General features: G+C 41.5%; 25 protein-coding genes across 34 annotated transcripts in view; 13 read left to right on the top strand and 12 right to left on the bottom strand.

Moving 5' to 3' along the window:
- Window positions 1–15467: 15467 nt before the first annotated feature.
- LOC138591704 (M1-specific T cell receptor beta chain-like) lies at window positions 15468–33833 on the top strand. The gene is made up of 7 exons (XM_069662375.1): window positions 15468–15513; window positions 15662–15970; window positions 28595–28645; window positions 32590–32943; window positions 33055–33078; window positions 33182–33288; window positions 33572–33833. Exons 1-7 carry the CDS (start codon window positions 15468–15470, stop codon window positions 33596–33598), a joined length of 918 nt encoding a protein of 305 aa, XP_069518476.1. The 3' UTR covers window positions 33599–33833.
- Window positions 33834–36627: 2794 nt separating this feature from the next.
- On the bottom strand, window positions 36628–43543 carry LOC138591429 (dynein regulatory complex subunit 4-like). Of its 3 annotated transcripts, XM_069662024.1 has the most exons (12): window positions 43438–43543; window positions 43045–43140; window positions 42046–42243; window positions 40660–40860; window positions 40482–40536; window positions 40199–40389; window positions 39181–39336; window positions 38980–39060; window positions 38667–38876; window positions 38472–38537; window positions 38272–38389; window positions 36628–37114 (listed from the first exon to the last, which is right to left on the bottom strand). In XM_069662024.1, the coding sequence occupies exons 1-11, from the start codon at window positions 43438–43440 to the stop codon at window positions 38315–38317; spliced, it is 1332 nt and encodes a 443-aa protein (XP_069518125.1). In that variant the 5' UTR covers window positions 43441–43543; the 3' UTR covers window positions 36628–37114; window positions 38272–38314. The 3 variants fall into 3 exon arrangements, with proteins under 3 accessions (XP_069518125.1, XP_069518124.1, XP_069518126.1); XM_069662023.1 differs by lacking the exon at window positions 43438–43543 and having other exon boundaries at window positions 43045–43179; XM_069662025.1 differs by lacking the exons at window positions 38980–39060; window positions 39181–39336; window positions 43438–43543 and having other exon boundaries at window positions 43045–43179.
- Window positions 43544–51864: 8321 nt separating this feature from the next.
- LOC138590868 (M1-specific T cell receptor beta chain-like) lies at window positions 51865–142401 on the top strand. Its single transcript, XM_069661277.1, has 7 exons — window positions 51865–51920; window positions 51999–52298; window positions 138428–138499; window positions 141158–141511; window positions 141623–141646; window positions 141750–141856; window positions 142140–142401. Exons 1-7 carry the CDS (start codon window positions 51872–51874, stop codon window positions 142164–142166), a joined length of 933 nt encoding a protein of 310 aa, XP_069517378.1. The 5' UTR covers window positions 51865–51871; the 3' UTR covers window positions 142167–142401.
- Window positions 142402–146386: 3985 nt separating this feature from the next.
- LOC138591146 (dynein regulatory complex subunit 4-like) lies at window positions 146387–151231 on the bottom strand. Its single transcript, XM_069661665.1, has 10 exons — window positions 151101–151231; window positions 150102–150299; window positions 148715–148915; window positions 148537–148591; window positions 148254–148444; window positions 147244–147399; window positions 147043–147123; window positions 146730–146939; window positions 146535–146600; window positions 146387–146452 (listed from the first exon to the last, which is right to left on the bottom strand). Exons 1-10 carry the CDS (start codon window positions 151212–151214, stop codon window positions 146387–146389), a joined length of 1338 nt encoding a protein of 445 aa, XP_069517766.1. The 5' UTR covers window positions 151215–151231.
- A 3915-nt stretch (window positions 151232–155146) lies between these two features.
- LOC138591147 (immunoglobulin iota chain-like) lies at window positions 155147–157634 on the top strand. Its single transcript, XM_069661667.1, has 4 exons — window positions 155147–155211; window positions 155310–155627; window positions 157015–157297; window positions 157574–157634. Exons 1-4 carry the CDS (start codon window positions 155160–155162, stop codon window positions 157632–157634), a joined length of 714 nt encoding a protein of 237 aa, XP_069517768.1. The 5' UTR covers window positions 155147–155159.
- Window positions 157635–163380: 5746 nt separating this feature from the next.
- LOC138590869 (M1-specific T cell receptor beta chain-like) lies at window positions 163381–214511 on the top strand. The gene is made up of 7 exons (XM_069661278.1): window positions 163381–163436; window positions 163515–163814; window positions 209825–209896; window positions 213289–213642; window positions 213748–213777; window positions 213881–213987; window positions 214079–214511. The coding sequence occupies exons 1-7, from the start codon at window positions 163388–163390 to the stop codon at window positions 214097–214099; spliced, it is 933 nt and encodes a 310-aa protein (XP_069517379.1). The 5' UTR covers window positions 163381–163387; the 3' UTR covers window positions 214100–214511.
- Window positions 214512–217334: 2823 nt separating this feature from the next.
- Window positions 217335–243411, bottom strand: paplna (papilin a, proteoglycan-like sulfated glycoprotein). Its single transcript, XM_069661276.1, has 28 exons — window positions 243360–243411; window positions 239863–239925; window positions 238430–238533; window positions 234845–234905; window positions 234448–234550; window positions 234232–234362; window positions 233313–233436; window positions 233045–233125; window positions 232779–232951; window positions 232395–232518; window positions 232172–232298; window positions 229402–229606; window positions 228474–228650; window positions 228021–228171; window positions 227695–227775; window positions 226571–226766; window positions 226221–226305; window positions 225799–225925; window positions 225119–225424; window positions 224836–225034; window positions 222897–223055; window positions 222632–222759; window positions 221987–222041; window positions 221703–221849; window positions 220319–220446; window positions 220009–220117; window positions 219297–219472; window positions 217335–218011 (listed from the first exon to the last, which is right to left on the bottom strand). Exons 2-28 carry the CDS (start codon window positions 239917–239919, stop codon window positions 217851–217853), a joined length of 3675 nt encoding a protein of 1224 aa, XP_069517377.1. The 5' UTR covers window positions 239920–239925; window positions 243360–243411; the 3' UTR covers window positions 217335–217850.
- A 10865-nt stretch (window positions 243412–254276) lies between these two features.
- Window positions 254277–267711, bottom strand: psen1 (presenilin 1). The gene is made up of 11 exons (XM_069662386.1): window positions 267612–267711; window positions 266019–266109; window positions 263789–264129; window positions 263089–263230; window positions 261379–261446; window positions 261035–261255; window positions 259377–259475; window positions 259185–259277; window positions 258897–259070; window positions 256515–256633; window positions 254277–256317 (listed from the first exon to the last, which is right to left on the bottom strand). Exons 2-11 carry the CDS (start codon window positions 266052–266054, stop codon window positions 256162–256164), a joined length of 1449 nt encoding a protein of 482 aa, XP_069518487.1. The 5' UTR covers window positions 266055–266109; window positions 267612–267711; the 3' UTR covers window positions 254277–256161.
- A 453-nt stretch (window positions 267712–268164) lies between these two features.
- On the top strand, window positions 268165–272175 carry LOC138591529 (enhancer of rudimentary homolog). Its single transcript, XM_069662156.1, has 4 exons — window positions 268165–268249; window positions 268726–268813; window positions 270032–270152; window positions 271459–272175. Exons 1-4 carry the CDS (start codon window positions 268247–268249, stop codon window positions 271559–271561), a joined length of 315 nt encoding a protein of 104 aa, XP_069518257.1. The 5' UTR covers window positions 268165–268246; the 3' UTR covers window positions 271562–272175.
- A 1137-nt stretch (window positions 272176–273312) lies between these two features.
- On the top strand, window positions 273313–285436 carry LOC138591714 (BRD4-interacting chromatin-remodeling complex-associated protein). The gene is made up of 14 exons (XM_069662385.1): window positions 273313–273324; window positions 274191–274377; window positions 275107–275152; window positions 275278–275320; window positions 275533–275598; window positions 275817–277343; window positions 277453–277686; window positions 278660–279212; window positions 279338–279486; window positions 281337–281398; window positions 282283–282431; window positions 283534–283628; window positions 283775–283877; window positions 284697–285436. The coding sequence occupies exons 3-14, from the start codon at window positions 275112–275114 to the stop codon at window positions 285434–285436; spliced, it is 3762 nt and encodes a 1253-aa protein (XP_069518486.1). The 5' UTR covers window positions 273313–273324; window positions 274191–274377; window positions 275107–275111.
- Window positions 285437–289296: 3860 nt separating this feature from the next.
- exd2 (exonuclease 3'-5' domain containing 2) lies at window positions 289297–298816 on the bottom strand. Its single transcript, XM_069662520.1, has 10 exons — window positions 298746–298816; window positions 297461–297531; window positions 296935–297371; window positions 295732–295988; window positions 295085–295211; window positions 293722–294032; window positions 293332–293438; window positions 291376–291511; window positions 290705–291073; window positions 289297–290534 (listed from the first exon to the last, which is right to left on the bottom strand). Exons 3-10 carry the CDS (start codon window positions 297328–297330, stop codon window positions 290318–290320), a joined length of 1920 nt encoding a protein of 639 aa, XP_069518621.1. The 5' UTR covers window positions 297331–297371; window positions 297461–297531; window positions 298746–298816; the 3' UTR covers window positions 289297–290317.
- A 431-nt stretch (window positions 298817–299247) lies between these two features.
- On the bottom strand, window positions 299248–346594 carry numb (NUMB endocytic adaptor protein). 4 transcript variants are annotated; one of them, XM_069662026.1, is made up of 11 exons: window positions 346466–346594; window positions 320045–320181; window positions 313590–313664; window positions 305879–305911; window positions 305118–305192; window positions 304423–304563; window positions 303821–304025; window positions 303446–303742; window positions 303156–303299; window positions 302279–302428; window positions 299248–301688 (listed from the first exon to the last, which is right to left on the bottom strand). In XM_069662026.1, the coding sequence occupies exons 2-11, from the start codon at window positions 320168–320170 to the stop codon at window positions 300928–300930; spliced, it is 2007 nt and encodes a 668-aa protein (XP_069518127.1). In that variant the 5' UTR covers window positions 320171–320181; window positions 346466–346594; the 3' UTR covers window positions 299248–300927. The 4 variants fall into 4 exon arrangements, with proteins under 4 accessions (XP_069518127.1, XP_069518128.1, XP_069518129.1 ...); XM_069662027.1 differs by lacking the exon at window positions 305879–305911; XM_069662028.1 differs by lacking the exon at window positions 302279–302428.
- Window positions 346595–349271: 2677 nt separating this feature from the next.
- galnt16 (UDP-N-acetyl-alpha-D-galactosamine:polypeptide N-acetylgalactosaminyltransferase 16) lies at window positions 349272–397491 on the bottom strand. Its single transcript, XM_069661470.1, has 15 exons — window positions 397204–397491; window positions 386277–386458; window positions 384804–384902; window positions 384639–384706; window positions 378938–379003; window positions 372358–372479; window positions 365589–365676; window positions 365075–365159; window positions 362843–362946; window positions 361048–361174; window positions 359708–359800; window positions 358880–358963; window positions 357850–357976; window positions 354787–354903; window positions 349272–350124 (listed from the first exon to the last, which is right to left on the bottom strand). Exons 1-15 carry the CDS (start codon window positions 397402–397404, stop codon window positions 349981–349983), a joined length of 1707 nt encoding a protein of 568 aa, XP_069517571.1. The 5' UTR covers window positions 397405–397491; the 3' UTR covers window positions 349272–349980.
- A 14820-nt stretch (window positions 397492–412311) lies between these two features.
- Window positions 412312–441686, bottom strand: vps39 (VPS39 subunit of HOPS complex). 2 transcript variants are annotated; one of them, XM_069661592.1, is made up of 24 exons: window positions 441116–441686; window positions 440850–440915; window positions 440657–440721; window positions 439403–439445; window positions 439209–439303; window positions 438253–438351; window positions 438057–438149; window positions 437429–437612; window positions 434762–434882; window positions 432594–432714; window positions 432214–432340; window positions 429636–429778; window positions 429315–429455; window positions 427589–427730; window positions 426429–426515; window positions 425591–425664; window positions 425213–425429; window positions 424000–424128; window positions 423498–423600; window positions 423283–423328; window positions 421842–421991; window positions 417403–417537; window positions 415138–415229; window positions 412312–414059 (listed from the first exon to the last, which is right to left on the bottom strand). In XM_069661592.1, exons 1-24 carry the CDS (start codon window positions 441186–441188, stop codon window positions 413978–413980), a joined length of 2628 nt encoding a protein of 875 aa, XP_069517693.1. In that variant the 5' UTR covers window positions 441189–441686; the 3' UTR covers window positions 412312–413977. The 2 variants fall into 2 exon arrangements, with proteins under 2 accessions (XP_069517693.1, XP_069517692.1); XM_069661591.1 differs by having other exon boundaries at window positions 432214–432343.
- Window positions 441687–442516: 830 nt separating this feature from the next.
- Window positions 442517–461611, bottom strand: LOC138591580 (transmembrane protein 87A-like). The gene is made up of 20 exons (XM_069662222.1): window positions 461475–461611; window positions 459747–459804; window positions 458030–458127; window positions 456985–457101; window positions 456740–456787; window positions 456547–456588; window positions 455202–455319; window positions 455023–455084; window positions 453649–453832; window positions 453071–453170; window positions 452818–452911; window positions 450512–450583; window positions 450288–450396; window positions 447929–447987; window positions 447680–447783; window positions 447522–447598; window positions 445964–446028; window positions 445817–445869; window positions 445434–445464; window positions 442517–445306 (listed from the first exon to the last, which is right to left on the bottom strand). Exons 1-20 carry the CDS (start codon window positions 461583–461585, stop codon window positions 445265–445267), a joined length of 1644 nt encoding a protein of 547 aa, XP_069518323.1. The 5' UTR covers window positions 461586–461611; the 3' UTR covers window positions 442517–445264.
- A 1227-nt stretch (window positions 461612–462838) lies between these two features.
- Window positions 462839–472457, top strand: ganc (glucosidase, alpha; neutral C). 3 transcript variants are annotated; one of them, XR_011308059.1, is made up of 26 exons: window positions 462839–462947; window positions 463272–463334; window positions 463450–463552; window positions 463860–463987; window positions 464382–464558; window positions 464638–464659; window positions 464767–464836; window positions 465011–465107; window positions 466092–466275; window positions 466613–466757; window positions 466941–467176; window positions 467261–467387; window positions 468219–468298; window positions 468381–468524; window positions 468605–468701; window positions 468800–468901; window positions 469120–469294; window positions 469712–469780; window positions 469986–470050; window positions 470144–470220; window positions 470317–470391; window positions 470556–470669; window positions 470986–471098; window positions 471242–471345; window positions 471975–472149; window positions 472312–472457. XR_011308059.1 is itself a non-coding variant. In XM_069661156.1 (25 exons), the coding sequence occupies exons 1-25, from the start codon at window positions 462916–462918 to the stop codon at window positions 472082–472084; spliced, it is 2709 nt and encodes a 902-aa protein (XP_069517257.1). In that variant the 5' UTR covers window positions 462839–462915; the 3' UTR covers window positions 472085–472457. The 3 variants fall into 3 exon arrangements, 2 of the variants coding, with proteins under 2 accessions (XP_069517257.1, XP_069517258.1); XM_069661156.1 differs by having other exon boundaries at window positions 471975–472457; XM_069661157.1 differs by lacking the exons at window positions 470556–470669; window positions 470986–471098; window positions 471242–471345; window positions 471975–472149; window positions 472312–472457 and having other exon boundaries at window positions 470144–470236; window positions 470317–470393.
- Window positions 472458–473861: 1404 nt separating this feature from the next.
- Window positions 473862–488024, top strand: capn3a (calpain 3a, (p94)). 2 transcript variants are annotated; one of them, XM_069661158.1, is made up of 21 exons: window positions 473862–474113; window positions 474463–474532; window positions 475701–475819; window positions 475988–476121; window positions 477068–477236; window positions 477852–477935; window positions 478090–478184; window positions 478352–478429; window positions 478696–478856; window positions 479196–479365; window positions 479811–479822; window positions 479960–480168; window positions 481471–481507; window positions 482638–482722; window positions 482853–482939; window positions 483531–483595; window positions 484001–484069; window positions 484766–484844; window positions 486112–486228; window positions 487238–487296; window positions 487975–488024. In XM_069661158.1, exons 1-21 carry the CDS (start codon window positions 473862–473864, stop codon window positions 487999–488001), a joined length of 2178 nt encoding a protein of 725 aa, XP_069517259.1. In that variant the 3' UTR covers window positions 488002–488024. The 2 variants fall into 2 exon arrangements, with proteins under 2 accessions (XP_069517259.1, XP_069517260.1); XM_069661159.1 differs by having other exon boundaries at window positions 482638–482715; window positions 482882–482939.
- Window positions 488025–490296: 2272 nt separating this feature from the next.
- On the bottom strand, window positions 490297–509577 carry znf106a (zinc finger protein 106a). Its single transcript, XM_069661490.1, has 22 exons — window positions 509519–509577; window positions 507248–507328; window positions 506805–506866; window positions 504921–505115; window positions 502242–504119; window positions 501688–502159; window positions 501004–501073; window positions 500300–500454; window positions 499792–499852; window positions 499301–499627; window positions 497765–498569; window positions 497452–497501; window positions 496015–496160; window positions 495778–495912; window positions 495570–495686; window positions 495112–495303; window positions 494217–494279; window positions 493962–494081; window positions 493765–493836; window positions 493576–493647; window positions 491954–492100; window positions 490297–491868 (listed from the first exon to the last, which is right to left on the bottom strand). Exons 2-22 carry the CDS (start codon window positions 507308–507310, stop codon window positions 491812–491814), a joined length of 5259 nt encoding a protein of 1752 aa, XP_069517591.1. The 5' UTR covers window positions 507311–507328; window positions 509519–509577; the 3' UTR covers window positions 490297–491811.
- Window positions 509578–510006: 429 nt separating this feature from the next.
- On the bottom strand, window positions 510007–515547 carry pacc1 (proton activated chloride channel 1). Its single transcript, XM_069662214.1, has 8 exons — window positions 515358–515547; window positions 513264–513366; window positions 512952–513161; window positions 512719–512873; window positions 511491–511633; window positions 511125–511266; window positions 510936–511043; window positions 510007–510851 (listed from the first exon to the last, which is right to left on the bottom strand). The coding sequence occupies exons 1-8, from the start codon at window positions 515391–515393 to the stop codon at window positions 510684–510686; spliced, it is 1065 nt and encodes a 354-aa protein (XP_069518315.1). The 5' UTR covers window positions 515394–515547; the 3' UTR covers window positions 510007–510683.
- Window positions 515548–516697: 1150 nt separating this feature from the next.
- On the top strand, window positions 516698–520336 carry nenf (neudesin neurotrophic factor). Its single transcript, XM_069662033.1, has 4 exons — window positions 516698–516888; window positions 517023–517083; window positions 517287–517390; window positions 517803–520336. The coding sequence occupies exons 1-4, from the start codon at window positions 516748–516750 to the stop codon at window positions 517977–517979; spliced, it is 483 nt and encodes a 160-aa protein (XP_069518134.1). The 5' UTR covers window positions 516698–516747; the 3' UTR covers window positions 517980–520336.
- Window positions 520337–520894: 558 nt separating this feature from the next.
- Window positions 520895–536325, top strand: ezra (ezrin a). Its single transcript, XM_069661338.1, has 13 exons — window positions 520895–520906; window positions 522831–522914; window positions 524999–525094; window positions 527401–527675; window positions 528039–528122; window positions 529764–529910; window positions 530616–530712; window positions 530981–531144; window positions 531246–531376; window positions 532781–532941; window positions 533400–533492; window positions 533780–534073; window positions 536161–536325. Exons 1-13 carry the CDS (start codon window positions 520895–520897, stop codon window positions 536323–536325), a joined length of 1803 nt encoding a protein of 600 aa, XP_069517439.1.
- A 3470-nt stretch (window positions 536326–539795) lies between these two features.
- kcnk3b (potassium channel, subfamily K, member 3b) lies at window positions 539796–543543 on the top strand. Its single transcript, XM_069662244.1, has 2 exons — window positions 539796–540078; window positions 542657–543543. Exons 1-2 carry the CDS (start codon window positions 539796–539798, stop codon window positions 543541–543543), a joined length of 1170 nt encoding a protein of 389 aa, XP_069518345.1.
- Window positions 543544–550387: 6844 nt separating this feature from the next.
- marc1 (mitochondrial amidoxime reducing component 1) lies at window positions 550388–557586 on the top strand. Its single transcript, XM_069662147.1, has 7 exons — window positions 550388–550646; window positions 552039–552209; window positions 553227–553389; window positions 554713–554853; window positions 555145–555206; window positions 555422–555493; window positions 556975–557586. The coding sequence occupies exons 1-7, from the start codon at window positions 550396–550398 to the stop codon at window positions 557099–557101; spliced, it is 987 nt and encodes a 328-aa protein (XP_069518248.1). The 5' UTR covers window positions 550388–550395; the 3' UTR covers window positions 557102–557586.
- Window positions 557587–564425: 6839 nt separating this feature from the next.
- hhipl2 (HHIP-like 2) lies at window positions 564426–572404 on the bottom strand. The gene is made up of 9 exons (XM_069661668.1): window positions 572045–572404; window positions 570520–571172; window positions 568654–568797; window positions 567077–567408; window positions 566817–566943; window positions 566365–566510; window positions 566204–566285; window positions 565585–565667; window positions 564426–565003 (listed from the first exon to the last, which is right to left on the bottom strand). Exons 1-9 carry the CDS (start codon window positions 572402–572404, stop codon window positions 564426–564428), a joined length of 2505 nt encoding a protein of 834 aa, XP_069517769.1.
- A 2777-nt stretch (window positions 572405–575181) lies between these two features.
- Window positions 575182–576716, top strand: part of wdr32 (WD repeat domain 32) — a 10246-nt gene continuing 8711 nt past the window's right edge. The window contains exon 1 of the mRNA XM_069661669.1: window positions 575182–575739. Within this exon, the coding sequence (XP_069517770.1) occupies window positions 575291–575739 (449 nt within the window). The 5' untranslated portion in view covers window positions 575182–575290. The remainder of the gene's footprint in view (window positions 575740–576716) is intronic.

The following is a 576716-nucleotide window of genomic DNA, read 5'->3' on the forward strand; positions in this document are numbered from 1 at the left end:
CCCGAAACCACCAGCGCCTGCATTTTCTACGTCGGCTCAGAGTGTTTGGTGTCTGTAGGAACATTATGTTGACTTTCCATAGAGCAACCATTGAATCTCTGTTACGGTATGGCATTATCAGCTGGTTCGGCAACCTAACTGTTAAATCAAAAGCTCAGATATTAAATCTGATAAAAACGGCAGGGAAAATCATTGGTATGACAGCACCTGTAACTCCCCAAGACCTGTTTGAACAATCAATCCTTAAACTTGCGGATAACATCTTATCTGACACATCTCACGTACTGCACTCTGAATATGTCTTATTGAACTCAGGAAGGAGGTATAGAGTCCCTCTATGTAAGCACAACAGACATAAGCATTCGTTCATCCCACTCTCAGTCAAGCTCATTAATGGGCAGATTGTTCAGGATGGACGGAAATGATCAGGGGCTATGTGACGCTGAATTTGCACAGACATGAATTGCACTTTATGTGACTCTGCTGAGTATTTTATTTATTATTTATTGCTCATTGTTATTGATGACTATTGTATGTGTGTAGTGGAATGTTGTTGTGGGTGGAATGTCCTGTCTGCAGCAGACCCCTCTGTCCGAGACAAATTTCTCCCACGGGAGACGAATAAAGATACCTTGACCTTGACCTTAAACCAGCGCCAATCAGGAGGTTTTTAACAGGAGCCAAATTATCTGCAGAGGTCTCCTCCTCTTCAGAACAAACAGACTGGGTCATTGAGAAAATCAATAAACATTAAATCATTATTGATATTTATATTTATATGTGCATGAAGGCCAATCACAGGTCAAAACATGTTAATGTGACTGAGTTATAAAGCCAGACGTGGTGCTCAATGATCACTTCTGACAGTGTTGAACAGCAGGGGGACCCACAGAACTCATTATACTCCAATCTACACGTAGAGACACTTTTATGTTGCAGTGACACTCCCACCTGCAGCTCTTTATATCAACTATATGACACTCTGTTTCTGTCCTCCAGAACAACATGGACCTTATCATTAAACGAGACCTCTTTATATTATCAGTCTTTACGCTGTGGACTACAGGTAACCTACAATAAAACTGGACTTTTATCATTATAAGTTCACATTAAATGACTGTTTCAGGCTTCTGCTCTTATTATAAGTGATGTTGTTTTACAGGAAGTAATCTTGGATAAACTTTTATACTCTCAGGTCTTACTGATGGGAGCGATGTCGACCAGACTCCCAAACTGTGGAAATACAGCGGTGAAAATGCAACAATAAACTGCAATCACTCAAAGGGTGCTAGCTACAGCCAGATGTACTGGTACAGACAGCTGCCTGGACAAACAATGAGACTAATATTGTTTGTCCAGGCACAAAAGCCTGACTATGAACCAAACTTCAGCGAGGAGAAATTCCCAGCGACAAAGCCTGACGCTCACAGAGGAACGTTGACTGTGAAGAACCTGCAGCCAGAAGACAAAGGCTGGTATTTCTGTGCCGTCAGTCAGCACAGTGATACAGACACATGAGAGAGCTGAACAAAAACCTCTGAGTGCACTGTTGGCAAACCTCCATCCCTCTGTCTCATGTACTGTAGGGGGACCTCAAGCACCACAAACAGCCCACTTACACTTTGATTCACCATTTGGATATTTTTTTAATACTACAGTGCAATGTTCTTTCATTCAAGACTAATTATTTACTTCAAAGTCCAAACCTATTGCACATTGTTTTTTTAAGTGTTTTTAAGTGTGAATATTCGAGAGATAGACCGATATGGTTTTTTCAGGGTCGATACCGATTATTAGTAGTCAAGGAGGCCGATAACCGATATTTGGAGCCGATATTCATTTGCAGTAAAAGTGAAAATATTGCCGTCAAAATTTTGAATACAAACTCCAACACTGAACTTTGTTTAAATGCCTTTAAGCATATGTTTATTAAACAAACAAACAAAAAGCGCAGGGAGTTCCCAGGGTCAGCAGCATCTCTTATAAAGTTAACTGAAAATTTAGATAAATAAATAAATAACTTCCTTTAATTAAGTAAATAAAACAAAGTTTAATAAAATTTGCAAAGAAATAAACGTTTTCTCCTCTTCGCCGTGTGTGTGAGCACTCTGCACTCTTATCGGCCGTCGGATTAAAAAAATAAAAATAAAAAAAATGGCTGATGCCGCATATCGGCCCGGCCGATATGCGTCAAAATGCCGCATATCGGCCCGGCCGATAATCAGTCGATCCCTAGTATATTCTCTACTGTACTGGTGTGCCTTAGTTTCAGAGTCAATTTCACGTCTTTGTAATTTGGTCTCTTTCATTAGGGGGCAGTAGAGTGTGTGGGCGGTGTGCAGTGACAGATCAGGAAGACGAAAATGCTTCATGACACCACCCAAGGGTTTACCCAGCAACAGAGGTGTGGATATTCATTACAACTGCTTATACAGAGATGAAAACACAGTAAAGAGGATTTTTAAATGGTCATTAAACACAACATGATGATCACTGTCGTCTACATAGCTCTTAACTTCATACTGGTTTCAGGTAACGTAGCAAAAACTTTCTAATATCTGCACAGGTTACAATCTGAAACTCCTGCTGACGTTCTTTTATTTTACATCCATGACGACTCACACTTGGACCTCATGTTTGTCTGTTGTTCAATGTTTTTTTCTCCACAGGTTCGTCTCTCAGTGAAAAAGTCACACAGATTCCAGCTGACATTCACACCAAACCAGGAGAAACACCCAAAATACACTGTTCACACAGCATTGGCAGCTATAATGTAATCCTCTGGTACAAACAAATGAAGGACGGACAGCTACAACTCCTGGGATACCTGTTAGGAGGCAGTGAAACTTTAGAGCCTGGAGTAAAAGTGAAGATGGACGGGAGTGCAGATAAAGACAAGAACTGCACATTAACAATTAATGAACTCCAACTGAACAGCAGTGCAGTTTACTTCTGTGCTGCTAGTCTACACAGTGCTGCATCTCTCTGCTCCTCAGTACAAAAACCTCCTCTTCATCTCCACAGAACAGCTCACAGCCTCTTGCACCTGGGCTCCTTTCTTTCATCATGTGGTTTATCTTCAGTCAGACATCATACTGAGCAAGTGGTGAATACTAGTAGTGGATATTGTGGATCTCACATGTTATCAGTCGAATTTCTGCATTCGTGTTCTTTATCTGTCATTGTACACAGAGCAATGCAGGAACAACAGCATGGCAGACTGTTCACCGCACAAAAAAGGTCCCTAAATGACTTAATTTAACTGGGAGCCAAATTATCTGCAGAGGTCTCCTCGCCTCCAAAACAAAGTGACTGGGTAATTAAAACCAGGAAAAACACTCAAATCAGTTTCACTTTGTCTCTAAGATACTTTTCGGCGATGCGACAATGCCCAGAAATGATTTTAGTGTGCGGCCTTGAAGTTTGTCTTAAAGGTGCCATATGTAACATACAGAAAATCCTCATTCCTAGCGACATGGTCGGCCATTGAGGGAACTGCAGTCAAGCTTCTTGTACGAGCTCGCGTTAATATGTTAGGTGGCGAAGTTATTTGTCAAGCTAGACTGACAACACTGACATACACACTCAGATAGTATTTTGGTTGTCATAACATTAGCAAGCATGCTAAGGTTAGCAAACTAGCTCTTACGTAAATACACTGCATGACTCCAGCATTGTGCTTCCTAACCAAACGGCAAATTACGCCGGCGAACCAGCAAATCATCACAAGCATTAGCTAGCATTAGCCAGGCGGGGCAGGGCGGCTGGAGAGAGCTGAGATGAAGCACTTGTGCTGTGAGAGAAAAAACACTGCACCCTGTGAGAGAACGCTGCACGCAGGTTTTGTGTCTATGACAACAATAAGTTGTGGGTCTGTTTTGGTCTCCATGATTCTCATGCCCTGCCGACGTTGACTCTAGTTTTCCCCCTGACGTCGATCACATTCCTGTTTGGTCAGACGGGCTTCACTAGATAAAACTTTTTTCGTGTTTTATTCTTTGTGTTGGTGTTGATGTGGGTGCATTTGTTGGCATTATCCATGCTGTCTTGTGTTGCACACTGTTGACTGTAGTGGCCTACAATGAGCTCTCAGCAGAGAACGAGCAGATACGTCACATCCTCTTGTTTCCCGTAAAAAACGTCCCAAGTGCTTTCAGTGTTTCTGCTACAAACATTTTGCAGCGGCAGACCGCCACTGCAACATTATTGCCACCGCCACTGCAAAATTATTTTGAAGTTGCAATTAAACAACGGAGATGTCCGCTCCAAATAAACAGTCGTTAACCGATGTCATTTGGTAACGATCGATCAATCATTTTGATCGCTACGTCATTAATAATGTCCCTCGTGCACACGCAGTTCATGCGCTGTTTTGAATTGCGAGAGAAAATATTTAAAGTCGAGGTGAAATGAAAAATGTCATTTTAATCCTTTTAGATCACATCCCCAGTAATATTGTGCATCTATTTGACAATATAGGCCAAAAAAAATACAGAAAATCCATTTCTTCATATTCTTATATCAAAATCTGATCATTTTTTCTTCCGGTAAAACTAAATTTCACGCGTGCTTACGTAAGTTAGCACCAAACAATTTCAACCCATCAATCTGCAACATTTAGCCGCAGAGCACCAAGAACGCTCGGTCAGTTAGCTAGCTACTGCGCTGTAGAGAACGTCTGTCTACGCCCACTTCTCAACGATCAAATCAAATCCCTCTAACGATATGTCCCGCCTGCACATCCTGTTTCACTCGGAAATACGTCACGATACGGAAGCTAGATACTCTCGACATGCCGTTTCAGCTCGACTTAACTTAATTAAACAGACTGCAGATGAAGGCAGTCAACAAAGCAGACAGAGAGACAGACAGAAAGAGGGGGCGGGGCCAGCAGCTGTGCAGAGAGCAGAGGTGCAGGCGTGTTGGGGGAGTGAAGCAAAGCAAAGTGATTAGATGTAAGTAGATTGTGAATTAAAACTTAATACAGTGAAGAAAAGAGTACAATTAGAGTGTGGAAGTCTACATGTGATGTGCTTCTCACAGAAATAATTTCAGGATTGGAGTATATATTTGTTTAGATTTTTCTATAGTCCAAAAATAAAATGTCAAAGCTTTCTTATCCTTTTAATCTGAATATATTCTTTTATTTTTTGTTGATTCTATGACCTGCCGGTTTTATTTTGCTGTTAAAAAAGCAGTTCTGAGTATCTTTGCATGGACCTGTATTTGCAAAACAGTGCAACATGCACATAGAGAAGGTCTATTTCCATTCCAGGTCAAAAACTGACTATGGGATGCAATAATGTGATTTCTTTTCACTTCTAAGATCGGTAACCGTTTCAGTCTTTAAAAAATCCTCATTCAGACGGGCTCTAATCATTTCTTTGGAAGAATACCTTTAACATCCCACCTCCCTTCATAAAAAAGGGGGGTACGGTCCCACAAAATAAATACTCAACCATTAAAGAGAACATTGAGAGCTGGGATCCTTTTGTGAAAGACTTGCAGCTTGAGGACAGCAGTGGGCACTTTCGTGCCGTCAGCACACACAGTGATAAGATAAGTGTGAGTAGCAGAAATAATGCTTTAAAGTCCATTTAAGTGTATTTGTTGGTACTATATCTTTCCAGTAGGTGGCGCTGTGGCACCAGAAATACATCCCTATGACAGGTAATGTATCTGTATCAGAGAGGAGGTCTGTAATCAAAATCCATAGTGTTGTATAAGTGAAGTTTGTCAGAGCCACTCAGTGCTCTGTGTTCATCCTGACAACATGCCAACGTTATTCATTTTATCTTGGCTCTTTGGTAATAACTTTGACCACTCAGCAGTAACACTTCATCCTTTAGTTTCTGCACACTTCATTCATTGTTTTGTCTTACTAGGTGTTTGTCTGGGTGTTGAAGTCCGCCAGACTCCTGCAGCTCTTCTCAGACGACCAGGAGACACAGTCCAGCTGGTCTGCAGCCATGACAAGACCGACTTCACACTCATGCAGTGGTACCAGAAACCCCGCGGAGAACAAGCACTGAGACGCATCGGACATGTGTATAACCGTGACATAAAACATGAGGAGTCTTTCAAGGAACATTTCAACATCACTGGAGACATGAGCGGAGAGACAAAAAAGAACGGTTCTCTGTTTATAGTCGACCTAAAGGCACCTGAACACAGTGCAGTGTACTACTGTGCAGCTAGCTATGCACAATGACTGCAGATCCACTCTCCTTAATACAAAAACTCTCAACCAGCTTTATCAACAATCATGGTTTTGAATTAGAAGCTGAACAGGCCCCACACAGCCAGCTGCTCTAACCCATAGCAATCTCTAATAGCCTGTGAACGGTGATGCTGTTTCACCTCTACGTCTGTTTCCAGAGAGACATCTGGCTGATCTCCTTGATATATTTATTTATTTATTTATTTATTTACTGCATGTCTTGCAATGAAACTCATTTATATGGCAGTATCTGTCCCAACAATGACAAAAAAGAAGATATTCTGCATCCCGTGCATACCAATCTTTTGGTCTTTCCGACAGATTTTCGGCTGTTCTCTTGCTCTTTATATCCCATGGTTTTTCTCATTCTTAGTTTAATGTTTATGTTAACTTTATCAAGCTTGCTGTCTTTGTTTTAATCTACATGTTTGGCTTTTTATTTTTCTCAGTTTACATACATAGAAAGAGACAGAGTCAAATTCCTTGTATTCCTTTTGCACATGTCTGTCCAATAAAGCTGATTGTGAAGCTGCTTGCATTTTTCACTTGTGTCTAAAGAGAGAGACCACACACACACACACACACACACACACACACACACACACACACATAAGCAGACAGATAAAGGTCATATTAGCTCGCAGTTTGATTAGAAAAAAGCAGAGGGAAAGTATCGCTTGTTGACCAATACATTTCTGTTTGATTCAACATTGAGTAGCAACCTGAAGTTTGACAGAGCGGGTGGGGCCGTTGGTGTCATGCACTGCAGCCCTATTGGCTGCTGTAAACGCCATCATTATCGACTACATTCCTTCCTGATGTCGGGAACAGGACTTAAATATGCAGCAGATCACGCTCTGCTAGCAGATTCAAGGCAACTTTAAACTGTGATTTACTTTAACATGAAGTCTAAAAGCTTTTCAGTAACTGTCTGTTTCTTATTTTTCTGTTGCCTCTCAGGTAATAACTTATTTGAATGCAATTCGCTGCAATGACTGTGGAAATTAATTTCTTTTCAAATCAAACATCTATTGCATGTTGTTTATTCTCGCTCTCTGTCCAGGAGGTGGTCAGGGTGTGGACGTCAGTCAGTCTCCCTCTGATCTCATCACAAAACCTGGAGATAAAGTGCAGATTTTCTGCAGCCACAAACAATCTGACTACAGGCTGATGCTCTGGTACCAGCGCTCACCTGGAGACACAGCTTTGAAACTTATGGGATATTTGTACTACAGAGATGTCACCATGGAAGATATATACAAGAAACACTTCAACATGACTGGAGATCTATTTGGAGACTGAGAAAGGGGGGGCTCTCTAGTCATCCAAGTCACAGGAGTTCAGCAGGGTGCCGTGTACTTCTGTGCAGCTAGCAAAGCACGCTGATTGAAATCCCCTCTGAACAATACAAAAACTTTCCTTTATCATCTGTTCTTTTGATTAACACATGCTTCCCTGCACCTGCACATGTGCTTGAAATTTGGTTTGATGCAGTCACATCGATGTGAATGAACTAATGTGGCACGGTGTCTATCTCATAGTTCCAGTCTAACATAGGCTAAGTCAGAAAGTTATTATGTTTATATATCAGGATCATATCTGCTGTTTGCTAAGTTAACAGAGAAACAAACAACAGCAGAGGCTACTTTTTCCTACAGCCTTTTCTGCCACCAGCGGGCGCAAAGATTCTCAACATTTACAGACTTTTTTCTACATGCTGTGTTCAGGAAACCTGTCTGCACCAGCTCTGCATCTGATGTATGTATTGGGCACATTTCTGTGTATTATTAAACAGCTATGTTGAATACTTGGTTCTCATTGGTCAATTACAGCATTCTATGTTCTGTTATTTCTGTATAACCGACCCTGCAAATAACACTTTTTCTACAGACGGCAATCAGATCTCATACTACTTAATCACAAGACTTTATCAAATCAAAGCAATGTGCAGAAACAGAAGAAAAGGAAAAGAGATGGAAACCGGTATGGGATACGACCGTGTTTAAAGACGGCTGAATGGAAAAGAAAAGGCAGTCATGAGCCAGCAAACCTCAATCTGTGATCAGAGTGGTCCCGTTTATTTTGTTTCATTCACAAATAATCCAAATGTTCAGTTTAATTTGGATTATCACAGCTGCGTAGGCTACCTGTAAGAAGGCTACAGAACTGACTGTTTCTACACAGGTTGTTCCAACTGTAGAATCTAAGGGGACTATTTTTTTAAGCGGAAGAAATAAAATTATTTAAATCAAAAGAATAATTTCTAAATTGATCTTTTCTTAAACATTATTGATTTCTTCAGTAACAAGCTGTGTAATAAGCAGGATAATGTACCCTCCAGGGTTAGACTAGAACCCTCCTGCACAACTTTAAGTTTATTTCTGCTATAATGAATACTTGTTATTTGTGTCTTCAGTTTTCCCTTTTTCAGGATGTTGCTTTGATGGTCACTTCATTTTATGCCTTTATCCTTGTACTTTTAAGATGTCCTTATAAAGCACTCTGTGATTTATGTCTGTGGAAACTGAAGTTCATTTAACTACTTGTTTCTCTAAATGCATGAAGGCCTCCTAGGGCAAAGTCCATGCCTTTAAAATACTGTATTTCATAACTCCTACAGGGGCTGTGCTGTTAAAGTGTGTAGATATGAAGTCAAAGTTTGTTTCTGTCACATTGTTTTGTGTTCTATCAATAAACCTATATTGCACTGTAGTGTGTTAATTGAGACACTGTTAATGCAGAAAGAATAAACAGGATTCTTTACTCGGGGAGAACTCCTCCCTGCAAGCTGCTTTTACTTTGAAGTTCTCATCTTTGACATCTTGTGTACAGGGAAGGAGTTTCTTCATGACTTCCCCTTCCTCTTTAAACCTCAGTCATCTCAGTAGAGCTGTAAATGATCTCTATCACAGTAACATAAATCAGACCCAGAAACGGACATCCACAAACTCTGTCACAGAAACTTTTAGAAAGATAAGATGATCTGCCTTCTACTTTTCTGCTGCCTGTCAGGTAATAACTTTACATGTTTGATTCCTTTAACTGTGGAGTTTTTTCATTCTGATTTCTGATCTACTCTAGTGTAAATCATGTGTCTGCCCTAACCAGGTGGTGGTCTGGGTCTGGAGGTCAGTCAGGCTCCTTCTGATGTCATCACAAAACCTGGGGACAGAGTGCAGATTTTCTGCAGCTATGAAAAAAATGACTACAGGGTGATGCCCTGGTACCAGCGCTCACCTGGAGACACAGCTATGAAACTCCTCGGATATTTGAACGTTGATAATGTCCAAATGGAAAAGGATTATAAAGCAGATTTTGATTTGTCTGGAGATTTGGGAGGGACAGCAAAAAAGAATGGCTCCCTAATAATGAAACTTGTAAAACAAGAGCACACAGCAGTTTATTACTGTGCAGCAAGAGAAGCACGCTGATTAAAGTCCCCTCTGAACAATACAAAAACCTCTACGGTCTTTTCTCGTCAGTGGTTTTGAATAAGACGTGGAATAAAGTGTTCCCAGACACCTGCGCTGGTGGTTGGATTCTGGTTTGATGCAGTCACATCGATGTGAATGAACTAATGTGGCACGGTGTCTATCTCATAGTTCCAGTCTAACATAGGCTAAGTCAGAAGGTTATTATGTTTATATATCAGGATCATATCTGCTGTTTGCTAAGTTAACAGAGAAACAAACAACAGCATAGGCTACTTTTTCCTACAGCCTTTTCTGCCACCAGGGGGCGCAAAGATTCTCAACATTTACAGACTTTTTTCTACATGCTGTGTTCAGGAAACCTGTCTGCACCAGCTCTGCATCTGATGTATGTACTGGGCACATTTCTGTGTATTTTTAAACAGCTATGTTGAATACTTGGTTCTCATTGGTCAATTACAGCATTCTATGTTCTGTTATTTCTGTATAACCGACCCTGCAAATAACCCTTTTTCTACAGACGCCAATCAGATCTCATACTACTTAATCACAAGACTTTATCAAATTATACCAAACCACAGACGGTCGCAATAAAAAAGGAGAAGAGAAGAAAACAGTGCTGAATAATGGAGGAATTAAGAGCCATTAAGAGCTGGAAGAAAAAACAGAATAACACATGAAGTACACACTTAAAGGAACACAGTATGGGATAATGTATGGCTATCTGTAAGAAGGCTACAGAACTGACTGTTTCTATACAGGTTGTTCCAACTGTAGAATCTGAGGGGACTATTTTTTTAAGCAGAAGAAATTAAATTATTTAAATCAATAGAATAATTTCTAAATTGATCTTTTTTAAATATTATTGATTTCTGTTCCCAGACACCTGCGCTGGTGGTTGGATTCTGGTTTGATGCAGTCACACCATCAGTTAAAGCGACTATTGTTCTAGTTTATTGCTGTTATCCAAATCCATTCTATATTCAGGGATTTATGTACATCACAGGAAGTGTCTGAAGAGTATTAGAAAATAGTTTTCAATCTGTTTTCTGTAAACTTTGCTGATATTGGATTTTGAGTGGGCAGGGTTATGTTATACAACGACCAATCACAATAGTTACACAGCAGGTATTTTGCTGTTGACATGCAGAGTGAGCGCCATCCACAGGGGAATAATTAAGTATTAACCCAGGTTGTCAGTGACTATTTCAAGCCACATTTCCAAATGTTTTAAGGAAGAGTGGATAGATATCTGTTTGATGCAGCTGCAGGAGGCCCCTCCTCCTCTCTACATCAGGTGTACTTCCTACCCAAATGTGACTCAGATTGGTTAGAGAGCACTCACAGCAAACATCCTGTCTTCACCCCATCACTGAATTAATCCTTGAAATTAACTCGCACTCCATGTCAGATCTCTACATGATGATTAGGTTACTCTTTTGCTCTTTCCTCACAGGTAGCGGCTCCTTTATTCTGAAGCTAGATGTATTTAACTATTCACCTTCACATCTTAAATCAATCATCTCTCCTCACAGCAGGTATTTGTCTGGGTGTTCAGATCCATCAGTCTCCCTCTGCTGCCTTCAAGGAGGCTGGTGATAATGTGCAGCTTTTCTGCACACATGGACAAAGCGACTACAGAATGATGCTGTGGTACCAGCGATCACCAGGAGACACAGCTCTGAAACTTGTTGGATATGGATATAGAGAGTTCACAGATGACAGCGTGGAGGAGCCGTTTAGAAAACATTTCAAGTTAGCCGGAGACTTGAAAGAAGACAAAAAGAACGGCTCACTTTCCATTACCAATCTAAAAGCACTCGAACACACCGCAACGTACTTCTGTGCAGCTAGTGAGCCACAGTACATCAAACACCCACCTGCTCCTGACAAAAACCTCCTCTCCTCTCTCCTCTGAATGTGGGTCAAAGAATAAATTGTCCTCCAGTGAGCCGAGCAGTTTGACTGATTTGTTGCCAACTGTTTATCGTTCACAACATGTAACTTCCCTTTCCTGCTTTACAAAAAACATTTAAACTTAACCGCAGCAACATACAAGAGCAGTTCAACAATTACCAACCCACATTTATGGATTAAACATCTAATTTACCATTTATGTATTCACATGTCTACAAGCAGACCTGTATTATACATTTCATTAAGTTTTAATTACATTATCCCACTATTCAAAACACAGACAGTATATAAAACGTGGACAAAGTAGCTTGGGTTCCAAAGTCAAGCCAATGTGGAAGTGCCCTAAACCTGCATTCTTCTAATGGCCACAAGGGGGGGAGCTCACTGGTTGCAAAAATAAGTGATTGTATAGAAGTCTATCAGTCTAAAGACTTATTTCCTCTGTAAACACTTTCTAATGAGTTTATGGTCTCAATCTCTAGCTTCAAGTCTTCTTCAAATCAGCATAATGATTTTAAATGATGGTCCCATTTAGAGTATTTTCAGTTGTACTGATACACACTCTGAGGAGCTGGCTGTTATCTTTGTTGGACATTACATTTTGTTTAAAGCCTTTTTCAATAACCTATTTAGCATGTTAATTAACATCGATTACCAATAAGATGACCAACACTGACTTTATTTGTTTGCTTTAAGGCTGCTTCCTTAAAAAATAACATTATGCAGACAGTGCTGAGAGTGTTGTCAACTATGGAGTTGCAGCGCACTCTGCTGGACAAACTATGTAATGACACCATTTGTAAATCATTGCAGGTATTGTGTTCTGCATAATATGTTCTGAAAAAACATATTTGAACGTGCAAAAGCGATATCTGACCGATATGATACGTCAGTCTGGTTCTAGTAAGGGTCACAGTCTCATCGCCCTGCTGCAGTACATCATCAGGAGATGACAGAAAAACAGGCTAAATTAAGGATTTCATTACATCACTTCCTGCTCCTCCTTCTGATCCACAAAGCACAGCATACACTCTGGCTGGGTGTTCACATTCAACATGGCTCCTTCATGCGTCATCGTTACGGTCATTGCTTCGTTCTGGATTAAAGGTAGGCTAATGCAAACTAAAGCCTTTAACCATAACATTAAACTAACACTTGATAAAACTTAATTGATAGTGTAGAGTGAGAGTTAAGGTTTAATAGATGTCTTATCATGTTTTTTTACTATACATGTAACTGTAATAAAGTCTATGACTTAATACAATAGAGGCATTACTTTACATTGTGTCTCTTTGCAGGCGTTTCTCTCAGTAAGGAAAAACTAGTGTTTCAGACTCCAGCTGACCTGCTGATGAAAGAAAACGGTGAAGTCAAACTGAGTTTGAAACATGAAATCCAGGGCTACGACACTGTTCTGTGGTACCAGCGCTCGACAGGAGACACTTCCCTGAAGCTGATCGGCTACATGAGTTATAAAAATCCTTATGTCGAGCCTTCATTTCAGAGCCACTTTAACGTGAGTGGAGACGGAGAGAATCAAGCTTATCTTCACATCCTGAACCTGAGACACCCTGAACACAGTGGGGAATATTTAGGAGCAGCTAGTAGGCACAGTTAGAGAAACAGTCACTCCCTCATACAAAAACCCTGATAACGATCCAGCACATCAACAGGAAACCACTGACAACATGCGAGACAGGATCAACACTCGAAGAAAAACACTCTCCATTATTACAAGGCCTGCACGATATGAGAAAACTCTGAGATGTGATTACATTGTATAATATTATGATAACGATATGAAGTGTGATAAATAAATATATATTCAAGATTGCATTTTAGCTATAACTCTCAGTTTCTATGTCTATCTGCTGTTCTGCATGTTTTACACAATAAACCTGTTTGCAACCTGTCCGTCCTAAATCCAAAATGAATGAGAGAAGAAACTTTTTTTTCTCGTCTAAATTGACCTCAATTAATCTTCACCTGATTCCATCCAAAGCAGTCTAAATTCAATGACAATGCTTCTCTATGACACCAATGGATATATTCTATATAGTCATCCTTTATGCCTGTAACAGCTGTCTTCGTCTCCCATTCTGACTTTGAGATTTACGGCACGCAGACACTGAACACATTATCTGAAGACTCATTTGACACATGACACATTTCCTGTCTCTCTTCAGCTGTCCTATATCATAAAGGCATCAAAGAAAATCATGCAAAATGAAAGTTCCTCACAGCTGTCGTTATACAGAGGGCTAAAGTTTAAAGAGCTTTGAAAAAAAAAGGTTATAGAAATTCAGGGAATTTTAACTGAATAAAAAGGATATTTTGTGTAATTTCCATTAAGCCTACTCCTCATGTTATACTTTGCTGGCCAGCTTTTTGTTCTGCAGATAAAGTTAGGAGAATGTATTGAGTTAATATGATGATTATGATGTTTTAACTTGATTTGTGTTAAATACATTCCATTCAATCTTCTCTGCATGAATCAGAATCCAAACAGTGAACAGCAGAGAGCAGTGACGGCACGCTGACATGAAGACTGTTGCTGGCTCCTCCTTCCTCACTACAATACTACATGAAAGGAAGATTTCACATCAGTGCATTTTCATGAATGCCTGTGTTTCTCTCGGTTTAAAATGTCTGTCATTTTGTTTTTCTCGCTGTCTTTGCTCACAGGTAAGAGTCGTATGAAGAGTTAACTATCCCATGACATCATCAATGTTCTTCTTCACTTTTCTTTTTGTCCTGTAGACTTTGTGTCATCACTTACGATCAAACAATCACCTGTGAATCTGCTGATAAAACCAGAGGAAGAAGAAACCCGTCTTAATTGTGAACATGGAGACAACGACTATCCCTACATGCTTTGGTACCAGCACCAGTCAGCAGCAGCAGGAGGAGGCCAAAGGGCCATGGAGCTGATCGGACTGCTTCATTATGAAAACGCAAACCTGGAGAAGAACTTTGAGGCACGTTTCAACATCACGGGACATTCAAAGCGCCAAGCTCAGCTTGTTATATCAAACATAAGCCCAGCAGACAGTGCAGAGTACTTCTGTGCAGCCAGGTATCACAGTGCTTCATCTCTTCTCTTTTCCTTTACAAAAACATCATGTCTCACAGTATCAAACACGCACCTGCAGCAAACCTAAACTGCATGACAAAGAGGCAGTGAGGGTTTGCTTTTTGAACTAACAACTGTTAAGTATTCTTATCCCGCTGTGAGATGACAAACAAAAGTATAAAAGTACTGCATGAGACAAAAAACTAAACTAATGATGATGGTCAATGACAGGTAGCCACGCCCAAAAGCACACCTGCTCTACAGTCGATTTTACTCTAAATGAGACCATTGTCTACGAAATGATGTATTGAGGAAGACCTGCAACTAGTTATTGAGACTATAAACCTCTTAACTGAGGTGATAAATCAACTGAAGACTAAGTTCATTTTTTATCTGCTTCCATACAATCAGACTTCTTTTGGAAACCAGCGCAGTTGCCCCCTGCTGGTCATTAGAAAGGATGCAGGTTTAAGGCACTTCAGATCTGCCTTCACTTTTAAAGCACGAGGCGACGTCTAGGTCCTTTATAGAGGCTTAGGTCTAAACAAATCAGTCACTGTTTTGATTGAGAAAAAATAGATGTGAGTTCTCCTGTAGGTTCATTCTTCAGGTTAAGGCAAAGATTAGGTTAATAAACTTTTTTAGGTTAAGTTTTGCCAGTTTATCCAAGAAATAACAACCTAATGGGAGGTGACGAGAGGCAACACAGGACACAGGCACGACCCCTCCCTATTCAACATTAACTCTGATGTCATTTCCTCCCCACAGATCTCAAGTGCTGGCTCACTGTATGTTCACTCATTTCATTTGCTCTTCCAATACTAAAATGATCCTGGCCGTCACCTTGACGTTCTGTCTGCTTTGGGCTGCAGGTAAACTTATTTTATCTATGAAAATAAAAACAGCAACATGCTCTTGTTTGTTTTGTCCCACTATATTCTGGATGAAAAATCTTTTGCTGTTACTTGTAGCTCAGAAGTGAACTATTGAAGCTTTTCTGTTTTGTTTCCTGTGTTTCAGCTGCGTCTCAGTCTGTGCTGATCACTCAGTGGCCCCGCTACATCTCCAGTCATCCCAGTGGTTCGGCACAAATGCAGTGCTACCAGAATAACACGGATTATGAATATTTGTACTGGTACAGACAGCTCAGAGGAAAAGGTTTTGAGTTAATGGTGTATATAGCAGTAGGCACTCCATCTTTTGAAGAGGGATTCAACTCAGGTTACAAAGCAGAGAGATCGAAGGATCAGAAGAAGCAGTGGTCTCTGACGATACAGAGCGTTCAGGAGAAAGATGAGGCTGTTTATCTGTGTGCTGCTAGTCTACACAGTGCTGTGGCAGACCTCAGGTCTGTGACAAAAACATACAGCGGGGAGGCTCTTTATTGTTCTGACAGCTGACTCACATTAATAACAGTTGAATGAAGGAAGGAAGCAAAGCATATGGTGGAGGAGATAACACCAGAGACATTATGTTTCTGATGTTACACGGTCATTCTGTTTTATAGACCTGGGCCGTCCTTTTTTACATATTTGGGGGTCTAAATGACCAATAGGCACACTAAGGTTTTTAATTGCTTCATTGTTTCTGCCAGCAGCGGCGACACAGGTTGTAATGGCTAAAACGTAATGCCTACAAACATGCCTGATTATAGTATGTCCACTTGTTTTTGTGATTGTCTGACAACATTACAGAAAGGATCCTTACAGAGATAGAACTTTTTGTTAAAGAGTAAGATGCTTTCTGAAAACAGAAGCAGTCGTGACATTTCTCTCTTTAAAGCCACCAAACTCACTCAACATAAACATTTATTTCACCTCACAAAAAAAGACCTTGCTGGTCCCCTGCTGCCACGATCGACTTGTTTGTCTGGTCATTAGAAAGGATGCAGGTTTAAGGCACTTCAGATCTGGCTTCACTTTTAAAGCACGAGGCGACGTCTAGGTCCTTTATAGAGGCTTAGGTCTAAACAAATCAGTCACTGTTTTGATTGAGAAAAAATAGATGTGAGTTCTCCTGTAGGTTCATTCTTCAGGTTAAGGCAAAGATTAGGTTAATAAACTTTTTTAGGTTAAGTTTTGCCAGTTTATCCAAGAAATAACAACCTAATGGGAGGTGACGAGAGGCAACACAGGACACAGGCACCACCCCTCCCTATTCAACATTAACTCTGATGTCACTTCCTCCCCACAGATCTCAAGTGCTGGCTCACTGTATGTTCACTCATTTCATTTGCTCTTCCAATACTAAAATGATCCTGGGCGTCACCTTGACGTTCTGTCTGCTTTGGGCTGCAGGTAAACTTATTTTATCTATGAAAATAAAAACAGCAACATGCTCGTTTGTTTTGTCCCACTATATTCTGGATGAAAAATCTTTTGCTGTTACTTGTAGCTCAGAAGTGAACTATTGAAGCTTTTCTGTTTTGTTTCCTGTGTTTCAGCTGCGTCTCAGTCTGTGCTGATCACTCAGTGGCCCCGCTACATCTCCAGTCATCCCAGTGGTTCAGCAGAAATGCAGTGCTACCAGAATAACACGGATTACAACTATTTGTACTGGTACAGACAGCTCAGAGGAAAAGGTTTTGAGTTAATGGTGTCTATAGCAGTAGGCACTCCATCTTTTGAAGAGGGATTCAAATCAGGTTACAAAGCAGAGAGATCGAAGGATCAGAAGAAGCAGTGGTCTCTGACGATACAGAGCGTTCAGGAGAAAGATGAGGCTGTTTATCTGTGTGCTGCTAGTCTACACAGTGCTGTGGCAGACCTCAGGTCTGTGACAAAAACATACAGCGGGGAGGCTCTTTATTGTTCTGACAGCTGACTCACATTAATAACAGTTGAATGAAGGAAGGAAGCAAAGCATATGGTGGAGGAGATAACACCAGAGACATTATGTTTCTGATGTTACACGGTCATTCTGTTTTATAGACCTGGGCCGTCCTTTTTTACATATTTGGGGGTCTAAATGACCAATAGGCACACTAAGGTTTTTAATTGCTTCATTGTTTCTGCCAGCAGCGGCCACACAGGTTGTAATGGCTAAAACATAATGCCTACAAACATGCCTGATTATAGTATGTCCACTTGTTTTTGTGATTGTCTGACAACATTACAGAAAGGATCCTTACAGAGATAGAACTTTTTGTTAAAGAGTAAGATGCTTTCTGAAAACAGAAACAGTCGTGACATTTCTCTCTTTAAAGCCACCAAACTCACTCAACAAAAACATTTATTTCACCTCACAAAAAAAGACCTTGCTGGTCCCCTGCTGCCACGATCGACTTGTTTGTCTGGTCATTAGAAAGGATGCAGGTTTAAGGCACTTCAGATCTGGCTTCACTTTTAAAGCACGAGGCGACGTCTAGGTCCTTTATAGAGGCTTAGGTCTAAACAAATCGGTCACTGTTTTGATTGAGAAAAAATAGATGTGAGTTCTCCTGTAGGTTCATTCTTCAGGTTAAGGCAAAGATTAGGTTAATAAACTTTTTTAGGTTAAGTTTTGCCAGTTTATCCAAGAAATAACAACCTAATGGGAGGTGACGAGAGGCAACACAGGACACAGGCACCACCCCTCCCTATTCAACATTAACTCTGATGTCATTTCCTCCCCACAGATCTCAAGTGCTGGCTCACTGTATGTTCACTCATTTCATTTGCTCTTCCAATACTAAAATGATCCTGGGCGTCACCTCGACGTTCTGTCTGCTTTGGGCTGCAGGTAAACTTATTTTATCTATGAAAATAAAAACAGCAACATGCTCTTGTTTGTTTTGTCCCACTATATTCTGGATGAAAAATCTTTTGCTGTTACTTGTAGCTCAGAAGTGAACTACTGAAGCTTTTCTGTTTTGTTTCCTGTGTTTCAGCTGCGTCTCAGTCTGTGCTGATCACTCAGTGGCCCCGCTACATCTCCAGTCATCCCAGTGGTTCGGCAGAAATGCAGTGCTACCAGAATAACACGGATTATGAATATTTGTACTGGTACAGACAGCTCAGAGGAAAAGGTTTTGAGTTAATGGTGTCTATAGTAGTTGGCACTCCATCTTTTGAAGAGGGATTCAACTCAGGTTACAAAGCAGAGAGATCGAAGGATCAGAAGAAGCAGTGGTCTCTGATGATACAGAGCGTTCAGGAGAAAGATGAGGCTGTTTATCTGTGTGCTGCTAGTCTACACAGTGCTGTGGCAGACCTCAGGTCTGTGACAAAAACATACAGCGGGGAGGCTCTTTATTGTTCTGACAGCTGACTCACATTAATAACAGTTGAATGAAGGAAGGAAGCAAAGCATATGGTGGAGGAGATAACACCAGAGACATTATGTTTCTGATGTTACACGGTCATTCTGTTTTATAGACCTGGGCCGTCCTTTTTTACATATTTGGGGGTCTAAATGACCAATAGGCACACTAAGGTTTTTAATTGCTTCATTGTTTCTGCCAGCAGCGGCCACACAGGTTGTAATGGCTAAAACGTAATCCCTACAAACATGCCTGATTATAGTATGTCCACTTGTTTTTGTGATTGTCTGACAACATTACAGAAAGGATCCTTACAGAGATAGAACTTTTTGTTAAAGAATAAGATGCTTTCTGAAAACAGAAGCAGTCGTGACATTTCTCTCTTTAAAGCCACCAAACTCACTCAACATAAACATTTATTTCACCTCACAAAAAAAGACCTTGCTGGTCCCCTGCTGCCACGATCGACTTGTTTGTTTGTGTTGTTGTGTGACCTTGGTGTTTTCAAAGGGGCAGTTTGGATCCTACTCAATATTTGTGTACTGCAAAATGATACTAAAAATGTAACTGATCGAGGCAGCTGTAGACCAGCAACTCCCGTTTTCTGCAATGCTAAATGACTGTTTTTGTCAATGGAGTCTGGTGGCTTTAAAGAAAACGACTAGAATAAGAGATTAACTGTTGTCTTAGGAAAAAAAAAAAAAAAAAGACTCTTAAAAAGAACCCATGTTTGTGTTTCACTGACAAGCGTCCACCTACAGACGTACTGATTACTGTCCTGAATACATTCAGCCAACAGGTGGAGGCACAGCACATGCATGAAGCTTTCATCAGGAGAGAGTGGTGATGAATTAAACCACACAGACACCTCCCTCTGTACACTGAGCCTTTCATCAGAGCAAAACGTTTCTCACATCACTGCTCGACAATGTCTTCACTTATGAACACATTTGGTTTTCTCCTCATCTGGTTTTCAAGTAAGATCTCAGAATTCACCTACAGATCACATTAGATATGATTTAAATGCTCACAAATAAGATCATTTAAATGCTGTGTTGTCTCTCTGCCTTCAATGACAGTTTAACTAAAATCTGCTCTCTCCACAGGTCGGGTGAACGCGGTTACATTTGAGCAGTCTCCTCCACAGATAGTGATGGAGAATACTGAGGTCCAGATTAACTGCAGCCATGATGATAATACCCTTGCACTAATGCTCTGGTATCAACAGCAAAAGAACAGCCAGGCCATGACCCTCATCACGTACGGATATGATAACGTTAAGCCAAGCTATGAGGGTCAGTTTGAAGATCAATTCAAACTCACAAGAGAAGGACCAAATAAAGGAGCTCTGATTATAAGGAAAGCACACCCATCACACTCAGGTGTTTATTTCTGCGCTGCTAGTAACACAGTGATGTGGTTTAATGACACTCCCTCACTCAAAACCCTCTCCTGTTTCCTGTTAAGAGACACTTGCAGGTTAAAAGGCGTCGAGGATGTCTACAGCTGTGATCGCATTTCTTCTTATCCTGCTTCCATGTAATGAAATTAACTTAAAAACCAGCAACTTAAACTTTGTTTTTCATTTTTTACAGCCATTATATGAATATGAATCAATGTTTTTCTAATCTGTGTTTTTCCCAACAGATCGAGCTACAAGTGTGACGTTTGAACCGTCTCATCCAAAGATAGTAGATGAAAAGACCAGGGTAGAAATTGAATGCAGTCACGATGATACAAATCTTAAAGTGATGCTCTGGTACCAGCAAACAGAAAGCGGCCTTATGAAGTTAATTGGATACAACTACTTTAGGAGTAATCCCAACTATGAGAAGGAGTTTGAAAATCGGTTTGAGATGACACGACAAGAGGTCGGAAAAGGAGCTCTGATTATAAAGAATGTGACTCCATCAGACTCAGCTGTTTATTTCTGCGCTGCCAGTGACACAGTGATGTGGTTTAATGACACCCCCTCACTAATAACCCTCACCTCTCTTTTCTGTTATGTTCAAGTTAATGATGCAGAGAGAAAAGCTGCAGGGCTTGTCTCAATACAGTCACTGGCTAAATATACACACAGAGGGCAAACATGGTGAAATACAGACATAAAGCTTGACAAAACTACTACTACTCAAAACTACAAGTCTGATTATCAATCAATTGTCAATATATAATTTACAATCAGGGTTGGTTCAGGTACTAAGTTAATCTATATATAGAAAGGGTTTCATGTACTGTATTGTAAATATTTGTACAGTATTTAGGCCTACAGCCTGCTGAAGCTAAAAAAGGCTATTTTATACATATTGTAGTGCATCTAACAAGCTACAACCTTAATAAACTGTATGGAACATTGGGATTATTTAGTATTAAAATAAACTGCTACAGTGTTACCTTTCAGAGTAATGGATCACAATTCAACAACACAAACTACAGCTATCATATTAGTAAGGATCTAGGATATTATCTGCACTTTATCGGTATCTGCAGATTATGGCTTGAAAATGACAGGAAAATGATATATCTGCCAATGTCTATGCCGATATTTTAAAAAACAAAAACAATGCTTTAATTATGCCTAAATGCTCGATGATTCTCTAAAAAGCTTGACGTAATGTTACGACATTAACTCGCACTGCATGCACAACGCCTCTTCCATCAAGCGTGAAGAAGGGTGTAAGATGTCTGCGGTGTGGCAGTTTTTTAGTTTCCAAAATGGGCAGCGAGGTTGTGCTCAGCATCGGTCATGCAAGGAGGGGCCACATCTCATTCATTCAACACTGCAAACGTAATTGCCCATTTCAAAACTGCCAGTGGGCCACTAAAAAAATAGTAGGCATGATATGAATACCACTACACTCGATGTTCTCTGCAATTAAAAAATACTGTATGTTCCTAATATATCGATATTGAAATTGGTAAAAAGGGTTGGAAAATATCGGCATATTGGTATCAGCAAAAAGTCCAATATAGTGCATCCCTAAATATAAGCAAACAAGTCTTTAAGTTACAATCAGGGTTGGTTCAGGTACTAAGATAATCTCTATACAGATAGTGCTTTATGTACTGTACGTATTTGCACAGTATATACAGCCTGCTGAAGCTTAAAAGGGCTATTTTATACGTATCGTAGAGCATTAACTAGCTACAACCTTAATATACTGTATGGAACAATGAGATTATTTAATATTAAAATAAACTGCTAAAGTGTCACCTTTCAGAATAATGGATCACAATTCAACAACACAAACTACACCTACCACATCAGCCATCAAGTTGAATCAATTCCTCCAAAACACTTTCAAGTGAGTTTATATTTCAGCAAAACATTCACCAAAACAGCAGCATTCAAACTAAACCAAGAATATGTTCAGCCAATTCACATTCAATGACGCCAAAACATAAACCACAAGACAGAAGAGCTCATCCGTTGACGTGTCCAGCACGGTAGCATTTTGTTTGTTTTAGTTTTTTCCCTTATATATTTTATAACTTATTTGTCCCAATTCGGAATTTTGATTGTCCTTTCATTATCTATTTAACTTAAATTTGAAGATGTATAACTTGTTTACACGTTATGAGCAATGGTCTGTTCTGTTTGTTTTACAATTGTTCAATAAAATGTATAGATATAAAACAGAGCTCAACCGTTGGCATGGGGACAGGGTTGCCAGGTCCGCGGTTTTCCCGCTGAATTTGGCTACTTTTTAAGTGTTGCCTCGGGTGGCAATTTTTGTCCGCTGGTTGGGTAGACCTGTTTTGCATGCAAATTACATGAATTCTAGGCTATCTATAAATAGCAATCCTTAATTTTTGGTATTACTTTAGATTAAATAATTGATTTATACCCAAATCCTACCAAACGGACAGTTCATTCAGCACTACACACAATGGACATGGGACATGCATGCCCACATAACAAACCCACACACTCTACTTTGCCACACAGTTAGCGAACTTAAACTGCACACAGTCCGTATCCGTTCGGTGCACTGTGCTGTCACCTAACCAGCTATTATCAGCAGTGACACCTGCAGCGGAATCCGTTAACACGCCGGACAATTCAAGCTAGCAACTCCGGCTGGGGAGAAACATGACGCCTGGTAAGTGGGAAAAATACAGGAAATACACAAGGGACTGGTAATGTGAAAACGGAATCAAAGAATGAATAGGACGTGTGGCTGGAGATAATACACAAGCTTTTTGTCGGTGCTGTTTAACCGAGATCGCAGGGGGTGACAGGAGTTGTCTATGATGGATGCCAGTTTTGATAGCATCCTCCTCTCACCCACCCCTATGACCATCTAAATTTAATTAATCTGTGTATTTTATTTATTTGGCAATGATAGCAATGCTGTTAGACTTTAAAAGCAGTGTATATGGTTTGACAGTGGTACATTTTGAGCTCTAGTGTTGGGCTGGTTTTTGGGCTGGTTTTATTGGCCGTTGGGCTGGTTGTCACACAGAGCTGGCAATCCTGCATAGGGCCCCACCGCCGTTAGCTTAGCCAAATGTTAGCTTAGCAAAGCACAAAAACACCTAGCTCAGGAAGCCTGTCAGAAAACCATTATGTAATTAAATAGAACAGAAAACACCTGATAAATGTGTGAATAATAAAAGTACAACGTCGGAAACTATCTGTGCAACGTCAAGCAAAACTTGTCAAAGCATTTGTCAAATAAAAATGTCAGAAAAACTCCAAAAAACACCAAGTCATGCTACATATGTTAGCACAAGAAATAGTAGCTTACCTTGTTAAACTTGTGGGCATTTTAGAGAGGAGTTAAGTCTTCAGTAAGAGTCCACATCTGATACAGAGGATCTGGAAACTCCAGTTCGAGTTTCCAACCGTTGGAGAACCGTTGATGTGACAAACAGCCGACCGTTGGAGTCCGCAGCAGACAAGCGCGCGCGGTAAACCGGTCTTCTCCCACACTACAACTTGAGGCGACATCACTGAACTGTTGGTTTCTAAAATATAGAGAAATGTGTGTAAGGCCATGTTTATAGAAGTTGAACACACCTAATTATTCCTTAAGCTGCCCTGCCTTGGACGTTAAAATCTCAGCAGATCAGAAACGTTACAGAGTGGGCGGAGCTTTGTCAATTTAAAGGAACCGCCTCAATAAGTGGCGACCAATCACGTTTCACAAACGCTCATCACTCAACAGGTGTTAGTCAGCTTTCACTCCCTATTACTATTACTGAAAATACTTTTTCCATCTGTCGATCGACAAATGGATTCACTGTTTAAGCAGCTTCGGTTTAATAAACATGATTTTTCTATAAATAATGCGAATAATACCAAAAAACATTTTACGTTTGCTGTTTAATTTGGTCTTTCATCTCCTCCAAAGTCTCATTTCACAATCAGCCAATAGGATTTACAGTCCGTCTTGCATCACAATTACTTCGTCATGTGACCTCATGGTTTGTTAGTGCTGAACAGTTTGATTGATTTGCTTCATTCAGCTGGAAGGAGCTCATGGATAACATGTTTATTATCATCATTTATCTGTCTCTGCTTTCACACTCAGGTTGGTTTTATGTATTAACTCTAAATGGGTTCCCTGAATGGTCCAGTTCCCATCACATTTACTGTTAAATGAAATATTTGTGAATTGTAAATTCAGAGGAGACAATAAAAAACTCATCCTCTCTGTCCTGCAGGTCTCACTGTTGTCGTTCTTCAGCCAGAGGGTCAAACTTCACACCCAGGAGACACGGTAGATCTTGAATGCAGCATGGGTTCAGGGTTCAGCATGAGCAGCTACACCATGCTCTGGTACTGACAAAACCAGCACGGAGCTGCTGTGGAGTTCCTCACCAAAGAGTACGACCAAACTGTGGGGCGATTCAAGACGTCTATCGATACATCCAAGAACAACTTCACTCTTCAGATAAGCGAGCTGATCCTGAATGACAGCAGCACCTACTACTGCGCTGCCAGTCACAGTGATGCACACAGAGCAGACAGTCACACAAATAACAACAGATGGAGCACAGGCAGGAAGGAGCTGTGGCTCGTTTGGTTAACTGGCAGCAGTGGAACAATAAAGACACCTTTTAGAACAGTTCCACTTCAGGACTTTTGAAATCTGTTAATAAACATTACAGTTAATGGTCTTTGTCTAGATTGATCAAGCTGTTACACCAGAATCAAACAGGCCACCAAAGCAACTATTAACAGAATGTTATCTAAATTATTTAAATGGGAACAAATGAATAAAATACATGAACAACATACGAAGTAACAAGAGTGCATGAAATGCAAGTCACGGTCTAATTATAGCTAGTTTTATATGTTATATAACTATGCATATGAATGTGTGTGGATGCACACACACTTTTTTTATGCTGTTATGGAGTTGATTGCTGCCAAACATAATTTAATTGTGCATTTCATTTGCAATGAGAATAATTTGTATATCTATATCTATCTACTAAGTTCTTAAGCTAGTCATGTAGTCAGAGCCATATGTGTTGTTAAATATGTATATATATAAATACATATAAATATGACGTTATAAAAGCAATACGACACTCGAGGGCGTGCTGTTGTACTGAATATCAGCACACCTTTTGCCGAGGATAATCACAGCCGTGCTGATATTCAGTACAGCAGCACTCCCTCTCAAGTAATAAATCTTAAATATTGTGCTCTAGAGGTTTAAAGACTCTTGAAAGTTATTAATTATAAATTGTGATCTGATTGTTTTAAAACGTTTTGATAAGGGCATCGCATACTGATATTCATATTTGAACCCTGATGGAGATACATTGTATTTTCAGTGTACATTATAATAAAATAAAATACTGAAGATGTATTAGTTTATATGCTTTTTTGTTTATTTTATTGTCACAGTTTAGGAAGGCTGTGTTAAGTTGCATTAAATGGCCATTTCTGAACTGTGAAACAACAGCGAGGGAATGCATCTAGTAACAGTTACCTCTGCTGAAGATGTGAGGCTCATGAAAGCTCCTTTTTACAATCACAATAAAATAAGTAAACACAAACTTGTGAAGCAGCACAATAAAGTCCTCTGATGAAAAGGAACAAGACGTGCTGCCTCTGCACAGTTCAGCGCTGTTCCTACAAAACCACAAGGCTGCTTGTTCAGATAAGACAGCAGGTGTTAACGGGTTAGTTTAATACTCCAATATAACATTACTGTCCTTTATTGCAGCGTCTCATCTGTGACTAACTTACCTGTATTTTTAAATTCTGTTTGCAGTCTGAGAGTATGAAGTTATCATGTTTAAGAGGTTAACATACACTGACCTCTACAGGGATCATGTGGGATTACAAAACAAGGTGTGGGGTTCAAAGAAAGGTCAGTGCAGAGCACGTCCAGTCAAATCACCTCAGTGTTTAAATGAGCTGAAGGATGCAGCAACTTGCATTAAGTATCATAAATGGGAATATATCACCACAGCCACTTTTATAGTTTAATAATACTAATCAATAAAATACAGATGAAACAATATGTTGTTCAAATCTTAAAAAATGTATGGACAGAACGGACCAACGCCACGTGCATAAACATTTAAGCTGAATGTGCAACGCTTGACTTAGATCAGGTCCTGTTTGATGAAGAAACCATTGAACACTTTCATAGAGACTCATTCAGAAAGGTGCTGATGGAAGACACAAAAAACTGAATCTTATTCTGAAATGTCAAACGCAGATTTTTATTTCTATCAGTTTTTATGTTCTGATTTTGTACTTATAACATTTGATAAAACTCCCCTTTAAAATATGGAAAATTAAATCTGGTGATGCAATAATTTCTTTGGTATTAAAATATGTTCCATCACCCACCATGACTTCATAATGGATGAAACGCATCCTCAACTAGCTAGCACGAGGCTAACACTGGATGAATGATCTAAAAATGATTGTTGTCATACTTTGTTGTGTTTCTGCGTTGGTCTTTTTCAAGTCTGTTTGATTTTGTTTGTGTTTATATGTTTATGATCATGTTGTTTGTGTGCTTTCCTATGTTTATGTGCTTAGTATGTTTTCTTTTAACTTTTTTATAGTTGAGAAAATCAGCCTGTGTTGGTAAATCTGCAAATTGACATGATTTCTTATGTTTATAATGTGCATTGCTCCTCCTTTCAAACATAAACATAAACATATTAACATAAAACTAACAGAACTTGTTATGCCACTAACTGTATCATTATAAATGTATTATCATATTTATATTATATCTTGTGCAGCAGAACAACAACTTACACGACCAGTAGCCACTGAACAACAACGACTTTGCCTCTTAAATGTGTACATTTCCAAAAGCGTGGACCATCATGAGAAGAAAGGACATAATAACATCTATATTCTGGAAAAACAGGAAAGATTTATCTTCAGAAATCCAACATTGTGGATTTGAGAGATATTTCAGGGTCAGGTCATAACTATCTGTTGGTTCAAGCGACAGTTTTCACATTTTGAGATATGAAGTAGTGAATGTTTCTCTTTATATACGACTCATCTTCACTGCTGACTGGATGAAGAGGTGTGACCAGCAGAGGTGTCACTCCCTCTGACAAACAAAGAGCAGTTTCCTCTTGTTCTTTTCTTAGCTGTCACAGAAATAGCAGCAGTCAGGTCGCAGCACAGAGCTGCACAGCTGCTCTCCGGCTCAGAGAGATGGAGGCTGAGATATGGAGGAGCGGGGTGGGGGAGGCAGAGCGCAGAGACACAAACGCGCATTAGGTTTTTGTGTGATGCTTTTTCACCGTGGGGACAGGGGGCCACGGTGATACAATCCCATAGAGCCGCCGTACAAAAACCTCCTACCATTAACACACAGTGTGCAGACGGCTACATGCTGTCAGGAGGGCAGAAAAAGCTGAAATATGAAGCTGTGCAGGACGACAGGAGGCCTCAGCATTCAACAGTTTATTTATGAGCAGAAAATCTGCAGGAAAAATCTTTTTAAAAAGACTTTTAAATCACAAGTTCAGTGTTCGGAAGCTTCTTGTCTCATCTCGACAAAGCGAACACATTTAAACCTCATGAAGCTGCTGCTGCGTGTTTAAACCTTCTTCATCCTCTGGATCATCACTCTGAGGCTCATCGTGCTGATTGTGGAAAGTTTTGAGACTTTTTGGTAGAGGAGACTTTCAGTGTGACACTGGAGCTGAAGCTTACTTTGGAAAGGGAACAAAACTCACAGTTCTGGGTAAGTTTCAGCTTTTGTGACTTTAGTTCATTTCAACTCACCTGCAACAACGAAAACATGAGTGTGAATGTGAAAGAAAAAACAGCTGCTGTGAAAAATGTGAAATATTGAGCTGAACAGAGACACTGTGAGCAATACTGAGCCTGCTTACTTTGGCCAAGGAACCAGACTGACGGTTTTAGGTAAATATTCCGTTTTTTACTGTATTTAGACAGATTCAACTTTGCTTTGGAGTCTGAAGAGAGACAGAAATACTTGGAAACACGTACTAAGTGAAATCTGGTGGAGAAAGACACCAGAGTTTGACGCTCAGTGTTTCTGCACTGTGACAATGCTGAAGCATACTTTGGCCAAGGAACCAAACTGACTGTTTTAGGTAAATACTTCAGTTTTTTACTGTATTTCACAGATGTCGCAAAGATTCAAACTTGAAGTATCATAAAACTGTGAGTAAAACCTTCTCAGAGTTAACTGTGGAAGAGAAACAAACAAGAGTTTGATGCTCAGTGTTTCTGCACTGTGACAACGCCAACGAAGCGTACTTTGGTAAAGGAACCAAACTGACTGTTTTAGGTGAGTCCATAATGTTTAAAACAGGACAAATGTAAGAAGATTTGTAGAATGAAAATGTTCTCGGCTCCTTAAAGTTTGAGTTCAGCTCAGAGCTTTTTGACAGTAAGCTTCAGCGCTGTGCCAATTACGAAGCTTACTTCGGCCCAGGAACTAAACTGACTGTTCTCGGTGAGTAAAACGTTCACATTTAATCAGATTGATTCTCCTCATGAAACAAAGTAAATGGAGTAAAAGGAGACCTGTCTCTTTAATTATAATATCAGTAATAAGAGAGTAATAAGGCGAATAATAGTGACATTTAAAAGCAACTGAATGTCAGGTATAAAAGCAGCATGTTGTTTTGAGCACTGATCAAACACACTGTGACTTATGGAAATGAAGCTCACTTTGGAGGAGGAACAAGGTTAACTGTTTTAGGTAAGAAACAAATCATGTATATAGAGTCTACGATAAAGTCTGCAGTAAGAAGGACAAGTTTGGGCCTTCTGCTCGCAGCTTTTTGTTCTCAAGCTTGAACACTGTGTCAGAACGAAGCTTATTTCGGCCAGGGAACTAAACTGACTGTTCTCGGTGAGTAAAACCTTTAAATCTAATCAGATCAGTTCGTCTCAGAAAAAGACACCAAATCAGTTAAAGCAGGTCTATTGTCTGGAATAAAAGTGAACAACTCTTAAAGACGGACAAACAAATGTAAAGAGGACAGCATCTTGTTTTGAGCACTGATCAAACACACTGTGACTTCTGGAAATGAAGCTCACTTTGGTGGAGGAACAAGGTTAACTGTTTTAGGTAAGAAACATTTAAAGTCTGCAGAACAAGTCATTTAACAAACGTGATGTTCATCTAACAAACGTGATGTTCATCTAACAAACGTGATGTTCATCTAACAAACGTGATGTTCATCTAACAAACTTAGTGAGCGCGAGTTCTTTAAAGTTCCCGTTTCACTCAGAGCTTTTTGACAGTAAGCTTCAGCGCTGTGTCAATAACGAAGCCTACTTCGGTCGGGGAACTAAACTGACTGTTCTCGGTGAGTAAAAAGACTCAATTAATCTCCTGTTAGAGAAGTTTGGATGGAAAGAAAGACCATTTTAAAACAACAACTAAAGGTAACCAAATGTAAAGAAGCAGAGTAGAGGCAGCATGTTGGGCTGTTTTGAGCACTGATGAAGTTCACTGTGACTCTGGTGCTTCAGAGGCTCACTTTGGTGGAGGAACAAAGTTAACAGTTTTAGGTAAGAAACAAATCATGTGTAAAACTTCTGAGATAAAGTCTGCAGTTTGGGGGGTTCTTTGACAAACTCATCGTACTCGTCTGCTCAGAGCTTTTTGTTCTTAAGCTGCAACACTGTGTCAGTACGAAGCTTATTTCGGCCAGGGAACTAAACTGACTGTTCTCGGTGAGTAAAACTTCAAACTCTCTGCTCATGAATCCGCCTGTGTGAGAATTAAATGTGTAAGATCCTAACAGAGAGAAACAGTAATGTGGTGCATACAAACTGCAATAAGTAAATAAGATAGAGCCTGTAAAACACAGGCCACTGTGCAGAAGCTGTTGGTTGAGTTAGAGTTACGTGTGACATATTTAGAAACTAAAGAAGCAAATGTACGGCAGCGTCTGGGCTGTTTTGAGCTCTGAGCAAATTCACTGTGACTGGTGGTTATGAAGCTCACTTTGGAGGAGGAACAAGGTTAACTGTTTTAGGTAAGAAAACCTTTTGATTTCATTAAAGTTTGGAGTCTAAATAATCATGAAATAGTCAAATGAAAGGCAGACTGATGTTCAAAATGTCAGCAGGAAGAGTTTTTGTTACAGTCGAGAGTCTCTGTGCTCCTACACCGAGGCTATCTTTGGAGCTGGAACTAAACTCACCGTTTTAGGTAAGAAAATTATTCTAGCTGAGCCTCATTCTCCTCTTAGTTCTTTTATAAGAGTACGTGCAATCATAGAATCTATTAATCAGGCATTTTATTTGATCGTCATAATAAAAATGTGCTACATTTAAAGTGTGAAAGACGTTCATAGAGAAAAGAAGTTTGAGCTTGTTAAATCAGCCTCGTCTGACTTCTCCAGTAAAAGTTGAGCAGCAATAAAACATTTGGCTCGACGCCCAGATTGTGACTCTCACAGCCGGTTCTTATCAGCTCTGTGAAACACTGTGAGTAACCAGAGAGAGGCTTACTTTGGAGCTGGAACTAAACTCACCGTTTTAGGTAAGACCATCACAAAGACTAAAACAGTGTGTGACAGGATCTAACAGCAAACCAGTGTGTAAGTGTGCCAGGACAGAGCCGAGGGTTTGCTTTAATCTCACGCTCTTAAATGGACCTGAAATCAGAAGTTTAGTGACGGAGACAGTCAGCAGCTCTCTGAGCGGCAGCTTTTTCTGCTGCCTCGTATCAGTGTGAACAACTTGGAGCCTGCTTACTTTGGAAAAGGCACCAAGCTGACCGTTTTAGGTAAGACACGTCAAATTTACTCAAACCAACAGTTCAAGAGTTAAGAGTTATATCAAGTTAGGGTTCTGTTTTTTATTTTCTGCCCTGAAAATGAACCTAAATCAGCTGTTTGACATCATCAGAAGAGATGTAATTGTGTAAAAGTGTGTGTGTGTGCACACTAAACGTTTAATTCAGAACTAAAAATAAGAGCTCAACACAGTGAGCAGCTTTTTCTGCAGCCTCGTATCAGTGTGAACAACAACAATCCTGCTTACTTTGGAAAAGGCACCAAGCTGACCGTTTTAGGTAAGACACGTCAACTTTACTCAATATAAAGCAACAAAATGCATCAAAAGTTAAAGAGATATATAAAGTCAGAGTTTTGTTTTTAACTTCAGCTCTTAAATAGAACCTAAATCAGCTGTTTGAAATCGATCAGAAGAGATGTCACTGTGTAAAAGTGCTTCTTCAGGACGTTTGAGTGCACATGTAAATGTTTTTTCTAAGTATAAGAGCACAACACAGTGTGCAGCTTCACTGTTTAAAACGGTGAGCAGCTTTTTCTGCAGCCTCGTATCAGTGTGAACACCAACGATCCTGCTTACTTTGGAAAAGGCACCAAGCTGACAGTTTTAGGTAAGAGAATGATAAAAATCACAGCCATAAGTGTTCATTTTTTACCTTAATCTGCTAAATTAAGGTTGCGTTCATAAGTTTAATGTTTTGCTCAGAGATGGTCGTGCTGATTTGTTGTTTAAACTTACAAAGAAAATGTCAAATCTACATACTAGGATAAATCTCACCAGGCTGTGTTACACTCTAATGAAGTTGAAAACTACGCCAAAGAGTGCAAAGGTACCCATTTTAACATTAACACACCTGGTCTTCCTTTAGTGAAATCCGATGATGTTTTCTGAAGGATCAGAGGTTACTGGGTGTTACTGAATGCAGTCATTCACTTTGTTATTTTGGCCATGAAAACATTGAGATGAATCTATCAGCAGGGTCATTCTGCTGAAGCTGTGAAATCTGGCATCAGCACTAAAAGTATTCTCATTATCTGACTAGTGAAACAGAATTTCTTTACCTGCTTTATTTAAGAAGTAAAGTAAAAAAAGACAGTAAATGAGACATGACTGTGTTTTTACTGTGTGTGTGTTTAGTTAGTGAAAAGCTCCAAACAAAAACGTGCTGCTTCTGATCAGTCGCTGTGGTGAGTTTTTTACACGCGAGTTAGCGGTGTGCTCGAGCAGCTTCCCTCCTCATTTTGGAGATGGAACCAGGCTGACAGTTCTGGGTAAGATCGACCTGATAACTTGACGTGATTTAGATTAAAGTGGGAGCTACATTCTGCAGACTCAACCTGTAATGATCATGTTTAATTTGCAATTGATGTTGCGTATGAAAAAGCCGTGCGCGGCCTGATGTTCATGTGTAGTTTCTGGTTTTGAGATGTAAGATTTAGGTTTTAATTCAGTGGTTTCTGTCCTGTGTCTCTGCAGAAAAAGATCGTGATCCCGTTATACCAACAGTCAGAGTTCTCCCACCTTCACCAAAGGAGTGTGGACAAGAGGCAGAGCAGAACAAGAAGAAGAAGACCATTGTTTGTGTGGCCTCTGGATTCTACCCGGATCATGTCAGCGTGTTCTGGTCCATCAACGGGGAGAACAAAACCTCAGGTGTGGCCACAGACAGCGCTGCCGTGCCGGAAGGCAAGTCTTACAGCATCAGCAGCAGGCTGAGGGTCTCTGCTAAAGACTGGAACGAACCCGAGAATAAGTTCACCTGCACCGTCAACTTCTACAACGGGACAAATTATTTGCCTGTATCAGAGTCAATCAGAGGTGTAGAAGGAGGTAAGTTCAGAATACCTTCAGGAATAATCTCATCTGAAGCTTTGTCCTGTTAGAAAATCATCATCGTGTTTCCTCGTCTAATTCTTGTCTTTATTCTCCTGACTGCTGGAGGAGAAGGAAAGGTCGTGTCAAGAGGTAAATGTTCATGATTATCACAGAACAGATATCACTGTCAGACATGTTCAGATGTTTCCTCTTTGAATCCTGTCGCTGATTTGAACGTCTGAACTTTGTGCAGAGACATTCCTGAGGGTCACTGTGAGCGCCAAACTCTCCTACACTGTTTTCATCGTGAAGAGCTGCTTCTACGGAGCCTTTGTGACGCTGCTGGTGTGGAAGCTTCAGGTTCGTTATCGTCATCTCCATCTTTAATACAAAAAAACATACAAGGGGAGGCTGGGGTAAAAAGTGACACTGAAAGACAATATAGTAGAAGGTGTTCCTGATACTGTTCTTTTAAAGCAACATATTTCATCACTTGTTTTGTTGCTTGATGACGTGTCGCTTTCTGCTTTTATAGTTTTTATTATTTGTTGCTTGTGTTCTGAAGCACTAAGAAATGGTTCTGTACACTTTAATTTGTCAGGGAAAGAGTCAAAAGAGACACTGTGTCCTCTGTTTGTTGCAGGCTTCAGCTGGAAAGCAGACGAACTGAGAGCTGATCGGATTCAACCATCACGCGTCTGTAAATAAAATGTGTCGTGGTTACATTTCCACATCTTTGTTTGTGACAGGAACAGGAGGAACAGTTCGAAGCATGTTCTTATGACTATATTAAAGACAAAAGCAGCATGAATGATAAATATTAACTCCGTGTGTTTGTGCTTGTTACTGATTTGATGCTTCATTTTATGCTCAATAAAAGAATGTGTTAACTTCCTGACACTGGCTACCTGTTGCTCAGAGAATTCATTTCAAAGTTTCTCTGCGTGTGTTTAAGGCTCTCTGTGGCTCAGCGCCCAAATACATCTCAGATACGCTCGTGACATATGAACCATCCAGGACCCTGAGGACATCTGAGGCCGTCCCACGGGTTAGAACAAAACACGGTGAAGTTTTATCATGCCGCACAGACCTGGAATAATCTCCCAAGTCAAGTCAACGTGCTTATCCTGCACGATGTTAGACGAGCAACGACTCTGACCGCCCGCCTTAAAGTCAAGGCCAAAAATATTCTGTTTTACACCGCCTGCTCTGTAATGCATTACTTTAATTGACAATTAATTACTTTTTAATTGATCTTACACTTTAATCTATTTCCTATTTGACCTATTTTAAAATAAAAGGGAAGATCGAACATTGCAGCAGTCGGAGTCCGGGACTCCAGGGTCTGAGACCCAAGAGGAAAGAATTCTGGGAATTCTACTAAAACTAAGGAACATTATGACTGATGAGTTAGGATCAAAGAGATTTCAGGGTCTGGACCCTTTAAGGGGAAAGTTCAGGGAACTGATAAGAGGCAAAGTTTAACTGATGAGTTCACCGTATATGCTCAGGCTTAAGCCTGCTTTCTTTTGAAGCATCACTCGTCAGTTATAGTTTTCCTTAGTTTGTAGAATTCCCAGAATTCTCTGGGGTCCCAGACTCCTTTATATATCAACACTTACACCACTGTAAGTATGACCCAGTAACAGGGTTCCAGGCTCGTACAACAGCTGCATTATTTTGATCTGACCTGATCTTGTATTTTAATATATTTTGTCTTATTTTTGCTTGATGTCAGATTTCATTTAAAGCTGTTTTTAACTTTGAATTGCTTTATGTATGAACAGTGCTCTATAAATGAACTCTCCTGCCTGTAGACTCTCACTGACTGACTTTGATAATGTGTTGGAAATAAAATAAAGTTTACTTATTGAGTTAAACTATAAGTTCATGTATTAGCTTCATTTCAGACTGAAATTTAAACAAGGATTAAGTTGATCCTTTGCTGTTATTTGCAACAAAGTGTGTTGATTTAAGCAGTTAAGATAGCATCGTCACACCTCGTCCCACTCTCAGAGTCACTTTTTCCACAGACAGTTTGAGGTATTTTTAGCTGCTGCCTTATCTGACTCTTTTCTGAGAAATCACTTATTTGTCACCTACACGAGTGGGAAACATGTCGGCTCAGGGAAACTTTAGAAGCAGCTTCATTTAATATGTTCCATGAAAACAAACAGAGAGGTGACTGAAGTTTCTCACTGAATTAAATCGACAAATTGAATTTAAAAGTTGTTGTAAGACTCGTTTGAACACGTTTCAGTTGCTTAATCTCGGTGATGTTCAGTTTTAACGCTTTGCACTTTGATGAAAGAAGAAGCTCAAAATGGTTTATAAGAATAGAGCAGTTCTTCCTTTAGTTCAAACAGTCAGTAAAGTAACTGTGTGAGTGGAGCACACAGCAGCAGGAAGTGAGCGTTGTCCGTGTGCACAGCAGGAGGTCAGAGCTGCTGCTGGTGAGGGAGACGGAGCGAGGCCTGAAACCTGCAGAGGAGCAGAGAGCGACAGAGAGGAGAGGATGTGGTCACAGAGCAGCCTGCACATCGCTCGCTGTGTGCTGCAAATGTACCACAACCACCTGCAGCTGTGCACCCAACCCCCCCCCCACCACCACCATCAAACATCTTCCATTTCTGTGTCAACTGAAGCTGCAGAGTGAACATAAAGTGAGTTATATCTCTAGCAACAGCTGCTTTCTGCAAGTTGGTGCAGAAAATAAGAGATGTAAATGTAACTTATCCGCAGCCAGACATAAAACAACTTTGTTGTGATGACATTTAATAATAAACAAATAATCATATTGATAAAATATGATCTCCTCTATAAGTCGTGTTCCTGTGAATACAAAATGTGAGCAAACCCGGCCCTTTTCCTAATCGCCTCTGTCTAAAATTAGATCCTTTAATCAGTTAAGAAACTCTGAGGAAAGAAAGATTCCACTTTCTACATTTGGTGTCTTGGAAAAACAAGTTTGTGCTCGCTCGTGTCACATAAACAGGAAACCCTGTGAGTGAAACCGCAACTGAAAACCTGCTGGTGTCTGACATCTGTGAGCTGCATATTTATATCTCCTCCTGCACACACTGCTCGTTAGAAGCTTTCCATCTGTTTAAGACGAGAATACAACTTCAGAGTCTGTCTGGATTATTTTTGAAAAATCCCCAGAATAATTGAAGTGTACCACCCAAAGAGGTCGTCAGAATTAGGATTTGGGTTTAATCATACAGGCAATTTGTCTTAATGTTTTGGTGGAAAGAAATACATAAAGAAACACCAGCACACCCACTGCTTAGACACTCAAAGCTCCTGTGAGGAACTGTCGGTTTGTGTCATATTTAGCGCCCCCTGTGGACAAAGCTGTACCTCTTATCTCTTTGCTGATTTTGTCCTGTTCATGCTTAAGTGGTGTTTTTAACAAAAAATCCAATTTTACTGTCATATGCATCACTCAGTTTCAGTTTTAGCATTAAAAAATAACTATGTAGAAATAATCAGTCTTGTTGCTGATGGTCTGGTTTGCTTTTGTAGCTCATATAAAGACATCAGAATTCATTTCAGTCTGTTTCATAACCAGTGAAAAACTCCTCACAGGAGCTTTAATTCAAATAAAAAATAAGAATATGAAACATATAAAATATGTACAATATTTATTTATAAAGTGTAATGAAAGAGCTGTACAGTGAAAAAATACAGAGAGAACGTGCAAAGTACAGACATGTAAGAATCAAGTGTGCCAGGTAGTCGGAGCAGAAGTAGAAGTAAATGAAATATGAAAATGATGCGTGTAGTATTAACAGACCATATGTCAAGGTGTGAAGTACGTAAGCAATTTGGACAATCTACCGTAAAGTAAATAATCCCCAATAAATCAGACATCAGCGCTGTTGCCTCACAGCTAGAAGGTTCCTAGTTCGAGTCCCAGTATGGATGTAGCGGGCCTTTCTGTGTGGATGTGCATGTGCTCCCCGTGCATGCGTGGGTTCCCTCCGGGTACTCTGGCTTCCTCCCACAGTCCAAAGACATGCTCGTCAGGTTCATTGGTGACTCTAAATTGCCCATAGATGTGAGTGTGAGCGTGAAAGGTAGTCTGTCTCTATGACTCAGCCCTGTGATTGACTGGTGACCTGTCCAGGTGTAACCCCGCCTCTCGCCCAATGACAGCTAAGACAGGCTCCAGCCCCCCGAGACCCTGAACAGGATAAGCGGTATGATGAGGTCTGTAAATTGTGATTTAGTTAAGCGTCTTTTAAGTCACATTTAAATACGGATTTATTTATACATTACTTTCAATAAATACTAATGCTAATATTGACAGACACAGTAAGAAAATATGTAAACACTTCTCTGATCAAATTACTAAATGAAAGACGAAACACATTTTAGTTTAAGGCAGATTTCCTGAGGATTGTCAGAGACAGAGTGCAGCTTTAACTCATATTCAGTCCATGGAAATGATTTTTCAGGGTTAAATTAACTACACTACAAAGTTTTTATTACATTTTACAACCTTTGTATCTGTAACACTGTTCGACTCAGCCTGAAAACCTGAGTTTTCCCTGCCTCTGTGGTTCCTTATTTCTGCCTTTGGAGGGCAGTGTGAGTCCAGGCTATGAATGATGGACCTCTCAGTCTGAACTCCCTCCATGTTATTCACTGTAATGTGTTTTTTTTTGTTAACGTATTAATATGACTATTATGTGATGACCCAACATCTAACTTATAAATAAAACTTCTCATTTCATCAGTTTAAAATGACTCAACATGACATTTACTGGTTTAAATCAGCCCTGAACCTTGCAAGGTCAATGCTGAAATAACCGTTATCCGTTTGGGATCTAGGCTGCCTATTGGGAGATGTACATTATGTATGTTGTAACATTTATATACTTAACTCCTTGAATGGTCTGTTTGAACAATAAACTGCAAAGCAAGACAAAAGATTTTTAGATATTTGCATAAAAAGTTCCCGAAAGGCTCCAACAACCGAAACACAGCTGAGACTGAATTAGCTGAGGTGATACCACATGTACATAGCTGTAGGCCTAAATATAACTCAAACGGGTCAGTTATATAAATGTTGTCATGAAAAGAGAATTGAGCCATCGAGACCAAAACAAGTTGTTTTTGTACCAGGCTGTAAACGTGTTTAATTCTGCTGTAAAGTCATTTGAACACGGGGCTCTGTGGGGTCGACTTGCATTCAGGGCCAGCCTCTAGTGGCCGTTTGAGGAACTACAACTCAACATTTCTTTCTATTAAAATAGAAATAGTACAAACAATTCTGACGTGATCATGAATGTGAGATTAGCTGTGAATGCTTCAGTATTTTGATACATCGTTTCTCACTTGGAGACAAAGCTAAGATCCCAGCCGGCTGCCTCCAGAGGATCTACACAAGCTCCTGCTCGGACACAAAGAGAGCCCTTTGCTTCTTCTGGTAGTACAGCTGCAAATTCTTCTGGGCCTGTCGGACACACAGTATGATTATTACCAAACACATCATGGTGAGTTTATTAAATGCATGACAGTAAATGTCAGCTACTAACCGTGGAAATCAGAGCTTTTTTCTGCTGCAGGTCCTTGATTGAATTGTTAATGGAGTCAAGACTTTCCTAAAAGAAAAAACAGACTCTTTTATACTTGAACAAAAAGTAGGCCGACAAAAAGTGTTCAAAAAGTTGGAAGAATGTGAATGACACCAGAGATATGCAGAATAACCGTGTGGATGAAAACAATCAAACCTCAGTTTGGTTCATGACCCCCTGGAGGGCAGTTTGGTCCATGTTAGAGGCAGAGAGCACCGAGTCGAGCTGAGCCTGCGTCTTCTCCAGGCGGTCTGTGAGGGCGCTCAGCTGCCTCCCCAGCAGCTCGCCCCTCATACCGGCTTTCTGCTGCACCTCCTGGACATTCTGGGTGAACGCCTTGTACAGCTCGTCCCTTTCCAGTTGAAGCTGTGCGACAGGTAAACAGGAGCACAAAAACTTAGACACAAGAGAGACCTGATAGAAGCTAACATCAGAGTGACACCACACCGTGCAACAAAACATGTTTCACCTTGCTGAATTTCTGTTCCAGTTCCTTGTGATCCTTTTTGAGATCATTCAACTCCTTTTGTCTGATCTTCTCAGAGTCATTCTGTCAAAAAGAGCGTCACAAATTAACCTTGTGTGTCTCATGAGGGCAGTGGCAGTAACAGATGGAATTGTTAAAGTTAAGCTGAGTATGAGAAAAAAATAACATTGGCACAACAATAACCTTTGTCACTGTGAAGTGTTTCATTTTTCTCTCTGTTGCAGCCATTTCCTCCTTGACTTCTGAGAGATCCTCAGCGACATTTCTGTTCTCCTCCAATACCCGGACCAGATCCTTTTCCTTCGCCTTCATAGTCTCCTTTATGTCTTTAACTTGTGCCTAAGAAAAGCCAATAAAACAGAACAGGTCAAAACAAGAGCCGAGTGGTTGTATGCCTCCGCTAACCAGTCAAGTTGCACTTTACAACCATCAGTGTTTCTACCAGAATGATGTAAAACACAACCAGGCCAAGGGTGTGTTTATTTAACATATGAAATTGTGTTTGCCATTTTGAATTATTTAAAGAGCAGCTCCAGTCATGTTTTAAAACATATAAAGTGCTCTGTTTGAAATAATAAATTGTGTCTGATATGTTTTTCTGGAAAATACGTTTAATTACCTTTACATTTAAAATCCTCCCAATCCTCCTCTCCTCCTTCTCCCTCATTAAAAATTCCCCAATCTGCATAGGCCCCGCCCACTACGCAAATTTCCATCCGCCAAACAAAACACGTCTCTGTCATCATTTAGTGGCAACTCGTTGAAACTTAGCTCGCTTGAAATGTAGAAATTAGCAGTAGTAACGTTTAAGTTAGTAGTCAGTAGTGAGTTAAAATTACAATGACGCTTACAGCTGGCTCATGCATCGCCAAAGTGGTTGCCATAGGTTACACATAATGATATGCATAGCGTCACCCTATCCATTAACGGGATTGGCTCCTTAGGTTTGTGACGTCTCAAACCTGCCAATCTGTAAACGTGTTGTTCAGCCTGTCCTTGGTACACTGCAGTTCAAGCAGACAGGCCCAGCCATGGAGATGACTGCTGATGTTGTCCCTGATATGTCTTGTAGCTCATGGAAAACACCACATGGAGATGTTCACAAGGTTAAACACTGGATTTTAACTGGAGGGGGTCTTTAATAGACTTAACAAGTCTATTATAATTATAAGGATTCTTGGCGTCAGTATGGAATTCATACCAGGAGTGTGTTGTCCAAATCCAACTCCTGCATGAGGGCATCGATCTCACTGACAGCTCTGTTGTGGTCCTCTATTAGAGCGCTGACGTGGCGGTTCCATTGATCCTCTCTCTCACCGACCTCTTTCCTCCTCAAGTTCTCCAGCTCTTGTTGCAGCAACTGCATCTTTTTCTCGTACTTGGCTTCAACATCTACCCAGAGAGCAACACAAAATCACGGCTCCCGTTTAGTTTTTGACCGTGTGAAATGTTGAATCGAGCTCAAAATGAGATTTGTTTTTTACCCTTCACTTGCTTCTCCAAGCTGTTCCTAGTTTCATTCATTTCTTTACCGTGTTTCTGTTGAGATAACAAAAGCGGTGTTTGTGGCATTAAAACATAAAAAAACTAAGGTTGAAAGTAAATCTTAAATCCACAGATCTTTAAGTGTAAAAATAAAATAGACTCGGTGCGTCTACAAACCAGTTCAAGCTCCTTGACGAGGCTTTCGTTATCGAGCTCCAGTATGTCGACCATGACGGTCTTCATTTCCTCATGAAGCTCAGACTCTAATTGTTGTTGCTCAATCTGCACAGCCTCAGTGGAGACCAGAGCATCTGCCTTCAGCTCAGAGATGGTGTTCTGGTGTTCACACAGGAGGTGCTTCATCTTCTGCTTGTATACCTAGTGGGTAAAATAATCAAATAATAACTTTATTTCCACTTTATTCCACACAGAATAATGTAGGTTTCTGCAAAATATCTGTGTCCTGTTATCCATGTGGGATGTATGACACAGAAAAAGGAATATCAACCTCAGTCTGGTTTGCCTCCATCAACTGGAAAAGTTGCAGTTTACATCTACCTGTTATTTTCCCACAGAATGATGGAAGATGGGCTTATATTTGTATATATAAAATACTTTATCATTAAAACAAATAAATTATCCTAACAACAACAAAATAATAGCATGAGTAAGTCGATTTAAACAGAAGTAGCTCTACAATCATTAACTAGAGGAACATGATCACAGAAAACACTTCTCTTTCTGATTTTGTCATTCTCTCAGATGTATAAAAAATAACAATATTGTGCTCACAAGAATAAGACCTAAATCATGGTGTTTTTCCAGGATATACTGGCATCAAAGTGAAGTTAACCTTTGACCTTTTATGTAAAGAAAGTCTTCACTTCATCATTACATCCATTTTGTCAGCATACGCATATGAATCCTTGAGTTTTGGCCAAAAACACTTTTGACAGATCATAGTGACCTCGACCTTTTTTTTGCTTTTGCCTTTATTGGACCGGATCGCTGAAGGGAGACAGGAAATGTGGGGAGGTGAGAGGTGGTGATGACATGCACCAAATGAGAGTTGAGCCTGCCACCAGTGTGTCGAGGACTGCAGCCTCTATACAATGAGCATCTGCTCTTGTAACTGAGCCAAACCAGCACCCCAACCCCTGACCTTTGACCACCAATTTGGAATCATTTTGGTGAAGTCCAAGTAGACGTTTGTGCGAAATTTGAAGACATTCCCTCCAGGCGATCCTGCGATATCGCATACACGATAAATGGGGCAGGAAGAATGGCCAAAAAAAAGTGTTTGACCTTTTCGGTAAAAAAAAATGTCATCACTCAACACATTATTCTTTCAGACTTTTGTTTGAGACTGTGTCATAATTAGCTTGTGAACTTTTGAGTTACAGCCATTTTGTATCACAGTTTTGTATCAGTCGTATCTATTGATTGCACTTGAAGAGTTTTAAAAATGAAAAGATCTGTCAGGAAATACTGTGGCCTAAAATACAGACTTGGGTGAATCTAGGCAGTGAACTTGGTAGCAGAACATCTGTTAAAAAACCTTACTTTGATCTCCACCTGGTGGCGCCTCTCATCCTCTTCTACGTCCCTCTGTAGGTTCTTCAGCTCAGCCTTCGAATCCTCCAGCTGTCTCTCTGTGATCTCCTGAAAGGTGTGGATCTTGTCCCTCTCCAGCTGGAAGTAGTTTCTCTCCTCCCTTTCTCTGTCCAGCTCCTCTCGCAGGCGCACAATGTACTCCTCAAGCTGATTTGCAGAAATACATTTCAGGGTGAACTGACTGAGTATCTATACTGTAAAGGTCTGTGCTGTAAGAACCACATACCTCACCTTATTCACCACATTTTTCATTTACATTTTTTTGAGCATCCAATTTGTTTCTTTTTCTTTGGATTTTCACTTATTTTCGAAGTTGTATCTGTAATCATTAGTCTGATGTTCAGCCATAGTAGATTACTGTTTACTCGCAACACTTGCAGAGAGCGGAAAAGCAGCCGCTTAGCTCCGCCTACCCTCTCTGGCAGACCAACCACTGCTGGGTGATGGAAAACGCGTCACTAACTGGGCGCCGCTTTTGATTTTTTGAGTCACCACAGACAGCCAGTCCATAATAAGACTATATGCTGCAAATACAAAGGCTTTCATCAGTGGACCATGGCTCAATCGCCACTGTGTTACCTCATTTGGCGATAGATGGTGACTTGAATGACATTTATTTAGGCTACATGAAAGTCTTCAAGATTATACCTTTAAAGTATCACACACAATCAGGGGGTTATATACTCAGTCATTCTGAAGGAGACAGACACAGATAGCCACAGTATTTTTCACACAATCTTGTTTAAACAAAATATACAAATCTACTATAATTTTCCTAATATGTTAAATATTGTGGTAGAATAAGAGTTAAACTTGCCCATATGGTAGTAAAATATAAACTTATTGAAATATTCCTTTAATGTAGAGATTAACTTTTATTTCCTCCAGACATAAAACATCCAAACATCCCTCCACACTTTCAAACACACACCACACTTGAGCTCTGACCTGCTCCTTGGTCATCTCCTCCTTGGTGAGGCCGTCTATCAGTGTGGGCGTCTTTGCCTTTGGAGGCTTCTTACTTGAGCCTTTGTTTTTGGGTGGCTGTTCAAAAGTCAACATAATAGAAAAAGGGTTAGAACTTCTTCCTAAAAGCAACCAGGCGTATTTATTTGACTCTTTTATTGTGGTGAAATAACTCGCCCAGTGCGCGTCTGTCACGAATGTAATTATAACATACGAGGCACGAACTACGGCAGCGAGAAGGCAAATATTAAATTCATATACTACGAGGCGTTAGCTGCTGTGTAGCTAACAGCTGACGTTAGCTATTTAATGTTGTTAGCTTGAATTGAATACACGTTATTTTTTAATTAAATGGGGGAAAAAAACATTACTTACCATCGTATATTTTGCGCAGATAACACGGGGAGACACACGGGTAATGTTTCAGTCGTTCTTAGCAGCTCTAACACAAGTTAGCAACTAAAAGCTAGAAAAAGTTCACCGCTATCACTAGCCTGCTGTTGCCAAGGCAACACAAGCAAGCGGGTTGCTATGTGACGAGGTGGCGTTCTTTAAAAAACAAAACAAAAAAAAACAACTTTATTAGTCGTCTTCAATTGATCCTTATTATCAAAACACGTAGGAATACAATGTCAACAAAGACAAAAGATATATACATGAAGGCATTGCGACACAGACATTACAGAGAAATATTTCATGGTTTGTATATTATTACGATTTTCCAAGCCTTACCACTTGGCCCACTAGGTCCTTGTAAGTTTCAGAATAGTGTCTGAATTTTATTTTGAATTGTTGTCAGTGGTATTCCTTTTCGGCCATTTGCATTTATGAATGTAGTTTCTAAAATAGACATTCTTTTACAACCAATGTGATTTTTATCATTAAAAAAATCTGCTTAAGGAAATATTTCATATCTAACCAAAGAGTTTCTACAAAGGTATTCATAAATAAAATGACAGTGTCAGTATTTTTATTGCAGAAAACATGTCATCAATATTGTCACCGCCCTTTGAAAGCGCCCAGTTTACAGGATAAGTAAAATGTATAATCTTAAATGTAACTTCTCTGGTTTTGTTGCTACAACAATAGTTTAAAATGATAAATGTAGAACAATAAAGAAGAATAAATATAGTGAATATATAATAAAGTAATGTTTTTAAAAAGGAATGGATAGATAAAAGAATATAAAAATGTTCTCCAACATCTCTCTTAAATGTAACTGTGGCGGTATCACTGATATAACTTTATGAATCTCAAATTACTACATTGTACATTTGGGCATGTTGCTTTATATTATACAGACAGTCGGACAGTTTAACTACTCCAATAACCATAATCTAAGAAACTAATCACACAAATTACAGCTAAACGGAGTATCGAAACATTAAGTTAATGGTTTAAATAATAATACATTTGCTATTTATTTAAATTTAAATAAATAGCACAAGGCTACATGCACGCACACACGCACGAGTGTGAATGGCTCCGAGTTGCAGCCGTCTCTGCTCCAGCTACTGAATGGGGGCTGTGTGTGCCAAGACACCTGAGTTTGCAGACTTCAGCTTTAAGTCTGTCGGGGCGCCCTCTACTGGATGAAGCTGCAACACAACAGTCAGAAAGAGTTCTTACACTCTGAAATAACAGCAGAACAGGAATTTGATAACACTTTGTAACAAATTATTTATAACCGCACAAAATCTTCTGTTGTAAAGATAAGTAAGATCATCAGCATGCCATTCCCAGAGCTTTAGAGAACGAATAAAGCATGGATGGAAAGTCTTCCTGATGAGTTCAAGAGCTTAGACAAATCAGTGATGAATATGAAGTTTCAAGATCGAATGACAGTCCCACAAACTGTTGCACTTTTCTAAGGTTACAGTCAGCTTTTAATTTGATTTTGTAAATCTAATTAATCTTTGGTCCAGCCTCAGACAGCCTTTATTCACTGAATGCACCAAATGTATGTTTACACCAGCAGGGGGAGACATACTGTAATACATGAAACAAGGAGACCTGACAGTATCAACACAGTGCTATTTCCCTATAAAAGTTAGCTGTGATGTAGATAACTGACCCCACCCCTGTTCTTTACACTGTCTCAGTGATGTGCACTCATCCACCATCACTGAATGACAGGACCTGAACAGAAAGCCGACAGTAGAGTGTCACATCATCTTTAACATGATGTTAATGCTTCTCATATTTTACCTCTGTTATCTACCAAGGGTCAACGGTGAGAAAACACTCCAAACAAAAGCAAAAAGCTGCACAGCTGATTTAAAGTAAGGATCTAAAATGTTTGGTCTCTCCTCACAGGTGCCGCTAACACCAAAGGTGTTTTCCAAACACCTTCTGTCATCTTTAAGAGGACTGGTGAATCTGTCACCAGTGAGATCAGCTGTTCACATAACATGACAGATTATGATCGTATTCTGTGGTACAAACAAGAAGGACATAGAGCTCTGAAGCTTCTGGGATTCATGAATGTAAAGTTTGTGAATCTCGAGGACGACGTGAAAGGAAAAATCAGCTTTGATGGAGATGGACGAGACCGGTCGAGCCTCAATGTTTCTAAACTTTCATTGAGTGACAGTGGTGTGTATTTCTGTGCTGCCAGTCTACACAGAGCTGCAGCTTCCCTTCAAGGCAATACAAAAACTATTTCATCTGTCTGTAGACACAACATGCTCAGGCTCGTGAACACCTGCAGCCTCCATCTAAACCGAGTCTTTGAAGATTGTATCAACTGTTTAGACTCAGTTTTCACCCTCTCCTGACACCCACCTCTGGGGAACTGTGAAAATAACTTTGTTGAAGCTTTGGACAATGATTTTGTGGAATGTAAACTTCAGGACGAGATTTATTAGATCCTTTTTTTCTGATCCACTGAAGCACCATAACTCAAAACTCCCCTGGCTGCCTTAATGATGATATGACAGGTATACAGAGAGAGGAATAACAGGGGCAAGGGAGAGGACGGCAGGTAAGGGCATCTGTAAATGATGAAGACTTTGATAAAATAGACAACAGCACCACATCACGCCTGCAGCTCTTTATATCAACTATGTGAGACTCAAGTGGTAAGGGATGTATTTTCAATCAATATGGATATATCACTTCCATGACGTCAAGTAAAAACTTCAGTCCATATAGTTATCATTTAAATACACATTTATTCTGAAATTCCAATAACCCGTCTGTGTTGCTGTTTCCATACAAGAGACAATAAAAAAATTATTTTGAAGATAGGGTTAGGGTTATAGTTATTCAAATATTTGTATTTGAACTCAAACATCGAACAGACTGAAAAGTGAATTTACACCAGGACTGAAATCATTATGACACTTTAACACTCTCTTATTTATGGTTAAAAATCTTTAAGCACATTTGTACCGGACTGTTTCTGCAATAACTCTGCTCACCATGTTTAAATGTGCACTACCTCCATACAGCAACTACTCAATGTTGCAGAGTTTATTGTAATTTTAATAGCCCTTATTTTCATTTGGACTCTAATTTTATTATTTCCTGAAGGGCTTAAGGGGGGGTGGGTATCTACCTGTGTATTTTGGAGAACCTGCCACCTGCAGACAAAACTGCTACCAGAAAAAATACTCAGGAGACACAATAACCTCAGCATGGCACCTAAAAAAACACTAGTTACCACAAATTTTGCACTTAAAAAAGAAACGAATGTGGCACCTCATACTGAACATAAGTCTGTTAATTTATTTTCTTAAGAATTTATTTATTTTCATTTAAATGTCTGGGAGAGTTTAGCTATAAAATTGGCTGATCTTTGTTTAGTAGTTTTTTTGTTGTAGGCCTCTGAGTTTAATCAGATAAAAGTCATATCCTGGCCGACTTCATTAGTTAATACCTTACTGTTGTCCAAAGAATCGTTGGTATCATAATGAGATGACACTGGGGATTTACACCGCTGCTCGTAGTAAAGGGACACTCCCACGTGTAACTCTTCATACCTCTGCTGTAGCTTCACACCTCCCATCACACAGCCTGTCAGTGACTCTGAACAATGATCGCAGCTGGTCTCATCAAACTCTCTGCAGCTCTGCTCTGTGTTTTAGGTACTTGACGTTATGAAGCTGAAGACTGAGAGGAGAAGCGCTCACAGATTAGATGTTTGTAGTTCTGTAACATGACTTGTGATTTTTACCCTCCACAGGTTTAGTTAATGGAAGTGATGTCATCCAGGACCCTCTGCTGTGGACATCAGAGGGTCAGTCTGCCACATTCACCTGCAAACACACAAAGGACGCTAGTTATTACCACATGTACTGGTACAGGCAGCTGCCAGGGGAGACAATGAAGCAAATAGTTTTCACACGTCCTAATTTGGAACATCAGTATGAGCCTGGCTTCAGTGCGGACAAGTTTCCTGCAAAGAAGGACAAAGCTGAGACGGGATCTCTGACGGTGGAGAAGCTGCTGCCTGGAGACAGTGGAGTGTATTATTGCTCTGTGAGTCAACACAGTGAAACAGGTGACTGAGACAGCTGCACAAAAACCCAACTGTTGAATAATGATTAAAAAACACCAGTGTCTTTGATTATCTGCAGGGGGAGCTGGAGAACTGTAGACTATGTTAAGGTTTGAGGTCAGAATGCAGGATCATTTACGATGACAGTGGCTTTGCAACATAACGAGTTATACTGGAGTGTCCAGTTACAGCTGTGATGATGTCACAGGAAATGTGCAACAATGGGCAATTCATACAAAAGTCACTTTAAATGTACTTTAAATATAATCTTGAAGATTTCAGTTTCGTTGTCTTTGGCAGCACCTAATGCTGATAAACGGAAATTGTATGTGTGTAATTGAGTAAACTTCCGAGTTTAACCAGACGTCCACGGTTGGCTCCGGTTGTAACTGATTTTCCTGGCTGACGGTCGCGTCGAGTTTGTTTCTTTTTCTTTGGATTTTCACTTCTTGTTGAAGTTGTATCTGTAGTCATCCATCTTTTCTTTGTCTGTTCAGCCATAGTAGATTACTGTTTACTCGCAACACTTGCAGAGAGCGGAAAAGGAGACGCTTAGCTCCGCCTACCCTCTCTGGCAGACCAACCACTGCTGGCTGATGGGAAAACGAGTCACTAACTGGGCGCCGCTTGTGATTTTTGGGGTGCCACAGACATCCAGTCCATAATAAGACCATATGCTGCAAATGCAAAGGCTTTCATCAGTGGGCCATAGGCTGAATCACCACTGTGTTACCTCATTGGGCAATAGATAGAGACTTAACTAGGGATAGACTGATTATCGGCGCCGATATTCGGCATTTTGACGCATATCGGCATCAGCCTTTTTTTTTTTTTTTTTTTTTTAATCCAACGGCCGATAAGAGATCAATTTAAAACTGGGTTTGGCTCTGATGCATATGCTTAAAGGAATTTAAACAAAGTTAAGTGTTGGAGTTTGTATTATTCAAAATTTTGACGCCATTATTTTCATCTTTTACTGCAAATGAATATCGGCTTCAAATATCGGTTATCGGCCTCCTTGACTACTAATAATCTGTATCGGTATCGGCCCTGAAAAAACCATATCGGTCTATCTCTGGACTTAACAGACATCTTTTTGATTTGTATGTGTGGCCCTTTAATTCAAAAACAATAAAAAATAAAAGTCAATCCTGTCTAAAAATGTTGAGCTGATGGACTGAAATTAATTATACCATATTAAAAGTCATGCTGACAAGGAAGATACCTTGACTCTGAATGTGTCTCCTCCCCTCTAAGCTGATCCCATTTAAGTTCAGTCTGTCAGTGAAAGCAGAGTCAGAGGAGGATAAAGACATCATGATCAGAAACCTCAGCAGGATCGTTCTGCTGCTTCTCTGCTTCTCCTGTGGGTTTTCATTCAAACTGTTTGATAAAAGTTCTGTCGTCATTTCTGTCTTCTAAACGTCTCTCTCTCTGAATGCAGGTCGTTCTCTGAGCAAGAAAATCGATCAGGAGCCTTCATCAATATTAGGAAGTCCTCATGGCTCTGCAACTATCAGCTGCAACCATTCAGACAGTTCACTGTATGTCATACTGTGGTACCAGCAGCCGGTGGGCTCCTCTGGCCTTGAACTCATCGGATATATTCAGAATACTAACGACGTCCTTGAGGATAAATTCAAAGAACATTTCAAAGTGACTGGAGATGGCTCAAAAAAGTCTGAACTTCATGTACTGAAGCTCAGACAGGCAGAAGACAGCGGCATGTATTTCTGTGCAGCTAGTAGGCACAGTGACTCAATCTTCCTCTCGTCTCTACAAAAACCCTCAATGACAATCAGCCACATGAATTCACAGTTAAGACGAGGAGCACACCTGCATCTATCTGCAGCCTGTGGGAGGAAATTAGGGGTTTCATCATTCTCATGATGACACATGATTCGATTTAACTTAACACGGGACACTGAAGAGGCGTGTCAGCCAAAACAGCATAACAATGTGCAGAGCCTTTAGCATCTCAGGGTGAATCTCATCTACACCAGGCGCCTTACCACTGAGGAGCTTCTCGACTACCTCAGCGACCTCTGCCACAGATATAGATAATGCTTCCCCTGGACCTTTGGACTTGGTTGGGTTCAGGGGTTCCTCAAAGTGTTCCTTCCACCATCTGACAATATCCGGGTCAGCAGTTCTCCACCCCTGCTGAGAGCAGCTTGAGACAATCCCTGCTTCCCCCTCTTGAGTTGTTGGTTTGCCAGAATTTCCTTGAGGACAACCGAAAAGTCCTTCTCCAAAGCCTTCCCGAACTCCTCCCACACCTGGGTCTTTGCTTCCGCAACCACTGAAGCTGCTGCCCTTCTGGCCACCCGGAACGTGTCTGCTGCCTCTGGAGAACCCTGGGCTAATAAAGCCTGAAAGGCCTCCTTCTTCAGCCTGACGGCTTCCCTCACCACAGGTGTGCACCAACGGGTTCTAAGGTTGCCACCACGACAGGCACAGACAGCCTTCTGGCCACAACTCCTTATAGCTGCTTCCACAATGGAGGCTTTGAACACGGTCCATTCAGATTCCATGTCTCCATGTCCCCCCACCACCTCGCAGACAGGAGCCTCCGCCAGACGTACCCAGTCCACCCTTACTACATCACAGATTCACAGAGGGGAATCACCACCACTCAAGGCTCAATTCCATCTAATGTTGGATTTAGGAATCAAAAACATGACATTGCAAGTACGAATCCACTAATGAAGACATGTGACAGCCCATAATGTCGACCCCTCCTTCTCCTCCTCCTCCTCCTCCTCCTCCTCCTCCTCCTCTATATCCAGGCAGTTTACATTCATCGTTACAGATCATCATGATGCTGTTTAGACTCTTCATACTTTTACCAGCTCTGTCGTTCTGTTTAACAGGTAATATTACAATTTTTATGAATAAAAAATGAAACTAAATATATTGACTAAGGTTTATTTTCATCACTAAACCTGCTTCTTTTAAATGTCTCTTGCAGAACTCTCAAAAAACAGGGTTGATCAGGCTCCCACTGCGCTGATCAAACACCCTGCAGAAAAAGTCCTGATAAGCTGCAACCACTCCAACTCTAATTTTGACATGATCCAGTGGTACAAACAGCCTGCTGGGGAACATGACATGGCTCTGCTTGGCTATGTCCGATTCACTTCTGCAGTCGTGGAGGATAAATTCAAAGCCACGTATAATGTGAGCGGTAATGGGAAGAGTCTATCAAGCCTTCATATCCTGAAGCTGAGTGGATCAGAGGACAGAGCGGTATATTTCTGTGCTGCCAGTGATGCACGGTGCTACACAAACCCTCCGCCTGCAACAAAAACCTGCTCTGATGCAGACAGCTACACAAAAACACTAAATACCACATGAGCAACAATAAACCACTTTGTGAATGACTGATATCAGACAGCTGGCTCACCATGAGACTGATGTTATGTTATCCTTTAGGGTGCAGTGTTTCTCCACAGATCTTTAGAGGTGTCATTATTTTTCACTACAAAGTTCCATTTTGATGGAACTGAATAGTAAATATCTATGTAGGTATTTTATCGTTGGAACTTGAAGTCAAACACTTAAAAAATGAACAGGTATGATTCTAGCTGTTTTTGCTCTATTGTTAAAGTCAGGGAACACACCAATGTGTTTCCATGGAGATACAAACAATGAACAATTCTAATTTATATTATTATATTATTATTTTCTATTTCACAAAACAAAAATCCTCCTGCTTTTACCACACCTGGTTCAGAGACTACAAAGAGATTTGTGGGCTGCATCTCGGTTACTTGTCATCTACCGTTTCTAACGGTGTTTAAATGTATGTTTAATCAGCGTGACCTGCCCCGTGATGGGAACTATTGAAACCAATCTCGCACATCCTACTTCCTGTCGCCAAACGCTCAACCTCATGTCGTGTGAGCAGCAGGTAAACTAAAAGTAAACTCCCTACTGCAAATGCAAAGGCTTTCATCAGTGGGCCATAGGCTCAATCCCCATTGTGTTACCTCATTGAGCGATAGACTAAAATAAAATAAATCTTTCAGGATTACTTTATCTATTTTATTTTCATGTTAACATGTCTGACATACAAAGAAAGATAAACACAGCAGAAATAAGTAAATATTTAGTATTTCTTTTCTTGATAAAAGTCAATCCTGTCTAAAAATGTTGAGCTGATGGACTGAAATTAATTATACCATATTAAAAGTCATGCTGACAAGGAAGATACCTTGACTCTGAATGTGTCTCCTCCCCTCTAAGCTGATCCCATTTAAGTTCAGTCTGTCAGTGAAAGCAGAGTCAGAGGAGGATAAAGACATCATGATCAGAAACCTCAGCAGGATCGTTCTGCTGCTTCTCTGCTTCTCCTGTGGGTTTTCATTCAAACTGTTTGATAAAAGTTCTGTCGTCATTTCTGTCTTCTAAACGTCTCTCTCTCTGAATGCAGGTCGTTCTCTGAGCAAGAAAGTCGATCAGGAGCCTTCATCAATATTAGGAAGTCCTCATGGCTCTGCAACTATCAGCTGCAACCATTCAGACAGTTTACTCAAAGTCATACTGTGGTACCAGCAACCGGTGGGCTCCTCTGGCCTTGAACTCATCGGATATATTCAGTTTACCAACGACTTCCTTGAGGATAAATTCAAAGAACATTTCAAAGTGACTGGAGATGGCTCGAAAAAGTCTGAACTTCATGTACTGAAGCTCAGACAGGCAGAAGACAGCGGCATGTATTTCTGTGCAGCTAGTAGGCACAGTGACTCAATCTTCCTCTCGTCTCTACAAAAACCCTCAATGACAATCAGCCACATGAATTCACAGTTAAGACGAGGAGCACACCTGCATCTATCTGCAGCCTGCGGGAGGAAATTAGGGGTTTCATCATTCTCATGATGACACATGATTCGATTGAACTTTCATTTAAAGGTCATTATTAAATTCAGTTAGAACATTTTGAGCACTACGCCAGTGAATACACTTACATGCACACTGATTTTCGACTATATTAAAGAATTTGTTACTGTTTTTTATTGTTAAATGTAGCCCACAGGAACAGTGCATTAAATGAGCATTTGTGTAAACCAGGTGAAAAGTGTAAAATCAATAAACAAGTCTAAAAACATCACATTTGATGAATACAGACATCAGCGGAAATTAAGGGAGAATGTAAACAGGATATTACATTGAATCCTGAAAAAGGCCTTATAAATAGAGCATTTTCTGATGACAGATTTAGGATATGTTAGAGGAACAACATGTAATATATTCACTGTAATCTCTATGTCATCAGAGATTAAGGAAACACGCTAAGTTAAAATACAGGCTTCTGCAACAACAATGCTGCAGCCAGTATGTTCTCCTCCTGAAATGTCCATTCTGGTGCGGAACCTGTGTGTGTGTTTTGGCCTGCGCGATCTCGCACACTGCCCATTTCATCACCCCGTGAGGCCAGATATGACACAAATTGCCGCACAGGACTCGTTGCTCATCATTGTCAAAGCGCACGTCTTCAATCAAGTAGGTTCAGTGTCCTCAACCTGGCAACCTGCGTGAGCTTCGTTTTGTACAAGAAGCGTAGCTCTGTTTGGGAATAGCTGAGTGTGTGAGTGTGTGAGTGTGGGTGGAGGAGCAAGTGAGTGAGAGAGACAGGAAGTGAATGTGTGCACGTGAGATACAAGAGTGAACGGGGATCGGAGCGGATCAGCAGAACGACTGTAAAGTCACGTACTCCTCAAGACTGAAGCCGAGCTCCCGTGTCTTGCTTCCTGCTCGCTGCTGCTTGTGTAAAGTGTGTGTTAACCTCCGAAGCTAGCAGCAGCTTTGGCCCCGAGGCAGACCGATAAGTCTCCCCTGAAGGGTGAAGCAGGAGAGGCTAACATTCGTATCAGAGGAGGAGGGGGCGGGGGGAGACAACGCTGCAGTTCCCCTTTTAAGACGCGAGCTGTCAATTTTACATATTGTTCCTCCAATATTATTCAGATTTTAGCTGCATTGTTTGGACATGAAAACATACATGCTCAGAGGTGTTGTAACAGTTTGCATGTGTGCGGTCAGGTCTCTGTGTCGTAAACAGAATGTATGACACAATCATTTGCGAGGCTGGGGTCAATCAGAGCATGCAGGGCTGCTGTTAACCAGGAACATTTGTAGAATATTCATCTTCATTAGTCATGTAAACAGCTCAGGAACAGTAATGCCCAAAGTAGTCACTATAGCTTTGCTGTTACACTTTCAAGTCTGACCAGGGAGGCAAAGTGTTGCCACAGCTGGGACTTCTGGGAGGCAGGAGGATTTTCCAGGGCTGCTTTTGAATATGATGATCAAAACTGAAGGATCCTTTCAATCTAATCTTTGAATCAGGAATCAAAAACACAACATCGCAAGAACAAATCCACTGATGAAGACATGCGACAGTCCATAATGTCGACCCCTCCTTCTCCTCCTCCTCTATATCCAGGCAGTTTACATTCATCGTTACAGATCATCATGATGCTGTTTAGACTCTTCATACTTTTACCAGCTCTGTCGTTCTGTTTAACAGGTAATATTACAATTTTTATGAATAGAAAAATGAAACTAAATATATTGACTGAGGTTTATTTTCATCACTAAACCTGCTTCTTTTAAATGTCTCTTGCAGAACTCTCAAAAAACAGGGTTGATCAGGCTCCCACTGCGCTGATCAAACACCCTGCAGAAAAAGTCCTGATAAGCTGCAACCACTCCAACTCTAATTTTGACATGATCCAGTGGTACAAACAGTCTGCTGGGGAACATGACATGGCTCTGCTTGGCTATGTCCGATTCACTTCTGCAGTCGTGGAGGATAAATTCAAAGCCACGTATAATGTGAGCGGTAATGGGAAGAGTCTATCAAGCCTTCATATCCTGAAGCTGAGTGGATCAGAGGACAGAGCGGTGTATTTCTGTGCTGCCAGTGATGCACGGTGCTACACAAACCCTCCGCCTGCAACAAAAACCTGCTCTGATGCAGACAGCTACACAAAAACACTAAATACCACATGAGCAACAATAAACCACTTTGTGAATGACTGATATCAGACAGCTGGCTCACCATGAGGCTGATGTTATGTTATCCTTTAGGGTGCAGTGTTTCTCCACAGATCTTTAGAGGTGTCATTATTTTTCACTACAAAGTTCCATTTTGATGGAACTGAATAGTAAATATCTATGTAGGTATTTTATCGTTGGAACTTGAAGTCAAACACTTAAAAAATGAACAGGTATGATTCTAGCTGTTTTTGCTCTATTGTTAAAGTCAGGGAACACACCAATGTGTTTTCATGGAGATACAAACAATGAACAATTCTAATTTATATTATTATATTATTATTTTCTATTTCACAAAACAAAAATCCTACTTTTACCACACCTGGTTCAGAGACTACAAAGAGATTTGTGGGCTGCATCTCGGTTACTTGTCATCTACCGTTTCTAACGGTGTTTAAATGTATGTTTAATCAGCGTGACCTGCCCCGTGATGGGAACTATTGAAACCAAACTCGCACATCCTACTTCCTGTCGCCAAACGCTCAACCTCATGTCGTGTGAGCAGCAGGTAAACTAAAAGTAAACTCCCTACTGCAAATGCAAAGGCTTTCATCAGTGGGCCATAGGCTCAATCCCCATTGTGTTACCTCATTGGGCGATAGACTAAAATAAAATAAATCTTTCAGGATTACTTTATCTATTTTATTTTCATGTTAACATGTCTGACATACAAAGAAAGATAAACACAGCAGAAATAAGTAAATATTTAGTATTTCTTTTCTTGATAAAAGTCAATCCTGTCTAAAAATGTTGAGCTGATGGACTGAAATTAATTATACCATATTAAAAGTCATGCTGACAAGGAAGATACCTTGACTCTGAATGTGTCTCCTCCCCTCTAAGCTGATCCCATTTAAGTTCAGTCTGTCAGTGAAAGCAGAGTCAGAGGAGGATAAAGACATCATGATCAGAAACCTCAGCAGGATCGTTCTGCTGCTTCTCTGCTTCTCCTGTGGGTTTTCATTCAAACTGTTTGATAAAAGTTCTGTCGTCATTTCTGTCTTCTAAACGTCTCTCTCTCTGAATGCAGGTCGTTCTCTGAGCAAGAAAGTCGATCAGGAGCCTTCATCAATATTAGGAAGTCCTCATGGCTCTGCAACTATCAGCTGCAACCATTCAGACAGTTCACTCAAAGTCATACTGTGGTACCAGCAGCCGGTGGGCTCCTCTGGCCTTGAACTCATCGGAAATATTGAGTATACCAACGACGTCCTTGAGGAAAAATTCAAAGAACATTTCAAAGTGACTGGAGATGGCTCGAAAAAGTCTGAACTTCATGTACTGAAGCTCAGACAGGCAGAAGACAGCGGCATGTATTTCTGTGCAGCTAGTAGGCACAGTGACTCAATCTTCCTCTCGTCTCTACAAAAACCCTCAATGACAATCAGCCACATGAATTCACAGTTAAGACGAGGAGCACACCTGCATCTATCTGCAGCCTGTGGGAGGAAATTAGGGGTTTCATCATTCTCATGATGACACATGATTCGATTTAACTTCACACGGGACACTGAAGAGGCGTGTCAGCCAAAACAGCATAACAATGTGCAGAGCCTTTAGCATCTCAGGGTGAATCTCATCTACACCAGGCGCCTTACCACTGAGGAGCTTCTCGACTACCTCAGCGACCTCTGCCACAGATAAAGATAATGCTTCCCCTGGACCTTTGGACTTGGTTGGGTCCAGGGGTTCCTCAAAGTGTTCCTTCCACCGTCCGACAATATCCCCAGTCCGGGTCAGCAGTTCTCCACCCCTGCTGAGAGCAGCTTGAGACAATCCCTGCTTCCCCCTCTTGAGTTGTTGGTTTGCCAGAATTTCCTTGAGGACAACCGAAAAGTCCTTCTCCGTAGCCTTCCCAAACTCCTCCCACACCTGGGTCTTTGCTTCCGCAACCACTGAAGCTGCTGCCCTTCTGGCCACCCGGAACGTGTCTGCTGCCTCTGGAGAACCCTGGGCTAATAAAGCCTGAAAGGCCTCCTTCTTCAGCCTGACGGCTTCCCTCACCACAGGTGTGCACCAACGGGTTCTAAGGTGGCCACCACGACAGGCACAGACAGCCTTCTGGCCACAACTCCTTATAGCTGCTTCCACAATGGAGGCTTTGAACACGGTCCATTCAGATTCCATGTCTCCATGTCCCCCCACCACCTCGCAGACAGGAGCCTCCGCCAGATGTACCCAGTCCACCCTTACTACATCACAGATTCACAGAGGGGAATCACCACCACTCAAGGCTCAATTCCATCTAATCTTGGATTTAGGAATCAAAAACATGACATTGCAAGTACGAATCCACTAATGAAGACATGTGACAGCCCATAATGTCGACCCCTCCTCCTCCTCCTCCTCTTCCTCCTCCTCTATATCCAGGCAGTTAACATTCATCGTTACAGATCATCATGATGCTGTTTAGACTCTTCATACTTTTACCAGCTCTGTCGTTCTGTTTAACAGGTAATATTACAATTTTTATGAATAAAAAATGAAACTAAATATATTGACTGAGGTTTATTTTCATCACTAAACCTGCTTCTTTTAAATGTCTCTTGCAGGACACGTGGACTGGCACAGATTTTTTTTTAACAGAAGCCCTGTTATAGAGGCAGCTGAAACGGCTGTTGTAATGTTAAGAGGAGGAGGAAGCACTGTGACACCACCCATCTGATGACTTCATGTTGGTTTGCTGATAGGAGGGTTCACTCAGAAAAGGAGGAGGGAATCACTGATGGACCTGCTTGTACAGTTCAGTGATGAAAACAGAAGAAGAAACACGAATGGCTTTAAATTCAGGCAGAAAACACAACATGATGATCTTTGTCTGCTGCATGACCTTGAATATTATACTGGTTTCAGGTAATGTAATGAAGAGTGTTCTCAGACATTTGTTCTTGTCTTTGCAGACAGTTGGTGGTGCTGTTTGAGATTTAAAGAAAGCATTGTTGCTCATCTTTCCACAGGTTCCTCTCTGAGTGACCAGGTCAAACAGATTCCAGCTGATATTTACAACCAACCAGGAGAAACAGCTAAAATACACTGTTCACACAGCATTCAGAGCTACGATCAAATCCTCTGGTACAAGAAATCAAAGGACGGACAGCTACAGCTCCTGGGATACCTGTATGCAGGCAGTGAAAATTTAGAGCCTGGAGTAAAAGTGAAGATGGACGGGAGTGCAGATAAAGACAAGAACTGCACATTAACAATTAAAGAACTCGACCTGAACAGCAGTGCAGTTTACTTCTGTGCTGCTAGATACCACAGTGCTGCATCTCTCTGCTCCTCAGTACAAAAACCTCCTCTTCATCTCCACAGAACAGCTCACAGCCTCTTGCACCTGGGCTCCTTTCTTTCATCATGTGGTTTATCTTCAGTCAGACATCATACTGAGCAAGTGGTGAATACTAGTAGTGGATATTATGGATGCAAAGGTCTCACATGTTATCAGTCAAATTTCTGCATTTTAGTTTTTTAGCTGTCATTGTACACAGAGGAGCAACAGCATGGCAGACTGTTCACCGCACAAAAAAGTCCCTGAATGCCTCTTTAGTTTGAATACTTCAGGAGGGTTTTGTTATTGTTTTCTTGGCCTTTCACCTTTGTTGATAGTGCAGTGAAGAGTGACAGGAAATGTGTGGAAGAGAGAGTGGAATGACATGCATCAAAGGGTCATGGTCAGAGTCAAACCAGTGGCCAATGTGTGGAGAACTCTGCCTCTGTATATGGAGCGCCTGCTCTAGCGTCTGAGCTAAACCAGCGCCAATCAGGAGGTTTTTAACAGGAGCCAAATTATCTGCAGAGGTCTCCTCCTCTTCAGAACAAACAGACTGGGTCATTGAGAAAATCAATAAGCATTAAATCATTTTTGATATTTATAGTTATATGTGCATGAAGGCCAATCACAGGTCAAAACATGTTAATGTGACTGAGTTATAAAGCCAGACGTGGTGCTCAATGATCACTTCTGACAGTGTTGAACAGCAGGGGGACCCACAGAACTCATCATACTCCAATCTACACGTAGAGACACTTTTATGTTGCAGTGACACTCCCACCTGCAGCTCTTTATATCAACTATATGACACTCTGTTTCTGTCCTCCAGAACAACATGGACCTTATCATTAAACGAGACCTCTTTATATTATCAGTCTTTACGCTGTGGACTACAGGTAACCTACAATAAAACTGGACTTTTATCATTACAAGTTCACATTAAATGACTGTTTCAGGCTTCTGCTCTTATTATAAGTGATGTTGTTTTACAGGAAGTAATCTTGGATAAACTTTTATACTCTCAGGTCTTACTGATGGGAGCGATGTCGACCAGACTCCCAAACTGTGGAAATACAGTGGTGAAAATGCAACAATAAACTGCAATCACTCAAAGGGTGTTCTCTACAGCCAGATGTACTGGTACAGACAGCTGCCTGGACAAACAATGAGACTAATATTGTTTGTCCAGTCACAAAAGCCTGACTATGAACCAAACTTCAGCGAGGAGAAATTCCCAGCGACAAAGCCTGACGCTCACAGAGGAACGTTGACTGTGAAGAACCTGCAGCCAGAAGACAAAGGCTGGTATTTCTGTGCCGTCAGTGAGCACAGTGATACAGACACATGAGAGAGCTGAACAAAAACCTCTGAGTGCACTGTTGGCAAACCTCCATCCCTCTGTCTCATGTACTGTAGGGGGACCTCAAGCACCACAAACAGCCCACTTACACTTTGATTCACCATTTGGATATTTTTTTTAATACTACAGTGCAATGTTCTTTCATTCAAGACTAATTATTTACTTCAAGGTCCAAACCTATTGTGTTTTGAAGTGTGTATATTCTCTACTGTACTGTTGTGCCTTAGTCATGGTTAATTTCACGTCTTTGTACTTTGGTCTCTTTCATTAGGGGGCAGTAGAGTGTGTGGGCGGTGTGCAGTGACAGATCAGGAAGACGAAAATGCTTCATGACACCACCCAAGGGTTTACCCAGCAACAGAGGTGTGGATATTCATTACAACTGCTTATACAGAGATGAAAACACAGTGAAGAGGATTTTTAAATGGTCATTAAACACAACATGATGATCACTGTCGTCTACATAGCTCTTAACTTCATACTGGTTTCAGGTAACGTAGCAAAAACTTTCTAATATCTGCACAGGTTACAATCTGAAACTCCTGCTGACGTTCTTTTATTTTACATTCATGACGACTCACACTTGGACCTCATGTTTGTCTGTTGTTCAATGTTTTTTTCTCCACAGGTTCGTCTCTCAGTGAAAAAGTCACACAGATTCCAGCTGACATTCACACCAAACCAGGACAAACACCCAAAATACACTGTTCACACAGCAGTGACAGCTATAATCAAATCCTCTGGTACAAACAAATGAAGGACGGACAGCTGCAGCTCCTGGGATACCTGTTTGCAGGCAGTGAAAAGTTAGAGCCTGGAGTAAAAGTGAAGATGGACGGGAGTGCAGCTAAAGACAAGAACTGCACATTAACAATTAAAGAACTCGACCTGAACAGCAGTGCAGTTTACTTCTGTGCTGCTAGATACCACAGTGCTGCATCTCTCTGCTCCTCAGTACAAAAACCTCCTCTTCATCTCCACAGAACAGCTCACAGCCTCTTGCACCTGGGCTCCTTTCTTTCATCATGTGGTTTATCTTCAGTCAGACATCATACTGAGCAAGTGGTGAATACTAGTAGTGGATATTATGGATGTAAAGGTCTCACATGTTATCAGTCGAATCTCTGAATTTTAGCTTTTTAGCTGTCATTGTACACAGAGGAGCAACAGCATGGCAGACAGTTCACCGCACAAAAAAGTCCCTGAATGCCTCTTTAGTTTGAATACTTCAGGAGGGTTTTGTTATTGTTTTCAGAATCACAGTGGACCCACAATCAGTCACTTGGGTTTTTAAATCAATGTGCACTAACAAAGCGACAGGGCCAGATAATATGTCTGCTTTTCTTTGAAAAACATTTGCAGAGGAACTCACCCCAGCTTGGCATCAACTGTTCCAGCTCTACATTGACACTCATGTGGAACCAGAGCTCTGGAAAAGATCAGTTATTATTCCAGTTCCTAAGAAAGCGTGCCCTCGAGTGAATAATGACTTTAGGCCGGTGGCTCTAACCTCTAACGTTATGAAAGCGTTGGAGAAACTGCTAATCCAAGAGCTTCGTGTAGAGGTGGAACCACACCTAGACCAACATCAGTTTGTGTACAACAGGAAACGCAGTACGAGTGATGCCATTTTAACTATAATGCACCTAGTTTTAAAACATCTCGAGAGTCCCTCTGCATATGCCAAATTAGTTTTTATCGATTTTAGCTCTGCTTTTAACTGTATCCAGCCACACATCCTCCTTCAAAAACGGACTCAGCTGAACGTGAACCCCTTCCTAATTCAATGGTACTATTCTTTCCTGTCAAACAGGCCACAGCAGGTTAAACTTAACTCTGCTCTCTCGGATACTGTACTGAGCAGCACTGGTGCCCCTCAGGGCTGCGTCAGTTCGCCGTTTTTATTCACATTGTACACCAATGACTGTGTCAGCTCCCAGCCGGACCAGCATGTGGTGAAATTTTTAGACGACACTGTTATACTTCTGCTAAAAACCAATATCAACTTAAACAGCCACAGATCTGGAGTGGACAGGTTTGTGAGCTGGTGTGACGCTCACCAACTCCAGATTAATACAGGTAAAACAGTGGAGATGCTGATGGATCCAAGGTCAGTTGGGGATCACAGCTCTGTGGCCATACACGGACGTAACATTGAGCAGGTGAATTCTTATAAATATCTGGGGGTCCATATTGATAGCGACTTAAGCTGGCACACGCAAGTGGCAAGTGTCTGTGCCCGAAACCACCAGCGCCTGCATTTCCTACGTCGGCTCAGAGTGTTTGGTGTCTGTAGGAACTAGGGGTGGAACGGTTCACAAAATCCACGGTTCGGTTCATATCATGGTTTTGTGGTCACGGTTTTCGGTTCGGTTCGGTATACGTTGATCATTAGGAAAATCAATTATGTCTTGTATAGTCAGGTTAAAAATTGATATTTTATGAGGCAGTCTGACATTTGATACATCATTGTGACAGTCTTAGGTTAAAAGTAGGTAAGATTCTGGCACTGCAAGAGAGGAGACATTGCTAGTTCCAACATGCTTTTCATTTATTTGGCAAAGAAAGTTATCTTTAACAAATGCTAAGAACAAATAGTTATTCACTGTCACTAAAATGCAGTGGAATCTTTTGTGCATACTGGGCACAAATACTGAACTGAATGAAATATATAACCTACATATATCAATTGTGGTTCTTACAAAAAATATATCTTATAAAATATAAAAGTAAAAATGGCTCTTAAAGCTCTGATCCTTTAATTAGTGCATACAAAAGAATTTAACTTTACTACTTTTACAACCACATTATATACCAACAACATAAAGTGAAGCATAGGCTCTATCAACATTAGACTTAGGTCCCTGTTTATCAGTTCTTAATGGAAAACTCAAGTTTTTTTCCACTTGAAATTAAAGTGCAGTATTTGAAATACAATCAACGAAACAAGGCTGCATTTCTTACCAAACTGAAAGTGTCACTGTGTTATCTAAAATAACAAAATAAATAATCCAGATTATCAGGTCATCAATATAAAATGTAGCATAAACCAAACTAACACATACTGCACTGCTTATAAACAACACAGCTCTGCTCATTCAATTATCATGTTCTTCTTTAAGAAGATCAGTTTGTCCACATTCTCTGCCAAAAGACGAGATCTACTTGCAGTGACAACGTCCCCTGCTGTAGAGAAAACTCTCTCACTTGGTACAGATGTACCTGGGACTGCGAGGTAACGTCGAGCCAATTTAGCAATATGAGGATACTTATGCTCGTTGCTTTTCCACCATGAAAGTGGATTTTCATCCACAGGAATGCAGCCTGTGAGCCTGTATGACATGACCTCCTCCTCAGTGATCTGGGACAAAGACTTGGTGGTTCCCTTCTCTGTTGTAAAGAGCTCTCCAAAAAGCTCTGCCATGGCTGATTTTTTCTGAGGAGATCATTTTTCTGATGCCTCTGGCTCTCCAGCTGAGGATGAACTGGCCACCTGGGCTTCTCTGGGTTGACCCTGCATGATAAAAAAAATAAATTAAATAAAATATTGATAACAACAACACTTTCATGCCAGCAAAGACACTAAAACTACTCTCTACTGTAGACTGGGAAAAGAAAAAAAATACAAAGGCTCAAATATTCTGTTTAGTTTAAAAAAAGAGAAATGGTAATGGTGATAAAATACATTAAATTTAGTACTAATAACATAATAAAAAAAACAATACCTGCTCTTCAATTTCCATGATCTCTCTGGTGACAACACTGTAGATTTTCTGAACAGAGTCTTCTTCCAAGTAGGGCAGGGACTTAAATCTTGGATCCAGGGCTGTGGTTCTGTGCAGATAGTCCTGAAGATCAGGGTCCCTGTATCTGTCTTCCAGGTTTTTAGTGATGGCTGCCTTAGCATCTTTGATGGTGGAGCTGTCCTCTTCACTGGGTGTCATGGATTTTAGTATCATCTTCTGCAGAGGGATGATCATGGACACTGAAGGGGATGTTTCCGTGCTCATGAGCGTTGTCACATTCTTCAGAGGTTTGAGAATCTTAATTAGATCCTCTGCCAGTTTTGCCTCACTGTCAGTCAAAACAGCAATGTCTTTGACATGTTTCTTAACATCCTTGTCCATCAGAGCAGAATAGATGGCAGCCTGCTGTTCCAAATAACGCTCCAGCATGTCATACGTTGTGTTCCAACGGGTTGGGACATCATGTATTAGTTTGTGAACTGGCAATTTCAGCATCTCCTGTGTGGTTTTTAGGGCGTGGGTGGCTGTTGTGCTCCGATGGAAAAATGTTACCACCTTCCTAATCTTCCCCAGGAGTCGGGATACCCGACTTATTGAGGCTGCATTCTTGGCTGCAAGATTGACAGTATGTGCAAAGCAGCCAATTTGTGGCCCCAGTCCAGCTGTTGCACTGACTGCATTCACCATATTTTTTGCATTGTCTGTAGTAACAGGGATTGTGCTGCTGCCCCTCTGCAACTTCCATTCTGTCACTGCTTCTGTCAGTGCTTCAGAGAGATGCTCGCTTGTATGGCTCTCATAAAGGGGGCGCGTCTGTAAAACGGAGCTTCTCATCTCCTATTCTGAGGTAATGTAATGGGCAGTCACAGTCAGGAAACTTTCAGTAGCCCTGGAGGTCCATCCATCAGTAGTGAGCGCTACACAGGCTATGTCAGACAACTCTTTAACAATTCCTTGTCGGGTCTCTTCATAAAGTGCGGGAATTACCGCGTCGCTGAAGTGTTTGCGGGAGGGGATTTTATATCTTGGCTCGAGTGTTTTAATCATACAACGAAATCCCGCACCCTCCACCACGGGAAAAGGCTGCATATCTTTGGCTATGAAATACCCCACTCCTTTCGTTATGCATTTTGCCCTGTCTGACTCATCACTGTAAGGCTGTTTAAAAGCGGCGGGGAGTAGAAGTTGTCCTGTCGACTCTCTCCCTTTCCTCCTTGCGCTACCAATTGTCTCACTGGGATGATGTCTTCGCAGATGAGCTGACATATTAGTCGTGTTACTGTTAGCATAAACAACACGTGTTGCACAATGCTTGCACACTGTCGCACTTTTGTCAACAACTTTCTTACTGCCGTCATCATAGGTCACTCTAAATGCAAAGTGGTCCCATACAGCAGACCTATACAGTGCTGCTGGCGCATCTTCTAGCTCCGACTCTTTTCCACTCGCCATGCCCACAAACGTCTCCACAACTGACCCAAAGATACTCTGCTACACCGCTTCGCTTCTTCTTCTTGTTTACTGGCAGTTGGCATCCAGCTCAGTACCGCCACCTGCTGCACTGGAGTGTACACGCTTCGCCTTGTTAGTAAATGAGAAAAAGAAGTTGCGCATGCCTATGAACCGAACGCGACACACGCAAACCGAACCGAGACAGTCGAACCGAACGGTCCGGACGGTGTTCATAAACCGTTCCATCCCTAGTAGGAACATTATGTTGACTTTCCAAAGAGCAACCATTGAATCTGTGTTACGGTATGGCATTATCAGCTGGTTCGGCAACCTAACTGTTAAATCAAAAGCTCAGATATTAAATCTGATAAAAACGGCAGGGAAAATCATTGGTATGACAGCACCTGTAACTCCCCAAGACCTGTTTGAACAATCATTCCTTAAACTTGCGGATAACATCTTATCTGACACATCTCACGTACTGCACTCTGAATATGTCTTATTGAACTCAGGAAGGAGGTATAGAGTCCCTCTATGTAAGCACAACAGACATAAGCATTCGTTCATCCCACTCTCAGTCAAGCTCATTAATGGGCAGATTGTTCAGGATGGACGGAAATGATCAGGGGCTATGTGACGCTGAATTTGCACAGACATGAATTGCACTTTATGTGACTCTGCTGAGTATTTTATTTATTATGTATTGCTCATTGTTATTGATGACTATTGTATGTGTGTAGTGGAATGTTGTTGTGGGTGGAATGTCCTGTCTGCAGCAGACCCCTCTGTCCGAGACAAATTTCTCCCACGGGAGACGAATAAAGATACCTTGACCTTGACCTTGACCTTGACCCAGCGCCAATCAGGAGGTTTTTAACAGGAGCCAAATTATCTGCAGAGGTCTCCTCCTCTTCAGAACAAACTTACTGGGTCATTGAGAAAATCAATAAGCATTAAATCATTATTTATATTTATAGTTATATGTGCATGAAGGCCAATCACAGGTCAAAACATGTTAATGTGACTGAGTTATAAAGCCAGACGTGGTGCTCAATGATCACTTCTGACAGTGTTGAACAGCAGGGGGACCCACAGAACTCATCATACTCCAATCTACACGTAGAGACACTTTTATGTTGCAGTGACACTCCCACCTGCAGCTCTTTATATCAACTATATGACACTCTGTTTCTGTCCTCCAGAACAACATGGACCTTATCATTAAACGAGACCTCTTTATATTATCAGTCTTTACGCTGTGGACTACAGGTAACCTACAATAAAACTGGACTTTTATCATTACAAGTTCACATTAAATGACTGTTTCAGGCTTCTGCTCTCATTATAAGTGATGTTGTTTTACAGGAAGTAATCTTGGATAAACTTTTATACTCTCAGGTCTTACTGATGGGAGCGATGTCTACCAGACTCCCAAACTGTGGAAATACAGCGGTGAAAATGCAACAATAAACTGCAATCACTCAAAGGGTGTTCTCTACAACAAGATGTACTGGTACAGACAGCTGCCTGGACAAACAATAAGACTAATATTGTTTGTCCAGGCACAAAAGCCTGGCTATGAACCAAAGTTCAGTGAGGAGAAATTCCCAGCGACAAAGCCTGACGCTCACAGAGGAACGTTGACTGTGAAGAACCTGCAGCCAGAAGACAAAGGCTGGTATTTCTGTGCCGTCAGTGAGCACAGTGATACAGACACATGAGAGAGCTGAACAAAAACCTCTGAGTGCACTGTTGGCAAACCTCCATCCCTCTGTCTCATGTACTGTAGGGGGACCTCAAGCACCACAAACAGCCCACTTACACTTTGATTCACCATTTGGATATTTTTTTAATACTACAGTGCAATGTTCTTTCATTCAAGACTAATTATTTACTTCAAGGTCCAAACCTATTGTGTTTTTAAGTGTGTATATTCTCTACTGTACTGTTGTGCCTTAGTCATGGTTAATTTCACGTCTTTGTAATTTGGTCTCTTTCATTAGGGGGCAGTAGAGTGTGTGGGCGGTGTGCAGTGACAGATCAGGAAGAGGAAAATGCTTCATGACACCACCCAAGGGTTTACCCAGCAACAGAGGTGTGGATATTCATTACAACTGCTTATACAGAGATGAAAACACAGTAAAGAGGATTTTTAAATGGTCATTGAACACAACATGATGATCACTGTCGTCTACATAGCTCTTAACTTCATACTGGTTTCAGGTAACGTAGCAACAACTTTCTAATATCTGCACAGGTTACAATCTGAAACTCCTGCTGACGTTCTTTTATTTTACATTCATGACGACTCACACTTGGACCTCATGTTTGTCTGTTGTTCAATGTTTTTTTCTCCACAGGTTCGTCTCTCAGTGAAAAAGTCACACAGATTCCAGCTGACATTCACACCAAACCAGGAGAAACACCCAAAATACACTGTTCACACAGCAGTGACAACTATGATAGAATCCTCTGGTACAAACAAATGAAGGACGGACAGCTACAGCTCCTGGGATACCTGTTAGCAGGCAGTGAAAATTTAGAGCCTGGAGTAAAAGTGAAGATGGACGGGAGTGCAGCTAAAGACAAGAACTGCACATTAACAATTAAAGAACTCCACCTGAACAGCAGTGCAGTTTACTTCTGCGCTGCTAGATACCACAGTGCTGCATCTCTCTGCTCCTCAGTACAAAAACCTCCTCTTCATCTCCACAGAACAGCTCACAGCCTCTTGCACCTGGGCTCCTTTCTTTCATCATGTGGTTTATCTACAGTCAGACATCATACTGAGCAAGTGGTGAATACTAGTAGTGGATATTATGGATGTAAAGGTCTCACATGTTATCAGTCAAATTTCTGCATTTTAGTTTTTTAGCTGTCATTGTACACAGAGGAGCAACAGCATGGCAGACTGTTCACCGCACAAAAAAGTCCCTGAATGCCTCTTTAGTTTGAATACTTCAGGAGGGTTTTGTTATTGTTTTCTTGGCCTTTCACCTTTGTTGATAGTGCAGTGAAGAGTGACAGGAAATGTGTGGAAGAGAGAGTGGAATGACATGCATCAAAGGGCCATGGTCAGAGTCAAACCAGTGGCCAATGTGTGGAGAACTCTGCCTCTGTATATGGAGCGCCTGCTCTAGCGTCTGAGCTAAACCAGCGCCAATCAGGAGGTTTTTAACCCTTATGCCCTCCTCAAATTTACTACCCTTTGGACACCTTTGTGGCAAAAATGTACAAGCACAGAAAAACCTCTATAAAATCATCATACATCAATATTATTTTCAGCTTTTTTTTTTCATAAATCACTTAAACAACTTCAGACCTGCTCAAAACTACCAAACGTTCAATCATTTTCAGGATTTTAACCCTTTAAATGCCAGTTTAATTATTTGAATTATTAATTATTTATTTAAAAAACCCACAAAAAGTGAATTATTTTCCATATTATAAACAGTAGGGAGATGGGGCTTTGGTGGTGATTAAAGTCTTGGATATGTCAAAGATTAGCAACAAAATTGATTTGATTGCATTAGTATTTTTCATGTAGTATCAGATACTCCCTCTGGACACCTTCGTGGCCAAAAGTGCCTCATTGACTTCCATTAAAACCACATTTTTTAATCTGGCTGCCATTACAGTATAAAACCATGCATTCTGTAATGTCAGCATTTCATTTTGAAGAGAAGTAGTGATATTTGACATTTTTACTGTATTCCACCATATTCAACCCTTTTCCCATTGTAGGCCGATGCATGAAATTCTTGTATTTTTGCCAGTTGTATTATGGAGCCATGTGACTATCAGGGGGCCCCGAGAATGATTTGTGTGTGTGTGTGTGTGTGTGTGTGTGTGTGTGTGTGTGTGTGTGTGTGTGTGTGTGTGTGAAATCATTTTTAAATCAACATCTGATTCATCAATGGGAACATTTATTGTGCAGACTTCAACAACTTTGAAAACTTCAACAACAAAAGAGAACACAACAGAACAAATGAAATGTGAACAAATTTGAAATATCCAGGCTTTGAATATGTGATGTATGTGTGTGTGTGTTTGAGAGAAACAGATAAATGAATTGAGAGAGAGAGAGAGAGACAGAGACAGAGAGAGAGTGTGTGTGTGTGTGTGTGTGTGTGTGTGTGTGTGTGTGTGTGTGTGTGTGTGTGTGTGTGTGTGTGTGTGAATCTGTAAGCACGCACTGATCATTTCAGGGGTTTAGTTTAGTTTAGTTTAGTTTAGTTTACTTCCAGCAGCAGACCAGCAGGTCCTGCATCATGTGACCTGGTGCTCTCTGCAGCAGTGACTCCCCCATGAAGCTTGTGTCTTCTTCAGATGAATCCTGCAGCTCGCTGGCAGATAAAGGCTGCATGACCATTTCTAAAGCCTCTTCTGAACTGAAATAATAATAATAATAATAATACATTTTATTTATAAGCGCCTTTCAGGACACCCAAGGTCGCTGTACAAAAAACACAAACAAGAGTAAAAACACCAACAAGGGTAAAACAGACCAGATAAAATACATTAGGAGTGGGTGAGGGACAGTGCTTAGAGTTGGGAAGAGTAGGTGAGGCGGAACAGATGGGTTTTGAGATTTGATTTAAAGATCGGGAGGGTGGTACAGTTTCGGAGGTCGGGTGGGAGGGAATTCCAGAGCTGGGGAGCAGAGCGGCTGAAAGCTCTAGCCCCCATGGTGCTGAGGCGGGCAGGGGGCACGGTGAGGTGGATGGAGGAGGAAGACCGGAGGGTGCGGGATGGAGTGGCAATGTGCAGGAGGTCGGAGAGGTAAGGAGGGGCGAGGTTGTGAATGGATTTGAAAGTATACAGAAGGATTTTGTAGGTGATCCGTTGGTTTATTGGGAGCCAGTGGAGTTGCTGTAGGATGGGGGTGATGTGGTGGGAAGAAGGTGTTCTGGTGATGATCCGGGCGGCAGAGTTCTGGACAAGCTGAAGTTTATGGAGGGCTTTCTGGGGGAGGCCGAAGAGAAGGGAGTTGCAGTAGTCAAGGCGGGAGGTGACGAGGCTGTGGACAAGAATAGCAGAGGTGTGGGGAGTGAGGGAGGGGCGGAGACGGTTGATATTACGTAAGTGAAAGTAAGCGGACCAGGTGACGTTATTGATGTGTGATTGGAAAGATAGAGTACTGTCGAGGATGACACCCAGACTCTTAACCTGAGGGGAGGGGGAAACAGGGGTGTCGTCAATGGAGAGTGAGAAACTGTCAACTTTAGATAAGGTGGATTTGGTGCCGATAAGAAGGATTTCGGTTTTATTGCTGTTTAATTTTAGAAAGTTTGAGGTGAACCAGGATTGTGCACTGTTGGCAAACCTCCATCCCTCTGTCTCATGTACTGTAGGGGGACCTCAAGCACCACAAACAGCCCACTTACACTTTGATTCACCATTTGGATATTTTTTTAATACTACAGTGCAATGTTCTTTCATTCAAGACTAATTATTTACTTCAAAGTCCAAACCTATTGTGTTTTTAAGTGTTTTTAAGTGTGAATATTCTAGAGATAGACCGATATGATCTTTTCAGGGTCGATACCGATTATTAGTAGTCAAGGAGGCCGATAACCGATATTTGGAGCCGATATTCATTTGCAGTAAAAGTGAAAATATTGGCGTCAAAATTTTGAATACAAACTCCAACACTGAACTTTGATTAAATGCCGTTAAGCATATGTTTATTAAACAAACAAACAAAAAGCGCAGGGAGTTCCCAGGGTCAGCAGCATCTCTTATAAAGTTAACTGAAAATTTAGATAAATAAATAAATAACTTCCTTTAATTAAGTAAATAAAACAAAGTTTAATAAAATTTGCAAAGAAATAAACGTTTTCTCCTCTTCGCCGTGTGTGTGAGCACTCTGCACTCTTATCGTCCGTCGGATAAAAAAAATAAAAAAAAATGGCTGATGCCGATATGCTTTAAAATGCCGAATATCGGCGCCGAATATCTGCCCGGCCGATAATCAGTCGATCCCTAGTATATTCTCTACTGTACTGGTGTGCCTTAGTTTCAGAGTCAATTTCACGTCTTTGTAATTTGGTCTCTTTCATTAGGGGGCAGTAGAGTGTGTGGGCGGTGTGCAGTGACAGATCAGGAAGAGGAAAATGCTTCATGACACCACCCAAGGGTTTACCCAGCAACAGAGGTGTGGATATTCATTACAACTGCTTATACAGAGATGAAAACACAGTGAAGAGGATTTTTAAATGGTCATTAAACACAACATGATGATCACTGTCGTCTACATAGCTCTTAACTTCATACTGGTTTCAGGTAACGTAGCAAAAACTTTCTAATATCTGCACAGGTTACAATCTGAAACTCCTGCTGACGTTCTTTTATTTTACATTCATGACGACTCACACTTGGACCTCATGTTTGTCTGTTGTTCAATGTTTTTTTCTCCACAGGTTCGTCTCTCAGTGAAAAAGTCACACAGATTCCAGCTGACATTCACACCAAACCAGGACAAATACCCAAAATACACTGTTCACACAGCATTGACAACTATGATAGAATCTTCTGGTACAAACAAATGAAGGACGGACAGCTACAGCTCCTGGGATACCTGTATGCAGGCACTGAAAATTTAGAACCTGGAGTAAAAGTGAAGATGGACGGGAGTGCAGCTAAAGACAAGAACTGCACATTAACAATTAAAGAACTCGACCTGAACAGCAGTGCAGTTTACTTCTGTGCTGCTGGATACCACAGTGCTGCATCTCTCTGCTCCTCAGTACAAAAACCTCCTCTTCATCTCCACAGAACAGCTCACAGCCTCTTGCACCTGGGCTCCTTTCTTTCATCATGTGGTTTATCTTCAGTCAGACATCATACTGAGCAAGTGGTGAATACTGGTAGTGGATATTATGGATGTAAAGGTCTCACATGTTATCAGTCGAATTTCTGCATTGTAGTTTTTTAGCTGTCATTGTACACAGAGGAGCAACAGCATGGCAGACTGTTCACCGCACAAAAAAGTCCCTGAATGCCTCTTTAGTTTGAATACTTCAGGAGGGTTTTGTTATTGTTTTCTTGGCCTTTCACCTTTGTTGATAGTGCAGTGAAGAGTGACAGGAAATGTGTGGAAGAGAGAGTGGAATGACATGCATCAAAGGGCCATGGTCAGAGTCAAACCAGTGGCCAATGTGTGGAGAACTCTGCCTCTGTATATGGAGCGCCTGCTCTAGTGTCTGAGCTAAACCAGCACCAATCAGGAGGTTTTTAACAGGAGCCAAATTATCTGCAGAGGTCTCCTCCTCTTCAGAACAAACTTACTGGGTAATTGAGAAAATCAATAAGCATTAAATCATTATTTATATTTATATTTATATGTGCATGAAGGCCAATCACAGGTCAAAACATGTTAATGTGACTGAGTTATAAAGCCAGACGTGGTGCTCAATGATCACTTCTGACAGTGTTGAACAGCAGGGGGACCCACAGAACTCATCATACTCCAATCTACACGTAGAGACACTTTTATGTTGCAGTGACACTCCCACCTGCAGCTCTTTATATCAACTATATGACACTCTGTTTCTGTCCTCCAGAACAACATGGACCTTATCATTAAACGAGACCTCTTTATATTATCAGTCTTTACGCTGTGGACTACAGGTAACCTACAATAAAACTGGACTTTTATCATTACAAGTTCACATTAAATGACTGTTTCAGGCTTCTGCTCTCATTATAAGTGATGTTGTTTTACAGGAAGTAATCTTGGATAAACTTTTATACTCTCAGGTCTTACTGATGGGAGCGATGTCTACCAGACTCCCAAACTGTGGAAATACAGCGGTGAAAATGCAACAATAAACTGCAATCACTCAAAGGGTGTTCTCTACAGCCAGATGTACTGGTACAGACAGCTGCCTGGACAAACAATGAGACAAATATTGTTTGTCCAGGCACAAAAGCCTGACTATGAACCAAACTTCAGCGAGGAGAAATTCCCAGCGACAAAGCCTGACGCTCACAGAGGAACGTTGACTGTGAAGAACCTGCAGCCAGAAGACAAAGGCTGGTATTTCTGTGCCGTCAGTCAGCACAGTGATACAGACACATGAGAGAGCTGAACAAAAACCTCTGAGTGCACTGTTGGCAAACCTCCATCCCTCTGTCTCATGTACTGTAGGGGGACCTCAAGCACCACAAACAGCCCACTTACACTTTGATTCACCATTTGGATATTTTTTTAATACTACAGTGCAATGTTCTTTCATTCAAGACTAATTATTTACTTCAAGGTCCAAACCTATTGTGTTTTTAAGTGTGCATATTCTCTACTGTACTGTTGTGCCTTAGTCATGGTTAATTTCACGTCTTTGTACTTTGGTCTCTTTCATTAGGGGGCAGTAGAGTGTGTGGGCGGTGTGCAGTGACAGATCAGGAAGAGGAAAATGCTTCATGACACCACCCAAGGGTTTACCCAGCAACAGAGGTGTGGATATTCATTACAACTGCTTATACAGAGATGAAAACACAGTGAAGAGGATTTTTAAATGGTCATTAAACACAACATGATGATCACTGTCGTCTACATAGCTCTTAACTTCATACTGGTTTCAGGTAACGTAGCAACAACTTTCTAATATCTGCACAGGTTACAATCTGAAACTCCTGCTGACGTTCTTTTATTTTACATTCATGACGACTCACACTTGGACCTCATGTTTGTCTGTTGTTCAATGTTTTTTTCTCCACAGGTTCGTCTCTCAGTGAAAAAGTCACACAGATTCCAGCTGACATTCACACCAAACCAGGAGAAACACCCAAAATACACTGTTCACACAGCATTGACAACTATAATAGAATCCTCTGGTACAAACAAATGAAGGACGGACAGCTACAGCTCCTAGGATACCTGTTAGCAGGCAGTGAAACTTTAGAGCCTGGAGTAAAAGTGAAGATGGACGGGAGTGCAGATAAAGACAAGAACTGCACATTAACAATTAAAGAACTCCACCTGAACAGCAGTGCAGTTTACTTCTGTGCTGCTAGTCTACACAGTGCTGCATCTCTCTGCTCCTCAGTACAAAAACCTCCTCTTCATCTCCACAGAACAGCTCACAGCCTCTTGCACCTGGGCTCCTTTCTTTCATCGTGTGGTTTATCTTCAGTCAGACATCATACTGAGCAAGTGGTGAATACTAGTAGTGGATATTATGGATGTAAAGGTCTCACATGTTATCAGTCGAATTTCTGCATTTTAGTTTTTTAGCTGTCATTGTACACAGAGGAGCAACAGCATGGCAGACTGTTCACCGCACAAAAAAGTCCCTGAATGCCTCTTTAGTTTGAATACTTCAGGAGGGTTTTGTTATTGTTTTCTTGGCCTTTCACCTTTGTTGATAGTGCAGTGAAGAGTGACAGGAAATGTGTGGAAGAGAGAGTGGAATGACATGCATCAAAGGGCCATGGTCAGAGTCAAACCAGTGGCCAATGTGTGGAGAACTCTGCCTCTGTATATGGAGCGCCTGCTCTAGTGTCTGAGCTAAACCAGCGCCAATCAGGAGGTTTGTAACAGGAGCCAAATTATCTGCAGAGGTCTCCTCCTCTTCAGAACAAACTTACTGGGTCATTGAGAAAATCAATAAGCATTAAATCATTTTTGATATTTATAGTTATATGTGCATGAAGGCCAATCACAGGTCAAAACATGTTAATGTGACTGAGTTATAAAGCCAGACGTGGTGCTCAATGATCACTTCTGACAGTGTTGAACAGCAGGGGGACCCACAGAACTCATTATACTCCAATCTACACGTAGAGACACTTTTATGTTGCAGTGACACTCCCACCTGCAGCTCTTTATATCAACTATATGACACTCTGTTTCTGTCCTCCAGAACAACATGGACCTTATCATTAAACGAGACCTCTTTATATTATCAGTCTTTACGCTGTGGACTACAGGTAACCTACAATAAAACTGGACTTTTATCATTACAAGTTCACATTAAATGACTGTTTCAGGCTTCTGCTCTCATTATAAGTGATGTTGTTTTACAGGAAGTAATCTTGGATAAACTTTTATACTCTCAGGTCTTACTGATGGGAGCGATGTCTACCAGACTCCCAAACTGTGGAAATACAGTGGTGAAAATGCAACAATAAACTGCAATCACTCAAAGGGTGTCGGCTACCCGCAGATGTACTGGTACAGACAGCTGCCTGGACAAACAATGAGACTAATATTGTTTGCCCAGGCACAAAAGCCTGACTATGAACCAAACTTCAGTGAGGAGAAATTCCCAGCGACAAAGCCTGACGCTCACAGAGGAACGTTGACCGTGAAGAACCTGCAGCCAGAAGACAAAGGCTGGTATTTCTGTGCCGTCAGTGAGCACAGTGATACAGACACATGAGAGAGCTGAACAAAAACCTCTGAGTGCACTGTTGGCAAACCTCCATCCCTCTGTCTCATGTACTGTAGGGGGACCTCAAGCACCACAAACAGCCCACTTACACTTTGATTCACCATTTGGATATTTTTTTAATACTACAGTGCAATGTTCTTTCATTCAAGACAAATTATTTACTTCAAAGTCCAAACCTATTGTGTTTTTAAGTGTTTTTAAGTGTGTATATTCTCTACTGTACTGGTGTGCCTTAGTTTCAGAGTCAATTTCACGTCTCTGTAATTTGGTCTCTTTCATTAGGGGGCAGTAGAGTGTGTGGGCGGTGTGCAGTGACAGATCAGGAAGACGAAAATGCTTCATGACACCACCCAAGGGTTTACCCAGCAACAGAGGTGTGGATATTCATTACAACTGCTTATACAGAGATGAAAACACAGTGAAGAGGATTTTTAAACGGTCATTAAACACAACATGATGATCACTGTCGTCTACATAGCTCTTAACTTCATACTGGTTTCAGGTAACGTAGCAACAACTTTCTAATATCTGCACAGGTTACAATCTGAAACTCCTGCTGACGTTCTTTTATTTGACATTCATGACGACTCACACTTGGACCTCATGTTTGTCTGTTGTTCAATGTTTTTTTCTCCACAGGTTCGTCTCTCAGTGAAAAAGTCACACAGATTCCAGCTGACATTCACACCAAACCAGGACAAACACCCAAAATACACTGTTCACACAGCATTGACAGCTATAATCAAATCCTCTGGTACAAACAAATGAAGGACGGACAGCTGCAGCTCCTGGGATACCTGGTTGCAGGCAGTGAAACTTTAGAGCCTGGAGTAAAAGTGAAGATGGACGGGAGTGCAGCTAAAGACAAGAACTGCACATTAACAATTAAAGAACTCGACCTGAACAGCAGTGCAGTTTACTTCTGTGCTGCTAGTTACCACAGTGCTGCATCTCTCTGCTCCTCAGTACAAAAACCTCCTCTTCATCTCCACAGAACAGCTCACAGCCTCTTGCACCTGGGCTCCTTTCTTTCATCATGTGGTTTATCTTCAGTCAGACATCATACTGAGCAAGTGGTGAATACTAGTAGTTGATATTATGGATGTAAAGGTCTCACATGTTATCAGTCGAATCTCTGAATTTTAGTTTTTTAGCTGTCATTGTACACAGAGGAGCAACAGCATGGCAGACTGTTCACCGCACAAAAAAGTCCCTGAATGCCTCTTTAGTTTGAATACTTCAGGAGGGTTTTGTTATTGTTTTCTTGGCCTTTCACCTTTGTTGATAGTGCAGTGAAGAGTGACAGGAAATGTGTGGAAGAGAGAGTGGAATGACATGCATCAAAGGGCCATGCTCAGAGTCAAACCAGTGGCCAATGTGTGGAGAACTCTGCCTCTGTATATGGAGCGCCTGCTCTAGCGTCTGAGCTAAACCAGCGCCAATCAGGAGGTTTTTAACCCTTATGCCCTCCTCAAATTTACTACCCTTTGGACACCTTTGTGGCAAAAATGTACACGCACCGAAAAACCTCTATAAAATCATCATACATCAATATTTTTTTCAGCTTTTTTTTTTCATAAATCACTTAAACAACTTCAGACCTGCTCAAAACTACCAAACATGCAATCATTTTCAGAATTTTAACCCTTTAAATGCCAGTTTAATTATTTGAATTATTAATATTTATTACAAAAAACCCACAAAAAGTGAATTATTTTCCATATTATAAACAGTAGGGAGATGGGGCTTTGGTGGTGATTAGAGTCTTGGATATGTCAAAGATTAGCAACAAAATTGATTTGATTGCATTAGTATTTTTCATGTAGTATCAGATACTCCCTCTGGACACCTTCGTGGCCAAAAGTGCCTCATTGACTTCCATTAAAACCACATTTTTTAATCTGGCTGCCATTACAGTATAAAACCATGCATTCTGTAATGTCAGCATTTCATTTTGAAGATAAGTAGTGATATTTGACATTTTTACTGTATTCCACCATATTCAACCCTTTTCCCATTGTAGGCCGATGCATGAAATTCTTGTATTTTTGCCAGTTGTATTATGGAGCCATGTGACTATCAGGGGGCCCCGAGAATGATTTGTGTGTGTGTGTGTGTGTGTGTGTGTGTGTGTGTGTGAAATCATTTTTAAATCAACATCTGATTCATCAATGGGAACATTTATTGTGCAGACTGCAACAACTTTGAAAACTTCAACAACAAAAGAGAACACAACAGAACAAATGAAATGTGTACAAATTTGAAATATCCAGGCTTTGAATATGTGATGTATGTGTGTGTGTGTTTGAGAGAAACAGATAAATGAATTGAGAGAGAGAGACAGAGACAGAGAGAGTGTGTGTGTGAGTGTGTGTGTGTGTGTGTGTGTGTGTGTGTGTGTGTGTGTGTGAGAATCTGTAAGCACGCACTGATCATTTCAGGGGTTTAGTTTAGTTTAGTTTAGTTCACTTCCAGCAGCAGACCAGCAGGTCCTGCATCATGTGACCTGGTGCTCTCTGCAGCAGTGACTCCCCCATGGAGCTTGTGTCTTCTTCAGATGAATCCTGCAGCTCGCTGGCAGATAAAGGCTGCATGACCATTTCTAAAGCCTCTTCTGAACTGAAATGCCTCTTCATTTTCGCTCCTTCTCTTTGTTCCAGGTCTTTGTCCTTCTCTGCTCACTAATGAAATGACCCCTCAGCCAAGCTGCATGTTTATCTTTGGCTGAGAAAGCAGCCAGGTGCATAAACACACTAACAGTTGTTTTTGTTTTTGAGTACAGCAAAGAGGCCATGTTTTTACTCAAGCACCTCTTCAAAGACACATGAAACACATCCCTCAAAAGATGCCCTTTTTTGACCCCTGAAATGATCAGTGCGTGCTTACAGATTCACACACTCTCTCACACACACACACACACACACACGCACACACACACTTACTCACACACACACACACACACACACGCACACACACGCACACATACACACACTCACAGACACACACACACACACTTACTCACACACACTTACTCACACACACACACACGCACACACACACGCGCACACACACACACACACACACACACACACACACACACACACACACACACACACACACACACACACACAAATCATTCTCGGGGCCCCCTGATAGTCACATGGCTCCATAATACAACTGGCAAAAATACAAGAATTTCATGCATCGGCCTACAATGGGAAAAGGGTTGAATATGGTGGAAGACAGTAAAAATGTCAAATATCACTACTTCTCTTCAAAATGAAATGCTGACATTACAGAATGCATGGTTTTATACTGTAATGGCAGCCAGATTAAAAAATGTGGTTTTAATGGAAGTCAATGAGGCACTTTTGGCCACGAAGGTGTCCAGAGGGAGTATCTGATACTACATGAAAAATACTAATGCAATCAAATCAATTTTGTTGCTAATCTTTGACATATCCAAGACTCTAATCACCACCAAAGCCCCATCTCCCTACTGTTTATAATATGGAAAATAATTCACTTTTTGTGTTTTTTTTAAATAAATAATTAATAATTCAAATAATTAAACTGGCATTTAAAGGGTTAAAATCCTGAAAATGATTGAACGTTTGGTAGTTTTGAGCAGATCTGAAGTTGTTTAAGTGATTTATGAAAAAAATAATCAGAAAAAAATATTGATGTATGATGATTTTATAGCAGTTTTTTGTGTGTGTACATTTTTGCCACAAAGGTGTCCAGAGGGTGCAAAATGCATCACGAGAGTATAAAAGACATGTCAGAGTAAAAGACATTGGATTTTCTAAAATTTAGCTACAAAGAAAAGTTCCTGCAAAAATTCATGCCAAAAGCTGTAACACAGCCAAAATGATCGCCAAATCCAAAAAAAAAAGAAGAGAAAAATGTACAGAAATGCCCGAGGAGGGCATCAGGAGCCAAATTATCTGCAGAGGTCTCCTCCTCTTCAGAACAAATAGACTGGGTCATTGAGAAAATCAATAAACATTAAATATTTTTGATATTTATATTTATATGTGCATGAAGGCCAATCACAGGTTAAAACATGTTAATGTGACTGAGTTATAAAGCCAGACGTGGTGCTCAATGATCACTTCTGACAGTGTTGAACAGCAGGGGGACCCACAGAACTCATTATACTCCAATCTACACGTAGAGACACTTTTATGTTGCAGTGACACTCCCACCTGCAGCTCTTTATATCAACTATATGACACTCTGTTTCTGTCCTCCAGAACAACATGGACCTTATCATTAAACGAGACCTCTTTATATTATCAGTCTTTACGCTGTGGACTACAGGTAACCTACAATAAAACTGGACTTTTATCATTACAAGTTCACATTAAATGACTGTTTCAGGCTTCTGCTCTCATTATAAGTGATGTTGTTTTACAGGAAGTAATCTTGGATAAACTTTTATACTCTCAGGTCTTACTGATGGGAGCGATGTCTACCAGACTCCCAAACTGTGGAAATACAGCGGTGAAAATGCAACAATACTCTGCAATCACTCAAAGGGTGCTAGCTACTACAAGATGTACTGGTACAGACAGCTGCCTGGACAAACAATGAGACTAATATTGTTAATTTTTTCGGAACAAATCAAGCCTGACTATGAACCAAACTTCAGCGAGGAGAAATTCCCAGCGACAAAGCCTGACGCTCACAGAGGAACGTTGACTGTGAAGAACCTGCAGCCAGAAGACAAAGGCTGGTATTTCTGTGCCGTCAGTCAGCACAGTGATACAGACACATGAGAGAGCTGAACAAAAACCTCTGAGTGCACTGTTGGCAAACCTCCATCCCTCTGTCTCATGTACTGTAGGGGGACCTCAAGCACCACAAACAGCCCACTTACACTTTGATTCACCATTTGGATATTTTTTTAATACTACAGTGCAATGTTCTTTCATTCAAGACTAATTATTTACTTCAAGGTCCAAACCTATTGCACATTGTGTTTTTAAGTGTTTTTAAGTGTGAATATTCTAGAGATAGACCGATATGGTTTTTTCAGGGTCGATACCGATTATTAGTAGTCAAGGAGGCCGATAACCGATATTTGGAGCCGATATTCATTTGCAGTAAAAGTGAAAATATTGGCGTCAAAATTTTGAATACAAACTCCAACACTGAACTTTGATTAAATGCCTTTAAGCATATGTTTATTAAACAAACAAACAAAAAGCGCAGGGAGTTCCCAGGGTCAGCAGCATCTCTTATAAAGTTAACTGAAAATTTAGATAAATAAATAAATAACTTCCTTTAATTAAGTAAATAAAACAAAGTTTAATAAAATTTGCAAAGAAATAAACTTTTTCTCCTCCTCGCCGTGTGTGTGAGCACTCTGCACTCTTATCGTCCGTCGGATAAAAAAAAAAAAAAAAAAAAAATGGCTGATGCCGATATGCGTCAAAATGCCAAATATCGGCCCGGCCGATAATCAGTCGATCCCTAGTATATTCTCTACTGTACTGGTGTGCCTTAGTTTCAGAGTCAATTTCACGTCTTTGTAATTTGGTCTCTTTCATTAGGGGGCAGTAGAGTGTGTGGGCGGTGTGCAGTGACAGATCAGGAAGAGGAAAATGCTTCATGACACCACCCAAGGGTTTACCCAGCAACAGAGGTGTGGATCTTCATTACAACTGCTTATACAGAGATGAAAACACAGTGAAGAGGATTTTTAAATGGTCATTAAACACAACATGATGATCACTGTCGTCTACATAGCTCTTAACTTCATACTGGTTTCAGGTAACGTAGCAAAAACTTTCTAATATCTGCACAGGTTACAATCTGAAACTCCTGCTGACGTTCTTTTATTTTACATTCATGACGACTCACACTTGGACCTCATGTTTGTCTGTTGTTCAATGTTTTTTTCTCCACAGGTTCGTCTCTCAGTGAAAAAGTCACACAGATTCCAGCTGACATTCACACCAAACCAGGAGAAACACCCAAAATACACTGTTCACACAGCAGTGACAGCTATAATCAAATCCTCTGGTACAAACAAATGAAGGACGGACAGCTACAGCTCCTGGGATACCTGTTAGGAGGCAGTGAAACTTTAGAGCCTGGAGTAAAAGTGAAGATGGACGGGAGTGCAGATAAAGACAAGAACTGCACATTAACAATTAAAGAACTCGACCTGAACAGCAGTGCAGTTTACTTCTGTGCTGCTAGTTACCACAGTGCTGCATCTCTCTGCTCCTCAGTACAAAAACCTCCTCTTCATCTCCACAGAACAGCTCACAGCCTCTTGCACCTGGGCTCCTTTCTTTCATCATGTGGTTTATCTTCAGTCAGACATCATACTGAGCAAGTGGTGAATACTAGTAGTGGATATTATGGATGCAAAGGTCTCACATGTTATCAGTCGAATTTCTGCATTGTAGTTTTTTAGCTGTCATTGTACACAGAGGAGCAACAGCATGGCAGACTGTTCACCACACAAAAAAGTCCCTGAATGCCTCTTTAGTTTGAATACTTCAGGAGGGTTTTGTTATTGTTTTCTTGGCCTTTCACCTTTGTTGATAGTGCAGTGAAGAGTGACAGGAAATGTGTGGAAGAGAGAGTGGAATGACATGCATCAAAGGGCCATGGTCAGAGTCAAACCAGTGGCCAATGTGTGGAGAACTCTGCCTCTGTATATGGAGCGCCTGCTCTAGCGTCTGAGCTAAACCAGCGCCAATCAGGAGGTTTTTAACAGGAGCCAAATTATCTGCAGAGGTCTCCTCCTCTACAGAACAAACAGACTGGGTCATTGAGAAAATCAATAAGCATTAAATCATTTTTGATATTTATATTTATATGTGCATGAAGGCCAATCACAGGTCAAAACATGTTAATGTGACTGAGTTATAAAGCCAGACGTGGTGCTCAATGATCACTTCTGACAGTGTTGAACAGCAGGGGGACCCACAGAACTCATCATACTCCAATCTACACGTAGAGACACTTTTATGTTGCAGTGACACTCCCACCTGCAGCTCTTTATATCAACTATATGACACTCTGTTTCTGTCCTCCAGAACAACATGGACCTTATCATTAAACGAGACCTCTTTATATTATCAGTCTTTACGCTGTGGACTACAGGTAACCTACAATAAAACTGGACTTTTATCATTACAAGTTCACATTAAATGACTGTTTCAGGCTTCTGCTCTCATTATAAGTGATGTTGTTTTACAGGAAGTAATCTTGGATAAACTTTTATACTCTCAGGTCTTACTGATGGGAGCGATGTCTACCAGACTCCCAAACTGTGGAAATACAGCGGTGAAAATGCAACAATAAACTGCAATCACTCAAAGGGTTTTAACTACAACCAGATGTACTGGTACAGACAGCTGCCTGGACAAACAATGAGACTAATATTGTTTGCCCAGTCACAAAAGCCTGACTATGAACCAAACTTCAGCGAGGAGAAATTCCCAGCGACAAAGCCTGACGCTCACAGAGGAACGTTGACTGTGAAGAACCTGCAGCCAGAAGACAAAGGCTGGTATTTCTGTGCCGTCAGTCAGCACAGTGATACAGACACATGAGAGAGCTGAACAAAAACCTCTGAGTGCACTGTTGGCAAACCTCCATCCCTCTGTCTCATGTACTGTAGGGGGACCTCAAGCACCACAAACAGCCCACTTACACTTTGATTCACCATTTGGATATTTTTTTTTTATACTACAGTGCAATGTTCTTTCATTCAAGACTAATTATTTACTTCAAAGTCCAAACCTATTGAACATAGTTTTTTTAAAAGTGTATATTCTTTTTCAAGATGGCGGCGTGAGGGAAGGTCACGTTCGGGGGAGCTGCTGCGCTTATTAGCTAATTTATTCACTTAACCCTACAAAAATAGCACTCCAACCTCTTAATGGTTCATTAGCCTAACATGAACATTGACAGCTACTTTCTGAGGCAATCCGACAGCATGCCACGTAAGAAAAATCAAGCTCCCGATGATGCTGAGCACAGCCAGCAGGCTGGCGAGGTCCATGCAGGAGCTAGCATCATAGCCGACACCGGAGCCGAGGCTAGCTTACGGGCGCTTCGCGAAGCGGTGGGCGAAATTACAGCCAACATCTCTAAAGTCATCGACGAAAAACTCGGCCCACTGTCAGAGCTCTTAAAAATACACAGAGAAGAACTGGACAGCCATGAGAAGCGGATAACCGAGGCCGAGCAGAGGATTTCAGCGCTGGAGGACGTCACAGACCCGGTGGACGGAAAGTTGAAAGCTCTGGAGAAGTTGGTGTGTGAATTAAGCGAGCGGTCCGACGACCTGGAAAACAGAGGACGACGCAAAAACATCCGTATCGTCGGACTCCCAGAGGAGGCTGAAGGAGATGACCCGACTCAGTTTTTTGAGGCTTGGCTCCCTAAAATCCTTCACATTGAAACGAAGTCAGGCCGCGTGAAGTTGGAGAGAGCACACCGCTCGCTGGCCCCGAAGCCCCCCTCCACCCAGAGACCGCGGCCGGTGCTGGTCAGGTTCCACAACTACCAGGATAAACAGCGTGTGATGAATGCGTCGTGGGAGATGGGGAGGAAAAATCAAGCGCTGAAACATGAGGACGCGACGGTGATGATATTTCAGGACTTTTCAGCTTCCGTTCTCCGCAGGAGAAAGGGATACGACGGAGTGAAGAAACAGCTGAGAGCGCTCGGTGCTGACTACAGGCAGGTCTACCCCGCGTCACTGAGAGTCACCTGTCGCGGATCCACCAAGATGTTTCACGACCCAGCCGCGGTGGAGAAATACATCCAGTCACTGAAGGATGCCCCCCGTGATGATGATGTGTGAACATTAATCTAAGTCTTCATGCTGAGCAGCGGATCTGTCGGACTTTTAGTAAGTTTTGCAGTTAGATAATGGATATGCATTACACTTGATTTGGAGCACTGATGATGTCTTTTAGCTTTGTAGGATCAATATAAGCAATGCCTCCGGATTTCCCGGATAGATATCTTTCTTTTGTTGCTAGAGAAGCCTTTCGCTCGAGCTCCTCCAAGTTTAGGAGAAGGACAGCGTGTACATTTTATGCCAGTGTTAGGCAGAGGCTGCCTTAGATGCACTATTTTTTGTTATAACCTTTATAATGTTCTGTTTTTGGTTTTGTTCTGTTCGGCTCACATCATTATGGATTACATTACAGGCAATGTGTTCAGGCAATATTTTAGTCCATAACCCATAATCACGTCAGCTTTGAAGCTATGCACTTAGAACGTAAACGGTGTTCATACACCTGTCAAACGGAAAAAGGTTCTAACTTATCTTAAAAAGGAATGCGTTGACATAGCGCTACTGCAGGAGACACATTTAAACGACAGTGAACATCTGAAATTACAACAAGGAGGTTTTGGACAGGTTTATTTTTCATCTTTTACTTCAAGGAGTCGAGGCGTGGCCATTTTAATCCAGAGGAATGTACCATTTAAACTTCTAGACTGTGAAAAAGACACAGCAGGTTGTTATGTGATTGTGAGAGGCATACTACATGGGGAAGGAATTGCTATAAAGAATATTTACAACCCACCTGGATACCCAAGTGACCTTCTTACTTCTTCTTTCTCTAAAGTGATAGATCTTAATGTCAGAAACACGTTTATTGGAGGAGATTTTAATTGCCATTTAAATCCTATCATGGACAAATCTCCACCTGGTAAATTACCACTTTTACCTCAAGCTAAAACGATCTCAGCACTTTGTGAGGACCTAGACTATGCAGATGTATGGAGAGCCCAACATATTGCTGAGAAAGAATATACCTTTTTCTCAAATGTCCACAAATCCTATACCAGGATCGACTATTTCTTTCTCCGGAGAACTCTACTGCCGTCAGTTATCTCCAGCTCTATAGGAAATATAGTTATTTCTGATCATGCTGCTGTGTTCATACAATATAATTTAGAGAACCCAGTCAACCAAACCAGACATTGGAAGTTCAACCCTTCTATCCTAACAGACAGCAAGTTCTTATCTTACTTTAGAGAAGAATTTCACTCATTTTTTTCTGTTAATTCAGCCTCCACTAATGACTCCTCATTGTTGTGGGAAACATCTAAAGCTTTCTCCAGAGGTATTATTATATCCTATAAGTCCACTAGGAGGCGAAGGCAGGATGGACAAAGAAAAATCTTAGAGTCCAAACTGAAACATGCTGAGAAAGAATATGTCAAAAACTCATCTGTACAGAAACTTAAGGAGATTTCTGCACTTCGGTGTGCTTTAAATTTATTATGGACTAAAGATGCAGAAGGTAAAATCAGACTTGCCAAACAAAAAATTTACGAACATGGAGATAAAGCTGGGAAATATCTGTCATATTTGACGAGGAAGAAGGCTGACTCCCGAGTTATCTCTTCAATCATAGACAGTCGGGGTAAACAGACATTTAACACTGTAGCCATTAATGATGCATTTAGAACTTACTATGAAAGTTTGTATTGATCTGAACTACAAACTGATACAACTGAAAAAATGAACAATTTTTTCTCCTCTCTTAACCTTCCTAGCTTATCTGAGGACCAGAAAGCATCTCTTGAAGCTCCTATATCTAAGAAGGAGGTACTCGATGCTATTAAAGGGTGACAGTCTGGTAAAGCCCCAGGTCCAGATGGATTCAGTAGTGAATTCTACAAAGAGTTCTGTGATTGGCTGACTGACCCACTTCTAAATATGTTCAATGACTCTTTTAAGAGAGGCGTTTTGCCACAGTCTTTGAGAGAAGCGCACATCTCTCTAATTTTAAAAAAAGGTAAAATCCCCGAAGACTGTGCGTCATACAGGCCTATCTCCTTATTGAATACTGATCTGAAACTCCTCTCCAAAATACTAGCAACAAGACTAGAAGGCTTACTCCCTATTCTTATAAATGATGACCAAACTGGATTCATTAAAGGTCGTAATTCATACAATAATATGCGCAGATTATTAAACACAATTCAGGTTTTTCAACAGCAGTCTTTTAATGGTGTAGTGCTTTCTCTGGACGCTGAGAAGGCGTTCGATCGCGTAGAGATGCCATACCTGTTTTTTACACTACACAAATTTGGCCTGAGTGAAAATTTTATAAACTGGATAAAGTTACTTTATACAAATCCCCTGTCTGCAGTGCTTACCAATGGGTTGCAATCTTCTAACTTTCAAATTTTTAGAGGTACAAGGCAGGGGTGTCCTCTGTCACCCCTGCTCTTTGCCTTAGCAATTGAGCCACTTGCTGAGGCTATCAGGATAAATGAAAACATACATGGTCTCACCTTGGCCACTAGACAACACAAGATTACTCTTTATGCTGACGACGTCTTGATTGTTTTGACTGAACCTGAGGTATCTATTCCAACCCTTATTGAGACCATTAATATGTTCAGTACTTTTTCTGGTTACAGAATACATTTTAATAAATCGGAAGTGATGCCATTGGGCTGTCTGAAACAGATACCTAAAACCCCATCTCCCTTCCCGTTTAAATGGTCGCCAGAAGGTTTTGTCTATTTGGGAATACGTCTAACACCCTCGTTTGAACAGCTATACAAAGCAAATTTCCCACCCATATTTGAGCGTATAAGGCTAGACCTAGAAAGATGGAATACCCTCCCAATTTCCTGGTTAGGCCGTGTCGCACTTCTAAAAATGAACGTTCTCCCTAGGCTACTTTACCCCATACAAATGATCCCAGTCATATTCCTCCATAAGACTATCAAACAGTTAAATAGTTGGTTTAGCTCCTTTATATGGTCTAAGAAGAAAGCATGCCTGAAAATAGCTACGCTATGTCTTCCATCCTCAGAGGGGGGTCTCGATCTCCCGGACATTAGAAAATTTCAGCTTAGTGTTCATTTGCGTATCATAGCTGACTGGGTGCATAATAAGTCCACGTCTCTCTGGTTGGATGTAGAAAGTTCAATGTCTAAACACCCTTTGGTTAATCTTCTGTTTATTAGGAAAAATACATTTTTGAAGTCTGCTTGTACTAACCCTATTACAATCTCCACAGTTAAGGCATGGTATGCCATTAGAAAATTAGAAGGCAGATCTCGATTCACATCTGTATTCACTCCAATATGTGACAATCCTGACTTTCCCCCTGGACTAATGGACAATAACTTTCGGATTTGGGAAAATAAAGGAATATCTACTTTACACAAACTATTGGAAGGCTCTACCATGATGTCTTTTAGTCAGTTGAAAACGAAATATGATATTCCAAAACAGGATTTCTTTCGATATTTGCAAGTGAGAGATTTTGTCACGAAGGATACCTCAATCCTTCAGTGTCAGGATATCTCACGCCTAGAGAGACAGCTCTTTTTGCAAAAATCTGGCAGTTCTATTAGCCAATTCTATAATATCCTTAAGGAGTCTAACATCACAAACACCTCCTCTCTGAAGGGCTTATGGGAAAGGGAACTTAATGTTAGGATAACAGATGATGACTGGAATGATGCTTGGAAAAGTGCTAAAATACTGAATGTCTGTAACCGAGTGAGAGCTATGCAACTGAAGCTCCTACACAGGGTTCATATCTCTCCCTCTCAACGTCATAAATACAACCCTAATACATCTCCACTGTGCCCCAAGTGTAAGATAGAAACTGGTAGTCTGACACATTGTTTGTGGGATTGTAGAGAAGTACAGCAGTTTTAGCAGGTCATAGGGCAGGAAATTAATAAGATTCTGTCTATTAAATTTCGTAAAACATGGGAACCCTTTCTGTCATATGTTGGTCTGAATGTTTCCACCATTCTCACAAGGGGGTTTGTATCACAGCTCAGAATGCTGTATGGATTTGAATATGTATGTGAGCCAAATGTTTGTCTTGTTTTTGTTTTGTTTTGTGTTTTGTTTTGTTTTGTGTTGTATTACCTGTTGGAAAACTAATAAACATATATGTTAAAAAATAAAAATAAAAATAAAAAAAAGTGTATATTCTCTACTGTACTGTTGTGCCTTAGTCATGGTTAATTTCACGTCTTTGTACTTTGGTCTCTTTCATTAGGGGGCAGTAGAGTGTGTGGGCGGTGTGCAGTGACAGATCAGGAAGAGGAAAATGCTTCATGACACCACCCAAGGGTTTACCCAGCAACAGAGGTGTGGATATTCATTACAACTGCTTATACAGAGATGAAAACACAGTAAAGAGGATTTTTAAATGGTCATTAAACACAACATGATGATCACTGTCGTCTACATAGCTCTTAACTTCATACTGGTTTCAGGTAACGTAGCAAAAACTTTCTAATATCTGCACAGGTTACAATCTGAAACTCCTGCTGACGTTCTTTTATTTTACATCCATGACGACTCACACTTGGACCTCATGTTTGTCTGTTGTTCAATGTTTTTTTCTCCACAGGTTCGTCTCTCAGTGAAAAAGTCACACAGATTCCAGCTGACATTCACACCAAACCAGGAGAAACACCCAAAATACACTGTTCACACAGCATTGACAGCTATGATAGAATCCTCTGGTACAAACAAATGAAGGACGGACAGCTACAGCTCCTGGGATACCTGTATGCAGGCAGTGAAAATGTAGAGCCTGGAGTAAAAGTGAAGATGGACGGGAGTGCAGCTAAAGACAAGAACTGCACATTAACAATTAATGAACTCTACCTGAACAGCAGTGCAGTTTACTTCTGTGCTGCTAGATACCACAGTGCTGCATCTCTCTGCTCCTCAGTACAAAAACCTTCTCTTCATCTCCACAGAACAGCTCACAGCCTCTTGCACCTGGGCTCCTTTCTTTCATCATGTGGTTTATCTTCAGTCAGACATCATACTGAGCAAGTGGTGAATACTAGTAGTGGATATTATGGATGTAAAGGTCTCACATGTTATCAGTCGAATTTCTGCATTGTAGTTTTTTAGCTGTCATTGTACACAGAGGAGCAACAGCATGGCAGACTGTTCACCGCACAAAAAAGTCCCTGAATGCCTCTTTAGTTTGAATACTTCAGGAGGGTTTTGTTATTGTTTTCTTGGCCTTTCACCTTTGTTGATAGTGCAGTGAAGAGTGACAGGAAATGTGTGGAAGAGAGAGTGGAATGACATGCATCAAAGGGCCATGGTCAGAGTCAAACCAGTGGCCAATGTGTGGAGAACTCTGCCTCTGTATATGGAGCGCCTGCTCTAGTGTCTGAGCTAAACCAGCGCCAATCAGGAGGTTTGTAACAGGAGCCAAATTATCTGCAGAGGTCTCCTCCTCTTCAGAACAAACAGACTGGGTCATTGAGAAAATCAATAAACATTAAATCATTTTGGATATTTATAGTTATATGTGCATGAAGGCCAATCACAGGTCAAAACATGTTAATGTGACTGAGTTATAAAGCCAGACGTGGTGCTCAATGATCACTTCTGACAGTGTTGAACAGCAGGGGGACCCACAGAACTCATTATACTCCAATCTACACGTAGAGACACTTTTATGTTGCAGTGACACTCCCACCTGCAGCTCTTTATATCAACTATATGACACTCTGTTTCTGTCCTCCAGAACAACATGGACCTTATCATTAAACGAGACCTCTTTATATTATCAGTCTTTACGCTGTGGACTACAGGTAACCTACAATAAAACTGGACTTTTATCATTACAAGTTCACATTAAATGACTGTTTCAGGCTTCTGCTCTCATTATAAGTGATGTTGTTTTACAGGAAGTAATCTTGGATAAACTTTTATACTCTCAGGTCTTACTGATGGGAGCGATGTCGACCAGACTCCCAAACTGTGGAAATACAGCGGTGAAAATGCAACAATAAACTGCAATCACTCAAAGGGTGTCGACTACCGGCAGATGTACTGGTACAGACAGCTGCCTGGACAAACAATGAGACTAATATTGTTAGCCCAGTCACAAAAGCCCGACTATGAACCAAACTTCAGCGAGGAGAAATTCCCAGCGACAAAGCCTGACGCTCACAGAGGAACGTTGACTGTGAAGAACCTGCAGCCAGAAGACAAAGGCTGGTATTTCTGTGCCGTCAGTGAGCACAGTGATACAGACACATGAGAGAGCTGAACAAAAACCTCTGAGTGCACTGTTGGCAAACCTCCATCCCTCTGTCTCATGTACTGTAGGGGGACCTCAAGCACCACAAACAGCCCACTTACACTTTGATTCACCATTTGGATATTTTTTTAATACTACAGTGCAATGTTCTTTCATTCAAGACAAATTATTTACTTCAAAGTCCAAACCTATTGTGTTTTTAAGTGTGTATATTCTCTACTGTACTGGTGTGCCTTAGTTTCAGAGTCAATTTCACGTCTTTGTACTTTGGTCTCTTTCATTAGGGGGCAGTAGAGTGTGTGGGCGGTGTGCAGTGACAGATCAGGAAGAGGAAAATGCTTCATGACACCTCCCAAGGGTTTACCCAGCAACAGAGGTGTGGATATTCATTACAACTGCTTATACAGAGATGAAAACACAGTAAAGAGGATTTTTAAATGGTCATTAAACACAACATGATGATCACTGTCGTCTACATAGCTCTTAACTTCATACTGGTTTCAGGTAACGTAGCAAAAACTTTCTAATATCTGCACAGGTTACAATCTGAAACTCCTGCTGACGTTCTTTTATTTTACATCCATGACGACTCACACTTGGACCTCATGTTTGTCTGTTGTTCAATGTTTTTTTCTCCACAGGTTCGTCTCTCAGTGAAAAAGTCACACAGATTCCAGCTGACATTCACACCAAACCAGGAGAAACACCCAAAATACACTGTTCACACAGCATTCAAGACTATAATCAAATCTTCTGGTACAAACAAATGAAGGACGGACAGCTACAGCTCCTGGGATACCTGTTAGCAGGCAGTGAAACTTTAGAGCCTGGAGTAAAAGTGAAGATGGACGGGAGTGCAGATAAAGACAAGAACTGCACATTAACAATTAATGAACTCTACCTGAACAGCAGTGCAGTTTACTTCTGTGCTGCTGGATACCACAGTGCTGCATCTCTCTGCTCCTCAGTACAAAAACCTCCTCTTCATCTCCACAGAACAGCTCACAGCCTCTTGCACCTGGGCTCCTTTCTTTCATCATGTGGTTTATCTTCAGTCAGACATCATACTGAGCAAGTGGTGAATACTAGTAGTGGATATTATGGATGTAAAGGTCTCACATGTTATCAGTCGAATTTCTGCATTGTAGTTTTTTAGCTGTCATTGTACACAGAGGAGCAACAGCATGGCAGACTGTTCACCGCACAAAAAAGTCCCTGAATGCCTCTTTAGTTTGAATACTTCAGGAGGGTTTTGTTATTGTTTTCTTGGCCTTTCACCTTTGTTGATAGTGCAGTGAAGAGTGACAGGAAATGTGTGGAAGAGAGAGTGGAATGACATGCATCAAAGGGCCATGGTCAGAGTCAAACCAGTGGCCAATGTGTGGAGAACTCTGCCTCTGTATATGGAGCGCCTGCTCTAGCGTCTGAGCTTCAGCAAACCTGAAGTCCACTCTGTCAAAGTGTGGTCAGCTGATAAAACGGAGGAGCTGAAAGGATGCTTTTTATGTACGGACTGGGATATTTTCTTCCAGGATGCAGACATTAACACAGCCACAGAATCAATCACTGAGTACATATCCTTCTATGTTGACTCAATCATTCCCACGAAAACCATCAAGAAATACCCGAACAACAAGTCTTACATCACACGGGAAATAAGGGAATGTATTAACAGGAAGAAAATGGCCTTTAAATCAGGGGACACTGCAGGGGTCAGGGCCGCACAAAAAGACCTGAATCAGAGGATGAGAGCGACTCGGCTGCAATATAAGGAACATGCAGAACGGGACCTTTCCAGGTCGAACACTAAGAGACTGTGGGACTCTATCTGCAGCATGACAAACATGGACACAAAAAGAAAACCGGTGGTTGCCAATGATGAAATTGCAAAAGCCAATGAACTAAATGATTTTTATATGCGTTTTGAAACTGATAATCAAGGGGAATGCAGGAAAGTTTTAGAAGGGGTTCATTGTAATGTGCACGAGGACAGAATCACAGTGGACCCACAATCAGTCACTTGGGTTTTTAAATCAATGTGCACTAACAAAGCGACAGGGCCAGATAATATGTCTGCTTTTCTTTGAAAAACATTTGCAGAGGAACTCACCCCAGCTTGGCATCAACTGTTCCAGCTCTACATTGACACTCATGTGGAACCAGAGCTCTGGAAAAGATCAGTTATTATTCCAGTTCCTAAGAAAGCGTGCCCTCGAGTGAATAATGACTTTAGGCCGGTGGCTCTAACCTCTAACGTAATGAAAGCATTGGAGAAACTGCTAATCCAAGAGCTTCGTGTAGAGGTGGAACCACACCTAGACCAACATCAGTTTGTGTACAACAGGAAACGCAGTACGAGTGATGCCATTTTAACTATAATGCACCTAGTTTTAAAACATCTCGAGAGTCCCTCTGCATATGCCAAATTAGTTGTTATCGATTTTAGCTCTGCTTTCAACTGTATCCAGCCACACATCCTCCTTCAAAAACGGACTCAGCTGAACGTGAACCCCTTCCTAATCCAGTGGTACTATTCTTTCCTGTCAAACAGGCCACAGCAGGTTAAACTTAACTCTGCTCTCTCGGATACTGTACTGAGCAGCACTGGTGCCCCTCAGGGCTGCGTCAGTTCGCCGTTTTTATTCACATTGTACACCAATGACTGTGTCAGCTCCCAGCCGGACCAGCATGTGGTGAAATTTTTAGACGACACTGTTATACTTAGTCTGCTAAAAACCAATATCAACTTAAACGGCCACAGATCTGGAGTGGACAGGTTTGTGAGCTGGTGTGACGCTCACCAACTCCAGATTGATACAGGTAAAACAGTGGAGATGCTGATGGATCCAAGGTCAGTTGGGGATCACAGCTCTGTGGCCATACACGGACGTAACATTGAGCAGGTGAATTCTTATAAAAATCTGGGGGTCCATATTGATAGCGACTTAAGCTGGCACACGCAAGTGGCAAGTGTCTGTGCCCGAAACCACCAGCGCCTGCATTTTCTACGTCGGCTCAGAGTGTTTGGTGTCTGTAGGAACATTATGTTGACTTTCCATAGAGCAACCATTGAATCTGTGTTACGGTATGGCATTATCAGCTGGTTCGGCAACCTAACTGTTAAATCAAAAGCTCAGATATTAAATCTGATAAAAACGGCAGGGAAAATCATTGGTATGACAGCACCTGTAACTCCCCAAGACCTGTTTGAACAATCATTCCTTAAACTTGCGGATAACATCTTATCTGACACATCTCACGTACTGCACTCTGAATATGTCTTATTGAACTCAGGAAGGAGGTATAGAGTCCCTCTATGTAAGCACAACAGACATAAGCATTCGTTCATCCCACTCTCAGTCAAGCTCATTAATGGGCAGATTGTTCAGGATGGACGGAAATGATCAGGGGCTATGTGACGCTGAATTTGCACAGACATGAATTGCACTTTATGTGACTCTGCTGAGTATTTTATTTATTATTTATTGCTCATTGTTATTGATGACTATTGTATGTGTGTAGTGGAATGTTGTTGTGGGTGGAATGTCCTGTCTGCAGCAGACCCCTCTGTCCGAGACAAATTTCTCGCACGGGAGACGAATAAAGATACCTTGACCTTGACCTTGACCTTGACCCAGCGCCAATCAGCAGGTTTTTAACAGGAGCCAAATTATCTGCAGAGGTCTCCTCCTCTACAGAACAAACAGACTGGGTCATTGAGAAAATCAATAAACATTAAATCATTTTTGATATTTATAGTTATATGTGCATGAAGGCCAATCACAGGTCAAAACATGTTCATGTGACTGAGTTATAAAGCCAGACGTGGTGCTCAATGATCACTTCTGACAGTGTTGAACAGCAGGGGACCCACAGAACTCATCATACTCCAATCTACACGTAGAGACACTTTTATGTTGCAGTGACACTCCCACCTGCAGCTCTTTATATCAACTATATGACACTCTGTTTCTGTCCTCCAGAACAACATGGACCTTATCATTAAACGAGACCTCTTTATATTATCAGTCTTTACGCTGTGGACTACAGGTAACCTACAATAAAACTGGACTTTTATCATTACAAGTTCACATTAAATGACTGTTTCAGGCTTCTGCTCTCATTATAAGTGATGTTGTTTTACAGGAAGTAATCTTGGATAAACTTTTATACTCTCAGGTCTTACTGATGGGAGCGATGTCTACCAGACTCCCAAACTGTGGAAATACAGCGGTGAAAATGCAACAATAAACTGCAATCACTCAAAGGGTGTCGGCTACCCGCAGATGTACTGGTACAGACAGCTGCCTGGACAAACAATGAGACTAATATTGTTTGCCCAGGCACAAAAGCCTGACTATCAACCAAACTTCAGCGAGGAGAAATTCCCAGCGACAAAGCCTGACGCTCACAGAGGAACGTTGACTGTGAAGAACCTGCAGCCAGAAGACAAAGGCTGGTATTTCTGTGCCGTCAGTCAGCACAGTGATACAGACACATGAGAGAGCTGAACAAAAACCTCTGAGTGCACTGTTGGCAAACCTCCATCCCTCTGTCTCATGAACTGTAGGGGGACCTCAAGCACCACAATCAGCCCACTTACACTTTGATTCACCATTTGGATATTTCTTTAATACTACAGTGCAATGTTCTTTCATTCAAGACTAATTATTTACTTCAAAGTCCAAACCTATTGTGTTTTTAAGTGTGTATATTCTCTACTGTACTGTTGTGCCTTAGTCATGGTTAATTTCACGTCTTTGTACTTTGGTCTCTTTCATTAGGGGGCAGTAGAGTGTGTGGGCGGTGTGCAGTGACAGATCAGGAAGTGGAAAATGCTTCATGACACCACCCAAGGGTTTACCCAGCAACAGAGGTGTGGATATTCATTACAACTGCTTATACAGAGATGAAAACACAGTGAAGAGGATTTTTAAATGGTCATTAAACACAACATGATGATCACTGTCGTCTACATAGCTCTTAACTTCATACTGGTTTCAGGTAACGTAGCAACAACTTTCTAATATCTGCACAGGTTACAATCTGAAACTCCTGCTGACGTTCTTTTATTTTACATTCATGACGACTCACACTTGGACCTCATGTTTGTCTGTTGTTGTATGTTTTATTCTCCACAGGTTCGTCTCTCAGTGAAAAAGTCACACAGATTCCAGCTGACATTCACACCAAACCAGGACAAACACCCAAAATACACTGTTCACACAGCATTGACAGCTATAATCAAATCCTCTGGTACAAACAAATGAAGGACGGACAGCTACAGCTCCTGGGATACCTGTTAGCAGGCAGTGAAACTTTAGAGCCTGGAGTAAAAGTGAAGATGGACGGGAGTGCAGATAAAGACAAGAACTGCACATTAACAATTAAAGAACTCGACCTGAACAGCAGTGCAGTTTACTTCTGTGCTGCTAGATACCACAGTGCTGCATCTCTCTGCTCCTCAGTACAAAAACCTCCTCTTCATCTCCACAGAACAGCTCACAGCCTCTTGCACCTGGGCTCCTTTCTTTCATCATGTGGTTTATATTCAGTCAGACATCATACTGAGCAAGTGGTGAATACTAGTAGTGGATATTATGGATGTAAAGGTCTCACATGTTATCAGTCGAATTTCTGCATTGTAGTTTTTTAGCTGTCATTGTACACAGAGGAGCAACAGCATGGCAGACTGTTCACCGCACAAAAAAGTCCCTGAATGCCTCTTTAGTTTGAATACTTCAGGAGGGTTTTGTTATTGTTTTCTTGGCCTTTCACCTTTGTTGATAGTGCAGTGAAGAGTGACAGGAAATGTGTGGAAGAGAGAGTGGAATGACATGCATCAAAGGGCCATGGTCAGAGTCAAACCAGTGGCCAATGTGTGGAGAACTCTGCCTCTGTATATGGAGCGCCTGCTCTAGCGTCTGAGCTTCAGCAAACCTGAAGTCCACTCTGTCAAAGTGTGGTCAGCTGATAAAACGGAGAAGCTGAAAGGATGCTTTTTATGTACGGACTGGGATATTTTCTTCCAGGATGCAGACATTAACACAGCCACAGAATCAATCACTGAGTACATATCCTTCTATGTTGACTCAATCATTCCCACGAAAACCATCAAGAAATACCCGAACAACAAGTCTTACATCACACGGGAAATAAGGGAATGTATTAACAGGAAGAAAATGGCCTTTAAATCAGGGGACACTGCAGGGGTCAGGGCCGCACAAAAAGACCTGAATCAGAGGATGAGAGCGACTCGGCTGCAATATAAGGAACATGCAGAACGGGACCTTTCCAGGTCGAACACTAAGAGACTGTGGGACTCTATCTGCAGCATGACAAACATGGACACAAAAAGAAAACCGGTGGTTGCCAATGATGAAATTGCAAAAGCCAATGAACTAAATTATTTTTATATGCGTTTTGAAACTGATAATCAAGGGGAATGCAGGAAAGTTTTAGAAGGGGTTAATTGTAATGTGCACGAGGACAGAATCACAGTGGACCCACAATCAGTCACTTGGGTTTTTAAATCAATGTGCACTAACAAAGCGACAGGGCCAGATAATATGTCTGCTTTTCTTTGAAAAACATTTGCAGAGGAACTCACCCCAGCTTGGCATCAACTGTTCCAGCTCTACATTGACACTCATGTGGAACCAGAGCTCTGGAAAAGATCAGTTATTATTCCAGTTCCTAAGAAAGCGTGCCCTCGAGTGAATAATGACTTTAGGCCGGTGGCTCTAACCTCTAACGTTATGAAAGCATTGGAGAAACTGCTAATCCAAGAGCTTCGTGTAGAGGTGGAACCACACCTAGACCAACATCAGTTTGTGTACAACAGGAAACGCAGTACGAGTGATGCCATTTTAACTATAATGCACCTAGTTTTAAAACATCTCGAGAGTCCCTCTGCATATGCCAAATTAGTTGTTATCGATTTAAGCTCTGCTTTTAACTGTATCCAGCCACACATCCTCCTTCAAAAACGGACTCAGCTGAACGTGAACCCCTTCCTAATTCAATGGTACTATTCTTTCCTGTCAAACAGGCCACAGCAGGTTAAACTTAACTCTGCTCTCTCGGATACTGTACTGAGCAGCACTGGTGCCCCTCAGGGCTGCGTCAGTTCGCCGTTTTTATTCACATTGTACACCAATAACTGTGTCAGCTCCCAGCCGGACCAGCATGTGGTGAAATTTTTAGACGACACTGTTATACTTCTGCTAAAAACCAATATCAACTTAAACAGCCACAGATCTGGAGTGGACAGGTTTGTGAGCTGGTGTGACGCTCACCAACTCCAGATTGATACAGGTAAAACAGTGGAGATGCTGATGGATCCAAGGTCAGTTGGGGATCACAGCTCTGTGGCCATACACGGACGTAACATTGAGCAGGTGAATTCTTATAAATATCTGGGGGTCCATATTGATAGCGACTTAAGCTGGCACACGCAAGTGGCAAGTGTCTGTGCCCGAAACCACCAGCGCCTGCATTTCCTACGTCGGCTCAGAGTGTTTGGTGTCTGTAGGAACTAGGGGTGGAACGGTTCACAAAATCCACGGTTCGGTTCATATCATGGTCTTGTGGTCACGGTTTTCGGTTCGGTTCGGTATACGTTGATCATTAGGAAAATCAATTATGTCTTGTATAGTCAGGTTAAAAATTGATATTTTATGAGGCAGTCTGACATTTGATACATCATTGTGACAGTCTTAGGTTAAAAGTAGGTAAGATTCTGGCACTGCAAGAGAGGAGACATTGCTAGTTCCAACATGCTTTTCATTTATTTGGCAAAGAAAGTTATCTTTAACAAATGCTAAGAACAAATAGTTATTCACTGTCACTAAAATGCAGTGGAATCTTTTGTGCATACTGGGCACAAATACTGAACTGAATGAAATATATAACCTACATATATCAATTGTGGTTCTTACAAAAAATATATCTTATAAAATATAAAAGTAAAAATGGCTCTTAAAGCTCTGATCCTTTAATTAGTGCATACAAAAGAATTTAACTTTACTACTTTTACAACCACATTATATACCAACAACATAAAGTGAAGCATAGGCTCTATCAACATTAGACTTAGGTCCCTGTTTATCAGTTCTTAATGGAAAACTCAAGTTTTTTTCCACTTGAAATTAAAGTGCAGTATTTGAAATACAATCAACGAAACAAGGCTGCATTTCTTACCAAACTGAAAGTGTCACTGTGTTATCTAAAATAACAAAATAAATAATCCAGATTATCAGGTCATCAATATAAAATGTAGCATAAACCAAACTAACACATACTGCACTGCTTATAAACAACACAGCTCTGCTCATTCAATTATCATGTTCTTCTTTAAGAAGATCAGTTTGTCCACATTCTCTGCCAAAAGACGAGATCTACTTGCAGTGACAACGTCCCCTGCTGTAGAGAAAACTCTCTCACTTGGTACAGATGTACCTGGGACTGCGAGGTAACGTCGAGCCAATTTAGCAATATGAGGATACTTATGCTCGTTGCTTTTCCACCGTGAAAGTGGATTTTCATCCACAGGAATGCAGCCTGTGAGCCTGTATGACATGACCTCCTCCTCAGTGATCTGGGACAAAGACTTGGTGGTTCCCTTCTCTGTTGTAAAGAGCTCTCCAAAAAGCTCTGCCATGGCTGATTTTTTCTGAGGAGGAGATCATTTTTCTGATGCCTCTGGCTCTCCAGCTGAGGATGAACTGGCCACCTGGGCTTCTCTGGGTTGACCCTGCATGATAAAAAAAATAAATTAAATAAAATATTGATAACAACAACACTTTCATGCCAGCAAAGACACTAAAACTACTCTCTACTGTAGACTGGGAAAAGAAAAAAAATACAAAGGCTCAAATATTCTGTTTAGTTTAAAAAAAGAGAAATGGTAATGGTGATAAAATACATTAAATTTAGTACTAATAACATAATAAAAAAAACAATACCTGCTCTTCAATTTCCATGATCTCTCTGGTGACAACACTGTAGATTTTCTGAACAGAGTCTTCTTCCAAGTAGGGCAGGGACTTAAATCTTGGATCCAGGGCTGTGGTTCTGTGCAGATAGTCCTGAAGATCAGGGTCCCTGTATCTGTCTTCCAGGTTTTTAGTGATGGCTGCCTTAGCATCTTTGATGGTGGAGCTGTCCTCTTCACTGGGTGTCATGGATTTTAGTATCATCTTCTGCAGAGGGATGATCATGGACACTGAAGGGGATGTTTCCGTGCTCATGAGCGTTGTCACATTCTTCAGAGGTTTGAGAATCTTAATTAGATCCTCTGCCAGTTTTGCCTCACTGTCAGTCAAAACAGCAATGTCTTTGACATGTTTCTTAACATCCTTGTCCATCAGAGCAGAATAGATGGCAGCCTGCTGTTCCAAATAACGCTCCAGCATGTCATACGTTGTGTTCCAACGGGTTGGGACATCATGTATTAGTTTGTGAACTGGCAATTTCAGCATCTCCTGTGTGGTTTTTAGGGCGTGGGTGGCTGTTGTGCTCCGATGGAAAAATGTTACCACCTTCCTAATCTTCCCCAGGAGTCGGGATACCCGACTTATTGAGGCTGCATTCTTGGCTGCAAGATTGACAGTATGTGCAAAGCAGCCAATTTGTGGCCCCAGTCCAGCTGTTGCATTGACTGCATTCACCATATTTTTTGCATTGTCTGTAGTAACAGGGATTGTGCTGCTGCCCCTCTGCAACTTCCATTCTGTCACTGCTTCCGTCAGTGCTTCAGAGCGATGCTCGCTTGTATGGCTCTCATAAAGGGGGCGCGTCTGTAAAACGGAGCTTCTCATCTCCTATTCTGAGGTAATGTAATGGGCAGTCACAGTCAGGAAACTTTCAGTAGCCCTGGAGGTCCATCCATCAGTAGTGAGCGCTACACAGGCTATGTCAGACAACTCTTTAACAATTCCTTGTCGGGTCTCTTCATAAAGTGCGGGAATTACCGCGTCGCTGAAGTGTTTGCGGGAGGGGATTTTATATCGTGGCTCGAGTGTTTTAATCATACAACGAAATCCCGCACCCTCCACCACGGCAAAAGGCTGCATATCTTTGGCTATGAAATACCCCACTCCTTTCGTTATGCATTTTGTCCTGTCTGACTCATCACTGTAAGGCTGTTTAAAAGCGGCGGGGAGTAGAAGTTGTCCTGTCGACTCTCTCCCTTTCCTCCTTGCGCTACCAATTGTCTCACTGGGATGATGTCTTCGCAGATGAGCTGACATGTTAGTCGTGTTACTGTTAGCATAAACAACACGTGTTGCACAATGCTTGCACACTGTCGCACTTTTGTCAACAACTTTCTTACCGCCGTCATCATAGGTCACTCTAAATGCAAAGTGGTCCCATACAGCAGACCTATACAGTGCTGCTGGCGCATCTTCTAGCTCCGACTCTTTTCCACTCGCCATGCCCACAAACGTCTCCACAACTGACCCAAAGATACTCTGCTACACCGCTTCGCTTCTTCTTCTTGTTTACTGGCAGTTGGCATCCAGCTCAGTACCGCCACCTGCTGCACTGGAGTGTACACGCTTCGCCTTGTTAGTAAATGAGAAAAAGAAGTTGCGCATGCCTATGAACCGAACGCGACACACGCAAACCGAACCGAGACAGTCGAACCGAACGGTTCGGACGGTGTTCATAAACCGTTCCATCCCTAGTAGGAACATTATGTTGACTTTCCATAGAGCAACCATTGAATCTGTGTTACAGTATGGCATTATCAGCTGGTTCGGCAACCTAACTGTTAAATCAAAAGCTCAGATATTAAATCTGATAAAAACGGCAGGGAAAATCATTGGTATGACAGCACCTGTAACTCCCCAAGACCTGTTTGAACAATCATTCCTTAAACTTGCGGATAACATCTTATCTGACACATCTCACGTACTGCACTCTGAATATGTCTTATTGAACTCAGGAAGGAGGTATAGAGTCCCTCTATGTAAGCACAACAGACATAAGCATTCGTTCATCCCACTCTCAGTCAAGCTCATTAATGGGCAGATTGTTCAGGATGGACGGAAATGATCAGGGGCTATGTGACGCTGAATTTGCACAGACATGAATTGCACTTTATGTGACTCTGCTGAGTATTTTATTTATTATGTATTGCTCATTGTTATTGATGACTATTGTATGTGTGTAGTGGAATGTTGTTGTGGGTGGAATGTCCTGTCTGCAGCAGACCCCTCTGTCCGAGACAAATTTCTCCCACGGGAGACGAATAAAGATACCTTGACCTTGACCTTGACCTTGACCCAGCGCCAATCAGGAGGTTTTCAACAGGAGCCAAATTATCTGCAGAGGTCTCCTCCTCTTCAGAACAAACTTACTGGGTCATTGAGAAAATCAATAAGCATTAAATCATTATTTATATTTATAGTTATATGTGCATGAAGGCCAATCACAGGTCAAAACATGTTAATGTGACTGAGTTATAAAGCCAGACGTGGTGCTCAATGATCACTTCTGACAGTGTTGAACAGCAGGGGGACCCACAGAACTCATCATACTCCAATCTACACGTAGAGACACTTTTATGTTGCAGTGACACTCCCACCTGCAGCTCTTTATATCAACTATATGACACTCTGTTTCTGTCCTCCAGAACAACATGGACCTTATCATTAAACGAGACCTCTTTATATTATCAGTCTTTACGCTGTGGACTACAGGTAACCTACAATAAAACTGGACTTTTATCATTACAAGTTCACATTAAATGACTGTTTCAGGCTTCTGCTCTCATTATAAGTGATGTTGTTTTACAGGAAGTAATCTTGGATAAACTTTTATACTCTCAGGTCTTACTGATGGGAGCGATGTCTACCAGACTCCCAAACTGTGGAAATACAGCGGTGAAAATGCAACAATAAACTGCAATCACTCAAAGGGTGTTCTCTACAACAAGATGTACTGGTACAGACAGCTGCCTGGACAAACAATAAGACTAATATTGTTTGTCCAGGCACAAAAGCCTGGCTATGAACCAAAGTTCAGTGAGGAGAAATTCCCAGCGACAAAGCCTGACGCTCACAGAGGAACGTTGACTGTGAAGAACCTGCAGCCAGAAGACAAAGGCTGGTATTTCTGTGCCGTCAGTGAGCACAGTGATACAGACACATGAGAGAGCTGAACAAAAACCTCTGAGTGCACTGTTGGCAAACCTCCATCCCTCTGTCTCATGTACTGTAGGGGGACCTCAAGCACCACAAACAGCCCACTTACACTTTGATTCACCATTTGGATATTTTTTTAATACTACAGTGCAATGTTCTTTCATTCAAGACTAATTATTTACTTCAAGGTCCAAACCTATTGTGTTTTTAAGTGTGTATATTCTCTACTGTACTGTTGTGCCTTAGTCATGGTTAATTTCACGTCTTTGTAATTTGGTCTCTTTCATTAGGGGGCAGTAGAGTGTGTGGGCGGTGTGCAGTGACAGATCAGGAAGAGGAAAATGCTTCATGACACCACCCAAGGGTTTACCCAGCAACAGAGGTGTGGATATTCATTACAACTGCTTATACAGAGATGAAAACACAGTAAAGAGGATTTTTAAATGGTCATTGAACACAACATGATGATCACTGTCGTCTACATAGCTCTTAACTTCATACTGGTTTCAGGTAACGTAGCAACAACTTTCTAATATCTGCACAGGTTACAATCTGAAACTCCTGCTGACGTTCTTTTATTTTACATTCATGACGACTCACACTTGGACCTCATGTTTGTCTGTTGTTCAATGTTTTTTTCTCCACAGGTTCGTCTCTCAGTGAAAAAGTCACACAGATTCCAGCTGACATTCACACCAAACCAGGAGAAACACCCAAAATACACTGTTCACACAGCAGTGACAACTATGATAGAATCCTCTGGTACAAACAAATGAAGGACGGACAGCTACAGCTCCTGGGATACCTGTTAGCAGGCAGTGAAAATTTAGAGCCTGGAGTAAAAGTGAAGATGGACGGGAGTGCAGCTAAAGACAAGAACTGCACATTAACAATTAAAGAACTCCACCTGAACAGCAGTGCAGTTTACTTCTGCGCTGCTAGATACCACAGTGCTGCATCTCTCTGCTCCTCAGTACAAAAACCTCCTCTTCATCTCCACAGAACAGCTCACAGCCTCTTGCACCTGGGCTCCTTTCTTTCATCATGTGGTTTATCTTCAGTCAGACATCATACTGAGCAAGTGGTGAATACTAGTAGTGGATATTATGGATGTAAAGGTCTCACATGTTATCAGTCAAATTTCTGCATTTTAGTTTTTTAGCTGTCATTGTACACAGAGGAGCAACAGCATGGCAGACTGTTCACCGCACAAAAAAGTCCCTGAATGCCTCTTTAGTTTGAATACTTCAGGAGGGTTTTGTTATTGTTTTCTTGGCCTTTCACCTTTGTTGATAGTGCAGTGAAGAGTGACAGGAAATGTGTGGAAGAGAGAGTGGAATGACATGCATCAAAGGGCCATGGTCAGAGTCAAACCAGTGGCCAATGTGTGGAGAACTCTGCCTCTGTATATGGAGCGCCTGCTCTAGCGTCTGAGCTAAACCAGCGCCAATCAGGAGGTTTTTAACCCTTATGCCCTCCTCAAATTTACTACCCTTTGGACACCTTTGTGGCAAAAATGTACAAGCACAGAAAAACCTCTATAAAATCATCATACATCAATATTATTTTCAGCTTTTTTTTTTCATAAATCACTTAAACAACTTCAGACCTGCTCAAAACTACCAAACGTTCAATCATTTTCAGGATTTTAACCCTTTAAATGCCAGTTTAATTATTTGAATTATTAATTATTTATTTAAAAAACCCACAAAAAGTGAATTATTTTCCATATTATAAACAGTAGGGAGATGGGGCTTTGGTGGTGATTAAAGTCTTGGATATGTCAAAGATTAGCAACAAAATTGATTTGATTGCATTAGTATTTTTCATGTAGTATCAGATACTCCCTCTGGACACCTTCGTGGCCAAAAGTGCCTCATTGACTTCCATTAAAACCACATTTTTTAATCTGGCTGCCATTACAGTATAAAACCATGCATTCTGTAATGTCAGCATTTCATTTTGAAGAGAAGTAGTGATATTTGACATTTTTACTGTATTCCACCATATTCAACCCTTTTCCCATTGTAGGCCGATGCATGAAATTCTTGTATTTTTGCCAGTTGTATTATGGAGCCATGTGACTATCAGGGGGCCCCGAGAATGATTTGTGTGTGTGTGTGTGTGTGTGTGTGTGTGTGTGTGTGTGTGTGTGTGTGTGTGTGTGTGTGAAATCATTTTTAAATCAACATCTGATTCATCAATGGGAACATTTATTGTGCAGACTTCAACAACTTTGAAAACTTCAACAACAAAAGAGAACACAACAGAACAAATGAAATGTGAACAAATTTGAAATATCCAGGCTTTGAATATGTGATGTATGTGTGTGTGTGTTTGAGAGAAACAGATAAATGAATTGAGAGAGAGAGAGAGAGACAGAGACAGAGAGAGAGTGTGTGTGTGTGTGTGTGTGTGTGTGTGTGTGTGTGTGTGTGTGTGTGTGTGTGTGTGTGTGTGTGTGAATCTGTAAGCACGCACTGATCATTTCAGGGGTTTAGTTTAGTTTAGTTTAGTTTAGTTTACTTCCAGCAGCAGACCAGCAGGTCCTGCATCATGTGACCTGGTGCTCTCTGCAGCAGTGACTCCCCCATGAAGCTTGTGTCTTCTTCAGATGAATCCTGCAGCTCGCTGGCAGATAAAGGCTGCATGACCATTTCTAAAGCCTCTTCTGAACTGAAATAATAATAATAATAATAATACATTTTATTTATAAGCGCCTTTCAGGACACCCAAGGTCGCTGTACAAAAAACACAAACAAGAGTAAAAACACCAACAAGGGTAAAACAGACCAGATAAAATACATTAGGAGTGGGTGAGGGACAGTGCTTAGAGTTGGGAAGAGTAGGTGAGGCGGAACAGATGGGTTTTGAGATTTGATTTAAAGATCGGGAGGGTGGTACAGTTTCGGAGGTCGGGTGGGAGGGAATTCCAGAGCTGGGGAGCAGAGCGGCTGAAAGCTCTAGCCCCCATGGTGCTGAGGCGGGCAGGGGGCACGGTGAGGTGGATGGAGGAGGAAGACCGGAGGGTGCGGGATGGAGTGGCAATGTGCAGGAGGTCGGAGAGGTAAGGAGGGGCGAGGTTGTGAATGGATTTGAAAGTATACAGAAGGATTTTGTAGGTGATCCGTTGGTTTATTGGGAGCCAGTGGAGTTGCTGTAGGATGGGGGTGATGTGGTGGGAAGAAGGTGTTCTGGTGATGATCCGGGCGGCAGAGTTCTGGACAAGCTGAAGTTTATGGAGGGCTTTCTGGGGGAGGCCGAAGAGAAGGGAGTTGCAGTAGTCAAGGCGGGAGGTGACGAGGCTGTGGACAAGAATAGCAGAGGTGTGGGGAGTGAGGGAGGGGCGGAGACGGTTGATATTACGTAAGTGAAAGTAAGCGGACCAGGTGACGTTATTGATGTGTGATTGGAAAGATAGAGTACTGTCGAGGATGACACCCAGACTCTTAACCTGAGGGGAGGGGGAAACAGGGGTGTCGTCAATGGAGAGTGAGAAACTGTCAACTTTAGATAAGGTGGATTTGGTGCCGATAAGAAGGATTTCGGTTTTATTGCTGTTTAATTTTAGAAAGTTTGAGGTGAACCAGGATTTTATTTCAGAAAGGCAGGAGGAGAGGGAGGGGGGTGGGAGTGTGGAATTCGGTTTGCAGGAGAGGTAGAGCTGGGTGTCATCCGCGAAGCAGTGGAAACGGATGTTAAATTTGCGGAGGATATGGCCAAGGGGGAGGAGGTAAGTGATGAAGAGGAGGGGCCCCAGGACAGAGCCCCGGGGCACACCTGTAGTGACTGGGGAGGGGATGGATGTGAAGGACTTGAGCTGAATGAACTGGGTGCGGCCTGTGAGGTAGGAGCGGAACCAGTGAAGGGGGGTGTGAGTGATGCCAATGGAGGAGAGTCTACTGAGGAGGATGGGGTGGGAGATAGTGTCGAAGGCCGCACTCAGGTCAAGGAGGATGAGGATGGAGAGTGAACCGGTGTCAGCTGCAGTGAGGAGATCGTTGGTGATTTTGATGAGGGCGGTTTCGGTGCTGTGACGGGGACGGAAACCAGATTGAAAAGGCTCGTAGAGGCTGTTGTGGGTGAGATGGGCGTGAAGTTGAAAAGAGACTATTTTTTCAAGGATTTTTGAGATGAAAGGTAAGTTGGAGATAGGGCGGAGGTTATTGTAGTCGTTATTGTAGGTTAGTGAAATGCCTCTTCATTTTCGCTCCTTCTCTTTGTTCCAGGTCTTTGTCCTTCTCTGCTCACTAATGAAATGACCCCTCAGCCAAGCTGCATGTTTATCTTTGGCTGTGAAAGCAGCCAGGTGCATAAACACACTAACAGTTGTTTTTGTTTTTGAGTACAGCAAAGAGGCCATGTTTTTACTCAAGCACCTCTTCAAAGACACATGAAACACATCCCTCAAAAGATGCCCTTTTTTGACCCCTGAAATGATCAGTGCGTGCTTACAGATTCACACACTCTCTCACACACGCACGCACGCACGCACGCACGCACGCACGCACGCACGCACGCACGCACGCACACACGCACACACACACACACACACACACACACACACACACACACACACACACACACTCTCTGTCTCTCCCTCTCTCTGTCTCTCTCTCTCTCTCGCACATTGTGTTTTTAAGTGTTTTTAAGTGTGAATATTCTAGAGATAGACCGATATGGTTTTTTCAGGGTCGATACCGATTATTAGTAGTCAAGGAGGCCCATAACCGATATTTGGAGCCGATATTCATTTGCAGTAAAAGTGAAAATATTGGCGTCAAAATTTTGAATACAAACTCCAACACTCAACTTTGTTTAAATGCCTTTAAGCATATGTTTATTAAACAAACAAACAAAAAGCAATCAGCACTGTGACCAATGCGAAGGCCACGCGCGTTATATGACACAATCTGAATTTTTAGGTCACCTATGTTATTGTCTGTGTTGCGTTTACTGACCATTGTCACGTGTCAAGAGGCTCCAGGTTGTGGCTGCCACAATAACTTCCTTTAATTAAGTAAATAAAACAAAGTTTAATAAAATTTGCAAAGAAATAAACGTTTTCTCCTCTTCGCCATGTGTGTGAGCACTCTGCACTCTTATCGTCCGTCGGATTAAAGAAAAAAAAAAAAAAAATGGCTGATGCCGATATGCTTTAAAATGCCGAATATCGGCGCCGAATATCTGCCCGGCCGATAATCAGTCGATCCCTAGTATATTCTCTACTGTACTGGTGTGCCTTAGTTTCAGAGTCAATTTCACGTCTTTGTAATTTGGTCTCTTTCATTAGGGGGCAGTAGAGTGTGTGGGCGGTGTGCAGTGACAGATCAGGAAGAGGAAAATGCTTCATGACACCACCCAAGGGTTTACCCAGCAACAGAGGTGTGGATATTCATTTCAACTGCTTATACAGAGATGAAAACACAGTAAAGAGGATTTTTAAATGGTCATTAAACACAACATGATGATCACTGTCGTCTACATAGCTCTTAACTTCATACTGGTTTCAGGTAACGTAGCAAAAACTTTCTAATATCTGCACAGGTTACAATCTGAAACTCCTGCTGACGTTCTTTTATTTGACATTCATGACGACTCACACTTGGACCTCATGTTTGTCTGTTGTTCAATGTTTTTTTCTCCACAGGTTCGTCTCTCAGTGAAAAAGTCACACAGATTCCAGCTGACATTCACACCAAACCAGGACAAACACCCAAAATACACTGTTCACACAGCATTCAAAACTATGATCAAATCCTCTGGTACAAACAAATGAAGGACGGACAGCTACAGCTCCTGGGATACCTGGTTGCAGGCAGTGAAAATTTAGAGCCTGGAGTAAAAGTGAAGATGGACGGGAGTGCAGATAAAGACAAGAACTGCACATTAACAATTAAAGAACTCCACCTGAACAGCAGTGCAGTTTACTTCTGTGCTGCTAGATACCACAGTGCTGCATCTCTCTGCTCCTCAGTACAAAAACCTCCTCTTCATCTCCACAGAACAGCTCACAGCCTCTTGCACCTGGGCTCCTTTCTTTCATCGTGTGGTTTATCTTCAGTCAGACATCATACTGAGCAAGTGGTGAATACTAGTAGTGGATATTATGGATGCAAAGGTCTCACATGTTATCAGTCGAATTTCTGCATTTTAGTTTTTTAGCTGTCATTGTACACAGAGGAGCAACAGCATGGCAGACTGTTCACTGCACAAAAAAGTCCCTGAATGGCTCTTTAGTTTGAATACTTCAGGAGGGTTTTGTTATTGTTTTCTTGGCCTTTCACCTTTGTTGATAGTGCAGTGAAGAGTGACAGGAAATGTGTGGAAGAGAGAGTGGAATGACATGCATCAAAGGGCCATGGTCAGAGTCAAACCAGTGGCCAATGTGTGGAGAACTCTGCCTCTGTATATGGAGCGCCTGCTCTAGTGTCTGAGCTAAACCAGCGCCAATCAGGAGGTTTTTAACAGGAGCCAAATTATCTGCAGAGGTCTCCTCCTCTTCAGAACAAACAGACTGGGTCATTGAGAAAATCAATAAACATTAAATCATTATTGATATTTATATTTATATTTATATGTGCATGAAGGCCAATCACAGGTCAAAACATGTTCATGTGACTGAGTTATAAAGCCAGACGTGGTGCTCAATGATCACTTCTGACAGTGTTGAACAGCAGGGGGACCCACAGAACTCATCATACTCCAATCTACACGTAGAGACACTTTTATGTTGCAGTGACACTCCCACCTGCAGCTCTTTATATCAACTATATGACACTCTGTTTCTGTCCTCCAGAACAACATGGACCTTATCATTAAACGAGACCTCTTTATATTATCAGTCTTTACGCTGTGGACTACAGGTAACCTACAATAAAACTGGACTTTTATCATTACAAGTTCACATTAAATGACTGTTTCAGGCTTCTGCTCTCATTATAAGTGATGTTGTTTTACAGGAAGTAATCTTGGATAAACTTTTATACTCTCAGGTCTTACTGATGGGAGCGATGTCGACCAGACTCCCAAACTGTGGAAATACAGCGGTGAAAATGCAACAATAAACTGCAATCACTCAAAGGGTGCTAGCTACAGCCAGATGTACTGGTACAGACAGCTGCCTGGACAAACAATGAGACTAATATTGTTTGTCCAGGCACAAAAGCCTGACTATGAACCAAACTTCAGCGAGGAGAAATTCCCAGCGACAAAGCCTGACGCTCACAGAGGAACGTTGACTGTGAAGAACCTGCAGCCAGAAGACAAAGGCTGGTATTTCTGTGCCGTCAGTCAGCACAGTGATACAGACACATGAGAGAGCTGAACAAAAACCTCTGAGTGCACTGTTGGCAAACCTCCATCCCTCTGTCTCATGTACTGTAGGGGGACCTCAAGCACCACAAACAGCCCACTTACACTTTGATTCACCATTTGGATATTTTTTTAATACTACAGTGCAATGTTCTTTCATTCAAGACTAATTATTTACTTCAAAGTCCAAACCTATTGCACATTGTTTTTTTAAGTGTTTTTAAGTGTGAATATTCGAGAGATAGACCGATATGGTTTTTTCAGGGTCGATACCGATTATTAGTAGTCAAGGAGGCCGATAACCGATATTTGGAGCCGATATTCATTTGCAGTAAAAGTGAAAATATTGCCGTCAAAATTTTGAATACAAACTCCAACACTGAACTTTGTTTAAATGCCTTTAAGCATATGTTTATTAAACAAACAAACAAAAAGCGCAGGGAGTTCCCAGGGTCAGCAGCATCTCTTATAAAGTTAACTGAAAATTTAGATAAATAAATAAATAACTTCCTTTAATTAAGTAAATAAAACAAAGTTTAATAAAATTTGCAAAGAAATAAACGTTTTCTCCTCTTCGCCGTGTGTGTGAGCACTCTGCACTCTTATCGGCCGTCGGATTAAAAAAATAAAAATAAAAAAAATGGCTGATGCCGCATATCGGCCCGGCCGATATGCGTCAAAATGCCGCATATCGGCCCGGCCGATAATCAGTCGATCCCTAGTATATTCTCTACTGTACTGGTGTGCCTTAGTTTCAGAGTCAATTTCACGTCTTTGTAATTTGGTCTCTTTCATTAGGGGGCAGTAGAGTGTGTGGGCGGTGTGCAGTGACAGATCAGGAAGACGAAAATGCTTCATGACACCACCCAAGGGTTTACCCAGCAACAGAGGTGTGGATATTCATTACAACTGCTTATACAGAGATGAAAACACAGTAAAGAGGATTTTTAAATGGTCATTAAACACAACATGATGATCACTGTCGTCTACATAGCTCTTAACTTCATACTGGTTTCAGGTAACGTAGCAAAAACTTTCTAATATCTGCACAGGTTACAATCTGAAACTCCTGCTGACGTTCTTTTATTTTACATTCATGACGACTCACACTTGGACCTCATGTTTGTCTGTTGTTCAATGTTTTTTTCTCCACAGGTTCGTCTCTCAGTGAAAAAGTCACACAGATTCCAGCTGACATTCACACCAAACCAGGAGAAACACCCAAAATACACTGTTCACACAGCATTGGCAGCTATAATGTAATCCTCTGGTACAAACAAATGAAGGACGGACAGCTACAACTCCTGGGATACCTGTATGCAGGCAGTGAAAAGTTAGAGCCTGGAGTAAAAGTGAAGATGGACGGGAGTGCAGATAAAGACAAGAACTGCACATTAACAATTAATGAACTCCAACTGAACAGCAGTGCAGTTTACTTCTGTGCTGCTAGTCTACACAGTGCTGCATCTCTCTGCTCCTCAGTACAAAAACCTCCTCTTCATCTCCACAGAACAGCTCACAGCCTCTTGCACCTGGGCTCCTTTCTTTCATCATGTGGTTTATCTTCAGTCAGACATCATACTGAGCAAGTGGTGAATACTAGTAGTGGATATTGTGGATCTCACATGTTATCAGTCGAATTTCTGCATTCGTGTTCTTTATCTGTCATTGTACACAGAGCAATGCAGGAACAACAGCATGGCAGACTGTTCACCGCACAAAAAAGGTCCCTAAATGACTTAATTTAACTGGGAGCCAAATTATCTGCAGAGGTCTCCTCGCCTCCAAAACAAAGTGACTGGGTAATTAAAACCAGGAAAAACACTCAAATCAGTTTCACTTTGTCTCTAAGATACTTTTCGGCGATGCGACAATGCCCAGAAATGATTTTAGTGTGCGGCCTTGAAGTTTGTCTTAAAGGTGCCATATGTAACATACAGAAAATCCTCATTCCTAGCGACATGGTCGGCCATTGAGGGAACTGCAGTCAAGCTTCTTGTACGAGCTCGCGTTAATATCATGGTGGCGAAGTTATTTGTCAAGCTAGACTGACAACACTGACATACACACTCAGATAGTATTTTGGTTGTCATAACATTAGCAAGCATGCTAAGGTTAGCAAACTAGCTCTAACGTAAATACACTGCATGACTCCAGCATTGTGCTTCCTAACCAAACGGCAAATTACGCCGGCGAACCAGCAAATCATCACAAGCATTAGCTAGCATTAGCCAGGCGGGGCAGGGCGGCTGGAGAGAGCTGAGATGAAGCACTTGTGCTGTGAGAGAAAAAACACTGCACCCTGTGAGAGAACGCTGCACGCAGGTTTTGTGTCTATGACAACAATAAGTTGTGGGTCTGTTTTGGTCTCCATGATTCTCATGCCCTGCCGACGTTGACTCTAGTTTTCCCCCTGACGTCGATCACATTCCTGTTTGGTCAGACGGGCTTCACTAGATAAAACTTTTTTCGTGTTTTATTCTTTGTGTTGGTGTTGTTGTGGGTGCCGGTCATTTGTTGGCATTATCCATGCTGTCTTGTGTTGCACACTGTTCACTGTAGTGGCATAGAATGAGCTCTCAGCATAGAAAGAGCAAATACGTCACATCCTCTTGTTTCCCGGAAAAAACGTCCCAAGTGCTTTCAGTGTTTCCGCTACAAACATTTTGCAGCGGCAGACCGCCACTGCAAAATTATTGCCACCGCCACTGCAAAATTATTTTGAAGTTGCAATTAAACAACGGAGATGTCCGCTCCAAAAATCGTTCACCGATGTCATTTGGTAACGATCGATCAATCATTTTGATCACTACGTCATTAATAATGTCCCTCGTGCACACGCAGTTCATGCGCTGTTTTGAATTGCGAGAGAAAATATTTAAAGTCGAGGTGAAATGAAAAATGTCATTTTAATCCTTTTAGACCACATCCCCGGTAATATTGTGCATCTATTTGACAATATAGGCCAAAAAAAATACAGAAAATCCATTTCTTCGTATTCTTATATCAAAATCCGATCATTTTTTCTTCCGCTAAAACTAAATTTCACGCGTGCTTACGTAAGTTAGCACCAAACAATTTCAACCCATCAATCTGCAACATTTAGCCGCAGAGCACCAAGAACGCTCGGTCAGTTAGCTAGCTACTGCGCTGTGGAGAAAGTCTGTCTACGCCCACTTCTCAACGATCAAATCAAATCCCTCTAATGATATGTCCCGCCTGCACGTCCTGTTTCACTTGGAAATACGCCACAATAAGAAGCTAGATACTCTCGACATGCCGTTTCAGCTCGACTTAACTTAATTAAACAGACTGCAGATGAAGGCAGTCAACAAAGCAGACAGAGAGACAGACAGAAAGAGGGGGCGGGGCCAGCAGGGGGGGAGTGAAGCAAAGCAAAGTGATTAGATGTAAGTAGATTGTGAATTAAAACTTAATACAGTGAAGAAAAGAGTACAATTACAGTGTGGAAGTCTACATGTGATGTGCTTCTCACAGAAATCATTTCAGGATTGGAGTATATATTTGTTTAGATTTTTCTATAGTCCAAAAATAAAATGTCAAAGCTTTCTTATCCTTTTAATCTGAATATATTCTTTTATTTTTTGTTGATTCTATGACCTGCCGGTTTTATTTTGCTGTTAAAAAAGCAGTTCTGAGTATCTTTGCATGGACCTGTATTTGCAAAACAGTGCAACATGCACATAGAGAAGGTCTATTTCCATTCCAGGTCAAAAACTGACTATTGGATGCAATAATGTGATTTTTTTTCACTCTAAGATCGGTAACCGTTTCAGTCTTTAAAAAATCCTCATTCAGACGGGCTCTAATCATTTCTTTGGAAGAATGCCTTTAACATCCCACCTCCCTTCATAAAAAAGGGGGGTACGGTGCCACAAAATAAATACTCAACCATTAAAGAGAACATTGAGAGCTGGGATCCTTTTGTGAAAGACTTGCAGCTTGAGGACAGCAGTGGGCACTTTCGTGCCGTCAGCACACACAGTGATAAGATAAGTGTGAGTAGCAGAAATAATGCTTTAAAGTCCATTTAAGTGTATTTGTTGGTACTATATCTTTCCAGTAGGTGGCGCTGTGGCGCCAGAAATACATCCCTATGACAGGTAATGTATCTGTATCAGAGAGGAGGTCTGTAATCAAAATCCATAGTGTTGTATAAGTGAAGTTTGTCAGAGCCACTCAGTGCTCTGTGTTCATCCTGACAACATGCCAACGTTATTCATTTTATCTTGGCTCTTTGGTAATAACTTTGACCACTCAGGAGTAACACTTCATCCTTTAGTTTCTGCACACTTCATTCATTGTTTTGTCTTACTAGGTGTTTGTCTGGGTGTTGAAGTCCGCCAGACTCCTGCAGCTCTTCTTAGACGACCAGGAGTCCAGCTGGTCTGCAGCCATGACAAGACCGACTTCACACTCATGCAGTGGTACCAGAAACCCCGCGGAGAACAAGCACTGAGACGCATCGGACATGTGTATAACCGTGACATAAAACATGAGGAGTCTTTCAAGGAACATTTCAACATCACTGGAGACATGAGCGGAGAGACAAAAAAGAACGGTTCTCTGTTTATAGTCGACCTAAAGGCACCTGAACACAGTGCAGTGTACTACTGTGCAGCTAGCTATGCACAATGACTGCAGATCCACTCTCCTTAATACAAAAACTCTCAACCAGCTTTATCAACAATCATGGTTTTGAATTAGAAGCTGAACAGGCCCCACACAGCCAGCTGCTCTAACCCATAGCAATCTCTAATAGCCTGTGAACGGTGATGCTGTTTCACCTCTACGTCTGTTTCCAGAGAGACATCTGGCTGATCTCCTTGATATATTTATTTATTTATTTATTTACTGCATGTCTTGCAATGATACTCATTTATATGGCAGTATCTGTCCCAACAATGACAAAAAAGAAGATATTCTGCATCCCGTGCATACCAATCTTTTGGTCTTTCCGACAGATTTTCGGCTGTTCTCTTGCTCTTTATATCCCATGGTTTTTCTCATTCTTAGTTTAATGTTTATGTTAACTTTATCAAGCTTGCTGTCTTTGTTTTAATCTACATGTTTGGCTTTTTATTTTTCTCAGTGTACATACATAGAAAGAGACAGAGTCAAATTCCTTGTATTCCTTTTGCACATGTCTGTCCAATAAAGCTGATTGTGAAGCTGCTTGCATTTTTCACTTGTGTCTAAAGAGAGAGACCACACACACACACACACACCCACACACACACCCACACACACACACACATAAGCAGACAGATAAAGGTCATATTAGCTCGCAGTTTGATTAGAAAAAAGCAGAGGGAAAGTATCGCTTGTTGACCAATACATTTCTGTTTGATTCAACATTGAGTAGCACCCTGAGGTTTGACAGAGTGGGTGGGGCCGTTGGTGTCATGCACTGCAGCCCTATTGGCTGCTGTAAACGCCATCATTATCGACTACATTCCTTCCTGATGTCAGGAACAGGACTTAAATATGCAGCAGATCACGCTCTGCTAGCAGATTCAAGGCAACTTTAAACTGTGATTTACTTTAACATGAAGTCTAAAAGCTTTTCAGTAACTGTCTGTTTCTTATTTTTCTGTTGCCTCTCAGGTAATAACTTATTTGAATGCAATTCGCTGCAATGACTGTGGAAATTAATTTCTTTTCAAATCAAACATCTATTGCATGTTGTTTATTCTCGCTCTCTGTCCAGGAGGTGGTCAGGGTGTGGACGTCAGTCAGTCTCCCTCTGATCTCATCACAAAACCTGGAGATAAAGTGCAGATTTTCTGCAGCCACAAACAATCTGACTACAGGCTGATGCTCTGGTACCAGCGCTCACCTGGAGACACAGCTTTGAAACTTATGGGATATTTGTACTACAGAGATGTCACCATGGAAGATATATACAAGAAACACTTCAACATGACTGGAGATCTATTTGGAGACTGAGAAAGGGGGGGCTCTCTAGTCATCCAAGTCACAGGAGTTCAGCAGGGTGCCGTGTACTTCTGTGCAGCTAGCAAAGCACGCTGATTGAAATCCCCTCTGAACAATACAAAAACTTTCCTTTATCATCTGTTCTTTTGATTAACACATGCTTCCCTGCACCTGCACATGTGCTTGAAATTTGGTTTGATGCAGTCACATCGATGTGAATGAACTAATGTGGCACGGTGTCTATCTCATAGTTCCAGTCTAACATAGGTTAAGTCAGAAAGTTATTATGTTTATATATCAGGATCATATCTGCTGTTTGCTAAGTTAACAGAGAAACAAACAACAGCAGAGGCTACTTTTTCCTACAGCCTTTTCTGCCACCAGCGGGCGCAAAGATTCTCAACATTTACAGACTTTTTTCTACATGCTGTGTTCAGGAAACCTGTCTGCACCAGCTCTGCATCTGATGTATGTATTGAGCACATTTCTGTGTATTATTAAACAGCTATGTTGAATACTTGGTTCTCATTGGTCAATTACAGCATTCTATGTTCTGTTATTTCTGTATAACTGACCCTGCAAATAACACTTTTTCTACAGACGCCAATCAGATCTCATACTACTTAATCACAAGACTTTATCAAATCAAAGCAATGTGCAGAAACAGAAGAAAAGGAAAAGAGATGGAAACCGGTATGGGATACGACAGTGTTTAAAGACGGCTGAATGGAAAAGAAAAGGCAGTCATGAGGCAGCAAACCTCAATCTGTGATCAGAGTGGTCCCGTTTATTTTGTTTCATTCACAAAACAAATGTTCAGTTTAATTTGGATTATCACAGCTGCGTAGGCTACCTGTAAGAAGGCTACAGAACTGACTGTTTCTACACAGGTTGTTCCAACTGTAGAATCTGAGGGGACTATTTTTTTAAGCAGAAGAAATGAAATTATTTCAATCAAAAGAATAATTTCTAAATTGATCTTTTTTAAATATTATTGATTTCTTCAGTAACAAGCTGTGTAATAAGCAGGATAATGTACCCTCCAGGGTTAGACTAGAACCCTCCTGCACAACTTTAAGTTTATTTCTGCTATAATGAATACTTGTTATTTGTGTCTTCAGTTTTCCCTTTTTCAGGATGTTGCTTTGATGGTCACTTCATTTTATGCCTTTATCCTTGTACTTTTAAGATGTCCTTATAAAGCACTCTGTGATTTATGTCTGTGGAAACTGAAGTTCATTTAACTACTTGTTTCTCTAAATGCATGAAGGCCTCCTAGAGCAAAGTCCATGCCTTTAAAATACTGTATTTCATAACTCCTACAGGGGCTGTGCTGTTAAAGTGTGTAGATATGAAGTCAAAGTTTGTTTCTGTCACATTGTTTTGTGTTCTATCAATAAACCTATATTGCACTGTAGTGTGTTAATTGAGACACTGTTAATGCAGAAAGAATAAACAGGATTCTTTACTCGGGGAGAACTCCTCCCTGCAAGCTGCTTTTACTTTGAAGTTCTCATCTTTGACATCTTGTGTACAGGGAAGGAGTTTCTTCATGACTTCCCCTTCCTCTTTAAACCTCAGTCATCTCAGTAGAGCTGTAAATGATCTCTATCACAGTAACATAAATCAGACCCAGAAACGGACATCCACAAACTCTGTCACAGAAACTTTTAGAAAGATAAGATGATCTGCCTTCTACTTTTCTGCTGCCTGTCAGGTAATAACTTTACATGTTTGATTCCTTTAACTGTGGAGTTTTTTCATTCTGATTTCTGATCTACTCTAGTGTAAATCATGTGTCTGCCCTAACCAGGTGGTGGTCTGGGTCTGGAGGTCAGTCAGGCTCCTTCTGATGTCATCACAAAACCTGGGGACAGAGTGCAGATTTTCTGCAGCCATGAAAAAAATGACTACATGGTGATGCTCTGGTACCAGCGCTCACCTGGAGACACAGCTATGAAACTCATCGGATATTTGAACATTGATAATGTCCAAATGGAAAAGGATTATAAAGCAGATTTTGATTTGTCTGGAGATTTGGGAGGGACAGGAAAAAAGAATGGCTCCCTAATAGTGAAACTTGTAAAACAAGAGCACACAGCAGTTTATTACTGTGCAGCAAGAGAAGCACGCTGATTAAAGTCCCCTCTGAACAATACAAAAACCTCTACGGTCTTTTCTCGTCAGTGGTTTTGAATAAGACGTGGAATAAAGTGTTCCCAGACACCTGCGCTGGTGGTTGGATTCTGGTTTGATGCAGTCACATCGATGTGAATGAACTAATGTGGCACGGTGTCTATCTCATAGTTCCAGTCTAACATAGGCTAAGTCAGAAGGTTATTATGTTTATATATCAGGATCATATCTGCTGTTTGCTAAGTTAACAGAGAAACAAACAACAGCAGAGGCTACTTTTTCCTACAGCCTTTTCTGCCACCAGGGGGCGCAAAGATTCTCAACATTTACAGACTTTTTTCTACATGCTGTGTTCAGGAAACCTGTCTGCACCAGCTCTGCATCTGATGTATGTATTGGGCACATTTCTGTGTGTTATTAAACAGCTATGTTGAATACTTGGTTCTCATTGGTCAATTACAGCATTCTATGTTCTGTTATTTCTGTATAACCGACCCTGCAAATAACACTTTTTCTACAGACGCCAATCAGATCTCATACTACTTAATCACAAGACTTTATCAAATTACACCAAACCACAGACGGTCGCAATAAAAAAGGAGAAGAGAAGAAAACAGTGCTGAATAATGGAGGAATTAAGAGCCATTAAGAGCTGGAAGAAAAAACAGAATAACACATGAAGTACACACTTAAAGGAACACAGTATGGGATAATGTATGGCTATCTGTAAGAAGGCTACAGAACTGACTGTTTCTATACAGGTTGTTCCAACTGTAGAATCTAAGGGGACTATTTTTTTAAGCGGAAGAAATTAAATTATTTAAATCAATAGAATAATTTCTAAATTGATCTTTTTTAAATATTATTGATTTCTTCAGTAACAAGCTGTGTAATAAGCAGGATAATGTACCCTCCAGGGTTAGACTAGAACCCTCCGGCACAACTTTAAGTTTATTTCTGCTATAATGAATACTTGTTATTAGTGTCTTCAGTTTTCCCTTTTTCATGATGTTGCTTTGATGGTCACTTCATTTCATGCCTTTATCCTTGTACTTTTAAGATGTCCTTATAAAGCACTCTGTGATTTATGTCTGTGGAAACTGAAGTTCATTTAACTACTTGTTTCTCTAAATGCATGAAGGCCTCCTAGAGCAAAGTCCATGCCTTTAAAATACTGTATTTCATAACTCCTACAGGGGCTGTGCTGTTAAAGTGTGTAGATATGAAGTCAAAGTTTGTTTCTGTCACATTGTTTTGTGTTCTATCAATAAACCTATATTGCACTGTAGTGTGTTAATTGAGACACTGTTAATGCAGAAAGAATAAACAGGATTCTTTACTCGGGGAGAACTCCTCCCTGCAAGCTGCTTTTACTTTGAAGTTCTCATCTTTGACATCTTGTGTACAGGGAAGGAGTTTCTTCATGACTTCCCCTTCCTCTTTAAACCTCAGTCATCTCAGTAGAGCTGTAAATGATCTCTATCACAGTAACATAAATCAGACCCAGAAACGGACATCCACAAACTCTGTCACAGAAACTTTTAGAAAGATAAGATGATCTGCCTTCTACTTTTCTGCTGCCTGTCAGGTAATAACTTTACATGTTTGATTCCTTTAACTGTGGAGTTTTTTCATTCTGATTTCTGATCTACTCTAGTGTAAATCATGTGTCTGCCCTAACCAGGTGGTGGTCTGGGTCTGGAGGTCAGTCAGGCTCCTTCTGATGTCATCACAAAACCTGGGGACAGAGTGCAGATTTTCTGCAGCCATGAAAAAAATGACTACATGAAGATGCTCTGGTACCAGCGCTCACCTGGAGACACAGCTATGAAACTCCTCGGATATTTGAACGTTGATAATGTCCAAATGGAAAAGGATTATAAAGCAGATTTTGATTTGTCTGGAGATTTGGGAGGGACAGGAAAAAAGAATGGCTCCCTAATAATGAAACTTGTAAAACAAGAGCACACAGCAGTTTATTACTGTGCAGCAAGAGAAGCACGCTGATTAAAGTCCCCTCTGAACAATACAAAAACCTCTACGGTCTTTTCTCGTCAGTGGTTTTGAATAAGACGTGGAATAAAGTGTTCCCAGACACCTGCGCTGGTGGTTGGATTCTGGTTTGATGCAGTCACATCGATGTGAATGAACTAATGTGGCACGGTGTCTATCTCATAGTTCCAGTCAAACATAGGCTAAGTCAGAAGGTTATTATGTTTATATATCAGGATCATATCTGCTGTTTGCTAAGTTAACAGAGAAACAAACAACAGCAGAGGCTACTTTTTCCTACAGCCTTTTCTGCCACCAGGGGGCGCAAAGATTCTCAACATTTAAGGACTTTTTTCTACATGCTGTGTTCAGGAAACCTGTCTGCACCAGCTCTGCATCTGATGTATGTATTGGGCACATTTCTGTGTATATTTAAACAGCTATGTTGAATACTTGGTTCTCATTGGTCAATTACAGCATTCTATGTTGTTATTTCTGTATACCGACCCTGCAAATAACACTTTTTCTACAGACGCCAATCAGATCTCATACTACTTAATCACAAGACTTTATCAAATCAAAGCAATGTGCAGAAACAGAAGAAAAGGAAAAGAGATGGAAACCGGTATGGGATACGACCGTGTTTAAAGACGGCTGAATGGAAAAGAAAAGGCAGTCATGAGGCAGCAAACCTCAATCTGTGATCAGAGTGGTCCCGTTTATTTTGTTTCATTCACAAATAATCCAAATGTTCAGTTTAATTTGGATTATCACAGCTGCGTAGGCTACCTGTAAGAAGGCTACAGAACTGACTGTTTCTATACAGGTTGTTCCAACTGTAGAATCTGAGGGGACTATTTTTTTAAGCAGAAGAAATGAAATTATTTCAATCAAAAGAATAATTTCTAAATTGATCTTTTTTAAACATTATTGATTTCTTCAGTAACAAGCTGTGTAATAAGCAGGATAATGTACCCTCCAGGGTTAGACTAGAACCCTCCTGCACAACTTTAAGTTTATTTCTGCTATAATGAATACTTGTTATTTGTGTCTTCAGTTTTCCCTTTTTCAGGATGTTGCTTTGATGGTCACTTCATTTTATGCCTTTATCCTTGTACTTTTAAGATGTCCTTATAAAGCACTCTGTGATTTATGTCTGTGGAAACTGAAGTTCATTTAACTACTCGTTTCTCTAAATGCATGAAGGCCTCCTAGAGCAAAGTCCACGCCTTTAAAATACTGTATTTCATAACTCCTACAAGGGCTGTGCTGTTAAAGTGTGTAGATATGAAGTCAAAGTTTGTTTCTGTCACATTGTTTTGTGTTCTATCAATAAACCTATATTGCACTGTAGTGTGTTAATTGAGACACTGTTAATGCAGAAAGAATAAACAGGATTCTTTACTCGGGGAGAACTCCTCCCTGCAAGCTGCTTTTACTTTGAAGTTCTCATCTTTGACATCTTGTGTACTGGGAAGGAGTTTCTTCATGACTTCCCCTTCCTCTTTAAACCTCAGTCATCTCAGTAGAGCTGTAAATGATCTCTATCACAGTAACATAAATCAGACCCAGAAACGGACATCCACAAACTCTGTCACAGAAACTTTTAGAAAGATAAGATGATCTGCCTTCTACTTTTCTGCTGCCTGTCAGGTAATAACTTTACATGTTTGATTCCTTTAACTGTGGAGTTTTTTCATTCTGATTTCTGATCTACTCTAGTGTAAATCATGTGTCTGCCCTAACCAGGTGGTGGTCTGGGTCTGGAGGTCAGTCAGGCTCCTTCTGATGTCATCACAAAACCTGGGGACAGAGTGCAGATTTTCTGCAGCCATGAAAAAACTGACTACTGGGTGATGCTCTGGTACCAGCGCTCACCTGGAGACACAGCTATGAAACTCATCGGATATTTGAACGTTAAAGATGTCGAAATGGAAAAGGATTATAAAGCAGATTTTGATTTGTCTGGAGATTTGGGAGGGGCAGGAAAAAAGAATGGCTCCCTAATAGTGAAACTTGTAAAACAAGAGCACACAGCAGTTTATTACTGTGCAGCAAGAGAAGCACGCTGATTAAAGTCCCCTCTGAACAATACAAAAACCTCTACGGTCTTTTCTCGTCAGTGGTTTTGAATAAGACGTGGAATAAAGTGTTCCCAGACACCTGCGCTGGTGGTTGGATTCTGGTTTGATGCAGTCACACCATCAGTTAAAGCGACTATTGTTCTAGTTTATTGCTGTTATCCAAATCCACTCTATATTCAGGGATTTATGTACATCACAGGAAGTGTCTGAAGAGTATTAGAAAATAGTTTTCAATCTGTTTTCTGTAAACTTTGCTGATATTGGATTTGGAGTGGGCAGGGTTATGTTATACAACGACCAATCACAATAGTTACACAGCAGGTATTTTGCTATTGACATGCAGAGTGAGCGCCATCCACAGGGGAATAATTAAGTATTAACCCAGGTTGTCAGTGACTATTTCAAGCCACATTTCCAAATGTTTTAAGGAAGAGTGGATAGATATCTGTTTGATGCAGCTGCAGGAGGCCCCTCCTCCTCTCTACATCAGGTGTACTTCCTACCCAAATGTGACTCAGATTGGTTAGAGAGCACTCACAGCAAACATCCTGTCTTCACCCCATCACTGAATTAATCCTTGAAATTAACTCGCACTCCATGTCAGATCTCTACATGATGATTAGGTTACTCTTTTGCTCTTTCCTCACAGGTAGCGGCTCCTTTATTCTGAAGCTAGATGTATTTAACTATTCATCTTCACATCCCAATCAATCATCTCTCCTCACAGCAGGTATTTGTCTGGGTGTTCAGATCCATCAGTCTCCCTCTGCTGCCTTCAAGGAGGCTGGTGATAATGTGCAGCTTTTCTGCACACATGGACAAAGCGACTACAGAATGATGCTGTGGTACCAGCGATCACCAGGAGACACAGCTCTGAAACTTGTTGGATATGGATATAGAGAGTTCACAGATGACAGCGTGGAGGAGCCGTTTAGAAAACATTTCAAGTTAGCCGGAGACTTGAAAGAAGACAAAAAGAACGGCTCACTTTCCATTACCAATCTAAAAGCACTTGAACACACCGCAACGTACTTCTGTGCAGCTAGTGAGCCACAGTACATCAAACACCCACCTGCTCCTGACAAAAACCTCCTCTCCTCTCTCCTCTGAATGTGGGTCAAAGAATAAATTGTCCTCCAGTGAGCCGAGCAGTTTGACTGATTTGTTGCCAACTGTTTATCGTTCACAACATGTAACTTCCCTTTCCTGCTTTACAAAAAACATTTAAACTTAACCGCAGCAACATACAAGAGCAGTTCAACAATTACCAACCCACATGTATGGATTAAAGATCTAATTTACCATTTCTGTATTCACATGTCTACAAGCAGACCTGTATTATACATTTCATTAAGTTTTAATTACATTATCCCACTATTCAAAACACAGACAGTATATAAAACGTGGACAAAGTAGCTTGGGTTCCAAAGTCAAGCCAATGTGGAAGTGCCCTAAACCTGCATTCTTCTAATGGCCACAAGGGGGGGAGCTCACTGGTTGCAAAAATAAGTGATTGTATAGAAGTCTATCAGTCTAAAGACTTATTTCCTCTGTAAACACTTTCTAATGAGTTTATGGTCTCAATCTCTAGCTTCAAGTCTTCTTCAAATCAGCATAATGATTTTAAATGATGGTCCCATTTAGAGTATTTTCAGTTGTACTGATACACACTCTGAGGAGCTGGCTGTTATCTTTGTTGGACATTACATTTTGTTTAAAGCCTTTTTCAATAACCTATTTAGCATGTTAATTAACATCGATTACCAATAAGATGACCAACACTGACTTTATTTGTTTGCTTTAAGGCTGCTTCCTTAAAAAATAACATTATGCAGACAGTGCTGAGAGTGTTGTCAACTATGGAGTTGCAGCGCACTCTGCTGGACAAACTATGTAATGACACCATTTGTAAATCATTGCAGGTATTGTGTTCTGCATAATATGTTCTGAAAAAACATATTTGAACGTGCAAAAGCGATATCTGACCGATATGATACGTCAGTCTGGTTCTAGTAAGGGTCACAGTCTCATCGTCCTGCTGCAGTACATTATCAGGAGATGACAGAAAAACAGGCTAAATTAAGGATTTCATTACATCACTTCCTGCTCCTCCTTCTGATCCACAAAGCACAGCAGACACTCTGGCTGGGTGTTCACATTCAACATGGCTCCTTCATGCGTCATCGTTACGGTCATTGCTTCGTTCTGGATTAAAGGTAGGCTAATGCAAACTAAAGCCTTTAACCATAACATTAAATTAACACTTGATAAAACTTAATTGATAGTGTAGAGTGAGAGTCAAGGTATAATAGATGTCTTATCATGTTTTTTTACTATACATGTAACTGTAATAAAGTCTATGACTTAATACAATAGACGCATTACTTTACATTGTGTCTCTTTGCAGGCGTTTCTCTCAGTAAGGAAAAACTAGTGTTTCAGACTCCAGCTGACCTGCTGATGAAAGAAAACGGTGAAGTCAAACTGAGTTTGAAACATGAAATCCAGGGCTACGACACTGTTCTGTGGTACCAGCGCTCGACAGGAGACACTTCCCTGAAGCTGATCGGCTACATGAGTTATAAAAATCCTTATGTCGAGCCTTCATTTCAGAGCCACTTTAACGTGAGTGGAGACGGAGAGAATCAAGCTTATCTTCACATCCTGAACCTGAGACACCCTGAACACAGTGGGGAATATTTAGGAGCAGCTAGTAGGCACAGTTAGAGAAACAGTCACTCCCTCATACAAAAACCCTGATAACGATCCAGCACATCAACAGGAAACCACTGACAACATGCGAGACAGGATCAACACTCGAAGAAAAACACTCTCCATTATTACAAGGCCTGCACGATATGAGAAAACTCTGAGATGTGATTACATTGTATAATATTATGATAACGATATGAAGTGTGATAAATAAATATATATTCAAGATTGCATTTTAGCTATAACTCTCAGTTTCTATGTCTATCTGCTGTTCTGCATGTTTTACACAATAAACCTGTTTGCAACCTGTCCGTCCTAAATCCAAAATGAATGAGAGAAGAAACTTTTTTTTCTCGTCTAAATTGACCCCAATTAATCTTCACCTGATTCCATCCAAAGCAGTCTAAATTCAATAACAATGCTTCTCTATGACACCAATGGATATATTCTATATAGTCATCCTTTATGCCTGTAACAGCTGTCTTCGTCTCCCATTCTGACTTTGAGATTTACGGCACGCAGACACTGAACACATTATCTGAAGACTCATTTGACACATGACACATTTCCTGTCTCTCTTCAGCTGTCCTATATCATAAAGGCATCAAAGAAAATCATGCAAAATGAAAGTTCCTCACAGCTGTCGTTATACAGAGGGCTAAAGTTTAAAGAGCTTTGAAAAAAAAGGTTATAGAAATTCAGGGAATTTTAACTGAATAAGAAGGATATTTTGTGTAATTTCCATTAGGCCTACTCCTCATGTTATACTTTGCTGGCCAGCTTTTTGTTCTGCAGATGAAGTTAGGAGAATGTATTGAGTTAATATGATGATTATGATGTTTTAACTTGATTTGTGTTAAATACATTCCATTCAATCTTCTCTGCATGAATCAGAATCCAAACAGTGAACAGCAGAGAGCAGTGACGGCACGCTGACATGAAGACTGTTGCTGGCTCCTCCTTCCTCACTACAATACTACATGAAAGGAAGATTTCACATCAGTGCATTTTCATGAATGCCTGTGTTTCTCTCGGTTTAAAATGTCTGTCATTTTGTTTTTCTCGCTGTCTTTGCTCACAGGTAAGAGTCGTATGAAGAGTTAACTATCCCATGACATCATCAATGTTCTTCTTCACTTTTCTTTTTGTCCTGTAGACTTTGTGTCATCACTTACGATCAAACAATCACCTGTAAATCTGCTGATAAAACCAGAGGAAGAAGAAACCCGTCTTAATTGTGAACATGGAGACAACGACTATCCCTACATGCTTTGGTACCAGCACCAGTCAGCAGCAGCAGGAGGAGGCCAAAGGGCCATGGAGCTGATCGGACTGCTTCATTATGAAAACGCAAACCTGGAGAAGAACTTTGAGGCACGTTTCAACATCACGGGACATTCAAAGCGCCAAGCTCAGCTTGTTATATCAAACATAAGCCCAGCAGACAGTGCAGAGTACTTCTGTGCAGCCAGGTATCACAGTGCTTCATCTCTTCTCTTTTCCTTTACAAAAACATCATGTCTCACAGTATCAAACACGCACCTGCAGCAAACCTAAACTGCATGACAAAGAGGCAGTGAGGGTTTGCTTTTTGAACTAACAACTGTTAAGTATTCTTATCCCGCTGTGAGATGACAAACAAAAGTATAAAAGTACTGCATGAGACAAAAAACTAAACTAATGATGATGGTCAATGACAGGTAGCCACGCCCAAAAGCACACCTGCTCTACAGTCGATTTTACTCTAAATGAGACCATTGTCTACGAAATGATGTATTGAGGAAGACCTGCAACTAGTTATTGAGACTATAAACCTCTTAACTGAGGTGATAAATCAACTGAAGACTAAGTTCATTTTTTATCTGCTTCCATACAATCGGACTTCTTTTGGAAACCAGCGCAGTTGCCCCCTGCTGGTCATTAGAAAGGATGCAGGTTTAAGGCACTTCAGATCTGCATTCACTTTTAAAGCACGAGGCGACGTCTAGGTCCTTTATAGAGGCTTAGGTCTAAACAAATTGGTCACTGTTTTGATTGAGAAAAAATAGATGTGAGTTCTCCTGTAGGTTCATTCTTCAGATTAAGGCAAAGATTAGGTTAATAAACTTTTTTAGGTTAAGTTTTGCCAGTTTATCCAAGAAATAACAACCTAATGGGAGGTGACGAGAGGCAACACAGGACACAGGCACCACCCCTCCCTATTCAACATTAACTCTGATGTCACTTCCTCCCCACAGATCTCAAGTGCTGGCTCACTGTATGTTCACTCATTTCATTTGCTCTTCCAATACTAAAATGATCCTGGGCGTCACCTTGACGTTCTGTCTGCTTTGGGCTGCAGGTAAACTTATTTTATCTATGAAAATAAAAACAGTAACATGCTCTTGTTTGTTTTGTCCCACTATATTCTGGATGAAAAATCTTTTGCTGTTACTTGTAGCTCAGAAGTGAACTATTGAAGCTTTTCTGTTTTGTTTCCTGTGTTTCAGCTGCGTCTCAGTCTGTGCTGATCACTCAGTGGCCCCGCTACATCTCCAGTCATCCCAGTGGTTCGGCAGAAATGCAGTGCTACCAGAATAACACGGATTATGAATATTTGTACTGGTACAGACAGCTCAGAGGAAAAGGTTTTGAGTTAATGGTGTATATAGCACTAGGCACTCCAACATTTGAAGAGGGATTCAACTCAGGTTACAAAGCAGAGAGATCGAAGGATCAGAAGAAGCAGTGGTCTCTGACGATACAGAGCGTTCAGGAGAAAGATGAGGCTGTTTATCTGTGTGCTGCTAGTCTACACAGTGCTGTGGCAGACCTCAGGTCTGTGACAAAAACATACAGCGGGGAGGCTCTTTATTGTTCTGACAGCTGACTCACATTAATAACAGTTGAATGAAGGAAGGAAGCAAAGCATATGGTGGAGGAGATAACACCAGAGACATTATGTTTCTGATGTTACACGGTCATTCTGTTTTATAGACCTGGGCCGTCCTTTTTTACATATTTGGGGGTCTAAATGACCAATAGGCACACTAAGGTTTTTAATTGCTTCATTGTTTCTGCCAGCAGCGGCGACACAGGTTGTAATGGCTAAAACGTAATGCCTACAAACATGCCTGATTATAGTATGTCCACTTGTTTTTGTGATTGTCTGACAACATTACAGAAAGGATCCTTACAGAGATAGAACTTTTTGTTAAAGAGTAAGATGCTTTCTGAAAACAGAAACAGTCGTGACATTTCTCTCTTTAAAGCCACCAAACTCACTCAACATAAACATTAATTTCACCTCACAAAAAAAGACCTTGCTGGTCCCCTGCTGCCACGATCGACTTGTTTGTTTGTGTTGTTGTGTGACCGTGGCGTTTTCAAAGGGGCAGTTTGGATCCTACTCAATATTTGTGTACTGCAAAATGATACTAAAAATGTAACTGATCGAGGCAGCTGTAGACCAGCAACTCCCGTTTTCTGCAATGCTAAATGACTGTTTTTGTCAATGGAGTCTGGTGGCTTTAAAGAAAACGACTAGAATAAGAGATTAACTGTTGTCTTAGGAAAAAAAAAAAAAAAAAGACTCTTAAAAAGAACCCATGTTTGTGTTTCACTGACAAGCGTCCACCTACAGACGTACTGATTACTGTCCTGAATACATTCAGCCAACAGGTGGAGGCACAGCACATGCATGAAGCTTTCATCAGGAGAGAGTGGTGATGAATTAAACCACACAGACACCTCCCTCTGTACACTGAGCCTTTCATCAGAGCAAAACGTTTCTCACGTCACTGCTCGACAATGTCTTCACTTATGAACACATTTGGTTTTCTCCTCATCTGGTTTTCAAGTAAGATCTCAGAATTCACCTACAGATCACATTAGATATGATTTAAATGCTCACAAATAAGATCATTTAAATGCTGTGTTGTCTCTCTGCCTTCAATGACAGTTTAACTAAAATCTGCTCTCTCCACAGGTCAGGTGAACGCGGTTACATTTGAGCAGTCTCCTCCACAGATAGTGATGGAGAATACTGAGGTCCAGATTAACTGCAGCCATGATGATAATACCCTTGTACTAATGCTCTGGTATCAACAGCAAAAGAACAGCCAGGCCATGACCCTCATCACGTACGGATATGCTAACGTTAAGCCAAGCTATGAGGGTCAGTTTGAAGATCAATTCAAACTGTAAAGAGAAGGACCAAAAAAAGGAGCTCTGATTATAAGGAAAGCACACCCATCACACTCGGGTGTTTATTTCTGCGCTGCTAGTAACACAGTGATGTGGTTTAATGACACTCCCTCACTCAAAACCCTCTCCTGTTTCCTGTTAAGAGACACTTGCAGGTTAAAAGGCGTCGAGGATGTCTACAGCTGTGATCGCATTTCTTCTTATCCTGCTTCCATGTAATGAAATTAACTTAAAAACCAGCAACTTAAACTTTGTTTTTCATTTTTTACAGCCATTATATGAATATGAATCAATGTTTTTCTAATCTGTGTTTTCCCCAACAGATCGAGCTACAAGTGTGACGTTTGAACCGTCTCATCCAAAGATAGTAGATGAGAAGACCAGGGTACAAATTGAATGCAGTCATGATGATACAAATCTTAATGTGATGCTCTGGTACCAGCAAACAGAAAGCGGCCTTATGAAGTTAATTGGATACAACTACTTTAGGAGTAATCCCGACTATGAGAAGGAGTTTGAAAATCGGTTTGAGATGACACGACAAGAGGTCGGAAAAGGAGCTCTGATTATAAAGAATGTGACTCCATCAGACTCAGCTGTTTATTTCTGCGCTGCCAGTGACACAGTGATGTGGTTTAATGACACCCCCTCACTAAAAACCCTCACCTCTCTTTTCTGTTATTTTCAAGTTAATGATGCAGAGAGAAAAGCTGCAGGGCTTGTCTCAATACAGTCACTGGCTAAATATACACACAGAGGGCAAACATGGTGAAATACAGACATAAAGCTTGACAAAACTACTACTACTCAAAACTACAAGTCTGATTATCAATCAATTGTCAATATATAATTTACAATCAGGGTTGGTTCAGGTACTAAGTTAATCTATATATAGAAAGGGTTTCATGTACTGTATTGTAAGTATTTGTACAGTATTTAGGCCTACAGCCTGCTGAAGCTAAAAAAGGCTATTCTATACATATTGTAGAGCATCTAACAAGCTACAACCTTAATAAACTGTATGGAACATTGGGATTATTTAGTATTAAAATAAACTGCTACAGTGTTACCTTTCAGAGTAATGGATCACAATTCAACAACACAAACTACAGCTATCATATTAGTAAGGATCTAGGATATTATCAGCACTTTATCGGTATCTGCAGATTATGGCTTGAAAATGACAGGAAAATGATATATCTGCCAATGTCTATGCCGATATTTTAAAAAACAAAAACAATGCTTTAATTATGCCTAAATGCTCGATGATTCTCTAAAAAGCTTGACGTAATGTTACGACATTAACTCGCACTGCATGCACAACGCCTCTTCCATCAAGCGTGAAGAAGGGTGTAAGATGTCTGCGGTGTGGCAGTTTTTTAGTTTCCAAAATGGGCAGCGAGGTTGTGCTCAGCATCGGTCATGCAAGGAGGGGCCGCATCTCATTCGTTCAACACTACAAATGTAATTGCCCATTTCAAAACTGCCAGTGGGCCACTAAAAAAATAGTAGGCATGATATGAATACCACTACACTCGATGTTCTCTGCAATTAAAAAATACTGTATGTTCCTAATATATCGATATTGAAATTGGTAAAAAGGGTTGGAAAATATCGGCATATTGGTATCAGCAAAAAGTCCAATATCGTGCATCCCTAAATATAAGCAAACAAGTCTTTAAGTTACAATCAGGGTTGGTTCAGGTACTAAGATAATCTCTATACAGATAGTGTTTATGTACTGTACGTATTTGCACAGTATATACTGCCTGCTGAAGCTTAAAAGGGCTATTTTATACGTATTGTGGAGCATTAACTAGCTACAACCTTAATATACTGTATGGAACAATGAGATTATTTAATATTAAAATAAACTGCTAAAGTGTCACCTTTCAGAATAATGGATCACAATTCAACAACACAAACTACACCTACCACATCAGCCATCAAGTTGAATCAATTCCTCCAAAACACTTTCAAGTGAGTTTATATTTCAGCAAAACATTCACCAAAACAGCAGCATTCAAACTAAACCAAGAATATGTTCAGCCAATTCACATTCAATGACGCCAAAACATAAACCACAAGACAGAAGAGCTCATCCGTTGACGTGTCCAGCACGGTAGCATTTTGTTTGTTTTACTTTTTCCCTTATATATTTTATAACTTATTTGTCCCAATTCGGAATTTTGATTGTCCTTTCATTATCTATTCAACTTAAATTTGAAGATGTATAACTTGTTTACACGTTATGAGCAATGGTCTGTTCTGTTTGTTTTATAATTGTTCAATAAAATGTATAGATATAAAACAGAGCTCAACCGTTGGCATGGGGCCAGGGTTGCCAGGTCCGCGGTTTTCCCGCTGAATTGGGCTACTTTTTAAGTGTTGCCTCGGGTGGCGATTTTTGTCCGCTGGTTGGGTAGACCTGTTTTGCATGCAAATTACATGAATTCTAGGCTATCTATAAATAGCAATCCTTAATTTTTGGTATTACTTTAGATTAAATAATTGATTTATACCCAAATCCTACCAAACGGACAGTTCATTCAGCACTACACACAATGGACATGGGACATGCATGCCCACATAACAAACCCACACACTCTACTTTGCCACACAGTTAGCGAACTTAAACTGCACACAGTCCGTATCCGTTCGGTGCACTGTGCTGTCACCTAACCAGCTATTATCAGCAGTGACACCTGCAGCGGAATCCGTTAACACGCCGGACAATTCAAGCTAGCAACTCCGGCTGGGGAGAAACATGACGCCCGGTAAGTGGGAAAAATACAGGAAATACACAAGGGACTGGTAATGTGAAAACGGAATCAAAGAATGAATAGGACGTGTGGCTGGAGATAATACACAAGCTTTTTGTCGGTGCTGTATAACCGAGATCGCAGGGGGTGACAGGAGTTGTCTATGATGGATGCCAGTTTTGATAGCATCCTCCTCTCACCCACCCCTATGACCATCTAAATTTAATTAATCTGTGTATTTTATAATGCATTTGGCAATGATAGCAATGCTGTTAGACTTTAAAAGCAGTGTATATGGTTTGACAGTGGTACATTTTGAGCTCTAGTGTTGGGCTGGTTTTATTGGCCGTTGGGCTGGTTGTCACACAGACCTGGCAATCCTGCATAGGGCCCCACCGCCGTTAGCTTAGCCAAATGTTAGCTTAGCAAAGCACAAAAACACCTAGCTCAGGAAGCCTGTCAGAAAACAATTATGTAATTAAATAGAACAGAAAACACCTGATAAATGTGTGAATAATAAAAGTACAACGTCGGAAACTATCTGTGCAACGTCAAGCAAAACTTGTCAAAGCATTTGTCAAATAAAAATGTCAGAAAAACTCCAAAAAACACCAAGTCATGCTACATATGTTAGCACAAGAAATATTAGCTTACCTTGTTAAACTTCTGGGCATTTTAGAGAGGAGTTAAGTCTTCAGTAAGAGTCCACATCTGATACAGAGGATCTGGAAACTCCAGTTCGAGCTTCCAACCGTTGGAGAACCGTTGATGTGACAAACAGCCGACCGTTGGAGTCCGCAGCAGACAAGCGCGCGCGGTAAACCGGTCTTCTCCCACACTACAACTTGAGGCGACATCACTGAACTGTTGGTTTCTAAAATATAGAGAAATGTATGTAAGGCCATGTTTATAGAAGTTGAACACACCTAATTATTCCTTAAGCTGCCCTGCCTTGGACGTTAAAATCTCAGCAGATCAGAAACGTTACAGAGTGGGCGGAGCTTTGTCAATTTAAAGGAACCGCCTCAATAAGTGGTGACCAATCACGTTTCACAAACGCTCATCACTCAACAGGTGTTAGTCAGCTTTCACTCCCTATTACGATTACTGAAAATACTTTTTCCATCTGTCGATCGACAAATGGATTCACTGTTTAAGCAGCTTCGGTTTAATAAACATGATTTTTCTATAAATAATGCGAATAATACCAAAAACCATTTTACGTTTGCTGTTTAATTTGGTCTTTCATCTCCTCCAAAGTCTCATTTCACAATCAGCCAATAGGATTTACAGTCCGTCTTGCATCACAATTACTTCGTCATGTGACCTCATGGTTTGTTAGTGCTGAACAGTTTGATTGATTTGCTTCATTCAGCTGGAAGGAGCTCATGGATAACATGTTTATCATCATCATTTATCTGTCTCTGCTTTCACACTCAGGTTGGTTTTATGTATTAACTCTAAATGGGTTCCCTGAATGGTCCAGTTCCCATCACATTTACTGTTAAATGAAATATTTGTGAATAGTAAATTCAGAGGAGACAATAAAAAACTCATCCTCTCTGTCCTGCAGGTCTCACTGTTGTCGTTCTTCAGCCAGAGGGTCAAACTTCTCACCCAGGAGACACGGTAGATCTTGAATGCAGCATGGGTCCAGGGTCCAGCATGAGCAGCTACACCATGCTCTGGTACCGACAAAACCAGCACGGAGCTGCTGTGGAGTTCCTCACCAAAGAGTACGACCAAACTGTGGGGCGATTCAAGACGTCTATCGATACATCCAAGAACAACTTCACTCTTCAGATAAGCAAGCTGATCCTGAATGACAGCAGCACCTACTACTGCGCTGCCAGTCACAGTGATGCACACAGAGCAGACAGTCACACAAATAACAACAGATGGAGCACAGGCAGGAAGGAGCTGTGGCTCGTTTGGTTAACTGGCAGCAGTGGAACAATAAAGACACCTTTTAGAACAGTTCCACTTCAGGACTTTTGAAATCTGTTAATAAACATTACAGTTAATGGTCTTTGTCTAGATTGATCAAGCTGTTACACCAGAATCAAACAGGCCACCAAAGCAACTATTAACAGAATGTTATCTAAATTATTTAAATGGGAACAAATTAATAAAATACATGAACAACATACCAAGTAACAAGAGTGCATGAAATGCAAGTCACGGTCTAATTATAGCTAGTTTTATATGTTATATGTAACTATGCATATGAATGTGTGTGGATGCACACACACTTTTTTTATGCTGTTATGGAGTTGATTGCTGCCAAACATAATTTAATTGTGCATTTCATTTGCAATGAGAATAATTTGTATATCTATATCTATCTACTAAGTTCTTAAGCTAGTCATGTAGTCAGAGCCATATGTGTTGTTAAATATGTATATATATAAATACATATAAATATGACGTTATAAAAGCAATATGACACTCGAGGGCGTGCTGTTGTACTGAATATCAGCACACCTTTTGCCGAGGATAATCACAGCCGTGCTGATATTCAGTACAACAGCACGCCCTCTCAAGTGATTATTCTCAAATATTGTGCTCTAGAGGTTTAAAGACTCTTGAAAGTTATTAATTATAAATTGTGATCTGATTGTTTTAAAACGTTTTGATAAGGGCATCGCATACTGATATTCATATTTGAACCCTGATGGAGATACGTTGTATTTTCAGTGTACATTATAATAAAATAAAATACTGAAGATGTATTAGTTTATTTGCTTTTTTGTTTATTTTATTGTCACAGTTTAGGAAGGCTGTGTTAAGTTGCATTAAATGGCCATTTCTGAACTGTGAAACAACAGCGAGGAAATGCATCTAGTAACAATTACCTCTGCTAAAGATGTGAGGCTCATGAAAGCTCCTTTTTACAATCACAATAAAATAAGTAAACACAAACTTGTGAAGCAGCACAATAAAGTCCTCTGATGAAAAGGAACAAGACGTGCTGCCTCTGCACAGTTCAGCGCTGTTCCTACAAAACCACAAGGCTGCTTGTTCAGATAAGACAGCAGGTGTTAACGGGTTAGTTTAATACTCCAATATAACATTACTGTCCTTTATTGCAGCGTCTCATCTGTGACTAACTTACCTGTATTTTTAAATTCTGTTTGCAGGCTGAGAGTATGAAGTTATCATGTTTAAGAGGTTAACATACACTGACCTCTACAGGGATCATGTGGGATTACAAAACAAGGTGTGGGGTTCAAAGAAAGGTCAGTGCAGAGCACGTCCAGTCAAATCACCTCAGTGTTTAAATGAGCTGAAGGATGCAGCAACTTGCATTAAGTATCATAAATGGGAATATATCACCACAGCCACTTTTATAGTTTAATAATACTAATCAATAAAATACAGATGAAACAATATGTTGTTCAAATCTTAAAAAATGTATGGACAGAACGGACCAACGCCACGTGCATAAACATTTAAGCTGAATGTGCAACGCTTGTCTTAGATCAGGTCCTGTTTGATGAAGAAACCATTGAACACTTTCATAGAGACTCATTCAGAAAGGTGCTGATGGAAGACACAAAAAACTGAATCTTATTCTGAAATGTCAAACGCAGATTTTATTCTATCAGTTTTTATGTTCTGATTTTGTACTTATAACATTTGATAAAACTCCCCTTTAAAATATGGAAAATTAAATCTGGTGATGCAATAATTTCTTTGGTATTAAAATATGTTCCATCACCCACCATGACTTCATAATGGATGAAACGCATCCTCAACTAGCTAGCACGAGGCTAACACTGGATGAATGATCTAAAAATGATTGTTGTCATACTTTGTTGTTTTTCTGCGTTGGTCTTTTTCAAGTCTGTTTGATTTTGTTTGTGTTTATATGTTTATGATCATGTTGTTTGTGTGCTTTCCTATGTTTATGTGCTTAGTATGTTTTCTTTTAACTTTTTTATAGTTGAGAAAATCAGCCTGTGTTGGTAAATCTGCAAATTGATATGATTTCTTATGTTTATAATGTGCAGTGCTCCTCCTTCAAAACATAAACATAAAACAACTTGTTATGCCACTAACTGTATCATTATAAATCTATTATCATATTTATATTATATCTTGTGCAGCAGAACAACAACTTACACGTCCAGTAGCCACTGAACAACAACGACTTCGCCCCTTAAATGTGTACATTTCCAAAAGCGTGGACCATCGTGAGAAGAGAGGACATAATAACATCTATATTCTGGAAAAACAGGAAAGATTTATCTTCAGAAATCCAACATTGTGGATTTGAGAGATATTTCAGGGTCAGGTCATAACTATCTGTTGGTTCAAGCGACAGTTTTCACATTTTGAGATATGAAGTAGTGAATGTTTCTCTTTATATACGACTCATCTTCACTGCTGACTGGATGAAGAGGTGTGACCAGCAGAGGTGTCACTCCCTCTGACAAACAAAGAGCAGTTTCCTCTTGTTCTTTTCTTAGCTGTCACAGAAATAGCAGCAGTCAGGTCGCAGCACAGAGCTGCACAGCTGCTCTCCGGCTCAGAGAGATGGAGGCTGAGATATGGAGGAGCGGGGTGGGGGAGGCAGAGCGCAGAGACACAAACGCGCATTAGGTTTTTGTGTGATGCTTTTTCACCGTGGGGACAGGGGGCCACGGTGATACAATCCCATAGAGCCGCCGTACAAAAACCTCCTCCCATTAACACACAGTGTGCAGACGGCTACATGCTGTCAGGAGGGCAGAAAAAGCTGAAATATGAAGCTGTGCAGGACGACAGGAGGCCTCAGCATTCAACAGTTTATTTATGAGCAGAAAATCTGCAGGAAAAATCTTTTTAAAAAGACTTTTAAATCACAAGTTCAGTGTTCGGATGCTTGTTGTCTCATCTCGACAAAGCAAACACATTTAAACCTCATGAAGCTGCTGCTGCGTGTTTAAACCTTCTTCATCCTCTGGATCATCACTCTGAGGCTCATCGTGCTGATTGAGGAAAGTTTTGAGACTTTTTGGTAGAGGAGACTTTCAGTGTGACACTGGAGCTGAAGCTTACTTTGGAAAGGGAACAAAACTCACAGTTCTGGGTAAGTTTCAGCTTTTGTGACTTTAGTTCATTTCAACTCACCTGCAACAACGAAAACACGAGTGTGAATGTGAAAGAAAAAACAGCTGCTGTGAAAAATGTGAAATATTGAGCTGAACAGAGACACTGTGAGCAATACTGAGCCTGCTTACTTTGGCCAAGGAACCAGACTGACGGTTTTAGGTAAATATTCCGTTTTTTACTGTATTTAGACAGATTCAACTTTGCTTTGGAGTCTGAAGAGAGACAGAAATACTTGGAAACACGTACTAAGTGAAATCTGGTGGAGAAAGACACCAGAGTTTGACGCTCAGTGTTTCTGCACTGTGACAATGCTGAAGCATACTTTGGCCAAGGAACCAAACTGACTGTTTTAGGTAAATACTTCAGTTTTTTACTGTATTTCACAGATGTCACAAAGATTCAAACTTGAAGTATCATAAAACTGTGAGTAAAACCTTCTCAGAGTTAACTGTGGAAGAGAAACAAACAAGAGTTTGATGCTCAGTGTTTCTGCACTGTGACAACGCCAACGAAGCGTACTTTGGTAAAGGAACCAAACTGACTGTTTTAGGTGAGTCCATAATGTTTAAAACAGGACAAATGTAAGAAGATTTGTAGAATGAAAATGTTCTCGGCTCCTTAAAGTTTGAGTTCAGCTCAGAGCTTTTTGACAGTAAGCTTCAGCGCTGTGCCAATTACGAAGCTTACTTCGGCCCAGGAACTAAACTGACTGTTCTCGGTGAGTAAAACGTTCACATTTAATCAGATTGATTCTCCTCATGAAACAAAGTAAATGGAGTAAAAGGAGACCTGTCTCTTTAATTATAATATCAGTAATAAGAGAGTAATAAGGCGAATAATAGTGACATTTAAAAGCAAGTCAGGTATAAAAGCAGCATGTTGTTTTGAGCACTGATCAAACACACTGTGACTTATGGAACTGAAGCTCACTTTGGAGGAGGAACAAGGTTAACTGTTTTAGGTAAGAAACAAATCATGTATATAGAGTCTACGATAAAGTCTGCAGTAAGAAGGACAAGTTTGGGCCTTCTGCTCGCAGCTTTTTGTTCTCAAGCTTGAACACTGTGTCAGAACGAAGCTTATTTCGGCCAGGGAACTAAACTGACTGTTCTCGGTGAGTAAAACCTTTAAATCTAATCAGATCAGTTCGCCTCAGAAAAAGACGCCAAATCAGTTAAAGCAGGTCTATTGTCTGGAATAAAAGTGAACAACTCTTAAAGACGGACAAACAAATGTAAAGAGGACAGCATCTTGTTTTGAGCACTGATCGAACACACTGTGACTTCTGGAACTGAAGCTCACTTTGGTGGAGGAACAAGGTTAACTGTTTTAGGTAAGAAACATTTAAAGTCTGCAGAACAAGTCATTTAACAAACGTGATGTTCATCTAACAAACGTGATGTTCATCTAACAAACTTAGTGAGCGCGAGTTCTTTAAAGTTCCCGTTTCACTCAGAGCTTTTTGACAGTAAGCTTCAGCGCTGTGTCAATAACGAAGCCTACTTTGGTCGGGGAACTAAACTGACTGTTCTCGGTGAGTAAAAAGACTCAATTAATCTCCTGTTAGAGAAGTTTGGATGGAAAGAAAGACCATTTTAAAATAACAACTAAAGGTAACCAAATGTAAAGAAGCAGAGTAGAGGCAGCATGTTGGGCTGTTTTGAGCACCGATGAAGTTCACTGTGACTCTGGTGCTTCAGAGGCTCACTTTGGTGGAGGAACAAAGTTAACAGTTTTAGGTAAGAAACAAATCATGTGTAAAACTTCTGAGATAAAGTCTGCAGTTTGGGGGGTTCTTTGACAAGCTCATCGTACTCGTCAGCTCAGAGCTTTTTGTTCTTAAGCTGCAACACTGTGTCAGTACGAAGCTTATTTCGGCCAGGGAACTAAACTGACTGTTCTCGGTGAGTAAAACTTCAAACTCTCTGCTCATGAATCCGCCTGTGTGAGAATTAAATGTGTAAGATCCTAACAGAGAGAAACAGTAATGTGGTGCATACAAACTGCAATAAGTAAATAAGATAGAGCCTGTAAAACACAGGCCACTGTGCAGAAGCTGTTGGTTGAGTTAGAGTTACGTGTGACATATTTAGAAACTAAAGAAGCAAATGTACGGCAGCGTCTGGGCTGTTTTGAGCTCTGAGCAAATTCACTGTGACTGGTGGTTATGAAGCTCACTTTGGAGGAGGAACAAGGTTAACTGTTTTAGGTAAGAAAACCTTTTGATTTCATTAAAGTTTGGAGTCTAAATAATCATGAAATAGTCAAATGAAAGGCAGACTGATGTTCAAAATGTCAGCAGGAAGAGTTTTTGTTACAGTCGAGAGTCTCTGTGCTCCTACACCGAGGCTATCTTTGGAGCTGGAACTAAACTCACCGTTTTAGGTAAGAAAATTATTCTAGCTGAGCTTCATTCTCCTCTTAGTTCTTTTATAAGAGTACGTGCAATCATAGAATCTATTAATCAGGCATTTTATTTGATCGTCATAATAAAAATGTGCTACATTTAAAGTGTGAAAGAGGTTCATAGAGAAAAGAAGTTTGAGCTTGTTAAATCAGCCTCATCTGACTTAACAGTAAAAGTTGAGCAGCAATAAAACATTTGGCTCGACGCCCAGATTGTGACTCTCACAGCCGGTTCTTATCAGCTCTGTGAAACACTGTGAGTAACCAGAGAGAGGCTTACTTTGGAGCTGGAACTAAACTCACCGTTTTAGGTAAGACCATCACAAAGACTAAAACAGTGTGTGACAGGATCTAACAGCAAACCAGTGTGTAAGTGTGCCAGGACAGAGCCGAGGGTTTGCTTTAATCTCACGCTCTTAAATGGACCTGAAATCAGAAGTTTAGTGACGGAGACAGTCAGCAGCTCTCTGAGCGGCAGCTTTTTCTGCTGCCTCGTATCAGTGTGAACAACAACAGTCCTGCTTACTTTGGAAAAGGCACCAAGCTGACCGTTTTAGGTAAGACACGTCAAATTTACTCAAACCAACAGTTCAAGAGTTAAGAGTTATATCAAGTTAGGGTTCTGTTTTTTATTTTCTGCCCTGAAAATGAACCTAAATCAGCTGTTTGACATCATCAGAAGAGATGTAATTGTGTAAAAGTGTGTGTGTGTGTGCACACTAAACGTTTAATTCAGAACTAAAAATAAGAGCTCAACACAGTGAGCAGCTTTTTCTGCAGCCTCGTATCAGTGTGAACAACAACTATCCTGCTTACTTTGGAAAAGGCACCAAGCTGACTGTTTTAGGTAAGACACGTCAACTTTACTCAACATAAAGCAACAAAATGCATCAAAAGTTAAAGAGCTATATAAAGTCAGAGTTTTGTTTTTAACTTCAGCTCTTAAATAGAACCTAAATCAGCTGTTTGAAATCGATCAGAAGAGATGTCACTGTAAAAGTGCTTCTTCAGGACGTTTGAGTGCACATGTAAATGTTCTTCAGGACGTTTGAGTGAACATGTAAATGTTCTTTAGGAGGTTTGTGAGCACATGTAAATGTTCTTTAGGAGGCTTGTGAGCACATTTAAAAGTTTTCAGTTCAAAATAAAACAATAAGAGCACGACACAGAGAGCTGCTTCAGAACGTAAAAGGTGAGCAGCTTTTTCTGCAGCCTCGTATCAGTGTGAACACCAACGATCCTCCTTACTTTGGAAAAGGCACCAAGCTGACAGTTTTAGGTAAGACACGCAAAATGTACTCAAATCAAGAGTTAAATAGTTAAGACTTATATCAAGTTAGAGTTCTGTTTTAATCTTCTGCTCTTAAATAGAACCTAAATCAGCTGTTTGAAATCGATCAGAAGAGATGTCACTGTGTAAAAGTGCTTCTTCAGGACGTTTGAGTGCACATGTAAATGTTTTTTCTAAGTATAAGAGCACAACACAGTGTGCAGCTTCACTGTTTAAAACAGTGAGCAGCTTTTTCTGCAGCCTCGTATCAGTGTGAACGACTATCCTGCTTACTTTGGAAAAGGCACCAAGCTGACAGTTTTAGGTAAGAGAATGATAAAAATCACAGCCATAAGTGTTCATTTTTTACCTTAATCTGCTAAATTAAGGTTGCGTTCATAAGTTTAATGTTTTGCTCAGAGATGGTCGTGCTGATTTGTTGTTTAAACTTACAAAGAAAATGTCAAATCTACATACTAGGATAAATCTCACCAGGCTGTGTTACACTCTAATGAAGTTGAAAACTACGCCAAAGAGTGCAAAGGTACCCATTTTAACATTAACACACCTGGTCTTCCTTTAGTGAAATCCGATGATGTTTTCTGAAGGATCAGAGGTTACTGGATGTTATTGAATGCAGTCATTCACTTTGTTATTTTGGCCATGAAAACATTGAGATGAATCTATCAGCAGGGTCATTCTGCTGAAGCTGTGAAATCTGGCATCAGCACTAAAAGTATTCTCATTATCTGACTAGTGAAACAGAATTTCTTCACCTGCTTTATTTAAGAAGTAAAGTAAAAAAAGACAGTAAATGAGACATGACTGTGTTTTTACTGTGTGTGTGTTTAGTTAGTGAAAAGCTCCAAACAAAAACGTGCTGCTTCTGATCAGTCGCTGTGGTGAGTTTTTTACACGCGAGTTAGCGGTGTGCTCGAGCAGCTTACCTCCTCATTTTGGAGATGGAACCAGGCTGACAGTTCTGGGTAAGATCGACCTGATAACTTGACGTGATTTAGATTAAAGTGGGAGCTACATTCTGCAGACTCAACCTGTAATGATCATGTTTAATTTGCAATTGATGTTGCGTATGAAAAAGCCGTGCGTGGCCTGATGTTCATGTGTAGTTTCTGGTTTTGAGATGTAAGATTTAGGTTTTAATTCAGTGGTTTCTGTCCTGTGTCTCTGCAGAAAAAGATCGTGATCCCGTTATACCAACAGTCAGAGTTCTCCCACCTTCACCAAAGGAGTGTGGACAAGAGGCAGAGCAGAACAAGAAGAAGAAGACCATTGTTTGTGTGGCCTCTGGATTCTACCCGGATCATGTCAGCGTGTTCTGGTCCATCAACGGGGAGAACAAAACCTCAGGTGTGGCCACAGACAGCGCTGCCGTGCCGGAAGGCAAGTCTTACAGCATCAGCAGCAGGCTGAGGGTCTCTGCTAAAGACTGGAACGAACCCGAGAATAAGTTCACCTGCACCGTCAACTTCTACAACGGGACAAATTATTTGCCTGTATCAGAGTCAATCAGAGGTGTAGAAGGAGGTAAGTTCAGAATACCTTCAGGAATAATCTCATCTGAAGCTTTGTCCTGTTAGAAAATCATCATCGTGTTTCCTCGTCTAATTCTTGTCTTTATTCTCCTGACTGCTGGAGGAGAAGGAAAGGTCGTGTCAAGAGGTAAATGTTCATGATTATCACAGAACAGATATCACTGTCAGACATGTTCAGATGTTTCCTCTTTGAATCCTGTCGCTGATTTGAACGTCTGAACTTTGTGCAGAGACATTCCTGAGGGTCACTGTGAGCGCCAAACTCTCCTACACTGTTTTCATCGTGAAGAGCTGCTTCTACGGAGCCTTTGTGACGCTGCTGGTGTGGAAGCTTCAGGTTCGTTATCGTCATCTCCATCTTTAATACAAAAAAACATACAAGGGGAGGCTGGGGTAAAAAGTGACACTGAAAGACAATATAGTAGAAGGTGTTCCTGATACTGTTCTTTTAAAGCAACATATTTCATCACTTGTTTTGTTGCTTGATGACGTGTCGCTTTCTGCTTTTATAGTTTTTATTATTTGTTGCTTGTGTTCTGAAGCACTAAGAAATGGTTCTGTACACTTTAATTTGTCAGGGAAAGAGTCAAAAGAGACACTGTGTCCTCTGTTTGTTGCAGGCTTCAGCTGGAAAGCAGACGAACTGAGAGCTGATCGGATTCAACCATCACGCGTCTGTAAATAAAATGTGTCGTGGTTACATTTCCACATCTTTGTTTGTGACAGGAACAGGAGGAACAGTTCGAAGCATGTTCTTAAGACTATATTAAAGACAAAAGCAGCATGAATGATAAATATTTAGTCCGTGTGTTTGTGCTTGTTACTGATTTGATGCTTCATTTTATGCTCAATAAAAGAATGTGTTAACTTCCTGACACTGGCTACCTGTTGCTCAGAGAATTCATTTCAAAGTTTCTCTGCGTGTGTTTAAGGCTCTCTGTGGCTCAGCGCCCAAATACATCTCAGATACGCTCGTGACATATGAACCATCCAGGACCCTGAGGACATCTGAGGCCGTCCCACGGGTTAGAACAAAACACGGTGAAGTTTTATCATGCCGCACAGACCTGGAATAATCTCCCAAGTCAAGTCAACGTGCTTATCCTGCACGATGTTAGACGAGCAACGACTCTGACCGCCCGCCTTAAAGTCAAGGCCAAAAATATTCTGTTTTACACCGCCTGCTCTGTAATGCATTACTTTAATCGACAATTAATTACTTTTTAATTGATCTTACACTTTAATCTATTTCCTATTTGACCTATTTTAAAATAAAAGGGAAGATCGAACATTGCAGCAGTCGGAGTCCGGGACTCCAGGGTCTGAGACCCAAGAGGAAAGAATTCTGGGAATTCTACTAAAACTAAGGAACATTATGACTGATGAGTTAGGATCAAAGAGATTTCAGGGTCTGGACCCTTTAAGGGGAAAGTTCAGGGAACTGATAAGAGGCAAAGTTTAACTGATGAGTTCACCGTATATGCTCAGGCTTAAGCCTGCTTTCTTTTGAAGCATCACTCGTCAGTTATAGTTTTCCTTAGTTTGTAGAATTCCCAGAATCCTCTGGGGTCCCAGACTCCTTTATATATCAACACTTACACCACTGTAAGTATGACCCAGTAACAGGGTTCCAGGCTCGTACAACAGCTGCATTATTCTGATCTGACCTGATCTTGTATTTTAATATATTTTGTCTTATTTTTGCTTGATGTCAGATTTCATTTAAAGCTGTTTTTAACTTTGAATTGCTTTATGTATGAACAGTGCTCTATAAATGAACTCTCCTGCCTGTAGACTCTCACTGACTGACTTTGATAATGTGTTGGAAATAAAATAAAGTTTACTTATTGATTTAAACTATAAGTTCATGTATCAGCTTCATTTCAGCCTGAAATTTAAACAAGGATTAAGTTGATCCTTTGCTGTTATTTGCAACAAAGTGTGTTGATTTAAGCAGTTAAGATAGCATCGTCACACCTCGTCCCACTTTCAGAGTCACTTTTTCCACAGACAGTTTGAGGTATTTTTAGCTGCTGCCTTATCTGACTCTTTTCTGAGAAATCACTTATTTGTCACCTACACGAGTGGGAAACATGTCGGCTCAGGGAAACTTTAGAAGCAGCTTCATTTAATATGTTCCATGAAAACAAACAGAGAGGTGACTGAAGTTTCTCACTGAATTAAATCGACAAATTGAATTTAAAAGTTGTTGTAAGACTCGTTTGAACACGTTTCAGTTGCTTAATCTCGGTGATGTTCAGTTTTAACGCTTTGCACTTTGATGAAAGAAGAAGCTCAAAATGGTTTATAAGAATAGAGCAGTTCTTCCTTTAGTTCAAACAGTCAGTAAAGTAACTGTGTGAGTGGAGCACACAGCAGCAGGAAGTGAGCGTTGTCCGTGTGCACAGCAGGAGGTCAGAGCTGCTGCTGGTGAGGGAGACGGAGCGAGGCCTGAAACCTGCAGAGGAGCAGAGAGCGACAGAGAGGAGAGGATGTGGTCACAGAGCAGCCTGCACATCGCTCGCTGTGTGCTGCAAATGTACCACAACCACCTGCAGCTGTGCACCCAACCCCCCCCCCCCACCACCACCACCATCAAACATCTTCCATTTCTGTGTCAACTGAAGCTGCAGAGTGAACATAAAGTGAGTTATATCTCTAGCAACAGCTGCTTTCTGCAAGTTGGTGCAGAAAATAAGAGATGTAAATGTAACTTATCCGCAGCCAGACATAAAACAACTTTGTTGTGATGACATTTAATAATAAACAAATAATCATATTGATAAAATATGATCTCCTCTATAAGTCGTGTTCCTGTGAATACAAAATGTGAGCAAACCCGGCCCTTTTCCTAATCGCCTCTGTCTAAAATTAGATCCTTTAATCAGTTAAGAAACTCTGAGGAAAGAAAGATTCCACTTTCTACATTTGGTGTCTTGGAAAAACAAGTTTGTGCTCGCTCGTGTCACATAAACAGGAAACCCTGTGAGTGAAACCGCAACTGAAAACCTGCTGGTGTCTGACATCTGTGAGCTGCATATTTATATCTCCTCCTGCACACACTGCTCGTTAGAAGCTTTCCATCTGTTTAAGACGAGAATACAACTTCAGAGTCTGTCTGGATTATTTTTGAAAAATCCCCAGAATAATTGAAGTGTACCACCCAAAGAGGTCGTCAGAATTAGGATTTGGGTTTAATCATACAGGCAATTTGTCTTAATGTTTTGGTGGAAAGAAATACATAAAGAAACACCAGCACACCCACTGCTTAGACACTCAAAGCTCCTGTGAGGACCTGTCGGTTTGTGTCATATTTAGCGCCCCCTGTGGACAAAGCTGTACCTCTTATCTCTTTGCTGATTTTGTCCTGTTCATGCTTAAGTGGTGTTTTTAACAAAAAATCCAATTTTACTGTCATATGCATCACTCAGTTTCAGTTTTAGCCCTGGAAAAAGTGGACAAAGGCTGCGTGCAGATAATCGCTTCGTCTGACACCGAGTGGTTTCAGGCATTAAAAAATAACTATGTAGAAATAATCAGTCTTGTTGCTGATGGTCTGGTTTGCTTTTGTAGCTCATATAAAGACATCAGAATTCATTTCAGTCTGTTTCATAACCAGTGAAAAACTCCTCACAGGAGCTTTAATTCAAATAAAAAATAAGAATATGAAACATATAAAATATGTACAATTTTTATTTATAAAGTGTAATGAAAGAGCTGTACAGTGTGCACAGGAACGTGTACGCTATTGCCCAGGTATTGGGTGAAAGTTTGAAATAAGAAAAAATACAGAGAGAACGTGCAAAGTACAGACATGTAAGAATCAAGTGTGCCAGGTAGTCGGAGCAGAAGTAGAAGTAAATGAAATATGAAAATGATGCGTGTAGTATTAACAGACCATATGTCAAGGTGTGAAGTACGTAAGCAATTTGGACAATCTACCGTAAAGTAAATAATCCCCAATAAATCAGACATCAGCGCTGTTGCCTCACAGCTAGAAGGTTCCTAGTTCGAGTCCCAGTATGGATGTAGCGGGCCTTTCTGTGTGGATGTGCATGTGCTCCCCGTGCATGCGTGGGTTCCCTCCGGGTACTCTGGCTTCCTCCCACAGTCCAAAGACATGCTCGTCAGGTTCATTGGTGACTCTAAATTGCCCATAGATGTGAGTGTGAGCGTGAAAGGTAGTCTGTCTCTATGACTCAGCCCTGTGATTGACTGGTGACCTGTCCAGGTGTAACCCCGCCTCTCGCCCAATGACAGCTAAGACAGGCTCCAGCCCCCCGAGACCCTGAACAGGATAAGCGGTATGATGAGGTCTGTAAATTGTGATTTAGTTAAGCGTCTTTTAAGTCACATTTAAATACGGATTTATTTATACATTACTTTCAATAAATACTAATGCTAATATTGACAGACACAGTAAGAAAATATGTAAACACTTCTCTGATCAAATTACTAAATGAAAGACGAAACACATTTTAGTTTAAGGCAGATTTCCTGAGGATTGTCAGAGACAGAGTGCAGCTTTAACTCATATTCAGTCCATGGAAATGATTTTTCAGGGTTAAATTAACTACACTACAAAGTTTTTATTACATTTTACAACCTTTGTATCTGTAACACTGTTCGACTCAGCCTGAAAACCTGAGTTTTCCCTGCCTCTGTGGTTCCTTATTTCTGCCTTTGGAGGGCAGTGTGAGTCCAGGCTATGAATGATGGACCTCTCAGTCTGAACTCCCTCCATGTTATTCACTGTAATGTGTTTTTTTTTGTTAACGTATTAATATGACTATTATGTGATGACCCAACATCTAACTTATAAATAAAACTTCTCATTTCATCAGTTTAAAATGACTCAACATGACATTTACTGGTTTAAATCAGCCCTGAACCTTTGCTTCTTCTGGTAGTACAGCTGCAAATTCTTCTGGGCCTGTCGGACACACAGTATGATTATTACCAAACACATCATGGTGAGTTTATTAAATGCATGACAGTAAATGTCAGCTACTAACCGTGGAAATCAGAGCTTTTTTCTGCTGCAGGTCCTTGATTGAATTGTTAATGGAGTCAAGACTTTCCTAAAAGAAAAAACAGACTCTTTTATACTTGAACAAAAAGTAGGTCGACAAAAAGTGTTCAAAATGTTGGAAGAATGTGAATGACACCAGAGATATGCAGAATAACCGTGTGGATGAAAACAATCAAACCTCAGTTTGGTTCATGACCCCCTGGAGGGCAGTTTGGTCCATGTTAGAGGCAGAGAGCACCGAGTCGAGCTGAGCCTGCGTCTTCTCCAGGCGGTCTGTGAGGGCGCTCAGCTGCCTCCCCAGCAGCTCGCCCCTCATACCGGCTTTCTGCTGCACCTCCTGGACATTCTGGGTGAACGCCTTGTACAGCTCGTCCCTTTCCAGTTGAAGCTGTGCGACAGGTAAACAGGAGCACAAAAACTTAGACACAAGAGAGACCTGATAGAAGCTAACATCAGAGTGACACCACACCGTGCAACAAAACATGTTTCACCTTGCTGAATTTCTGTTCCAGTTCCTTGTGATCCTTTTTGAGATCATTCAACTCCTTTTGTCTGATCTTCTCAGAGTCATTCTGTCAAAAAGAGCGTCACAAATTAACCTTGTGTGTCTCATGAGGGCAGTGGCAGTAACAGATGGAATTGTTAAAGTTAAGCGGAGTATGAGAAAAAAATAACATTGGCACAACAATAACCTTTGTCACTGTGAAGTGTTTCATTTTTCTCTCTGTTGCAGCCATTTCCTCCTTGACTTCTGAGAGATCCTCAGCGACATTTCTGTTCTCCTCCAATACCCGGACCAGATCCTTTTCCTTCGCCTTCATAGTCTCCTTTATGTCTTTAATTTGTGCCTAAGAAAAGCCAATAAAACAGAACAGGTCAAAACAAGAGCCGAGTGGTTGTATGCCTCCGCTAACCAGTCAAGTTGCACTTTGCAACCATCAGTGTTTCTACTAGAATGATGTAAAACACAACCAGGCCAAGGGTGTGTTTATTTAACATATGAAATTGTGTTTGCCATTTTGAATTATTTAAAGAGCAGCTCCAGTCATGTTTTAAAACATACAAAGTGCTCTGTTTGAAATAATAAATTGTGTCTGATATGTTTTTTCTGGAAAATACGTTTAATTACCTTTACATTTAAAATCCTCCCAATCCTCCTCTCCTCCTTCTCCCTCATTAAAAATTCCCCAATCTGCATAGGCCCCGCCCACTACGCAAATTTCCATCTGCCAAACAAAACACGTCTCTGTCATCATTTAGTGGCAACTTAGCTCGCTTGAAATGTAGAAATTAGCAGTAGTAACGTTGAAGTTAGTAGTCAGTGAGTTTGCTAAAATTACGATGACGCTTACAGCTGGCTCATGCATCGCCAAAGTGGTTGCCATAGGTTACACATAATGATATGCATAGCGTCACCCTATCCATTAACGGGATTGGCTCCTTAGGTTTGTGACGTCTCAAACCTGCCAATCTGAAAACGTGTTGTTCAGCCTGTCCTTGGTACACTGCAGTTTAAGCAGACAGGCCCAGCCATGGAGATGACTGCTGATGTTATCCCTGATATGTCTTGTAGCTCATGGAAAACACCACATGGAGATGTTCACAAGGTTAAACACTGGATTTTAACTGGAGGGGGTCTTTAATAGACTTAACAAGTCTATTATAATTATAAGGATTCTTGGCGTCAGTATGGAATTCATACCAGGAGTGTGTTGTCCAAATCCAACTCCTGCATGAGGGCATCGATCTCACTGACAGCTCTGTTGTGGTCCTCCATTAGAGCGCTGACGTGGCGGTTCCATTGATCCTCTCTCTCACCGACCTCTTTCCTCCTCAAGTTCTCCAGCTCTTGTTGCAGCAACTGCATCTTTTTCTCGTACTTGGCTTCAACATCTACCCAGAGAGCAACACAAAATCACGGCTCCCGTTTAGTTTTTGACCGTGTGAAATGTTGAATCGAGCTCAAAATGAGATTTGTTTTTTACCCTTCACTTGCTTCTCCAAGCTGTTCCTAGTTTCATTCATTTCTTTACCGTGTTTCTGTTGAGATAACAAAAGCGGTGTTTGTGGCATTAAAACATAAAAAAACTAAGGTTGAAAGTAAATCTTAAATCCACAGATCTTTAAGTGTAAAAATAAAATAGACTCGGTGCGTCTACAAACCAGTTCAAGCTCCTTGACGAGGCTTTCGTTATCGAGCTCCAGTATGTCGACCATGACGGTCTTCATTTCCTCATGAAGCTCAGACTCTAATTGTTGTTGCTCAATCTGCACAGCCTCAGTGGAGACCAGAGCATCTGCCTTCAGCTCAGAGATGGTGTTCTGGTGTTCACACAGGAGGTGCTTCATCTTCTGCTTGTATACCTAGTGGGTAAAATAATCAAATAATAACTTTATTTCCACTTTATTCCACACAGAATAATGTAGGTTTCTGCAAAATATCTGTGTCCTGTTATCCATGTGGGATGTATGACACAGAAAAAGGAATATCAACCTCAGTCTGGTTTGCCTCCATCAACTGGAAAAGTTGCAGTTTACATCTACCTGTTATTTTCCCACAGAATGATGGAAGATGGGCTTATATTTGTATATATTAAAAACTTTATCATTGAAACAAATACATTATCCTAACAACAACAAAATAACAGCATGAGTAAGTCGATTTAAACAGAAGTAGCTCTACAATCATTAACTAGAGGAACATGATCACAGAAAACACTTCTCTTTCTGATTTTGTCATTCTCTCAGATGTATAAAAAAATAACAATATTGTGCTCACAAGAATAAGACCTAAATCATGGTGTTTTTCCAGGATATACTGGCATCAAAGTGAAGTTAACCTTTGACCTTTCATGTAAAGAAAGTCTTCACTTCATCATTACATCCATTTTGTCAGCATACGCATATGAATCCTTGAGTTTTGGCCAAAAACACTTTTGACAGATCATAGTGACCTCGACCTTTTTTTTGCTTTTGCCTTTATTGGACCGGATCGCTGAAGGGAGACAGGAAATGTGGGGAGGTGAGAGGTGGTGATGACATGCACCAAATGAGAGTTGAGCCTGCCATCAGTGTGTCGAGGACTGCAGCCTCTATACATTGAGCTTCTGCTCTTGTAACTGAGCCAAACCAGCACCCCAACCCCTGACCTTTGACCACCAATTTGGAATCATTTTGGTGAAGTCCAAGTAGACGTTTGTGCGAAATTTGAAGACATTCCCTCCAGGCGATCCTGCGATATCGCATACACGATAAATGGGGCAGGAAGAATGGCCAAAAAAAAGTGTTTGACCTTTTCGGTAAAAAAAAATGTCATCACTCAACACATTATTCTTTCAGACTTTTGTTTGAGACTGTGTCATAATTAGCTTGTGAACTTTTGAGTTACAGCCATTTTGTATCACAGTTTTGTATCAGTCGTATCTATTGAATGCACTTGAAGAGTTTTAAAAATGAAAAGATCTGTCAGGAAATACTGTGGCCTAAAATACAGACTTGGGTGAATCTAGGCAGTGAACTTGGTAGCAGAACATCTGTTAAAAAACCTTACTTTGATCTCCACCTGGTGGCGCCTCTCATCCTCTTCTACATCCCTCTGTAGGTTCTTCAGCTCAGCCTTCGAATCCTCCAGCTGTCTCTCTGTGATCTCCTGAAAGGTGTGGATCTTGTCCCTCTCCAGCTGGAAGTAGTTTCTCTCCTCCCTTTCTCTGTCCAGCTCCTCTCGCAGGCGCACAATGTACTCCTCAAGCTGATTTGCAGAAATACATTTCAGGGTGAACTGACTGAGTATCTATACTGTAAAGGTCTGTACTGTAAGAACCACATACCTCACCTTATTCACCACATTTTTCATTTACATTTTTTTGAGCATCCAATTTGTTTCTTTTTCTTTGGATTTTCACTTATATTCAAAGTTGTATCTGTAATCATTAGTCTGATGTTCAGCCATAGTAGATTACTGTTTACTCGCAACACTTGCAGAGAGCGGAAAAGCAGCCGCTTAGCTCCGCCTACCCTCTCTGGCAGACCAACCACTGCTGGGTGATGGAAAACGCGTCACTAACTGGGCGCCGCTTGTGATTTTTTGAGTCACCACAGACAGCCAGTCCATAATAAGACTATATGCTGCAAATACAAAGGCTTTCATCAGTGGACCATGGCTCAATCGCCACTGTGTTACCTCATTTGGCGATAGATAGTGACTTGAATGACATTTATTTAGGCTACATGAAAGTCTTCAAGATTATACCTTTAAAGTATCACACACAATCAGGGGGTTATATACTCAGTCATTCTGAAGGAGACAGACACAGATAGCCACAGTATTTTTCACACAATCTTGTTTAAACAAAATATACAAATCTACTATAATTTTCCTAATATGTTAAATATTGTGGTAGAATAAGAGTTAAACTTGCCCATATGGCAGTAAAATATAAACTTATTGAAATATTCCTTTAATGTAGAGATTAACTTTTATTTCCTCCAGACATAAAACATCGAAACATCCCTCCACACTTTCAAACACACACCACACTTGAGCTCTGACCTGCTCCTTGGTCATCTCCTCCTTGGTGAGGCCGTCTATCAGTGTGGGCGTCTTTGCCTTTGGAGGCTTCTTACTTGAGCCTTTGTTTTTGGGTGGCTGTTCAAAAGTCAACATAATAAAAAAAGGGTTAGAACTTCTTCCTAAAAGCAAGCAGGCGTATTTCTTTGACTTTTATTGTGGTGAAATAACTCGTCCAGTGTGTGTCTGTCACGAATGTAATGATAACATACGAGGCACGAACTAAGGCAGCGAGAAGGCAATTATTAAATTCATATACTACGAGGCGTTAGCTGCTGTGTAGCTAACAGCTGACGTTAGCTATTTAATGTTGTTAGCTTGAATTGAATACACGTTATTTTTTAATTAAATGGGGGAAAAAACATTACTCACCATCGGATATTTTGCGCAGATAACACGGGGAGACACACGGGTAATGTTTCAGTCGTTCTTAGCAGCTCTAACACAAGTTAGCAACTAAAAGCTAGAAAAAGTTCACCGCTATCACTAGCCTGCTGTTGCCAAGGCAACACAAGCAAGCGGGTTGCTATGTGACGAGGTGGCGTTCTTTAAAAAAACAAAACAAAAAAAAAGAACTTTATTAGTCGTCTTCAATTGATCCTTATTATCAAAAAACGTAGGAATACAATGTCAACAAAGACAAAAGATATATACATGAAGGCATTGCGACACAGACATTACAGAGAAATATTTCATGGTTTGTATATTATTACGATTTTCCAAGCCTTACCACTTGGCCCACTAGGTCCTTGTAAGTTTCAGAATAGTGTCTGACTTTTATTTTGAATTGTTGTCAGTGGTTTTCCTTTTCGGCCATTTGCATTTATGAATGTAGTTTCTAAAATAGACATTCTTTTACAACCAATGTGATTTTTATCATTAAAAAAATCTGCTTAAGGAAATATTTCATATCTAACCAAAGAGTTTCTACAAAGGTATTCATAAATAAAATGACAGTGTCAGTATTTTTATTGCAGAAAACATGTCATCAATATTGTCACCGCCCTTTGAAAGCGCCCAGTTTACAGGATAAGTAAAATGTATAATCTTAAATGTAACTTCTCTGGTTTTGTTGCTACAACAATAGTTTAAAATGATAAATGTAGAACAATAAAGAAGAATAAATATAGTGAATATATAATAAAGTGATGTTTTTAAAAAGGAATGGATAGATAAAAGAATATAAAAATGTTCTCCAACATCTCTCTTAAATGTAACTGTGGCGGTATCACTGATATAACTTTAGGAATCTCAAATTACTACATTGTACATTTGGGCATGTTGCTTTATATTATACAGACAGTCAGACAGTTTAACTACTCCAATAACCATAATCTAAGAAACTAATCACACAAATTACAGCTAAACGGAGTATCGAAACATTAAGTTAATGGTTTAAATAATAATACATTTGCTATTTATTTAAATTTAAATAAATAGCACAAGGCTACATGCACGCACACACGCACAAGTGTGAATGGCTCCGAGTTGCAGCCGTCTCTGCTCCAGCTACTGAATGGAGGCTGTGTGTGTGCCAAGACACCTGAGTTTGCAGACTTCAGCTTTAAGTCTGTCGGGGCGCCCTCTACTGGATGAAGCTGCAACACAACAGTCAGAAAGAGTTCTTACACTCTGAAATAAGAGCAGAACAGGAATTTGATAACACTTTGTAACAAATTATTTATAACCGCACAAAATCTTCTGTTGTAAAGATAAGTAAGATCATCAGCATGCCATTCCCAGAGCTTTAGAGAACGAATAAAGCATGGATGGAAAGTCTTCCTGATGAGTTCAAGAGCTTAGACAAATCAGTGATGAATATGAAGTTTCAAGATCGAATGACACTCCCACAAACTGTTGCACTTTTCTAAGGTTACAGTCAGCTTTTAATTTGATTTTGTAAATCTAATTAATCTTTGGTCCAGCCTCAGACAGCCTTTATTCACTGAATGCACCAAATGTATGTTTACACCAGCAGGGGGAGACATACTGTAATACATGAAACAAGGAGAACTGACAGTATCAACACAGTGCTATTTCCCTATAAAAGTTAGCTGTGATGTAGATAACTGACCCCACCCCTGTTCTTTACACTGTCTCAGTGATGTGCACTCATCCACCATCACTGAATGACAGGACCTGAACAGAAAGCTGACAGTAGAGTGTCACATCATCTTTAACATGATGTTAATGCTTCTCATATTTTACCTCTGTTATCTACCAAGGGTCAACGGTGAGAGAAAACACTCTAAACAAAAGCAAAAAGCTGCACAGCTGATTTAAAGTAAGGATCTAAAATGTTTGGTCTCTCCTCACAGGTGCCGCTAACACCAAAGGTGTTTTCCAAACACCCTCTGTCATCTTTAAGAGGACTAGTGAATCTGTCACCAGTGAGATCAGCTGTTCACATAACATGACAGATTATGATCGTATTCTGTGGTACAAACAAGAAGGACATAGAGCTCTGAAGCTTCTGGGATTCATGAATGTAAAGTTTGTGAATCTCGAGGACGACGTGAAAGGAAAAATCAGCTTTGATGGAGATGGACGAGACCGGTCGAGCCTCAATGTTTCTAAACTTTCATTGAGTGACAGTGGTGTGTATTTCTGTGCTGCCAGTCTACACAGAGCTGCAGCTTCCCTTCAAGGCAATACAAAAACTATTTCATCTGTCTGTAGACACAACATGCTCAGGCTCGTGAACACCTGCAGCCTCCATCTAAACCGAGTCTTTGAAGATTGTATCAACTGTTTAGACTCAGTTTTCACCCTCTCCTGACACCCACCTCTGGGGAACTGTGAAAATAACTTTGTTGAAGCTTTGGACAATGATTTTGTGGAATGTAAACTTCAGGACGAGATTTATTAGATCCTTTTTTTCTGATCCACTGAAGCACCATAACTCAAAACTCCCCTGGCTGCCTTAATGATGATATGACAGGTATACAGAGAGAGGAATAACAGGGGCAAGGGAGAGGACGGCAGGTAAGGGCATCTGTAAATGATGAAGACTTTGATAAAATAGACAACAGCACCACATCACGCCTGCAGCTCTTTATATCAACTATGTGAGACTCAAGTGGCAAGGGATGTATTTTCAATCGATATGGATATATCACTTCCATGATGTCAAGTAAAAACTTCAGTCCATATAGTTATCATTTAAATACACATTTATTCTGAAATTCCAAAAACCCGTCTGTGTTGCTGTTTCCATACAAGAGACAATAAAAAAAATATTTTGAAAATAGGGTTAGGGTTATAGTTATTCAAATATTTGTATTTGAACTCAAACATCGAACAGACTGAAAAGTGAATTTACACCAGGACTGAAATCATTATGACACTTTAACACTCTCTTATTTATGGTTAAAAATCTTTAAGCACATTTGTACCGGACTGTTTCTGCAATAACTCTGCTCACCATGTTTAAATGTGCACTACCTCCATACAGCAACTACTCAATGTTGCAGAGTTTATTGTAATTTTAATAGCCCTTATTTTCATTTGGACTCTAATTTTATTATTTCCTGAAGGGCTTAAGGGGGGGTGGGTATCTACCTGTGTATTTTGGAGAACCTGCCACCTGCAGACAAAACTGCTACCAGAAAAAATACTCAGGAAACACAATAACCTCAGCATGGCACCTAAAAAAACACTAGTTACCACAAATTTTGCACTTAAAAAAGAAACGAATGTGGCACCTCATACTGAACATAAGTCGGTTAATTTATTTTCTTAATAAGAATTTATTTATTTTCCTTTAAATGTCTGGGAGAGTTTAGCTATAAAATTGGCTGATCTTTGTTTAGTAGTTTTTTTGTTGTCGGCCTCTGAGTTTAATCAGATAAAAGTCATATCCTGGCCGACTTCATTAGTTAATACCTTACTGTTGTCCAAAGAATCGTTTGTATCATAATGAGATGACACCGGGGATTTACACCGCTGCTCGTAGTAAAGGGACACTCCCACGTGTAACTCTTCATACCTCTGCTGTAGCTTCACACCTCCCATCACACAGCCTGTCAGTGACTCTGAACAATGATCGCAGCTGGTCTCATCAAACTCTCTGCAGCTCTGCTCTGTGTTTTAGGTACTTGACGTTATGAAGCTGAAGACTGAGAGGAGAAGCGCTCACAGATTAGATGTTTGTAGTTCTGTAACATGACTTGTGATTTTTACCCTCCACAGGTTTAGTTAATGGAAGTGATGTCATCCAGGACCCTCTGCTGTGGACATCAGAGGGTCAGTCTGCCACATTCACCTGCAAACACACAAAGGACGCTACTTATTACCAGATGTACTGGTACAGGCAGCTGCCAGGGGAGACAATGAAGCAAATAGTTTTCACAAGTCCTAATGACAAACATCAGTATGAGCCTGGCTTCAGTGCTGACAAGTTTCCTGCAAAGAAGGACAAAGCTGAGACGGGATCTCTGACGGTGGAGAAGCTGCTGCCTGGAGACAGTGGAGTGTATTATTGCTCTGTGAGTCAACACAGTGAAACAGGTGACTGAGACAGCTGCACAAAAACCCAACTGTTGAATAAATGATTAAAAAACACCAGTGTCTTTGATTATCTGCAGGGGGAGCTGGAGAACTGTAGACTATGTTAAGGTTTGAGGTCAGAATGCAGGATCATTTACGATGACAGTGGCTTTGCAACATAACGAGTTATACTGGAGTGTCCAGTTACAGCTGTGATGATGTCACAGGAAATGTGCAACAATGGGCAATTCATACAAAAGTCACTTTAAATGTACTTTAAATATAATCTTGAAGATTTCAGTTTCGTTGTCTTTGGCAGCACCTAATGCTGATAAACGGAAATTGTGTGTGTGTAATTGAGTAAACTTCCGAGTTTAACCAGACGTCCACGGTTGGCTCCGGTTGTAACTCTTGATTTTCCTGGCTGACGGTCGCTTTCCTTTTTAGTTTGCCTTCATCTGAGCGTCGAGTTTGTTTCTTTTTCTTTGGATTTTCACTTCTTGTTGAAGTTGTATCTGTAGTCATCCATCTTTTCTTTGTCTGTTCAGCCATAGTAGATTACTGTTTACTCGCAACACTTGCAGAGAGCGGAAAAGGAGCCGCTTAGCTCCGCCTACCCTCTCTGGCAGACCAACCACTGCTGGCTGATGGGAAAACGAGTCACTAACTGGGCGCCGCTTGTGATTTTTGGGGTGCCACAGACATCCAGTCCATAATAAGACCATATGCTGCAAATGCAAAGGCTTTCATCAGTGGGCCATAGGCTGAATCACCACTGTGTTACCTCCTCCTTGCCTGTTTTTTTTTAATCCAACGGCCGATAAGAGATCAATTTAAAACTGGGTTTGGCTCTGATGCATATGCTTAAAAGAATTTAAACAAAGTTAAGTGTTGGAGTTTGTATTATTCAAAATTTTGACGCCATTATTTTCATCTTTTACTGCAAATGAATATCGGCTTCAAATATCGGTTATCGGCCTCCTTGACTACTAATAATCTGTATCGGTATCGGCCCTGAAAAAACCATATCGGTCTATCTCTGGACTTAACAGACATCTTTTTGATTTGTATGTGTGGCCCTTTAATTCAAAAACAATAAAAAATAAAAGTCAATCCTGTCTAAAAATGTTGAGCTGATGGACTGAAATTAATTATACCATATTAAAAGTCATGCTGACAAGGAAGATACCTTGACTCTGAATGTGTCTCCTCCCCTCTAAGCTGATCCCATTTAAGTTCAGTCTGTCAGTGAAAGCAGAGTCAGAGGAGGATCAAGACATCATGATCAGAAACCTCAGCAGGATCGTTCTGCTGCTTCTCTGCTTCTCCTGTGGGTTTTCATTCAAACTGTTTGATAAAAGTTCTGTCGTCATTTCTGTCTTCTAAACGTCTCTCTCTCTGAATGCAGGTCGTTCTCTGAGCAAGAAAGTCGATCAGGAGCCTTCATCAATATTAGGAAGTCCTCATGGCTCTGCAACTATCAGCTGCAACCATTCAGACAGTTTACTCAAAGTCATACTGTGGTACCAGCAGCCGGTGGGCTCCTCTGGCCTTGAACTCATCGGATATATTCAGTATACCAACGACGTCCTTGAGGATAAATTCAAAGAACATTTCAAAGTGACTGGAGATGGCTCGAAAAAGTCTGAACTTCATGTACTGAAGCTCAGACAGGCAGAAGACAGCGGCATGTATTTCTGTGCAGCTAGTAGGCACAGTGACTCAATCTTCCTCTCGTCTCTACAAAAACCCTCAATGACAATCAGCCACATGAATTCACAGTTAAGACGAGGAGCACACCTGCATCTATCTGCAGCCTGTGGGAGGAAATTAGGGGTTTCATCATTCTCATGATGACACATGATTCGATTTAACTTCACACGGGACACTGAAGAGGCGTGTCAGCCAAAACAGCATAACAATGTGCAGAGCCTTTAGCATCTCAGGGTGAATCTCATCTACACCAGGCGCCTTACCACTGAGGAGCTTCTCGACTACCTCAGCGACCTCTGCCACAGATATAGATAATGCTTCCCCTGGACCTTTGGACTTGGTTGGGTTCAGGGGTTCCTCAAAGTGTTCCTTCCACCATCTGACAATATCCGGGTCAGCAGTTCTCCACCCCTGCTGAGAGCAGCTTGAGCCAATCCCTGCTTCCCCCTCTTGAGTTGTTGGTTTGCCAGAATTTCCTTGAGGACAACCGAAAAGTCCTTCTCCGTAGCCTTCCCGAACTCCTCCCACACCTGGGTCTTTGCTTCCGCAACCACTGAAGCTGCTGCCCTTCTGGCCACCCGGAACGTGTCTGCTGCCTCTGGAGAACCCTGGGCTAATAAGGCCTGAAAGGCCTCCTTCTTCAGCCTGACGGCTTCCCTCACCACAGGTGTGCACCAACGGGTTCTAAGGTGGCCACCACGACAGGCACAGACAGCCTTCTGGCCACAACTCCTTATAGCTGCTTCCACAATGGAGGCTTTGAACACGGTCCATTCAGATTCCATGTCTCCATGTCCCCCCACCACCTCGCAGACAGGAGCCTCCGCCAGACGTACCCAGTCCACCCTTACTACATCACAGATTCACAGAGGGGAATCACCACCACTCAAGGCTCAATTCCATCTAATCTTGGATTTAGGAATCAAAAACATGACATTGCAAGTACGAATCCACTAATGAAGACATGTGACAGCCCATAATGTCGACCCCTCCTTCTCCTCCTCCTCTTCCTCCTCCTCTATATCCAGGCAGTTTACATTCATCGTTACAGATCATCATGATGCTGTTTAGACTCTTCATACTTTTACCAGCTCTGTCGTTCTGTTTAACAGGTAATATTACAATTTTTATGAATAAAAAATGAAACTAAACATATTGACTGAGGTTTATTTTCCTCACTAAACCTGCTTCTTTTAAATGTCTCTTGCAGAACTCTCAAAAAACAGGGTTGATCAGGCTCCCACTGCGCTGATCAAACACCCTGCAGAAAAAGTCCTGATAAGCTGCAACCACTCCAACTCTAATTTTGACATGATCCAGTGGTACAAACAGCCTGCTGGGGAACATGACATGGCTCTGCTTGGCTATGTCCGATTCACTTCTGCAGTCGTGGAGGATAAATTCAAAGCCACGTATAATGTGAGCGGTAATGGGAAGAGTCTATCAAGCCTTCATATCCTGAAGCTGAGTGGATCAGAGGACAGAGCGGTATATTTCTGTGCTGCCAGTGATGCACGGTGCTACACAAACCCTCCGCCTGCAACAAAAACCTGCTCTGATGCAGACAGCTACACAAAAACACTAAATACCACATGAGCAACAATAAACCACTTTGTGAATGACTGATATCAGACAGCTGGCTCACCATGAGGCTGATGTTATGTTATCCTTTAGGGTGCAGTGTTTCTCCACAGATCTTTAGAGGTGTCATTATTTTTCACTACAAAGTTCCATTTTGATGGAACTGAATAGTAAATATCTATGTAGGTATTTTATCGTTGGAACTTGAAGTCAAACACTTAAAAAATGAACAGGTATGATTCTAGCTGTTTTTGCTCTATTGTTAAAGTCAGGGAACACACCAATGTGTTTCCATGGAGATACAAACAATGAACAATTCTAATTTATATTATTATATTATTATTTTCTATTTCACAAAACAAAAATCCTCCTGCTTTTACCACACCTGGTTCAGAGACTACAAAGAGATTTGTGGGCTGCATCTCGGTTACTTGTCATCTACCGTTTCTAACGGTGTTTAAATGTATGTTTAATCAGCGTGACCTGCCCCGTGATGGGAACTATTGAAACGAATCTCGCACATCCTACTTCCTGTCGCCAAACGCTCAACCTCATGTCGTGTGAGCAGCAGGTAAACTAAAAGTAAACTCCCTACTGCAAATGCAAAGGCTTTCATCAGTGGGCCATAGGCTCAATCCCCATTGTGTTACCTCATTGGGCGATAGACTAAAATACAATAAATCTTCGAGATTATTACTTTAAAGTAGATATCTTTTTGATTTGTATCTGTGGCCCTTTCATTCAAAAACGTTTCCTACATGGGACGATAAAGACATTTATAGTGGATTTTAAATGTTAAATAAACTCAGAAGTTGAATGTGGTGAATCTTCACTGTAATCTTGAATATCCTCACATCATGTTAAAAAATTGTTAAGCTCACTAACATACAAACTATAATTATGTATTTAAATTCATGTGTCTATACTTTATTTATTCTGGTGGACTTTGTGATTCAGGATTACTTTATCTATTTTATTTTCATGTTAACATGTCTGACATACAAAGAAAGATAAACACAGCAGAAATAAGTAAATATTTAGTATTTCTTTTCTTGATAAAAGTCAATCCTGTCTAAAAATGTTGAGCTGATGGACTGAAATTAATTATACGATATTAAAAGTCATGCTGACAAGGAAGATACCTTGACTCTGAATGTGTCTCCTCCCCTCTAAGCTGATCCCATTTAAGTTCAGTCTGTCAGTGAAAGCAGAGTCAGAGGAGGATAAAGACATCATGATCAGAAACCTCAGCAGGATCGTTCTGCTGCTTCTCTGCTTCTCCTGTGGGTTTTCATTCAAACTGTTTGATAAAAGTTCTGTCGTCATTTCTGTCTTCTAAACGTCTCTCTCTCTGAATGCAGGTCGTTCTCTGAGCAAGAAAGTCGATCAGGAGCCTTCATCAATATTAGGAAGTCCTCATGGCTCTGCAACTATCAGCTGCAACCATTCAGACAGTTCACTCAATGTTATACTGTGGTACCAGCAGCCGGTGGGCTCCTCTGGCCTTGAACTCATCGGATATATTCAGAATACTAACGACGTCCTTGAGGATAAATTCAAAGAACATTTCAAAGTGACTGGAGATGGCTCGAAAAAGTCTGAACTTCATGTACTGAAGCTCAGACAGGCAGAAGACAGCGGCATGTATTTCTGTGCAGCTAGTAGGCACAGTGACTCAATCTTCCTCTCGTCTCTACAAAAACCCTCAATGACAATCAGCCACATGAATTCACAGTTAAGACGAGGAGCACACCTGCATCTATCTGCAGCCTGTGGGAGGAAATTAGGGGTTTCATCATTCTCATGATGACACATGATTCGATTGAACTTCACACGGGACACTGAAGAGGCACGTCAGCCAAAACAGCATAACAATGTGCAGAGCCTTTAGCATCTCAGGGTGAATCTCATCTACACCAGGCGCCTTACCACTGAGGAGCTTCTCGACTACCTCAGCGACCTCTGCCACAGATATAAATAATGCTTCCCCTGGACCTTTGGACTTGGTTGGGTTCAGGGGTTCCTCAAAGTGTTCCTTCCACCGTCCGACAATATCCCCAGTCCGGGTCAGCAGTTCTCCACCCCTGCTGAGAGCAGCTTGAGACAATCCCTGCTTCCCCCTCTTGAGTTGTCGGTTTGCCAGAATTTCCTTGAGGACAACCGAAAAGTCCTTCTCCGTAGCCTTCCCAAACTCCTCCCACACCTGGGTCGTTGCTTCCGCAACCACTGAAGCTGCTGCCCTTCTGGCCACCCGGAACGTGTCTGCTGCCTCTGGAGAACCCTGGGCTAATAAAGCCTGAAAGGCCTCCTTCTTCAGCCTGACGGCTTCCCTCACCACAGGTGTGCACCAACGGGTTCTAAGTTTGCCACCACGACAGGCACAGACAGCCTTCTGGCCACAACTCCTTATAGCTGCTTCCACAATGGAGGCTTTGAACACGGTCCATTCAGATTCCATGTCTCCATGTCCCCCCACCACCTCGCAGACAGGAGCCTCCGCCAGACGTACCCAGTCCACCCTTACTACATCACAGATTCACAGAGGGGAATCACCACCACTCAAGGCTCAATTCCATCTAATCTTGGATTTAGGAATCAAAAACATGACATTGCAAGTACGAATCCACTGATGAAGACATGTGACAGCCCATAATGTCGACCCCTCCTTCTCCTCCTCCTCTTCCTCCTCCTCTATATCCAGGCAGTTTACATTCATCGTTACAGATCATCATGATGCTGTTTAGACTCTTCATACTTTTACCAGCTCTGTCGTTCTGTTTAACAGGTAATATTACAATTTTTATGAATAAAAAATGAAACTAAATATATTGACTGAGGTTTATTTTCCTCACTAAACCTGCTTCTTTTAAATGTCTCTTGCAGAACTCTCAAAAAACAGGGTTGATCAGGCTCCCACTGCGCTGATCAAACACCCTGCAGAAAAAGTCCTGATAAGCTGCAACCACTCCAACTCTAATTTTGACATGATCCAGTGGTACAAACAGCCTGCTGGGGAACATGACATGGCTCTGCTTGGCTATGTCCGATTCACTTCTGCAGTCGTGGAGGATAAATTCAAAGCCACGTATAATGTGAGCGGTAATGGGAAGAGTCTATCAAGCCTTCATATCCTGAAGCTGAGTGGATCAGAGGACAGAGCGGTGTATTTCTGTGCTGCCAGTGATGCACGGTGCTACACAAACCCTCCGCCTGCAACAAAAACCTGCTCTGATGCAGACAGCTACACAAAAACACTAAATACCACATGAGCAACAATAAACCACTTTGTGAATGACTGATATCAGACAGCTGGCTCACCATGAGGCTGATGTTATGTTATCCTTTAGGGTGCAGTGTTTCTCCACAGATCTTTAGAGGTGTCATTATTTTTCACTACAAAGTTCCATTTTGATGGAACTGAATAGTAAATATCTATGTAGGTATTTTATCGTTGGAACTTGAAGTCAAACACTTAAAAAATGAACAGGTATGATTCTAGCTGTTTTTGCTCTATTGTTAAAGTCAGGGAACACACCAATGTGTTTCCATGGAGATACAAACAATGAACAATTCTAATTTATATTATTATATTATTATTTTCTATTTCACAAAACAAAAATCCTCCTGCTTTTACCACACCTGGTTCAGAGACTACAAAGAGATTTGTGGGCTGCATCTCGGTTACTTGTCATCTACCGTTTCTAACGGTGTTTAAATGTATGTTTAATCAGCGTGACCTGCCCCGTGATGGGAACTATTGAAACCAAACTCGCACATCCTACTTCCTGTCGCCAAACACTCAACCTCATGTCGTGTGAGCAGCAGGTAAACTAAAAGTAAACTCCCTACTGCAAATGCAAAGGCTTTCATCAGTGGGCCATAGGCTCAATCCCCATTGTGTTACCTCATTGGGCGATAGACTAAAATAAAAGAAATCTTCGAGATTATTACTTTAAAGTAGATATCTTTTTGATTTGTATCTGTGGCCCTTTCATTCAAAAACGTTTCCTACATGGGACGATAAAGACATTTATAGTGGATTTTAAATGTTAAATAAACTCAGAAGTTGAATGTGGTGAATCTTCACTGTAATCTTGAATATCCTCACATCATGTGGAAATTGTTAAGCTCACTAACATACAAACTATAATTATGTATTTTAAATTCATGTGTCTATACTTTATTTATTCTGGTGGACTTTGTGATTCAGGATTACTTTATCTATTTTATTTTCATGTTAACATGTCTGACATACAAAGAAAGATAAACACAGCAGAAATAAGTAAATATTTAGTATTTCTTTTCTTGATAAAAGTCAATCCTGTCTAAAAATGTTGAGCTGATGGACTGAAATTAATTATACGATATTAAAAGTCATGCTGACAAGGAAGATACCTTGACTCTGAATGTGTCTCCTCCCCTCTAAGCTGATCCCATTTAAGTTCAGTCTGTCAGTGAAAGCAGAGTCAGAGGAGGATAAAGACATCATGATCAGAAACCTCAGCAGGATCGTTCTGCTGCTTCTCTGCTTCTCCTGTGGGTTTTCATTCAAACTGTTTGATAAAAGTTCTGTCGTCATTTCTGTCTTCTAAACGTCTCTCTCTCTGAATGCAGGTCGTTCTCTGAGCAAGAAAGTCGATCAGGAGCCTTCATCAATATTAGGAAGTCCTCATGGCTCTGCAACTATCAGCTGCAACCATTCAGACAGTTTACTCAAAGTCATACTGTGGTACCAGCAGCCGGTGGGCTCCTCTGGCCTTGAACTCATCGGATATATTCAGTATACCAACGACGTCCTTGAGGATAAATTCAAAGAACATTTCAAAGTGACTGGAGATGGCTCGAAAAAGTCTGAACTTCATGTACTGAAGCTCAGACAGGCAGAAGACAGCGGCATGTATTTCTGTGCAGCTAGTAGGCACAGTGACTCAATCTTCCTCTCGTCTCTACAAAAACCCTCAATGACAATCAGCCACATGAATTCACAGTTAAGACGAGGAGCACACCTGCATCTATCTGCAGCCTGTGGGAGGAAATTAGGAGTTTCATCATTCTCATGATGACACATGATTCGATTTAACTTCACACGGGACACTGAAGAGGCGTGTCAGCCAAAACAGCATAACAATGTGCAGAGCCTTTAGCATCTCAGGGTGAATCTCATCTACACCAGGCGCCTTACCACTGAGGAGCTTCTCGACTACCTCAGCGACCTCTGCCACAGATAAAGATAATGCTTCCCCTGGACCTTTGGACTTGGTTGGGTTCAGGGGTTCCACAAAGTGTTCCTTCCACCGTCCGACAATATCCCCAGTCCGGGTCAGCAGTTCTCCACCCCTGCTGAGAGCAGCTTGAGCCAATCCCTGCTTCCCCCTCTTGAGTTGTTGGTTTGCCAGAACTTGAGGACAACCGAAAAGTCCTTCTCCAAAGCCTTCCGGAACTCCTCCCACACCTGGGTCTTTGCTGTTTCTAATAGGGATGCACGATATTATCGGCACGTTTTCGGTATCGGCCGATATTGGCTTAAAAATGAACTATCGGATATCGGCCAACACGCCGATATCCGCCGATATAATTAACCGATAAAATAATGGTCTGCTGTATACTTGATTAAATGCCCGACCTCGGCGCAATGTCCCCGGCGCGAAGAAGACCTGCGCGGCGCAGCGTGATGACGTCACGTGTGTCTACCTGCAGCATGAGAGAGTTAGAAGCCAAAATGTCCGTGGTGTGGAAGTTTTTCAAAGTGTCCGAAAAAGATAGAAAAACTGCTATTTGCAATGACTGCTCAGCTTCGGTGATGCGAGGAGGAGCCGAGGCAAAGTCTTTCAACACTACAAACTTGATTAACCATCTCAAGACCCGTCACCCCGACCGTTGTGACAAATGTGATAAGAGGATCACCATTATACTGTACGCTAATTCCAATACAGAAGAGAGTTGATGATCTCTGCAATTAGGTGTGCGGGAAAAAATATCGGTATCGGTATCAGTAATCGGCTAAATGAGCTGTAAAATATCGGCATATCGGATATCGGCAAAAAATCCAATATCGTGCATCCCTAGTTTCTAACGGTGTTTAAATGTATGTTTAATCAGCGTGACCTGCCCCGTGATGGGAACTATTGAAACCAAACTCGCACATCCTACTTCCTGTCGCCAAACGCTCAACCTCATGTCGTGTGAGCAGCAGGTAAACTAAAAGTAAACTCCCTACTGCAAATGCAAAGGCTTTCATCAGTGGGCCATAGGCTCAATCCCCATTGTGTTACCTCATTGGGCGATAGACTAAAATACAATAAATCTTCGAGATTATTACTTTAAAGTAGATATCTTTTTGATTTGTATCTGTGGCCCTTTCATTCAAAAACGTTTCCTACATGGGACGATAAAGACATTTATAGTGGATTTTAAATGTTAAATAAACTCAGAAGTTGAATGTGGTGAATCTTCACTGTAATCTTGAATATCCTCACATCATGTGGAAATTGTTAAGCTCACTAACATACAAACTATAATTATGTATTTAAATTCATGTGTCTATACTTTATTTATTCTGGTGGACTTTGTGATTCAGGATTACTTTATCTATTTTATTTTCATGTTAACATGTCTGACATACAAAGAAAGATAAACACAGCAGAAATAAGTAAATATTTAGTATTTCTTTTCTTGATAAAAGTCAATCCTGTCTAAAAATGTTGAGCTGATGGACTGAAATTAATTATACCATATTAAAAGTCATGCTGACAAGGAAGATACCTTGACTCTGAATGTGTCTCCTCCCCTCTAAGCTGATCCCATTTAAGTTCAGTCTGTCAGTGAAAGCAGAGTCAGAGGAGGATAAAGACATCATGATCAGAAACCTCAGCAGGATCGTTCTGCTGCTTCTCTGCTTCTCCTGTGGGTTTTCATTCAAACTGTTTGATAAAAGTTCTGTCGTCATTTCTGTCTTCTAAACGTCTCTCTCTCTGAATGCAGGTCGTTCTCTGAGCAAGAAAGTCGATCAGGAGCCTTCATCAATATTAGGAAGTCCTCATGGCTCTGCAACTATCAGCTGCAACCATTCAGACAGTTTACTCAATGTCATACTGTGGTACCAGCAGCCGGTGGGCTCCTCTGGCCTTGAACTCATCGGATATATTCAGAATACTAACGACGTCCTTGAGGATAAATTCAAAGAACATTTCAAAGTGACTGGAGATGGCTCGAAAAAGTCTGAACTTCATGTACTGAAGCTCAGACAGGCAGAAGACAGCGGCATGTATTTCTGTGCAGCTAGTAGGCACAGTGACTCAATCTTCCTCTCGTCTCTACAAAAACCCTCAATGACAATCAGCCACATGAATTCACAGTTAAGACGAGGAGCACACCTGCATCTATCTGCAGCCTGTGGGAGGAAATTAGGGGTTTCATCATTCTCATGATGACACATGATTCGATTGAACTTTCATTTAAAGGTCATTATTAAATTCAGTTAGAACATTTTGAGCACTACGCCAGTGAATACACTTACATGCACACTGATTTTCGACTATTTATGACAATATTAAAGAATTTGTTACTGTTTTTTATTGTTAAATGTAGCCCACAGGAACAGTGCATTAAATGAGCATTTGTGTAAACCAGGTGAAAAGTGTAAAATCAATAAACAAGTCTAAAAACATCACATTTGATGAATACAGACATCAGCAGAAATTAAGGGAGAATGTAAACAGGATATTACATTGAATCCTGAAAAAGGCCTTATAAATAGAGCATTTTCTGATGACAGACTTAGGATATGTTAGAGGAACAACAGGTGTTGTACAAGAAGCGTAGCTCTGTTTGGGAATAGCTGAGTGTGTGAGTGTGGGTGGTGGAGCAAGTGAGTGAGAGAAACAGGAAGTGAATGTGTGCACGTGAGATACAAGAGTGAGCGGGGATCGGAGCGGATCAGCAGAACGACTGTAAAGTCACGTACTCCTCAAGACTGAAGCCGAGCTCCCGTGTCTTGCTTCCTGCTCGCTGCTGCTTGTGTAAAGTGAGTGTTAACCTCCGAAGCTAGCAGCAGCTTTGGCCCCGAGGCAGACCGATAAGTCTCCCCTGAAGGCTGAAGCAGGAGACGCTAACATTCGTATCAGAGGAGGAGGGGGCGGGGGGAGACAATGCTGCAGTTCCCCTTTTAAGACGCGAGCTGTCAATGTTACATATTGTTCCTCTAATATTATTCAGATTTTAGCTGCATTGTTTGGACATGAAAACATACATGCTCAGAGGTGTTGTAACAGTTTGCATGTGTGCGGTCAGGTCTCTGTGTCGTAAACAGAACGTATGACACAATCATTTGCGAGGCTGGGGTCAATCAGAGCATGCAGGGCTGCTGTTAACCAGGAACATTTGTAGAATATTCATCTTCATTAGTCATGTAAACAGCTCAGGAACAGTAATGCCCAAAGTAGTCACTATAGCTTTGCTGTTAGACTTTCAAGTCTGACCAGGGAGGCAAAGTGTTGCCACAGCTGGGACTTCTGGGAGGCTGGAGGATTTTCCAGGGCTGCTTTTGAATATGATGATCAAAACTGAAGGATCCTTTCAATCTAATCTTTGAATCAGGAATCAAAAACACAACATCGCAAGTACAAATCCACTGATGAAGACATGTGACAGCCCATAATGCTCCTCCTCTATATCAAGGCAGTTTACATTCATCGTTACAGATCATCATGATGCTGTTTAGACTCTTCATACTTTTACCAGCTCTGTCGTTCTGTTTAACAGGTAATATTACAATTTTTATGAATAAAAAATGGAACTAAATATATTGACTGAGGTTTATTTTCATTACTAAACCTGCTTCTTTTAAATGTCTCTTGCAGAACTCTCAAAAAACAGGGTTGATCAGGCTCCCACTGCGCTGATCAAACACCCTGCAGAAAAAGTCCTGATAAGCTGCAACCACTCCAACTCTAATTTTAACATGATCCAGTGGTACAAACAGTCTGCTGGGGAACATGACATGGCTCTGCTTGGCTATGTCCGATTCACTTCTGCAGTCGTGGAGGATAAATTCAAAGCCACGTATAATGTGAGCGGTAATGGGAAGAGTCTATCAAGCCTTCATATCCTGAAGCTGAGTGTATCAGAGGACAGAGCGGTGTATTTCTGTGCTGCCAGTGATGCACGGTGCTACACAAACCCTCCGCCTGCAACAAAAACCTGCTCTGATGCAGACAGCTACACAAAAACACTAAATACCACATGAGCAACAATAAACCACTTTGTGAATGACTGATATCAGACAGCTGGCTCACCATGAGGCTGATGTTATGTTATCCTTTAGGGTGCAGTGTTTCTCCACAGATCTTTAGAGGTGTCATTATTTTTCACTACAAAGTTCCATTTTGATGGAACTGAATAGTAAATATCTATGTAGGTATGTCATCGTAGTTTTTGCAGGATTGTATAATATGAGGGAAATCTAGAATGTGCAAAAACAGTGATTATTACTGACGAAGGTAAGATCTGATGAGGGATAAACACATAAATATTGAGGTTCAGAAACAAAAAATTGCATATTAGCTATAACGTTACAGTTCCTATGTCTTCCTGCTGTTGGCCATGTTTTACAAAGTCCCTGTGTTTGTAACATCGCTTCTCCTGAATCCAAAATAATTGCAAAACCTGAAAGTGTTGTTTTTGTCCTCTCCTTGCTCTCATTCCTCAGCTACCATAAGGTCAGGTGTTTATTCTGGGTCACGCGTGAGATCAGCTAGTGCGATAGCGAACGGCCAGCTGGGATTTCATCTGATTGGCCAAATGGTGTGGATGCATGGTCTATGTCTCCAGGGCTTCAATGTTCCCATGTTTAGTGTATCTGTACCTTTAAATTATTTTACTTGTGCGATAAAATTATAGAACGGTCTGAAACATGACGAACATGTTCATATTACAGTGATGGTGAAAATAAGACTCATTGTGCTGCCCGAGTTTACCTTAAAAACAAAGGAAATCAAGGTCTTTGTTGTTTGTTTAGGTGGGAGTGTTTTTTTAACCCGTGTACTAAGCCAGTGTCTGCAGCAGTGAATGACATGATGGTTTCGATGTTTAGAACAGAAGGATGCACTAAAGCACCACCCACCTTAGTCATCTGACAGGAGGGCTCACTCATAAAGAAGAAGGGAATCTTCAGTGTACCTACATTTAAACTACAGTGAAAAAACCAGGAGCAGAAACACGAATGGCTTTAAATTCAGGCAGAAAACACAACATGATGATCTTTGTCTGCTGCATGACCTTGAATATTATACTGGTTTCAGGTAATGTAATGAAGAGTGTTCTCAGACATTTGTTCTTGTCTTTGCAGACAGTTGGTGGTGCTGTTTGAGATTTAAAGAAAGCATTGTTGCTCATCTTTCCACAGGTTCCTCTCTGAGTGACCAGGTCAAACAGATTCCAGCTGATATTTACAACCAACCAGGAGAAACAGCTAAAATAAACTGTTCACACAGCATTCAGAGCTACGATCAAATCCTCTGGTACAAGAAATCAAAGGACGGAAAGCTGCAGCTCCTGGGAAACATGTATGTCAGCGAGACCCTAGAGCCTGGAGTGAATGTTAAGATTGAAGGGGGAGCAAATAAAGACCAGACCTGCACATTAACAACTGAAGAACTCGACCTGAGCAGCAGTGCAGTTTATTTCTGTGCTGCTAGATTACACAGTGCTGCATCTCTCTGCTCCTCAGTACAAAAACCTCCTCTTACAGACTCTTGCACCTGGATTTCTCCCGTTCAAAGAGCTGTGGTTTATCCTCAATCAGACTTTATACTGAGCCAGTGGTAGGGAAGGTATCATTAGCATAATATCAATACTACTGCACTTATCCATAATCCTTATGGGTTCTTTTTAGAGCCTGACCGAAACTGGATTTCTGGGGCCGATGCTGATTCCGATATTAGGGAGTAAAAAAAACTCCGATATCGACACGTTGGTCGATATATATATATATTGTAGTTAAACTTGTGTTTATGTGTGGTTATAATTAACACAATTAACATATGTTCAAAATGTATCTGAAATTAAAAGAATCTGAAAAAATCTGAAAAGTTATCGTCACATTTGCATGACATACAAAATTCAAATAAAATAATGTTTCTGTAGCATCTAAAATAGCACCAGACTAAATTATCAAATTAAACAGAAGTGAGTGCAACACAAAAACACACACAAGTAGGAACAAAATAATCATTTTCTTGTTTTTAATTTCCCACCTTCACACAGTGCTGCTGAAGATAAAAGCCACTAAACAGCTACACCAGCTCATTTGACAGACTGATACTGTTAATAATAGTAATAAAAGGCTTAATGAGCAGGAATTTCCTTATTAATATTCCCTCTTAATCAACATCATAATCCAGGAGAAGTGTGATCTGGTGTCTTTATCTACAGAGGATCTGCCCTTCATCTGTGTTTCTATTCTTATTATTCTGCTCTGTTTAGGACGTCCATCGCTGGACAGGAGCTCAGCCAACGGTCCACAGGTCAGGACGAAATCAAAACGTAGCATCACGGTGACATGGCTGTCTCTATGCTCTGCTCTCTGTCTGTCTGTAACATCAGAACATTGTAACTTTAGCATCTTTATGAGACGTGAAAGGGACCTTTCAAAACGTTTTCATTTGCTGTTCTGTGAATGAGAACAGTCTGGCTGCTGTAAGGCACGGAGGTGTGACTGAGGGCGGAGTAGACAGACACACAGTCGGCAGCAGCGCAATGATGGCTTATTAAAACAAAATCCTGCACCTTCCTGCGGGGTTGTACGGAGGTGTAGATGTGTAAGATTGTTGTTTAGAGCGTAACCGCTGTGAAACAGCCTCATTTCCCATCATGCCTGCCGCCTAGTGCTGACTGAATAGTTTAAGTTGTTAAGTTTCCTATTTTATGTTCCAAAGTGCAAAAAATCATTTTTGTGAGTGTTTATAATGCGTCCGTTCAGAACATATCTTCTGTATATGTTGGTAATTGTCATTTTTGTGCTGGTTTATATTTGTAACCACGAGTCAGGAGGCTGTTGAATTTCTTTACTTCAGCTTTATTTTAGTAGAGAGATTGAGGGTTGGTCCATGTTTTGGAAAATAACCATTGTGCCCTCTGCTTGTCAGGAGGTGTAATGACTTTACCTCGGGATTGTGCATACAATGTCATTAACTGCTATCGGAGGATATGTCACCGACACCGATACATCTGCGAAATGCCAATATCGGCTGATAAGACAAACTAGTTCTTTATACCCTCATTGTTTCTTTCTAACTAATACGTAAATGCTGTTTAAAATAAATGCTTCGAAAATATTATAAATTAAAATTAAATGAATTATAATCCTGTTTTAAAATAAACAATGACCTACACTGGCTGCAAATATTTTTCAGGTGAAATGCAAATACACCTTTTTATGTGGCTTTTGCAGCAATTTTGCAACAATATGCAAAATAGTCAGAAGGCTGCTCCCTTAAGAATAAGTAACTTTATCAAATTAAATATAACATCATTATATTTGAACAAACTATTCTGTTGCTCACCACCATCTGCTCAGCTGTGATGCTCTGCTACATTTGCTGCAGGCCGCACAAAGTCAGTTGGACAAACTACGACCGTTCTTGAAACACTTATCCCCAGGGCCCGTCTAATACCTGGTTTCATTACCCAACTCAAGCCAGTGGTGTATAGAGGCAGCTGAAATGACTGTTGTAATGTTAAGAGGAGGAGGAAGCACGGTGACACCACCCATCTGATGACTTCATGTTGGTTTGCTGATAGGAGGGTTCACTCAGAAAAGGAGGAGGGAATCACTGATGGACCTGCTTGTACAGTTCAGTGATGAAAACAGAAGAAGAAACACGAATGGCTTTAAATTCAGGCAGAAAACACAACATGATGATCTTTGTCTGCTGCATGACCTTGAATATTATACTGGTTTCAGGTAATGTAATGAAGAGTGTTCTCAGACATTTGTTCTTCTCTTTGCAGACAGTTGGTGGTGCTGTTTGAGATTTAAAGAAAGCATTGTTGCTCATCTTTCCACAGGTTCCTCTCTGAGTGACCAGGTCAAACAGATTCCAGCTGATATTTACAACCAACCAGGAGAAACAGCCAAAATAGAGTGTAAACACAGTAACAATGACTTTAATCAAATCCTCTGGTACAAGAAATCAAAGGACGGAAAGCTGCAGCTCCTGGGATACATGTATGTCAGCGAGACCCTAGAGCCTGGAGTGCGTGTTAAGATAGGAGGGGGAGCAAGAAAAGACCAGACCTGCACATTAACAACTGAAGAACTCGACCTGAGCAGCAGTGCAGTTTATTTCTGTGCTGCTAGATATGCACAGTGCTGCATCTCTCTGCTCCTCAGTACAAAAACCTCCTCTTACAGACTCTTGCACCTGGATTTCTCCCGTTCAAAGAGCTGTGGTTTATCCTCAATCAGACATTATCCTGAGCCAGTGGTAGGGAAGGTATCATTAGCATAATATCAATACTACTGCACTTATCCATAATCCTTATGGGTTCTTTATATTTGTCCGTAACATTGAAAGCTTCCAGGACACGTGGACTGGCACAGATTTTTTTTTAACAGAAGCCCTGTTATAGAGGCAGCTGAAATGACTGTTATAATGTTAAGAGGAGGAGGAAGCACTGTGACACCACCCATCTGATGACTTCATGTTGGTTTGCTGATAGGAGGGTTCACTCAGAAAAGGAGGAGGGGATCACTGATGGAGCTGCTTGTACAGTTCAGTGATGAAAACAGAAGAAGAAACACGAATGGCTTTAAATTCAGGCAGAAAACACAACATGATGATCTTTGTCTGCTGCATGACCTTGAATATTATACTGGTTTCAGGTAATGTAATGAAGAGTGTTCTCAGACATTTGTTCGTTGTCTTGCTATTGAAGTCTGTTCACTACCAGAGATTTAAGGAAAGCATTTAAAAAGGTACTGAAAGAAGTGATTTCTTGTCAGTTCATTTATTTCAATGTTAAACTCCAGTCTGTTAAATTTCCATTGTTAGGGATTCATCCTTAAATTCTTTGATATTTACCACAGGTTCCTCTCTGAGTGACCAAGTTGACCAGATTCCAGCTGATATTTACAAAGAACCAGGAAAAACTGCTGAAATAAAGTGTTCACACAGCATTCAGAGCTATGATCAAATCCTCTGGTACAAGACATCAAAGGACGGACAGCTACAGCTGCTGGGAAACATGTATTACAGTGATGGAAAACCAGAGCCTGGAGTGAATGTTACGATTGAAGGGGGAGCAAATAAAGACGAAACCTGCACATTAACAATTAAAGAACTCGACCTGAGCAGCAGTGCAGTTTATTTCTGTGCTGCTAGATACCACAGTGCTGCATCTCTCTGCTCCTCAGTACAAAAACTCCTCTTACAGACTCTTGCACCTGGATTTCTCCGGTTCAAACAGTTGTGGTTTATCCTCAATCAGACTTTATACTGAGCCAGTGGTAGGGAAGGTATCATTAGCATAATATCAATACTACTGCACTTATCCATAATCCTTATGGGTTCTTTAAACTCTCATTGTTTCTTTCTCATTACTACATAACTGCTGTTAAAAATAAATTGTTCCAAAATAGAAGAAACTGAAATTAAAGCAATTCTTACCTTTCTGGCATTTTTACGCATTTTTTTTGTAATCATAAAATGCTCCTAATAAGCGTATAGCACAATACAATGTAAAAGAAATCAACTAGGCGTTGAAACTCATCAATATTTAATTCTCATATATTTCTGATAAAAGTCTGACCAATCATTTTATTCGGTCCGAATAAATTGATTTGCCGAGCTTCCTGTCTGTCATCCGTCGCCGCGTCCCTCCCAGTTGCACCACTGTCATGGCTCGCAAGTCGCGCGCCTCTCTGGTCGAGCACTACAGCAGAGCGGTGAGAGAAAGCAAGGAACAGAGAACTGACAATGACTGACCAATGCGAGCCGCCACTTCCATCATCAGCTGCCCCCACAGAGAAAATTATCAGGACAAAGAAGACTATTTCACAAAAAGCTGCCTTAAAGAAAGAGCTTGATGCGGCAAGAGGCAAGACTGGAGTCAACATCGGCTCTGCTTTCCAGCAATGGAGGAGGCTAATGCAGCTTCATCCGGAGCTAAAAAGAGATGAGATGGTCGCGGAGTTTCTGCTGGACAGGTACGTTAAGTTTGCCTAATCCTAAAACACAACATTACATGTGATAACATCAGTTACCAGTTACTGTCGTTCTGTAATATTATGTTATTTGTGCAGGGAAATTTAGCCTAGCGTTAGCGTTAGCACCGGTAGTGTAAACAAACTGCCTCCACAGCTTGGTTTGTTTAACGTTACACTACCGGTGACGTTAGCTTCAGCGTTAGCCTCAGTGTTTATTGTGAAGTTGTCATTAACCCAGTTCTAGTATTATAACTCCGGGGTTGCGTTTGACTTGGTTGGTTGTACAGTAACCAGAGCTAGTTCAGCACATTGCTAGAAGACTTCTCCGGCTAATAGATAATGCTGGCTAGCTGACATCTGTGTAAATAAGACCGATCTGTCTATGTTTGTGACTTTTTCCATCCTTGGGAAGAAGTACTATTTACCAGTAGGGAATTTTAAATTGTAAGAAGTTGATACATACACTTGCTCCACTTACTGTACATTGTGATAACATCACTGTGCCAAAGCAGCCTAAGATCTATATAAAATCTAGCCTGTTTGAGTTTATGCAATTTATATCCTGTGTCACGTTTCTATTTCTTTTACTCTTTGTCAAGGTACACCACTCCCACCGTAATGGAGGACATCCAGCACCAGCCAAGACTTGGTACCCCTGGAACTCATGAAGAGCTGAATGTTACATCTAAAAGATTTGTTTGCATTACTAAACAGTAATCTTGCAAGTGCCTTATGTTATTTATTTGCTTTTTTATTGGGACCAAATAACTAATTTCTTATAGAAGACAGCTGTAAAAAAAGAAAAAGATAAACTGTGTACAATAATAAATGTTTTTCTAAAAAATTGATTTTAGTAATTCACTGCAGTTCATTCAGATGAAGTGGGAAGATGAAAAAAGGTCATAATGGAAGTAAAGCATAATAAACATTACGTTATGCGAGTAAAAAGACAAATGCAATTATACAATGCAAGGTTTTATTGAACAGCGTGAATAAGAAAAAATACAAAACTATATGAACTGCTGGACTCGGATGAGATCGTCAGGACTGAGTACAGCAGGTCCACGTGCCCTCCGACTGGCTCTTGTTGTGGATCTTGGGGCAGCATGTCTGCTGGTTCCGGGCCTCTCCTCAGCAGATTCCCCACTCTGAATCACCCCACGGCCCTGCTGCTTCTACCCTGGCAGCCCCTGGAAGGACCTGCCCTTCTCGGGGCTCTTACACCTCCTGTGCTGGTTCCTGCTGTAAACTGCTGCTGTCGGCCCCTGCCTCTGAAGATCCGGAACGTAGTCGGGATCTCCAACCACACTCTCCTCCAAGAAGCACCACAATTTAAAAAAAAGAAGGAGCCTTTTACTTTGTGACTTTAACATAAAGTTAAAAGAAAAAAATGTTGAAGCTAAACGTCTGAACGAGGGCTAAAGTTAGCTACCGTTAGCTGACAAAACAGGTTCTCAACAAAGTTAACCTGTAAACAAAACTGCTTGTACTGCTCCTAATTTTATGACAAACGTTACCGGGATAATTCAGGCAAGGTAAGACGTTATGACAGCAAGAAAATATTAATTCTGCCGAAAAACGACGCATCTGACTGTAAACAAACAGGCGATAGATGCTATAATTACGATAGTAACGTTGGTAGTTCGTCAGACTACAAAAGGTAACTAAACGTTACGAGGGAGGGAATTTTATTTTATACCACATGCAGAATTGAATATTATTTAATTACTGTTGGTTAGTTTTCACTTACCAGTGCCTCTGACTCTGACTCCGACTCCATTGACCCGTTTCACTCGCGCGACTTCTCTCACCGCACGCGTCAGGGATGCATGGAGGAGGAGGGAGGGAGGGAAGGGAGCGTCAGAGGTCAGGCAGGGGGAAGAGGGTGGGGCTTTGAAGGGAGGCGGAGTTGTTCTTGGTCAAATTTTAACTAAGTGCTGAGGGACATGCCAGAAAGGTAAGAATTGCTTTAAATGAATTATAATCCTGTTTTTAAACAAACAATGACCTACACTGGCTGCAAATATTTTTCAGGTGAAATGCAAATACACCTTTTTATGTGGCTTTTGCAGCAATTTTGCAACAATATGCAAAGTAGTCAGAAGGCTGCTCCCTTAAAAATAAGTAACTTTATCAAATTAAATATAACATCATTATATTTGAACAAACTATTCTGTTGCTCACCACCATCTGCTCAGCTGTGATGCTCTGCTACATTTGCTGCAGGCCGCACAAAGTCAGTTGGACAAACTACGTCCGTTCTTGGAACACTTATCCCCAGGGCCCGTCTAATACCTGGTTTCAGTACCCACCACAAGCCAGTGGTGTATAGAGGCAGCTGAAATGACTGTTATAATGTTAAGAGGAGGAGGAAGCACTATGACACCACCCATCTGATGACTTCATGTTGGTTTGCTGATAGGAGGGTTCACTCAGAAAAGGAGGAGGGAATCACTGATGGACCTGCTTGTACAGTTCAGTGATGAAAACAGAAGAAGAAACACGAATGGCTTTAAATTCAGGCAGAAAACACAACATGATGATCTTTGTCTGCTGCATGACCTTGAATATTATACTGGTTTCAGGTAATGTAATGAAGAGTGTTCTCAGACATTTGTTCTTGTCTTTGCAGACAGTTGGTGGTGCTGTTTGAGATTTAAAGAAAGCATTGTTGCTCATCTTTCCACAGGTTCCTCTCTGAGTGACCAGGTCAAACAGATTCCAGCTGATATTTACAACCAACCAGGAGAAACAGCCAAAATAAACTGTTCACACAGTATCGATAGCTACAATCAGATCCTCTGGTACAAGAAATCAAAGGACGGAAAGCTGCAGCTCCTGGGATACATGTTTGACAGCGAGACCCTAGAGCCTGGAGTGCGTGTTAAGATAGAAGGGGGAGCAAGAAAAGACCAGACCTGCACATTAACAACTGAAGAACTCGACCTGAGCAGCAGTGCAGTTTATTTCTGTGCTGCTAGATTACACAGTGCTGCATCTCTCTGCTCCTCAGTACAAAAACTCCTCTTACAGACTCTTGCACCTGGATTTCTCCCGTTCAAAGAGCTGTGGTTTATCCTCAATCAGACATTATCCTGAGCCAGTGGTAGGGAAGGTATCATTAGCATAATATCAATACTACTGCACTTATCGATAATCCTTATGGGTTCTTTAAACTCTTATTGTTTCTTTCTCATTACTACATAACTGCTGTTAAAAATAAATTATTCTAAAATAGAAGAAACTGAAATTAAATGAATTATAATCCTGTTTAAAAATAAACAATGACCTACACTGGCTGCAAATATTTTTCAGGTGAAATGCAAATACACCTTTTTATGTGGCTTTTGCAGCAATTTTGCAACAATATGCAAAATAGTCAGAAGGCTGCTCCCTTAAAAATAAGTAACTTTATCAAATTAAATATAACATCATTATATTTGAACAAACTATTCTATTGCTCACCACCATCTGCTCAGCTGTGATGCTCTGCTACATTTGCTGCAGGCCGCACAAAGTCAGTTGGACAAACTACGACCATCCTTGGAACACTTATCCCCAGGGCCCGTCTAATACCTGGTTTCACTACCCACCACAAGCCAGTGGTGTATAGAGGCAGCTGAAATACCTGTTATAATGTTAAGAGGAGGAGGAAGCACGGTGACACCACCCATCTGATGACTTCATGTTGGTTTGCTGATAGGAGGGTTCACTGAGAAAAGGAGGAGGGAATCACTGATGGACCTGCTTGTACAGTTCAGTGATGAAAACAGAAGAAGAAACACGAATGGCTTTAAATTCAGGCAGAAAACACAACATGATGATCTTTGTCTGCTGCATGACCTTGAATATTATACTGGTTTCAGGTAATGTAATGAAGAGTGTTCTCAGACATTTGTTCTTGTCTTTGCAGACAGTTGGTGGTGCTGTTTGAGATTTAAAGAAAGCATTGTTGCTCATCTTTCCACAGGTTCCTCTCTGAGTGACCAGGTCAAACAGATTCCAGCTGATATTTACAACCAACCAGGAGAAACAGCCAAAATAGAGTGTAAACACAGTAACAATGACTTTAATCAAATCCTCTGGTACAAGAAATCAAAGGACGGAAAGCTGCAGCTCCTGGGATACATGTATGTCAGCGAGACCCTAGAGCCTGGAGTGCGTGTTAAGATAGGAGGGGGAGCAAGAAAAGACCAGACCTGCACATTAACAACTGAAGAACTCGACCTGAGCAGCAGTGCAGTTTATTTCTGTGCTGCTAGATATGCACAGTGCTGCATCTCTCTGCTCCTCAGTACAAAAACTCCTCTTACAGACTCTTGCACCTGGATTTCTCCCGTTCAAAGAGCTGTGGTTTATCCTCAATCAGACTTTATACTGAGCCAGTGGTAGGGAAGGTATCATTAGCATAATATCAATACTACTGCACTTATCCATAATCCTTATGGGTTCTTTATATTTGTCCGTAACATTGAAAGCTTCCAGGACACGTGGACTGGCACAGATTTTTTTTTAACAGATGCCCTGTTATAGAGGCAGCTGAAATGACTGTTATAATGTTAAGAGGAGGAGGAAGCACGGTGACACCACCCATCTGATGACTTCATGTTGCTTTGCTGATAGGAGGGTTCACTCAGAAAAGGAGGAGGGGATCACTGATGGACCTGCTTGTACAGTTCAGTGATGAAAACAGAAGAAGAAACACGAATGGCTTTAAATTCAGGCAGAAAACACAACATGATGATCTTTGTCTGCTGCATGACCTTGAATATTATACTGGTTTCAGGTAATGTAATGAAGAGTGTTCTCAGACATTTGTTCTTTGTCTTGCTATTGAAGTCTGTTCACTACCAGAGATTTAAGGAAAGCATTTAAAAAGGTACTGAAAGAAGTGATTTCTTGTCAGTTCATTTATTTCAATGTTAAACTCCAGTCTGTTAAATTTCCTTTGTTAGGGATTCATCCTTAAATTCTTTGATATTTACCACAGGTTCCTCTCTGAGTGACCAAGTTGACCAGATTCCAGCTGATATTTACAAAGAACCAGGAAAAACTGCTGAAATAAAGTGTTCACACAGCATTCAGAACTATGATCAAATCCTCTGGTACAAGACATCAAAGGCCGGACAGCTACAGCTCCTGGGATACATGTATGGCAGCGGAACCACAGAGCCTGGAGTGAATGTTACGATTGAAGGGGGAGCAAGCAAAGATCAGACCTGCACATTAACAATTAAAGAACTCGACCTGAGCAGCAGTGCAGTTTATTTCTGTGCTGCTAGATTACACAGTGCTGCATCTCTCTGCTCCTCAGTACAAAAACTCCTCTTACAGACTCTTGCACCTGGATTTCTCCCGTTCAAAGAGCTGTGGTTTATCTTCAATCAGACTTTATACTGAGCCAGTGGTAGGGAAGGTATCATTAGCCTAATATCAATACTACTGCACTTCTCCATAATCCTCATGGGTTCTTTAAACTCTTATTGTTTCTTTCTCATTACTACATAACTGCTGTTAAAAATAAATTATTCAGAAATAGAAGAAACTGAAATTAAATGAATTATAATCCTGTTTAAAAATAAACAATGACCTACACTGGCTGCAAATATTTTTCAGGTGAAATGCAAATACACCTTTTTATGTGGCTTTCGCAGCAATTTTGCAACAATATGCAAAATAGTCAGAAGGCTGCTCCCTTAAAAATAAGTAACTTCATCAAATTAAATATAACATCATTATATTTGAACAAACTATTCTGTTGCTCACCACCATCTGCTCAGCTGTGATGCTCTGCTACATTTGCAGCAGGCCGCACAAAGTCAGTTGGAAAAACTACGACCGTTCTTGAAACACTTATCCCCAGGGCCCGTCTAATACCTGGTTTCAGTACCCACCACCAGCCAGTGGTGTATAGAGGCAGCTGAAATGACTGTTATAATGTTAAGAGGAGGAGGAAGCACTATGACACCACCCATCTGATGACTTCATGTTGCTTTGCTGATAGGAGGGTTCACTGAGAAAAGGAGGAGGGAATCACTGATGGACCTGCTTGTACAGTTCAGTGATGAAAACAGAAGAAGAAACACGAATGGCTTTAAATTCAGGCAGAAAACACAACATGATGATCTTTGTCTGCTGCATGACCTTGAATATTATACTGGTTTCAGGTAATGTAATGAAGAGTGTTCTCAGACATTTGTTCTTTGTCTTGCTATTGAAGTCTGTTCACTACCAGAGATTTAAGGAAAGCATTTAAAAAGGTACTGAAAGAAGTGATTTCTTGTCAGTTCATTTATTTCAATGTTAAACTCCAGTCTGTTAAATTTCCATTGTTAGGGATTCATCCTTAAATTCTTTGATATTTACCACAGGTTCCTCTCTGAGTGACCAAGTTGACCAGATTCCAGCTGATATTTACAAAGAACCAGGAAAAACTGCTGAAATAAAGTGTTCACACAGTATCGATAGCTACAATCAAATCCTCTGGTACAAGAAATCAAAGGACGGAAAGCTACAGCTCCTGGGATACATGTATGTCAGCGAGACCCTAGAGCCTGGAGTGAATGTTACGATTGAAGGGGGAGCAAGCAAAGACGAGACCTGCACATTAACAATTAAAGAACTCGACCTGAGCAGCAGTGCAGTTTATTTCTGTGCTGCTAGATTACACAGTGCTGCATCTCTCTGCTCCTCAGTACAAAAACTCCTCTTACAGACTCTTGCACCTGGATTTCTCCCGTTCAAAGAGCTGTGGTTTATCCTCAATCAGACTTTATACTGAGCCAGTGGTAGGGACGGTATCATTAGCATAATATCAATACTACTGCACTTATCCATAATCCTTATGGGTTCTTTAAACTCTTATTGTTTCTTTCTCATTACTACATAACTGCTGTTAAAAATAAATTATTCAGAAATAGAAGAAACTGAAATTAAATGAATTATAATCCTGTTTCAAAATAAACAATGACCTACACTGGCTGCAAATATTTTTCAGGTGAAATGCAAATACACCTTTTTATGTGGCTTTTGCAACAATTTTGCAACAATATGCAAAATAGTCAGAAGGCTGCTCCCTTAAAAATAAGTAACTTTATCAAATTAAATATAACATCATTATATTTGAACAAACTATTCTGTTGCTCACCACCATCTGCTCAGCTGTGATGCTCTGCTACATTTGCTGCAGGCCGCACAAAGTCAGTTGGACAAACTACGACCGTTCTTGAAACACTTATCCCCAGGGCCCGTCTAATACCTGGTTTCAGTACCCACCACAAGCCAGTGATGTATAGAGGCAGCTGAAATGACTGTCATAATGTTAAGAGGAGGAGGAAGCACTGTGACACCACCCATCTGATGACTTCATGTTGCTTTGCTGATAGGAGGGTTCACTCAGAAAAGGAGGAGGGGATCACTGATGGACCTGCTTGTACAGTTCAGTGATGAAAACAGAAGAAGAAACACGAATGGCTTTAAATTCAGGCAGAAAACACAACATGATGATCTTTGTCTGCTGCATGACCTTGAATATTATACTGGTTTCAGGTAATGTAATGAAGAGTGTTCTCAGACATTTGTTCTTGTCTTTGCAGACAGTTGGTGGTGCTGTTTGAGATTTAAAGAAAGCATTGTTGCTCATCTTTCCACAGGTTCCTCTCTGAGTGACCAGGTCAAACAGATTCCAGCTGATATTTACAACCAACCAGGAGAAACAGCTAAAATAAACTGTTCACACAGTATCGATAGCTACGATCGAATCCTCTGGTACAAGAAATCAAAGGACGGACAGCTACAGCTGCTGGGAAACATGTTTGGCAGTGGAACCACAGAGCCTGGAGTGAATGTTACGATTGAAGGGGGAGCAAGAAAAGACCAGACCTGCACATTAACAATTAAAGAACTCGACCTGAGCAGCAGTGCAGTTTATTTCTGTGCTGCTAGTCGACACAGTGCTGCATCTCTCTGCTCCTCAGTACAAAAACTCCTCTTACAGACTCTTGCACCTGGATTTCTCCCGTTCAAAGAGCTGTGGTTTATCCTCAATCAGACTTTATACTGAGCCAGTGGTAGGGAAGGTATCATTAGCATAATATCAATACTACTGAACTTATCGATAATCCTTATGGGTTCTTTAAACTCTTGTTTCATTCTCATTACTACATAACTGCTGTTAAAAATAAATTATTCAGAAATAGAAGAAACTGAAATTAAATGAATTATAATCCTGTTTTAAAATAAACAATGACCTGTGATGCTCTGCTACATTTGCTGCAGGCCGCACAAAGTCAGTTGGACAAACTACGTCCGTTCTTGAAACACTTATCCCCGGGGCCCGTCTAATACCTGGTTTCATTATCCACCACAAGCCAGTGGTGTATAGAGGCAGCTGAAATGACTGTTATAATGTTAAGAGGAGGAGGAAGCACTGTGACACCACCCATCTGATGACTTCATGTTGGTTTGCTGATAGGAGGGTTCACTCAGAAAAGGAGGAGGGGATCACTGATGGACCTGCTTGTACAGTTCAGTGATGAAAACAGAAGAAGAAACACGAATGGCTTTAAATTCAGGCAGAAAACACAACATGATGATCTTTGTCTGCTGCATGACCTTGAATATTATACTGGTTTCAGGTAATGTAATGAAAAGTGTTGTCTGACATTTGTTCGTTGTCTTGCTATTGAAGTCTGTTCACTACCAGAGATTTAAGGAAAGCATTTAAAAAGGTACTGAAAGAAGTGATTTCTTGTCAGTTCATTTATTTCAATGTTAAACTCCAGTCTGTTAAATTTCCATTGTTAGGGATTCATCCTTAAATTCTTTGATATTTACCACAGGTTCCTCTCTGAGTGACCAAGTTGACCAGATTCCAGCTGATATTTACAAAGAACCAGGAAAAACTGCTGAAATAAAGTGTTCACACAGCATTCAGAACTATGATCAAATCCTCTGGTACAAGAAATCAAAGGACGGACAGCTACAGCTGCTGGGAAACATGTATGGCAGTGATGGAAAACCAGAGCCTGGAGTGAATGTTACGATTGAAGGGGGAGCAAGAAAAGACCAGACCTGCACATTAACAATTAAAGAACTCGACCCGAGCAGCAGTGCAGTTTATTTCTGTGCTGCTAGTCGACACAGTGCTGCATCTCTCTGCTCCTCAGTACAAAAACCTCCTCTTACAGACTCTTGCACCTGGATTTCTCCCTTTCAAAGAGCTGTGGTTTATCCTCAATCAGACTTTATACTGAGCCAGTGGTAGGGAAGGTATCATTAGCATAATATCAATACTACTGCACTAATCCATAATCCTTATGGGTTCTTTAAACTCTTATTGTTTCTTTCTCATTACTACATAACTGCTGTTAAAAATAAATTATTCCAAAATAGAAGAAACTGAAATTAAATGAATTATAATCCTGTTTCAAAATAAACAATGACCTACACTGGCTGCAAATGCAAATACACCTTTTTATGTGGCTTTCGCAGCAATTTTGCAACAATATGCAAAATAGTCAGAAGGCTGCTCCCTTAAAAATAAGTAACTTTATCAAATTAAATATAACATCATTATATATGAACAAACTATTCTATTGCTCACCACCATCTGCTCAGCTGTGATGCTCTGCTACATTTGCTGCAGGCCGCGCAAAGTCAGTTGGAAAAACTACGACCGTTCTTGAAACACTTATCCCCAGGGCCCGTCTAATACCTGGTTTCAGTACCCACCACCAGCCAGTGGTGTATAGAGGTAGCTGAAATGACTGTTATAATGTTAAGAGGAGGAGGAAGCACTATGACACCACCCATCTGATGACTTCATGTTGGTTTGCTGATAGGAGGGTTCACTCAGAAAAGGAGGAGGGGATCACTGATGGACCTGCTTGTACAGTTCAGTGATGAAAACAGAAGAAGAAACACGAATGGCTTTAAATTCAGGCAGAAAACACAACATGATGATCTTTGTCTGCTGCATGACCTTGAATATTATACTGGTTTCAGGTAATGTAATGAAGAGTGTTCTCAGACATTTGTTCTTCTCTTTGCAGACAGTTGGTGGTGCTGTTTGAGATTTAAAGAAAGCATTGTTGCTCATCTTTCCACAGGTTCCTCTCTGAGTGACCAGGTCAAACAGAGTCCAGCTGATATTTACAACCAACCAGGAGAAACAGCCAAAATACACTGTTCACACAGTATCGATAGCTACAATCAAATCCTCTGGTACAAGAAATCAATGGACGGACAGCTACAGCTCCTGGGATATATGGTTTACACTGATGGAAAACCAGAGACTGATGTGAATGTTATGATTGAAGGGGGAGCAAATAAAGACCAGACCTGCACATTAACAACTGAAGAACTCGACCTGAGCAACAGTGCAGTTTATTTCTGTGCTGCTAGATTACACAGTGCTGCATCTCTCTGCTCCTCAGTACAAAAACTCCTCTTACAGACTCTTGCACCTGGATTTCTCCCGTTCAAAGAGTTGTGGTTTATCCTCAATCAGACTTTATACTGAGCCAGTGGTAGGGAAGGTATCATTAGCATAATATCAATACTACTGCACTTATCCATAATCCTTATGGGTTTTTTAAACTCTCATTGTTTCTTTCTCATTACTACATAACTGCTGTTAAAAATAAATTATTCCAAAATATCAATCAATCAATCAATCAATCAATTTATTATTTAAAGTGCAAAATCACCATGGTACATGGTCTCAATACACTTTACAATAAAATCAAGTACAATAATAACAAACAATAAAACAATATTAAAACACCACAGGAATATGATAAAACAGTTAAGAATTAGTTTAAACCAAAATATTGAGTAAAGAGGTATGTTTTAAGACGGGACTTTAAAGTTGCAGTGGATGTAGCTTCTTTGATACCTAGTGGGAGGCCATTCCATAGAAAAGGAGCACGGTAGGAGAAGGCCCTGCCACCAGCTGACTTTTTATTGATTGGTGGGATGACAAGGAGGTTCGAACTAAGAGAACGAAGAGGACGTGGCGGAATGTAGGGAGAAAGTAGTTCAGTTAAATAAGATGGTGCAAGTCCATTTAATGCCTTATAAGTTAAGAGAAGAACTTTAAAATTGGCTCTAGCCTGAATGGGCAGCCAATGCAATGATGCCAGGACAGGAGTTATGCGACAGAACCTACTTGTTTTTGTTAAAAGTCTGGTAGCTGAATTTTGCACAAGCTGAAGGCTCCTAGTAGTACAGATGGGGAGGCCAGAAAAAAGGACATTACAGTAATCTAAACGGGAAGACACAAGGGCATGGAGAACCACCTCGGCGCTGAGCCGGGACAGAGCAGGGCGGATTTTAGCAATGTTACGCAGGTGAAAGAAAGCCGTCCTGGTGATTTCCTTGATGTGAGTCTGGAAAGTCAGGGTTGGATCAAAAATAACACCTAGGTTTCTAATGTGCGTGCTTTCAGAGATTGAACAACCATCAATATTAAGACAAAGACTCTCAGAGAAGTACTTATAGTGATTAGGCTTAATCACCAGCAAATCAGTCTTTGCAGTATTAAGCATGAGAAAGTTTTGACTCATCCAGATCTTGATTCGGCTTACACATGTTTCCAGATTTTGTATTTGAGAGGGGTCATTAGGCTGTAGTGGGATGTATAGCTGTGTGTCATCAGCATAGAAATGGAACTGTATACCATATTCGGCAATTATCCTACCCAGAGGGAGCATGTAAATACAAAACAGCAGAGGCCCCAGGACAGACCCCTGGGGCACACCAGCGGTAACCGTAGAGCATTCTGACAAAGAGTTATTGAAACTAACACATTGGGTTCTACTAGATAAGTAGGACTGGAACCATGAGAGCGCCAGCCCGTGAATACCAACGTAATGCTCCAGTCGGTGTAGAAGCACACAATGATCTACGGTATCGAAGGCCGAACTTAAGTCAAGAATTAAAAGTAAGGAGGCTGATCCAGAGTCAGCAGTGACAAGTAGGTCATTAACTACTCTAGTTAGGGCAGTCTCAGTAGAGTGGCAGGAGCGGAAACCAGACTGAAAATTGTCAAAGAGATTATTGGCAGAAAGGTGGACAGTCAGTTGATCAGCAACAATTCTCTCAAGTATTTTAGATAAGAAAGGGAGAGTGGAGACAGGTCGATAATTGGCAAGAACCAGTGGATCGCTATTGGGTTTCTTGAGGAGTGGTTTAATGATAGCAGATTTATAGGTTAAGGGGACACACCCCTCAGAGAGGGAAGTGTTCAAGATGGCACGTATGGGGGCATTCAGAATAGGAAAGAGTTCCTTAAGGAGGTCAGAAGGGATGGGATCTAGTGAACACGTTGTTGGCTTTGAGGCGGCAACCATTGAGGCCAAGGCCTCAGCAGAAATGGGTTTGAACTGAGAGAGTGAACTCGTGGACCAGGACACAGAGCACTGGCTGGACATGGTGCTAGAGAGCTGCTGGCTAATGATATTGTTCCTTATTTGGGAGATTTTATCAGTGAAAAACTCTAGAAAATCATTAGCTGTGAAAGAAGAGCTCAGAACCGGTGAAGAGTGTGTAAGCCTGGCCACAGTATTAAACAGGACCCGATGATTGTTCTTATTGGTTTCGATCAAATTGGAGAAATAAGAAGATCTGGCAGCAGAAAGTGCATGTTTATAATGTTTAAAGCTAAGAGTCCAGGCGAGGCGTGAGGACTCAGATTTACAGGTGCGCCATCTGTCTTCAAGTTTACGACAAGCCCGTTTTAAAGAGCGAGTGAGGTCGGAGAACCAAGGTACAGATTTAGTTCGAGTGCCTCTTCTAGTTCTAAGAGGAGCAAAGGACTCGAGCGATTCTGACAGTGCACTGTTTAGGCCATCTGTAAGGTTGTTGACAGACATAGACGTGTTGGAAAATGACTCAAGTTTATCGTGCAAATGATCAGCTAGAAGGGACTTAACATGGTTGTTAATAAAACGAAAAAAATGAGTGTTAGATTCAGAGCGAATAGTCTGTGCATGCGTGAGAAGGTTAAAAAAGACACAAGAGTGATCCGAGACCGGGACCTGAAGAATAGAAGGGAGGCCAGCAGTAATATCCTTTGTACAGACTAGATCCAAAGTATTACCGAGATTATGAGTGGGGCCAGTGACATGTTGGATGAAGTTGAGACTAAAAAGAAGATCCAGAAATTCGGTTGCTTTGGAATCCAAAACATCATTAATGTGAAAATTCAGGTCACCGAGCAGAACTATTTTGTCATATTTAATCAAAGCGGTAGATAAAAATTCAGAGAACTCTGTTAAAAAAATGGGATTAAACCTGGGTGGTCTATAAATGAGTAATGCCAGGATATGTTGGCGGTTTCCAATAAGCATGGCCAGGTACTCAAAAGATATGAAGTCACTGAGTGAACACACTGTACAGGGAAGTTGATTAGAGAAGATAAGAAAATAGAAGAAACTGAAATTAAATGAATTATAATCCTGTTTCAAAATAAACAATGACCTACACTGGCTGCAAATATTTTTCAGGTGAAATGCAAATACACCTTTTTATGTGGCTTTTGCAGCAATTTTGCAACAATATGCAAAATAGTCAGAAGGCTGCTCCCTTAAAAATAAGTAACTTTATCAAATTAAATATAACATCATTATATTTGAACAAACTATTCTATTGCTCACCACCATCTGCTCAGCTGTGATGCTCTGCTACATTTGCTGCAGGCTGCGCAAAGTCAGTTGGAGAAACTACGTCCGTTCTTGGAACACTTATCCCCGGGGCCCGTCTAATACCTGGTTTCATTACCCACCACAAGCCAGTGGTGTATAGAGGTAGCTGAAATGACTGTTATAATGTTAAGAGGAGGAGGAAGCACTGTGACACCACCCATCTGATGACTTCATGTTGGTTTGCTGATAGGAGGGTTCACTCAGAAAAGGAGGAGGGGATCACTGATGGACCTGCTTGTACAGTTCAGTGATGAAAACAGAAGAAGAAACACGAATGGCTTTAAATTCAGGGAGAAAACACAACATGATGATCTTTGTCTGCTGCATGACCTTGAATATTATACTGGTTTCAGGTAATGTAATGAAGAGTGTTCTCAGACATTTGTTCTTTGTCTTGCTATTGAAGTCTGTTCACTACCAGAGATTTAAGGAAAGCATTTAAAAAGGTACTGAAAGAAGTGATTTCTTGTCAGTTCATTTATTTCAATGTTAAACTCCAGTCTGTTAAATTTCCATTGTTAGGGATTCATCCTTAAATTCTTTGATATTTACCACAGGTTCCTCTCTGAGTGACCAAGTTGACCAGATTCCAGCTGATATTTACAAAGAACCAGGAAAAACTGCTGAAATAAAGTGTTCACACAGCATTCAGAACTATGATCAAATCCTCTGGTACAAGAAATCAAAGGACGGAAAGCTGCAGCTCCTGGGATACATGTATGGCAGCGAGACCCTAGAGCCTGGAGTGAATGTTACGATTGAAGGGGGAGCAAGAAAAGACCAGACCTGCACATTAACAACTGAAGAACTCGACCTGAGCAGCAGTGCAGTTTATTTCTGTGCTGCTAGATTACACAGTGCTGCATCTCTCTGCTCCTCAGTACAAAAACCTCCTCTTACAGACTCTTGCACCTGGATTTCTCCCTTTCAAAGAGCTGTGGTTTATCCTCAATCAGACATTATCCTGAGCCAGTGGTAGGGACGGTATCATTAGCATAATATCAATACTACTGCACTTATCCATAATCCTTATGGGTTCTTTATATTTGTCCGTAACATTGAAAGCTTCCAGGACACGTGGACTGGCACAGATTTTTTTTTAACAGAAGCCCTGTTATAGAGGCAGCTGAAACGGCTGTTGTAATGTTAAGAGGAGGAGGAAGCACTGTGACACCACCCATCTGATGACTTCATGTTGCTTTGCTGATAGGAGGGTTCACTGAGAAAAGGAGGAGGGGATCACTGATGGACCTGCTTGTACAGTTCAGTGATGAAAACAGAAGAAGAAACACGAATGGCTTTAAATTCAGGCAGAAAACACAACATGATGATCTTTGTCTGCTGCATGACCTTGAATATTATACTGGTTTCAGGTAATGTAATGAAGAGTGTTCTCAGACATTTGTTCTTGTCTTTGCAGACAGTTGGTGGTGCTGTTTGAGATTTAAAGAAAGCATTGTTGCTCATCTTTCCACAGGTTCCTCTCTGAGTGACCAGGTCAAACAGATTCCAGCTGATATTTACAACCAACCAGGAAAAACAGCTAAAATAGAGTGTACACACAGTAACAGTAACTATGATCGAATCCTCTGGTACAAGAAATCAAAGGACAGACAGCTACAGCTCCTGGGATATATGGTTTACACTGATGGAAAACCAGAGACTGATGTGAATGTTACGATTGAAGGGGGAGCAAGCAAAGATCAGACCTGCACATTAACAATTAAAGAACTCGACCTGAGCAGCAGTGCAGTTTATTTCTGTGCTGCTAGATTACACAGTGCTGCATCTCTCTGCTCCTCAGTACAAAAACTCCTCTTACAGACTCTTGCACCTGGATTTCTCCCGTTCAAAGAGCTGTGGTTTATCCTCAATCAGACTTTATACTGAGCCAGTGGTAGGGAAGGTATCATTAGCATAATATCAATACTACTGCACTTCTCCATAATCCTTATGGGTTTTTTAAACTCTCATTGTTTCTTTCTCATTACTACATAACTGCTGTTAAAAATAAATTATTCAGAAATAGAAGAAACTGAAATTAAATGAATTATAATCCTGTTTCAAAATAAACAATGACCTACACTGGCTGCAAATATTTTTCAGGTGAAATGCAAATACACCTTTTTATGTGGCTTTTGCAGCAATTTTGCAACAATATGCAAAATAGTCAGAAGGCTGCTCCCTTAAAAATAAGTAACTTTATCAAATTTAATATAACATCATTATATTTGAACAAACTATTCTGTTGCTCACCACCATCTGCTCAGCTGTGATGCTCTGCTACATTTGCTGCAGGCCGCACAAAGTCAGTTGGAAAAACTACGACCGTTCTTGAAACACTTATCCCCAGGGCCCGTCTAATACCTGGTTTCAGTACCCACCTCAAGCCAGTGGTGTATAGAGGCAGCTGAAATGACTGTTATAATGTTAAGAGGAGGAGGAAGCACTATGACACCACCCATCTGATGACTTCATGTTGCTTTGCTGATAGGAGGGTTCACTCAGAAAAGGAGGAGGGGATCACTGATGGACCTGCTTGTACAGTTCAGTGATGAAAACAGAAGAAGAAACACGAATGGCTTTAAATTCAGGCAGAAAACACAACATGATGATCTTTGTCTGCTGCATGACCTTGAATATTATACTGGTTTCAGGTAATGTAATGAAGAGTGTTCTCAGACATTTGTTCTTCTCTTTGCAGACAGTTGGTGGTGCTGTTTGAGATTTAAAGAAAGCATTGTTGCTCATCTTTCCACAGGTTCCTCTCTGAGTGACCAGGTCAAACAGATTCCAGCTGATATTTACAACCAACCAGGAGAAACACCTAAAATACACTGTTCACACAGTAACAGTAACTATGATCGAATCCTCTGGTACAAGAAATCAAAGGACAGATAGCTACAGCTCCTGGGATATATGCTTTACACCGATGGAAAACCAGAGACTGATGTGAATGTTACGATTGAAGGGGGAGCAAGCAAAGATCAGACCTGCACATTAACAATTAAAGAACTCGACCTGAGCAGCAGTGCAGTTTATTTCTGTGCTGCTAGATTACACAGTGCTGCATCTCTCTGCTCCTCAGTACAAAAACCTCCTCTTACAGACTCTTGCACCTGGATTTCTCCCGTTCAAAGAGCTGTGGTTTATCCTCAATCAGACTTTATACTGAGCCAGTGGTAGGGAAGGTATCATTAGCATAATATCAATACTACTGCACTTATCCATAATCCTTATGGGTTCTTTAAACTCTTATTGTTTCTTTCTCATTACTACATAACTGCTGTTAGAAATATATTATTCAGAAATAGAAGAAACTGAAATTAAATGAATTATAATCCTGTTTCAAAATAAGCAATGACCTGTGATGCTCTGCTACATTTGCTGCAGGCCGCACAAAGTCAGTTGGACAAACTACGACCGTTCTTGGAACACTTATCCCCAGGGCCCGTCTAATACCTGGTTTCACTACCCACCTCAAGCCAGTGGTGTATAGAGGCAGCTGAAATGACTGTTATGACGTTAAGAGGAGGAGGAAGCACTGTGACACCACCCATCTGATGACTTCATGTTGGTTTGCTGATAGGAGGGTTCACTCAGAAAAGGAGGAGGGAATCACTGATGGACCTGCTTGTACAGTTCAGTGATGAAAACAGAAGAAGAAACACGAATGGCTTTAAATTCAGGCAGAAAACACAACATGATGATCTTTGTCTGCTGCATGACCTTGAATATTATACTGGTTTCAGGTAATGTAATGAAGAGTGTTCTCAGACATTTGTTCTTCTCTTTGCAGACAGTTGGTGGTGCTGTTTGAGATTTAAAGAAAGCATTGTTGCTCATCTTTCCACAGGTTCCTCTCTGAGTGACCAGGTCAAACAGATTCCAGCTGATATTTACAACCAACCAGGAGAAACACCTAAAATACACTGTTCACACAGTAACAGTAACTATGATCGAATCCTCTGGTACAAGAAATCAAAGGACAGACAGCTACAGTTCCTGGGATACATGCTTTACACCGATGGAAAACCAGAGACTGATGTGAATGTTACGATTGAAGGGGGAGCAAGCAAAGATCAGACCTGCACATTAACAATTAAAGAACTCGACCTGAGCAGCAGTGCAGTTTATTTCTGTGCTGCTAGATTACACAGTGCTGCATCTCTCTGCTCCTCAGTACAAAAACCTCCTCTTACAGACTCTTGCACCTGGATTTCTCCCGTTCAAAGAGCTGTGGTTTATCTTCAATCAGACTTTATACTGAGCCAGTGGTAGGGACGGTATCATTAGCATAATATCAATACTACTGCACTTATCCATAATCCTTATGGGTTCTTTATATTTGTCCATAACCAGGGCCGGCCCAAGCCTTTTGGGGGCCCTAAGCAGAATTTGATTTAGGGGCCCCCCTCCCACCACCGCGGAGTCACCTGCGCTTGACAATTATTGACACAAATGTCACACTATAACTTTACATTATAAATTGTATTACTACAGTGACGGATTATGAACTACTGTCCCCCTGGGCACAGATGCATAAGGACCCCCCCACCGCCCCCATGTTTTGGGGCTCCTGGCCCCTCTAGACCTCTGGCCCCCTGGGCTTGGTAGACCCCTGTATTAATATAGTTGTTATTTACACCAAACCAGTCACCTTTTAACCTTAGAGGGTACTAAAATCACAAATTTATTTTAAACTTTCATATTCAAAGTGAAGTACTAAGTGTGGTTTACTGAACTCGAATTGAAAAATGACAAAATACAACAGCAGAGATTGCATTTGTTGTAAACAAGTAAACCAGTTAAATGAATTAAATTAGCAATCTTCAAGTACAAAATAAAACCAAAACAGACAAACATTAATATAATCAAAAATAAAATGTTCCAAAAAGAATAGATACTTAAATAATAAAAGTGCCTCAGTATTCCACTTTTGCTTTTAAAACTTTTAACTTTGACTTTACTCTTTTATTAACTAAAAACAAACTGTCACAAAACATATCAAATAAATTATTTGCTAAAATAATGACAAAACTGAGAAATCAGAAACATAATAACATCAAGGGTTCAACAATGACAATTATTGTTGAAAACAGTTGAGAAATAATAATATTTTCACAGTCTCAATACAGTGTAACTGTCCTCAAAATCTTTCCTTCCTAGCTTTTCTGGAGGCAAAGTCACTGATGACATCATTGTATGGTATTGCTTGGCCAACTTTGTTATTAATGCTAATAACAGCAAGTCCACTTAGTCTTTCCTGGGCAATTGAGGATCTCAGGTATGTTTTGATCAATTTGAGCTTGGAAAAGCTCCTCTCTGCTGAGGCAACTGTCACAGGCAGAGTGCAGGCTATCCTGAGAGCTACCCAAAGATTTGGGTAAAGCTCACACATCTCATTGTGTGAGAGGTATGTGAGAAGCTCAAGGGCGGTCATCCTAGTTTGGGGAAGTTCAGGAAGACTCTCAATCTCTACAGCCAGTGCGCTACCATCAACATCAGCCTCCTCTCCACAAGAGAGTTTTTCCCCAAGAACCTTACACTGGTCCCTCCGAACCTTTTGATCTAGCTCCCTAAAATTGAGCAGCACTCCAAAGTTTTCTTTAACCTCACTTAGAGACTTAAATCTATCCTCCAAAGACTGAATGCTGCAGTCCACTACAGCATTAAAAAAGGACACTTCTAGCCTCTTCATAGCATCCGCTATAGGCTCATCTGCAGCCTCATGGGCAAAGTGCCTTTTTGTAGAACGCAATCGCTTCTCTTTCAGCACTGCTTCAGTGTTCATCTGCTCACAAATTTCTTTTGCAGATGTCTGTGCATCACAGAAGCCTGTTTTTCTGTAACTGATGAGTTCGCTTTTGTTCTTATGGACAAGGTTAACAGCTACATCAAGCTGAATGTTGGTTGACTGTAGAAGCTTGCTAGTGATGTTAATTTTAGACAGGATGTCAAACCAGACAACACAGCAAATCTGAAATCTAAATGAACCTATTTCTTCAGCAAGGGAGTTGGCTTCAACTGCCACTACAGAGTCAGTCGCATTATTTCTAACTTCTAGCAGGGCTTCCCTCACCTTCTCTGCTTGGTAGCGCAAAGCTTCAATGCTTTTAATGCGGCTTTCCCAGCGCGTCTCACTCCAGGACTTGAGGGTGAGGTCAACGTACTTCTGTAAGATGGCCCACCTTTGAGTGGACCCAGCGAACAAATTGTACACCTTCTCCACGTTTCCAAAAAAACAGGAGGCATCCGTTGATGCTTTAGCCGCATCTGAGACTGTCAGATTTAGGGTATGAGCACTGCAAGGCACATAAAAAGCTCGTGGATTTTTAACCAATAGCCTAGCCTGCACACCTTTGTTTTTGCCCTTCATATTAGCCCCATTATCATAAGACTGACCCCGACAGTCCTGAAAAGGGATGTTCAATTCTTCAAGCCTGTTAAGGATTAGATTGGACAAACCCAGGCCAGTGGATTCAGGAGCTATCAGAAATCCTAAAAAGTGCTCTTTTATTCCCGGTGTTTTGCCCAGAGTGACTATGCGCACCACAACAGACATCTGTTCACGGTGACTTACATCAGGTGTACAGTCTAATATTATTGAATAATATTTGCACTCCTTGATTTCTGACACCATTGCCTCCATTATTTTGTCACTGATACACTCTATCAGCTCATTCTGGATAGTCTTACCCAAGTAAGTGTTGTGCTGCATTCCACTATCAATTCGTCTGATGTGGTCTTTTAACACCAGGTCAAATTTTGCCATCAGTTCCACCTCTTTAAGGAAGTTCCCATTGTTGTCCTGATGCAAAGTATCAACAGACCCCCTGAGTGCAAGATTCCTCTCTGCCGAAGACTGAATGATACTAATCAAACGGATGAGAACATCTCTCCAACGATTTTTTTCTGCCTCCAAAAGGGCCATTTCTGTTGCATCAATAGTCTTCTCCTCAAAAAGACGGAGGGCAAAGTCTTTCCACTTCACCATATGATTGCAATGATCTGGACTATTCTCATGCTGTTTCAGCAAAGCACCTACATTTACCCAATCACGCTGTCCCTCTGTTGACAGTTTTGTGGACTTTCTCGAGAATAATTTGCAACAGAAGCAGTAAACCGCATCATTTTTCTTTGAATAAATTAGCCAGCTTCGCTTGATTTTTTTCCCCATTAACTAATTGTCTGTATGCATAGTGGTAGTGAAAGCTTCGTCCATCTGATTTTTTGGGGAAGGTGAAGGTGTCACTTATTGGCACTGGCCCTCTTCTTACCAGATCAGTCCTTTCTGAGTCAGACAGGACCGCTGACCATTCAACTGGGTCAATTGGAGGAGCTGTTGATCTATCTTGATAGCTGGAGCTTGTTGAGGGAGTGGATGGGAAATCTACAGCAGAGGGTGCAGATGTAGAAGGACCTGTAGGGACATTAGATTAAAAAAAAATAGAATTATAACATAACACAGGATATTTTACAGTAAAGTAAGCCAACACACAAAAAAAAACTGTTAGATTAACTGACCTGTCACGCCAGTTGAGGTTGAAACCGATGTATCAGTGAATGTAAGCGCTGGTAGCTGCTCCTCACTTTCACGTGCTGTTAACTGCCCCTCGCTTTCAGGTGCCTGCAACTCTGCAGTGGATGAACCGGCAATGATAAAACAAAAAAAAATAAAAAGCTATGTTAAATGTGTCATGTCATATTAACAGGCTACGTAACCATTTGCCATCAAGAAAAACCTCACCTGCTGTATCATCAGCTGTGGAGGCACTGACACTTGATGAAACATCAGAGGCAGGTAGAGTTGGTTGCGCTCCAAAGTACTTCAACAGTGTTCCTGAAAAATAACATTGCATAAGTGCATAGTTGATGGAGCAGAATGAGTTTATTTTGCCATCATTACTTACACTCATCAACAAGCAATTCCACACCTAACAATTCATATTTATAGGCAAATGAGGCATAATTGCAGTATGGTGAACACTTAACATGGTGATCTACTGCAGCCTAATTATGAGGGTAGCACCGCTACATCACTCGCCATATTAATAAAATTGAAGTCTATTTTCATCACAGAAGTCTCCCCACCCAACATGATATTTTCTCGTAAAGACCAACACGCCATCTCTCATTAACATGTTACATTATAACTGTACTTTAAACCAAATATCTTAGTGCTCCATCTTTGCCTATGTAACAGAAGCCAGCTACCATAGCTGTGCGTGTTGAACGTTACCGACGCCTTAAGAGTCGCTCTGGTCAGTGGGTTGTCAGCCTGGGCTTTTAGCCTGCTGCATAGCGCGCTGGACTCTGTCCGAGTGAGGTTTAACCTTCGACACGCACAGCAATGCTAGCTGGCATCCCACCTAGTCAGGTTAAGTTCACCTTCGGGTGTTTCCGCCAACTGAAACCGATATCTCATGGATGAAGACTCTGCACATAGTCGCGATCAGACTTACCACTATGTCACATTATAAAACAGTAATAAACTATCAACGCTTTCAGGTGTGAAATCAGAAACAATCCCTCTGAGGAGATGTGGTAAATTTGCCTTCAGCTACGTTTTCATGTAGCTAGTGCTAATGTCCACCTCAGTCAGCTAACTTTAGTTTACAACATAAGCCCAGCTAGAGCTAGCACATAGGGAGGTACATGCTTGGTTGAACATCCTAAACACTCCCAATATCCTTGACATCTTAAATCCACCTAGATAAATGTATATAAATGGGAGACATTTCACTGTTGATGGCGGGGATGTCGCTCTCGTGATGGCTTATATAAGATCATGACGTTAATTAGCCAGCTAGCTAACTAACTGCTATCATAGCTACAGCCGCTACTTCAAGTGAGCACAAAACATACTGAAAAAACATACTGTAAATAATCATGCAAACATACCTTTTTCTTGCTGTTTTTTCTCCTCATCTGTCCTTTTCTTCTTTCTCTTTTCGGCACCAGAGGGATACGTCCTCTTTTGTGACATGGCTTACCGTCTCTTCCATCTGACTCTAATAAGACGCTTGAAGTTGACGCAGTGTCTATGCGCGCAAATTGTCTACGCACGCAAGGTGTCTAGTTCATGCTCATGACTCAAACGCTGGCAGACACAGCGGTTGTAGGCAGGTATATTGATCATGAAATCAGAATCATCTTGTCTTGAATTATTAATTCATTCATTCATTTATGTCACTTGTTTAATTTATTTAATATGTAAAAAAAAGAAAAATAATTTTTTTTTCTCGATTTGGGGCCCCCTGGTATGCCTCGGGCCGGCTCTGTCCGTAACATTGAAAGCTTCCAGGACACGTGGACTGGCACAGATTTTTTTTTAACAGAAGCCCTGGTAAAGAGGCAGCTGAAATGACTGTTGTAATGTTAAGAGGAGGAGGAAGCACGGTGACACCACCCATCTGATGACTTCATGTTGGTTTGCTGATAGGAGGGTTCACTCAGAAAAGGAGGAGGGAATCACTGATGGACCTGCTTGTACAGTTCAGTGATGAAAACAGAAGAAGAAACACAAATGGCTTTAAATTCAGGCAGAAAACACAACATGATGATCTTTGTCTGCTGCATGACCTTGAATATTATACTGGTTTCAGGTAATGTAATGAAGAGTGTTCTCAGACATTTGTTTTTGTCTTTGCAGACAGTTGGTGGTGCTGTTTGAGATTTAAAGAAAGCATTGTTGCACGTCTTTCCACAGGTTCCTCTCTGAGTGACCAGGTCAAACAGATTCCAGCTGATATTTACAACCAACCAGGAGAAACAGCCAAAATAAACTGTTCACACAGTATCGATAGCTACAATCAGATCCTCTGGTACAAGAAATCAAAGGACGGACAGCTACAGCTGCTGGGATACATGTATTACAGTGATGGAAAACCAGAGCGTGGAGTGAATGTTACGATAGAAGGGGGAGCAAGAAAAGATCAGACCTGCACATTAACAACTGAAGAACTCGACCTGAGCAGCAGTGCAGTTTATTTCTGTGCTGCTAGTCGACACAGTGCTGCATCTCTCTGCTCCTCAGTACAAAAACCTCCTCTTACAGACTCTTGCACCTGGATTTCTCCCGTTCAAAGAGCTGTGGTTTATCCTCAATCAGACTTTATACTGAGCCAGTGGTAGGGAAGGTATCATTAGCGTAATATCAATACTACTGCACTTCTCCATAATCCTTATGGGTTCTTTAAACTCTTATTGTTTCTTTCTCATTACTACATAACTGCTGTTAAAAATAAATTATTCCAAAATAGAAGAAACTGAAATTGAATGAATTATTATCCTGTTTTAAAATAAACAATAACCTGTGATGCTCTGCTACATTTGCTGCAGGCCGCACAAAGTCAGTTGGACAAACTACGACCGTTCTTGAAACACTTATCCCCAGGGCCCGTCTAATACCTGGTTTCAGTACCCACCACAAGCCAGTGGTGTATAGAGGCAGCTGAAATGACTGTTATAATGTTAAGAGGAGGAGGAAGCACTATGACACCACCCAACTGATGACTTCATGTTGGTTTGCTGATAGGAGGGTTCACTCAGAAAAGGAGGAGGGAATCACTGATGGACCTGCTTGTACAGTTCAGTGATGAAAACAGAAGAAGAAACACGAATGGCTTTAAATTCAGGCAGAAAACACAACATGATGATCTTTGTCTGCTGCATGACCTTGAATATTATACTGGTTTCAGGTAATGTAATGAAGAGTGTTCTCAGACATTTGTTCTTCTCTTTGCAGACAGTTGGTGGTGCTGTTTGAGATTTAAAGAAAGCATTGTTGCTCATCTTTCCACAGGTTCCTCTCTGAGTGACCAGGTCAAACAGATTCCAGCTGATATTTACAACCAACCAGGAGAAACAGCTAAAATAAACTGTTCACACAGTATCGATAGCTACAATCAAATCCTCTGGTACAAGAAATCAAAGGACGGACAGCTACAGCTCCTGGGAAACATGTATGGCAGCGGAACCACAGAGCCTGGAGTGAATGTTACGATTGAAGGGGGAGCAAGAAAAGACCAGACCTGCACATTAACAATTAAAGAACTCGACCTGAGCAGCAGTGCAGTTTATTTCTGTGCTGCTAGTCGACACAGTGCTGCATCTCTCTGCTCCTCAGTACAAAAACTCCTCTTACAGACTCTTGCACCTGGATTTCTCCCGTTCAAAGAGCTGTGGTTTATCCTCAATCAGACTTTATACTGAGCCAGTGGTAGGGAAGGTATCATTAGCATAATATCAATACTACTGCACTTATCCATAATCCTTATGGGTTCTTTAAACTCTTATTGTTTCTTTCTCATTACTACATAACTGCTGTTAAAAATAAATTATTCAGAAATAGAAGAAACTGAAATTAAATGAATTATAATCCTGTTTAAAAATAAACAATGACCTACATTGCCTGCAAATATTTTTCAGGTGAAATGCAAATACACCTTTTTATGTGGCTTTTGCAGCAATTTTGCAACAATATGCAAAATAGTCAGAAGGCTGCTCCCTTAAGAATAAGTAACTTTATCAAATTAAATATAACATCATTATATTTGAACAAACTATTCTATTGCTCACCACCATCTGCTCAGCTGTGATGCTCTGCTACATTTGCTGCAGGCCGCACAAAGTCAGTTGGACAAACTACGACCGTTCTTGGAACACTTATCCCCGGGGCCCGTCTAATACCTGGTTTCATTAACCACCACAAGCCAGTGGTGTATAGAGGCAGCTGAAATGACTGTTGTAATGTTAAGAGGAGGAGGAAGCACGGTGACACCACCCATCTGATGACTTCATGTTGGTTTGCTGATAGGAGGGTTCACTCAGAAAAGGAGGAGGGGATCACTGATGGACCTGCTTGTACAGTTCAGTGATGAAAACAGAAGAAGAAACACGAATGGCTTTAAATTCAGGCAGAAAACACAACATGATGATCTTTGTCTGCTGCATGACCTTGAATATTATACTGGTTTCAGGTAATGTAATGAAGAGTGTTCTCAGACATTTGTTCTTGTCTTTGCAGACAGTTGGTGGTGCTGTTTGAGATTTAAAGAAAGCATTGTTGCTCATCTTTCCACAGGTTCCTCTCTGAGTGACCAGGTCAAACAGATTCCAGCTGAAATTTACAACGAACCAGGAAAAACTGCAAAAATACACTGTTCACACAGTATCGATAGCTACGATCGAATCCTCTGGTACAAGAAATCAAAGGACGGACAGCTACAGTTCCTGGGATACATGTTAGCAAACATTGAAAATGTAGAGCCTGGAGTGGAAGTGGGAATAACAGGAGGTGCAAACAAAAAAGAGAACTGCACATTAACAATTAAAGAACTTCATCTGAACAGCAGTGCAGTTTACTTCTGTGCTGCTAGATACCACAGTGCTGCATCTCTCTGCTCCCCAGTACAAAAACCTCCTCTTCATCTCCACATAACAGCTCACAGCCTCTTGCACGTGGATTCCTTCCTTTCATTATGTGGTTTATCTTCAATTAGAGCTTTTTACCGAGCCAGTGGTGTGCTGGTAGTTATCTGGGTGGTTGTGATGTTAAGAGAAGGAGGAGCATGTTGACGCCACCCATCTAATGACTTGATATTGTTTCGCTGAAGGAGGTTTTACTGAACGATGAGACAGTGTTACTGCTGTTACGCTGAGAATATCATATCACAGTACAATTATTACCAAACAGGAAAGACAACATGATCGTCTTAGTCCTAAGCATTTATTTTAACACTATTCTGGCTTCAGGTAAGGTCATCAAAGTTTATAACATCTTTTAAAGATTTATTTGAGCACAGTTTTTGAAGGTGCTGCTGTTTTAGCTGAACTCGGAAGCTCAGTACTTTTTTATATCATGACTGAAGTTACCAACACTTGCTTGTTTTTGGTCGATGTCTTTCCACAGGTTCCTCTCTCAGTGACCAAGTGGAACAGATTCCAACTGACATTTACATCAAACCAGAAGGAACTGCCAGAATCAACTGTGTTCATAGAATTGACAGCTATAATCGAATCCTCTGGTACAAGCAGTCCAACAGACAGCTACAGCTCCTGGGATATATGTATTTAACTAATGTAAATCTAGAAATTGGAGTGAATGTGACAATGGAAGGGAGTGCAGATAAAGACAAGAACTGCACATTAACAATTAAAGAACTCGACCTGAGCAGCAGTGCAGTTTACTTCTGTGCTGCTAGTCGACACAGTGCTGCATCTCTCTGCTCCTCAGTACAAAAACCTCCTCCTCACAGTTTTATCTCTGTATTACATCCCACAGCCCCTCACACCTGGAACAAGCCATTCTAACCAACGTCTACACTTTCACAAAGATCAGATATTATAATAAGGGTTCCTTATGAGCAACAATGCGCCACTTCCACATCCTGTTAGACATTGCAGACATAATGAATCAGTATCAGGCTGGACTCAATTTCTCACATTTATCAACCTGCTGAGTTATTAACTGTCAACAGCTCCTTATTTCTATTTCTTATAAAATGTGAATACGTTTGTTATATTCTCATTTCCTTCCAATGTTTGTGACATAAAAACAGGTGACAAATGTTTCAGCAGGTGGTTTTGCCAAAATCTATCTTTCAAGTTACTTTTTAGTAACAGAAACGTTCATGACCTTTAAGCTCCAGTAGTTTGAAATAGTATTTAGAAATAAATGTGACTGTACATGGTTAATTAAGATAAATGTTTACTTTTCATTATTAAAACAATTAATAGTTGTTGGGTTTTTGATGCAGGCTTTTACAAATAGATTGTTTAGTGTAAAAGTTTATTGGAATGATAAGTTGTCTTTGCTGTTTGCCTTCCCTTCATAAGGTGGCAGTATATCTTCATTGAAACAGCGATGTGTGTGATTTTGAATGTCTAGAACAGGAGGAAGAACTATGACACCGCCCACTTTGAAAGGTTGTGTTTGTTTGGGTGAAAGAAGGGTTTCCTCAAAAGGAGGCAGGGGAAAAGATCTGCATTAGAGCATTGAATGTGTTGAAAAAGGAGTCGCAATAACTGGACTGATTTTAAATTCAATCTGAATAAACAACATCATGATTATTTTCTTCTGTCTAACCTTTAATGTTATTCTCGTTTCAGGTAATGTTATGAGAAGTATTTTCACACACTTGTTCTGTGTCTTTGCAGGTTGTATTTGCTATCTTAATTTCTGGTTTTTCAGATATTTAAACAATGTCTAAATAGTTATTTGTTTGTAAACAATTAGGTTGCTGTTTTATTAAGTTGCACACTATTTGCTCTAAAATGCAAGGCTGGTGTTACAGAAACTTTTATTTGATCAAACTAAACGCGTCCTAAACGCCTGTCCTCCATTTATTTGCTCTCATTCTTACTTCACGTGATTGTGTGTTGTTGCTTTTCCGCAGGTTCCTCTCTCAGCAAAGAAGTCAACCAGACTCCAAATGACACGATCAACAAATCGGGAGAGAGAGCCCAAATCAACTGTCTGCACAGAATTAAGGACTATACTCGAATCCTCTGGTACAAGCAGTTAAAGAACAAACAGATGCAGCTCCTGGGGTACATGAATGTAAAAGACGGCTATCCTGAAGATGGAGTGAATGTGAAGATAGAAGGGGCTGCCACTGAAGGCCAGACCTGCACATTAACAATTGAAGAACTCAGCCTGAACAGCAGTGCAGTTTACTTCTGTGCTGCTAGTCTACACAGTGCTGCTTATCTTTGCTTCTCAGTACAAAAACCTCCTTGTATTTATTTGATCTGTGTTACAGTTCACATCCCCTCACACCTGGATCAAGGCATTCTAACCAATGTTGGTCTTCCCTTTTTATCCAGATCAGATATTACAGTGGGGGGTTTCTGACAGCGGCCTCAGACAGTCAGTACCTCTGCACTATAAACAGGATTTTTATCATATTTTACATTTTCACATATTTCAATCCAACAAATACATTTTAGTTTTGATAATCACAGCTCATAATTTCAAAAGATCTAATCATGTATTACATATCACTGTAAATTCAACATTCGGAAAGGTTAGGCGGAGCTAAGCAGCTGCTTTTCCGCTCTCTGCAAGTGTTGTGAGTAAACAGTAATCTACTATGTCTGAACAAACAAAGAAAAGATGGATGACTACAGATACAACTTCAAAAATAAGTGAAAATCCAAAGAAAAATGAACAAATTTGACGCTCAGATGAAGCAAACAGTCAGAAAAGGAAAGCGACCATCAGCCAGGAAAATCAAGAGTTACAACCGGAGCCAACCGGAGATGTCTGGTTCAACTGGGATGTGTCATCCTGCAACTACCCATTATCGTTAGTTGGCACCCAAGAAAACAAAACAGACCAGGTCAGACTGTAGCAGTAAACCCTGTAATTGTACTAGATTGAAGAAAAGTCTTGCTGCTTGTAAATTGAAATTTTCATTTGTTAGAAGATTTTAAATATCTGCTACTGACCTGAACCAACAACAACAAAACCTAAATAATAATTACGTAGCTTAATACGAATAGCAGAGTACTGAAGAAGAATTCAACCAACAGGTGGAGGCACAGCACAGACGATGCAGCCTTTATCATACACACACACACAGAGGCACAAGATACAGCCAGCCTCTTCACAATGAGCTTTATCTGTCTCAGGGTTATACTTTTCACACATCAGTGACTGACAATGTCTTCAACAGTGCAAATATTTGGTTTTCTCCTCATCTGCTTTTATAGTAAGAAGTCAATTTGTATAATGAATTATACGATGGTAGTCTTTAATTATATCATTATTTATATAACATGCTGAACAGTCTGTTTAAAATAGATTTCTCTACTCTGCATCAGTAACATCTGCTCTCTCCACAGGTCCGGTGAGCGCTGTTACATTTGGGCAGTCTCCTCCACAGATAGTGATGGAGAATACTGAGGTCCAGATTAACTGCAGCCATGATGATAGTAACCTTCTAGTAATGCTCTGGTATCAGCAGAGAAACAGCCAGGCCATGACCCTCATCGGGTACGGATATGATAAAGCTGCCCCAGACTATGAGGGTCAGTTTAAAAAACAATTCAAGCTCACAAGAGAAGGAACAAAAAGAGGAGCTCTGGTTGTAAGCAAAGCAACCCCATCAGACTCAGCTGTGTATTTCTGCGCTGCCAGTACACAGTGATGTGGTTTAATGACACTCCCTCACTAAAAACCCTCTCTGTTTCCTGTTAATAAGATGTGAGCATTTGCACTGGAGGTGGTGCCTGTCTTCATACAAGCTCTCACTGGAGGAAGATGTTTTTCTCCTCCAACAACACAAACTTGAAAATGTCTCTAGCTGTGATTGGATTTCTACTTATCCTGTTTCAACGTAATGAAATAACTGCTGTATAGGAATTAAATTAATGTTTTTTACTGTGGCTACTTTCAACCGTTTTTTTATTACTCTTTTTCTCACAGATCGAGCGACAGGTGTGACGTTTCAGCCGTCTTATCCCAGGATAGTCAACAACACAACCAGGGTAGAAATTGAATGCAGTCATGATGATGGAAACCTTTATGTAATGCTGTGGTACCAGCAAACACAAGGATTAATGAGCTTGATTGGATTCAGCTACAGTGGCAGTGACCCAAACTACGAGAAGCAGTTTGAAAATCGGTTTGAGATTACAAGAAAAACCATCAAAAAAGGAGCTCTGATTATTAACAGTGTGAATCCATCAGACTCGGCTGTGTATTTCTGCGCTGCCAGTACACAGTGATGTGGTTTAATGACACTGCCTCACTAAAAACCCTGTTCTCTTTCTTCTCTGTTTTCATGTTCAAGATCCAGACAGGAAGGCTGGTGAAATTTGCCCCAAAATGGCAAAATTATTTTGTGAGCGGTGGAATTCATGGCAGCAACATATAAGAAAAAGATCATTTGTATTTCAAATTAATTTCATTATCAATTAATCTGCTGATTAGTTTCACTTTTAATCAGTTAATCTGTTGCCAAAATAATGTGCATAAAGCTCATCACAATTTCCAAGAGCCCATGTTCCAGCTCTCAACCCAAAGACTCTTCATATACAACCATAAATGTTAAAGAAAAGCAGCACATTAATTTCAGAAGCTGGAGCTGGCAAATGTGTGACACTTCTGCTTAAAAACTGACTGATCAAATTATCAAATTCTTCAGGAATAACTTTCTTTAAATCGATTAACGAATTAAATCGGTTTAAATCGGTCTCCAACAGGAGATAATAAAATAGGAGGTCAAGGTAATAATAGAAACTAATTTGCAGTGAGAAAATTGTCTTGTTTGTGCAAAAAAAAAATAAACTAAGGTGTAAATAACAGGTAGCCTAAGTGTGCAACCCGAACAAACATCACGCTTGCAGACAGGAAAGTAATTAAATTAATATCAAAGCAGCCATACAACCGGAACCAACAAGCATGATGCAAAACCAATTCAACTCGGTGTACTAAACCTGGAGAATTTAAACTAGGTCACCAAATTAACAACAGGAAATCATGATACAAATGCCAAACTACAACCAAAAGAAAAAAATCAGTCCCTAAAGACATAATTCACAGTTTATGTCCATCCTATTCAAGGGCGACTAAGAAATGCATATCATTAAAAAAAGCCAGTGCTGACATATCTACCTCCTGCTCAAAACATAAACATATTCAATGCTACTTATGTTAAATTCAGTCTCAAAGAAGGGTACATTTCTCATAAGTAACTAAATGGCGAAGGCAGAACAGTTGACTTAAATGTGGACAACCGTTGAGGTGAGGATTTGTATCAGCCGTTAGTTAGCTACTAAGCTACTAAGCTAACTGACTCCGACATAACTGACATAACGCTAAGCTAGACCACACCAGTAGATAGACACCTATGCTTCAGTAAACTCTGGCTACCTACGCAAGCAACAACTAAAGTTAGCGCTAGCACCCGTCCAACAACACGATATCAAATAAAAGACATAAGGAGAGCAAGGGCAGCCTCTTCAGTGTTAGCTACCCCAACGTTAGCCTCGTAACTGTTAGCGTTAGCTATCTAGACGTTTAAACCATTATCTTAGCCAAATACAGCTTAGCCATGTACACAAACAATAACTTAGCAATGCAAATGCTTACCTTTTTTGAGAAGAAGGGGCGATTCCATGAGGACTTCACCATTTGTAAAAAGTTAAAAGTAGGCGGAAGCAGGGTAGGAAAACTCGAGTTAAGTCTAGAGAGAAGTGCGCATTCTTGGCCAACCGTCGGTTTGAGGAACAACCTTGAGTAGATAACGGAAGTATGAAGCACGGCGAAAAAAAGACTAATGATTAATATTTTTTCAACACTATCTTAAGGTAGTCTTACCTAACCGTTAGCAGTAAGATTGCTTTGCCATTTTTAAAGTTGAAAGATTTAAAGTTACATTAATTTTTAATTAATTTGTCCCAATGAGACGTTGGTCCAGCAGCGCAGAACAGCGTAGGGAGTGGGCGGCGCATTCATTGGTGACCAATCACATTGCTCTGAGACTCAGCAGTCAGCAGGTTGTCATCCAGTTTAGCGGTGTAGAGAGGAGGTGAGGTTGGGATAGCTGGTTAATTTACCTATTTATTTATTCTCTCTCTTTTTCTTTGCTGTAGACACTAGGTGCTTATTTGGGTCTTAAATCAACTGTAATTGCCAATAGAACTTTTAGTTAAAAGTAAATAAGGAGTAGAAATAAAAAGGTTTATACTTCGCACTACACCTTTTCGAACATGTACTGTTTGCTTTCTGTTTAATTTTGCAGTGGAAATTGTTGTATAGGTTTACTTTTCACATTTTTATTTTGGTCTATTTCACTTTATTAATTAAAGAAAAGGTATTTATCAATCAATGTATCTTAATCAGAATGTTTTTACTGAAAATCCTCTTTTTATCATAAGCACCATAATGTTCCAGAATAAAGTTGAAGTGTAAATTATGATTAGGTTAGATGCAACTTTATTGTAATTGCACAGAGCAAAGACAAAGCAACAGTAAACAAAAGTCAGTATAGAATAGAAACAGAAGTGCAAAGAGCCTTAAAGTGCAGAGTAATGTGTGTAGAATAGTAAGGAATATATATGAATACACACTGTATGTACAATATCATCAGTGTGATATTAATACACCAAGATATAGACAGTATGAACCAAAAGACATACAGTGCAGGTATAAGTCCGAGTAAGAGTGAGACATATATAAATTATAAAGCAGGGATATAACAATAATGACACAATATGTATAGTACAGTAGTAAGATGTACAGTACAGACAGTTATATAAATATAAACACTCAGATAAATAAAGTATAGACAGACATACATCTGAATGCACTCATAGTTGCACTTGCACAACAGCGCACAGACGTTTGTTGCTCCAAACTGGAAGAAAACAATGAATGTTTCTCTTTATATATACGACTCATCTTCACTGCTGACTGGATGAAGAGGTGTGACCAGCAGAGGTGTCACTCCCTCTGACAAACAAAGAGCAGTTTCCTCTTGTTCTTTTCTTAGCTGTCACAGAAATAGCAGCAGTCAGGTCGCAGCACAGAGCTGCACAGCTGCTCTCCGGCTCAGAGAGATGGAGGCTGAGATATGGAGGAGCGGGGTGGGGGAGGCAGAGCGCAGAGACGCAAAAGCGCATTAGGTTTTTGTGTGATGCTTTTTCACCGTGGGGACAGGGGGCCACGGTGATACAATCCCATAGAGCCGCCGTACAAAAACCTCCTCCCATTAACACACAGTGTGCAGACGGCTACATGCTGTCAGGAGGGCAGAAAAAGCTGAAATATGAAGCTGTGCAGGACGACAGGAGGCCTCAGCATTCAACAGTTTATTTATGAGCAGAAAATCTGCAGGAAAAATCTTTTTAAAAAGACTTTTAAATCACAAGTTCAGTGTTCGGATGCTTCTTGTCTCATCTCGACAAAGCGAACACATTTAAACCTCATGAAGCTGCTGCTGCGTGTTTAAACCTTCTTCATCCTCTGGATCATCACTCTGAGGCTCATCGTGCTGATTGTGGAAAGTTTTGAGACTTTTTGGTAGAGGAGACTTTCAGTGTGACACTGGAGCTGAAGCTTACTTTGGAAAGGGAACAAAACTCACAGTTTTGGGTAAGTTTCAGCTTTTGTGACTTTAGTTCATTTCAACTCACCTGCAACAACGAAAACACGAGTGTGAATGTGAAAGAAAAAACAGCTGCTGTGAAAAATGTGAAATATTGAGCTGAACAGAGACACTGTGAGCAATACTGAGCCTGCTTACTTTGGCCAAGGAACCAGACTGACGGTTTTAGGTAAATATTCCGTTTTTTACTGTATTTAGACAGATTCAACTTTGCTTTGGAGTCTGAAGAGAGACAGAAATACTTGGAAACACGTACTAAGTGAAATCTGGTGGAGAAAGACACCAGAGTTTGACGCTCAGTGTTTCTGCACTGTGACAATGCTGAAGCATACTTTGGCCAAGGAACCAAACTGACTGTTTTAGGTAAATACTTCAGTTTTTTACTGTATTTCACAGATGTCACAAAGATTCAAACTTGAAGTATCATAAAACTGTGAGTAAAACCTTCTCAGAGTTAACTGTGGAAGAGAAACAAACAAGAGTTTGATGCTCAGTGTTTCTGCACTGTGACAACGCCAACGAAGCGTACTTTGGTAAAGGAACCAAACTGACTGTTTTAGGTGAGTCCATAATGTTTAAAACAGGACAAATGTAAGAAGATTTGTAGAATGAAAATGTTCTCGGCTCCTTAAAGTTTGAGTTCAGCTCAGAGCTTTTTGACAGTAAGCTTCAGCGCTGTGCCAATTACGAAGCTTACTTCGGCCCAGGAACTAAACTGACTGTTCTCGGTGAGTAAAACGTTCACATTTAATCAGATTGATTCTCCTCATGAAACAAAGTAAATGGAGTAAAAGGAGACCTGTCTCTTTAATTATAATATCAGTAATAAGAGAGTAATAAGGCGAATAATAGTGACATTTAAAAGCAACTGAATGTCAGGTATAAAAGCAGCATGTTGTTTTGAGCACTGATCAAACACACTGTGACTTATGGAAATGAAGCTCACTTTGGAGGAGGAACAAGGTTAACTGTTTTAGGTAAGAAACAAATCATGTATATAGAGTCTACGATAAAGTCTGCAGTAAGAAGGACAAGTTTGGGCCTTCTGCTCGCAGCTTTTTGTTCTCAAGCTTGAACACTGTGTCAGAACGAAGCTTATTTCGGCCAGGGAACTAAACTGACTGTTCTCGGTGAGTAAAACCTTTAAATCTAATCAGATCAGTTCGTCTCAGAAAAAGACACCAAATCAGTTAAAGCAGGTCTATTGTCTGGAATAAAAGTGAACAACTCTTAAAGACGGACAAACAAATGTAAAGAGGACAGCATCTTGTTTTGAGCACTGATCAAACACACTGTGACTTCTGGAACTGAAGCTCACTTTGGTGGAGGAACAAGGTTAACTGTTTTAGGTAAGAAACATTTAAAGTCTGCAGAACAAGTCATTTAACAAACGTGATGTTCATCTAACAAACTTAGTGAGCGCGAGTTCTTTAAAGTTCCCGTTTCACTCAGAGCTTTTTGACAGTAAGCTTCAGCGCTGTGTCAATAACGAAGCCTACTTCGGTCGGGGAACTAAACTGACTGTTCTCGGTGAGTAAAAAGACTCAATTAATCTCCTGTTAGAGAAGTTTGGATGGAAAGAAAGACCATTTTAAAATAACAATTAGAGGTAACCAAATGTAAAGAAGCAGAGTAGAGGCAGCATGTTGGGCTGTTTTGAGCACCGATGAAGTTCACTGTGACTCTGGTGCTTCAGAGGCTCACTTTGGTGGAGGAACAAGGTTAACAGTTTTAGGTAAGAAACAAATCATGTGTAAAACTTCTGAGATAAAGTCTGCAGTTTGGGGGGTTCTTTGACAAACTCATCGTACTCGTCAGCTCAGAGCATTTTGTTGTGTGACATATTTAGAAACTAAGTAAGCAAATGTACGGCAGCGTCTGGGCTGTTTTGAGCTCTGATCAAATTCACTGTGACTGGTGGTTATGAAGCTCACTTTGGAGGAGGAACAAGGTTAACTGTTTTAGGTAAGAAAACATTTAAAGTCTGCAGAACAAGTCATTTAACAAACGTGATGTTCATCTAACAAACGTGATGTTCATCTAACAAACGTGATGTTCATCTAACAAACTTAGTGAGCGCGAGTTCTTTAAAGTTCCCGTTTCACTCAGAGCTTTTTGACAGTAAGCTTCAGCGCTGTGTCAATAAGGAAGCCTACTTCGGTCGGGGAACTAAACTGACTGTTCTCGGTGAGTAAAACGACTCAATTAATCTCCTGTTAGAGAAGTTTGGATGGAAAGAAAGACCATTTTAAAACAACAACCAAAGGTAACCAAATGTAAAGATGCAGAGTAGAGGCAGCATGCTGGGCTGTTTTGAGCACTGATGAAGTTCACTGTGACTCTGGTAGTTATGAAGCTCACTTCGGTGGAGGAACAAGGTTAACTGTTTTAGGTAAGAAACCATTTAAAGTTCATTAAATGTTCTCCACATGTGATCGTGTTCAGGTGTTTCTGATACTTTGAAGACACTTTAAAGCTCAAACGACTCATAAACTCCAACGTTTTACTCATAACTCGATTAAATAATCACAAAATAACCACAAGAACACATGAATAGATGTTTAGAGGGAGAAAATATTGCAGGTCGAGGCCGACTGACTCTGTAAACTATAACTTACATTAAGTCTCTGCAGTCAGAGAGGGACAAAGTGTGAATAATATGAACTCAGCACAGATACAAAGAGTCAGCAGGAAGAGTTTTTGTTACAGTCGAGAGTCTCTGTGCTCCTTCACCGAGGCTATCTTTGGAGCTGGAACTAAACTCACCGTTTTAGGTAAGAAAATTATTCTAGCTGAGCCTCATTCTCCTCTTAGTTCTTTTATAAGAGTACGTGCAATCATAGAATCTATTAATCAGGCATTTTATTTGATCATAATAAAAATGTGCTACATTTAAAGTGTGAAAGACGTTCATAGAGAAAAGAAGTTTGAGCTTGTTAAATCAGCCTCGTCTGACTTCTCCAGTAAAAGTTGAGCAGCAATAAAACATTTGGCTCGACGCCCAGATTGTGACTCTCACAGCCGGTTCTTATCAGCTCTGTGAAACACTGTGAGTAACCAGAGAGAGGCTTACTTTGGAGCTGGAACTAAACTCACCGTTTTAGGTAAGACCATCACAAAGACTAAAACAGTGTGTGACAGGATCTAACAGCAAACCAGTGTGTAAGTGTGCCAGGACAGAGCCGAGGGTTTGCTTTAATCTCACGCTCTTAAATGGACCTGAAATCAGCAGTTTAGTGACGGAGACAGTCAGCAGCTCTCTGAGCGGCAGCTTTTTCTGCTGCCTCGTATCAGTGTGAACAACTTGGAGCCTGCTTACTTTGGAAAAGGCACCAAGCTGACCGTTTTAGGTAAGACACGTCAATTTTACTCAAACCAACAGTTCAAGAGTTAAGAGTTATATCAAGTTAGGGTTTTGTTTTTTATTTTCTGCCCTGAAAATGAACCTAAATCAGCTGTTTGACATCATCAGAAGAGATGTAATTGTGTAAAAGTGTGTGTGTGTGCACACTAAACGTTTAATTCAGAACTAAAAATAAGAGCTCAACACAGTGAGCAGCTTTTTCTGCAGCCTCGTATCAGTGTGAACAACAACAATCCTGCTTACTTTGGAAAAGGCACCAAGCTGACCGTTTTAGGTAAGACACGTCAAATTTACTCAACATAAAGCAACAAAATGCATCAAAAGTGAGCATCGAAAATAATTAACAGTTATAATAAAATAACAGTTATATCAAGTCAAAGTTCTAACTAGAACTCTGGGTCAGTAGAGAACTGTGTAAATGTTCTTCAGGAGGTTTGTGAGCACATTTAAATGTTTTCAGTTTAAATAAATGAAACAATAAGAGCTCAACACAGTGAGCAGCTTTTTCTGCAGCCTCGTATCAGTGTGAACACCAAGCCTGCTTACTTTGGAAAAGGCACCAAGCTGACAGTTTTAGGTAAGACACGTCAACTTTACTCAATATAAAGCAACAAAATGCATCAAAAGTTAGCATCGAAAATAATTAACAGTTATAATAAAATAACAGTTAGGCCTATGTCAAATTAAAGTTCCAACTAGAACTCTGGATCAGAAGAGATGCAACTGTGTAAGAGCTTCTTCAGGAGGTTTGTGAGCAAATTGAAAAGTTCTCAGTTTAAATAAAACAATAAGAGCTCAACACAGAGAGCAGCTTTCAGGGTGAGCAGCTTTTTCTGCAGCCTCGTATCAGTGTGAACAACAACGATCCTCCTTACTTTGGAAAAGGCACCAAGCTGACCGTTTTAGGTAAGACATGTTAAATGTACTCAACATAAAGCAACAAAATGCATCAAAAGTTAAAGAGCTATATAAAGTCAGAGTTTTGTTTTTAACTTCAGCTCTTAAATAGAACCTAAATCAGCTGTTTGAAATCGATCAGAAGAGATGTCACTGTGTAAAAGTGCTTCGTCAGGAGGCTTGTGAGCACATTTAAAAGTTTTCAGTTTAAATAAAACAATAACAGCACGACACAGAGAGCAGCTTTTGTATGTGACGGGTGAGCAGCTTTTTCTGCAGCCTCGTATCAGTGTGAACAACTATCCTGCTTACTTTGGAAAAGGCACCAAGCTGACCGTTTTAGGTAAGACTATTATTTGTAAAAATCCTGCACATTACTTCTTGTGAACTTATTGAAACTCTCAGATTCTTATTTTGAGGTTAAGTTATAAAAAAGTTCTGTTTTATGTCTGGATTTGTGATCTGAGCCGTGCTGTGCTGAGCTGCTGCGCAGGTTTAAAGGCAAACCATAAAAAAAAGATGTTAAATTTGAGACAAATCTGTGTGATGTTGGTCTCAGTACACGTCTAACTAACATAAGTTAATGCATTACTGTAAAGCTGCAGAGAGCGGCATTCAGAATATTTCTCACATTTCAGTTGTTCGGAAAAGCATCAAGTTCAGACTTAAGAAGAGGAGAGAAGACTTTTTTGATTTTACAATTTGAGGATTAAGTCTGTGTGATGAGTGAGAGGTCAAAATGTTAAAAACAAAGTTGATATTTCTTTATAAGTACGAGGTTTAAAACATCCTGAAGAGGCCTGCAGTAATCCTGAAAGTTCAACCTTATTATTTAAATGCAAAATAGAAAAAGAAAATGTCTCTAATGCACGGACCAGAAAGCTGAAAGCTCAACATTATTCTGAACATTTGGACTCATGATATTTTTTATTTTTTTTGTACTGCTTCGAGAAAAATTAAAGTTAGATGTGGGCTCTGCATCCTAAAAGAATGCTGTTTTTTTTGGTGTTCATGCCCAGTGTGTGAAAGCTCTTCAGATGGTCTACATTCTGTTATCAGGCGGCCTCATGTGCATCTCTGTCCTGTATGTTTGCAGAAAAAGATCGTGCTCCCGTTGAACCGACAGTCAAAGTTCTCCCACCTTCACCAAAGGAGTGTGGACGCGAGGCAGAGCAGAACAAGAAGAAGAAGACCATTGTTTGTGTGGCCTCTGGATTCTACCCGGATCATGTCAGCGTGTTCTGGTCCATCAACGGGGAGAACAAAACCTCAGGTGTGGCCACAGACAGCGCTGCCGTGCGGAAAGGCATTTCTTACAGCATCAGCAGCAGGCTGAGGGTCTCTGCTAAAGACTGGAACGAACCCGAGAATGAGTTCACCTGCACCGTCAACTTCTACAACGGGACAAATTATTTGCATGTATCAGAGTCAATCAGAGGTGTAGAAGGAGGTGAGTTCAGAATACCTTCAGGAATAATCTCATCTGAAGCTTTGTCCTGTTAGAAAATCATCATCGTGTTTCCTCGTCTAATTCTTGTCTTTATTCTCCTGACAGCTGGAGGAGAAGGAAAGGTCGTGTCAAGAGGTAAATGTTCATGATTATCACAGAACAGATATCACTGTCAGACATGTTCAGATGTTTCCTCTTTGAATCCTGTCGCTGATTTGAACGTCTGAACTTTGTGCAGAGACATTCCTGAGGGTCACTGTGAGCGCCAAACTCTCCTACACTGTTTTCATCGTGAAGAGCTGCTTCTACGGAGCCTTTGTGACGCTGCTGGTGTGGAAGCTTCAGGTTCGTTTTGTAAAAATCACCTCTCTGGTTAAATTGAAGTCACTGAAGAGCTCCTCACACCGTGTCCTCGCTGTCTGTCTGTCTGTTGCAGGGCGGGAAGCAGAAGACCTGAGAGCGGAGCTGAGGCCCGAAGACGTGAACTCTGGGAAGTCAGTCGTCTGTTGAAAATTAAATGAAAAAAATCCAATAATCTTATACTTTTGGCATCAGCTTGTCTATATTATTATTATGATGCATTATGTAATGTTTACTCTGGAGCACATTCAAACAAAGGTTTTGTGCTTAAAGCAGACCAGAGCTCACGTTCAGCTTCTTCTAAAACAGCCTGGACGTCTTGTTTATTTTATATCTTTGCTTTATTGTGGTTTTGTGAAAACAGCTGGAACAGCTCCACGCTCTGTGCAGCACGTCACTTCCATGCTCCGTGTTCAGCTGCAGAATTTAAACTCAATAACAGTCGTGTGTTTGTAGTTGTGCTTGTTTGTCTGTTTAATTCTCATCTTAATAAAAGTATATCAGAGATCGATCATGTGATTTTAATTTCCTGATTGAATTAAAGAGCTTTTCTGAGATTTTCACAGCAGAAAAACTTTAGAAAACTTTATTTTTTATATGTAATTTTTGGAGTTAAACACGTCTGACAAACATTTATAACGTCCTTCCAGAAAAGTTGAATCTTGGACATTTCCACAGACAGAGAGGAGGAGCACCTTTCTCGTTTAAACATTCGGGACAGACACCTGGAACATTAACATAAAGATTGACAGGATATGTACGGAAGCCCTGAGCGGACATGCACGCAAACATTTTATTTACTCCGTTTTCAAAGCTGCACTACGGTAACTATAACAACCGATGGAGTGACTGGCGACGACTCCAACGCTCAACACAGGGCAGGTGAAAGCTTTATTTAATGCTCAGTGCAACGGTCGGGACACAGTCGACAGAAACAAATCCAGAGGAGCAGGCCGAGGCCGAATCAGGAGACAGGTCGATACACAAAAAACTCACGATCACTGGGGGACAGAAATTCTACAAAATTATTTGTTTTCACCCGAGAACGGAGTAAATAAAATGTATGGCTGCATGTCCGCTTTGGGCTTCCGTACTTCTGTACATTCTCATCACCGCTGATTTTGAAGTCATTCAAATCGAGTAATTAGAATCTGCTTTTGCACAACAACAACAAGTCCAATCCGCCTTGTTGTTATCTTCTTGTGTATCAGTGTCTGAAGCATTTAGCTTATCGAGTGTTGATGCTTCAGTACATGCCACCGGCATGCTCTCGTGTTCAGACAGCAGGCCCTTCCCTGAAATATTCCCAAGCTTTGATCGAGGTGGAAAAAAGGTTTTAATGACAAGTAGAATTTTAACTGTAAATATTTAAAGAAATGTTTTAAAGGGAATTGATACCTCTCACATAATTGATCAAAAGACAGTAAAACATCTGCATTAAGGTTCTTTATTTTCCTGAATACGAGTTTTTAGTTTTAGGGTCACAGTAAGAAAACAACATGAGGAGGGAGTTTTGGGGTTTTTTGCATTTCGAGATTAAAGTTGAAAAGTCGAGAATAAAGTCGACTCCTCAGGTCCTGATTAGTCAGTGTCAGATTAAATTACTCGACAGAATAAAATGAGTTGAATGTTGCTCCACTTTGACCTGATACACTTCAAAGAGTTTTGTCGTATCAGGCATGATGATACCAGGAAATGATATCAGATATCTGCCCTGAAGGGTTGACTTCATTCTCCACATTTTTTTCCCAACTTTATTCTTGAAATGCTAAAGAATAAAAAAACATTTTTCTCAGTGTGGCCCTAACACTCCTTCGTATCAAAATACTTTTTATATACCACGACCTAAACCCTCCGTCCTTCTTGCCGCGTGTAATCTGCTCATTTCATTCAAACTTTACAGTTTTTAAAGCTTCATTAAGTGAAGTCAGGGGCCTGAAGTTTGTCCCTGAAGTTAAAAACACTTTCACACACACGTCACAAAAGACAACATTTCCCAAACACAATGACACATCATTGCATTTTGGGAAATGTATTGTTTTAACCTTTAGGGCCACTGTAGGCATGAGTCACATCAGCCCCTGTTCATACATGAATACCAAAGAATTAGATGGCTTCATTACATTTGACAGTTGCTCTAAATTCTCACTGTCACACCTCGTCTCACTCTCAGCGTCACTTTTTCCACAGACAGTTTGAGGTATTTTTAGCTGCTGCCTTATCTGACTCTTTTCTGAGAAATCACTTATTTGTCACCTACACGAGTGGGAAACATGTCGGCTCAGGGAAACTTTAGAAACACTTCATTTAATATGTTCCAAAAAACACACTGAGGAGAGGTGAAGTTTCCTACTTAATGAAAACGACAGATTGAATTTCAAATTAGTTGTAAGGGTCGTTTGAACACGTTTCTTTTGAGCAGTTTTTTACACTTTGCACAGATGAAAGAAGAAGCTGAAAAGGGTTTACAACCTATAAAAGTATAGCAGTTCTTCCTTTAGTTCAAACAGTCAGTAAAGTAACTGTGTGAGTGTGAGTGGAGCACACAGCAGCAGGAAGTGAGCGTTGTCCGTGTGCACAGCAGGAGGTCAGAGCTGCTGCTGGTGAGGGAGACAGAGCGAGGCCTGAAACCTGCAGAGGAGCAGAGAGCGACAGAGGGGAGAGGATGTGGTCACAGAGCAGCCTGCACATCGCTCGCTGTGTGCTGCAAATGTACCACAACCACCTGCAGCTGTGCACCCACACACACACACACACACACACACACACACACACACACACACAGCACTCTGTCTCCGAGCAAACAGCTGGAAAACTTCCATTTCTGTGTCAACTGACGCTACAGAGTGAAGTTATAGTCTGTTAAGATTGTGTGTTTTGAACTCACATACAGCAGCTGCTTCCTGTGAACTGGTGCAAAGATGTGCGGTTGAATGTTTTTGGTTTCACCAATAAAAATACCCACAGGGTACAGCTATGATAGAATGGGAAGAGAAGTGAAATAAAAACAGGATCACAGATTAGATCGAGGGTGTAAGGGGACATTTTGTGTGTAGTTATTATTTCCTTCCATGTTGTTCATGTTTATATTTACTGTACATAACTAAGGACTCGTGCATTAATGCAGATTGAAAGATGAAAGCTAAATAATAAATATAGAAACATCACGGATTCATTTGTTCAGCAACCACCTCAGTGTGAAGCAGCTGCTCATCGCCCCCTTGTGGTGCGACCTGGAACAACAAGTCTTGTAAGGTTCACACAGAACCAGAAGCTTTTTATCAAAATATTATTTTTATTATCAAATAATTACATAAAAAATAAACAGCGCAAAGAGAAAACAGGACATTTCACCAGCGAGCTGGCAGGATATTGATTAAAAAACGAGCAGTGGTCGAACAGCACAGCGACAGTGAAGGTTTCACACGTTCAAGCCTTTTAATCATCATTCTCTAGAAAACAGAGAACGTGTTCAGTAGGTCCAGTGAGTAAATAACTTATTTTAGAGACGTGGCAGAGTCGGAGCGGCTTTGACACATTCAACAGAGTTTACAGGTTTACGTGGTGCTTGTCGTATAAAGGCCCTTATGTCTGTGTTCAGTGTTTAATGCAGCAGTGTACACAGACTCCCTGAACACAGCCCTGCTTCACAGACTGATCTACATCTACAGCCGTCAGTCCCTTTTTCACTCCTTTCTGCACACACAGGTCAGTTTTCACTTGAGTCCTTTTGGCGATGGCAGCAGTTCAGTGTTGGAAGGTTTTCTTTATAGTCCTCCAAAACAGGATTTCAAACACCGTCTCGACACCCCCAGAGTTTTTTTTTGTTTTTAAACACCTCTGCAGCTTTATCCCAGCCGACCGAACCTGTCGTTCCTCTGCGAGTGGCGGGCACAGCTGGCGCAGCAGAAGCTGGAGTAGTATGAGTTGGAGCAGAGCCGGGCGTAAACGATGAGCTCACAGTTGGCGAGCTCGGGCTGGTCCACGCATTCAGGAGGAACATCCACACCTGTGACAGTTCAAAGACGTTTAGTTAAACCAAACACACAGGCCCACAGTGAGGAGAATTAATCATGAAATAACAGGGATCACAACGGTGTCTGCTTGTTTGTTCACCTGCATCGCACAACTCTGACTTTGTTCTGTTACATTGTCTGAAAAAGATTGTTGTTTTTGTTCCAACATTAAGGAAATGTACATGCCATGACAGGTGTGTTGTCAATAGGCAAAGATCAAAATGCCTCTGGATGTGACAACCAATCAGAGAAGTGAAACGTTCGCTACGTGGCAGTAGGTTGCTAGGCGAGGTAGCTGGTTCCAACATCCAGACGTTTGTAACATAGGCTGTATAAAAAGATGGAACGACATGATAGCTCCCTAAAAGTGAAGCCAAACCCTCTCTGTCGCCCCCTGCTGACTGGCTGCCGTATAGGTCATAAGCCCCGCCTCCTCCATGTTAACAGATGGACATGAGTCAAACTATAAAATCAAAATACACGTCAAATACATTTTTCTCCAACATGGTTTCTGTCATTATAGTTAGTTCTTATCATGCTGATTTACATCCAAGTGTTCATTTTTCTCACAAGTTTACTTTGAATTAGTTATTTGATGCTGTAAAAAGGGGGTGTGACCTCATGATTGACAGCTCTGTTGACAAATGGGGCTCCTGCAGCGTTCTGTTCCCGAGTAGCAGAGTAGAGGAGGAACGGCGAGAGGAGACGTAACTAACACTAACACTACAGTCATTGAACTTTCTATAACTTTCCATAACTTTTCCATAATATACTACTACTAATAATAATAATATCTGCTTCAGACCTGTTTTTTTTCCTGGCAAGTTAAAGGGCCAGTTCAACCTCAGTCCTATCATGCTATTATGGTAGGGAAAAAAATGCAATTTTGCTCTGTGCCTTTGGAGGACGCTATCTGCTTCTCCAATGGGCTCTGGAAGATTTCCACCAGATGACGCGTTTTACGGCCAGGGAGCTCGCTAAACTACACTTCCTCAATCTAGGACGCTCGCCTCTGATGTCATGTCTCGTTCAAAATCGGCAGGTTTAAACTGAGACTGCAGACCTGAAGATCTTTTAGACGATCCACCGGTATATTCTCGTTGTATTTCAGATTCTATCCCGTCCCGAGCAAATAAAATAAAAGCTTGCAGAATCATCCTGTTCCATGGTAGTATTAATGTTTTTGATAAACCAAATGTTTTGTGTCACACTTGGGATTATATGGAGGAGAATCTGGTGAAAATGGGGGAATAAAAAACATCACGTTATTATTCTCACCTTGTTGTGTGTCTTTAGTGACTCTGACTTCAGCCGTGGCACTCACAGAGTAGATTCCAGTGTAAGCGTTACACGTGTAAGTTCCCTCGTCTGAAGGCTTCACGTTGTTGAGGATCAGGCTGCCGTCAGCGGACGTGAGGATGTTACGACCGTCTGGGCGCACCGGGACACCATTTCTGTGGAAAGCAAAAAGACACTTAGGTCCACGAGCTGTGACAGTTTGCAAGTTTTCCTTTCTTACAACTTCTATGACCTTTTAGATCATGTGATTAATTATGGAAACAAATAAAACCCATTAAAACCCAAAAGGAAACATTTACTTCTTATTTTGTTTTGGAGGAAATTATTCACCTGAATATTTTTAAAACAAATAAAGATCATTCTAGACCTTCTAAGAATAAGTTCGAGTTTGATATCTCACTTTGGAACCAGACTCAGTCAGTGCAGCTCCCTGAGAAGCTGTAACTTGGGGCATCTAAACATATAGTGTAAAGAAATTATCAAACATTCCCGTAAAAAATTCCCAGAGACATATTTGATGTATTTAATGTTTTTATATTTTAAACAACTAAAGTCTCAAAGACCATCGACCAATCTTTGCAGCCCTTGTTCCTTGCTGAGCTGATCATTCTCGGTCCCTGAGTTGAGCATCAGTTCACCGTCAGGTCTAGCAGAATAAATGCTTGAGCGTGATGACGATGCGAGTTCTCACCTGGACCAGCCGATGTTGACGTTGTCTCCTGACACCACACAGGGCAGCAGAGCCGTGCTGCCTTCAGACACCTGGATGTTGTTGGGAGCTGTGGTGATCTTCAGGTCAGCTGGAGAACAAACACCACAAAAGAGATCTGATGAACTCACTCTGAGGACATTTCCTGTCTTCCTTAACATTAAGATACACTGACCTCTGCTGGTGAGGAATTTAAATTACAACAACAGACGTCTTTAGCAGTCATTCGTTACTAATGAGCATTTCACTGACTGTGTGTTTAGCTTCATTCAAAGACATGATTTAGACTGACCTTGGACTTTGAGCTGCAGCTGTCTCTGCTCCAGCTGCTGCTGGGTGGAGGCCGTGCAGGTGAAGACGCCCGAGTCGTCCGACCTCAGAGGGCCGATGATCAGCGTCCCGTCTGAATGTTGAGTGTACCTGCAACACAGCTGTCAGTCAGGTATACCACACTGTAAACATCAAAGTCCTGCATTCAAACCCTTAGTCCAGGAGAACTTTCTTTGTATCAGTAACATGCGCTTAAAGGATGAGGAGCTAAAGAGCTCACTGTGCAGTCAAATGGTCCCTGTCAGTGTTTCACTGTTATGTACGATGTGTTTGATTAATAAAACTGCTGCACTGATGAAGGCTGTGCAAATATTTACTACTTTATATACTTCTGGCCATTAGATCTACATCAGTGCTTCATATTGTACACAATTATCAGATGCTTGTGCTTTTCAGGAGGTCAGACAAACATCATGTTTTCAGCTTTGTGATGATGCATTTTACAGATCATCCAAGGGTGGTTTTAAATAGTTTGTGTGCCTTAAAGAGATGATCTCGAAGATTTCCATTTAAATAAACATCTGTTAAGTCATCATCTAGCAGCGAATGAGGTAACACAATCGTGATTGAGCCTATGGCCCACTGATGAAAGCCTTTGCATTGACAGTCTGACAGACTGGCTGTCTGGTGCGAAAAAATCACAAGTGGCGCCCAGTTAGTGACGCGTTTTCCATCAGCCATCAGTGGTTGGTCTGCCAGAGAGGGTAGGCGGAGCTAAGCAGCTGCTTATCCGCTCTTTGCAAGTGTTGCGAGTAAACAGTAATCTACTATGGCTGAACAGACAAAGAAAAGATGGATGACTACAGATACAACTTCAACAAGAAGTGAAAATCCAAAGAAAAAGAAACAAACTCGACGCTCAGATGAAGCAAACAGTCTGAAAAGGAAAGCGACCGTCAGCCAGGAAAAGCAAGAGTTACAACCGGAGCCAACCGTGGACGTCACACATGCAGCACTGTCTGGATATCTGGGAAGTGTGCTCCCGCAGTTACCGTTTATCGCCATAGGTGCCGCCAAAGAGAACGAAACTGAGATCTTGGAGATTATAACTATAAAGCTCTTTCTGCCAGTCTTGTGCACATAGCTTGCTAGCGGTTAGTCAAAGTGATTGGAAGGACTTATGACACTCCTGCAAATAGTCATTTCATTTAATGATCGCTGTCAGGATGTAAAAAAGGATTCCAACAAAACAAAAGCATCCAAAATAAATAACTTCCCTAACCTTCATTTAAACCTGAACAGAGCACCTTCTGGTTCACGGGCTCCTCTTTCAACATCACTGTACTTTTTCTGGATGCACAATTACATTAAGTGTGATTAAAACAACAGAGCAGTGTGATAACCACCTGGAGTCACGGACGGTGTGTCCATCTTTGGTCCACTGAATGTTGACTGACTGCAGCGCAGACGGAGGAACGATCCTGCAGGTCAGTCTGGCCGTTTGTCCCGATCGCATCTCCAGCAGATCCGAGCTGGACCGCTCGATGCTGAAGCTGAGGGGAGTCACAGGAACAGAATTTCAGCTGCACATATTTAACAGTTACATTCGAGAGGACTCTGAAAAGAAGTTTTTCTTTTTTAATGCAAGAAAACGTTTTTGTGTCTGCAGAGAAAAGGAGCTTGTTTGTACCGGGGGACGGGGCTGTCTCCGGGCAGTAAAGTTGGACTCAGCTGAGATGATCCCTCTATGAGACACACAAACACACACAAACATGACTGGGTGAATGTTATGTCATAATTCAGTCATGTATTATCACATCAGCACGTCATGCGTAAAGACCAGCTAACTTTTCAGGGTCAGTTTGTTCTGACACAACCTGTGACATCATCATCCATGACATCAGGGCTTCACCACAATACTCCAATACATTTCCTGTGACGGACTAATTGGGGTTGAAGTGGGTCGAGTTGAGCTTTTGACCGAATCTGGCCCCAATTAGCTCGACTGCACGCTGAAGGGAAAGTTTGTCCTCAAATGCAATAAAAATGTTTCTTTCAACGATTTACAAAAAGTAAAGAATATTTAGCAAACATTGACAAGAATATATTTCATTTAGAGAAAGTAGAAGTTAACAAACTGTTCATAAATCTTATTGTAAATGCTGCATGCTTTCATGAGTGGGCAGCAGGCCCAATCACCATTACACCAACTCGCTCAGAAAAGGCGAGGACTCTTTTGGCGAATGATTTCCAAACTGCTTCTTCTGTTCGTTTAATTCTTGAGCCATTAATCTACAAACACGTGACATTTTTTTGCATGGATGTACTGCATTACCTGAGACAGACAGGTAAATGTAGCGGTGGTCTCTCTCCCGCTCACGAGTAGCCACACACAAGAACCAGCCCGAGTCGGCCTTAGTGAGCGGACCGACCAACAGGGAGCCGTTTGGCTGCTGGTGATGCCTGAAGAAAACACAGGAAGAAGAAGGTTAGAACGACAAAATGAAACCAATATGAAGCCACTGTGTGTGTGTGTGTGTGTGTGTGTGTGTGTGTGTGTGTGTGTGTGTGTGTGTGTGTCTGTGTGTGTTTCTACCAACCTGTTAGTAGACAGAGGGATGCCATCTCTTCTCCACTCAACGATGACCGTAGAGGACGGCGGCGGGCTGACTCTGCAGGGCAGCACCACCGTCTGACCGACCAAAGCTTCCACTGTGGAGGGGTCTGACTTATCGATGGTCACATCTCCCAGGGTCAAGCTGAGGAAAGAGGAGGGGACAAAAGGACAGAAGAAAGGAAGGAAAGGAGGAAACAAAGGAAGGAGGATCAGGAGGAATTTGGAAAACAAAGAAGGGAAGAGTCACTTTATGCTCTACTGTTGGTACTTTTATTCCTAGTCACCAAAGCAAGCATAAAGAGCGCCCACAACCTGGCTGCAGAGGTTCATCAGAGGGAAAAGACAGAGAGGAAACCAAGCTTTGGCACCCAGACGGCCCATGCAACACGAAGAGAGACGAGACAAACCTTCACCCAAAACAAACGAGTCATTCTGTGTGTTAAATGTTAAAAATCGAAGGTGATGTTGACACACGGAGACATGAAGGACAAAGTGCCTCACACCAGCAGTTTCCCTCAGAGAACACCAACAATGTTGCTACACAAAAACAAGGTGACGAGGTTTAGTGACCACACACGTACACCGACAGATGAAGCATCACAGCAGAACCTTTATTAGTTTGATCTGATGACATGAATGTGACAACACAGAGCCCGAAAGGTGGCGGCGACTGACACAGTGAGGTAGCAGGCACATATAAGCACGAGACGACTGACATGAACTCCAGACAGACAGTGAAAAGTCCCAGAAGCATCAAGCTGTCCGTTCAGGGTCGCTGTGAGGTCGTAAACTTCTCCAGACGTTTTTGTCGCGGGTAAAAGAAGAAACACTTTGGCTAAAGCTGGAGGTGCAGTAGCAAAGCTGTGGTGTATTTTACACAGCAAGAGCAAAGGTTATATTAGCAACATAAAACTGATTGCAAAGAGCATGGGGCATAAAACAAAGCATAAAATATACAGTTATACAGCTCATGAAAAGGGAATCTAATATGTGGTTTTTAAAGAGTAATTTAACACCAGGCTGTTTTTATGAGGTTACTTCTAGTCTTCATTTTACAATCAAACAAAAAAAAGATTCTCTGTTGCAAGTTAAATAAATTTGTGATTGAAAATTAAGTTTTAAAAATCAAAAACTTTTGTTTGCAAATCAACAACGAAACTTTTTTAGCAAAGAAACATTTTTGATTTCCATTAACACATTTTTAATCAAACATTTCTTTAACGTGCAACAAATTAATTGCAAATTAATCTGTTTTTGGATGCAGTGTGGAAGTTGATCCCAAACCTAATCTGTTTGATCGCATAACAAAGACACAAATGTAATCCAACGTTTTTCTGGTTTAAAGTCACGGTCTGTTGTTCCTCTGCTGCAGCGATGTCACGATGTACAGACACACCCTGAAGTACACTTTTACATCACTGCAGCAAGACGAGGAGTCCGACCAGCAGAGGTCAGTAAAAACAAGATTTAAAGGGGTGTTAAGTTGCTCTTTAACTTTAGTCTTCAGCTTATGTTCTCGTGTTTTACATTTACAGATGCGTCATCGGCAATCGAAACATTTTTGTAAAAGAAATTAAAATCAGATTGTGTGAATTATATGAAATCATTCTTTGACTTTTTGTTAGACGATACAAAAAGTTTGCTCTTATCTTTAATAAACGTGTTGTGCAGGCTGGAAGTAATCATATTCATGAAACAATAATAAAATACTTTAACATCAGCTTCATCGTCTTGTTTTAGCTTTAAGAAAATGCTGCATGTGATGTGTGTGTGACTCTCAGCCCCCTCACACTAAGAGAAATGTGGATGGGGGCTCCTTCAGCGGGGTACGTAGGCTGTTAACAGCATTATGAGGCCGGCGGAGGCGGCGTTGGGAAGGGAGCGAGCTTTTCGCCCTGCTCCCGGGGTCTTCGGGGTCTTACCTGGCTGCGGGGCCGGTGTGCTGAGCAGCCGTGCCGGGGGAGGGATGGCGGGGGCGCAGGTGGATTCGAGCTCTGTGGGCATGTTCGGCAGCACTCGTGGCTTGTCTGCCGGTGCCTCCTGTCGAGCCTCCCTGGACTGTGAAAATCCTCCCCATGTTGCGGGACCCCCCACCTGTGGACCCTCCTGAGGTGGATCCACCTCCTCTAGATCCTCCTCCCGTTGCGGTGCCAGCTCCAGACCTGGTGCCTCCTCCTGATGCGGTGCCAGCTCCAGACCTGGTGCCTCCTGATGGAGTGCCAGCTCCGGACCTGGTGCCTCCTCCTGCAGAGGGGGTCCTCCCTGCCGTGGATCCTCTTCTAGGAGTCGACTCTACAGCGGGAGCGATCGGCCCCGGGCCCTGCTGGCTCGGTGCGAGGCCCTGGCACGCCCTCTGGCACTCGGCCCGTGTCATGAAGTTGTTGCTGTTACCGTGGCAACCTCCGAACCAGAAGTGCACACACTTGGAGGAGATGACGTCAAAGTGGTAGCGGGACGTCCAGGCGCTGCAGGAGCCGGCAGCGCGGGGCAGCGAGCAGATGGAGCGCTCGACTACAGAGGAGAAACAGAAGATGTTACGCACAGGCATCTCTCCAGAGTTTCCTGCTAAGTGTGCTTAGTTGACATCATCTGCATTAAAAGACCAAGTCATGCAATGTAAAGCTCCTAAAAGAAGAAAGGGTTTAAAGGGCATCTTGATTAAGCTTTGCACGACTAACTTGAAGCTTCAAATCTTGAAACCACCTGGAGATATTTTTGACAGAAACAGAGACACAAACATATTTTTCCCCTGCTTACACCATTTCCCTCAGTCGTTGGTGGTGGAGCGTCTCTGGCTAAAAGCAGAAGCTGCACAGACTTTTGGGTAAGGACCAAAAACAGACATTAATGCATAAAAATGTATTTGCAACTTCTCAGTGTCTTACTGTGGTTGGGTGGGTTGGGGCAGCTCTCCCCGTTGGGTCCTCCTGCAGGCGTGGTGCGGTCATAACAGCACCCGTAGGTGGTGAGGCGGCACTGTGCTGCGTTCTCAGTGGGAAGAGAAGGAGCGACCTGAGGAACCCCAGGTGGTTTTCAAAATAAAAACATCACGTTAAACCAGGAAGGATGCATTTTCACTCAAACAAACTGAGATTACAAACAATTAAAGTTCCTCTGCAATGTTTATTTGATCTTTACTTTTTTCATTTAGTGTCTTTTTATTTGTAGCTTCCTCGTCTGTGTTTTCCCCTGCTATAAAAAAACGTCTATTTTCATGGTCGGTCTCATCATTACAGTTTCACTTCTCTGTCCCATGTTCTTTAGAAACAAGTTAAAAAAAGTTAAAGTTTCATGCTTGTTTTCTTACAGTGGGTGTGGGGGCGGCATACTCCACGCAGCCCTCCTTGTTGGGGCCCTGAGCGACCGTCACTCCGTCCTGACAGCAGCCGTAGCTGACGGAGCAAGGAAGTTACACACAATAAAACACTTTGTCCTGAAAGTTTGAGCCAGAAATAACAAAAAAGTGCAGCTTTGACATTTCCAAGAAAACCTCAGCCTCCCTGTGGTCACTTAGTGGTAGTTCTGGTGGTCATGCGTATAATGCCAAACAATCTCTGGTTAGAGCGGTCACTCCGCCTTCAAGAGACACCCAGACAAAGCCTCTAAAGCAGTCTCCGTTATGTAACCTCAGCCACAGTGTAATGACAGGTTGGATACCTGGTCTGAATGCAGGATGGCTGGTAAGAGGAGGGAGTTGGGGCCCGCGGGCAGCCCAGGCCCTGATGGCCCCCGGCTGAGGTGCGTCCGTCTGGGCAGCAGCCATAGCGGGACTGGCTGCAGTGGAGGGCGGGGGCGGTGCCGTGTGGGTCCTGTACCGTGTTCGTCTGGGTCGCGTCCGTCTCCGGCCTGCGGGCTGAAATGAAACCAAGCGAGCGAAGAGTTCACACATGCAGACCAGCTTCACACGTCGCTTTAGAAATGTACAATAGAGTCTAAGCTATTGTGCTTGAGCCCACACACCGAGTCACAACAGGAAGCCGGAACACAAAAGAAAGCAAAGCTACAAATACTGCTTCAAAACACACGTAATTAACCACAAATACAAGACATGTTATGGACGGATAAAGCAGAAAACAGCAGAGAGTGAATTGGGAAAAGTAGTTCCAGCGACTTCACAGGAAATGAAGACATGCAAGACCTCTAAGATGACATTCCTGACTACGGAGACGCTTCTGCAGAATGCCAGAACATGCCAAAAACACCACAGCCAGCACTTGCACACCTCAGTGCCTCAGAAATATTTTAATCAGGCTGACAGTACCCAGGGACCCCTGAAAACACGTCAATCAGGCCTGGATAATTAGTGCAAGGACAGAAAGGGGGGGGCAGCCGGGCACAAAGTGACAGGAGTTACATCAGCACAGAGGAGAGGGAGCAGGGAAACAGGAGGGCAGCAGTTATTAGATCATACCTGCAGTTTGTCTTATTAGGTGCAAATGAGGAGTGAAAAACTTTGACAGTGGAGTCGGAAATGTTAGCATCTTTAAAAAGTGAGCGATACAGCTGCTATTGGAGAGGTTGAGCGTGCAAGAAAGAATGAGGAAGAAAGAGCAAAAAACAACATTGCTTGCAAAAAAAAAGACAAAGCACTCACAGGATGCAAAGAGCTAGCAACAAAAAACAGTTGACTCTATAAGCTCTAAGGGTATCTTTAAAAAAAGGTGTATCTATCAGCTTATGCACCAAAACATGTTGGCTGTGAACACCTGCTTAATTTTGTAGATATATGGAGGACACTAATCATGAGATGCGTTAAACTGACAGAAAAGCAGCAGCCTCACCTGTTCCATGGTCCGGCACATAGGGCTGGAAAACAGTCCGAGTGTTGTCGTGTCCTCGCGGGTCCTGGATGCTGGGAACCACTGCACAGAGGGAACAAACACAATGAGAGCTTAACTTAAATTTGCTGCATGTGATTGTTCCTCCCTCTTTAGCTTCCTTACTAAGAAGAGTAAAGATTTATAGGTGTGATTCAATACAATCAAGAAGCTGCAGGAGCTGGATGCGACTAAATATACTTTTAGGTAGACAACAATAACGTTAGGGAGAAATACTTAGTATGAGGAGTATGAGGCCTGATTTAGGAGCTCATTTTGCATATGCTCACCCTGTGGGCTGTAGCAGGGCTGGGTGTTGCATCTCTCCACTGTGGAGGGTTTGGGGTTGGTGTTACATCGGCCCACAGGGAACAGGTTCCTCTCTCGGTCGGAGCAGATCACCTGCCGATCTCTTGACCCGGAGCCACAGCTCCTGGAGCACTGGAGGAAGAAGAAATACTTTATTAATCCCGAGGGGGAAATTCAATGTTTTCACTCTGTTATTAGTACAAACATGCTACACGCAAATACAGACATGCACAAAGGGGGTTCTATGGACATGCATTAATAGGGAGATGTCAGAGTGAGGGGGCTGCACATGGACCCTGAGCAGTGGGGAATTCAATGCCTCCCTCAAGTCCCTACAGACTGAGCTACCGTCTACCCCCCCATTACAATGCATTAAAACTGTCCAACATTAGCTGCACACAATGTGTCCCTGTACTGTCTGTGTTTTTGCTCACCAGTCCCCACTCTCCGACGTGCCAGCCGATCTGCGTCGAGCAGGCCGCCATCTCACAGGGTCGCACGGCGGACGGGCGGAGCAGGGCGCTACAGGACGTCTCATCCAGCCTCATCCCTCCTGAACCGATGCAGGTGATTTCCCTGGTCTGCTGTCCTGAACCGCAGGTCACGGAGCACTGCGACACACAATAGCACACATTTAATAACACGACTACTCTCCAGTGTTTTGGCCTTAAAGATGTTATCTAATCTGTTTTTTAAGTGTCTGTAACTCTCTCCAGTGCACCTGTTTTACATTATGGCTCCATCATTTGTCATGTGTTGTGCTTTGGGCTTTCTAGCGTCACTTTGCGCCTCTCTTGTAATTTCTTTAAATCAATCATTGTGTTCAAGTCGGCGCAAAAGCTTCTGTTCTTTCAAAGTTTGAAACCCCACTGAGCTCTCAACGTCTTACTGCTGCTTTGAAGATTTTTCAACACCTCAATCTCCAGGATTTTGAAGCATATTTGTGCTACTTTAAAATTATGTTTTACCTGTTTGACAAGATCTTTCCCATCTTTACTTAAGCCAAAAAAGACATCAGTAAAGACGAACAGATTGATGGTTGCCGTGTATGACCCATTATAAAGTCATTTTCTCTATATTAGTCTTCTTATAGCTAATTTTATTGTTAAGGTACTCATTCAGTGAGTTAAAAATGTTTCTTTATCATGCACTGGACAGAATATTTCTCACCCTAGTTGGATACAAGAGTCAAGCTAGTCATGCTAAGCTTAATCTGCTAATACATGTAGTAATTGGTGTTGAGTATAAACACATATTTGCACATATTCACCATTAGGTCATTTATTTATGTAATCTTAAAGTCTTAGTTTGTGAGCACATCTGAATCTTCTGCACTCATGCACAGTCTGCTAGTTCACTCACCGCGCTCCATCTCGTCGCACGATACTCTGCACACTGCTGCATGTTGCAGGTCTGCAGAGAGAGCGGTGCCTCGGCGTAGGCTGCACAAATGGCATCCTCCACCACACGGGGGCCCGCGGCATCATGGGAGATGCACTCCACGCGGCGCACCTGAGAGCCTCCACCGCAGGTAACAGAGCAGGTGTTCCACTCGCCGGTTTTCCAGCTGGGAAACCAACCGAGGGAGGAGGAGGAGAGGAAACAGACGTGAGGAGACGTTGTAATGAAGTGCAGAGGAAGGACGCACCACTGATAGGATACAATGCATTTACTTCTGAACAGCATCGATACAACACAGGCATTTACAGTGTGAGAAATCTACAGCATCTTAACCTTAGCATAGGGCCCATGCAAGGATTATAACAACTATGCATCTGCTCACTTTCTACAAAGAAAATCACAATTTTGGGGGCATAATTTGTACTTTCCCTCTTATGCTAATCAAAATGTATTTTCAGGGCGCTGGTTTAGCTGAGCTGGGCTAAATTGTTGGCCCATGCACGGAGGCTATAGTCTTTGATGCGACTCCCACCCTCGGCCCTTTGCCGCGTCTCATCCCCCTTTCTCTCCTCCCTGTTTCCAACACTACCCACGGTCCTCTCTGTCATTAAAAGCCTCATCTGAGCTCTTTTAACCACATTTTGTCTGCTACAAATGTCTAAGCATGAGGACGTGTGGCCTGCAATCAGAAGGGCGCCAATTTAGGAAACGCTCCGGTTCTCCTCTGTGTTTTGGAAGGAAATCCTTCACATGCAATGCTCGTGTATAAAAGGATGCATCGTTTTAACACATGTGATCCTCAGCTACTTAAAAACTACTAAACTAAAGGTGATTATGTTAAATACAACACATCCTTTTCGAGAATGCAGTGAAAGAAAATCCAGAAACACGACAACCAGTCAGTCGCAGCTGGAAGAAAGGAAGTATTTTTCACCTCCTGGTTAGTTTGAACAGAAGCAGCACTTACAGAGACTAGAAAGCAGGTCTGAAAACAAAAAGAGACACGAGCACCCTCTGCTTCCGGTCCTCCATGCAGTTCATGTTTAAATTGGGGGATAATGAGGGCTCAGTTAGCGTCACCCGAGCTTCATAAACGTCTCAGGTTTCTGAGCAGCGGCAGCATCAAAGAAAAGAAGCAGGAAATACCAGAGAGTCGCTGACTGAAGCCCCGGCTGTTTACTACCACACCACTAATGCTGTGTCCCATTCAGATGTCCCCACCAACACCCCCTGCATGACGACCTTTGACCCGCGAGCACCTCACAGCACACCAGCTACACTAAGGGACAGAGAGTTTTACAGTTTGCTAAAGCAGCCAGGCAGCGGCCCAGCTCAGGGATCAGGTACGAGAGGCCTCAGGTTGGGAGGTTAAAGGAAGAGGAGGAGGTCTGATAGAAATCTGGCTTCAAATTACAGTTTGGTGTCCCTGCAGAGAGACGCTAAGTGTGTCAAAGACAAATGGGCATCATTAAACGGTGGAAATAAGATCCCTGAGCTGGACAGTTGCCCCACGCCTTCGTTCTCACCCCACATGGGGGAACAGGCTTTGCGCTAAACACACAAACTAGAGTCAAACACATCTGAAGGGGGAGAGTTTCTGACACATTCTTTACATCCTGACTGGCACGTTTCTGCGGTCAGTAGCTTATAGGTTAATTGTTTTATCTGGAAACAAACATTTTGGGGTCTTAATGACTAACAAGTACCAATGGTTCTTGAATTGCTCCAGTGGATCTCTTCAGCCAGCAGCTGCAAAACAGGCAGTAATGGCAGCAAAGCTTTACTTAAATTACATCCACTAAAAGTTCTGTGTCAGGCTCTGATTGTTAATATTATAGAAAGGATCCCTGACGAGATAGACCTTTTTGTTTCGATGAGATCCTTTTTTTTTAACCAGAAACAGCCGTCACATCTCTCTCTTTAAACCCAACCAGACTCTGTTGAAAAAAACAGTAATTGTACCTTGCAGAATGAGGGAGTTAGTGGCCCACTGCTTTCTCAATCTATTAGTTTCTGTTATTGTCTCCAGTTGTTGTTTAAAAGTGTTACCTCAGATCCAACAGAATAGCTTCTGTGCTCTGTGAGGTAAAATTACTGTTTTCGTCAATGGAGTTTGGTGTGTTTGAAGAGAGAGCGTTGTACCGGCTGTTTCTGCTCTCAGAAAAGCCTCCTTGTCTCTGACAAAGCAGTCTTTCTCTTCAGGGATCCTTTCTGTCATGATTTCAGATACTTCAAATTACAATTTCGGTCTGACACTTTTAGTGGACGTACTTAAAATATTGTGCTGCAGCCATTACAGCCTTTTCTGGGGCAGAAATTCATCAGAACAATTCCAAAGCTTTTTGATTATTTTAGTCATGTTGTCCCCAAAACTGTAAAAACTGATATAATTCATCCATTAGAGAAAATAATGACTTAATACTGTAGATCTCCCCCTTAGTTTGCAGCTACCTACAACTTCACTACAACTACAGAGCCTGGGTTACCTTAACACATAGGCTTTGGGTCTTTCTGAGGATCTCCACAACTGTGGTGGATACTGGTACGCCATCCTTTCAGACAGTTGTAACAAAGCAATGAAGGTCAAAACGCTGCACTGAAACAATGAGTTCATTTCGCTCCACTCACGTACAATGGTACAAAAATGAACTCAGGATGCTGTTGACCGTAAAAAGTTTTGCTTAAGTCAACTGAAATGTCACATCGCAGCTGAAAATTGACTGTTATCTACCTGCGGATCTGCGGGCATGGATGGGGGTTGCATGTTCGGTTGGTCTGTGGCCTCGGCAGAGATGCGCACAGATAGTCGGGGTAGGCCTCGTTATCGATGGTGCAGAAGACCAGACGGGACTGGTAGCCTTATGATGGAAGAGAATAAGAAGCAAGTAGTTTAATTTCAGGATAAAAAAGGTTTGAACCAGAATTCGTTGACTGTATTTCTCGGAGACTCTGACCTGAGCCGCACTCTCTGCTGCAGGAGGACCAGGACCCGAAACTCCAGTAGTACCCCTCTCTGGAGCGTCCGTTGGGGAGGTAAAATTCATAGTCCACTCCTTGGTTTGGCTCCTGGCTGATCAGCTGAGGGGAGAAGGATGTACATAAAGTTTAAACTCCATTTACACAGATTATTGCCAGTCTGTCCGATTCTTAAGGGGAAGGATGCAGATTTGAGAATTTTTAATGAGAAAGAAGGAGGAGATGCTTTGGGAGGATCTTTACAAGGTAATTAAACATATTTTGCAGAATTACACATATCAGACACAGTTCAAGCAGAGCATTTTATATGCCTTAAGACATGACTGGAGCTGCTCTTTAAAGAGGTATATGTTCATTCTTACCTCAACAACCAGGGGTTCAGTGGTAGGGCCGCGACCGATGATGGTTTCAGGGACGTTGTCACCTTCAGCTCCCCTCTGGTAGTACAGCATCGTGCCAGCAATGGGTGTCGCCCGGGAAAACTCAATTACCCAGTGGCCATTGAGGTAGTACTCCCCACGCAGGTTCTTTATAGCTGGCGATGCAGAGAGTTTAAGTCATTGTAGGAACCGGAAACATTTTTTTTCTCGTTCTCTGCTCGTTTATTTTCTAAAAGTCGAACACTCACCGATGTAGTTACGTGTGGCGACTGTTTCTCTGATGCTGATGGTGGTGGCTCCAACAGGGATGATGAACATCTGGTTGTAGCCTGAGATGAAAATAAACAGCTTAAACTCCTTTCACAACAAAAAGCGACACACTCAAATAACACTGACGCAGATTTTGATTATTTAGAGAAACATTAAAACATTCTGGTTTAAATGCTCTTGTGACGGATGTGATAGTTGAAAACTTCTGGTCTCTGAGCGCTCCCAAGGTAAAGACGTGCAGCGTACCAGTCGGCAGGTCGCGCACATTGAAGCTGTTCTGGACGCGGTAGCAGGACTGTCCGTTGCCCCCACACTGCAGGCAGGGGTCTTCCTGCTGAGGAGACTCCAGCATGTTGTCACAGCCCAGGCGCTGCAGGAGGGAAGAAGTAAGGACATATTTTATGTGCCAAAATTACATAGTGTTTCCTTGCAGAGATATTGGAGAGGTATTGGAATGGAGACTCACACAGCATGTGGGAGAGAGAGGAAGCCAGGCAAGGAAAATATTCACACTTAGAAAATAAACCCTTAACCTGGCAAGAGTCCATTCATAAAATAGCCGTTTTTAGAGACCGAACCAAACCAACCTGGATTTAAAATGAGAAGAGAAGATCTTTGGGAACAAAATGTTCTACGAGAGTAGCAATCCTAAAACCAAGTGACACCAGTCTGGATCTGGAGGTCGAATAAGTGACGGTTTAGAGAACCTAACAGAAAATTGAGGGCTCCAAAATAAGAGCTGAGGTCAGAGTGGATGTGGGATTTCTGCTCTCACAGAGGAGGTGCTGAAGACACGATGACAGAGGTTAAACAGAGGAGGTGTTTCATGAGGAAGGCTGCTGTGATAATTACATGAGAACAGTGAAACTAATCTCTGATCCTGCTGCTCAGCTCCTCTGACCGTGTCCACTCAGATTAACGAGGTGATGCTGTAAACCAGGAGTCTGTGAGATCTGAACCTGGGAGATATTTGAGATCATTTGTTTCTGCAAACTCACACAGAAAATCCCACTACAGCCGGGATTCGAACCTGGAACTTTCTAGCTGTGATGTGACGGCACCACTGCACCAGCATGCAGCCCAGAACAATATTTTCCAATACATGTTACAGTTTTGAAAATATGTTGTCCAATGTAATATGTGTGTTCATTTTTGCACCGCCTACCTTACAGACTCCCTCCACACAAACATCCCTCCGTCCAGGGTGACAGGGCGTACCATCAACCACGGCGCTGCTGTGACGGTAGAAAAAGTTTTCTCCTCTCGGCATGCAGTTCAGCTCACAGGGATTCTCGCCTGTCAGAGGGACCACATTCATTTCAGAACAAAAGTGATGCATCTATTTAACACTGTCACGAAAGCTTGGTAAATGTTTTCTGACCTCCATAATACGGGAGCCACTTGTAGCGTTTCCCCTGGAAGTCGGTCCCATCAAACTTGGAGCACTGCTCTTCACGGAAATCCCTGGATCCTTCGGGACAGTCCTGAGAGAAACGATGGGAGGCAGACGAGAGGTCAGAAGACAATTAAACAAAAATACTTACAGGTTGAAAACACAGTGACACATCCCTCAAACAGAGGTAGTTGAAAAATTATAAAGTTGTTTGCAGATGATTCAGTAATTTACATTTATGTTGTCATACGTTTGACAACTGGGTTAGATTTCTCAGAGACTTAGCATGTTCTTTATAGGCCTTATAGTGATTATAAAATGATACAGAGCCTTAAAGTAAAATGTGAAGAGAGAAGAGCAGTTGTTTTCCGAAGTTTTGGTTCACCTGGATGTTGCAGGAGCGGTAAGACTTGTCTGGTCCCACACAGTTGTGTCCTCCATCAGCCCTGTGTGCAGAAAATGGAGCGTCAACATGAGACACTACTGGTTGATGTTTTTACTGATAGAACCTGATGCGGAGACAGAACTCTTCATATAATATTCTCTGATCTAATCCTGCAAAGCTGAACCCAGAAGAAAAGTAGGCTCTGTGTTATCTGCTTTATCTTTGTGCCTGGTGTTGTTGCAGCGAACAGCTGAACATACAGAACCAGCAGGAGGTGGTAGTCTTACTTCATCATACAAAGATTTAAACTACAAAACCTGTGGGAAGGAAAAATAGTATCAGAACATCTCTTTGCTGGACATGCCGCATAAAATAGGGCTACAGATGCTCACCGATAGCCCAGCATTGGTTGAAGCCGAGGGTGTATCAGGGACACTTGCAACGTATTAAGAAAACAATGGTCAAATGTGAAGCAGCAGAGGCAAAGATTTACTTTAACTTCAAGTCCCTGTTGTGGTCAAAGCTCCTGAAACACTGGATCCTACAATTCCCATAATGCAACAGCAGCAAGCCTGCACTCAGACAACCCTGTTGAGATTGGCAGGGTTATTATCCGCATTTGGAAAGCCCCTTTCAGAGCCCCAGAAGACATAACATCTTACAGGAGTAGAACTTCTCATGACAGGTACACTGATGTGTAAAACAGTTGGAGTGCCCCTTTAAACCACAAATATGTGTTTTCATCTTCTTCTTATTGGTGCTCTTCAAACCTGCCTTTTCTGACTGAAGTTCCATTAAACTTTATGGGTCGTCATTTCAACGCAGAAACAGTAAATGACTAGGTTAGGCTACAGTGCACGCATGCAAACACAGCTCAGGCTGTCTGTGAGAGCAGAAATAACAACTTTCTGCTCTGACATTAAGTGGCATTCCTCTTTAATCTGTTCCTGTTAAAAAAAAAACTCTCAACAACAAGAGAAGCCTCGACCTCATCGCGGCTGAGCCCCAAACTCGCACAGACATCGGCACACAGGAACAGTGAGACAGCAGATAGTTCAGCCACCCTCCCTCCCAGTGATGCTGATAACTCATGATTAAGTCACCTCCGAAAGAACCTGCCCTCAGGCCAAGAAAAACAAGACACGCTCCCGCCGTCAGCATGCAATAACTAAGACTAAAACATGCCCAAACACTTAGTGACAACATCCAGCCTTCAACTCTTCACCTGAGAATGGAAAGTAAACATTTGCAGCATCAGTGCACTTTCAAATTAAAGTTACCTAACAGACGGCAGAGGGGAGAGTGAAGGTTACTCAGGGAGGATGATTGCTCGAACAGAATTAAAACAGATTACAGCCCACGACTGACAAAATGACAACCTTATTTTTACTTGCAACTCTTTAAAGTGTGACTCCCTAAGATGCAGGTCAGGACTTTTTATGCTGAAGTGAACATTGGGTAAAATGGGAGTTCCTGTAAAGCACACAATGAGTCAACAGCTGTCTAATCATAGTACTTAAAGGTGTGATTCTGGCAAACCTGGCAGACAAGATATGACAGAGTTCATCCACTTACAGTAGGTAAAAGTGGGCAGGACTTCTTCCCCTCAGTTAAAGACGGGAAGCAGACTCACTGACAGACTGTCTGACTCACTGACTGACTGCACAGACATGTTGGAAACCTGCATCGAATGGAAAACATCCAAATATCACCATTCTCTATACAAAACTATCCCCATTGTCAGTGTTTAATTTGCAAAACCTGATTTTCCCTACAGTTTGCCGTCACATAAATGCAACATAATACATCAAAAGGGTGAATCAGAACACTGTCTGGACATGTTAAAGAAACAGGCATGCTGTGCCTCGTGGGCAAAAGACTAATTCATCCTTTAATCGAATGCCATCAGAATCATTGCTCGATTACTGGGACACACCTTCATTCTGCTGTAAACACAGAACAAAGTGACTGACAGATGAACAGATCACTTGCAGGAGAGTTTTTCAGTTTGATTGAAGGTTTAGGATACAGTAAAACAATTCTGATGTATTTTTAAGCCACTCTGAGTGAGTGTTTCCCTTTTGTGCTTTCGTCTACTCCACTAGATTTCAGACGGGAAATATGGTACTTTTTACTACACTATATTTATCTGTATTTATTGCTTACTTTACACATTTAAAAAAAACTTATGATGGGCTTAAAAAACACAGCACATTTGTTAGATTATATCAGTGGCTTCCACCTGTTTTTGTGACAAGAGACGCAGTGATCCAACAGTAGGGGTGGGAATGTCAGAGTTACTCACGGTACGTTATGATATGATACAATACGAAACAGTATGGTATGGTACGATGCGATGCGATACGATACGATACGATACGATGCGATGCGATGCGATGCGATGCAATGCGATACAATGCGATGCGATGCGATGCGATGCGATGCAATGCAATGCGATGCGATGCGATGCGATACGATGCGATGCGATGCGATACGATGCGATACGATGCGATACGATGCGATATGATGAGGTACAATACGTTATGATGCGATACGGTACAATAAGGTAGAATAAGGTACGACATGATACCATACAATACACAATACGAGGCCCACGATAACGATAATATCCCGATACAGCGATTCTGTGATAATTGATCTATTACAAGACAATCATGTATTGATACATCCAGATATCTGTTTAACTTCGTCTTTAGCCAATTAATTTCCTTTCCCATTACCCTCATACATGTCGTAGGCACCACCGCGAGGACTCATGAAGTGGTGACACGGTGAGTCAATGTCGTAGGGGAATCTGTTTAGAGCCGCTTATATTTGAATATGAATATGTTAGATGAATTTAATGGATGACTTCATGTTTGAGGTAAGATATTCAGTATACAACAACCAAACTGTGTAACAACTATTTAAAACTACCAGCAGCTTGTTCAGCTACAACAGAGACATGCTGCTCATCACTTCCATCCTCATGAACACAGATGACTGTATGTGATACATGAGGGAACACGCCGGCTGGATTCCAGCTATAAGAGCTTTGAACAGAACATTTACAGCGTAAGCAAAACATCACTACTCCTCTTTGAGTCCTGTTCGCTCAGATGTGAGAGGAACAGCCCTGAAAGTGGACAGAAAAACATAAAGACATTCTACTTTAAAAATACTGATTTTTTAATCACTTCTGAATTCTTCTTCGCCAAATAGAAAATGTTCACTCCCCATCCGATCCTCCTCAGCAGCCAACACCCAGCAAAAACAAGTCTTTTAATGTGAAAGGGCCCCTCCCTGCAGCCTGTTTTGGATGGAAGACAAGCCCGCGTCCGCGTGACTTCAAGGCATTCTTCTACTATCAAGATGCCGTCTGTGCCCGTGAACCTCACAATTAGCTTTATTCACACAGGATAAAAGAGCCTGCGTGTGTGTGTTCAGCTGAGTTTGACCGAGAGAGGCTGACGGTGAGTTCACGTGCAGTGTGTGAGCGTGCATGTGTGTGTGTTTAATGTTAAGGAATGTTAATGTGTATGCAGGTGCATTAAAAGTAGATAAACGGAGGCCGGTGAGACTTACCTTTGGGTGATACAGCGTCTGGTCCTTATGGTCACACCGCTGCCACAGCTGCGGCTGCATTCTCCGTAAGGACCCCACGTGTCCCAGTGATCCACAGTAGGCACCTGAACACAACACAGCAGTTTATACACTACATCACAACTCTATTACAGGTACTAGTTGATAAATGTCTGCGAGGTCGTCGTCTTATTTACTCTGGTAGATGCATCTACCTACAGGGCGAGTTTAAGTGCAATTGAGGCATTTACATATGAATTGGATGTTAGAATAAGCTACCTAACGTCACAACCTTCCACTACATCAAACATTTCCTCACTCTGATTCGTCGCTCGGATTCATTGCGGTCTGCACTTGTTGATAAAGCCTGTTGGAAATCCAGAATGACCTGAAACAGTCCACTAACTCTCATCTACAGATTGGTCTGCGGACGCCAGGCTTTAAAAAAGCATTGAAATGTTGCTCTCAGTAATAAGTACCTCTCGAGGTTTTGTCCATGATCACATTTTGTACAAACTGAAACACTTCTTCAGCACCATACATGAGACAGAATAACACGAAATAAAATGAAACATGTGGGAGCTATTTATTTTGTTCTTCGTGTATTTAGTTCACTAAGTAGTATTGTTTGATTATTCTAGACATTTGCTTTATTTAGATTCGATCTTTGATAATATTTGCTTTTGCTAGTTATTGTTTGGTTAAGACATTATTATAATTTCAGTTTATTTAGTCTTTGCATTAAAGGTATTTTGCTTTGTTTGGAAGTTGGGGTAACACTGTGGGCACCTGAGGTTACATAGGTATGTAGGCAGGTGGAGGGCCAGCATGCACCTGGGTGGACCTCTGTTTTTATACCAGCGCAACAGAGGCAGCAGGTTGTTCGTTTGTTTGCTTGCTTGGTTTCGGGAAAAATAAACCATAAGAAACACACAGCTTTGCATGGACAACGGACTTCTTCCTGCGTACATCCCGCGGTGCCTCAGTGGCTCTTTAGTTAAGTTTAATTTAAATTTAGTTTCGATTTTTCAGACAAACGGACGCTTACATTTATAAGAACAGTATGCTGCATAAACATTATGTAATGGTGCGTTTGGTTTAACATCACACAGGCCTTACACTGAGGTTGCACATAGGCATGATTTTGTAGATTAATTGATTAACCATTAAGTTTTAAAACAATAAAAGAATAACTAAACAAAAGGCAAAGATGAAATCATCATCAACCCAAGAGTCTGTAACCTCTACATTTTTGGTGTGATTGCCTTCAAATCACAAACTAATAACCGATTATCACGACTAAAAGTCCAGCTCCACGTTATATCTGAAAGACTGAACTGATTTCAGTTTGTTAACGACATTGATTTCTTTGTTTGCAGCCTTCACCGCGTCCTCTCAGTGTGTGTTCATGTTCTGTGGCTCTGCTGGAAGTTTACCATGAGAGCTGGAGCCAGCAGCAGCTGGAGGATTACCAGAGGCAGGAGCATCTCCATCGTTCCCTGGAAAAGCAGACACATCACAGTTAGTCACTGTGACTAACAGAAGCTGTTAGACGTTAAGCAACTTTTCAGGCAACAAGCCAGAGTAACAGGCGTGGGAGCTGTAAGTGATGTGAGACACAAGCCAACAGATACGACAGAATACAGAGCAAAACCTCTCGTCTCATCCAACACACAAGTATCAGCTTCATCTTGTTCACTGTTTTTTTTTGCCCTGCAGTGTTTGGTACAATATTGCCAAGTATGTAAATCAGTTATAAATAAGCGTAAGTAATGATTTCTCTGTAAGTGTTTATGGAAATCGTCAAAGTGAACGTACTGAACTGTGATTGATGCAACAGCTTGTTCTGTGGTTTGGTTTGCAGCCACAGCAGATTATCAACAGCTGCATCTGCGGTTCAGTCAGTGGCACTTATGTCTATGAAAACCTTGTATTTCCAGGATGTTTGGTTTTGGGGAGGGAAGTTCTTTCATCAGCTTAAGGAATCAGTTTATAAATCAATTAGACAAATGCCAAAACATTAAGTGGAGGTGTAAGAAAATATCGATCTACATGAGTATCATATCACTCTCACATTTTAAACAATGGTCCTAAAGAAAAGATTTTATATTTTTACTGATGGAGGAAAGTTCATTCCTTTTCAGACAGCACAGAAAGCGGTGCTTGGATGTAGGATTACGTACGTCTTCAATACAAATGCAGATCTCATTTCCCTGAGCTTTTATGCAGATTTTTATGCTTTCTACTTTGACAGTTTTTACAAATCCATCCATCAATCCGTCATGTAGACTGCTTATCCTGTTCAGGGTCGCGGGGGGCTGGAGCTGATCCCAGCTGTCATTGGGCGAGAGACAGGGTTACACCTGGACAGGTCACCTGTCAATCACAGGGCTGACACACAGAGACAGACAACCTTTCACACTCACACAACTTTAGAGTCACCGATGAACCTAACGAGCATGTCTTTGGACTGTGGGAGGAAGCCGGAGTACCAGGAGGGAACCAACGCATACACGGGGAGAACATACACACTCCACACAGAAAGGCCCCCTAAGGCTGAATTCTTCCCAATACACACACCTCAAATATTAAAGGAGCAGTTCGCCCCTGGAAAAAACCGCTGTCAGTCAAAGCTGGTGTTCTCTGTAATCGATAGAAGCAGTAACATTTGAAATTGGCGCCATAGCTGTGGAGAAAGTCGTACAAACAGCTCGTGGTTTCGCCCATTCTACATTCCTACAACACCCAGCATGCATTGCGGCCCTCCCTCTGAAAGAGATGCTTGAGTGAAATACTACCGTTTTCCTGTCAAGGACATTGATCGCTGCAGGCAACGGCTCAGAGCGGTACAAAATCTGAAATACGACGAGAATATACCGGTGGATCGTCTAAAATCTCTTCGGGTCTGCAGTCTACATTTGAAACCTGAAAGCTATATATTTGCATTAGCTTGTTTTCTTTAACCTTTATAATAATAATAACAAACATTTTAAGATGTCAACATCTGTACATTATCTGTTATTAAAGCCCCGCCTCTGTAAGGAAAAAGCTCTCAGGGTGACACGTTATCATCCCTCTGCTATCTCCTCACTTAATTGCTTAACTGAGCTAAAAAGTGTCTCCTTTGTTGCATGTGCAGAGACTGTTTGTTTGTTTTTTCCGGGGCAAATGGGGGGTTTCTTGCCCCCCTCAGAGAGAGAGAGAGAGAGAGAAGGGGGTCGGCTGGAGCTGCCAAAGCACCTCTGACCCCGTCTGCCGTGACGCCTGAATGCTCCGACAGTGAGGAGAGTTCCCCTGCAGACATGAACGCCTCACAGCGAGGACAGGCAACAAGTCAGGGGGCTGGTTATGTCAGAGAGGAGAGAAGACAGACAGTCAGCATTTCTGACCCGTCTCACACTCAGAGGAGACATGCTCTCACTGCACCAAAGCCCAGAATTTAACTTAATGGTTTCATCGTCCTTTAAAGTGGCAATCTGAGGCTGCTGTCTTCTCTCTTAGCCAACAGCATCTGTTTACATGTCTTTAACTGCTGCTCAGAGAAAGGAAGTATCGCACACGGTGATTATTTGGATTTTTAATGTCAGAAAATTATTTGTTTTGTAAAAAGAGTTAATCGCAATGATTAATCGATTATAACTTTGTAATTTATTTATTTATTTGACACTAAAAACTATCTATGTGTTGTTGACAAATGAAGCATTTGAGGACTGTGGGAATCACTGATTCTGACATTTTTCATTGTTTCTGATGTTTTATAGACCAAAAAACAAATATATTTATCAATAAAATAATAAACAGATAAACAACATCAAAAATAATAGTTAGTTGTAGCTTTGAGTGCAAGTTCAGAGCCTTTGGTTCATCTTCAAGTCACTTTTTTATCGCATAAATGGAGCAAAACCCCCAAAATATTCAATTTACAACAATATAAACACGGAAAAATCTAAATATTTGAATAGGAGGAACCGAACAGGTGAATGTTTTACATTTTCTTTGATTTATGACTCAAATAAAACGTGTCTGTTTATGTTTACGTCCATCAAAGTTCAGATACAAGACTCCAAATCCAGAGCCCTGAAGAATGATGCTGAACACACGTTAAACTAATCAAAACCAGTCGGCTTGTCGTTGTTTAGATTCTGACACCATGATATTTGTCAGTATTTGCAAGACATATGACTTAAATTAACAACCCATCCAGTCACAGTGATATCCACTCAGTACACATGATATTCTCCCTCATCCTGAGTACAATCAGCCACTGAGCCATTAAAAGCATTCCTGCAGTCCTCACTGTGTATTGTAGCAGCTCATAAAGCCTGCAGCCTCGGGCTGTATGAGCTTTTATTCAAACAAATTAACTATTATTCAGTCAGCCGGGGCAAGCACTGTCTTGTGTGCTGTTTAGTTTTGTGTGAAGCGTGTCTGCACTGGGCACCTGGTCAGTCTACAAAGTCATCAATGAACCCTGAAGGAAAAAACTTTATTTATGTATTTCTTATAATATTCAGCAACACGTGGTCTGTATTCTTTGGTGCCTCTGAGTGCAGCAAACTATGGTTTATTATCACTTTATCAGTCTTAAATCTTATGAATATTCCTGTAATATTGCAGTAAACTGTGGACTTCAACAGTAGATTTGTTTTTACCTCCTACTGTGCCCCTTTAATGTTCCCTGTAGGGAGGCATCCCTGTCTTTACACTAAAGCTTCTGTTTTGTCTCTTATAAGAACTTTAAATTTGAGATATGATTAATTAAACTAGTATTAGAGTAAAACTAGTAGGCTAATCGATCATTTTCGTCTTCGTCACTCAGACAACGTCCTCACAAAGTGGAAGAACAGGAGTTTACCTTTAAATATCTGGCATGTAAAGCCCATTTGACACGAAAAGAAACATTAATATCCTGTGAAATAAAAGCGCTACTCACCCTGTGTAGTGGTTCTGAATGCGGTTTCTTGAGTCCTAACCCGCCGGTGGATCCTCGCGGAAGGACCGAGCACGACTGACAGCTGCTTTCTGTCCGGAGCTTTGACTTGAAGGTGCGTCTGAATGAGGAGAGCCGCGGAGACCTGGATATATGAGGAGGGTTATCTGACTGGAAACCTTTGTCTCCCTCTCTCTCCCCCTTTCTGTGTCTGTCAGGAAACCAAGAAGAAGAAGAAGAGAAAGTCGTGTTGGTAAAACCTCCTCCGCAGCGTCATCAGCCCGCTTTTTAACCAGCGGCTCGTGCAGGGCAATTACAGCCCGTCCTGGCGGAGAGGGCGATCTTTATTGACAGTCTGTAATTCAGACTGGAGAAATAACAGTTAATCAACATGTCCGTTTGTTGTAACGTCCTCCTCGATGGAGGTTTAGGAAAATGTTTATTCCCACTGTGCTATATCCAACGCGTGATTATCACGCTTTCCCACTCTATACCGTACATGTAATAGCAGGGTGCTCATCCAAAGTCATCTCCTCTTAAAGATCTGGTCTAATGGAGAGGCAGGGTTGTAATTTTTGGCTGCAAATGTTAACTTTCGATGTCAAAGTGGGCGTTCAATGGACTGTATGATTAATTGGATGTAATATGATGATTTAACCCTTGTGTTTTGTCGACATTGGCTTTACTTCCTCAATGTTTGGGGTCACACAGACCCCAGAAAAAATGCTGTGTGTAAAAACAGCAGTGTGGCTCTGTAGCTAAGAGAGTACTCCACTGACTCCATTGACTTCAAACTACTAACAACTAAAACTATAACATGTTTAAACTCATATTGGAGTTTTTCTTCATTTAATATCAAAACAGATGCAACAGAACCAGATATTCCTGGTCAAAACCTAGAGCCTACATTACCCACAATGCAACGACCACCTCAAGGGCTGAAATTTTAAGCAACATGGAAGTGTCAAAAACTGCAGTTCCTCAATTGGCCACTAGAGGCTGGCTCCAAAAGGGAGTCAAGCCCCACAGAACCCCATGTTAAAATGTCAAACTTTACAAACAAACAAAACATGTTTTTGGTCCCTAGAGCTCATTTTTGATTTCATGACAACTGTCCAGGATGAATTTTTATAAAACTCACTTTTCAAAATTATGTTAAAGCTCAAAGAGGCTGCTAGGTGTTAGCTAGGTCTTACCTCAGCTAATAAAGCCCTGAATTTGAGCTTCTGGGTACTCTTCAAAATATGGTCACATCTGGCTTCAGGAAAACACTTAAGAACAGTAATGCAAAAACCAATGAGTAACGTCAAGGTGGCTGTGTCGCCTAACTGTTTAAGACAGAAGCTAATTTAGCCTCTAGGGGCTCTAGCAAAGATGAGGAGCAGGCTACAGACGTCTGGAAAGCTAGATGCTAACTCAAATGAAATGTAATGCAACATCCTCAGAGCAACAAAAGGATTTGTGCAATTTTTTGTAGGCTACTCCCGAAGACCTGTAAACAGACTTTGATGTAGGCCTACACCAAATGCTAACATCATGCTAATATGTTCACAAGATTGCGTTTACATGCTTTTGTATAGCAAGTTCATCATCTCATTTTAGCTCTAGCACATGCTAACACTTGCAAAGTAGCACTAAACACACAAATTACAACCGACGCTGATTTAAAACGTATCGGTTTTGCAGGTATTTGGTCATAAACCAAAGTAAGTTTTACCTGATGACTGCTCGAAGAAAAGTTAGAGGATATCCAGAGTTAGTAGGATTCATCATCTGAGGACCGTATCGTCATGACAATCCATCTTATAATTGTTGGGACTTTTCAGTCAGACCCCTGGTTGGTCCTATCGACAGACATCCTTATTTAGAGGTGAAAAATGACAACATTAACAGCTGAGACATTAAAATAGAAGTACTGCATGATTTCCTCGAGGAGACTTAAACATTTTACCAGTTCAAAATTGTGATTATAAATGATTAAAATTTAAATGAGAAAAGCTGAAGACCTATATAATCAAACTGTGTGTATTTTGAGTTATTACAGAAAGCTCCAGAACCCAAACAGAACATTCCCTGAAGTAAATCTTTCACTTTGTGTTCACAGCAATTCAAAAGACTGGACCCAAGTAAACAAACGCTTTGAGAAGAATTTCACATTTAAAATACAATATCACGCAGTACATGTTAAAATGCATGAAAACAACATGTACACGTGATTATTTTGGGTTTTAAAGGGACAACCACCGCGACCACTTCCAAAGCTATGTTTAAACATCTGCCTGTGTTTTCATCTCGAGTCCTCCCCTCTTCTCTCCTCTCTTTAGGGGGTGAGGTTTTTCTAAACGTCCTAACTGGCATTTAAAATCGAACACCCAAAACTACAGAGATATGTAATCGTGGGCTTGTTTAAAAATACAACTTGGGTGTAATGTGTATTTGTCTTTAGGTTCATTCAGAAAGGGTTTATGAAAGAGTTAGAGAGACAAATTCTTGGCTCCACATGTGTAAACCAAAGAAATTTTTGACGCCTTTAAAACCAAATCAAGCCGCATGCTTGTTTGTCTGGTTACACTGAAGGATCTCTTTCCACGTTTAGGCCGGACTGAGGGACTCAAAGGATTTAGAATACATGTTTATGGGGCGCTGGTTTGGCTCGGTTGGTGGAGCGGGCGCCGAATCTACAGAGGCTGTAGTCCTCGATGCACTGATCGCAGATTCGCCTCCCGGTCTGCCGATCATTTGGTTCATGCCTTCCCCCGCTCCCCACATTTCCTTTCTCTCTTCGGCTGTACTGTATAATAAAGACAGAAACCCCCCAAAAAATACATGTTTATAATTAAAGCACTTTATATGTGACCAAAAACCCCCAAAAGGAAAGTTCAAACCAAATCAAAGCAGACGTCTTCTCAGCCTTATATGTTAGTCAGACACCACTTAAGGTCAATGGACCATCAAACGTAAATCAAGCGACCTCCCGCAGACCCATCTTAACCCTCTCTCGGATGAAGTCAACCTTTCCAAAAAGCACATCACGTCAATGCAGAACAGCTTGTGCAGCGTGATCCAAGCGGTTTGCAGCACATGTGCAATATTTACCACAGTTTGTTTTCTGCACATGAGGCTGTTTTCATTACCAGTATGACGCTATCCTTCACTTAAGTAAAAGAACAACACTTTTAAGACCAGTTAAGTCCAGGTTAAGACACCACCTAACCAATTTCTATACTTGATTTGATGCTTTGTTTTATTGTTTTTGTTTTTCATGTCTGTAATGTATCTCATCAAGGACAGTTGCTGTTTTTGTTTCTCATTATTATATGCATTGATTTTACGATTCTTAACTGTAGCATGCAATTTGAATAATCAAGAACTATCAGCGCCAAGCGAGGTGTTACTATTGGAAATGATCCCTGGCTTTATACATCTGTCAATGTTTTTGTATATTTGCCCCTTTAAAGTCGAGGCGAAATGAAAAATGTCATTTTAATCCTTTTAGATCACATCCCCGTTAATATTGTGCATCTATTTCACAATATAGGCCAAAAAACATTTCTTCGTATTCTTATATCAAAATTCGATCATTTTTTCTTCCGGAAAAACTAAATTTCACGCGTGCTTACGTAAGTTAGCACCAAACAATTTCAACCAATCAATCTGCAACATTTAGCCGCAGAGCACCAAGAACGCTCGGTCAGTTAGCTAGCTACTGCGCTGTGGAGAACGTCTGTCTACGCCCACTTCTCAACGATCAAATCAAATCCCTCTAATGATATGTCCTGCCTGCACGTCCTGTTTCACTCGGAAATACGTCACGATACGGAAGCTAGATACTCTCGAAATGCCGTTTCAGCTTGACTTTAAAGGTAAAGTAAAACTGAAACTAAAGATATATTACACTGTAAAACAAACACACATTTTGAGTCAAAGTCCTGCATTGACAATGTTAGCAAATTCACACATATTCTATTTATCCATCATCTATACCACTTATCCTGTTCATGGTCACAGGCGGGCCGGAGCCTATCCCAGCTGTCATTGCGCAAGAGATGGGGTTACACCTGGACTGATTGCCAGTCAATCAGGGCTGACACACAGAGACAGACAACTTTTCACACTCACATTCACACCTACGGGCAATTTAGAGTCAGCTATAAACCTTACAAGCATGTCTTTGGAGTGTGGGAGGAAGCCGGAGTACCTGGAGGGAACCCACGCATGCAATGTCAGATGTTAATACTCACTTGGACAAATATGACACACCTCATTATATTGGATTCAATTGCTGCCAATATTTTATATTAATATTTTTACGAAAAAAAAATACTTTTAGAAAAAGTTACGTTTTATTTCAATAGCTTCCTTGTCATGTGACCCAGCGTTCTCAAATCAATGTCAGATGTTAACACTCACTTGGACAAATAAGACACGCTGCACTACATATCATGCAAACTCCACACAGGAAGGCCACCTATGTCCGAACCGGGGTTCTAACAAGGAACCTTTTAGCTGTGAGGTGATGGTGATAACCACTGCACCACCGTGCAGCACCCGCATGTAAATTGTTAGTTAAAATGTCTATAAAAAGTAAAAAGTACTTGAAGGCGAAAAAATGCCCTGAGTGACCGTCACTGAGTGGGGTTATTGTTGTTATGAGTGTTGCATCGATTGCGTCAAGCTATTTTTGAATGTTTGCTATACTAGTTTAATTACAATGCATTATACTGTATATTAAGATCAGATCAAATATTTTTTGTACATAAAATAAATGTAGTGAATGTACAAAGTAAAACATTTACCTACATTATTAGTAATATTGGAGTATATTGGCATCAAATGGAAATCTGCCCAGGAACAGTACTGGAGTAAACGCACCTCCTCTCTTTCCACCACTTAGAGGCCTTATGAAAAAGTCAGAGGATAACAGGGTTAAATTTGGATAAAGGTCAATGATGTTCTTTGGTTCGTGGTCCTAAAAAAAGACAGATGGCGCTCAGCGAAGGCTGATTTTATGTGGGTGAGATGGTTGGCAAACTTAATCCTCACTTTAGTTTCTGAGTAGATAACAGCTGACCTCGGAGGGATTTCTGAGTTCAAGAATAAACTCTGAACCAGAAGCAGACATAGATAAGAAGCTCTACGAGTGCTCTGTAGAAAACAGAAAACAAAAGTGCAAGTGTGTGATATCTGTGTAAAACAGTGTGAGGAGCTGGAGAGCTCAACTTTTAAGGCACCATGGGAAAAGATTCGATGACATACCTGTGATTGCTGTAGGCTGATTTATGATCCAGACTTTCAGGTTCCCACCTGGCCCCCGTTAGCTGTGACATGTTAGCTATTTCTACATAAATATACAATAGATGGTACATTTATTAAGGGTATTACATCTTATAGCTGGGTCTAATCTTATCGTCTCTATTGTCTGTATTTTCTCCTTTCTTGCATTTTTCTTAATCATGAAAGAGCAAATAAGTAGCTTTACTTGGCAAAATACAAACACAAGAAGTATTATCTATCTAGAAGAAGTATTTTCTATTCAGCTCAGAGTTTAATGAGAAGATTGACATCACTCTTAAATCTGTCAGAAACATGAAGCTACATCCAGGGGACAGCTAGCTTAGCCTAGCAAAGATTGGAAGCAGGGGGAAACAGCTAGCAAAAATAGCTTCACAAGTACTCCCCCAGGAAACAACTATAACTTGCCATTTAACACTTTGGTTTTTATACCTATTTGTAACAGTAATATAATACCTAGATAGCTTTAGAGGCAGCAGTTTATTATGTCAGCTTTTGACAGAGCCAGGCTAGCTGTTTTCAGATTTACTGTAAGCTAACGTAGGCTAATTGGCTGCTAGCTGGAGTCTTCATCCTTCTCATCTTAGTCTTAAATAAAATGTCAAAGCTTTGCTTTAAGTTTTAGTCCTTTCATATATTTTAAATGGCATTGAACACAATTCAGATTGAACACATATGTTTCATACTGGATTAACTAAAACCCAATAAAACCCCCAAAACCCAAATAATTGTATACTTTCATTAAATGCTGCTCATGATGCAAAAACTGTTTCACTTCAGTTAAGGATGTGCAGGGTTTGAACATACTGTACATCATACTTTATTTGGATACTTGAAGAAAACAATTTGAGCCACATTTCCTTCTATTCTTTCTGTCTTTGAATGTCCTGTGGGAGGACGGGAGGCACGCTGAAGTCTCACATCCCCCACGGTTGAGGGCAGGAAGGGATAATCAGGTATTTTTAGCACCTTGAGTCTACAAAAACCAAGCATCGGTGACCACCCACTTCTGGCTACTGAACAACTAAAAACAACACCCAGCGGCTGTCATTAAATAAAATCTTTACTGCTCGCTTCAAGACATGTTCTTGTTTTAATTATAGAAACCTAATGAGCACAATGCCTTATGTACAATCTTTAGCCCCACCTACTTTTGAAAAGCCCCCTTTCCAGTCCACATGCACATTTCTCCGAGGTCTCCAGTTTTGATTCCTGGTCATTAAGTCTAGCCGTGGCTTTAAAAGGAGCCAGAAACCACAGGATTTAAGTTAACATTCAAATTACTAAGCTTTACATCCATCCACACCAGACCTAAATGTACACATAAAGACAGAAAAAAACACAGTTTCTATATGTTAAAGAAAATAGCAGCGCCCAGTTTAGCCTCCATGCCCGCCCAGTATTTAGAAATGTTCTGCAACAAGCTTTTTTTCCCCATCCGCCTTGTCCAGTCTTGTTTTTCTCCCGGACTCGGTACACCCAGGTCACATCCACCTACGCTCACGTTCCCATCGTCCTCGTGGGGCCTTCAGAGCTGCCTGCTCAGCTTCTGCGCCTGCCTCTCCTTCGCGTTGAAGGCGTATTTTGTGTCCTGTAGCTGTTCTATAATCTCCTTGGCCTCCTTCATCTCCACAGCGAGCTGGTTGTACTTCTCCACCAGCTCCTGGTTCTCCCTCCGGAGCTCCACCACCAGCTGGCTCAGCTCCTCGCTCTGCTTCCCGCAGTGCAGTTTGAGCTGCTCCATCTCTGAGAGCGTCTCCTCCATGTGCTTCACCAGGCTCTCCAGCTTGTCCTTAGACATTTCTGATGAGTTCTTATTGACCTTTGCAGGTTTCTTGTTCAAGCTTTGTCTTCTTTCTCCTGTGTTGTTGAGGGTCGGTGCTTGTTGTCTGTCTGGAGCGATTATTGAAGTCTTACATGCTTCAAATGGAGCAGATATCCCTCCCTGCACTCTAATCCCCTTAGCAGAGCTATCCTGGGAAACCTCCAACGCACATAGGTGTGACACACAGCCACAATGTCTCCTACTTAAATCCCCTGCATGCAGAGGATGAAATTGACAGATTACCCCTGCAGTTTCATCCACTTGCCAGTGAACAAGCTTAAAGGCCTGACGTCTAGTTGATATTGCAGGGAGAGAAACAAAACAAAAACAAAAGATTTACATTTCTGTCTTTCTTCATCACTTGGAAATCTGAAGGAGGGTTTAATCTTTTCTGGGAGAGCCGCCCAAACAGCATCAAGTGCATGGTGTAACCTTATCTGCACAGAACAAGTGTCTGGAATACATGCAAGGGAAGCCTCCTGGAATTAACTCTGTAGTTGTTCACCAGCCGAGCTACACGATTCACATGCCAGAATGAGGCCTCACAGAGGGCTTGTTAGGTAAGTCACAGTATGAGGCTAAACATTCTGGGTGAACTACCATACCGTGCCTCTGTCCCCGCCAGCCAGGCCAAACAGTCCCCATGGTGACAGCTAATGCGTCCAGCAGGCCAGACAGCGTGCCAACTGCGCCCGTCAGCCAGTTGGCATCAGGGGACGGCGAGCGCAGGATGCCAGTGCATCAGCACGCCGAGGAATTTCCACAATGTTCCCACCGTCTGCAGAAATGCTCTGCGTCAGTTTGCGGGAGGATTTGTTCACAGATAATCAGTGCCGACGATGCAGGAGAGACAACAATATTCTGTAAAAGCAGCTCCTGCGGTGTTGACCCCGACCTTTGACCTCTGTGTGGAGTGGGGCAGAATGAAAAGAGAATGCAACACAGTTTTACATGAGTAAAATCTCCCATCATGCAGCTTCATCTGTCGTTTGGTGTGGTATGTCATTGGTGGAATGTGGCTCAATCCATTAATTGAAGCTCTTTTGTTGTTGTACTAGTTTTATCACCACTTTAGTTTTAACTTCAAATTTGATTTTCTTTTCCACCACATTCTTCTGTGTTTTATAAAACATTATTAATTCCTACAAATAAAACTACCAGATAATTTATAAATAATATAAACTAGCTCAGTCTGTCATATTAAAGCGCTGCTTAGTGTTTGATCTTAATGTGGCATTTGGCACAAATGTCCATCACATCCTCTTACAGAGTCTGGAACACTGATAGGAACATTACGTGGTTTAAATCCTATTGATCAGATCTCATTTGTACAGGTCAACGTTATGAAGGCCAAAGTTAGTCACAGAGCACCGTGCCAGGACTGATTTAATACACCTAACAGATGCATCCTCTAGGTGTTCATCAGGAAACACTTCAGAGACTTCTACTGTTATGCAGGCGATACTCAATTATACTAATAAATGAAACCAGACCAAACCGCACTCAACTCGAAGCATGCTTTGAGGACCAAGACCTGGGTGACCAGAAACGTTCTACTACTAAATTCAGACAAAAGTGAAGTTATACTCTGCCGTCCAGCACCACAGTAAGGAATCCGGGCGCCATAATTGATCAGGATATGTCCTTCAACTTCCACATAAATCTTGTTTCAAGGACAGTCTTAACATTGCAAAAATCAGACACATCCTGTCCTAAAATGATGCACACACTCATCTGTGCATTTGTTATTTCAAGGCTGGATAATGCCAGTTTCGTATTGTCAGGCTGCCCGAATCGCTCTCTATTCTAGAGACTCTCCAGCTGGTCCGAAATTCTGCAGCATGTGTCTGATAAGGAACATGGAAAAGAGATCATATCGCTCCTGTACTAGCTTCTTTGTTTCCTGTAAAATCTAGAAGAGAATTTAAAATCCTTCTTCTCACCTATAAAGCTCTGAAAGGTCAAGCACCATCATGTCTTAAAGATCTCAGAGTTCCCCCACTGAACACCGGCTTTCAGAATGCAGGCCTCATTGTGATATATAGGCCCAATCCAAATCTGCACCTTAAAGCCTAACCACTGAACCCTCACAGACTTTAATGATGTCAGGCGTGCAGTGCGTGAGTCGGTCAGGGTTTGAGAACTGCATACAAATCAGGAATGGGACACAAGCTGTGTCCCAATTCGGGGACTGCATCCTTTGGGGGACATATTTGAAGGCCAACTGCGTCACAGCGGTGCGTCGAAGGCTGTCCCATTTCAAAGGCTCCTTCAGAGACGGCCGACAAATGCATCCTCCTTTTCCCGGGTCACAAAGGATCCATCAGGTGAATCCTTCGCAGCCCAACGTATCCCGAGAGTCATTGTGCGCCAAATTAAACGAGATGGCGGGCAAGGAATACACTAAGAGTTTTTGGTTTCAACTCCATTGGATAGCTAGAGATACACATGTTCAAACAAAACGAAAGGGCCCTTGAAACAAATTATCTTTAAAATAAGTCAAGTTACATGACGTTAGTTATGCTCACTAGTTAGCCTGCTAGCTACCTGTTGCTAGGCGACAGTAGCGGCGTTTGGTGACGGAAGCGTAAGGGCGGGAACAGCTGGTGATGCAAACAGGAAATCCTCCATAGACCAGACCGTCTCATTTCAGTTTAAATGTCTACACAGGCTGTGACTGACGCATCCTCCCGCGGCCGCCTCCTTCGAAGGCTGCAGCCCCTGAATTGAGACACAGCTACACTATCATGGCATCAACATGTTGCCTGGAAACAAGACGCGCCACTAAATAATAATAAGAAAAAGCGGACCTCCAGTATGTAATTGTGAGTCTTACATTACAGTGTTTATATATTTGAGCAAACTATCAGAAGTCAGAAAGACATTATTGTTATTATTTGTGAATGTTTAACTGAAAAACATAAACATCTTTAAATAACCACAACAGTGATTAACGTCATGTTGTCACATTCAGATAAACCTCTTTGTGGTTCCTGTCACCACCATGCTTGCTTTGTTTACTTTTTTTTGCTCAAACTTTGCTGACTGTTGGCTATGAACTCTGGGTAAATACCAAAGGAAAGTCTGCAAGTTGGCGCTGAAAAGTCTGCATCGAAGCCCTCACACACTTGGTGATTTGACAGTGGGCACTCACACACGTAGCGGGAATGCGCCTCAAAGTCTGTGAGTCCCCCTGAGTGTGGAGATAGGGATTTGGCCATAGTCTCTAAAAGTCTCCTATGCGCACTATGCGAGGTGTACCCTTACTTACAGTAAGAGATGGCTCAGGCTTGCTTTTGACCAGTCCCCTGATGTGCTGCTTAGACTGCTGAGGGACTTGAAACAACAACATTGATGCTATCGGTCAGATGATCCATCATTCTATTATCTATACTGCTAACCCTGTTCAGGGTCACAGGGGGCTGGAGCCTATCCCAGCTGTCATTGGGCGAGAGGCGGGGTTACACCTGGACTGATCGGCAGTCAATCACAGGGCTGACACACAGAGACAGACAACCTTTCAGGCTCACACTTGCACCTTACTACTGCACCAGCGTGCAGCCCGACTATCAGATTGTTAATGAAATCAATTTGCTTGCTTTGCTTTTATTTTCGTTCTGATTCCCAGGAGTCGTGTACTTACATCGGATGTGTGCACACGCTCTCCTCCCACCAGACACTCCCATATTTTGCTTGGCAGTGAAACACTACTGTGGTCCACCCTGGCTGAGAAACAATAAACACAAGAGACTTGAGAATCTGCGCGTCAGACTCAAAGAACAAAAGATAAACAAGAGTTTTGAGTTTCCTTATTTATTAAAAAAACAAAATCTGAATTGAATAACCTTGCATAAACACACATATGCATGTGAAGGACAGAAAAAAAGCCAGTCACCCAACATATTCCCTAAAAATAATAAAGGGAAGAAAAAAAGGACTCGAATGTTACCGTATTGTTCCCTCTTGGTTTCACCTCTGCAAGCTTTCAACTCGAGTGCAACTACAACGAAAGAGCAGCTCGTCCTCCTCTGTCAGTCTGCATGATCTCATATAAGAACAAGAAGCTGCAGAGGGTCCGTACACATCTCTGCATTTCACACAAAGCCATTATCTTTATGCAGAACCTTTATTTAAGCTTTTTGGTTTCTTTAACTTGATTAAAAGGCAAATAATGCTCTTTCAAAAGTTTGATTCGAGAATCAAATTAAACTTCATCCGGACAGAATTTCTGTCAAAGTATTTGTTTTTATTCTCGTATTTTTCTGATTTGTGTAGGAACTCTGTTGACATTTACCCCGATGTTTCAAAAAGTACAAAGTTTCTCTCCTGCATATCTTGAAAAACAAAAGGTATAGTCAAAATAATCTTCAGGTTTGATGTAGCATAGTTCCGGACAGCACCAGGCGAGCGTCATGAGGGCAGCTATAGCCTAAAGATTCAGAGTGTGTGACCGAATGATCACAGGTTACAATCCCTGGAGGAGAAGGTTGTAAAAAAACCAAAATGAACTCTCAGAGAGGGAAGAGAATGAAAAGCACATTTCTGTCCCACAATAACAACAACAACGACTACTACTGAAATGCCCTTGAGCAAGGCACTGAACCTCCGACTGCTCCAGCAGAACTGCTCAGTGGCTGACAGTACACGACTGACACGGCAGGCAAGTCTCGTGTGTGTGTGTGTGTGTGTGTGTGTGTGTGTGTGTGTGTGTGTGTGTGTGTGAACTTTCCTCCGTCTGCAGGCTGTGAATTCAAATGTGATCGGGTCAAAATTAAGTGCTGAAACACGGTGAAATCTCTGATGAGTCAGCGTCAAATTTACACTCATATTTTAACTCTTAGAGACGATAAAATCTTCCATGTTTCAGCTCGTGAGATTTTTTGTTCAGGGTTTAAAACGCTCCGGCTTCAGAGCTTTTGGTTTTCATGTGTCTAAAGTGAAAAGAAACACATGTGAGCCATTCTTAACAGCGGTGAGGAAAGCACGTCTGGTGACTGACAGCTCAAACACAATCAAACTACACATTTACCAATCTATAATCAATATCATCACACAGTGTCCGTTAGATCGATGAAGGCTTTTTACTCGTGGGTTTAGTTGAGGGGGCGCGGCGGTCGTAAAAATGAAGACCAAAGTCTTTGAAGGGAGATTTTATGAAAGCGTCTCCCTTCACTCGACAGCTACCGACGAGGTGTCCCTGAGCAAGGCACCTGCTGTAAAGCCCCTGATGGAGGAGACTGTGGGAAGCTCCCAGGTGTGAATGTGTGGATGTGAAGCAGGGCGCTGCTGAAAAAAAAAAGAAGCCAATGAGCTTTTGTAAAGCTTCTCCTGATAAATAAAATGTTCCTGCTAACATCTCTTAGTTTGGATTGAGCCTGAGACCGGCCGCTGGTCGGCAATTTGAAGATGAGCTCCCAAGTTGAGCGGGAAATGTCACTTCTTGGTTTAAAACAGAAATAAAATATATAAGAACAGCTGCTGTCGAAGGGGGAAACCCTCCCTTGGCGCCGGGAAAAAAAAGGCAGAACAAAAACAACTTGTGTCCCGTCATCATGAGTACTTAGGAGGGGATGTGGGGGCGGGAGAGGCCCCTGCATCGCCCTTTGTTCCCCGGCTGTGAAGAGACCGCCGTCGTGGTGTTGTTGGCCGGAGGGCTATGTGGGTGAGAGTTATCAGGGCAGCGTCCTGCTAAATGTAGAACTGGTGTAGCGCCAGCTTGTCCATGAAGGGCTGTACCAAGTTGTCTGTGGCGAAGTAGAAGACCAGGCCGAAAAAAATGGAGATGGGCAAAGCAGGAAGTGCTTTCTTGAAGATGGCGAGGAGGAGCAGGGTCAGACACAGGCCCTGCAGAGGAAGACGCAGACAAACACAGACGACAAAGCACTTTGAATGATTGTGTACCAAACAAAATCAGCCCAGAGGGGGACAAGAACACCACAGGTTATATAATCAAGTGGTTGGCATAAAGTGGGGCTGACATTGTGCTGAGAGACCGAGATGAGGTTGCGGTGACACAAAAATAAGCAGCTGCGGTCACTCACAATGAGGATGGCTACGAAGCAGGCGAGCGTGGTGTTCCAGTCGCCGCTGGCTGTGGCCGAGGCCTTTCCCACCAGCATGCTGTAGAAGATGAAGTCTCCGAGCCCCAACTTGACGCCCCCTGAGAACACAGCAAGACATCACATTCAGGGTGGATTCAAATAAAAAAAACACACGAGGTCCGCTTTAGCACCGCGCCCTCCAACCCCCGTGTAATTACTGTACAAACAGGAGCTCCGACCCTGTATTTACTGAAGGTTAGAAAAGAGCGTAGGCACCCAAATAGTACGGACATGAAACGTAGCAATTGCCACGAATAATCACTTCCTAATCTGCTCTGACTAAAAACAGTCTGCCAGGGAACATGGAGGCACATTCACAGTCGAACACACTAATTTCACAGAGAGGGGAACACATAAAAATGTTCCCAAAATGTTTTATGCGTCGGAGAGGGAGGAACTGAAAGATGATGATGATTACACACCAAGGAGGCCGTCGAGACAATCAGGGAGTTTAAATGACAGAGCCGGGCTTTATATCAGGGCGGGGAGGTAAATGATCATAATGCTGTATCGATGGAAGAAACAATATATATGTATATGTATGTATCGGCAGGCTGCAGCGTATGCAGGAAAAACATTTGTGTGCAGAGCAAAAGCAGGCGGAACGTAATCCACCGTGATGACATCCCGGCTCCCATCAGCGCCATCTGATGACGACTTAGCTTCTTATTAATCTCTATAAACAGACATGTGCATGCTAACAGCTAACAATCTAGATCAAAAATTCAACTTGAGACAAATTCCCTTGACGCTGTGTCGCAAAAGCCGTTCAGAGTTTAGATTTCCTGACTTCCTCGAATGCATCAGAAATGATCGATCCGCCCTCCGTTCAACAAACTTGTCATTTTAAAGTAGTTTTCTTCTCCTCCTGAGGACAGACCTGACAAAGCTTCATGTGGACTTGTTACTAATCTGCATCATGATCACTTAAGAGCCGTTAATTAAAAACACAATCACGAATATTTCAGGTTTGTGTTCTTGAGTGCCACCCACTGGCAATAATCGGTACATATGGGAGAACATGTCCCAATTTCACCCATCGTCTACGGCTGGCTCCCTTTGTCACGGTTCTAACTCTTACTCTTCCTCACTTTCCTTTTCAGACTGTTTGCCTTCATCTGAGCGTCGAGTTTGTTTCCTTTTCTTTGGATTTTCACTTATTGTTGAAGTTGTAAGCAGCCGCTTAGCTCCGCCTACCCTCTCTGGCAGACCAACCACTGCTGGCTGATGGAAAACGCGTCACTAACTGGGCGCCGCTTGTGATTTTTTCGGCGAATGTCGCCACAGACACCCAGTCTGTAATAATACTATATACTGCAAATGCAAAAGCTTTCACCAGTGGGCCATAGGCTCAGGCATCATAGTGTTACCAGATAGAGACTCAACAGACTCAACAGACATTTATTTAAATCAATCAATAAGTCTTGAATCAATCATCAAGACGTTTATCCCTAACAGCTGGCTAAACCGGACACGCCCGACATGTTCACCGTCGTCCGCAGAGGCTATATTGTCGTCAGACTATTGCCGATGGGATCCGAAATTGCCCCGGGGATTACCTTGTAGACATTTCTGCCTGTTTTGCAGCTGCATGCTACAAAATCCACACGAGAACTTTTTAAACTTTTTGCACTTAATAGTCATTCAGTTCCAGCTTTAAAAAAATACCAGAATAAAACCTTTAATCATTAATCAAATGGTTTGAAGTGACAAGCCCCCAGAGATCTGCAGTTTCCCCCAGCTCTATGGAGCCTCAGTGTCTTTGTTTCGCAGCTCCCAATTTAATGATTTTTAATTAATTGTTACTCAAGTTGTATCTATAATAACACCCAAGTGACACAAATTGGTCTCTTTTAATACCAAACGATAATAAATACCTTTTTAGAGAGGTTTGAGCCTTGTTCTGCTCCCAGCTGATGAATAAGTCATACAGCGGACAGTGTGCAGCGCTTTGATTAATAATTCATCATCCATCCTTTGCTCTATCAAATTCTGTTAAGAGACATGATGTCTCTTTAAGAGCTGCTGTCATAGACTGTAATGTATCTAAAAAGAAGGGCCAATCAACTCCCCCCAAGACAATTGCACTGTTAAAAGAGATCTGATGCCTCTTTCTGTCTGGCATATTGAAGAGGTGTTGTTGCACAGTTCAGAGAAGCCACTGAAGCTTCCCGGACTACAAAGACCTCAATAAAGCTAGAAAACAGAACTACAGCCACCATGTTCAAAACACTGCACTCATGCCCATAAATATGATACAAAAGATGATCAAACTGTTTTCCTAATGGCCCGAATGTTAAATCTCCTGCTCTCAGCACTCACTCTCCTCATCGTCGTCTTCCACAGGAGGCCGAGCCGAGGGCATCTGCTGGATCTCCTGTCTGGTCTCGACGGTGGACTGGATCGGCCCCAGCTGGTGCTGCTGCTGGTCGACCCAATTGGGGGTGAAGCCTCCGTCGTCCTGAGACAGACCGGAGGGAGCCGGGGACGCGACGCCTGCAGACAAGTGACACCAGTCAGACTAAACATCGACTAAACACAGAGCTTGAAATGGTAAACATCCAGCAGCAGACAAAACCTCCATCAATCACTCTGACACACCGCTCGCACCTTCTGGAGCCTCCTGTTGAGGTGATGCAGCTTCTGTTGAGTTCCTTTTCGGCCTGTCAGTGTCGGCCATGTTGACGAGCCACACCATTGTAGCTGAGGAAGAAGTCGAGATTTGTGTTACAAGAGAAACTAGAAAGGACACAAATCTATAAACCTCAGTTTAACAGATTAATGTCTATAAGTCTGTCTTACAGGAGTAGATGAGAGCTGGAAAGATGGGCTCGTTCCTCTCCTGAGCCGTCTCCACCAGGATCCTCAGAGGCCCTTTGGGACAGAGCACCGCTAACAGATCTGAGAGGAGGGAGAAGAAAGAGGCCACACAGGTGGTGTTAGCCACTTAACAGAGGGCTCCGTAAGAGAGACAGCAGCCTGACATGACATCTGTGATAACAGGAGGCAGGGACTTCAGTGAAAATACAGTTTCTGGCTCTGGTAGTAACAACAAAAGCTCTAAATCTTCTTTAAAAAAGTTGACTTCCACGCACAAATAAATAAGTGCAGTGAATTTCCAAGTATGTCAAAACCACATCCGGATGTCTACTTCCACATAACATCAGTTTCCAGTTAATTCTTTTCTTAGAAAAGGAACTAAACAACAAGAATGTCATTGACCGAAAACTGGACTGAAGCAGCCAGCCGATGATCGCTCCTGACAGCGCAGAGGAAGCGTCAAGTGACACATAAAACACCCCGTTTTCTGTGAGGGCGCACAGAGCCTGAAGCCGAGAGCGTGGGTTAACAGAAGCTCCTTGTACACTGCCAGTTCACGGCGGGGTTATTGCACCTCTGTTACGTTCAGTCTTCTATGTAAAACGCGCAGAGGCGAAATGGTGGGGCGAGGTCGTTCTGCCTCTGAGCGACGAAACGGCGTCTGTGTAAACAGCGGAGCTGGCAGGGCGGAACAGCTCTGTGTGTGCATGTGAAGCACGCGCTGTTTACACTTTGCGCACGTTTTGCTCCGCCGGAACGCTATTTAAAAACACCCACTGGGGCGGCTTTAAGCCGGCGTCGCTTGATCCGATGTAAAATGGCAAAGGCTGCATGACGGCGGAGCTTCATTAAGGCGGAACCACAGCGTAAAAAGGGCAAGAGAAAGTTCATAACCATCTTCTTGATACACTTTATCTCTAACTGGTGCTTCAGGCTTTAAAACATTATGATCATCATGATTTTTAAATGTCCGACAGCTCACCACTAACACTTTAGTCTCGGCTCGTTAACGAACAGTTTAATAATAAAATAGTGGCAGTAATATCGGCAATAATAAAACAGTTTGTTTTTTTTAAAATCAAAGATCTATTTTAGCTCTCGTCATGAAAAAATGGTCGTTGACAAACATTTATTGTCATAATTTTTGTTAACACAATTAACACTGGACTGATGCCAACTTGTCTGAACCCCTTTCTAGCGTGTCAAGACAAAAACATGTAAGCATCTTCAAATATCTACAATCATTTTCTTCTACAGAATTCTGAACATTTTTGCAACTTATTGGAAATCAGCAGCTAATTTGGCCGGCGTGGTAGGCATCTGAAGACCAGCTATGAACTTCCTTTTCTCAGAAATTTGTCTTTCAACCCACACTTCCTGAAAACATGTGCGTAATGTATTTATGTACATTTACGTATTGAGACACATCCTCTCTCCTGCCCACTTCAAGCACACAAATAACGACATTTGTCAACACTTATTTCACACACACATCTGGATACATCTTGTCAATTTCCCCTTTTTTCCCCCCAAACACTAAAAGGAACCAGATGTCTGAACGTCGGCGCACAAAATAACATCTTCAAAGGTTTTGGTTTCTTCCTTAAAAGTACACAGAGCAGAGGAGAGAAGGGATTTACCGTAGACAGATATGACGGCTAATATGAGCCAGGCGGTCCACTCCGGCAGGTACTTGATGAAAACCAGGGCCATGAGGGCGCTGATCATGATGAGGTAGGCCTGCTGGAGCCGCAGAGGACCTTTCCAGTGAATACACATCATGCCCACCACTCCGAAGTTCCAAATTATTATTGCCAGGGTGAAGTAGTCCATGGCCACATTGTAGGTCTTGAAAACCTCTCTGTTGGACGGAGCAGAGACATGACAGACACACCTGGTATAACTCCATCCAACATCATAAAGAACAAGACTATCTGACATTTATGAGAGCGACTGGGAACCTTAGGAGAGGGTCGAGGCTTACTTGAGGTAGATGTAGGAGAAGAAGAAGAGCAGGAGGAGGGAGGAGAGGAAGAGCCAGCCTTGGATCACCTGTGAAGGGACAGATTTAGAGTTGGATTTAACGTAAAGCAGTGATATCATACACTTGCAGTAACTTGCTGCTACTGTTTGTTTTAAACTACCTTGTCAACCAGGTTGGGTGGGGTAACAACCCAACGCAACATCAAAACATGTGAAAATCTATTGTCTGATTTGCACAGCTGCTGCCTCAGCTGTCTGGTTCAAATGAAGCAGCAACATCTGGGGCTTAAAAGTGACGCCAACGCAGCAGAGCTAAAAACTGCAGTTCCTCGAATGGCCACTTGAAGGTGGCCCAAACGTGAGTCACTCCCCATAGAGCCCCGTGTTAAAAAGCAGAAACAAACATGTTTACAGCCTGGTACCAAAACAGTTTTGTTTTCTTTAGCTCATTTTATGTTCATGACAACTGTACAGGAGGAAAATATTTATATAGCTCACCTGTTTGGATTAGATTAGGGGCGCAATGCACGCTGGGTGTTGTAGGAATCTAGAATGAACAAAACACGAGCTCCACAGCTATTGTGCTAATTTCAAATATTATTGCTGGCATTAAACGCGCCATCTGGCGGAGGTTTTTCGAGGCCCATTGAAGAAGCGGATAGCGCCCTCCAAAGGCACAGAGCCAAATTTATTTTCTACCATAATGACATTAGCGCCCCGTAACAGCATCATAGGACTGTGGTTGAAAATCGGCGTAACTGGCGCTTTAATGTATCGCTTTGATAAGTTAGTGTTTGCCTACTTTTTTTTTCCATCCAAGATTATTTTTTGGACCTTTTATGCCTTTATTCACAGAGAGGACAGTGGATATTATTAGAAACAGGGGAAGAGAGAGTGGGGATGACACATCGAGGACTGTAGCCTCTGTACATGGGCCGCTGATTTAACCTCTGAGCCAAACCAGCGCCCGCATTTGCCAACTCTACGCCTCTCCACTTTACCCCCATCCAAAAACAGAGGCACTAAAAACGTAGGCTTCAAAATGCTAGTTACCAAACCAATGGGCGACATCACAGTGGCTGCATACACTTGTTTATTACACAGTCTGTGGTATTAAACAAAGATTAAACCTTTTCTGTTGTTAAATCGTCAAATATTCATGGGGATTATCTAAAGCCCTTTCAGGACAGTGATTGTTTTTCATTTGATATCATTGTGTTGCACATGTCGGGGCACAATACCTTACAAACCTATATCCTTCAGAGAGACCCTTTTAACAGCTGACATTTTCACACACACAGGAAAGTACGGGTGGAACTAATAGCATTAGTGATGTCTCTGTTATGAAATTTCCCTGGAAGCCATGACAGTGTGCCAGCATGCAGAAAGAACAGGAACTGGCACACTTTAATGGAATGAAAGGCGCTTTGATAGAAGGTACACCTATGAGTACGGCAAGTTGAAACGACCCCTGTGAAAACTATTAGTACACAGAGTCCACGGTGACTCCACCCGAGAGGAAAACACCCAGAGTGTGTTCGAAATCACTCCCTGTTTACTAGACGGTGCATCACACTGCATGCAGGGACTCTTGGCTGAGCAACTTGAATCAAACAGAGCCGTAATTAGTTTTAGTAACGTGTGCTCTGTGCAAGTCTATAGTGAATAGGACTGCAACATGTGTGATGTAACAGGTATTTCTAGCATTTACCTTATAGCAGCGGTACTTGTATAGCAGCACCAGCACCAGGGTCATGACGATGATCACAGTGATCATGATGGTGGCGTTCAGGATGGAGTTGACGGCTCTTTGTGCTACTGTGTCTGTGTCTTCAGGGAAGGGTGTGTAGATCCTGGTAGACATTACAGACACATCTCAGTCAAACAGCAACAACCAGAGAATAAAATAAACTTTTACATATGAAATATTATTTTCTTATGTGCGGCGGCTTTAACTGTCGGTCATCCTAAATGTGAGTGAGCTAAGTGCGGTTTCTGGGAGTTTAAAAAGCTCCGGATGAGACGGATATAAAATGTGTTGCTGTTTATTTGCCCTGAGCCGGATCCAGACTTTAATGACCTTATGCAAATTGTCTTGGTATTCAAACTATGTAGGTGTGATATACATTACATTAACTCCCCCTGGTGGCACTGCAGCTGTGTTGCATTTCATTCAAACACCAAATACTAATGAGCCTAGGATCAGGCACAAGTCTGAGGCTGCAACAAATTACTTTTTTCATTGTCATTATTTTATAGATCAATAGATTAGTTGTTTGGGCTATAAAAGGTAAGAAAATGTTAATCAGTGGTTCCCAAAGCCTAACATAACGCCCTCACAGGTCTTGGTTTGTCTATAACCCAAAAAAATCAGTTTACTGAGGAAAGAAACCAGAAATTCAATCACTCACAATCTCTGCCCGTCGTTCTGCGTGTAGAAGCTGACAGACTTTATGGTCGCTACGACGACCACCATGCAGAGGGTCACGGGAACAAACAGCATGATGACGTGCTTGGCCCCGTATTTCAGGGTCAGCTCTTCATCCTCGTCCTCCTCGGCCTCCACCACACGTGGAGGCCGAGCGGCAGGGGGCTGCCCGTTCTGCTCCGGGCCACTACCATTACCACCTCCACCACCTCCACCATCTCCTCCCCCTCCGGCTCCTGAGCCTCCTCTGGACCGCACTCTGGTCCCTGCGGCCTCCTGTGGCTGTTGGGCGGGTTCAGGGGACACATTGGTCTCCTGTGTGTCCTTTAGGTAAAAGAGAAGAATCACCTTTTACTCAAGGTGTAAAATAATTGCATACGGACACTTTAAATATCACATTTCTTCCACAAACTGAACTTATATAAATAGACATGTTAACACTATCAAAGAAACAGAACACACAGCTCTTGGATGTCTCAGAATCAACAAGCACACGCCTATAGATCAAATCTTCCAGCTAGGTGTGGTCCAACGCTTCAACATCAAGTGATAAACTTTTAAACCATTAAAGGATATCCTGATAGGCCAAAGGTCAAAGTTCTACAGTGATAAAGTGAGCAAACCAACTGCGACAATGCTGGTTCACCTTGGCATGCCTAATTTGATCTTTGTCACTTTCACTGCCCTTTTATCTCCCCGCGTTTCCTGTAAATACCTACTTGGAAATCATTCAAAGTTCAGGCTCTAGTTCCTCAAGCTGAAAGTCACATCGGCAGTCGCTTTTTTTGTCTAACCAACATTACAAAACACAAACACTCTTCATTTACTGTCACAAAGGACGAGTTGGGGTTTTAAGCAGAAGATAATTTCTCCTTTCAAATAAATTGGACACTCAAAACAAAAGCCATACCAGAGACCCGTGCATGAGCATGCAATGAAGTTAAGCAAGGATCATCTACAATCTACATGTGAGCAGTACTCGCATTAGTAAAGGAGACACCAGACCCAAAACAGGGATGTTGTGGGTCACGGATTTATACCTTCAAGATCTGATGTAATGTAAGGTTGAGAAACCAGAAAGATTGTGAAAAATCTGACCAAAGAATTTGCACAGAAATAGCCAAAGAAAATGTTTTTCTTCCCTCTCGTGTCAACAAGACAATTGCATAATCAGATGAAACTCTATTTTCAGGCATTTCCTTTATTTTTATTGGCAAAACACTACAGCAAACTCTTATCAGCCTTCAATGTTTGTCCTTTAGTTGATAATTGTCACATTTACACTGCCGAAATCAGATCCCCCAAAGTAAACAACACAGCGCTGGTTCCCACTCTCGCCCTGAGGATCTGTCCCACCAGGACAACATAATCCGGGAAACCAACGAGACTGTGTGAAGTGAAACTGTCAGGCGAGTCAAGACATGAGGCAGCCAAGAGATGAAGCAATCTCCCCACTAGGTTCACAGAAATGAAGACAGGAGGCATCTCTAGAGACTGGTCTGAGGAGTGAAAGCTGCCACAGCTCTTTAACAGGTCCTGTTCAGAATGACCTCACAGTGTGGCAGTGTTTCTGAGTGCTGGGAATAAGGTCAAGTTGCCTATATCTCAAAAGAGACACAGAATATGCTGCTGAATTTGTTTTAAGTTATGTATGGTTGTAATACTGTAGTTATGTGTCACAATGTGTTAAACAACTTCTTTTACAACACAAAATGACCTGACTCAGCTGTCTGACCTCACCGCTGATCTGTCTGACATCATACTGACCATGATATGCTGTTTAAGACAGACAGACAGACAGAAAATCCTCTGTAGTTGTGTTATGGTGTAAACAAAACTTTTTTCAAGGCTTAAGGTTGTTATGTGGACTTTGACAGCAGAGAGGGACTTTGACTTCTTCACTTAGCCACACCCTTATTTACAGTAGGAGCTAAAAGCAGGCAGCAAACTCACACACACATTTCAATTCCTAATGCTTCCCCCTGAGTGAGTCACAGTCTTTCTTTAACGGCTTATAACCATCCATAATCGTCTTAATGGTATAAAAGGTTTTCAAACTGACTTAAAGGCCGATGACTCTTTCATCACTGACTTGACACTGAAACACAGCATTGCACACAACTAAAACTACTGGGTAATTATTACCCAATACACTAATGCTGAGAGAGATACAGAGCGTTAGAGAAGCTGTGAACACATTCTTTCATACTGACCATATTGTTTTCGATATCCTCTGCATTGTTCGCCATGGTTGGCTCGGAGTCGGCAGACACTTGTCCTCACATGCAACCAAATTCTTTTGTCCTGGGGAAAATAAGAAAAGGCTAAATTATGTTTGTGGCACTAAAGTGGTCTGAGTGATTTCAGAGATAAAATTAAACCACCCAGTGAGGATGCAGGGTGTTCTAGGTTATAGAGATTGTAAAGCCTACTGAGGCAAATTTGAGATCTGAAATGTACTTGACAGTGATTTAAAAAAACACAAAAAGTATATATTATATTTTGGATCTTTTCCACTTTAAAAGATATGTTGTTGTGTGAAATTATACAGATATTGGATGCATAAAAACTCCAGGACTTTATCCTGTCACAATGTCAACAATTAGCAGAAGTCACCAAAATGGATAACTTCACATTTCTTCCAAGTCTGTCTTGATTCCCGTCATTCTTCCTGTCCACACTGGCCATACTTCCTAGTGTGATTAAAATTGGAGTCAAAAATTAAGTCTTTTCCTTTTTTTGTCTGCAATTTCTGAAACCTATGCACACATTTGATCTGTAAATACACCTACAGTTTGTGGCACCTGACAAAAGAAATATGGAATATATAATTTATCCTTCATCCCTGACTATTCTTAATTAAAGATTTGTTTTCTAAAATAACAATTATTGATGTAAGAAATTGCAGTCGTAAAGTAGTAGGTGGCCCACAATCAGCCAACATTAACAGGTGTCTGATTGTGATATCATTCCCTGCTCACACTCCACTGGTTCTGTGCAAAAACTGCATTTCAAAGAGCAGCCAAAGCTAACATTATTAGGATCCCATGATCCATATTCAGCTGAATCAAGCAGAAACCCCGAGGCCTCTTTTAATATAAAATTATCTCTGTGTGGTTCATCAGAAAGTGTTTGGAGAGGAAATATAGAAACACAAAGAAGCACTTGTAGTAAATAGACAATAACTTTGGGTCACCCATCTCTGCTGAGGTCTAATATCAGCTTTGGTTGCACTATTTCTGGACAAAACAAAGACAGTGGGTCTTGTCTCCCAACTAGGATGAGATCACTTCACGCCCAGTGTGGGAAGGATGGCCGATTGCATTGACCATTAACTCTCACCATGCACCCATATACTTGTGAGTATTACATTACGGTACACTTGACAGTTTCTGAACCCAAGTTAGTTAAGTGGGGATCATCCTTCGGACCTAAGACAGGTAAATGCTGATCAAAGTGGGTATGTAACGTTCACGTTCCCGACTAAACGCCGGTAATTAATAAATAATTGATATTTGTTGAACTGCTGACGGTTAAATACGACTCATGCTAACGTCACTTTATTTATTATTTATTAATTCATTACAATACATTGTGCGGTCCCGTTAATTATCTCACCGTCTACATTCCGCATAGAGGTTTTTTCTTTTCTTTAGCGGAGGGCTAAAAATGGCTAGTTAGCCAATAATGTAATAACGGCAGAGCAGGCAGCGGCCGCGCTGGGCAGCTAACGCTGCATAACTTGGACAGCTCAAAATAAATATATTTCCGGAATATCGGATTAAAAAGAACAAAACTGAACCTACTGTGAACAACAAGTAATTTCCTTGGTTTAGTGTTCTGGTGTGTTCCCAAGTAGGTTTAAAACCCGGGCACTTTCTCTTCTTTGTTGTTCCTGTCTTCTCACAGAACTTCCGGCCGCTGGTGTAAACTACTTCCTGCTCTCTCGCTCACTCAGGGTGCATTCAGGATCCCAACGTTGTTAGACGTTTCTTTTTAAGCTTTTTCTATTTTTCCTCTCGGCAAACACTGGCGGCTTGAATAAATAAAATTAGAATGCACATAATCTTGTCGACCCACCCAACGTTATATTTAAATCAACCAATAGAGTAAGATTTAATCGGCACAAAGCGAAACCGTTAGAAATTAAAATATTCCAGGCTTTAAAATTTTCATCCCATTTTGCCAAGTGTATATTTGTTAATTAGTGTATATTTTTATGTATTCATATATTTATTTCAGAAAGAATTTATTTTAAAAATAAATACAACTATTTATTCTCCGGTACAGTATGTGGCGGTATGTACCGTTTCAATCTGCCATATAATTAGGAGGAGAAGAAGAAGAAGAGTTGTTCTTCCGGTGTCGAAGGTCAACTCGTCTGAAACGTAAAAGGATCTGAAGAAAATCGGCCGAAACCCACCAAAAACACATTCAAATCATGGTTGGTAAATCTTGATACAGTTCATATAGTATAGATTTGTGCGTGTTGTTGGAGATCAATAGCAGTCAAATTAGCGTGTCGATTTTAATACGTAATTTCAGTAGATAAATCGTTTAATAAGTCTTCAAGCTGTTTGCTAACGTTAGCATGAGTGTGGGGGACGTCTGGCACCTGAGCAGCTGCGATGAAAGACACTGACCGACTCAGACAAATAAGATTTACAACTTACTGGCACCTTAGTGTTTTAAATTTTGAATGCTACTTTGCCAGCGTATGTTGCCGAAGATTCACCTTCTTTGAATCTCAAAATGTAGCCTACATACAAAACATACAGATTACAGTTAAAACACATGGAGCTACATGCTAACAATACGACTTAACAAACGAACTACAGAAAAAAATGTATCTGGCTATTCCAAAGTGAAGTTTTAGTAGGAATACTTTATCACAGTCTACCAACATTTGTCTTTTTTCAGTCCCACACAATCCTGCTTGTGCAGCCCACCAAGAGGCCAGAGGGAAGAACATATGCTGATTATGAATCCGTCAACGAGTGTATGGAAGGTATGCTGATGGTGCTTTTGTGCCTCTGTCTTTTGAAGGACTCGTACAATCCTAGAGTGACATGTAATAATATTTCAACATCTCTTTGACTTTGACAAAGAAGGTCTCCTGCCATCTGTTAGGACTTGCTACATGTCTCTGTACTGCAACACAAACAAGAGTTACTCATAGACTTTCAAGTAAAAATATGATGGCAATAATTTTACATGACATGTCTGTGACATTTCCAATCTACCTTTTGTCTGTAAATAGTGTAGTTGTATCTGTTTATTTTAATGGTAGACATCTATGCAGCTAGTGTACACTTGGTACAGAGAGTACAAATAAACTCACCCACCAGTCATCTCTACTTTTTTCTACTTTTTATGTTTTTCATAAATACTACAAACTTAGTTGTGACTGAGAGATGTTGGTAGTCAGCTGATTAGAGCATGTAACTTTTAAGTTCAAATCTAACTAAAATTCAATGACAAATTTATGTTAACCACCTGGGAGATGAAATTATAATTTATTACGCCCATCGTCATGTCATTGTCATTGCTAAAACATGCCTGATTATATATGTTTTTTTGGGGGGGATATTTATTGACCAAGATGTAGGAATAAAACCATCAAGGTAACAATATACAGTTAAGCATTTTAGCAATGTTTATTTTCGCAAGAGAGGCTGGAAAGGGTATCCATTTCCTTTTAAAATGTATCATTCTTCTACATTGGGGATGCACGATGTTGGATTTTCAGGTGATATCCGATATCCTGATATTTTCCAACCCTTTTTGCTGAATTCAATACCGATATATTAGGCACATGGTTTTTTCCACCAAATTGCAGAGAACATCGAGTCTCCCCTGTAGTGGGGTTGATATCATGCCTACTCTTATTGTAGTGGCTGAAAAACTGCCATACCGCAGACATCTAGCACCCTTTCTTCACCCTTGACGGAGGAGGCGTGGCGCAGGCATTGCGTGCGCACACGCGCCGAGTTAATGTCATAGCTTTACGTCCAGCTTTTTGAGGGAATCATCGAGCAATTTGGCACAATTAAAGCGTTATTTTATCGACGGCAAATATCGGCCGATATGTCATTTTTAAGCCATAATTTGTGGATACGGATAACGTGCCGATTATATGGTGCATCCCTATTCTACATTATATTTGTCTTTATTCTCTTGTTACACTGATAACTTTAATATAGTGTATCTCCTGTCTCTTGTCCAGGTGTGTGTAAGATGTACGAGGAGCATTTAAAGAGAATGAACCCCAACAGTCCGTCAATAACGTACGACATCAGTCAGCTGTTTGACTTCATCGATGACCTGGCGGACCTCAGCTGTTTGGTGTAAGTTTGTCCATATTTAGTAATTAATTATTGTAATAGAAATCTCTCTAAAGGATCAAAAAGTGCAGCATACACTAATACAGCATGTTGTGCATGCTACATACACTAAGTCACCATTTAAGGAGCATCACAGAGGCTTGTTCTGTTTAGGAGACAGTCATGAAGAGGGTCACAATTCAGAATACTGAACTCAAAGTATTAACGGCTGGCACTACTAGAACAAAAACATTCACTGTTATATCTGTTAACTGTCAGAAAGAAAGGCATTTTCTATAGACGCACAATATGAGGTGAAATGTCTCTCGTGGTGTGATCTTTTCTTGCTACTTTGTTGACGACTACAAAGCAGTCAGCTAAAATGATGCCAGCGAGTGGATGTAAACTAGTCTTTGCTTCTGTTTGGACCCATGTCAGGGTTCACAGTGTTCATGTTAGTGAGGAGGGAGAGTGGACTTTAGAATCCTTTAGCATTGTGATGCTCCAGTATGTGCAGCGCATTAATGAGGGAAGCTGCTATCACCATTTAATCAAAGGTCTCACTTCTTAATGAAATCTATTCTTTCAGTCTTTGTGAATGATTTAAAATTGGTTTATTTTCATTATGATCTAATGGTACAAAAAAAACAGCAGGGCGAGCTGTGTGTTTATACATAACCATGGTAACTGTGGTTTCCTGCTCAGGGGGGAGGTTTGCTCACCTGGTTATTAACACCCTTCCTCAGTCCCTCTAGAAGTGCCTGTGGGTGTGACTTTATGTGGAGTTTTTGTGGGTGCAGAAAATTGGCCATTAAAACCATCAGCCATAAGATGGTGAAATTCAGTGTTATAAATGTATAATGTTCTTACTGGTGCACGCTGCTGTCCTTTGGCTGTCTAGTCTTAAAACATGTACTCTCTTACATGTAGGGGAACCCTGCAGGGACATTTTCAGCTGCTTTAAGGAATGTTTACTTTTTACATTTTATCCTAATAAATGATATAAAATTATATGATGAAGTAGAAAGAATAAACTCCTTTTAGTGTACATTTTGTTTTCAAGGGGGTCACATTTTCATTCATACAGTGAGCGCAAACTTTGACTCCAGCAACTGGCCGAACTTGACTTCTGACCTTTCAGGAGAAGACGAGCAAACAGAGAAATCAAGTGTCTCATTCAACAGTTTTTTTCCTAAGAGAAAAAAATGATGCATACCATAATAATAATAATAATAATAATAATAATAATCAACCCTCTTACCTATGGAAAGAGAGAAACCTGACACTGTAAAATATCTGAAACTGAATCTGATTCCTGCTGCTTGTTCAGGTATCGCGCCGACACACAGACGTACCAGCCGTACAACAAGGACTGGATCAAAGAGAAGATCTACGTGCTGCTGCGCCGTCAGGCTCAGCAGGCAGCAAAGTGAGGCCTCTGACCGGGTGGAGGGTGGAGGGTTTGGGGGGTTCAATCTTAATTTTCTTGCCTGGAACATTTGTCAAAAGGTTTGTTGAAGATGTTTTGAGAAGTTTTTAACAAAGTTTTTAAAGAAGTTTCTTTTGTTTTCTTGTAGAGGGCTGGTGTGTTTTGTACTTTAATGTTTGACTTATTAATAAAGATTTCCTCTTAAAACAGGAGTCTGACGTTCTTCCTGTGTCTCATTTTGGCCTCCTTTTTCATCTTCTTATTTTCATCCTTCCATCCTTTTTTTATATGTTTGTCTTGAACAGTTGATTCTAACAGGAGAAAAGTGCTGCTGACGATTTACTCAGCAGTGGTGCACATGCATGGTGACTTCCCCTTTAGGCTAAATAAAGTGGCGCATGAGCATATCTAGAAATATTTGACCGTTTGTTTGACTGTGCCTTAAAAATTGTCATTTTTTCATATTAAAAAAAGCTGGACTTTGTGGGTTCAAATTTAAATGTTCCTTCTTTGTTTTGTGTTTCCTGTTTTCCCATCTTTCTTCTGTTGACTGTAGAAACATGTACAAACTAATCTCCCTAGTTCCTTGAAAAACATAATAAAATATTGATTTCTTTTTACTTCCTGAAAATACATTTATTTTCCTGGACTCTAAAACATTGGTGGACCTTTTGTTGTTTCATTTTCCTCCTTCCTGCACGGTGTACTGACAGAGGGTTATTGTTATTGTTATTGTTGTGGATATAAATTTTTGCCTGGCAGTAGACCACATTGTAATTTTCTGCTTTTCACTCGATACAGGTGCAAACAAGCACATCTTCCAAAATTGATTTTTACTCTGCCTGGAAGGAAAATCTACCAATTTCCTGGACTCACAAAATAAACAGGCCTTGAGGAAAAGTGATTCTAAAAATTAAACTTGTTTTCTGCACTTTTTTTCTCGCACCTATCTTTCTCTTTTTATTAACTGATTAAAAAAATACTTGTGATATGAATATTATTTACTCTTTTTAACTTTGCTTTTCTCTCATTCAACATTTCTCTTCCTCTTGAACTGTTTGATACTTCTTTAAGGATGCCAATTTACTCTGCACAGGTGCACGTGGGAATAATGTTTGTAAAATGAAAATGTCCCTCCATTGTTTTTTAAAGTCTTTTTCTTTACTTCCCCCTTCCTCCCTTTTTCTTGATTGTTTTTTTCTTTAAGCCCACAGTTTTATTCCTTTTACCTCCCTCAACAGTATAAAGAAGTGCTATATTGATGTCCTGCACGTGTCAATTTCATCACTTCGGCATAATACAGAGGCCAAATTATCTCGAATTATTGATTTTTTTTTTTTTTAAACAACTCTCTCTGGGGCAGTATTTACAGTTTCTGGACTTGAGGGAATTTAAAAAAGGGAAGGAAATCAATAACATGCAAGTAAAACATCTGGTGAGCTCCACGGTGACGCGCGGGGACATGCGAAGTGTCTCGCCGGCTGACGGAGCGCACGAGGCGGTCTGTCTCCTCTGCTGCAGCTGGATCCTCTCACTCGTATTTTTCTGCACCTTTTGTGTTGTGATCGGCTCTGCCTGTCTGTTTCTCACACCCACCCCGGTACCCCCCCTTCCTCCTCCTCCTCCTCCTCCTCCATCCCACCCTACCCTACCCCCTCCACCTCCCCCTCCCCTCCCCTCTCCTCCTTTTAGCATCTGAAAAGACCACTGAGTGAGAATCGATGGCGCAGAGGCCCGCTTGACAGGACAATAAACCACAAAGAAGGGGTGAGTTTTTTTCTCTCCTCCTCTTGCTTGTGTTTTTTCTCAATTGCGGAATTTACTCTGATGGCTCATCGGTGAGGGACTCGCTCGCGGCTGGCTGCGTGGAGATGATATTTTAACACACGGCATCTTTTGTTACCGCGATATGATTTACAGCAGGCGTCAGCTGCCGCGGGTCCCACTCAGGGAGACCAAATAATGAACAAAATGTAGAAAAATAGCAGCAGGAGCAGCAGCGGCGGCTCTGCATCCTGCATCGTCTGGGACATTGATTTCACATGAACACACATTCACCTTACGTAACCTACAAATGCATCCTGGTGCTCGTGTTGTTGAGAGAGAATAGCATGCACTTGCCGCTGCAGGTTTAGATGAGGGTCGTTTGCGTGGATTTCATTGGGCGCTGCGGTACCTGGAGGGTGTTAATGCGGTTCTCTGGTTGTAAACAAGAATATGTCAGCAGCAGGACCGGAGAGGGAGGTTTGTCTTTTTGTTTTTTAAGGTTACCCTCCTGGAAAATGAGCAGAAAATAGTGAGTAACGTAATTGGCTTGCACCACCTTGCTTTTTTTCTCTCCAGCCATGAGGAGAGAGGACAAGTCACATCCAAGGCGCAGGGGGAGCCGTCTATTTACAGCAGATTTGCCTCTCATGTCTGTGATAGCCACAACAATAGCTCCCATTTTCCTCATCAGCCTCAGGCATGATCAATAGTGTGAGAAAATACAAATATGACGATTAGTAGTCAAAGATTTCAGCCCTCAGAGCAGAGACCCATGAATCATATCGTATTGATTTGAAATGTGTTTTTGGCTGTTGGTATAACCTCATGTGACCTGACAGCATGTGGTGGTGTGTTTGTGCCTCCAGCCTCTCCACCCGCACACTGAGGACCGCAGAGATGCTCCAGCAGAGGGAGGAGGACCCGTCTCTGTCCCGCCGCCCCGGCCTGGCATCCCTCCGCCGCCTCCAGACACTGAAGCTCAGCCACGACTTCCCATGAGGCCACCAGCAGAACTCAGCTCGACCGCTCTGTATGGGGCCTCTCACATATGAAGTAGGTCCATGTTGTGCTCCTGTGGACTCGTGGAGGAGGGAGGAAGAGGGGTTCAGGTTGTTTGGTGTGTTTGAATGGCAGTGAGGCGTCTACTTGAGGTGCAATGATGGCAAATTGCTTCGTCGTTTTATGGTTAAAATGCTCTATCCTGTCATCCTTCTCATGTTTTATAGGATCCACAAACTTGAAGGATCTGATGCCTTTAACACAACATTTTCTTATCAAATCTCTAGTTTTTGCTTCTTTCACCTTTTCTGGCTTCTGACTTTATTTTAAGGGGTCATGGGGTTGAGAAGAACTTGTCTAGACAACAGTCAGAAATAAAAATGTCTTTTTTAAATTATTAATCATCTAAGTTGCGGCCGGGCAAGGTGCAGATGCAGCTTCCAGACTCCAAAATGCTATGATTTCCCTCTTTTGTTTTCAGATCAGTGTAAATTACATTTCTTTGGATTAATAAATACATCAATTATCAATAATGTTGTTCTAAGTCTCCACTTGGTAGAGCCTGCGTCCCAGGTATCAAGGCTGAGTCCTTACCACAAGTTTGATTCCAACCCAGGCTCTTTGCCGCCTGTCATCTCCTCTCGCTCACCCTCGCCTTTCCCGACACAATTCAGCTGCTCTTTCATCAATAAAGCAAGAAAATGCGAAACAAAATAATCATGAAATAATCAACAGCTGCAGTAAAAATGTGTGTAACGCATTTGTTTGTCCTCTTCCTCGCAGTTGACATGGAGGATGAAGATGGGACTTGTCTACTTGATGTTTTGTGGTGGGTCTTTTCACTTCTTACTTAAATAAAGTGGACTGAAGCTCTATTTAAGATTTTGATTCCACTAAAGCTTGAACTTTTATTTGTTGTAGTTTTTGGTTGTGATCTTCTCTTTGTCTTCACAGTGACCCCCAAGCCCTGAACGACTTCCTTCATGGGACCAATGAGGTAACAAAAGAGTGTTAGATAGAGAGGGACTCCAGAAGAAAATCAATAGTGCAAATGATAAATTCCAGATGGGAATATTTCTTGGCACACGGTGGTGCGAGATGTGTGGAGGAGGGCCGACGGTGTGAATGAAGTCATAATGTAATGCTGCATGCTTGTTTCACTGCGACTTTGCGAGCCCAATCTAAGATGGTCTGATTTCATCCCACCAGCTGCAGACTGAAGACCTGCTCATTAACTCCTCCTCTGGGGAGCCCTCCCTCTTCACAGACGCCCCGGTGAGTGTCTGGATCCACAGCCTGCAGCGTCACAACAACCTGCATGTCCCCCAGGAGGATGATTTTTTCTCTCCTCTGTGCCTGAAACTGCTTCCTGTTAACTCCTGCTAATCACACGTTTCTCCCCTCCTTTTCACTCCCTCTCTCCCCTCCCTCCCTCTCCTCCATCCCGTTCTCTGTACGTCTCTTTTTCTCTCTCCCGCTGTTTCCTCCTCCAGAGCCCCGTCTCTCTGCTGGGAGATGGTAGGGATTCCCCAGGCACGCCTCCGCCTGGGTGTGTGGATCTGTCCTTCCTGGAGGAGGCCCTCCTGTCATCGCCAGAGGGAGGGGAAGACCCACAGGTGGTGCAGGGCGGGACACCTGTGGAGGCTGGATTTGAGGCAAAGAAGGGAGAGGTGGAGGAAGCGGAGGAGGCCGAGGTGGCGTGTGATATCCTGCAGCAGAGCCTGCAGGAGGCTGAGATCACAGAGCAGACCATGGCCCTGGAGGCAGGTCTGCCTGGGGACAGCCTGTCCCTGTACTCCCCCGCCCCCCTCCTCTCTCCACCCACCGTACCGTTCATACCGAAGTCTGTGACATTACCCCAGATCACCGCGGCGCTGCCCAGAGACACCCAGGCAGCAGTGGAGCCCCCTCAACCCTCTCTCCTGGCTGTGGGGCCGGGCTGCCCTTCTCTAAAACCTGCCACCCCCGCTCAGCTGATGGGGCTCCTGCCTGGAAACGTGTTCCCTGCTGCCTCCCCAGAGACCTCCTTCTCTCTGAGTCCTGCCCAGGCATCCAGCATGATCATCCACAAGGCTGTTCCCAGTCTGACCAGCCGTCCTCTCATCACCCCTACCCTTAGAGCAGCAGCAGCTCCGGGCATCGTCCTGCAGCGAGCCCCCCTCCCCATCCAACCCAAGTTGCCCATCAGCATCCAGCCCCGGCTGGTTCAGATCAGCCCCAAACCTTCTGGGCAGAAACACACTCCAGGCCTTACGTTTGTCCCTGGTACTGCCTCACCAAATATTTTACTCTCACAACCTCCAGGCCCCAAACCTGCAGCCCCCCCAACGCAGCCCCCCCAGCAGCTCCACAAACCGCTCAGCCTGCAGCTGGTCAACCAGGGCGGCTCCTTTGTGCTCCAGCCTCAGGGACTCTTCCAAGGCCAAAACCAGTTCCTTCTTCCAGGCCAGTGCCCGGTTACGCTTGCTCAGCCTGCCAGTGCAGCTCGTCCTCTGCTGACCCCCAGTCACCACTGCCCCTCGGTCCACAGCCTGACCCCCTCCCCCGGGCAGCTCGTAGATGGCTCTCAGATCCTCACTGTGCCCCAAAGACAGCTGAACTTTAGCCCCGTCTTCACCACCCCTACAGGGCAGCTAGCGCTCCGCCCGGCCACTGTGCTTTCCGGACCTTTGCAGCTGCAGTCAGCGCCTCCTACTGTCTTCCAGATGCCGGCACAGCTGGCAGGAGCCTACACTGCAGGAGGGCAGGGGCAGCGTGCCACTCTGGTCCACAGTCCCGCTCTTGGAAACCACATCACCCTGATCAACAGTTCAGGGGTGCTTCCTCCTGATCTCACTTCCATCTCGATCCTTAACGGCCCCTCGGTGGTTCAGGGTCTTCCTTTCGCTGCCCCGGCTCCTCAGAACGCAGTGACAGACGGACAGCTCAGCCTCCAGCAGGCCTCTGTGGTGCTGCTGCCAGAGAGAGCCGTGCAGGAGGAGAGGAGCAGCTCAGAGGAGACCTTCCACCAGCTACCACAGGTGAGCCTCAACTCTGTCAAATCTTTTATCACGGTATATATTTATACTTTTATAATCCTTTAAACCTTCCTTAAACCCAACCCTCTGTTGTCTGTTTCTTCTCTTACAGCCGTACGGACATGTCCTCCAGCAGGTCTCGGTGCAGCAGCCCTCTGCAGGGCTGCAGTCCTCCCATCCTCCTGTAGTCACAGTCCTGCAGCCTCCTCCTGAACCTCCTCTTGTCCCCGATCCAGCTGTGGAAATCCCTAAACTCCTGATGCCCCCAGCGGACATGAACCAAGCAGTGGAGGAGGCGACCCACTCCCTGAGTCAGAACGAGGCCTTTATGCAACATCTGCAACAGGTCAGCTTCAACAATTTACCCCTCCTGTGACTGTAACTCACTGGTGAAGAAATATTTGCTGGTTTATATTTGTTTGATGTTCTTTGGCTCAAAATATGTGTGTAGTGATGCAGCTTTGCGGCAGGTTTAACGTGCACACTTTGAGTTATAATCTTAAACTGTGTAAAGACGAGACTGTAAACAAGAGATATGAATTAACAAACAACAAAAGTAACAAAACTATTAGCTGCAATCTTTGTCATACCAGAAAGAAATACAGTTTTAAAAGTGAAAAAACTGCATGAGTCCCACAGGAAGTACAACACAGTAGTTAAAGAAGTAAACATGCTGCCATTAAGGGTCAAAGTTAAACGTAAACTCAGCATCTTGTTGCACCAGCTGTGTGTCAGTTCAAAATCACACAGCGATCCAGTTGAGCCCTGATTTCTTTCTTTGAGATTTCACTCTGATCTACTTGAGAACGCCCAGCACCCTCCGCACAGCACATTCAGCAGGCTGAGGAGTGTGCTCAGCGGCTGACTGCTGTCCCAGTCCTGCTCCACTGATAGACTCAGGAACTCTTTTGTCCCCCTGACCACAAGACAAATCCTCTGTGTGATGGCAGGGGGAAACAAACCACAGACCAACGGAGAAGTGCTTCTGGACTAAAGCGCTCATTGCACAGACACAGCTCTTGATTCTGAGTACATTACAGCTCTTTATCTCTGACACTATAACTTTAAAGTTGTAATCTCGAAGATTTCAGTTTCGATTCGTTGGCGATAAACTGTAATTGCAGGAGCACACTTCCCAGATATCCAGACAGTGCTGCATGTGAGACGTCCACGGTTGGCTCCGGGTGTAACTCTTGATTTTCCATTTTGCACATTCTAAATTATTGTATAGCAAGTTTAAATGCAAAGTCACACAGAGTTCAGAGGTAGATACACAAATCTAACTTTTTCATCTTGTGTCTTTGTCCTTTCTTCCACAGCAAGCACTTAGTTCTCCTCTCACGTCTGAGTTGTTGGTGGGAGCTCTCCCGGTGGTCCCGATGGAGTCACTTCCCTCCCCTGTCACTGATGAGAGAGAGACCCAAACACAGACTCATGCAGTCTCTGGTCAGGACTCCCGCTCTGTGCTGTCTGACCAGTGTGTGGAGGATTCTCCGCTGCACTCAGACCCAGAGGACACGCCGCTGATCTGCTCCCCCGCTCCTGTCCAGGACGACGAGAGACCAGCTCCATCTACTTTCTCCCCCCCTGCTGCACCTGAGAGCTCAGCCGCTCAAATCACAGCTCCCCCGCCTCGCATCGAGCCACAGGTCCAGTACCAGGGCCCTCATCAGGTCCAGCTCTCACAGGCCTTGTTTGCCCAGGACCAGGACCAGGTCCAGTCCTCTGTCTCCCAGCCTCCGTCCTCGGTCCAGGACAGCCCGCCCACTCTGCGAGTCCCGGTGCCTCAGCAGCAGTCTGATCCCACGGCTGCACCTGCAAGTCTCTGCAAAGGAGGAGACGAGCCCGCTGTCCAACAGCACACACACAACAGTCAGTTTCTAGTCATATATTCATAATTCTTTTATCACTGATATCACCGCTCACATATTTTAACTCATCATGATCTGAAACACGACCATCATCATCACCTCTGACACCATTTTGTCCCTTTTCAGAGCCAACAGCTGCCTTGGTCGTGGAGAGTAAAGCGTTTACTCTCGATGTCCATCCACCCTCTCCTGCAGCCCCAGGTCTCCAGGTTCAGGGGCCCCCACCTCCCAGAGAGGGCGCCCCCACCCAGACGAGCCAGCAGACCAGCACCAAGGTGAGAACAAACTCAGATCGATTCAGTGCAAAGGTTTAATAAGTAGGTTTTTTCCTTGTATTTTGTCAACAACATATTCAAACTGGGCCCGTCCTCCTGGGCTCTTCGTCCCCAGAAGCTCACTCTCATGCTGTGTTCAAAATGCCATTCTCTACTAACAGGACGTTCTGATATGACCAAAATGTAGTTTGTAGTATGCAAACAAAAGCAAAATGTGCAGTATGCCAAAAATATTCGGATGTTGTACTGATTGGGAGAAAGTCTCCAGTATGCATCGGACCAGTCTACCTCGCCTATTGTATCCCACAATGCAAAGCGCTGGAACATCACAGCGGCAGTTGAAATGACGGACAGCAGCAGCATTCCAGCAGAAGGGGGCGCTATAGCTAAAGAAGCGGCGGTTATTGTTTACTTCCGCCTGGCGTAGCATACTGCCACGCAGTATGCAGTATACAGCATGTAGTATGTCCTATATAGTACGGCATTTCAAACACATTCTCACTCTCTCGTGCGATACGCCCAGCCCGCTGAGCTAACACCGACAGCATCACGGTTACCGTTGCGCTAGCATGCTAACCGTCAGTTAGCTTCTCGCTCATGTGAGCTGTTAGCATGCTAGCGCAAAGCTAACCGGCGGTTTGGTTTGAGGCACCTACCTGTCCAACAGAAAGACGGTCCAACTCTGCATCGCTCTTTCGCGATGTTCGCCGGTCTGAATGCGGCCCAGTTGCTAATCTGAACCGCTCCCACGCTCACCTGTACGCTGTGATTGGCTCAGGGAACCACGACAGCGCCCCTCCTGAAAACGTCCCGTGCAAAGCAAAACAACAGAATAGCTGCAGAGGGAAGGGTCTCACAAGGGTCAGCACACACACTCACCAACACACAGGTATAGAGGCCCATAAGTGAGGATTTATATTATATTATATTTGTAAAAGTCTATATTTTATCTTTGTTTATTATTCCTTTAAGGATAAAGAAATACAACATGTTTTTTTAAGTCTTGAATGGAATTACAAAAGTTTGCTTAAAATCCAAACAACAGAATGTAAAATGAATATATATATATTTATTCTTCCCACGTATATGTTTATGTTTGTATTATATTTACATTATATATTATATTAAAGCTCCTGTGAGGGTTTTTTTGCTGGTTATGAAACAGACTGAAATTAATTCTGATGACTCTGAATGAGCTACAAAAGCAAACCAGACCATCAGCGACAAGATTAATTATTTGTTTACATTTTCCAGGGCAAGAATTTAAAGTGCGTGATACATATGACTATTAAAGAAAGCAGGATGACATGTTTTGTTAATAACTACCACTTACAGGACAAAATCAGCAGAGAGATAAGGGGTCCGACTTTGCCCACAGTGGCGCCAAACCCACACAAACTTAAAGTTCGTCACAGGAGCTTTAAGCACTTGATTCAAAGATCATTTTTATTACTAATAAAGTTAATTATTTTGTAAAAGAGCTGCTAATCCATTTGTTGTATAAAGCAGCCAGTGTAGTTCTAATATAACTTGTCGTAAAGTCCCAGAGTCCTGAATGACATATTTAAGTGTCTTTTTTTGTCTGACCAACAATTTAAAACCAAAGAAAATCATCAGAAAAGTTTCCTTTAGCCTTACTGAATGATCAACAGACTAATCCTTTCAGCACTATTATATTGTGTATTTAGTTTATCACTGAAAATCTCTGTAATGAGTCCTCTGTGGATTAAACTGAATTGGCAGGCTTTGAAATGATTTTTTGGTAAATGCAGCAAACATATAATTAATGACTTAAAAATGCACCCCTGTCTCTTTCTTTGATCTCCTCCAAAACGCTCTCCGTCTGCCAGCTGGCAGCGCCGCCGGAGCAGCAGAGAGAGGAGAGGCTCACACCAGCAATGCGCCGGCACAGGTAAGAAGAGCGCCGCAGCTCGGGCTGTTAGACTTTAATGTCAGAGGATGAAACCGTGAAATAGAGAACACGCAACAGCGTATCAAAAAGGCCACGTTAGGTGAAGATGATTACCTAGTGTTAGGAACTTTTCTTTGAAATTTGAGGGGGGTTTTTTTCTCAAGAATAATTGTTTTTTCTTCTTCTTTTTTTCTTGTTAATGTACTGTAATGTACAATGACCCCCTCATGCACTGTTGCATCAATGTTACTTAATTTTAGGCTGCAGTATTTCTTCTTTGACTCACCTCAGCTCTTGTAATTTGCTTTTTGCTATAATGATCACAAATATTTAACAATCATTTGAAAACATCAGTTGGTGTCTCTTTATCGTACTCTTCCAGTGTAGTATACTTATATATATACTTGTATATATACTATAGCTTATATATACTTGACAAGTTTAACCAGAGAACTGTTAACTAAGTTCAAAAGGATTTGAAGGTCACAAGGAAATAGATAAAGAGCCTTTTAATAACGAAGAGAAGGATTAAAAGTGAAGGATTTTAACTTCAGAAATAATCACTCTAAGCTGTTAAAGCTAACCTTCGGTTTTATTTGAAACATGATGGCTTATTCAGGATGTCATTGTCATACAGCTGGATATGATGTTGTACAAAGAGGCTTTCTTACCTCAGTAAGAATCAGGCAGATCATGTATTAACCGTCTGCTGGATTAAGTCTGATCCCTCAGTAATGTTTTTAATCCAGGTCTCCTTTTCACTGGTTCTTTTAATGCTACTATTAACGTCTCCCTCTACAGCAAAGAAACACAAGACTCACCAAAGAAAGAGTCTTCTGCGTGTTATAGCAGCTCAGGCTGACAGTTCTGGTTGTGTTCTTCAGATTCCAGCAGCAGATTTGTTTGGACCACAGAGCGGTCCAGACCTCCTTCACCGGCCCGGCCTTCTCCACGCTGAAGGACGCTGTCAGACGCCTGCTGCCGTACCACACCTGCGCAGGTCACCTGCCCACTCAGGATGACTTCAGTTTAGGTAAGTGCCAGGCGTGGATATCAAACTACTAGTTCTGCAACTACTAGTTATTCTCATTAGCTATTAATCTGCTCATTTGTTCCTTAATTAAGGGATTATTCATTAGGTCTATAAAATGTTGATTTCCTAAAGTTTAAGCAACCAACAGTCCAACTCCACGTCCTCCAAATATAGATATAATGGAGTGACGTAAACCAATGCAGCAAAGTGTCACAGCCTCTGCTACCCTCCTGGCTAGGAGACTTTTACTGCTTTCATGAGAGAAAAGTTTTCATCCAACTCTCACTCCATGGATTACAGATCTTTTGTATTACACGGCTGGGTTAAATACTTGATTCTGATTGGTTAATTACGACATTCCGAGGTCCGCTATTTCTCAATAACAGACCGTTGCTATGAAGAACAGACCGTTGCTAGGGCTGCGGCTCTAATAACGTAGTCTGCAGGACTAACTGTAATCATTTCTTTCCTGTGAAAGAAGTCGGGTTAATTTTACGTCAGTCTGATGACAGAGGGGAAAAAAGAAAAGAGACGAAAACCGTAATGAAGGCTTAACAATGCAAAAACTGAAGCTACGACAGAGAGATCTACAAACTGAAGACGGCACAGGAAGTAAACATTAAACAGAACACAGTGTGGGAGACGGCGGTGTTTAAAGACGGTGAATGGAGGAGAAAATGTGAACAGACTCCGACAGAGACGAGACAGAAAACCTCCATCAGGTGCTGCTCTCATGTCTTACTTGAGATGAGTAGTATTAGCTTCGTTAGCTCATTTTAAAAAGGCTTCAGACTGCGGACGCAGCTCTCACTGTGAGTGTGACGGACTATTTTTAAACGGAAATATAATTATGTTCAAATTAATGAAATCATTTCCAAATGAATGTATTGTGTCAAAGTAAAAAGCCGTGTAATAAGCGAGATAATGTTTAGTGAGCAGGTTGTTATCTCACTGTGGATAAATGCACCATTTGGCAACCACTTCTGGATCGAACAGAAAGACAGGCATTTCAAATGTTTTGATAATTTATACTGGAAGTTTGTAGTGGTGCGATAAGGATCACTTTTGGGATAGGATTTTGAGGATGTTTGTCTTCCCACAGTGGACCAGGAGTTTGACAGCGTGTCCGGTTTCCTGCTGAAACGTACCAAGGACATGGTGAACAAATACAGGCAGCTACTGGTTAGAGAAGCTCAGGTAACAAACTCTGCTTAAATGCACACGTATCTATAAGCTCTACCACTTCTGAAGGGCGTAAAGACTTGTTTTCACCGTTTGAAGCAGGCTCTGAAGCTGTGTGTCTTTGTGTGTGTGTGTGATGGGATGTGCACTGGTCTCCACAGCAGGAGAGTCCGTCAGCAGAGATGGTGATGCTGGAGCGTCTCTTCCTCCAGGCGGAACGAAGCGCTTTAGTGGAGGACAGACGGAGAGTCCGCAGAGACCCAGGTCAGTGACCCGGCAGAAAGCAGAACCAGCTTCACCACATATTTTATTATGTGTGTGTGTGTGTGTGTGTGTTTCTGTGTGTGTGTCCCAGCACTGAGACAGAAAAGTGAATTAGTGACGCTCTCTCGTTTCTTTTTTCCCAAACTAATTCGGCGGTGCCTCGGAGCGCGGCACTTAACCTCCATATTTGCTCAGAGCAGCTCCCAGGTGTGAACGTGTAATTAAGCTGTGTAAATGTGGAGCGGGGTCGTGCTGAGAAAGACTCTGCATGATGACGAGAAAATTACATGAGAGGGGTTAAGAGCAAATTAAAGCCGGGTTGTGATGTTAATTAAAAAGTTGGAAAAAAGGGGGAATGAAGCTGTTGAAAGCGGTTAAATGTCAGACTCGGCTGCTGGTGGACCGTGGGACATTAAAACATGGAAGTGAATTAGTTCATCAATTATTGCACAAATACACAGTGATAGTTGGTGCCACCTAAGAAGAGCCCTCACATTTCTATGTTTCATTTGCAGAAAGAGTGCATGATAAAAAGAAAAAGAAGAGGAGCAGTCAGAACATGTTAATCCTCATCCACAGCAGGATGTACAAGTCTCCAGTTTCACCCTATATTTACCCTTTAGTAACTTTAGCATTAAATAAAACACCATAACATATAAACCAGTCTTTAAATTGGGCTCCAGCGCCTCGTGTCTTTTATAAGAACAAACTTTCGCTGTGTCTGAAATCTTTCTGGCTCTGACGAGACTTAAAGGGTTGTTTGTGTTTTGTCCTCTGTCAGCAAAATGAGTGATGTTTAATATTGTTGCTCTCCCCCAGAGTCCTTTATGATGGCCTTGGCTTCATCAGCGTTTTCCCCCCATGGCCCTTCCTCCTCCTCCTCTTCCTCCTCCTCCTCCGGCCCCTCCCACTCCTGCTCCTCTGACAGCCCCTCCTCCCCCCCAGCCTGGACCAGACTGTCCGACCGGCCCCCGGGCCTGAAGACGTACCGCTCCAGCTCCCGCGGGGCCCTCAGGCTCACCATCAAGCAGGAGTCCGGCTCCCGTAAGGTGGTCCACAACTCGGCCTGCGACCCCGGACTCAAGAGGGACCACACGGGTCAGCTGACCAACGGGGGCGGGGCTGTGAACGATCGCCACTCTCAGGCACCAAACGGAGCGTCGCAGCATCCTCAGCAGGACGAGGAGGTCTCAAACGGAGCTTGTGACCCCGCAGAGGAAGTCCCACAGACAGCACCCGATTCCAAAATAAAAGCCCCCAAAAATGCTCTTTCTATGCCAGAGGCTGGCTGCTTCGAGTTGAGAGATGTCAGCGCCCCAAAACTGAAATGCTTCAGGTTGGAAGCGTCGCCTGTGCCGGAGCAGCGCTTCAGCCCGCCTCCACCTCCCCCTCCACCCCCCCTCCAAGAGGACAACATGCTCAGTGAACATCTACAGAGTGCCATCGACAGCATCCTGGAGCTTCAGCGCCTGCAGGGCCCCTCTGCAGCCCCGACCAGGGCCACGTCAGGCCCTTCACTGGACCAGGCTGTCACCAGCATCCTGGGGGGACACCTGTGAGGTAATCTGCCCTGACAGACGTCCACACGGATCACAAATTATCTGTCTGAGGTGGGATCAAAGAAAGGAACTTCTTATCTGTCCCAGAGCTGAAAGAGTTTTAGTTTCTGGGTTAAAAAAAGAACTGATTGTTTGAAAGAAGAGAGAGGAGGAAAAAATACAGAGGCACTATAAAGAGATGCATACCAGACAACAGCACTATCTATAGTCCCATAGATGTTAGATACTTCATTTCGATGTACGTTTGTGCAAAAAAAAGTCTATTTGAATAGGAGCTATATTGTTTCAGTGGTAGTCAAGTCATTCAGAGGTTTACGACACTGGTGTGACCTTCATCAGCATATAGTATATAAGTAATAGTGAGGACTAAACCGAAAACGTGGAGTAGACTGAGATTATTCAATAGTTTTTTATAAGATTTCTTTCCAAAATGTGAAGTTTCTTTTGCATAGTGCCAAGCTTCCAGGGTATTTATTTTGATAATCTGTGCCAACTGTGTTTCTGATGAGTTGCATTGAGAAAGGCAGCGAGTGTGTGTGTGTGTGTGTGTGTGTGTGTGTGTGTGTGTGTGTGTGTGTGTGCGGATTTAAAGAGAGTGTGTGAAAACATTGCATCCTGCGACGGGACAGTGCATAAACCCCCCCCCGCAGGCTCCGTCATCTCGGCTTATCGAATGAAACTCCAAAGAATTTGTGACTTGCTACATCCTGAATACACCAGCAAACGTCCGTGTCGTGTCTCTTCCCACAAACTGGAGTCCGTCTTTGTTGAAGCAGAAAGAACCCGAAGGGAGAAACACTAGGCAGTCGTTTTTTGTTCTTTAAAGTTTGGACCCTTTTTGTCATTCATGCTGGAGTCTGACTGTGAAGTATTTTGAGTTTTCAGAGACAAGAGTTGTGTCCCATTAGTTATGTATTAATAACATAAAAGCAATAATGAGTTATGGTTGTTAGGAGCAGTGGTGGTGCAGTGAGGGAGGAGGAGGGTGATCCTTGCCCTGTAACTGGATGAAAACACTTTTCACTGCACGGTACGGCTCGACTCGTCCTGCTTGGAAACTTTTTCTTTTGGTTTTCCACCTGCAAAAGTTGTGGCTAGTACCTGCTCCTCCTTAATGTATAGTGTGTTTACACTCAGATGAAGATCAGATGAAGGATTTTTGTCACCTAGTGAGATAAAAGCTGTGTCCCAATTCAGGGGCTGCATCCTTTGAAGGCTAGAGATAGGAGATACTTCATTGATCCCAAGGGAAATTTAGGCACTGGAGAGGCTGCCACTCGCGTCGGCGCCGGAAGTCTCTATTGCGTCACAGCGGCGCGTTGAAGGCTGTCCCATTTTTGAAGGCTCCTTCAGATGTCTCCTTTTCCTGGGCCACAAAGGATCCATCAGGTGCATCCTTGGCGGCCTAACGTATACCGAGATTCATTGCTGTGAAGATCAGTTAAGACCCCATCCGATAATTAGCAGGTACTTTTTGCAGTGGAAAACTACATAGAGAAAGTTCAAATCAAGCAGAGTCAAGCAGAGCCAACTCTGTGCAGTGTGGAAAGATTGATTCTCAGAAGTAAGGGATGCTTTTTTGGCACTGCAGCCCGTGTAGTTGAGGCGAACATGTTTTAGAATTACTCAGCGGCATAAATGATCATTCAAATGTCCAGTTAGAGAAAGAAAACAACAGCCTGTACAGAACCTGAGCCTCTCTGCATCATCAAACAGCCTTTGACCAAAAAAAAACTAGAGGAATCATCCGCTTTCACATCTATTTATTTATTTATTAGTTTATTGGTTGTGGAGCATCAGTTGTGGAGCAATATGATTTCTGCACCATCTTCTGTTAATGTGACAATCTTATCGGTCTGTGTGGAAAAATGTGAAATCTTCTCATAAAAGAGGGAGAGTTTAGGTTTTTAACGACTCGCCCTCATGAAACTGAAGTCAAAATGTTAAAGCTGCAAATTCTCTTCAACATGAATCAAACATGAGCTTAAAACTGTAGCTTCTGAAGATAAAGTTAAAGGGTGAATTGGAAATGTTTAGAATATGCCTTGTTATTTATGTGTACCTTGAAGCAAATTGAATCTGATGTTTTAAATACTGACACATTTCAGAAAGTCCCTGCAAAAAGAAAAGAGAAACACTTCCAGAGATTTGGGGCTGAGATCAAACAGGTCTTCTCATTTCTTGAATTGTATTTGTATTTTTTTTTATATGTAAAATTTTCTTTTGTTGGAAAGAACAAAAGGTTTAATAATATGCAGTAATTTAGAGATGAAATCCTCTAATGTAGTTGCGTGGAAACACACCAGAGATTTTATAAAGGAGTAGTTTGATAGTTTGGGAAATACACTTTGATACCACTTTTGTGTCTGTATGCTAATTACAAAGCCCGTTAGCTTAGCATAATTAGCTTAAACCGGGGAAACTGTCTAGCTTGGCTGTGTAAAAAGGTCACAAAGAAAACCTCTAAAACGTACTAATTAACACGTCTAAAAATGGAAATGTAAAAATGACACAATGTGGTTTTATACTGAATCATGTGCCAAACTATGTTTAGGCTGGGGGCACTGAGTTCAACTAATAACAACCCCATAATGTGTAAGTATTTGCTCGTAGAAACTCTCCTGAATCTGCAGCTCTACTTGTTTTTAGCGCTGGCAGTTCACTCAATTTCAGAGCGTTGCTAACCGGCGCTTTCTGTTGCTAGGTTACCAAAGTTGTCTGGCGGCACTTCCGCTTCTCTTGGTAGTGGCCGTTTAGTCTGTTTTAAATTGCTCTGTATGCTTCATATTTGCTTTTATTTACGGAAATTTTTACAAAGAAAGCATGAAAACAATGAAAGGAATCGTATCCTGGCATTAGCAGCAGCTCTACATCTGGAAATCCGCCATTGTTGTTGACATAGTTGATACCAGACGTCCCGCCCCTTCTTGATTTTGATTGGTCGATGAGGGAGCACGCATGACTCTTCTAAAATTTGAACCATTTTCAACCCGCTGCCTACGACTGGCCATTTTCCGGTAGTTGTAGGACTTAAGGAAGGTTTTTTGGCACATGCTTTGGTTGTTAATCCGACTTAACAAAATAATTAAAAACTTGCTGGTTTTGTGACCTTTCGATATAGGAAAGCTAGCGACCTGCGTCCCATATATGAGCTATGCTAAACTAACCTGCTACTATAGGTAATGTAAGCCAACATTAGGGAGGTATGAATCTTTTTGTTTCCCAAAAATAAAAAGCAAATTAGAGTTTGAAAACATGAAATCTTCAGGTGTGTTTCCACCCGCAGAGGTTTCACTGTAGTGAAGATGCAGTAAAGATGTCAGAGTGTCTTTCACAACACAGGATTGCACTCCTTGTCACCGCAAAACTTTGAAAAGGGGAATTCCTCCAAAATATTTTATTTTTCAGAAAGTATTTCCTTATTTCTCGTCTTGATGAAGGAAAAAAAAAAATCATTCTCAAGTGAACTTTGGTGGAATCCCTTTCAGTGAAGCAGCCTCATGTGCCATTGTTTTGTGTGCAGTGTCAAACACTGAACATTAGAAATGTGCTTAGTTTTGTCAGCATCTGCATGTTGAGCCATTTTGGTATTTATTTGTAAATGTATTTTCTTATTTATTCTTTTTCTGACTGAACTGTGAAACCAGGGGAGCTCATAACTCTACACTAATTCAGATACAAAACATTTGACTGACAGATTGTTCTGATGCCAAAATCAAGAGGCCTTAATTCAGCAAAACTAGATTGTAAAAAAAGTCATTCCTGACAAAAAAAAAATCCAACTGATGACTCCTTTGACCTGAAAGTCACGAGTGATTCATATATGAAATGTTAAGAAACAAACGCTTTTGTACTCATTTTTACAGACTATTTATTAAACTGTGATTTTGTAAGAAATAAAAAAAGAAACAATGAATGTGTGCGTGTGAAGATGTGTGTTCACCGACAAAGCGTGCCACACATTAATACAAACATTACTTTATTATTTTGTGTCATTCATGATTTAGGAAAACAAACAGCTTCAGGGCTTACATCCAGGAATAAAGCAGCTGTGTTGTAAATAAATGTATCACACTCTAAAAAGTCTGCCTTGCAAAGAGGGAGGGGAGGAAGGAAAGGAGTTTAGTGTTAAGCTAATTTTCAAAAATCACATTAGAGTTGGCACCTCTTCTTCTCTGTGCGGTTTGGATTGTGTGAAACGACGTCGTAGTGAAACGGCTGTAAACTGAAACGCGGTCACGTCCTGCTGCTGTGACAAGTCTCCAGTCAGGTTTGGGGATTAAGAGGCACATTAAAACATGAGCCATAGAGGAGTCCCAGCCGTCAGGAGAATCAGCAGCAGGACGTAAACATCAGGAGATTAAATGATCAACCGAAAGAGCCAACTTCACTGTGGGTAGCATTCATCCCCCCCTGCGAGAATCAAACTAAACCTCTGAGATGGAGCCCAAAGGCACCTTGAAGGCAAACTCATCTTTGACTGAAGTTTGATTTCAGGATACTTCTGGAAAATTCATCTTTCATCTATTGACTTAAAACAGACAATAGACTGAAAACAAAAGCAGGGCAGAGAGTCAAATAATTTAAATTCATATTAAAATGACCCTCTCTCTGCAAAGCAAGTCACATTTTAAATCAGACTGTTAGAATGTCATCAGAATTCATTGTAGACAAACGATCATCATGGTCTCGTTGATAGCCGCCACATGCTGATTCAGTCTGGTGTATTAGTTCATCAATAATTCATCTGCTCACTAAAAAAAGCAATTTGGCTTGTAAAATAAACGGAGTGGCTGTGGAAGTTTGACCAGCAGACGAGAAATTTCAGTTCCTTGCCTCAGTCTGTAGCAGCTTCTGGTCCTCGTGGGGACGGACAGACCGTCAGTTGAGTTTGATTGGCAGGTCCTCTCCGTACTTGCGGAGGAACTTGCTGTGGTTGTGGTCGACGGACCAGAGAGGAGGGAGGTGTCGGGGCTGCATGGTGGTGAGGAAGTGCTGCCTCCAGCGGCGCTCCAGGTCCATCAGGCCCGGCAGGCCCTGCTCAGCATGAGCCTGCACCACCTTCAGACCGTGAGGCACGTACGCCTCGTTGAAGATCCTTCAGAGGAGAGAGGAGGAGCCAGAAATGCCCGGACATCACATCTCATTCAGGTGAGGGAAAATGCTTCATTTATTCCAGTGGGATGATTTCATATTTACACTTAGAATAATCGGCTGTTTTTAATTTACAGATTTATACTCAAACAAATCTTTCTGAGAGTAACCTACCTGGTCTCCAAACCGGCGGCCTGCTGCAGCGCCTCGTCCGTCAGCTCCTGCTCCTCGTTCACGCTGAGGAAGCTTTTGATCAAAGTCTGCAGCTCGTCTCGTCGCTGCTCCGGCAGTCCGTCCCCGGCGGTGAGCAGAGCTCGCGCCGCTGAACGCACCCGCCGTCTGTCCGAGTCCTCCAGCGTGCGGACTCCCTCCTCGCAGCCCTGAGGGGCGGCGAACTCTTCAACCAGCTGCTGCTTCAGGAAGCTGTCGTGCACGTTGGAGGCGGCGTGGCAGCTGGTGCAGAGCAGCAGGATGTCGTGGGAGTTGTGGTCCTTCATCTCAGTGGGAAAATGCCGCCTGTACTCATGCGGCACAATGTTTTTCCTGTGGGACCGAAGGAAAATCAGTAAATCAGAACTAATGTGTAATTAAGTGTCACCACATCATAAAAGTATTTATCTTTAGAGACACGACTTTTAAATTGTTTTAAAGGGTTTCCTTCTTTTTATATCAGGTTATAAATCACCTGATATCTTTGCATTTTGATTTCTGATTCAGAACAAATTACTAAACGATGAAAATAACTTAAAATCAAATCAAGTCTCATAAATGAATTTACATATTCAGACAGCTCTGAGAGAAGAACCTCTCTTCCAGATTAACTGTGATGTAATCAGATATCAAACCTGATGTATGAATCTGCTTTCCCACAGACCACGCAGAGGTTCTCTTTAGCAGTGAGGTAATAGTCCTGTTGGGAGTCGGGACGTCCCGACGGCTCGAACAGCAGCCTCACGACGAACGGATCCTCACTCTGCAGCACTGGGTCAGAAACAGAGATGATGTCAATCGTATCAGAGATATAAATGCAGACAAAATTACTAGTAAAACAGACCCTCTCTACTTTTTGTCTTTCCTGTGCTTCAGATATCATCCAGCCTACGTGCCTCTGACTGCTTTAAGTCTTAGTTTTGTTGTTTACTAGATGTCTGTTTGGCCCTGCAGATAACAAAACTAAACCCTCTCCAGTCGTGCAAAAACACCCTCGCTTGATGTGGTGCAGCTTTGTCAAAAAAGAGTTGATGCATACGTCACTTCTTCAGCTTAGACTATACCTCGTCTGACAAAATGAGGTTTGCAATGAGCCTAGTTTATGTGCTGCCAATAATGGAAACTCGCCTAATTTTAATTTCTACTTTACGATATTTCAAAAGTGTGCTGCTGCTCTACAGCTGAATGAAAACACGACCAATGAATTGACAATGTATTTATAGCTACAACATGCAATTTAACTAGCATCAGGCGCTGTGGGCTAAAACTTTAGACTTAAAGTAAAAGAAGAAAGACAGAAAGAGCTGCAAAGAAGCTCAACATGCAGCAGACAAAAGGATTTTAACACCAGTTTGTCTACACAGCTGAATGATGTAAAGACACTGAAGTCTCCAAAGTAATGCATTAGGGAGATATTTTGCATGTTGTAGCTTAAAGATATAATCTCAAAGATCTCAGTTTCGTTCTCTTTGGTGGCACCTAATGGTGAGAAACGGGAATTGCGGGAGCACGCTTCCCAATTTAAGACGTCCACGGTTGGCTCCCTTTGTCACGGTTGTAACTCTTGATTGTTCTCGCTGACGGTCGCTTCACTTTTAAGACTTGTTGCCTTCATCTCAGGCTGCTTTCACACCTAAAGTCCGCTTGTTTGATCGAATCAAACACCAAATTGCATTTTGCCTCGGTTCGGTTTGTGTTCACACGGCCTCGGTTCGGTTTGTGTTCACACGGCAGCTTCAACCAGCAGACCAAAAGTTTTGATGCACAAGGAAACTGCTCTCTGATTGGTCAGAATTTTCACGTGGGAAAATTGCGATCACAGTGTGCTCTCACTCTTGTTTACTTCAGGCAGAGTTTAATGTTTTGTTCCGATTTTTCTTTCAACTTTGAACAGACATTGTTCCAAAGTTCGAGTTTCACAACAGTTTGAATACCTCTGTGAAATTGTTTGGTCAGCCCGCGTCTGTCCTTTACTCATCTTGCTGTCTCTGTAAGTGTCAGCACCCGTTAACAACCCACAATGCACATCTGTTTGGTTCACTTCCTATAATTGGTTTTTGATCGAGACCCTCGTTTTCAGGGGAACCAGAGTTTGTTTGTTTGGCCCACACCAAAGTTCCAGCTTCCTTTCACACCACCCCGAACGCACCAGAGTTAAGCTCAAACGGACCAAATAGCTCAGGTGTGAAAGCACCATTAGTGTCGAGTTAGTTTCTTTTTCTTTGGATTTTCACTTATTGTTGAAGTTGTATCTGTAGTCATCCATCTTTTCTTTGTTTGTTCAGCCATAGTAGATGCCGCTTAGCTCCGCCTACCCTCTCTGGCAGACCAACCACTGCTGGCTGATGGAAAACGTGTCACTAACTGGGCGCCGCTTCTGATTTATCCCGCGACAGTCGCCACAGACAGCCAGTCTGTCATACTGCAAATGCAAAGGCTTTCACCAGCAGGCCATAGGCTCAATCACCACTGTGTTACCTCATTTGGCGATAGACTTAACAGACATTTTTTTAAAAGAAAATCTTCGAGATTATATCTTTAAAGACTGACATGGTGTTTTAATGTTAACACGTTGGTGTTATCCAGTGTACCTCCTATTCCTTTATCTAGGTACCATTTGGCTTTCTTCTTGTCGCAGGTACACAGAGGCTGGCCGTCTGGAGCGTGGAGGAAGCAGTTATCATAGAGAGGAGACTTCCTGGAACACAGAGAGGGGTTGATTCTGGATTTGCATCAATAAGGATTTGCATTATCCTGTAACAAAACCTTAACTAAAACATTTAGAACACCTACAGGTGAAAGACGGAACAAGGAACTGACATGTAGCATTTCAAATCGCTTTCTGAAGCCCACAATGTCTCAAAATCATGTCTTGTATCTTTGGAACGTTTTTAAACGGCAACAAAAAACATACAAGCAGATACATTTCCAGCTGTGGTGACAAATAGTTTATACGCTTCGTCAGTGCAGTCCCTCCTCACCTGACAGAATAGCCCACACCCAGTGGTTTCCTCTTGTTGTTCTTTCGAGGGTCTGGGACTTGCTGATCTCCAGACTCCGGGCTTTCATAAATGGCCGGTTTCCGCATCCTCCGCTTCCTCTCTCCGTCAGCGCTCCCGTCGTCTGCGTCTCCTCGGCCCCTGAAGGGAACGTCCACCAGGCCCTGGCAGCGGGCGGCCAACTCAGAGTACGAGCACCCGCTGGAAGAGGCGGGACCGGCTTCAGAGTGGAGGCCGAGGAGACGGAGGAAGAGAGCGATGGAAACTTGGGCGTCTCTGGCAGCATAAGTCATCTAGTGAAGAGCAGACGGATGATGAAAGTTTAGAGGAAACAGGAACAGTATCAAGACACGAAGTAGGCGTACAGCGTGTGTCAGTTGTATGCACTCGAAGAAGTCAATCAGATACAAAATGCTTTTTCATTGCAGATAAATTTAACCCTTTCCCACTGAAATTAGCACGTTGATGCAGGTTTTTCAGACCCAGGAAGACCCGCTTATAGATGCTGATTGTCTCTGTTCCCATTGTCAGTGAAGTATACTCCTGTTGGTCTCTTTTCTGCTTCGTCACCGTCTGACGTCACAAACGCGCCCGAAACAGGGTTAGTAAACAGTGAAGATGTTGCGGCGGTTAGGTCTTTATTGTATCCATTACTCATTAAGTCTGTTTATCAAATTGGCGCTGGCAAATTTGAAACAAGCGCTGCTCGGGCGGAGACGGGCGGAATTTGTAGCTGAGATGACGAGGAGTCGCAGAAGTTACAGACGGAGCATACCAATGCGCCGGAAGGGGGCGGAGATTAGCACGTCAAACCGAGTTGAGGCGATGATGACCCGGGTCTGAATGCAGATTGTAGCCTTTCCCACTAAGCAAAAAAGGTGAGTGTTAGTGGGTTTTTGACCAGTGGGAAAGCGGCTTAAGATTGTGTTTTAGGTTTTTTCAACAAGCATCTGTAACAGAAGCTATAAGAAGACGTAAACGGTCGGCAGTCTTAGTTTCCTCTCTTACTAGTTTTACTTTTTAATGGAAGGAGTAAATATTGTTTCACGCCAATCTGAGCGGTGGAAGCACTTCAAATGTTCACCTAACGCTATATGTGGAGAAAGTACATTAGATTTCTTGCATCATGGGCAACCAAAGATCCTCCCATTTTAACAATGAGCTCGTTTGAGATGCTCTTTAAATACGGACACACAGACGTAAAAAGACTTTTGGGCGAAAGAGAGTACCCTTGAGCTTTCTTGTGATATTTTATATCTTAAACTGCAGATTTCGTTCACTGAAGCAGATGTGTAAAATGAGAAATATGATAAATGTGAAGAGGACCCGTAATGCAATGAATCACCTGCTCCAGGGTCAGTTGATCTGCCTCCCAGTCACTGCAGCGCAGCTCCAGAGATTTATCGAGAGAAACATTCAACAGATCTGCTGCCAGAGACTTCAGACTCAGACCATTACTCACTGTCGTTTGCCTGAAATGGAGACATAATTTAAGAGGAGGATTTGTAAACACAAACATATTACAATGTGAGTAAGCTTAAAGAGGGGGTATTACGCTGTTTTCACATTTTAAGACATGTTGGATGTCCACACTAAATGTGAGTGAAGTCTCAAATCTGTAGGTAAAAGTATGTTGGAGTAATCCCCAGGCTTCTCAGCTCAGCCTACAGGCTGCTGTGAATGCCAGCTTTCACACAGTTTTTTCTGCACGCTGCACTTTATGACATCACAAAGTGCAGCCTCAGCAGGCTTCGGGGAGCTGGCCAATCAGAAGAAAGCGGGCTTGTAGGGGCGGGGTTTCTTAAAGGGCCAGAGCTGACTGAGTCATTTCAGGCAGAGGCTGTATGAAGGCCTGCACAGAGCACCAGTGAGACTATAAATTATACTAAGCTACTCCACAGGTACCACAGAACGAAATATGAAGCTTGAAATTAGCATTATACCCCCCTTTAACAGATAAGAGGATAAAAGACTCTCAGACATAAACTGTACCTCTGTCTTAAAGCAATGTATCGCAGGTCAACTGCACATGTCATCGACAGACCGTAGTCACGCGTCAGGCGTTTTCCGTCCTCATAACAACCGACGCCGACTTTCAGAATGTGTGGGTCTCTGAGGACTTCCATTAAGCTGAGGGGGAACGTCTGCTGGCCGCTGCGAAACGCCAGCAGCCTCACCAAGACACACAGACCTGAATATGAGGCCATCTGTAACAGGGAGACTGCAGACGTCCGGCCTTTCATAGACACCTGCAACAGGAAACAGATAGGTCAGACATAACACCACAAGCAGTTAGGGATTATCTCAGGAGGATGTTTGAAGGGAAAATTCCAGCCTTGTGATGATAGTCTTACACTCGTGCTTATCGTCAAATTAGACGTTTAGTGTGAAAATGTTGGGAGTTCATTATTTGTTCTCTGCACAGACGATTGTGATTTACTTTTGGGTGAATTGCTTTCTGGTCTGTCAATGAGGCTTTAGTACAACTTCCTCTTAAATTACTGTTTTTTGCTGTATGGCTATAAAAAGCATTTGTTTAAAAAAGGGGCGACTGATGGCGATTCTCAAATTTAGATGGTGGATCCGCTCAGATTTTGCTGCAACTGACTATAGCTTTTATAACAGATTGATATGTTGATATTTGTCTTGACTAACTGACTGTTTCCTAGAGCCAATTAGACATTTTTATATTAGGTCACGTCAATTTCATTCTTGATAAATCTCTATTTTCTCATATATGAAAATGGTTTTAAATGCCAGTCCCATTTTTTCAAAGCTCAAGGTAACATCTTTAAACTGCTCGTTTTATCTTCACATTGATCCAAATCTTAAGGATATCAAATTTACTTTTGTATATGAAAAAGAAAAAAGGTGCAAATTATCTCATTCCCAGACAAACAAAGATATTTACGACGACAAACAAAGAAGAAATGTTTTAAATCTTCACATCTGAGAAGCTGGAACCAGATGTTGGATATTTGTGCTTTGAAAATCATGACTGACAGAATTTATCGCCAAATTTTCTTTTGATACTCGACTAACTGTCTGAACTCTAACAGATAAACTCAATTCTTAGTTGGCTGTTTCCTAAAGGGGCAGAGTAAAGGGTCCAAAATGCTGAATCAATCAGGGTGGATTTTTCCTCTTCATACATAAGAACATGCATGAGGTATTTCTTACGCCTTCCGTCTTTACCCATTCACAGTCAAGCCCCAGCACGGGGAAGACTGACAGCTCCTTTTGCATCAGCGGCCACAGCTGCTGCCATTCCTCCTCAGAGCTCACCATCACTGGTTTCACTCCCAGCAGCTGCGCAGAGGACGGTATCTGCACAGGAGGGGGCAGCTGTGAGGTCTGACACTCCACAGCCTTAAACTCCTTCTCTGGAACATGTGGCGGTTCTGGGTCTTTATACTTCACATCAGTAAACTCCTTTTCCACAGGACACGGAGCTTCCACGGGGTCAGCCACCTTCTGGATGAAAGGCAGCCTCTTCCTTTTTGTCCGGTAGACTCGCCATATGAGCAGGCCTCCGAAGGTTGCCCCTAATACTGTTGTAATGACAGCAGTTAAAGGCCCTCGATGAGACATGTCGACTTGTAGTGAAGTTCAGCTGGCTGAAAAGTGCAAACCTGGAGCCAAAAACACACAAGACAAGTTATTGAAGCTCAATATTCACATTTGAGCCAGTGTTAATTAAAAAAAGAAATGATTTCTTTACCTTTCCTGTGTCAGTGGGATGCCATGCAAACCTGGCTCTGTTTCTTTATTGTGCACAGGAAATGCATCCTTCTGGAAATAAAAAAGGCAACATCCCAACTTCAAAACATGTTACTGGGGCAATGCACTGTTTAAATACAGAGTGGTACGATGGAACTGATAAGACAATCCTATCAAGTCATCACGTGAAAGTTAACATAAAAACAGGGAAACCCACAGCCAGCTTCACAGGTATATCAGCTATATTTGATAGCCATTCCTAAAAATGGTACATTTACTATATTTTAAATAGATGAATAGGTGTAAACCGTCCTTGACTCTGAAGTGGACTTCAACAAGCTGTGTTCTTGAGACATTTTTAACATGATTAATTTAATAGAAACTTAGTGCATCTATTAAATTTAGACACATTTTGCTAGCTGAGATCTTGATCCACACAAAGCTGTAAGATTATGCGACAGTAGAGTAAACGACACTAAAGGGTAGAGCATATATTAACAGGTGAGGTGTTAGTGTTGTGCAGAGAGACGGGCATAATTATACACCACAGGTTCTGCTTTCACAGCGATCAACATCTGTGACCCCCACCTGTCTCATGTGCTCCTGTTTTTTAACCGGTAACATGCACGATCTTTTCTAAATACCATGGAGGCACCTACTGTTGGAAAAGCGAACAAAATAACTCGAGTATGCTTTAAAGTTGCTCTGGCAAGACTGGCATATTTAATTGGGTCACATAATTGGGTGCCACAACTGCCACCGTTCATGATATCAATTTAACTATCTTGTCTATGGTCGTTTCACCAGCGCTAAGCTCATTCAAAGCTAATGTTGAGCAGCACTTGTTCAGATGAAAGCTTAGCTGTTACATTGCTAAGCTGAAGGGTTTATATGATTCCATATGTCAGCAACGGAACCAACAAGCTGTCATTCGAGCAGTGAACTGAACGTCAAGCTATCACTTAACAGCTAGCGTTAGCAGGACAACTACTACTAGCGTCAATTTTTCCTGCTATACAACAGCATTGGAATCTAAACCAGGTTGCCTTTCCCCTGAAATTGAAGCTGGTCTTAAAGGCAACATTATTTCCTGTCGTTGTTCTAGTTACTTTTCCTGTTGAGGCAAAGTTAAACTAACGTTAGCCGGACTAGCCACTATAGCTAGCCGGTTAACTTGCTAGCTCTCGGCTTGTACAGTCCGGCGTCCTTCGGATGAACTGCATGTAACACAGCATTAAAGCAGCGCAGTGTCCTTTTTGTGCTAATATGTGAAATTTGAGTCTTACCTTTACGTTTTAAACCAACACAACGCCAGTTTCACACACATGTACGCTTGCTTTTTTATGCTAATCTGAAACATGTCTTCCGGGCCGCATTTATAACGACGCTGCTGCACCGGGACGCAGCTCTCCAGCCAGCGCCCCCTGCCGGAAGGATGGACTTACAACACAAACACCACTTGCACCACATTTTCAGCTCAGTTGTTACATTTCCTGGATGCTTCTATTGATTCTTTACCTTTATATACTTTTAAAAGGTTAAGAATGATAAGATGTAGGTGTTACAGAGCTGCAAGCCATTATTTTCATAGTTTGTCCAGTTATTTCCTCAATTAAAGTATAGTGTATGAAATTAAATCAATTATAGACATTTAGTCACCAAATGGCCATAAAAATTCAAGGCGACAACTTCAAATTGCATGTTTTTACTGACATTCAAAAATGTTCAATGTATAATCCTATAAAAACGTAGCAGATTCTCACACTGGTGAAGCTGGATTCAGTGAATTGTGTCACTTTTTTGTTTGATAAATTCATTAAAATAGCTGCTGATTATTTTCTAGAGACCAAATGACAGAATGACATTTTCAAGATTATTCCCCAGGGAATAGTGCCTGTTTTACTACCTTCACTAGCAGACTTAACTATAAATTGCGTTTAAAACATGACAGTATTTAATCAAGAACAAAGAACACATTTTCCTCTACCACCATCAATTTATTCAATCTTTTAGCTTCAATATTTCTCCAAAGAAGTGGAATAAAGTAATGAAATAATTACAAAATGGAAAAATAGATCAGATAATAGATCATATTCACAGGCTTGATTTAAAAAAATAAAAACATGACAGAGAGAAATCAGACAGTGAGAGATGAAACCGTTTAATCTCCCTGTAGTTTTCTGTTGACCGTCAGAACCACAGAAGGCTGACGGAGGTCAGGCCGTGTCAGCATCTCAACTGACTAACCTGTGTTGATCAAGGTCACCTGTGAGGTCAAATCATCTAGTTTAGTGCTTGTGCAAAATAAAAATTTAGAAATCAACTACTTAAAAAAATAATATAAGAGGTGGAGAAACAGGAGAAGACTCATCCTACTGTGTTAAATAAAAAACAAAAACAAAATCGTTACCACACAAAAAAAGAATGACAGTGAAGACAGAAAGTAAAATGTTAAGTACTGATGTGTACTAAACTATTAAAAACTGAGCTTAGGTAAGAGAGGCAACCAGTTGGGCACCACCACCAGGTCCGCATTGATTGTTGCTGCAATGATACCCTATTTACAGTGAGATGCTTCACATCCAATCACAGGATGCAACAGACGGAAATAAAGAGATTTTTCTTCAAAAATAAAACATTAAACAAAAAATACACAAAAGTAAAGCAGCTGTCCCTTCACAAAATCTCTTTACATCACATTAAAAATTAGCACTGCTGTGAGCTGTGTGTACAGTATAGATTCTTTATAGATATATATATTTATATATATATATTTTATGTATAATATATACGGTCATTTCTTGTATACAGGAACATGTCTCATTGTAGCTAGCCTGTGCCTTTGGCACGATTACTTACAACTCTTCTGTTAGATTCCAAAGCTATTTAAAATATACTTAATGCATAAAAATAAAGATTTTGGCATTGTCTCACTCTACTCCTCTGATTGGTAAGTTAATGAGAACTTCTCATGTGGAAGCTGAGTTCTCTCAGTGCTGCAGTTCCTCTGCCAGGTGAGGGAGTCTCGTTCTGTCAACAGGGGGAGCTGGGTGAGCGAAGGCAGGCAGGGGACAAGAGCAAACACACCTGGGTGGGTGGGAGGGTGCTGACAGGGGGCTGGGTGTGGCTCGGCACAGATATTCCACAGGGTAAAGACAACCTTGGCGCTCCACAGCACAAACAAAACTATACAGACAAAGCGAATGAAATGCCTGGGGAGCTGCACCCTCGTTAACAGCAGCCTGTTTGTTTGTTTTTCCTCACTGCTGTGCAGAGTTCTGCTCCCTGCTGATTCACCTCCTGCTCTCCACGCTCTCCACGTTCTTTTCGGCCCTGTTGAGTTTGTCCTCTGAAACTGACATTAAGAGAGACAGGAAGTTGTTGCCCTCTCTTCTTAAGTCAATCACACATCGTCTCCCTCAACACTAACAGCCTCATTATTGTCCAGTCCTTTCTCAAGCACAGCCTTCAGAGCTGGATCTCAAAGGTCTTGTGGAGCTCAGTGGAGAAGGGATTTGTCGGGGAGGGTGTGGTGCGCTGGCGGGAGCGGCTCTCCAAGGCTGCCCACTGGGCCTCAAAGGCATCTTCCTGCTGCTGTGGGGGCGGCTGGATGGCTGGGGAGGATGGGGCAAGTTGGGATGGAGGAGCCCAGCTGTCTGCCCCGTTAAAGGTCACACTGCCGTTGGAGGGCTGGAGGGGAGCGGGGTGCATTGCAACAGGCTGTGGGGGCTTGATAAAGGGGCTGACGTTGCCGACAGCCTGGGTATCATGCTGAGTTGTTGTGGATACTGGGACCGGGAAGGGTTGGGGTTGCGTGGCTGAGCCGAACACATTAGCCACCATCTGTGAGGGAGTGATGCCGACCACAGGCACGCTGGGCTGAGGGAACGGCAGCCCGTTCGGCATCGGGTAGGAAGCCGGAGCCTGAGCGTGGAATGCAGGCTGACGAGGGGGCAGCATGGGCACGGCAGAGGGCAGAGAGGGCATGAAGGCCACCGGGGGAACAGTGGGAGGCGGAACCACGGGCATCGGCACAACAGGAGCAGCGAAGTGCTGGGCGGGCGGCGTCGCTGCTGCCAGGATTGGATTAGCTTGTGGGGCTCTGACAGACTTGGTGACTTCTTCTAACCACCGGTCTGCTTCTGATGGGGTGCGTTTGTGGGAGGATATGACAGGGGAGGATGATGGGGGCACCACTATCACTGGTGTAGGGGTTGTCCAGTTACTTCCTGTTGGCAGAAAGGCATCAAAGTTAGTGACTGTAATACACACCAAACAAACAATTGATATGCAAGTGAAACACAGTTTATCAGTGACATATTACAAACTAACAGGAGAGATTCATCACTGCAGTTCATAACTATTGTTGTTGTAAGTTTATAGTCTGACATTTTAGGCAGAGAGTTAAATGAGACAATCGTTACCACTCTCATCTGTGTTCGTTACATACAAGGTTTCTTTTCTTATTGTTTTAACCCAAACCACGACATTTTCCTAAAACTAATCAAGGACCTTTGGTGCCTCAACCTAAAAAACTGTGTTGTTTAATCACATACTTTGTTAGGATTAGGAAAAGTTAATGATTGGGTTAACGAGCCAGTCACAGCACATGAGAAAGCTATTACTAGAAACTTTATTTGGAAAATAATAAGGCTACAACCAGCATCCAGTTAGCTTAGCATAACTTAAAAAAATGGGAATAGAGGGAAAGCGCAAGCCTCGCTCCTGTTCACGTCGTTTCTGTTTTATTTCAATACTACACTCTCAGTGCATCCTGTGACATGCAAACTTGTCAGTCATGCCTCTCTGAAGTGCTTACCTGGCTGTGCTGAGGCCGGGGCCCCTGCTGGGGTCTTAGCCCAGGGGTTAGTGTCTCGTGCAGGCAGAGCGGGGGGCAGAACTGGGGGGTTAGCAGTTACAGTAGCAGACGCAGCAGCGGTGACAGAGAAGGCAGGAGCTGTGCCGTTCACTACAGCAGACGAGAGACAGAAGCTAGTAATAGCAGGCTTTTGGGTCAGGCGACAAAACCCGCCCTTTTGTTAGACATGCACAACATTTCCATGCAATTAATAAGTCATAACTAATGTTAATCACATAAATAAACACGTTTCAAATGTAGTTATGGGAACATATAAGCGGACACTTAGTCTCTAACTGCAAATTTAAAATGCAACACAATTTGTTTCCTGCAGAGCTTAATGACCAGGAAACTCTCACTGTGGGCGCTGAATAACACTGTTGGCCAGAGAAGCTGGCCACAGATAACTCTTGGCAGACATCTGCAGCAAAGTTAGTGTGTGGCTTCTCATTCTGCTACTGATTGTGGCAGATTTGCCTGGCATGTACAAAACTGACAATAAATCCAATAATGCCATTCAGTTAAGATCTGATTTTTGTTATTTTAACCACAAAAAGCTTTAAAATGTTGCTTTAATTATCTGCCAGTAGTTGGATTTGTATTGTGCTACATAGTTAGCAATGTCTAGCTAGCACTGGGAACCCAAACATGTGAATATATGGCCCAGGTTAATAATATAATTGGTGTTTAACACCACAATACGGATGCCATCAATCCCCTAACTCTACACACAGCTGTCCAGATCACCGTAACCCATTGACTGTGTTCATCACAGTGTAGATGTCCAGTTACACATGCTACATATTTAGGGTTTAAAAAGTGGTTTTGCTGGTGTTACCTGGTGCTACAGGAGACTGCGGTGATGATGCTGGTTTGGGCATCGGTGCTGAAGAGAAGGGGTCCTCTGGGGGTCCACTGAAAGCTGAGGTGATCTGAGTGCACAGCGAACTGATGCTGTCACTTTCTCCCTCCACCTCGGGGACTGGAGGGGAAACACCAGCGTCAGACGACATAACAGATTTTATCTCCGGGAACGTCTTCATGCAGTAAAGTTTGTTTCTGAATTTCTTTTTATCTTTGGGCTGGATTCTTTCAAACACAGACAGTTGGTCTAAATCCCAGACTCACCTGTGTTCTTGATGGGGAAGTCAGACTTGCGCTGCATGGTGGAGGGCAGCTCGTTCATTCGCAGTGACAGCTGTCGTTTGAAAGGAGAAGTCTTCTGACTGAGGGCCGGGAAGCCTCTGAAGGAGCCCTGCCTGGCAATCACGTCGGCAGGTGCGTGTCTGCGTGGTATCGCCTGGGGTCCCAGCGTGGACACCGAGAGAGGAGGGGAGGACGAGGGGGATGGAGAGCCTCCCGCCGGGTGTGCTGCGGAGTTTGTCACACCGATGGAGTTCCCAGCAATGGTTACATCTGTCTCTGCTGTAAGAGAGGGGCAACATTAAAGCAATTAAGCAACTTAAAGTCAGAGAGAAACATTCTCAAGATAGGACAACAAACCATTTTTAGCATCCTGTAGCTGCCTCATAACTTCCTCCCGCTCTGCTGCCTCAGTTGCCGTTGTGACACGAAACGAGCCCTCGCGGGTGAAAGTGGTTCTGTTGGCGTCAAAGGTTGCTGTGACCCCGCACTCCTTCTCTCGCTTCTGTTTTCTCTCCAGACAGGCAGCGAATGCACAACCCACAGCGTGACTGAGACGCTCTCCCTGAAACACAAAAGGGCACAGACCTTAGGTCTCCTTGACCGTTTACACAAAGCTTTTAGCATAGCACTGAAATAAATGATTTTGCAACAATAAACAGGACATCAAAAACATGTTATTGAAACCAGTATAAATCTTGTGAAAAATACCATGAATCCCATTTAAAACATGGTATAAAAACATAATAAACATGGTATACAATGTGGTATAAAAACACCAGAAATGCCAGATAATTCACTTCAGATTGTAAAACATCATTGGCTTTTAAAGGAGTAAAACTTGGCAAATTTTAGGCATAAGAGTGAGCAGATTTAGTAATACAATCTAGTAATGCTAAGAATATAGATATAGATAATATAGATCAAGGAAATAGTCTAGTGTTATTAGAATAAGTACTGACCGAGTCTTTAATGGCCATAAAACAATGGCAGATCCAGCGTCGTGTGGTTCCATCCCTGCAGATGTAAGAGAACGCCCTCTCAAAGTTCCGGTCCGGAGCGCAGAACGACACCTTCTCTATTGTCTGGTCAAGAATCAGGTCCTGCAGAACGCATTTTCACATCATTATAACAAAATCTACCGTCGGGGTTAAGTGACACTCAATGGAGTCAATTCAGAACGTGGGCTGAATAATTGCGTAGTGAACAGCACTTCAATGTGAAGGCCTGGCTGAAGTGCTCAAATATTTCTGAACTACTTCCAGCTCCACAAGGACTGTTCAGCACCTGCTGCTGCTCTCTTATCTCATTTTTACCCTCTTACTCGAGGACAGATGACACAAAAAGGTGCTTTCTGTAATGATGTCAGACACTTTGAATGACAATTGAAGATGTAAGCTGCAGTACCAGTGCTTTCCAGCAGGTGTCAATGTTACCTTTACTGTCTACCAATGTCTACTCTTGCAGGTGCACTGAGAACATATTTCCAAAGAGGGCCTTTTGGAGGTCACTAGTCCAGAGGTATAGCAGCTTCTATATCATTACAAGCTCAGCAGCTTCTGCCTACTCTAATGCCACGTGTGCTTCCTTCTGCAGCTCTTTCATTTTGATCAAGGTGTTTCTGAGCCTGTGCTCGAGGACTGAAGGGACTTATTACCTTTGTTTTGTCATCTACGACACGTAGACCATCTGCCGACACCCACAACACAGCCCGCACCGGCTTCTTCCCAGCCTGCAAAGGAAACACAACAGGGACAGGTACGAGTAAGAAGCTTTTCAAGTCTCTCCATGCGTTCCCTTTGCACCATTCCTTGGTACCTATTCATAAAAATCCAGTCAACACACGCACAAAGCACACCTGTGAATGAAGAGAAAGCACCAGATAAGAGACAAAAGAGAAGACACAGTTCAGGGAGTTGTTTTTCTGAGTGCTGTGTCATTCAGTAAAACCCAATTTGAATCAAAGAAACAAGAAGGTTGGTTTGAGAACTGGTGCACTGATGCAGTCGACAGTGGTGGCCCCCGTTGGTTAGAACAATTACAATAAAATATTTGTGTGTGTGCAAAAGAAGGAAGCGTTCATTCACACAAACTGTTCATTGTTCCTTTCTTGATTCATGGAAGAAGGGCTGAAGGGAGAGAAGGCACGCCTGTTAATACAAAAACACACACACCACAAAAACACAAAAAAAGTGCCCCACCCCAACCTAAACCACCCCACCTGCTCAGACACACATGCATCATTGTGTTTGTCTCTCTCCAGACAGACCCCCCCCCCCTCCTGTGTACACGCCTGTGTGTGTGTTTCTTCCAGCCTCGGGGTGTGATCAAAGGGTGAAGTGTTATGTGAGAGGAGGAAAAATAATAATAATGCTCATAATCAAGAGACACACTCAGACACACAAAGCAATAACTTACTTTTGCAAAGAATCCTTTGAAGAATTTCCTGTCCTGGAAGTGGATGTGGTAAAAAAACAAAGGGAGGGTGGGTGAGAGGGGTGGAGGAGACATGGGGGGAGGAACAAGGCATGAAAATGTTACCTAAGAGGTCTAAAAATTGTCTGGAGCCCACAGGGAAGGAAATGATTTGGATTTGTTTTTGGGTGGAGGTGAAGCTGGGTTATGAGTGAGTGAGTGAGAGAGAGAGGCGATGGATCAGGTAGCTCCACATGATTCCATACTGATGGATGATTTATGGGTGACGCTGTGGTTGTTATTGCCTTTATGATGATGACTTTTAGAAGGGCTGGGCGATAGGGCAAAAAAAATGTGACCATAATACATTTTTCTATGCCAATCATTGATGCTATTTATATTTGATTATGGCGCCAGTTTAAGAAGCATCCTGATAATGACGGAAACCTTTATAGCCTTTAGAATATAGATAATTTGCATATGCTGAAGTTGTCTATCAGAAATATTTTTTTCAAAGTAAAGATGATTAAAACAGGTAAATAAACACAGTTTCATGTTAAAAAAAAGTTGCTCTGAAGCTTGTATCTATGTGCTCAGCCTGTTAAATTAAATTTTTTAATAGTTGAAGGTTTTTACAGAAGGTTAATTATCTGCAGCGGTCTCCTCCTCTCCAGAATAAAAGGACACAGTAATTAAACTATCAAAATTACAGAGTAAAGCAGTTTTGTGTTAAAAATATCCAATTCTTTAAGCTAGAGTGGATGTCAGGAGGTGCTGCAAGCTGAGCTGCCGCTAACATTAGCTTAGCTTGTTTTGGTCTTAGAATATCTTGAATGTTTATGTTTACATGGTTTATTAAGGGAGCAAAATTATCTGCAAAGAGCTCCTACCCCCCAAAACAAAAAGATCTGGTGTTTAAAACTACTTAAAAACACACTGTGAACCAATTTCAGTTTAAAATGTTCTCAGACCCTCTTTGGAGAACACAGCATGTCCAGCGAGGAAGGCTGCTAACCCGGACGCCATAAACATCCATATATATTTTTTTGCAGTGTTGGAGGAGTTCACATTTTCGCCAATTTCTTGCCCTTGGCTTTCACTAATTTTCCCCCCTTTTCCAGAGAACATCCCCTTTCTTCATGTCAATGATGCTTTGAGGTAGGAAGTTGGTGTTTACTTTTTTGGGGGTTTTTCAGCCTCTGTGTAATTGGCTGTTAGATTGATCCATAACTAGTAAAAAAGGGTCCAAAGTTTATCATCATAAATACATTTTATCATGATCCTATTCTTTGAATTATCGCCCAGCCCTAACTGTTAGCACTGGAAGCCAGTAAACGCAATTAACTGTTCCCCCGACAGCAGGAAGTGACATCCCGAGGTGCTTCTGTGATTTAAAAAACAACAGTAAATACCCCACAAGACTACAACAGCTAAGACAGCACACCAAGCTGCCTGGACGGAGGAGATAAACATGGCAGGCCCTTCAGGTGTGTGTCTGTGCGAGTATAAAGGAGGGGATAATCCCAAATCCCATTTTATTCTGTCCCCTGTGATTCCTAAACCGGGACCTGGTCATTCCAGGGCTGCTCAGCAGACAGAAACAGATTCCCACAGACGGCAGTTTGACCTCCGAGTCAAACCTGTGACTGTTCACCGGTCAGACAGAGTCGGGGGTCAAGTTTAGGCCGCCACAACCACACAAAGACACCACAATCAGACCCCGCCTAGCCTTAATCCTCCCCTCCCTTCTCCCCCCAACTCGCTCCCTGAGAGTTCCTCTCCTCCCCATAAGCTGTGGAAAGGAGTGCCACTCTGCTCCTGTTACACAGCCATGGTGGAGACGGCACTCCGAGCACCATGTTAATGCATGATTTAACGTGTTAACCAGCTCTGGAGATTCATTTGGAGTGAGCTAAGCGCTTGTTAGTGGGTGTGGGTGTTTGTGAGAAGCACACAGACATGCAGATGGTAGCAGAGCTTGAACAGCTAGTATTAGTCAGCTAAGGTAAGGGGAAGAAAAATCTCTACAGGGTTGAGGTTAACTAGAATGTGAGGGCAGTGAGGGGGAGGGGGTTTTGGAGGTATTTCTCTGCAACACCACAATAAAACCTGCTAAAAAAGACAAAAAAACGTATAACAGGAACAAAAGGTAATACAATATTCAAGGCATTCAATGAGTGAACTGGGATGAAACTACAACAGGGGAGAAGCTGTCTGGGCAGAAAGGAAAGCTGAGTTTTGAAAGATCAAAGTGAAGCCAACAAGGCAACAACCGAGCAGGAAACTTTGCAGCCAACAAGCCTTACGTCAGTGTCTGTGCAAAATGGTGTTTTAAGAGAAAACCTTTGCAAGCAACCACTGAAACCTTCTAGTGCTACTGCCAGCTGGTGGCTTACTTACAGTCATGTCAGCCCCCCAAAACAATACCAACCTCAAGCTGGATATGCAACACCTCTCACACATCATCTTACGCAACAAAACACAGCTTACAACATCTGACTCAAACAGCAATATCTATAAGAGAGTGTGCTTTATCACAGACAGCAGAGAAATCTCTTTACCTGAGAGGCTACAAAAGGTACTTAAACCACCACTAGACTAAGAACTGGACATTGAGGGAGAAAGAGAGGGGCAAGACGTCAGCAAACACTAAGTTATGAGCTAATGCTACCACTAGCTTGGTTGGCAAGGTGCAAGTGTACTGTACTTTATGTGACTGTAATTGTAAAAATGTGATATTAATGGGAATTCTTACTTTAGCCGGGGGAGCACACATTTTGAATAAGTACTTACTGAAAGGCTGAAGTACAACAAAAGTATTTTTCAGGTCGCGGTTGAAGCGATTTTTCAATCACAGGCAGCCATGCCCTAAAACATACCCAGCTTTATTGCTCTACTATGAATGGAAGAATAATCTTGAAAAAGAACTTAATTAAAACTAAATTGAAGAACTAGCAATTGAGACAATAAACAAATTAGCAAAATGTTTGCTGAGGTAATAAACCAAGTCTTCTTTTCACCCCCTGCAAGCCAGAGTACAGGTTGAAGGCACTTCCACATTGGCTTCACTTTTGAAACCAAGAGGTTACGTCACCTTCTTATATACAGTCTATGCTCTGAAAAAAGTCTAACCACAAGCAGGATGTGTAACAACGAATAAAACATGTAGTGTAACAACTGACGTTGGCCTGGGGCCGATTTCACAGAGATGTTTTAGACTGGTCTATGGTGTTAGGCCAGTCTTAATATTGCTCATAGATTAGTCTAATGCAAGTTGGACCGTTAGTAAAGACTGACTCATTTTAAGCCCCAAAAAATTACCTTACCCCCAGGCTAACTCAGCTCTAAGACCCATGTTACCATGGTAACAACCAGTGACACCTGCTGACCAGTAGCACCAAATTTTGAACATCTTTGATGGTCCTTTCAACAGTCGGATTAACACTGTTTACTGTTGATGCACTCTTTTTCCTTACAACATCTGCTTCATATTGAGACATTCACATCTACTGCAAGAGAGAGTGTACCTTAAATTTAACAGGTTGGACAGGTGCTTTACAAAGGAGGATGGTTGCCTATAAATGAATTTCCCGGAGCTAATAATAACAGTTTATCTCTGTGACATTTTTTCAGTTCAGTACCGGGCATGTTTGTAGAGTTCCCTCAGAACAGCTGATCTCTGGGTTGAGTAAGGATTTTGTTTTGTAGTTGCCCACATGTGGTGTTTACTCAGGAAGTATCTCTGGCGGGGATGGAAAGGCAGCTCTCCATACCATGTGACACAAAGCAAAACACCGCCTAATATAAATGCTGTCTAATGGAATTAGATACATTGTCGCTGATGGAGCCTGAGGCTACTGGGTGTTGATGTAAAAATACAATTGGAATTCTTTCAGCATGTCAGCATCTCCTGGTGGGGTGCTCCACCCAGTCTGCACAGAGGAAACACTCCAGGTCACCGTGAGCTCCCGAGAAACAGCACAAACATTCCTGCTGCTAGAACACAGAATACACGTCCAACCCCGGGCTGTCAGCCAACAGCAGCAGGAAGTGATGTCATGATGACAACGCAAAAAAAAGGGCAGCTTGGAGGTTGATGGTGCCGCAGTGTGCAGCCACCACCTCCTCCTCCACTCGCCTCCATCCTCCCCTCTGAGTCACGGGTTGCAGGGCTGTGAGAAAACTCTCATTACTGTCCCAAAGGCTGCTGGGAAAACAATGAAGTCGGCTCAAAGCTGAAGCTGTCACACACACTAACACACGAGGACTGACAGCTAGACCACCAACGTGCTCCCTCTGGCACAGAGTGCATTCTGGGACGCACATATTTTCACATTCTTCCTTCTCTAAAATCAGAGAGTTAGTCCTCATCTCTCTTGCCGTTCCAAACCTTAAATCCTGTTAATGTTATGTCTGCTCTTACCTGACTGTCAGGAATCAGCCCTCACAAGATATTGAGCACCTTCAGGTCTGGGGTTGGATCCGGACCAATTTAGTTATTAGTTCCTGGAAATACTTTCCTGCTGAGCAATATTAACTTACACTCACTCCACCCACAGGAGCTGTATTTGTTGCCATGCAACAGTGAGCTTATTAAAGAGTCGGTGAGGATGAAGTGGGATCTATCAGGGCCTTATTAATTGTATATTTTGCTCAAAGGGTGGTCCTCGTCTAGTCTGCACAGGGATAACTGGCATCTCTACACCACGACGATGAGGCTGCTGCTGGAGGTAGGCCCTATTTTTCCCATAGAACTAGACCTCAGATGGCATCAGCAATGAAAGTCTAGGATTCAGATCACTGCATCACTGCATCACTGCATTTTACATCTTATATCTTTTGATGCTCCATTGTAAAGAGAGCATTGAGGATAACAGAATGGAAGGTTATAAGCTTTATTATTCAACTCTTGTCTGAAAATCAAAAGTACAAAACCAATGAGAAGTGAAGGGCAGAGGGACACAGTGACGGGTTTCTGTTTGCTGCTCTGAGCTCCTGTACTGGATGTCTGCAAATATTAACTCTCCCGTATTATGACTTTTTAAATAATGATGATATTTGGAAAGCTTTCCCAGAGACGAAAAGTATAATTTCTCCTGTGTGATGGCATCTCAACTTAAAGTCTAAGGGTGCTTTCACACCTGACAGCTTCGGTCCGGACTATCGGACTTTACTCTGAAAGTCTGGTTTGTTAGGACAGGTGTGAACACGTAAACCGACACCAAACAACCGGACCATGATCCGCTAGAAAAGACGAGTCTCGGTCCATTTCCAAATGAACCACGGTCTGATTCAATTTACATGTGAACATAAAGTAGGACCTAATACAGGAAGCAAACCGAAACACTGTGCATTGTGGGTTGTTAACGGGTGCCACTGACAGAGACAGCCACGCAGCCAGGCAGCAAGATGAGTAGAGGACAGACGTGGAGGAGCGACGATGGGCTGACCAAACAGTTTGACAAATGCTTGTGGAAACGCACAAAAACACAGAAGTATGGCAGCTGATCAATCTGTGGAACAACAAGGGTTAAAACTTTAAAAAAAAACTCAGACAACAAAACATGCAAGTCTGCGATCGTGTTGAGTGTGAGTGAGGAGTGTGCTCTCCCTCTTGTTTACTTCAGGGAGTGGAAATTCTGACCAATCAGAGAGCCGTTTCCTCACACATCAAAACTTTCAGTCCACTGGTAAAAGCTGCCGTGTGAACACGAACCAAACTCGAGGCTAAATGCAACAATCAGACTTCAGGTGTCAAAGCACCCGAAGAGACAGACCAGTACTAGCGAGCAAAGGACTGCACCGTATGAAAACAAAGAAGTGGGGGGAAATCTGCAGCTCCTTTCATCACGTAGATGGGCACCATCTTGGAACAAAGCATGCTGATCTCAACCAACAGCTGTTTTGTTGCATTTCCTGAGATTGAATACTACTGTCTCCCTCTGTTTGTTTTTAATGTGTGTACAACAGAACCTAAAGCTGTGTCATGTCTGCCACTAGAGATCTCTCAATCCAAACACTTGAGACGTGACTCTGGTAGAAATTATGTTCAATTCTAATAAAAATAGCCGTCATTTTTAGTGAAATGTAAACAGTTTGCCAACTTCCTTCATCACTCTTTGGTGTTTCCAGTGTTTACCGGAAAGACAACCAAATGAAACACACTGTCTTGAAAAAGATAACCAGTAACCGGGTATTGTAAGCTTAACAGAACATTTCACATGCTGGTGGATTTTGGATATTTTGTTACATAGTACACCTTTAAAACAGAGCTACATGCTCGATATGCAATTTATAATGTGGCAAAAGGTCATTTCCAACACTAATTATAAACATGGATGAGCAAAGCAATACCCATGAAAGCGAGGGAGCGGAGCAGCAGGGGAGGAAATGTCAATAGGTTAAGAAGGTTCAGATAGTCGCGGCCTGCAGGAGGACATGAGGTGGAATCACCCGCCTCTCCATTGGAGTTGGCTCCATTTTGTCGGCCCTGTTAAAATGAATGTAACTCAATAAGACCTGACAGCCTCGGGCTCTGTGTACACCATGTGACCTCATCAGGCACCAGCGTGTATACAGTATGTCTGTCTGCTGCGCCTCTGGGTGCACCTCTTCCTGTGTGTGTTTTTGTGCAGACAAATCATTTGCCTGTGAGCCCCTATCTGACGGTGTGTTCAGGTTGTGTGTTTGTTGTGCTTCTGTGTGCAGCAAACGTGCGTGTGAACCACTGTGCGAGGCTGCGAAATACACATCAATATCCATATCCACTCTCTCCTCTAAATATGTAACTTATGGCTTCAAAAATTAAGACGGCGAGGACAAAAATGCCAAACTTGACGTTAAGATTTATGTGTTTTATTATCTGTTAATTGTGCTCATAAAACATGAAATTGTTCTCAGAGCAGGCATGTTCTACAGTGTAATTACACTAACAAATGGGTTGCAATAGCTCAAGATGTCTTTAACAGCTCATTGAGTCAAATTATAAAATGAGTTAAGCCCCTTTATGCAATTGTATACAGCAAGAAGTATTGATACTGAAATTGGAAGCTGTTATCACTGAATTCAACACTTCCTCTGAACTGAGACTCAAGCTCGATGTGCTGATGATCTCGTCCAGAACAGACGAAGAAGAAGAACCCAGAAGCAGACCTGCCGAATCAGGTTTGGCCCCGACCGCAGACTCGTTAACCCACAGGAGTTTACGGCCTGGGTGGGGCCTTGGGAACAATTGACAGCACGGAAAAGCAATTGCACAATGGTTTCCCCCCTTTCCCCCTCCCCTGCTCCCAAACTGGAATTTGTTCCTTTTGCGCAACTCCACCGGAATTTACTGCAGTAGGAAGTACATGCCGGTCTATCTCCTCCGGCTGAGTACAGAGCATGAGGAGAGTGAGAGAGAGGAAGAGACGGTCAAATCAGACACTCACACCCCTGGAGGTTGTCTGAGGGTCACGATGGGAGGACAAAAAGCAACACCCTGGCCTCGATGTACAGAGTACACTTAGCAGGAATAAACAACTGCATGGTGACAGATAGGAGGGCTGCCACAAAATAAAGGAAATGTTAGAAGGAGTCAGTCGGATGTTGGAAGCACAGTGAGGGAAACTACCAGGAGAAAAGATAAGAAACAGATAGAGAGGAAGTAGGACTGTGTCTGGTATTTAGCAGCCTCGTTCCTGGGAGTACTGAGGGGTTTTCTAGAGAAACATACCGTCTTCAGCCGCTTCACTGCATCCTCGCAGATGTGCATGCCTCGGGACTCCTCCACCTCCACATGGCCCAGGTACTGCAGGGTAGAGAGAGGTAGAGAGACACAGAGAGAGAGAGTGAGTGAGTAATGCTTTGACAATCATTTCCTTGGGCTATCTCTTCTGACGTTTAAGTGAGATTACAATTATAAACTCTGGAGGGAGTTTGAGTATTTAAATGAGTGCAGACTGTCTAACATTCCCTGCTTGGGTGGTGCCTGTGATTTATACACCTCATTAATTACCATTTTCAGGTCAATTGCAGTTCAACTGTTCCCCCGTTGATCCCTAATTTTGTCTTTGGAGAAAACTAAACACTTTCCTGAGAAATGTAAACGAGGAAGTGGTTCAAACTAACAGCAAGTGTGTGATTCAAAGAGGAAATGATAACCTGACAAAAAGTAAACAAAGACACGAGGGGGCAAAACCCAAGCAGCCTCTTCCTCATGAACTCAGTGTGGTCAATATAAGTGTTTGAGTTATTTTGCGTTTGATGCCTGGCCCACACTAAAAGTTCTTCCAAATCTTACCAGATGTTGAAAATATGAGAGAGCCCACACATGACGATATATAATCGTAGATTTAACAGTTTTGTTCCTGTAGTGTGTGGAGAGCAATGATTACGCCAAAACAGCACACCACACACTAACAGATTCATTCACCAACAACCAGAGTCCGACTGGAAATCTTGCAAAACTCTCGCGGTCAAACGAGACTTTAGAGTGAACATACATGGTGGACGACGGGCAGGAAGAGTTGGCGATGATAGTTTTTGGACTTTTTACTGAAAAGTCAGGAAGAAAAAAGAACAAACTGTGGATGAAGCGGTGGAGACGGCGTGAACATGGGCTGTACGTGTTACTTTATGCTTCACGTTTGCTTTTGTCGACATGGCTGCGGTTGTTCTGCTTACTTCTTGAGTCAGCTCAATTGGCTATTGTTTCGTTCCACGTGACGATCCATAGAGTGCGTGCTCGGCTGTCCTCGGTGTTCATCAACCATCAAAAAATTGCTTACGATTGTCGGCAGGGGGGATCGGGCCCAAAATCGTCCCGATTATCTTGTAGTGTGTACCCTGCTTGAGCCAACAAGTTCTATGGCTAAATTACATTTCTGAAGTCTTAATATTTTGATCTACAAAGTAAGGAAACAATGTTAAAGTCATGGCTGATCTCTTCCACACAGTGAGACACACAGCTTCTTAATCAAACACTTGTATCCAGTTGATACTCAGTATCTGCCTTTAGCTAAAGCCCAGGTATCACTATCGTCCTGAAAAGGTGAGACTGTGCATCCCTGAAAGCACCCAGCTCCTCAGTGTTCCTGAGGACTGAAAGCTGGGGAAACCACAACCTGGTCTGAATATCTTTTCTTCTCGGTGTACAGAACTCCAGCTAATGTCTCATTCCAACACAATTACGATCGAGCCAAGTAATTCTGTGAGTCAAAGAAAACTGCCCTTCAAAATATTAATAGTAAATGTGTTATCACTTTGGCATACATTTTAAATTGCTTTGCAGCATAGGTCCCAAATATATTTTCCAAGGCCTTTTGCAGTATCCTATGGTTGCCTCACACGATCTAAAACTCCCTCTAGAAACACTTGTAGTATAAAAAACAACTTTACTGCGAGACCAAGGCGTTTCTGCTTTTGGCCATCATCAAGGTCGCCCTCGTCCTGAAGGGCACACGCTGAAATCAGCTAGTCTAAAAAAATGTCCTTTAAACATGTGGCTGCTGACGTTTTCTTCTTTAAACATTTTCCCTCCTCTGTGAAACCTTTGAAGTATATTACCCTCTTTTAAAACAACTGACATAGTATAAAGAAAGCACCACGTTATGCATAAAAGACACAACACAAAAAGTAATGTTTCAAACTCTTTTGTATTGACTTTTTCTTGCACTGCTTCTTGGAAATAGGAAAGTTGCCAGAATTTACACAATAAAGTCAGAAAAAAGCAAAACACCAGCTAAAATATACACTGTATAAAATATACACAAGCTTAAGGATGAAGAGCAGGGGCTCTGATTCACCATAAATGCCACACCTTTAATGACTGAGATATGTAACCACTTTAATCTGGTGACCTCGGGATCTGAGAGACTCCGCTCAAGACCAAACCACATTCATCCCACAATTTTTGGGGAAACCCTGCGCTCCAACCAGGTAACAACCCACATCATGGATGACCTGGAAATCCTACGTGAGGTTGGTTTGTACGGAACTGTTACTGAATGAACGGAAAAGGCTTCCTCTTCCGGTCCGAACCTCCCTCCTCCTGAAGCAGCATCACACCCTGCTGTGTGTCGCTCAGGAGTCACAACCCTGACCGCCCCAGAGGCCATTGTGCGCGCGGGGCCGGAGAGGAAGTCCTTACCCTTTCCTTATAGATACACAGACACAGAATGACGCTGAACCGCGCCTGTCAACCCCACCCTCTGGCCCTGCTATTTTGAGAGTGTGACGCCACAGCTGTGAGTCACACTGTCGGCATACTAGAGTACACATGTGTTCACACACATGCATGAAACGGCGAACAAAAAGGTTCGTTTGTGTGCTAAGGACAATACTGATGTGAGGAGGCAGCTGTGGGTAGTGAAGACAATGAAAGCAACAGCGCCGCTAATAGAGACTCAGCCCGGAGACGAGCTGAGGTGTGATGAGTAAATGCAGGGGAGGCCCGAAGTGTCACAACAGATGCTTCATTTAGCATCTTACTCCATCCTGTTAGGAACTAGCCGGCAGCAACAATCTGGAGGCTGAAACATCCACTTCTAACAGATGTGATCAAAAAAAGCACTTTGAAAAGATGAAACAAATATCTGATGTGCAGTGTGTCGTACATGTGTAGGCTAATTTGGTTCTGAAATCACAGTTTGTTCATGCCCACTCCAGGATTAGTTCCCCTCTGCACTAATCCTACAGTGGGCTCAGATTAGATGCAGTTTATACAGTATACCATGATATTGAAATCATTGTGCGGTTACTGCCTCTGCACTGTTTGTGTTTGATGAGGAAGTAACATAAGATGAGCTGTTGTATTTACACGTTCCTGCCCCTGGGGTTGATTTCCCAGCTGTAGACGGGCCATCAGAGGTAACACAAAGCAAACACTAAATGCGACTCGGGGAAGCCTTTAAATTCGCAGGTTTGTAAACACCTGAAGCAGCCACTGATAAGGAGGACGAGGGTCAAGGCGACAGCCAGACAATACAGCCACTTTCCCACTGGTTAAAAAACCCACTAACACGCTGCTTTTTTGCTTAGTGGGAAAGGTTACAGTCGGTCAAATGACTCGCAGTAGACCCGGGTAATTATCGCCTCGGCTCCGATTGGCATTGACAGTAACACAAAACCTGTCGATACGCTAATCTCCGCCCCCTTTCCGGCGCGATGCCGACAGAGCAGCGCTCGAACATCATTCTAAATTTGTCAGCGCAGAGTTTGATACACAGACTGAATGACCTGAAAGACCTAACCAGCGTAACATCTTCACTGTTTACTAACCCTGTTTCCGGCACGTTTGTTACATCAGAGGGTGACGCAGCAGAAAAGAGACCAAAAGGCGTATACTTCACTGGCAATGGGAACAAAGACAATCGGCATTAAAAGCGGGTCTTCCCGGGTCTGAAAAAAACCCACGTCAACTCGCAAATTCCAGTGGGAAAGGGGCATAAGACAGTACAGTGGAGTATTGCTTAAATTTACATGTTTTATTTTGAAGGAATACTTTTTAGGGAAATATGCTTGTTTACTTGATACTGGTGGTCATAAGCCTGAGGTGGCAACACATTAGAAACCAACTGAAATAGGATTTCTATTAGGCTTGTATAGTTGTATTTTAACTGTCTATATGATGGGCAATTTTGAGAGAAAATAGCTAGGAAAACATATATGCCTACACTTATAGAATGATATATCTGTTGGCCAATATAGGTCTTTATAAGATATATACTGCTCTTTAAGTATCAAACTACATATAATTTACTGGACATGGATTTCTGGGTCTCAGTCCTCGGGTTGTAATCTAAGTGGTTTCCTGGAATTAATTCAGGGTATTGTCCATAAATCTGTCATATTCATCAGAAAGTCCATCCACAAACTGTGTCTCTCAAATGTGTGAATAACAAGCTCACACATTCATTTCCATACAAATAAGTCTGTATAGTTTGAAACGTACAAAAGGTCACAAAAATACTTCCCTTGTCGTCTGTTTTTCATTCAGTAAGCACGAGCAGCACACAGTCTAATCTCTCATTCAGCTCCAGCCTTCAGACATTTCCATAGAAAAGAGCAAGTCTACATTTTTATGCCTTTGAAAATCACCTTGAATCATGAATGTCGCTGCAGTTTCAGCTCAAAGACAACAAGCATCAACGTACACATGAATACCACTAACAGGCTGAGCACAGGCTGAGGGACCAACTCATGGTAATCAGAAGCAAACCGGCCTTATGCTATGCTTGTCTAAGCAGTGTGTAGTGGGGGAAGCCCCAAGCACCACCATGAGAGGCTCATAACACCCCGACTGGACCCCGACTGGACCACCACCTCTCCACGCAGCCTCTCTTCTTCTCCTTCTTCTCTGCATCTCCTCTCCCACCCTCTGTCGGTAACTCTTCAGTGCGGCAGTCTGTGATCGTTTCATTCCAACTATTCCAACCCACATACAACTGGGCTCCTCTGAGGCACCTAGAGCGGGAGACCGGGAGCAGGAGGGGGAGGAGGGACACGGAGGAGCAGCATGGTAGGTTGCACCGGCATGATGAAAGCCAGTGCAGAGGGGGGAAAAAAGGCTGGAGGAAGTGAAGTATGTGTGGCTGCAGAAGTACTGATCAGTTATCGACTTAATTCTTTCGCTATTTGAACAGTTTACCAGAAGACTTTCAGAGTAGAACAAGACCATGCAACAATGTCCAGGTACCTGAGCTCAGGATTTGGCAAGGCACACCTGCTGCCTGGTTGCAGGTACAGTTTTTCCTTTGTAAGGTTTTGTAGAGCACTTTAAGAAAAGAAAACAAGCTACAAAACTTTATCGAAGCTGCTTCATCTCGAAAAATAAAATTGTAGGGGTGTTACGACCTCTATTATATATTGTATTGTTGTGTTGTGATGGTATATGTTATGTGCATCTAACAAACTTTAGTTTTCCATCACCAGGAGTTTGTTATTTGCATAACTCACATCAAAGGGATGTCAAACTGTTGCAACACTGGTCACTTCAGGGGAGCAGGAGGATTTTCCAGTTCTGTGAAACTTGTTTATTTTGTATCTGTCCTTACTCACCATGGTGAGTCCAAAAGTGCAACTAAAGACTACAAGTCAGCTACACTGTGTGCCCTTGAGGTGTTTTGTCTTTGGACATGTCAAGTAGGTGGAGGGGAGAGAGAAGAATATCGGCACAACTGCCAATCCAAAAATGTTGGTATCATCAACAATTTGTAAAAATGTCTCTAAAGACAAAGATCATAGAAAATGTGCCGACTTAAAGGAGGTCTTAAATATAAGTGAAATGTGAGAGGGCATAGTTCATGGACACCTTTAACAGGAGTGTCAAAGGGAGTCAAATAATCGCTAACAACAAAAGTAACTTTGCAGAGAAGGGGGAACATGTCAGGGAAACAGGTGGAATCTCGGTCAACAACCTCCCAGTACCTGCCTTTACTTTTTCACCACTGTATTTCACTTCCACCGTTTCTTTCTAAAAGGAAACGGGTCATAGTAAACACATGGGTGGTGTCAAACCACAATCTGTACACACTGATCAGCCACAAAGTTCCTGTATTCTCAGGAAAACGTTCTCCTTTTCCACTCTGAGGTTTTTAATTCCCCTTTATCTGTGTGAGGGGAGGACTTGGAGCAATGTGATGAGAGGAAGCGTACCGATGCACTTCTGTTTGCTAAAGTGGAAGGCTTTGTTGCCAAAACACAGCGAATTCTCCACTCCATCAACTGCAGCACAGCAAGTCCAGTTCGGCCAATTTTGAAACATAGTGTGTGTAGAAAGCTACTGCATCGCCTACAGAGGCGTGCCTCCTCTGCCCCTGAAATATTGTTTGTCAGCTATAATGAAACATTTTCTCTAATTTTGCATATTTTACTTGATGATTCAAGGAGACCAGAAATCAATAGTGCGCACACACACACACACACACACACATCCCACAGCTTCGGAAAGCTCCAGTAGATAATGTTGCAACCCAGATAAAAGGCGCGCTCACAGTCACTGAATGCTTATGATTAATCACAAGCAGCGTCCTTGGGGAGCCAGGCAGCGAGCAAGTTCCTCAGAGGTATGAGTGTGCCACAGTAAGGTCAGCACTGCACTGTGTGTATGATAGACTGTGTGTGTGTGTGTGTGTGTGTGTGTGTGTGTGTGTGAGAGAGGCTTTGTATGCAGGTGTGTGAGGGAGTCACCTTGACTGCAAAGCTACATTTGCCGCTGCGGACCGCCTCCTCGTCTGTCTGCCACTGGTGCGGCCGACTCGACTCCGGCACGTAGACGTCTTTCTTCCGGCGGAAGCTCTGCCGTAGCTTATTCATCGCTGAGCTCCCTGTGAGAGGGGAAAGACATTTTATTAATCCAGGAGTGAAAATTGGGCTGTGGACAGCAGCAAAATAGTGTGCAGCACTGACTGGAACACTGGAGACACACCACAAAAAGGGAACAGACAACAAAATATAAATGAAAGTCTGGGAAATGTACCAATTCAGATGCAGTCAGTAGAGTATGTCACAATAGAAATTAGTTAACTTCCTGTGTTTGATAACGGATGAGTAGCTGGTGATTGTGCAGAACCACAGTGCAAGACTACCACTTTCATGCGTCGTGTTCTGTGCCTGTAAACAGGAAGCATTTAAATACTGACTTGAGCGAACAACACAATACAGTAAGCTGTTGTTTCTCTGACTCACAAGGAGGAACTAATGTGTGTGAGCCTGAGTCTCTGTTGGATTAGGAGTCAGGGCAGCACATATAAAAAAGGGAACAGAGGACACAGAGGGCAGTCTGCTGCTCCCACTGAAAGAACTTTACCTGCCGAGTACACCACGGCTACAAAATGATCCATATTATATCCAAAGACAGTTGCATTTTGATTTGCATGTTTTGATACTTAAATGTAGATCTTGACCACTGAAATCAGCCTTCTGCGAGGAATTAATCTCTGATCTACAACTCTCCACAGTGAGGTTTGGAGATTTCTGTAGTATGAAGATAGCAGAAGCAATGGACGATGATATCGGGGCCATTGCAAACGAAGCAGCAATACAAGCTGAAGACATTAAAAACAGAGGCTTGAAAAATCACAAAACTAACTGCGATGGAAGAGGAGAAGAAGTGTGAGTATCACAAATTGTGGCGTAACATCAGAGTGAGAAAGAGCAGCATGACTGCAATCTGTCTGCGGCTCCGACGCTCTCTGCTGTCAGTTATGCCTGTTAAACCACTATCTATCTAGACGGCTATAACATTACGTTTGTTACATAACCTCAGTTACTGCATTGGGACAATTTTGCCCAAGTGTTCAGGACAACATCTAATTAATTACTTTGGAGAGAACAATGTTATCATAGCTGAGCTGATGGCTGAAGAAACGAACATGAAAAAATGATAATCAGGCATAGTGTTTCTTCAAAATGTTTTATGTGTTGAATTTGGATGTTGAAAAGAGTAAAAACTGAAATCATCTGGAAATCTTAAAACAGCTCAATTAATTAGGCTAAAAGCACTGCTTTAAAAGGGTGCAGGCATGTCTTCTTGGCTTTGGGAGGAGATTAGGAGGCACAAAAATGCAGAGACCCAATTAAAAGTTGCTGATCCAAACTAGACCTGAGAGGTGCATCCATCATCCAAAGCCCGGTTCATGTCTCCCACAGAAACTCATAAGTGAGGACCAGAAGTCAGTCATCCATGCAGTGCTAACTTTTGACACGTGAGCAGAGCATACTCCTTGACTAACAAGTTATACCCATTAACTTCTGAGCTGATGAGGATCGACAGGATTAAAGGTCTTTAATCCAGGAGGACTGACTGTCCGCCAACACACACACTCACGCAGATAGACACAGGAAAGAGCAGCAAAGCAGCAGCGTATAGTCACACACATTTGCACCTACTTAAATACACACACAGGACTGAGCTGTCTGTTTGCACAGTGAAACCTGTCCTCTGAGCCGGTACTGGTGGGGCTAGAAAGTGTGTTTGAGGTGACGCTCTCTTATCTGTCCATGACAGGCTCCGGAGCTCTGTGGGCAGCACACAATGAAGCTTTCAGTTCTGACCAGGCCAACAAAACACACAAAAACACATCAAACTTCCTGCTGTCATTAGAGACGGGACCTGATGTGGACCTTGGACTCAAGAATTGCTCAAGAGCCTAATTCTGCCATGTGGCAAATTTCTGCACTCCAAATAGCCTCAGCGCACCCACAAAGACGCATAATAAAGCTTAACTTGCTGCTTACTTAATACAATGATGTTGTCTTGTAAAACAGCCTAAATACAACTTGTAAATGGCAGCTGGTCACTCTGCCAATTGAGTGTTCGCGTGGCCAATCTGGCAAACTAGCCGCCAAATTAAAGCAGAAGTTTTGGGCTCTAGTAAGCGGATTCCTGTCTCTCATTTTCCACATGTTCTGTGGTGGAAACTCTAGCTATTAATACGTTTCCAGATGAGAACCACTTCAAAATTGTCTGATCCGAGCTTATTATTTGCCTTTGACGAAGCCGGCATATTTTCCTGACAGGTGCCTGTTGAAAATGAAGGCTGAGTGATATGGACTGAAAATAGAACCTATTCACACCACGTCCAAATTTACGTTTTTAATCAATTTTATGCCGCTCATGTCAGCTGCTCTTAGGCAGGTGATTTCTGGCTCAGGCTGTCTTGTGAAACTTGCAGTGCGACAGACGTCTCCCATCAGGCAGCATGCCTCTGTTTGATACGGTAGAATAAATTAGTCACACTTCTTCTCATGTGGCCACAGACTTTAGACCAACTTTACAACTGACAGTAGTTTGCTCGAATCGGACACTGTGAAACTGAATCACTTTGAGATGACGGAGGAGCCTTTTCTGCAAACAAACTCACTTTTAGCAGAGGTCGTGCATGCAACCATCTTGTAACTTGTATCTGAAGAGAATTCTCATGTTTTAATGAACAGTGTGAGGTCAAAAAAGGAGTGGCATCTACCTTAATTAAGCAAGTTATTGTAAAAACCGTTGGTCATTTTGAAACATCGTGCTTAACAATTACTTCCTTTCAAAGCAAATATGGTGATTTCCACTAACGGTGTAACACCTTTCTGGAAACGCCAGCAAAATGTGGAAACATCCTTCCATGAAACATGGGCTTGAATTCCAAGAAATTCACGATACTCAGAAACAGTTACCGTGTTAATTCTGAAAACACGTATAAGCCTGCTCTCTGCAAAGGAAGTTAATGATGAATCAATACGGGAAACAATCCCATCCCTTTGTGGTGCAGCAAAAACCTCTCTTTTCAATTGTCCATTGTCTACAGCAGCGCTCAGAAAAAACATAACACCTGAGTCATCCTTTCGTAGAAATTCGTAGAGCTGTCTGAAAGAGAAACCTTGAACCAGGCTTAAAACAGCTGCTCAGATGTGTAAACGCACCTGCTTTGTAAGAAGAGCCAGATACATCTGCAGGTGTAATGATGTAAAAGTACCCAGTCTGACCCAAGTGTGTGTGTAAAAAATGTGTGTTTGTCTTTGTGCACATACACACGCACAAGTCGTAGCCTGCAGTAGAGTTAAGTGTTGAAAACAAGACGACTGAGTGAGAGGGGAGGAAAATATTGCTTCATCCCTCACTCCCGCTCTCGCTCTCTCTGCTAACACACCCGTTTATTTAGGTCATATCATGTTTGGGCTCACTGCAGTGCCAGTGACAGGCTGCATGCTGCCAGCCTGCAGAGTGAAGAGGAGGAGCAGGAGGAGAACCCATTTGTCAGCTCACGAGCACCTCGTCTTCCGTGCAACAATTTGAAAAAGCAATTTCCAAGCAGGCATTTTCAGCAAAAGTTTTCAACTTGAATTCATCACACACAAGACACCACTCAGAAACAGATCTTCTGTTTAACTTAATATATCTTTAGGACAACTAGTTTGTTTGTGATACTGTAACAACAACAACAGGAATCCCTATTTCTTACAGCCTCCACAGAATTTAAGACAGCTGTGTTTTTTTGCTGGTGAACCAGTTTGCCAACTTGACAACCACAAATTTCCTTCAAATTACTGCCAGATGGAGTAACATTTGAGAGCTGCAAAGACTGATTATTTATCTACTCAATTGTCTTATTTCCTATAGTAGTCACTGTATTAAGTCGATAAAATGTCCATTAGTCCATTACTCAACAATATTTGGTTATATTTGGTTTTATCATATAAAAACAGACAAGTAGACACCAGCTCAGTTTTTTCTGCCAGTAACGCTGTTAGTCTGGAAAGCAGTTTATTTTCTAGTTTTTCACTCACAGGCCAATATCAGCCCATTCAGGCCCTATAGTTTTTATGCCTCTCCTCACAGCACCTTACTAAACTCACCTTCTAAATCACTTAACACTTACGCCTCTGCCAGCTTACAGCCCACTCACCTTCCCTCCTGCATGCTTCAGTGTCAAATAGGGAGCGCAGGAATGTAAGTGAAAGCTCATACACTCATGTGAGTGGGAAAGAAAGGGTGTGTTTGCTGTATTTGTGTATACTATAAGTTTATATGAACAGCAATGCCAAAATATTACATGAGCACTACAAGAGAATGTGAATAACCCAACAAGGTCATTTTCTTCAAGGCTCAAAAGTTATTTGTAATTTTAAATGGGTTTTCTGACTGGAGAAACTTTTCCATAGTTCTCAGTTACAGTTGAAGAACATCGTCTCTTTTTCTTTTGATCAAACTGCTAGAACTGGATTGTTCAAAAAAGCTTTTTTTTAAGCTCCTTCTCTTGAGTAGGTACTCTCCCAGCACAAGAGGAACCTTAGAGTTATGTTTGTGTGTGTGAACACAATGTAGCGTCTGCACCTGCGTCTTTAAACACAGCAGTGTGACAGCTCATAACAGCAGCCTTTAAAATGGACCAAAACACAAACAAATGGACTAATAGTGAAGTCTGAATTTGCACATCTTCTTTTCAACTTATTTTCAACACTGACACCCAGAAAACAAAAACAAACACACAGCTCCGACCAAGACGTCCTCCATCTTGTTGTTGCTTCATATAAACCGACTATACCGACTTCCTTGCATCATTTCAGGGTTCCTATTAGCTGTGCGATTGCAAAGAGAAAATACCCTTGAAAGTATGTGTTACAAGCGGAGATCCCAAGTGGGCAGTTTCTCTCCTTGACTTGAACCAGCACAGATCATCCTAACCTGGCTACTTCATTCTGTTCTGGAGTTTCACCCCTGTCTGTTGAAGTTCCTGCTTAGCTTTGGTATGACAGCATTTAAATCTAGAGTAAACACTCAAATAAATACATAATAATAATAATAGTACAGAAATTCAACCCCTGCAGAAAAATAAACTCTTAACAGCGCAAGTACAAATGCTTTAGCAAATACAGAGTATGTACACTACATTTATGTGCAACTCAAACAGTATGTGCTCTGAACAGTTGCAGAAGGAGTTCCGTGTCAACAGCAACAACCAGGGATTAACCTTAAAAAATAGACTGGTAGGTCAAACGCACACATGTTCATTATCCCATGTCAAACATGGAGCTTGTGCATGAAATCTGCATTAGCTGCAGCACCACCAGCATTAGGCAACTCTATTTAGTGTGTGTCGTGTTGGCAGGAAGGTGAGTGTGTGAGCGGGATGGAGTCCAGGCAGACCGGGCCAGCAGGAGCAGAATGAGCAGTGAGGGAGAAAGTCTGCCCGGGTCCGCCTGGTGCAGAGGGCTGGGGCGAGTTGCTGGATGGGTGGGGGTCATGTGAGGTGGGTTTAGAAAGGTGAGAAGCAAAGATGGAGCACGGAGTAGAGACAGGGGGAGGTGAAAGAAGGTTAAAGAAGGGAAGAGAAGTGACAGAAGGGACAGAGAGAAGTTAAACGGTGAGGACAGAAAAGGATAGAGAGAACATGGCAGAGAGGCTGAGAGATTTAGCACATTTTCCCTCAGGTTTGGATTTATTTAGGTTCAAAATAAGGATAATGTTCTCTTCACAGTATGTCTTCAGAAGTTGTTAAAAAACATCCGATCAATGCGAGGAGGTAAAGCAGACCTGCAGTAGAACAGAGAGTCACTTAAGCCTCCGAGTCTGGCAAATACTTCAAAGTTTTTATGATCTTTGTAGACATTAATGGCAATAGCACAGAGAATTACACTGGTGTTATCCTTTTAAGTGAAGCAGACAAATACAGCTAAATATAAATGTGACCTCTAAATGTTGCCTGTCTACAAAGCAAAAGTAAAAGCCACAGTGGAACACTGTTTTCCCACGGAGGAAAGGCGAGTATTTTTCTCATGAAACATGCAGTGTCTTGTGTCTGCACTGCAATGTGGTCTATAAAGTTATGTGCTTGGATTCCCTTTTCTTCCTCTTCAACAGTTGACTTCTTACTTTATTGTGGTATTTTTTCACAGATAAAACTTTTTTTACTGTTAAGAACATTAACAACATATGCTTGACCACAGACACATGGGGGTAGACCAAAGAAAATCAGACTTTATGTTGCAATGAAATCAAATAGATGTTTGTGTGTCGTTGATTTGTTTTGTACTTATTAATACCGTTCTAGAGTTTGCCATTACCAGGAAAACATAACAAAAAATCTTACTGACTCATTATGTACTTAAGGGGGTTGGCTAATTTTGCATCCAATGAGACGCTTTCTCGATTTGTTCTGTCCCTCCCCAATGGCGCACAGGAGTCACTAGTCAGCTAGCAGCTATGGCTTGTTTGACTGTTATCACAACCAGCACATTTGGCGGCTGTAATGGCAATCAACATCAGCCATAAGCCATCCACTAAACAAATATCAGGCTGCTCGTCATTTCTTGAAAACTTTTAAGCTTAATGATCATGACAGGTGTAATCATCACAGATCAAGAACAGAACTTATCTTACTCTGGACATTGAAGCATATCAAAAGACATGTCCAAGGGCTAGCGTATAGAGCTTGAATAATAAAATAAAATTTCCTCTCTAAAACTACAAAGGAATGGAGGTTGGAGGGGCATGGATGGGGATGGTGAGAGTGAGGGGAGAAAGATGGGAGGGGAGGTGAAGGCTCTGTTGTCGGAGAGCAGGATCTGAACCCTGCTGGAGCTGTCACAGCTCCTATAGTTTGCTGCCGTGAGGATCTCTGGCTGTTCTCCCTACAAGCACTAATGAGGACAATTACACAAGGACCATTTATACTCTCTCTGAGGTTGTACACAGAAACAAGCAACAGGGAATGATAGGAAGAAACATGGAGCTCTTTAAAAGGCTATTACACGCTATATCATGAATCTAGTGTACAAAGTGGACAGAAAAACACTGAAGACGAGAGACACATAGAAGACAAGCTAAAGAGATGCAGGGAAAATAAGGAGAAATAACAGGACTTTTCCCTCACTCAGTGTTTGTGTAGCTGCTTGGGAAAATAGAGGGAGTTCTGCTGCTGGCTGTAGATGTAACAGTATTTGAATAATCTCTCCAGGAATGGAAAACTGATTAATCCTTGCAGAAGGATCCTAGGGATGAGTACAGCGGTTGGGTTTCAAAGAGGAGATAGAGAGGGAGGGGGGGAGGCAGAGGCCAGGAGAGCGAGTGAGCGCGAGAGCAGGAGAGAGAGAAAGAGAAAGAATGGGCGACAGATCAAGACAAAAAGGCTCCACTGTCTGTCTGTCTCCTTTCATGACTCGCCCCACCACAGTGCCAGGCGTTACTCTTCATCCGATTTTATAGTGCTCGGTTCATGGAATTCCATGTTATCGGAGTTTATAGTTTGGAGAGCAACAAGGCGATAGGATAGCCTCAAACACCAGGGCCTGCCAGCCAGCCAGCCAGCCATCCGTGATGCAAAGCACGCCTGGCCGCCCGGCATATCTGCTGGCCGCTGTTATCGGAGAGCCGGCCGACTTGAGGTGATAGTGCCTTGGTCTGCTCCGCTCGCAAACAGCCATATGAAGAGAGAATTTGAAAAATGCTGTAACCGTGGTAATCCAATTTTCCGGGCCCTGGTTTGTAGCTTGGCCTGCTTATGTAAAAAGAGGGGAAGAGAGAAAAAAGAAAAAACTTAATGTGGATGAAAGTGTGCAGTGAATCTCAAGGAAAGGGAAGCTAGGCACAAGAGGAGCAGAGAGAACCCCAACGTCCAGGATCAGGGTCAAAGGTCAGAGCAATCAGCTTATATACATTTATGACGACAACTTAGCAAGCCAAGCTGAAGTATGCACTTCTGTTTTTTAAGCTACATCATTGTTTGTACACAAAGCAATGCAAGAGCGACAACATGGCAGGGTGTAATGTTTACAAACAGAGTCTCCAAATGACCCGTCAGTGTTCCTCATCAACGGGGTTTCTACAGAGAGCTGAGTTATCTGCACTGTTTTCAAAAACAAACTGCTAAGTTAGTGTTTTTAAGAAAGCTGAATTTTCCAATGATGTCTCCTTCTCTCCAAAATAAACAAACCAGAAAAACAGCAAACACACTGAATAAAGGTTCTAGCTAAAATCAGTACTGGAGCAGCAGACATGTAACGTTACTGCTCGGAGCTGTGATTGATTGAATGACTGATTCAATGTTGAAGTACAAGAGAACAACATGGGATGGGACTTACAGCTGATTCCCTTCATTAATGCTAATCATTAATGCTAACCCCCTTAATGTGATGGGTCACATGCATCAGTATAGACTTCATTTAGGTCAAACTGTGATACATTAATTGAGTCCATTCAGAGTCATTATATACGGTATACAGAGATGTTTCTGTTCAAAAGGAAGCTTTCCCCAGAGATCACAAGTTTGGAATATCCAAAAATAGAGATCCATTTTTCTCAAGGGAGTAACATTTGGTCCAGATGTCTCTTTTAATGCAGTGCATGCATGGCACAGTTAAAATGTCTGTGTTTAATATTATAGGCTGCAAACAAATGCTGTAGTCTTTGAAGGGGTTCACACAGTTCAACACTTTAATAATGTAGAGGTACAATTTCTCAACCTTACAAACAGACACATTAATGCCATTGTGACCCAAAAACTTAGGATCAAACCTGCCTTCATCATAGCCTACCACTATAATTGACTTCAAGGCGTTGAACATTAAGTAACAGCAATAGTAAAAGCGACTCCATGCAAGCAGAAAGAGAGGCAGTCAGTAAACAAGTGTAACTCATTGCCAGATGCTCCAGCAAAGAAGAAGATAATTGCACCGTCAGTGTCCCCACAATAATCAGGATCACTTTATTTGCCAGTTACATTATGTGTTTGTATGGATCCAGCAAGCCAGCCTGATACACATAATGAAAAGATGACTGTAGATCCAAAGGACACATGCAAAACAAAAAAATGTTATGCTGCATTGTACAATATAAAAATAAGCCAAATGTAGGAAGAATTACCAGCTAAACTAATAAAAACAGAAATAACTCAGTGGGAAAATTAGTCACTGTTTTAATTCCTGAAATGCATCTATTTTAGGGGGATAGAAATGTTCAGGGACAGAACAAGAGCCAGACAAGGAAGAGGACTCGAATGGGTGTTACTCGACGGAGGAAGGAAATGTGGGAATAGGAGTGCTGGCTACTGTTTGCACGGCTCACTCACTCCCTGTCTGCCACTGAATCATTTCAGAGTTCTTCAATCTGTTCCCTGCCCCCAGCAAGACATGATGACCTCCGTTTCCTGAGCACACATGAGTGACCGGGGTTAGGGTTGAGACAGAGAAAGAAAATAGGGCCCAGGCTGCTGCTCGGGGGATATTGAGTTGCTTTTCTCTCCAGCAAGCCTCACTCTGCATGTGTGTGTGTGTGTGTGTGTGTACATCAGTTTTTTGTGTGGTTATGCTTATGTCGAGTGTGTGTGCAGGGAGGAATTAAGGGGGCCCAGCCCAACAGCAAGTCAAAAAGCCAGCCGGCCATTCAAAACAGAGAGCCACACATCACTTTGGGCAACAGCTGAGGCCACTTTTAAACGACCAGGGCAGTACCCTGGCACCAGGGAGTGGCAAATCACTGTCACTGTATCGTGTCCCCTCAGGCGCGCCCCGGCTGTTATTCACGGACTGAATCGATAGTCCCGGTTTCCACAAGGCATCCCTAAGATTGATGAACCTTCCATTTGCCCTAAAACTGCATTTCTGATTGTTTTGTTTTTTTAAATCTTGCCAGAGGAGATACAATGCCAAGAGTAAAGTTTCAATTAAATGAAGAGAGCTATAAACACTGTGGAGGGGGCTGCTCACTGAAAGCACTGGCTAGCTTGAAGGGGTTTGATGTAGTGGCCTGAGTGCTCCAATTCCATCAATCCTGGTCCCTTTTTACGGCCGCTAAGAACACAATAGGCATCCATTAACGTGCCAGCCCAGGGATGATGTGTTTATAAAGTGTCTGTGAGTGTGTACACCTGCTGAAAAAGTGACAAAGTTTTAGGACTGCAACACTCAATTGTTTTCATTGTTGTATTGTTTTGTATGAGTTGTCAGAAAATGATGAAGCCATCAATCATTGTGTCCCAAAGCCCAAATGAGTATACAAGCTTTTAGAAAGGTTAAAAGACTGGTTCAGTAAACCCCTCGAAATAGCAGATAATCCGGGTCAGATATCAGTACCAACCGGATTTCCCCTCTGACTGTGAGGAGGGTTTAATGACGTACAGAACTCTAAAACTCCTGATTTCAGAGCCCAGCATAATTGTTTAATAATTGCCGCACTTGTGGTTTTTGCCCCTTCTGACCCACATGTTTTTTTTCTCTACAGCTGAGAAGAATCACTACCTCCCTTCTTTGTTGGAAGGACATTGGTGTTATGCAAACTGTGTGACAGAAGCCGAACCTCCTCACAGGCAATCACTCAGAGTGAACCACAACACATTGTCCCTGACTCTACAAGAAGTGACCTCTGCTGGGAAACTCTGAGTAAACCTCGGAGCATAAAACCTACTCATGGAAAACATGTTTACTTTTTCCCCATGACATCACTGCATTACACACACTCACACACAGCAGCACCAGCAAAGAGAACACACGGGCAGAATACAATACACACTCTCTAAAACACAATGAGCAAGAGACACAGACGTCTACAGCGTCTCAAGACCCCAGAGCCAATAGGGCTCCATTATTCTGCTTTGGTGGTCTGGAGAGAAGTAAAGTGCCATTAGAAGAAGTTGCAGCAACGTGGAGGAATCAGGTCAAAATAATACACACTGGGTTTCTATCCCTGAACTGCACTGACCCGAGGAGGACCATGTTACATATTCACCCGGCCTCAGTAAAGTGCTGTTAATACATGATCTATTAATCCTACTTACAGCTGACTCACAATAAAAACGTGAGCATTAGCACATTTAAAGAGTCTCAAGAGGACGGATACAGACCCAAGATTGTGGTTTATAACCCCAGACTGCCTATAGGCTACACATAATATCTAACATCCCACTAATCTTGCTTACAGAAAAACTGATAGCTGACCGTTCTTTGAAAAGTACACCTACAGCAAGCCTTGGTGCAACCTGAGCTCAGAAGGTGCACGTGGATTAGTGAGAAGGTGGAGTCTGTCGCAATCTTCCCATGTGTCAACATTCAGTTTACAAGCAATCACAGAAAACGTCAAGCTAGAAGCCTGTGATGGTAAAGACAAGCAAGTGAGCCTGCTAACACTGTGTCAAATTATATCCAACCCTGACAGGACCTATTAGACTTGTACAAAGCCCAGAAGTCTGAAAAGTGAAGCCAATGAAGAACTGCCATAAATCTTTTTTCACTGGTTGCATAAAAAACGTCAGCTTATATAGAAGCAGTTGAGAAAATGAACCTACTTCTCACTTGATATATTACCTTAAAACCTGTTTTTCACTAACCAAAATAAGCACCCCTGATAACTTCACAGTTTATAGATTTTTATAGATGCACCTTGCTTACTAAGTTAGTGCTAGTGTTAGCTGCTAACTTGAGCCCCTTTCCCACTGGTCCTAAAACCTGCCAACACCGTTTCTTCTGCTTAGTAGGAAAGGTTGCAATCGGCATTCAGACCCGGGCCAAATGACTCTGCAGTAGACCCGGGTAATTATCGCCTTGGCTCCGATCAGCATTGATGGGAACACAAAACCCGGGTCGACATGCTAATCTCCGCCCCCTTTCCAGATAGTGATGCAGCAGAAAAGAGACCGCAAGGAGGATACTCCACTGGCAATGGGAAAGGAGACAATCAGCATATACGAGCAGGTCTTCCCGGGTCTCAAAAACCAGCATCAACGTGCTAAGTTTGGTCGGAAAGGGGTCTTGGTGTTTACCCCCTGACTCTTCTCAAGCTCCACCCTCTTGTCTAGATATGGTCCCTTCCTGGCTACAAAAAAACAAGATGGTAACGACCAAAACGTCAAACTCAAGGCTTTATGAGATAGACAAACCACATCGGCCTAGTTAAACATGTCTGGTTGTAAAGGAGCCAGTAGGTGTGCAGACAGCAAAGACGTGAAAACAGACAGACATCACAGCGCGCTTCCTGCAGAGCTGCTGATTCAGAAGAGAAGAACAGCCTATATTGAAGATGTTATCAATAGTGGCACAATGTGTTCCAGGCAGTCTGTGACATATTTCATGCACTGGTGTTGGTCTGGGCCCCAGTTATCACCAGCCAGAGATCTCACAGTTAACACTCTTCCTCTGCCCCAGCAGCTACGTCAATTCTCATTTAACCACATCAGAGCATGTGACTACAGCTATAGCTGCTGGGTTTTTGAGCACAGTCATTGCTGCTGACATACACAGGCTGCTCCCACCTCCCTGCTCCTCCTTAACCACCAATCCAAAGTACAGTTTTATTCTAAACAATGTGTTCAGGACTCCACATATGGTGCTGAATCAAAACAACCACTGTAAGTGAAGATCTAATAAAGCATCTGAACAGGGCTGAGTGAAACCTTTGGCAACAGAGTCATCTAAAGTACCGGCCTGAATAGAAATAACAGAAATTCAGATGCCCCTTTTTTACATGTGACCAAATATAAGTCTTTTAGCCAATTTTGACATCTTTCAGTGAGTGTAAACGTGCTGCTGGTAAACATTACCTGTTCGTTATACAGTCAACTGTTTATTTATTGATGAAAAACCATGAGCCAATTTTACCCCACTCGGCTCTTCCTCCTCCCTTCCCTGCAGTTAAAGCGACCCAGAGGAGATGTCAGCCCTGCAGCAGCAAAATGACTTTGCCTCTTAAAAAGAAGCTATGATTATAGGGCACTGACTCGCAGCAATGTAACCGGCCTCACAGCCTGAGGCAAAAGCTCGGTTAATAGCCACATTTATCGATTAAACTTGTTACGTGATTGCAATTTTTAAAAGTAAAGAGAGTCAATTTCAGCATCAAAGGAAAACTACAAAGAAGGAGAAATGATGCAGTGATCTGAGCCAATTAACTCGCTCCCATAACAAGCTTGTGAGCAAACCCAGGAGGAACTGAACTGCATGGGGATATTTTTTCTATCCTATGTGTGGTACTAATGCATAAAGGGAAAGTTAAATCGGGCTGTCGGTGGTGGTTTGCAGAGCCTTTACAATATGCTTTAATGTGGTGGCTGGCTATCCTGGCAACTGCTACTGATGACTAAAAAACCTGGCTGTTTTTGCCGTTAACACAAATACTATCCCACTGCTTGGTAAACAGAGATTATAGAGCAGACAGACACATTTTCAGCAGCAGGAGGTTAGTGTCTCTCCATATGATGCAAATGAGTCTGTGCCTGTATGCTAATACGAAAACAGAGCCAGCAAAAGATGTGGATGCAAGATGCAGACGGAAGGCAAAAATATATTCCTACCCATATTAATCAGAATAAATAAGATTGCAGGATGATAAACTGACCTCGACATGGACATAAAACTTTGGACATTGTTTACACAGCATGACTGCAGGTGTTTTAGCCGACACGTCAGTACACGCCCATTTTCTGCCAAAAGAACTTGTTTGAGCTGCTTTCCCACTGGTCAAAAAACCCGCTAACACCCGGCTTTATTGCTTAATAGGAAAGGCTACAATCAGCATTCAGACAGGGTCAAATGATTCTGCAGTAGACCCGGGTAATTATCGCCTTGGCTCCGATCGGCATTGATGGTAACACAAAATCCGTGTCGACACACTAATCTCCGCACCCTTTCGGCGTGATGCTATGCTCCGTCGGTAACTTCTGCAACTCCTCGTCATCTCAGCTACAAATTCCGCCCGTCTCTGCCCGAGCAGCGCTCGAACATCGTTCCAAATGTGTCACCGATGAGTTTGATAAACAGACTAAATGAGTAATAGATACAATAAAGACCTAACCACTGTAACATCTTTACTGTTTACTAACCGTGTTTCCGCCGCGTTTGTGATGTCAGACGGTGACGCAGAAAAGAGACCGACAGGAGGATACTTCACTGGCAATGGGAAAAGAGACAATCGGCATCTATAAGCGGGTCTTCCCGAGTCTGAAAAACCTACGTCAAATGCACTAATTTCAGTGGGAAAGGGGTAAAACTGGAAGCACCGTCTAATGACGTTCAGCGATAAATATACATAAATATACAATACATTTAATTAACGAGAATATTTTTGCCATATCACCCAGCCCTAATGAAAAATCATGCTAAATATTTTAGGTAACTTTGGCCATGGTCACAACTGTAAAAATAGCCACAAAAAAAATCATCAATAATCCCCTGTCACCAACAAAAATTAAAAAACGACCTTTACAATTTGTTTTAGTTAGGCCGGAAAAATCACACTGGCAGGCCATCTGAGTGTATGAGAGGCGAGGGAAGCCCTGCAGTGTGGAATGGTGTCAGCATGTGTGTGCAGTGAGTGATGAAGGCCCGTCACTCCTCACTGCTCTCCCAATCATCATCTCGACATGGCTGCAGGGTAAAATGTATTCTGCTGGGGCTTTAAACACTGCGCTGCTGACTTCTGACATTCACACACGCTTTTGACACGTTGTGAGGCGTCACATATACACTAGAGAACATGTTAGTCGCTTAGATACAAACACAGGCGCACAGGAAGAGCGAGACAGAGAGGGAAACACACACACAAGTGGCAGAGAGAGAAAACAATCAGAGAAGAAGAGGCATAGACAGAAGTGACAGTGTGAGGAGGAATTGAAAGAAGGTGACTGAAAAACTGACAGAGAGAAAAGACACAGAAGAGTGAAAGGACAGAGAGAGAGACAGAAAACGGATTACATGCTCGCAGAGGAATCGATATCACGCAGAGAGCCCACTCCATGGTTCCAGCTGCTGAGTCAATGTGTTGTCAATAATAGAGCTTTTCATCCCAACACCACTATTGGTAAATGGCAGCACAGTGGCCGTTACAGCGTGTGTCTGTGTGTGTCAGTAGCAGTGTTTGTCCAGCAGCAGGCGTGATGAGAGGATAGAGTGGAACAGGAACTTCCTGCTGAGTGAACGGACATGGGATCACTGACCAAGCCAAGAACACAGAAACGCACACCAGTCTCTCCACCTCATTTACCCATGTCGGCTAAATTAATCTTAAAACCAGTTTATTTATGAAAATAAATATGCCTCCGTTACAGCAAATGTTTTCTGAATTAAATTCACTGACGCAGAAACTATTTAAAACTTGGAATTAATGAGGTTGGAGTTGTGTTGCTTTTATTTACTTTTTTGTGTAAGATGCTCATAAAACTCAATCTGATCTTTCATAAGTCCCTCTTTCTTTGCGTATGAGGTTCAAAGACATCAATCATGTTTCATATCATGAAGTAGTTTTAAGCCTTGGCTCCAAGCTTTCCATGGTAGTCTGTGTTACCGGTTTTACACGGTGTTCGGGCTACACGGGGTAGCGGATTACTTGAGGAAATGCCTCGAGAGCAGACTGCTAGCTTGTAATGCTAACCCTGCTAATGTTACAGCCTCACCCAGCACAGATCCGGCAAACCACTGCACACACAAGGGTAGCTGTGTCCAAAAGCTGCTTCCGTTTGTGCTCCATTTTTTCCTCTTGTTAATTTCCAACAGGACCAGAACAGGAAATAACCTCATCAGATATCTAGATGTAGTCTTGTAGATAGTGACACTGCAAGGTCAAGTGTCAAAATGTTAATGTCTGTTATTAAAATGTTATAAGATGTGAGAGAGTGATAAACTTCTTAGTCTTTTAATAGTCTTTTCAAGGTCTTCTGTATGGTAGGCATGTAGGATATAAACAATTATCTCTGACTAAAGGGTTATTTGAGGGTTGAATCTATTCCTTATTCACCTTCAAAGGGGGAAAAGGAATCTGACTCAAACAGAAACAGGAGTCCACATGATACAAGGTGGATTGTATTGACGTCAGGAATCAGCCAACCAAACTGGTCTTGTGAGCATGAATGTAAAAGGAGCTGCTGTAGTATACAGTGCAGCTGGGGAGCTCCGCTCATCTCAGGAATTCTTTCCTCGTACCTGAACTCAGCTCTTTGTTTCCTGCTTGAGCTATTTGTCAAGCTCAGGGGCAGGAGGGGAGCAGGACTTTACTTCTATAAAATGGCATTAAGGAGGTCCACCGCTTTTTAAACTTAAGGGTAAATGTGTGAATTTTACCTTCTGAGACCATGCTACGTTGCCAAGCAATGGCTTATGTCCTAATGGCTGGAATTGTGTTAGCTGTGTGGTTTAATTAGATTAGGGAACACAGCACTGGCTCAGGAAGGACAGGGAGCACTTTAGTATCAGATAGAAGATCGGAAATAGTTCTGTGGTGAGTCAAACCAGGCTGGAAAGCACCTGTGGAGGGCTGGACTATAAACTTTGTAGGATTATCAGAAAGAATGAGATTATATCATGACAGGTTTCACCTGAAAATACCTTGATCCTAAAGTCATTGAGGCTAAAGTTTATGTAAGCAATGAAGTAAGCAGAGTATTCAATGGTGCCCTTTTATTTCAGTGCCAGGAATGATTCAGCAGCCATTCTAAGACGCCTTCTTTTTCCAAAAAAGTTGGACGGCTCTGTTGTAAAAGAGTCCAAAGTAGCAGGCTGTAATATGAACACAAGAAGTGATTTCACCATGTCCATTCACACGGCCAAGGAGCCGGGCAATCAAGCTCTTTCTCTGCAGCCAAAGATGGAACTCAGGCAGGCCATAAAATCATTTCGTATTTTAAGACTTGGGAACATTTAACGAGCAAGCATTGTTTAATCGTGCTTGATACAGTGGGTAAGAATGAGGTCGAGCTGCCCAATGAAGAATTTTTTGAGGCCTATATGATACCTACTTTAGAGGGGAAAGATCATCAATTTAGCACATCTGATCTGGTAGGAATATAGAGCTATTATATGTGGATTGTGCACCAATTGTTGCACCGTCATGACTATGCAAAAGTATTCAGAAGGCTGCTTTCCTAAACAAATAACTAAGGAACATGTAACATAATTAAACAAATGTAGTGATGACCACTGTCTGCTCAGCTGTAATGCTTTGCTACATGTGCTACACACAATGTTCAGAGTTAAACTGGCTGGGCTGTACTCCACACCAGCCAGTGAATAAACCAGATGATGTCACTAAGCACAGAACAGAAACTAATCAGCATAATCAGCGAGTACAGAGTTCAGAAAGTCAGAAAACCTGCATGTCACATGACTGAGGCGGAGGTGTCTTGCTCAACGAAGCTGTGCCAAGTCACATGGCTTTTTGGACTACAACTCTGGGGCTTACACTTCTGACCTTACTAGTCTACTGATTTTTTTAAGTGATTTACAGTTCTACCCATATCTCACAAAGAAGATATTTTTAAAGGGCAAAGAAAGGACAGCCCTGCCCCGTCATCTCCTATGAGAAAAGCAGGTTTAATAAAGCCGTCAGACATCAAGCCTTTCCCTCCTCCGCCATAGCCGGGGTCTGAGCAGGCAAGCAGGCAGGAAGACAGACGAACAGGCAAAGACTGCAGAGCATCAGAGAATGGAAAATTACCAGGGCTCTACAATCAGCCGGGCACCTTTGATCAGCCAGAGCCCAGGCACCAATTACTGTGGGATAATCGTCAGCCCTTAGGGGCCTGACGAGCTGCAGGCACTGTGGGCACAACGGGTCACTGACCAGCAGGCAAAGGCCTGGTCAACAAGGCTCGCAGAGCCAAAAGCCGACGGTGCCCCTCGCTGAAATGCTGCATGAAGGCGGCCAAACGGACAGGCAGCACAGTGAAGCAATTGTTCCCCGCCTGTCGACTCAGCACAGTGGCACTCTCACAAGCCAGACATCCCTCTCTCCGCAGACCGCTCCGTGGTGGAGTGAATGGTGCAATGGTGGGGAGTGTGTGAACCTGCTACTATTGCCGTGTTCCTGTTTTTCACACACTTTCCCTCTCTCTGCAGTGAAACATACGTACAACAAATGTGCAAGCACATGCTGCTCACACACCTGTCCCTGTAATTCAGTGGTAAACAAAACGCTGCAGTGCTGAAGGCGCTGCACAGTGATGCAACACACAGGAAACAAGTTCCAGCCGCCCATCGACACCGATAACCCCTTCCTACCCAGGAAAAAGGTTAAACTACCTGTTCCTGACTTACTTCACATTATCTGACAGCTATGTGGACCGACAAGGCAAAGCAGATCCAACTGTGAGAACTATCCAGCACATTTTACCTCCATGCTAGCAGCAGTTTATCTCTGAACGAAAAGTAAGCCTCTGTTCTTGAAGCAGAACATGATATTTAGCTCATTAATAATTGACATCTTTCTTGTGCTCGGGGAACGTTCATCATCGATTAGGCAAGTCTACTGTGTTGGCTGCTGAGCTTCTCCTCCCTCCAGTGTCTACAAAACAGCAACCCGAAATACATCACTGCTACAACAACTTCTTTGTAGTCACTGCTGCTATAATAAATTAACTCAATTGCACCATAGAACTTGAGTGTCTCATCACTGAATCTTTTGCATACTCAAATCATACAGTTATTAAACAGAAGCACAGTAGCCAGAGGACTTTGGATCAGACACACTGCAGTTACACAACAGCCAGCTCCGGTCCAAGTAGATCCATATGGGCCAGAAGGAGCTTCCCTGTAAACCTCGAGTCAGCAGAAGAGACTGTTCTCAAAGCTATGATGCCTGGAGTTAAAAGATATGCTGAACTGTTTGAGGCCATTTTGATTAAAGATGGATATCAATTACTTTTTCAGACTTGTGCTGAGTCTTGGTCTGGTCTTGATATCAAGGCCACAATTTCTTCCACGTCTTGTTTTGCTATGTGGAAGAGATTTCTCTACGAAACCTCGTTTTACATGAAAACAATTAAACCAGAACACTCAAACATCTCAGTGGAAGAAGATGCTGTCTAGACTAATATCTGCATAAACTGCTAGTTTTTATCTAACTTCGGATTCTAATTCCTGGGGGGAATTTTTTCTGTTCATAGCGTACTTTTAGCAGGTTTGCAATACAACGAGAGGCAGAGATGAGAAATCCAAGCCAAATTTTGCAGCTGAACCTGCAAATTCTGCAGTTGTTTTTTTACACTATATGCATCATTTGGGAGATAGAACGGAGGTTAAAAATGGTCTAATAATCCCTGTGATATATATTTTGAAAACTGACATAGCACATGGTTGAAAAACTAAACATTAAAGTCACTATATTTTGTATGCATATACGTTTAACCCTCCCTTTTGAACTGTCTTACTGGTATTATGACACACAAGCAGTTCAGCAGAGGAGAGATGACCACAGAGTTTTAGTGGAAGTTCATGTCAAATACACAAATAGGACCAATGAGGGTGACCAAACACACCAAGGGAGAAGTAACAGAATAGAAGCTTCTTGTTTCTAAAAAAGAAAATAAAGATTAAAGCTTGTAATGCGCATACATGAATAAAAGCTGAGGCTCATTTTGTTTCTCTTTAAAAATCATTTCACGTTTCCTAGGAAAGGATTTGCTTTTTTTTTAGCCATGGGGAAGCACGTCATTTTGTCTGTTTATTGCTGCATCACCCATCATCCACTATGGTGGTTACCAGGGAACCAGTGATACACATCCAGGGTGACAACGGTTGGTAGGTGGGGCTAAGAGAGGACAGGACCAGACTGCAGATCAGACAGAACTACACAGGAAAATAACACGCAGGCTGAACTCAGTTATGTAAACAGAAATTGTGCACAATGTTTGAGGGAATGTCATCACTGTCAGTCATACTATAGACAGGCAGTCATTAGACATAAACACAGACGCACACACGTGTCACTTAGTGTTGAGACAGGGAGTTATTACAGCAACCACACGCTGAGATGTTCACTGTAGTGCATACAGAGAGGTGAGAAGCACCATCGTGTTTTTATCGAGCCACACCAAAATCTTTGTAGCTGTGATACAAATACAACTGCAGGTTAAGCCTTGTACATACTGTATGTCCAGGTTAAGGTTTTTTTACACAGGTAACTCACTTTTGGTTCTATACAGCAGTGGTCTTCAAATGGGGGTAAGCGTACTGCAAGGGGTACTTCAGATGTAGTATACAAATGTCAGTCATGCATTGTTCTTAAAATACTTATACTATAATAAGTTGATAAAAACTGTAGATACAAGTTTGACAAACCACATTTTAGAATTAATAGTCCTATTATCAGACCAATCTGAAGCCAAAACACAGACAAACTGAAAAGTTTAAGAACACATTTAAAAGTGAATTACCTAAACGAGCTGCAACCATCTCCAGGCTTTTATGTGGAATGGAAATATAAAGGGATTGGCGGACCTGAGAAGCTTTCAGAGGAGGAGCCAGAAACAATGAGGCACAAGCCAAAGTCCTAAAACTGAAACTGAAACCCCTGCCAGCGTGTCTTCGAGAGGTGTAAAGCACCTCTGGTAGCTGGTAAAAGTTCCCACCCTGTGAGATACACCTGCGATCACTCTGTCCTGGGTCACTCGTAATTAAACCAGAGATCACAGGGCTGAATAAAGCATGAGCTGTTCCCGTCCAGGAGGCTCAGGTATCACTCTATATAGGGGCCCAGAGAGACAAAAGGAGTCCCTGAGCCCCATACCATACCCACGGAGGAGAGATACAGACGCAAACTTGAAAGGCAACTCCTCGCATACAGTGACGCACACCCCCTACACTCCCAGTCCTAATCCACAGTTTAAAACAGCGGGGGCAAAGTGAGGAGCTCAATGCCCCTTGGACCTAATTAAGAGCTAAGGACATTGTCCCAAATGGGGATGCTCAAAAAACTGCGCTCAAAGCAGTGCGACACTGTACAGCACCCACCCTTGTTTTTTTTTTAATCAAACGAGTGCTGACTAAGACAAATAATGCATCTAAGAAACAGCCTAAGGATACAAATACTGCACGCTTTGTATTAAACAATGAGGCTAAATGCACTGTAGTAGTAGTAGGAGCATGATTTCAAAAGTCTTGGAATTCTTGGAAATTTGCAAAACTCTATTTGCTTTCTCAGGTTAGGCGACAGAACTGTTTTATGAAGAAATGCAAACTCTTGCCTGATAAATATCTCCAACAGGTTTTTGATTTATGTGCAATAAAAGCAGCTCACACAAAGAATGTAAAGGCATGCAACAGAGTAGTGTCAATGAAGGACAACAATGATACGGAGCTGCTATGTGTGTGTTTGGCAGTGGTCGCTTATATTGAGTTTCAAAGAAAAGGAAGAAAGACTGTCATGTCATATAGTCCATATTTATTGGTAGTAATAAGCAGATTCTGATCATTTTTCATAATAACTACACACACACTGTGACAAAACAATGCGCAGATGGCATGGGACAGCAGTGATCTGGCTGCAGGAGATCCTTATTTGCATAATCGTGTTTAAACTTCCATTATAAAAAAGACAATGTCTCAAAACTAAAAATATTGAGAGTTCAAAAAACTTCCCAAAATATTTTCTGCCAACAGAAAATGTTTTGTGTGTTTGTTTAGCAAAAATCTGATGAATAAACATGACAGATTTTTGTAATATTTTCCACTTATTTTACAATTAAAAATGTTGTATCAATCATTACAGTAAATGACTTGCATTACCTTTTAGCAAAGGTTGTACAGATTTTACGGATGTGAAGCATTTCCAGAAAAACATCACAATAAGCAGAAATACATCTGTAGGCACTGGCAGAGTTCAGAAGGTTAGGACATTCAGAACAATGCAACAAATATAAACATGTCAGATTTCCTAACCTATCCTGACTGCTGTGTGTGTGTGTGTGTGTGTGTGTGTGTGACTGTGTGTATATGTGTGTGTGTAAGTGCATCTAAACATATCCAAAGACGCTCCCTGGCCTTCATGTTGTTATGCCTGGGTTTGTGTACAATCTGTTTTTGAAACAGATCTTTCTTTTGTGAAAAGGTCAAAACCAACAACAGCAGTTTCCCTCTGTGGTGGAGAGGAGTCTGGAGGATAACACAACACTGCTGCTCACCAACAAACACATCAAACAAAGTTCAATCCAGCTCTGCGGTGCCACACAGCCTATTTTAGGCTACTTATGTTGAAACGGGGTCAGCTGCACATCTGAGATCCTGATTCCCCTCTGGTTGAATCTTCTCAGTGTGTCCCTGTTGGATCCGGTCCCAATCAGCTCAGAATGTGGAGCTCTGAGTGTGGATCCTACAAGTGTGTACAGTATGCCTGCTTTATAATGATGCAAAGCTACCAGTTCCCACATGGAGCTGTGCATGGTAAGGATGCTTGTGTGTCCTCGAATAACTACGGATATTTTGTCTGCTTTTAACACAGCAGAGAAGTTTGCTTTGGGTGCATATTTGTACACACTGATCATCACACTGTCCAATTACAAGTGCATTACTGCTTTTGAGTTATTAAGCACTGTTTTGGTAACTTGTCATCCCAAAAGGTTAGAGCTTTTGGCAGAGCAGAGCGTCAAAACAAATCCCACTCTAACCGTAATCATGGCCTTTTCTCTATTCTTTGTCATAATCAGTGACATTCACGCCATAAAAAACACACCGGGATGCCACCCTCAAAACTACTCAGAGGACAACGGCTTGAATACTATTTCTACATACTTATTCTGGACGCCTTCTACCGCGGTCATCGAGTCTGATTCACAAGGATCCATCGACAGCATGCAAACCGAGAGCCTTTGTTTACATTTTCCCTGGCAAAGTTTACCAGTGAATAGTATGTTAGCTGGTTAAAAGGAAGCCAGAGGAGAGTTTTCTGCGTTTACATGTACATAACAGGATCAGCAAACAGATAAAAAGCAGAGAACTGGAGAAAAGGACAGTGGTGGAGCACAGGGAAGAACACGAGTCAACCTTCGCCTCGAACTAACCAGGAATTTTACCTTGAGAAGGTTTACCGTAGTCATATTACAGTTATTAATCTAACGTGGCCACAAATAGATAAATTACCTAATCACTGTTCATCCTCGAAAGCTGTGTTTAAAAAAAGGAAAAATACAGCTGCTATAACTTGGACAAGAACCTGATATTCCGGCGTCTCGGTGCACCTGAGTTTACACGTCCTTATTCTCACCTTCCCACACTACTCAAACTGAATAAGCAAACATTCGAGCATTTCATTCCATCACTCGAAATATGCTATGCTTCTAGCGAGCTGTGATGTTGACAGAAAGCACAGGTTATGGATGACAACATCAGCCAGCATGTTCAATGGCCCGCATCAAAACTGCAGCCAAATGTAAGGATTAACCTGACAGGTAAGCAGTCAGGAGATGGTCACAGACAAATTGCCCGGATAGAGACCATTTGATGCTGTAACAGAAGAACAGAAGCACAGAGGCAAACATTTCGCCTGTCATATCCATTCAGTTACCACCTGACGGAAGTTAAGCTGACACCGGCGTTCGCTACTGCTTTCACCATCAGCGACAACAAGCATGACTATCTCGCTGCTATCAGGGGACGCAAGTAAAGCCGTTTGATTGCGTCGTCATCACACATTGAGTTTATCTACACATGTTGCATCACTACTCAGCATTCACATGCACAGCTCCCTGCCAAGAAAGGGCCTCTCCTTAGAGAACAGGGCGAACTGCTGACAGTAAAGCTGGTTTCTCCCACAGAGTGAATCACAAAGCTTCGGACAGATACTTGCTCTCACATTCTCCTCCTCTCTCAAACAGCTGACAGGCTCGCACAGTGGGTTTGGAGGCAGATAGCCAATCTTGCACTCCCTCATTCTGTGAGATGAGCTAAGCCATGAGTTACTCTCAGAATTTGAAGGGGAAAAAACTCCCACATCATCATCTCTTCTTTTTTTTTTTGTCTAGAAGAGACATCAAATTATTTTGCAAAAGTCATCCTTTCCAAATGTAAAATAAAACTTAAATACAACTAATAATGGCAACTATTTTGATAACTGACTGATTCATTGTTTAAGTGATTTTACAAGCAAACATGCCAAAACTAGCTGAATTTAGGTTATATTTATAATTATATTATAAACTAAATATTTATACATCTAGTTTTGTTGTTTTTCTTATAGAATTACTCAAACCGATGAATCAAATATCAAAAGTAACCACTTCTTGTTTGATCGTTGCAGCTTGTAAACAATGCAGATTAACTGATAGTGAAAATGCCTTACTTGCAGTACTATATAACACAAAGACTTAGTGTCTTCATAGCTGACAAAAAAGTGTCACTTTGTGCTGATGTTTTACCTTCTCTGTGCTGACAACCAGATGAGCCACAGCACATAACTAAGCTTGTATTATTCAAGTCACAAACCTCATCACCAGCACATAAACAAAACAGTAATGACTCAAGAATTGTGGCTAATGAGAGATCCCAAATGTGGTCTTGCTGTCCAATAAGCAGGATGTCTGCTGTATGCTGCTACCACACACAATCTGTCATGCAGCTATCTTTGTAAAGGCTGCATGCGGAAGGTAATGTGACCACTACGGTTTATCTGATCACAGAGGGAAATCTCTTGCTCAATCTGTGGTCGCTCCAAAGAGTAAACTCCCTTTCTACTAGCTAAAGGTCTAGCAATGCTATCATTACCATATAAGATAATCTAGGGTGCATTATCACACTTCACAAAAATGTTAAGGCTGTGAGTCACAGTTTATATCTGCAGGGGAATCAACCTGCCATGTGGCTGGGTGCTGAACGTCTAAGCAGCTGTCCTTTTCTTAACCACATGTTTTTTTACGCACTAAACCTAACTGCAATGAATACAACATACAATAATCATCCCTTCCAACATGTCTTATTGTGTTAGCTACATATTGAGGCAAGCTAGTGAAACAGTCATTAAATCATAAAGGTCTTTGTATAAACAAACCATAGAAATTCTCTATGCCATATTTTTACAGTAGGATACTTTTTTAATTTTGAGCTTTAGATTGTTCTACAATTTGTGTCCTGTATACAAGATATTCAATGGTTTGGCGTCACATAGGGTCGGGAAATATGACAATATATATTGTTAAAACAATATGACAATGTCTATCATATGTGTTTTTCTATATCGTGATGTCACAAAATCAGCGGCTGAACTGCCCTACAGCTATTTTTACATAATTTTGACAATGCTTTACGTTCTAATCCTTGCACATGGGAGCGAACCTGGAGCAAGTGCTGTTTATTAACAGGGACATTAACATGCAGAAAAGGACTCAGGCTCAAAGTATCCAATTCAACCAGGATTATCCAAAAATAGCCTTTACCATGTGGTTATTTCATATGGACTAATTATTTGTTAAATTACCAGAACACATGATATATCGCGATATATCAAGATATGATAGTCCTGTATCATGATATAGGGCTTTGGCCATATTGCCCAGCCCTAGTGTCACATCCATTACTTTCTCGGAGAAGTCTGTAAAATCCACACTTGCATATTAGCAGTTTTTGCCTCGGTGTTAAAGTCAAGCTGAATAATTACATAACATCTGTAACCATCAATTTACATTGTCTTCTATATCCTAGCTTTGAACTTGACTAACATCTACTTGTTGCTGATGAGTGTGTGTGTTTGTTTGTGATGAACTACTCTGTGTTGTGTCTTGTGTTGCTGTCTAGTTTATTCGGTGCTGTTTAATTACTGTGTGGATATACAGCATGAATCGTTACCTGCCGAAGAACTGCAGTTGAAATTTAGCTTTAAGCTAACTGTTGTACAATACATCGATTTGTAACACTTATGTTAAATATTGTAAACGGCCCCTTAACAAATGAATTGAATAACTACATGCCAGCCCACAGTTGTTATAATGATATTACACAAGCAGTACGTGTGACATGTTGAAAGTTATGTGTCAAATCAGGTGCTAGCAGATAGCTTTTCCATCATATTAGCCGGTTTGGTTCTGCTGAGTAACGTCCGTCTCTTAAAGTTGACCAGGTAAGTTGGTTGTCGATTGCTGCTTGACAAACGTTAGCTAGCTAACTAACCTGTTAGCTCATTCGGTAGGGGAAAGGCTTCTCCAACACCCAGGAAGGATGTACAGCAGTCTCAGAACCTTCCATTCTGCTTTTTTCAGGTTTCTTGCCATGTTAGCAATGCGAGCTAACATTAAAACCATGTAATTGGGTCTACGGGGAGCTAACAGCCGTAGCTGCGCGTGCCGCATCCGAAAAACACAAGCTAGTGCTGCTTAGCTTTGCGAGCTAACAAGCGTTACTGGGCAGGCTGATTGAAACAAACCGTTACACATTTTTTTAACATACCTGTGATCACCGCTGCGACCCAGAAGATGCCCCGTTAAAGCCGTCACCTGTGTATCACGAGCCGTGCTGAGCCAAAAATAATTCAAATTCCACAGAAAGTGTTGCGGGAGACGCTCGCAGTCCAATCGCTTCAGCCACTGCCGCTGAATGGCTGCTACGCGGAGACTCAACCAAACTTCCTCCTTAGCAACGGACCGCCTCCGCGAGACCTCATTGGCCGGCGCGTGCAGATTGGAGGTGATCGATTGACGATTGACAGTGCAACCTGGATCAAATTGGACATTCGCTGAATTGTTTTTTTTAAATAGCAGCAAAAGCACTTTGTAGCCTTATCACTGCCAGGGAGGGATCGGCTGTTAAAGACAAATATATTAAAAATAAAAGACGCAAATTATTTTACTGACGGTAATGAAGGAGCCTACAGTAAAACAATTAAATAACTTACCAAATTGTCTTTGGCCAGGTTTTAAAAAAAGATGTAATAACATGAAATCAAGTATAGTTTTCAAATACCTTAGAAATATAAATACATAGACCTTATTTATCCAAACTGGAAATTCTACATATTAAAACTAGATCAATAAAACATATAAAGATTAAAAAAAAACAGAACAAAAACCAGAGTAAAACTTCCATTAAGAATTAAAGTAAAACATTTTTAGCATACATATATATATAAAACTTTAGAATCTGTAGAAAACATTATATGAAAAATAGCATACACATAGATATTACAGCCTGACAGATATATCTGTCGCCTAATATTATCGAGCCAACATGTACCTATGACAGATATATGGGTATTGGCGTTTGTTTTTCATGAATGTGAATATTTGCAGATTAAAAACATATATATAACTATGTATTAATTACACTTTTTTCATCTATATTATTATAATTAGATTAAAAAACCTCTGCATTATTTTGAACTGTAAGTAGCAGTAGAATTGTTTTAGTATAGGTAGTGAAAGTATCATGTGGTAGATGTTACGAAGTGCATGCTGTAGTGTGTGAGTAAATGTACTTGGTTGCATTTCCTCATCAGTGTCCAACACCAACTCTTTATCTCTCTGTCTGATATGCAAAAACAGGCCTGGTGTCAGAGGAGGCACTTTTGAAACCACATTGTGTAAAGGACAGTTTAGATAACGTCACATTTTGAAAGTTATCTTTTTTTTTTCTCTTTGAACATTTGTCAGGGTTTGATCTGGACCATGTTTAAGCGTCTGACCCTCATGATGTGTTTACCCCCTTTGCCCCCGATGACGAAACCTCGGCCCCTTTAAAAGGCCAGAAGTTTATCAGCGTTAAGTTGCATTCCTCGCATAGTTATGTAGCCTACTAAGCTGCAGTGTGGCATGTCTTGTGGCCTGGAAGGTTGCAAAACCAACAAAGAAAAAAAACTTTGGTAACAAAGTTGTCGAGCCTGTTATGCTGATAATTGCCATGTCAATGTAATCTTTGCACAATGCTCCAGCTGTGAGTCTCTCTCTCTAACACAAACATAAAGTCTGTTCTTTTCACTGCCTCTCGTCTTTCAGTCTTAATTATCTCAGACTCAATCTTCTTTATGACTCCTTTTTTACAACAAACATTCATCCATCACCCTGTGAAGGCCAAACAGTCATAAAATTCAGCCAAGAAGCCTCTCACATAACTGTGTGGACAGTCCGCCCCCTTGTGGCCACTATGTGTAAATTCAGTAATGTGACAGGCTTCATTTTTAAACATAATCTGTGCTAATTATGTCATGACATTTTGAACCTTGTCAGTGTTGGAAGAAGTACATATAATATTTAATTAATTACCAATACAACAGTGTAGAAATACTAAATAATCCTGCGTTCAAGATTTTACTAGAAATTGCTTTATTATGTTAAGCAGAAAACCCATTTCATAACAATGGATATAATTGTGTAGGTGGATTATAATTGTGGATACATTTGTTATAAATATTATTTTTATGTTGCAATGCTGTACTTTCTGAGGTACTTCTACTCCCCAACATCTCAGAGGGAAATATTGTATTTTTTGCTTTATACTGATTCAGTCAGTCATCTTCAGAAACCTTACACATGCATAAATATGAAACATATGACGTTAGTAAAATCTGAAGTTTTGATATTTTAATCAATGCAAGTAGAGCTGACAAAAAGATTCATTATTGGCAACTGTTTTGATCCTTTTAGTCATTTTTCATGTAAAAAAAAAAAACATTTAATGGTTTCAACTTTTCAAATGTGTTAAACTTTTCTGTTGAAGTTTTTTTTTGGCCTTTTATGCCTGTATTGAATGAAAGGACAGTGTCGGAATCGGGGGAAGAGTGGGGGATGACACGCTGCAAGGGGCCGAGGGTGAGAGTTGAACCCGGGAACGCTGCATTGAGGACTGTAGCCTCTCCAATTTTTGGGGACAACTTCCTACTTTTAATACTTTAAGTACAAATTGTCTAATTATACTTAAATTATATTACAATTTCAATGCAGGACTTTAATAAAGGATTTATACAGCGAGTTATTTCTGCTTTTACTGGTTTATAAAATCTGTCTGTACTCAAAGTCTACGAGTAAACTTTAAGATTCATGAGTAGATGTTGAAATATTTCTAATAACACCAGCAGTTAAAACACACAGCAGAAATATTACATTTGCTTTATTACTTTATACCTAGCTGCCGATCATTCTTTTATTAATTTGATTTCTTCTGTTGACATTTTAGAAAGGCACTCCTCTGCAGGAACCACGTGCAAGATGAAACAATATAATATTCAAAATAATCCATTAAAATAACTGCAGCAATATTTCCTTTATTACCACATTTTATTTTTCAAACAACATATAGTTTACTTTTCACAAAAACAGGCCATTATCTGCTTCAAATATTTACATAAAACTTTGTTGAGAGACAGAAAAAAAAAACATTCTTTGGGTCTGACCATGCAAAACAATAAATAATCTTCCTGACGGTGCTTTGCATGGTGCTTTCAAGACTGCATTAAAAAATAAAAGCTCAGATTTTAGTTGGCTGTACATAAAGCTGCCCCGGTCCACACAGTCATCTGGCACGCCTCAATCTGATGAGGAGATAAGACAAGCAGTGGTTTTGACTCAGAGTAGGTCAGGTGCACCTCCACGCATTTGCTACAGATCAGTATGCAATCATTTGTTTTGAGGCAATCTTCACTACTCCAGTTTGAAACTAATGTTGACCAGGATAGATACAGAAATGAAAAGATGAGATGTGCAACAGTTTTAAGTGAAAAGCTTAGATTACGTAGAAGAACTGCAGCATCCTCGACGGATGAAGCACTGTACACAAAAAGACCTCCATGTTCAGCTCAAAAAGGCCTTCAAATGTTTTCAGTGAGGAGCTTGAGGTTGACATCACAGAAGTTCAGTTCTCACTCCTTTCCTCCCTCAGAAAGGCGACAGACAGAGATCAGGAGCGAGTCCTCCTACAGGCCGGGTCCAGAATCTGCTCCTCTCCTCCCCTCTCCACCCTCAGTCTGCTATGGTTCAGGTGATAATTTGCGGCTCCCAGGACTGGCTGGCCACCTGGGGGCGACACTGTGTGATGATCGGAGGGCCCGTTGGAGTCTGACTGTCCAGGCAGAGGCCGCTGACCATGTGCTGCAGGGCCGGGCCTCTCGGCTTCCACTTCTGCAGAGAGAGAGAGAAAACAAGATGGAAAACCATGAATTCATCTGTCAGTTCGCTTTATAGAAATCATAACAAACTCTCTGGTCTGTATTACTCGCTGCACATCAGCACAGCAGGTTCATGTTAGTCCTAAGTAATGGACTCAGTCAGACCTAAATAACAATGATCACATGAGTGAGTGATTGACTGGCTGAACTCTCAGTGGAAAAATCAGAGCGCATCCAGCTGCGGACGCACGGCAGCCTGCCATCAGACCCACAGAAAGACACTTTGTTTGAGATGATAAAATGTTATATAAATATATATAATAATATACTGGAAATGTTTCACTTTTTACTACAGTACATTTAATTTACATTTTTAGTATTTACTGAAGTTAAAAAGTATTTCACATTTAGATTTAAGACAAAATATTAACGTATAACAAATAAGGTACTGTTATGGATTAAACAACCCAACAGTACAATTCTTTCCTGAAAAAGTAGGGATCAAGCGTAACATGTAAATAAAACATAATTTGATATTTTGCTAGCTCTTTTTGACAATGGCCTGTATTCAATTAGGAGCACAAAGACAAGATAACTAATGTTAAGACAAGATAAAGTGTAATAACCAGGTAACTGGACTTGACTTGGTGAGATGTTACCCTGAGCTAGTATCACTGAGAGTCGTTAGTACCCTCTGGTGTTGATGGGTCGTTAGGCTCACATCCTGGCCAGAGAAGAGCGCTGGTTTGAAAAAGGTGTCAAGGAGGCCATCTATAGCTTCTTTCGCACTGGTCAAAAAACTCACTAACACCCGCTAACACCCGCTAACACCTGCTAACACCTGGCTTTTTTGCTTTGTGTGAAAGGCTACAAAAGGCATTCAGACCCGGGCCAAATGACTCTGCAGTAGACTCGGGAAATATCGCCTCGGCTCTGATCGGCATTGATGGGAACACAAAACCCGGGTCCACACGCTAATCTCCGCCCCCTTTCCGGCGTGATGCTACGCCCCTCTGTAACTTCTGCGACTCCTCGTCATCTCGGCTACAAATTCCGCCCGTCTCCGTCCGAGCAGCGCTCCAACATCGTTCCAAATGTGTCGGCGGCAAGTTTGATAAACAGACTGAATGAGTAATAGATACAATAAAGACCTAACCACCGTAACATCTTCACTGTTTACTAACCCTGTCTCCGATACAACACGGCACAATACGACGCGATACGATACTATAAGATGCACTTTATTTATCGTCCCTGTAGTGAAGTTTCTCTTGGACTCAAATGGTGCGCACATTCATCTGTCTGTATGTGATTTGTTTCTGTCACCTGCTGTTACCTCATTCACATAAATGAATGTTGGACATTAACCACATGACCACAAAGTAAATGAACACCTCTCTAAAACGTGTCAAAACAACATCTGAACATTATGTCTTACATGAAGATTTATTACAGAACTGCTATAAAAGTTTGAGCTCGGTAACGGTGTGCACAGGAACGTTCGATTACAAACTCAAGCTCAAAGGTGTCTTCTTATCACCAAAATGTCACACAGACGTCTAACAAGTGCAGCTGGAAATATATGGTTTACTTAGTCCTAATGTCAGCTTGAACTCCCTCACCCCCACACTAATCACTCACAGGACTCTGTGCTGAGGTGGAACTGAGGTTCTTGCTTACATTCACATGTTATGAATTTCTTTGTTGACTGGATTTTGTTTGATTCTCCATAAATCTGATTTTCTTTACAGCAAAGACTCCAGGGGTCGAGTCAATGTGTGTAAAAGTGCCAGAGCGAGTTCAACAAGAAACTTGAGACTCAAGTAAAAAGAGAGAGAGAGAGAGAGAGTTCCCCATAAACTGGCTTTCTATAAATCAGCAGGTGTAAGTGCTTCGTTCATTGGCTTACTGATTCAAGAGAGTTGAACTACAGCAGAGAGACACAGGGCCAAGTGCAGACTTCTGGGAGTGATTGTGGGGTTAATCTTCAGATCCCAGAGGAGAGAGACAGAGTGTCTGAGTGTGTGTCATACTTTAAACACACCCTGTTACATATGTGTGGTGTTCAAGTGCCTTTAAGTGTGTGCAACAAAGAGGAAATGTTAAAATAAAAGCTTAACGATGACCACATGCAGAGTTGATGTAAGATCAGAAAATATGGATTTTAAGCCGGTTTTCTTGGATTTGAAACACGGCTAATGCGTGCCAGAGAATTTCAGAGTATCTTATTAAATTTGTTTCTCTTGGACGAGCTTCTTAAACAGATTTAAGACCAGCGTAGAAAATAATCTCTCCAGCGAAACCCAACGTTCAGGATTTATAGAAAAATGTTTAAGATCTGGAAATTTCAATAAAACATTTCAGAGTAAATCCGGCATTTTTCAATCCAGGTGCTATTTTTACATAGTTTGGGGTCTAAATAACTATTAGACACAACATTTTTTTAGTAATCCTCAGCTAAGTAATCATAGTAAGACTCTAACAAGTCAAATATGATAAACACAACACTGTGTTTTCTGTACTCCAACATAACAAACTCCTCTCTCTAACTTTGACTCAAATTTCCAACGTCTTTTCCCTGAAAGAACACAAGAAGGTTCTTTCTTCTGTAAAGGCAAGTTGACATATTTTCAACGTTAACTATCTGAGTTGTGTCTCAGGGACGCAGCCTGTTGTCAGTTGTTGTTTCAGCACTAGTGTTGTAATTGGACATAGGTTGCTAGCTGCTTTGTGTTGCAGAGCACCTCACGTTTTTCTGCTGTGTGCGCCTCGCGTTTTTGAGGAAACGCTCTGAGCGCCTCGAGTTGAAAAAAACTCAAAGAAGAAAAGGGCCCGACGTCATGGGCATTTTTTTTTTGTCCAATCGGATGAAAGGAGAGGCGGGCCTTCTGTCAGTTCACAATATAACGGTTAGGTTAATGACAGCTTTGATTCAGTGGTTGCCGAACAGTTAAGCTGCTCTTTTTTTAACCGTAGGCTCAACAAAAAAGGCAGTGCGGTGCGCCTCGCGTTTTGCAGCCTGCAAAACAGGCTCTGTCTGATCGCGCCCTAAGTTTGTCCCCTGCTGGGACACAGTCACGTTCCTCTTTTGTGTGTACATGTTTACGCAACTGTATCGTCTGTCCTGAGTTGCGAAACAAAAATTACCCATCGTTCACAGTCCTCAAGACTCTCGTGTTTCTCATGATAAGTTGTAGAACTGAATAGAAGAAGTATACAACAAGGCTATTTCAGCTTAGATTTCTGGTGTCTGCCTTTGTATGTAGCGTTAACTAGCTGAAAACTGTGCTTTGAACAGCAAAAATATCTCCTAAAATATGAGTGCAGAGGACGTTATGGGCAAAGGTACATTTCACAGTAGTTTAGCAGACTTTGTAGTCAGCCTTATATATTTAAGTCAGAGTAAATGGATGAAAAAATGCAACAGAACAAGGCTTCTCAGACGAAATGAATCCCAGATCCACACAAAATGTTGCAAATATCCCTTTAACAAAAGGTTCATCTCTTTAGTGAACCTTTCAGTAATGTTATCAGACACTTGAAATAACAATCTGAGCCTGTCGGTGGAAAAAATGAGCAATTTTAGTGGACATACTTTAACTGAGGGCATTTCCTTTGCAACCATTACAGTCAGTTTTGCTGCTGGAATCTACAGGAGCAATTCTAAAACTTTTTGTACCTATTTGTGATTTAGAGCCCTAAAAATGTTTAAAAAATAGGTTTAAAATACAAGAATTACACTTGAATGCAGAAAGAATAAAATGTTACACAATTGTTCCGACTGTTTGTAATGCAGCAGTGATCGGGGGAAACGCCTCTTGACACATCAGTGACTAACAGCCCAGAGGAATCAGATTCATTGCAGCCTCACTTTGAAGTGTGTCTACAAGTTCACACTAAAAAAAGGTCCCATCATCATCTGTTGCTCCAATAGTTGATCACTTAATTGCTCTTTTATTCAGAGGGGATAAATTATATTTTTCCTTCCTTGGGGATTAAACGCTCAGGACAAAGAGTTCAAAAGACTCCCACAGCAGAACAAACTCCCAAACAACCCTGGGAGGATTGTGTCGGGTCTGCAGGGAGATGAGATGATGGCCTGGCAGGAGTCCTGCACACTCACACACATGGTTTGAGTTAATAACTCCCTCTTCAATGTCATGAATCAACCCTGCAGCCAGCGAGGGTCCACATGGGCTGCGAGTGTTCAACATTCCCTAAGCGGAGAGGGAGGAAGGAACAGGGTGGGGTCTGAGGTTACGGGAGCGCTTGTTCTACTGCACCTATAAAATCAACTGCTTCGTGTTTTCGGCGTGAGCTTCAGATCGCCTCAGCCCGCAGACGGTCTGCTTAGCATCTCTCCAGGTCACAACCTCTTTTCTCGGAATCTTTGACGTCTAAAGTCTGCGCTGTGAGCGGCACATGAAGGACGGATGAGCAGCTTGACTCCAAAATGGGATAACCGTTAGGAAAAACAAAGACCTCCTGTTAAAGTGACTGACAGCGCAAGATTAAAGCTAAATCCTGGTTCTTTCGTTAACCCTTAGCTGACACAATAACCTCACGGATTATGTTGTTGTTTTTGGTGCTCTTTAGATTTGTCATGGAACAAAGAAATGTGCAAAAAATATACAGTAATGCTAAAGTTTGAGAGGCTAACATGATTTCCTCTTACCTGTCTGGGCTCTTTTGCATTGCAGGACTCCATCTTGACCTTTGACCCCGCTGTGAAGGCTGAAATGGCCAGACAGAGGTCCTGCTGTCGGATCAGTGGCTCTATAAGTTCCCATTTCTGGAAAGAATTTTAAGAAAGTGATGAAAATGTTTAACTTAAAAACATTGTGTTACATCTGCTCTGGAGACATTTTCTTTTTTAAACAATGATCTTTTATTTTGCCTTTTTGTTGTCTTTTATCTGGAGTGTGCAGGTTTCCAGCCATGTGCTACCACACTGAAAGCTGTGCAGAAAACATTTAATCATCCTGAATGACAAACTTCTCCTTCTATCAAACAGCAACAATAAGACATGCAGAGATGCAGTCTGAAATCGTGCAACGTGGGCTGGGTTTACTTCCTGGAAAGGGATGAACTGTTCCAGGTTTTTCCTCACATGCATTAGCTTGAACCACATTTTCTGTAAGGGACACACTCCTGAATCTTTTTGTACCCCTCTCCTGCCTCAATCTGAAGCTCAGGTTACAGATTACAAACATTACACCACCTCATAACAACTGTGGTGTGACGAGTATTAATCATTATTAATACAATGCCAAAATCCAAACAGTGACTAATGTTGGCTAACATGGCTAAACTCAGATTAAGTTTTGGCCTGTAGTTCCCTATGCCATGATTGATACAACATGTGTTTATCAGCTCTGTAACCAGGCAACAGAGGGACGTCAGTTCTGTTCAGCTGTAGGAGAAGAAATGTGACTGAGCCTGGCGTTGGATGAATGTTAGACTTAACTTTGTGTTATCATACTTAATGCTTCTTTGTTGGAGAAATCATAGAACACATTCTTGCTACATTACATCAGTCATACAGTGGATATGTTTTGTAGACATCCATGTAATCACTGGTGAAATGATGGCAAGTAGATTTACTGAAGCACTGTAGCACAAGTTTCCCTTTATTGCACCTATTCAAACCAACTTCACGACATCTCAGAGGCAAATATTTCACTTTACTTCACCACATTTATCTGACAGCTTAAGTTACTTTTCAGATTAAAGTTTTTCATACATTGCATGTCAATTGAATACGATGTATATTCAAATTTCAGGAGTACATCCACTAAACTGCCTGTTTATGCCACTGCAAGACTGTTATTCAAAGTGTGTGACAACATTAAAGTAATAATCTAAAAGATTTTCATGTAAATGTCTGTTTACTCACTATCTATCACCGAATGAGGTAACACAATGGTGATTGAGCCTATGGCCCAATGATGAAAGCCTTTGCATTGCACTATTACAGACTGGGTGTCTGTAGCGACTTTCATCAGCCAGCAGTGGTTGGTCTGCCAGAGAGGGTAGGCGGAGCTAAGTGGCTGCTTTTCCACTCTCTGCAAGTGTTGTGAGTAAACAGTAATCTACTATGGCTGAACAAACAAAGAAAAGATGGATGACTACAGATACAACTTCAAAAATAAGTGAAAATCCAAAGAAAAAGAAACAAACTCGACGCTCAGATGAAGCAAACAGTCTGAAAAGGAAAGCGACCGTCAGCCAGGAAAATCAAGAGTTACAACCGGAGCCAACCGTGGACGTCACACATGCAGCACTGTCTGGATATCTGGGAAGTGTGCTCCTGCAATAACCGTTTATCGCCATAGGTGCTGCCAAAGAGAACAAAACTGAAATCTTCAAGATTACCACTTTGAGGGAAGAATCCCTACAGTGACGGACCATTTTTTAAGGTGAGATTATTTTTTAAAACCAGCAGTTTCATCGCTCTCTTCAGCACCACCAGACTCCATCGAGAAAAACAGTAATTTTACTGTGCAAAACGAGGGAGTTTCTGATCTGCTGCTGCCCCTATCTGTTCGTTTTTTTTATTATTTGACTTTTTTGTTTTAAATTGTTAGTTTGAATCTAACACCATATTTGTGAAACCCACAAATGATTTAAAAATACTAGTATTAACTTTTAAGTGAAGTTTTGAATGCTTTTTACTGAGCATGACGTTTCTTTATCATGTAAAATTATTTTGTTCTATGTCTATTATGCCTTTTAAACAACTTTTGATATGTAGGGCTGCAAGTGACAACTATTTTTATAGTTGACTAGTCATTGATAATTGAAACGATTAATCAACTAATGGGGTAATGAATAGCACAATTGCTTAATGGCTCTTATTTAGTCATCAGCTTTTAATGTAGTTGGAGGTTCTTTTTCTAAACTTTGCTGCCGATTTGGCTCCTACTGATACAAAAGATAATACAAAATCCAGGACAGCTGACATATAGAATGAATCAAAGCAAGTACACAAGTCCATCGTGCCTTCTCTTCAAATGCTCGTGCATTACCGACGTGCTCCCGTCATAATCAAGGTCCGCTTTACAAATCCTGCAGGCTTTGCAGCGTTGAGGGTGAAATGCTCCCAGACTTCAGAAGTTGCGCGATGGTGTTGCATCGAACGCCACCATTTTGCTGTTTTGTTGACCTGTTTTGCAGCACAACTCTCAGCAGAGAAGGATGCGACATGTGCAATATTACTCATCAACATAAGTGTGTTTTACTATGTGCAATACAACTGATAAGTTCCACCATGTTCAACTTTACTGACACTATTGTGTGCAATAAAACTTTTTATTATTATCATCTATTATACATTGAATAATATGTTCTATCTTTATATTCATTAATTGGTGCTTGATATGTTTAATTTTCTACTTCTTATTATCTCTTATCATCATTATTATCTCTGCCAATAATAATAATAATGATAATAAGATATTATTTCATCTTATCTTGTAGTGGAGTGTTTTCACAGTGTGGTATTAAACTTTTGTTTGAGTAAAGGATCTGAATACTTCTTCCACCAGTTGACATTTTCACTATTGCTTTGGCCTCTTACAAACAATATTAGATCTTACACGGTCTCTGCGCCCCTCGGTTTATATTTAAACCAGTGCAACATTCCCTTAAATCAGTGTCATCAGGTCAAATCCCTTCACATTTTCATGTTTTCTGGCCATAATTCAGGCTTTCACAGTCTCCCCCTGGTGGTCTTTACCTGCGACTGCGGCCTGTTGCCTCCGATGCCCCTGCACTCTGCCAGGCCCAGAGTGTCCGTCCCACGGGTCTCCAGACACAGACCGCCTTGTTTCAGCACACTGGACACCGCTTCCTGCTCGGGGACCCTGAGGGAGCCGTTCACAGAGAGGAGGGAGCCCAATAAGAGATCTTATTACATCGATAAAGAACTTGACGGGTCGCCCTGTTGAGTAACTGAATCCCACCACAAGTAATACCCGCTATTACAACACGTCCTTATAAAAACACACATAATTCGACAGACAGCTGTTATTTGGAAGCATGACAAGGAGCAGATACAGCCGGAGAGGGAGGGCTGAACTTTGAGAAAACCACTCAGAGGTTCCCATCCAGATCAGATAAATTTAGATAATCTGTTCTGAACTTGGGGCCACGACACCCAGAGGAGTTGCAGGATAATTTATGATTTAAGTGTTTGGAAAAAACAATTCCTGCTGCATCTTTCGGAAGTGAAATGAAAGCTGAAATCATTTGTTTCACTTCAGCCGCAAAATATCAATCAAAGAAAACACGGGCACAAAAAAAGTGTTTACCATTTGTGTTTCATCTGAATACAGAATTATCCTTTAGCGACTACGCTTGGATGTTTAATATCAACCTTGCAGAGCTGCAGAAGAACAGAGTTTGACACAATAAAATCTGCCGGTCAGTGCTCTTCAATCTGAGTTTAAGACCTGCAAGAATGAGCTACTTTTGACACCAATCGTCCTAAATAATTAGCTCACACGTGTGTTATGTGATGACTTTAAGCCCTCAGCTCTCATACACTAGACTTCATAAAGAGGTAGGAGACATCTTGTGTCCGGCAGTTAAATGTGAGAAACGTGTGAAATTCATCAATTCTGGATTTTAAGACAATTAAATCGGATGCAAATAATTATTCAACGTCTTGCTTTATCTCCTGCAATATTTGTCCTCCATACTCAGACTCTTTCAGTCAGCATGAATGAACCTGTTGAATGAAAGGCGGAACAGTTTCAGAGTCGTACCTGAGCTCAGGATAGACGTTCTCCATGTACCAGCGGAATGGTTTGCAGTCGAGCTTCCGCCTCAGCGTCAGGCGGTCTGTAATACTACAAAGAAAACACACAAGGATGATTGGAGAGAAGGAAACATGGAGGAGGGAAGGACACAGCGAGATGTTAAAAAGTGAGAACAGACAGAATCCTGCAGATCCTCATGCAGAGAAGTCAGCTGGACGCACAGACTCGGCTAACGATGATCTTAATAACAGTGATCAACCAGCAATTCTTTTCTGCTATTCCCACAGAGGATGTACTCATTGTTTTCTCATCTGGTTTTTAGCCTTTGTGTAAACAGGAAAAGTTTGACACGAAATGTATCGGCAACATTTGCACCAAATACTGTTGTAATTATTCAAATCATCCTCTGCTTCCAGCTTCCCAGATGTGAGATGAATGTGTCGTTTATGAGGGTAAACTGAATTTCTCTGGGTTTCGGTTTGTTGCTTTGAAGATAACACCACTGGCTCTAGAAAGTTTCTCACAATTCTGAAGTTTAGAGTCAAAATGATTGACTGACAAATAAATAAATAAATCAGAAAAAAATATCTTGAAAACTGAAAGTAAGTTTTAGTTGCAACACTAGAAACAAAGGTATAGAAGCAGAGACGGCCGTACTTGCAATCTTTTCTTAATCATGACAACAACTAACAAACTCCATTACCACACTGATTGCCTGACTTAACTCTGACTTAACAGAGAAATGAGAAGAGACAAACGAGTTTCTCTCTAACTTTGATGAAATCTAACCAAACCTGCGTGTGACAGAAGAAGGTGACAGTGTAACAGACAAACCTGCCAAAGGCCTTTCCCTGGGCTGACGGCCTGGCAGAGTAGTAGTACTGTTTGTACTCGTCCATCCACACCTCAGCCGCCCGCCGGGTGTTCCTGCAGGGACACACACACACAACACCTGCTCACACACAGTAATGACTGTAATGCTGCCGGCATTCCTGCAGGAAACTCTAATAACACAGTGTCTCACACACAGGAGCCTGCAGACTCCGGAAAATAGCCCACGTCTGCATCAGGAATTTCATCCTCCTGTATTTCAAGGTGTGTCTGCGAGTGAGGACTAAGAAGCTTCTTTTAAACTGGATATTTTTGACGACTTAAGAGCTGATACAGGTGCAGTATACTGGAGGTAAATATTCACACACATAACACAGGATAAGCCCCTAATCCAGGGGATCACAACCTTTTTTTGCATCGATTTTTATTGCATAGTTTATTGTCAGGGGATCGGCTAAAAATCTAAACTTAACTTTAAGCTTGGAGGGGATTATGCGTTTGGTCTTGTGTGTGTGTTTCTGTCGGCCCCTAATCTCACTCACTGGACCAATGAGCCTAAAATTTGATGTGCACATTTATGCCACTATACTCTCTCTCTCTCAGGTGAAACATCTGTCTTAGCAGCACAAGGGCATTAAATTCATCACACCCCAGACTTCCACAAAGACAGATACAGCAAGTTTTGATTGACTTGTACTGTTCTTATTAGATCATAATGTATCAAACAGTCTTCATGTGACAGCTTTGCCGTGCCATTCTCCCAAACACACAAGCTGACAGCTCTCTGAGGATGTAAGCAGAAAACCTGCCCACTCTGCAAGCGACGGTGTGTGTGTGTGCACGAGAGAGGAATATTTGACCTATCCCTGTCAGGTTGATTTAATCTGAGCTGCCATCTCGACTGTAAGGGAGCTGGAGAGGATGATTTTAAGAGACTAAACTCTTTTTTGTTTGCTCTGTATTTCATTGTGGTTACTTACAAAATATCTCAAATACAAATACACCTCTTAGAAACGCTTGGGACTTAGATTTCATGTGCTTCTGAATGCTTAAAGGTGGTGATCACAGACTTGCATACGATGGAGCAACTGCAGGTACATTTTCCTTGCTTAGGAAGTTGCTGAGTCGTTTTCTTTCCTTGCAGCCTGGTAAAAAAAGTGAAGATGTTTCTGCCAAAAAAATCTGATGCTTATTCATTCATCTCTCGCTAATGTGGAAACACAGACTTCTAAGGCTATCAGACTAAAATTGTAACCCTGTTGGGAGTAAATAAACAGTTTTGCAGCTTAATAACACCTTACTGCAGACAGGATGTCAGGCTTCTAACAAATCAACCCACTCACTTAATGTAGGTGAGAGCGTTGCCTTCTGGGAAGTCGTACGGGTGTCGCTTCCTGAACACATGACCGACTCGGCTGCAGGGAAGGATCTCCAGGCTTCCTCCGCACATCCACACCCGGAAAGAAAGCTCTGCAGGAGGACAGGGGATGGGATTAAAGTCTGCAGGCATGTAGTCATTACACTGTCTGATGATATAATGCTCTGCTGCCTTGCAACTTTAAAGGACACTGGAAAAATTTTGAGAGGCGATCTAAAAGCATCTGCTGTTTCACAGAGCCAAGCATGCCATTACACAACATTAAAGTGTCACAGTTTCACTGCTTGAGTCATTTATATTTATGTGTTGTCATTTTATTGGAAAAATCTGTTTTGTCCAAATAAATGTAGCAGTCACTTAGAGCATCACACTCCTTTTCTTCTTTCCTTTTGTTCCAAACTCAAGATACTCACCTAACAGACCACAGGACTGATGGGACACTACACGAGGGCTGTTGTTAGGACTGCACGATCGGAATAAACTGATACTATAATAGCTTTTTGTATTGCGATTTAAAAAAGATAGAGGAAATTATAACAGATAAACGCAGTCTTTTTTCAAACAATTAACAATCATATGTTTTATTTTTTGGGACTTTTAAGTCTTTTTTCTTCGAACAAAACAAAGCCCCTCTCCTACTTTTACCACATTTGGTTCAGCGACTCTGACACCCGCATGAAAAAGTAGAGAGAGTTCAGGAGGTCATCTACCATTTCTAACAGTGATCGGTGTTTAACGTTTAATCAGCATGACGAGCGCGGTGACAGTAACTTTTCTAAACGAAAGCTCACCGTCTCCTACATCCTGTCGAATCTCACGCCGTGTGTGCGCTGCAGGTGTAGCCGCTAAAAGCAAACACTCTACAGCACATCCCCTCTGTGAACAGTCCGTTTATTCGTCCACAGCATTAACCAGCACAGGGATGAGGTGTCGCTACACTCACTTATAAGCCGCCTCACGTAACAGAGCGCCTGCCCTGATCATTGACACATCAGTGACAGGAGCAGCAGCGTCACGCCCATGTTTACAGGCAGGTGAAACACAGCGGTCAGTTCAGTCTGTTCTCCGGTGAAGAGCTGGAGTTTTCGTTTTGCACCGAGCGACAATAAAGCAGCAGCTTCACGTGACTTCATTTGCTTCACTACCACACATCCTAAGATGTGAGTATTGTACATGCGCACACCGCAATTGCGATGGTTAAACAACATATATTGTTCAGCCCTGGCTGTAACCAAAGATTATTTCCATTGTTGATTAATCTGTCGACCATTTTATTGCTTAATTGATTACTTGTTTAGTCTATAAAATAGATAGAATAGAAAAAGGGGGAAAATGTGGATCAGTGTTTACTGAAGCCGAAGACGATGTCTGCAGATTGTTTGTTTGTCCACAACCCAAAGACATTCAGTTCACTCTTGCAGAGGAGGATTAATATTTAAGAAGCTGGAATCAGATGATTTTGACCCGTTTTTTTCCCATATTGGGATTCATTATGCTTTTAATTTGAAAAGTAAATGCATATTCTCCTGTCCACCCACTTCCCTCTGCTGGCAAACTTCTGGGAATGTCCACCTATCAAAATGTAACCATCTTTAAGAAGAGTAACGTTTAAGAAAGAAAGAATAGTTTATTATTTTACAGTGTATGATAAGCTTGGTTTTGTGTACAAAGACATTCTGAGTAGGATGCCTGTGGCTGATGATTCACAAAGATTCATTGTTCTGCTTTGAGTAAAAGTTAACACTCATCAGTGAGCTCACCAAAGTTCTCCCCTCCCCAGATGTCCATGTGGGTGTCGTACTGTCCCAGGTGGTTGAACCAGCTCTTGTCCATGACGAAGATCCCACCAGCGATGACGGGAGTCCTGCAGAGGAGGGAGGAAAGGAGATATTTAGACATCTCTACACCTGTTGTAACACACACACATTATTCCGTAATCTCCAGTCTGAAAACTCTGAAACTCTTCTGATTGTCCACGTTCATTTTAAGTGCAGCAAGGTGAGATCGTCACACTACAATATACAAGTTACATTATAAGCATTTCCAAAACTTGAGTAAGAATGTTTTTTTAGGGGGAAATCAACAAGTCAAAGTGAAACAGCTTAAATTCCTAAATAGCTAATTAATTAGTTAGTTGTTCGGGGGTGCTGTGAGAGCTCCAGGCCCGGTAAGTGTTCACTGTTACTGCTGCTGTTTAATTCTTCTATCATTTGAGAAACCGCAGCACGGAAGCACAACACCAGCTGACAAAGTAAAAGCCTCTGGTGGTGTCACAGAGGGCCCTTGTGTGACAATCCAGTTTTATTACCTTCATATTTCCGTTGTGTATTCCCAAATTAATTTGTTTTTAATTACAACTCTGCAAACTGGGAGCCCTGTAGTGTTCTAGCAAGAAAAACAAACATGTTGCAAAGAGAGCAGGGAGAAGAGTGAGTACAGTAACAGATTTATGCCAGCAGCACCCAGCAGGTAAATCCGAGCATTGAAAATCAAGTCTGAGATATTACTAATGGTCGTACATGACACAAAAGAAGAGAGTGGTGGAAACGATTTTTGCATTCAAGGCGTAATCACGTTGACTATAGCATGAGCATAAATGGTCTTTTCTGTAGTCTAGGATCACTCAGGAGGAAGTTTATCTTTGTTGTTGTTTAGCATGTGTAGCAACAAGGGTTGGGTCATCAATTTATATAAAAAGTTCAGGCGACTATCGTCTCATTTTAAAATATATATTACCATTGTTTTTACCGGCGTCTGGCTGTGATGCAGTACTACCGCTAGACGGTGGCTGTGGCGCATCTCAAAGCTGTTCACTGACCGCCATTAAATAACAAAAGAAGGAAGCAAGCATTAGTGCCAGGTGCCGGTAAAGCCGCTGTCAGGCGTTGGCTGTGTCCGAAACCGCACACTAACGTACTGCCTACTACAAACTCAAACAGTATGTACTGCATACTGCCTACTAACCTGACTATTAGGATGCCGTTCGCATCATACTCAGAGCCGTCTTCTCTGTATCACGTGACTTAATCGTTTAGCCGCAATGCATTTTGGGGCGGTTGAGTTCAACCAGTGAGCTCCCGTCTCATACTCAAACATCCGGGCCGATCTAGTACACATCCAGGCATTTCTCGCATACACAAATTTGCATACTATGAGATGGGAACGCATGACATACTCAATTTTACGTCACAGTTAGTATGATTAGTATGATAGTATGCAGTTTCGGACACACCCCATGTCTACACGTACACGGGTATTTTTCACACGTAGCTTTCTCTCTGCGTTTTGGCCTTTCGTCAACACACAAACGTCGTTTTAGGTCACTGAAAACGGATCTTTTGTAAAACTCTGGCCAGGTTTAAGACTTTTAGAAACTTTGTTTCCAAGGAGACGTGTAGACGGGGTAGACGCCGTTTTTTTCAAAATTTCAGACATAACAAAACCATTGATGCCTCTAACCTTGCTAACAGGACTTTTTACATGTTTACACATATATGATATTGAGGAATAACTCCACACATATAATTCCCCCCTTCCTTCCCCCTCCGCCAGGTGGTCTTCTGGCAATAGATGTTTTCAGACTTTCGATTGGCTGTGATTTTCTTTTTCTTCTTTGCATGACTGTGTTATTTCACTGCCTGCTGGTGTGTTATTCTCATGACATTCTGTTGTGTTTTTGCATTTTCATTCGGACAGGGATTTTTTTGTAACCGTGCTTGTGTGGACAGGGTTTTTATTTATACAGAAATATATGCAGAGGGTCTTTCTCAAACCAGACCCTTCCCACTCACATAGTTCCCAGTGAATATGGAATAGTATTTTTGTTTGAAATCCCCATCCCAAGTAGCATCTTTATGATTATTTTTACTTTTTTATACATTAAACTTTATGCAAAAAGGTAAAGGTAAGTGGAATAGTGTCATAGCGTTGCTTCAATGCTTATCTATAGTATCTGAAAGGAAGAGGAATGATGCTGAGCACTGAAGACACACCTAATTGGCTGTGTAGGGTCGCTCCTCGCCATTTTCTGCTCGATGGGAATCTGCTCCCATTTGAAGTGGAGACTCCAGTCAAATCCTGAAGAGGAAGAGTGCAACAGGGAGTCAGAAAGTCACATCAGCTGTTGAGCTTACAATTAATTTGCCTTGACATTAATTCAAAAGCATTGAAGAGGATAAAAAGAGTATCTGTCATGTTTTGGCAGAACCAACTTGCACGATTTCCCCTTCAAAGTGGACCCATTCCACAGCAATTATAAAAAGTCCTTGAAGAAAATGTGTTATTAAAACTCACAGTTGTTGCAAGAAAACTTTGTGTCGTCCAAAACTTTACTTCTTAATCGGCTTTAATCCATTTATGGATCTCTATCATGGGCTTTGAATTGATCTGGCAGAGAGGGTGATGTAATCTAACGATGTTTCTTGTGAAACGGGGGTTTTCCATGAGTCCAGCTGCACTGTGTTTGCAGCTGTCTCTGTACATGATTTGTGTGTTTTGTGTCCTGACCTCCTCTCAAGTCAGCGGAGGCTGCCAAGTAGGCGAAGTTATCCAGGCTGATGACGTCAATGATGGGGCTGACAACTCGCGTATGATCCTGCATCGGAGGAGAAGGACGACACATTATAATCGAAACACTGCTGAATATGTTAGATATGCATCAAGATGGACGACAAGACAGCCAAACCCCCTCTATCGCCCCCTGCTGACTGGCTGCAGTATGGCTCATAAAGCCCGCCTCCTCCATGTTAACAGATGGGACATGAGTCAAACTATAAAATCAAAATACACGTCAAATACATTTTCCTCAAACATGGTTTCTGTCATTATAGTTAGTTCTTATCATGCTGATTAATTACACATAAATAACAGCGCCCACCTCAGGGGTAAATGGACTGTACTTATATAGCGCTTTTCTAGTCTTTGCGACCACTCAAAACTGCTTTTACATTACATATCACATTCACCCATTCATACACTGATGGCAGAGGCTGCTACGTAAAGTGCCCAACTGTCAATCAGATATCACATTCATACCTGTTGGCTATGCAAACGGGAGCAATTTGGGGTTCAGTGTCTTGCCCAAGGACACTTCGACATGTAGCCTGAGGGAGCTGGGGATCGAACCTCCGACCTTCCAATTGGAAGACGACCGACTCTACCACTGAGTCACAGCCGCCCAGGTATTATGGCTTCAAATAAGTACATTTAGAGGTGTGGAAATTAGGGCTGATTATTGCGATTATTTTGACTCATATTGCGATTTCATTATGGTTTACACCATCTGTGTATGATGTGTAGGCCAGAACTTCTCTGCAGCACAATATTTAAATGTAAATTCACACATTTCACCTTTAATAAATATTGCGCCTCCTGCGATTTGAAAATTCGGCCATATTGCCATTTAGATTAAATTTCGATGAATTGTTCAGCCCTAGTGGAGATGCGTTGTCCTTCTTTTTATACAGTCTATGTCCACAACTTAAAGTCTGTATCTTGCATTTATCGTTATCATTGCACTTCCATGACTCCATAAACTCACTGCTTATATAGCGCAGAGGATAAGCAGCTGTGAATTTGCCTGAATTCTTCTCACAGTTCATAATGAATTCATGACAAACAAACTTTGAACTGTTAAACAACCTCCTGCTGCAGATTCAACATGAGCCGTAAATAAACACAGAGGGGTCGAGAGCTGCTGATCGCTGATAGTGAGTGTGTGAGTGTGTGTTGCTGTTGTCTGCATCTGTCTCTGGATGTGGGTATGTGCCAACGCTGCTGTTTGCCCATAAGGCATCTGCATCTGTGTGTGTGTGTTTGTGTGTGTATTGGAACAGCTTAGCACCGGGGACAAACTAAATGACTGTTTCCAATCACAGCCGCCCCTCTCTCTGCTCACAGGCTGAACTCGGGTGAACTTCGCTGCACCAAAGCGTGCGGGGGGGAGAGCGAGTGTGAATCGACGCTCTGCTGGAGAGCAATTTTTAAAAGTGATGCTCTGGACAGCTTTTCAAGCAATAGACATTTATTGAGCTTTTAATGAGCCTCGTTGATTCTGTGATGCATGAAGAGGCCGCACTTCCAAAATGGATGTCAGTGATGATCTCTCAATATCTCTACCCTCCCTCTCTTATCTCTCTCTCTGTCTGGATTTATTACAGCGCCACAGTGCTGTAATTTTCCCTTTTATGCAGCCGATAAGAAAATGTATCTGTGTGCATTTCTGCTGCGTGTCAATTTTTGCAAAGTGAAAAGATTTCTACGGGGAAGTTAAAAAGAAAAAAAGGAACAAAATAAAAATGAGAAATGATCTGCAGAATAGAATAAAAAGCCTCTATATGCTGGAATGTGTTGCGTACGCTGAATTTCACAGCTTCCAAATGCCCTTTGACGTGTGCAGATCTCTTTTCCTCTGCTTCATCGCCCAGTAATGTCACATCAGTGTCTGAGTAAGAGACCAACAGAGCACACACTGTCTGCCCTGAATCATTTCTCTTCCATGCATGCTTATCGCTCATAAAGTGTGTGGGAACATTTGGTTGATCGTGGCACAGATTAGACATTGTAAAGGAAAGATGGTAGATGGTATGCCTTGGGGTTGTTCGCCTCCGCCAACCAGTCAAGTTTTAGTTTACATCTATCAGTGTTTTCCTCAGAATGATCGCAGCGGAGGGAGTATATGTTTATTTAATTGGCCTAAATTAAACAGGAGAAGTTGCATTTGAATAGTGAAAACCACAGTCACTCTCTGTGTTTCTCTGCAGAGCACAGGACGGTGAAAAGACCCTCCTTGCTACAGCAGAACAAACAGGTACGCGGGGGGTAGGGCGAGAGGACATCGTCCACTAATCGAGTGCGGATGGCATCTCTAGGGTGAAAAAATAAAAAATAAAGAAACCAGACGAGATAAAATTCCCTCGAGTTGTTGATGAGATACTGTGGTTATGAGAATAGAGGAGCATATCACAGTAGGAAAAGCGCAGATGTTTATAGCAGCATTAATGATGGCTGTATTCCATCTAGCTGCTTCAATGTCATGGTCCTGGTTGTATGCATGCTGACTGCCTGTCATGGCTTTAACCATTGTTAAAGTTAATATTAGCACCTGTGCTTCTCCACCTGTTAGGAGTCAAAATGTCCGCTCTGAAAAAAGCCCATGGGAGGGATGAGAAGTCACAGTGACCTTTGACCTTTAAACATCAAATTCATCCTCAAGTCCAAAGTGCAAATTTTTCAGATATTCCCTCCAGACGTTCCAAAGATATCACATTCACAAAAACAGGACAGGAATAATGACCAGAGAAGACTTTATCCAGGACATTATGATACCACTCTGAAGTTGACCAACTTTTGGGTAAAAAAATTGTGTCCCATTAGGGAATGAATTCTTGAGTTATTCTTGAGTTTCTCTGAGAGCTCAGTGTCCAAAATCTCATCAGTTCGTCCCCGACTCCAAGTAGTCGCTTGTCTACAACTTGAAGAAAATCCATCAATGAGTTAGGAACACAAACACTTGCAAACTGACAGACTGAAAATAGCAGCCTGCCTTAAATGAGAGTTATGTCAACGTTGTTGTTTTAACTCAAGTTCCACAGCCTCTGCAGCTGCAGCAGAACTCCCCCAGTGAGCAGCAGCAAAAGGAAGCGGAGAGACAAATTCGGAGAAATTCTCTCCAGGCTTTCCCGAATTATATTTATTCTTATATCACAAGAAAGGGATAGTCCACAGCTAGAAGGTTCATAGTTCAAATCTCGGTTCGGATGTAGCGGGCCTTTCTGTGTGGAGTTTGCATGTTCTCCCCGTGCATGCGTGGGTTCCCTCCGGGTACTCCGGCTTCCTCCCACAGTCCAAAGACATGCTCGTTAGGTTCATTGGTGACTCTAACACTGCCCGTAGGTGTGAACGTGAGCATGAAAGGTTGTCTGTCTCCTTGTGTCAGCCCTGTGATTGACTGGCGATCAGTCATCTCACCCGATGACAGCTGGGATCGCGTTCAGCTTCCCTGCGATCCTGAACAGGATAAGGGGTGTAGGTAAAGGATGGATGGATGTTTTAACTTAAGTTTGACAGCCTCTGCAGCTGCAGCAGAGCTCCCCGGAGAGGAGAAGCAAAAGGAATCAGAGAGACAAATTTAAATATGTTCCTTCCAGGCATTCCTGAATTATAATTATAATTATTATTATTATTATATCGCAAGAATGGGATAGAAGGACAAACTAAAAAAAATAAAGCTTAATAATCAGTCCTGAGGTGTCCGAAGTCGCCTCAATTTTTGGGTTCATAAGCCACAAAAGCTGTGGGCACTCTGCTTTGATTGTGACCAGGGGGAGGATTGAGAAAAAGGGGGAAGTTTGGCATCATGATCACTCAGTTTTCATTACTGGTTAACTGCATAAATGTTGTAGCAAAATGTCTCCAGTACATTTCAACTATTCTCCTTGTTCTAAAAAGGGTGACGACTTTCCAGAAACAGAGTCACCAGAGAGGCTTTAAACATCAGCCTCAGAAGATGACCACACTGCAGACAGGGCATATGCTAGACTTTACCTTTCACTGAACTTAAATCTGTAATCCCCCAACCGTTTTAAGCGGAGATCTCATTACAGGCTCTTCATTACTAATTAAATTCAAGCTGTTCTAAATGAGCAAAGTGTCATTATGTTGCTTTAAAGAACGTACTGGACAGGGATCCTTCATCAGTGTTCCTGCTCTCGGAGGCCTTCACGAACCCAGGATCGAGGTCTCTGATAGGATAATACATCCAGGACAGGATTGGGTGCAGCCAGGCAGAGGAGCTGGTGAATTATCTCAGAGCCCGCCGCTCTCATGAACACCAGACTAAAAGATTGTAATGCAAGCTGGATGAGTCACAGCTGCCCGGAGCCCAGAGGATGAGTGTGTGGAATCACATACACACTGTGAGTGAGTGTGTAAACGATGTGCATACACTCACAATGTGCAGAGTCGCCTGAATAAAACATTTAGGGACTTCTGTAGGGTAGACACTTTTAAATACATGGTTTGAAGATCAGTTTTGTTGCATGCGGAGGTTTTGAAAGACTTTGTTATTGTCTGAACAAGCAGCAGACGTCTGACCTTCAGCAGAGAAGCTGCTTACTTCTTAGGCTGCAAAGAGTTCTTTAAAACAACATTTTGGGAGATAAACTGGCTCTCTTGCTTGAATTGTTACACTCTCTGTACAGTGGAAACGAAGCTGCGTTCAGGAGGTGGTTAGCTTAGCTTAGCATAAAGACTGGAACAGGGAACAAAAGCTTGACTGGCTCTGTGTGAGGGTAACCAAACAGAGCAAACAGCGCCTCCAAAGCTCCAAGTTTTATCCCCTTCTTTTATCCATTCTGACATGTAAAAACAGCTACTTTAGCAGGAAAAAGTCCACTGCATAATGCCATGTAAACGTCAAAGACCACATTTCCCGGTTTGTCCAGGATTGTCTCCATTTCAAGCTGTCTCGAGTCCAGACAGATGTCCCTCTCATTTTAAAGCTCCTCCTAGGGGATCCCGAGGCATTCCCAGGCCAGGTGGGATATGGGTCAAACCCGGGGTCCCCTCCCAGTTGGACGTGCCCAGAAACTTCCACAGGGAGGCGCCCAGGAGGCATCCCAATCAGGTGCCCAAACCACCTCAGCTGCCTCCTTTCGATGCGAAGGGGTAGCGGCTCTACTCCGAGCTCCCTCCGGATGTCTCAGCTCTAAGCTCTAAGACTGAGCCCAGTCACCCCGTGGAGGAAACTCATTTCGGCTTCTTGTATCCGCGATCTCATTCTTTCGGTCACTACCCAGAGCTCATGACCACAGGTGAGGGTTGGAACAAAGATCAACTGGTAATCTTTGTTGGCCTTATGGTTAAGCTCCCTCTTCACCAGGACGCTCCTAAAATGTCCCAGTTTCATCAAAAATAAACTTATAGTTGATTGTCACACTTATGCAGACGTTTGTGACTTGCTTCTGTACTCATTATTACCTAACTGTATATAAAAAAGCAAACAACACACTCCACGGTGTTGAAAGGTTCACTTGGTAGGTGTGGTTAGCACTGATATTACTGTCCTCGACCCCGAAACCAAATGTTGCATGCAAAAGCAGAAACATGTACGTGTGAATAAACCTTTAAGGGTCCCAGTCTGGGAGTTTATTTAAATATGACTTAACCAGAAAACTGCTATGTGCTTTGACAGCTGCGGCACGCCCTAAACAACCAAGGCAGTGATAAACAAATGAGGTACACTAGAAGCAGCTCTGTCTGAGTGTCAGACTGTGATGTGAGAAGTAACTACTGAGAACAATCTGAAATGAAACAGCTCCTGCTGCAGAGTCAGTGTGAATGTTTGCCTGTGTTTGAGGTGACGGCAGCAGCTTTGGGGTAGCAGCTGTGCTGGTAAGAGCCCAGTCACAGGTTAGTAATCATGTCAGGGGAGGGAGGAGAGCTAGCACACAGCCTATTACTCATTAACGTGTGATGAAGGTCTCTTTCCACAGCTACATCATTATTTATAAAAACACCACACACTCATAGCTTAGCGAGTGCACACGCTCGTCTCTGCAGACGCTGAAATGTATCTAAATCAGAAATTCACACGCTGGGTCTGTGTGGCTTTGTGAAATCGATACAGAAAGAACACTCGCAGCTGAATTAGCCTTGAAGGTTCCCGTGGAAATAGCAGTGAATTTAAAAATCCCCCTGATAATGAAGAGCGGCTGGATTTGCATTTCCTCCTGTTCATGTTTTGAATTGCTAAACATTCATGCGTGGACTTAATGTTAGAGTCCCTGGTGGGCTGCGTAATTTAATTTAGGATGCGGTGAATGTGGAGAATCTTCCCACCACATAAAAAAACAGAAAGGAGCCCAGCGTGCAGCCTGAAGCCGGAGTTAACGCTGTCATCGTGCACGAAAACAAACCACCGCAGCAACACAAAACAGACCTGCTAATACAGAGAAGGCTTCAGGATCAAGTGGAAAACGGGGATGGGAAAATGGCACCAAACTGTTTCTGTTTCCAGCAGCGGCCAAGTGGAGTGTGACATCTGGTGCAGACTTAAATCTTAGCTGAACATACTGAGTGTTTATTCAACTACATGCAATGCCAACATATGACATCACAGCCAATAAAATCCACCCTGAAAAGGAGCAAATGCCCTAAAGCGTGCGTCAAAAACCGTGTTCCCCCTCCACAATGCATGTGCATGTTGGCCGCATGTATTAAGTGTCTAATTGCAGAGTGTGAATGACAGCAGACTGTGAGCCTCGTCTGTCTGTACCTCCTTGACTCTCTGGATCATCGGCTGCAGCCAGTCAGTGTTGACCTCGCAGTGGCTGTCCAAGAAGGTCAAGATGGAGGCCGAGGCTGTGTTGGCTCCTCGCACACGTGATCGGATCAGACCTGCGGGAAGCACACAGAGGAAAGGACACTGAAGGAGACTAAAACCTGTCAAATCTTCACTGCAGACATTCTTGATGCCGAGTTCTGCCAAAACACAGCTGGGGTGGAACCACTGAGACGAACCTGTATAGTTAAAACAATGACTTCTCCTCTGCCTCTGAGCAAAAGTATAATATTTTCTTTGCCTCTCGAGGAGCTTTATTTAAGGGTAATTTCAGTATGTTTAAAGCTGGTCCCTATTTTTACATATTTTGGGTGTAAAATGAACAAATTGCTTGCAAATTGCTGGAATTGCTTCGGTAAATTCTTCTGCCAGCATTTGAAAAAAAGGCTGTAATGGCTGCCAGTGTTAATTTTGGCAGCTCTATTAGAAAATGCTGATTAGTTTGAGTCACATTTTAGTCATTTAATAGTTTTAGTCTTGTCTACTTCTTGTTTTTACCTGTTTGCTTCAGGTAAAATCAAGACTTTAAATGTGAGCAGGTCATCCATACAGTAGAAGAACGATGAAGACACAGCATCTAAAGATTATTTTTCATCGTCACTTCTCATTGAAACAGTCTGACTGAAGCAGACAGCCGATGATCGCTCCTTGTTGTGCAGAAGAAGCGTCAAATGACGCGCACAACTCCCGTTTCTGTGAGCGCGCACAGAGCCTGCAGCAGAAAGCCTGGGTTAACAGAGAACGTTCATAACCACCTTGGTGATAGCCATCATCTCCAAACGGGTTACCCAGTTACAGGAATGAATTGCTTGTGTTTTGACAGACAGATTAGACGCACAGTGGGGTAAAATATAATGGATTTTAAATGTCCGACAGCCAACCACGAACATTTAATCGTTAACAAAAAACTATTCGTGCCGTCAGAGTTTTTATCATCAACGATGTATTTTAGCCTGTCAACGTCTCGTCTTCGCGATGGAAAAAAGGTCGTTGAACATTTTTCATCATGGTTTTCGTTCACGAAATTAACATTGATGTTTGCTACGTAACCCTTAGATTCACACGCTTCTGATCAAAGTCGGTCCACTAAAAGTTCTTGTTTTTGACACTGACAGGCTCAGATTGATATTCAGACGTGTTCAAGTGTCTGACAACATTACAGAAAGGATCCCTGCTGAAATAGAGCTTTTTGTTGAATTCAGAACATTTCGTCCACTGCTTTTTCAGTTCATTCTTGTCGAATCTTTTTATAAACTGTCCCATACAAGTCTCCCAACCTTCTCAAAAACGTTTACCAAATCTTCATTACTGCACCAGCTCTCTCTGCCTCGCCTTCTACTGAATCTTACATGATTTCCTTTGTTTTTCCTACAATAGCTTGAAAAGCTACAAGTGAACATGTGTGAACTTCAGGTAGAAATTCCATGTTAATGTGGAGACAATAATTGCAGAGATGAAGACAGTTATTCCAGATGGCTGCATTGGAGTCTCTGAAGCTCTCTGCAGAAATCTGTTTTCTTTTTAAATCATTCAGCTGTCGATATTTGATTAAATGCAATCACAGCATGTTTACAAGTAATGTTTTCAAATTCCTTTTTGACTTTTCTGCTGCCAAATTTAGTTTACACTGAATTTAAAAAGGTCCTCAAGGCTTTAAAAAGTCCCATTGTTTAATCAGTTATCTGCCTGCAAAAATCTGAAAAACAGCTCAGTGGGCCTAACAATGCAACGCACATCTCCAGTTAATTTAATCAGTGTCAGTTTTCCTTTAAGTTCTGAAACATTCGAAGACCCAGCTCACTCTGCTCATTAAAAACATGGATTTATTTGTGTTTCTGTGATATTTACATCGGACTCTGAGATGGAAAAGCTTCTGCACAACAAGCAGCCCTTTGAAATGAAACCCGTTAATTGGATTAGTCTGAAGTAGAAACAAGACTGTCACCTTTTTGTCCTGCAACCACTTTCAGATTCTTGTGGAAAAAAAGGCTAAAAAAAGGTGCTGATTTAGAGCCGAGAGTTGGATCTATTTTAAAACGACTGGAAGCTAAGAACAGAAACGCTACAGGCAGAGGAGGACTGGTAATTTAAGGTGTCTTTCTTCATTTAAAGTGTGTCTACAATCACACTAAGTAGCTTTTAGCACAGGGGAACTGTGGAGGAGGTTAACTGTCTTATTTTCCAGCTGCATCTACAGTTAATTAAACAGATACATTTTCTTCCAAAGATAAAGATCATTTGAAAAGCTGATTCTGCTTTTTTAAAAAGAGAACAAAAAGCAGCCTCGAGTCTCTATTTCAGCTGATTAGTTATATCAAACTTGAAGCTCGATGAGGAGGTCATGTTTCTCAGATCAGTTAAGAGGCTCAATTTCAGGTTCTTGATTGTTTTCCCGCTCTTGAACGTCCCGCAGAATCAGCAGGGATGAAAACAATGGATGTATTTGTGCATACAGACATATGATCCCTTGGGAAGGAGTGATTACTGTCGACATGTTTTCAAATCAAATTCCTCAGAGATATAGTTTGTAAAGATGCAGATCAGACGGTCTTTAACAGTGAGTACAAACAGTAAGAAACTCAACAGACAGGATTTAACAGAAACTGCTGTGAAGAAGTTGGCTCAGTGCTTTTTCATACAAACAGAAAAAGGCTCGATAGTTAAGAGACAAGGCTTGCAACATAAAATGTTTGTTATTCTGCACAAATTCCATGAAAAGACCAAAACCAACAATGTGTTAATCCATCTCTTGATACTTTCTCATTTCTCTGCCTTGATGTGGTTTTTCCTGAAGACGTAAATCTTCAAAAGGAAAGTCAAGAATACTAATTATTTCTTCTACAAAAGGCTCAAAAAGTTTCGAAAACAAATGTAACTCAAACCAGAGAAAACTGTGCATTTGTTAGGGAACAGAGAGACATTGAAAATAACATCTCATCGTTATATATACAGTATATTTTTGTACACAATAGTTGTGTCCCAATCCTTCAAAGGACGTATTTGAAGGTCGATTGCGTCACAGCAGCGCATCGAAGGCTGTCCTATTTTGAAGGCTCCTTCAAATGCGTCCTCCATTTCACGGGCCACCAAGGATCCATCAGGTGCATCCTTCGTGGTCCAACGTATCCCGAGTTTCATTGCACACCAGTTGAAATAAGACGGCGGACTCTTAAGCGGCCGAGGAATACACTTTAAAAGTAAAAGTTTTTGGTTTCAACTAAATCGAACAGCAAGTGATTCAAATGTTTAAAATAACGAAAGGCGCCTTGAAACAAACGATCTTTAAAATAATAGGTTAAGTTAAGTGACGTTCGTTATGACAGCTAGTTAGCCCTCTAGCTACGTGTTGCTAGGCGACAGGAGCAGTGTTTGTTGATGCAAGGGTAAGGGCGGGAACAGCTGGTGACGCAAACAGGAAATCCTCCGTAGACCAGACCGTCTCAATTCAGTCCGGACTTAGCGTCTACACGGGCTGTGAATGACTCCTCCTTCGTAGACCGCATCCTTTGAAGGATGCAGCCCCTGAATTGAGACACAGCTAATGAATTCAATTGGACACATTTGTTCAAATATCCCAAAATGAACCTATAGTACACCTGGTGCCACTTTAGTATCATCTTAATATCCTAATTACTTCAAGTGTTCCAACATTTTACCTCTTTAACTTCATTGATAGGTCTTTTGACAGCGTTGTCGACTACTCTGACAAGTTATGAATCGTGTCAGGTTATCGAATGTGAGTATTTGCTGCTTTTCTTTTTTGTTTTATAATATTTTGTATTTTAATATATTTGTCTTTCTTCCTGTGTGCAGGACAGAGCAACATTTGAAGTCTTCCTCTTAGTCTCTGGGACATTGTTATTGGCTTTTTTCTTTTACAGTTTTATGGACAAAACTGTTATTTGTTTAGCTGAAAAAATTGTATACAAATTCGAGAAGAAATATAGTTATCAGTTTTTTTGCCTTTAGGACAGCTGATGAGAAACAGGAAGTATGGGGAGAAGAGAGTGGGGAGTGACATGCAGCAAAGGGCTGAGGGTGGGAGTCGACCCTGCGGCTGCTGCTTCGAGGACTGTGGCCTCTGTATATGGGGCGCCTGCTGTACCCACTGAGCTAAACCTTGTATAGCAATTTTTATAAATTAGACGCAGCCCAGCGCTCAAACACAATCACAGAATACGTCAAATATTGTCAACAAACATAAAAATACAATAAATTAAAAAATACTGACAATTTAGTCAAATAAAAAGCAAGAATAGAAATTGTTTACACACCAGACTACTCCAAAGAAACACAAAAATGTTGAATTTAGGGAGGATGCAGGTCAGATTGTAACTGTTTAGCATTAACATCCTGCCTCTTCATGCTTGTTTGCTGTGACTGTGGGCACATTTATTATTAATGCTCCAGCGCTCGATGACCTCAGGCGGCAGCATGTTGGCGCATTAAAGGGGAGAAAGTCAATGATGCCTGAAGGTGTGACACCATTAAGAGCTGCGTGACATAAATCAAATCTTAAAATCAATCCTAAAAGAGACAGTGACTCTTCTCTTTCATATGAAATCTGTTTATTTACTAGTCTAGTTAAAAACACTTCGGATTAACTAACAAAGTAGTTTCAGCTTAAACCCGATGGTTTATTCTGTGTTGTGGATTTGTAGTAAAGTCAATTTGGCTTGTGTACCTCAGATGCTAGTTGGGAGCTGTCAGCCCGAATCCAATATGCTTCTGTTTTGTCAGCATGTGGTTGGTAAGCCCAAACAAAGTCTTTAGTCTGCAGCGAGAGCAGGCAGCTTCCCCAGCGCGAGGGATTATTGTTAGACATCAAAACAGATAAATAACTTTCAGCTTTTGTTTGACAGAACTTTCTTGTTTTGTAGGTCGAGGATTCTTTTAAATCAGGGATTCATTTCATTCAGAAACCTGTGGGTGAAGACTAAGACGACACGTTTTTATCCTTTTGTTTTACATTTTACTTTTTGATACGAGGATGCAACAGGGAGAAATGTCACATACTGTGGATCAATAAAAACGCCCCCCTCCTGTGCTATTCAAGACCTTGGAAGTGGAAGAAGACTTTTGAAGTTGTGACGTGTTTGCTGGCGTTTTCAGAAATGTCTGAAGATACTTATTCTTGGGATTGTGAGTCAGTATATTGTAATTTTAGTTGTATGAGTTTTGTGAGGAACACTTCACTCATCCCTTATTGGTTTGTGGACTACCATTATGATGCCTGGAGACATGTTGGCTGTCACAATCTTGTTTTTGGGAGCCAGAAGAGACCATATTTAGTCGACAGGCTGGGTACACATTACTATTACCCGTGGAAGCGACTTCACAGCTAGCCCTGCCTGAAAGCAAACCCTGCTTTAATGTCTTTTCTACTTTAAATGGGACCATCATTTACAAAATGAACATCATGCTGTATTAAAGAAGACTTGGATCCAGAGATTAAGACCATAAACCCATTTAATGTTTACTGAGGTAATAGATGAACTGAGAAGTAGGCTCATTTTCTTGAGGTCTTCAGTGGAGTCGCCCCCTGCTGGCCATTACAAAGAATGCAGGTTTAAGGCACTTCCTAGCTTTAAAACCAAGAAGCCATTTCTTTTGTACAGTCTGTGACACGGACAGGAAAGTTAATTTGTCTTTGATGATGTAGTTGCCTCACGGCAGGGTTCTCATGCCCAATATATAGTAAATACAACTTCCTGTATTGTAACCACTGGCTTTAAAGTTCTATTTGATGGCAGCAAGAGGCTATCTAATTTTGGTTTGTAACTAGTAGTGCTGATATGACTCGATGAAGGATTAATTAATATTAAAAAATATTAGATTTCATGTATTTTAAAATTCTTTTTATGTATTGTAAATGTTATATTTTGAGCTCTCCTCCGACACCTCAGATGGAACTTTTAATGGTTAGATTTCTTTAGTTTTCACATTTTATTGGCTGACGAGTTAATGTTGAAAATTGATCATTAGTTGCAGCCCTGGAAAGTAAACTGTTTTCGTGGTAACCGTGCTAAAAATATATTACTTTGCATATTATTTTGGTCTATTGGACATTTTATTTTGCTTCTATTGATCTAATAAACTCGCCATGCATGCGTGGGTTCCCTCCGGGTACTCCGGCTTCCTCCCCCAGTCCAAAGACATGCTCGTTAGGTTCATTGGCTCTAAAGTTGCCCGTAGGTGTGAATGTGAGCGTGAAAGGTTGTCTAGATAACGGATGGTTGGATGATCTAATAAATGACATTTTTGTTTTTCATAATGTTTTTAAATGTAGTTCTTTGCGGAACATGAAGCAGTTTTAGTGCCTCTGTGTTTAAAAGGTGCTAACGAATCAACTTGTTTTTTTTCCCTTCATTCTTCTCTAAGTTATTATGTGTAGCAGTTACGCCTTCATGTGTTCATTGCTTAAAGTAACACACATACAACACAATTAAGATCAATCTCTTTTCCATGAATTGATTCGAACTGATTCGTCTCCCCCCCGTCCCTCCACACTCACCCTCTCTCCTGCCGTTCCTCAGGCAGCGCACTTTGGGGATCTGAGCGAGCAGCTGGCAGTCCTCAGCTGGAGGAGGAGGAGAGAGGAGGAGAGGGATGTTATAGTGGAGGCAGAACACACACTGAGAAAAACATCTCATTCTCTTCATTTTCTCGTCTCCAACTCGGCCACTCTCACAGCCACAAACGCACCGCACTGCCACATGGGTTTAGCGCACATAAACAAACATAAACATGGTCACACAAGGAGATATTTACACACATAAACACCCTCAGGAAAAGCTGCTTTCACCGCAGTATGACATGATCTAAACACAAGACAACATCCATCAGGGCTCCAACACAATCACACACACACATAAACACAACAAAGACAAAGAGCTTCATTTCACTGCATAATGAGATTCAAAATCCAGTTTTTCCATAAACAAATCCAGGGAGAAGATCATTCCCACCGTCCACTCCCTTTTTCCACATGAGGAATCTCTTACACGGATATTTGCTGATGCTCTCTCTGTATTTTTAAAGGGAATTAAAGGACCTATCTTTTTCATCTGGCTTTTACTTTGGAGTAATATTACAGCCTTTATCTTGCAAAATGTTATCTATTGTGCAATTTTTTCTGTTTGCTCCGATGTAAAGCACAACACGCAAACACAGGTGCAAACACACTCCCACGCCCGAAAGGATTAGCATTAGCAGCAGAGAGTGAGTGTGATCTTGCTGGGGGATTGTGGTTAGATCAAACCCCAGACCCCCCCCCCCCCCACCTCCTCGACCATGGTACCACCTAACGTCGACAGGACACGATCATGACACGTTGTAATCCTCCATGATTACATTTGTGGTGTGTACAAACCTGTTTGTTTGCATTTAAGCTGCCAAATCACAAGGGGCGTGTGTGTGTGAGAGAGCAGGAGTTGCATTAGTGCTTTAGTGGTGCTTATGAGGAGGGGACAGCTGGTGTGTGTGTGCGTGTGTGTGCGTGTGTGTAGATTGAAGAGGAGGGGCTTTAAACCATTCAGAGAAGAAGAGCAGAAAGTCACAGATCACTCCCACTGAGCAGATGTTGTATACTTTTAACTAGATTGTGTGTTTGCTCGTTCGTGTTCGTGTGTGTGTGTGTGTGCACGCGTGTGTGCTTGGTAAGATTATATAATCAAATGCAACAGAATACTGTGTGCTGCTTTTATCCGTCTTTTTGAATTTTCAATAATATCACAGAGGAAAAATGTCTAAATGCCAGACTCCATACAAAAATTTACAGATTTAAGGTTTTGGTCAATGGGAGCTGCTTTCCCATAATGCATTGCAAACTTGAAATACAAGAGCTTCTCACAGCTGATGAAAACTACAACAAATAAACTAATAAAGCAATTTCAATAAAGTAATGAATTCATTAAAGAAAAAATGATGTACTGTATATGTGGGAATGTCCCTTGCTTAGGAAGTTGACTGATGTGATTTGTGCCACAGCGTGCATGATTTCCTGTCAGTTAAACACCATACAGGCCATTACGTCCTTGTACTCGCTGCACAGAGTGTTAACTGGTGTCTATTCCGGTCTCGACACAATTGGAGTCACATGCTGTCGTCTGGACTCGCAGTAAAGATCACCGCCTGTGACGGTGTCCTTGTGATTAAGGCAAGCCTAAATAGGATTACGCTCAGGCGGGTCTATCCCTCCCCGCTCCTGCTGACCAACAACACCACCTCCTCCAGCCGTCTGTCTGCCGGGTCAGATCAACTGACCGATAAGCTCTTACTCTCACTGCCTCACCTCACTGCCTCCCAAACTCTCAGACATATTCTGCTTATATGCTGTTAGCATGATATATTTCTCAAATGATTTCAGGCATTGTGCCTTCATCGGTGTGGCATCAAACGCTTTTCTGTGACATACATCTACTAGTAATCTAACTTAAAATTCACTTTATGGATGTTGGGTTTGGCTGGAGGATTGTGTATAAAGAAACCATTTAAACGATTCCAGGACGCTGGTTCAGCTCAGTTGGTTGAGCAGGCTCGACTCCTGGTCTGTGATCACTTAGTGCATGTCATCTAAAAATTCTAAGAAAAAACGATTCCACATTTATGAAGGGGAAAAAAAGGAACCTACTAAGGATGAGATAAAACTTAGCTTTAAGCCAATCTTGTAACCAATCATCTATTGAGTGAATCTCTAAATAGAGATTGGCTTTCAAGGGCCAGTTTGCCGATTTTCAACCTCAGTCCTATCATGCTATTACAGGAGCTAGTGCCATTATGGTAGGAAAAAAAAGCAATTTCTCTCTGTGCCTTTGGAGGACGCTATCTGCTTCTCCAATGGGCCCTGGAAAACCTCCGCCAGATGACGCATTTTACATAGTCTGGCGTAGGTTTTCCAGGGCCCGTTGGAGAAGCAGATAGAGAGTGAAAATGCATTGCTCCAGGGAGCTTGCTAAGCTACACTTCCTCAATCTAGGATACCCGCCTCCGATGTCATGTCCCATTCAAAATCGTCAGGTTTGAAATGTAGACTGCAGACCTGAAGATTTTTCGATCCCCCGGTACATTCTTGTTGTATTTCGGATTCTGTCCCGCTCTGAGCCGTTGCCTGCAGCGAAAACGGTCGTATTTCACTCCAGCGTCTCTCACTGCGCCGTTCCTTTCAGAGTGAGGGACGCAATGCACGCTGGGTGCTGTAGGAATATAGAATGGGCAAAACCACGAGCTGTTTGTGCAACTTTCTCCACAGCTATGCCGCCAATTTCAAATATTATTGCTTCTATCGATTACAGAGAACACCAGCTTTGACTAACAGTGTTTTTTTTCCAGGAGTGAACTGCTGCTTTAAGCTCTGGTGCAGCACATAAAATCAGGTTTATCTTTATAATGTTTATAACGTACATGTTGCCTTTACAAATGCAATGAATTTCAAAAGGAATTGGAAAAGAGCTTGCATCTCTCTGTGTGCTCAACGTCAAAGAAAATAATCCATGCTTTTAACATCATGGAGTAATTTGAGGCTTTGAAGAACACTCTCGCCCTCCTGCCTTTAAACCACAACTTAATCAGCAGTTTTATTTGACTTTACTTTGCAGGGATTACTGAGACTTTCATTAAAACACTGCATTGGAAAGTGGCAACACAGGAAGACCACCGAGAAGAGCTGGAGGAAGCAGAGCAGTCGGCTAATGGGAGGCTTACTGGTTCACTGTCAAAAGTAAAAGCCACAAACTGGATAGAGAGCAGTTTTCTTTGACAACTGATGCTGAAAATTAAAATCCAAAACCGAGAGGAGGTTAAAAGTCTTGCTCAAGTACAAAACACAGTTATAATTCACTGTTTCCGCTCTAACCTCATTGTACTGGCAGTTCAAGGTGCGTGCAGGTATCTTGGCTGCTGCAGCGGCAGAGCAAACAGGGCATTAGTAAGCTAATAGAGCTCCGGCTGCTTCTGGCGCTCAGACACTACTGTTTAGATGTCTGGCCAGCTCTGACACCACTGAGTGTGTGTGTGTGTGCACGTAGAGCGTGCACACAGTGAATGTAGGTCACTGTGCCCTTCCCACAGACTGAAGATGCATGTGGTGGTAATTACAGGAGGCCCGGTAGACAGTGTGCAGCATGAGCTCGTGGAACTCTGCTGTTTTCAGCTGACAAAGAGGAATAATTACTGAAAACTGGTTATCCTCTAATCCTTCCGTCCTGCTCTGATACATAAAAACAAAACCTGCATTTTATGGTGCTATTAACTTTTTTTCCCCTAAATGTCAAGGTCAATTAGATTACTTATTGGCTTTTACATAAAAAATAAGCAGTTTCACATGGCGGTAGCAGCTCCAGCTTTTTACTGCTATCCACCATATTCACATGGCGGCCATATTTTCCCCTGACGTCTTGCTCAGAGCGGGAAGATCAAATCCTGTGGTACGGCTGTGTTCCAGGTATGCAAAAACAACATAGTTGATAATACATTAGGTACCAGATACAACAATCAACCACTCCTGTGCTATTACCATCGCACAGTGTTACATGATACAATAGGAAGGAAAACGGTAATGTTAGATCCACAGTGGTTGAGCTGCCCACCCAGAGCATCAGAGAAAAATGGCCGCCTCGTGAATATGCTAAATTGCTTTGTTAATGTTCATCGCTCAGCAGCAAAACTGATGAGTTAAATAAAGAAGAGCAAATATTTAAGGACACTCCCTTTCAAAGTCTGCTGCTCTGTGATATCAGACACCAGTGTAACACAGCTTCAAAGCCGCTCCCGTCTCCTGGCGTTTCCCGCCATCTACATTTTCCTTTGATTTGGCCTTCTCGTTTGCTGGAACATTCCTGTGTGATATTTGCATCACACATATTCACAGCAGATGGCAGAATGAAAAGAGCTTAACACCTGGCACCGAGGGCTGCAGCCAGGATTTTAGAAACACAGCGATTCCAAATTCCCACAGTGCCCACTAGATTTTTTTTAGAAGCCACCTCGCTGTGAAATTGTAGAATTCAACTCCCTACGTGATGGCCTACATACTGTTTCAGAGCCTTCTCTAAACTGCCAGGCCTATAATTCTGGTGGACAGTTTCTAAATTACTTTATTCAATATATTTTTTTCTAACTATACCAATAAAATCAAAAGATACTGAGCTGCATCAGCCTGTAACCTCTCGTAACTCATTTTGTTGGGCAGCAGCAACAACAAACATGATAAACATTATAGTTGTATTTCTGTCCACCTGACATATGTAACTCCAAAACGCACTCTGCTTTTCGCTTTGTTTTTGGTCACTACCAGCGCACTTTGTTAAAGTTAAAATCTCAAAGATCTCAGTTTCGTTCACTTTGGCGGCACCTGTGGCAATAAACGATATTTGCGGGAGCACACTTCACAGATATCCAGACAGTGCTGCATGTGTGACGTCCACTGTTGGCTCCGGTTGTAACTCTTGATTTTCCGGGCTGACGGCCGCTTTCCTTTTCAGAATGTTTGCTTCATCTGAGCGTCAAATTGGTTTCTTTTTCTGCAGATTTTGAAGTTGAAGTTGTATCTGTAGTCATCCATCTTTTCTTTGTTTGTTCAGCCATAGTAGATTACTGTTTACTTTTAACTTTAATGTACAAGTGCAACAGGGTAGCAGCTAGCTAAATTTGAAGTACCATATTTGAACCATTCCTGCGATGCTAGAGGGCTTTTTGGCGTTTGAGACGGTTTGTTTCCAATGCATAATGTAGTTACTTAACAGGGAATCTAAAGTTAATCATAAATCCAGGGCTAATTTACAATCAATTTTACAAGGAATTAGGAGAAGTAGCATCTCCTCATTAGATACTTGCAACACAAACCTCAGTTTGCTGCAGATCTCAGTGTTTTCCCAAACAGATGTAATGGGATGCATTTAGATTAATGTCGAGAAAACAAACTCCAAACAGACTTGCCATGGATTGCAGCATCAAATGTGACCAAGAACAGTTATCAAACGGAGGGAATTAGAACTAAAAGAATGTCTCTAATTTATTTCTGCTTCAAAGGCCTGGTACCCTCTAAAATAAAAACCCCAGGAAATATTTTGAGGAAATAAGATGCTGCTTTCAAGATGTTGTGTTTGAAAAATATCTAAAACAGGCATACAAATGATCAGATGTAATTTGTGCGATAACGAAACTACCAGAAACATCAAAAAAGCAAGATCTGATTTTGGCTCAAAGCAGAAACTCACGGTCAGAGCTGAAGTCATCGATCAAGACTATTTCCTGAATCAGGGATGGAGGACTTCTCATCAGGACACTGAGGGGGAGAAACAGAGCGATAAAGAAAAGGAATAAAACATAAGTCAGTGTTATTGTTGCTGTGTAAACAGACCCTCTGTGTTTGACATCTTTACCTTTTGATGGTGCGAAGGAGAGTGGAGCGAGCCTCATTGTGGAAAGTAATGATGACACTCGTGGCTGGGAGGTCTGCATCATAATTCAGAGATGCACACCTGCAGAGAAAAAAATGATAATAAGAAACTTTGAAAAAGTCAAGTTTGAGACAGTTTTAGACATAGTTCCTCCCCGAACACGAACATACTGGGCAGCTGTTATTAGCAGCTGTGTCCAGTTAGGGTTAGAGTTAGGTTACATCTGGACCATCTGCCCCCTTTAACTTGTGAATATTGAGTGAAGTGACTCTTCAAAATCATTCTGTTGGGATACGTTTTCTGTAGATTTGTGAATTTACTGTTGAAACTTTATATATATAGCAAACACTGAAAACAATACATTTTCCTGTGTGTAACTGAGTTTTGAGCTTGTTTTTTGTCTACAATTCTGTTCTGCTTATGAATAAGTCAGATTTGTTCTTGTTGTTTATTCCTCAATTACAGGATACTCTTCTAAAACAGCACGCGCACTTAGCCAACCTTTTTCCTGCTTGTACGGCTAACTAAGAATAAATGATAGCTTCCCTGCCAGTAAACAACATTCGTCGGCTACAGTATAAAGTTGGCCTGTCCATCTTTGATAAATTAGTTTTCTAAATAAATAATAGAAAGCTGGCAGAGGCAAAATATTCTCCTTCCAGTACTTCAGTCAGAAGAGATGCAGAATTATTTTCTTTGTAAAGAAAAACCACCTGGAAAATCATAACGAAATCATTTCAGACACAAACAAACTGTATCAACAAAGAGCAACAAGTTGAAGCTAACACTCAAGGACCCCTGGACAAGCTTCAAACCAGAACACAAACTTATACGACCGCCCCCGTATTTGTAGCGCTTGCACAGAAATGTCAACAATAATAGTCACTATAAAATAGTACACCTTTATGAGGCAGTGCATTTTAATCATTAAAGGCTTGCACAAACACAAAATTAAGTTAAAGGTTAATTCGTCACCTTTGACACAGCAGCTTTACAAAAACATAAATTAAACCCAAGGTCCATCAGCGCAGTGTGTTTGACCTTGTGTTGGATTTATTTTTCGACCAAAATAAGCAATATAGCATTAAAAACACAACAAAAGTCTGTCTTTTTAAAATCCATCAAAAATGATCTCTAAATACTTTTATATTTTTCAACCAAAGACACTTCAGTTACAGCATGTTTTCTCAAATGTAACCAGATCTTCAACATCTTCAAGCCTCCTGTCCACTCTCCTCCATCTGAGATACAGAGTGAACCCAGGAGTCAGGACGGTCAGACTAAGACTCTCACATTAAATCTCCCTATTTGACCCTTGAACCACCTATAAGTGCAAGGACAGATTTTAAACCCATTATCCACCTGCATCTCAAGAAAGATTAATCCTGGATCTACTTGTGCGGATCAAGGCAGCCAGACAGACATCACCTGGGCGGACGTGTTAATCCAGCTCACCTGTAATGTCGGGTGTCTCTGATGGCACGCTCGCTGCCCAGCCGGTCGCTCTCCTGCTGGTTGAAGGCGTGTTCTCTGTACGGATCATCCCCCGGCTTAAGCTGCTTCCCGGCCAGGTAGGCCTTCTCATCGAGGGCGCCCAGCAGCTGGCCCTGCGTCTCCGACCGTGGTGGCTGGGTCACCTGCAGAGGACAGATTAAAAGTGTGTTTATGATTGCATCTGCAAGAACAAGGACAAGCTCAACAGGGGAAACTAGACGCTATTTTTACATATTTTTAAGAAGTCCAAAAAAGTATCCAGAAGATTGCTTCAGCCAACAGCAACAAAATGGGATGTAATGCCTCAATTTAATCTCTGTGGGTGAATGTTCCCAATCAAAGTACATCCACACAGTGTTTATTTCTGCATTTGAAAGGCTCAGATTGTTATCAGATGTTAGTGTCCGACAACATTAATGGAAGAAATTCTTCAACAACAACCTTAGAACCTGTATTTTCAACCAGAAACATGAGTTCTGTTGCTCTTTCCAATACTGCCAGACTCCATTAACAAAAACAGTCATTTTAAAATGCACAACACAAACATTGCTGGTCTACCGCTGCCTCGATCTGTTTATTTGTTTGTATCATTTAGTAACTTTGGTGTTTTAAATGGTTATTTTGGAGCCAACAATTTAGTTGTGTACCAAACTTTACCACAAAAACACTAACTGATTGAAGCAGCAACTCCCATGTTCTGTACAGTTCTGTTCAGTAAAATTAGTGTTTTTGTCAATGGAGTCTGGTAGCTTTAAAGAGAGCAATGAAACAGCTGTTTTTGTTTAAAAAGGGGATCTTACTCTTCAATCGTAAGGTATATCTGTGTAAGGATCCTTTCTGTAATGTAACTTAAAATTTTAAAATAACAATCTGATCCCATCAGTGGCAAAAAAACAGCACCTTCTCTTGAGATGGGACACATTTGGATTTGGGTTTAGGTTGCAGTCATTACAGAGCAGTTCATGGCTGCCAGGTGAAGCATTTTACTGAAGCAATACCAAAACTTTGTCTATGTATTAGTTATTTAGACTCCGAACTATTTAAAATTTAAAAGTACTGGAAAAACCTAATAAAGCAACATCTAAGTAGAGGTGAATGATACAAAATCAAGTCAAAGAAACACTAAATGATTAAAAAGCCAGCGATGTTGGGGGATTTAATTGACACACAAACACAAACCCACTCTCTGTTGCTCATGTAAACACACAGAGGAGCCATCGCAGCAGCTCGAGTTGTTTTTGGTGTCAACAGTGCACTCCTTCACTTCAGTGCCATCATTTCTGACAACAAACTGTTATTCTGCCACATCTACTGCCACATGCCACATCCGCACAAAAAGAATTTTTGAACTGTCTGTCTTGATATATTGTTCAACAAACAGACAGCATTTTATTTTCTAAAATTCCACAGTTGGTTTGAATACATTTGAGTCTAAAATCAGCACATAAAAAAACAACTAAACATAAGACTGAGGAAGAAAAATTATATCTGTTGCTTGTTGCTGGTTACATTTCTGTTGATCAACTTCTTGATTAACAGTATTGATCCATGGCAATAAAAAAGCACTTTACTATGCGACTCCTGACTGAATAGAAGAAAAAAAAAAATCTGGATTAATGATAAACCCGCTCCACTTCCCGAGCCTCAGCAGACCAGATTAACAAACGAACTGTTCCAGGGAAATGTCCTAAAAGTCATGTTAAACAAGTCCTCTGCATTGCAATCCTGCTGCAACACCTCTCATCTGAGTATTAACCTTGCTCTTCTATTGCACCTACTTTTAAGACCCTCTGAAGTATCCGCCAAGTGATTAAAATGTAAAAGCTACTTTCTTATTCAGATAATCGTGCCAGTGCCAGCAGAGCAAAATGAGATGGACGCTCATGAAATCTGAATGCACAGTCTATAAATCCCCAGCAATTAATGTGTCTCCCCTGTAAGGAGCTTTAACAGTCCTGTCGGATGAGCAGGAGGTTAAAACAGCTAATGAATACATTAAAAGCAGATGAGAGTATCCCTGTCAATGGGAAGCAACAGCGATATGGACAGATGGGAAAAAGAAAATGACAGTGGATGGGGCTTTGTTCTGTGCTGCTTTATTAAAGGTCGGTGTAGCTGGAGGATTTAGAAAAAGCTCCTGAACAGGTTCAGGTGAGAGTGACCTCATTTTCAGTCTCTCCAGGGAGGCAGCGTCAAAGTTTCAAGGATTTACACACAAAAGACCTCTGCAGCGCACAGACAAAAGTATGCTGTACTGATGGATGATCATGTAATCTTCTCAGACTAAAGCTCTACCAAAACAATACTACAATACCGTCACAGAGCCAATAACAAGACAAACAGTTAGCCGCCTTGTAAGTAATGGAGATGTTACAATGCCATTTTTCTTTCTCTTTCCAATACCTCAATTTACAAATCAGGTGACGTCAGTCGTTGGTTTTAGCCGCCGCAATTTTGGACCGTAGCGAGGGTTAGCCAGTTTCATTAGCCGGCGAATGAACTAGTTCCAACCGTGTTTCCCACAAATTAAGCCTGTGGTCGTAGCTGACCGGAGTTGTACATTTATTAGACTAAAGAAGCTGAAAGAGCTAGCAATGTAGCAACTTGCCGCTCGCTCGTCCATATTTCCGTTGAGAGAGCGAGCCGCGCGTGAACGTCACGTACCGAGTAACTGAAAATAACCGTCCTTCTTATTACTGTCTGCCGTCTTCTCTACGTGGAAAAGCCAACAGCAATCCTGAGTCCTGTGCACTGGCCGCCAACAAGCTAGGTAAGGTGCGTGCAGACATGATACATGCTAATGAGTGCTAGCATATAAATAACATAATGCTAGAATTTCACTCACCGGAAAGAATGGAGCATAGACTTCTTGATCGGTCTGTTGGTACAACAAACCGCACAGTTAGCCACGTTATTTGTCCGATGTTTGAATGAAAAAAGGCACAAACAACACAAATACATCCAAGAGGTTAAGTTCAGTGACTGAATTAGCTGGGGTGACACCGAGCAGACAGCTAGCAGCTCCCAACTGTCACTTAACGCGACCACGCCCCCTATTAAGCATCACCTTCAGCATTAAAATATCATAACTGGTTATAGTGATATAAAAATGACCTCCACTAAAATTACTACAAACAGAGAAATTAGCTATATAGACTAAAACTGTAAATATTTTTATTTATATTTTAATTTTGGCAATTTTATGGGTTCTAATAGTCATCCTAAACCAAACTAAATAAAGAATCACAAGTCAATATGTGTGTCTCTATCATCCCCACACAGATCCCAATGACCCATTTTAGGGTTATGGTGCCCTTGGTCTTCATTACAGATACATTAGCTATGAGCTCTTCAACCTGTGATGTCACTTTTTGGGCTTATTAACACAAACTTACCACACTTTGTTTGAGCATATTGACTGACTGTGATGGCAACAACCAATTTCACACAACGGGGTAGAGAGTTAAGATAATATACAGAGTTTTCACCTTTTATACAAAACGTGGTGTAAAGGAGTTATCATAATCCAACACTGTCTTAAAGGGACAGGCACATAAAGCTTTTACAGATGCACCTGCAGATCATTTCCGGTTTTGTGTCCAGAATTTCCTGTTGCTGTTTTTGCCTTTAGCTCAAGATCCAAACAAAACACAGATACACAAACATTTCTCAAAATTCAATAGGTCACATTGCGAGATATCAAAACAAACACAACAGATGTTAATTGCACAATAAAGGTTGGCGTTAACTAGCTTGCTAAGATTTTTAAGCAGCATTTCTTTGCTTGTATTGTGAATAGCATTATTTCCACTGATACAGTTTTCTTGCAATACAAACTCAGTCTGAACAGTGATAATTGGAATTCACTTGACTTCAGCATCACTTGAGATTGTCGTTCTTCACATCACTGCGCCGGCTCGACAGACAGAGCTAAAAGTCGTTTTTGAAATCCTAAAGCATGAAGCCATTAATGTCACAATCTCGCTACTCCTGGCTCTGACTCTTCATCCAGATACAGCAGCTTTTGCTCCACAAAAACATTTCATTAAAATTGTGTGTGTGTGTGTGTGTGTGTGTGTGTGTCTCTCTCTTCTTTCCCTCATCCTATTTATCATCTGCTCATGAATTCACTGGCTTGACACCGTAAACTCTGACTTCAGTGGCCTCCATGTTTAACGTCAACGTCTCTGAAAGCGTCCTGCGGGTCAATTGAGGACTGTGACCATTTCGCACTGGAATCTGATATTTGCCTCATTTAAGAAATAATGTGAACAGCCAAACAAAACAATCAAATCATAGCAAAAAATGTGAAAGGAGCACTAAGACTAATAGTGTGATCATGGCTTAAGATGACAGATGTGAACCAGAGAACCTTTAAAACAAGAAGAGCAGCTTTATTTTATTAGTAAGTATCACCTTACTTAAGATAATATAAACGTAATTTAACTTTCATCAGAGCCACTTCTAACTGCAACATTAGACCACAAAGAGGTTTCACTAAGACCTCTTTCTAAAATCTTGTCTCTTCTATCCCCTGGTAATCCTCAAGTATCATCATGACTAAGTATAAAAGGCTCCAAAAAATGTCTCTCTGAGGATAGTAAGACAAAAATAACAGAAGGCACTCTGCGGCTCGGTCCACTGAATTAAATATGAAGCTCGTCTGGAAGATGAACACGTCTGCCGGCTCTTTCAGGCTGAATGAAAAGACGGATCACAAACAAGTCAAATCTGTCTGATTGGCTGGAGACGAAGCCCCGCTGTGGCCCTGAGTGTGTGATGACAGAACGAGAACATACAGCATGTCATCTCATGTCATGGTGATGGGTTTGAGTCCTCTTCGTGGTCTGTTTACATGTCAAGAAACTCCTTTTTTTCTTGTTCGTCTTCCAAGAGGTTAGTCTCCCCCCCTTACAATACATTGTAGCAAATTGAGCAGCCAGTAATGTAGACGCATCTCAATCTTATAGCAAAGTTACCGTGTGCAAGAAGATGTTTTTCTTTTGGAAAACAGCTAACAGGAATTTAAATTACACAAACACATAAAGAAAAACATACATGTATATTATATGTCGTGCTCAGTCTGTCTTTAAATATGGCAGCTTTTTCAGTGGCCCAAAACATAGTAATCTGACGCTGTAGGTAACCCTGTAGCATCGTTTCTGCACACTGTCCACTATAGTTTATTGTTTAGAAGTTAGTTGACATTATAAAGAGTGCTAAAGTTTGCCTTGGGTAGCGGTTGCGAGCCATTAATGGGTCAAACATGCACACGACTATCCAGGGTTTCAATTCCGGTGAGAAACAGTCAATCTAGACAACTTTTAAGAAGTTGACTTCTTTTAAAGTTACGTAACAAATGTCAATTACATAGCATGCATTCGCAAGTTACGTTAAATACAGTTAATAAGTTACATGAATCATATTAGTTACTTAAAGTTATAATCTTAAATATTTTAGTTTCGTTCTCTTTGGCGGCACCTATGGAGATAAACGGTAATTGCAGGAGCACACTTCCCAGATATCCAGACAGTGCTGCATGTGTGACGTCCACGGTTGGCTCCGGTTGTAACTCTTGATTTTCCTGACTGACGGTCGCTTTCCTTTTCAGACTGTTTGCTTCATCTGAGCGTCGAGTTTGTTTCTTCTTCTTTGGATTTTCACTTATTGTTGAAGTTGTATCTGTAGTCATCCATCTTTTCTTTGTTTGTACAGCCATAGTAGATTACTGTTTACTCGCAACACTTGCAGAGAGCGGAAAGGCAGCCGCTTAGCTCCGCCTACCCTCTCTGGCAGACCAACCACTGCTGGGTGATGGGAAACGCGTCACTAACTGGGCGCCGCTTGGGATTTTTTTTCACGAAAGTCACCGCAGTCACCCAGTCTGTAATACTGCAAATGCAAAGGCTTTCATCAGTGGGCCATGGGCACCATTGTATTACCTCAGTCTGCGACAGATAGTGACTTAACAGACATTTATTTAAATGAAAATCTTCGACATTATCACTTTGACAAAGTGAGTCAAATACCGTGCATTAGTTACACAACAGTGATAACTAGCGTTTGTACAGTAGTGTTTAATGAATCAGAACACTGACCTATTTCCTACATTTAACCAGCAACCAAGATACCTCAACTGCAACCTTATCATTACCACATGTTAAGAAATGTTGCACGTCAAAAAGTCCTAAAATGTTCGTAGTCCTTTTGACCGCTTATTTCAGTCCAACCAGACATTGCATGTTTATTATTGCTAGCTTAACTGCAGAGCCAAACTGATAAGCAGGGACTTGGATCATCATATTTTGAAGCCGAGGGCTGCTGACTAAGCTGCACAATTTAAGAAGTAGAGAGTAAGAATGGTAACCTACAGACCTGTCATTATAAACTCAAGCTGTGCAGCTAATTCTTTGCTATTTACAGAACTTGCCTTGTTGTTAAAAGGGGCTGTAGACACACATGCAGGACTTTTACTTTGTGTATGTTGTAACTTCTGATTTCTAAACTAATGGATATAAAAACTTAAATAAATATATATTTGCAGATGATAAAAAGAGATTTAAATCGGAGCTTGAAGGACAAAAAGGACAAAGTGTTTTATAGCAGAAAGTAAAAATTGTGCAGCATGGGTGGAGGCTGGAAAATGTAGCTAATCCTCATTCAGATGCGATTGTTAACGGCACATTAACCCAGTTCTCTCGTGAAGTGTTTACGGTCACATGACGAATCACAAACTTGTTGCCCGGTAAGTCAGATTTAAATCCCAGCACTTAAACCGGCGGTCACGGCCGGATCTGAGGACGGCAATTTACGTTAATCTGTGTCTGTCCTGGAAAAACTTTGGCCGCACACATGAAAATACACGAGAGGACAAAGACAAACCGACAGACTGGATGTGCATGATGTGGTCAGATGTTTACAACATGGCCGCTGCTGATGTTTGGAGCCGTGACAGCAGAGATAGAGAGAGGCGGTCCTGATAACTGTGAATGTTACGGCTCTGTTCACACACAAACACTCTGCAGGATGAGAGTGAAAGTGCTGCTGGGAAATTAAAGCAGTCAGCAGAGGAAATGAGGGGAAGAGAGAGTGGAGCCACTGCAAACAGATTTCATAGATGATGTCATTAATGCTGCTAATGAACGGGCACAGGGAAGAAAAGAGAGGGAGAGAGAGAAAAGAGGGAGACAAGAGTATTAAGAGAAGCAATGAAAGAAGGGAAAAGATACAGAAGGAACGGAGAGACAAAACATGAGGAAGAAAGTAAGCAGTGATGCAAGAAGTAAGGTAGGGACAAGAAGAAGGGAGGATACAACGACAGATGACAGGATAAAATAAAGACAAAAAGGAAGGAAGACATGAAGGAGAGAAGAAAGACGGAAGAAGGAAAACAGAACAAGTCAGTAAATAAAAACAAATGAGAGGAGGATGGATAGAATAAAGAAGAATAGTGAAATGAAAGGAAAAATAGGGAGAGGTAAAGGGAAGACACTAAAGGAAGGTGGAAGGACAGAGGGATGAAAGAAAGAGGGAATAAGGATGGGTGGAAGGAAGAGATAAAGACAAGATAATCAAGACAGGAAAATAAATAGGACACAATGAAAGAAAGAAAGAGACAGAAAATAGAGGAAGAGAGAGTGGCTGGGATAGAAAGAAGTATAGTAAGACAGAAGAAAAGGTGAAGAAGAAGAGAATGTCAACAGTCAGAAAGAACGGAGGGCAATGTTAAGAAAGAGAGAATAAAAAAGACAGAAAGAATAGATAGAAATATGGAGGGCAGAAGAAAGGGAAAGAAGGACAGAATGACCAAAGAAAGAGGGACAGAGAGAAAGAAAACAAGAATGAATGAAAGTCTGCAAGAAAGATGGAGAAAGAAAGCTTGACAGCAAGAAGGAAAGACTGAAAGAATAAAGAGACTAAAAGAGAGAGAGAAAGAAAAACAGAGCAATAGAAAGAGAGAGGAGAAAATATGGAGGGCAGAAGAAAGGGAAAGAATGACAGAACGACAAAAGACTGAAAGTCAGACTGAAAAAGAGAGAAAGACTGAAAGTTTTGAAAGAAAGAGAGACATTAAGAAAGAAAGAAAAACAGATGGCAATAGAGAGATGAGAAATGGGCAGAAAAGGGGAAAGAAGGACAGATTGACAAAAGAAAGAAAGACAGTAAAAACTTCAAGAAAGAAAGAATGACTGAAAGAAAAAGAGACAAAGAAAGATTGAAAGAAAAAAGAAAGGAAGATATGAACAAAAACAGACAACAATAGAAAGAGAGGTAAGAAGGAAAGGAGGAAACAAGAAAAGGAAGGAAGGACAGAATAAAAAAGGCAGGACCGAGCCAAAGACTGAAAGTCAGACTGAGAAAGAGAGAAAGAAAGAGGGTCAGCAAGAAAGAGGGAGAAAGTGAGAGACAGACCCTTCAGTGTGTCCCAGCCTGCCCTTGTTGAACTGTTGGACCTGCAGGCCGAGCTGAGCTGAGCTGAGCTGAGCTGAGCTGCACGTCTCATTTCCAGAACAAACTGCAGCGAGGAAATCTCAGTTTGGTGACAAAGGTGAACGACCCCGCTGAGCAAATCAAAGATCGAAAAAAGAAAAACTCCAACGTTTACTGTTCAAAGAGCGCTCTGATTAAAGTCTGTCTGAGGGTCAGCTTCAGTTTGCAGCCTGCTGCATCGGCCTGTACACTCAAATCAGACTCCTCAAAGTGGCTCCTGCATCCCCTGATCACACTCCTGGCCTGCGTTCACACACCGATGCAGACCACAGCTTCCTCTTTCTTTCTCTGCCTAAACATGCTAAAGCAGGCCCGGGAGCAGAAATGCCACAACAGCCCCACCGTTCGTTTGGCAATTGCCCCCTCAATTATTAAATCCTGTGAACAAGGTTTTAATGAAGCTGCTGCTGCTGCTGGAGGAGCGAAACATCCCGACATGTTGGCACACATCCTCAACCACAGCTGGGACGCTTTTATTGGTCTTGTAAATTGTGAAAGAGGCTCCAGTGTGCTCTATTTACTAAACTGGCTGCTCAAAGTACCGTCGGATAAACATTTCTAATTGATTTGTCTGTCGGCTGGGTTGTGTAGCGGCAGTAGTAGCATTTAGATAAGAATGTTTTTTGCTGCAGAAGGCTAATTTCCTCGTAGAATTTTAACTAATAATCTCTCAGGATCAAAGATTTGTATCAGGCTGAAAAGATGGGGAAACTTCATTCATAAAGTAAAAGAAATTGCAAAAAAAGAAATTATTATTAGGCTACATTAAAGGTATTGTTTGGACTTTCAGGAATTTATTGTCACTAATGACACCAGTGGCCATTAAGGGAACTGCAGTCGGCATCAAGTCACATAAAACTGAGTGTTATTGACCGTCATCACGTAAGCTGTACCCGTTAGCTAGATCATTTATTGTTGGCTAAAATCAAAACTGCTTGCTGGTGAAATAACTTGCAAGCTAGCCAACTAATATATCCTCTCAGATAGCATTTTGCTAGCAAAAACATTGTATGGTTAGCAAGCTAGCTCTAACTTTGCTACATTTGTTTCTTCAAAATGAAAGCCTAATCATTTTCAAACGCCAAGCTGGCCAATTTACCATCCAGATCAGACTTGATATTCTGGATGAATTAGCTAACGTTATCCAATCAAGAATGTATTTTACTACGTTAGCTAGCTGGCTATTTCTTTACGTTAGCTAGCAAGCCATGTAGCAAACAAAACCAAACAAAAGTTGAATGCCCTGCCGAGTTAGACCCTAGTTTTAGTGTAATGCATTTACCTTTACTTGCTTCTCATATTCTACTTTATTATTATTTCCTTTGTTTATATTTATATTCTGGTATCTGAGCAACAGTTAATTTGACCCAGTAAATTTTTATTAGTTGCAGCCCAAGTTAAAAAAAAAGTGAAACCTGATGTTATCAAAGCACAAGGCGGCTTCTTCAGATGGCTTTTGTCCGACCGACTCTCCAGAACCACGAGACTTTCAATTAAAATGAAAACATTATGAATTTATCATATTTGAGAAGCTAGAAGCAAAACAACGTGCATGTTGGCTTCATGAATGACTGAATCACTGTATGCCTGCAGGGCTAAAAGCACGAGCTAAAAGCACGAGCTACAGGTCTCATATCTCTTTACACTTGATGCAGCAGAAAACCTCCTAATCTGGTCTGACATGGACCCACCACACACACACACACACACACCGTTCAGACTGTGTGTGTGTGTGTGTGTGTGTGTGCTGTGTTGCAATATGGAGATATTACAGCCTGACGACCACCACACAGTCAGTGTTCACCAGAGGTTATTTTCACTACTCCACCCTGGCGCGTGCAGGCAACAACAGGCAGAACAGACCTGTCTGACTGAAAGGGGCCTTTTAATGACACACTGAGGTGCAGAGGAGATTGAGCGATGATGTCTCCTTTGGCGCCCTGTCCGTGTTTTTCACCTCACATGTGCAGTCCTGTCGCGGTCTCACAGCATGATATGCTCTACGAGGCGTTTGCGCACGACGCACGGGACTTATGGAAAGCCTCTTACGTGTGCTCGAGGTTCTCTGTGGCTCGAGGGAGGCATGAAAACACTCAAACACAAGCGCACTGCTTTTTCTACAGCCTGTAGAATGATGGTGCGGCTGCACAGGAGGAGGTGGAAGATGGTGATGCGCGTTGTTAAGCCGAAGAAAGCAACATATTCCTGCTGTGACACCCCAGCTGTGCATCACCACCTCCTCCTCCTCCACCTCCACCATCCTCATCATCACACCAGGTTTCACACACATCAACATGCAGCACACACTCTCCTGCAGCTCGGCGCCTTCAGCGACAGCACCGTGCGCAGCGCCAGTCCTCCTTCCACCCCTTTCTCTTTATTATCCCCTGTCACTCACTATCAGCGGGATGGTCCTGTCGTCCCGGTGGATCTCCAGCCGGCCGGAGACCCCCTTCTGCCCATGGCCCCTGCCGCGGGTCTGCGCCGCCGACGACGAAGGCGACGACTGGGGCTTGTTGTCCTGCCACAGGTAATAAAACGTCCCCAGGATCCACGCGACGGTCAGAATCGCGATGGCGTTGGCCCGAATCCTGCGCATGGTGAGCCCATATGGAGGGCTCCGGAGGCGAGCCGGGCTGGTTCAGGTCCGTGCTCGGCAGAAGGTGCAGCCTCCCCCGCCGGTGATGGGTTGAGTCGCAGCGCAGACAGACAGCCTCTCTTTCTCTCTCTCTCTCTCTCACTCTCTCTCTCTCTCTCTCTCTCTCTCTCTCTCTTGTGGGATTTGCGGCGCACTGACACAGCCACGGTCCTAGCGCCGAGTCATATCATCCCCTCACACACAAACACACACACGTACACGTACATGCACACACACTCGCACCTCATCCCTCCTCGGAGGAGAGGATGTCCAATCTGCATCCAGCAGCTGAGGTCCTGTTTTCAGGTGCTGATCCGGAGGGGGGGGAGGGGGGCTCTTCTTAACCTCTGATGCAGATCATCCTTGTGTTTGCACTCCCTCTGCTGTGACTGCAGGCTTTGTTTGGTTTTAGTTACACGAACAGATCACCACTATCCCTTTAAAGCACAAAGCCCCTGTCCTTGTTTAAATCGGCTGTGTAATGTGTGCATTTAAAGCAGAGCTGGGGAGAATATAAGCACAGATACACAAGTGCTTTAACAGTACTTTATTTAAGGAGAATATATTCTGTTCTTTTTGTGTAGTGACTTGTTTTCTTTGACGTTTTTGAACACGTCTTTGAGTACTAAAAAAAGCTATAATTAAAACTTCTCATTATTATTGTTATAACAATTATTATAAATGCTCCATGAATGTATTTGTCTGCTGTAGTTAAGAATTAAAACATATGATCAGCTAGATATGATGATGCATTGTTACAGATGTAACTACCAAAACGTTTATAAAGCAGTTTTAAAAAATCCCCATTGGCCGACGCTTAAAAGTGACTGTAATAATAAGAATATTCCAATACACTGACAGGCGCCACTCTGAAGTACATTTTGTAACCCAGAATTTTACACTTTCACCACGTTTGTTCAGCTGTTTCATCTTTTAAATCGCACTTTAGATGATGTGCTTCAGCCTCCCCTGTAATAATAATGGTGGCAACTTTATTTCCTTTTGTTCCTCTCATGTAGAAGAACTGATGTGAAACAGTTTGTTCTCATTTGCTCTACAGAACATAAGAAGGCAGTGATAAATGTCCACAGTGATGCCTTCAGGCGTCCTCTTTTTGTTGATAAACAAAACAAAATATAAAACAAAGACAACTTGAAGCAGAAAATCTGGGAATGACTGATTTGATCTGACTGATCGTCGTTCAACCCAGATGATTAAAAGTATCAGTAAGTGTGTCCCCACACATAGTTTGGACTTAATTTGCACAGTCGACTTGATTTCTGCTTCCAGCTCATTACAATGAAGTGAAAGGAATTTAGATTTTTGTACTCACAGTTTTCATGGGGACCATTTAGTTTAAATGAAAACAGGATAAATCCAACTGAAACAGCCCACACGGGCAGATAAGACTGTATGTAAATAAGAAAATATTGATTTCAGGTTACTGAGGCTTTCATTTCTTCCATATTTCCCCCTCCAGCTCGATTCCAAATGAAATCTGCTCCTTCTCTTCAACATATTTATCTTCTCTGTATAAGAAGACTCATTATTCTGCCAATGCATCTTAAATTATACATGTAAATTTAGAGCCTGCAGCTCGCACGTAGCGAATTAAGCCATGCAGCTGAATTGATCACGGAGGAAAAAGAGGCCGTCTTTGAACAGCAGCGCCATGAATATTCAACATCCCACACAGTTAATTCTGGATTTGCACAGATGACCTCTGTAAGTATGACTTATTCAGCGTACGAATAAATCAGAGGCGTTAAGAAAATGTCAGAATACATTAGACTGAAAGGACCCCCCGATATGAAATGTATAACCGCCTTCAAACGGCTGCAGAGACCAGCAGAGAAATCAGAGCAAAACACCCCCGAGGCACAACAGGACTTTTTTCCTCTTCTTCCTCCTCTGGTGGAAGAACAGCCGAGAGAATGAGCTCATGCAACCCCACCTAACAGCTCTATACTGTGTGTGTGTGTGTGTGTGTGTGTGTGAGAGAGAGAGAGAGAGAGAGAGAGAGAGAGGGGCGTCTGCACAGCTGGGCCCACCACCACAAACATCAGGAATCAGGAACGCCAAGTTTTCCCTCATCAGAAACCTGATCCAGAGCCGAGAACGATAAGCGAGGAGAAACTCAACCTGACTGTTTTATGTGTGATGCAGTCAGGCAGTTATTCTGTGATAAAACATGCTAAGTGTACTTTCAACACAACTTTGCATCTCTTTCTATGGTTGTTACAAATACAGGCTCAAGTTTGGTATCTAGACTGCCGTCACGGAGTGGAATTTTTCTTTGTTCATTAGATTTAAAAACCCGGTAAAAGGTACTAAAACAAGGAAAGTGGATTTGGGCACAAATGAGAAAAATAATTTTTAAGAATCAAATCCTAAAGAACGGAACGCCACTTTTTTGGAATCACATTAGTTACCATATTTGGACATGAGGGTTGGATACACATTGCTACACCTTTGTCTAGTTTCACAGAAAGTGATGTCAATCACAAGGTAGCCATGCTTTAAAGCAAACCCTGCTTTCTCATCTACCTTACCCTAATCAGGTCCAGAAGTTAGGAAATGAACATTTTGCTGTATTAAAGTCGAGGCGAAATGAAAAATGTCATTTTAATCCTTTTAGATCACATCCCCGGTCATATTGTTCAGCTATTTGACAATATAGGCCAAAAAAATACAGAAAATCCATTTCTTCTTATTCTTATATTAAAATCCGATCATTTTTTCTTCCGGTAAAACTAAATTTCACGCGTGCTTACGTAAGTTAGCACCAAACGATTTCAACCAATCAATCTACAACATTTAGCCGCAGAGCACCAAGAACGCTCGGTCAGTTAGCTAGCTACTGCGCTGTGGAGAACGTCTGTCAAGGATCAAATCAAATCCCTCCAATGATATGTCCCGCCTGCACGTCCTGTTTCACTCGGAAATACGTCACGATACGGAAGCTAGATACTCTCGAAATGCCATCTCAGCTCGACTTTAAAGAAGAGTTGAAACTAGTGTTTAAGATCATACACTGATGAGGAAAATGTTTAATGAAATAATATATCAGTAAGAAGAAGATTCATTTTCTCTTTTCTTGCAATTAGTGGTCGCCCCCTGCTGACCCCCTCCAGTGAAAATCAAGCCTTTAACCTTGTGAACATCTCCAAGTGGTGTTCTTCATGTGCTACAAGACATATCAGGGACAACATCAGCATCATCTCCATGGCTGGGCCTGTCTGCTTTTAAACTGCAGTGTACCAAGGACACACTTTACAACACGTTTACAGATTGGCAGGGTTTGTGATGTCACAAACCTAAGGAGCCAATCCTGTTAAAGGTTGGGGTGACGCTATGCATATCATAACATACCTATGGCAACCACTTCGGTGATATGTGAGCCAGCTGTAACCTTCATCGTAATTTACTAACGTTAACGTTACTACTACTAATTACTAGTAATTACTTGTTGAGACGTGTTTTGTTTTCGGCTGTAATTTTACGAAAGGAGAAGCTGAACTTTCCAGAACCGGTTCAAATGTGCGTAGTGGGCGGGGCCTATGCAGATTCAGGAATTTTCAATGAGGGAGAAGGAGGAGATGCCTTGGGAGGATTTTTACAAGATAACTAAACGTAATTTGCAGAAAAAAACTTATCAGACACAATTTATTATTTGAAGCAGGGCATTTTATATGTTTTAAAACATGACTGGAGCTGGTCTGCAAGTTTTCAGACATCATCTTCTCATATAGACTCTATGGTAGCATGCTGAGAAAGTGCAGTTTAAAGGAAGTGAGAATTTAGGATGTTAGGGGCCCAGGAAGAGATGCTTTGCATTATGGGAAATATACTGTATGTCCAGCATTATTTGAGTTCTACATATAGATACTAAAGTCAGGATATCATGACCTCTATTGATTCAACTAACTATTCTGTTTTTAAAAAGATGACTTGTGAGTTTTAAGATAAGATCATCCTACAGTGTTACAGCAGCACAGTGGATAATGCAACATTACAATAAAGGGCATATAAATATAAGTAAGTAAGTGAACAATGTATCGTAAATATGCAACAAGTGTACAGCATGAATGAATGAACAAATGAACCACCTGATATAATACTATGAGAAGTATTGCACATGTTGATTATGGAGAGTTGCAGCACTCTTAACAGGAGTGTTTTTAACATTTTGGAAGTCTCGTACGGAAAAAGAAAACTCTTGCGGGATTCATTTTACGATCAATCTAAGCTCGTTAAAGTTACCTTTGAATTAAAACATTGAAAAAGATGAATGTAAATGTATGAAACATTGAAATAGAGGCGAGGAGAGTTTTATGCTGTTAAATGTGATATGGCAGAATATCGACGATGTAAAGGATAACAGGATAAAAATATATCCTCGATATAAACACACGCTTCAATAAAAGAACTGACATTTACTGTTGATCTTTTAGATGAATGAAAAAGTCCTTTTATATGAAACTCTCCAGCTGCTGGAAACATATTGACGTGACATTTGTTGCCTGTATTTCACCACATACCTCATAATGCAGTACCAAGCAACACCAATGAAAGATGCTTCACCAGTAACTCTGTTCAAATGTTGAAGGATTGATTTTATGTCTTTCCTCAGTTCATTGACTCACCACATGCTTAATAAACACTCAAAGAGCCACCAGGCCGCAGGCGGGGGTCTGTCTGCTGCCTCTCCGAAGCCTCGCACTTGGAGGTTAATCTCATTATTCATGTAAGCTGCTATCTCTTCACTTCCATCCCGTCATGCAGAGATCCGCCCCGCATCCAGATTGTGTGTGTGTGTGGGGAGAGGGAAGGTCGCAGGGGTCACCGCCACATCTGGCTCAAGGCTAGGAGATATTTGTCTTCATTCGTACGGACAGGGCTGCGCCTCTCGCGGCGCTGCTGTCACTGTTATCTGTGGGAAAGACAGTGACGCCGCGATGCAGGGAGGGAAAGTGTCTGCACATTCAGACACGGAGGGGATAAAAGCACAGAGAAGTCACGGCGAGGTGTTGGTACTGGCAGCTCTGTGGGGGGAAACTGCACTCTCACAGCCTCCGGACCTGCTAACAGAGCCCCTCACTGGCCTGGTAATGTGGAGATTGTTGGGTGCAGAGAGGAAACAAGGCCTGCATGTCGAGTTTCCAGCAGCCTCATGTCAACAATCCCTCTCCTGAGACTGATGGAAAGACAAAGCTCCACATTCCCATGTCGGCAGGAAAAAAAGGGGAAAATGTGAGACTTTCCAAAGTGAAATCTACTGGGTGGGAACTAGGACAAAAAGGTTATCCCTTTAATCACAACAAGCTAAAAGAAAATGGAAATGTACAGCAAGTCAATGGAGGATGTACTGTACTCTGCGTTGAGATTCTCCAGACATCACTGAGAATCAATTTTTGTCTCCAGTATGATTGTTTCAAAAAAGCTGTTCAGAAATAACGTCACACCGTCTGACGGCACCCAGAGCTCTGTGCCTCGAGGTCTCTTCTGTGCAGAGACCGACCAAAAAGAGAGGATAAAGTGAGCACGCCGTCGGACCCCATGGGAAGTTTTGAGAATACAACTCTGAAAAATAAGTATGTTCTTCTCTGGTTCTACTATTTATAGGTTTGTGTAAAATAAACTTGTTTTATTGTGAAAAACATTTCTCCTACTTAACTTCCAAATCAAATATTCTCATTTGGTTGCTTTATTCGCAGAAAACAAAAAGATGTTTTTCAGAGCTCGAATAATGCAAAGAAAACAAGCTCATGTTCATGTTAAACAACAGAATACTAAAGTTTTAACTCAGGAAGAGTTCATGAATCAATATCTGGTGGAACAACCTGGTTTTTAATCACAGCTTTCACGCACCTCTGCATGCTCTCCTCCAGTCGGTCACAGTGCTGTTACGTGACATTAGGCCCGCTCTTTGTTCGATGACTTGTGACCGTCTATCTTCCACTCGATCACATTCAGGAGGTTTTCAACGGGGTTCAGACCTGGATTGGGCCGGCCGTGAACATGCAGAGAGAGATGCTGATCCATTTCCAGCTATCGCCTGTCCTTTTTGCAAACAAAGTTAGCACTGACCTCCTGCAAATAGTGATGGGTTTCATTGTACTCCTAAAAAACACTCCAGCAGCCATTAATGTGTGGGTAACAAAAGGAAAAACAATTGCGCAGTTTTAAATCAGAAGTTATTTGCACATAAAGAGTCAAACTGGTACCAGTTATCTGTGAAAAACAGAATCCTTTCCTCTTCTGATCCGGACTGTTAATCTTATTGTCTTTGATGAGGTCTGAAAAAGTGTTGTGTAATAATTGCTTGATGCACAAATCCTGCAGCAGAAAGTAAGATGGTAGATTAGGCTTTGTTGTGTTCTGACTTAGCCGTCATGCGGGGACACATTGCAAAGACCAGTTAATTGGGGACGGCTTATCCAATTGGGGACAAAAGTCGTGTCCCCAGTTGGGAAAAAGTGGATTCCAGGGTCACATGGGTAGGGTAAGGTTACGTCCGACCAGGCGACAACGGGAGAAGAGATCCTGCATGGGAGCTTTTAGGTGAAATAAAGAAGCAGAAGGTGTCCAGGAAATGAAGTGAGCGTGTGTGTTTTCTGCCGACACTCCCACAGACCGCCAGCAGCCTTTTTAGTTCCACCGAGAGTCGCTTCTGGCATTTCAGACAACCATGCCAAAATGGTGAATCCAGAGAAGCGAACAAAGCCACACACAGAAGTCCCAGCATTCATGGAAACACACACACACTAGCACACACACGCACACACACACAAACTCAAACACAAACACACACACACTTTCCCGCCTCTAAAAAGCCGAAAAAGAAACACATTCAGTGGTTTCAGTATTCGTGTTTGCAAACAACTTCCAGAAAGATAAGAGAGAAAACCCTCCGAGGTCTTTGAAGTGCACACACACGCACACACACACACACACTAACACACACACACACAAGATCCTGTAAGCCTCTATGGAATTCCACTATGATAATACTGGAAACTCAGCCAACCTCCTCCCGGCTGTAACCAGCACTCATGGAGCTCTAGTTCTGTACAAGTTCAGTCTTGTGTGTGTGTTGCATGTGTGTTATGCAAACATGGAGTGTCAGGGAGTGGACACACACAAACACACACACACACACACACACACACACACACACACACACACACAGGAGCAAGCGAGCAAGGATTCCGACCTGATGTGGAAGGAAGCAGCGCAGGTTTCCCAAGCTGCCTCACTGCACACTTGTAAAATGTAAAAACATATAAAGCAGACAGAAGATTCACTGTTCAAAGATATACTGTAAATGTATACAGTATGTACGAGGCAGTCTGAAGGCAGGTGAGAATCAGTTTGATACCTTTTTATGTGTCGCTTAAAAATAAAGTTGTTAGCTAACAATTGAAAACGCGTACAGATCACAGACTGTATGAAAAGATGGCCGACATGACAGCGCCCTAAAAGTGAAGCCAAACCCTCTCTATCGCCCCCTGCTGACTGGCTGCAGTATAGCTCATAAAGCCCATTTTTCTCAAACATGGTTTCTGTCATTATAGTTAGTTCTCATCATGCTGATTTATGTCCAAGTGTTCATTTTTCTTACTTTTTATTAGTTATTTGATGCTATAAGAAGGGGGTGTGGCCTCATGATTGACAGCTCTGTTGACAAATGGGGCTCCTGCAGTGTTCTGTTCCCGAGTAGCAGAGTAGAGGAGGAACGGCGAGAGGAGACGTAACTAACACTAACACTACAGTCATTGAACTTTCCATCAGCGTGAATATCTGCTTCAAGCAACACAAGAAGCTGTTCTGCTGTTAAATACGCAGACGTGCGGGAAGTTTATGAGACATCATTATTGCGGCTCCACCAGCTGATTGCTACTGCGCAGCTCTGGCTCCAAATAACGTCACCTGCGCAAGATGGCAGCGCCAGTCTCAGGAGTATTTTGGCTTCACTTTTTTACAATGACAGTAGATGGCGACGCTTCGTCCACCTTCAAGCTTTGTCAGGTCTGTCCTCAAGATGAGAAGAAAACTATAAAATGCTTGATTGTTGAACAACGGTTGGGTCGCTCTGATGCATTCAAGGAAGTCGGGAAATCTGTCTTTCATGACACAGCATCAAGGGAATCCATCTCAGGTTAAATTTTTGATCTAGAACAGATTGTTAGCTGTTAGCTGTTAGCATGCAGATGTCTGTTTATAGAGATTAATAAGAAGCTAAACGGTGGATTACGTTCCGCCTGCTTTTGCTCTCCTCACGGACTACACTCGAACTACAAGTGTAGTTCAAACGGAAACCAGAACACTTGCCTTGCCATGTCCCTGCCTACAGATTCTACGATGTAGACTATTTTACTATGTAGAATCTGTAAACAGAGATTACGTTGCCATTAACTTTGAGTGACGTCAGTCATGCTAACATGCTAAACGAAGACGTTTTCTGAAGTGCAGAGATAAAAGCTGGTTTGTTGAGGCTGTTGGGAGGCAAAAAATGGTCTCTTCTATTTGATCCATGTAAATATTCGAACACTGGTGCAAAAGGCTGTGTCTTAAAAACTGATTTTTGTTATTGATTTTAAGTAACGTGACACCAAAATCTGTCTTATAGACTCAGTGTTGTAAATCTTTGATATCAAACTCTGGTGTAACTGTGCTGAAAATAACACAACATGACTTTACATCTTCTGCTTTTGGCCAGTTACCAGGAAGAAAAAGTAAACCTGACATGAAATAGACCCAGAAAACTCAATCCACATCACTTCTGACTGTCTTTCCGAGGCTGGTTTCTCTGTCATTCACTGTACCACCGAACATCCCTAAATAAGAACAACTGTTTTCTTAATCAGTCATTTTGTGGGAGCTCTTGCAGCTTTTTTCCGAGAGCCGGCTGATGGAACAAAGCATCATTTGTGGCTTGTTCTGTGCGAGTCATACCGGCTGGTCGGAGCGACGGGATACTTGTGAGCAGGAAAGTACCCAAACCTGACCTGCAGATTTTGTGTGGCACATGTGTCTGGCTTTAAACCCCATCCATATCACTCACACGAGCTGATCTGACATAAACCGTGAAGCATTTGCAATTAAAATCTTTGTTTGGGAAGATGCTCACAATACCGTTGAGATTATGTCGAAAACAGGGATGAAACATCCGCCTCCAGACTGCTAGAGGCCGCAAGGCCATGTTGTCGCAAAGCACATGAGGGATTAGGGGGAAACAAAGGAAGCAGCCGCAGTGTATAAACACACACACCTTCTAATCACACAAATCTGACATAGTAAAACTGGGAAGATAATCCGATCTTCGAAGCTAATGGTAAAAAAAACGATACTCATGGAGACGTTTTTCATAATCTGATGACACACGGAGGAAGAGATTCTCAGGAAAATACATTTTGCAATGATTCAAAGCTCATACTTTCTATGAAACGGGTATTAATACCCAGCTTCTACCCCTGCTGTGGCTTGGCAGGAAGCAGCTGTCAGTGTGTGTGTGCGTTACAGTAAGTCTGTGATTGTGTGCGCCACAGCCAGCGAAGAAAAAATCCAGTGGAAAAAAAAGCTTTTCTACAATCCTCAAACTGTGAAGATCAGTGTTGAGGCTGCAGGCCGGCAGGGTTTGGGAATCAGGCTAAGCTTTAAGCTGAATGCTAAAATCAGCATGCTCATATTTATCTTGATGTTCAGGGATGTCTATAATGTTCACGCTTAACAACTTAAATGTTGTACCATACTATGGTGTGGCAGGTGAGCATGCTAACATGCTAAATAGAACAACTCCAATCAATCAGTCTTATTTATCCAGCGCTAAATCACAACAGAAGTTGTCTCAGGACACTTTACATATAAAGCAGGTCTAGACAGTACTGTGCAATATTATTTACAGAGTCCAAACTATATCCAACGTGACTCAGCACTTGGCGACAGCAGCGAGGAAAATCTTCCTTCAAACAGGCAGAACAGGACTCGTTGGTGGACAGCCATCTGCCGCAACTGGCTGGATCGAGAGAGGGGGACACATAGATGGAGAGTGAGTCATGCGGTCAGACAGGGAGACACATAGAGACAAGAGAAGATACAAAGTCAGTGACGTGCATTAAATGGACAAGAATTCATACAGGTAGAGAGAGGAGGAGGAGGAGTATCAAATCCCCCTGCAGTCTAAGCCTATAGCAGCATAACTCGGGGCTGGTCCAAACCTGAGCCAGCCCTAGCTGTAAGTTACACCGATCAGCCATACTATAAAGACCACCTGCCTAATATTGTGTAGGCCGCCCTTTTGCCAACAAAACAGCCCTGACCTGTCGAGGCATGGACTCCACTAGACCTCTGAAGGTGTGCTGAGGTATCTGCCACCGAGACATGAGCAGCAGATCCTTTAAGTCCTGTAGGTTGCGAGGTGGGGCCTCCATGGGACTTGTTCGTCCAGCACATCCCACAGACGCTTGACTGGATTGAGATCTGGGGGATCTGGAGGCCAAGTCAACACCTTGAACTCGTCGTCATGTTCCTCAAACCATTCCTGAACCGTGTCTGCAGTGTGGCAGGGCGCATTATCCTGCTGAAAGAGGCCCATGACCCTGACGCTGGTTCACTGGCTTTCCTTCCTTGGACCACTTTTGGTAAGTACAGACTGGGAACACCCCACAAGAGCTGCAGTTTTGGAGATGCCCTGCAGCCAATCAGGATGAAGTAACCCTCACCCAGCTCATGGTATAAAAGACAAAAAGAAAATTTAATGCAAATTTTATAAAAATCCATCCTCTAATGGTCCGGATACTTAAAAACAAAACACACATTGCCATCCACTTGCATAGCAACCCCCCCTAAATAAACAAAAACAGATGGAAGTTTCAGCGTCCTTAAAACACTCATCACGTCCTCGTCGTCATAATTGGCTCAGTTTTTACACAAATGCGTCCTGCGTAGAAAACAAGGAGGTATTTTTCTTCCTGCCAGCTCTCCAGAACATAAAGCCGAGGTGGGCTGAGTTAAACGGGGGCACACTGCTGCTGGCTCACAGCTTCCAACGGGTACATCTTTTCCATTTGCACACTGGTGCGCCAATCCAAGACATTACAGCATCCCACTAGTAAAACACACACACACACACACACACACACACACACACACACACACACACACTCATTCAGAAGGAGAGTACAATAAGTTGAAGCATGATGAATTATTCAGTATTTCTCCCAGCCTCGTGGACACTCAGAGTCACAGGGGGTTTTCATACGATCATGTTGGAGCTCTCCGTATGCTCCAGTGATGCTGCGATCACATCCAAACACACTCTGCAGGTTTGGGTCCAGTTCTCAGGCTCGATCGCGTCTCCCTGCCCAGACGAGGGAGTCATCAGGAGCCTGGAAACCGGTTGGCAAACTTCACCATGAGGTTGTGTGACTAAATGCGTTGCTGAGCAGTCGGGCTGTTGTGATTCTGTTACTCCAGCTGGCTCGGCTCAGCGTAGGAAGTCCATTAGCGGGACAAGTAACATTGTGGGTATTCTCCAGTGCAACAGTCAAGAGGATAATGGGCATATCTGGGAAAAAACTTCAGGGGATTCTGACTGTCAGTGAATAGATAAGTGGAGTGTTTCTGTTCTTATTAATGTATGGGAACAGGAAGAGAGAAAAGAAGCATTTAACAAAAGAAATGCTTGTTTGGTATCATTAATAAGCTCACAATCTAGTGTGCATATACACACAGACTGAAAGGTGTATTTCATATCTGAAAGTGTTCATTTCATTTTTAAGTGCCATTTTTAAAGTAAAGAAAAATCTAATAAATAAAAAATAATAATAATCATAACGCCACCTTCAGCTCAACATATCCAAGACTGAGCTCCTCGTAATCCCAGCCAGTCCGTCTGTGCAACCACAGATCGATATCCAGCTCGGACCAGCTGAACTCATACCCACAAAGTCTGGGCGAAACCCGGGCGCCATAACTGACGACCAGTTAACCTTTAAGGTGCATGTGGTCTTGTTTACCCGGTCATGTAGATTTGCCCCGGACAACATCAGGAAGATGCTGGTACAGGCTCTCGTGATATCACGCATTGACTACCTGCAACTCCCTCCTGGCAGGCCTCATTCAAACCTCTGCAGATAATCCAGAACGCAGCAGCCGGACTGGTCTTCAACCAACCCAGAACAGCACACGTCACACTGCCATACCACTGGCTCCCAGTTGCTGCTCGCATCAAATTCAAAACCCTGTCGCTAGCTGATACCCCTCTCCTACCGGAATTAGCACATTGATGCAGGTTTTTTAGACCCGGGAAGACCTGCTTACAGATGCTGATTGTCTCTTTTCCCATTGCCAGTGAAGTATCCTCCTTTCGGTCTCTTTTCTGCTGCGTCACCGTCTGACGTCACAAACGCGCTGGAAACAGGGTTAGTAGCCAGTGAAGATGTTACAGTGGTTAGGTCTTTATTGTATCTATTACTCATTCAGTCTGTTTATCAAACTCGGCGGCGACAAATTTGGAACGATGTTCGAGCGCTGCTCGGACGGATACGGGCGGAATTTGTAGCCGAGATGACGAGGAGTTACTGAACCGACGGAGCATTGCATCATGCTGGAAAGGGGCCGGAGATTAGCGTGTCGACACGGGTGATAATTACCTGGGTTTACTGCAGAGTCTTTGAACCAGGTCTGAATGCCGGCTGTAGCCTTTCCCATTAAGCAATAAAGCCGAGTGTTAGTGGGTGTTATGACCAGGGGGAAAGCGGTTTTGCAAAACAGCAACAAAAACCTGAACACCCTCATCCAGGTCTACACTCCCTCCCGCCCACTACGCTCTGCCAATGAAAGGCGCCTGGTCCTCCCATCACAACAGGGACCTAAGTCTCCAACTAGACTCTTCTCCTCTTTCGTCCCCCGGTGGTGGAATGAGTTACCAAACTCCATTCGGTCCGTAGGAATCACCTTGGCATCAAATTAATCTTTAGGCATAAAAAAGATGTTAGTCCACGTATCACACAGACACAAGCATGAGTGGAAATGCGTCTTTATTACTGATTAAAGCCAAACAGACGGATGGGTCGCCCCTCAGAATCAAATCACTTCAACGAGAAACTTAGTCATCAACACTCTCAGACCTTACACAGTGTACACACACAGCCGTATAAACGCTCACACTCATTCAGAAACAGTCTGAGCAGAGAACGAGTGCAAACCTTCGAGAGCGGGAGAGGAGGAGATGCAGAAAATGCTACAACTTGTGAGAAAAGTGAACTTAAACATTTGCAACAAGTCTCCAAACTTTTCCGAACAAGACTTAGTGGGTAAAAAGAAAAAAGAAGAAAGAGTCGTGTATTTTCCAGAGCGTCACAGAGCGACGACCCTGTGGACACACACTCTAAAAACATACATTCATTGCTTGTTTTTCTTTTTCAGTAAAACAGGGGGTCCTGCTTCTTTAACTACCTCCCGTGTGGACATTAACCAGACGCACGTTATCACAATATTGCCGTTAAAACACACAGATGCATCACGCCTTCCAGTTCTTTAACATGACTTCAAATCTTATCACAAAGATGTGTGATTTGACAATAAATAAACATGACATCCATCTTATTTTAAAGTGCTGAACCTTCGTGATGTGTCTTAGAGTGAGACTGACTTTTGAAAGAAGAAGCAACAAAATATTCCTCTTACAAACAAAAAGTTGAGCTCATAAACAAAACGCACGGGTGTTGTGTTGCCACTCTTGGTCTGGTGTTAGCAGTTAGCTCATGGCAGCTAATGTTAGAAGAGTTTTGTGCTGTAACACGGCTGATCATTGACTGTATAAAAAGATGGCCGACATGAAAGCTCCCTAAAAGTGAAGCCAAACCCTCTCTGTCGCCCCCTGCTGACTGGCTGCAGTATAGCTCATAAAGCCCTCCTCCTCCATGTTAACAGATGGGACATGAGTCAAACTATAGAATCAAAATACACGTCAAATACATTTTTATATACATCATAGTTAATTCTTATCATGCTGATTTATGTCCAAGTGTTCATTTTTCTGACAGGTTTACTTTTAATTAGTTATTTGATGCTATAAAAAGGGTGTGTGGCCTCATGATTGACAGCTCTGTTGACAAATGGGGCTCCTGCAGCGCTCTGTTCCCGAGTAGCAGAGTAGAGGAGGAACGGCGAGAGGAGACGTAACTAACACTAACACTACAGTCATTGAACTTTCCATCAGCGTGAATATCTGCTTCAGACCGACACAAGAAGCTGTTTTGCTTTTAAACACGCCGACGTGCGGGATCTTTGACGTTTGCCTTCGGTAAGTTAAAGGTGTGTTTCGGTTAGCGGAAGTGGCTACGGTGGCGCCACCTGCCGATCTCTACACAGACTCTGGCTCCAAATGACATCACCCTCGCAAGAAGGCAGCGCACGCCTCGGGAGTATTTTGGCTTCACTTTTGTACAATGAGAGTAGATGGAGACACATCTTTATATACAGTCATTGATTACTATTAATAAGCCTATATTGAGTTTTTTATTAAACTTAATTCCCCAGTGTTCTTACAATCCTGATTTAAGAAACGTTGGGCCGCTGTGTAAAACTGAAATAAAACAGAATTAAAAATGTGGTAATCCTTTTTGACATTTATATTTAATTTAAAACATCAAAGACTAAATACTTAATGATGTTTAAACTGATAAATGTTATTGTGTTCTATAAATATGCTCTCAGTCTGAATTTGATGCATGTGATTTTTATTTACACATTGTCCCAACTTTTCTGGAATGGGGTTGTTCGTCTTTGTGTTTTCATGTTGTTTTGTGTTCTGTAAACGACTTTGTAACCTTGTCAGTAAAGTTTTAATCTTTATCAATTTTTCTATTAATCAATCTCATGTTTATTTTTTCAATTACTGGCTCTATCTTTACAATTGTCAATTCAATGTTTTTATCCAATCAAAACCCAAATACATTAAATAAACTGTCACATATGATTAAAAATGCAGCATACACTCACATGTGAGACACTAGAACCAGTAAAGGTATTTCGGATTGAAAAATGTGATCAATTAACTGATTAAAGCTCCTGTGAGGAGCTTTCTGTTTGTGTTGATTTTGGCGCCCCCTGTGGACAAAGCTGCACCTCTTATCTCTTTGCTGATTTTGTCCTGTTCATGCTTAAGTGGAGTTTTTTAACAAAAGATCTCACCCTGCTTTCTTTAACAGTCACATGTATCACTCACTTTAAATGTTTGTCCTGGAAAATGTAAACAAAGGCAGTTAATCGCTTCGTCTGACAGCTACCCCCCCGCCAGCGGTTTCAGGCATTAAAGATAACTCTATAGAAATAATCGATCTTGTCGCTGATGGTCTGGTTTGCTTTTGTAGCTCATATAGAGTCATCAGAATTAATTTCAGTCTGTTTCATAACCAGTGAAAAACTCCTCACAGGAGCTTTAATTATTCAGATTATGATTGTAATTTGAACTCCTACACCAAAGACATGAGGGGCATGAGGTGTTATTTCTCTGCACTTTTATTAGGTGTTTGTTTCTGCGCTATAATCGTTCGTATTTAAAGCGCTCGTTCGTATTTCTCTTGGGACAAATAAAGTAAACTTTATCATGAAATTAAGGCAAATTCTGTGATAATTCTATAATCGCTTCTTGTCGCCACCGTGGCTGCTGTTCAAGAGTTACAGTCCTGCTTTAAATAACTTCTTCATGAACTTTGAATGTCTGCTAAAGAAAAAAACACAAACAAATAACTTCAAAAAATGTGTTAAAGATGGTGGTAGAAGTCCGTCACACTCTTAAGACAGTAAATGATGAAAACAACACAGCTGTGAGTTATGTTAGTCGCAGAAGCCGTCTCAAACGTTTAAATAAAAAACACAAACACACGGTGAGACTTTCGCTGAGTCAGTACCAGCACATGCTAACAGAGAACCACGACGGACGTCTGACCCCACTGTGAGTACAATCTTCAGAGTCACTAAAGGCATTTAACAGTACTCCTGCAGAGCATATATGGCATATCAAGCAGTGTTTGACACAGTGTTACAGGAGGGGTGAAAATAAAAACCTTCTAAGCCGTTTGATGTTTGAGCTCCTCTTCCTTTATGTGTCTGTCAAAAGCTCCTCGGAGGAGGCGTGCAGGGCAGTGGATCCCTTCTAGCGTTACAGTGACACATGCTTTTCAAATGTCAGACTCTACCTCCCTCTTTCTCTTGATTTCTCCCCTCCGTTTGAGCGACCCCAGACATTCCTCCTGCTGCTTCATGCACAGAGAGAAAGAGAAGTCGCAGCCTTTGAATGCAGAAGTAGGTCCTGTTCCGCTCGGCGGGGAGAGCACAACAACGACAACTGTTCCCGAGTCCTTCGAGATGCTTTAGATACAAGCGTCCGATTCCACAGTCTGGCAAATAACTTGAGCTCTTCTAACCTTCTGATTTCTAGTCCAAAGATGTCAGAGCGTTGAAATCCACAGAGAGGGAGGGAGGGGGTGATTTATTAGTAAACAGTCTTTGTGATGCGGAGCCGTTACTGCTCAGTGGGACACACGTTGCGGTCTTTGCAGCAGAAGTAGTGCACCACCACGCCGTTGGGATACCTCGCAAACGCACTGCAAGAGAAAGATGAACAAACTGAGAATGCTTCACTGTCGGGAGGATCATCACTCACTGCATCACAGCAGATAAACAAAAGTTTAATTAAGAATATGTAATAAATGGAAAATGGAGTGTGAATTTAAAGACAGCTCACGATCGGAAAGAAAACACTGAGCAAGTTCTGAAGTTTTAGTCTTGTACATGTTTCATGCTGACACATTTATGCATGATTCTAATGCATGCAGTGAGGGTCAGGGAATCAGGCATGCGAAAAAAATTCACAAAGTCAGAACTTATTTTACAAAAGTGTTTCCAAATCCACTAACACAAAGGCAAAAACAATCTCATGCAGCTTTTCATGCAGCTTTTTATTGCTTTACTTATAAAATATGTTGGTATCATCATTCACAAATTTAAATTGTGACTAATAACATGAAAATAATGTGAAGATTAGCTCTAAAAAACTCCAAGAAAGGACTGAAGTTAAGATTCACAATATTTATTTGTTAAATGCGTAATTATAATCATTAGAATAAAAGCTGAGCCTAAACTCAGAGCGTGACAGCCCTTATAATACTGCGCTGCAGTTCCCACCAGCTCTCTGCAGACGGTAATATTTTCAGTCTAACTGCGCGGTGCTGTTAGTGCTGCTGTTTGTGAATTAGATGCTTTTTGCCATGAGGCTCATTTACACAGAAAGGGGCTGAATTTGCCCCGAATGTCTGCATAATGGCTCATTAAAATACACACAAGCAGCACCGGAGCACAGAGACGCTGTTTGCTCTGCAGCGCACTTTGGGGTGCATTTAACCCTTTGAGTGTGCTTCAAAAATTTGGTGTTGTCTTTCTGTCACATTTGCACAGGTTTAGTGGCAGCAAAAGACGTGCAACCTTTTAGGGAATTAGGCCATTTAAAAAAAGGGAAAATTATCAAACAGATGCCGTAAAACAGATCTAAAACTACCTTTATTGTTATGTTAAAGACCTAGTTGGCACTATAACAGATTCTTATTGTGATTAAAAGAGGAATTGATGTTCTGAAAGTATAAGACGTTCATAAGTAATAATAAGACTGCACTGAGCGATTGGTACCTGTTTCCTATTTTCTTCTTGCAGACTCGGCAGGTTTTCTCCTCTGTGATGACACATTTGACCTGCTGGTGGAAGATTCGCTCCTCCTGCACCTGAAAACACACAACAAGCTGAGTGAGCAGAGACGGAGAGCAGAGGAGATCAGCTTTAAGTGTTGTGCAACATTTTTTGTGCTACAATTCAAAGTACAAAACCTCCATCTCTAACCCGAAACCTCTTTGTCATTATGTATCTTTGAATGTTTGTGTCGAAGTGGCAGACTGAGCACTTAATGTCTTGTAAAGGACTCCACCATCAACATTCAACCTTTTTCAAAGGAGCATTTTTAGTTGGAAGCTGTGACTTTATCTGCACAGTCAGAGATCACCTGTTGATCAAACACTCTGGGCTCTTAGTTCCCAAACAGCGGGATTGAGCTCCCACAATGAGGTCTCTAAATGACCCTAAAAATGGGTTGATAGATGAAGTCCTGCAGCTACATGAACGTTATGTTCATTTTCAGCCTCTCTTCTAATGTTTTCTGTAGTCTTGGGAAATAAAGTAAACTTTTATCTCTTCAGGCCTCTAAAAAACTTCTCACAAAAATGTGTTACTTTAATGTCTTGTTTATACTTTTTTAAGGTTAAAAGGGGAGGGGAAAGGGTCTTTTGAGGAAATAAAAACACCATTCTGTACTCTTTTGTGCAAGCCATGGACAGACGGTGTGTTGTTGGTGGTATTACACCCTAAAGACCACAGCAGCAGAGTGAAATAAGCAGGTTGGTTCAGATGCAGTTTAATGTGCTGCAGCTGAGCAGCTAATCAGATGTCTAGCCTGCAAACTGATGTAAGCAGAGCACTTTCCCCCGGTGGATGTTTGTTTGGTCGCTGATTCACAAGTTAAGGTGCAGGACACGACTTGTCTGTAAGCTAGAGAAGAAGTTTAGTAGGAAAGCTAATGAGGTTGTTGTTGTTGTGACGGCTGCTGTCTGGCTGCAGACAGATCCCTGACGTAACAGCTAGTTATTAATGCACAGGTTTGATCGAGCTGAGTGGAAGTTAAACAGAAGATTTAAAGGGCAGGTGTGCACAGCTGTTTAATGTTAGTCGCATTAAAATCGAGAAGGAAGAATCGTTCCTGCACAAAGCAACTTCAGCATCCTCCCTGTTTCCTGTTGATACCTTTATGTAAATGTTACTCTTCAATTGTCACATTATTTTTGCCACTCTGCGCCCTTTAAGTTTCATATCGCAATGCACTTTTTTCTGTAACAACTTTAAAGCCAGTTTGAGATTTTAGTTTTTCCCATCTTTTCTCTGTCGACGTCCTCTTTGGTCTGCTTGCATCTGACATGATTTCTACACCAAGAATCCAGAGCTAAAAGAGGTAATAGGAGAAAATTGCCTTCAGGGCTTTTTGCCAGACAATCATGCTGGAAAAATGTTACCTACTTCTTGCAGGAGATCGTACATGCCAACCTAAGATGCATTGTGCAGTGGAGGCGTTTTGGGGCGCAGAGTGGATATCAAAGATGCCCCATTCTCCTCATTACAAGTCAGTGTACCATCAAAACAGATGAAATTGTTGCATAATTGCTTTCTAAAGTCATCTTCAAATTCCAAAAGATCATACTGTTCTGAAAATGTATCCTTCAATCTGAAATGTCGGCTCCTGCGTCACACATCTACCAGGCGCCTTGAAAGTTGATTGAATCTCTCTCAGATGAAGGGCAGCTGTTCTGTGGCCGACCCTGATCTCTGACCCCACCACAGGGGAGCAAATAAAACAAACTATTTCTCAGTGGGGATCAATAAAGTATCTTATAATCTTTATAAGACAGAGGACAGAGGAGGGGTCTGCATTCTTTGCGAAGGTTACTCTCTCCCCAATGACACATGAAACCACAAGAGAGGATTTTCTTTGCCTTTACCAGATCATCAGTCATCTGTCATTTAATCTCATTTGAATGAATCACCATAGCTGCTTCACACTGGTCAAAAAACCCCAAAACATCCGGCTTTTTTGCTAAGTAGGAAAGGCTACAATCGGCATTCAGACCTCGGTCAAATGACTCTGCAGTAGATCCGGGTAATTATCACCTCGGCTCATTGATTGGAACACAAATCCCGTGTCGACACGCTAATCTCCGCCCCCTTTCCGGCGCAATGCTATGCTCCGTTAGTAACTTCTGTGAGACAACCAGCATCTATATTGGGTCTTCCTGGGTCTGAAAAACCTGCCTGGGTGGGAAAAGGGTACATGTAAACAAATTCTCCAGCACTCACCCTGAGGAACTCGGCCTGCAGCAGACTCTTGAGCACTTGGTTGCAGCGTTTCCTCTGCGCCTTCTCCTCCAGCACGCTCTCCAGGAAGACCCGGATCTCTCGGATCTGGGTGTTCGCTGGGAGCAGATTGATGGCCTGGAAAACACAATGAAACTGTCTTGTTAAACACTGTGGCAAGAAGTTTTGTTTTTTGCAATCTCTCATTATGAGAGGGAACCTTTGGGACTGGAAAGAGGCCATGTCTCCTTTCAGATTCAAAGATGTAATTAACCATAATCAGCATCTTCTGTGGCGGTGGCAGTCATCTTCTTAGAGTAATTTACACATTCATGTAAGACCAAGTATCCCTCCAAAAAATGTCCTCTCACTTAAAAAGGGATAATGCACACAAAATTACCCCTCTTAGGATCAGTAATTGGCGGCGCCCTGACGTCCCCAAACATTGGAAGCAGCTTCTTTTGTACCTTTACAAACCAAATTACTTCCTTTGTGCATCTTTGCTGAACGCTCAGGGAGACTAAACACAATTAAGTCCCAGAAGTCCTGCTGCCCTCTTGCTCCACTTAATTTAACTGAATTAGTATAAATGGCCTCATTACACACAGACATCCAAGAGGGAGAATTTTGTGCTTGAAAAACAACCGAGGAACAGAGCTGGGATTTAGTTTGTGTATAATTCAACTTCAATTCTGTGTTTTTGACCGTTAAATTAAATTACAGATACTTCCAAGCACTAAGTTTCCATCCATCATTGATACCGCTCATCCTGTTCAGGGTTGAAACTAATTAAAACCACAGATGCTATTTGATTTTGTCCCGAGGCCTGAAAGGATTTTTTGCTTTTGGTGTTTTATAGCAGAAAGTGTTTGAAACCTAAGATAGGTGTATTCTGTCATTGAGTTACCAATGTACATACACCGATAAACACCTGCCTAATATTGTGTCGCTCCCCTTTTGCTGCCAAAACAGCCCTGACCCATCGAGGCATGGACTCCACCAGACCTCTGAAGGTGTGCTGAGGTATCTGGCACCAAGACGTGAGCAGCAGATCCTCTAAGTTGCAACGTGGGGCCTCCATGGATCGGACTTGTTTGTCCAGCACATCCCACAGACGCTCGACTGGATTGAGATCTGGGGAATTTGGAGGCCAAGTCAACACCTTGAACTCGTCGTTCCTCAAACAATTCCTGAACCATGTCTGCAGTGCGGCAGGCGCATCATCCTGCTGAAAGAGGCCACTGCCATTAGGGAATACTGTCTCCATGAAGGGGTGTACTTGGTCTGCAACAGTGTTTAGGTCGGTGCTACATGTCAAAGTAACATCCACATGAACAGCAGGACCCAAGGTTTCCCAGCAGAACATTGCCCAAAGCATCACACTGCCTCCACCGGCTCGCCTTCTTCCCATAGTGCATCTTGGTGCCATGTCTGAGACACACACGCACCTGACCATCCACATGATGTAAAAGAAAACATGATTCATCTGACTACTCCTGGTCGGTCCTGACCACTGCAGACCGGGAACACCCCACAAGAGCTGCAGTTTGGAGACGCTCTGACTCAGTCGTCTAGCCATCACAATTTGGCCCTTGTCAAAGTCGCTCACGTCCTCACACAACTTATTCACTTGCCGAACATATCCAACCCACTGACAGATGCTATTGTAACGAGATAATCAATGTTATTCACTTCACCTGTCAGTGGTCATTACGGTGTATGTACCTATAAACAGACATTAGAGACAACCTGAAACGCCTCCGCCATGACTGTCGCCAGCAGGGAGTCATAAAAAAATATACTGAAAGACCAATCGATCATGAAAGTATTCTTCAGCTGCAGCTCTAGACAAGATATAACTTACAGACTAAAAATGATCTACCAAAGAACACTCAGAAGAGCTGCTTCGTACGGGAGCTTCTCCCTTATGTTTTGTGCATTCTTGTCTTGTCGCCTTGATGCTCTCTTGGCGAGGCAGAGTCTGGGAGCAGGTCCAAGGGGGGGAAATGAATGCAGAGTGCTATTACAGTCAATGAGGGAGGCACGGAGAGACAAGATGGAGAGCTCAACCTAAACATTCACATAAACCTGCACTGTTCCCCTTCAGAGACTCTTAATTTGACACATCGGTGGCTGAACACGGATCAGCAGTGCCTTTCACACACAATCACCTCCAAATAAAAAATCAGAATATTTACAGTGACGCAGTGGAAGCATTTTAAAGCCTGTGGCTCTGTTCCTCCGTGATAAGATACGGAAATAGGAGAAAACAATCTGCTGAGTGCCTGTTTTCTCCTTGACGGTATGCAAAGACTTTCCAGCTGGATTGCACTGAGGAACTCTAAATGTTTTATAGGCTTTATAAAAGCTTCTTGAAGGGACATCTTTCTTTATTAGACAGCAGTCGTTGGATTAGAACATCAACCTGTAAAATAGGTCACGAGCAGAAAGGCTTTTATCTTTGCTGTTGTGTGTCTGGGTTCAGGAAGTCGAAACAGGTATATGAAAGAAGCGAGATCAAAGATATTCACTACCCAATGCAGGCGGCTCTCGAGGGAGACCGGCATCCTGATGGATATCTGGATTACCGACAGTCAAACCTCATCTCGCTCTAAAAACAAACTCAATCACATCTTTCAACAAGCTGTTCACTTCGGTCGCTGCTTTATTTTAACACCAAAGGGCCAACTTGCTGATTTAACTGAAGCTTGTGTTGTTAATCATGTGATTTTAACTTACAGTAATGCAGCCCAAACAAGCAGTCTCTTAGTTTCACTTTTAACGCTCTGTCTTGTCTTAATTCACAGTGTTTACTAAAATTGAACTGTAGATGACAGAGTCCAACTTTAATAGTTAAGCTCTGGGTTGAATTTGAGTCTGCTGTGTGGCAAAGTCAGGTTTACAGTACAGGTAGTTCCTTGTCTCTCCATTAGCTCAGCTAGATTTTATAAACTCTGTTAGATAGGACAGCGGAAAGAGTCAGAAATAGAGGAACAGAGACATGCAGCAAAGGGCTGAGGGCTGGTGTCATGGGCTGCTTGGTCGAAGACTGAGCCTCTCTACATGGAGGTTCGCATTCTACCAACTGAGCTAAACCGGTGCCCCTGGATTTGTGTTTTTAATGTTGATCACTTTGCAAGTATTGGCTGCTCTTTTGTGACAGTAAAGTGTAATTAAGGGTGCTTTCACACCTGACAGCTTTGGTCAAGTCTTTCGGACTTTACTCGGAAAGTCTGGTTCGTTTGGACAGGCGTGAACACGCAATCGAACCCTGGTGCAGACCAAACCACCGGACCAAGGTCCGCCAGAAAAGACGGGACTCGTTCTTTTTTCACGAACCACAGCCCAGTTTGTTGAGTTGAGAACATAAACAGACTTAAAGTAGGACCTAATACAGGAAGCAAACCAAAACACTGTGTATTGTTAAAGGATGTTGGCAGAGACAGACATGCAGTCAGGCAGCAAGATGAACAGAGGATTCAAAAAATGTTGGGCTTTCACTGATGCTTGTTAAAACGCATAAGAACACAGAGATATTCAAAGTGTTCAGTGGAAAACTAAAGGAGAGTGGAACTGATCGAACTGTGAAACAACAACTAAAAAAACTGACAACAAAACATTAAAGTCTGTAATCGTGTGAGAGTGATTGAGGAGTGTGCTCTCTCTCTCTTCAGGGAGTTTCCCAATGGGAAAATTCTGACCAATCAGAGAGCAGTTTCCTTGCGCATAAAAACAATTGGTGCGCTGCTATAAGCTGCCGTCTGAACACAAACCAAACTCAAGGCAAAAAGCAACATTGTAACAATTTGACGATGACAATGTGGACATGAGCAGCTGTCCACTCCATAACTTCTCCTCACGCTCAGTCTTCTATGGTCGCTGTTTTAAGAACAGAATAAACATCATGGAGGATGAACATCCCGCCCACACGGACAAGTAAGAACATCTCTGCATCCACCTCTGCATTTGTAGAAAACACATGGTGTGCTTAAACACCTACTGCACCCCTGGCCATATACATCTTCTGGGCCTAGCATCTGCAGGTATTGAATGGTTTAAGGGGAAGACCTCAGAGCCAGCATCTATTTCCAGCAGCATATCAGGATCTGTGACATCGAACTGTTTCTCGGGGGCTTGGCTAAATCCTGAAATACCTGACCTCCGTGCCTGCACCAGTTTCCAGCAGGATGTTCGGAGCTTTAAGGTACTTTGATTCAGCACAACTTGGCTTTTACAGAAAGTGCTCTTTTTCTGTATACTGATATTACAGAACAGAGGAAACAGGAGGAAGTCTCTGCAAAGACTTGAACTCCCGTTTGGGCAGGCTAATAAAAGTATTCTGTCACTGACATCTTACTTCACATTGGCAGGAAACATGTTATACTCCACGGAGAAAGAGGAATCATTTTTGAGTATTACCAGGCGTTGGATTATATTCTTACCTTGGTGGTGTTGAGTTTGCTGTGGTGCAGCTCCAGGACGTGCAGGGCCGCCTGGAGGTTGGCCTGAGGCTCGGAGAGCTCCATCTTGATGGGCCCCAGGCAGTGGACGTCAGGAGGGGACAGGTACATCCGCAGCAAAGACAGATAAACCTGAAGGGAAAGATTACAACTTTTAATACTTCTACATATGAGGCTAATGCTTGACCAGAAATCTGCTGCGAATCAGGAGTTTAAATGACCGGGCAAGACAATAATAAATCACTAAAAGGTCCTTTACAGAATAAAGAAAATGTTTGATGAATTAAAACAGAAATTAAGATAAAACATGACAAAACATTTGGCGTGTTACATGAGAAAAGAAGGCAGATGGACAGCATACCCGGCTTAAAATGATGTTGTTGGCAGTAGCATCATATTAAACAGGCAGATATGGGAGCTCTAACCTCATCTCTTGGTCATCACTAAGCAGTATCACATGTGCCGTGATGATATTCAGGACGACATCATAACCTCGAGGGTGATATTACTTTTGTACAACAGTTAAACAAGCAGCAAATAGTAGTAAACAGTACAACAGATTGTTGTTGTTCCACCAACTCAGCTAGACGGGACTGTTGTTGCCGAGCAACCCAAACATTCTCCTGCACTCGGTGTCTACAGGTTACCACAGATCAGCTGTTTTCATCACGCACATTTATCTGTAGGTTTGAATTTATCATCAAACGGTGACATAAGAGTCTGCTGTGTGACTCAGAGGTACCAGCTTGATTAAAGTAGACATACACGGTCTGCTGTGATGTTAATTAACAGCATTCAGAACACCTGGCTGAGGCGGAGTGATACACAGAGTGAGAAGTCCCAGTGATGTTGTTCTCTATAGCACCGCTCATGGAATGCCTCTGGTCCAATCAGATTACTTGATCATAACTAACTGTTTTTTCCCTCATGATCAGGCTAAAGTAATGGGTTTATAATCAACAGTACACTTTACACACTGACATCAAAAAGTCTGTGTCCGAACTAGCACTTGCTACCTTTATAGGAACAGTATTGGCTGTTCACTTTCCCCTCAGGTCCAATGCTTATTTATATATTTTTAATACTTTCAGACTGGTCTTGTTTAGTTGCAATGTCAATAAAGAATTTTAAAGCTGCAGCGGAGAATATTAGCTGTGATTTCCTCCCGTTTTTTCCTTGGATTTGGCGATGTGTACTACTACTGTAGGCCATAAATAATCCATTATATTTGTGTAGTGCTTCCTGCAAACTCAAAGGCACTTAACAGAAGGCAGCGGAGCGTGCAAAATGAAAGAATTGGTCATAAAAAACAAACAAACACAACAGAAGCAGCAAAAAATCTAAGTTTACACAACAAAATCCAAAAGGCAAAGAAACCAGGAAAATCAGGAACTACTTTTATCACACAATAAGAGCCACTTACGTCTTTATCCCCTTCGACTGAACTGCTGTAGTGCCGGTGACAGTATCTGCAGAGCACACAGAGGAAATCATGAGTCAAGTTTAAACAGAAAAGTTGATTAAAACAGAAAAAGCTGGTGAAATTAGCTTTCTAGAGTTGAACATTTCGCTGGTGGTTGTTGTAAAGTTCCCTCCCAGTTTTGCAGGATTTCTGTGGCGTTTGAAGGGTTAACTCACTCCTCAGCCATGCGGGTGTCCTTCAGGATGTGCACATAGATGAAGAGCGCCTGCTCGTGTTTACCCATCCGACCCAGGAGCAGGGCACGTTCCTCCAGCAGACCTTCGAGATGGAAACAAGGTCAAAAGGTGCAAGTCCCACCCTTTGGCTCAAACATATAGAGCTTCACAACTTTCCACTATTACAGGGAACATGTGTAGGTGAGGTAATGGGAGATATAGTAAATACTTTGTTTTCCTTAAGCACATATTACTTTAATCCTGACATTATATTTTTTTAAATACTGTATTGGTCCGAATATAAGACGACGGGAAAAACCTTATAATCTTATCTAGTCTTACAATCGGACCAGTACGGTGCAAGATTAAAGGCTTATGAATTCATAGTTACATGATTTTACAAGATCATAAGAGAAATATCAGCTAAATTACAAACAAAACCCACATTCTTGTTTCTATTTGTGAAGCAGACACAGGTTAACATCTTGAACCCAGTTCTTACCATCAAAGGGAAAGTCACTGATGAGTCTGGCCGGCTCATAGCTGGTGGAAATATCCAGAAACGAGAGCAGTTTGTTCCTGAACTCGCCCAGATCACCTTCCTCTTTCCCTGCAGCAACAGCTGGAACTCCTGCAGCAGCACAGAGATTTAATCATAGAGTGTAAAGCTGCAATGATCATTCGATTTATCAACTTGTTGATTAACATAGCATATATGTTAATGTCTTCAACATATACATATATTAACTTTGTTATTTTTAAGCAGAAATGCTGCCTCCACCTTCTTAAAAGTGAATGTTTGCTTTTATTTTTAGTCTGCTGTGAGTGTTGTTTAAATTTTGGGGGGTTTAAGACTGTCAGTTAAATTAAGCTGCCTACACTGCAACCCCAAAAAACAAAGACCAACTTAACAAAGACAGACTCTGACAAGAATGCAATACAACGCTTTGTTATTAGTGCATCATTTCTGAGAGGGAGAAGACATTGCATCAGCATGAAGCTTGATTATGAACTTGCTTACTTTGCACAGGAAGAAGAAGAGCTCAAATATTTTTATGGATACAGCAACTCTAAACATTGTTTATAAAAGTTTTTGCTAATATAGGACTTAAAATCTGCAAAGTCAGGCTGCTGTAATGTTGAGCAAAGTCATCTTCCAATATTGAGAATCTTCAGTACTTATTATTATCATTATGGGCTGTGCCGGCAATATCCTTCAAAAGTGAATAAACAACCTGCCCGTAGCACAGGTTCATTTATTTTATCAGTCACTTTTATACGTTTATTTCCCAGACACAGTGCACATTAATGAGCTTCCCTGTGCGTGTTGGCAGACGATCCTGGAGGGTCATTAAAAGCACAAACAGACAGACGGATGGATTTCATAATCAGTCCTGACACAGCTTTATCTGAGCGGACGAATGTGCGGAGGCAAACTGATCCAGTACTCAGATGTAATCCTGCAATAAATTATAATCATCTTCTCTTGGCTGAAGGTTGATTTTTAAAAATGGTCAGAGGATTTCAGGGAGAAGATATTAAAGCTTCCCTCAGGTAAAAAAAAAGTTAAGCGATTGTCACCTCTAATTACTTTCTGCAACTACAATAATAAGCCCTCAAAACATGTCTTTCATCCTAGTTTTTAAGGGGGTAGAAATCCGATAGATAATGCAAAATCTACTTAAATTAACTTTCAGGTTTTCTGCAGCGCGTACCTTCTGGCAGCGAGTTGAGGTACTGTTTCATGAGGCCCTGAACCCTCTCCAGGTAGAGCTGGATGAGCACGTTGTGAAACTCCGGGCCCTTATCGTCCCACACGTAAATGATGTGCTCCAGATAGGGGATGGCGAGCTCTTTGAAGCCCTCCTTCAGGAAGTTCAGCACCTTCTCTCTGGGCAAAGTCTCCACCTCTATTAGGTCCTCGGTGAAGATCTGGAACGGAGGAGAGATTTTAGTTAGTTATTAGTGCTGAATGTCATTATGATAAGTGGAGGTTATATAACAACTAACCTCCCTCTACAACCACACTAGAATGAATGCAAAAATGTGAAGCGATTTCAAACAGTCGTATGCTGTTAATCTCTGCGTCCTACCTTCAGGCCATCCTCAGGACAGATCTTCAGCACCCAGGGAGAAAACTCAAAGATTATTCCCAAGTTCTCCACTCCTGTGTGTTCGGGGATATCAGGAGATTAATTAGTTTAACTTCATAAAAGAAGAGAGACTCAACACATGACAGTACTCACAATCCAGGAATCAGGTTTACAAAACTTCCTGTGACGTAAAGACATACCTGTGCAAATAAGGGCTTCTTACATTCATGCACACTGGATTATTATCTCTCTACACTCCACATTATCCCTGTATTTCATACTGTAAAATTTTGCACACTTCCAGGGAAACGTTTTGCACATTCCTGCATTAACTGTAGAGTTCTTCATTACAAATTAATAATACATATATTGTATCTTTTTGTTATTTATTCGGGCCTTTGTATGCCTTCACTGAAAGAGTCAGGACAGTAGACCGTGTCAAGAGACGTGTGGGGATGGCCGAGGGTGGGGGTTGAGCCTGGGGCTGCCGCATCAAGGACTGTGGCCTCAGGACGTGCGATTTAACCGCTGAGCTAAACCGGTCATAAGAATTTGTCACACACCTTTAACTGTCCTGTAAGTGTAGGACTTTGCTTTGACATCACTGGTGCACGGATACAACTGATTGAAACAACAGTTACACGGTTAGCACTGACACATGCTGTACAAAAACCTCTCCTTTGGTCAGCTCCACACGACAGACTAAACATTTCAATGAATCAGGATGAAAGTTTCCTCAGAGGCTTTCCCAAAATCCCCCCGTCAAATTTGAAATACCTAGCAGCGATGAAAACGTCGACGTCGCTCTAAGTGGAAACAGGCTTGATGTGATTCTTACCCAGTCTTTGGAGGTACTGCACCGTCCGCTCGTGGCCCTTCAGAGGAGAGTTGGCCTTGGTCGACTGGTCCAGCAGCACCTGCAGAGCTGCGAGAGGGCAAACAGGGTGAAGGGGAGTGAGAGGGGAGCAAGAGCAACGATGGAAAGTAGCAAGCTGGTGTGACTGCATTACATAATTCCTCTGTAGACATAAACTGGATGGAGCACAGGCCCTGTTAACTGGAGGACGAGAACAGCTGTTTTGAATTGTCAGAGAGAGAGAGAGAGAGGCAGACGTGAGCAGCATGAAGTCACAAACCGCAGCAGGACGATTGAAAACAGCTGCGCTCGTAGTGAGAACTGCCCAGAATCTGCCCCTTAGTATCGCCAGAGACTGAATGATATGAAGACAGCTGTGATGTATGAGGACGATGAGTCAACCAACCACACGCAGGGAAACCTCCTCTGAGAATGACTGTGTCGCCTGACAGAGCTGATCAACTCTGTGCACAGCAAACAGCTCTGTTATGAACACACAACTGGCACCTAATTCATAATGAAACAACTCGGCCCACAACGGCTCTTGTAGTTAAATTAGGAGGTAATGAGGAGGCCGCTGACAAGAGCAGACGTAAATCAAGCGATCCGCTATTTAAATACTAAACCAAAATTTAACATCCAATTGGGAACAGATGTTTCATTGTGTTTTATTGTTTTGTTTTCAGTCGTCATGCTGAGGCCTGCAACAGATAAACCACAATAACAAATTACAGTGAACTCTGATACCAGTCATTGAACAGTTGATTGATTTATCTGTTGCATGCTGCTCGGTAATAAAATTCTACTTCAAATAAAAAATAACTTGTATTACATCAGAAAGGAAAGTGATTCTCTAAGTTGATTTTACTTTTGAAGCATGAACAAAAACTTTTCTGAAGTTAAGTTACAAAAGTATGAGCATCATATTATGACAGAGAGATCTACAAACCCGAAGACGGTGGACATGAAGTAGACATTAAACAGAACATAGTGCGGGATGCGACGGTGTTTAAAGACCGTGAATGCCCTACCAAATTAGGTAAAGATTTGATGTCTTTGTTTGATGCAAAATGTGTGACAAAATGTGTCCCTAAAATTAGCCCTATGAAGCACAGATGACTGACCAGCAGGTAGACTCTCACCTTTCTGGTGCAGCCCCTTCTTCTCATAGAGAATAATGAGCTCGCTGTACTTGTGGGCCTTCTTCAGGACGTACTCGCTCTCCTCGATGTGGCAGTGGTTGTTTTCCAGACGGAGCAGGGGGGACACCAGGGCCACGTTGGTCTGAATGAGGGGAGGATAAGAGCACATTACAATCATGAACACATTCACCCCTTTAAAGCTCAGGTTGGTGACTTCACCTAACCCTACAATAGTCTTATAACACCGCCAAAGAATAGCACCTTGTGGCATTTTCCTGGAAGTCAAGCTCATCTAAACTTAGAGGAAAGGCAAAAAGAGAAAGCTTTCACCCCTCAAACAGTCCAACCGTCCTTACGTTGTCTGCTTACATCTGTGATCTAATTCTTTTTTCAACATAGATGAGGTCCCTAATCAACCCCAGACCTGCCGTACACCTGATGACAGCCAGACTCACAGAACTTTCAACTGTGACTCGGTTTTTGCTATTTCAAAATAAACCTACAAATTCACAGAACCCATTTAGCTCTTGTGGGGTAAAGTTAACTGCCTCGTGTTGCTGCCAATTTCTATCAGTGTCTGGATTTACTTTCTGGTGATCTAATGTCATATTACAGTAAGTGGGCAGTGAAGAGTGCCAAGTTCAGAAGAGCCGGCGTTACTTTCATCATGAAATATAAACATTTGGATTAGGTTCCCTGACAATTGCAGGTTGGATGTTTTTCAAAGTGTATGACATCAGACAAAATTGGCAGCTCGTGATAGGTGTTTAAAATGTTTCTAATAAAATGTGATTTATTCCAAAAAAAGAAATCCACTTACACATACCGACAAAAACAACAGAACAAAGAGGACGTGAGGCTAAAGAGCGGCACAGTGAAGAGAGTGCACTGTGTATGTTCTTCAAAGTGCTGCATCATTGATATGAAGCAGGGCTGCACGATAAATCACAATTGCGATGCGCCCATGTGCAATAATCACATCGCAGGACGTGCCATTGTGAGGCTAGCTGCTACTCTATTGTTGCTTGGTGCAACAATCTCTCGTTTTCCATCAATAATCTACAACAATAATCAGTTACAGTTACTTTCAGCGGCTACACCTGCAGCACACACACGGCGTGAGGATGTGTGATGACAGGAAGCAGGAGAAGTGAGCTTTCGTTACCGTCACCGGGCCGATCACGGTGATAACACATACATTTGAACATTGTTAGAAACAGAAGATGACATACGGTATGAATCACACGACTGCAGCCCACAAGTCTGTCTGTATTTATTCTTTAAGAAACGAGTCGCTCCACCTGAACTCTCTCTACTTTTTCACACAGGTATCAGAGTAGATGAAGCAAGTGTGTTAAAAGAAGGAGGGTTTTTTGATCATTAATTGTATATGTACATACAAACACACTGCATTTCTCTAGTATAAAGTCTGGTATTTCTTTTATATCGCAGAACACAAAACTATTGCAATGTTACTTTTTCTAATATTGTGCAGCCCTAATATGAAGTAATATATATATTTATTTTTTAAAGCTTTACAACAGATACATTTTTTTGTAATAATGTTGATCAGTGTTACTCAAAGCCTACGATGACACAAAGAAATGTCTTGTTAGGTCGACAAACGAAACATGAGGAAACAATAATTCAGACTAAATATACCACGCGACCAGAGAATCAAAACATCCAATAAGGTGGGGAAAAAGAAGATAGCCTTGTGCCTTACGTGCAGGTAACACTTCAGCAGCGTGGTGTCGATGATCTGCAGGAGTTTTTTCCGGCTTTTAATGGTCGGCGTGCCCTCCATGAGCGGAGACGTCGTAGAAGGATCAGAATCATTCAGCTGCTTCACAAGGTGACTGCGTTTCTGTGAGCACAAATTAAAGACATGCTGACTATTAATGTCGTGCCTCCTTTGATTGACCCCAACTATTGAACCTTTATCTTAACATGCCTAGTAGAGGCTCTTTCAAAAGCGGTGTCAAAATGTATCACTTCACACTTTCATTTCCTCTGTGTTGTAAGTACATCACATGCACACACAGACCTGGGTGAGGTAATCGATTAGAGCGAGATGAGCCTTCTCCAGCTCTGCCCCGGACAGCGTGGGGAGAGGGTTTGGATAGTGCAGCTGTTTGCGGTAGTCTGACGGCAGCAGGTCTGGGTACAGGCCGATCACATGGGTGGGATCTGCGGAGCAAAGGAGGGGAGATGTGTCAGACTGTCTTCCAGGTATGTGATGGAGTTCAGCCTTTGATTAAAAAGGGGAAGTAAGTGAAGCACAGTTTATAACACAAACACAATCATTACTGGAGGATAAAATCTTTAGTCGACCAGAAGTGAAATCAAGAGCTCATTAGAGGAAGGAAAAAGTGGTTCAAGATGTGATGTCACTGCATGTGAGAGTCATGAATATTTCCATCAATATGCTCAATAAGCAACAGATGTCTAATGAGTTCAAGAAAAGAAAAAGGAAGAATAAATGTGATCAAGTTAAGAACAGATTTACCTTAACTAGGTTTAAGTACTTTAACATAAGATCATGAGACCAACAGAAGGCCTGTCAATACTTTTGTTGAACGATATATTTCCCCAGAAATAATTGCAATATTTGACATTAGTGACATTTAAAGATCTTTTTTGTCACCGTTGTAATGCAAGTTTGTCTTTCAAAGAGCAATGATTTTGTAATTGTAACGAAATTTACGACGTATTAGGGCCATTGTAAAAAAAATAAATAGATAAAGAGATAAAACATCTCACAAAATGTGAGAAAATAAAGTTGTACATTTGCGAGAAACAAAAACTAGGAAAATAATGTTTGTAGATGATAGATAAGATAATAAACTGGGAAATTGTTGTGTTATAGCAGCAGGTTATCAGTAGGGATGCACGATCAGTATCTGCAGATAATGGCTTGAAAATGACATATAAGCATCGGCAGATTGGCCATTTTTCTGCCAATGTTTTCCGTCCATAAAACAACGTAATGCTGAGACATTAACTCTGTGCGAGTGTGCACGCGCACTGCCTGCACCACGCCTGAAGTAGGGTGCAAGATGTCTCCGGTATGGCAGTTTTTCAAAGTTTCCAAAACAGAGCTTGAAGGTTGATTTCATTTTTTGTATTTGTTCTGTGCAACAGGTAAACTTTGTCCTTACATGTAGCTATTGTCAGGATTGTCTCAGGAAGAGCATCATCCAAGCCTGTCAAAAAAAATCTTACATATAAATTAATATGGCATTTTGTACATAAGTTAAAGCAGTTCCAATAACATGCATCCCTAGTTATCAGAGCAAATACAGCACGGGACAAATACATACACAGTAAAAATAACCCTAACACTAGAAGAAGAAACATATACACAAGAAATTCTCCAGGGCAGAAATAAATAACCTCAACTATAGTACATCTAAAATATAAACTAAAATATATTGAGATGTAAACATACTTTGGAAAGCCTAAATATAAAACTTGCATATAAAAAGTAAACATACTTTACAGTAGAGATAGACCGATATGGTTTTTTCAGGGCCGATTCCGATACCGATTATTAGTAGTCAAGGAGGCCGATAACCGATATTTGGAGCCGATATTCATTTGCAGTAAAAGTGAAAATATTGGCGTCAAAACTTTGAATAATACAAACTCCAACACTGAACTTTGTTTAAATGCCTTTAAGCATATGTTTATTAAACAAACAAACAAACAAAAAGCGCAGGGAGTTCCCAGGGTCAGCAGCATCTCTTATGTTTCTCTTCGGCACTCTGCCCTGTTGGCTCTGCTGCGTACACAGCCGTGCATGGCACTGAGCATATTAAGCCTATTTTCTCCACGCACAAGAAGCAGACTTCACAGAGGAGAAAGGCTGAGCGACCCTCTGCTGCAGAAACACGTTTCTATGCTCCCCGTTTGCCCCAGGGGTTACCATCACACATGAAAGTTACCCTACACACTCATGAGGGATACTAACAGTAATTAAACCTGCATTATAGACAAAAATATACAAAACTACTTTAAACACTCATTGCACTACTTTTCTAGGTTTTGTTTCTCACAAATTTTCGACTTTAATTTCAGAATGTTCAAGTTTTTTCCCAGAATATTACTCTTACTCCTTTTACCAATGTCTTGCAATAAGTCGACATACTGGCTTGTTTAGGTTAATAGGTGTTATAAGGGTTTCTGTGACCTATTAGACTCAGTGACCGTGGCCCTGATCATGTTAAAACACCGACACAGAGAAATGACGAGAGGACAGAAGCAGAGCAACCAGAAATAGTTTAACAGAATGTGTCTAAGTAGTTTGTGAACCTCTGCTTTCAGCTTGAACAGGTGCTGCTTCCAAGTCTTATAATGGTGGGGAAAACCCTGCTATTTATTCTGGCATCATGTTTGTTAGTAATCAAACACAGCTGGAAACAATTGTAATTTGTACAGTCAGTCACTTTCATGACAGGATCGAGTAACAGAACACTTACCTTCAGAATGTCTTAGCTATTGGCACTTATTGTCCATTGTAGTGAATAGTCATCATGTGGTACAGCTTTAAACAACTACGAAACACATGCAATCGGCCTAACAGACAGATATCAGGTGTCCACTGGGAGGAAGGAAAGCTCTACCTGTGCCGAGTTTGGCAAACACCTGCATGGAGTCATCAAATCTCTTCTGGCAGAACAGATTGAAGGCGTAGAGATTCTGGATGTGATGTATCTGCTGTTTTTTATCACCGTCGGAATCATCCTTCATCTTCTGGCAGAAAAAAAGAAACAGAAAAGCAAAAGAATACATCATGCTACGGCTAAATGTCTCCAGTAAACTTAGTTTAGTTTCCTAGGATGTGAAAAGCGCATGAATGGCCCTTTTCCTCCTGGATCATGGTACGTGATAGTAATCATGGTAAGTGATTTCAAAGTTCCATCCTCCGAGCTAAAGCACTCACTTAATCATGAGGAAGTTAATAACAAGGTTCAATAGTGAATTAAGGGGTTGTTTTGCTCACCGCCAGCTGAAGAGCCAGCTCAAACTGCTTGTCCTGGAGAAGCTGCCGGATCTGGCTGGCTATCGACACGGGCACCAGGCGCCACACAAAGTGGTTGCTGGCAACGTACACGATATTTGGCCTGTGAAAGATAAAGAGGAACAAAATAAGATTACAGAGAACAGAGGGGAACAAAAGTGTTTCTTTGTAAGGAGGAACTTTATCATCATCATGAGAAACAGACACCAGGAGAGCGAGCCATTAAAAAGAAAGCCACCATTCAGTATCAAATCTGGCACTGAAGCCGGGACGCTTACCAGAGCCACTGCAGGCCTTTCTACCTCACACACCGCCACGCTACCACCATGATTAACAAAAATGTGTATAATGTAAAATAGTGTAAATGTGTAATACGCATTTCTGATTTTACCAAAATCCTTTTCACGTAATAACTTTCTTGACATATTTACTTGTTACTACAGGAAGAAGAAGAAGAAGAAGAAGATATACTTATTAATCTTTCCACTCTGCGTTTACAAACACGCTACACACACAAAGGCCCGGGATACCGACATGCACAAACAGGATCTCATGCACATGCACTAATGAGAGATGTCAGAGTGAGGGGGCTGCACAAGGACATACACCCTGAGCAGTGCGTTTCTCAAGGACACCTCGATGGAGCCCAGGAAAGGACCTGGCTCGTCTCCAGCTACCAGCCCCAATTCTGTGCTTGGTCCATACCGGGACTTGAACCGGCCACTCTCCGGTTCCCAAGCCCCTAAGTCCCTACGGACTGAGCTACCGTCTACCTCACAATAAGGAGATGTCTTATTTTAAAGAACCTTTTTCTTGTTATAATAGCACATCATCTTATCTTGATAAAATACGAGCCTTTTCCTATCATAACACAAACAAATGTTCAAAACCTTTTAACATAACAGTTACCCATGCACTTATAATGCCTGTTAAACAATGTGTGTTCATCTGAAAAGTCTGAGGAAATGTCTGTCAGTGGTGTCAACAGTATTGCTGTCAACTTATTCAACTTATAATTTAATTGTTCCGTTTTTTTTCTTGTTTTTTTTTCTCCTGCCTTTATCTGCTCTTATTTTTACTACATAACCTGTCATGTCTTTTTTGTAGATGTGGTATTAGTTGGGAGTTCTTATAACAAGACAATTCATTAATCCTAACCTAGTTCCCATACTTTAAACTATTTGATCAATGAAAATGTGTGATGCAAACGTCAGAATTCAACATACAGTTAAGGACCTACATACTCAAAATCTGTTGGTGCTATAGTCTCATGAGGGCCTTGGTCCACTTACAGCATTTTTTACTTTGGCAGCGCTCACATCCTCAATTTCAGAGTGCTTACTGTTGCTGGGTTACGAAAAGTTGTCTGGCTGCACTTTCGTTTTCTGTTCCGTTTTGGTAGTGACTGTCAACTCTGTTTTAAATTGCTGTGTGTGCTTCATATTTGCTTTTATTCAAGGACATTTTACAAATGGTAAATGGAATGTACTTATAAAGCGCTTTTCTAGTCTTCCGACCACTCAAAGCTGCTTTTACACTACATGTCACATTCACTCATTCACACACTGATGGCCTGAGTGCCAATTTCCAATCAGGATCTATGCATTCATAGCCGATGGTTATACCACCGGGAGTAATTTGGGATTCAGTGTCTTACCCAAGGACACTTCGACATGTGACTATAGCAGTCAGGGATCAAACCATCAACTTTCCGATTGAGAGACGACCGACTCTACCACTGAGCCACAGCCACCCAAGGAAGGAATCGTGTCCTGGCATTAACAGCAGCTCTACACCTGGAAAAAACGAAAAGGATACACTTCTTCTCCGCCATTGTTGTTGACAAAGTTGATATCGTAAGTCGCGCCGCTTCTTAATTCTGATTGGTGGGTGAGGGAGAAGTGACATTGAAAAGCGCAGCGGTGTTCCAAAAGTTGAACTATTTTCAACTGAGAGCTCAGGGACAAAAAACATCTGAGGACGAGGTTTTTGCGCTTAGAAAAGTGAGCGCTGAAAACAGGTGCTGTTAGTGGACACAGGCCCTCACTTAGTCTAACTGCAATTCACTAAAGTCTGAGTATTTTTGCAAGGAAAAGTTTGTAGAAAATCCTGCACAGATTACAATTCACTAATGAGACAACAAAGCTCACCCTGCAGAGGTGATGAAGCGAGGTCTCTGCAGCTCCACACTTTGAACCAGCAGCCTCGGCTCAACGGTCCGGATCTCCACGTACCGAGGGAGGACGGCTATGATGTACGGAGGCTGGTGCTCTGAAGATTGAAAAGATGCAAGAGTGTGAAATTAATGAGCAAGTCAAACCAAAATCAATCACGTTGAGCAGCAGGAAACAGTGAACAGGCGGCATATTTGCTTGAATGCAAATTCAAAATAATAAATTAGTTATAGACATAATCATTTCCGCTCTTATGGCGTGAACGTTTTGACCCGACCTTAAATCTGTGTCTTTAAAACGGGTGTGTCAGTTGTGATTATGGATTGAAGAAGACGATGGGACGAATGTGGTAGGAAATCCAGGTGGAGATGCTATCTCAACACGCCTGAGGTGAGACTTTAGATCTAGCCACGACTACTTCCACGGGTCTTTCGCTTCATCCATGAACAGTTCGATGTATTCCAAACAAACCGGCACCATCCTCTGCTAATGCATTAGAAAGCCACAAAGTTGACCACATCAAAACAAGGAAATTGCAAACTCTAATCTTTGCCTGGAGGCTTCATTTCCCCTTCATAGTGTCTGTTTCTGCATTCCAATGAGGAGCCTTTGCAGCAACGTGAGAGCTCATACTGTATGCATCACTCCTGTCACATCGCTCATTAGTAATCCAGACCTGTGGCGTCTCAGTCACATGATAAAATAAAGCTGATCTTAATTTACGTTTCCCTTTCCGACATGTGGAAAATAGCAGCGCGGCTCAGACAGAGTGGAAAGAGCGAGTTTGCGGAGAGGACGGAAAGCTTGAGAGAAGAGAAAATACAGACAGCAGCTGGATGACAAGAACTGAAAGAGTGACGGCAGCATTTCGGCCAGATGCTTCATCAGGTGTTTGTTTTTAATAACCAGTTACTGCTATGTGAACCAACCAGCTTAATCAGTGCAGAAAGACAGGAATAAACTGTCCTGCTACAGGCGTCAGCAACATACCTTAAATAACATTTCTTTACCAGACAGTATCATCAAATAGCAAAGACAGAGCATGTATAAAAGAGAATAATAGATTGTCTTCACTCGTGACGTGCGAAACTGCTGAAAACCTTTCTTCTTTAGTCCTCTGAGGTTTTTATCTTTGCCAGTGCCGAAGGGTATTATCATGGGGCAAACTCTTTTATTTGTTAAACTGTAGATTCATAATAGCAAAATTCAATAGATGTTACTTTTGCGGTTTCTTAAACTTTCCTGTGTAAGGGAAAAGAGAGACGACTGGTTGCTCAATCAAAAGGAGATCAGAAATGTGTCGGGAGCTCATGAAAACATTGAAATAACAAGAGTGCTACAATCAAAACATGCAACATGGAAGAAGTTAATAAAAGGCCTTTGATGAATTGTCTACGTAATTAAAAAAGCCAGTATATATTTCAACCACAGTAGGTCTTCATCTGGGCTTTAAAATACACCTTCTGTGATGTCTGGAGAACTGAAATAGAAGCTGTGGAATGAATTGTGGTTTTTGTGTCAAAGCAGGGGTGTGTCCTTTCGACTTTGCTGTCAGGTTCTATTAATATCAAATTCAAGTTAGGGAAGAAATCAGGAGTCAAGAAAGGACAAATCAATTTGTCTGCCTTTTATAGCCTAGTTCATAAGAACTTAAAGGGGACATAATTTAGCTATGCAATCAATTTTCTATTTTACTATTCTAATGTGTTTTTTCACGTTGTTTGTTTCGTTTTAAAAATTGTATACATATTTTAATTTAATTATATTTCGGAGCCTCCCCTTCCTCCTGAAACAAGCAAGCCATTTTACCATTCAAAGGTCAGACCTTAGCCACGATTGGCCGACAGTATTTGGAGTGACCGCGTAGCCCCTCCCTCATGTGTGCGATCCCACGTGGGCGATCCCACGTGGGGGAGCGGCCGCGCTGCACTGTCACTCCAAAGTAGAAAACATGGCTGCTCTAGGATCGGTTATTTGGCCTTATATGTACGAGCCAGAATCGCCAGGAGGTATCAGGATGGTAAGTTGAAATCTTGACAACGACTTGACATCAAGTTGCAAGAAGGCAGCCCGAGGTGAATGATGATTGGTTGATTTAAACAAAAGCAAGGTTCTACGTAGGAACCTGCAGCTGGTCTGAACGGCCCATTTCAGAGGCGACCTTTTTAAAAATGTAATTCTGGAAAAACACGGAATTATGTAGCTTTCACTTTTAAAAGATAAGGCCCTTTAAAGGGATAGTTCGGTTTGTTTGTTTGAAGAGGGGTTGTATGAGGTACTTATCAATAGTTAGTGTACTACGTACAGTAAATAACAATCAGCACGGCCCCTGTTAGAAGAAGCCGGCCGGGGTTCCTACGTAGAGGCATCACATCGCATCGCTGCAGACGAGGTCAGGAGTACCACGTACTTTAGCCACTTAAAAGAGTCCGACATTCAAACAAACGTACACACGGTATCAGATGTTGTTGGGTCAGTGGTTTGTACAACAGATAACAAACAAAAGAAATACAATAATGTGGAAACGACAAAATGCCTTTCACGGTGGAGACTCGTAGTGTCAGAGACCTGGTTGCAAAAAGTGGACCCAAATAAAACCTAAGTTTGAGTAGAATCACTTCATAGTAAAGCCTTGTTTCTTACCCATTGCGATAGGGATGTCTGTCCAGTTCAGGGCACACTTCTGGGTGCAAACACCCTCTTCATTTAGCACTACAGTTAGGTCGTCCTGACCAACAGCAACCTTCCCATCAGCCAGTGGGGCAACCAGAGGCTCCAGTTGTTTCCCAGTTGGGAAGAGCTCCTTGATGGTGCCACGACCGTCCATCTAAGTTCACAGGAAAGACAGCAGAAAGAAGAAACTATTAATGACATCCTCAAACTTTCCCTAAGCAGCTTTAGACAAACTTTTCAGATGTGGTATAAAAGGAGCATTTTAAAGTGATATGCCTCCAAAAAGCTGTCTTTGAGATACTCTCTGTAGACTTGAAAAGCACCTACAAAATGTTTGGAGTTTTCCCCTTTATAACAGATTCAAGCAGTCAGTTTATGTTGAAGCCCACACTGAGACACAAACGTTTTGGAACAATACGACAGATTGAACGTACAAACAGACGGTGGAGACGTGAGTTATGCTGCAGGAGTGGTTTCTATGGATGTTTTAGTATGACACAAGTGTAAAGAGGCTGAGGTTTTCATATTTGGAGGGCATGTTATGGGTGGAGTATCACTTTCAGTAAGGCTGTGTGTCCTCCTTTCCTGTAGCACATACCCGAATGAGGTAATAGTCTCGTTTGAAACCAACACATATGGAGTTTTCACACCATGCCATGGACTTTGGAATATCTGGAGCTCCAAAGTCCCCCTGACAGACAAAAAGAAAACATTAAAATGTCTAAATGTGTCAAATGAGTGGAAGAAAACTCTGAATCATACTGCAGTGAGACACAAATACGTTTTATTTTTACCTGCAGCTCGTGGAACTCTCTGTCCTTCCAGAAATACAGCTGGAGTTTCTTTTTCACTGCGACACACATTCTCAACCTTTCCTCTCCTGAGCTGGTTTGCTGAGGACAGAGGAGACAAAATATATACAACACTTCAAACAAGAGAGTAACACAAACATGTGGAAATAAAAGAATTATGACTTTGGCTGTGCCATAAAACAATATGGGAAACGTAACATTACTGTTGTATAGACTTCTAAATGTGTTTTTCTTTACTTTTTACAGTCAATTTAATACAGTAAAAAACAGAAACTTAACACATGCTCGAACCTGAAATACCTTAACAATGAACATCATATTGCTTTGTGTTATTGTATATGTTAGCAAACTCTAAAATAAGCAGTTTATGAATCACTGTGGTGTTGGCAGCAGTCGCATATGAAATGGGCTGGGCCTCCTGCTCTTTAACTGCTTTATATATGTCGTGCACTACTAAAGCTTTAATAAAAATGTACCATACTATACATAACTTATCTTTATCATTTAAATCTCTATTCTTTCTTACCTCACTGAAATCAATTGCAAAAATAAATCCTGTAGCGTAAATAACACATTCAAACGGCTGAAAGACAAATATGAGTTCCAGGAAACCGTGCTGTAAATTATAGTGCAGATGAGCTACAGTAAAGGGGTTTAGACGTTTAAAAATGATGTTATAAACTATTTAAAGCCTCACTCAAACCTTCCTGGTCATGAAACAGTTCCCATTAAGACACTGACTCATCTGCCTTTTTCCCTAAGCAGTCCTTACATTATAGCTGTATGGTTGTAGAATAGCGGGAAAGTTCTCACTGGAGGGACTAAGAATGGAAGGCGATACAAATGCATTAACATGCTAGCAGCGCTGCACTATACAAATACTGCAGGAACAATGCCTGAAGTCCCAAGCTGCAACCACCGGGGGGAATGTAACTGACCTGCAGGTCACAGGCGAAGAGCGTGGCTCCTTTAGCTTTGGACAGGACAGTGATCTGCTGGAAGGTCAAGAGGTCATGGACGTGGATGTTGTTCTCTGCAGGGGAAAACGGATTACTTTATATCCGTTAAGAGCATAGAGAAGAATGCTGAGTTTAGGAATATAACACACATGTCATCGGGGAGGGAAACTTACCTAGAAGACTGACAAGAATTTTGTACTGCGAGACGACATAGAGCTGTGGAAAGGATGAAAAATGCAAATAAAAGGAGGTTTGAACACAACGAATTTAGAATTAACCGTCATTCAGAGGACATTAAAAGTACATCAAACTTGGGCTGAGAACACATTAGAGCTTATTTGTTTAGACATCTTTTCCCAGAGCTTCTACCAATGTCTGTTTGCTTGAGTAATTAACTACTCTGTTAAGTATGAAGGTTGATCTAAACCAGCCAAAATTAAATCAATCACCTTCGTATTTTAAGTTGGCCAATGGAAAGTTCTTGAGTGGGGCTGTCAGAATCATGAAACTTTAGACTAATAATCATTCGAAAAATGCGATTAACAATTTAATAACATTATTATAACACACTGCATTGCTCTAAATCCATATTGTTAAGTTATCTGCTGCTCACCGAAATGATGCAGTCATTACCAAAGAAGTGTCAATTAATCTCCAATAGTTTTTGATAAAGTTTTCTCTTCCTCTGCTACACATTGATTAATTTCAAATAGCTGACTCGAAAACTGTTTTGTAGACCGGCCGTAATGTAATCAAAAAGTAGCTCAAGACAATTAATTAATGAAGAAGGAGACTTGATTTTAATTTGAAATGGTTACATGCAATGGTGGAAACAGAGCCGGTGTTTCAATCCAAGCTTTTCGGCGTAAATTTTCTGATTGGAAAATCGAAATAAGAACAAAATTCGACATGACCTGCAGAATAGTGCTCTTTTGTCCTTTTGTTGATAAAAGGTTTTTGCAAAAAACATAGGTGAGGGAAACAGTTTTGTTAATATGAAAAAACAAACAACAACAAAAAACAGAATAATACATGAAAGATCAGCTATTTTCCCTGATAACAAAGCACAACATTTTCTAAACTGGTTTAAAAATACCAATACGAAGTGAATGGAAACGATTCTAACGATTATCTGGATGGATATCCCAGATCAGGTGATTATGTAAGTTGTAAATTGTGACAGGCCTAGTCTTGAGGTGTGTGTGATTTCCAGGTCCATTCCAAGGGAGGGAGTCAACCATTGGCCTTTAAAAGCTTAATTTAAAGTGAAGTGTTGCTCCTGCTTACAAACAGACTGTTAGACTGTTATAATAAGTGAATTGTGACTTCCCTCTACAGACATCAAACACTACCACCACACAGATTGTTTTATTTTTGTAGAAATTAGCCTGGGGTTATCCTAAATGTCACCCTGTTTTATTATGTACCTGCTGAATCTTCTTTGAGAAGTTCTTATTGGATTTTTCCAGTGTCACCTCAAACCGGTTGGTGCCTAAGGAAAAAATAGACATCTTAAAAAATGACTCATAAATTTTATTTGGAGCATTTAAAATTAAGATGAGAACGTCTGTAAATGCACAATAAATCAATTGCATAGAATATTCCCTTTGCTCATCCTACCTGCATCCTTCTTTATCCGATAGAGAAGGAGATGCCCTGGCTTTGTTCCCACCAGCAGCCAATCCTCTGAGGGGAGAAAAACAGGGTTTTGTATTGAACATATCAAGCAACACAAACACTTAACGTTTGGCTGTGCGAGGGATGACAATGGACACTTTTAGACCTGGGTGACACCTGAGACTGCAGTTCAATAAACACCCAGAGGGACCAAGTCAATGTCAAAGAATAAGACTATCTGTGGGAAGCACAAAGTGTCAACAACTTACCCCAGGCCGCAAGGCAGTCAATTTGAAGAGGAAGCTTTTCCAAAATAGGCACTGGTTCATACGCGTCATGCATCTTGAAGCAATATTGCTTATTCAGTTACAGATCACTCTGATGGATCAATCCCACACGGAGTAGACGCCTGCCCGGACACCAGCTGACTGACTGACCGCTGATGAGTCTGTCAGGGTGGTACGCCTTTATGCGTCTCCATTAACCGAATGAGCGGTTCAATGTTTCAACTTTTAATGAGGAAATCTGATTTAGTAAACCTGGTATCACAGATTTCTCTAATGCCAAGCAATTCAGCTTGTTAGCTAGCTATCTCCCCAACCAAAACAACAGCTGATCGTTAGCCTGCTAGCTAAGTTAGCAAGCAACGGCTAACGTTCCCAAACATTGTTCCCTTTCACTCCATGGAAAGTAAAACCGAAAAAAATCAAGTCGGTTGCTTTTTCGAAAAGCACGAATGTAACATATAATTAACTTAAGACAAATAGTTAACACTGTATATGCCGTTCCGGTAAGTTTTTTCGTGGGCTACGTTAGCTTTCTGCTACTTCCTCAGTTGTGTTGACGACGGCTGCGCTGGGTTTGACAGGCACGTGACAGAAGTCAGTGCGCTCACGAGGAACGCATTAAAGGTGCAGGGACTACTGTTGTAGTTGCAGCTAAAAGATGCTGTGAAATTCTCGCGAGACTTAATTAATAGCGCTTATAAAAGCAGTCGTTTACTTGCAAAAAATAAGGTTTTTTTTTTGGACATAATTTGGGGTTAAAAACTGCAGTGCATTCTTAGACACAGTGTTTGAATCTTTAGAGATGTTTTTGTTTTATCTGTATGTACTAAAAATGTTTTCAAATTTAATTTATAAAATAATGTACTTTCGAATAACTGACATGAAATTTAATGTGTTAATTTAAGTCAAATAAGTGGGCTATGTATCAAAATTGTTTCATTATCATTATTTATCCAAAGACATCAAGATATTAACAGTTTATTATACATCTGCTTTTACTGATTGATCGATATCTTTACTTAAAACATGTAAATAAAAAGTAGATATGATAAATAAACTAAACAAGAATAAAAATAAAACAATGAACAATAAACCACAACAATCTCCAATGCAAAAAAAATCTTTACACAAAAGGAACAGTACATGTTTGAAAAGGAGACATTTATTTTGTTTTTTTATTTTATTATTTTGTTTTCTTAGGGTAAATGCTCCTTATCAGTGTTTTTATTTCAAGCTAACTTCTTCAAAAAACTGTTTGAGGTGAATGTACATTGCCATAAATTGTTACAATAAAGGATAGGTCAAAGACTTAAAATAAAAATGTAATTCCCAAAAAAAGTCATCTTTCTACAAAATTTGACAAACACAACCTGACATTGTAAAAAGGTTTCAATATAAATTTTATTTGCAGGACAAACGCAAAAAGCCATACAATATCATCAGCTTCACATTACAAAGCAGACTCACATCCAGAATATGGGTTTTAGATTCTCTCTAAAATAAAATCCTCAACAAGACAAATATAAAAAAAACAACATAAATTAAGGAATTTGGAATATCCACACATTCTGTAGTAAATTGCACAAGGACGGAGATTTAATGCTGCCAGTTAAGGCAAGATTATTTTATAATGTGAGTAAGATAGGCTCGAGGGAATCTGTATAGTGAATTTATATATTTAGAACTTTTTAAAAACTACTTTGTGCTACTGATTTTGGGTGAAATCCATAACAAAGCTGTGGCCCGGTTTGTGGAGGGCGAGTGACATAGCGTTGCATACAAACAGTAAATAACATTTAAATTCAAGCCAAAACCCCATCAGTGAGGCTAATAAATGGGCTCTGTGATTCAGTAGCTAAAAATTAGCTTTCACTTAATAGAGGACATGAAGTGGACCTAAATAACTGCTGTTATGTGAAAAGCTACAGAATAGAACTTTTATAGAGATGAAAATTACATCCTTAATTTTAGACTTGTGACAACTTCTGCCTGAAAATGGGGCTGGAATTATTTTACGAAGGTGTTTCAGAGAACCAAGCAGCTTAAAAATCACATATTAATTTGCTTAAACTGTTTTTCTATGATCTGGTTGAACACTCCTCAAGACGCAGAGTTTACAATGTAACATACTTGAATGACTCTGATGAGTTGGACATTAAATTCTCCCAGCTGTTCTTCAGTTAACTCAAGAACCGCTCCAAAACATGTCGCATGTTTAACCCTGACGACTGTGATATATTTCAAGTATCATATTCACTAATGCCGCTGTGTTAAGAGTTAACTGTAGCTTGTTATTAATATATGTATGAGAAATCATTAAGCCAGACAACAAAGTGTGGTTTATGTGTAACATTAAGACATTTGTTTATAATTGGACGGTGCAGCTTGGGGAAATGAGCTCAGTAAATTTTCACTGGTTAGGAAACAGTGTTATGTGACCTTTTGAATGTGTAACGCAATAAAACACATGCTGAAAACTGAATTTTTTTTACATTAAGTTTATAGCACAACACACCTCTGAGTTCAAATGTGCTGTGTTGGCTTATACAGATTCTTATTATTCACACTAACGTGCCATTTTCAGCAAGTGTTTTCCCTCCTTTTATACCATCATCTGATTTCTACGGTGGCCCTGAGGGCTCAACAAAGTGCAATTAACAAAAACACAACACATGAGCGTAAAAAGTAAAATTTGGTCATGTTACAAAATGTGGTTCTGTTGCAGAACTAACTTGTGTTGTGGAATTCCGTTTAAATCAGTGGAATTTGGTTGTGTTGTGAAATTCTATTGTGTATTTAAATGTTGTTGTATTACCTAATTATTTTGTGTGAAATTTTGTAGTGTCGGGGAATCAGTGCATTTAGGTTATGTTACATAATTTGGCTGTGTTGCGGAGTTTTGTTGGGTTGTGAAAGTTTGTTGTTTTTTCACATTTTAATGTGTTATGTAATTTGGTGCGGGTTCGGGTTCGTGGGGTGGAAATGGTCATATTCATAGAATTCGGTTATGCTGTTTAAGTTGGTTTTCTTACGTAATTTTGTTGTGTTGTATTGCAGAATTTGTGGAATTCCTTTCGTGTTGCAGAAATTAGTTGCGTTGCAGTTTTACTAGTGATTTGGTTGTGTTGTGGAATTAAGTTTTGTTGTGGAATTTTGTCATGTTGAATTTGGTCGTCTTGTGAGAATTGGTTGCGTTGCAATATTACTTGTGGATTTTGGGTTTTGTTGCTAACTTTGGTTTGAAATGTGGTTCTATTGTGATAATGGTTGAGTTGTGAAATTTCAGTATTTTGTTGAATTTAATCGTTTTTCCGAATTTGTTTATGTTTGGTTGCGTCGGGAATTTGGCTATGTTGCTTTGCTGTATTTGGGATTGTTAGGGAATTTTGAAGTGTTATATTTGGTTGTGTTGTCCAATTTAAAAGCATTAACACATTTCAAGTTTGGTATATGGTTATATGGCTCACCAAACAACCAAAGATGTTTCTTTAAGTTGCTTGTGTTTTCTTAAACTGCAGCTTGTTGAGCTCTCTGGGACACCGTAGATTCATTTTGATTATTATCTGAACAGATTTGAAACCAGTCCACACAGCTTTACAGATTTGACCAATCAGAGGTCACTTCTGCATTTTAAAAAGGGAGACTTCTTCTTCTTCATCCCCGTGCTAAAGAAACTACACATCCCGGTAAATATTGTGTATTTTCTTAAACTATGCGAGAGGATTTTGATAAAAACTATTTTTTCAACTACTGTGTTAAATGCACAGTCTCTATTAGATTTTGGCCATGTTTGTGACATTGAAGAAACCTTTTTGAGACACATTAAATATTCATGAAAGTGCTCTGCTCTTCAGTTTCACCCTCCTCCAAAAACCTTGACATCAACAGCCAACCCATCCAACTACAGGTCGCACAGTATTGCCTTTTCATTAACACATTATTCATGCTTCTCTGAGCGTATTACAGTGTTACACAATACCTGTGAAATAAAACTAAACATGTTAGGTGCCTGGAGAGAACGGTTGGCTTTGCCCATATTTTTTTGGTAATTAGATCACTCAGAACGCATTCATTGCTGCCTCAGTGAAATTGCCTCCTCTTCATTCTCACATCACCTCCTCGCATTCACTTCTACTCCATTTTGGATCTCTCCATCTTGGTTTTCAGGATTTCCTGCAAAAAGAGAACACGCATTTCACAGTAATGTGATTGAGGAACGATTTTACAGTAAACAACATTTCAATAGACAAAAATGTGATCATGGGACTCGCAGCGGGGGGAGGGTAAACGGACTCTTTACCTCTTCCTCATCCAGCATTACAGGGAGAGCTCTGTATGGAGAGAACAAAGCAGAGAGGGAGGCAGTGAGTTCAACAGTTCAGACACTGGTCAAGCCACATTTTAAAAGACACTCTCTTCCTGTTTGTGCTTCAAAGTGTTCCCTGTTGATGTTTTAAGTTTATATTTCTAGCCTGAGCTGTCCTTAATCAGGTGCTGTAAGCAACAGTAATACACTTACATAAGCTGCGACAATATGACATTCTAAGACGGATTAACTTTTTAAGCTGAAACCTTATACTCAAAAATCCTGGGTATGTGTAACAAAGTAATGTGAACCTGCTAGTGCATATTTTCAGGACTGTCCCTGGTGTCAGCTCAATGTCTAAAACTGACTTTACTCACACATCAGCTACAGTGGTAGGAATGTTCTCCTCAACCCATTTCATGTCTTCATCCTTGCAAAAAGCAGAGTTTGTAAAGTTGCAATGTCATTAAATTATGTAAGGAAACATTTTCAATTAAAAAAAGAGAAGAAGACAGTGAACCCACCTCTTTACTCAGCAGTTTCTGGGAGCCGTTAGTGTCGGGCTTTGAGCCTCTCATCTTCATTCCCTCTGAAACAAAAATAATTGAAATCAGATACATGTCCCTTATTGAATAATAAGACTATTACATAACTAAGTTATCAAATTGAATTATTATAAGATGAGTACTTCTAAATTATGCCCTCAGTAAAAAACAGGTTATACAACACAAAAAACCCAGCAGAGGAGGTCACGCTGTGAGCATTTGTCAAGAAGTTTGTTAGCCTCATAGTTCAATCATGCATCAAAGCTTTTCAGATATATATTGGAAACAATGCTGACTCCATCAGAGAGGTCCACCAGAAAGGAAAAAATATAGGTATTTTATATTTACGGCAATTTTTTGTCTGCTTCCAAATACCTATGTCCTCATTCAGCAGAAAGTAAGTAAGTAAAGTTTATTTGGTATAGCACCTATCACACAGCAAAGTCACAAAGTGCTTCACAAAACATTTAAATAATAGTCAAAACAATCATAAAATAAAAATGACATGAGATGATGAAAAGCTGATTAAAAAGGTGTGTCTTAAGCTGCTTTTTAAAAGCATCAGTAGAACCTGCAGAGCGTATGAGCATAGGTAGAAGTGTTCCAAAGTGTTGGAGCCACAAACTCAAAGGTACGATCACTTTTTGTTTTCAGGCGGACGCGAGGGACGGCAAGTAGACTCGGGTCAGAACACCTGATGTAGGGATGGAGCAGGTCAGAGATGTTCATGCAGGGCTTTATAAATGAAAACAAGGACCTTAAAGTAAATCCTGAATTTAAGTCAACAGCCTGGCAGCAGTGTTCTGGACCATCTGTAGAAGGTCGAGGGAGGACTTAGTGAGGCAGGTGGAAAGGGAATTGTAGTAGTCAAGCCAGGAAAGAAAAGCATGGATAAGCATCTCTAACTCAGCTTGTAAGACATGAACGATTTAATGACCTAATATGTTGATCAAAGAGCATCGCCTGATCAGATATGACACCAAGATTAGCATAAAGCACTCTCTACATTATCAGGACTTCTTTGTGCTCTCTTCCCCAAATACATGTGAATTATAAAAATGGCATGTAAGGGTATTCTTCGGCCTCTGGAAGAGGGACTAGAATAACTAGGCTGATTCCTTATGTCTACAAACTTCTCTTTTTGTAATGTGAGCTTTTACTGGATACTTTAGCTCTTAAGCTCCTTGCACATCAGAAATGTTTACAAGAAGATATTATGGTTGAGCTAGCCTGATAGTGCCGCTTAATACCAAACACCTACAATTAATTTCCCGTCTATTTCTACACTTTTGACTAACTGAATAAAGACAAAAGAGAGAAAAAACCTGCAAAAACCAAAAACAGAGCCTGTTTGGGTTGTAGAAAGAAGGCAAAGCTCCAAGATGCAGTTGTTTTCCATATGTTGAGGACCTCCAATATGGCCGCCAGGGAGGGGTGTTCGCAGCAGACCTCCTATTTGTATTCTAAACACTCTCTTAATACTTATTAGATCTAATGGTAGGTCTTGCAAAGGAAGCAGCAGAATGATAAGTCTCACCAAAAGCTTCATTCAGCATGGGCTCCTTGGCCTCTTCCTCCTCGTCATCTTCATCAATCAGAGGAGAATGGGAGAACCTGAGAGAAACACATCAATAAATGCAACATCTGATAACTTAAAATGACAAACATGGCGTTGGGCTCCGGATCAAGTCTGACCTCTGGCTGTTGGCGGAGGGCCGCAGCAGCACCATGATAACCAGCAGGATGGTGGAGAACAGGAGACGCCAGAAGGCATCGTCTACCCACAAGTCCCTCCAACCCTGCAGAGATGATAAAAATAGATCGGGGTGAGCGCAGAGATGGATGTTATCAGGCTGAAAGGCAAGTTCACTTCTCATCTCTGAGTAAACAACCTCATGAAGGAACACAAAACAGTAATCAATCCATAGCATGAAACAGACTGACCCTCTGACAGTCGACCAGCTTGAAGACTTTGGTGGTCCAGATGATGAAAATGATGGAAGCTGTGGACACAAAGTAAACACTGTAAACATTATGCAAACTTAAAAAACCTCCCAGCAGTGGAAACAGAATTAGAAAAGGTAATCCCAGAAGGCTGGAGGGTAGGCAAGTATTCAAAAGCATCATTTCCATAATGCAAAGTTTGAAAAAGTCTAACATATATGTTAAACGGGAAAGATTATATGCTCATTCTCTTTGTTGTCGAGAGGAACTTGAGAGGATCTACACAGCTAGAAATGTCTTGTTCTAAGAACGTTCTGAGAATGTTACGTGCGATGTTTGAGCGGGAAGTTTTTATTTGGTTCCCAGAATGTTCCTTTTTAATAGCAGGAGAACATTCTCTGAAACATTTGCAGGTGAGAATGTTCAAATCACATATCAGGAACGTTTTATAAATCATGTTCTGATAGTTCAGGCCGAACTAACATCCTGAAGAGATCCTCAGGATGTTGCAGTGAGCATGTTCTACCTTTGTCTTTATGTAACATTGAGCAAATGTTTTATAAAAGGCGTTCTGACGTCCCAGGCCTCAATAACATCTTAGTTTAAGTTTCAATGTTAGAAGAACTTTATTTGAAATGATAAACATCCTTAAAACGCTTCTTTCAAAGGTAATTAGAACTTGTAGGTAATGTTAGCTGATGTTAGGGGAACGTTCCCTGCTAGCTGGGTATTCCCATTCCCGTATACTCTCCTGCCCCTGAATTTATTTAATAAGCTAGAAAGCTAACACGCTATTCCTGACTTTATGGGAGAGCTATTTCTGAGGGAATATACACCAATCAGCCACAACATTATGACCACTGACAGGTGAAGTGAATCATTGATTATCTCGTTACAGTAGCACCTGTCAGTGGGTGGGATATGTTCAGCAGCAAGTGCACATTCTGTCCTTGAAGATAATGTGTCGGAAGCAGGAAAAATGGGCAAGTGTACGGATGTGAGCGACTTTGACAAGGGACAAATTATGATGTCTAGACGGGTGGGTCAGAGCATCTCCAAAACTGCAGCTCTTGATGGGTGTTCCCGGTCTGCAGTGGTCTCAAGGCTCACTGATGCTCCTGGGGAGTGAAGGCTGGCCCGTGTGGTCCGATCCAACAGAAGAGCTGCTGTAGCTCAAACTGCTGACAAAGTTAATGCTGGTTCTGATAGAAAGGTGTCAGAACACACAGAGCATCTCAGTTTGTTGTGTATGTGGCTGTGTAGCCGCAGACCGGTCAGGGCGCCCATGCTGACCCCTGTCCACCGCAGAAAGCCCCTACAATGGGCAAGTGAGCATCAGAACTGGACCACAGAGTGATGGAAGAAGGAGGCCTGGTCTGATGCGTCACGTTTTCTTATGTGGATGGTCGGGTGCGTGTGCGACGCTTACCAGGGGAAGACATGGCACCAGGCTGCACTATGGGAAGAAGGCGAGCCGGTGGAGGCAGTGTGATGCTTTGGGCAAAGCTCTGCTGGGAAACCTTGGGTCCTGCCGTTCATGTGGATGTTACTTTAACACGTAGCACCGACCTAAACATACCTAAACATTGTTGCAGACCAAGTGCACCCCTTCATGGAAACAGTATTCCCTAATGGCAGTGGCCTCTTTCAGCAGGATGATGCGCCTGCCGCACTGCAGACACGGTTCAGGAATGGTTTGAGGAACACGACGAGTTCAAGGTGTTGACTTGGCCTCCAAATTCCCCAGATCTCAATCCAATCGAGCGTCTGTGGGATGTGCTGGACAAACAAGTCCGGTCCATGGAGGCTCCACCTCGCAACTTACAGGACTTAAAGGATCTGCTGCTCACGTCTTGGTGCCAGATACCTCAGCACACCTGCAGAGGTCTAGTGGAGTCCATGCCTCGATGGGTCAGGGCTGTCTTGGCAGCAAAAGGGGAGCGACACAATATCAGGCAGGTTGATTAAAGCATAAAGAGAGTATTATGCGTCGCTCTGATTGTGTGTGTTTTTCTTGCGGTAAGTTAGGGACAGCCAGGGACGCTGCTGATTCAGTGGAAAATTTTAAAGAGTTTTCTTCCAGTAAATTGGTGTCTTAAATCTTAAAAGAATGGTTTTATAATCACAATTGACCACTTTACTCTCAGAAAATTATCCTTTGGCTCTGCGACTTTACGCTAATATGCTGCCAAACCCTCTTATAGAACTTTTTTTTTTTACATTGCAGCAAACCTCCCAAACACAACAGACTTTGATGTGTAAGATCGGTGGATTAAACTGATCATAATGAGGCAGCTGTCTCTGAAACAAGGTACAGCTTTACTGAGACTCAATCCCTCTCCGAGCAGCGTTTACTCACCGACTACAGAGAAGATGAGAGTGTTGGTGAAGTGCTGATACAAGGAGAGTTTCACCACATTTCTGCGGAGCTTCAGGAGGCGAGTGGTTTGAGACAGGCTGATGAAAATGTGGATTCAAATTAAGGAAAACAATCATTCAAGTAAAGTCAAAAGCAACAATGTAAATGTAAATCCTGATTCGCCCTGAGTGGCTGTTCTCTTTGGCTGGTTGGGTAAAGGATATCCACCACATGACACAGGAGTCAATAAGGGAGAGGCTGAGATTAGCCACAAGGGCAACCGTCCCATAGAAACCCTGAAAAAAGAAGATAAGAGTCGAATTTCAAAAACGAGACAAATACAGAGCCTAGAGGACAGCACAGAGCACAGAGGGTGTGTGCGTGTATAAAGAACAACTAAATCATGATGGAGGTCACTGTGCCTATTTAAACACAAGATAAGCTTCTTGACAAAACACATCTGCTCACCAAACCACACAACCTCTCTCCGTTCTTTTCCTATGTTTGTTTGTGAAACTTTGTGTTTTAATGACTTTTCGAACTTGCAGCGTGTTTGGCTGCGTTTGAAAATCACTCTCAGATCAAATTCGTCATTCTGTATTATCGTCACATGTCTGCCTCGCAGACCCTGAATCCCTGCGTAACCTTCCCTCTCTGTCGTCTCCTCCTTTCAAATCAAATTTATTTATTCACAGTGCCTCGAAAGCTGCGCTAGGCAAGAGTTTCATGTAAAAATACACAACCACTATCGGCACCAATCAGCCTGTGGAGATTCTAACAGTTCATGTCCTATCGGCGCTCGTTGAAATGCAGTTGATTTATTATTTTTGCCTGGATAGAATCGAACTGTGGCCACAGAAAAAGAGAATTAACCTCCTGAGACCCGAGCATTTTTAATTTCTCCGACCTTTTGGGGATTAATAGGACCTAATAAGTATAAAACCTAAGAACTGTCTTTGTGTTACATTGAAAAAGTCCCATTGTCCTCATGTGAGCACCTTGTCCTAACGGTGTTTTAGCTTGTTGCTATTGATAAAATTAATCAAATTTGTCTGCCATATCAAGCTACAACTGTTCATACGCATGAAATAAACAAGTTTCAATCTTAAAATCTGAAGAGGTTTTGTACCTGGTTGAGTTTTCTGTCGAGTGCCCGACTGTAACACATTTTGGTCGGGATCACGGCCATCTTGAATGTACACTGATCAGTGTAATTTGCTTTTGTGACCACAGGGTGGTGGACAAAGTGTCCATGAATGAGACCAACGGGTCGAAGTTTCGCAGAATTAAATATTATGGTGCGGTGAAGCCAAAATGTAATAGTACCATTGTAAAGCTTAGAAGTACACATTTAAGTATAAGAACATATAATATGTTTTAAGTGGTAAGATGGTAGTTTGCTTTAATGAGCCTTTCTGAAACGGTAACTGCGTCCTAGATTTCTCCGTGTAAGCTAAAACCGATACTGAGAGAACGACAGTGATGGGTGGTGGTCAAGCGAGTTCCCGAGTGGGTTTATGAATAGTAAATCTCTATCGGCTATCGTCTGAGACAAAATAGGGGACAACGGTGAACATGTCGGGCATTTCTGGTTTAGACAGCGGGTAACGATAAACGATTTCCAGCCAAGACTTCCTTCTCTGTGCGCTGCATTGTTTACAGTCCAGTTAGCAGCTTGAGAAACGATACGTCTGCTAAATAAACGCTGTCATCTCTTGGTTTGTCTCATCCCCCGGAGGAGCGTCCGTTTATCTGTCTGTGCTGAGTCTCAGCTTCACTGTAAACAGTAAGCTACACAGAGGCTGCACTCTGGCTTACTTCAGCGGGATGAAGCCCAAACAGAAACAGATTTTCTTTTTTAAGATTATTTTTTGGCTTTATTATATCGGTCAGCTGAAGAGAGACAGGAAATGTGGGGAGTAGAGAGTAGGCGATGACAGGAGTCGAACCTGCGATCAATGTAGCCTCTATACATGGGGCGCCTGCTCTACCAGCTGAGCTAAACCAGCGTCCCAAGAAACAGATTTTCTTGTGATCGACTTTAATTAACGGCTCTTCAGTTTGCTGAAATAACAACATCATGATGCAGATTAGTAACAAGTCAACATGAAGCTTTGTCAGGTCTGTCCTCAAGAGGAGAAGAACACTACTTTAAAATGCTCGATTGCTGAACGGAGGCTGATCGATCATTTCTGATGCATTCGAGGAAGTCGGGAAATCCAAATGCTGAACGGCTTTTGGGACAGTGTTCAAGGGAATTAATCTAAAGTTGAATTTAGAACTAGAACAGATGTTAGCTGAACTTGCTGCAGATGTCTGTTAATAATAAGAAGTAAATCGTCGTCAGGTGACTCCCCAGGATTATGTTACGGACTGTTTTTCCTGCATACGCCGCCTCCTGCTGATACGTGATATTACTCTGACTAAAAGCGTACTACAAACAAAACCAAAACACATCCCGAACTAAAAATCCCCCCTGCCTACAGATTCTACACTTTTATGTAGAGATTAAGTTATCGTTGATACTTACACCAGTCACTCTCAGCACACCTTCCACTGAGGAGAAGATCAGGTAGAGAAGCCCAACAGCTACCAGCCGGTGCACTGTAGTACCCAACCTGGGCCTGACAAATGATTCAAAATGGGAGAGTTAACAGCGAGTTCATCACCGGTTCTTCATTTGTTAAGAATAATGACTTCACATTTGAAAAGAAAACAAGCGGTCATTAAACTATTGAGACATGGTGTACAGCAGGAGGTGAGTTTTTAAAGGGTATAATTACCTGACTATGCCGTAGCCAAGACTGACAATGAGGACCAGGATTCGGGCAAGGGATCTTTTAAGTGCGGAGAACAGCTCAGCGAAAATCACAGCACCTTGAACTGTGCAGAGAAAAACAAACTTAAATCGTTGTTTTCGGCTAAAGTAGTTTAGATGCACCGCGTCAGCCGTGACCAGGAAAAGTGATGTCTGGAAGTACAACGATAACGCGTTGTGCTGATATGTGGTGTTAAACTATAGAAATACTAGTTCGATGCTTCACCACATGTGCTTAAAGCACAAGGAGAAGCCAGCATCACATCATTTGCTAGCCCTGTTAGCACACGCCGTTGTGATGATACCAGAGCAGAGAACATTAGCCTGCTAATAATGAACATGGTGAATGGAGACATGCTCCCATTAAGGCTTCTGTGAGCTGATGGCGTTTGTTTGTTTTTTTAATGGTTAAAAAAAAGTTATAATTTGCGAGTACTCGATTACTCGTTCATAAGGTAATTAGATTACTAGATGCCCATCCCTAAAATCGTAACAGACGGAAGTAAAGAGAAAAAAGACAACACATATAAAAAACAAACTAACTGTAGTCTCCTTTGTAGCGGATGCTCTGGTACTCTGAGTAAAACACAGCCTTTTCCAGCATGCCGAGGATGATGACAGCACCGATCCAGAACTGGATCCGCAGCAGGTCTCTCCAGTAGCAGGCGCACCAGAAGAGCCAGAGAGCCCCGAACAGCACGTACACGATGCACATGACCATGAAGAACTGTGACGGACAGGAGGGAGAGGAAACTGTACAGCTGCAATGATTCATTACTACTATTAAGAATTACTTATAAAAAGCCAAATATTCTCTGGTCCCAGCGTCTTAAATGTGAATATTTACTGTCTCTATCGAACTAAACTGACGACCTTTGGCTTGTGGATAAAACAAGACAATTGTGGACATCATTTGGGTTTTGGGAAACACTGAATCGATAAATAAGGAATATAACCAACAGATGAGGCAACAATGCAAATAATCTTCAGCTGCAGCCCTGCACACACCAGTTAGCAACTCCATCCTCTGAAAAAGGCCAAAAGTGCTTTAAAGCTTCATAAACAATAAGTAAGTTGCATCTTGTGTTGAAACATTTTGTTGAACATTCCTTGAAGAATATAAAGAAACTTATTCCTTCAATCAGTCAAAACAATAGACTGTATAAAAAGATGGACGACATGACAGCTCCCTATAAGTGAAGCCAAACCCTCTCTATCGCCCCCTGCTGACTGGCTGCAGTATAGCTCATAAAGCCTGCCTCCTCCATGTTAACAGATGGGACATGAGTCAAACTATAAAATCAAAATACACTTCAAATACATTTTTCTCAAACATGGTTTCTGTCATTATAGTTAGTTCTTATCATGCTGATTTATGTCCAAGTGTTCATTTTTCTGACAGGTTTACTTTTAATTAGTTTTTTGATGCTATAAAAAGGGGGTGTGGCCTCATGATTGACAGCTCTGTGGACAAATGGGGCTCCTGCAGCGTTCTGTTCCTGAGTAGCAGAGTAGAGGAGGAACGGCGAGAGGAGACGTAACTAACACTAACACTACAGTCATTGAACTTTCCATACCTGTGATCGTCTGCTTCAGACCAACACAATAAGCTGTTAAATACGCTGTTGTGCAGGATCTTTGCAGTTTTTTTGGTAATTTAAATGTGTGTCTTGGTTAGCGGAAGTAGCTACGGCAGCTCGATCTCTACTGCTCAGCTCTGGCTCCAAATGACATCACCAGCGCAGGATGGCAGCGGCCGTCACAGGGGGTGTTTTGGCTTCAATTTTGTATAATCAGAGTAGATGGAGATGCGTCGTCCATCTTTATATACATTCATTGGTCAAAACTGTAACAATTTTGTTTAAAAAAAATTCTTTTAATTTAAAAAGCCTCGTTTCAATAATACTTAGCACATACCATCATCAGAGGCCAGTCTGCTGGAGAAGAGTAGTCATGTGGCCCCTTCATCTCAACTTTCACTAGGGAAGAAAAACAACAACAGTTAATTCTGCTTATTCCCTTTTTGACTTTATCAGTTTATATCTTGAGTAAACATGAGAGATTATAAAGCTGTGAAGTGAAATGATGTTTCTCACTTGTAAAAGCAAAGTCGGCCTCCATGTCCTCGTCCTCGATGCCGCGGAACACAGGCAGCACCTTCACGATGAACAGATACGGACTGTCCTCCCAAGCTTTGGCCACTGCACTGATGTCCTGCAAATTAAACGCGTGGGTGAGCAAATAATCAGACAGTTTAATTATAAACAAACAGTATTTGCAATGACGCCAAGACCTGTAAAGCATTAAAAAGTTTCTACGGTAAAAGTTTGGAAAGGTCAATGTGGGATTGTTTCACTGAACTACCTTTGCGTGCCCTCACAAAACTTACACTACAATAAATGCATACTTCCCATTAGATGTGGGTAAACTTCCAAAACAAGGCGGGAATAAGTCTGCATTATAGCAGCTGATAGTGGAAGTTCTTTACAGCTGTGTTATGATGGTGTTTTGGCATTCTGTCAAACAGGACGGCTCTAGAGATGCTATGATGATAGCAGTGAACATGGCTGTGGCTTTAGACTCTCACTCTAGTTTTTATAATGTCTCTAACTATGCAGGGATGTGTGGTGCAGAGAGATGACAACTGTGCTGAGCAGGTGGAGCTCTTCACATTGTTTACAGTATAATGAAAATGATAAATACTGTATATAAGATCTGGAGATAAAATATTATTTTTTTTTTTTTAACCTGCATTCTTTCTAATGGCCAGCAGGGGGCGGCTCTACTGGTTGCAAAAAAGAGATCATATAGAGTTCTGTAACAAAATTACCTACTTAATAAGCATTTTATTTATTAGTTTAAGGTCTAAATCGATAGATTCAAGTCTTCTTCAATTCTGCATGGAGGTAATTTATGGTCTCATTTAGAGTGAAATAGATGATAAAGTAGGGTACGCTCATGGGGTGTGGCTACCTGTGATTGACAAGTGGCTATCATTGCACCATTTAGGGACAGGGGCGACCAACCCTGCTCCTGGAGAGCTACCTTCCTGCATGTTTTAGGTTTCTCCGTACTCTAACACACCTGATTTGAATGTTTTGCTCAGAAGCTTCAGTTGGTTGATAACGAGCAGATCATTCAAATCAGGCTGATAGAGTGCGGAAGAACCGAAAACATGCAGGAAGGTAGCCCTCCAGGAGCAGGGTTGGCCACCCCTGATTTATGATAACAGCATAGCAGTGAGTATCCACCTCCTGGTCAAAATATAGTCCAACTTATCAACTCCAGTTTGTCCTGGATCATCTGTTATTTTTAGTTCATGCACAGTGTTACTCTAAACGGGCGATGTATCATAACTGGACTGGACCATCACACAAAATAAGTTCAGCAAGAGAGCTCCCATTATTAGCTCTGATAAAGTCATGTTACAACATGTCTTACCGGCTTGTCAGGCCAAACGACGCTCTGATTCGATGGGACACTCTAAACAGAACACAGAGCATAATGTGACAACAATCAAAAAATATGCCGTATAAAGTTTTGCAGTGTTAGATAAAACCAGGGTTAGATGCCCGCACACAGAGATAACACATTAATATAAGTAAGTACTGTATAAGCTTGATCTGTGACTCACATTTGGGCTGCTAAGGGGCTGATATGGGTTGAAGTCGGCATAATACACCTGGGGGAGAGGATATGGTGAGTAAGAGATATGTGTTTACAATTCTTAGATGACAACTGAAATGCTTCCCAGATGAAAAACAATAAAAGAAAAGCAACATTTTTAGGAGGTTTTCTGAAAGCAAAGACATGAGGTAACAGCTGCAGACAAACACAGTAGGTAGCATTGTATGTATGTATTAGTATTGTGTTACAAACCTTGGGTAGGAAGAGGGAGGAGCAGTTGTCGAAGTACATGTAGCCCTGACTGTAGAAGCCACTCCAGCCGTCTTTCAGCATGTGCTCCATACCGAACATGTTCATCGCTTTGTTGTCCTACACAGGACAGAGGAGGGGAAATAAATCACTCCATGCAACCAGTAAGTCATCTAAAACTAAACTGATGTTGTGGCCTTGGAACACAACACTGGAAAAATCCCATCGGCTTTTTATCAAAGGAACTGGGGTGATGCCAGGTATCAAGACAGCCCACAAAAATATGTCGTCCCTGCAGCAGTCTCTTAAAAGACATCCATCCATTTTATATGGAGCTTGTACTGTTCAGGGACGTTGGGGGGGCTGGAGCAAGAGGCGGGGTACACCCTGGACTGATTTGCCAGTCAATCACAGGGCTGACACATAGAGACAGACGACCTTTGACGCTCACATTCACACCTACTAGCAATTTTAGAGTCACCAATGAACCTAACGAGCATGTCTTTGGACTGTGGGAGGAAGCCGGAGTACGCGGAGGGAACCCACGCATGCAAAGGGAGAACATGGGGTAGACGGTAGCTCAGTCCGAAGGGTCTTGGATTGGGAACCGGAGGGTGGCTGGTTCATGTCCCGATACAGACCAAGCCCGGTATTGGAGCTGGTAGCTGGAGAGGGCTCCGTCGAGGTGTCCTTGAGTAAGGCACCGAATCCCCTGACTGCTCGAGGCGCATGTCCATGCGCAGCCCCCTCACTCTCCATCAGTGCATGTGCATGGGATCCTGTTTGTGCATGTGTGTTTTTCAGGCCTTTGTGTGTGTAGCTTGTAAAAACAGAGTGGGGATTATATATAAGTATAACATGCAGACTCCACACAGAAAGGGCCCCTTCGAAGCAGGATTCAAATCAAGAACCTTCCAGCTGTGAGGCAGCACTAACCACTGCACCAGTAAACAGATAATAGAAATAGCCGCACAGCCAGCAACATTAACATTCATGTCAAAACAGATATTTGAGACAATGTCACCAACAGACAAAAGTCAATACTCACCGGTGTGTTAAAGACCTCGTTGTAACAAACAGAGGAGCGCAGGTACCAGCTGATGTTGTAGGCCAGGTTTCTGTCACATGACCCTGTGTCACCCTGGACTGCAGAGAGACACAAAGGGTGGATCATTAGACAGTTGTTTAAAGTAACTGTGTGTTTTAGTAAACCAATATTTAACGTATTATATAAACGTTTTTTTCCATCTCAAAAGGTAACACCTGCAATTTCCTTTCGTCATGTCAACAAATTAAGTTGTCCCTCAAATAAAAGTTAGATTTTGAATATAGACTAGGAATATATCCAGCTTATACTTTAAAGTGATCATCTGTAAGATTTTCATGTAATTAAATGTCTCTATCTATCACCGAATGAGGTAACACAATGGTGATTGAGCCTGTGGCCCTCTGATGAAAGCCTCTGCAATTGTAGTATATAGTTTTATTATGGACTGGGTGTCTGTGGCGCCCAGTTAGTGACTGTAAACAGTAATCTACTATGGCTGAACAAACGAAGAAAAGATGGATGACTACAGATACAACTTCAACAATAAATGAAAATCCAAAGAAAAAGAAACAAACTCGACGCTCAGATGAAGCAAACAGTCTGAAAAGGAAAGCGACCGTCAGCCAGGAAAATCAAGAGTTACACCCGGAGCCGACCGTGGACGTCTGGTTATCTCGTACGTTCGCTCCCACAATGAAAGGCTTAATACAGAACTCTTAAGCGAAGGGGGATTAAACACGCTTCAATAGATCAAACTGAATATTGTTGTTTTATCTATTTAACATGAAAGTACGATCACAAACATAAATTGTATATGTATAATGTAGTATGTCTATGTTTCAGGTCGCATTTTAGTTTGCTTTTTTATTGCCTCTCATATATATATATATATAGGAGGCAGAAGAAGAAAAGATCAGCACTTTATTTATTTATTCTTAAAGCGTGCTTATTTATAAATATCTGCTCTATTGTCGTCTGTACCTCGGCACTGTTGTAAATGAGGGTTCTCCCTCCATGTGCTTTGCAAATGATATAGAACGAGACATCTTGCTAAAAGTAACGAGAAAGCAACATCTTTGGCTCGGGCTTGAGAGATGCAGATCTCTATGAGCAGTGCCAGCAGACTCGGCTGAGGGTCTGCGACCTTGTTACACATTTACAAGATTGTTTCAAAGACCTTATTCAAAAATGGTCTCATATTTTGGCGAGCCCTGAATGAATGAGTGCTGCTCGGTCTTGAGTCAATACTTTTTATTTATTTCTTTTTTTATGTAAAAAGCAGCTTGTCTAATATTGTGTGTCAAAACAAAGACATACGACTTAAAATATTCCCCCAGTCACTGCATATTATTTAAGAGGAAAGAGAGGTAGAAGACAAAGGGGGCCTTTCTGTACATAACTTCTCATTTGCTTCATGTTTTGAAAATGAAACCAGCACATTTGGTTAGTGTGATGGGAGGAGTTTGAAACCAAGTGTCCTAATAAACCTCAACCCTCAACAAGGATGCAATGTACCCAAGGAATACATGCCTGTGACTCACACCTAGCTATGTTATAGTGAATATTCTACCTATTAGATCAATGATCAAAAGTACTTTATATTTATACTTCGGGTGTTGCAGATGCAGGAAGTAACCTCATGTCTGGAAAAAACAATGCAATTCTGTTTTAGGGAAGTAAAACCAAAAATTCATAAAGAAGAGGTCAGAGTGCTTACACTTCATGAAGATGGTGGTGTTGGCGTACAGTGTCTTTCGAAACACAGCATCCTGCGTCTGAAAAAGACATGAGGGACAAAAGGGTTGTTATCTACAAGCTGAAGCTCAGTGAGATTACATTTTAATATCTACACTCCTGTTCGGAGCCGTTTTTTAATTTGGTGAGATGAAACATTTAAACTGAGAATAATAAAAAGTCATTGATTAGCTAAAATTGCACTGAAAACTACAAATTTGCCAAGATGTGTGAAAGAAGCACTTTGTACATGTCATCTGTAGGAATATTTGTTTATGTGTAATTTGTTACTCTTACTTTGTGAGTGCACATCAGCTTTTTTCATGAGTTATATCAAGTCAAGTCAAATTTATCATAACCTGATATCAGGAGGTAGTCTTCAAAGGGCTGTACGTATAATAAAACAGTAATGAGCAACTATAGAAAACATGTATAAAAGTCAATCAACTGGACACAAAACATTATAGAAAAATTATTTAAAATATTTAAGTATTTAATATATGTAATTAAATATTTAAATGTTTATTGAAATATTATTTAACCAGGAAAGCCTCATTGAGATTTACAAGCGTGTCCTGACCGAGACAGGCAGCAGACACTCACGACACAACAATAAGGATTTACAAACACATCAGTGAATCAGAAAGAAGTACACTGCAATTGATTTTTTCTTGAAACCACCCAATTTTAACCACATATGGAAGCAGGAACGGATTTTAAAGCACTTACAGTCTATTTTCTAAATGAATAAACTACTCTGGCTCAAATAACAAGCAAATGTACTTCCTCATAGGATGACCTAACCAGCTCACACATGCACGAATGCATTTCAGTGAGTCCTGATAGCTTGGGTCGTTTTTTTTTAACCACAACACAAAGAAGTATTTGGTTTTTATACTTTACAGTTACAGCTGGTAATGGTGGACTAATTTTGATCACTGTACATACTTTAATTTTCCCCAGTTGATGAATAAAGTTTTATTCTAATCAATAAACGTTATATCAAATTCTATTTATTGCACATCCTGTATACAATACTATTAAACTGAGAATGCTAAATAAGTAGCTTATTAAACATATGTAGTGGATTGAAAAGCATTGACTTCTAACTCTAATAAAATGTAATGAAGAAGAAGCAATAAAGTAGCAGAAACTATTCTTTCCGCCACTGGTTAGTAGCTTCTTCTAATAAATGTTTTTCTTTCTGTCGAGACTATGTGCAGTACCTTTAGCAGTAGCTCCTTCTGAACTAAGGTAATAACAAGTTTAGTTTGCCTTGCCTAACCACAAAAACCGCTCTGTTTTCCAGTCTTATAATTTAAATATTTGTTTGCATAAGTACATTTCCTTTTCCTTTGTAAAGCACTTGTAAATACGTGCAGTGTCTTGACAAACGACCTATCATTACTAGATTCAACGTAGCATATTATATTTGCACAGCTATCTAGCTTGATGTAACACATTCTTGTCACAATTGTGATTTTAGATTAGGGCAATGTTACCGAGCTCATTCCGAATAAAAAGCTCCTTTTGTCAGACTAGAAAAAACAGAACTGTCAAAGCATAGTGTGTCTAGAAGATGGAAAATGAAGTGTGATGCTACAGACTAGTTAGCTTCTCGGCTAACAGCTGCTACGTAAGATTTACAGTAGCACGACAGCAAGCTATGTATTAACCGCACAAATGCATATGTTGAAGATGTAACACTGACCGAGTTGATGTCCACCTTCCATATAGAGACCTCTGCCGCTGTGCCGAAACGAAAAACTAATGCTAAAAGGAGAAAACATGACCTATACCTCTGTGCACCTGGCATCTTCATTTGTGCATCTACAGTAGTACTGGTCAGACTCGTATCAGCCTCCAGTTTCGGTGTCCAGGCAGGGTGCTTCTAGCTGTAGTTCACGCTGTAACCACCAGAGGGCGACATAATTGTGATGCGACTTCCGGCTCTTTTTCAGGAAGCAATGGCTCTTCATTTAGTACTTACTAACTTTTATAATTCAGTCAAATTCTATGGTCAAATTAAGCAACATTTTTGACTTGATTTGTAAGTACACCCATTTAACACTTTAGGTATTTAATATAATCAAACATAGTCTTAAAATATCCAGAATACCAGAATTTTAGTTTGTGTTCGATGGAATATAAACCAACAAACTCTATTACATGTGTATAATTGCTTACTTAATTTTTTGCTTCAAGAAATAAATATGCAACAGTCTTCATTTTAAATTCATTAGAATAATCTGGTCAACAAATTTGGGATACTGTAATGATAATTATCCTAGTTGCCTAACAAAAATAACACACAACTAAATAAAACAACAAATTATTAACAGATAATTACACAACTCTGCACAAATATGTTTAACTTCATTTGTAAGATATAACGCAATACATGCATATTTCTGCTTAACATTGATATTTCTATTTTGTCATGCATTATTTTGTAAAATGCAGCAAAAATTAGCTATACCAGATGAAATAAATGTGCTTGAGAGATCTATTTTAAAAAAACTATTTGATAAACCTTTGAACTAATATGGTTAAAAAGAAACACAATGGTGATGTCTTTTTTCCTGAAACTGTAATTTAGTGATGGTCCCTAAATCAGACCTCAGCCGTCTGTCGAGGATTCACTTAAATTTACTTCACCGCGGTAACGAACCCTTTTATCTTCCATTAAATGTAGTTTTTTTTTAATTATTATTTTTATTGATTTTTTTGCATATTAGACAGCTAGCTAGCATTACAAATCTACAACTATTTTTTAATAATACTGGAAAAAAAGTTAAGTTTCTTGTTAAGATAGTAGAATAAAATTTAAATAACATCTTAACTTTTCAAGAAAGTATAATTTTGCATGCTTTTCTTTCTCCTTGTCAACAGGAGGTAATGCCCAAGTACGCACTCTGGGTGGGCTGCTACAGGAAGTTTAGTTTGAAAATTCAAACCGGAAGCCCACATAGTGGTGTATTGAAAATCTCGCTCTCCGTGAAATCGCTGCTGCTGTCACAGTTATACCATCTGTCAACGTCAAAGCGAGCTTACAAGTTTTAGGATACTACAGTGCAATGTGACATATTGTAATGCACCAGAAGACCTCAACTGACTGTTAAAGATATTTTCGTTGCGTCTGTCTGCTGGAAATGGCGGAAGTGAGCCAACCCGTTGTTACTAGGTACAAACAACATGCTGTTTTTATATTGACCTTTGACTTTTAACCTGGGGTCTGTGTAGAATAAAAGGCTGTGCAGGACAATATAATTAATAATGTCTAACGAATGGTAGTCCGTGTTTACAGCACTGCAGGGCGGAACTATCCTACATATTGTGGGCAACTGTATTTGTCTTTAAGTTTATTAACTCCAAAAGCTACTCTGGCAGGCAGCCAGGCACTACATATGTTGAGGGTTTTTAAATTTGCGTTAATGTAGAGTGTTTTAAGACAGTTCCCAGCCTGTGCCTGACGTGCACTTTAGTTTTGTCTATGCTTGTTCCTCAGTGTCGTCCCTGATGATGAGGGGCAAGAAAAGTTTAAGAAGAGTAAACATGTTGCTTTTTACAAGTAGGTGTCCATGTCAATTTTATACACACTTTTATATTCACTTATACCTCACATAATCACCTGCAGTTAAGCTTATTTTGCAACAACTTTGTTGATGTTTATTGTCACTTCTGAGGCGACAGATGCAGGGTCCCAGCTTGCAGTATCGAGCCCTTTTGGACACCATGGTGCTCACAGAAAGTGGGGCACGTATTGAACTGTTGGAGCCTAACACACAGGTCTGAACACCAGTTTTAATGTAAATCTAAAAACAATTACAATAATTTATCATTAATATTACTTATACAAAAAGTTAGTGGTATTTCTCCGCTGTGCTAATGCATGTTCGTGAGGCTAAATCTCCATCTTGAAGTATTATTTAATCATGTAAATAAAATCTCAATTAAATCTTTTTATTATCTCTATTATAGTCAGTCAAGTGCATGAAATAACTTCCAATTCTAGAATGAATCACAAGGCTTGTCTTAATATTTACAACTTCACATAAATTCTACATTAAAAAACTCTTTCTTTTCCTTTTCACAGACCAAACTGCTTCTTTCTGTGTCACCTTGCAAAAATGACACTGTAAGGATATTAATAGATGAACTCAAGCCGATTAAGTCCCGCTACCGAGTTCCAGATGTGATGCCAGGGGAACCACAGTGTGAACAGTAAGATCTGCATCAGCGTCACCCCCACATTATGATATCTAGTTACACAAGTAATGTACCAAAAAAAATCCATCCCTCGTTGCTTTGATGCATTTAAAGCTTTGTGTCTGTGCTGTGTTGCACACCTTTGATTCTCATCTTATGTCCGTTGGATAAAGGACTCCATTCAGTCTGGTTTGCAGCTTTTCTGTGTTTGGTATTTCTCCCCTGTGTTTTCTTTTAGTATATAAGTCAAAGGTCAACATTTTAAACTAGCTTCAAAGTTTCAAATAAGGGTGCAGAATGTAACATGAATTGAGATACTTTTTCAATTGTTGGTTTGGCTTTATTAACAATGTCCTTTGCTGCAGTGCTTGGACAGCAGGTGACCCTTTGTCCCCTCATTACTCTGCAGGTTGAGAGTGGAGAGACAGTCTCAGGACTCCGTCACCCTTTCCTGGTCTTCAGGACTTTACCAAGTTTGCGTGTGGCGTTACCCGTTCCGACTGGAGATCCTGTGTGAAGACGAAGTGATGGTTACATTCAATTCTAAAGGCAAACTGTGGTTTGAGACGCTGCAGGATCCTCCAAGGTGAGGGTCTGAGGGACATTTGAAAAATCAACTCATAAAGAAGTGAATTTAAATCCAGAAATCCTTGTCTTTTCCACAGGACCACGTCTCATGGTAGTGAGGTAAGAGAACACCAATGCTGTTCAAACTGCAATGTAATATTACTCCTACTAGAAGCCTAATTCTGTGTATGAATGCATTTGTTCTTTTCTCGTTGTTCCCCTGACAGCTTCAAGAAGACCACACAAGTTTATTATGGAGAGAGACTTTCAAGCAGTTTGTGGATGTCAAAGCGAATGGTTCGTTTATGCTCTTTAAACATTTTATAAGGAAGGCTTGAAAGTAATTCAGTTCAAATAAAAAGACCCATGACATTCACTATCATTAAAACCTCATAGCTCCATTAAGACTTCAGGAAAAGCATCATTGAATACACAAAGACTTAAATAAAAAGACTTTGTTTCCATCTCCAGGTCCCAGTAGCATTGGGTCTGACTTCTGTCTCCATGGGTTCAGTCATGTGTACGGTCTGCCAGAGCACGCTGACGGCCTCCAGCTCAGAGACACCAGGTACATACATGTATATTAACAAAGTATGAGTAGCATTAAAACTTAATAAGAAAGTGTCGCTTGGGTAAATGGCTGAGAGGTACAGTAGTTCCTGGGGAGGGAGGAGGAAGTTATTGATAAAAGCTACTTTTAAGTGGGAGTTTGGCGTTCTAAAAACAGAAGACGCATGTTGGGCGAGCGAGACCTGAGTAGAAAAGCAGTTAACCAACCTGTTTGTTGTTTTTCCGGGGTCGCCTCAAACTCGGGTTAGCTGTTGCTGCGACAAGGAAATTAATCTGGGCTCCTTTGAGAGAGCAACGCCTCTTCCTCATCCTTCCTCCATTTGTCTAGCTACCCTGCAACGCTGTAGTATTTATTATATGCACACCAGGGCTGCGAGTAAGAATCTTGCAATACTATGCTTAACACAATCGAGGGGTTATGATTCGATGAATATTGCAATAAATTGTGATACTGTTGGGTGATAATTTTCACATTTTTCAAATCTAAACTTAGGAAAATTGTCAGAGTATTTAAACCAAACCACATTCATAAAATCAGAGTTATAAAGAAGTTTACTTTAATATGCAGAACAGTTGCATCTGCTTTTTTATTCATCAGAGTCCCTGTAACATTAAACATCACAGCACTACTTTTGTTCAGACTGAGCAAGAGATTAAAATCTGCCTTTGTCAGGGAACAAATAAAGAGCTGATGCAGTCACCAAAACATAAAAAGTTTATGGATATTTTCTTACACTCCTTATGGATTGTATTGACTAAATTACACTGATTGACTTTTATGTGTTATAATATATTTGCTCTTCTGTTGTTACTTTAATTACTTTGTAATCACTTTTAATTATGTGCTCTCCCGGCAATAAAACAAGCAATAGAATAAAAACAATAAGGGAGTGTATGCAGTGCCAACATAATATTCTGTTTTCACCAAATACAGCTTTCAAGTTTCAGTTTGTAATCATTTCTTCCACTGTTTCTTTCACAGAGACGGTGAACCGTACCGGCTGTATAACTTGGACGTCTTTGCCTGTGAACTGTACAGTCGCTTCGGCCTGTACGGGTCTGTGCCGCTGTTGGTGGCGCACAAACCGGACAGGACTTTGGGTTTATTCTGGCTGAATGCATCTGAAACGTTTGTGAACGTTAATTACAGCTCATCTGATCATCAGGTAACCTTTTTTTCATTGGCGTCTCATATGGTATCTGCCAACTTGTCTGTCATAGCTTGGTTTTCTAGGAGCTGCTACTAGATATTTCTTGATGGGAAAATAACAACAAAGCTACCTGGTAACAACCGCTGTCTCACCACATAATAAGGCGGGGGTAAGAATCCAGCCATGCAGACTTTTGTGTTTCTTTTAAACTCCTCCAGGCTGCAAACAAACAGTAAAAAAGTAAGCGAACTTTATTAAAGTCAGAATAGCTGTAAAAATGCAGAAAACCTTTTCCAGGGTAAACCATTTCACGAAGATGCATAACCACTTAATAGTTCCGTACCTCACCCAGGAGGACCAAACACCCCCAGTGAAGAGGAGGCGGACGCAGCCTCAGACTGACGTCCACTGTCTGTCAGAAAGCGGTTTGATTGACTGCACGGTTTTGCTCGGGCCCAGTCCTCAGCAGCTCTTCTCCCAGTATGCCCAGCTGACAGGTGTGTTTGCAGCATTTTTATTATGATTATTCGCAATTAAAGCTTTACCTGAAAAGTGCATTTAATCTGAAAAAGGTTTATTATGGAAAGTTTCCATGCACTTTTAGAAGTGTCGTAAATAAAATGTAAAAGAATCGGAAATAAATGCAGAAACACAAGCCATCTCTCCCCTCCCTCTGTCAGGATATCAAGCCCTCCCTCCTCTGTTTTCCCTCGGGTACCACCAGTGCCGCTGGAACTACAACGATGAAGCCGATGTGAAGGCTGTGGACGCCGGATTCGACCGCCACAACATCCCGTACGACGTTATATGGCTGGATATCGAGCACGTGGATGGAAAGAGATATTTTACCTGGGACTCTGCTCTTTTTCCTGATCCAGTCGGCCTGCAGCGCCACCTAGAGAAGAAGAAAAGGAAGGTTAGTGTTTAAATGCACCATTTAGTTTTTGAGTCATGTCACAAATTTAGGTCATTTATTGTGTATGTCTTCCTTATGTTTCAGTTGGTTGTTATAAATGACCCCCACATCAAGGTTGATCCTGATTGGTCGCTGTACTGTGAGGCCAGAGACGGAGGGCATTTTGTAAAGACCAGAGAGGGGCAGATCTACAAGGGCTCATGCTGGCCTGGTAACGTTTTTATTACTATAAATGTAGTTTTATTCAAATGTTAAGCATTACCTTTCGGGAAGACTAGGCTGACATAAAAATCAATCCTAATTCTCATTATCCCTTTATTATCTATACCGCTTATCCTGTTCAGGGCCTATCCCAGCTGTCATTGGGCGAGAGGCGGGGTTACACCCTGGACTGGTCGCCAGTCAAGGGTCACGGGGCTGACATATAGAGACAGACAACCTTTCACGCCCCAAACTCACATCTAGAGGCAATTTTAGAGTCACCGATTAACATGCAAACTCCACACAGAAAGGCCCCCTACTTCCAAACAGGGATTTGAACCAGGAACCTTCTAGCTGTGAGGCAGCAGCACATACCACTGCACCACCGTGCAGCTCTCTGATTCATTACAGTAGCCTAGTTAAAATATTATATCGAATGAAATGTTTTAAAGGGGAGGCAAATTTATTTATAACGCACCTTTTAAGACATAAAAGCAATTCAAAGTGCTTTACAGAAGGATAGAAATACATTTATTGATTATTGATTTTGTTTTGTTGTACTCTCGACATCATTGCAAATAAGGGCATGCCCTCAATCATTCCTCGAGATTTAAATAAAGGTTGAACGAATGAATGAATTAAAAACAAGACTAACAAAACAAGTACATGTCAATTAAAAGACAATTAAAACAAGAAGCCAAAGTAAGCAAAAAAACAGGTTTTTCAGACGGCAGGTATTAGCTTGTTCCACAGGTGGGGAGGAGAGAAACTAAAGGCTGCTTCACCTCAAATAACACTTGATTTTTACTCTTTGATAGTTTTCGATTCATTTCTCTCGTAGGTAAGTCCTGTTACCTTGACTTCAGCAGTCCAGACACTCGAGCATGGTACTCCAGATGTTTCGGCTTCGATAAGTACAAGGTCACTGGAATTCTCACCTTTAACAGCTATTAACTCTCAGCAGACTATTTGGCTGTTATTGACATGATTGTGTCCGATGCAGGGATCAACTCCATCTTTATTTGTGTGGAACGATATGAATGAACCGTCCGTGTTCGACGGGCCAGAGCAGACAATGCCAAAGGACGTAGTGCATTATGGGGGCTGGGAACACCGGGAACTACACAACCTGTACGGATTCTTCCAGGTGAGTTGGCATATTTAACGGAGTTCGATACAGATTGTCTCTGCAGAAAAGTCTTTACGGTTTCTTGTGTTTCCTCGCAGCACATGGCCACATTCGAGGGTCTGAACACTCGCTCAGGTGGCTCAGAGAGACCTTTTGTCCTCACTCGCTCCTTCTTTGCTGGATCACAGAGATTTGGTAAGTTTGTTGAAATTAAAGATAAACTCACCTCTGATTTGTTCATGGATTTATTCTTATCCGCACTTTTTGTGTGTTTGTGTTTGTTTGGGATGCAGGAGCGATATGGACAGGTGACAACGTTGCCACTTGGGAATATCTGAAGATATCGATTCCAATGCTTTTGTCTCTAAGTGTGGCAGGCATAGCATTTTGTGGAGGTGAGCTCAGTACTCTACATGGTGGATTAATTTGGTTTCTGTATGTTGAATTGTTTTTACCTTATTGGGAGTTTTTAGTACAGATAATCAAAGCACGTACATTATTTGTACCTTATCAACTTGTCTGAGAGTAACCTTTCTGGTATGTTTTTTAACACTTTTGAGTCTCACACTGTAACTCCCGGCCTCTCATATCCTTTTCCTCCTCTGTGTTCAAGCCGATGTCGGTGGGTTCATTCAGGATCCGGAGCCGGAGCTGCTGGTGCGCTGGTACCAAGCGGCCGCCCTGCAGCCGTTTTTCAGGGGTCACTCTGCAAACGTGACAAAGCGTCGGGAGCCCTGGCTGTTTGGAGAGGAAGTCACCGCTAAAATCCGCACTGTGATCCAGCAGAGGTACGCCTGGCCTGCCACACAGGGTTAGGAATAAGTCAAGTTTATTTATATAGCATATTTTGCACGACAGGCGCAGACTCAATGTGCTTAAGATTTAAAACAAAGGCCAAAATCATACATGACAAGCATATAAAATCGGAACATGAAACAGAACAAACCCCACTATGTACAGAAAATAGATAAGATAAAATAAGACCAAAGGTAAAAGGTATAGTAGTTGTCGAGCGCAGACAACGGCAAACCCGACACACCCCACCCAGGGTGGAGTGGTATTTTTTTAAAGGTTACCTCTGCTCTAAGTGAGCAAAGAAAACTCCTGCCGAGTCAGCTCGTCGATAAGAACACAATCACAGTCAACTGATGATCCCTGTAGCAGTAGTATGGTTACTTTATTATGCTTTTATCTTTGTTACTCAGGTACTGTTTGCTGCCGTACTGGTACACTCTGTTCCATCAGGCTCACACCTCTGGTCTGCCTCCACTCAGGTGAGTGTGCTGCCGCCTGCTGCTCAAAGGAAGTACTGCAGCTTGTGTGGTTTAACAACTTTAAGGCACTTACAGTCAATGTCTGTAGTGCTTTGCTGTTTGCAAGCATTAATTTAAGACTCAGTTGCTAGTTAAAAATAGCTAGACTATTAAAGAAAGGTTTGCAAAATGCTGAAGTAATGCTCGTTTATGTTAAACTGTGCAGACCTCTGTGGGTGGAGTTCCAGAGAGAACAGAGCACCTTCACTGTGGACAACCAGTACATGATTGGTGAGAACACCTTTTTATGTATGCATTACTTTTACACAGTGATAAGCAGTCTCATATGTTTGTCTTAGTCAAACAGTCTGTGATTTAATGTAGGAGGTGCTCTGCTGGCCTGTCCTGTCACAGAACCGGACGTTCAAGAAGTCAAAGTGTTACTTCCAGGAAGTGGTGAGGTAAATCAACCACCAGGTAACATATTTGTATCGTGTATTGTGCACTCATGATGCACCTCAGTGTTGATGTTATTATATTGTTTGTTTCTGCTTCAGGTTTGGTTTGATGTCCACTCTGCAGAGGTGTATAAAGGAGGCAGGACTCTGACTCTTCCTGTCACCCTCGACACAGTTAGTGTTTATGTTGATTCACACAGCAGCGAGGGGGGTGCGGGACTGTGATGAACCATTTAAAGAACAATGCTGGGAAAATCTGATCAATTAATGCAGAACTAACTGGTAAATTTAAAGCCAAATATTATATTGAAAGCCGACTTTGATTTTCCTCTGTGCAGGTCCCTGTGTTCCAGCGTGGCGGCTCGGTGGTCTGCAGGTCCACAGGTACAGGCTCCTGTACGGCTGATTTCCAGCAGCTGCCCCTTTCCGTCACTGTGGCTCTAAACTCTCAGGTAACCATCAGAGGATGTGGGAACCCTACGTAACAGTAGACGCTTGCCACACAGATGCCATGTGTAGTGCAGTCTTGTGCCTTCAGGATCAAGTTCACACTATTCATAAGGTTTTCCAGTGCCTGCTCAAATATTAGCAGGTTATGTTACAATCAAATACATTTTGGTAAAACCAAGGTGTAGCTGCAAAAAGTGTTGTCACTTCTGTTAGTTTGATCCTTATGTAAAATGATGCCTTTAACACTGGGGCCAAACAACCACTTAAACATTTGTATCATTTAATGAGAATCCTGACTGCAGTCGCGTCTTTCTGCAGGGCATCGCTGACGGTGAGTTGTACCTGGACGACGGCCACTCCTTTACTTATCGAGACAGAAAGGCCTTCTGCCTGCGCAGGTTCAGCATGCTGTCAGGCCGTCTGCTCTGCCGGTGAGTCATAACTCACACCTCCTAAACATGGATCCATTTTTAGATTGCCTGTAAAAGTAGCTAAAAAAAACCTCTTTTGGGTTGTTGAAGCGACCGACATGAGAGCTGAGAATTCTTTAATGATCTGTTGAATTGTCTCACAGTGCTGCAAGTGAAGAAGGAACGTTTGACTGTGATACCGTCGTACAGTCGGTCATCATCATTGGGCTGAAGAGCAAACCGTCCAAAGTGGTTGTGCATGTGTCAGGTGAGGAGTTCGCTCATAATATTCACAGCTGGACTGTCGCAACTTCAAAATCACAAGCACTTTTTGGAAAGACAGGGACAGCTTCGATTTCTCCTCATCATCTCTGAATTTTACATTTTGAGTTTATAATTTCATCATAGTGCTTTACTGTGATTGTTGTGCACATGACCAATAAACAGCTTAAAAATAATTGCTAATGGGGGCGCTAGTACAGAGGCTACAGTCCTCGTCCTCAACTCCCACCCTCATCCCCCACTCTCCCTTCCCCTGTTTCCAACACTATCTACTGTCCTCTCTCTCAAATAAAAAGCCAAAAAATAATCTTTAAAAAAAATTGCTAATGCACCAATATATGTGCTAGGACAAGCAAACCCACATTAGCATTCATTCATATCATTACATGAGAGGCTCAGGTGGTGTCAGCCTGAGAAACGGTTAAAACACCTTGCAGAAAAATGGCCACACATAGACACGACATTTTCATGCTGATATTTTTAGATCATTTTGCATTATACTACAATTATACAAGAAGAAGTCCGTTAAAAAAGGGCAAGGATATACATTTCTCGGCTGTTCCTGGTAACAAACGACAACAAAGAGAGCATTACTTCTTTTCTTTCTATCACCAGGTACTAAAGACACCTGTGCTGCATTTCAGTACACTGAGACCCGCTGCAGGCTGACAGTGAGCAACCTGAACCTCCGAGTGGCGACGGACTGGGAAATACAGATAGGTTAACTTAAGAACAGAAACATCTCTGACTCTCCTCCCTTTCTCTTTTATCAATGTAAACAAAGCCGAAGGTAAACCTCAGCATGTTTTTATTTGCAAAGTAAGACACTTGATTGAATACATCTGAAATTGATTCAAGACTTGTTTTATGCTGTTGACTGTAAAGTTGACAAAGCACCAGCTTGCACATACATAAATATTTTAATTCTGTTGTTTGTTTTAATTTCTTTTAGACCTTTGAAACCCAAGTTAACCGACTGAATCTGAGTCCATGTTCATAAAACCCCACGAGGAAAAAAAGGGACTTGTTTTAATCTGTGATCAATGTGATGTTATTTTTAATAATCAATGAGAAATGAATAAAAGATGTGCAACTTCTAATGCCACCTGATGCAACAGACCCTCTTTTTTTCTTTTGACGCTGTCATGCTAAGCTAACACCCGGTGACAAAGCTTTTATTTTGTGTTGGTATTTGTGACCTGACCTCGTCCCAGCCCAGATGTTTGCTTTAAGAGTGACACAACATAGTTCAATAGGAAATGCAGTTAATAATATAAACTTACCAAGATTATATTATTATGTACTTGTTAAATACCTTTAGTTTCCTGTAATGTTTAATGAGAAGAGGGGCGACGACAGTTATTACAGAGGCTGTGTGGTGTTAGTTTTTAATAAGCCGGTTGTTGAAGCTTCCTAATTTATTACCTTATTAACTATGAAAGTTATAAACTGTCTTATAGGAAGAGGAAAAGAGAGAGAGGGACAGAAAGAACGCAACATTGCAAGTAAATGGGTAATAAGATAAAGTTATCCACACAAGTTAAATTAAAGGCAAAAAAATATTCATTTTCAAAATAGACAAAAAAGCAAACTTAGAGAAAAACAATGAAAATAAAGCAGCAGCATAGTAAAACAGGGAATGCATACACATAACGTAAACTAAAGTTCAAGCTTAAGGAGTTAAGAAAAATAGACTTTAAAAAAAGTCGCTGAGCTGACTGAGCTTTAAGATCTCTGAAGCTTGGCGGGTGGCTGTTCCTGAACTGAAGAGCAACAATAATAGAGATAAGAGTGCCTCCCCACAAACATCTTTTTCTATTTACATCCCAGAACATGACTGGTGTTCTGTGTTTTCCTGCGGCAGTAATGTTCTTATCTGAAAGGAAAAAGCAGCATACACAGTCGTATCACTCTGTAAGACAGGCTGCTCATCTGCGCTCTTTAACAACCCAAAACACTGAATTGTGATCTTTTCTGACAGGTGCTAAAAATGGATGATACTCCTCTTGGTAGCATTAGCCTGCTCTCGTTGTGCTGAGACTGCTCAATGCTGAGCTCCATTGAGAACAGGTTTAAAGGGCTTGAATGCCTTCTGCTGAGGCAGGGCATCCACTGACCACTCTTTACATGCCCTCTGGCGCGGCCCGCTGGCCTTTGTGTCACCCAACAATGATGGCACCCGAGCACCACAGCCAGGGAGAGATCATTGTTCAGTTCAGCCAATGGGAACACAACAAATAGACGTGTAGGTAATGTGTGAGTTTTTGTGCATATGTGTGTGTGTGTGTATGGTAATGCAAACGTAAATGCATGTGAACAGAATGTGTCTTTCACACCGAGCTTTTGCATCTACTCTGTGACGAAGAGGAGGGGGACGTCACACAAAGAAGGAGCCAATCAGACATTAGCTGTTTGGATTTATGCCAGGGTTTTTAGGCTTGTAAGACTTTACTACAAGTGGCAAAACCCAGTTTTTTTAAAAATAAAGCCAGCTGAGACAAGATGCCCTATACACCGTCTGGCTTTTTCTGTGACCGGCTGATCCGGGAACGAGAGAGGAGAGACGGGGAAGGCTCTCTGAACAAGCCCGTCCGCTTCAACGGCCAGGACTTCAGCGTCCTGAGACAGGAGTGCCTTCAGAGGAAGAGCCTGTTCGAGGATGAGTCGTTCCCGGCCACCGTGGAGTCTTTGGGCTTCAAGGAGCTCGGCCACAAGTCCAACAAGGTCAAGAACATCGTCTGGAAGAGGCCCAAGGTAGGAGGGGGGACATTGATTGCAGTCAGATAAAGAGGGAATGGATAAGGATCATCTGGGAGGTGGGACGCTGTTTTTGAACTTCTGCGTGGAAAACTGCTGCCCTGGGATTTTACTTGAGGATGCTAATGGGATCAAATATTTCCCCACAGATCCACATGCATAGCATGGAGTTACTTTGCTGCCAGTGATTCCAGTGATTTTTATTACTTCTATTTAAGGACAGCTGTTTTTTGCCCAAAACACAAGCTTATGCCTTCCTCTATGCGTAGACTAAACAAATCTGAAGCTGCTGCTTAAAGTACTTTTGTTGGTTCTGATTTAACTCTTTGTTCTTCGCTGTCTGCAGGAAATCTGTGAGAACCCTCAGTTCATTGTTGGAGGAGCCAGTAGGACAGACATCTGCCAGGGAGATCTGGGTAAATCAAGCCTCTTTACGCACAGTAAAAACATCACAGCGCCATGCAGTGATCAGAAGAATCCTCGTTTGTAGCCTTGTCCTGGTCTGGTTGCAGTTGTGTGCTGATGTTTTTTACATCTCAGTCACTGTTCACAAGTAGGACAGTTCAGAAACCTGTATCAGGTGTTTAGCTGCTACAGTGTTCACTCCAGGTAGCATATCCAGCTCTGCTGATTTCTGATGGCAGGTTAAGATGCTTTATCTACTACACATACTGGAATACAACCATAACGGGATACTGGAGTGCATGAAATTACTCCTGGTGTTCGCCGACTTCGAATTTAGTTCATTTTTTGAAGCTCAAGTCACATTGACGATGTTGGGAGGTATTTACTTTGGATTTGAAGCAGCTTAGAAGGAAAATGAGTAATTATTAAGCCGATTTTTAATGAGTTAAAATAACAAAAATAAATTGTATCCTACTTAAAACACTGTCCTGAGATAGCTTGGTGGCCTAGCAACTGATTTAGATTGTTTTAAAACCCACTGACTGAAGCAGAAACACACAGGTGGAGTGAAAACAAAGAGTTACCTGTTTCGACCTCATACAGTGTTAGGGGACAGTGTAAGTTGTGTGTACATGCTGTACGGAGCCAAAACGGGGGGTAACAAGCTAGCAAACATCCCATCGATCCCCCGCGCACGGCCTCTCTCTGCCTGCAGCGGCCTCCCCATATTGTGCTTACTCTTTTGGAAGGGAATCCAGCCAGCAGCACTTCTCATTGTTGTTCCGTTCAGTCCGCAAATAAAAGGGACCAAAGAGGACAAAGGTCCTGGCAGACACTGTTAAATGTTCCCTGTTCAAAAAACTTACATTGTTTCCAGCTCACACCCCGTCACACACACCTGGACAATCAGAAAACACGACTGTCAGCACTCAGGGGAGGTCTTTTCCTCCTGCAAAAACAAAAAACTCAGCAGAGATTATTCCCTTTATCAGGTGATTGGGAAAACCCTTACCTGCTGCACCCATTTACCTGGCACTCCGGGCGCTCTTTGGTAAAAACACGTACACATCACACCCAAGAGCAGATCAACCCCCCCGGCTTTGGTTACTTCTTGTTGCGTATGATAAAATAGCTCTGCTGTAATTAAAAACATGAATTAACCTGAGTCTCTGTGTTCAGGTGACTGCTGGTTGCTGGCTGCCATCGCCTGTCTCACCTTGAACGAGAAGCTTCTGTACCGTGTCGTTCCCCAGGAGCAAAGCTTCTCAGAGGGCTATGGAGGAGTCTTCCACTTCCAGGTCAGAAACCTCTCATTTCTGCACAGCCTCTGTGTTTCTATTCAGAAGCAATTTACCTTCATTTTATTGGCATGTTCTCCTCATTAAAGATCATTGAGACAATGTGAGAAATACTATGTTAATTACTTGGCAGGCGACATTAACTTTAATTTTTTATGTGTCTGTCAGTTCTGGCGTTATGGCGACTGGGTCGATGTTGTCATTGACGACCGCATCCCGACCTTCAACAACCAGCTGGTCTTCACCAAGTCCGCTGAGAGGAACGAGTTCTGGAGCGCCCTGCTGGAGAAGGCCTACGCCAAGTGAGAACTGTTTTAATCTGTAGTGAAGTGACAGACTTGGTGTTTTCTGTTGTAGGATGCTCTGAATGTTGTATCTGGAAACACAGGGCTAAACCACAGGTCGATAATGCACACAACATTTTTTTGTTCATTGCATTTTGGGGTCTTGAGTCTTCATAAACTCTATCAGCAGTTTTTAAACAATCTTCCTGCCTGTTAAAGGAGATCGGTCTAACACTGCTCTACTGAGATGTGTTGATCCTGGAGCGACCTGACTGAGCGACCTGGTTGCAGTTACCTGTAGAAGGTGCTGTGTTTGAGTAGTAACAGATGGCAGCCAGACCGGATTGCAGAAAAAGCTGTTCATTTATTTATCCATTGGTGCATTCCAGTGAAAAAAGGTCCATGGCAGAAAATAATCCAACAAACACCGTAACTGAAAATTACAGTGACAAAGCCCTCGCAGTACAGCGGTCAAAACACGTATGCCCTTATGGAATCACACACCTGACCTGACAGTGCTCTTTCTTACCATTTATGTCTGTAGCTGTAGCACCACAGCGACACCTTCAGTACCAACAAAAAATTACAATTAAAACACTACAATTTGGTGTTCACACTGGCACTGATTTAAGGTCTGAAGCTGCACTGTTGTGTTATCAGTCTTTTGTCTCCTGTAATAAGTCCTATCTAGCTCACAAACACAGTACTATTTAGGTTAAAGCTAAATTAAAGGAAGAATAAGAGCCTTATTTTCTGGGAAGGTGAAAAATCTAACTCAAAAGCGCACTCAGAGAGCGCAGACCTCTGCTAAGGCCAGTAGTCCAGCCTTCTTCGATATGCAAATGTGCAAGCACAACCACTTAATGTGTCTGGACATATTTCCAAAACTATTAGAATGAAAGTTTAGCATCATCATCTCAGCTGTTTTATGTACAGATAAATATCTCTGCTCCTCCCTGTCCAGGCTGCATGGCTCCTACGAGGCCCTGAAGGGAGGAAACACCACCGAGGCCATGGAGGATTTCACCGGTGGAGTCACTGAGTTCTACGAGATGAAGGAGGCTCCCAAAGAGCTCTACAAGATCATGAAGAAAGCTCTGGAGAGAGGCTCCCTCATGGGCTGCTCCATCGATGTGAGTCTGACTTCTAACCCAACTGTGATACAGAGGACGAGGACGATGACTCCTGGGTTATTCACTGAGTTTTTTTTACTGTTATCGGTGGAATAATTAAAGACTGCAGTGTCTTATGGACCACCTCAGGAAGAGCGTTTGAAGTCTGTTGCCCCTTAAAGCTCCTGTGAGGAGTTTTTCACTGGTTATGAAACAGACTGAAATTAATTCTGGTTACTCTATGTACCTACAAAAGCAAACCAGACAATCAGCGACAAATTGATTATTTCTATATAGTTATTTTTAATGCCTGAAACCGCTGACGAGGTTAGGTGTCAGACGAGGCGATTAACTGCACGCTGCCTTTGTTTACATTTTACAGGGCAAAAGTTTAGAGTGATACATATGACTGTTAAAGAAAGCAGGATAATGTCTGTTAAGGTTCTCAGTCATCCAGGTCATAGTAATTCTAAGCTTAATCCAAAAGGCAACTGGACTTGGTTGAAGTTCTTGAAAGTCCACCGGTCAATTTTTTGGATGAGAGGTGAAGCGTCTTCAGGAACTTTTAGACCCTTTTTCTCCTCAAATGTTTTGTCCATGTTTTTTTAACTTAATGGATATAACTTGTTTCTTCAGTCCCTGGTTCCTGCTCGCTTTGAGACTCGTACTGTGACGGGACTCGTGAAGGGTCACGCCTACTCTGTGACGGCAGTGGAGGAGGTAAATCTGCTCACTGTGTTTAATTTACTGGGATTGTTCCAGCTCTGTAGTCCTGCAGAGCTGCACACTAACAATGCCAGTTGGTATCTAATATCTGTAAATGTAATATTAGTATGTATTAGTGTTTAGTTTTTCACTTTGTGTTCTCCTTTAGTGTAAACCGTCTCAGCACAAGGACTCTAAGGTCCGTCTGGTGCGTCTCAGGAACCCGTGGGGTCAAGTGGAGTGGAACGGCCCCTGGAGTGACAAGTGAGGAGTTTTTAACTTTACTCTAACCTTCTGTCATAGAGCAGCTACAGTTCAATGAAAGTACATTTGGGACCTTTTAATATTTCCCTTTCATTTGTTACAAAATGATTGAATTGAATGAATAAATTCTTAAGTTAAATCAACATTTTGAACCTCCTGTCCAACAGCTCGAAGGAGTGGGCCACGCTCTCAAAGACTGAGAAGGAGAAGCTGCAGCACCAGAGTGCCGAGGATGGAGAGTTCTGGTAAGCAGCACATTTTCACAGTTTTAGTGCAGCTGTGAAATCTGAATTTGATTAACAGTGTTTTATTTTCACTTGATATCAAATTTTTATAGTTTATAGGTAATTAAAATGAACAAAAGGCAAATTGCAAATAGCATAATTTACGTTCCAAAAAAGAATGAATGATTTTATCACCTAAAGAGAGTCTGGAACTGAACTGGGATGCCACTTCTGCAAACAGTAGCCAGACACTCAGGGTGTCCTGATCTTTCTTTGTGCTCTTCCAGGATGTCATTTGAGGACTTCAAGAAGAACTACACCAAGATCGAGATCTGTAACCTCACCCCTGACGCCCTGGAGGACGATAAGATTCACAAGTGGACGGTGTCTGTGAACGAAGGTCGCTGGGTGAGAGGCTGCTCCGCCGGGGGCTGCAGGAACTACCCAGGTACCTCTAACTATTGATCTCAGTTTTTTTAGTTGTTCCTCTGATATATTTTCCAGACAAGAATCAGAACAAGAAACAGGTTTACAGCAAAGTAGTCAAAAAAGTCAAGAATCATAATTATAGAAAAGAGAATGCAAAGAGAAACCTGTAGAATATGTTTTTATATTGACAGAGCCTTAATGTCTCCTTTTTATATGGTGGTTATGTCGTATGGATCTCTTCCCCTAATAGCCACACTTTCATGTATTACACAGAAAAATATGAAGAAACACAAACCTCCAAATACTGATTAGAAAAAAAGCTAACCTGTAAAATAATAACTTTCTAAATGTCCTGCAGACACTTTCTGGACCAACCCCCAGTACCGCCTCCGTCTGCTGGAGGAGGACGACGACCCCGAGGACAACGAGGTGGGCTGCACCTTCGTGGTGGCTCTGATGCAGAAGAACAGGCGGAAAGAGCGCAAGATGGGAGCCAACCTCTTCACCATCGGATTCGCCATTTATGAGGTTAAGAGACTGAGTGACAGACAAGTCTTTGCATAGAATCTGCAGGTGGTTTTTATCACATTACGATTTCCGAGATTTATTGATAATTGCATGATTTATAAAATGTCAAAAGATGGTTAAAAATGTCTGTCTTAGTTTCTCAAAGTCTAAGATTTTTCATTTCGAAAGCCAACAATATTCAGCTTATTATGATAAAAAGCAAAGAAAAGCAGGAAATCTCCAAATCTAAATGGCTGTTAACAGAATTTTCTGCTATTTTTGCATTAAAAATTTAAGGTTTGCATTATCGTTTTGTCTGATGTTTCATCTGATCTTTTCAGATCTAACCAAATTGCAATGAAGTATACTTTTTTAAAGTTTTGACACCACAAGAGTAATAGCTTCTTGTTTCTAATTTGCAACCTTAAATTAAGTAAACACTAATGTTGCCTTTATATCTCTGCAGGTGCCAAAGGAGGTAAGGAAGGAAACTGGACAAGTTTGCAAGTTAAATCCAGCCTTCAGTTTTTATTTCATATCCAGCTTTTCCAATATTTACATCACTTTCTTTGATCCAATATTCCTGGATGAACATTCCCTACCTTCTCCACCCAGATGCATGGGAACAAGCAGCACATGCAGAAGGACTTCTTCCTGTTCAACTCCTCCAAAGCTCGCTGCAAGTCCTACATCAACCTGCGCGAGGTGACCCAGCGCTTCCGCCTGTCGCCCGGGGAGTACGTCATCGTTCCCTCCACGTACGAGCCGCACCAGGAGGGCGAGTTTATCCTGCGAGTCTTCTCTGAAAAGAGGAACACCTCAGAGTGAGTGGGTGAGGGCGGTCAGGGTGGCCTGCAGGGGGCGAGCTGGGTAAGAGGAGGGGACTGGTGCAAAGTTTCAACCCTGTTAGAATAATGTATTATACATATATATATTGAAATATAACATATATCTGAACAAGAATGCTGCTTGATATTGAGAGCACTTTTTTAGGTATAAGACGTATTATAAAAATATGTAAAATGTCAGGATCAAGAGGGAGTTTTAATGCTTTTTTTCTGGGCATACTTGAACTTTATTATGTTTAAAGGGAGTTTCAACAACTGTAATGATTATAATTATTGATTATAAGATTATAATGAATACTGTTTACAAATCGGAAGTAACATAGTTCGTCAATATATAATCTAAATTTTGAAAACAATACCCAGCCCTGCTCTTTAGTGTTTAATTTAGCAGCAGCGGGATTGATTTAGCCTTGTAAAAAGTTGAATAATGATTTATCCGCCATCTGTGTGCATTTCTACAGTGCGGGTTTGTGTGTGTGTTTATGAGGGTGGGGTTTTGTGGGGGTTTTGTGGGTGCTTGGGTGGGTGGGTGGGACACAAACCACCAAGAACAAACAATTTTAACGGCAATTTGATTTGTAGAACTGGAAGAAATCGGCCCCAGTTCGAAGCTGTTATGGAATCTTTTTTAGGACAAGCGACTTCAGATATGGGCATGCACCGGTAAACTTTCAAAATATTCAATACTGCATACTCAAGAAACAAACAGCCACCCTCCTCCCATCCTCCAACAACCCCCACCTGCTGCCCTGGAGGACCAGACAGTATGCAGACGCTCTGATGGAACAGGACCTGGCTGTGAATCAGGCTGTGGGATGGATGTGACGGCAAACGGCTCACTAAGACGGGCTTTGATTTCCCAAACATGGCTTTATATTTAACTGCTTGCACACCAAAAGGTTTTTAGTTATCACAAAGTAATAGATCACTTAAACCCCAGCTAGTACAGAATGATAGATCATGAAGAGGATGCCTTCTCCAAACAAGATTGCCCAAAATAAAACCAATCAAGAGAGAAAACTTTTGACTGGAAGATGCAACAGGTGGTACTAAACTAACACATTTTATTCACAGCTTCATCAGGAATCATTTGTTTGTTTAGTCCGATGTGAGTATGGGACTATATGTCTTAAGAGATGGTGTGATGAATAAGTTACCATGCTCAGGACTTGTTTTAATGCGTGATGAAAACAACATGATTAGCTGATGAGTACAGATGTGGTCCAAATGAGATGTTGATGTCACTTTGGTGACTGCTCTTTGTTGGTCTTCACCCAGGGAGATAGAGAACAGGATCGAGGCCGATCACCCAGTGGTAAGTGTCATTAAGTTTCTTGTTGTGTGACTTAGCAGATTTGGGATTTAAGGGCTTTTTTCAAGGAGGGAGGCTGACTTCTACCAAACTTTTCTTCTGCAGTTTTCTCTTTTTTTAATTTGTTTCAAAGCTATTGTACAAGAATGTGTTCCTAACGGCTTTTTCTGCGCTGGCAGCGTCTATTTTCTAGAGTTTTTTTGTATATACAAAACCGATGCAGTTCAGCATCCTCAGCGCAAAAAAGTTGAAAATAGTTCAACTTTTGGAAGACCACCGCGATCATCAATGTCACTTCTCCCTCGCCGACCAAATCAAGAATGGGCGGGACTTCAGATATCAACTTAGTTAACAACAATGGCGGAGGAGAAGCTAATCCTTTCGTTTTTTTTCCGAGGGTACAATTTTCTAGGTGTAGAGCTGCTGCTAACGCCAGGACATGACTCATTTCCATCGTTTTTCTGGTTTCTTTGTAAAATTCCCTCGAATATAAGCAAATATTACGCATACAGAGCAATTTAAAACGGACTTAACAGTCACTACCAAAGGAAGCGGAAGAGAACCTTAGTAACCTAGCAACAGTAAGCGCCGAGGGGAAGCGCTCTGGATTTGAGGTCGTGGGCGCTGCCAGCGCAAAAGCACACACAGGCCCTTAAAGCCACAAAAAAATCACATTAAAACATAAACTGAACAAAAACATAAACCCACAAATGTAGATTATTTTTCCATCTTGTCACAAGTTAAACGATTACATGCAAGACTTTTTCTATGCCAACAAAAGGTTGATTTAATTCAAATGTTATCCACAAATTTGTTTAAACATGATTTACAACAGCCCTTTATAAGAAAAAAACACACTAACCCTTCCCACAAAAGTGTGTAGGAAAAGATGGCTTAAAACATGAAAACCCAAAAGGTCTTATCTATGGCCAGTGTTTGGTTTGTCCATCCTAGGATACTTGATAGCCTCTCTATTAATCCTAATCATGCTAAATAATATCTTATTACATGAAGGCTGTTACGTGTTGTGTTTGAGTTTTTTCACCAACTTGATCTCCGCGATGCGTTCCTCTCACATCTCCTCCCTCTTGTCTCTTCATCTCCCTCTTCTTTGTGGCTCCATGACGCCTCAGCCGGCGCCGGCCTCAGCGGGGGAAGAGAGCGAGGAGGACCAGCAGTTCAGGACAATTTTTCAGGAGATAGCCGGTGAAGTGAGTAGATTTATAGATCGATGAGCAAAGCATGTTTTCTTGTGTTTTTCATTGTTACAAATTATCGCTGAAGACTCTTATTGTGTGAATAAGAGGGTTATATTTAAATCACATCTCTGTGTCTTCTCTTTTACTGTCTCCTTCTCCCCTCTGGCGTCTCTCACAGGAAATGGAAATCACAGCCAACGAACTGAAGAACGTTCTCAACAGAGTGATCACCAAACGTGAGTCCACTTACAGCAGACCTGATCTATTTCACAGTATCATAAACATATTTTAGTTTTAGATTTTAGATTTACTTTATTTCAGGATATTATTTATAACAATTCTCACAATTTCTCAGTTTGGGTTAAATGAGATACATCTGTCTATCTATCTTGACACTCTGTTTAAGCTGCTGTGTTGAGTACGCAGTAACATCAATACTGAAACAAAATGTAAACCTCCAGACTGAGTTATGCCCCGGGAGCCGAGAGCACCAGCTGGCCGTTTCTTTTAAGTTTGTGGCTGTTACTTTTACCGGTTGTTTCATCATGGATTTAAGTCTGACTTTTTAAACGTATGCCTGCTCCATCCTAGGTGTAAAAGATACACCTTGGTGCGACACAAACAGGGCTACAGTCTAACTGGTGCACAGGGCTTAACTTAAAGTCGGTTGTAACCTTCAGCTCTAGGTTGGATGTACCGTTACACCCAGGCGTACGCCCAGCTGGTGTCCATATTTACATTTTTATGTAGCAAACCTGTTTGCAAGTAATCAAAACTAGAAGTCTTTTAGAATTGTTGTTGACATGGATGGATGTGTCTCCCTGCAGATAAGGACCTGAACACGGAGGGCTTCAGCCTGGAGAGCTGCAGGAGCATGATTGCTCTGATGGACGTATCCTTTGTATCGAGTGCATCGGGCTGGCTGTGTTGTCTGTAGGAGGCACAACCTGCCGAGACCCATGGCGGGGTCTGTGATGGACGCTCACAGGGCCTAGGCCTTATTTCACCACACAAACTCCCAAATATCTGTTATTATTCAGTATGATTTTGACCTTTGACCTGTGTATGTACTGCTGAAAAGTTTGGGCTCTTCTTACAACACACTAAATTACACAATCCACCTGATGCAGTTTGTTAGTTACACGAGAAAAACGTGGAATCACTTTGTTGTTCTGCTTCTCAAACGCTGAAGTTTACTGAAATGTCACGTTCAGTTTGGACCATGAAGCGAGTTGTTTTTGTGTGCGGACACTGACTGATGTGTAACATGATTCTGGTCTTAACTGCACGTGCTCAGATGGACGGGACAGGTAGACTCAATCTGCAGGAGTTCAGACATTTGTGGAATAAGATCAAACAGTGGCAGGTGGGTTTCCCTCTCTTTCATTTTATCTTGTGACAGTTCTGCTTTGTTTTACACTTTTTTTATTTACACTTAACTATATTTACCTCTTTTATTCCCTCTTTTCTCTCACAGTTGAACTTAATCTGCAAAGAGTAACAGTGTGAGACACGTTAAATCAGTGGTGCAAAGTGACTAATTACATTTTTACTGGATCCTTCAGGTCGTCTCATGGAGATCTGGATTCTTTATTTAAGAGCTGTGTACATTAAATACGCATAGATAGACACACAGATCATTTGTATATTAATATCTTCTTGGGCACAGTTTTGAGGTAGTTGACCTTCACTTGGGTATTTGCATTTTCTGCAATTTTATACTCCTACTTAACTACTTCAGAAGCAAATATTTACTTATCCACTTATTATAAGACTAGTATTTAGTAACATCGCTGATTCATATAAATTATACAAAATATAATCAATAAAAAAAATTATGAAATATGTAACAAATCGATAAAGACCCCAGAAACAAACTTGTAAGCTGCCTTAACGCAATTAAAGAGGACCGGCTTAAAGGCAACGGATGATTAAGACGCTGTAAAACATTAAGAGTAAAATATAAAATTGTACGATAAAAATAGGTTTATTTAAATAGAAAGTATTAAGATGTGAGTTCTTCTCCCAGCGTTGCATCAAACTCACACTTTGTGTCTTTCAGGGAATCTTTAAGCACTATAACGCTGACCAGTCCGGCACCATCAACAGTTACGAGATGAGGAATGCTGTCAACGATGCAGGTGATAACAGGATCACAGGAGGAGCACACATTGTCTCAGTTCACCAACTTTACAAAACCTTTTTTTCTTTACCAACCTATAATAAATATACTTGCAGATATTTGGGGGTTATTTTTACAGAAGCAGTAAAAGACCATGCTAGCTATTATTTTTCTATTCTGTTTTTTCAAGATCACAAGTTTATGATTTTGTTATCTTGAGAAAACAACAGGAATAGAGCTTGTTAAAGCCCTGAATATAATTTACATAAACCAAAATATATTTTTTAAATCGTTCATTTAAATTTAAACACTCACATTTTTAAACTTGTGCTACATATATTTCTGTCTTGTTCAGTCTATTGTTTTGCACCCCTCAACCTTAAAAAAGCTTGTTTTAATTATTAAGCTGAAATGAGTGTCGGGTTCATTCGATTACACGTGATGGAAGCGGTCACGATCATGGTCCGGACTGTCAGGGAGGTTTTGTAACTGAACCTTCAGACAAGGACTCATCTCTGACAGAAAGACACATTGCAATATCTACCCGTGTTGTACCTTGACTGTAGTACAATCTGATCCTATCAATATATATATTTTTTTAATCACTTGTCAAAATGCCATCTCTGCATGATGGCATGGCACAGCACATTACGTGTAAGAAGAGGAGACTACCTTTCGTTGGCTCCTGATAACAGGTTAATTATCTGGATTTATATATTAACTAACTGGTGTTCTAGAGATAAAAACATTGTGAAAAATAATTGCGAGCATGGCTGATCTTTGCTTTTGTACGAAACCTCAGAAAGTAAAACCAAAACAGTCAACAAGGTATTTTTGTAATTTTGGTGAACTGATCTTTGAAAGTTGTTTTTTGTTATCGTAAACACTTAAAGCGCTTTACTGTTAAACAAACTGGTACAGATTATTTTACATGATCAGATTTGATTGATTGAGCTGCTGAAAATTGTTTTTCACTGTTATATTTTAAATTGGATCATTTATGTTTTAATACCATTCTGAACCTGATCATAAAACATCAAAAGCAGTAGTTTTATAAATAGTGGACTTTAAGTTTGTTACCGTCTGACATTTTAAAGTAAAATAAAAGCTAATATTAAGCTTTTGTATCTGCTACATTTGGAGTCTCTGATTTCTGACTCGCACTCGGATGTTTGCATGCTGTTTGTAGGATTCATTCAGTCTGTGCTGCCCTTGAACTGACAGCTTGAACTCATCCTCTAAATGTTCTCTTCACTGTACAGTCATGTGTCTTGTGTCCCGCTCAGGCTTCCGTCTCAACAACCAGCTGTACGACATCATCACCATGCGCTACGCTAACGAGAGCATGAACATTGACTTCGACAGCTTCATCAGCTGTCTGGTTCGGCTCGAAGCCATGTTCAGTAAGTCAGTGCCTTACTCACACACGCACACACGCACACACGCACACACACACACACCAGTGTCACTAATACATTTTTTCATTTGTTTATTTTTCATAGACAAAACCTTTAATCCATAATAATAATAATAAATCGATTACAGGCAAAAGAAACACAAATAAAAACCCAGTTCAGTTAAACATCCCCTTTTATTTATTTACTGTCAATGAGACTAATCTCTATTTTGTGACTAATACAAGATTATTAATTGATTTATTTTATTATTTATGTGTTGTTATTGTTTTTGAATATCATACAGTCAATAATGTACATAATAAATCCAAAAATAAAACATACGTACACAAAACACTAAATCAGTGAGAATAATTTAAATCAATTGAGATGTCAAAACAACATTTATCTCAGTTAATAATAAAATAATTAATAATAGAGTTAAGAATAAAGTCTGTTTTAAGGGTTAGGATTATCTAATTAAGCATTTAATTAACATGATTTGTGAGTTATAAAGCAGAAAATGGGTATAATTCTGTTTTTCATTGCATTGATGTTTGGTTAAGGTATCTTAATGTGACCCCCTGTTACCAGACGTGTTTGATAAGTGTGTGAATTTCCAGAAAATAATATTTAACCAACAATAAAGTTGTGAAAATTCAGTTTTTACAAGTCTTATTCCTAAAGTGGGACTGCCAGATCCTAATTAATTAACCTTGTAGATGCAGTTTGTTGTCACAGATGTAATTAAATAACTAATCGATTAGTCAGTCAACAGAAAATAAGCAAACACTTTTGATAATTTCATGCTGAAGTGGCAGAAATAGTTGAAATAAATAATAATAATAATAATAATAAAATATGGAGACTTTCTGCTTTTATCTCATTTATATCATAAAACAATAATCAATAGGAAATGTTCTTTAGTTGCAGCCCTGATATTCATGACCGTGTCGCCCTCAAACAATGTGAATCACACTCGATGTTGAATCACGTTTGATGTGTTTTCTCCCTTCAGGGGCGTTCCAGGCCTTTGATCAGGATGGAGATGGTACCATCAGACTCAGCGTCCTGGAGGTGAGAACTACAATCACATGCTAGCTGATGTTCTCCCACTCCTCAGTACGGAAGCCCTAAGCGGACATGCATCAATATGTTTTATTTACTCCGTTTTCCTGTGAATTTCTGGCTGTTTTCTCGAGATCTCAACTTATTTATCTCGAGGTAACAAAGCTGCACCACCGTAACATCAGATGATCATAACTCGTAATCCCAGAGCTGCAGAAGCACCGAACTAACAGGCTTAATTCACCTCATTAGTGTGGGCGATGGCAGCTCGACATGTCCTGCTCTGTAACATCACAGTGAGCTCTCTGTTGTTCTGTTTTCTAGATCGACATTATCCCGTTATCACGAGAAAACCAGCTTTGATAGTGAGAGAAACAACTGAAATAACGCGTTATCATGGTTAAAAGAGAATCCACTTAGGGCTTCCGTACCTAAACACAGACATGCGTTTGTTTAGGCGTCTGGTCTGTGTTCGTACCACCTCTGTTACTGCTTTAGTGCATCAAAGTGAAGCCTCATTAGAAAAAGGTTATCCTAAAATATCTTATAACACTCAAACCCTCATTAACACTTTAGATAACTTTATGTAGGAGATGTAAACATTATGAACCAAACAGTTCCTAAAGAGTCAGCTCCTTTTGCTGCCAGACACCACATCACTAATATCTTGAATTTCCCTACCTGCAGTGGCTCCAGTTGACCATGTACGCCTAAAAAGGCGCACCTTCTCCCAGGTGAGCTCCTCTCCACACGAGGACCACACCTGCCAGCCTTTACCTCAATATTCAGTGTGCCCGATCGTCGTTCGCTCTCATCCACTTCACCTCCAGCCTTCCCTCCCTCAGTCCCAAAAAACCTCTGCTCTCTTCCATTTTTATCTTGCTCTTTCTATTTTCTCTCTTCTCTTGTTCTCCCATAAATCAGTCTCTTATTTCAGTCATGAGCCTATTTTTTTTTTTTTAAAGACACTTGTACGGTACTTTTCTCAGGCATCAAACACCAAAAACCTCCTTTTTTCTGTCACAATACCTCACAGAGCTCCTTCTACCACCTCCTCATGTCTTCTTCTTCTTCTGTTATCAAACTCGACAGCGAGGGCTTCTTCCTGTGTTCATCCCAGTGACCTGGGCTCTCTGGTGGAATAAACTTGTGAATCACTTCTACACCTGGTCTAATTCTGATAATACAACTAACACTTTCTATAGGCATCTTGAACAGATATCACTCTGCCCCCCGACACGTTTTTAATCACTTGTTTTTATGAATGAAACGATCCTGCTGGAGGTTTTGTGCTCCTGAAAAATCAGTCACATTTTCACCCGACTGTGTTCAAGTCTTGTGGACAAACTCAGGCTTCTTTTGTTCATCTCAGCTCCAGCCAACAGGACTTAAACCCCACCATCTTTTACCCCCCTGCTCTGATAACTGTCCAGTTTACAAGTCTTCCAGCTCTTCACGTGGATGGATGAGACCCAAGAACTAAACTGTGGAGCTGACGAGTTTTTATTCAACGCAGACGTTCGAGGTTCAAATATGGATTTGAAAGAAAATGGCTAACGGGTTGGACTGCAGCTTTTTTGTGATTTTTTTTTTTCTTAATAAGGCTTCTTTGGTCAAATGAGTGTACTGCATTTTTAACTATTTTAACCAACTAAATAAATGTGTAGTTGTTGGTGTGACTGTGTTACCAGTAGATTTGATGTTAAACTGTGTTTTTTTTTTCCTTTTTTATAATCTTAAAAGAAGAATTGTGGTACTTTTTAAACCTATTTTTTCACATTTTTGGTTCTGAATTGGTGCAAAATTTGTCGGAATTGCTTCAGTCGATTGCTTCAGTCAGCAGCAGTGAAACAGGCTGTAATGGCTGCAATGTAATCCTTGGGGATAAATGAACCCGATCAGCACGTCCACTAACAGGCTCAGATTGTTCTGCTATATGTCTGACATCATAACAGAAGGGATCCCTACAGATGACTGACCTGTTTGTTTAGGTAAAATCCTCTTGATGTACAAGAAACAGCTGATACAGCCCTCTCTTTAAAGCCACCAGACTCCATTGAGAAAAACAGCATTTTTACCTCACAAAAAACGCGCTCATTTTTTATCTCGATCTCTTAGCTTACTTGTGTGACTGTGTTGTGATGGATCCGAGCTGACCCTTTTAAAGGGAGGGTATTATGCTAATTTCAAGCTTCATATTTCACTCTGTGATACCTGTGCAGTAGCTTAGCATATTTACAGTTAAGAAACTAATTTTTCTCACACTGGTGCTCTGAGCAGGCCCATATACAGCCTCTGCTTAAAACGACTCAGTCGGCTCTGTCCCTTTAAGAAACCCCGCCCCTACAAGCCCACTTTCTACTGATTGGCCAGCTCTCTGAAGCCTGCTTTTTCTACAACTGTGTGAAAAAACTGTGTGAAACCTGGTGTTCACAGCAGCCTGCAGCCTGCAGACTGAGCTGAGAAGCCTAGGGATTACTCCAACATACTTTTACCTACAGATTTGAAACTTCACCCACGTTTAGTCCGGACATTGTAAATGTGAAACAGCATAATACCCCTTCTTTAAACGAAAAAGTCTCAAAATAGCAGCACTGGAGCTGCAGCTCCCGAGTTCTGTGAGGTAAAATTTGTGTTTTTGTGAATGGAGTCTGGTGGCTGTGAAGAGAGCGATTTAACAGCTGTTTCCGGTCAAGAAAAATCCTCTTAACTTTAAACAAACATGTCTGTCTCTGTAAGGATCTTTCTGTTATGTTGTCAGACACTTACAAGAAGAATCAGAGGCAAAAACAAGAACTTTTAGTGGACGTACTTTCGGGTGTATTTGCCCTGAAAGATAACTCAGCAGCCATGAAAGCCTGTCTCGTAATTCCAAAATCTTTTTAGACCCATTAGTCTTTTATTCCCCGAACAAGGATTAAAAAATAGCTTCATATTGTGACACATAAATCGTCATAGAAACAAAAGCACCACATTAAAGACACAGACAATTGTTTTGTTATGTTACAACTTTTTTTTATTATTATAATTATTATTAACAAGGTCTTAGATTGCACTTTCTTAAAAAATATCTCTTCACAACTTTGATAACAACTGAAAAACTTGAAGAAACTCAGGAATGCCAGGTAAGAGGAGAACTGCACGCTTTCCTCGGTCATAAATAACGAGCGGATGAGGCGAGTTTGGAGGATGGCGGCTGTGAGAACAAACCTTCAAAACCAAGAGAGCTGCAACCACGACAAAGTCTGCCCACGAGAGCGTCGGCTGGGCTTTCACACTGATTAAAAATGTTTTAAATTGCCTTTTAAAAAAAAGGCTTTAAGTTGCCTGTTTGCAGAGGATGTAAGAAGTATGGCATGGGAGATGAATCCTTAATTTTCCCTTCAAGCTCCTCCATCGCACACCTCCTCGAAACATCCTTCACCTCCACACTTCATTAGAAAACCATCTTCACTGTGGAAAAATACAGCTCCGGTGCCTTCTGCTCGCTCGATGCTCCAAATATAAAATAAACTCAAAAAAAAAAGAAAAAAACATTTCCAAAGAGGAAATTGTGTCATAAAAACAGCTCTTCACACTCACTCGAGGAAAACAGGGTCTAGTGAGGAATAAACCCACACAGATAAACACATTTAGGAACAAACCAACGCCACGTCTTGGTTCTGTTTTCACTGCAAATGTAAATCCTCAACTTGCAACACAACACTGCACCAAAGTCCCTCAACGCCTGAGCAACAAGGAAATTAAAACTTTAACTGCCAAAACAAAAAACGGAAATTGTTAGAAATCAGAGTTTTCTCTGGAAATAAAATAAAAACCAAACGGAAAATAAATAAATTGTGTCACTTCAATGAAACTCCTTCAACATAAATAATCACACCGTTGAACTCAAACAGCCTGGAAGACTCTAAACCTGTTTATTACGGTCATAAAAGTAAGGTTACTTTGAGTGAATACTGGCAACTTCGTTTAAAAAGAAAAGAAAAAGAAGTATAGGTTGCTCATGACACATCACAACTGCACAACAACAATAAAAACATCTCTTTACCCCATGCCATAATGTAGCCGACCGATCCCAATATTAGATTATTGTTGGTTTTTGTTGCAGTTTTCAACAGGAAAGCGAAACAATTCCCTCTGATTCTGGCGACACTGGAGTTTCTTCAATAAACAAAAGTCATTAAACGTGTTTCTTTGTCTTAGTTTGGTCAGTGAAAAGAGGAGCTGCAGTGGTCAGACAGAGAAAGAGAAAGAGAGAGAGAGGAAGGCGTGTTTTGTAGAACGTAAAAAATAACAACAGCACAACCAACCCTCCTTTCACGATTGTATTATGGTTGGATTCCAACACCGAACATAAAGGATGGAGTCGTCAGACGCCACTCATCAGGCTCGACAGGAGCGCTGTTAAGTTAAGTGGGTCCCAAGAACATCCCCCCCAATATGGGAGGTTAAAGACGGGGGGAGATAAAGATAGCAGGAAAGGGAAGAGGGCGCTGGGAGAAAGTAGGTTCCCACCAGCAGCCCTTAAGGCTCCGCTTCAGTCTCCTCTTCAGCGTGTTTCTGCATGTGCGCCAGCATCCCCTGCAACAAGGACATCATCCAACAATCAGAATCCTAAACAATAAAAAATGTGTTGAATAATAATCGTAATAAAACTATTTTTTACCTGCTTGGAGCTGTTGCGTGAACAGAAAAACTCTTCACAGTTTTTCCAGCGGCACTTGAGCGTCTGGACGTTGACACTGGTGTGGTCGTTGATGAGGTGCTGCTGCAGGTGCTCCGTGATCCCGAACACCAGGGAACAGCCGTGCCACTGTCAACACAAATCACCTTTAATCACTAATCAGCACCCAAGGAGGCTGCAGGTCGAAGAGGCTCCACAAAGGGGACACTGGCTAGAAGTACAGGCTCAATTTCATCTGCAGTCCCTGGCAGGTTGATGTCTTATAAAAAATACATTAAAAGAAAACACGCATAAACACAGAAAATAAAAAACAATGACAAACTGAGGGAGATAGCATTGCTAATGGGCCAATCATGGAACCAATCGGCTATAGTCTGACGATAAAGCCTCTGGGAGCAGCTGTGTGTCGGGCATGTCCTGTTTAGCCAGCGGTTAGCAATAACGACTTCCAGCCAATACTTCCTTTCCCATGCGCTGCCATGTTTACGGTCCAATTAGCAACTTAGGAAGCAACAGTGTGTTCAGCGAAATTCTCCCCTCCAGATTATCTGCAGAATAAACGCTGCACTCTGGCTTACTTCAGCGGTATGAACATATTTTCTTGTGATTAACGGCTCTTCAGTTTGCTGAAATAATAACATCATGATGCAGATTCGTAACATGTCAACATGAAGCTTTGTCAGCTCTGTCCTCAAGAGGAGAAGAAAACTACTTTAAAATGACAAGCTTGTTGAACGGAGGGCGGAGGCATCATTTCTGATGCATTCGAGGAAGTCAGGAAATCTGAACGCTGAACGACTTTTGCGACACAGCGCCAAGGGAATTTGTCTCAAGTCGAATTCTTTATCTAGAGCAGATTGTTAGCTGAACTTGTTGCAGTTTATGGAGATCAATAAGAAGCTAATTCACTGTCAGATTGACGCTGATCGGAGCTGGGATATCATTACGGTGGATTACGTTCTGCCAGCTTTTGCTCTCCACATGGACTGTTTTTCCTGCATACGCCGCAGCCTGCTGACACGTGATTGGTCAATACTACTCAGACTACAAGCGTACAACACACATAACCAGAATACTTCCTGTACTTCCTTTAGAATCTGTAATTAGAGATTGCTAATGGGATAGCAAAATCATTCCTAATTTTACAGCAACACTTGACGGTCTTTAACCTCTCCTGTTACTCTCCTACTCTGCTGCTTCTTTTATTTCTTCATGCACTCATTAAACAAGAAGATAAATAACTGTTTCCGGCAAAAGACTCGATGATAAGTGAAGCTTTGTGAGGTGTTGTTTTCTTGTAGGTGTAGGTGCATTAAAGGCATCTATTTTTACAGGTATCACCGGTCTAATGTTCCCTAATCTTGGCTGAAGGAATTGTTTAGATCCTGGACTTAAAGATCTGTGTACTTTAGGTGGGAACACGACTTTTGTCTCACCAGCTTCAGAGGGTCAAAGTTGAAAAGAAAGGGAACCACTGCACCACGGGGATGCTCACACTGACACATGATAAAGCTAATCTCTGAACTAACAAGTAACATTACTTAAATAACCTAAATCTAAGCCCAGTCATGTGACAGCTCTCTGCTCCCCGTCCCTTCTCTTACCCAGCAGCGGAAGTTCTGCATCAGGTTGAGCTTGACGGCCTCCACGCTGCCATTGTAACAGCCTGTGTAGATCTGAAACACCGATTCAAAACGAATAATTACGTCATGATCTGAAACCTTTCATTTCATTTATTCTTCACTGTGTTTATAGTTACAAACCAGTGTGACGCATACGAGAATGTTTCTCACCATGTTCTTGTGGATGGCCATACACATCACCATGTCCTTGTGTCCTCCATACACCTGCAGCTGCTCATGAGACTGAGGAGAGAAGAACAGGTTGGGACACTTTCAAATTTAAAGACATGAAAACACAAAAAGATCACAAGCAGCTTAAACGAAAGACTAATATTAAAGTAAATGCAGATGTTGTTCGGGTCTCAGACCTGCAGATCGTAGACTCGGACCAGTTTGTCCAGACAGGCGGTCACCATCACCTTCCCCAGGATGGACACCACAGTCACAGCATGATTGTGACCCTTATAGACCCGCACCAGCTCTCCCGTCTGTGTGAGCGACAGCGTGAGGAAACAAAGTGGGAAGTACAGGTATCAATTAGTTTCTCAAACATTAAACTCTTTCAGCTATCTTACATCTGTTGTTACATTAATTATGTATAACGGATAAAGACGAAGACTCACATGGATGTTGTGTGCGTAGACGCATTGATCACTGGAGCCACTAAACACCAGGTCATTCACCACCTGAGGGAGAGAGCAGAGCAGAGAGAAGGTGATGCATTAAAGCGTCCATGAAAAGTAAAACATAAGAGAATCAAGACTCAAAATATACTCATTCATATTAATTAAATTGTCACAGATTAGAGCTGCAAAGACTAATTAATAAGTTATAAGAAGTAAATGAAGGCAACAAATGTGCTAAATGATTTATTGGTTTCGGTAATGTTTGCAGAAAACCTGCAAACAATGAGATTTCAGTTTGCTAAATGTGAACATTTCCCCGTTTCTTTCCTCCTCTACGACAGTAAATTAAAATCTTTGGGTTTTTGACAGAAGAGGATGTTTCTGAAACACTGATCGACATGTTTAACTTTTAATGACTGATAAATTAGACAAGAAAATATAAAAACAAGCGTTACTTGCACCTCCTTCACAGAGCAGAATAAATTAGACATTTTTCAAGTCTTAAAAATCTTAACAACATTTCATCCTTCCATTATCTACACCGCTTATCCTGTTCAGGGTCGTGGGAGGCTGGAGCCAATCCCCGCTGTCATTGGGGGAGAGGCGGGGTTACACCCTGGACTGATCTCCAGTCAATCACAGACAACCTTTCACACTCACTCTCACACTTATGGGCCATTTTAGAGTCACCAGTGAACCAAACGAGCATGTCTTTGGACTGTGGGAGGAAGCCGGAGTACCCATGCATGCACGGGGAGAACATAAGGATATAACTACATACAACACACATACATTTGTACAGTCCATGTGCTCTGAAGTCTTAAAATACATCATTCAAATGTTTTAAGTAAAGACATTTCTCTTCTGTAAGCTCAGACTTCACTGGGCCTACCTTCATACAGAGCACAGTTTTGGTGTGTCCCTCCAGCGTGCGCAGCAGCAGTCCGTTCTTGGCGTCCCTCACGCTGATGGTGCTGTCGTACGAGCCGACCAGCAGGATCCTCCGGGCTCCTTCCTGCGAGGAGGCCAGGCAGCTCACAGCCCGCGGCCCGTGGCACTCGAACACATCCGTCTGCTTGTTCGTCTAAAAACAGATGGGAACAAAGAAGATATAAAAGCTTCTGGAAGGAGACTGTGAAGTTTTAAAGTTTTTCTCAATGCTAGCCACCAAAGTCACATAAAGTTAACGACATGATTCTTGTAAAATAAGATTGAAAACACTTTTTTTTACCTACTTGTGATAAAAGGTAACTAAAAAATCACCTGCTGGTTCTTTTACCAAATTAAATTGTTTTATCTTTAAAATGCCTGGATCAAGAATACCTTCCTTTAATGTATGGCATGTCTCACCTTGAGGTTAAAGGTCACCACTGTGCCGTTTGCCAGACCGGCGTACAAAAACTTCCAGCGGCTGTGAAGGCAGAGGACTCGGTCTGACAGAGAGAACTGCTGCTCAAGCTCTCGTGTCTGCGGACAAGAAAGACCAACAAAAAATCAGAGTCCAGAAATTCATTGACAGGAAAAAAAAAGGAACAGGTAACAGGATACATGTGTTTACCTTGAGGCTGTAGCAGCGGATGGTCTGGTCGCTGGAGCCAGAATAAAGGCGATGATGCAGGGAGGGAGCGACGGACACCAACAGGCAGCTCACTTTGGAGCTGTGACCCTCAAACATGCCCACACATTTATGACTCTGCAACAGCAACACGACACAACTTAGTGTTGCATTCACAGAAAATACGAATTAAGGCCGTTATAGGTAAAAAAACAAAAGTAAACACGTATCAACCCTCACCACCAGGTCGAAGACTCTGACGGTGCGGTCTCCTGAGCACGTGTACAGCAGCCCGTTGTGGATCTGCATGGCGTTCACGGCCTCCTGATGGCCCTCGAACACACCGTCAGTGGGCAGATCATCCTCGCCGTGGTCGGATGATGCATCTGTGAAACACAAAAAGCAATTTACTTTAAAGGCAATACAATATTGTCTTTAAAATCATGACATATTCACATTTCTTTAAACAGATTTCTAGTTCTCTAAACTTTAAGTATTTTAATGATTTTAATGGTTACTTGGCAAAAAGAAAAAAACTCAAAGAGGAAGTAGTTCATTTATACGTGTAATTTTTGTCATTATAGTACCTGATTTAACAAATGTCGTCCGATAAATTTCCGATCATTTATTAAGCTTAGGATTTGATTGTTATTCCCCTAGATGGTGGTCTGAGCACAGTTTCACTGCAGGTAGACCAGTGACCAGACACAGGAAGTGGTGTTTGGTCATCACTACACTTATCATTCTGTACAGCGTCACTCAAAGGCAGCTAACAGCTCTATGAATATCTTGCCCATAAAAAGTAATTTGGGTATCCAGAGTTATTTTTACCCAGTGGAGGAGTGTAGCATCTCTAATTCTGGCTCCTCAGACCGTGGGATGATTTTATGTTTGGTTATGAGTTTAAACATCATCACACCAATCTGCTATAATCGCTGGTCTGTGCGCCATTATCCACATATTAACAAAATATCTTATCTCCCCCTCTACATGGTGAGAGGTTATTCACTCAGTATTAGAATGTGGCCTTTCTTCATTGACATCTAATTTGTTTAACGAAAATATGGACGAAGACGAGATGTTGACGAGTTAAAAAATAGATCTTTGATCATAAAAACTCTGAGCACATGTATGTTTTGTTTTTGTTAACAAGACGAGACTAAAATGTTAAAATGCAAGCAACGCATTCCTGTGACTGGGTACCTGGCTGGAGACAACGGGGATCACAAAGGTGGTTATGAACTTTCTCTGTTTTTTCTCGGTGTTTTTTACGCGTCATTTGACACTTCTGCTGCACAAAAAGGAGCGATCATCGTCTGTCTGCTTCAGTAATCTCTAGATGCTGTTCTCATCGTTCTTTTACTGTAGGGATGATCTGCTGAAATTTAAAGTCTTAATTTTACTTGAAGCAAACAGGTAAAAACTAGAAGAGGAAGACTGGGGGGGTTCATATTTTCTCAAGAGAGAAAACTCTTCACTAAAAGTAATGACTGAAATGTAACTTTTTATCGACTAAAACTTGAATAAAATGTTTTGAGTTGTCGTCGTCTAAAACTAATTTTGTCTAGAGACTAAAGATAAATCTAAAATAGCTGACAAATTTAACTCTGATTGACAGCCATTCCTACAAACTAGCTCTGTTCAAGCCTTATAACAACTTCGTAGAGGTGGACATACCTGATGAGGTCTTCATTATTTTGGGCACTGTGATGGAAAACGGCAAATCACTGCAGGGAGACAAGAAGGAAAAGAGGAAAATGGACATGAGCACATCCAGAAGACAAATAAAAGCAGTGTGAGATTCTGGTAAAGCTTTGCTATCATGAACTCTGACGGTATTTTACATATTGTTGAGCAGCTCCACTGTGAATTGGTTGAAAGCTCAGAACAAGAAAATGAGTGCAGGTGGAATTGTTTTGTAAACAGCTGCTTCCAAAGGTCAAGAATGAACTGTAAAGGTCAAGAGAAGAGTGAATGTGTCGCGTCTCACCTCTCAGAGGATTTACAGATATCCATGTCACTAGTGGAGGAGACCTCGTTGCAGGCCAGACTCTGTGTCTGAGGTCTGGAGGAGTGTGGGACCAGGGCTGGAGGGGGAGCGGGAACAAGGGCATCCATGTGAGGCTGCGGACATTCAGCGGTCACCTCCATACTTTCTTCTGGATCTGAGTTCAGTGTAAGCTCAGCGGGAGGGAGCTCCACCATGTTTTTAGGGGACTTGAAGTTTACTTTCTCATGTTTGTCGGCCTGCCGAGACACCTCCTCACCCGCCTCCATGTTCACATCTCCCTCTCTGTCTTCTAGCGGCAGCGTGGAGGTGCTGACCTGTGAGCTTCCACTGAGTCTCCTGCGCGGTCGAGGCCACCTCGGCCTCAGCGCCTCCCCATCCAACTCTGTGTCGCTGCTCTCCGGCTGTTCCACCCCCTGAGCCTTCTTCAACACCTTCCTCTTCTTCAGCTTCCTCACACGCTTCCCGCTCCTCAGCTCAGACGGAGAGGCAGGCAGATTGAGGACTGAGGGGGGCTCAAAGGACTGCGTGGATGCACAGTCACCAACACTCCCCGCCTCAGAGCTCCTCCTGCTGGCTGAGAGGAGCTTTATGGAGGATTTGGAGTCAGACGAAGGGATGACAAAGTTCCTGGTTGCCTGTATGGCCTTTTCTGTCGTCTCAACCAGTTCTGACAAACTCTCTTTGCAGTCTGCAGGCTCGACAAAGTTCTCCCAGTTATGCTCTGTGCGACTCTGGTACAGCTCAGGGTTTCCTTCAGGAGACGGCTGGCAATTAAGGGCAGGGTCTGCAAGAGTTCAGATACACAAGGTTTAGTACTCTGCAAATTCAGCGTGAAATCAGACCACAAATTGGAAAGACTAGTATGTTATTTTTCTTTTTAGTCACTGCATGAATCTACATTTAAAATCCATGATTTTCCATTAGTATTAGAGGTGGACACATTCCACTTTTCCTGGCTTCGTCCATCGATGGTACTGCATGAAAACGGACTGAAATGTTGTGAACCCACTTTTAAAAATTCTGTTCCTAAACTAGCAGGCATCTGGCTTTTAAGAAGTGCTGGTTGTGGATCTCATTATCACTAATCAATACCATTTCAGCACTGCTGCATTGGCTGCCAGTAAAGTAGACCCTTATCCTACTGAGCAGCTGCTTCGGTCATCGAACCAAACCCTGTTGGCCCTTTGATTTTAAGGTTGGCCCTCTAGCCAAACTCATAATCTCTGGTGACTGCTGCTCAGATTTTGTAGCACACAGACTTTGGAATAATCTCCCCCTCCCATTAGATCAGCTGACGTCATTGATAGGATCAAACAAAACAGTTTTAAAACCTTCTTTGTAACCCGTGTTTAAAGTTTTGTTTGGTTTCCTTTTATTGTGTTTCTTTTGTTGTGAGAATGTACGTAAAGTGCATTAAGAGTATTTTGAAAAGCGCTATATAAAATGCATCATTATTGTTATAAACTAGTAAAATAAATAAAAGAAGAAACTCGGGGCACCATTGACAGATGTTACCTGGTGGAGAAGCGGCAGCGGGAGCAGCAAGCAGCTCCGGTGTGGTGCTGTGAGCAAAGTGGATTAAATTGTCCACAGGGTCCGGGTCTGAGCTGACGTGAACTGGAGACTGAGGCTCCTGCTTGACAACAACAGGCGTGAAGGGAAGGCTGGAGGAGGGAGGGGAGGCACACTCCGCAGGAGGAGGAGGAGGAAGAGGACTGGGAGCTGCAGCAGGAGTGTCCACATCAGAGAGAAGTGTGATGGAGGAGGGCGTTTGTGGTTCCACCATTACTGGATCCACCCTTTCTTCTTTCAGTTTGACCAGAGGCATTTCCTCCATGTTACCTGCACACGAATCGCACAACAGAAACTTAATCCCACTGCTTCAGGTCGTAATAGTAATAGTTCCAACATGCCATCCATCTTTCACATGTAACTTCAGATTTCGTCCCAGTTTATGGCAGTTAAAAAATGTATTTTCAAGCCTTTGATTCTTGACTTGTCCTTACCTTGCATCCCTTTAAGTAACTCGATGCGCTTGTTCCTCAGTGTGTTCATCTCTCCAGTCATCTTGAATGAGACAGAATCACACGAGAGCGGCGTTTGCACAGCTTTTTAAAGAAGAAAATTCATGCACTTTCAAGGCACCTAAACTGAAGACTCTCAGACTCTTGTTGCCTTTATCATCAGATCCAGATTATTAAAATGAATGTCTCTGTAAGCCTTCCTTCCTGTGGCTCCTCTGCAAAGCATTTTTTAAATTATTTTTGATAGCGAGCCAGTTGTCTTTACGGAAACAGCCTGGCATGTTGCTTAAGCGCTAAAGAAATCCACCTGTTTTCTAGTCACAGCTTGTTGTCTGGTGTGAGACGGCAGAGAAAACAAACAAATATGACGACGGTTAAAAACAGTCGTGACACAAAACCAACAGGAGCCTTCAGAAAAGTGAATATTTCCGCTTTTGTGGGTAATGTATAACATGATAGCTTTATAGGTGATAACTAAGGTGTTCTGTACCTGCTGTTTTACCACCATAAGTCGCTGCACCTCCATGTAGGCGGCCTGCAGCGCAGCTCGGGCCTGGATCAGGCTGGTGTCCACAGTCTGCAGGGAGTGACTCAGCTCTTCCTCCCGCAGAGACACAGCCAGCAGCTGGTCGATCTGTAAACGTTCTGCACACAGACCAAAAGACACTTGATGAACCGTCAGTAGCTGAGCACAAGCTACAACAAACTAGAGGGTTTCATTTCTTTGAATTTAGCTGCACTGCAAACTACTTGCACCAAGACCTAAATCATGTTTGAAGCTCTTAAATCACTCTACAGAAAATCATTAATCTAATTAGAAAGGACAATATACAAAAAATACACAACATTAATTAAAGGAGCAGTTCGCCCCTGGAGAAGCCACTGTCAATCAAAGCTGGTGTTCTCTGTAATCAATAGAAGCAATAATATTTGAAATTGGCGCCATAGCTGTGGAGAAAGTTGAACAAACAGCTTGTGGTTTCGCCCATTCTACATTCCTACAACACCCAGGGTGCATTGCGCCCCTCCCTCTGAAAGGAACGGCCCAGCAAGAGACTCCTCCTCCAAAGGCACAGAGCCAAATTGCATTTTTTTCTACCATAATGGCATCAGCTCCCCATGATAGCATGATAGGACTGAGGTTGAAAATCGGTGAACTGGTCCTTTAATGTATCAGAACTCATAGATGCTAACCTTTTTTGGACTTGACCTTCCTTCTTTTGTTATTGTGTTCCAGGCAAGACGTCTCTGCACTCGGGACGTCCTACAAGACAGAAAGAAAAGAGTCACATTCTGGTTGCTTGTGTTAAAAATACTGTCTTTTTTATTCCCTGCATTCGTCATCCAACTCAGATAGATGCGCCTACATTACCCACAATGCAGCTCAAGCTCAGACAGCTTGGTAAATCATGTATTCTATATTGGCTAACATTGTCTCGAGGTGTAGCCTGAAGAAATGAGGAGCAGGCCACAGAACTCTGGTGAACTAACGTCTTTCTGACTCAACATTACCTGATTATTTTAAATGTTGAAACGTCTCAGCCTAAATAGCCACTGACTCAAGTGACATCACTTGAGGAAAATCTACACATATGCAGTTGTACTTTCAAAGAATTGCCTTTCGGGGCGCTGGTTTAGCTCAGTCGGTAGAGCAGGCGCCCCATATACAGAGGCTACAGTCCTCGTCGCACTGATCGCAGGTTCGACTCCCGGTCTGCCGATCATTTGCGCATGTCAGCCCCCACGGTCTACTCCCCACATTTCCTGTCTCTCTTCAGCTTTCCTATCGAATAAAGGCAAAAAGCCAAAAAAATAATCTTTAAAAAAAAAAAAAGAATTGCCTTTCAACAGACTTGTGACATATTTCCCTTCACTCACCCCAGCTGCGCGTCGCCTCTTTCCTGTCCCCTGGCCGTCGTACTGCTCCGTCCCTGAACTGCTGTCCCCGAGCACGGAATCAGACCGCTGGAGGGCCTTCACCGTGGCTGATATCAGTTTTTCTGGCTGCTTCTGTGCTTTATCCCCAAACTCACCGAGCATCTTTTCCACCTCTTGCTGACACTGATCGTCTTTGTTCCCTTCATCATATTCGGGTCTGGTAGAATCTGAGGATCCCTGCGGCTCTGGGCTGGGGACTTCTCTTTTTACCGTCTCCTTTGACAGCAGGGATGGAAACAGGGAGTGAGAGGATGGAGGGGCGATTGAGCTCTCTGATAAGGAGCGTTTTCTAGAGGAACCAGGGGCTGAGGCGTCCATCAAAGACTCCCATTGGAAACCCTCCAGCAGGGGAACGTTGTCCTCCTCCTGGCTCTGGTCTTCCTGCTCGCATGGCACCATCTCAATGCCAAACCTGGTGGACAGACAGAACAAAACATGAGCTTCAAGTTGCTGAAATCAAAACAATAACATTGTTAGAATATTTCACTACAAACCTTGGCATGCCTTTCCCTTTGTCCTGCTTCTTCCTGACTTCCTGATACACCTGTTCCCAGTTCACATTGCGCCGAGACCCAGAGGAGCTGATGAGCTGCCGTACAGTGGGTCTGAGCCCAGAGTCCTTCTCTGTGTCACTTCTCCGTGACTCGCTCAGGTTTCGTACCCTCCTGGCGATGTTCAGGTTGGGCTCGTGACTTCCTGTTTTGTTCTTGGAGCTGATGTGTTTGGTCAGGTCTCGCTTTAAGACAGGAGGAAGGTCGAGTTTGGACAGACTTGATGTGTTTGACAGCGTCTGTGCATCACCGCTTCTGGAGGTGTCGCTCTCAGAGCTCTGTCCTGCTTCAACAGCCTGCATCGCCTCTTCTTGGCATGTTTCCTTCTCCTCTTTCTTCCCGTTCTCCTCGTCTTCCCTGCTTAAAGCCGCAGGCTCGGAGCTCTCAATGGTCGAGGTGCTAACTTGCAATGATTGGAGGAACTGGCTGCTGTCTGAAGATTGCACTGCAGGCTTTTCCGGCCTGAAAGAATCGAGTGAATTTTGTTTGGCTGCATTCTGCCTGCAGCTGTTTTCCTTGTTCACTCCAATCTGACTCTGTCCGTGATCCCTCTGCTGCTCCTCCACAATGTGCAGCGCCAGTTCCATCCTGTTGCTTTTGGAGCTCTCTAAAGAGGCTCGCTTTTCTAACACGATCTGTTTGGCTTTGTTGAAACTTTCTGGGAGCCGGCGTTCTTTCTTTGACTGAAGAGGCCCAACAGGTGGAGCCTGGTAACCGAGTCTGCTCTGATTTGAGGTTGGTTTCGATTGTGAAGGTGCTTGACTGGAGGCCTTGCTGAGTTTAGCTCCAATCTTGAGGCCAAAAATTGAGGACACCTTCCGATCTTTAGTTGGCAGCTTTTGGTTTGAAGGACCAGATGTTGAGTCCTGGTGGTCGTCTCTCTGAGCACTGCTGCTTCGACTGCCGCTGCTACTCCGATCTCTCGGTTTAGTTTTGGGGTTTGCTTTATGCCTCCCCCTGTCTTCAAGACTCTGTCCACTTGAACTAAGCTGGCCTGGTTTCTTTTCAGGTCTGGACTGCTTGTTAAAGGCACTGGATTCTGGTGGCTTGTCTTGCTTCTGGGGTTTAGGTACATTGGGGTTCTTCTCTGATGAGCTTTGGTTTGTATCCTTATGAGGAACAGATTCAAACCCCTTTGAGACCGGATAGGGTGACCAGCGACAGGCTTTGTCCAGCTTTGGGTTGCTTCCAAAGGTCTTAGAAGTCTTGCTGCTGTTGTGGTCCGGCTCTGCTGTTTGCCCCTCCCGGTTCTGAACCCCATTCTGACCTCCCTGGCCATTTCCTGCATTTTGAAACTGGTTACAAGTCCGAGCAAATAAAAGGGGTGGAGGTGGATACAGTTGAGGCTCCCCCAATAGGCTAAGGGGCCGGCCTCTTTGTTGGTACTGAGAAATATTGTTTCGACCATAGATCCCGTTACTGCTGCCTCCGTTGCTGAGCCAAGGCAGTCGGTTTTGTTGGACTGCGCCATGATCGAACTGCTTGCTGCCAAAGCGCTCTTGGCAATTCAAGCTTCCACCAGCGAGCTCTCCAGATGCCCACCTCTGAAAGTTGGGCGGCTCCTGAGCATGCCATGTGGCGCTCTTTCCCTGTTTACTGTGGTGCCAGGGTGGTGGCTCCCCTGCTCTGGCGTTATACTGGTTGCCCCTGTACCAAGTTCTGTGGTGACTGGATCCACTGAAGCCCTGTGATTGCTGCTGCCAGGAGCACTCCAGTCGGTAACGCTCCTTAGCTTCCTTTAACCTCTGCTGCAGCTCCTCTTTCCTCTTTCGTTCCTCTTCTTCTTTTGCTAGCTTTGCTGCAGCAGCTTCCTTCTCTTTTCTACAAAGAAATTACAGATATGAAATCATAAACAGTATTTATACATTAGTCTTAATATTATTTTGCATTCTTTGGCTAAACCTACAGGGAAATGTCATTGCAGTTTTTTGGAGATACAGTGTTACTGCTTGTTTCTTTCTCCTTTGACCTGCTGAAGTTTTATTGTCTGTGTTCGGCCTCAGAAACAGTTCACCTGCTACTCAGCAGAGACCAGAGAAAACAGCACACCGCTTCCGCCTTCTGTCTTTGGCAGATCAAAGGAAATGTCGACTTGACTCCACTTCCAACAACTTTAATCACGTTTGTGTTTAGTGAAAATCAAAATTAAATCCATTAAATCTTTCAGAATTTACAGCATCGCTGAGTCTGAGTGAAGTTTTGTGGTTGTGTTGGAAGCAAACTTAGAGAAGCATGTGTCTGAACAGCATCATGTTTTTTTTTAGGCTGCAGTCCTCCTGACATACGACTCCACGTCGCAGCTCAACTCGAATCAGCAGCTAAATCAGGCCTGTGAGCACCACTGAGCAAAATGTGACTATACATGGCTTATGTACACACAAAGCAGAGCTTGTGAGCTATCACTTACCTTTAAATGTTTAGTTTAATCACATTATGTATAAAATCATCAAACAAATATTGTATTTGAAAGTTTTTACCTTTATTTCTCACATACGCAAAACAAACATTTGATATCAGGTTATAATAAGCACTAAAAATAAACATTACATTATTTTGTTTTTCCCTCCAGATGAACAATAAACAATATAAAATAAGGTGAGATCAATAGCATGACTGTCTTACCTGATCTGTTCCTTTCTCTTCTCAACCAGCTCCACCAAAGCCCGATCAAAGTAGTCCTCGTCGCGGTCGTTCCCAGCATGCCTTTGCTCTGCAGCCTCCACATTTTGCTTGTGCGTGGGGCTGGAAATGTGGCTGGCATAGTCAGTCAGGCTCACCACGGTTACCTTGCACACTCTGCACTCGTGTCCGCAGTCCCTGGGGAGGGAAGGCGAGAGCGGGCGTTCAATCGTTCCTTCGGGCATTGTTCTGATCTAGTCTGGTTTGTTTTTGCCTGCAGAGCCTGCGACGACGTGCTCTGGCTCTACTTTCTGTTACTTCAAGTCAAAATAAAATAAGGAGAGGAGAGTACTCAACAATCCTTAGAAAATAACCAAATTCTCTATCTGTCACAGATCAGGAGGTAGCTAACTTATAATTTTCTCTTGTTAAAAAAGTTAAAATCTTTATCGTCCTGATCTTGTTTTTTCTTTCTTCAGCAAGCCATGGGTGGCAGAGCGAGGGCAGGAGGAGCAGCCAGGCAGGACTCAGGCAGCATGCTAATGGAGCTGTTCATGTCCAGCCATGCAGCACAGCACTGGGACGCACAGAGGGGAGAGAGGCACGGCGCCCTCAGCCTACTGCGCTTTCATGATGGTGTCCGCTGCGCTCTGAGACTCTACAGAAGGCAATGTCTGTATTTGACCTCACACTCCTCTCTGAGAGCCCCCCCACCAGCCAGACTAGCATGTGTTATAGACCCCTGCATCCTGCCGACCAATCCCAAGCAAAGCCCGTGTAACTGGAGCCTCCTGCAGCTGCTCATAGCCTCCACTTCAAAACCTCTCCCAAGTATGCCATCCTGTGATTCTGATAGGGGCAGTGACTTCGCTGGCTCCTTCTCAATTTCTTTTTCAGATCTGTGTCATGGCACGCTGCCATTTTCTGACCTCTCGTGCAGTTGGCAAACTCTTTATCGATGAGATATGGTTACTTTCTCTTTTTCACACCTTATTTCTCACTTGCAGTGGTGGGGACAGTGCAACCTTGATTAATAATGATGGTTTACTTTCTGTTCCCGTTTTTTAATCATTTCACAAAGACGGTTAGATAGAAAAAAGTACAATAATATAAAATATAACAAAGATATGTGAAAAGGGATACTCTCATAAGCTGTCTAAGGCTTGAGAATAGGGGCCCAAGTACTAAGCAGATAATAAGACACTATTATAATACAACATTTGTTGGAATTGCAGTTTGTAAGCCAGCATGAACCTTACATAGACCTGCATCAGGAGGCAGCGAAAGTTCCAGACAGTCATACCATTCCTGCATAGGATTCTTCTAAATCTCCATGAACTCTTCTGACACTTCAACCTTCCTTTCCTTGCTCCACAACGTTGTACTTCCTGCACACTGTTCATATTATTTATCGAAATAATTTAGCTAGCCACCACATGTAAAATACTGCCATATTTGCACATCAGTGTTTGTATAAAATCTCAGTAACTTAGCGACAACTGAAACCTTTTATCAGTATTCAGCTCGGCCCCAGATTCCTCCATCTCAGCGACAGCCTGCATACTTTTAGTAATCTACATGAGAGTCACAAGATAGCCAGTTGCCTTCTATCGGTCATGCCTGTTGTTCCGGAGAGATTGTGTCTAAATATATATGCCACAGATGAGACAGCTGCCCATATATCCACTTGTGATAAACACGTGCCTGAGTGCGCACGTGCGTCATGACCCAAATACAGCGGACAAAACTTTTAAAACAAGTTAAAGCTTTAGTTTACTAATCAGGAACATGCGTCAATGAAAATCTCTGTGTAATGAAGTCATTATATATATTATTTTTCTTATATCTGTGCATGTTGTGCATCTTTTAAAAAACATAACAACTCACCGGCCTTTGAGTTTCTCCAGCTCTCTGTGGTGCAGCATGCTTCTCATGTGCTCATCCATCTCCTGCAGACACACAGTGAAAATAAGACTTCTATGAAGTGTCCATAAACTTGCTAATTTTCTGGCTATACTTTGGCTGACTATACTGTGAAGTTTCATTGCGTCTCAGGTTCAAGCTGCACTGATTGTAATTAAATAAGTTTGAATGGTTAAAAAATTTCAGAAATTTGGGTCGCAATACGTCATTAAGGAGGCGGTGGCGGGTCCTGAGGCTAGACCAGTAAAGAGACACTGGTCTGGATTAGTAACAAACCCCAACAGGAAGTACTGTAAATACAGTATAATATTGCTGTTTTAGATATTTGTATCAACAGGAATAACTTAAATGTAAATGTAGGGAGAGTTGCAAATGTATAGTGTATATCATGTTGGAGTGTGAGTTACCTGCTTGGAGACGTGAACTGTTTCACAGAGGATGCACTTTCTGTCTCTCGCCATCTTGAACATGATTGGAGATTCACATTACTGTCAAAAGACAACATTTATGAAGTTAAAGGAGTCGTCAGCTCATGTTAAATCATCTTGAATGATAAATATAAATTATGTTCATCGTGAGTGTGTTTTTAGCAACAACTCATCAAACCAGCACAGCAGAGGGAGCTCAAGGCTCATTTTCTCCAAAAAACGACACCTAGCCATTCAACACCATGCCTCTGTGCCGCAGCCCAAATGCCAGCACAGAGTTCAACCTGGACACTGGTCTAATTCTAGTCTGCTGAATGAGCAGCTCTGTGACCCGGAGGCAGCAGAGCCATGGCAGCACCAGATCTATGTCTGGACTTGTTTAACGGCCACAAACAGGGTGGGAAACTAACGGCAGCCACGAGCCAAAGGCCGGCGAGGTTACGCCTGTGGCTGATAACTTTTTCTACAATAACATCACCCTCTCAAGATGCAGCTGACCACGCGGAGACCTTGCTCTATTATAATATGTAACTGGATCGTACATTTAGAGGTTAATAAAAGGTCAGAGAAAAGTTTGAAAGGCGTGTTTTTTGGTCAAAGTCAAAACAACAACAAAAACAAGATATCCTTTCCATTCCTGTTGTTCAAAGTTGGAGCAATAGATGCAAAATAGGAAGTTAGAAAAGAAAATGCCAATGTGTAGGTTTGTCGATTATTGAAGAGAAAATACAGTATATATGCACACTAAAAAGTAGCCCTTGTAATTGATTTATTTATCCACTATGTTTTTGCCCCATAGAACATCTTCAAGCAACAATCTAATTGGCAGTTAGAGAACATATTTTTTATGAACGCGAGCACAACAGAACACTTACCACATAATCAAAAAAAAACTGGCTGTATAACATTCCTGCAGCCAACATCTGACAAGTCCCTGACAGGGAAATGGATTAGCTGAGAAAAATACAGAAGAGGTGCAACACTTGGCTTGAGATGTACAATCAAATGCAATTACGAGATTTAAATTTTGGCATGGTTGGCTTTCATTGGGTAAAAAACATACACACCTCAAGACTTCTAAAGCATAAAGTTAACCTGGTCAAAACATTACGCCTCGAAAAATTGCAGAACAAATACACAATTAAGGGGCTTATCAGTCAAATAATAGTGTTTAATAAAGATTAAGTCTAATAATGAACATTGGTAAGGCCCGGATATCCCACCTTGTACATTAGTAAGGCCTATATTTTGTGTGTGACATTATGAAACGCCCCACAATCCTTCCATCACCACATCTCCTCCCTCCCAAAGCACCAGAGGGCGTATATTTATAAATTAATCATGAATCAAGGGTCATGTTCCCTCTTAGCCACTCAATCTCTAGAGGGCAGCATGCAGGACAGTGAAGGATAAATAAATCTAACACTGGCAGGAGCTACAGATGGACCTAAATCAAAAGTGTTTTAAAACAGAACAGAGGACAGTGGAAGGATTGATTTAGCAAATGTGTAATCAACACAAAGCTTTCTTCTGACATCCTTCTGCAGGAAATTAAAGGACGGATGTCTTTGAAACTAAATAAGAGTTGAGTGATAACCACAACGTAACTTCGGGTTCTTAGGATTGAATGGTGCAGAAAGAGAAAGGGACAATAAAAGCACGTCTGCCCAAAGCTGCAAACAAGAATAACAGGGGAAGTTAGCTTGCTTACAGTTAGCTGCCTGGTGCAGGAGTTTATAGGGCCAACATGCATAACAATATAACATCAGAAGCGTATATAACAATTGCATATGACGTTATAAAGCGTTACAACGTATGTCAGCTAACAAGTCGTCCTTTGTGTATGTGTTACTGTAAGAGGCGACCGTTTAACCAACTTTGTCAGCTAGCAAGGGGTTGGGTCATTAATTGTTGTGAGAATAGCTGTAGCTAGCTTGGCTAATTCCTATCAGTGCAAATGTAGTTGTGCCTTTATAATAAATTAGGTCGAGATTAGCCAACAAGAAGATCAGCAAACCAACGCATTCTAACTCTTGAAACAAATCACGTTAACTTGAACTGTTAAGTAACAGCTTTACCCTAGTTAGCTTGTAGGTTAGCAAGTTAGCAACAGCATGCTAGCCAGCGACACCAACGGTTACTTACACCACTTATAGTTAGATAATTCAGAAAATATAAAAGCGTGAGGGAGCACAGGTAAGATATTATGTTATTATACATTTTAAATACCGAGACATTGCTTTTGGATACCTTTATAACATCCAAATGTGTGGGGCTACAGCATTTTCTCATCCACCGTTGAAGCTAACAACAACATCCTGCTCCTCGCCCCCAAACGGAACTGGGGTGCGTTCAAGAACAGCGCTGTTCAGGAAAACTGCACAGGTAACCAAAGTAACGCAGGAGAGCAGAGCAATTTGCTTTTGGCGTAGTGTTATGTTGATAATACTAATTTTCATGCCCTTAAAATTCACTTTTAATGTTACTTTGCTCACCAATTTAATGTTTGTATTTTTCCTGTCTGCATTGTTCAAGAAAAGACTAATATGAAGATATTCTTATTGCTGAATAAGTTAAGTCCACTTTAATCATTTATCATGACGTCGTGAAATTAGGCTGCCTGTACCGGGTGTGAGTGTATCAAATACTCAGATATCAAAATAAACTATAAGTGTAAAAATATTTTTTTATTTTCCAAATTCTTGACGAACATAGCTTTTGGGATCTAATATTGAACAAACACACAATACAGACAGTAATTCAAGTAACATTTTAACAGTAGTGAACACACCGATTTGATACTACATTAAAATCAGATAGAACAACAGTAGTAAGACAGCAAGGAAGAGAAATACAAAATAAAAGAAAATCAGCAGATCATTCTGATGGAGGAACAGTAGCTAATAGTATCGCTTCATCGTCATGATTGTAATGCTCTGTCACATAACTGTGTTATTTTCTTGAAAAACACAGGACACAAACATGAAACACTAAAACAATATTCCCTTTAGAATAAAATTACACGAGATTAAATAAATCCAGCAACATTTTGACCAACGTTCACATTTTCTCAGTTTTGCCCCTGAAACAGTTACACCTTTAAACCTCCAAACCATTACAATCATAACAAGTTTCTCAGTTTTCAGCAACATTTTCTTTTATGTGTGTTCAGAAACGTCATTTTTAGGAATGTTTAAGAAAATATTTATGAAATGCAACAACTTAAAACTGACCATTTAAAGGAAAAGAATAATCTAGCATAAATCATTTCTCACTGTCAATAAACCCTACAAATTATTGCAAAATGGTGCAAGTAGTGACCTCAAATAGACACAGAAACTTGGATCAATAACTATATATGTATATATATATATATATATATATATATAAGCTCTGGACAGATTGTGTCAACACTTCAGCTATCAGTTATTGGGTTCAGTTCCCGAGCTTTATTCCTCAGATGCCTCTTTCGCATCCTGATGATCCACTGAATAGTGAGTTTGGCAAAATTAGCAGCCTTGAAGAGAGCCATGAAGACGCCGCAGAGGATGGCCACAGAGCTCCAGGGATTTGCGGTCACTATCTGTGAAGAGGAATGCCAAATTTTGTGTCACACGCTTATAAAACAGATAATTTGGAATGAGGATAAATGTACGGGAGGATTTACCAGTTTGATTTCTTGCATATAAGGATCCCGCCATTCAAAGACAGCAAAGAAGAGCTGATTGGTTTGCTCTATTTCAGGCCTTTTGTCGTTGAATTTGACCACAGCGGACTAGAAAATCCAAAATAAATGACTTTTATCAGATATTTTCTTATGTACGTATTCATGTGCACACTGGTAGGACATAAATACCTCTTGCCGAAACTCAACAGCTTCATTGCTTCTCCCAGACGTCTTCACTAAAGACATCTTGACCCAGGTTCGGAATCCTCCAGAGAAGGTCCACATGGAGTAATTCCTCTCACAGTCCCTCATGAACTCGGATTCATTTGCACTAAAGAGCCAAACAAAAATAAACCCAGTCAAACAGCTTTTTCTAATCATTCTGTGTTTCTTTAGGCAGTAGCAGGACATTTAAGATAAGTTGTCAGTCACATAACGGCTTACTTAATGACTTTTATATAACATAAATACTTTTCTGTGGCAACTATCAAGCTGTCCGTAAATCACCCATTCTCAGCTTTCACAGCAAGATCAATACCTGTGGTTTGCAGTTACCTGTCATTCAAGTCACTAAACTTTGCAAAAAGCATGTAAGTGATGGCGCTGAAGTCCTCTTCTGTTTCGTTGTGACTGAACTGCATGAAGATCAGCTCTTTCTTCCTGACATCAGACGGGCCGCGGACCACCAGAGCTCTTTTCTGTGATGACAAAGTTGAGAGTCAGTGTTATCTTTCTTTAAAGGAGTAGTTTGCCTTTTTTCAACCTCAGTCCTATTATTCTATTATGGGGAGCTGATGCCATTATAGTAGGGAAAGAAATGGGCTGTTCCTTTCAGAGGTCAGGGCGCAATGCACGCTGGGTGTTGTAGGAATGTAGAATGGCCGAAACCACGAGCTGTTGGTACAACTTTCTCCACAGCTGTGGCGCCAATTTCAAATATCATTGCTTCTATCGATCACAGAGAACACCAGCTTTGACTGAAAGTGGCTATTTCCTGAGGAGAATTGCTCCTTTATAGATTAAAAATAGTAGGTCACTTGCACAAAAATGCATGCATACAGATTTACAGGGATTTTCTCTGGTTTTGGGAGCATGCATTGAAAAAATGAGGAGTGACATCATCCCTGTCCAAACCCAAATCTATCCTCTTCATTGATTTTATATAAAGGTGAAAAAGTCATTAAAAAGTAGGTTATGGTTTGACGTTACGATCCATCTAGGTATCAAAACACAAGACATCAAATTCAAACTATTCTATAAAATATGTAAACAGAGTCGATTTTGTGTGCAGAAGTCCCTCTGTTTAACTTAGGATACACATCCATCCATTATCTATACCACTTATCCTGCTCAGGGTCACAGGGGGGCACTGGAGCCTATCCCAGCTATCATTGTGCGAGAGGTGGGGTTACACCTGGACTAACTGGTAATTACTAATTGGAACCCACACATGCACAGGGAGATCATGCAAAGTCACCCAGACCACTACGTCCAGACTGGGAAACCTTCTAGCTGTGAGGCGACAGCGCTAATCACTGCACCACTGTGCAGCCCCATATAAAGTACAATCATAGTAAAATGATGCTCTAAAGGAAGCAGAGATGCAGTCTGGATTGCTCTCTTGTGGTTAATGATGTGCACTGCAGCCAGTAAGCTTGATACAATAAAAGCCCCCCCTTGCTACATTACCTTAACAGCCCAACAAAGAGGTCGAATTAAAAGAGGTTTTTTTTGCTATAACTTATGTCTGTGGAATGAGCACTGTAATGTTTTCTCGACTGACCTGTGTTTGATTGGTGAATGGTCCAAAGTAAGTCACATCTTTGATCACACAGTCTCCTTCCTGAGGCTTTCCTGGGTCCACTAAAGGCGGGATGTAGTCATGGAAGTGATGTCTGCAGCTCAGCAGCTTAGCTTTACCGGGGTACAGAGCGATACCTGTGCAAAGAAAGAAATGAACAAAAGAGAATACAGAAAGGAAAGAGTGTTCCTGTCCCATGTGTTACTCATACAAACCTGGTGGTGAAAATGTTTCGACCTCCTTGTAGATGACGGACATCACAGGGTTTTTGTTTTTCTCCAGAAACTCAGAGATGGTCTGGTAGGCCAGGAACACTGCCACCGCCGTCAGCAGCAGGTAGACGAAGATGAGCACCACTGTGAAGACGTTCTTCAGGCAGGCTTTACTGAATCGCATCGATGGACTGTATCCCCGGATATCATCCTCTGTAATGAGAGAAGAAGGAAAATAAGCAGGAGAGAGGTCAATCTCAGAATATAACTTTTTATAGAGAGCACACTTTGATCTATTTTAACGTCGGTCATCACCTGGAGAGATGCTGCGGTTCTGGTCCTCTTGGTCCAACTCTTCAGCGGCATCGTCATAAAAGACTGGAGACCTTTTGTCGTCCTCGTCGTCATCATCGTTAAACTGTGAGGTTAAAAAAAGGACGTTAAAGTAGGAAATATAATTTAACTTTAGTCTATCATGGAGGAGAGATAGTGGAGAAAGTAAACAAAACTTAAGTGGCAATACCACAGTGTAAAGAATATACCAGTCGTGTAAAAATATAAGCAGTTAAACTTTATAAAAGGAAGTTCTTGAAACAACTGCAGCCACCAGCCATGTCGTCGTTTAACTACAGTCCTTATTCTTAACCATTTTTCCTGGTAAATAATAACCAGATAAGTAAAGTGGAGTAAATGTAGAGTAAAAAGTATAAAAGCTTTTAAATTTATGGTAATACTCAAGCGCCAGTGTTTAAAAATGCTACTCCGGATACGACTTTACATGTTATAAGTATTAAACAGAATCTGGTGATCAAATTACTCGTGATAATAAGTAAAAAAAGAAAATAACATTATCACAAATATTTATTACATTACAAAAAGTAATCAGACAGAAAACCTTTGTGTCCACTGATTCTATTCTGAACGCTGCAAATCTGCATCTTCAACTATAAATAACTAAGAAGACAAACGCTCAAACGCGACAATAAAGATACGTTTTTCAAAGAATGTAACTGTTTCAAAAGTCAAGGCCTCTCCTGCATGTCTCTGAGCTTCCTTTTTACTCTCTGTGATGTGAAAAGATCTCTGGTTAAAAAAAAAAGGACAAAATAATTTACTTCTTCACATCTCAAACTGACATTAAGACACATCATAAGAGCAACAGCAAGAAGAAGAACTTAATAGTGAATTAAGCAATTTAAAGAACCGATAATACTCATGTAATGGCTGTTAGTTTGTGTGGACTGTCATCTGAACTGAAACACTATTTAAGCTTTCAAAAGTATCACTTTAAAAAATATATATAAGTAGGTAACATTCAGTTACTTTTTAACTAACTTTTATGTTAGATTTCTCGAAAAGGTGTCTCGCACCAGAATGTGAACACAGTTTGAAAACAGTATTATACATCTTTAACATATATCTCAAACAGACATTACTACATTTGTACTGCATCGTATTACAATAAAATATAACAAACCTGTAGCTGTAGCACAAAAAAAAAAAAAACTTGTACTGGACAGTCCTAAGAGTGGTGACAAACTAGGGTTAAAAGGGTTTCAACCAATTATTAAAAGTACTAATACCAAACTGCAAAAATACCAATAGCTTCAATACGTTTCTACAAAATGATACTATCTAAAGTAAAACGTTTGTTGAACTGTTTGTAAAGGACTGCAACAAATGTTTATTTAGATTAATGATTAATCTGCGGATTACATTCTCCATTAATCAATTGATTGTTTGGTTCTTAAAATGGGGAGTAATGCCACGATGTTTTTTTACTTCAATAAACAGACAAATGCCTAAAATTATTACAAGAAAAAGCAGCATTTTTTTACATTTAAGAGGCTGTATCTTAATTTTCTGTCAATTGGCTTATTGATTAATCTACTGATTGATTCACCAGTTGCCTAATACAGTTGGGTAGTTACCTTTAAAACAAAACACACCTTTTTAAATGTTTTATTTACCAAAAGCTGTCAGATTAAAATTGCAGTGCAGTACTAGTAGTAAGCGACATAAAAATACCTCAAATTCGTGCTTAAGTGGAGTATATCACCTTTATTTATCATTTTTCGACCCTCCATGATAACTGTTGACTCCTACAGTGAGTTACAGTGTTGTTGGGCGACATTTTAAAGATTATTTCCGCGCAGACATCATGTTTGTCTCTCAAAGAACAGGGTTCAACTTTTCCCCGGCAAAGAAAACACGCAGTCAGCTCATTTCATGTAGTTGGAAGCTGCAACCGTCAGCTGGACAGTCACATGATGTCAGCTGGACACTTGTAGACTCTTCATATCGTGTGAAGTTACAGTAAATAAACTTGTTTATTGAGACAAACATCGAAGATAAACATTGACTGAATGCACACAGAGAGAAAGAGAGGAAGTTGTAACCTTATCCTACCTCTTGGTATGACCGGGAGTTTTCCTTCCTGAGCATTCCTCTGCTCTTCTTTCAGTGACGAACACTCCTCTGCTCGGTTTCGGCTATTTGTGCGATGTCTTAAAACTACTTTTCATTAATAACAGGTGCATTTTTTAAGGGAATATAACCCCCTCCTGTTTAGTTTTTGCTCTGAAAGGGAGACACACACGATACACCCACGGTGGTTTTGGGAAACGACGTTAATAGGCCCATCCCATGATAACGAGACACAAACAGCCCGCGATCCAATAGTAAACCACGTGTCCTTGACGTTTCCTTTTTCCCTTCCTCCATCCCTTATGTTGATACCTAGTGCTGCCTTCAGGTGCTAATCGTAAAAAAGTTAACTCCTCTTACCTCAAAGATCCAAAACATTCAAGTAGTTTTATTGTCCTATGGGCAGCAAGTGCAGTGAAGCAGTCATTGGCAAATACAATTTTAATTTCCCCTCAAAAAATGTTCAAAAATAAATAAACAGGAAAAATTGTCGAAGTAAATAATCAATACAATTTAAGAAAAAATGAATAAAATACTAAAAGTAGTAGTTTATAATTTAATATACAGGAATATACATCAAATAGATATAATCTTATAATAACAAGTACAGTAGTAGGCATGAATACAGTATTGATAAAGTAAACTGTAATGTAAACAGGTTTTTCACAGGTAGGATATTAGACAGACAAATAAATAGCCTACTGAGGATTATAAACGCTGTGATGGTTCATAGTCCTGCAGTAGTAAAACTTGTTGTATCTGGCTTGTTAGAAAAGAACAAATTAGCATTTCACAGGGTGCTAAAAACCAGACTATTTGTTTTAGAAAGATTAACTTCGTGTCTTTGCTGGTTGCCTGGCAACTGCTCCTAGCCAAACGTGCTAATTGTCATTTACCTTTCTTGTACCTATGAATTTTTTCTTGCAGAGTAAAGAAAGAAGATATGACCTTTTAATTGGCGAGTTTGGGATTTTGTTATCTTTGGATGAAGCCAGGCTAGCTGTTTCCCTGTTTCCTGTCAAGCTACTAACATTTTTCAAGCTAGCAAAAGGTAAGCTTTCTACAAACCTGACCAGTAGTTATATATAGTTTAGAGAGTTATCTTTGCTACTTAAGCTAGCTGTTAAATATCAGCCAGGACGTAAATAAGGTAAAACAACATATTTCTTAAGGAAATAAACGTAAGGACATAGTGGTCTAAATAAAGGAAAAGTAAGTGTTGTACTAGAGAGGCTTGTACTGACGATCAACCATTATCTCTTAAATTTCCGACGGCAGTGAATGCTTCATCTACTCTAGAAAGCAGCAACAGGGAAGTGGATCAATGGGATGAGAGTTTCCGCGTCAAACTCGTCCCAACAAAGATCCCACCATGGCAACAGCGCGATATTGTGTCCTGTTTGTTGTACTTTCTACGACTTTAGCGGAAGACGTTAAATTAAAATATAAACCAGCCAACAAGCCTGTCCGACTGTTCACTGAGGAGGAACTGAAGAGATACGACGGCAGCGAGGTAAACTTTGCGTGTAGCCGTTAATCAAGGGTGTGTTTTTGTGTCTATTTTATGTGTGCATCCCTGCATGTATCTACAGATTGTGTGATAACGATTTATCCCTCTTTTCCGTTGTTTGTCCCTCCCTGTGTTAGGAGGGACAACCTATTTACATGGCTATAAAAGGAGTGGTGTTTGACGTCACCACGGGCAAAGGTAAACACAACCCAATCCCTGGAAATAAGGCTTAATTATCATGATTGACAAGATTCATAATAAATATTTCAAACAAGCTGAGCAAAGTAAAATTGACACATTGACACTCACTAAAAAGCTTCCAGTCCCTCTCCAGACCACTAAACTTAACTACTTATTCTTGTGTTGCATTCTTTGCACTGTTTATTTTCTTAACATTGCAGAGTTTTATGGAAAAGATGCACCATATAACGCCCTGGTTGGTAAGGACTCCACCCGGGCTGTGGCTAAGATGTCCCTGGACCTAGCTGACCTGACATCAGATATTGTAAGTTCACTGTGAGCATTGACAAGCTTAATTTCTGTCCTAACACCACTTCAAACCATGTAGCCTAATTTTAGGGACTGCAGTGATTTCCATAGGTCGGTTAATTCTCAGGAGAAGAGAGCTCAGACATCTGACACCTGTTTCTCGCCTACAAAACAGCCTTGCATTCATAAGCTACATAATACACGGAATCTCAACAGTTTGCAGCCTACTGGCAGGGTTTTCAGTCATGCTGCACTTTGCTGACTTAAATTTATTTTTAGTGTCAGGTCGAGTTCATTTTATTGCTACAGCCCAGTTTTTATTTTTTACAGTCTTTACATCATATGACACGATCTATTCTAAGATCAGTAACACAAACAAGGAAATAAAAATTGCTTAGACAACTCGTTTTCCCTCCTTCCATCCACAGACGGGGCTCACCGAGGAGCAGCTGGAGTCTTTGGAAAGTATATTTGAAGGCACGTACAAAACAAAGTATCCCATCGTTGGTTACACCGCGTCACGCATCCTCACAGCAGATGGAAGTCCAAACAAAGACTTCAAACCAGAAGACCAGCCTCACTTTCAAATCAAAGATGAGTTTTAATCTCACTTAAAATAGACGAAGTTGTTATTATGTTTTTTTTTTAGCACTTTCTCTTCATCTGACCTGAATCAGGACCTAATTTACTTGAACTGAAGGTTAATATGATCCTTTATCATCTGTGAGAGCTTAATGTGAAGAGTCCCCGACAAAACATTTAAATTCATATTCTTCTTGCTTTAAAAACACATTATGTCAAGCTAAAAAAATTTTTTTTAATCAACATCAACACGGCACAGGGTTAGGGAAATTATAGGTTAAAAGAAATACAAAGGGAGGGTTGTTATATGAGATGATATATGAAATCATGTGAGATTGATTTCAAGAGAAAAACTTGGATTTCTCTTATGTTAAAGTTGTGAATTTCAGAAAAGACTAAATATCAGACCACAAATTAGACAAGACTGTGCAATTTCCTTACCCTGGTTTAGTAAGTGTCTGCTGATGCTGATACACGACACTGGGAGCTGTGGTTACACTGAGAGATGAGATGTGGTTCCCTGCCGAAGAGGTTTTATCCCTGAAATGTAAAACTTTATAATATTAGAAAACAATCAAGTTCTTTTCTCCTAACAATACAACTTTAATCTTGGAAATTCAGACGTTATTGTCTGAATTTTGCCCCCTTTCCCAGACTCCTTAGACTTTTTAAACCTACAATGGCCCTAATAAACCATTGTAGTAAAATCATCCCATTCAGACATGTACACATACTCTGTTTTGAAGAATCTGTCCATCCATCATCGATACCGCTTATGCTGTTCAGGGCCGCGGGGGGCTGGAGCCTATCTTTCATTGGGTGAGAGGCGGGGTTACACCTGGACTGAACACCAGTCAATCACAGGGCTGACACACAGAGACAGACAACTTTTCACGCTCACATTCACACCTACGGGTAATTTAGAGTCACCAATGAACCTAACGAGCATGTCTTTGGACTGTGGGAGGAAGCCGGAGTACTTGGAGAGAACCAACGCATGGCGAGAACATGCAAACTCCAAACAAATATGCCCACTACGTCTGAACTTGGATTTGAATTAGGAGCCTTCTAGCTCTGAGGCAACAGGGCTAACCACTGCACCACCGTGCAGCCTCTTTTAAAATGTATCTACACCTAATTTCTTAATGGAAATCCAGAATCTGTAAATGTTCAAATATTTTAGTTTCAAAGTTTTAGTGCAGGAAAATGTTGTAACAACAGGTGAAATACAATTTTGACTGAAGGGGGACTTTAAATGTTTAAAGACCCCCTCCAGTGAAAATCAAGTGTTTAACCATGTAAACATCTCCATGTGGTGTTCTTCATGAGCTACAAGACATATCAGGGACAACATCAGCAGTCATCTCCATGGCTGGGCCTGTCTGCTTTTAAACTGCAGTGTACCAAGGACAGGCTGAACAACACGTTTACATATTGGCAGGTTTGAGACGTCAAAAACCTAAGGAGCCAATCCTGTTAAAGGACAGGGTGACGCTATGCATATCATTATGTGTAACCTATGGCAACCACTTCGGTGATGCGTGAGCCAGCTGTAAGCACCATTTTTGCAAACCCACTACTGACTACGAACATTACTACTACTAATTACTAAATTTCAAGCTAGATAAGTTTCAAGAAGTTGCAACTAAACGATGGCAGAGACGTGTTTTGTCTTCGCGATGGAGGGGGCGGTTGGAAATGTGCGTAGTGGGCGGGGCCTATGTAAATTCTGGAATTTTTAATGAGGGAGAAGGAGGAGATGCTTTGGGAGGATTTTTACAAGGTAATTAAACATATTTTGCTGAAAAAACAAATCAGACACAATTTATTATTTCAAGCAGAGCGTTTCATATGTCTTAAAACACAACTGGAGCTGCTCTTTAAGCTTTAGCCTACAAACATCTGCAGTGTCTTATGTGTCGTTACAGTCTTAGCCCTCTTTATTTGTTGAAGCAATGCTAACAAATTAACTCCATGAACATAAACAAACATTTAATTTATTTCACAAAGTAATTAGACATCTGCCTGTTTTAAAAGGGGGAGAGTGAGCTGACAGACCAGATGCAATTACATTAGCAAACAGCAGGACTTGCATTACCTCTACTTCGCCTGATGTGTAGCACCTGTTTAGCTTTTTAAACGTATGAAAATAGTAAATACAGAGCACCACGGTTTTCCCACAAGTCAAGGTTATATCTTCAATTGTCTTCCGTCCCAAGATGTTATTTTAAAGCAAGAATTTTTGAGAAGCTGGAGGCCAAAATATTTAACTTTGTTGTTTTATAAATGAGTTATTGTAATCAGATTTTTTGCAGTTAAGTGTTCTGTCTTATGAATAGTTATAGCTCAGGATTTTAGCATAAAATGTTGTGAGTACTGTAATTAATCTGCAGCTCTGTGAATATTTACACCGTCAGAATCCGTCTGTTTGTTTTCTGTCTGATTTTGTATTTTGTAAAATTTTCAATAAAGTCTTTAAATCTTAAACTTCTTAGAGTTTATTTTCTGCCTTACAGATGTGATCTTGTTTGAATGTCTTTATTGCAGCTCATGACTCACTCGAGTCAGCTCCAAACAGGCTACATAAATAGTACATCCGGGCCTTTATAGCCTCGCTTGCTGCGATCAAAGGTCAGTCCAGGTGCTGAGGCAGGTGATTGTCTTTGGGTGGAGCTGTGCGTCTTACCCTGCCTGGACGGCCACACTGGAGGTAAATCTGTCTGTTTTGCGTGATAGTAACCGAGCAGATCCTCCCACATCACTGTGAGTGATCTACAGCCGAGTTCAAAGGACACCAGCCCTGCCCTTGAGTCTGCCAGCGAGAGCGGAGCGGCGGTCTTTATCAGGTGGAGGTTCTGCTGGGAGTCGGCCACTGCAGCCTCAGTCAGCCTGGGAAACACTTTCTTCTGCTGGAGCTCGCCCACCAACCAGAGCCAAGATGCCCAAAACAGTAAGACCTATGATTTCTGTTTATAAGTGCATCACTGAAATGTGTCTTCCTGGTCCAAGTTTAAAGGGAAGGTACAGGGTTTAAAGCTCTTTCTTTAAAGATTACCTATCAGGGTTGTTGAATTATTTATACCTAAATACTTGTGGAGAAAAGGAATAAATTTAAGGGTTAATCATGTATGTTTTTAAAGTTTAAATGACATGATATTTTTTCTGTGTTCAAGCATGTGAGTTACTTCCAAGAGGCACAGATCCTTCTTGGCATTTACTCATTAACCAAATGTAGAGTTTGACCTATGCTGCACACATTCATGCTACTTGACGGCCAGAACAGGGCCTTCTGTTGTGCGTAACAGATAATAACTAACTTTGGAGGAACTGTAGTGATTTCGTATAAGAGTAACTTCTGTCAACAGAACCTCATGACTCTGTGGTTGGACAGCGTTCATTTCTCCTTTTGATATGTTTAGACTGTCGGGATGAATCAATTTTACACCCAAACAGAAGAAAACACTTATGTTTTATTTTCTGTAAATCCTAAATGCCCTCAGGTAGTCACTGAAGTATTCAGCATCAGTCTGATGAGAAAGGCCGGCCTGTACTTTACGCCTGCAGCTCTGCATCTCTGCATCTCATATTTAAACTCCAGGGAGACACGCCGACTTCTGGCTCCACTTTACAAATTAAATTACCTTGAAATCAGACAAATTTATGAGTCATGGCAGCAGGAATGTCTTGTGTTGCTCTGGAAAATGCTAAAATGAAAATGTAATTCATGAGTTGAATTCTGGGTTAAAGTTGAAAACTTAACGCTTAAGAGCTTTTAGATACCAAAAAGCACAACCCAAATTCAAACAAAAACTCCAAAGTTAAATGAAGCAACACACTGATTGATTATAATTGATTACTGCTTCAATTATGGTGATTAGCACAGTCAGTGATTTGAGAAAAGGTCATGCTGTGGTAGCTAGCAGTGAGGAAAGCTTCAGGGAGTTAGGAAATCATCTTGTAATCGTGGAAAGTGGAAAAACATTTCAAGGTTTAATCAACGGATGTTCCAGTTTTTGTTGCTCAAGTTTCAGCGGGTTTTTTATCTTTATGACAGCCGGGGTGTGCTCCAGTGTAGCTTCATAAAGTGATTGTGTAACTGCTGCAGGCCTGCAGGCGAGGGGTCAGGCAGTTGTCCTCGTGCTTTTTTGGAAAATGAGAACAATCCTATTCTTGGTCTTCTGGGAAAATCATTCTAGAGTCACTTGATAGTCCGGTTAATATGCCGGCCAATTGTTATAAATGATGTGACTGACGGTGGTGAGGTCTAAAGGCGACTTGGCAAGCAGCAAGTATTTTGGTATTTTAATCTATGCAACCTTGTGGCACCTTGCAAGGATAGTCCAAAGTCTAATGAGATAGTAAGCAATTATGGTTTATGAGCGATACACTTCACAGCTCAACACGAGAGTAATCCTTCAGCCAATGACTGAATTACCTAACTTTTTAACTGTGAAAAAAGTTGTTTCATGTTCAAATTTAAAGCAATAAAATGCAGTTGTGGGATAAATGTACTATTGATGGATTCAGATATACGTATAAAGAAAACCAGCTAACTGCTTGGATTTATTTATTTATTTTTTAAAGTTTATTTTTGGGGCTTTTGGCCTTTATTAAGTAGGACAGCTGGAGAGAGACAGGAAATGTGGGGAGTAGAGAGTGGGGGATGACATGCACCAAATGATTCGCAGATCGGGAGTCAAACCTGCAATCAGTGCGTCAAGGACCGAAGCCTCTATATATGGGGCGCCTGCTCTACCAACTGAGCTAAACAGCGCCCCAACTGCTTGGATTTATGAAATTAAAAGTGTTTATGTGTTTCAAACTGAAAATCTGTTAACTGTTATCACGTGACTAAATGACCTTTTCTGCTGCAGGTCAACGTGCGCGTCACCACGATGGACGCAGAGCTGGAGTTTTCCTTCAACCAAAACACAACAGGGAAGCAGCTCTTTGACCAGGTCTGTATGTTACAACATGAAAAACAGAACAAGGCTTTACAGATTTATAGGATCATTGTCTTTAGTTATGGTAGGATACGACACAACGTGATACAATATGATAGTGATAGGATTAGATACAGATGATACAATATGATACAACACAACGTGATGTGATTCACTAAGATACGATTTGATACAATATGAAACAACACAAAACGATACGATACTGTACGGAACAATACGTTAAGATACAATAACATACGACACAACATAATATGACACCAGAAGATACAATAAGATACAATTTGACACAACTTGATATGACACAACACGATACGATACGATACGATATGAGACAATATGAATAAATATGATACAATATGTAAGGATACAATTTGATAAGTCACAACCATAGACTGTATAAAAAGATATATATATATATATATATATATATATATATATATATATATATATATATATATATATATATATATATATATACAGTCATTGGTCACAACATGATACGATACGCTCGATACAATATGACACAACACAATACGATTACACACAATTAGATAGAATTACACAACATAAAATGATACAATAAAACACGATACGATATGATAAAATACAATTTGATATGACACTACACAACACGAAACGAGACAATACAATTTGACACAATATGGTCCGATACAATACGTTCGATATGATAAGATACAATATGATAACACAGGACAGGACGATACAATACCTTATGATATGATACAGTTTGATAAAGTATGATATGATACGTTAACACAACACGATAAGATGAGATAAGAGATAGTCTTGGACTCCACCGTTGTTATCATAATAATATGAAAAATAAAAAACAAACAACAAATTTAATACCATATAAGTTGTGTATTCAGAATCTTGTTTTATTATTTTATATTTTTTATTATTTTACTGGATTAAACCGTTTTTTTAAGACGGTCAAGTTAAAAGATTCAGCCAGTTTAAGCTTTAATAATAAATTATGAGCTGATAAAATATTTTGAATGTAAAATCTTGCAGTATTTGAAATATATTTACTGGTTATACTTTATTTCAGTTTATCCTGTTGGCATACTGTGTTTTTGTATTTTCCTAGATTATGTAAGCTTTGTTTCCTTTTCTCCTCAAAGTTCTTGACCTGTGCTGACACCTCTCGTATTTTTATCCCCTGGACTTTATGCAGCCTTTTGTGTGTACAAAAAATTAAATACAATAAATTCAAAAGCTGAAATAAGAGGGTTGTGAATTCATTGTGAATTCATTGTGAATTGTGAATTGTGAACAATTCATTGTGAATAATCTTTAGGTTATAAATGTTACACTCTCAGGATTGTTTTACATGCTTCATACTCCCTACACGAATGAGCATTAAAATACAATAAATAAATAAAAAAGTGTTCAGTATGTGCAACTACTTACACATTACTGCTGTCCAGTCAAAACCACAAAACTCTGATTACTTTAACTTGTTTTCATGTTGTCATAGTCATCTGTTTAACTTTCTTTACACTTTCTGCCTCTTGAAATCCTTTAGAACTGTTAGAAAATGCCCAGACAATGAGGCAGCCTTCTCTGTGCCTTAAAAGTTTACTTATTAATACACTCATCCGACAGCTAAATCATCACTAACATGTAACGAAAGGTGACATCCCCACCCAACACTCTTTACTTAGAGCTCCCTGTTTGGTGGATAATTATCTAAACCTTTGTACTTAACAAGAAGGCAGCTCTGTGATAAAGATTACTCACCACCTCAAATGCTGCTGTAGTTGTTCAGAGTGAAACTGACGTACACACCAGGGCTGGACTTGTACTTTAATCAAGTAAAGTACAAGTACAACTTGTTCAGTACAACTTGTACTAGTAAAGTAAAGCACAATGCTTTGTTGCATTCAATTGTTGGTACACATTCACAGTCATTGCATAATCCTGCTTAGTAATGTAAATTACGTCGTGTATAAAAGGTTGTTTCTTCAGAGGCTGAATAATATATATAATAATGAATAAAAAAAAATGTTACAAGTAAATGAAAAAATCATCCTGTCTCCGTTTGTGTCTCTCAGGTTGTCCGAACCATCGGCCTGCGTGAGGTTTGGTATTTCGGGCTGCAGTTCGTTGACATCAGAGGAATCCTCACATGGCTGAGCCATGAGAAGAAGGTAAAACTGTCTAGTTTACACCTCATTATACTGTGCTAATCAAACCTTCTCGTAACACTTACAGTTTTTACTCTACTCTATCCTGCTCTTCAGAACTGTGCAATATTCTACTATGATCTATTTTATATTATATTTTACATTTACTCTACCACAGATTAGAGGCTTGTTGTCAAAATTCCAGAGACACTTGAAGTACACCAAACAAATGTATTATCAGGCCGACGCATTGCAGCTCGTTGCCTTCATTTGTCACATTTTAACAGGTAAGGTGGGTAAAAGATAAAACTATACCAATCGTATACATCCACACATATTTCAGCCAATGGGGCACCTGTGTTCCTCTGTGTATTTTATCTTTTTTAACATTGTTTTAGTTCCACACCTCCCATATTTAATTGTTACCTGTAATGTGTTGACCCTCATGAAGGCCACAAGCTGAAATGCAGCTGTCTGATTATAAAGTTACTTTTTCTGTAAGTGTTACTTTCCCTTTAAATTACATTACCTGACATTATTCAAGGTATTTCACAGTACTTTTGTAAAATTGGATATTGTCAAAAGAAAAAAAAAATCTTCTCTTATATTAGACGTATTGATCTCAGGATTGTTCATGTATTGGTATTTTAAACACTAAGACGTTTTTCCATAAACTCAGTAACAGCCTGATTTTCAGGTGTTGACTGAGGTTGTTGAGATATGTCTTTTGTGTGCCATCAACTTGTCGTAGTTGGTAGTTATACATTATTATGATAATAAACATACTTTAAATCAGCCTTACACCCACCTGTAATCCTATTTGCGTTTCTCTTCTTCCTAAACACAAACATGTGGATGTACATACAGAATATACCTAAGCTACCTAAGTCTTTCCCAGTGCCTCCTTGCAACTCCTGCAGGTACGTTGAGAAGGCTCTACTCTATTTATGCACTCAATTCAACTTTTTAGTCATCTTAAGTTAACATACTTAATACATTTTATTTATAAAGCGCTTTAAAAGGTACTCAAAGACACTTTACATGTAAAAACAACATAGCAAGTAAAAGCAATATACAGTATAAAACAATCAAGGTGCTGAAAAATAAAGTTTAAATGTGTATATATACTTTTTTTTTTTTAAAACATCTTGGTCATAACTTCCTTCATAACTGAACTCTGCTATCCTGCTTCCATCTACATAACTGCCCCCCTGTAACTCTCCATAGTACTGTATTCTGCATCATATTATCAGTGTTGGGGAAGCTATTTAAAATAATCTAAAGACTCAATAAAGGGCCATATGCCAGCAAACCTGCTACAATACAATACCATAAGATAAAATACAGTACGATACGATACTATAGGATATGATACGATACAATAAGGTACGCTACGCTACTATAGGATAGGATAGGATATGATATAACACGATACGATAATATAGAATAGGATAGGATATGATACGACACAATACGATGCACTACTATAAGATAGCGTGGGATACAATACGTTACGCTACGCTACTATAGAATAGGATACAATACGACACGATACGCTACTATAGGATATGATACGACACAATACAATACGCTACTATAGAATAGGATACGTTGCGTTATAACGGTTAAGTAACGGTAAATGTAGAAACACATGTTGTAGGGAGACGACACTGCAGTAATGCCGGCTTGTCAACTTCCGGTAAATCTCCGGATTAGTGTATAGGATACGATATGATATGACACGATACGCTACCATAGGATAGTATAGGATACGTTACGCGAGTAGGATATGATACGACACGATACAATACCACGCGATGTGCTACTATAGGATAGGATAGGATACGTTACGTTACGCTAGGATAAGTTATGCTAATATAGAATAGGATACGATACGACACGATACAATACGACACGGTGTGCTACTATAGGATAGGACAGGATATATTACGATACGCTACTATATGTTACTATAGGATGTGACACGAAACGATAAAACATAATACAACAAGCTACGGTTTGATATGATAAGACAATAAGCAACGATACGATAGGACACAATACAATCAATCTTTCATAAGATGCGGTCCGATACAATACGACACGACACAACACAGCAGGACACGATACGAGACTATACGATGTAGTCAAACTACTGGTTTAACTGCAGGTAGTTCACGACTCGTCAAGACTGTATATTATCATACTTTACTTTCCTTTCTACTCCTATTGCCATCTTTTCACCTCTACTCATACTTTAATTCAGTCTACTCTGTCGTCCATACCTTATGTCTTTTTCAATAACATCTGATCTGCTCTGCTTCTCTCAGGTGATGACCCAGGGAGTGAAGAAGGAGACTCCCCTGCAGTTCAAGCTGAGGGCAATGTTTTACCCGGAGGACGTTGCTGAGGAGCTGATCCAGGACGTCACCCGGAGACTTTTCTTCCTGCAGGTGAAGGAGGACATCCTGGGAGACGAGGTCTACTGCCCTCCGGAGTCCGCCGTGCTGCTGGCCTCTTACGCCGTCCAGGCAAAGTACGGAGACTACAAAAAGTCAGAGCATCAAAAAGGCTACCTGGCCTCCGAGCGCCTGCTGCCCAAGAGGTGAGTACGAGCTGGTCGGAGAATGTATGATGAACTCTCTGATGATTTAACTTCTCATATTTCCGTTGTCAGTCGTTGTATGTTATTTCAGTTTCTTGTCTTTTGCAATGCAGCTTTTTACTCATGTTAAAATGTTTTTATGTACTTTGTGTATTGAAATGCACCAAAATCAAGGTGGGGAAAATAAAAGAAAGCTGAATCATATAGCTGAATCCGTCCCTCAATGGCTCAAATATGAACCAACTATGTTCTCGCAATAAACAAAAAAAAAGCCATAACAGGACAAGAGACGAGCTCAGTAGGTATACACAGACTGATTACATTTTCTCCAGTGTGTTGCTGATTTCTCGTCTCTCCCCTCAGAGTTTTGGAACAACACAAGCTGTCCAAGGATCAGTGGGAAGAGAGGATCCAGGTTTGGCACGAGGAGCACAGATCCGTGCTGAAGTAAGCAAAAAATACACGCATGTAAACTCCACCTGGGCAATGAATTTACTGACAACTCTTCCACAGATTTATCCTCATTTTAAAGCAGATTTTTATCAGGGAAATAACACTGTCTGAATCTATAGGCAATAAAAAACCCATACTCCATTTTTACACTCAGTGATTTTGCTGACAACTTTATGATTCTCCTCTTCTTGTGATCTTATTCCTCTACGGTTTAATTTTTAATCTGAAAAGTAAAACAAAAAGTAAAACCATTCCCTGTAAAGCCATCTTGACGTTTATGCTTTGGGTCAAGTTTCAAAAACATTTTAAAGAACCCAGATTTGAATACTATATTACATCGATTCTTATTAATCATATTTGCTGATCTGCCACGATACGATCTCGATTCGATTAATTTCAGGGGCCTGAGATCAATACCAGACAATATATGCCCATTAACACAATCCATTACATTTATATTATCAACTCACAAAAAGCAACACAAATTTGCTTTCTCAAAATGTATTCCTGAACTCTGAAAAACATGAAATCATGAACATAAAATGAATAGCTTCAATGTCCTTGTCTTGGCTGCTTGCCATTATCTGTTAGCATTATTGTCATTTATTGCTAGCTGACCTCGGAGCTGCGGAAATAGTAATGCTGTGCCGTGGGAATTTCATGATATGGATCGATATTTGCATTTTGCATTGATGATGTATCGTTAGTCATCGAATCGATATCAATCCAGATTGACGTATCGTTACACCCCTACTAGATACAGTATGTCATATATACAGTACACTCACCGGCCACCACCAGCAGCCTGAACCGTTGATACAAGGCAGGATGAATCCATGCTTTCATGTTGTTTACGCCAATTTCTGACCCTGCCATCTGAATGTTGCAGCAGAAATCGAGACTCATCAGACCATTGTCCCAATCTTCTATTGTCCAATTTTGATGCGCTGTGAATTGTATCCTCAGTTTCCTGATCTTAGCTGACAGGAGAGGCACCTGGTCTGCTCCAATGCTGCTTCAAGGCTCGACGTGTTGTGCGTTCCTTCTTCTTCTACTGAGCGGTCATTTGAGTTACTGTTGCCATTCTATCAGCTAGAACCAGTCTGGCCATTCACCTCTGACCTCTGCCATCAACAAGGCATTCTCGCCCGGAGGACTGCGGCTCACAGGATATTCTCTGTAAACCCTAGAGATGGTTGTGTCTGGCACCAACAACCATGCCACGTTCAAAGTCACTTAAATCACCTTTCTTCCTCATTCTGACGCTCGGTTTGAACTTTAGCAGATCGTCTCGACCATGTCTACGTGCCTAAACGAATTGAGTTGCTGCCATGTGATTGGCCGATTAGATATTTGCGTTAACGAGCAGTTGTACAGGTGTACCTAATAAAGTGGCCGGTGAGTGTATGTCTAAGTGGAGTAGAAATAAGTAACAATATTGTCCTTTTACAGTTTCAGTTTCAGTTCAGGCAGATTTAAATTTGAGCAGGCTACAGGAAGTCAACGTTATGTAGGGTTTTAGTTTGAGAAACCTGAGGTCAAACACAACCTGGTGTAGTTGGAAGAACACTGATCAGATGTCTGTGTATGTGTGTTTTTTTTCCATGTTTACATCTGCCTGTTTAACCTGAACAGGGAAGAGTCCATGATTGAGTATCTGAAGATCGCTCAGGACCTGGAAATGTACGGCGTCAACTTCTTCGAGATCAAGAACAAGAAGGGCACGGATCTGTGGCTCGGAGTCGACGCTCTGGGACTGAACATCTATGAGAAGCAGGACAGGTAAGTCAATGAAGCAGTGGCCCCTTTCACACATGCACCGCACGCCTTAAGATTTCCTGACATTGTCCGGGTGGGCTGCATGTGTGAACGCATACAGAGAGTTTTTCACCTCGACTTTATGCAGACTGTTTCCTGCCAGCCTCCTGATAAAATGTTTGCAAGAAGTCGAGAGTGAGGCGATGTGTGAGTGCAGCACGTAATAATCAGCGGGCGACGACGTTTTTAACATGCGACCGCTGTGAAACCAGAAGAGCAGCACACAACAGGGTGATTAAAAACATCAGAGGTTGAAGAAGAAGGATCATTTACAAGACGACAACAGCAAAAATGTCTGGACAGATGAAGAGATTGGGGACCTCACTCCTCCGACGTGGAAAATCTTGTGCGAAAGGGAAACTCTGTAACATGTCAGGGGTGCGTGCGTGAAAGGGGCTAGTGATGTAATTCGTCTTTCTTAACATCACATACGTGCTGGTATTGATCTGACGAGTTGTAGACAGGAAAGCAACACACGAGCAGTCATCGACCTCCAGTTGGTCAAGTTTTAAATAACATTTGACCTCATGGCTGTTGTTTTTAAAAGGTCGTTGACCTAATTCTCTTGATTCTACCACAACATGAACACACAAGCTCACCCTGCAACCAAACCAACTGTTTAAACATGCTGTTGAAGTTACCCCTAACTAACCCCCCTTCTGTTTCCAGGCTGACTCCAAAGATTGGATTCCCCTGGAGTGAAATTAGAAACATTTCTTTCAACGATAAGAAGTTCATCATCAAGCCCATAGACAAGAAAGCTATTGTAAGTATTTGATCCAGCAATACTCAGCGACATCTCAGGTGTAAATGTGGTTTGTAAATCCAAGATGGCGGCGTGCATAGACGCTGCAGCCTGGAGCTTGCAACGGCAGCTTTGTGACCAAATTTTATTGCTAAACTAAGTTTATTGTATTATTTAATTTATTCTATTATTATGTCCTATACTCTCTGTAGCGAATAGTTAGATTGATATTAATTAGGTACAAGTATCATTCTTCCTAACATGGATTGTTTTTTAATGTTTGTCCAAGGATTTCATTTTTTACGCCCCACGTCTGCGAGTCAACAAGCGCATCCTGCAGCTGTGCATCAAAAACCACGAGCTGTACATGCGCCGCCGCAAGCCGGACACCATCGAGGTTCAGCAGATGAAGGCTCAGGCCAAAGAGGAGCGGCTGCAGAAGAAGATGGAGAGGTACGGGAAAGGGGGTCATCAAGTGAAGGGGGAACACTAATTATCCCTAACCAATCAGATTTGAAAAAGTGTATTCATGCTTCTCTTCGTGGGCTCTGCAGGGATCAGCTGGAGAGCGAGATGAGGAGGAGGGAGGCCATCGAGAGGGAGAAGGAGGACATGGAGAGAGAAAAGAGGGAGCTGATGGTGAAGCTGTACGAGTACGAAGAGACGACCAAGAGAGCAGAGAGAGGTGAGACGGACACAATTTACTCTGCTATCACAGACTTCACCGTCATATTTTACTACAGAGAACAGTATAACTTATGTAATGCTGTGTTATAGATTTTAAACTTGTAACATGGCTTCGCTGCCCTCTTCTGTTTATTTGTTTTAAATACGAGAGAATGCAAGCAAGCAAAGTTTATTCATATAGCACCTTTCACAGTCGCAGAGTCTTTCAGAGTCAAATAACAGAAAGAAAAAATATACAGAATAAAACACCAGATATCCATCCATTATCTATACCGCTCATCCTGTTCAGGGTCGTTCAGGAAGGCCAGGTTTCACACAGTTGTGACGTCACAAAGTGCAGCCTCAGCAGGCTTCAGAGAGCTGGCCAATCAGAGGAAAGTGGGCTTGTAGGGGCGGGGTTTCTTAAAGGGACAGAGCTGACTGAGTCGTTTCAGGCAGAGGCTGCATGAGGGCCTGCACAGAGCACCAGTGAGTTTTTTTAACTATAAATTATGCTAAGTTACTCCACAGGTATCACAGAGGGAAATATGAAGCTTGAAATTAGCATAATACCCCCCTTTAAATTCTTACATGCTCCCTAAATGCGTTCACAATATACTCTGGATACATTGTTTTTTTTAAATGTATGTTATTCACTTGCTTCTGACTCAGGTTTTACATTCTGTAGGTTCCACAAGTTAACAATTGCTTATAAAGAAATACTTAGAAATACTTATTTGCCAGTGTGAGGAATAAACAGGGCCTCGAAACTGCGTCAAATGGCTTCTAAACTTCTTGTTTTTACATTTGCTTGTGCAAGCTGTAATGATGTGTATTCAATTTTTAATAAAATTTTATTTTTCTTAAGATTATTGGCCATTTTGCCTTTATTAGATAGGAATAAAGAAGAGACGAGAGTGGGGAACACATGCAGCAAAGTGCCGAGGGCAGGAGTCGAACCTGCAGCTGCTGCGGCGAGGACCGTAGCCTCTGTGTATGGGGCACCTGCTCTACCAACTGAGCTAAACCAGCGCTCCATGATTAAATGTTTTCATAAAACAAGGGAGAATGCAGCTTCTTGCAGTCAACAGACATTCAAATCCTCTTCCTGCAGGCTGGCTGCAAGAGGCACAGATTTAGGAAATGCCAACACTGTAGATTATTTCCTTTTTGCCACCCTGTGTGTCCGAATTGGTTCCCTAAAAAGTTCAAAGCAACCCCCAGTCATTAAAATAATTAATTTGTTTTATATTTTTGATTTATTTTATTTTGTTTCAGCTTTTTTCTCCTGTAAAATGTTCCATATTTTGCCTCTAGGACTCTAAAAATCCACTCCCAGAAAGCTATGGCTTAATCAGAGTGGTTCATTTCTCTCCATGTACAGTATACATAATATATTTTTTCCTCCAACTTTGTCCTGTAGAGCTTCAGGAGCAGCTGGAGAGGGCCATGAGGCTGGAGGAGGAGAGGAGGAGGGTGGAGCAGGAGGCTGCCCGGCTGGAGGCTGAGAGGATGGAGGCCATAATAGCCAAGGAGGAGCTGGCCAGGCAGGCCGAGGACCAGCTAAAGAGCCAGGAGCAGCTGGTGAGTACGCGGTGCAAGAAAAACTCCGATCCTTCACGTGAGAAAGTCGGGAGAGAAAAACACTCATTACAAAATAAAGCTCCTACATTCAGAGTAAACGCATATTAACTGTTTGAAGAAAGAAGCATGCTGTGTTTGGGGGATTTTCCTGCTTTCCTGGGATTAAAGCTCTCTTAAAGCTCTCTCACTTTAAGTCAGATAATCACAAAGTCATTTAGCTACGACAAGGCTATTTTTATGTTTTGATAATAAGCTTTCAATTTGCAGAGTAACGTGTTACAAATAGAAGGTTCATTTATTCTCTTCACATTCATTTCTTTGGTCCATCCATTCTTAAAATGACATCTTGTCCAGATAATTGAGGTTAGCTGAGGTGAACAGGTGTCTCTTCTTGGGGCTTTTTGACGTCATGGTTTATGCTTCCTCCTCCTCCTCATCCCTCTTCTTCTCCCCCGCAGGCTGCAGAGTTGGCCGAGTACAGCTCCAAGATCCTTCTGCTGGAGGAGGCCAAGAGAATGAAGGAGGAAGAGGCTGAGTCATGGCACAGCAAGGTGGGTCTCCAACACGCCTTCAAAGGATGCACAGGCGCATTCAAGTCACAGGGATCACCTGGGAGATGTCAGAGCACGCCATTTTATAGTCGTCACATTCAATGTTTCCTTATTCTGCGATCAAAAGCCTTTGTACGTCAGTTGGACAAACTGCAACTATTTTTTTGTTTTGCTTTTAACACGTAGGTACACAACAAATTAGGAATCACATGAATTCAGTTTTTGTCCTGTTGATCGGCGAGCACTGTCCCACTCATGTTTAAACCACTCTGAACTCTTTGTCCTAGGCTAACGAAGTGCAGGAGGACCTGACGAAGACAAAGGAGGAGCTGCAAAGCGTGATGAGCTCTGCCAACTCAGCTCCTGCTCCTGCTCCTGCTCCTGCTCCCGCTCCGGCTTCCTCAAGCTCTTCCTCCTCCTCCTCCTCCTCCTCCTCGGACAACGAGAGCGACCACGAGCACAGCGAGGAGAACAGCACCTACAGCGCCGAGCTGCAGACGCAGGGCATCAACGACCACCGCCAGGAGGAGGAGCGAGTCACCGAGGCCGAGAAGAACGAGCGCCTGCAAAGACAGCTGCTGGTGAGTTCGGGGACATCAAACAAACTCAATAAGCCGGACTGTAAAAAGCTCTTTGTTATTTTTCTTGTTGTTTGCTAATTGATTGGATTTTGATAACTCTGCTTCAGCCTGAAAATCTGTTAAAAGTCGTCCACAGTTTAAGCAAATTGTTTGATTAGTGAAATCTAAAGGTTGAGAGCATTTAAGAGAGAGAGAAATAAACCGTGTTGGCTTCTTGTGTCGCTCTGAAGCAGATATTCATGCTTATAGAAAGTTCAATGACTGTAGTGTTAGTGTTAGTTACGTCTCCTCTCGCCGTTCCTCCTCTACTCTGCAACTCGGGAACAGAACGCTGCAGGAGCCCCATTTGTCAACAGAGCTGTCAATCATGAGGCCACACCCCCTTTTTATAGCATCAAATAACTAATTAAAAATAAACCTGTCAGAAAAATGAACATTTGGACATTAATGAACATGATAAGAACTAACTATAATGACAGAAACCATGTTGGAGAAAAATCTATTTGATGTGTATTTTGATTTTATAGTTTGACTCATGTCCCATCTGTTAACATGCCAGTCAGCAGGGGGCGCTAGAGAGGCTTTGGCTTCACTTGTAGGCTGGACATATACTTGCTTTTTAACCTTGCATTCGCGTACACAACCGGCTGAGTCATGTACGTAATTGTTCACATACTTGTCTGTGCGCTACTCGTGTCACGGGAGGATACCTCTAGAGGGCACACCAGAGAGCTCAGGCCTCATGCAACTACCGTATGTGCGGACTATAAAGAACAGACTCAGTGACACTCGAGGAGGTTACTGTTATGCTTATTCTGAGATCACAGGAGAAAAAGCGACAGCTTTTTATGTGTTCGGTGGACAGAACACACCGTCAGCGCTGTCCCCTCTCTGTTTCTCTAACATGTTTCTCCGTGCACGTACATTACGGCCCCGGACTTGTTTCTATTTAGTTTTGCAGGTTTCCACGTCGACTTCTAAAACGGAACTTATCTGTCTCCAGCTGTTTTGACAGGCATGTTTGTCACTGTGCAGTGGCAATGACACATTGTACAGATGTGGATAATTGCAGACTCGGTCTATCAGCTTGTCTTCAGAACTTTCTCCCATTGCTGTCCCTGCTGCTGTGTTGACAGTCACATTCCCTCTGCCTCTACACTGCCCCTACTGTTCATGTGCATACTGCATCTCGCGTACGAGTAGTGTTCATTTTTGAGTACGTGCACAGTCGACGCTCCAAACAGACGCAGCCATCATGCCAACGCATAGTTAAAAGCAAGTATAGCTCCGGGAGCTGTCATGTCGTCCATCTTTTTATACAGTCTTTGGTTTAAACACCTATAACAAGTCAGGTATAGTGTTTTAGGAAATGTACAGGTAAAGCACAACTAGAAACAGCTATCAACATCACACCTTCTTAATAGCGTCCATGTCCTTACTACGTGATGACTTTAGTTTGTAAACACACCAAAGTCAGAAGACCGACTTCCCAACTTAAGAAATGGGAGAGTCCGAGGAGCACACGAATGCAGTAATAATTAACCTGAGGGAAATTGTTGTGCTGCAGTTAAAGTAACAAACAGGACAGAGTGCAAATACACAATATCATTTAACAGATCCACAAAAACCTTATAATGTGAGAACAGTCCTGAAGGTCCTGAAGTGAAGGTCAAACACCAAAGTGATGAAAAACATCAAAACACATTTTTTTATTTGGACAAAAAGACATAAAACACGATATTTTAAAAACTGAAAAACCTTTTCAGTAGCTTAAAATGTGTTCAGTTATCTAAGACCTGATGGGAAACTTCTCCATCTGGCCCTCAGCTCTGATTCTGAACAATCATACAAAGAGAAATTCATCATAGACTGTCAATCGACCAGAATGCATTGCAGCCACCAGACAGATTGTGTTTTGATGAAGCGAGCCTCGATTCTTCTCGACAGCTAAAAAATGTGACCTACAGCTGAGTTACAAGAGCAAAAATGTTCTGCGGAAGTCACTGAGAAGAGAGAAGTAATTAAAGTAAGAACGTCTGTTTGGATTTTGTCTCTTGTTTAATAACCGGGCTCTCGTCCCCCCGCAGGCACTGAGCTCAGAGCTCGCAGACTCCCGACACGACAGCAAGAAGACCCAGAACGACCTGATCCACGCCGAGAACGTCCGAGCCGGCCGCGACAAGTACAAGACCCTGCGTCAGATCCGCATGGGCAACACCAAGCAGAGGATTGATGAGTTTGAGGCCTTGTAGGAAACCGCGGACACCCGGGGATCTCTCTCAAATACCTCATGAAGGCCTTGTTCAGCCATGATTTTTAGTTTCGTGTGATGAAATCCACAGAGAAACATGGAGCTGATGTGTGTAAAAGTACCATGAGTTTTATGTTTTTGCTTTTCGCCTGGAAGCACTTTTTTGTTTTTTCTTTGTAGCACTCAAACATCTCCAATGTGCTGTTTGGTCCCATTAAAACATTAAACCACAGCAGAAAGTGCAGTCTTGTTATGCTGTATGAACAGAGCTGTTATATGAGGTACATTTAATTTAAACCATCGAAAAAGATGTAATGCAATTTGGCTATTACATCAAACTGAAGTGGTTCAATTTAGATTTTTTTTAATGCCTTGTAGAAATGCAACTTACAATCATTTTAATGATTAAGTAATGATTATTTTTTCTATTAATAATTTGCCTTTAAAACATCACCAGAGTTTAAAAATGCTTAACACATGCTCTGAAGTTTCTTTAATTGTTTGTATTTTGTCCAACTAACAGTCAAAAGTCCAATTAATTTACAACAACATAATGCAAAGACAAACAGCAAATATTCACATTTGAGAAGCTGAATCAAGAGAAAATTGGGCTTGCTCTACAAAGCTCTACAGCTTTGTGCCAAATAATAATACATTTAATTGAACTATTTAAATGCTTGGTTTCATGATTTCCCTTAATAAATCTTTACACAGTATGCCGCCCACAGGATTACAATGCGAGACTCCTGGCTCTTTCAACTGATGTTTATTCACTTCTTTTGTTTGGGCACCTTGGTTTGTACACCAAACCTTGTTTGTAGAATAAGACACTGTGGAACTACAAATACTAACACATAAAACAATTTTCAGATTGTACATGCATTCCCTCATTAATAAACAGCTTACATGACTTGCACTGTACATTAGCTAGCTTAAAACAGACGGTAGCAAAAGGCTAATTAACGTTACCACTTAACTTGGGTCTTCTGAGACCATAATACTTGCTTAGACACAGTTCTTGTCGTCTTATTTTATCTTAAACTTAGTATGCACTCTTACTTTGTAGTGAAATGAAAGGGGAACTGCTTAACACGACGTAACAACCATACCGACTCGCATTTTTCATCTCCGCCTATGCGCTGTACATTCATGCCTCAAGTTAGCGGGAATACACATCATTACTTCCGGTTTCAAAATAAAAGCTCAAATAAAGCACATATTTACAAACGATGGAGACAGGATGGCTGCTCTTACACACGGGGAAAAAACAAAAAAATACACCACATCTTCAATTTGAAATGCCAGACTTCCTGTTTATAAATAAAGTTGGATATTTATTCCAAACACAGGGCCCGGTTGTTCAAAAGGTTTAATCTGATCAGATGAAAGCTGTCGGAAAGTATCAAATCTGGAAAATGGGCTGTTCAAATGAAAAAGGATTACGTAATTCTACAAGATCAGGTAATTGAATCTTTGCTTTTATCCAGATAAAACCTCCAGATTGTGTTGATGAAAACTTTTGAGGTGAATTGGGAAAACTTTGATCCAAAAAATCAGGATTATCCTAGCGGAGGGGAGGATTCAGGCTGGATCAGAGGAAGGAAATGTGATAAAACTTGTTTTTTTACAATGATATTGACACTTTAGACGTATATTTTGCTCTTGAATTGCTGAATCGCTACGGTGACGCAGCAGATGAGGTAGACTTCATGGTTGTTGAAAAAATAAAGGTTTTTGTTCCCTTAAAATATTTCACCAAATAGCGTCAATTTCAAGCATAAAATATTCAGAAGCAACTGTCAGGATCTTATATTTTGTGTGGATTTGGCACCCCTGTGGACAAACTATGTAGTATGAAGTCCCATTCAGAGCTCTGCTAATCCAGATTTTGCAATCCTGAACAGTCAGTATCTGGATCAGGTTGATCCTTTCCAGTTTTCTTTGAACAACCCGGATAAAAGTAAAATAGATTACTTGATCCTGGATAGAAAAAATGTGGATTTCCAAATCTGGATGATTCTTATTTGGGTTAAACCATTTGAACAACCGGGCCATAAACGTTACTTTATACATACTTTGTCCACAGGGGGCGCCAAAACCCACACAAAATAGCCTGACAGTAAAATAGTTTTTAGTTTTAGTTTTAGTTTTTAGTTTGATATTTGGTGAAATATTTTATGGCAAAAAAAATCCTTTATTTTTTCCACAACTCTAAAGTCTATAATCTACTATGTCATGATAGCAATTGACCAATTCAAGAGCAAAATGTAAACAAAAAAAGTCTTAATATCAGCATCACTGTATAAATTGTGTTCTGTTTGACCAATTTAAAAGTGATATTATGATTTGTTCCTGTAATCCCGCCTGAATCCTCCCTCCCTGCTTGGATCAGGATAATGCTGATTGTTTTGGATTAAAAAGTGATCCCAATCCTCGAAAGTTTTGATCGATTATGTAATCGTTTTTCTCTTTTGAATGACCCGTTTTCAATATTTAATCGAAACTGATAGCTTTAGATCAGATTACCTTTAAAGATGATGACCCCGGTGACCTCGCCATGACATCACCAGGTTTATTTTTTCAGACTTTGAATAGCTCATTATGCGTTACATAAACTTTATAATGACTGTTTGTTTTACAGTGTAATTTCAGAGGATTGATTCTTTAAAGCAGCTTTAACAAACCTCTGCTTTTGTGCCGCTTCATATTCAGGTAGTGGACCGGTTAAAGACGCCGACATCAAACTAACGTGTGATTTCTCGTGAAAATGATCGCCTTCCGTGCCGTAAAGTAATTAAAACTACAACTTTCATCCATTTCTTCTTTTTCAGTCACACTTCCTTAAATGTCTGGGTGAAAGTTCAGACAAAAGTTGTAATGAATTGAAGTATCCTGCAGCCTGCGCACGGACTAAAAGGATGTGTCTTTTAAATATTGACTCACTGAACAGGGATGGTTAGTTATCGTTGGGTTGCTTGACAACTTGACGGCGGAGCTAGTCTGTGTAAATAGCCACTGGGTAAATATTTCATCAGCGAATGAACACATGAATCATGCACTCAGTGATATTTGACGACGTTAGGGACTACTTGTTGGAGGCTGCACCGCTTCTGCTGCAGAGAAGACAAACTGTTTATTTTGCCCTCAGGGTGTAAGATAAGTGTGTGTTTGTGCGTAAACTCCGCTTGATTTGAGCTCTACTCCATGAAGCCGCCTCTGACAGTCTGTGGGATTGCCCTGGGTTTCTTTTCTGCGGAATCTAAATATAAGTCGGTGACAAATAGTCCAAATACAGTAGCAACCCAACTGTGATGTGGGGGTGGTGCTGACAGAACAGCTCCGTCTCCAAAGTCCCCCCCTATCCACCCCATCCCATCCCCACCCCTCTGTTGGATCCGGAGTCAGTCAGGAGAAGGTCGCGGAGAGCTCCCACCTGCACTCGAAGGTACATTTTTTTTCTTTTTTACTACCATGAAGAGACAAAACGCCCGGACTCTCGCCCTCATCATCAGCATCCTCACCTACCTGGTGGTGGGAGCGGCCGTGTTCGAGACCCTGGAGTCCAAGCAGGAGAAGAGCCACAAGAGGAAGCTCGACGCCAGAAAGTACGAACTCATGCGCAAATACAACTTGACCAAAGAGAACTTCGAGGAGCTGGAGCACGTCGTGTTACAGCTCAAGCCGCACAAAGCAGGGGTCCAGTGGAAATTTGCCGGGTCCTTTTACTTCGCCATCACTGTGATTACGACAATAGGTGAGCAGCAGTTTCTTCATTAACACATTTGAATCCTGGAGGAAGTGTTTCATTAAGAGAGGCTCAGCAGCAGGGCCGGAGCCAGGGCTTTAGACACCCTCAGGTCCCCCTTTGTACAGAGGAGTATCAGAGCCACATACAAATGTAGCATGCCAGAAAGAAAAGCTGCAATGTTGAGAAGAAAGTCTTAATGTCAAGAATAGAGACAACATGTTGAGAATCAAGTAGAAATGTGGAGAATTTGAAGATAATTAACAAGTAATGATGTGAGTCAAAATGTTTACAAAAGAGTGGAAATGTTGAGTATTAAGTTAAATTAAGTCAAAATGTCACGTTTAGAATCAAGTAGAAAGGTTGTGAGTAAAGACTGAATGGAAAGAAAGAAGTTAAAATTACGAAAATAAACTTATTTTAAAGTTGATTTGTTGAGAAATAACTAGAAATATTGCGAATAAAGTCCAAATGTTGAGGATTAAGTCAAAATATTGAAAACAAAGTGTATATGTTGAGAATAAAGTCAAAATGTCAAGATTAGAATTCAGTAGAAATATTTTATTGTCCAAAAATGTCAAGAAGAATTTATAACCTTAAGATGAAATTCAAGTAATTTAAGGAATAAAGTCTAAATGTTAAAATAAAGTCAAAATGTGGAGATTAAGGTCTAACTGTTTAGAAGTAAATGTTTGGAATAATGTTGAAAATAAAGTTGAAATATTGAGAAAAAAGTCTAAATGTTTACAAAAGAGTGGAAATGTTGAGATTAAGTGAAATTAAGTCAAAATGTCACGTTTAGAATGAAGTAGAAATGCTGAAAGTAGAGTGGAAATGTTACGAGGAAAGACTGACTGAAAAGGAAAAAGTTAAAATGGTGAAAATAAAATTGCTGATCTTTTGAGAATTGAGTCGAAATATATGCAAATACTCAAAATTTTAAGACAGAATTAAGTAGAAATATTGCGAATAAAGTCAAAATCTTCAGAATAAAGTGGAAGTGTCGAGATATTAGTCGAAATATTGTCAATGGTTAAAATTTCAAGATTACAATAAAGTAGAAATATTGCGAATAAAGTTAAAATAAAGTCATAATTTAGAGAATAAACTTAAAAATATAACTCTGACTGGAACACTGAAATATGCGGTCATAATAACCTGAGCCTGAAGTAACACCTGTAACAGCCCAATCTGCTAAATCTTTATAAATACATATCAAATGTAAAAAGGGACAAATATTCACATTTGCTGGAATTGGAAGCACTTGAGAACAAACACTTTATTTATTTCTGCTGCTAAACCAGCGACTGACTGGAGTCCTTTCATGTCTGTAAAGTTTGTATTCTTCAAAAGACAAAAAATAAGACTCACAAAGTAACAACTGTTTGTACATGAGGCACTTTGGAAGACTTCTATCACTTCTATTTGTCCAACTTAATATCACTTTAGTTATTTTATACTGTCAAACAAAGTTAGAAGTAAGGAGAGGTGTAATTCATACATTTCTTTTTCTCGAGTGTGTTTTTCATCCTCACTGTTTTGAAGAGTCTTAAAAGGATTGTAGAAATATCTTCACAAAAGCGTTTAGTGTTGTCAAAACACCCTCTGGGTTCCTCAAAGACTGACGGGTATTTATTTTTCGGGAAAATCAGAAGCTCAGCTCTGTGACTGGAATCATAATCAGGCACAATAGAGCGCCACATTTCCACATGTGAGGCAAAGGAAACCCCTGAGAGATCTTTGAGGAGCGGCTGTATTCCCAGCTCAACGGTTCAAACACATTTTCTATACGCTTCATGCCATCCTGTTTTACTTTAATCTACACAATCAGTCTCATTCAGCTGTTTGAGATCAGGTAAAGCTGTCTGTATGTGCTTAAAGACAGTTTATTTGAGGAGACATTTAAGCAGTTTCTCGGCTGTATGAAACAAAAATACTCAGGATTTTATAACATTTCTTTTCAAATCTGATTTCGTTGCATATTTTTTGTTGCCTGCCTTATGTTATTTTGCCTGTTACTCACTGTGTAGGTGCCTTTCTTTGGCAAGACACCATTTAAAAAGGAATAATGAGAATAATTGTGTCTCAATGAGGCGAAGGGTCGAATAAGAAATCTGCTATTAATAGGACGAATATTAAATACCCTCATTTCTTTTTCTTTCCTTCTCAAAAACAAATCTGAGTGTGCAGAATAAAAACATGTCAGAATCAGCCTTTTGAAAGGCCTAGGTGTCGTTGTAATGTGTAAAACTGAAACACCTTCTCAGGTCGCTCAAACCCCCACGTTATCAAAACAACATGTCTACCTGCCGTACTCAGTACGTCAGTGGTCTCAGGCCACCTCAGGGATGTGAAAGCCTTTTAGCAATGTGGGAGTGATAGTAAATATCTGTTCATTCACAAGTCAAGCTAGATCGGGTGGTTGGTGTTTGCATTAATGGGAGGATTCAGAGGTCGTGTGCGTTGCTTCTTTTGGATTTCAAGCAGCAACTTTACATAATAATCTCACTAGTTTCATGTCAGACTTTATCTCTGCAGCACAAAAACAAACCGCAGCTTCTTTACCAACATGTAATGTTTCTTTCAGGTTACGGCCACGCAGCGCCCAGCACCGACTCAGGGAAAGTGTTCTGCATGTTCTACGCCCTCCTGGGGATCCCGCTCACGCTGGTCATGTTCCAGAGCCTGGGAGAGCGGATCAACACGTTCGTCAGGTACCTGCTGCACCAAGCCAAGAAGTGCCTGGGAATGCGTCACACCGAGGTCTCCATGGCCAACATGGTGACGGTGGGCTTCTTCTCCTGCATGAGCACGCTCTGCGTGGGGGCCGTGGCGTTCTCCCAGTGCGAGGGATGGAGCTTCCTCCATGCTTTTTACTACTGCTTCATCACGCTCACCACCATCGGGTTTGGGGACTACGTGGCTCTGCAGAGGGACGACGCGCTGCAGAACGACCCCCGCTACGTGGCTTTCTGCTTCGTCTACATCCTCATGGGTTTGACGGTGATTGGAGCCTTCCTGAACTTGGTCGTTCTTCGCTTCCTGACGATGAACACCGAGGACGAGCGCAGGGACGCCAAACAGCGAGCCTTAATGTCCGTTAGTAAGCCCAGAGGAGAGGTGGCTCGTTTATTGCCTATCTCAGTCTCAACAGCGTCCACGCCGGTAGCAGAGGACGCTACAAAGGCTAAAGATTTAAAAGGTGCTTACACGGAGGTGCTGCATTTCCAGACTATATGCTCCTGCTTGTGGTACAGGAGCAAGGAGAAGCTGCAGGGCTCCACGATGATCCCTCAGGAGCTGACGTTCTCTGATGCATACATGCAGCAGAACAGTAACCACCCTCACTACATGGAACCCGGATCTACAGGCTGTGTTTGCAGTCCTCGACAGTGTTCGAGCATAAGCTCCATAACGACTGGCCTACACCTTCTCTCTCCGTTCAGGGTGTTTAAGAGACGCAGCTCGGTCTAGCCTTTCAATACAGCAGATTTCAGTTGGTCTATACTGCCAAGTGGACAGCAGATACTTGGCAGGCCTCGCAGCAAAGTCATGACTGCAGAGAAGATGTTTGTGGTGCTATAATCCCAGTAAACCAACAGTAGGACACACACAGGGGAAAAGCACATACAGTACTGTAAACAACAAAGTCTTACACAAATACTTCAGAAAGCAAAGCAAGCAACATGTTGACTTGAGGTCTGTTGTTCAGGGCCGTCCTGTGTGCTTAGACTAATCATGAAGGAAGTGGCTGCACGGCGGCCGAGCAGGTGCTGCAGGACGAGGTTCAGGTCGAGTCCGTTGAGCAGAAAAGTGAGTTAGGGAAACCTTCAAGACAAGAGCTCTGCAGAACTTTCTGTTTCTGTTGCTGATTTTACGCAGATTTCTGAAAGTTGTTTTTCAATGTGAGGGACACGATTGTTTAGACATTTACCATCATAGAATCAGGGTATAACGCAGCAACATTTTAGACGCCACACAAGCTGCCTGACATCGCCCTAAAATCTTCGATTCAAACAAATCGTGATTGTCAGATTGTTACTAAAGCTGACACACACACGCTGATAACTCCATATGACTCACTCCCTGTGTGGCTGCCTCTGTTGTTGTGATTTCTCAGTGCTCTCTGCCCAAATTGCTGGTGCATCAGTCACAAACACGGCGAAGTTATGTAACGTCACAAGTGGACGAGATCAAATCAGCACGATGACATATCCCGAACACAGTAAAACTGCTTCAGGAAAGAGGAACAGTGATTACAAGCAGATACTCAGCGGCAATGACTGTAACACACTTAACTGGAACAAAACAACAACGCTTTTAAAAATAAATGACCATCAGGCTAAATCAACACCCCTGAAAGCTTTACTCACCTGGTATCCATGGCGGGGTTGTTGTCCTGTGAGGTGTATGGGTACAGGTACAGCAGTGAAGCGTGGTACTGGTCTGTTTCATGATGTTTCCAGTGTGAAGCTTTAATCGGTCCTTCAGGAGCCACAGCAGGCATCCATTTACAGTTCTTAAACTGTTCAGCAAATAGCTCAACATTTTAAATAATATGCTTTTTGACTGTCTTGGAGAGAGTTACATGACAAGAACGATACGCTAAGTGTTAGCCCAATCCTGCGGCCGCGTCCTTCATTTGAAGGCCGACTGCGTCCCAGCGGCGCGTCGATTGCTGTCACGTTTTACGAGAAAGCCAAGTGAATGTTCCGAAACAGGACTGTCAATCCTTTAACTTTAAATTAGATCGTTAAGCATGGTTCTTAATTAGCACAGAACATGTCTGGGATGTGAATCTATTATATTTCTTTCTGCTCCTTTGACCTGAAGGACCGCGAGGCTTCACAGAACCAAACACGTCACACTTAGATATGAAGCGTGCAGAACCGTCCAAATCACATCTGGATCAGACTATTTTAGGAGCAGTTTGGAGTGGCAGATGGAAGCGGGTTTTCTTTTTTTGGACAATGGATTAAAAGCTACTTGTCACTCACAGACAATATGCTATGGCAGACGTAGTCGCTCTGATTGACAGAGAAGGAAAAAAATCCACTCGCAGATACAATTCCTGATATTTCTGGGCCTATTCTGGTGATCAGCTGCGTATTTATTCTGTAGGCGACATGGAGTGACATCACGTTAGAGGTTTTATTGTGGCAGCTGCAAATTTGTGTCGTATAAGGAGGTGTTAAAGTCAGTCCTGATTCTTTGATTTGAAGGGATTTGACTGCAGTTCATCATAAAGTGAAGAACCTGTATTATAGAAAAGATTCAAGTACTCGTCACAATTAAAAGCACTGCATTCAAAGTCTTAAGTAGAAGTACCTGAGTATTATCGTGAGTATGAGTGCACTTTAACTATGAAATGTAAGAGTATTCATTCTGCATAAAATAGTCCCTTTGATTGTTTAAATTTATTGCAATTTAAAACAATAATACAAAAAGGTTCAGATGCATTAATGGAGTAAAAATTACGGTCTTCTATAAAAATGCAGTGCAAATAATCAATAGCAAAGTGTCTAAATGAACCTCAAAATTATACTTAAGTAAAATCTACTTATAGGGATAGTTCTGATTTTTTAACAGACAGCACGGCACCTGTTAGGAGTTGGAGAGGTCTGTCTGTAAAATACAGCGTATACTTAAAATAAAATGTTTGTTTATATGTAGGACTCTTTTAAGTAGGTGGTACTCGTGACCCCGTCTGCAGAGGTGCTTAGCTTAGCTTAACTCTGGCCGGCTTCTTCTAACAGGGGCTGCGCTGACTGTTATCCACTGTGCATACACACTGCTGATAAGTACCTCATACAACCCCACTTCAAAAACCCAAGCTCTCCCTTTCAGTCATTACAATCCACCACTATCACCACCTGTGGAAAAGGTACAGAATGAATATGAATTATAAGATTATAACTGACTGATTTATGATGATCTGAATATCTGAAGGTGGATTTCTTTCATTCTGACTATTTGGCATTTATTATTTCTGCATGTTTGGTTAAATAGCAGCCATATTACACACAGAGACATAAACATTAGTGCTGAATCTACAATTTGATCCAGGTCTGGTGTCTATTGAGAAAGTGATCTCATGTACTGTACCTTACAGAAGCCCTAAGCGGACATGCATCTATACATTTTATTTACTCCATTTCCCCGTGATAATGAGTAATTTATGGTTTTCTTGAGATCTCAACTTATTCATTTTATCTCGAGATAACAACGCTGCATCGCCGTCACGTCAGACGATCAGAACTCGTATCCCCAGAGTTGCATCAACAGAAACAGGCGTAACTTACCTCATCAGTGTGGGCGATGGCAGCATGGCATGTCCTGCTCTGTAATGTCACAGTGACCAGCCTGTAACAAGCTTTGTTATCTCGAGATAAATAAGTCGAGATCTCGAGAAAACGCCTGAAATTTAAGTCGTTATCACAGGAAAATGGAGTAAATAAAATGTATGTAAGCATGTCCGCTCAGGGCTTCCGTAGTACCTCACCGAAAATACATAACTACTTGCACATTGTAACGGATAAAGGATGATATGGATGCTTTCTGCTTTTGCTTTCATCAATAAGTGACAGAGCAAACAGCCTGCTGTATATGTCTTTAAAGTACTGTATTAGTTTTAAAGGAGAACTTCATCATGGTGCATTAGCGTAAACAGTTTCTCTATTTCTTGCCTGGACAAGATGTTTTTTAAGACGACAGGGGAAATAGTACTTGAACAAACGAGGAGTACTTGAAATACCTGTAAGAACATTTTTTTATCTTAACTTGCCAAGGGATGTGTGCACAGTTGAGACTATTAAAAGATAAATTACATCAAACAAGTTGTGTTATTTTGCTCAAGTATTTAAAGAACATCAGTAGAAAACATTAAAAACGTGGATATTTCATCCAGAAATGTACTTTTTGTGAGCTTTATTGGATGTCCTGATTACCAGATAGCCACCTTAAATAATTTGTAATTTGCAGAGAAGATTTTTAAAATGTATACAAGTGCTATTGAAGATGAAGTCTGGTGGTGTTGCCGTCTCCATGCTGTTCATCATCGTGTGCTGTGTGAGAAAACGCCTGCTGAATGTATAGAAACGGTCGATTGGTCCAGATGGTTTCCCCCTGTGAATTCTGACTGAAGTCCAGTTCCGGACAACCTACAGCAGGTTAGTCACGAGCTGAAAGTATGTTGGTGTATCCTTATGTCGTCCTGCGTGGCAGTATGTATACTGGTTATTTTAAAGCTGTCATCGTGTGGTACGGCAAGCAGGGGGTGGACACGACGAGACTTCAGGGAGCGATGCTTTAGAGGAGTCGCTAATGTCAGGCTAGATCAGATTAAGAGACGTTCATCCGATTTATTTATGTGGATAAGGGTCATTATATCATTTCCAGCAAATGTTCCCAGGCAACAACACTCAATACTTTAATACGCACAATAATTGTCCACTATTTCTCTGAACGTGACAGTATTGAAAATGTTTACGGGTCACGTAAACAACACAGTCCATGAAGAAGTAAATGTAGCATGCCCTGATTAAGACGTGCACATATTATTTTGGTTGTAGAAGCATTTTTTTTCCTTTGAGTTTTAACCATAGTTTAGTACCACCAGTTTTTCATGTAAATTAATGTCTGTTAAGTCTCTATCTATCGCCGAATGAGGTAACACAATGGTGATTGAGTCTATGGCCCACTGATGAAAGCCTTTGCAGTATTACAGACTGGGTGTCAGCGGTGACTTTTGCGGCGCCCAGTTAGTGACGTGCTTATCATCACCCAGCAGTGGTTGGTCTGCCAGAGAGGGTAGGCGGAGCTAAGCGGCTGCTTTTCCGCTCTCTGCAAGTGTTGCGAGTAAACAGTAATCTACTATGGCTGAACAAACAAAGAAAAGATGGATGACTACAGATACAACTTCAACAAGAAGTGAAAATCCAAAGAAAAAGAAACAAACTCGACGCTCAGATGAAGCAAACAGTCTGAAAAGGAAAGCGACCGTCAGCCAGGAAAATCAAGAGTTACAACCGGAGCCAACCGTGGACGTCACACATGCAGCACTGTCTGGATATCTGGGAAGTGTGCTCCCGCAATTACCGTTTATCGCCATAAGGTGCCGCCAAAGAGAATGAAACTAAGCTCTTCGAGATTACCACTTCATAGACAAAATGGAATATGATTCACTTCCACTTGCACCTTGCTAACCAAGCTAATGCTAGGGTTAGCTTGTAACTTGGTGTTAGCTTACCAAGCACTCTTTTCCAGCTCCTCTCTCTCGACACTTCTGGCTCCATAAAAACAAGATGGCCACAGACAAAATGCCAAACTTGCTTTATAGATTGAATTTAGCTTTGCCCCAAAGACAACAGGTATTTTCTTGATGATTAGGGTCATAGTTAACTCCATAGGAAATTATTTGGGTATCACATCTGAATCCAGCTAAATGCTAACTCATGTTTAAGTTGACAGTATTAATTTTTACTTATGTCATTGCTATTTTCACTACCCTTATATAACATATTTATCCATCAATTTTTTACACTTGCTAACGTCCGACATTGCTTGCCCTGTTATTTTATTCCTGTAGTGAGGTATGCAAGGTTTTGGACTCACACGTGCACTTGTGTTTACACTAGTCAACTGATTAGCTCCCTTGCACACTGACTTATTTAAGTGCCCTAAAGAGGTAAAATTATCATCATATTACATAACGCAAAAGAATCACAGAACAAAATCAAAACATCAAAGTCTTAGTTGCTGATAATAGAGCAATTAGGACTGTATCTCATTATCAACATTTGCGTTCCACTGCAACATCAAACCATCTTGTAAGGCCTGGCCCCGTGCCTGTGACTCTGCCTTCAGCCATTAGATGTGCCCAGAAAAGCAACAGAAGGAGTATCCATTCGACAAATCCCTGTATTGACCCCCTGTGGCAGGAGCATCTGCTGTTTTCTACTTTGGCCATAGACCTGAGTATCTATGTCAAAGACAAAAATAGTTCCCCTGAGAAGGTCAAATAAGGCATTACATCACTTTCTTCGCAGGTTATAGATAATTCTGGGCAGGTTAAAACTTAATGTGCCTTTGAGTATTCATACCTTTGCGCCAATATATTTAATAGGTTTTAACAAATTGGGCTGACTAAGTGAATTATAAGACCTTTTAAATGATTGATGTTTAAACTTTGACAGGTTTGCAGTTTGGGAAATAGCCTACTGTTATTTTTCTTGCTGAGAGTTAGATGAGAAGATAAATAACACTCTCATGTCGTAAGAAATATCAGTATGAGAACCTCTAAGATCAATAATTAACACTTCATATTACTTTGCTTAATCTTTAGAAAGACCTTTGGTGTTATAGTTTTGTTTGTTTTTTCCTTTTTCCTTTTTTGAAACAAATTTAACAGACATCTGCAATGCTAGCGGCTCTGTGACATAAAAGCTAACATTAGCATGCTTATATGCTCATACTCTGGGATATCTAGAAGGTGTTTGCCATCATCAACATCTCTGTTTTTGTGTTAGCATGCTGCATTACACATACAATGTCAAAGTTTGATTGGAATGTTATACTTTTTTTGTCATAAACTGAATCATTTATGAGAAGTTCAGCGTTTGACAGAATGATGGCACTTGCCATTTTTGATTGATCTGACTGGTGTGTTACAGTTTAATCGGGGGAGGAAGGTCCAGTTATATATATTATTTATAAATATATATATATTATATTGTATATATATATATATATATATATATGATGAATATATGATTTTAATAGAGTAACTGGACTTAATACGCAATATTTTCAAAAATGGGCACAAAGAAGGCGGTAATGTGACGTTAAGGTGCAACGAAAAATCGTAATTAAATTAAAATCGTAATTAAATTCCTTGTATCCTTTATGTACACAATCTTGGACAATGAAGCTAAATGTGACAACGGCCAACTGCAATGAAAGCCTTGGAGGAGGAGGAGGAGGAGGAGGAGAAGTAATAGAAGAAGAATTAATGGTAGAAGAAGAAGCGAAGAAGAAGTAGGCCTAGTAGTAGAGTAGAAGAAGAAGACGAAGAACTTTCATGTTATCATATGGATGTGTTCACTTCTTTCTTTTTTGTTAAGTTAGTACAACGACAACATGAGTTGTCCTGTTTAATTATTATTAATTATTTTCCAGAACTTTTTTTTTCTTTCTGGATTTTGAAATGGTCTCTTTGATTTGTTGAGAGATGAAAAAACCGATGGTCGAGCGTCAGTGAACGTTACACAGGGCGGTCTCATGTGTCATGAAAGTTCAATGTTCACAAAAGTTCGCTAGCCTGCGAACATGGAGCTGAAGGAGCTCGCTGTAAACGCGTTGACCCAGAATAAGAAAGCCGCTCTGCTGATCGGCGGAGCCGGCGTTGCTGTTCTGGGACTTGGTCTCGGTTATAAATACCTACGAAAGCCAGAAAAAGTTGTTCGTGTAGGCGTTGTGTCGCAGCTCCTCATTCACCCTCTCAAGTCTGGCAAAGCGGTGCCTGTGGCTCTGGCAGAATGTCAGGAAGCTGGGTTGAAGTTCGGAGAGCTGCAGGATAGGTGAGTGTTGTGCTCTGACTATATTAGTTTATCATCAACACCTGTGTGGTGTTTACTGACCAAAACAATCGAGTCGACTCAGGGAAACGTGAATTATTATTATTATTTATTTATTATTTTTATTACACTATTTATTGTGCATAGTAGAACATTACGTTCCTTTACAGTTTTGAGGCACCATGCTACCTGCATTTCTTCGAGAACTATACCAGTTCACTACATTTTGACTAAAGTTGTTTTTTTCTTACAGAAATTCACTTGTAAAACATGACACATTAACCATAGCGGTGTTTGTATTTGTTGTGTTTGGTCAGAGATGAAATAAGGTCAAATCAGGGAAAATGATAAAAGTACATGTGGATGTGTAGTCTTTGAACTAGCCGAAAGCTCATAATAAAAATACCACAACCTGTTATCTTTAAGTGCACGACTACTGAATTCAAGTTGATTCTGAATACTTTCTCTAATACTGTTATCAAGGTTAACGATTAAACTTGGTGTGGATTAGATATATCCTAAACCAGGTCACACGACATGGGCTATCCCACCTAAACAGTTATCCACAATATTGCTCCTTTTTCCTACTTTAAAAATTCCGATTTAAGCCCATTCCTGCCAGGAAAAGAAAAAAAGATAAAATATAAAAAACAAAACACAGTACATGAAAAGCATGAGATATAATTTTTAATGACTATTTTATCATTTTTATTTTATAGGTATAGTTTTTTTTGCTATAATTTAAACTTACTATCTTATAAATATTGAGGTATCTTATAGCTTTAACTTACTATGACTATTTAGAAAAGTGGAAAAGTGATAAACAGACCCAACTGTAACTGCATTTGCTTTAAACTGTACTACCAGAGCTGGGTGGAGATACATGTATTTAATTTTAGTCACTCAAGGACACAAATGGCACAAATAAAATCAACTTACAACTACCTCTTTTTAGTCACCGGCTGGAAAAGTAATTTTTCTTCACTGTGTCTAAATATGAAGCTTATTTATGGACATTTTATGCATAAGGACTTGAAGTTGGTCTACAATCTTGCAGGCTTTTCAGAAAGAAAGACCCATATTTCATTCCATTGTCCAAACATATATCTAACAAAAGCATGTGAGTTGGAATGTAAGGGGGGAATGGCAGGATTTCTCACCAGTGGTTAAAAATAACACATGAAGTAAATCCGGGATTTAAGGATGAGTCAGCTGTATCCATGGCAACATGTGATGTCATCAGTCCTTCCATGTTTTCTTTTATACCCTTTCCTGTAGCTTCAAATCTGTGCGAGCTCAGTGTGCAGGTTTTGTGCCTAAGAGCTGGAATCAAGCCAGGGATGCCAAATGGTGCAGATGGGGGAAATCCTGTGACTCTGTTTGTTCTGATTGCAGACACTGGCTGGTGGTCACAGAGGACGGTCACATGGTGACGGGCAGACAGGAGCCTAGTCTGGTGCTGATATCTCTGACCTGCGAGGGGGGCTATGTTTGTCTCAACGGGCCAAACATGGAGGAGCTGCGATTCCCCGTCAAACAGCCCGACAACCTCGCCATCGACTGCAGGTTTAACATCAGGACTTAATGTGTTCACCAAAATCTTCTCAGACTAATTCGATAACTGTTGATTGTACTGGATTTATTTCTTTAAGACTATTCATTTAGTAAACAACCGTTTAAAGAAGACATGAAACATACTTCAACTATTGTGCAGCAAAGGCCAGCCTGTTTATATTTCTTGATATTAGAAATACATTAGTTAGAGTTCATGACCTTGATTAATCGATAAAGCACTCCCTAAAACGTTTCACAGAACTTATAATCGAGGTGTCTGCACATGTAGCTGTACAGCTTCACAGCTAAGCAGATGGTGGTTCGCGCATGAATTGGTTGATAATGTATGATAATCTAAAATATTCTTTTTTTTTTTTTTAGCTTTTTGCCTTTTTTGTCGATAGGACAGCTGAAGATCAGGAAACAGGAAATGTGGGAAGTAGAGAATGGGGGATGACCTGCATCAGTGCGTCGAGGACTGTAGCCTCTGTACATGGGGCGCCTGCTCTACCAACTGAGCTTAACCAGCGCCCCAAATCTAAAATATTCTTTAAAGCTACTGTGAGGAACTTTCAGTTTGTGTCGATCCTTTTCTTTGCTGATCTTGTCCTGTAATGTTTTCTGAAGAAAAATCTCATCCTGCTGTCTTTTAACGGTCAAACGTATCACTCAATGTGATTTCTTTCTGTGGAAAATGTAAACAAAGGCTGTTTTGCCAGCGTGCTTTTAAACGCCTCGTCTGATACTGACCCGGTGACAGCAGTTATAGACATTAAAAATTATTGTCGTTCTTGCTTATGGTCTTGTTTGCTTATGCAGGTCATATAAAGACATCAGTGTTAATTTCAGTATGCAAAATGTGTTCAAAATCCATGTAGAAAAGGTCTATTTTCAATTAAGCTAAAAAATTCACTATATTTGCCTTGATATTTGGTCATCTGTAGATGTTATGCTTAAATACACTAGTTAAAATGAAGATGATGATTTTGATGGATTCTAAATCTTCGTCCTCTCGTGTTTGTGCTGCAGAGTGTTTGGAGCTGACATTCAGGGACGGGACTGCGGCGATGAAGTGTCTCGCTGGCTCACTCGTTATCTGGCTGGAGAGAAAACTTTTCGCTTGGTGCACTTTGAGCCCGAGATGCGAGCCAGGAGGCCGACCAAGGACGAACCTCAGTTCCCACAATACGAGGTGAACGGTGTGTGTGCTCGCGTCTGTGTCGCTTCTTACGTCCAGAATCAAAGGCTCCAGCTGTAACTCATAATGTATGTAATGTATTTAATCAAGACAAATATTTTTTGTTGATACAAAAAACATCTTTTATTTGTTTAATTTTTAGCTGTCCACTGTGTCAAAAAGCTGCAAGAAACAACCGGTCACATTCTCTTATGCAATCCAATACAACGGCTTCTTTAAGAGACTCATCATTTTCTGTTTGTTTTTTTTACACATTACAAATCATGAGGGCCAGAATATTAAACTGTTTAGACAAAAAGTGATAAGAGCTCATTTTCTCTTTGCTTTACTTGCGTAAGTTTGAGTGCAGGAACATTTGTGTTTAGTCCAATTGATCAAACACAAGCAGCAAATATCCACCCTTCCAGATACGTCAGAAAATCCTGTAGTGTCTCAGTTCCTAATATCATACCTGTGACTGTGTCTGGATTAACTTTACTGCTGCTTCCAGCTTCTTGATGCTGACCAGCACTTAGCTTGATGACCTCTTAGATGGTATTGTTTCTAACTGAATGAGTCACACGTTGGCTGAAATCTGGACTGACTGCAGCTGTATGAACACAGAAGCAGATTTTGTTGTGATTTAATTAAAATAAACTGGATCACAAAGGGACTGCACGCTGGTGGTTAGCGCTGTCGCCTCACAGCTAGAAGGTTCTTAGTTCACATCCCAGTTTTGGGGCCTTTCTGTGTGGAGTTAGCATGTTCTCCCCGTGCATGCATGGGTTCCCTCCGTGTGCTCCAGCTTCCTCCCACAGTCCAAGACATGCTCGTTAGGTTCATTGGTGACTCTTAAATTGCCCGTAGGTGTGAATGTGAGCATAAAAGGTTGTCTGTCTCTTTTGTGTCAGCCCTGTGATTGGCTGGCGATCAGTCCAGGGTGTAACCCCGCCTCTTGCCCAATGACAGCTGGGATAGGCTCCAGCCCCCGGCAACCCTGAAGAGGATAAGCGGTATAGATAATGGACGGATGGATGGATCACAGATTTAAACAATCTATCCTTTTTTACGTCTCTCTTTTGGTCGAAGCGTACCTTAGAAACACCACCACTAACTCTGACCTCGATTCTAAAACATATAACTGAAATAACGAGTCTGTGTAAGGGTCAAAAACACTGAACATTGAAGGCATCATAACAGTAAACCTTTTATCAAAGCTGTTGTATTGGATTTAATTACATGTTGCAGATGTTCCTAATAAAGAGGCCACTGAGTGAACAGGAGAACAGAACTTCCATTTGAGATTCTACTCATGGTGTTTACCTGTTTTTCCAACAGGTGGCCTACTCAGACATGGGACCTGTGATGCTGCTGTCCGAGTCCTCTGTGAAGAATCTCAGCAGCAAGTTAGAGAAGGAGGTCACAGTGGAGCGCTTCCGCCCGAGCATCGTCGTTAGTGACTGCGAAGCATTCGATGAGGTTTGTTCTCTCCCAGCAAAGAAGCTGAAACTATTTATCTTATTTATTTTCCCTGCAGATTCAGTTTGGTTACGAGATGAGGAGGAAAAACTATAAGACACGTCATGTAAAGATTAGATCCTAAAAATGACTGTGTGTCTCTGCTCTGAGCCGTTCTTTTACTTTTCCCTCCTGTTTTGAAAAACGATCATTTGGTCCCTCACTTCTGACTAATACTTCGCCCTTTTCAGTGTGAGCAGCGTGGACTAATTTTATCTCCAACTCAAAAAACCAACTGTTTTGCTTTTTCAGGATTCGTGGGAAGACGTCCAGATTGGCAGCGTGCGACTGCAGCGTGTAATGTCGTGTGGACGGTAACACAGCTGATGCTTCACACAGATTTTAATCAGAGAGAGAATCAGTTATGAACAACCATGAATCCTGAAATGCTGAAATGTCTGTAGTTTTTGGTTTGATTTGTTGAATCTAAATTAAATCCATCAATGGATTTGAGTCTATTTGATGCATGAATTAGATTTTGCGTTAACAGGATGGATGCAAACTCACCTGTAACTTTTGTTGTTTCCAGATGCATTTTCACAACAGTTGACCCTGAAACAGGAATAATTAACAGAAAAGAGCCCCTGGAAACACTGAAAAGGTAAAGTTTGAACTATTTATGGGATTTAAAGTTGAGGTGAAATGAAAAAGGTCATTTTAATCCTTTTAGATCACATCCCCGGTAATATTGTGCATCTATTTGACAATATAGGCCAAAAAAAATACAGAAAATCAATTTCTTTGTATTCCATCCATCCATCCATTATCTTCTACTTATCGGGGGCCGGGTCGCGGTGGTAGCCTACTCAGTAAGGTGACCCAGGCGTCCCTCTCCCCAGCAACATTTTCCAGTTCCTCCTGGGGGATTCCGAGGTGTTCCCAGGCCAGAGAGGATATATAATCCCTCCAGCGAGCTCTGGGTCTGCCCTTGGGTCTCCTCTCAGTTGGACATGCCCGGAAAACCTTCAAAGGGAGGGGCCCAGGAGGCATCCTAACCAGATGCCCGAACCACCTCAACTGGCTCCTTTCGACGCAAAGGAGAGGCGGCTCTACTCTGAGCTCCCCCCGGATCTCCGTGCTCCTTACCCTATCTCTAAGGCTGAGCCCGGACACCCTCCGAAGGAAACTCATTTCAGCTGCTTGTCTCCGCGATCTCATTCTTTCGGTCACTACCCAAAGCTGATTGATATCTTTATAAAACAGATTATTAAAGTGGTTCAGTTTTGTTCTCTTTGGCGGCACCTATGGTGATAAACGGTAACTGCGGGAGCACACACTTCCCAGATATCCAGACAGTGCTGCATGTGTGACGTCCACGGTTGGCTCCGGTTGTAACTCTTGCTTTTCCTGGCTGACGGTCGCTTTCCTTTTCAGACTGTTTGCTTCATCTGAGCGTCGAGTTTGTTTCTTCTTCTTTGGATTTTCACTTATTGTTGAAGTTGTATCTGTAGTCATCCATCTTTTCTTTGTTTGTTCAGCGATAGTAGATTACCGTTTACTCACAACACTTGCAGAGAGCGGAAAGGCAGCCGCTTAGCTCCGCCTACCCTCTCTGGCAGACCAACCACTGCTGGCTCCACAGACGCCACAGACACCAAGTCTGTTATATTGCACATGCAAAGGCTTTCACCAGTATGTTACCTCATTCAGCGATAGATAGTGACTTAACAGACATTTATTAAATGAAAATCTTCAAGATTATATCTTTAACTAATCAAAAACAATAAAAATATGCACTTACAAATTCAATACAAAGCAAAAAGTACGTGTACGAGTACGATGAAGTGTACACTTATTCATTCCTACCTCTTATCTACTTAAACAACTATAATGTAGCCAAGTTTTAAGGAGAATTACAGCTCTGTTCAAGACCCAAATGTGTGTTTTTTTATTGGTGTACAATCTGTGGAGTTTTCTGATTTCTGTTTTTGTGTTGCCCTTAATGAAGGCTACACATTTCCTTTAAGAAAGTCTGCCTGTAATATATCTGAAATATATCAAACATGAATCTAGTACATAAACTCATAGTGAGTTATTTTCTTTTCTAATTTCTAACCTTTGAACTGTGTGACTTTCTCACAGCTATCGTATGTGCAAACCGTCCGAGACGCACATCTACAAGTCGTCTCCCTTGTTCGGTCAGCTGCACAAAGTGAAGAAGACGGGCATCATGCAGGTCGGCGACGTGGTGTACAAGATCAGCCGCTGAATGAGGAAGCTGCAGAGGGAACACTGCTTTTGGAGGCAGAAGAAATCTTTAGTCATTAGCACTATCACTGTGAACTTCAAGATGTAATAAATAATCAAAGAATATATCACTAATATGGCCTGCAGTACAAAGACATAACAAATGATGCCATTTTTATCATGAAAGATTTGTGGATGTGTTAATCGTCATTCCATTTGTCTGTGTGTACTCTGATTGGTTGGTTGTTGTGTGCCACTTATTGTGCCTAAATGAAACAAAGCTTATGATCGAATTGTGGAAGAACATGCTGCCTTTAAAAACGTCTTTGTTACATGTAATTCTTCTAAACGGGGCAGAGAAACACGAATAGCAACAACATCCTCTGGTAATAAAATATATTTGGGATGTTATCTGTCTCACTGTAAATATTAACTGAGTCTTTAAAAATAAGTAGTTAAGTCTCAGGATCACAAAACAACTTTTTAAAGATTGTACATCATCACGTAAGAGCATCAGATAATAAAGATGTGTTTTTAAATTAATGCTTTTTACAGCTTCTTTTTTTGCCTCTTAACTGCTGTGAATGTTTAAAGCTGTTGTGTAAAAAAAACAAAGACACTGTTCTGTATTATATGGCAGGCTAATATTTTCTGCCCTCCGTTTATTGAGAAAAACCTGCAACGATTTGCCAGCAGAGGGTCAAAAGGTCACCGACACTTATGCAGGACGAGCATGTTGAAGCATCAGATGGAGACGAAGAACAAGCCTGTGATCTTTCAATTTATGTGCGATCTCTGCCTCCATGTCAGTATAACATCTTTTTTTAAAACCTAAAATTAGACTCAGTTGTAGTTACATGGAATGGCCACTAGGGAGCAGTAAGACTTTACACGACCTCAACAAGAGAGGAGAGAGGCAGCCTATTTCTGCATATTTCATGTAAATAAACCTCTGAGGAAGGTTTCAGTTCATCTCAGCTCTAAAAGTTGTTTAATTGCAGCATTTACAGTCGTCTGAATTTATTTACACATGAGTAAACATGAGTGTCATCTACAGAAATGTTTTATACAAAGAAAACATTTTCTTTAACAAATAAATCTTCTAAATTAAGAAATTTTTTCTGTGTTATTTGAACATGATTTATCGTGGAGCATGATAGGTTTTATATTAAATTTCGGCTTTAATTTATCATTTGAATCCAAGTTTTCTCTTCAATGATTCCAACATTTCAATCATATTCCTCTTAAAGGCTCATTCAAAATGTGGAGCATGTTTCTGAGGCATGTTTGGACCAGTATCCTTTATGTAGTTACTCTTTTTACTCTTGAATTAAAAAGAGACTGAACCAGCGCTTTCGCTTGGCATTCAGTTGCTTTTCATCCTTTGTTACCAGACACTAAGTTGTGGAGGGGTGCCACATGTCTCACAGAGCTGAGAGAGGTTTTCACAAAGTTTCATTTTAAAGAGCTAGCGTTATATCTGCAAGGGTCAACCACTCACTGTATCTGCTCCATCTAATCTACAGCCAAGCTTACAGCTGTGTGAGGCCGCACTAACTGTAGAAACAAAAGTTTGAGCTAAATGCTAACATCTGCATGCTAAATGGTCAAATTAGCAATGCTAACATGCTGAAGTCTGGCAGGTACAATGTTCACCATGTTCTTAATGTAGTGTGTAAGCATGCTAATGTTTGCTAATTAGCGGATAATGGGAGTGGCATTTTTAAAGAACTTAAATTTGGAACTTAAGAGGGCCATAGATGAAAATCAGAGTGATAAAGATTCATCATCTGGGGACCTTAAATAACAATGTGCTGATCCACCCAATAGATTTTGAGATATTTCAACTCAAAGGGAAAGAGGGGGTATTATAATGTTTCACATTTTAACACATATATATATAATGTTACAATGTTGGATGTCCAGACTAAACGTGGGTGAAGTTTCAAATCTGTAGGTCAAAGTATGCTGGAGTAATCCCCAGGCTTCTCAGCTCAGTCTGCAGGCCGCCAGGTTTCACACTGTTTTTTCTACAAGCTGCAAGTTTGTAACGTCACAAAGTGCAGCCTCAGCAGGCTTTAGAGAGCTGGCCAATCAGAAGAAAGCGGACTTGTAGGGGCGGGGTTTCTTAAAGGGACAGAGCCGACTGAGTCATTTCAGGCAGAGGCTGTATGAGGGCCTGCACAGAGCACAGTGTGAGTGTTTTTTAACTGTAGATTATTCTACTCCACAGGTATCACAGAGTGAAATATGAAGCTTGAAATTAGCATAATACCCCACATTACCATTTAACCCCAACTGAAAATACAATGGTAAAGGAAAATCTAGAGGGAAATCAAGTCGCATTTGAGTTAAAACAACATATTTGACAATGTGTTAGCATCTGTTAGACAACGGCTAACATTAGCATTTAACAGCTTACTAGCTAACGTTATCATTTGATATTGTAACAGGATAAGAGGAAAGGTGTAAATAAATATCAAATCAAATTTAATGCCAATTCATCTAATAATTGTTAAATACTTGAGTCCAAGTCTGACCAAAACGAGAATCATCTCTGCTAGCTTGAAAACTAGCTAAATAAATAAATCAACACAGCAAAGTAACGTCTTCTAGGTGTGTTAAGTCTTACACCTGTCACTGTAATGATACTCCATACAGTGAACAGAACATACTGCATTCCACGTGCTGAAAAAGTACACACTAATAGTGTTGAAGAGTGTAGTAATTTCATACACTGGGCAAGTCTCCAACCCACCTGACTCCACGTCTGAAGACTGCAGGAGACAAACAGAGCACTCAGAAGAAAACCCAGACAACATGCAAACAAGAACACTTTTAAACAGCTGGATGCTCGGGTTAGAGGCCCCCTCTCTTGCACTAAATAGCTCACTGTAAAGGGAAGTCTACTTTTTTTTTTACCATAATGTACGTAATATTCAAATTCAGTCCCATGTTTACTGGACAGCTTGTTGCATTTCACTGAATTGCCAGGAATTTGACAAAAATGACAAAACACAAAATACTGCAAACATCCTCTTTTTAAGGGGGGAACACCATCCTGTCCTGTGTCATTTCACAGGAGAGAGAAGTGCCTTGTTTGTCTAAAAGTATCATGGTTCCTCACTTCAAAGGTCGCCCCTCCAGCAAAACAGCCACAGGTAATGACAAACAGAGATAATTGGAGCTGTTGCACAACAGGAAAACAGCCACTTCACCCTCACGAAACGGGTACTTTTGAGGAAACATCAGCGTCTTTAGGCTTCGACTCATATTTCCAAGAAGCCAAAAACTGGTTGTACGTTGTGGCACAGATGCATAGTTTTGTGCTGTAGGTCTGTAATTTGTTTGGGTCCTGGGTTCAAAGGACTTTAACATACACCACACAGGATAAAGAGGACACATGGTAGACCTTCATTAAATCTGAGTGCAACAGACAAATCTAGACCCGGCATCATTCAATTTACTCTTTTACTTACTTACTACTTACTTTACTCTCTTTCTAATCAGCATAATTCGTGCTTTGTGCTGCATTTGCAGAGCTAGTTTGGGATTTTAAGTGTTGAGGTGCTAGAACTAAGGGGTTATGAGTACTTATGGTCCTGTAAAAGGCCAGGCCACCAAAAGCTTTCAGATTAGTATTGCTTTAGTTAAAAAACTTTTATTCCCCTTCCTTCTGTAAACAAACCAACCAGGGGTGGATCCAGACTTTTTTTGACTGGGGTGGCCCAACTGGGGCACTGACCTATGCAGGGGTGGCATGAAGTATGTGTCCACATGCAAATGAATAGCATTTAATTAACCCTTCCTTCTAAGCTTCATTCTTTAGGGACTCAAACAGAAGATGTGTGGTCAGAGTAACAGGAAATGTGCCACATTGAAATGGAAAGAAAGCTACTAGCAGCCTGCTGCAACACAGCCCGAATAGTTGATTTTAACACAAGTAACTCTGACAAGGCAAATAGCCAATCCTAGTTTAGGATTTTGGGGTGGCACTTGGGGTGGCCAATCAGATTTCAAGGGGGGCCCATGCCATCCCTAGCCAACCCTCTGGATCCGCCCCTGAAACTGAAGTCACATTTTTTTTTCTTTCAGCAGATTCATATGATTACAGTTAGTCTGTTGAGTGACTATCGCCAAATGAGGTAACACCTATGGCCCACTGATGAAAGCCTTTGCATTTGCAGTATTACAGACTGGGTGTCTGTGGCGACTTTCGCGGAAAGAATCCCAAGCGGCGCCAAGTTAGTGACACGTTTTCCATCAGCCAGCAGTGGTTGGTCTGCCAGAGAGGGTAGGCGGAGCTAAGCGGCTGCTTTTCCGCTCTCTGCAAGTGTTGCGAGTAAACAGTAATCTACTATGGGTGAACAAACAAAGAAAAGATGGATGACTACAGATACAACTTTAACAATAAGTGAAAATCCAAAGAAGAAGAAACAAACTCGACGCTCAGATGAAGCAAACAGTCTGAAAAGGAAAGCGACCGTCGGCCAGGAAAATCAAGAGTTACAATCGTAACAAAGGGAGCCAACCGTGGAGGTCTGGTTAAATTGGGATGTGTACTCTTGCAAATACTGTTCATCGCCAAACGAGAACAAAACTGAAATCTTTGAGATAACATCTTTAATGTTCATTATATCTTGTTATGTTGGGGAATGCAACTTTAAGCCATGTCATGTCAGATCATGGTATGGTTAGTTGATGTCATGCTATGTATATGTTTATGCCATGTCTTTATGAAGCCATGTCATGGTATGGCATATAAATGTCATGTTATTTTATGGCCTGCCAGGCATGGTATGGTACTGTATGTTTTTGTCATCTCCTCTCATAATAACTGTTTATCATGCATGTTATAAAAGATTATAGTATTATAGGTTATGTCATGTTACAGGGGGTTGGTTAGACCTTGGTAGTTTGAAGTCTTTTTAATGATAAGTTTTCATACCTTAACATGACATCTGCTATAATATGGTGTGTTAACTGTCAAATGTCCATAAAACATGAAGCTATCATCATGCCAAACTATAGTGTGGTATTTTTGTTACATCATGTTGTGTTACAAAAGCGGAGAGTAGTATTTAACTTAGCCATTGCCTCGGGTAACCTTTCCTTCCCCAGTACAAATACAATAGAGTTACATTTTGGCCTGCTTGAATACATAATGTAGGTCTGAAGACCGGCAGCAGAGAATGTGTTAAATTATGACATTCATGTAACCTCAGTGTGCACAACTGCACGCCGCAGCCACTACGCCGCACGTTTACAGCAGCTGTGCTGCAAGCCATGGTCACAGTGGTTTCAGTTATGATCAGTGGTTTGCAGTTTGATTACAGAGAGCGTCTGAAACACACACAGACACAGAAAGACACACTTTCTAATGTTTATTTTTAACACTGTCATGTGTTGTAAAGTTAGAGCAATGTAACAACACTGGGCTTAGGTATAGTTAGAAGGGTTTTTTTCTGTGTGCTGCTATTTTCCACTTCAAACCTGTTTGATATGTTTTAAATACAGACAGGGTTGTGTTTAAGTCCGACCAAATGATTTAACAACGGTCAAAAATAAAATGTAAAGGAAACTGTGTCATTACATGGATAATTGCATGCAACAATTGTGTGTTTTGTAGCTAAATGGAATAGGAACATTTTAGGATATAGGCTTATTTACTTCCACATTATTTATGAAGCTTCCAGTTAGCTTAGCTTAGCACAAAATTGGATACAGAGGAGATAGCTAGCATGGCGATACATTACATGTCAAAGACCTTTAAAGGTCCTTGTAGCTGAACTCTGTTATCTATGGACAGAGTCGGGCTAGCTGCTTCCCTTTCCTGACATGGTGCTGTGCTAAGCTAAGCTAAGCTAACTGGCTGCTGAGGGTAGTTTCATACATACCTTTCAGACATGAGAGTTGTACCCATCTTTTTGGGTTATTCGTTTTTGCAATGGAGCTACGTTTCTCAGACTTTTAAGGCAGACTGTGATGGTAACATGGAAAGGGTCCTGTGATCCAGAGTTCTGCTTGTGCATGTGCTCTCCAAGGGTCCTTTGTTTGCAGGGTTCTACGTTCCCCAGATCTTTTAGGCACATACTGGGAACAAGGATCCCACCTCCCCTGGTTCTACCTACAGTTTGGAATCATCATTTATATGACACACTGGGAACATAAAAAGAATCTTATGTTTTCTTGTGTTGAATCTATATGGCCTTAATCTGAAGCATGACAAAGGTGGCGCTCTCACAGGGTCCCAGGATTCTATGTTTCCCAAGGTTTTTAGGTACATGTTGGGAACATGACAAAGAGTCCAATGTCCCCAGGGTCCTATGTTCCCCAGTTCTACATATATGCTCACCCAGGGTCCTGTGTTACAAGGCTCCTATGTTACCCAGATTTATATGTTACACAGTGGTCACCTGGGGTCATTTTTTCCCTAGATTTATGTTGCACATATTGGGATCAGTAAAAAAGGTCCTGTGTACCCAGGGATGCTAAGTCCCCTAGTTTTAATTATGTATTCTTTTAAGGTCCTACAGTGTTCTATGTTCCCTTAATTCTAACATGACAAATTGTCCTGTGTTCCCAGGATCCCATCATCTACAGTTTTATATTTGTGCTCTCCCAAGGTCAAATGTTCTCAGGGACCTATGTTCCCCATGGTACATATTCAGAACCCAGTTCTACATATACGTTCTTCTAGGGCGTTACTTTCCCATGGTTAGGCACACATCAGGAACATGACAAAGGAGACCTCTTTTGTTCACACGGTCCTATGTGCACCAAATTTATATCACACATACTGGGAACATGTGTGCTCTAAGGGTTTGATGTTCCCCCAGATGTTTTTACACATATTGGTAAAGCATTGGTAAAGCAATTAAGGGTCCTATGTTCCCCAGATGTTTATTACACCTAATGGGACCATGACAAAGGGTTCTATGTTCCTTGGGTCAATGTTTCCCAGTTCTACATACGTGCTCTTGCAGGGTCCTATGTTCCCTAGATTTGGATATTGTATATCATTTAAACATCGCAAAAGATTCTATGTTCCCAATGTGTTATGTTCTACAGATTTATAGGGCACATTATTCTCTAAAGGCCTTAATTTCCAGGGGTTGGGGATGGGGTTCTGACCCAAAATTTGAGGGTTATTGTGTGTTAACAGAATATTGAAATGGGGAACTCTGGGCCCTGACAACAAGCGCCTCTGGGGCAACTCCCTCAATCTCTTGGCATGGAAGCAAATAAGCATATTTCCCAGATCGTGACCTATTTATCCAAAACACTGATCGTTTCACAAACAATAATATACAAAAAGAAAAGGACTGTAAGTGCTTTAACATTTTCTAGTGTTTTCCCTGAAGTTTGTTTTGCATTGTTCTGTTTGTTTTCACATTAAAGTTGGTCTTCGTATTGTTCATGAAGGCAGTATATCCTCTCGGGGATTCTTTCACCTTTATGCTGTTTTTCTCTTGTTTGTTTGGCTTCTGTGCACCTTTCCTCGGGGGAGGCTTGGGTGTGTTGACCTTCTTACCTTTCATGGTATTTGGGGTTTGTAGAGCGTTACTTTTAAAATCAGCTGTGGCAGTTTGATTGGTTCTCGGTTTAACTTTGTCTCTGACAGGCTTTACCACAGGGGTCTTCTTCAAGTGTTCCTTTTTCAAAGTATTCTTCTTCACTTGTGGGTTAGCCGCTTGCTTGTTCAGCACTTTCTTTTTCTTCCACGGTTTCACCTTGTTTTTCTGTCTTGCTTTCTTATCGAGCGTCTTCCATTTTGGCTTCACAGTCGTGCACGTCGTCGTTGTAACGCTGGCTGCAGTCGTCGTAGCTTTAATCTGGTTGCTTGTAACTGGTGGTTTGGTGGGTAGTTTGAATTTCCTTGGTGGTGGTCTTGTTGGTTTTTCATTTGTGTCCAGCACAGTCACTGAAATGGGTACACAGAGGTCAGTAAGTACCCATTTTCACTGTTTTACATGTTCGACTCTGCAGCCACATATGTTGTGTTTTACGAGGCTGGATAACATTTTTAGTTCTGACATCAGGCCAACATGTTTGAAATGCTTTCCTCTTTTGTCTCTTTCTTTTCTAAGCATGTTTGATGTAAATTGGGACTGCTTTTTAAAGTTTATATATAACCTCAGTGTGATTATACAATTTGGCAGCCTATAGACACGAAGTTGAAGTAGGTTCTGCTCAGGACAATTTGTTGGCTTGTCAGAACAGATTTCTTACACGAACCTCTAACATCAGTTTAAGTGGCTTAATGATATGTTATATGTATATGTTGTTTATATATCATGATTGATCCAAAATTGTTTTCCAATCTAAAAAATGGAATACATCACAGACACATATCAGTTTAAGGTGCAATTTCAATTGCTCCACCTCGTCAGACATAAATTTCCCTTCTTTAACGAGCCTGGTATGCACTGACCATAAAAACGACAGATTGAAGCTATAACTAGAAGTAGTGATAAAAATGCAAAGGCAACTGAGGTAACTTACATTCCCTGGGCACGAAGGGAACCTTTTTCCCCCTCACTTTGACAGGCAGCGGCTTCTGCTTACATTTCCCCGGAGGAGCTCTCCTGCAATAAATTTCACATTGGTTCACATTGGGTAATGTCATATAAATTAAAATGTGTTTATTATATTTGTTTGCCTTTATTATATAGGACAGCTGAAGAGAGATAGGAAACATGGGGAGGAGAGATTGGGGGAAGACATGCACCAAATGATCGGCAAACTGGGAGTCGTATCTGCAACCAGTGCGTTGAGGACTTTAGCCTCTGTAGCGCTCGCTTAACCAACTGAGCTAAACCTGCGTCTCCATTTTTCTAAAGCAAAACATGTTAAAAGATCCTAAAATAATTTAAAGCAACTTTTTGTTCATTAAAGTTTTTGATCTATACGCATATCTGATGTTACAGAGCTCTTTGAACACAGAAATCTAGATACAATCAAACTAACTCGATATCCCTCCTTGAGAATACATGGGATTAATATATATACTTGTCAAGATGTATGACAGATTATATGATTGTTATTATTTCATTTAAATGTAGCACCATAATGATTTAAAGCCCTTTGATTGGTTCAAAATAAGCTGGGTCTGATACTTCACCTCGAGGGGTCCATGAATTTGAAAACAGTCCCAAAGGGAGAGCCAGCACTCGGGTACGCGGTGGCCAAAAAATATAGCTCCCCTAAAATAAACAAACACATCTCAGAAACAGTGCTAAACGATAAGTGTGTGTTTGCTGAGAGAGACTGATTGAATGTTACCTGCTTCGTCTTCGGCGAACGAGATGATGAACTTGTGGTGATGATTGATGAGTCCAGGGAAGGAGCACGTCTTTGTGTCGCCCATACAGACACTCCTCTCCTTCCAGCTACCCGTCGTCTTATCTTCCTCTAACGCCATGATGCGTCTGCACGGTTAGGAGGAATACGTTTCATTGTTATGAAACTGAAGGCAACCTGAACAACCTGAATCTGCATTTGAAATGAGCCATCACCTTAAACATTAAAGGAATAATTCAGAATTTTGGGAGATGACTTAAATTACTTATGCACAGGGTGTTCAACAAATTTAGAAAAAGGACCACAGCTGAGCAGACATGCTAAGAAAAACAGTGTTTTTTCTTCACTCCTAAAAAGCTGAAAGAAAATCAAGTTGTCTTTTTTTAACCCAACAGTTGGAGTAAACTATTTGGCTCGGATCAACACAATCTTACCCACTCATAAAGTCTCCAAAAATGTACAGGCCGTTCAGATTGGGTGATTCACATCCTCTGTACACATATCCCCCTGTCACAGACTTCCCAACATGATGGCTGTACGCAAATATAGGGAGGATGTCATCTGTGGTGGCAGAGAAAGATGCACCAAGTTTAAGCATCAAAATTAGATTTTAAACAAACAGCGCATTGTGGCAGAAATAATAGGCGGTGAAGTATCAGTGAGACAGAAAATAGTTTAAACAGGAAGTACTCACTCAAGGAGGAGTTGTGGCACAGTTTCATATCATAGCACTCAAAGCCCTCCTTGGCTCTCCATCCATAGTTTCCTCCTTTCTCAATAATGTCTATTTCTTCGTAGCGGTTTTGACCAACATCTCCACAGAATATCCTGCCCCTGCCGTATCGGCTGACCAGGTCTCCACGGTCAACAGAGCATCGCCACATGTTTCTAACGCCATACGCATACACCTCTGGACGGGCATCAGGGTCACCGATGAATGGGTTATCAGGGGGGATCCTGTAATGCCTCCCACCGGAGTCGCTTCCATCGATGTCAATACGTAGCACTTTGCCCAGCAGAGCACTCCTGGGTGGGAAAAAAGGGAAGATGAGAGGCTTTGGAGCGCCAACTAAACCAGCGTCTTTAGTCTAGCAAGCTAGCTACATGTTGCAATTAAAAGTGAGTGGTCTAGACAGTGAGCTTCAATTAGCCTATTGTAAAGTGGTTGAAATAAAAAGCTTCAAATAGTTATCTAGAAGTATTAGATGAGTGGTTAGAATCCAAACTACAAGTACTGGATAAATGGCGGAGTAAATTGCTAATAGTAATGGATAAATGGTTAAAATTGGCAGCTAGACTAAAACGATAAAATGTAAATAGTTAGCTAAAAGCAATGTCTTAAATGGCTGAAATAGTTGGCTTTAAGTAATGGATAAATGGTTGAAATCATTGACTGGTTAGCTAACTGGATTAATGGTTGAGAGTTGAGGCAGCTCAAAGTAATGGTTAGCTTATTATATAAATGGTTGAAATAGCTAGCTAGAAGTAGCATAGCTAAAAGAAGTTGGTAAAGAGTATAAATAGTATATTTAATGAATAAATGGTTGAATTTGTTGACTACAAATAATGAATATGTTTGTTATAGTTAGCTTAAAGTCATCATTAAAGGGTTGAAATAGTTAGCTTTAAGCAATGGATACATGGTTGAAATCACTGACTGGTTAGCTAGCGTGATTAATGGTTGAAACGGTTGGCTAAAAGCTAATGGTTTAAACGGTTAGCTTATTAGATAAATGTTTTATGTAGCTAAAAGTAATAGATAAATGGCTCAAATTAATAGATAAGTGGTGGAGACAGTTGGCTAAGAATAATATATAAATGGTTGAAAAAGTAACCTTAAAGTAATGGATAACAAGTTAGCTTAAATGATAAATGGTGGCGATATGGTTAGCTAGAAGTAGTGGTAGATGGTTCAGATGTAGCTAGCACTAATTGATAATCGGCTAAAATAGCTACCTAATGTGGGTAACGGTTAAAATTGATAATAGTTATTGGTTTAAATTGTTTGCTCTAAGGATAAATGTTCAAAAAAGTTTTTTAAAAGTGAAGGTCACTGGTTGATTTGCTCAGTTAGCTTAAAGTAGCCTAATGGCTAAATGGTTGAAAATGTCATCAAGCTGAACCTAACATAGAAAATTCAAATATAAAAACATCAATAGAGTTAAATTGCGTCCTACAATAACATTAAATTAACAAATGTGGGAAGTTAGAAACAACTTTCTGCTTTATTCCTCTCTTTCCTCACACTCGAACAAACCTGAAGCACCTTACTTGTTTTGTGAGTTGCCGTATTTTCCGAATGGATCGCCAGCCTTCCCACCATCTCCTGTGAAGATGTACAAATATCCATCCAGACCAAACAGCACCTGGCCTCCGTTGTGGTTTGCGGCTGGCTCCTCGATCTCAAGAATGACCCTGATAATAAAAAGTTTATTACAGTCACATCCACTTGAGGTTATAGACTTGTTTTACCAACATATATATCTGGTTGCCATGATTGTTAAGTATGCCCTCAGGTAATGCTCCACCCAGCTTTTACCTTTTCAACGCTGATACTTGAGTTTATGTCACTCATTTTTAACTAAACAGTAATTATTTGTCTAACATTAAGAAGTGTTAACTGAGCAGGCCTAAGGCATTAGAGTCAGCCCTAATGATAGGAAAATTGACTTTCCCGCATTCCTTTATCTTATCAATAGTTTTGGAATAAGGCAATGCTTTGGTTTTGAGATAAGAACTTTAACTTTTGCTACCGCACCAAAACAATGGAGGTATATGTTTGTGGGAAAATATGATTCTGAATATGACTAATTTCTGTCTGTTAAATAGGAAGCTAAAGCCAGAAACTGTAGAGGTTAGCTTAGCTTAGCTTAAAGACTGAAAACAGTGGGAAACAACTACCCTGGCTCTCTCCAAATGCAACACAATTCTCCTACACTTTAATATTCAACACTTTATACCTCTTTTTTTTAATCTGTACAAAAAGACAAGGATCTGTCTTCAAGGGAAGGAGTAACGTCCTTACCAGTTTCCTGGATCGTAACCCCACTCAAATCAACAACCGCTGGTTAGCTTAGCTTAGCTTGAGACTGGCTCTTTCTAAATGTAACAAGATACTCCTACACGAGTGCGTCTTTTATGCTTTTATTTACCAAGACTTTTTTTGTAATTTGTTCTACGTCTTTAAGAAAAGCAATACAACGTTGTAAGTTTTGGTTTTAGAGGATATTTCTTGGCAGGGAGAAGTGACTTCCTGGAATCTGTGCTAGTTTCCTGGCACATAAGCCCAGTGAAACAAACAGCTTAATATCTAAACTGTGTTTTTATGTGTCACAAATGAGATAAAACATGTTTAGTAATGTTTAGTGCTTTTAAGCAGATTTACAGTCTCTCTTTAGCAGATTTACAAACTCTTACAATTAGAGAGAGCCAGGCTAGCTGTTTCCCCTAATTCCAGTCTTTATTTTAAGCTAGGCTAACCGACCACCAGTGTTAGCTTCATGTTCACCATACAGACCTAAAAGTAGTCTTGATCTTCTCTTTGTTAAAAAAAAAAAGACTTTGGCACTAAAATTTCCAAATTATGTTTTTTAACTAGTTTTTTTTCATAAATTAGATGTTTGAAAATTCACTCCCTGGTACAGATATATGAGAGCAATTTAATGATAATAGGTTGTACAAAATGACAAATGTCTTTGTTTTTTTATTTTATTTTGGATATGGGAGTGTTTTGTGATTATTGGAATTAAAGGTTTTGGCACTATATTTAGGGGCTATATTCGGGTCAGGACCGGGTCCTAAATTAATATTTTATGGGCTTATTTTTGTACTTTTTATATGCTAATTTTCATTTTAACATCGAGATTTCAATCATTGCATATCGCACAGCTAAGAGTAAGTCTTCACTGAAAAAAAGAACATAGCCCGGCAAAATATCTTGGGCTGACACTGAGTGATTTACTGTATTAAACTCATAACATTTTTATGCGAGGTTTGGCACATTTACAGCCAAGGGGGTATATAAGATAGTAAAGCCCTCTATGTCTTTGAAAAGGTAACTCCAGGATGTGCAGACCTACACATAATCAGCAAAACTTTTACGGGACAGAAGAGCAAAAGGAAACCTTCTCTGCGTACCTCTCTGAGTAAGGATCAGCTATGTTCATATCGTAGGCCGACACTTTCATCTCACTGATTCTGACTTTCTCCTGCTTACTGTTGACCTGGATGGAGTAGTATATAAAGAACCGTCCATTGTCCTTGTACTTCGGGTGGAAGGCCATGCCCAGGAAGCCCCTCTCATCCCCCAGCCAGGTTGTGGTCATCACCTCCCCACTCATGTCCAGGAAGGGCTGCTCTAGCCGGCTGCCATCACGCAGATAAACCCAAACAAATCCCACCTGCTCCGCGATGAACATGCGATGTGTCTCGTCGCTGCTGTGAAGCATCAACACAGGGTTCCTGAGATTGTTGGCCACCTCCGTCAGGCACAGCTGGAGACATCCTCTGGGGTCCTCAACCACCTGTCCCAGGTTGCTGTTGAGGTCGGAACTCTTCAGAACATTGGGGTAGCAGTAGTCCTTGTCTGACAAGTCCACTAGGCTGCAGAACGTGGACACATCTCGCTCTGAGGTGTCCCGCAGCAGCTGGTTATCAGTTAGATATTTAACCACATGGCGACATTTCCCATGAAACTCAGAGCAGTAGCCAAAACAAAGGCCAGGTAGCTCTCTGACAGGTGTGTACGGGTCCTCAGCATCATAGAGGTGAGCCGCATAGGGAGAGCACTCCTGTATGGGCCAAACACAAGACACTACATTGTAAATATTATCACAGAGGCATTTTAAGGAAGACCTAATAAAACATGCAAACCTGGCCGTGGTATACATAGTCAGCCGATTACTTGGCTATACTTGTTGCCCATAGCAACTGAAAAACCTATTCTAATCTTGTGACTGGTGGGTCTGTAAGAGGAGATTGTCCTATTCTGTTGCAGACAAACCTGAATTCTTTCTAATGGCCAGCAGGGAGCACTGGTTGCAATAGAAGTCTGTGAAAATCAGCCTTCTTACTTGATTTCTTACCTCAGGAGCGTTTTCCTGATATGTTACTTACAGCCCCAATCATGCTCGTTTCCAGTCCTCTTTTTCGTATTGCTTTCTATATGTCCTGCTTGTTTATTATGTTTATTCTATATCACTACTGATTCTGGGTTTCTGTAAACATGCCTTGTTTTTTTCTTTTGTTAATTGTAGCGATTGTATCTGTTGTATTGTTTTCCCCCCATTATTAAAGTTAATAATTTTAAGGTATATTGTAAAGGCACTACTCTTTCAATTTACACCTATCAAAATATCATCATTTTTAAACTTTCAAATCAAATACAAAATGCACCGTACATTAACTTTAGACTAATTACATTTAAGGACCAAACATAAGTTTAATGGAGAATTTTATTGGATAAAACTAAAATTAATTGATGAGACTTTTAGACTATAATATCGAAGTAGACACTTTAGACGGTAATTTAACATAAACAACATAAACATAACTACTGAACGTGGAAGAAAATGTTTCTGCAGCACTTAAGAGATTGCAGTAAATCACATTAAAATGTTAAACCTATATATTACAGCAGCTTTGGAGAGGGGTATTAACTCACCTGGCACATGATTTCCTTCAACATGTCTGCACAGAGCTCATAACCCGCCACTTCCAGCTGGTCAATGATGTCCCAGTATCTCTCCGCGATCGTGTTGTCCGTTTTCTGGTCGCAGCATCCAAACTCCTCGTACTGCGTGCAGAACTCCAGGTGCCACGGAGGTTTGAACGGTGGCTCGAAGTCCAGACACTGAGGATGACCTGATGCTGACTGGAAGGGGACGAGCAACATCAATAACATCATAAGGATACACTGAAGAAGACTCGGGGTCTTTTTGAATGAGCTCGGACCTGCTGCTGTGCGTAAAAACGCACAACCGGCCCCGCTTGGATGGAGCGCCGCATCCCTCGTACTTGTCATTTTTGCCGTCTTCCCTCGAAAGAGTTCAACTGTTTGCTCTCCTTTATGTATGAGCCAGAGGGTAAGTGTGCGCGCGTGCGTGTGAATATGTGTGTTACACGTACGCAAACATATATTGAGTCCCTGCCACATTTTATGTCTCGCCACCTGCAAAATCCAGATAGAAGTACCTTTTCTGATTTCTGTCTAACATCAAATGATTAGTAGCAAATAAAACGTAATAAATTCATAATGGCGGTCAAGTTAATTGGATTCTAATTTTATTCTCCGCCACGCACAGTGGTTTTCGAACACCGCAGCGAACTTGGCAAAGGAAAACGCACAATTAACTGAAAAAGGACGCTAACTGTAAGCGCGCAAACACACATACACATACACATACACACACTGAGCAGGGCACAGTGTTGAGGCATGCAAATATCAACAGGCTACCACAACACAGACTGTAATTTACTCTAACATTCATGCAAAAGCGCCTCCGGGCAGCGTGCCGTTTGTGCAACATGTTCGCAGCTGATGTGCTTCATCCTACAGATTTACTGTCCCGGCATGCAACTCGCATGAGAATGTAAAGCTGTCATCATTTTCTGCACGTGCCAAGAGGAATAAAAGAACAATCTTAATCAACCATCTGTGCTTATGTAGTACGTTATCAAACCAGCGTAGGTCTATGTGATGATTTTGATGGAATATTTAACATTAGGTGAACCTAAATAAGTATGTAAGAACTGTGTAATCTAATTTAAATTGGTTGCTTTAACTGCACAGCAATTTGGACAAAAATATAACTTTTATCTGGTTTTGCTCAGTCAAGAAATCTTCTAGAAAATATCTTTGTTTACAGAATTAAATCAACTTTATCAAGATAAAAAACATAATAAATGACACCATGCAGGTTTCCCACAGCAAATTGTTTAGCATAGGGATACACTGAAACATTAAATATCATCTATTGACCAGTTTACTCAGTACAATACAATCCTGGCAATAGTAAGTGTGGCATTTGCAAAGTGACAGAGCACCATTGCTATTTTTCCCTAAAGGCAATAATGGGCAAAAGGACGGGGCCCCTTAAATCCGGGGGCCACACAAGTTCCTGTCTTTTTAAGTGTCAGTGAAGATGTGACATGATAATACCTTAATAATGCCATACAATCTGATCTTTAGGTTCTGTCTTGAACAGTATTCCTTTGTTTCCAGTTTCAAGGCAGACATTTATTTTTCTACATTAATTTAAATGTATTTAAAACATCAAAGCAAACCTGGGACCTGTTAGCATTCCAGCTTAGAAAAAAATACAGTTTGAGTTGAACACAGTTATAAATATTTCGGTGTTAATAAAGGACCGGGACCATGCACATGGCAGGGTTGTTTGTTTTTGTTGCATTTAAAGTTTATGTGGTTGGGTGTTGATCTGCTCTATAAGCACTTTCATAACATTTGGTCAAGGGGGGGAAAAAATCACATTTGTGTGGGTCCTGGTGCGTTCAGGTGTTCCAGTAAAAGCAGACAAATTAGCAAAAAAAAAAAGTGAAGTACTAGGATGACACAACAAAAAGATAGGATATACTCTCAGATTGAAACACCTTTGCCCAATACACAGTCTTTATACTGTCCACACTGTACTTTACATTTCACTTTTGCAGTGCTTGTTTTTTCCCCCTCTCTCCCTGTCTCTGTCTCTCTCTATATGTTTATTGTGATTGCTATTTACCAAAATACTAGAGCAAATTCCTGGCAATACATCTGTCAGTGCAAAAAGCATGTTAAAGTGGACAGCAATGTGGAGGGCGAGAAATGGCTTTGTTTTTATGAGAGATATTTCACTTATTACAGAACTGTTTTTAAAAAGGACGTTAAGGAAGACTATATACTAAAGTACTACAGAATATACAGATGGAGGCAGTAAAGCAATGTTAAGGATGCCAGCTGCCCTAAAACCCAAAAGATGTTTGTTTTTTGTTTTTTTTAGGTCACTTGGGTTTGTACAGAATAAAGCTTGAGATTATGGGCCAAAAACTTCTGTGTCATATTAGATATTTAAAGATTTAGATTGATGATTAGATTTTATTAGAATAAAATAAACCTTTTTATTACTAAAATCAATCTGTGACTGCTTATGTCTGCTTTCAAAGCCCCAAACAACCCTGTTAAAATCAACATAGAATCAACATAAGACTGTACTGCTAAAATAGAGGCCAGTCCATTACATTTTAACCAACTTGTAAGGTTTATAAAATGTAAATTTGTATTTATCAGGTTTTACAGAAAATAACTTGCAGTGTGTATCCAGCAGAAGGCAGCAACCAATTTACAGATACACCTCAAAATGGACAAGGAAGCGGAACTTCGTCATTTCTTTTTATTTTGCATTTATTTTGGTGATGAGGAAATGTGTCAAGCTACATAGAATTAGACAATAAAACTTCCTCCTTGTCATTTCAGCATAAAATATTCATTAGTTAAAATTGATTTGCTGATACTTAAATTAAGTGATATAGATGGCAGAATAATACCTAATCATTTGATTGAAAATAATAAGTGTTATTCATAACGTCATTTGTCTTTCTTTACCACGCATACGGTGTATTTCTTGTAAAAATATCCATTCGCACAATTATTTTGAAGGTTTAATCTATGCTTTTCCGGTCGCATGTTAGCTAACCATTTTCAGTTTGACGCGCTGCGAGAAGGCGCTGCCAAGTCTGACAACAAAATATACGTTACATCTGCAGCTAAAACCCACCGTCATGGTATGTCAAACTGATTGAGGAATACACGGTTTCATGCTCTGTAGGTGACCGGAGTCATTCAACTTACCGCCGTTTAGCCGAGACGCTGCTCCCCGGAACACAGCCGCCCTGAGTGGACGCTGGAGAGGCTACAATGAGCTCTGAGCACCAGAGCGACAGCGAGGACGCCGACGAGTCGCGGGACAGGCCCAACAGCGGTAGCGACAAAGAAGAAGACCCTGACATCGACGACTCGGACGTTGAAGATGACATACCACAAACAGGTTCTCCTCCCCGGCCGGAGCGTAGCGCGGCAGGGTCTCCGGCGTCCGAGGAACGGGCGCCAACCTCCTGCCAACCGTCCGCCGCCGCGCCGCAGACAGGGAGCGGCGAGGGCTCCAGTACCGACAGCCGCAGGGGGAACAGCCTGTTTTCATGGCTGCAGAGCAGGACGATAAGACGAGGGGTATTTGTTGACCCATCTAGGGATAACTTCAGGACAATGACCAGTTTGTACTGCTCAATGAATCCTGCTGTGGAGTCTGTCAATCTGAGCACTCAGACCCATGGAGCGGTCTTCAACCTGGAGTACTCCCCGGATGGGTAAGACTACATGTTTGGGGCCTTTAGCCGGAATTTCATGGTCACAAAGCTTTCTAAGTTGCCTGAAAAAATCTAACCATTAAACAGAGCACTGAAAGGGTATGAAAAAGACTGGCTAAATTGCCTGGAAAGTGCATCATCAAAATCACCTCAACATAGCACTTAAGGGGTCACTTCACATTGCTTATTTTAAAAACAATGATTTGACTGACTTTACTTGTAAAAATGTATCTATGAACAGACAAACAATGCATGAATTTGGGGTTATTGAATTTATTATGACAAAACCCTGGACAGTCTTGCCAAATCCACTCACAGTGAGCACCACTAATGAGTTAAACCACAGGGTTTAAAGCCTCAGGTGCTCAGACAGCAGATGTAGGAGCTAAATCCTGAAGCCAAACCAGGTCAGGCTGTGTCCAGTCTGGGTCAAATGTGTTTATGTGCTCATGTGACAGCAGGGTGACACTTGTTCTTTCTGCACAGTTAGGTCTAGTAGAAATTGCAGATGAAAACATCCTAAACCTGCGTAGTTTTGGACCTCTTTATCTTTGAGCCTATACAAGAAAATGTGTCTCATTTTATGGCCCAGTTTTAATAATCAAAGTTCATTTTTAAAGCTGCAAGTGACATGCCTATAAATACTTTTGCTTCTAAAGGTTGTGTGATGCATTTTATTTAGTAATCATTTTATTAACGTCTGCATCTGTGACCCCAAAATTGATCTAAGCGTCATCTTATAGGACGTCTCACTTCCTAAAATTTGCAAAAAAAATATTTTCAGCACCACAGTTGACGGCCCTAAAATACAGTTATCTAATTTAGTTTAATGCCTTTTGCCATAAGGGATTAAGACACAAGGAGAGGAGGCAAGGAAAAGAAGGGAGGAAGTAAAAACTGAGTAATCATGCTGCTAATCTTAGCTTGCAAGTTGCAAATTTGGCAAAACACCCCTCTGGATTGTGTTTCATCATCAG

The sequence above is a fragment of the Semicossyphus pulcher genome, unplaced genomic scaffold (genome assembly GCF_022749685.1).
Source record: "Semicossyphus pulcher isolate SPU_LCO1_2020_fin unplaced genomic scaffold, fSemPul1.0.p SCAF_14, whole genome shotgun sequence".
Taxonomy (NCBI): Eukaryota; Metazoa; Chordata; class Actinopteri; order Labriformes; family Labridae; genus Semicossyphus; species Semicossyphus pulcher.

Excerpts from the sequence above, each read along its gene's own strand:
- kcnk3b (XM_069662244.1), top strand. The coding sequence starts at position 539,796 with ATGAAGAGACAAAACGCCCGGACTCTCGCCCTCATCATCAGCATCCTC. Across the intron at positions 540,079-542,656 it reads CACTGTGATTACGACAATAG|GTTACGGCCACGCAGCGCCC; the intron begins GTGAGCAGCAGT and ends TGTTTCTTTCAG.
- LOC138590868 (XM_069661277.1), top strand. The coding sequence starts at position 51,872 with ATGATCAGAAACCTCAGCAGGATCGTTCTGCTGCTTCTCTGCTTCTCC. Across the intron at positions 51,921-51,998 it reads GCTGCTTCTCTGCTTCTCCT|GTCGTTCTCTGAGCAAGAAA; the intron begins GTGGGTTTTCAT and ends CTCTGAATGCAG. Across the intron at positions 141,647-141,749 it reads AGGAAAGGTCGTGTCAAGAG|AGACATTCCTGAGGGTCACT; the intron begins GTAAATGTTCAT and ends AACTTTGTGCAG.
- LOC138591147 (XM_069661667.1), top strand. The coding sequence starts at position 155,160 with ATGATCGCAGCTGGTCTCATCAAACTCTCTGCAGCTCTGCTCTGTGTT. Across the intron at positions 155,212-155,309 it reads AGCTCTGCTCTGTGTTTTAG|GTTTAGTTAATGGAAGTGAT; the intron begins GTACTTGACGTT and ends TACCCTCCACAG. Across the intron at positions 155,628-157,014 it reads GAGTCAACACAGTGAAACAG|GTCGTTCTCTGAGCAAGAAA; the intron begins GTGACTGAGACA and ends CTCTGAATGCAG.
- hhipl2 (XM_069661668.1), bottom strand. The coding sequence starts at position 572,404 with ATGACAAGTACGAGGGATGCGGCGCTCCATCCAAGCGGGGCCGGTTGT. Across the intron at positions 567,409-568,653 it reads TACGGCAACTCACAAAACAA|GAGTGCTCTGCTGGGCAAAG; the intron begins GTAAGGTGCTTC and ends TTTCCCACCCAG. Across the intron at positions 566,944-567,076 it reads GTGCCACAACTCCTCCTTGA|ATGACATCCTCCCTATATTT; the intron begins GTGAGTACTTCC and ends CTGCCACCACAG.
- paplna (XM_069661276.1), bottom strand. The coding sequence starts at position 239,919 with ATGGAGATGCTCCTGCCTCTGGTAATCCTCCAGCTGCTGCTGGCTCCA. Across the intron at positions 225,035-225,118 it reads AGCTGGCACTCCATCAGGAG|GTGGATCCACCTCAGGAGGG; the intron begins GCACCAGGTCTG and ends GATCTAGAGGAG. Across the intron at positions 219,473-220,008 it reads GTCAACATCGGCTGGTCCAG|AAATGGTGTCCCGGTGCGCC; the intron begins GTGAGAACTCGC and ends TGCTTTCCACAG.
- LOC138591714 (XM_069662385.1), top strand. The coding sequence starts at position 275,112 with ATGGAGGATGAAGATGGGACTTGTCTACTTGATGTTTTGTG. Across the intron at positions 275,599-275,816 it reads CCCTCTTCACAGACGCCCCG|AGCCCCGTCTCTCTGCTGGG; the intron begins GTGAGTGTCTGG and ends TTCCTCCTCCAG. Across the intron at positions 279,213-279,337 it reads CCAACAGCACACACACAACA|AGCCAACAGCTGCCTTGGTC; the intron begins GTCAGTTTCTAG and ends GTCCCTTTTCAG.
- znf106a (XM_069661490.1), bottom strand. The coding sequence starts at position 507,310 with ATGTTCAAGATGGCGAGAGACAGAAAGTGCATCCTCTGTGAAACAGTT. Across the intron at positions 506,867-507,247 it reads CAGTTCACGTCTCCAAGCAG|GAGATGGATGAGCACATGAG; the intron begins GTAACTCACACT and ends GTGTGTCTGCAG. Across the intron at positions 491,869-491,953 it reads CACGCAACAGCTCCAAGCAG|GGGATGCTGGCGCACATGCA; the intron begins GTAAAAAATAGT and ends TCCTTGTTGCAG.
- LOC138591146 (XM_069661665.1), bottom strand. The coding sequence starts at position 151,214 with ATGTTGACTTTTGAACAGCCACCCAAAAACAAAGGCTCAAGTAAGAAG. Across the intron at positions 148,592-148,714 it reads TCGTCAAGGAGCTTGAACTG|AAACACGGTAAAGAAATGAA; the intron begins GTTTGTAGACGC and ends TTATCTCAACAG. Across the intron at positions 147,400-148,253 it reads ATTTGGACAACACACTCCTG|GCACAAATTAAAGACATAAA; the intron begins GTATGAATTCCA and ends GGCTTTTCTTAG.
- psen1 (XM_069662386.1), bottom strand. The coding sequence starts at position 266,054 with ATGGCGAACAATGCAGAGGATATCGAAAACAATATG. Across the intron at positions 259,476-261,034 it reads AGCCGTCATATCTGTCTACG|ATCTGTTAGCGGTGCTCTGT; the intron begins GTAAATCCCTTC and ends CCCTCCTCTCAG. Across the intron at positions 259,278-259,376 it reads TCCAGCTCTCATCTACTCCT|CTACAATGGTGTGGCTCGTC; the intron begins GTAAGACAGACT and ends CTTCTTCCTCAG.
- ganc (XM_069661156.1), top strand. The coding sequence starts at position 462,916 with ATGGCGGAAGTGAGCCAACCCGTTGTTACTAG. Across the intron at positions 464,660-464,766 it reads CCACGTCTCATGGTAGTGAG|CTTCAAGAAGACCACACAAG; the intron begins GTAAGAGAACAC and ends TTCCCCTGACAG. Across the intron at positions 464,837-465,010 it reads TGTGGATGTCAAAGCGAATG|GTCCCAGTAGCATTGGGTCT; the intron begins GTTCGTTTATGC and ends TTCCATCTCCAG.
- numb (XM_069662026.1), bottom strand. The coding sequence starts at position 320,170 with ATGAATAAGCTACGGCAGAGCTTCCGCCGGAAGAAAGACGTCTACGTG. Across the intron at positions 305,193-305,878 it reads TCAAAGGATTCTTTGCAAAA|GCTGGGAAGAAGCCGGTGCG; the intron begins GTAAGTTATTGC and ends TTTCCTTTGCAG. Across the intron at positions 304,564-305,117 it reads TCGTAGATGACAAAACAAAG|GACCTGATTCTTGACCAGAC; the intron begins GTAATAAGTCCC and ends TGCGTTCTGCAG.
- pacc1 (XM_069662214.1), bottom strand. The coding sequence starts at position 515,393 with ATGCTCAGGAAGGAAAACTCCCGGTCATACCAAGAG. Across the intron at positions 512,874-512,951 it reads CGAAACATTTTCACCACCAG|GTATCGCTCTGTACCCCGGT; the intron begins GTTTGTATGAGT and ends TTCTTTGCACAG. Across the intron at positions 510,852-510,935 it reads ATATGCAAGAAATCAAACTG|ATAGTGACCGCAAATCCCTG; the intron begins GTAAATCCTCCC and ends TCCTCTTCACAG.
- LOC138590869 (XM_069661278.1), top strand. The coding sequence starts at position 163,388 with ATGATCAGAAACCTCAGCAGGATCGTTCTGCTGCTTCTCTGCTTCTCC. Across the intron at positions 163,437-163,514 it reads GCTGCTTCTCTGCTTCTCCT|GTCGTTCTCTGAGCAAGAAA; the intron begins GTGGGTTTTCAT and ends CTCTGAATGCAG. Across the intron at positions 213,988-214,078 it reads TGCTGGTGTGGAAGCTTCAG|GGCGGGAAGCAGAAGACCTG; the intron begins GTTCGTTTTGTA and ends TGTCTGTTGCAG.
- LOC138591704 (XM_069662375.1), top strand. The coding sequence starts at position 15,468 with ATGATCCTGGCCGTCACCTTGACGTTCTGTCTGCTTTGGGCTGCAG. Across the intron at positions 33,079-33,181 it reads AGGAAAGGTCGTGTCAAGAG|AGACATTCCTGAGGGTCACT; the intron begins GTAAATGTTCAT and ends AACTTTGTGCAG. Across the intron at positions 33,289-33,571 it reads TGCTGGTGTGGAAGCTTCAG|GCTTCAGCTGGAAAGCAGAC; the intron begins GTTCGTTATCGT and ends TGTTTGTTGCAG.
- exd2 (XM_069662520.1), bottom strand. The coding sequence starts at position 297,330 with ATGTCTCATCGAGGGCCTTTAACTGCTGTCATTACAACAGTATTAGGG. Across the intron at positions 294,033-295,084 it reads ATCAACTGACCCTGGAGCAG|ATGACTTATGCTGCCAGAGA; the intron begins GTGATTCATTGC and ends GCTCTTCACTAG. Across the intron at positions 291,074-291,375 it reads AAAGCAGATTCATACATCAG|GAAAAACATTGTGCCGCATG; the intron begins GTTTGATATCTG and ends TCGGTCCCACAG.
- nenf (XM_069662033.1), top strand. The coding sequence starts at position 516,748 with ATGGCAACAGCGCGATATTGTGTCCTGTTTGTTGTACTTTCTACGACT. Across the intron at positions 516,889-517,022 it reads AGAGATACGACGGCAGCGAG|GAGGGACAACCTATTTACAT; the intron begins GTAAACTTTGCG and ends TCCCTGTGTTAG. Across the intron at positions 517,391-517,802 it reads CTGACCTGACATCAGATATT|ACGGGGCTCACCGAGGAGCA; the intron begins GTAAGTTCACTG and ends TTCCATCCACAG.
- capn3a (XM_069661158.1), top strand. The coding sequence starts at position 473,862 with ATGCCCTATACACCGTCTGGCTTTTTCTGTGACCGGCTGATCCGGGAA. Across the intron at positions 475,820-475,987 it reads GAGGAGTCTTCCACTTCCAG|TTCTGGCGTTATGGCGACTG; the intron begins GTCAGAAACCTC and ends TGTGTCTGTCAG. Across the intron at positions 477,237-477,851 it reads TCATGGGCTGCTCCATCGAT|TCCCTGGTTCCTGCTCGCTT; the intron begins GTGAGTCTGACT and ends TTGTTTCTTCAG.
- LOC138591580 (XM_069662222.1), bottom strand. The coding sequence starts at position 461,585 with ATGAAGATGCCAGGTGCACAGAGGTATAGGTCATGTTTTCTCCTTTTA. Across the intron at positions 455,085-455,201 it reads GGCCGACTTTGCTTTTACAA|TGAAAGTTGAGATGAAGGGG; the intron begins GTGAGAAACATC and ends TTTCTTCCCTAG. Across the intron at positions 453,833-455,022 it reads CAGACTGGCCTCTGATGATG|TTCTTCATGGTCATGTGCAT; the intron begins GTATGTGCTAAG and ends TGTCCGTCACAG.
- vps39 (XM_069661591.1), bottom strand. The coding sequence starts at position 441,188 with ATGCATGACGCGTATGAACCAGTGCCTATTTTGGAAAAGCTTCCTCTT. Across the intron at positions 439,304-439,402 it reads AATTCTTGTCAGTCTTCTAG|AGAACAACATCCACGTCCAT; the intron begins GTAAGTTTCCCT and ends TTTCCCCTGCAG. Across the intron at positions 429,456-429,635 it reads TAATCGATTACCTCACCCAG|AAACGCAGTCACCTTGTGAA; the intron begins GTCTGTGTGTGC and ends TTGTGCTCACAG.
- LOC138591529 (XM_069662156.1), top strand. Across the intron at positions 268,814-270,031 it reads CGTCAACGAGTGTATGGAAG|GTGTGTGTAAGATGTACGAG; the intron begins GTATGCTGATGG and ends TCTCTTGTCCAG. Across the intron at positions 270,153-271,458 it reads GCGGACCTCAGCTGTTTGGT|GTATCGCGCCGACACACAGA; the intron begins GTAAGTTTGTCC and ends CTGCTTGTTCAG.
- ezra (XM_069661338.1), top strand. Across the intron at positions 528,123-529,763 it reads GAGCACAGATCCGTGCTGAA|GGAAGAGTCCATGATTGAGT; the intron begins GTAAGCAAAAAA and ends TAACCTGAACAG. Across the intron at positions 530,713-530,980 it reads CCATAGACAAGAAAGCTATT|GATTTCATTTTTTACGCCCC; the intron begins GTAAGTATTTGA and ends TGTTTGTCCAAG.
- marc1 (XM_069662147.1), top strand. The coding sequence starts at position 550,396 with ATGGAGCTGAAGGAGCTCGCTGTAAACGCGTTGACCCAGAATAAGAAA. Across the intron at positions 553,390-554,712 it reads CTCAGTTCCCACAATACGAG|GTGGCCTACTCAGACATGGG; the intron begins GTGAACGGTGTG and ends TTTTTCCAACAG. Across the intron at positions 554,854-555,144 it reads ACTGCGAAGCATTCGATGAG|GATTCGTGGGAAGACGTCCA; the intron begins GTTTGTTCTCTC and ends TTGCTTTTTCAG.
- galnt16 (XM_069661470.1), bottom strand. The coding sequence starts at position 397,404 with ATGCGCAGGATTCGGGCCAACGCCATCGCGATTCTGACCGTCGCGTGG. Across the intron at positions 365,160-365,588 it reads CTCCGCTGACTTGAGAGGAG|GATTTGACTGGAGTCTCCAC; the intron begins GTCAGGACACAA and ends CTTCCTCTTCAG. Across the intron at positions 358,964-359,707 it reads CAGGGAAAGGCCTTTGGCAG|TATTACAGACCGCCTGACGC; the intron begins GTTTGTCTGTTA and ends TTTTCTTTGTAG.
- LOC138591429 (XM_069662023.1), bottom strand. The coding sequence starts at position 43,158 with ATGTTGACTTTTGAACAGCCACCCAAAAACAAAGGCTCAAGTAAGAAG. Across the intron at positions 42,244-43,044 it reads AGGAGATGACCAAGGAGCAG|CTTGAGGAGTACATTGTGCG; the intron begins GTCAGAGCTCAA and ends TCTGCAAATCAG. Across the intron at positions 38,390-38,471 it reads AAAAAGCTCTGATTTCCACG|GCCCAGAAGAATTTGCAGCT; the intron begins GTTAGTAGCTGA and ends TGTGTCCGACAG.